The following is a 576,716-nucleotide window of genomic DNA, read 5'->3' on the forward strand; positions in this document are numbered from 1 at the left end:
TCCGTATAGGACAAAAAAAACCATCACCATTGAGTCGATTCCAACGCATAGCAACCGTATAAGACAGAGTAGAACTGCCCCATAGCATTTCCAAGGAGCGCCTAGTGGATGTGAACTGCTGACGTTTTGGTAAGCAGCCCTAGCACTTAACAACTGCGCCACCAGGGTTTCCCCGTATAGGACATTGCATCATAAACCAGCACACCTGGGAGGTAGGTACCATTATTGTCCTGTGTTAGAGATTAAAAAAGTAAAGCTCAGGGAATTACATTCCCCTGAATAAGGGGTCAGCAAACTTTTCCTATAAAGTGCCAGATAGTAAGTATTTTTGGCTTTGCAGGCCACAAAGTCTCTGTCGTAATTATGTCAATCTGCTGTTGTAGCACACAAGCAACCATAGATAAAACAGTGGATGGGCATTGCTGTGTTCCAATAAAGCTTTATGTATAGACACTGAAAGTTTAATTTTATGTAACATTCATAGGATACGAACTACAATTCTTCTTTTCATTTCTTTTTGACCATTTAAACATGTAAAATCTATTCTTAGTTTATGGGTTGCACAAAAGCAGACAGCAGAAAGAATTTGTCCCATGGGCCATAGTTTGCCAACCCTTGGCCCAGGTCATGCAGCTGAATTTTCCCTGGGTCCAAACCAGGGCTCTTTCTGCTAAGCCATGACGCTTCCACAGAGCGTAGGTATTATGGATTGAATTGTGTGCCCCCCAAATATGTGCTGTAAATCCTAAGCCCTGGTGGTACAGTGTTTAAAGAGCTTGGCTGCTAACCCTGAGTTTGGCAGTTCAAATCCACCAGTTGCTCTGCGGGAGAAAGATGTGCCAATCTGCTTTCATAAAGATTTACAGCCTTGAGATGGGGCCAAGATGGCGAACTAGTCAGAAGCTTCCGCTGATCCCTCTTACAACAAAGACCCCCAAAAAACAAGCAAATCAATTATATATGTGACAAGCTAGGAACGCTGAGCATCAAAGGCAAAATTAAGGAATCAGTCTGAGTGACGGGGGAGGGAGAAACGGTGCAGACAGAAGCAGCAACAAGTTCCTGAGCCTGCGCAGTGCCAAAGCTCTGATTTCTTGGAGCATTACTTGAAGTGACTGCGGCAGGGCTGATGGTAGTTCCCTGGGACACAGCAGCTTCAGTGAAAGAAGGCAACCAGAGTGGCATACCCTTGACCCAGTAGTGGGTCAACAGTGGGGCTGGCCACAGCGTTTAGAAAGTGGCTGCTTCAACAAAAGAAGGCAAGCATGGGACACAGCCCTAACCCCCTGCAGCAATCACGGCGGGACCCAGCCAGCGCACACAGGCTACACATGCCTCTAGAATCTGAGATAAGACAGCACTCTCAGCACAAGATAAGTGAATTTGTCTAATTTACCACGTGTGGATCTAATAGCTCCTTCTTTTGAAAGAACTCTCTCTTATCTATCTGATCCCTCCTCCCTCTGCCCCAGCTGGCTTCATAAACAGTTGATTTCTTTGGCCCTGAGATAGGACCTGCTGTGCTTCCTGAGCCATTCTCCTGGCCTGGGAGAAGGAAAAAATTAACAAACAGGGGAAAAATACTCTGCTGACTCCCCTAATCTGAAAGCTCAGAGCAGAATCAGCTCCAATCCAGGCACAAGTGATCCACAGACTTTGTCTTTGACCCCTGCATGGATCCAGGTGGCTATTATACTGCAAGGACAAAACTGTTTGAGGTCTGACTGTAACTGTTTCAGCTGTACCGTGGAGAGGCAGGTTTTGGAGGTCTGATATTACTCTGCCTATTAAACAAGGCCTTCACCTACCCACAGCAGGGACCTGAGGACTGAAGGCTCCATCCATGTCACACAGCCACCCGCAAAAGGAGTCTAAGAATAGTGGTGCCTACCAGTCCTTACAGGTATAAGCATTGGGTGCCTAAGGTACAGCTGCAGAGCACACCCACCAGAGTACTCTAAAGAACAGGGACACTCCTTTCTCACTGACACTTGGGGGAAGACTGTCAGTGCCCTGCGTTCCTCAAGTGTGACCCCCTGCTGCTACCAGAACCCTGTGCATACACCCATCACCACTGCTCCCCTTAGATAGGAGGTGAGAGGCTACACCACACACTATATAACTGACTATCAGGACACCTGAGCTGAATCTATACAAGAATATTGAATGGACTCCCAGGCTCATATACCTGGTAACACCTCTAGCCATCTGAAAATAGGACTTTAGTGCTTCAAAGGCTGCAATAATCAAGTTAGCTCACTCTAATAGCCTATTGGGGTATATCAAAAGAAAACAAAGTAAGATTCTAGGACACAGTGAGCAAACATAAAATAAATTAGTACAATAACTTATAGATGGTTTGGAGACAACAGTCAATGTCAAATCACATAAAGAAGCAGACCATGACTGCTTCAACAAACTCCAAAACAGAATCAAGGACTCTCCCAGATGAAAATGTATTCCTGGAAATACCAGATGTAGAATACAAAACGTTAATATACAGAACTCTTCAAGATATCAGGAACAACATCAGGCAACACACAGAAAAAGCCAAGGACCGTACAAATAAAGCAGTTGAAGAAATTAAAAAGATTATTCAAGAACATAATGAAAAATTTAATATACTGCAAGAATCCATAGGAAGACAGCAATCTGAAATTCAGATGTTTAAAAATAAAATTACACAATTATACAACTCAATAGAAAGTCAGAGGAGCAGAACTGAGGAACTGGAATGCAGAATTAGTGAGAATGCAGATAAAACACTTGGCAACAATATATTCGAAGAAAAATCATATTAAAGATTTTTAAAAAATGAAGAAACCCTAAGAATCATGTGGGACTCTATCAAGAAGCATAATGTCCGAGTGATTGGAATACCAGAATAGAGAGGGATAACAGAAAATACAGAGAGAATTGTTGAAGATTTGTTGGCAGAAAACTTCCCTGACATGGTGAAAGATGAAAGGGTATCTATCCAAGAAGCTCATCAAACCCCATATAAGATAGATCCCAAAAGAAAGTCACTAAGGCACATTATCATCAAACTTGCCAAAACCAAAGATAAAGAGAAAATTTTAAGAGCAGCCAGGGATAAGCGAAAAGTCACCTACAAAAGAGAATCAATAAGAATAAGTTTGGACTACTCAGCAGAAACCATGCAGGCAAGAAGGCAATGGGATGACATATATAAAGCACTGAAGGAGAAAAATTGCCATCCAAGAATCATATATTCACCAAAACTGCCTCTTAAATATGAAGGCAAAATTAAGACATTTACAGATAAACAGAAGCTTAGGGAATTTGCAAAAACCAAACCAAAACTGCAAGAAATACTAAAGGGAATTCTCTGGTTAGAAAATCAATAATATCAGATATCAACCCAACACTAGAACACAAAACAGAGCAACCAGATGTCAACTCAGATAGGGAAATCACAAAAATAAATAAAGACAAAAAAAATGCTCAAAACAGGGAATCAGTGATGTCATTACGTAAAAGATGACAATAATCAATAAAGAGGGACTAAATGAAGTAGGCATAGATCTTCCATATGGAGAGGAAATCAAGGCAATATAGGGAGACACAAGTTAGGTTTAACTTAGAAAAATAAGGGTAAATATCAAGGTAACCACAAAGAAAACTAACAATCCTACACTTCAAAATAAAAAACAAGAACACCATAAAGACTCAGCAAAAACAAAATCCACTACAATGAAAAGAGGAACACACAATTTACAAAGAAAAACTTCTCAGCACAAAAAAGTAAGTGGAAAAATGAAACTGTCAACAACATACAAAAAAAGCATCAAAATGACAGAACTAAACTCATACCTATTTATAATCAAGCTGAATGTAAATGGACTAAATGCACCAATAAAGAGACAGGAGCAGAGTGGATAAAAAAACATGCGCTATCTATATGATGCCTACAAGAGACACACCTTAGACTTAAAGACACAAACAAACTAAAATTCAAAGGATGGAAAAAAATATATCAAGCAAACAACAATCAAAACGGAGCAGGAGTGTCTGTGCTAATTTCTGACAAAACAGACTTCAAACTTAAATCTACCACAAAGGATAAGGAAGGACACTATATAATGATTAGAGACAATATACCAGGAGGATATCACCATATTAAATATTTATGCACCCAATGCAAGGTTTCAAGATACATCAAACAAATTCTAACAGCATTGAAAAATAAGATAGACAGCTCCACAATAATAGTAGGAGACTTGAACACACCACTTTCAGTGAAGGACAGAACATCTGGAAAGAAGCTCAATGAAGACACGAACAGCTAAATGCCACAATTAACCAACTTGACCTCATAGACATATACACAACACTCCACCCAACGGAATCCAAGTATACTTTCTTTTCTAGTGCACATGGAACATTCTCTAGAATAGACCACATATTAGGCCATAAAGCAAGCCTTAACAGAATCGAAAACATCGAAATATTACGAAGCATCTTTTCTGACCGTAAAGCCATAAAATTAGAAGTCAATAACAGGAAAATCAGGGAAAAGAAATCAAACACATGGAAACTGAACAACACTTTGCTCAAAAACAATTGAATTATAGAACAAATTAAGGACAGAATAAAGAAATTCATAGAATCCAATGACAGTGAAAACACTTCCTATCAAAACCTTTGGAACACAGTGAAAGCAGTGCTCAGAGGTCAATTTATATCAATAAATGCACACGCACAAAAAGAAAAAAGGACCAAAATCGAAGAATTATCCCTACAATTTGAACAAATAGAAAGAGAGCAACCAAAGAAAACTTCAGGCACCAGAAGAAAGCAAATAATAAAAATTAGAACAGAATTAAATGAAATAGAGAACAGAAAGACAATTGAAAGAGTTAACAAGACTAAAAGCAGATTTTTTGAAAAGATTAACAAAATCTATAAACCATTGGCCAGACTGACAAAAGAAAAACAGGAGATGAAGCAAATAACTCGAATAAGAAATAAGATGGGTGATATCACGGCATACCCAACTGAAATTAAAAGAATCATAACAGAGTACTATGAGAAGTTGTACTCTAACAAATTTGAAAATCTATAAGAAATGGACAAATTTCTAGAAAGGCACTACCTACCTAAACTAATAAACAGAGACCGAACAACAAAATAAACCTATAACAAAAGAAGAGATTGAAAAATTAATCAAAAAACTCCCAATAAAGAAAAGCCCAGGCCCTGATGGCTCCTCTGGAGAATTCTACCAAACTTTCAGAGAAAAGTTAACACCACTACTACTAAAGGTAAATTTCAGAGTATAGAAAAGGATGGAATACTCCCAAACTCATTCTATGAAGCCAGCATAACCCAGATACCAAAACCAGGTAAAGACTTCACAAAAAAAGAAAATTACTGACCAATATCCCTCATGAACTTAGAGGCAAAAATCCTCAACAAAATTCTACCCAATAGAATTCAACAACATATCAAAAAAATAATTCACCACGACCAAGTGGGATTCATACCAGGTATGCAGGGATGGTTCAACATTAGAAAAACAATCAATGTAATCCACCACATAAATAAAACAAAAGACAAGAACGATATGATCTTATCAATTGATGCAAAAAAGGCATTTGAAAAAGTCCAAAACCCATTCATGATAAAAACTCTCAGCAAAATAGGAACAGAAGGAAAATTCCTCAACATAATAAAGGCATTTATACAAAGCCAACAGCCAATACCATCCTAAATGGAGAGAGACTGAAACCATTCCCACTGAGAACAGGAACCAGACAAGGATGCCCTTTATCACCACCCTTATTCAACATTGTGCTGGAGGTCCTAGACAGAGTTATTAGGCTAGATAAAGAAATAAAGTGCATCCAAATTGGCAAAGAAGAAGTAAAAGTATCTCTGTTTGCAGATGACATGATCTTATACACAGAAAACCCTAAAGAATCCTCAAGAAAACTACTGAAACTGATAGAAGAGTTCAGCAGAGCATCAGGATACAAGATAAACATACATAAATCAGTTGGATTCCCCTACATCAACAAAGACAGGGATGAAGAGGAAACCGCCGAATCAATACCATCTACAATAGCCCCTAAGAAGATTAAAGTACTTAGGAATAAATTTAAACGGAGATGTAAAAGACCTATACAAGGAAAACTACAAGGCACTACTGCAAGAAACCAAAAGTGACCTACATAAGTGGAAAAACATACCTTGCTCATGGATAGGAAGACTTAACATTGTAAAAATGTCTATTCTGCCCAAAGCCATCTATAGATACAATGCAATCCCCATCCAAATATCAGTGACATTTTTTGATGAGATGGAGAAACAAATTATCAACTTCATATGGAAGGGAAAGAGGTCCCAGACAAGTAAAGCATTACTGAAAAAGAAGAATAAAGTGGGAGGCCTCACACTACCTGATTTTAGAACATATACCACCACAGTAGTCAAAACAGCCTGGTACTGCTACAACAACAGATACATAGACAAATGGAACAGAATTGAGAATCCAGACATAAATCCATCCACATATGAGCAGCTGATATTTGACAAAGGCCCAAAGTCTGTTAAATGGGGAAAAGACAGTCTCTTTAACAAATGGTGCTGGCATAACTGGATATCCATCTGCAAAAAAATGAAACAAGGCCCATACCTCACACCATGCACAAAAACTAACTCAAAATGGATCAAAGACCTAAATATAAAATCTAAAATGATAGCGTTCATGGAAGAAAAAATACTAACAAAGCTAGGAGCCTTAATACGTGGCATAAACAATATACAAAACATTACTAGAACTGCACAAACAGCAAAAGAGAAATTAGATAACTGAGAACTCCCAAAAGTCAAACACCTATGTTCGTCCAAAGACTTCACCAAAAGAGTAAAAAGATCACCTACAGACTGGGAAAAAATTTTTTAGCTGTGACATTTCCAATCAGCATCTGATCTCTAAAATCTACATGTTACTGCAAAAACTCCACAACAAAAAGACAAATAACCCAATTAAAAAATGGGCAAAGGATATGAACAGGCACTTCACTAAAGAAGACATTCAGAAGCTAACAGATACATGAGGAAATGCTCACGATCATTAGCCGTTAGAGAAATGCAAATCAAAACTACAATGAGATTCCACCTCACTCCAACAAGGCTGGCATTAATCCAAACACACAAAATACTAAATGGTGGAGAGATTGTGGAGAGAGTGAAACACTTACACACTGCTGCTGGGAACGTAAAATGGTACAACCTCTTTGGAAATGGATTTGGTGCTTCCTTAAAAAGCTAGAATTAGAACTACCCTACGATCCAGCAATCCCACTCCTTGGAATATATCTTAGAGAAGTAAGAGCCATCACACGAACAGATACATGCAACCCATGTTCATTGCAGCACTGTTTACAATAGCTAAAAGATGGAAGCAACCAAGGTTCCCATCAACAGATGAATGGATAAATAAATGACAGTATATTCACAAAATGGAATACTATGCATCGATAAGGAACAACGATGAACCTGTGAAACATTTCATAACATGGAGGAACCTGGAAGGCATTATGCTGAGTGAAACTAATCAGCTGCAAAAGGACAAGTATGAGACCACTATTATAAGAACTCAAGAAACAGTTTAAACAGAGAAGAAAATGTTCTTTGATGGTTAGGAGAGGGGGCAGGGAGGGAGGGAGAGGGAGATTCACTAATTAGATAGCAGACAAGAATTAATTTAGGTGAAGGGAAGGACAACACAAAATACAGGAGAGGTCAGCACAACTGGAATAAAACCAAAAGCAGTTTCCTGAATAAACCGAGAGCTTCGAAGGGCAGAGTAGCAGGGGCAGGGGTTTGGGGACTAGGGTTTCAGGGGACATCTAGGTCAATTGGCATAATAGAAACTATTAAGAAAACATTCTGCATCCCATTTTGGAGAGTGGCATCTGGGGTCTTAAACGCTAGCAAGCAGCCATCTAAGATGCAACAATTGGTCTCAACCCACATGGAGCAAAGGAGAATGAAGAATACCAAAGACACAAGGTAATTATGAGCCCAAGAGTCAGAATGGGCCACGTAAATCAGAGACTACATCAGCCTAAGGCCAGAAGAACTAGATGGTGCCCCGCTACAACCGATGACTGCTCTGATGGGGAACATAATAGAGAACCCCTGAGGGAGCAGGAGAGCAGTGGGATGCAGACCCCAAATTCTCATAAAAAGGCCAGACTTAATGGTCATGGTCCCAGCCCTTCTGTTAGCCCAAGACAGGAACCATTCCTGAAGCCAACTCTTCAGACAGGGATTGGACTGGACTATAAGACAGGAAATGATACTGGTGAGGAGTGGGCTTCTTGGATCAAGTAGACACATGAGACTATGTGGGCAGCTCCTGTCTGGAAGGGAGATGAGAAGGCAGAGGGGGACAGAAGCTGGTGAAATGGACAGGGAAACACAGGGTGGAGGGAAGGAATGTGCTGTCTCAATAGGGGGAGAGCACCTAGGAATACATATATATATATGTATTTTTTTTTTTTTTTAGCAAGGTGTATATAAGGTTTTATATGAGAGGCTGACCTGACTTGTAAACTTTCACTTAAAGCACAATAAAATATTAAAAAAAAGAAAGAAACAGAGGAGAAGAAATAGTATCATAGAAGGAGTGAGGGTTTGATTATCATATGACGAAAAGCATCACAGAACAGAAAAAAGTCATACTCCCTACGTGCAACACCTGGCAATGCTAAAGGGCTCAGTAAATACTGATCTAGTAAGTATCATTTTCACTCTCAGACCAAGTGAAGGGAGTTTTGAAAACCTTTAGATTCTGACCAGTTCAGGATTTTCACTGATCTTTGAAATCCTCTAACCCAGTAAGTACCAAATAGGATCCACCCAGAGTTATAACCCGGTCAGCAGCACATTTTTGGTCCTTTTCTGACAATGCTTCTGAGACGGGTTTAGAATGTGTAAATATGAGACAAAGAGAGAATTTGTAAAGGGTTGTAAAGAACTCTTTTACACTGAGGGTTTCCTCCCCACTCTGTGTTCAGATTCGTTTTAGTGCCTTTGATCCACAGGCAAGAAAGAGCTGGATGGTTCTGCAATTCCAGGTTACTCCACAGAACTGGAGGTACAATGGAGGACTGAGAAACAGTGTCCCCAAGCAAAGGGAAGTAAAAGAGAAATAGAAGATTTGGGGTGCAAGAGACAGCTATCCTGACCTCCTCCTGCGGCAAGCCATTAACCAACAGAAGATACAAGTGGGAAAAATAGGCATGCAAATAAAGCATATATTGCCATGACTCGTTCTTTAGATGTTTAAATCATGTATGATCAAAAAAAAGATTTACAGCCTTGGAAACCCTATGGGGCAGTTGTACTCTGTCCTATGAGGTTGTTATGAGTCAGAATCGACTCACCGGCAGTGGGTTTTTTTTTTTTTTTTTTTAAATAATACCTGTGGTGATAATCACATTTGGGAATGGCTTTTCTTTATTATGAGCCCAGGTGGCATAGTGATGAAGCGCTCAGGCTGCTAACCAAAATATTGGCAGTTCAAACCCACCTCGGAAACTCTGTGAGGCAATTCTATTGTTTTCCTAAAGTGTTGCTATGAGTCCAAATTGACTCGCCAATGGGTTTGGTTTTGTTTTATGGATTTTCTTTGTTATGGTAATGAGACAGTACTAGTGAAGGGTGTGTTTGAGTCAGTCTCCTTTGAGATATAAAAAAAAAAAAAGGAGCAGATTAAAGAAGAGAGGGAAGCAGAGATGGGGAAAGAGAGATGCCAAGCCACATGAAGATCACTGAGGAACCAAGGAAAAAGGTCTGTCTGTTAAAGCCACGCAGTTACAGCATTTGTAGATAACTAAGACAGAGGGAAAAAGAGAGGTCTCTTTCCACTTCAGAGCCAGCCTGGAGCTAATAAAATGACCGCTCCTTCTAAACCTGCAGTGTTCCTGTGGGCCAGTTGTTGACAGTCACTGAAGTTGGAGCATTTCGGTGGATAGACAGAAAAACAGTAACAGTCCTGCAAAGGAGCCTGCATGATTCTAGAGAGGTAGAATCGACTGTGAAAAGCAACACCTACAATTCAAATGTAAGCAATACTTTCAGAGCATGTTTTATAAAATGTCTTCTCCTTCACAGATTCCTGCGCATATTTTGAGGGGTCATGATGAAATGGGTAGTTTTGAGCCATGGTTTGCATTTTCACCTTCACCCCAAAGAAACTAAAACCGTAAAAGCATGAATTTCCCCGAGAGGGTTCTTTGCCCATTCAGCCATGTCTTCTGAGGGGTTTGGCTTATTGAAAAATACAAACCACTCATGGTTGTAAAACCAGTGAACCTCTTTCCTTTATTTAACCTACTGCCCTTGAAAATGTACTCGTTTATGGTTCGCACGTGACCCCACCAAGCCTGCTCCCAGTTACCCTTGAGCATGAGTTATATGTAAAACACTTCAAAGAGGAAAGAAAAAGGCTCCATAAGTACAAGGTAACAGTGTAAACAAATCTCATCTTAACTCATAAAGGTGAGCCCTGTCGCCAGTGCGAAGTCCCTGGGTGGTGCAAACGGTTAATGTGTTAGGCTGCTAAGTTAAGGGTTGGAGATGCACGTCAACCAAAAGGCACGTCAGAAGAAAGCCTTGGTGATTTACTGCTGAAAAATCAGCAGTTGGACACACTATGGAGCACAGTTCTACTGTGACACATTTGGGGTCGTCGTGGGTCAGTGTCAACTCAATGGAAACTGGCATTGGCCCTTAGAATAGTCTATGATTGGGGTAGGTATTTCCTGGTGTGTAGGCTGCGTTCTGTCTACATCCACTATCCCCTCCATCTCTTTCCCATTTTTGTGCACGCTGGTTCATGGTGTGCTCACTTACCCAACAACCAGCACCTGTGGCTCTTTGTGGAGCCCTGCCCTCAGGCCACCGGAGCCTGCTCTGCTTGGGTGCAAAAGAGCTGAAGTGTCTGAGAATTTCTGCACCCCATTCCTAGGGGGAGAGCTCTTAACTACTGACTGATGGATGTAGGGCTATCGACAATCTAGTTCCGTCCCCTGGAGTCCTTGGGTAGTGCAAGTGGTTAGTGGATTTGGCTGCTAACCAAAAGGGGGGGTTCAAGTTCCCCCCAGAGGCACCTCGGAAGAAAGTCCTGGTGAGCCACTTCTGAAAATCAGGCATTGAAAGCCTAACACACGTGGTTGGGAATGAGCTCAACAGCACCTGACTTCCCTCACCCTGGACTGGAGTAACTCTCAGGCATGAGCCACTCTGTGTCCAGAGTTCCCCTGTGGGACTCAGTCAAAGATACCTTCCATGGGACTGTGCTTCATAATGCCTCCTTATCTGGCCTCCTCATCTTCCCTGTTTTACACAACCCCCACTCCTCCACTGTTTTTTCCTGAAAACACTTCCTAGTAAATCGCTTTCACACAAATCCTCATCTAAGGCCCTGCTTCTGGGGACCGACCTAAGACACAGGGTTACAACAACATCTTGAAGTTCTGCCTTTTGATGTGGCCATTGCCACTGAGTCACAGTGACCTTATAGGACAGAGTAGAACTGTCCCGTAGGGTTTCCAGACTATTTAAAGAAGAGACTACCACATTTTTCTCCTGAGGAGTGGCTGGTGACTTTGAACTGCTGACATTTTGATTAGCAATTGAGTGCTTTAACCACTGCATCACTAGGGCTCCTTTTCTGATATACAGCATATTGAAATTAAAACCCATTACTTGGCATAGCACTAAAGAGTTCACTAAATACTTCTATAGCATTATCTATATAATCCTCCCAACTAATATTATTATTTTACAGGTGAGAAAATTGAGGCTCAGAAAGGGTAAACGACTTGCCCAAGTTCACACTGATAGGAAATAACACAGCTAGGTCCTTTGGTGCCTGGTAGTAGTATTGGGGTGACTATACACACACATACACACACACGCCAATTGCAATTGAGTCAATTCCAACCCATAGCGACCCTACAGGACAGACTAGAATTAACCCATAGGGTTTCCAAGGAGCAGCTAGTGGATTCGAACTACAGACCTTTAGGTTAGCAGGCGAGCTCTCGACCACTGCACTCCATTGAAGTCATCAGTCACCAAATTATTGTTGGTGGAGCTACGTCGTTATTTTAAATTATATTATAATAGAATATTTTACCAGATAAAAATACAGCCATTCTTTTAAGGTAAAGGGAAGGAAGTATGTTAGAATCATTCATTCACTTGTCAAATCTTTATTGAGCACCAACTACATTTCAGGCACTGAGGTAAAGGCTACAGATATGACAATGAGCTCTCATAGAGCTTAACTTTTGGGAAGATCAACGGGAAAAATTGAACTAATTATAATGGTGATAATAGCTATGAATAAAACAAACAAGGAACTGAGAGAGGGAAAACAGAGAGGGGCTCTTTAGATAAAGGAATCAGAGAAGACATCCCTGAGGAGGTGATATTTAAATTGAGAATTAAAAGATGAGAAAAGATGAGCAAGCACAGAGTTGGAGAACATGTGCTCAAAGAAATAGAACCTTATGCCCACATTCACTTTGGAAAGGCAGAATTTAGAAATTGGTTTTATTATTGGCTATAGGGTCAAACTTCTTCACAAAGAGAGCAGACAAAGACATTTGTGGCAAAAGCACCTCTAGGTGCTTCTACACAAATATCTCCAGTGGCCTGTTCCTTTGACTCTCCTATTCTTTCAGGACCCTCTGGAAAAGCTCAGATGGTTTACCTTGGCTCTGTGTTCACTGTTAAGTGGGTAGGAAACACATTTATTAACTTACTGTCAGCAGCACTGTTTTGTTAGATTGGCTCTTGACAAACCACTGTCAACAATGGGACACTTGTGAATGGCCCAAAGCCAAATATTAGAGAGGCAGCAGTTAGTGAGAAGAGGAGGAGGGTAGAGACCTGGGTTTGGTCCCCTGTTTACCAGTTAGTCCCGGTGCGAATTACCACAAGTAACTCATCACCCTGAACCTCTGTTTCTTCTTCTGTAAATGGTGAGAAAAACAAGTACACTTGCAGGCTGCTTGTGAGGATCAGAAATGATGTGTGTAAAGTAGGATCAGACTCTGTATCGGGCACTCTGAAAATGAGGGTGTTGGTTTTAGTAGCAGTGGTGAGGGTGGCAGTATTTGGAGAGTTAGAGTGGTTGTAGCAGCAATAGCCATAATATTAATAGTAAAATCAGTAAGCACTAGTGAGTACTGATATCATTATTAGTGTGGCCATTGCTGTATCTCAGTTGCTCTGGAAATAAATTAGTTCTTGAAGGGTGAACAGTAACTCTCACACCCATCTAGAATACCGTTTATCATTATTGCCATTGGGAAGTGACTTGAGCTTCATAATGTTTCCAGAGCAGCACTGTCCAATGTAAATATAATGCAAGCCACATACATAAGTTAAAATTTTCTGGTAGCTATGTTTTAAAATGTAAAAGCAGGTGAAATTACTAATATGTTCTGTTTAACCTAGTAGATTCAAAATATTGTAATTTTGTTATGTAATCAAAATAAAAGAAATAGTTGATAAGATACCTTCTTTTTTTTTTTTTCGTACTAAGGCTTCCAAATCCGTTATGTATTTTATAGTTACAGCACTTCTCATCTCAGACTAGGCATATTTCAAGAATTCAATAGCCATGTTATACCACCACAGTAATCAAACAGCCTGGTACTGGTTCAATGACAGACGCGTGGACCAATGGAATAGAATTGAGAACCCAGAAGTAAATCCATCCATCTCTGAGTGGCTGATTTTTGACAAGGGGTCAAGTCCATTCAACGGGGGAAGAAACAGGCTCTTTAACAAATGGTGCTGGCAAAACTGGACATCAGTTTGCAAAGAAATGAAACAGGACCCATACCTAATACCATACACAAAAACTAACTCACAATGGCTCAAAGACCTAAAAGTTAAAGCTAAAACTATAAAGTTCCTGGAAGATAGTACAGGGACAAAACTATGAGACCTAATTATTTTCAGTTATACATTACCAAACACAACTACAAATGTGCAAGCAACAGAAGGCAAATTAGATAACTGGAACCTACTAAAAATTAAATATTTATGCTCACCAAAACAATTTTATCAAAAGAGTAAAAAGAGAACCTATAGATTGGGAAAAAATCTTTGGGAATGATATCTCATAAGGGTCTAATCTCTAAAATGTATAGATAACTTCAACAACTTAGCAACAAAAAGACAATCCAATCAAAAAATGGGAAAGGGACATGAACAGATACTTCACCAAAGAGGACATTGAAGAGGCCAACAAACACATGAAAAGATGCTCACAATCATCAGCCATCATAACTACAATGAGATACCATCTCACCCCTGCAAAAATGTCACTGATCAAAAAAACAGAAAACAAATGCTGACAAGGTAGTGAGGAGATTGGAACACTTATCCACTGCTGTTGGGAATGTAAAATGGTACAACCACTGTGGAAAACAGCATGGAGCATCCTCAAAAAGCTAGAAATAGAAACATCCTAGGATTCAGCAATCCCACTCCTAGTTATATATCCTAGGGATCTAACAGCAGTGACATGAATAGGCATATGTACACCTATATTCATTGCAGCAGTATTTACAATAACAAAAAGATGGAAACAACCTAAGCACCCATCACTGGATGAATGGATAAACAAAATGTGGTATATACATACAGTAGAATACTACGTAGCTATAAAGAATAATGATGAGTCCACAAAACGTAACATAGATGAATCTGGAGGACATTATGCTGAGTGAAATAAGTCAAGCACATAAGGACAAATATTGTATGATCCCACATCTATAAAAAGATACAAACAGGTATACATGTAGAAATCAGCATTCTTTGGTGGTTACCAAGGTTAGGAGAGGAAGGGATAGGGAATCGCTATCTAGACATTAGACACTTGTTAGTTTCGGTGACAGGAAAGGCAATACCAAATGCCGGTAAAGTGAGCACAACTTAGCCAAGGTAAGAGATAACACTAAGAAATACACAAGACTAAGGGACATTACTGGTAATTCTATAACCATGTACAATAGGCAACAACAGCGGTAACAACCAAAATACACATGAATGGTTATGTAGGTAGATATGTATGCATATATGTGTATAGGAAGGTATACCAAAAACCTATCGCTGTCGAGTCAATTCTGACTCATAGCGACCCTATAGGACAAGGTAAAACTGCCCCATTGGGTTTCCAAGCTGTGCCTGGTAGATTTGAACTGCTGACCTTTTGGTTAGCAGCTGTAGCACTTAACCGCTACGCCACCAGGGTTTCCATAGGAAGGTATACATGTGTGTAAATGGAAGCATATATAGGTGTATCTGTAGGCCTATCTATATACATGTTTCTGAGTGCTGCACATACATTCATATGTATGATAAGGCACATAAGGGGCACAGTCACTGATACCTCCCAGACATAGCCAAACACCTCACAAGACTGGTTTACTGGGTTTTAAAACTTACAACCGTAGACTTCTGAGACATCTCAGTCAATTGGCACAACATAGTCTATAAAATTTATGTTCTACATCCTAGTTTGGTGAGTAGTGTCTGGGGTCTTAAAACGTTACAGGCAGCTATCTAAGATACAACTATTGGTCTCTGCTTGTCTGGAGCAAAAGAGATTGAAGGACACCAAAAACTCAGAGAAAAAAACAGCCTACAGGACCAACTGCCTACACAAACCGGGGCCTCACCTATCCAGAGACCAGAAAAGCTAGATGATGCCCAGCTACCATTACTGACTGTTCTGGCCAGGGCCACAATAGAAGTTCACAGATAGAATGGGAGAAAGTTGTAGAACAAAACTCAAAATCTTAAAAAAGTAAAGCAAGAAGGCCACACTTACTAGGCCAGCAGGGACCTGGGGAACTCCCGAGACTATTGCCCTGAGATACCCTTTAAGCTTTGAACTGAAACTACTCCCAGCAGTCACCTTTCAACTAAAGAACAGATTGGCTTATAAAACAAACAATATCACCCCTTGAGTACTGTCCTCCTTTCATTTAAAAAAAAAAATTCATTTATTTGAGACCAAACTCTCAACATTAACCCTAAAGCAAAAATGAGAAGGTCAGAGGGAACATCAAACCAAGGATAATGGAAATAGAACAGCCAGAATGGAAATAATAAGAATGTTGATGCAATGTGGACAGTGTAACTAATGTCACTGAACAATATGTCCAGAAATTGTTAAACCAGAACTTAATTTACTGTGCAAACTTTTGCCAAAAACTCAATAAAATATTTAAAAAGTTCAATAGCCATATGTGACTAGAGGCCACCATTTTGGACAGCATAGTTCTAGATAACAATAATATATTTAGTTTGACTAAAAATAAAGTGTCAGGGTAGGTCAGGGAGCAGGATTTATATGTTTCCAACCCCACAATTTACCAGGAATGTAGTAAAATGTTCAAAAGAACACAAATTAGCTACGTGAATTAAGAAGCATTAAGAAGCAATTCTATTTGTTCTCTAACAGTGTGAAAAATTTCATTTTCCCCCCCAATCAAGATATACAAACAAACCAATAAATAAAAACTCTGGGCCTTTTGGTGCAACATAGCTGAAATGTACCCTTAAATCTCTCTTGTTCACCTCATTAAAGTATACACTTCAATATCACCTCCTCAGAGAAAGACTACCCCACACCCGTACAACTTTACATGGCTTGGAATACAAATTTTTTCCTCCCCATCATTTGTGAGTTCAGTGACCTGGTTTTATTCTTGGTAACTGCTAACAACTGAGGGTGAATTAATACAGAAGTCTCTGTTTTTCTGTCTGTCAAACTCTCAGGAACTATGCCTCCAGCAACCAGTCGTTTGACTAAATCTTGTTCTTGGTCCCCTCCTTTCCCTCCCACTCCTCCTTTCTTACCTGGCTCAGAATGCTTAGAAAATTTTGATTCAGGAATCAATTAATCCCAAAATTTAGGAGACCTAACTACATCATGGACATTATTACACAAGGCAGCAGAAGGTCTCTTCACCTATTCTTTCTTCTCAATGCTCTATCCAGTGAAATTCTCTCAAGCCTCAATTTCCTCACCTGTAAAGTGGGAATGTTAAACTAAGTCAATAGTTCCCAATCTTTTTTATAATGGGGACCTACGCCATCTTTAAAAAAGAAAAAAAAGCAATTTGGGAGTAGATAAAATTAATATAGTTATTTAAATTTCTAAGTTTTACAAAAAAAAAATCACTCAAAAATCCCCATAAATAGCCTTTATTAACATTTTGTGATAATTACAGTCAATATTTCTCTGTGTGCATAAAAAGAAAAAGAAGGCAGGGAAGCAGGGAGGAAGGAAAGATGAAGAAAATCAGAGAAGAAAGGAGGGATGGAGGAATGGAAAGTAAGAAGAAAGATACTACAAATGGCATAAATTAAAAGCCAGTCTTGAAGATAGCAAAGCAGAGAGATGGAAAGAACTCAGATCCATCATGATACTGTTGAACTGTGGAGTGAGCCAGTCCTGAAATCCCACCTATTCCTAGACTTCCTCCAATTCTGGAAGTCTAGAAGTAGGTAACTGAGTTAGTGTTGAAACTATCTGTAGCCTCCTCTCAGGTTTATGGTCTATTATACTTTCTCACTAAATCTGTAATTTTTTTATTCCTTGGAGACATACCTCCCTTATTTTTTGGCCATCCCAAAATTAGAGTGTCTCAAGAGTGAAGGCCCTAATGAGGAAGAATTTTTAACATTAAATCTGAGGAACAGCCTGAGAGTGGGGTGGTCCTATACAAGTTACCAGGGCCTGGTTGTCAGGTGGCACAGTGGTTAAGAGCTATGGTTGCTAACTAAAAGGTTGGCAGTGGGAATCCACCAGCTACTCCCTGGAAACGTTATGGGCAGTTCCACTCTGTCCTATAGGGTCACTAGTAAGTCAGAAATGACCTGATGACAACGAGTTTAGTTTTTTGTTTGGTTGTCAGGAGATAGAATCAGGGCAAATCTCATTTAAATATTTTTAACCAGTAAGCCCTTTCTGGAGGGCCCCATATAATTTTTCAGTAGAGCCCAAACATACTTTCAGACACCCTGCATTGAGAAAATACCTCAAGACAAAAAGCCAGTATGAATTCATTAACATTGTAAATGAATTTGTGTCTTACTACTCACAATGGCATATGCAAACATTTGACAAAGAGCCTGTGTATGTACAGCACATGTTATTGATTCTGTCTGTAGACAATGCCTTGTCTACACATGGATTCACAGAACTCTGTTTCATTCTATTTTGTTTATCAGGTGCCTGCCATGTGGTTTGGTTTAGTAGTGAGTCAGATAGTAAATAAGGGTACCAATAAGTAAGTAGTTTTGAAATGTGGAAATAGGTTGAGAAAATGAATGGCATGTTGAGATGGAGAATAACCTGTGTTCAGAGATGGCCTGGTATTCAAGCTGGGGCCTGAAGGGACAGAGAGGACAGTCGTGTGAGGAGCTGGAGGAGGAGAAAAAGCATTCTAAATAGAGGGAAATATGGCAGGCGCCAACCATTTATACCTCCATGTCCTGGACACCAAGAAAAGACTCTTGAAGCTGAGTGTGGTAAGCAAGTTGGTAGGTAACGAGGTGCATAGCATACAAAGCTGTTCAGGCCACAGTGAGGAGTTAGTTCCATGTCCAATACAAAGCTATTGAAGTGTTTTAGGCAGTGGTATGACATGACAATGAAATCCATTTTTAGTGATACGGTGTAGAGAATGGATTGAAATAATTATGCTGTAATAATCATGGAGAGAGCTGGTGATCCTTGAAGCAGGGTGGAGGCAGTGGAGATGGAGAGAAGTCTGAAGATTTGAGATATGCTGTAGAGGTAGAACAGACAGGACATGCTGACGGCTTGAATGTGGGAAGTGAAGGAGAGAGAAGGATCAAAGCTGTCTACCCTGTTTGTCAGGGGCAACTGAACAGAAGGCAATGGCTCTATACACTCCTGTCTATATTCATCTGTTTATATTCACCCGTGTATATTCACCCATGAATATTTGCCCCGTGTATATTCACCCATGTATATTCACCCCTGTGCATATTCACCCATGTATATTCACCCCTGTGTACGTTCACCCCCGTGTATATTCACACTCAAGTATATTCACTCCCTGTGTATATTCATTCACCACCATGTATATTCACCCCTGTGTATATTCATTCCTATGTGTATGTACTTTTGTATATATACACATGAGGGTGACCAAGGAAATAATGTATATGGGAGAGAGACAGCAAGAGTTCAATTTTGGAAATGTAACATTTGAGATGTTTCTGATCATCCTGGTAAACACATCAGGAAAAATTTAGATAGAGCACTGAGGAGAAATCTTGGCAGCACATATAAATTCTGGAGACATTACAATACAGAAGATTTTTAAAGTCATATGCATGAATGAGACACTATAGAGAGACAAAAGAAAGGAGCTTCAGCAGTTTTCTCCCTCTCCGTGACCCACATGTTGAAAACCATTGAATATAGTCACTCCGGCCTTTTTTTAATAAAGTCTTTTAGTCACACATGACAGAAACTACATTAAATTATATTAAGCCTCAAGAGGAATTATTGGTTCACATATCTGTCAAGGCCAAGCGTTGGTATGCCTTCAGACACAGCTGGATCCAGGGAATCATATATGTCTCCAGGACTCAGTCACTTATTATTTCTTGGCTTTTCCTCTGTGTTGGCTTCATTCTAGGCCATCTCTCTACTTGGTGCCAACAGGGCCAGACTTACCTTCTTCTAGTTAGCAAATATGGCATTAAAGAGAACTTGTCCATTCCAATAGTTGTAGAAAAATTCATGTATTTCTTCCGATTTTAACACCTTGAGTCATGTGCCCAAGACTAGTCACTGGGCCCAGAATATGCTGATTGGCCAAGTCTGAGTCCCATGCCCATCTCTCCATCACAGAGATGGGGACAATGACCTCCTCTACAACCTGCTTTACGCGGATGACACAACATTCCTTGCTGAAAGTGAAGAGGACTTGAAGCACTTACTGATGAAGATCAAAGACCACAGTGTAATCCACAGTATGGATTACATCTCAACGTAAAGAAAACAAAAATCCTTACAACTGAACCAATAAGCAACATCATGATAAATGGAGAAAAGACCGAAGTTGGCAAGGATTCCGTTTTACTTAGATCCACAATCAACACTTACGGAAGCAGCAGTCAAGAAATCAAACAACACATTGCATTGGGCCAATCTGCTGCAAAAGACCTCTTTAAAGTGTTAAGAAGCAAAGATGTCACCTTGAAGACTAAGGTGCACCTGACCCAAGCCGTGGTGTTTTCAGTGATCTCATATGCATGCAAAAGCTGGACAATAAATAAAGAAGACTGAAGAAAAATTGATGCCTTTGAGTTATGGTGTTGATGAAGAATATTAAATGTACCATTGACTGCAAAAAGAACAAATAAATCTGTCTTGGAAGAAGTACAACCAGAATGCTCCTTAGAAGCAAGGATGGTAAGATTACGTCTCACATACTTTGGACATGTTATCTGGAGGGATCAATCCCTGGAGAAGGACATCATGCTTGGTAAAGTAGAAGGTCAGCAAAAAAGAGAGAGACCCTTGATGAGATGGATTGACACAGTGGCTGCGACAATAGGCTCAAGCATAACAATGACAGTGGGGCTGGCGCAGGACTGGGCGGTGTTTTGTTCTGTTGTACATAGGGTCACTATGAGTCAGAACCAACTCTACGGCACCTAACAACAGCAACAACTTGGCCTGAAAAGGGGCATATAATGCCTCAAAGGAAAAAATCAACATGTTGCTTCAAGGAGAGAATATAGATACTGGGCCAGGAAAAGCAGCAGCCATCTTTATAGATCACTTCCTGCTCTGAAATGCTTTGACCACATTTAAAACGTTTAGCCATCTGAAATTTCCCTTTGTCTCACAAGACCATCACCATAAAAGTTGCTTCACCTTTAGTAGGCAGTCAGTAGAGGAGGACAGGCTGTGGCAGGATAACCCCACAATGAAGAGGCCAGGATTCCTGTCCTCAAAGAAGTGAGGGCACAAGTAGACAGACAGAGAGAAAAGGGTGACTTCTTATGGAAAAGGGTGACATTATGATATTTATGGTATTCAAGAGCCAGCTTTTCGTCTTGCCCCTAACTCAAGGCCAAGGTCTGACACTTCTATCAGGGTCAGAGGCCTGGGCCCTGATAAAGATTCTTTGAATGTTCCTTATTCAAAAGAACTGATAAGAAATAAATTTGAAAGACAATGCTTACAGGCCCATTTCTAAGCTTGCTGGCAAAGGGTTTTGAGCTAGGTGAAATATTTATAACTTTAGAAAAGGGAGTCTGACCCAAGGTTTCCGCGTGGGCGTGACAGCTTGGAAACAGCAATTGTAGTAATGAGTCTTAGCTGTACTCTATATGCTCCATTCAAAAGCACTAAATCAATGCGAGGTCGGACTGCAGCCTGCAAGTGGCACACTGAGTAATTAGGCTTATGTACTAGCTATTGTTTCTCTTCTGAGCCCTCCCTATAAAAGAATAAAGCCGGAACCACAGGAAGCATAAATAGGTGCCACGTCTGCATTTTAATTCCCCTGCACTTGCCCCTTCTCTCTCCTCTCAAGCACAAAGCAAAGAGGAGAAAGCAGAGGGTGCGTGTGCAATTGCCTGGGAATATCTGAAAGGCACCAACTTTATTAAAGGTCTTTCTTTACCTTTATGCTTTCAGGATTTGGAGTTTCCGATACGAATTTCCAAACTTGTAAAATGTAATGGTTTAGGAATGGTGAGTAGGAAGGTTCATGTTAAGGTTAAAAAAAAAAAGCTTCTCTGCTCATTTCCCAAGAAAATCACCTCAGCTCTGTTTCTGCTCGTGTTGGTGGGAGCAGGTAGGAGGAAGCCTAGAGGTGAAGGAGAGGGGGCTGCAGATCCATCACTACACCATTGACTGTAACCTTCCAGAAGTCACTTAATTACTCTGGGTTTCAACATCACCTGGAAAATTCATTAAAGATATGCCTGCCCAGAAAGCCAGACACTCAACTGAACAAAGTGTGACTGAAGAAAATGAGAAACAATCCAGGCCAAAGAAAAAAGAAGCAAATGAGTGTTTAAAAATTCATACACTTCATTCTCTTCTCCTGTTATTTGAAATCATTATTGTTCAGAACAACTTTCGGAGTCTGAAATATTATTAGCATGGTCTGCTATCTTTTCATATTGAGCTGATTTTTTTTTTTTTTTGGAAGAGAAAGGGATGAGATATAAACAATTTGAAGTAGCAGCCATGTCTAATAAGTCATGTTTGAATTAATTTTGTTTCAGAATTATGTACAAGTTTATTTTGTGGAGGTGCAGAATCCATTTTCCATTTACTTGTGCCATCTGGGGGCTTCTTTTTAGCTGGTTAGGCTAGCAAGGGGCAATTTTTGTTCCTTAAAGCAAAGAAAGAATTTGTGTTAGTTAGGTATGCTAAACTACTAAAACAAAAAAAGCACTAAAAATTATGGTGGCTAATCACCATAAAAGTGTGTTTCTTACTCTTGTATTTATTCACAATAGTAAAAAGATGGAAACAACCTAAGTGCCCATAGACAGATGAATAGATAAATTGTGGGACACACATACAATGGAATACTATACACTGTAAAGAATAGTGAGGAGTCCAAGAAACATAACGTGGATAAATCTCGAGGACTTTATGCTGAGGGAGATAAGTCAATCATTAAAGGGCAAATACTGTATGGCCTCACTTTTATAAAAAGTCAAGAATAGGTATGCACACAGAAAACAGTGTTCTTTGATGGTTACCAGGGGAGGGAGGGAGAGGAAGAGGCAATCCCTTTCTAGATAGTTGTTGTTCTTTTTAGGAGCCATTGAGTCAGTTCCAACTCATAGCGACCCTATAGTAGACACTTATTATTTCTGGTGATAGCAAAGGCATTACACAACATGGGAGAAGTCAGCACGGCTTGACCAAGGTAAACAAAGACACAGAGAAGTTTGCGAGAATAAAGGACAATTACAGTAAATGTTTTAACCTATACAATTTTGCAACAACAGTAATAACAACTAAAAGATATATATGTGGTTTCATAGGAAGATATGTATGCTATATGTGTACAGGAAGGTATATGTGGGCACATGTATATATAGCTACATTTGTAGGCATATGTGCCTACATGTTTGTGTGTACCGCATATAAATTCACATATATATAATAAAGCACATGCGGGCATAGTTACAGAAATCTCCTAGACATAGCCAAACACCTCGTAGGATAGGTTTACTGGGTTAAAAGGCTTGGGAGCATAGTCTCGTGAGACAACTCATTCCTCTGCCATAACATAGTTCATAAAGATCATGTTCTACATCCTAGTTTGGTGAGTAGTGTCTGGGATCTTAAAGGCTTGTCAGTGGTCGTCTAAGATACAGTAGTCTCTTCTCATCTGGAGCAAAAGAGAATGAATAGCCTACAGGACCAAGAGCCCACACGAACCATGGCTACTTCTAACCTGAGACCAGAAGAACTAGATGGTGCCCGGCTACCACTACCAACCCTACCAACCGATTGACCAGGAACAAAATGGAAGGTCCCAGATAGAATGGGAGAAAAAAAGTAGAACGAACTTCAAATTGCTAAAAAAGACCAGACTTACTGGACTGATAGAGACTAGAGGAACCCCCGAGACTATCACCCTAAGGATACCCTTTTAACTTGGAACTGAAGCCTCTTCGTCTTTCAGCCAAATACTAGATTGGCTTACAAAACAAATAATATCATCTGTCAGGAATGTGCTCCTGTAAACAATCAATTATACAAGACCCTAAAGCAAAGATGAGAAGGTAAGCAGGGGCATGGAAGCTAGATTAATGGAAACAAAACAAACAGAATAGAAATGAGAATGCTGACACATTGTGGAAAATGTAACCAATCTCACAGAACGATTTATATAAAAAACGTTAAATGAGAACCTAATTTGCTGTGTAAACTGTCATCTAAAATAATAAAGTATTGTTTAAAAAAAATAGCTAACTTTCAGTAAATGGGTGGGATGGAAGGCACTGTGTTACATGCATTATGTATATTACTTTATTCAGTCCAAACAACACCAGCTGGAGGTAAGCATCATTACTAGATGCCTTCGAGTTAATTCTCTTTTTTTTTTTTTTTGGCCTGTACAAGTCTTTTGTGTGTGCGTGCTTTAGATGAAGTCTTTTTTTTTTTTTTTTTTTATAATAACTTTTATTAAGCTTCAAGTGAACGTTTACAAATCCAATCAGTCTGTTACATATAAGTTTACATACATCTCACTCCCTACTCCCACTTACTCTCCCCGTCTTGAGTCAGCCCTTTCAGTCTCTCCTTTCTTGACAATTTTGCTGGCTTCCCTCTCTCTCTATCCTCCCATCCCCCCTCCAGACAAGAGTTGCCAACACAATCTCAAGTGTCCACCTGATATAATTAGCTCACTCTTCATCAGCATCTCTCTCCCACCCGCTGACCAGTCCCTTTCATTTCTGATGAGTTGTCTTCGGGGATGGTTCCTGTCCTGTGTCAACTGAAGGTCTGGGGAGCATGGCCGCCGGGATTCCTCCAGTCTCAGTCAGACCATTAAGTTTGGTCTTCTTATGAGAATTTGGGGTCTGCATCCCACTGATCTCCTGCTCCCTCAGGGGTCCTCTGCTGAGCTCCCTGTCAGGGCAGTCATCAATTGTGGCCAGGCACCAACTAGTTCTTCTGGTCTCAGGATGATGTAGGTCTCTGGTTCATGTGGCCCTTTCTGTCTCTTGGGCTCTTAGTTGTCATGTGGGCTTGGTGTTCTTCATTTTTCTTTGCTCCAGGTGGGTTGAGACCAATTGCTGCATCTTAGATGGCTGCTTGTTAGCATTTAAGACCCCAGACGCCACATTTCAAAGTGGGATGCAGAATGATTTCATAATAGAATTATTTTGCCAATTGACTTAGAGGTCCCCGCAAACCATGCTCCCCAGACCCCCGCGCTTGCTCCGCTGACCTTTGAAGCATTCATTTTATACCGGAAACTTCTTTGCTTTTGGTCCAGTCCAATTGAGCTGACCTTCCATGTATTGAGTGTTGTCTTTCCCTTCACCTAAAGCAGTTCTTATCTACTGATTAATCAATAAAAAACCCTCTCCCACCCTCCCTCCCTCCCCCCCTCGTAACCACAAAAGTATGTGTTCTTCTCAGGTTTACTGTTTCTCAAGATCTTATAATAGTGGTCTTATACAATATTTGTCCTTTTGCCTCTGACTAATTTCGCTCAGCATAATGCCTTCCAGGTTCCTCCATGTTATGAAATGTTTCAAAGATTCGTCACTGTTCTTTATCGATGCGTAGTATTCCATTGTGTGAATATACCACAATTTATTTACCCATTCATCCGTTGATGGACACCTTGGTTGCTTCCAACTTTTTGCTATTGTAAACAGAGCTGCAATAAACATGGGTGTGCATATATCTGTTTGTATGAAGGCTCTTGTATCTCTAGGGTATATTCCTAGGAGTGGGATTTCTGGGTTGTATGGTAGTTCTATTTCTAACTGTTTAAGATAACGCCAGATAGATTTCCAAAGTGGTTGTACCATTTTACATTCCCACCAGCAGTGTATGAGAGTTCCAATCTCTCCGCAGCCTCTCCAACATTTATTATTTTGTGTTTTTTGGATTAATGCCAGCCTTGCTGGTGTGAGATGGAATCTCATCGTAGTTTTAATTTGCATTTCTCTAATGGCTAATGATCGAGAGCATTTTCTCATGTATCTGTTGGCTGCCTGAATATCTTCTTTAGAGAAATGTGTGTTCATATCCTTTGCCCACTTCTTGATTGGGTTGTTTGTCTTTTTGTGGTTGAGTTTTGACAGAATCATGTAGATTTTAGAGATCAGGCGCTGGTCGGAGATGTCATAGCTGAAAATTCTTTCCCAATCTGTAGGTGGTCTTTTTACTCTTTTGGTGAAGTCTTTAGATGAGCATAGGTGTTTGATTTTTAGGAGCTCCCAGTTATCGGGTTTCTCTTCATCATTTTTGGTAATGTTTTGTATTCTGTTTATACCTTGTATTAGGGCTCCTAGGGTTGTCCCAATTTTTTCTTCCATGATCTTTATCGTTTTAGTCTTTATGTTTAGGTCTTTGATCCACTTGGAGTTAGTTTTTGTGCATGGTGTGAGGTATGGGTCCTGTTTCATTTTTTTGCAAATGGATATCCAGTTATGCCAGCACCATTTGTTAAAAAGGCTGTCTTTTCCCCAGTTAATTGACACAGGTCCTTTGTCAAATATCAGCTGCTCATACGTGGATGGATCTATGTCTGGGTTCTCAATTCTGTTCCATTGGTCTATGTGTCTGTTGTTGTACCAATACCAGGCTGTTTTGACTACTGTGGCTGTATAATAGGTTCTGAAGTCAGGTAAGGTGAGGCCTCCCACTTTCTTCTTCTTTTTCAGTAGTGCTTTGCTTATCCGGGGCTTCTTTCCCTTCCATATGAAATTGGTGATTTGTTTCTCTATCCCCTTAAAATATGACATTGGAATTTGGATCGGAAGTGCGTTAAATGTATAGATGGCTTTTGGTAGAATAGACATTTTTACTATGTTAAGTCTTCCTATCCATGAGCAAGGTATGTTTTTCCACTTAAGTATGTCCTTTTGAATTTCTTGTAGTAGAGCTTTGTAGTTTTTTTTGTATAGGTCTTTTACATCCTTGGTAAGATTTATTCCTAAGTATCTTATCTTCTTGGGGGCTACTGTGAATGGTATTGATTTGGTGATTTCCTCTTCGGTGTTCTTTTTGTTGATGTAGAGGAATCCAAGTGATTTTTGTATGTTTATTTTATAACCTGAGACTCTGCCAAACTCTTCTATTAGTTTCAGTAGTTTTCTGGAGGATTCCTTAGGGTTTTCTGTGTATATAATCATGTCATCTGCAAATAGTGATAACTTTACTTCTTCCTTGCCAATCCGGATACCTTTTATTTCTTTGTCTAGCCTGATTGCCCTGGCTAAGACTTCCAACACGATGTTGAATAAGAGTGGTGATAAAGGGCATCCTTGTCTGGTTCCCGTTCTCAAGGGAAATGCTTTCAGGTTCTCTCCATTTAGAGTGATATTGGCTGTTGGCTTTGCATAGATGCCCTTTATTATGTTGAGGAATTTTCCTTCAATTCCTATTTTGGTAAGAGTTTTTATCATGAATGGGTGTTGGACTTTGTCAAATGCCTTTTCTGCATCAATTGATAAGATCATGTGGTTTTTGTCTTTTGTTTTATTTATGTGATGGATTACATTAATGGTTTTTCTGATATTAAACCAGCCTTGCATACCTGGTATAAATCCCACTTGATCAGGGTGAATTATTTTTTTGATGTGTCGTTGGATTCTATTGGCTAGAATTTTGTTGAGGATTTTTGCATCAATGTTCATGAGGGATATAGGTCTATAATTTTCTTTTTTTGTAATGTCTTTACCTGGTTTTGGTATCAGGGAGATGGTGGCTTCATAGAATGAGTTGGGTAGTATTCCGTCATTTTCTATGCTTTGGAATACCTTTAGTAGTAGTGGTGTTAACTCTTCTCTGAAAATTTGGTAGAACTCTGCAGTGAAGCCGTCCTGGCCAGGACTTTTTTTTGTTGGGAGTTTTTTGATTACCGTTTCAATCTCTTTTTTTGTTATGGGTCTATTTAGTTGTTCTACTTCTGAATGTGTTAGTTTAGGTAGGCAGTGTTTTTCCAGGAATTCATCCATTTCTTCTAGGTTTTCAAATTTGTTAGAGTACAATTTTTCATAATAATCTGATATGATTCTTTTAATTTCATTTGGTTCTGTTGTGATGTGGTCCTTCTCATTTCTTATTCGGGTTATTTGTTTCCTTTCCTGTATTTCTTTAGTCAGTCTAGCCAATGGTTTATCAATTTTGTTAATTTTTTCAAAGAACCAGCTTTTGGCTTTGTTAATTCTTTCGATTGTTTTTCTGTTCTCTAATTCATTTAGTTCAGCTCTAATTTTTATTATTTGTTTTCTTCTGGAGCCTGATGGATTCTTTTGTTGCTCAGTTTCTATTTGTTCAAGTTGTAGGGACAGTTCTCTGATTTTGGCTCTTTCTTCTTTTTGTATGTGTGCATTTATTGATATAAATTGGCCTCTGAGCACTGCTTTTGCTGTGTCCCAGAGGTTTTGATAGGAAGTATTTTCATTCTCGTTGCTTTCTATGAATTTCCTTATTCCCTCCTTGATGTCTTCTATAACCCAGTCTTTTTTCAGGAGGGTATTGTTCATTTTCCAAGTATTTGATTTCTTTTCCCTCGTTTTTCTGTTATTGATCTCTAGTTTTATTGCCTTGTGGTCTGAGAAGATGCTTTGTAATATTTCGATGTTTTGGACTCTGCAAAGGTTTGTTTTATGACCTAATATGTGGTCTATTCTAGAGAATGTTCCATGTGCGCTGGAAAAAAAAGTATATTTTGCAGCAGTTGGGTGGAGAGTTCTGTATAAGTCAATGAGGTCAAGTTGGTTGATTGTTGTAATTAGATCTTCCGTGTCTCTGTTGAGCTTCTTACTGGATGTCCAGTCCTTCTCCGAAAGTGGTGTGTTGAAGTCTCCTACTATAATTGTGGAGGTATCTATCTCGCTTTTCAGTTCTGTTAAAATTTGATTTATGTATCTTGCAGCCCTGTCATTGGGTGCGTAAATATTTAATATGGTTATGTCTTCCTGATCAATTGTCCCTTTTATCATTATATAGTGTCCTTCTTTATCCTTTGTGGTGGATTTAAGTCTAAAGTCTATTTTGTCAGAAATTAATATTGCTACTCCTCTTCTTTTTTGCTTATTGTTTGCTTGATATACTTTTTTCCATCCTTTGAGTTTTAGTTTGTTTGTGTCTCTAAGTCTAAGGTGTGTCTCTTGTAGGCAGCATATAGATGGATCGTGTTTCTTTATCCAGTCTGTGACTCTCTGTCTCTTTATTGGTGCATTTAGTCCATTTACATTCAGGGTAATTATAGATAAATAAGTTTTTAGTGCTGTCATTTTGATGCCTTTTTATGTGTGTTGTTGACAATTTCATTTTTCCACATACTTTTTTGTGCTGAGGCGTTTTTCTTAGTAAATTGTGAGATCCTCATTTTCATAGTGTTTGACTTTATGTTAGTTGAGTCGTTACGTTTTTCTTGGTTTTTGTCTTGAGTTATAGAGTTGTTATGCCTTTTTGTGGTTACCTCATTATATACCCCTATTTTTCTAAGTAAAAACCTAACTTGTATTGTTCTATATCGCCTTGTATCACTCTCCATATGGCAATTCAATGCCTCCTGTATTTAGTCCCTCTTTTTTATTATTGTGATCTTTTACCTATTGACTTCCATAATTCCCTGTTATGAGTATTTTTTTTTTAATTAATCTTAATTTGTTTGTTTTTGTGATTTCCCTATTTGAGTTGATATCAGGACGTTCTGTTTTGTGACCTTGTGTTGTGCTGATATCTGATATTATTGGTTCTGTGACCAAACAATATCCTTTAGTATTTCTTGTAGCTTTGGTTTGGTTTTTGCAAATTCTCTAAACTTGTGTTTGTCTGTAAATATCTTAATTTCGCCTTCATATTTCAGAGAGAGTTTTGCCGGATATATGATCCTTGGTTGGCAGTTTTTCTCCTTCAGTGTTCTGTATATGTCGTCCCATTCCCTTCTTGCCTGCATGGTTTCTGCTGAGTAGTCAGAACATATTCTTATTGATTCTCCCTTGAAGGAAACCTTTCTTTTCTCCCTGGCTGCTTTTAAAATTTTCTCTTTATCTTTGGTTTTGGTGAGTTTGATGATAATATATCTTGGTGTTTTTCTTTTTGTATCAATCTTAAATGGGGTTCGATGAGCATCTTGGATAGATATCCTTTCGTCTTTCATGATGTCAGGGAAGTTTTCTGTTCAGAAGTTCTTCAACTATTTTCTCTGTGTTTTCTGTCCCCCCTCCCTGTTCTGGGACTCCAATCACCTGCAGGTTATCCTTCTTGATAGAGTCCCACATAATTCTTAGGGTTTCTTCATTTTTTTTAATTCTTTTATCTGATTTTCTTTCAGCTATGTTGGTGTTGATTCCCTGGTCCTCCAGATGTCCCAGTCTGCATTCTAATTGCTCGAGTCTGCTCCTCTGACTTCCTAGTGTGTTGTCTAATTCTGTTATTTTATTGTTAATCTTTTGGATTTCTACATGTTGTCTCTCTATGGATTCTTGCAACTTATTAATTTTTCCACTATGTTCTTGAATAATCTTTTTGAGTTCTTCAACAGTTTTATCAGTGTGTTCCTTGGCTTTTTCTGCAGATATCCTAATTTCATTTGTGATATCATTAAGCATTCTGTAAATTAGTTTTTTATATTCTGTATCTGATAATTCCAAAATTGTATCTTCATTTGGGAAAGATTTTGAATCTTTTGTTTGGGGGGTTGGAGAAGCTGTCAGGGTCTGCTTCTTTAAGTGGTTTGATATGGATTGTTGTCTCCGAGCCATCACTGGGAAACTAGTTTTTCCAGAAAATCCGCTAAAAAAAAACTGCAGTCAGATCCCTATCAGAGTTCTCCCTCTGGCTCAGGCTATTCAGATGTTAATGAAGCCGCCTGGGGAGGGTGGGGGAGGGAACAGAGAGATAGGAGAGTAGCACCTCAGAATATAGCCAGAGTTGCTTATCTTGCTTGGAATGACTGTTATATCTGAGATTCCCGCGGGCGCATCGCCTATGTGTGCTGGCTGTGTGGAGATTGCCCCCAGGGGGTCTGGCCCGCTGGAGTCACGGTCAGATCCTCCGCTTCCAGCCCCACGCCCAGCGTCAAGGCTCCCCTACTGGGACGGTGCACTCTCAACTCCAAAATCAGTCGCTGCCTCCCGGGGACTTCTCGTCCCACCAGCCGCGTGGCCGTGCCGCCCCCGTGAACCAGGTAGGCCCCCTCCCGGGGTTAGTTCAGATGGGTGGAGTAGCTCCCCGTGCTTGTGCCACGACCAAGTGTCCCGGCTGGAACGCTGTTCTCCCCACTCCAATACCAGTCGCTGCCTCCCGGGGACTTCTCCTACCGGCTGCGTCCCACGCCGCCCGCGCGACCCGGCTGGTCCCCTTCCCGGGGTTAGTTCAGGGGGTGGAGCAACTCTCCGTGTTTATGGCGTACCTGCGAGCAGTCCAAATCCCTGCGGGACGGTTCCCCGGCTCGGATGCTGCTCTTTCTGCTCCAAGATCAGTCACTGCCTCCCGGGGACTTCTCCTACCGGCTGCGTCCCACGCCGCCCGTGGAGCCGGCTGGTCCCCCTCCCGGGGTTAGTTCAGGGGGGTGGTGCAGGTCTCTGTGCTTGTGCCGTACCTGACTGGTACGCTGGCTCCAGGGCTCTGGAAACTATCGCTGCTTCCCCGTATTAGTTCGTTCTCCGTCTCTAAATCCGTGTTTGTTGTTCAGGGTTCGTAGATTGTTATGTATGTGATCGATTCACTTGTTTTTCCGTGTCTTTGTTGTAAGAGGGATCCGAGGTAACGTCTGCCTAGTCCGCCATCTTGGCTCCACCCCCCTAGATGAAGTCTTATAGAGCGAATTAGTTTCTCATTAAACAATACACATATTGTTTTGTGACATTGGTTGCCAACCCTGCGATGTGTCAACACTCTCCCCTCCTCAACCTTAGGTTCCCCATTTCTATTTGTCCAGCTTTCCTGTCCCCTCCTGCCTTCTGGTCCTTGCCTCTGGGCTGGTGTGTCCCCATTTAGTCTTGTATACATGGTTGAGCTGTGTGTATTATTGTTTTATGGGCCTGTCTAATCTTTCGCTGAAGGGTGAACCTCAGGAATAATATCAGTATAGAGTTAAAAGGATGTCTGCAGGGCATACTCTTGGGGTTTCTTCAGTCTCTGTCAGACCAGTGAGTCTAGTCTTTTTTTGTGAGTTTGAATTTTGTTTTACGTTTTTCTCCAGCTCTGTCCAGGACCCTCTACTGTAATCCCTGTCAGAGCAATCAGTGGTGGTAGCCGGGTACCATCTAGTTGTGCTGGACTCAGTCTTGTGGAAGCTGTGATAGTTGTGGTCCATTAGTTCTTTGGGCTTTCGAGTTAGTTCTACTCATGGTGACCCTATATGTGTCAGAGTACAATTGTGCTCCATAGTGTTTTCAATGGCTGATTTTTTCAGAAGTAGATCACAAGACTTTTCTTCTGAGGTGCTTCTAGGTGGACTTGAACTTCCAACCTTTAGGTTAGCAGCCAAGGGCATTAACTGTTTGCACCACCTAGGGACCCATGTAAAAGAGGAGCAAACGAAGGCTCAGAGAGATTATGTAATTTGTTTACAGTCATTCTAGCATCCTAATAACTGTTGGGACTGGGTTTTGAAACCATATTTGACTACAAAATACATGCACTTGGTATGTTGGTAAAACAACTCTTGCAACCATTATCCCCCGCCACACACACACAAAACACGCACATCATACAGACGCAGGCGCACAGAGGATATGTTCTACTGAGAAAGATGCTTCTCAACCAGCATGTATGTTCACTTATAGAATTCTAAGGTTCTCAAAGAAGAGGTTTTTGCTTTGCAGGCACAGAAGTCTGAAGAGAGGGATTGAGACAGAAAACAAACTCTAGTTGACAAGAGAGAAAGAGAGAGTAATATGAAGGAATGAAGTGGACCACACACGTCTCTCCTTACGGCCTGGTGCTAAGGCAGCACAGAGACGTGTCTGAGTTTTTAATCTCTTAGCTCAGGTGACTGGAGGGGCTGGTGAATGTACGAGGCACATATTTATCGGCATCTGAATTTAAAATGTGATCACAGGGATTATTTTCAACTTTTACTTAAAAGATGGTAATACAGAGTTAATAAATCATATCACATACAGCTTAGCCTGAAAAGTTCAGGGTTAAAATGCTAAAGATTTCAAAACCAAAGGCAAAGTACAAATCCATATGTTGCTCTGAAATACACTAATTTAGCAGATGTTTGGGCTGCTGTGGAAGGAAGGCAGGGTCCTCGGTTTATGGAAATTCTGGGGCTGGGAAGTGAGAAAAACCTGTTTCTCCCTGGCTGCTTTTCCTTTATTCTCTAATCAGCAGTATAAATAACCCCTTGTCCCTTGAGTCAGAACCATAGCAAGACCCATGTTTGCCTCCTCTGTCATTACTAGTCTCTTGCAATCATGATGTCGACTCAGTAAGCCAGTCAACCACCATGTACAAAGTGCCCTTATGTGTGCCTATGAGTGGAAAACCATAAAAAAAAAAAAAAAAAAAAAAAACCCAGTGCCATCGAGTCGATTCCAACTCACAGCGACCCTATAGGACAGAGTAGAACCACCCCATAGAGTTTCCAAGGAGTGCCTGGCAGATTTGAACTGCCGACCCTTTGGTTAGCAGCCGTAGCACTTAACCACTACTCCACCAGGGTTTCCATGAATGGGGAACAAGACATATTTGCTCCCTGCCTTTATCTGGGTAGTGAGTGAGATAGAGGGTAAGCATACACACACACACAAACACACATAGATACATGCATGTGTGTAAATAATCATGTGTTAATTACGGAGGGCAGAGAGTTGTGAGTCCTGGTGGTGCAATAATTAAGCGCTCTGCTAACCAAAAAGTCCATAGTTTGAACCTACCAGTGGCTCCATGGAAGAGAGTTCTGATGATCTGCTTCCATAAAGATTACAGTCTAGGAAATCCTATGGGGCAGTTTTACTCTGTCCTTGAGGGTTGCTATTGGGTTTCTAGGAGTTGGAATGGACTCAAAGGAACACAACAACAACAACATCAGAGGGTTTCTCTGAGGAGGAGATGTTGACACGAATATATTAAAATTACATAGGAGATAGCTATATGAAGGTGGGGTGGGGGAGGATTTTTGCCAGAGGAAACAGTAAGTATGAGTCCGTAGTGGTGATGGAGAAGGTCTGGCGTGTTTAAGGAGAGAGGAAGATGCTTAGCATAGCTTGTTAAGTTGCTCTAACCAGTGATTCTCAATGGGAGGCAGGGGAGTGGGGAGGGTGTGATTTTTGCCCCCCAGGGAACATTGGAAATACCTGGAGACATTTTTGGTTGTCACAACTGGGGTGGGGGTATGAGCTATTGGTATTTAGTGGGTAGGGGCCAGGGATATTGGTAGACATCCTGTAATGAACAGGACAGTCCCCTACACAAAGAATTATTAGACTCAAAATATCAATAATGTTGAGACTGAGAAATCTTTTAAACAAAAGACTCAAATACAGAAGGTTAAACAAGATACGCTTCTTTATTTTTATATGTAACAGCCTGAATGTGAGCTGATGTGGCTGATAGGGTCAGCTTTATAGCATCACAAACCCAAGTTCCTTTTATCTTGTTGCTCTGCATCCCCTAGGGTAGGGATCAACAAACTTTTCCTTAAAGGGCCAGATGAGAAATACTTCAACACTGTAGCCATTTGGTCTCTGTGACAAAGACTCAGCTTTGACATTGTAGCAAGAAAGCAGCCATAGAGAACACGTTAAGTGAATCTGCATGACTGTTTCAATAAGACTTTATTTACATCAACAGGTGGTGGACTGGAGTTGGCCTGCAGGCTTTAGTTTGGATGCAGCCTGTTCAAATGTGCTTAGTCTGCATGGTAGTGGGCAGGAGGGGTAAGAGCGAAAGTGGAGGGCAGGAGTAGTTCCTGTTACAGGATAACATAGAAGTTGTTCTTAGGGTACAGTGATAGGGCACTTCATCGTGTGTCTTACCAGCCAGAACTCTGAAAGGCTGAGAAATGTACTTCTTGGCTGGGCAGTCATGGGCTCAGAAAAAGCTCAGGGTTTTTGTTATTTTGTTTTTTCTTTCTTTACACAAGGATGAATAGATAGTTGTTGTTGTGAGGGGCCATGGAGTCGGCTCCGACTAATAGTGACCTAATATATAGCAGAACAAGACGTAGCCTGGTCCTCTGCCGTCCTCACCATTGTTGCTGTGTTTGAACCCATCGTTGCAGCTATTGTGTCAATTTATCTCATTGAGGGTCACCCCCTTTTCAGCTGATCCTCTACTTTACCAACGATGATGTCCTTCTCCAGCAATTGGTTCCTCCTAATGATGTGTCCAAAGTAAGGAAGACAAAGTGTCGCCATCCTTACTCCCAAGAAGCGTTGTGGCTATACTTCCCCTCAGGCTGATTTGTTCATTCTTCTGGCAGTGCACAGTATTTTCAATATTCTTTGCCCACACTAGGATTCAAATGTGTTGTTTCGTCTTCAGTCTTCCTTTTTCTCATTTTCCAGCTTTCGCATGCACATGACAACTAGGAAACAACTGGCAGTGTCTTCAATAACTGGAGTACAGGACTAGGGAGAGGATCACAAAATAAGGCTGACACAGGAGGCAGAGTAAGGTCATGCCCACTCTTACAGATGAAGTGAAGTGAAGGATTACAATTTTTATCTTAAGAGAAACAGAAAGCCATTGAACAGTTTTAAGCAGGAGTTGTTCTGGACCATTTTTCCATTTTAAAAAGATCCCTCTGGGAAAGGCAGGCATGAATGTGGCAGACTACTTTGGAAAATGTTGCCATCACCTAGGAAAGAGGGATGGTGGCCTGAATTAGGAAGGTGGTGGAAGGAGGATTAGAGAGAGAGATTTAGAGGGGAGAACCTACAGTACCCTAAGGTTTAACTCCTTTTTCAGAAGTTGAAAAAAAATCAGTTTTATTAACAGTAGGTTTTTAAAAATTAAAATAAAACCAGAAATCCCTTTCTGTCACTACCTTTAACCACACTGGGAAGCTGATCCAGCCCCAACTTCCCTCTTCTTCCTTCTGGACTCAAATGCCTATTGTTCATCATCTTCTCTGGGGGAATTCTGGGGCCATTCTGGTTCTCCCAGGCATGGAACTCTGGGCCTACATGACTCAAGGCACGAAGCTCACAACAAGTCCCATTGTACTGAGTGGGCAACCCCAGCAGTTAGCATAAGCAAAGCAAGGAAGTGGCATGTGTCTTGAGACTGACTGGCACCAAGTGAGACAAAAGCCTACGATATAATTATGCCAAGATATAATATGATGCAATCAGTTGCTGTCTCCAGTATGCCCTGCAGTGCTGTGAAAGGGCTTTGAACGGCAGAATGCTCCAGACCTCTGTGTCTGTTCCATTGGAAACTGGAGAAAGCCGCGGCAGCTTCTTTTCTTCCAGTCAACAATGCCATGGGCATCTGTTGAGAATCTACTGTATGCCAGGGACGAGGCTCAATCTTAGGGATTGAGAGGTGAATAGAACTTGACCTTATGACTCCTTCAGACAAACGGCTCTCCTATTTCTGCCTCTGGTCTCTGTCAACACAGGACGAACGAATGTTGCCCTTATTTTAAACTGGGTTTCCAGTGACGTAGGCATCTTAATTGACAATCTCCTAAATACGGTTCCTGCAAAGTGCCTTCGATTTTGTGTTTAGCATGGTGGATGCATTTGGTCTTGAGAGACAGTGCTGCCCAGTCACTCACTTTCAAGGATTTGCCCGAAAGAGTATTGGCACAATTTTTTCTAGAGAGAGAGATTATCACATTCCTTGCATCTTCATTTGTTTTGTTGTCAAAAATGTTATAGTGTCTAACTGGCTAATTCACAGAATAATAAATAACTCCAAGAGAGAGATGACTCATATGTGGCTAAGGTATGACCTTGTCTTTTAACCTCTCATTTCTTTGTGGTAAGGTTTTCCAGCAAACTGCTTTTTAGTATCACTCCATCTATCCCTCCACAGAAGCTTGGGTAGTGCAAAGGTTAATGGGCTCAGCTGATAACCAAAAGGTTGGAGGTTCGAGTCCACCCAGAGGTAAGGCCTGGTGATGTATATTTGAAATAGCAGCCATTGAAAACCCTATGGATCATAGCTCTATTCTGACACACATGGGATTGCCATGAGTTGAAATCAGTTCCACAGCAAGAGAATTATCCCTCCATATTGCTAGTCCCTACACACATGCATAGGCTCCTTAAAGTCGAGGACCCCAGGGCAGAGACTCTGGACCTGGTTTGTGGGAGAAACTCCGGGAAGCATCAGCAGGGCCAGTCCACTATCGCACTTACCATCTATCTGGCCATTCACTCAGCCTTGGCATTGTTATTCACTCAGTATGTGCCCGGCACTTAACGTGTGTTACCACATTTAACCTATACCAACTCTATGAAACAGGTTGTAATAACATTCGCCTCTTACAGATGAGGAAACTAAAGTGAAAAGAGTGACTTGCCAAGGATCTAACAATAAGTGGTAGAGCCAGACTTTGAATGTAGGTTTTTCTGGCTCTTCATTCTCCTTTGAATAAATACTTCTTGAGCATCTATTCATGATAAAGCCCACATCACTGGGTCTCATTGTAATCTCAAGGTTAGCTGATTTTGTCTTGCCAAAAAGGCAGTGTATTCATATACAGTAGGGGTGTGCACACTAAGGTCCAAGGGCCAGATCTGGCCGTTTTGAAAATAAAGTTTTATTGGAACACAGCCACACTCATTTGTTTATGCATTGTTTATGGCTGCTTTCCTGCTACAACATTAGAAATGAATAGTTGTAATAGAGACTACATGGCCTGCAAAGCCTGAAATGCTTACCATTTGGCTGTTTACAGAAAATGTTTGCCAATGCCTCACATAGGACACAATCCTATGTATTCTTTCTGATGAATGTTGTTCTTGTTAGCTGCAGGCAAGTTGGCCCCTGACTCGTGGTGACCCCATGTGTTAAAGAGTAGAACTACTCCATAGGGTTTTCTTGGCTGTATCTTTACAGAAGCAGATTGCCAGGCCTTTCTTCCAGAGGGCTACCAGATGGGTTCAAACCACCAACCTTTAGGGTTAGAAGTCGACCAGAAACTGTTTTCACCACCCAGGCTCCTAGACTGGAGCTATTCAATAACTTAGGTTTCATTTAACTGTAAAATATGTATGTATACAGTATTTGTTCAATTCAATAAATTTTTGTCAAATGCCAATAAACAAGATCAGAAGTCCGTTCTCGGGGAAATTTCTGCACAGAAGGCGGGGGAGGAGCACCATTCCCAATTAAAGCGTGAACCATGGAGCTTCTTTCGACTTTTCCTAAAAGACACTCCTACGTTTTTGCTGGTGTCTGGAGCTGTGTGCACTTCTTAGACCATCACCGCATCATTTCATTATATTTATAAACTGGGTATTGCCCTTTCTAGCTAGCCAGTTACTGGCCTTCTGGGGAAAAACAGAAAAAAGCATACATTAAAAAAGTTAGAAACACATTTTAACTTGCGTCCTACAGTTAAAAGCACCATCAAAAACTCTGTAGTTCTAGAATAGGGAGAAAACCAACATGAGCTCTCCGATTCCAGCTTTATCTTCATCTTTGAGCTTACACAACCCGCAGATAAATTATAAGTTACTACAAAGATTCCCACCAATGACAAACTGACTCACTGTCCTCCAAGTTCTTTCATCTTTCTGGATTCCACTTCTAAGGCTCTTTATATTCTGTCAGGATGGAGCGTGCTATATGCCAAAATTACAGAGAGTATGCCAGCATTTGGACACATTTTACCTTTATAGAAAAATACTACTGTCGCTGAAGTTTTTTCCATGATCACTTTTCACCCTCGTAAAAAGAAGCTCAGGGCCAGCTTTTTAGAAGCTTTTTTGTGTCTGTTCCTGTAGAGCGATGGAAATAGAATAAAAGGTTACAGTGACTTTTGTTTGTTAAAATATAACAAACGATTATCCTCGAAACACCATACCATTGTAAGACTATTTTCGTTAATGTTTTGTTTTAGCTCTTTCATTGCCAAGTGCCTGCTTGATCTGGGTAACAAAACCACAGTTTTGGGACAAGATTTCAAAGAACAGTGATGTCACATTTCTCTTGGTTGGCCAACATCTCAAAACTGTTCTGCCTGAAGCCCTCCCAGAAGAATAGGAGTTATTCTTTCATTGTAAAAATGATAAAAAGAAATGGCAAGAAAAAACAAAGGGCAGGCCTCTTTTGGGGTAGAATCAAATGGCAGTTAAATGAAAGCAATTGTGTGTTATACATGTGGGGGGAGGGGGCGGCTACCCTGGAAGTCACTGGTTTCGAGAGCCGCAACTTTACATCATCTGTGTTCAGACCTCTTTTTGCTGATACGTGCCAACATGGTTTCTACTGTTCTGTGCAGAGGTCCCCGTGGATGAAACACCGAGCACAGCTCTGCTTCCTTGAGGCCCTAGGTGTCAAGAGAACACTGTCACGCTGTAGGGCTTTGCTTATCCGGTCAGTCAGCAATGGGAAGAGACACGGAAGCAGTTTATAAAATTCCATCCCCTTGGAGAGGGCAACTGGAAAACAGAAAGTCCTGTCTTTACCACCAGTCTTAAAAAAAAAAAAAATTCACACCTGTGTAAAGACTTTAGGGGTTTCTACATATAAAAATTAGTTAATTAGCAATTGTTACCGTATGTTAAGTAAGCACGAATTATTATTATCATAACTTTACAGACAGAGTAAATGAGAGTGACGGAGAAGGTGCCAGGAGAAAAATTAAAATTAATGAGTTTCTAGATCACAGGCTGGATCTGCGAGGACTGTAAAGAGCTTGTTTATTTTAAAGGATATGCCATAAAGTGAAACTTAAATGTTGGAAGAGAAGATTTTCCAAATAAAATTTCCCCATTTATTAATGAAACCAGCGCTGGGATTATGTTTTTATTTATCAATATTTCTTTTTAACTATTTTACAACTTTTTTTCATATGTATGTGACGATACAGCCATCTTCTGCAAGTCTTACTCTTCAAATCGCCTTCCTTGGTTTTCTCACCTTGGGAATGAGCAAGTGCCCCGAGATCTTAGAAATCTGAAAAATGTGTTTGCACCAGTAAATATTTGGGCAAACTGCCTAGCCAATCAACAAGTTTATTGAGTGTCCACTGTCCCAGGCCCAGGGGACTCGACATTGGCCAACATGACAGAAGCTTTTTTTTTTATTAACTTTTATTGAGCTTCAAGTGAACGTTTACAATTCAAGTCAGTCTGTCACATATAAGTTTATATAGATCTTACTCCATACTCCCACTTGCTCTCCCCCTAATGAGTCAGCCCTTCCAGTCTCTCCTTTTGTGACAATTTTGCCAGCTTCCCACTCTCTCTATCCTCCCATCCCCCCTCCAGACAGGAGATGCCAATACAGTCTCAAGTGTCCACCTGATATTATTAGCTCACTCTTCATCAGCATCTCTCTTCCACCCACTGTCCAGTCCCTTTCATGTCTGATGAATTGTCTTCGGGGATGGTTCCCGTCCTGTGCCAACAGAAGGTTTGGGGACCATGGCCGCCGGGATTCCTCTAGTCTCAGTCAGACCATTAAGTATGGTCTTTTTATGAGAATTTGGGGTCTGCATCCCACTGATCTCCTGCTCCCTCAGGGGTTCTCTGTTGTGCTCCCTGTCAGGGCAGTCATCGATTGTGGCCAGGCACCAACTAGTTCTTCTGGTCTCAGGATGATGTAGGTCTCTGGTTCATGGGGCCCTTTCTGTCTCTTGGGCTCTTAGTTGTCATGTGAACTTGGTGTTCTTCATTCTCCTTTGCTCCAGGTGGGTTGAGACCAATTAATGCATCTTAGATGGCCACTTGTTAGCATTTAAGACCCCAGGCGCCACATTTCAAAGTGGGATGCAGAATGTTTTCATAATAGAATTATTTTGCCAATTGACTTAGAAGTCCCCTCAAACCATGGTCTCCAAACCCCCGCCCTTGCTCCGCTGACCTTCGAAGCATTCATTTTATCCTGGAAACTTCTTTGCTTTTGGTCCAGTCCAATTGAGCTGACCTTCCATGTATTGAGTGTTGTCTGTCCTTCCCTTCACCTAAAGCAGTTCTTATCTACTAATTAATCAGTACAAAACCCTCTCCCACCCTCCCTCCCTCCCCTCTTCATAACCACAAAAGTATGTGTTCTTCTCAGTTTATACTATTTCTCAAGATCTTATAATAGTGGTCTTATACAATATTTGTCCTTTTGCCTCTGACTCATTTCGCTCAGCATAATGCCATCCAGGTTCCTCCATGTTATGAAATGTTTCACAGATTCATCACTGTTCTTTATCGATTACCCATTCATCCGTTGATGGACACCTTGGTTGCTTCCAGCTTTTTGCTATTGTAAACAGAGCTGCAATAAACATTTGTGTGCATATATCTGTTTGTGTGAAGGCTCTTGTTTCTCTAGGGTATATTCCGAGGAGTGGGATTTCTGGGTTGTATGGTAGTTCTATTTCTAACTGTTTAAGATAACGCCAGATAGATTTCCAAAGTGGTTGTACCATTTACATTCCCACCAGCAGTGTATAAGAGTTCCAATCTCTCTGCAGCCTCTCCAACATTTATTATTTTGTGTTTTTTGGATTAATGCCAGCCTTGTTGGTGTGAGATGGAATCTCATCGTAGTTTTAATTTGCATTTCTCTAATGGCTAATGATCCAGAGCATTTTCTTAATGTATCTGTTAGCTGCCTGAATATCTTCTTTAGTGAAGTGTGTGTTCATATCCTTTGCCCACTTCTTGATTGGATTATTTGTCTTTTTGTGGTTGAGTTTTGACAGAATCATGTAGATTTTAGAGATCAGGCGCTGGACGGAGATGTCATAGCTGAAAATCCTTTCCCAGTCTGTAGGTGGTCTTTTTACTCTTTTGGTGAAGTCTTTAGATGAGCATAGGTGTTTGATTTTTAGGAGCTCCTAGTTATCTGGTTTCTCTTCGTCATTTTTGGTAATGTTTTGTATTCTGTTTATGCCTTGTATTAGGGCTCCTAGGGTTGTCCCTATTTTTTGTTCCATGATCTTTATCGTTTTAGTCTTTATGTTTAGGGCTTTGATCCACTTGGAGTTAGTTTTTGTGCATGGTGTGAGGTATGGGTCCTGTTTCATTTTTTTGCAAATGGATATCCAGTTATGCCAGCACCATTTGTTAAAAAGACTATCTTTTCCCCAATTAACTGACACCGGTCCTTTGTCAAATATCAGCTGCTCATACGTGGATGGATTTATATCTGGGTTCTCAATTCTGTTCCATTGGTCTATGTGGCTGTTGTTGTACCAGTACCAGGCTGTTTTGACTACTGTGGCTGTATAATAGCTTCTGAAATCAGGTAGAGTGAGGCCTCCCACTTTCTTCTTCTTTTTCAGTAATGCTTTGCTTCTCCGAGGCTTCTTTCCCTTCCATATGAAATTGGTGATTTGTTTCTCTATCACCTTAAAAAATGACGTTGGAATTTGGATTGGAAGTGTGTTATATGTATAGATGGCTTTTGGTAGAATAGACATTTTTACTATGTTAAGCCTTCCTATCCATGAGCAAGGTGTGTTTTTCCACTTAAGTATGTCCTTTTGAATTTCTTGTAGTAGAGCTTTGTAGTTTTCTTTGTATAGGTCTTTTACATCCTTGGTAAGATTTATTCCTAAGTATTTTATCTTCTTGGGGGCAACTGTGAATGGTATTGATTTGGTTATTTCCTCTTCAGTATTCTTTTTGTTGATGTAGAGGAATCCAAGTGATTTTTGTGTGTTCATTTTATAACCTGAGACTCTGCCAAACTCTTCGATTAGTTTCAGTAGTTTTCTGGAGGATTCCTTAGGGTGTTCTGTGTATAAGATCATGTCATCTGCAAATAGAGATAATTTTACTTCCTCCTTGCCAATCCGGATGCCTTTTATTTCTTTGTCTAGCCTAATTGCCCTGGCTAGGACTTCTAGCACGATGTTGAATAAGAGCGGTGATAAAGGGCATCCTTGTCTGGTTCCCGTTCTCAAGGGAAATGCTTTCAGGTTCTCTCCATTTAGAGTGATATTGGCTGTTGGCTTTGCATAAATGCCCTTTATTATGTTGAGGAATTTTCCTTCAATTCCTATTTTGGTAAGAGTTTTTATCATGAATGGGTGTTGGACTTTGTCAAATGCCTTTTCTGCATCAATTGATAAGATCATGTGGTTTTTGTCTTTTGTTTTATTTATGTGATGGATTACATTAATGGTTTTTCTGATAGTAAACCAGCCTTGCATACCTGGTATAAATCCCACTTGATCATGGTGAATTATTTTTTTGATATGTTGTTGAATTCTACTGGCTAGAATTTTGTTGAGGATTTTTGCATCTATGTTCATGAGGGATATAGGTCTGTAATTTTCTTTTTTTGTAATGTCTTTACCTGGTTTTGGTATCAGGGAGATGGTGGCTTCATAGAATGAGTTGGGTAGTATTCCGTCATTTTCTATGCTTTGAAATACCTTCAGTAGTAGTGGTGTTAACTCTTCTCTGAAAGTTTGGTAGAACTCTGCAGTGAAGCCGTCCTGGCCAGGGCTTTTTTTTGTTGGGAGTTTTTTGATTACCGTTTCAATCTCTTTTTTTGTTATGGGTCTATTTAGTTGTTCTACTTCTGAATGTGTTAATTTAGGTAGGTAGTGTTTTTCTAGGAATTCATCCATTTCTTCTAGGTTTGCAAATTTGTTAGAGTACAATTTTTCATAATAATCTGATATGATTCTTTTAATTTCATTTGGTTCTGTTGTGATGTGGTCCTTCTCGTTTCTTATTCGGGTTATTTGTTTCCTTTCCTCTATTTCTTTTGTCAGTCTAGCCAATGGTTTATCAATTTTGTTAATTTTTTCAAAGAACCAGCTTTTGGCTTTGTTAATTCTTTCAATTGTTTTTCTGTTCTCTAATTCGTTTAGTTCAGCTCTAATTTTTACCATTTGTTTTCTTCTGGTGCCTGATGGATTCTTTTGTTGCTCACTTTCTATTTGTTCAGGTTGTAGGGACAGTTCTCTGATTTTGGCTCTTTCTTCTTTTTGTATGTGTGCATTTATCGATATAAATTGGCCTCTGAGCACTGCTTTTGCTGTGTCCCAGAGGTTTTGATAGGAAGTATTTTCATTCTCGTTGCATTCTATGAATTTCCTTATTCCCTCCTTGATGTCTTCTATAACCCAGTCTTTTTTCAGGAGGGTATTGTTCATTTTCCAAGTATTTGATTTCTTTTCCCTAGTTTTTCTGTTATTGATTTCTAGTTTTATTGCCTTGTGGTCTGAGAAGATGCTTTGTAATATTTCGATGTTTTGGACTCTGCAAAGGTTTGTTTTATGACCTAATATGTGGTCTATTCTAGACAATGTTCCATGTGCGCTAGAAAAAAAAGTATACTTTGCAGCAGTTGGGTGGAGAGTTCTGTATAAGTCAATGAGGTCAAGTTGGTTGATTGTTGTAATTAGATCTTCCGTGTCTCTATTGAGTTTCTTACTGGTTGTCCTGTCCTTCTCCGAAAGTGGTGTGTTGAAGTCTCCTACTATAATTGTGGAGGTATCTATCTCACTTTTCAATTCTGTTAAAATTTGATTTATGTATCTTGCAGCCCTGTCATTGGGTGCATAAATATTTAATATGGTTATGTCTTCCTGATCAATTGTCCCTTTTATCATTATATAGTGTCCTTCTTTATCCTTTGTGGTGGATTTAAGTCTAAAGTCTATTTTGTCAGAAATTAATATCGCTACTCCTCTTCTTTTTTGCTTATTGTTTGCTTGATATATTTTTTTCCATCCTTTGAGTTTTAGTTTGTTTGTGTCTCTAAGTCTAAGGTGTGTCTCTTGTAGGCAGCATATAGACGGATCTTGTTTCTTTATCCAGTCCGAGACTCTCTGTCTCTTTATTGGTGCATTTAGTCCATTTACATTCAGGGTAATTATAGATAAATAAGTGTTTAGTGTTGTCATTTTGATGCCTTTTTATGTGTGTTGTTGACAATTTCATTTTTCCACTTACTTTTTTGTGCTGAGTCGTTTTTCTTAGTAAATTGTGAGATCCTCATTTTCGTAGTGTTTGACTTTATGTTAGTTGAGTCGTTACGTTTTTCTTGGCTTTTATCTTGAGTTATGGAGTTGTTATATCTCTTTGTGGTTACCTTATTATTTACCCGTATTTTTCTAAGTAAAAACCTAACTTGTATTGTTCTATATCGCCTTATATCACTCTGCATATGGCAGTTCTATGCCTCCTGTGTTTAGTCCCTCTTTTTGATTATTGTGATCTTTTACATATTGACTTCCATGATTCCCTGTTATGAGTATTTTTTTTTTAATTAATCTTAATTTGTTTTTGTGATTTCCCTATTTGAGTCGATATCAGGATGTTCTGTTTTGTGACCTTGTGTTGTGCTGATATCTGATATTATTGGTTCTCTGACCAAACAATATCCTTTAGTATTTCTTGTAGTTTTGGTTTGGTTTTTGCAAATTCTCTAAACTTGTGTTTATCTGTAAATATCTTAATTTCGCCTTCATATTTCAGACAGACTTTTGCTGGATATATGATCCTTGGCTGGCAGTTCTTCTCCTTCAGTGCTCTGTATATGTTGTCCCATTCCCTTCTTGCCTGCATGGTTTCTGCTGAGTAGTCTGAACTTATTCTTATTGATTCTCCCTTGAAGGAAACCTTTCTTTTCTCCCTGGCTGCTTTTAAAATTTTCTCTTTATCTTTGGTTTTGGTGAGTTTGATGATAATATGTCTTGGTGTTTTTCTTTTTGGATCAATCTTAAATGGGGTTCGATGAGCATCTTGGATAGATATCCTTTCGTCTTTCATGATGTCAGGGAAGTTTTCTGTCAGGAGTTCTTCAACTGTTTTTCTCTGTATTTTCTGTCCTCCCTCCCTGTTCTGGGACTCCAATCACACACAAGTTATCCTTCTTCATAGAGTCCCACATGATTCTTAAGGTTTCTTCATTTTTTTTAATTCTTTTATCTGATTTTTTTTCAGCTATGTTGGTGTTAATTCCCTGGTCCTCCAGATGTCCCAGTCTGCATTCTAATTGCTCGAGTCTGCTCCTCTGACTTCCTAGTGCGTTGTCTAATTCTGTAATTTTATTGTTAATCTTTTGGATATCTACATGCTGTCTCTCTATGGATTCTTGCAACTTATTAATTTTTCCACTATGTTCTTGAATAATCTTTTTGAGTTCTTCAACAGTTTTATCAGTGTGTTCCTTGGCTTTTTCTGCAGTTTGCCTTATTTCGTTTGTGATGTCTTGAAGCATTCTGTAAATTAGTTTTTTATATTCTGTATCTGATAATTCCAGGATTGTATCTTCATTAGGGAAAGATTTTGATTCTTTTGTTTGGGGGGTTGGAGAAGCTCTCATGGTCTGCTTCTTTATGTGGTTTGATATGGACTGCTGTCTCCAAGCCATCACTGGGAAACTAGTTTTTCCAGAAAATCCGCTAAAAAAAAAATGCAGTCAGATCCCTATCAGAATTGCCTTTGGATTATAACCGCCACCTTGTTCCCTGTAAGGATGAAAGTCTGAGATTTGGATCATATATGCTTGGCTGTAGCTGGTTCTGTGTTTTTAGTCCAATTAGGGGTGGATTTTTGGTCCCTGGGTTTTGTTGTTGTTGTTGTTGTTCCTTCTCTCAGGCCGAAAGAGTGGGTTAGGAAAAGACCAAAAGAAGAAAAAAAAAAGTGGGGGGGAAAGCAAAGCCCCCGTGGAGCTGGAGCCGTTCTCCCTCTGGCTCAGGCAATTCCAATGTTAATGAAGCCGCCTGGGGAGGGTGGGGGAGGGATCAGCGAGATAGGAGAGTAGCACCTCAGAATATAGCCAGAGTTGCTTGTCTTGCCTGGAATGACTATTGTATCTGAGATTCCCGCGGGGCGTGTTGCCTATGTGTGCTGGCTGTGTGGAGATTGCCCCCAGGGGTCTGGCCCTCTGAAGCCACCGGCTGCCAATCCAACTCCTAGCATCAAGGTTCCCCTGCTGGGACGCTTTCCTCCCGGCTCCAAAATCAGTCGCTGCCTCCCGGGGACTTCTCGTTCCGCCAGCTGCGTCACCACGCCGCCTCCGCGGACTGGCTGGGCCCCCTCCCGGGGTTAGTTCAGGGGAGTGGAGCAGCTCACTGTGCTTGCGCCGTGCCAGCGCCCAGTCAAAATCCCGGCGGCACGATTCCCCGGCTGGGACGCTGCTCTCCCAGCTCCAAGAGCAGTCACTGCCTCCCGGGGACTTCTCCCACTGGCTGCGTCGCCACGCCGCCCGTATGAACCAGCTGGGCCCCCTCCCGGGGTGAGTTCAGGGTGGTAGGGCTGGGCCCCTTGTTTGCGCCGTCAGCTCCCCTGGGCTCTGCCCTAAATTGGGCGCCAAAGGTTACCTGACTGGGACACTGGCTCCAGGCTCTGAAAACAATCTCTGCTTCCCTGTATTTGTTCGTTTTCCATCTCTAAATCTGTGTTTGTTGTTCAGGGTTCGTAGATTGTCATGTACGTGATCGATTCACTTGTTTTGCCGAGTCTTTGTTGCAAGAGGGATCCGAGGTAGCGTCTACCTAGTCTGCCATCTTGGCCCCGCCTCCGACAGAAGCTTTTTAAACATTAAAAATTTAAATGTTGTCTTTGGAAACTGTATCTACACGTGATTTAACTGAAAGAAGAGGGTATATTGTTTCACATATGAAGTTTTCAATGTACACATAAAAAAGACCTTTATGTTGCCTTCTCATGCATATTTTTGTTCCCTGCACAGATGATTGCTTCAAGTTTGAATATAACTGATAATGGTTACACAGGCTGATGGGATGTTTTGAACTTCAGTCCAAGATAATGGATGCATATGTTTTTTCAGGTAGTGCTCCCCCTGCCTTAGAATCAGTGACAATTTCTGTAAAAAGACTGTAGTTTACATTTTACATACGTATTTCGCCTGTCTGGCAGCTCTTTGGGGAACCACTCCCTCCCCTCCCCTCATTTCCTGTGATCTGGGTGAGGCCCTCCCCATTCCCTGGTCAGGAGGGATGTGTGGCCTAAGCTGGGTCATCATGTCCTAATGGCCTGAGCATTTGTTAAAACTTGTAGGAAAAGGATGCTCCTACTGCTGGAGTTGATGAACTCAGGAGATACACCGGGGACAGCTAAGGCTGGCTGTGCAGCCATGTGGGGAGAGCCTGCCTGAGAAGGCAGCCAGCTTAAAGGAATGCAGTGCAGATTATCAGTCTGAGCACCTGGATTCAGCCATGCCTGAAGCCATTTTTACTTTCTGGGCTTTTCAATGATGTAGCCAATTCTTTTCTTTCTTTCTTTTTTTTTTTTTTGAATCAATGCCTGAATCACTTTGAATGCATTTTAGAAACTTGCAGGCAAAAAGAGGTGTAATACAAGTCATTATATTCGACATGAATGAGAAAACGAGCCCTAGCTGAATAGATATAATTTTGAAAAAATTAGTTTATGAATATATACAGAAACACACAGAATGCTAGGTGTGAATCTAATATTTGTCATTCCTTTCTTGCTTATTAACAGAATCCTATTAATGTTTTTTATAATAGTTTTATGAAGAAACAATTCACATATCATAAAATTCATCTTTTTAAAGTATATAATTCAGTGGTTTTTAATATATTCACAGAGTTAGATCACCATCACTACAATTAAATTTAGAACATTTTCATCACCTCAGAACGAAACCTCATAACCATTAGCAGTTAGTCCCCATTTTTCTCTTCCCTCGACTTCTGGCAAGCACTAATCTTTCTCTCTATAGAATCTATATATAAATGGATCATACAATATGTAGCCTTTTGTGTCTGTCTGCTTTCAGATAGACTAATGTTTTCTAGGTTCATCCATGTCGTAACATCTATCAGCACTTTATTCCTTTTTATGGTGGATAATATTCTCTTGTGTAGATATATCATATTTTATTAATCTATTATTCAGTTGATCGACATATATGTTATTTCTACTTTTTGTCTCTCAGGAGTAATGCTGCTATGAACATTTGTATACAGGTTTTTATATGGACAAATGTTTTCAATTCTCTTGCATATATATTTAGGAATAGAATTGCTGGGTCGTATGGTAACTTTAGATTTAATCATTAGAGGACCTGGACAAACTTTTTTCCAAAATGACTGCCCCATTTTACAATCCCAGTAGCAGTGTAGGACGATTTCAACTTATCCACATCCTTTCTTTACTATACTATGTTGCAGCCGAATCTAGGTGTCTGATGACAGTATATTTCACCATATATGTTGAGAGTCACCTAACTTCTCTGGGGTTTTATTCCCTCATCTGAAAATCATTAGTTTGGACTGGGTGAGACACATTTGGTTTTGCATTAAAACTATTTCTAATCTCATCCAGTGAGCAGCCCTGGAGTAAGGGCTCTCTAAAGACAAGAGCTGGGTCCTTGTCCTTTCTCATATTTTTATCTTTAATGTTCTCTACATGATGGTAGCTGAGTATTTTGCAAATAAAATAGATGTTCCCTTCTAGCTCCACGTGTCTACAACGTCATGAGTCTGTGGAATCATATTTGTATCTGTACGAAATACAAATCTGTACATATCTGACATGCTGTACAAAAGCCTGTCAAATTACAACTTGGTGGTAATTCAGTTGTTCACATGGGAGCTGGTTGTTCAAAATTCAGAGTAGATTATGTCATGGAAACAATGTTCTAAATGGTGGGTATGTACCCTCATTAGGCCACAGAAGCCCATTTCAGAGAATGTGATATGTATTGTAACATATACACTGTGATCATTAAGGTTGTGTGTCCACTTGGCTGGGCCATGATTCTCACTGTTTTAGCAGTTATGGTGTAGTTTGGCACTCACCTCCATGATGAGATTGGATATAATGTGATCACCTCCATGATGGGATCTGCTGTGAGTAGGCAAACAGTTGAAAGGGAGTTTCCTTGGGGGTATGGCCTGCATCCAGTATAGGTAGATATTCTGGCAAGGCTCGTAGGCTTTTGCTCACATTGGATCCTGCAGCTGACATCTGTCTATCAGACCTTTGGTTCTTGGGACTTGAATTAGCAGCTTATCCGCTGTCTTGCCTGCCGATCTTGGAATTTGTCAGTCTTTGAACCTGTGAGCCAGAGCCCTGCGTCTGACTTGCTGATCTTGGGTTCGCCAGCTGCGGCTGCTACATTAATCAGGAGAAGCCTCCAGCTTGACCCACAGACTTGGGACATTCTAGCCTCTACAACCTTGTGAGCCATTTCCTTAATATAATTCTCTCTCTCTATATATATGTATTTATACACTCGACTGCTTTTGTTTCCCTAGAGAACCCAGCCTAAGACATATGCCTAATGGTAGTAGCACCGGCCTGTGTTTAGGATCCTAGAAGCAGGCATTCAGATGCGGCAGGAAGAGGGAGGAGTTATTTGTTCAACAAGTATTTAAGTCCCTACTAAATGTTCAACATGTGGGATAGAATGTAGACATCGTCCTTCAAATTTAATAGGTAATCTAGAGTAGAAACAAGACATTGATCAAGCTGTATCCCACCGCTGCCCCAAAACTCTTCGGTGCCATCACACACTCTTAGAATAAGTGTAAACTCCTTATCATACATGTCCTGCAGCCTCCTGTATGTTTGACTCCTGCCTACTTCTCTACCCTTACGTGAGTCTATCTTGTACACTCTGCTCCAGCTGCAGGCGTGCTCCGTTGTACTGACATAGACCAAGTCCTTGACTCCCTCTGGATTTTGGCACTTTCTGTTGATTCTGCCTAGAATGTTCTTCTACTACTTCTGGCTCATTCTCACCCTTCAAGTAACCGCTCACATCTCACCTCCTCAGACTGCCGTGGTCTCCTCTCTTTTCTCTCCAGCGCATCAGTTTATGTCCTTTAGAACAGTGCTTCTCTAACTTTGTTGTTGTTGTTGTGTGTCTTTGGGTCGATTCCAACTCATAGCTGCCCCATAGGGTTTCCAAGGCTGTAGTCTTTCTGGGAGCAGGCTGCCCCATCTTTCTCCCACAGAGCGGCTGGTAGTTTGAACTGGTGGCCACCAGGGCTCCTTTCTCCAACTTCAGTTGCTTGCAAATCAGTTAGGGATCTTATTAAAATGCAGATTTTAACTCAGTAGGACCAGGGTGGGGCCTGAGATTTTGTATTTCCAACAAGCTCACAGGTGATGTCCACGTTTCTGGAACCTAGATCACACTCTCAGTAGTGCTGCTTTAGTATGCTTAATCCCATTCCATAAATATCTCAGTTATGTATTTGTTCATTGATATTTGCCTCCTCCTCCCCTATAAAGAGGGTTCCACAAGGGCAGAGACACTGACCAACTTGTTCACCTCTGCAGCACTGGCATTAGAGTAGACCTACTTAGCATGCAAACCAAAGAAGCCAAATCAGTTGCCGTCGAGTTGATTCCAGCTCATGGAGACGCCATGTGTGTCAGACTCGAACTGTGCTCCACAGAGCTTTCAATAGTTGATTTTTCAGAAGTAGACCATTTTTTTTTTTAGACCACTAGGCCTTTCTTCCACTTAGCATTTAGTAGCTACTAAATAAATAATTATTGAATAAATTAAGATATGTCAAACATGATGAATGTTACCCAAGGGGATGTACAAGTGCTGTGGAGGTAATCCCTATGTGGATGACAGGGAAGGGGGTCTCACCAATGTGCAGCACCAGACTTTTGCACAAATGTGTAAGAAGCATTTTTCCAACTCACCCTGTTCTTCTACCCAATGCCCCCGACTGTGACAGGTCAGCCTGACTTACTCAACCAAGTCTTTTAAAGTCTCCAGGATCGAAAATTACATACCTCTCTTTGCCAGCTTCCACCCAAGGACAAACAAATCTCCCAGGCCCCCAGAATGACTTGGCATTAACTTTGTCAGGAGACAAACAATCTGATTGAAATATTTCACGCTTGTTTGCGAATGGCTCTCTGGCAGCAATTCCCGTTGGTAAAAGATGCTGATTAATCTAATTCAATGATACCATTTCAGCATCATTTATTTAGGCCTCGGGAAGCCACCAAAGAAACAAACAACCTTGACTTTTTTCCTTTTTCTAGTTCTGAACCCACAAATTATCAGGTCTCTAGGGCCAGTGGAGGACTGGTGCAGGGAAAAGTGAGATGAGTAAAGACGGAGATGTGGCGAGATGAACGGAATTGCTTGTAAGGTAGTGTCTCCCGAGGAAGGGGTTCTAGAGGAGGCAGCATAATGCCAACAGTGGTTATGAGTGCGGGTTCTGGAATCCACCTGTTTACATTCCCAGCTGCCATTTGGATAACTTACGTTCAACTTTTGTAAACCAGTTTCTTCATCTGTGAACAGAGGCTAACAACACATCTACCTGGTGTGCTGTGAGGATTAATAATGCCCATCAAGTGCTGAGCAGGTTGCTTGGCACCAAGTGTGAGCTCAGTAGATGGTAGTTAATATTAGCATCTTCTGATTAAACATGCTGATGGGAAGGCCCAGAAGAACAGAGTTTAACACTAGAGGGTGATGGTGGGAAATACAAAAATCACATTTCTGTTGGGCTTGGGACCACATCTTGGCTAGAAATTGCAGAATCTGATGGGAAAATGGAGCAGTGGTGGAAGGCAGCAAGAGTAGTTTTCAAAGTGACCAATCCGCCTGTTGACAAGAATTCATCCCTATAGAAACACCCCCACCCCAGTGGAGGCTTGCATACTGCTATGATGCTGAACGGGTTTCAGCAGAGCTTCCAGGCTAAGATGGACTAGGAAGAAAGGCCTGGCAATCTACTTCCAAAAATCAGCCAATGCAAACCCTGTGGATCATAATGGTCCTATCTACAACCAATAACGGGGATGGCACAGGACCAGGTGGTGTTTTGTGCATGGGGTTGCAATGAGTCCAGTCGGGGGCCAACCTGATGGCAGCGAACAACCACCACCACCCCCAGATGCTCTAGAGGTGACCAAGCTCCTAATCCATGTCAGGAGAAATCAGCTCCTTTTCTTGGAAGGTCTATCACACTAAACATCCCCCTTCCACAGTTTTTCTTCACATCCATTAGTGCCAGGTTGCTCTCACTATGCTGCGTTCACCTGGTCTTTCCCCAGCCAGCAGAGGACATGGGCCGCTAGGACTGCCTGACTTTGGCAATGAACAAAAAAAACTGTGGTTCTCAATACCGGAGTCAATTTTGCCCTTAAGGGACACTTGGCAATATCTGGAGATATTTTTGGCTGTTATGACAGGGTATGTGGGGTTGTGCTATTGGCATCTAGTGGGTAGAGAACAGGGATGCTGTTAAACACCCTCTAATGCACAGGACAGCCCCCACGATCCAGATGTCTGTAGTGCTGAGATTGAGAAACTCTGCCCTAAATTGTTCTCTCTCTTAGCCTTTCTGACCCTTAGTTGTACTGTCTGTAACATTCAAAGACTGGAAAATATGCATGGTTGATTCTGACTCATAGATACTGTATAGTATGGAGCAGAACTGCCCCATGGGGTTTCCAAGGAGCAGCTGGTGGATTTGTACTGCTGACTTTTTGGTTGGCAACCATAGCTCTTAACCACTGTGCCACCAGTGCTCCAGAATGTTATGTGTTCTGTTTATTATTTATTTTTTGCTGAGCTCCAGGGATTTCAATACTAAAATTAGCCAAAGAGGAGTGGTTTTAACAGACTTTCCTTTTGCCGAAAGAGGTCAACGCACAGCAGTAGGCTATAGTTCTCGGCAGCCTCAGCTGTAGCCCTTCATCAACAACTCCTCGTTCAGCCATCTGTGGGGCCACAAAGGGGTGGTGGGACCGCTCTCAAGAGTACACCAAAAGTAAGCACAAATTTCCCGTTTACGGTGTATGAGTTTTTGAGAGCTTTCGCTGTTTCTCAAAACCAGTTTGGTTTGAAGATTACCACCCTGTTGACACTGGCCCACCCTGTGAAACTGACAAGCCCACACACTTTTGTTGAAAGCATTTCTTTCTTACCCATTATCTGAGAGCCTGTGAGCAGCTTAATGAATACACTGATGGGAGATTCCTACCACATGCTTATCTGAACACTGGCCAGTGATACTCCACCCATGTGCTATCAAAGAAATGCATGAATTGATGAAAGATATTAAAAGTCTCTACTACAAATAGACAAACACCACCAAGACGGTCATCTAGTGAACTCAACAACATGCCAAAAAAATCCAGTCAATGACAACGTTTTAAAGGTCAGTTTGAAACAAATAATCATTACGGACATCAAGGCAATCCTTTCACTCCGATGAAGCAGTTAAATAGTGTCGGTCACAGAGTTTTAGCAGCCACATAAAGGAGAGAAGAAACAGCAGTTAGACAAAATGGAAGTTATAATCCCACTTTCCAGGCCCCCAGACTCATGCTAAAACACTGGGCTGCAACTTTTCCACTTCAGTCTTCAGAAACTGCCAGTGGATTCCAAATGAGAATTCCATAGCTTCATTTCATTCTCACAGACTCTGACTGCACATTTCTTAGGAATGTCTAGAGCCTTTGGAGAAAGAAAAATCTCCAAATCCATGGACGATGCTAGGAATTTTCCACCTAGGTTTGAAACCCAAGAGTGTTCCTTTTACACTCAGGAGTATTGCTGAAAACTACCCAGTCAAGCTCACGGTACTGCCTGAAAAGCTACCCCAGCTTAGAAGAAAACAGGCCAGCATCACCTGGGAGCTTGTTACACGTGCAGGCTCTCAGGCTCCGCCCCAGACCTCCTGGATCAGAATCTGAAACGACATTCAAATTTGAGAAAACACTGCTCTACAGAATCCTAGACAAATTTTTGTCTCCTCCCGGCCTAAGCTTCCACAGGTAAAATGGAAGCAGAACAAAGTATACACATAGGAAACAAAACAAAACTGAAGGAACGCAGGTAACCTGATGGTGGGGGATAATGCGGGGACTTGTGCAGTTAACTTTTTACCACTCAGCGTCATTTCTTTTGTAATCGCGGAAAAATAATTGGTAAATGGAGCTAACACTCTCTCACAGCATTGTATTGATGATTTTTCAAGGGGCCAATTTAAAAGCGCCCAGCACAGCCCGCGCCACACAGTGCGGACACTCGAGGTACTGGGAGAAGTGGACCGAGCCGGCACGTCCGCCTCTCCCATCCCTCAGCGGCCGGGCAGCTCACGCCTCCGCAGCATGGTCCTGGGCCCTGGAAACCTCCGCCCGCCTGTTCCAGAGCCCGCAGAACCTCTGATCGGAACTGGAGTTGCAGCAGGAACGTCCTGCAGGCTAGGTAACTTTCCCTGGAAATAAATAAATAACGGCCGTAAGTGCTAGGAGAGCGGGACCCGAATGTTTTCGCCCTTTGCAATCTGTCACAAAGAAAAAAGGGGGAAAGGGGGAGTAAACAGTCTTGATCAGTCCCGGCACGGGCTCCAGGAGAACTCTTCTGAGCGAAAGCAGCAGCCACAGCTCCAACCTCAGTAAACTTTTCTCGGCTGGCATTTTATCTCCTATATCAAAAACTGCAGAAGGTCGGAGAAGAGCCCCGGTGAGCAGGGCTCAGGCTGAAGTTCTGGGCGGGCCAGTCGCCCTTGGCGAGGCTCCAGATCTCCCCACCCTCCTTTGCCTTCCGGCCTCCTCCCTTTTGCAGGGGCGGGAGGGAGACCGCCAAGACAGGATGAGTGTGCGCTCGCGCTAGCGCAAATACGGCCGGAGGAGTCCTGTTCCTCGGGCATTTTCCGAGGAAGTCTGGAGCAATTAGGCTCAGTCCGGGGAGAGCGAGCGAGCGAGCGGGCGGCGCAGCCGGCGTGTCTGGGCCGCCTCGCAGGGAGGGAGGGGGCGGCCGGCCGCCCGGCGGCGACCCCGGGCCCCGGCCGCCACCATGGGCTTCGAGCTGGACCGCTTCGACGGCGACGTGGACCCGGACCTGAAGTGCGCGCTGTGCCACAAGGTCCTGGAGGACCCCCTGACCACGCCGTGCGGCCACGTCTTCTGCGCCGGTTGCGTGTTGCCCTGGGTGGTGCAGGAGGGTAGCTGCCCTGCGCGCTGCCGCGGTCGCCTGTCGGCCAAGGAACTCAACCACGTCCTGCCGCTCAAGCGCCTCATCCTCAAGCTGGACATCAAGTGCGCGCACGCGGCGCGCGGCTGCGGCCGGGTGGTCAAGCTGCAGCAGCTGCCCGAGCACGCCGAGCGCTGCGACTTCGCGCCCGCACGCTGCCGCCACCCGGGCTGCGGCCAGGTGCTGCTGCGACGCGACGTGGAAGCGCACATGCGCGAGGCGTGCGACGCGCGGCCCGTGGGCCGCTGCCAGGAGGGCTGCGGGCTGCCCCTGACGCACGGCGAGCAGCGCGCAGGCGGCCACTGCTGCGCGCGGGCGCTGCGGGCGCACAACGGAGCGCTGCAGGCCCGCCTGGGCGCGCTGCACAAGGCGCTCAAGAAGGAGGCGCTCCGCGCAGGCAAGCGCGAGAAGTCGCTAGTGGCGCAGCTGGCCGCGGCGCAGCTCGAGTTGCAGATGACGGCGTTGCGCTACCAGAAGAAGTTCACCGAGTACAGTGCGCGCCTCGACTCGCTCAGCCGCTGCGTGGCCGCACCTCCCGGCGGCAAGGTAGGCGCTCGCCGCCCGCCCCGACCCCCTCCTAGGCACCCAGGGCCCCGCTCGGTCCTTTAGGGTACAAGGATGCCAGGAGCATCCCACGAGCATCCCTGCCTCCCTCGTCTTGCCAGCTTTATCACCAGGAGCAGGTCGCTGAACCTGTCTAAGCTTGGAACCATAGTCTTTGTAGACAAGACACACGGTGAAGTATAGCTGCATACCTTCAGGGTTTCTGGAAGAGTGAAAAAATCCACAACGAAGTTTAGAGTAAGAATCGAGTGCAGCTCCAGAGTCAGAACTGTATTCAAAGATTTTTCTGCTCAGACCAGTTGGTTGATCTTGGGGAAGTTGCTTAATCTCTGTTAAGGTTGGACACCATGGTCCCTGCAGACGTGACACACAGGGTAAACTGTATCCATGCACCCTCAGGGATTCTAGAAAGAGTAGGAACCCACAGCCATAGTGGTGTGAGCTAAGGATGACAGAAAAGAGGCCTCTGGAGTAAAAGCTGGATTCAGATGTGGGCTTTGCTGCCAACTAGCTGGGTGACCTTGAGCAAGCTGCTTAAATTAATCTCTCTAAAGTTGGAAACTGTGGTCTGTAGAGACGTGCGTGGGGCAGGGTACAACACAGCGAGGCACCCTTTGGAGTATTCGTCCAGGGATTCCAGAAGGAATTAAAGGACCTGCCACCCAGTGTAAAGTAATCAAGAATGAGCCTACTAGCATTAGAACTGTTTTCAGAGCGTTCTGTTAACCAGCCGAGTGACTTTGGGACTTAATCACCAGGTGCTTCAGTCTCCCTAAAGGTAAAATAGGTTGTCAGAGTTCAAGGAGGGAAGGTTTGAAAAGGACCTGACCTGGCAGTGTGCCCAGTGGAGAGTAAATCCTCAGGTGCTGCCCTGCAGTCCTTTCTGACATCACCCTCTGGAGTCATCCCCTTGCCCTGGTAAAAAAAAATGGTGATAATTAGAACAGCCACCGCTGGCCAGTGCTTACTTTGCTCCAGGCACTGTGCTAGGCACTTCCTAGTCGTTCCCTTTTTAATCAAGTAACATAGCGTGTGTCCACAGTCACAGAGCTTTTAGGTGCTAGTGCTGGGTTTTGAACTCACGTGTGCATGTCTCTCCAGCTCAAGCTTTTAACCACTATTGTTGCCTCCCAGTGTAACCACAAGTGCCATTTACTGAGTGTTTATTATGTGCCAGCAACTGCACTAAGCAGTTTACATGTATTATCTGTTTATTCCTTCAAGATGAGGAAACAGGCTCAGGAAGGTTATATAACTTGTCCACCTCAAGCAGTGCCTTGAAGCACGGCTAGGATTCAGGGTCTACCTCGGAGTGCCTAACCTTGGCACTATTGACATTTTGGGCTTATGTTGTGGGGGACTGTCTGGTGCATTGTAGGTGGTTCAGCAGTATCCCCGGTCTCTACCCACTAGATGCCAGTAGCAATCAATCCCCCCCACCCCCTGCCCATCGTGACAATCAGATATACCTCTAGACATTGCCGAGTGTCCTCTGGGGGGAAAAAAATCACCCCAGCTGAGAACCACTGGTTTCCCTGATTGCAGAGGCCACATTTTCAACAGTTGGGTGCTTCTGCCTCACTGGGGAGGGGCATGGGCCATGCTGCTGCCACTCTGGTTGCCCTGCCCCAGATGGCATGGCTGAGAAGGGTACATATTTGTCCAAGAGCCCCCAGGGCCTACATCTGCTTTGCTTCTCCCTGTCCCCTCCCATCCCCCCTCTCATGCGTGCACACCAGGCCTGCAAGTTTTCTGACTCTCTCCCCTCCTGGCCCCCAGCCTGTCTGTCAGCTGCAGCCCCAGCAGCTGGCCAGCTCTGGGCGAAGGGCAAATATTTACAGCTCCGCGGCTCACCCGGGACCGCACAGGCGCTCAAAAGACGGGTGTGAGTAGGCGAGTCACCAAAACTGAGGGCAAAGTTGGGGCTTCAAGAAGGCGCCAGGTTTGGGGTGAAGGAGTTCCCAAGTTCCCCCTGTTTATGCTGTCATCTGGACTTCCTGCGTAGTTTTAGGTAATGCTGATTTATAAATAAGCCATTCACTCCCCCAGAGTTTATACATCATTCATTGTTTTCAGCTGGTTTATTATTTTTTCTTGCCTTTCTGTTTTCATTCTGGAGTGTTTGGATAAACTTTTTCAGAATCAAAAATGTGATACTTGAATCAAAACCGTGGATGTTTTTGAAGCCCTGTTGTGGGGGCGGGTAGAGTAATCACTGGTATTAAGCTAAGGGACAAGATGTTGCTTTTTGAACCTACAGAGAAAGTTTTGTTCTGGGACTGGAGCCCTGCTTGGGACTTTTATGGATGTCAGTGCTAGCTTTGAGGCCATCCAAGCAGGGCCTGACCCGAAAGCTGCCTGAGATGGTTTTCTCTGCTCTCAGACCCTGGATGGCCTCAACAGGCACATGAGGGAAGCTTGCTCTTCTTCCCCTGAAGTTAACTCTCCGTGGCCCTTCCTGCGTCAGCCAGAAAGTCTCATCCCACTGGAAGCTGTTTAAGAACTTGTTTATTTCATTGGGCCGACTCTCTGCTCCCACTCGATACTGTTTTTTCTCTTCCAAAAGGCAGCAGGATTTATATCTTGGAAACTCATGTACAACACTTCTGTTTTTTTTTTATTTTAATAAGCCCTAGTGTTTACTTCTCTATTACAAGCTGAAGTAGATAAGAAACACTCAGATGATTTGGATACCAGCTCTTCAAGTCCTAGAACTGGTTCCATAAAATGATCTCGCATTATTCAAATTATCTCAGGGGTTTTTGTTTGTTTTTGATACCTGCTGAGACCTTCGGTTTGCCAGCGCTGTACCTACAGGTGAGCGAGATTAGGGCTTCTCAAATCTTAGTGTAGTGGGAATCACCTGGAGAGCTTGTTAAAACACCAGTTCCTATTGGTGTCCCTGCGTGGTGCGAATGGTTAATGGGTACCACTATTAACTAAATGGTTGGAGGTTCGAGTCCACCCAGAGGCACTGTGGAAGAAAGACCTGGTGATCTATTTCTGAAAAGAACAGCATTAAAAACCCCATAGAACACAGTTCTACTCCTACACATGAGGTCACCATGAGTTGGAGCTGACCCACTGGCAGCTGGTAACTCCTAGAGATTCTGATCCTGTAGTGCTAGGGCGGAAACCCTGGTGGTGTAGTGGTTAAGAGCTACGCCTGCTAACCAAAGGGTCGGCAGTTTGAATCCACCAGGCGCTGCTTGGAAACTCTATGGGGCAGTTCTACTCTGTCCTATAAGGGCCCTATGAGTCGGAATCTGGACAGCAGTGGGTTTTTTAGTGGTAGGGCAGTGCCCGAGCTTCTGCATTTCAGACAAGCTCCTGGTTGCTGCTGCTCCACCTATCACACTTTGTGTATCAGCTGAACAAGATAAAAGCATTTCGGCTGAAATATAGACCCAAACCAAACACATGTTTGTTTCCTCCACACAGTTTTGACTCTACTCATCACCGTGTAAACAGCTATTTGTAAAAGTTTTAACAAAAGCCAAAGTGAAGTTCTAAAACGCAGAGTGCCTAGCAGTTAGAGGATAGGTAACTGGGACCTAGAAAGGCGTTTCTAAATTCTCTGAACCCAGCTGGGCAGCAGCAGACCTGGTGATGCTGCACTTGAGTAAGTTTAGAGTTTTGCTTCCAGCCTGTCTCCCACCCTGACTTACCCACCAGATTTTAAGAGCAAAAACATTCCAGAGCAAAAGCTTTTTTTGCTTTCTGGGAAGGAGAAGTTCTGGACATAACCTAACTTTGCTTGGCATCGTTGAGAAACTTGAGACTCATCCTTGATACCGTCTGCTGCTGTCTCAGCCCCACATCCAGTCTATCACCAAGTCCTGTCAGTTTCACCTCCTAGATTCCTTTTCAGTCTGTCCATCGCTCTCCAGCCCCAGTGAATGATCACCGTGGTTTAACCCAAGGTTTCTTAAATTTGGTACTTATTGACATTTTGGGCCAGGAAATCTGTGTTCTGGAGGAGAAAGGATGATCTTCTATGTATTATAGGATGTTTGGCAGCATCCCTAGACTCTACCCACTAGATACCAGTAGCAGCTCCCCAGTCGTGACAACCAAAAATGTCTCCAGGCGTTGCCAGATGTCCCCTAGGGGATAAAAATCAGCCCTGGTTGAGAACCACGGGTCTCAGCCTTCATCATCTCTTGCCTTGATAACAACAGCAGCTCCTTCTGTCTACCTTCTTGTTCCCCTTCAGCCTGTTCTTTACCTAGCAGCGAGAAATGTCTTAGAAATGTCAATCGCATAGCCTCTCCCCTTTAAACCTTCTGTGCCATCCTGTTTCTCTTGGGTGGCTGTAAGGTCCAGCAGCTCTGTGGTTCCTACCAGCCACCACCTGCCTTTATCCCTCTCCTCTTTGTTCTCTCACCCCAGCCCCACTGGTCTCTGGCAGTTCCAGGAATATGCTCCCAAGACCCTTGCTGCCTCTGGGCCATTGTACTTGTTCTTCCCTCTCCCTGGAACAGTCTTTCCAACTACTCTTCACTAGGTAGCCTTTGTATCCTTCCCATCTCAGCTCACTATTCCCAGGAAGCCTTCTCTGATGCACACTACATCTGGTGCCCTGATTTCATGGCATCTGTCACAGCTACGTCAGAGCCCTGGTGGCATAGTGGTTAAGAGCTGAGGCTGCTAGCCAAAAGGTTGGCACCTCAAATCCGCCAGCTGCTCCTCGGAAATCCTCTGGGGCAGTTCTACTCTGTCCTTGACTATGAGTCAGAATTGGCAGCAGTGGGTTTGGTTTTTGGAAACCCTGGTGGCGTAGTGGTTGAGTGCAACAGCTGCTAACCAGTAGATCAGCAGTTCAAATCCATCAGGCGCTCCTTGAAAACTGTATAGGGCAGTTCTACTCTGTCCTATAGGGTTGCTATGAGTTGGAATTGACTTAGTGGAAGTGGGTTTGGTTTTTTTGGTGTCACAGCTATAACTAAGTAATTGGTGAGTTGTTTGTTGTCTCTCCCTGGCAGGGACCGCACACATCTGTCCTGTTCAGGGCTAGATACGTTGTTTGCATACCGCAGGCTCTTGGCGTGTATGTGTTCAGTGGATGAATTAAACATCCAAAGGAATGTCTTGTCAGCTCTCAACACTTTGCACATGGCTAACCAGGAGTGGGTTTGTATTAAAGAGCATGAGTTTTTCCGTGACCCCCAAGTTAACAAAATTGTTAAAAATTGTTTCCAGGTTGTTGGGAGGCGTTCTTTTTGTTCTCCTAGATTCACCCAGATCAAGTTGTATAAAGCCTCAAATCCCAGAAACAATTTTGGCCATTTCAGAACTCCTGGGGATAAGTGAATCTTATAGACAATTGTATTAAAAGGTGTCCCAGCTGTCTAAACACCTTGAAATGTGTCTGTCAGACTGTTGACCATTTAGGATGTTTTCTGTTTCTGAAGAGCTTCAGCCAATAGCCATTTCATGGTGTATCTCACGGAACAGCCTCGTTCAGCTATGGGACTTGCAGGCTGCCAGCTATGTCCATTTCTTCCTGTGGTTTATAAAGAAATTGGGACTTGGTTTATGACTGTGTTACTCAGTTCCACTGGATTAAATGTTCGGACCGGGGATTCTGTTGTGATTTCTCCGTAATGGTTCTTCCTATGTTGAGAAATGACGTTTGCCTGTCTGTAAAAATATTTGATGAGTAAGAATCTATAAGGCATTTATGCCTTGGACAATAGACCAGGGGGCTTGAAAGGAAGTAATATGAGTGAGTTGCAATGGGTGCCATACCCTGTGGGTACTTTATATATGTGTATACATGAGCTTCTCTGTCTGCTTCATTGGATAGACCATTTTTTTGTGTGATGGGAGGGGGAGATTATAAAAGAGATTATAAAATAACTAGTTTAAGGCTAGAAGTTAGGTAGATTGTAAGAGCTGATTGAACCCAACATCACCCGACACCAAGCTCGTACTCTTACCAAAATAAGCAGAGTATATTCTCCTGAGTCAGTGTCCCCTCTGATGTCCTATACAGACTTCCTAAGGGCAGTTATTACACACGCTAAGCATCATATGGGTTGGCGGTTTAGATGCATTATTTTATTTCGTCTTCAGAAAGACCCTGCGATGTAAGTACTGTTAATAGTGAGCCATCGCCTTCATATCACAGATGAAGGAACAGAGGCGGTGAAATAAAACTGGCTCACTTTCCTCTTTTCGCTCCGTTTAGTTTGTCTGATGGCTTCTGGTCCATAGTGATGAAATGCATTCGTCCCGCACCCTAATTTCCATTTTCACAGGTCTGGTGGAGAGCACAATTGAGGGTAAAATGAAGCAGATCCTGGCTATCAAAAGACTTAGAATAATAAAATGGAAATAAAGAAATGGTGTCCCAGATGAAATGGTGGCTCATCTCTAATTTTTATCCTAGTAATTTTAAGAGTGGGTACCAGTAGGAATTAAACGAAATCCTTCGAAAGTATTCACTGAGTTCAGTTCCTCATATTCTTCTCTAGTGTGCCAGGCGCTGTGCCAGGCACTGTCAGATACAAAGGTAAACTTGACCCGCTTTAACCCCTGGGATCAAGCAGACACCCACTTGTGCCTTTGGAAGCGCAAGCCTTGCTCTTCTTTGCTCACTCAAGCTTTTTAGCCATGGGTTAACATCTGTGCCCCCAATGACTAATGGTGTTCTTTCTAATAAGCCTGTTCCCATAAGGAGGGGAAGTGGTGTAACATAATGATTACCCTTGTAAAGAAAATAACTAACAGATGGACTGCAGCGTCCATCATTCTCACCCATTCCATATATATATTCCAGGGGAACCTACCCTATGGAGCAGAGAGGTGGTGCAACCTGCTTGTGAGGGGCCCTGTAGCAGCTCCATCTCCAGAAAGAGGGGGTGCACTTTCCCCTGATAGTGGAAGATGGGTGTGCAGAGACGAGTCCTGAGCAGAGAAGTCACCCCCAGAATTTCACCAAAAACCGTTTTCAGGGGCCCAGTGTCTTTGCTGCACATGAATCACGAGAGGAATGAAGTCCCTTGAGCATGTGGGTTAGGGTGGAATCCGGGCCTGAGGTCAATGGGCAGTTGCCAGGATAACCTGATGGAGCTGATAGGTTGTGTGTGGTTATTGTCCAGACCCTGGAGTTAGCAGTATCAGGGTCTGTATCCTCCCTCTGCCCCACCATTGAAGGACTCTGGGGCGATCACCTCTCCACCTCTAAGCCATAACTGCCTCATCTCTAAAATGCAAATAACAGTATAGCTGCTGACAGGGGTCTTTAGGATTAAATAAGATTGTGTATGTAAAGTACATGATAAGATTTAGCAGGCATTTATTGAACATCTATTATGTGACTTTAGGTTATAGAAGAAACATCTTTGGTTTTAGAACTTGTTCAAATAAATAATTGATGAAACATGAGAAATTTGAAGTGGTTGTGTAAAAGGAGGAAAGCAATTTTTACTCAAAGATGAACAGTTTCACAGTGAGCCTTGTAACTGCCCTGATTGATAGAAATTCTCTGACTTTTTTGGTGGTGGAAAGCTTGAAAAGAGGATACTCAAAGCAGCTTTGCTGCCTCTGGGTAGCAGCTCTGGGATAAGATGTGAAGAAAGAGGTTAAAATTGTGAATGAAAAGAGAGTTGCAGGGGTCTGTGACTGTGTCATGTGTATTTATCTCAGTCCACGAAAAGTGAAGATGTCAGTTGAAGACTAAGGTGCGCCTGACCCAAGCCATGGTGTTTGCAATCACGTCATATGCATGTGAAAAATGGACGATGACTAAGGAAGACCATAGAAGTGATGCCTTTGAATTATGGTGTTGGCAAAGATTATTGAATATACCATGGACTGCCAGAAGGACAAACAAACCTGTCTTGGAAGAAGTATAGCCAGAATGCTCCTTAGAAGCAAGGATAGTAAGACTATATCTCACATGCTTTGGACGTGTTATCAGGAGGGATCAGCCCCTGGAGAAGGACTTTATGCTTGGTAAAGTAGAGGGTCAGTGAAAAGAGGAAGACCCTCAACGAGATGGATTGACACAAGTGGCTACAACAATGGGCTTAAGCATAACAACTATTGTGAGGATGGTGCAGGACTGGGCAGTGTTTCATTCTTTTGTACATAGGGTCGCTATGAGTCGGAACCGACTCAATGGTACCTAACAACAACGAGAGGTGCGCCAAGCAAAGCTTCTGCCTTCCTGTAAGCAGGCACTTACAGATTTTACAGCTGGGTAGCCTTTGCTTTCTTGCTGGTTTAAGGCAAATGCCTCAGGTTGGGTAAATGGATGTTGAAGTTAAAAAAAACTCAAACCGTCCCTCAGTCCATCACCTGGAACTGTTGAGATGCTGTAGGGCTTTAAATAAGGTTTTGTTTGTTTGGTTTGGGTTTTTTTTTGCATTTTTGGTGAAGAATTGCTAATGGATGTTCCCCAGAAAAGCATGTGAGCCCAGGATGAAAAATAAGAGATACAAATTTGAAATCAAGGGGATGGAAATGGAAAAATAATACATTTAGGTGATTCTCAGGTTTTTAAATGTAACAGCAGTTTGAAATTTATTTTTTCTTGCCTATGGAAGTACTGAAAATCTCTCATATTATCTTGCAATATCTTGTTTGGTTTATAGATGAGTATAAAATATGCTGTGGATAGTATTATCCCAGAAAAACTATTTCTTTGTTTCTTTTCGCCGGTTTCCCCACGCTCTTTGTCTCTTTTCATGCTCTCTACACCTGTTTTGGTGACAGGTACAGCTTTCTAATACCTAAGCTAATTGTTTTATCCATTTTCAGTTTATTTTCAAGTATCATCCCGATGATTGTCTTTTGTCTTAGTCTTGAACAGCTCCCTCTTCTATTCTTCCAAGAATCCCTTCCCTGGAGTTGGAGTTTGAATTATAAGAAGGGGGTTAGTCCAAGCTGCTTCATCATTAAAAGCATAGTTTGAACTGCAAAGAGGACCAGAACATCTGAGTGTAGGGAGTGAAGACATCCCCATTTCCTTAGTGAGAACTCCTGGCACCCAGCTTTGCCTCCCGCTCCCCCAGCCCAGCAGATTTTCTCTTGGAGAGAACCAAGCTTAATGATGCTTTCTGGTCACTAGTCAACAGGCTGAGCTGTTTCCCAGCTGTGTGAGTCTCGGCTTTCCATAATCTGAGGTTGAAAGGTGTCCTGTCACCCCACATTCACAGACTAGCAGTCAGTCAGTTACACTTCTCCCAACCCTCTGGGCAGTGTTCCAGTCTACCCAGTTCTCGCCTGTGATCCCCACAGCAAGGATACTCAGGGAACACCCATCACTGGATGGAAAGGTGTTTTTAGAAAGAGCCCACATGGACAGTGGTGTGGAAGGATGCCGGGAGCCACCACGCTGACTAGGAGATGGCGCGCATCCAAGCTTCTGAGGCTGGGTTGCTTGGAGCAGAACAGTGACAGTAATACTAAAAAGAAGAGACTTTGCCCCCAGAAGACAGTTCTCAATCTTGGACATTTATTATAAACAACTGACATAGGTGTTTTTTGGCAATCAAAGTACATCGTGTTTTTGCTTTTTCATTGTGACCTTTTTTTCCTCTAAAATTTTTGTCTATCTGGTTAGACCTTGAGATGAAGATTGAACAGATAATGTTTCCGGTGATTTTAACATTGATCTAGTAGTTAAGTGTTCCCATGTGACAACAAAGACTCATTTAAAAATCAGCTATGTTGTTAGCTGCCATTGACTCATGGCAACCCCCTGCACAGTGGAGCAAAGCACTGCCTGGTCCTGCGCCACCCCTTCCTTGGTCGAGGATCCGACAGTTGTGATCCGTAGGGTTTTCGTTAGCTGATTTTCAGAAGTAGATTGCCAGGACTTTCTTTCTAATCTAAGTCTAGAAGCTCCGATGAAACCTGTTCAGTGTCACAGCAACACGCGAGTCCCCACTCACGGACGGGTGGTGGCTGCACGTGAGGCGCACTGGCCGGGAATTGAACTTGGGTCTCCTTATGGAAGGCGAGAATTCTACCGCTGAACCACCAAAACCAAAAACCAAACCCATGGCCGTAGAATTGATTCTGGCTCACAGCCACCCTGTAGGACAGACTAGAACTGCCCCATAGGGTTTCCAAGGAGTGGCTGGTGTATTTGAACTGCCAGCCTTTTGGTTAGCAGCCAGGCTGTTAACCACTGCACCACCAGGACTTCGACTGAACCACCAGTAGCCCCCAAATCAGCTATATATTCCTAAAAATTGAGCTGCTTATTTCTGCTTGTGACTCACTGGCTTAGGGAAGCCCCTAAGCCTGGGTGGCTCATGTCATTGTTTAGGTCCTGATGTCCACTTCCCCTTACCCCAAGGTTAACATATCTATCCCCTTCTCAATCCTAAAGACTTCAAGGTCTCCCGGGTTGCCCCTGCATTGCACTATGTCCTTGAATTGGGTTCTGGGGTTGAAGTTGGGGTGCTGAGGTTCTGGTTGGGCCTTCTTGCCTAGACCCAAGGAGGCAGTTGCTGCCATTGACTCAGGATATGACTGGAGCCTTCCTTCTCCACCAGACTTGGTGAGGGCTCCTCAGTCTCTGGTGTCCTGTCTACTGAAGGGAGGAGGCACTTGGCATCTGGAAAGAGTAGTAGAAAAGGGGGCGCTCATCTGCCAGCACTGTATTGGACAATATTGTATGATCCATAGGGTTTTCACTGGCTAATTTTTGGAAGTAGATCACCAGTCCTTTCTTCCTAGTCTGTCTTAGGAAGGTCCACTGAAACCCATCCACCATGGGTGACCCTGCTGGTGTTTGAAATAATAGTGGCATAGCTTCCAGCATCATGGCAGCACACAAGCCACCATAGTATGGGCAAATAAATAGATGGGTGGTGGTTGGCTTTTGTAGAGGATTAATTTATGGGGTAAAAGAGCTCAGTGCTGAGCTGAGCTAGTTTTAGTGGATCCCAGACTAGTCCATGTCCATGATCATGATTTGAGGAGGTAATTATTGGCCAGGAACAGTACTGCGGCACTTTACAAGTATCATGCCTCATAGTAACCCTGTGAGGTGAGAAGAAGCTATTATTATCTCCATACTTTGGATGAGAAAACTCGCCTCAGTTTTTTACTATTCTGTTTGGGGCATAATAGATATGCTTATGATACTCTTCTGGGTAAAATAGATGATCTTTGCAAATATGCATGCGAAAGTTGAACGATGAATAAGGAAGGCTGAAGAAGACTTGATACCTTTGAATTATGATGTTGGTGAAAAAGATTGAATATGCCACGGACTGCCAGAAGAACAAACAAATCTGTCTTGTAAGAAGTACAGCCAGAATGCTCCTTAGAAGCAAGGATGTTGAGACTTCATCTCACATACTTTGGACATGTTATCAGGAGGGACCAGTCCCTGGAAAAGGACATTATGCTTGGTAAAGTGGAAGGTCATTGAAAAAGAGGAAGACCCTCAGCAAGATGGATTGATACAGTGGCTGCAACAATGGGCTCAAGCATGGCAGTGATTTTGAGGATCGGACAGGACCAGGCACTCTTAAGTTCTGTTGGACATAGGGTCACTATGAGTTGGAACCAACTAATTGGCACCTAACAACAACAGTAGCAACAATCTTTGCAACCATTATTTTCATATTAAAAAAAAAAAGCATTGCTTATGTGGGATACCAAAAACCAAACCAAACCCACTGCTGTCGAGTCGATTCTGACTCATAGCGACCCTATAGGACAGAGCAGAACTGCCCCATAGAGTTTCCAAGGAGTACCTGGTGGATTTGAACTGCTGACCACTTGGTTAGCAGCCGTAGCACTTAACCACTATGCCACCAGGGTTTGCTTAAGTGGGATGCAGACCCCAAATTCTCGTAAAAAGACCAGACTTAATGGTCTGACTGAGACTGGAAGGACCCCGGTGGTCATGACCTCCAGACCTTCTGTTGGCCCAGGACAGGAACCATTCCCAAAGCCAACTCTTCAGACAGGGATCGGACTGGACAGTGGGTTGGAGAGGGATACTGGTGAGGAGTGGGCTTCTCGGACCAGGTGGACACTTGAGACTATGTTGGCATCTCCTCCCTGGAGGGGAGATGAGAGGGTAGGGGGGTTAGAAGCTGACAAAATGGACATGAAAAGAGAGAGTGAAGGGAGGGAGTGGGTTGTCTCATTAGGGGTATGTAGCAAGGTGTATGTAAGTTTTTGTGTGAGAGACTGACTTGATTTGTAAACTTCCACTTACAGCACAATAAAAATCTAAAAAAAAAATCATTGCTTGAAATAAATTAAAAAACTGTTCTACTCTTGCATGACATTTTAATGTGAAAGTTAGGTCTTTTTAGGCAGAATGCTGCGTGAGCAGAGGGTGTAGGTGGGCCTGAGTTCTAATCCCAGCTTTTCCACTTCACAGCTGGCTGATTTTGAGCAAGGGTATGAACTCTCTGCATCTTAATTTATATACTGCCCGCTTCAAAGGTTAATTGGTGCAGGCTAATTGAGATGTTTATGTGAAGTGCATAACACAGTATGGGAAGTGAAGGTAGAACCCTTCCTCCCCTTTGTTTTCCTACCTCAGACCATTTCAAAGTGAGGGTTATGGTAAAGTACCCGACCAGACCAATATTGGTTAATTAATTTATTTTTAGTTCAAAGATACCACTGGTAACACAATGTCTGCAAAGAGCTGGGAAAGCAGCGTTGATGAGAGCCTTTGCCCATATCTCATTTATCTGTCTCTTCTACTGGCGTAATATAATTTAGTGAGAGTTATTTAAATGCTCTCTCTCCTGAAGCATCTTGACCCCAGAAACAGATTAAATGGTGAAGCCAAGATTAATGTTAACCTGTTAAGCTTATTGTGTGAAGTTTAGTGTTTAAATTCTCTATTTCTTCTGAAAAATTAGAAGTTAAACCAACCTAGTTAAGGTTGTCAGGGAGGGCTGGGGAAAGGAAGAACTGAACATAAAGCTGAGAGTGTCAGAGAATAGAAAATGACCTTCAGTAATTAGGTGGTGAAGTGAAAGGAATTCAGTTTCCAGACAAAGCTGTTCTCTTGTCTTCTTTGATCCCCACCCTCACATCCTGTGTTGAGTCGTCCACATGTGGATTTACTATTGTAATCAGCCCTAAAACAGGCAATGCCACCTAACGCGCCTTGACTGCCCACCCTTCCTGGACAACTGACTAGCTCAAGATGCTTGTATAACCTGAGAACATCTCTTCTTCATTCCCAGTGATTGGGTCTGACAGGGAGGCATAGAAGGTCAACTTCATTGTTCCGAAACTTTCTTTGCAAACCGCTGTTCAGCTGAGGAATGTTGTGTTTCAGGCGTTGTCTCACTTGTTCCTTGAGCAAGGTCTCTGAGACCAGAGCTGCACTGAAGTTCCTTGGCCACCTCAGATTGGGTCTCTTTGAGATAAATAGTTCAGTCAACAGTTCGGGGTTTTGTTCTGACATTGGTCTTCTGGTAAGACCTCCTTACAATGAGTTCCTTCTTGAAAATTCAGCAATTGAACCATTTTGGGTGGGACCTAAGATGTTGCAAGCCTATGTGGAACTCTTTTCTAGGTTCCACACTAAAAAAGAGTAGCATGGAAGAGTAATTACGGCTAGAGTTGGAGAGCATGGGTTCCCAGCTCCACCTTTGGCTAGCTCTTTGAATTCAGAGAAGTTTCTTAATCACCGTCTCTGAGTTTTTCCACCTGTATCATGAGGATAATAAGGCCAATTTATAAGATTTGTTAGATGATTAAATGAAATAAAGCACTTTAAATGCTCAGTGTAATTTCTGGTACATAGTAATCAACAAATATTAGCAGTTACCATTGTTAATACAATGTAATACATCATAATGCTGTAACACAATATCTTCCCTTTTCTTTCAGTTTTTTTTTTTGTTTTGATTAGTGTGTTTATCACACAGTAGATTTAAAACTAGTCTTTTTAATCCTTTGTGCATTCTTCTTTGTGCATCATTTGAGATTGTCAAACTAAAGCCATCTGCCTTGGATTACTGTGTGACTGTTGCAGCGTCCATCATTGATTAGTTACGAAAACCAGACATGTAAGATAACTTGCTCTAATTCCCATGTATTTCTAACATTTCACCCTCTGAGACAGCAAAGAGGAGCGCTGGTGGCACAGTGGTTAAAGAACTCAGCTGCTAATCGGAAGGTTGGAGGTTCGAACCCACCACTCGCTCCTCGGGAGAAAGATGTGGTAGCCTTTATAAAGATTGCCGGCTTGGAAACCCTGTGGGGCAGTTCTACTCGCTTAGGTTATTAGGGGTTGGAATCAACTCGATGGCAAGGGGCCTTTGGTTTTTTTTAAGATAACAAAGCAAGAAATGGACTTCCCAAGATTGTCCGTTTCCAAGACAGAAAATATTTACTATTTCAATTTCAGAATCATCCTGTTTCCATCTCAGAACTATTAGATTAATCTAAACTTTCATTCTGTTGCAGCAGTGAAAGTTACTGCCTGTTAACTTGTTTGGGCCCAAATTAGTTGGTTGTAAAGATTGATTGATAGGAAACCCTGGTGGCACAGTGGTTAAGTGCTACAGCTGCTAACTAAGAAGTTGGCAGTTCAAATCCACCAGGCGCTCCTTGGAAACTCTATGGGGCAGTTCTACTCTGTCCTGTAGGGTTGCTATGAGTCGGAATCGACTCGAGGGCAGCGGGTTTAAAGATTGATAGCATTGATAGATGCCTTTGCTGGTGGTCCTGATAACTGGCAAATAAAAAATACCCATAAAATGGGCTGTCATTAAAGAGGTTCTGCTGCTTTTTGTTTCGCACCCCATAGCTTGATAGAGGTAATTGCTTTTGTATTAAAATACTGCTTTTTACATGTGGAGTAAGTGACCCTTAAGAAATGGATGTTTTGTTGTGTTTTTCCTGTAGGACACCCAGTTCTTTCTTCAGAAATCGAATGAATGTCTTTTCCTATTGATAAATTGTCATTTTTGTTTTTAGAGAATTTTAGTCATTTACATAAAAGGGACATGCTTAGGCTCACCTGAAATTTTTGGAAATATTCTCAGTTCTGCCATAGACTAATCCTGGGAAAAAGCTATGGCTACTAGGAGTTTTAAGCTTGGAGATAATTTCTATACAGTGAAGCACATTAGTCTTATTTATTTATTTATTTTATTGTGGTTAAATATGTATAACACAGAATTTCCCATTTTACCCATTTTTTCTGTGAATGTTTCAGTGACATTAATTACATTCACCATGTTGTGCGGCCATAGCCCCTGGTTCCAGAAGTTTTCCCACGCTTCAGATAGAAACTCGGTACTCTTTAAATGATACTCCCACTTCCCCTCACCCCAGCCACTGGTAACTACTAGTAAACTCTCGTCTGTACATGTTTGCCTAGTCTAGGTATTTCATGTAGGTGGGATCCTATAATATCTGTCCTTTTGTGCCTGACTTGTATCACTTAGCGTATGTTTTTAAGTTTCATCATTGTCATAGCGTATATCAGAACTTCATTTCTCTTTATGGCCGAACCATATTCCATTGTATGAATAATATACCACATTTGGTTTATCCATTCATCTATTGTAGACACCTGGGTTGTTTCCACTCTTTGGTTATTGAGAATAACGCTGTAATGAACATTGTTGTACAAGTATCTGTTTGAGTCCCTGCTTTCAAATCTTTTGGGTATATACCTAGGAGTGAAATTGCTGGGTCAGTGGCCCAACTGTTAAGCACTCAGCTGTTAACCAAAAGCTTGGTTGGTCGAACCTACCTAGTGGCTTGGTGGGAGAAGAACCTGGCCATCTGCTTCCCTAAAGATTACAGCCAAGAAAACCCTATAGGGTAGTTCTGATCTGTCAGAAGGGGTCCCTGTGAGTCGGAATTGGCTTGATGGCACCCAACAACAACAACGTGGTAATTCTGTGTTAAACTTTTGGAGGAATTGCCAAACTGTTTTCCACAGCTGCTGCACCATTTTATATTCCCACCAGCAGTGGGCAAGGATTCCAGTTTCTCCTTATCTTTACCAACACTTGTTATTTTCTGGTTTTGTTTTTTTCTGATCATAGCCATCCTAGGGGATGTGAAGTAGTATCTCATTGTGGTTTTGGTTTGCATTTCCTTAATGACTAATGACATTGAGCACCTTTTCATGTGCTTATTTGTATATCTTCTTCAAAGAAAGGTCTATTCTATTCCTTTGCCTGTTTTTAAATTAGGTTTTCTGTCTTTTTGTCGTTGAACCATAAGTGTTTAATTTTAGGGATGGGCTGGGAGGGCTTTGTTGGGTACAGTTTTCTTGGCCAGATATGAAACCTCACTTATACATTGACAACTACAGCAGTAAATAAAGTAATGCTCCAGAAAGAATCAGTAGGCGTTATAGGTCAGAAACTGTGGTTTTCTTTGCGAATATGGACATGTCAAAGACAGTTGCGTGTGTGCCATACAGATGGTGTTATTCATTTTTTCCGGAAAAAAAGAAGACAAAAGTTTTATCAATGAGCAGTAAATGAGAATAAAATTTCTTTTATAAGCTGCCATTTTGCACAATTAAAAAAAATACCATATTTATGTTTTAACAGAAAATGTGAGCAAAGCAAATGCGAGTTTATGGTCAGTACACATGAAGTATAATTGGAAACATTTCAAAGGTCCATCAGAGAGTTTAATGTTTATGTCAAAGAATACTAAGTAGCTGTTTGCACATAAGGTTAAGTCTATTTTTATTTGGCTGTCTGTTACTTGAGCCCTGCCTTTGAGGTACTCTGGCATCTCCATCCTTTTGCCTGTCAAGCATTGTGCCCATGTGACCTGCGTGGATGACTTCTCCTTGTTTGATTTAAGGAGGTTCTCATCTACCAATCTTAAACAGAATCTCTTCTGTTTAGCAGCTCTGCATCTCATATGAGCTGGACAGTAATTACTTTGTGAAAACGCCTTCTCTCCCCTTTCAGTAGGATTCAGGAGTTTCTGTCTCCTCTCTCCCCATGTTTGCATCTGACTTTTCCTGCGTCACTCTCCCCTCAAGTCCCCCAAACACAGATGACTATTGATGGGCTGTGCACAGGCTCCCACTTCCGAGAGAACTGCTCTTTGAACCTTTCGTGACATGACGTGAATGCTGCTGTTGAGAATGATTGCGAAACAAACAGAAAGTAGCCGTCTAGACAGTCAGCACACGATGGACTGCTCAGAAGAAAGACACATTTGCAGACCAAAGAGTCATTGATAAGAAATGTCCATCAGGCATGTCTGGACATCTCCAAACATTTTTATGTGGTCATTCAAGGGTCAGACAGCACCTAGCAATGTTTGTAACCTCCTAAGCACTTTTTTTTAAGCACAGGACAGAGTTTTGGCTTGGGCTCCAGAAAGTTCCCTTAGATACATTTCCCAAAAGACATAGGATTTTTAATGATCAGCTCAGTAGCCCACGAGTCCACTTAGATAGATAGAGAATTCTCATCAACATTTTCCTGTTTGTAAATAAAATTTTGAACTTATTTGTTCTTGCAGGGTGAAGAAACCAAAAGCCTGACTCTTGTCCTGCATCGAGACTCTGGCTCCCTGGGATTCAATATTATTGGTGGTCGGCCCTGCGTGGTATGTTAACTGCTAAAATGTTTTTTCCCTTTCCCTGGTGTGGCAGACAAAGGAGTTTGGAGGGTGAAGGGTAGGAAACCTTGCTCACTTCATTCTGTTCTCTGTAATTAGAGATTTCATTGCTTATCTAACATCCTGACACCCAGGGGTTTTTATTTCATCATGATCTCCTAAAATAGCATGGTCCTAGTAATGCAACAGCTGATCCAAACTGTTTATCTTTTAGGATGCACTTCTCATTGTGTAGCAGTTGGGCTGAATGAAGTTGTGTGTGATGTATACGGTCGGAACTGAGTAACCAGCCACCTTCCTCAGCTGGGCTGGAGTGTGGGTGACTTACACTGGAAGTTTGGTCTTCAGAGTTGGGTTCTGTCAACTCTTCATTAGTCAGGGACAGATTCCCTACTTTGTACCCTGTTGCTTCCCTTTTCTCGTTCTTCCTCCTCTAGCTCTTTGGCTATCCCATTCATCATCAGCAGCTCCTCCACAAAGAAGAGGCCAGATTCAAATCTGTCAGCTTAACTGCAAGAAAAATATTTGCTGAAAGGGCTCTAGGGAGGTAGCAAAAGGTAGCTCCAGGATCTCACCTTTGAAAAGGGATTGTCTGAATGCGTGTCATCTTTTCTCCTGCTGACTGTTTCCTAGTTTATTAGCTTGAAAGGAAACTAGTCAAGGGAAAGGGAAAGAATCAAATTCATTCACTGAACAAATAAATACTGAGCATCTACTGTTTAGTAAGGGCTGAGAGATACAATGGAGGCCAGGAAGACAGGATAGCTGTGGTCATTCAGCATGTCTTGGTTGGAATATCAGTCAAGAAACAAGTAAATGTGATAATTACACATTGGAAAAGTGCAAGGAAGGAAAGAAATGGGAGAGTGGCTTATGATAGATTCCAAGGAGCAAGGAGCATCATTGGCCAGGGCGTTGGGAAAGGAAGGAAGGGCTCTTGAGCCGCATCCGAGAGGGTGAGAAAATGCCAGCCTTCCAGCTATAGATAGTGTTTGCGCCACCCTCATGGAGCTCACAGTCTAGATGAGGAGACTAATGACTTAGGAGAAGATGGCATGGCAGTCATTGATATACGCTGTGCCTGGGTCAAGCTAAGGATGTCTTGGCCAGGGAAACCTGGGGGAAGAGGCATCTTGGGGAGAGACCATTGGTGCTGAGTTCTGAAGGATGAGTTGTTTCCTGGGTCAGCACATACACACACACACACACACATATATACATATACACACATATACATATATATCTGTATCTGTGTGTGTGTATGTATATATACACACACATACACACAGAGACACAGTGAAACCTCTGAGAACTGGAACTTGACGGGACTGTCTTATTTTTCAGGGTCTCACAGTTTTCCGCCTTTGACAGGGTGCGGTCTTACCACTTTTCTATTGCTATTAGTGGAAAATATTTGAATTTCCCTTCTCTGAAAGGTTTCCACCTTCCACAGGTTCTGGCTTTCACAGGTTTTACTGTATATGTAATATATTTAACTGAACACTCTTAAAAAAAAAATTGAGCACATTTGGTTATACATAAAAATACACTTCTGACCTAGTACATCATATGCCTTAGAAAAGTTACAGGCAACATTTTAAATGATGAGATGGAAGTATGACCATAAATGGAATTTCTAGTACTTTCTGACATCATTCCAACATTGTGTTATACATACCCTCTCTGTGAAGTCCTCTGAGCTAGAAGAAAGTGGGGGGGCGGGGGGAGGGCGCTGAGGCAGCTCATGCAAGATCTGGAACAGGAACAGAGATGGGAGTTAGGGGTGGGCAGGGAAGTGGGCAGAAAGACACCTAGAGATGAAAACAGGGGCCTGATCCCGAAGAGTCTAATACATTCTGCTGTTGGGGATTTGACTTCTTGAGGCGAACCGGTGGCCACCGCAGGCTTCAGTACAGAGGAGTTCCACGAGGAGAATTATGATCTAGATCCATTTGCTTTTGGCTACAGCCATGGTTTCAAAATAAGAAAACAGTTTATTATAAGATACGACGTCTTAGTAATAAGTGATACGTAGAGGTTAAGATGATGAGCTATTAACAGTATCTGTTTTATAAAGCACATATGTAAAAAAATATTTTAAACGATGAGATGAAAATATGGATATGAACACAGAGCCCTGTAAAATGAGGGATGCGGGGCAGAGATCATTTGCATTTTGCTGAACCCCGGGAACTTGCTCACACAGCAGTGATTCTCCCATCACCCCTGTGAATTCTCAGGAAACTGTAGGATCATGTGAGGCTGAGATATATATATGTGTGTATATACATATATATATTTTTGTGTGTGTATATATATATGTGTGGAAACCCTGATGGCGTAGTGGTTAAGTGCTATGGCTGCTAACCGAAGGGTCAGCAGTTCGAATCCACCAGGCACTCCCTGGAAACTCTATGGGGCAGTTCTCCTCTGTCCTGTAGGGTTGCTAAGAGTTGGAATCAACTCAAAGGCAAGGGTTTTTTTTTGTTTTATATACATATGAAAGAAGATCTAATTCCATCCCATACACGTGTTTGTCATAGTGTTTTTTTTTTTTTTTTTCAAACTTGCCCTGATAAGGAGGAATAGCACAATGAAACCTAAACGTCTTCTGCACAGTTGCGTGAAAAGTCTGGTAGGTCTTTGAGAACATACAAAAAAGCCAGGATGAGCAACAGCATGCCCGCATCCTAAGTTACGGGAAGTAGGATGCAATACGGATGACGTGCACGTTTCCTTGGGAAACGTGCACGTGTTAAATGCTTGGTTGGGTTGTGAAATAGCCCAGCTGTGGGGACTCTGACACAAGGCTTTTCATGGCCTGATGCGGTACGTAATGCTTTTAGCAAAATCACATCATCCATTTGTTAGTTCTCATATCCCTGAGAAACAGCAGCCAGTCTAGTGTAGTGAACCCCTCACATAAGCCCTTGGCAAGGGTTCTTCATAGTCAGGTACTCCCTGGATGCAAACAATCCCTTTCATTTTTCTTTTACACAAGTCAGCACAACAAAATAAACCCCAAGTCACGTTAGCTCACCTTGATAAATAGCTCTAACTTAACACATCTTAGGAAAGGAGTCAAGCATACTGAGGATAAAGAGATGTCTTTTAAGAGAAAAACGTACCTGTCAAGAATGGGCTCGATCCAGTTTTCTGTGATTCTGTATTTTTTTGCATCCTGCCCCCATCCCTCAGCCCTGCCTTGATATGGCCTAAATTCCAGTGTTCAGTCTTGCCTGTTTCTCTCTGGCTTTTGCTTGAACTTTCTGATGCTGCTGAAGAAAAATTACTTGTGTATGGTATAGTCTGCAAAACAAACCAAAGCCAAAATCCCATCCTTATCTCTCTCTTCCTATCCAGCCCAAAAAATGCAAAGCAGCTAAAGCAGAGTAAACACAGATCTCTTTTCATTTTGATATATTGACATCACTTCTTAGGGCACTCAAGCTTGTTCATAAATCCTTTGTGGTTCATTGAGACTTTTCATGTTCTTCTCCTGGAACATTCCGTAGCCTGGAATGTTGGACTTCTGAATTCCTGTATTCTTGTGAGGGTTTTCTCAGTGGGAGACAGTATTGCACACAGGGCACGTGCAAGAGAAGAAATCTTTCCTGAGTTTGAAACCCAGCTGTGCCACTTGTTAGCTGTTTGACCTCGGGAAAGTTATATAACCTCTCTTAGCCTCAGGTTTTTTTCATCTGTGCAATGGATGTAATGGTACTTACTTCTTGGACTTACTGTGAGAATTAAATGACGAGCATAGAGCACTCACTGCATACCTAGTGTGTGCTCAGTAATTAGAGGGTACATGGTAGCTTTGTACTTTTATGTGAGGTACGCGAGGTAGGCATGTAGGGAGCTACACAAATGTGTTTGGACTCGTGCATTAGTGAGGCTGCTGTGAGAGAGGCGGAGAGCACATAGAGGTTCGGTCTGTAAAGGGTTATTGTGCAGTAGGTCTGTGCAGAGCACTGTGATGCTAGGCAGGGATGCCTTTTGAGGATAGCTGATCTAACACAGCACCCATAGCCGGCTGACCCTTCTCTTGGAAGAGTGTTGACAAAATCCAGATGGCAGTTAGAGACATATCTTTGTCACATGGGAATAAATGCTGGGAAAAACACTTAATGCTCATTTTAAGTTGTGATTTGGCCCTTTTTGGTGAATCATATTTATTGTGTGTGTATGTGTGTGTGAGAGAGAGGACAGGGGGGTAGGTGTGCATTTTCCCAATCTGTCGCTGCTGTTGGATTTGAAGGAGTAGAACGAACCGTAATCAGCCATACCTCTTCCTCTTTACAAATAGGATTTTGGCTGTTCATGGTGTGTTTACATAGTTATCTTTAACAAATGGAATTTACATGCAGCATAGGAATGGAAATAGATCTCCTTATAGCATTGTGGCAAGGAATTTACTGTGATGGCACATCGTGTGGTTTTTGTGGGACATCCTGAACTTATTTGTCAAGTGATTTTGTTTGGGAACAGCACATGCTTGTGCCATTTAATTTATAAATTTGTTAATCACGAGAAATGCAGTCCACACACCCGGAGAGAATTCATGGCAGTACTGTTTACAGAGAAGTTCATGAATAAACTGTGAGGGTTTTTTTTTTTTTTTTATGAGCTTGTTGAAACCTTTCGATTTTCAGAAAAAGAAGTTGTTTTAGCAACGAGGTGTCTTCTCTCCCAGAAAGTTTCAGTCCTGACATTTAATTCGAAGAACTATAGAGATTCGAGGAGACTGAAAATCAGCCTGTATTAGAATTGGATGAGATAGTGGTGGGGCTTTTTGATGTAAAACTGAACAAAAATAAAATATGTATTTTGATTATCATATTGAACCAAACCAAACCCTGTGCCGTTGAGTTGATTCCGACTCATAGCAACCCTATAGGACAGGGTAGCACTGCCCCACAGAGATTCCAGGGAGCACCTGGTGGATTCGAACTGCCGACCCTTTGGCTAGCAGCTGTAGCACTTAACCACTAGGCCACAAGGGTTTCCGATTATCATATTATTGGGTATTTAAAAGCTTGGTAATAGTATGTGCTGGTGAGAATGTAGGAAAACACGCACTCTGTCTGATGAACGATATTAGTATAAACTCTTTGGAGGGCAATTTGGCATTATCTATCAAATGTGTACACCCTTTGGTCCAACAGTTCCATTGCTAAGGATTGTTCCTAAATACACAGTAGCAAAAATACGCTCAAATACGGTTTGGAGTATGTTATCCCAGCATTGTCCGTAATAGCAGCAATGGGAAACAGTGCTAATTACCACTGTGTTGGGGTCCTCTCTGGCCATCAAAAGGTGTGAGACAGATATGTGGGACTGATAGAAAAGATTGCCAAGATTTTTAAGGAATTAAGTGAGAGAGGCAAGGTATACAAGAGTGACTGTAGCAAAATCTCATCAATGTGCATAAAAAGGAGCAGATAGGTGGTTAGCAGGGTGATGCATTAAAATGTTTTGGCAAGGAGGCATAAACTGCAAGTAGGTGTATGGGGGAAGAAGGACAATGGGCTGGGAATGGCAGGGACTTACATTTTATACCCTTTGCTATGGTCTGATTTATCTTACCGTGCATGGGTGTTGTCCCTGGGTGGCGCAAATGGTTGAGTGTTTGGCTACTAGCTGAAAGGTTGGTGGTTTGAAACCACCCAGAGGCACTTTGGAAGACAGGCCTGGTGACCTGCTTCCAAAAGGTCACAGCCTTGAAAACCCTCTGGAGCAATTCTACTCGACACATGTGGGGTTGCCAGGAGTTGGGATTGACTCTCACCAGCAAGAGTCACTTTTTCTTTAATGAGTATAAGGTTTATTTTCACGACCAACCTAACACCTAGCATTCTCAGTGTGTGTTCTTTTTTTTTTTTTTTTTTTAACCCAAAGGACAACCAAGATGGATCGTCCAGTGAAGGAATCTTTGTATCCAAAATAGTTGACACTGGGCCTGCTGCCAAGGAAGGAGGCCTGCAAATTCATGACAGGATTATAGAGGTATGTGAACACTGGCTAGTGTCTTTTAATAGCGTGAATGCCATCCCATCTTCGTCTGGCTCAAAGCAAAATGTTTGGAGGAGGAGGGAGGCCTCAACTGGTACATGGCTGGGCAGGAGGCAGGCTTTTCTGATTGTGTGGAACCAGATGGAGTGTGGATGGCCTTGGTGTTAAGTTTTTGTTAAATATAGAGAAGCCAGCTTATGAGTGGCACGTCTGCGATTTGTCATGTGGACATGCATCTGTCTGGTATGCTTCAGTTATGGCTTTGTGTTGAGACCATTGGAGGGTTGTATGTTAGAACCAAATGAGCGGTCCTCGTTGTACAAATTATGACTCTATTCAGATTGGTTACCAGGGTGCCATTGTGTCCATTCTAGAATCTCCTCAGAGGGCACATTGATCCTGTTCACTTACATCATCACCAGCCTCTTCATTTCTTCAGTCATCATTTCAAACTTTTATATAGTGGTTCCATAGGTCTGTGTCGAAGGAAGTGGATATCTCAGCCTCACCGTACAGCACTTTGAAATAGAGTGACACAATGCTGTAGGATTGCTCTGAGTTGCTGAAAGAGAAAGCATTCTCCATTGCCTCCTTGAACAGACTCTTGTTGCAGACAAAGGACTGCTTGTCTGCTGGTGTTCTTTTGACTGCTTTGATTACTCTTTCAATGAGCAAATACATGGGCTAAATTTTGTTGGATCTTCTACTAGGAAAAAATCAAATGTGAGACTCCAAGAAGTTATGCCAGATCCCAAAATAAACTCACCCACGGGCCGTAGCCATAATACAGTGCATTAAGTAGGAAACCAGAAAAACAGCACTGATACCAGCGGGTGTTTGTTGTTCCAAACACATTTGTGAAGCGTCTGCATTTCCTAAAAATTTTTCACGGCCCTTTTCAAAACCTCAGACGGAGTGGGAGCTGTGATGGTGAGGTAAGCCTTGAGTGAAGTTCATGTAACCCACTGGAATTTGGCCACATGCTTCTCTGAGGAAACGAGAGCTGGGAAGACAGAACAAAGTCTTGCTTTTCCAGGCTCATCTGGATGAATTCTGCCAAGTGCAAAGCAGTGCATTTCAGAATAATTTATATCCTCAGGAAAATGTACAGCTGAATCTCACAGTGAAAACAAACTGAATGACTGAGGGCTTAAGGGTCACTTCTTTGGTGGATGGAGTGCAGTGTGGTAACTCACATACTAGAAGGATGCTTGGTTTTGTCTTAAGGGCATTATTAACGTTGTTATATCGGCCTTCACTTTGCAAAACATTCTTCAGTGTGGAGCTCTTTTTGCCATGTGTTTTAGTGTCCATCTTTGTACACCCCAGGTTGGGGGAGTGGATTTTCCCTACCAGGAATTCGCTTGGGCAAGAATGCTTCCTTGAGATCTCAGATGCGTATTTACTGTCTTTTTTTTTTGTGAGAGAATACATTTTCTGAGTCTATTGTTCAAAAAGATAAGTATAGCTTCTGTTGCCAAGGGTTTGGTGGAACAGCCAGTTTCTCTAAGTAATGGAATTTCGTTGCGCTTATGTTTTGCAAATGAGAAATCTACAGCTGGGCAGGATTTTCTCTTGGCAAAGGGTGATCTGTATTTGAAATGTTCAGACGGTTTCTGGTAAGTCACATTCCCCTTTTGGACGGTATGTAAAATATTAATCATGTCCCAGCGTCGAGATGGAAAGAAGGATGATCACAATAGAGAGAACGATATATGTGTAATTACAACTGACACACCATGAACTTCTCAGTTCAATTCTAATCTCTTTTGACACAGTGATCCCCGTGACTTAAAAATATGTTCTCTAGTTCCCCTCGTCTGTGTTTGTTACCAGGCATGAATTTTATTAAGTATGTCTTTTTTTTTTTCCCATCATTTGGAAAGTCAGTGTTTCTAGCTTTTCACCAGGTTTTTCCTTTTTTTTTATTTAGAAGGGGTATTTTTAGGCAAGCTACTGAAGGAGCCTTGGTGGCACAGTGGTTAAAGTGTTCGACTGCTAACCAAAAGGTCAGCGGTTGGAAACCACCAGCAGCTCTTCAGGAAAAAGATGTGGCAGTCTGCTTCTGTAGAGATTCACAACCTTGGAAGCCCTGTGGGGTCTTTATGAGTTAGAATCGACAGCAATAGGCTTGGTTTCATTTGATGAGCAAGCTACTACTAGACATTGAATGTAAGAATCTTAATGCTTGCAAATAGGTGTTTAAATTAAATCCATAGATACTAATTGAGTCTTGTCTTTACTGCAAAGTCCTACTGGTTACTCTGTTCCTACTAGTATCTGTTCCCTGAGACCAGAACAGTGGTTCTCAACCTTATCAGACCGAGCCCCATCCCCGTTGTTTTTATACCAAATGTTTTGAAATGCCTCCCATACTATCCTGAAACTCATTCATACATATATGTATGTATGTGTATATATATATATATATATACATACACACACATACATCCATGCACATGTAGGAGTGGGGCAGTGATTAAGAGCTTGGCTGCTAACCAAAAGGTCAGCAGTTCGAATCTACCAGCTGCTCCTTGGAAACCCTATAGGGCAGTTCTACTCTGTCCTGTAGGGTTACTATGAGTCAGAATCAACTCCACGGCAATGGGTTTGGTTTTTTTTTTTTGGTTATACACATGCAGTTTTAAATATAAATGTGTGTGTGTGTGTGTGTGTAGTAAGGTAATAGAAAAATAAAGGAAAGCAATTTATAATCAAATGATCTATCACTATGTGAATGTTTCAGTACAGTGACATTAGATGGCACCGTGAAGTCGTCAGGTGCTTGTGTCTCCATGTAATCCCCCGTGGTGTGCCAGTTACAATTGCTGCCTGATATGGGAGGGTAGCGCTAGCTAGTGACTCAGGCACCATCACCATCCATGGCGCAACTTTCCACACTGAATAGATCTTGACTAAGTTCCGAGCACAGCAGAGCACACTCTTCCCTTTGATTTACACAGGATTTGCACTCCTGAAATCTTCCATGTATATTTACATAGCAAAAATGACTTTGTGTTTATATATAAAACAAAGGTAGGGTCTGCACTCAGGAAATCAATTATAAAAAGGTTGTTGTTTTACCTTTTGAATGTCTGGTGGGATGATGCACGAAAGTTGTGCTGAAAGCAGAATAATTCTTTATTCCACGGGACACTTCGTGAGTTGTAGGACTCCTAGTAACCCTGGTCCCCACCCCAATCGTTATGTCAGCGAAAACGCCCCTAGAGAGGTCCAAAACTCTACCTGAGGGGCGGCGGGGTAGGGGCACCAAGGAGGCTCACTCTACTAGAGATTTGTTTTATTCCATGACCTCTGGGACAGAGTGTCAGCATTCCCCCTGCACCCTGACTCCCCAAGAGCTAGCATGGAGTGGGCCCCCTGGCGTCGTACTCCCCAGACGTGATAGGAGAGCCCCGAGCTGGCCTGGACCATCTACAGATGTTCCTGAGAATCTCCCTTAGGTCAAGGGGCCTGAGCCCACGTGCTTCAGCTCTGGAGACCACCTGGGCCAAGAGCTCAGACTCTGCACTGGAACCTGTGTCCCCCATCTGTCCTGAGCCAAGATGAACAGACTGTCATGCCCATCCTACCTCACATCAGTACTGAGATACAGCAAGTTCTGAGCCAGGTAAAGTCTCAACGTGTCAGTGTTTGCTTCTGCTTGTTCTTATTTTTTGTTGTTGTTTTTTTTTTTCCCTTCTCTTACCTGTGAGCTATGGAGTCTTTGGGTGGCCCAAATGATTAAACACTCAGCGACTAACCCAAAGGTTGGCAATTTGAATCCACCCAGAGGTGCCTCAGAAGACAGGCCTGGAAGTCTGGTTCCAAAAGGCAGGGCTTTGAGCTGGTTTGAACTGGTTCAGTCATGGCTGAAGAAGTGAAATTGGAACAGACGCAAATTTTTACAGCTTGGGTGATCTGGAACAATAATTGCAATGGGAAAAATTACAGGTCGAAGCCCTGGAATGGGAGACTCTAAAGAGACATGGTAAGCCCTTTTAGAAGGCTGTTGCATAAGACTGGACTCTTGGCAGGACTGTAGAGCTTGACACACACTCAAAATGGTACAGTCAGCCGCCATCTTTGAGCAGGATACCACTGTTTCTGACTCTGCTCAAAATCCAATGGGCAAGAGATTTGGTTGCTATGCAACATGAACGTTACCTTTGTTTTCTAAGAGGGAGATAGGTCTCCAGCAGGTTTTGACCTGAAATTTTTCGAGTTCTGGTTAACTGAAATTTAAAATCATTCAGGTCTGTTCTGGTTTCGCTTCCTTGGCTGCAACTGAACAAGGGAGAACTGGTTAGAAGCCCTGCCAAAAGGTCATAAACAAACAAACAAAAAAAATGGAGCACAGTTCTACTCTGACACACGTGGGGTCACCATGAGTCAAAACAGACTCAACAGCAACTGATTTGGTTTTGATTTTTACCTTTGAGCTGCCCCAGACCCTTTCCAAAACTTCTGGCCCCACCTTTGAATCATACACTGAGTTCCTAATTGGAAACCTAAATTTAATTTCTCCATGTCTTTTGTACTCATTCTAAACTGAAGTATCACAGTGGTGTTGATTTTTCTGTGTCAGAGCTTGCTTTCTAAACTAGCTTTTTAAACTACCTTTCTAAAAATAATTCATGGCTCCTATATCTTAATAAAAAATACTACCATACATTCTAAAGGAACTATGCTTTTATTCTTTCGGATACTCTGCAACCTTCGTGGACCTCATGGGATGGAATGCACAGGAATCAAATCGACTACATCTGTGGAAAGAGATGATGGAAAAGCTCAGTATCACCAGTCAGAGCAAGGCCAGGGGCTGTCTGTGGAACAGACCATCAATTGCTCATATGCAAGTTCAAGTTGAAGCTGAAAAAAATTAAAACAAGTCCACGACAGCCAAAAAATGACCTTGAGTATATCCCACCTGAGTTTAGAAACCATCTCCAGGAACAGATTTGATGCATTGAACACCAATGACCAGATGTTGTGGGATGACATCAAGGATGTCATACATGAGGAAAACAAAAGGTCATTAAAAAGGCAGGAAAGAAAGTAAAGACCAAAAGGGATGTCAGAAGAGACTCCGAAACTTGTTCTTGAACATAGAGTAGCTAAAGTGAACTGAAGAAATAAGTGTTCATGTAAAAGAGCTGAACAGATTTTAAAGGGCAGCTTGAGAAGACAAAGTGAAGTATTATAATGACAAAGTCCTGGAGTTAGAAAACCAGAAGAGAAGAACGTGCTCAGCATTTCTCAAGCAGAAAGAACTGAAAAAAAATTCAAGCCTTGAGTTTCAGTATCCAAGGATTTTATGGGCAAAATATTGAATGACTCAGGAAGCATCAAAAGAAGATGGAAGGAATACACAGAGTCACTGTACCAAGAAGAATTAGTTGATTTTCAGCCATTTCAGGAGGTAGTATACCATCAGGAACTGATGATACTGAAGGAAGGGGTTCAAGCTGCACTGAAAGCATTGGCAAAAAACAAAACTCCAAGAATCGACGGAATACCAATTGAAATGTTTCAACAGATGCAGCGCTGGAAGTGCTCATTTGTCTATGCCAAGAAATTTGGAAAACAGCTACCTGACCAACTGACTAGAAGAGATTCGTGTGTGCGCCTGTACCAAAGAAAAGTGATCCAACAGAACGCAGAAATTATGGACTGATGTCATTAATATCACACACAAGTAAAATTTTACTGAAGATAATTAAAAAATGGTTGCAGTAGTACATCAACAGAGAATTGCCAGAAATTCAAGCAGGATTCAGGAGAGGAAGTGGAATGAAGGATATCATTACTGATGCCAGATGGATCTTGGCTGAAAGCAGAGAATACCAGAAAGATGTTCATCTGTGTTTTATTGACTATGCAAAGGCGTTCAGCTGTGTGGATTATAACAAATTTATGGGTAACATTGCAAAAAATGGGAATTCCAGAACACCTAATTGTGCTCATGAGGAACCTGTACATAGACCAAGAGGCAGTTGTTGGGACAGAACAAGGGGATACTGGACGGTTTAAAATCAAGAAAGGTATGCGTCAGGGTTGTATCCTTTCACCATACTTATTCAGTCTGTATGCTGAGCAAATAATCTGAGAAGCTGGACTGTATGAAGAAGAAAGTGGCATCAGGATTGGAGGAAGAAGACTCATTAACAACCTGCGTTATGCAGTTGACACAACCTTGCTTGCTGAAAGTGAAGAGGACTTGAAGCACTTACTGATGAAGATCAAAGACTACAGCCTTTATTATGGATTATGCCTCAACATAAAGAAAACAAAAATTCTCACAACTAGATGAATAAGCAGCATCATGGTAAATGTAGAAAAGATTGAAGCTGTTGGGGATTCATTTTACTTGGATTCCCAAATCAACAGCCATTAGAGAAGCAGTCAAGAAATCAAACAGTTGGGAAAATCTGCTGCAAAAGATCTCTTTAGAGCATTAAAAAGCAAAAATATCACCTTGAGGACTAAGGTACATGTCTTAGTCATCTAGTGCTGCTGTAACAGAAATACCGCAAGTAGATGGCTTTAACAAAGAGAAGTTTATTCTCTCACAGTCCAGTAGGCTAAAAGTCTGAATTCAGGGTGCTGGCTCCAGGGGAAGGCTTTCTCCCTCTATTGGCTCTGGAGGAAAGTCCTTGTCATCAGTCTTCCCTTGGTCTGGGAGCACCTCAGCACAGGAACCTCAGGTCCAAAGGATGTGCTCTGCTCCCGGCGCTGCTTTCTTGGTGGTATGAGGTTCCTCTGTCTCTCTGCTCGCTTCTCTCTTTTATATCTCAAAAGAGATTGGCTTAAGACACTACCTAATCTTGTAGACCTCATCAATATAACTTTCGCTAATCCATCTTATTACATCATAGTGATAGGATTTATAACATATAGGAAAACCACTTAAAATGGTGGACAATCACATAGAATGGTGGACAGTCATACAATACTGAGAATCATGGTCCAGCTAAGTTGACAGATATTTTTTGGGAACACAGTTCAATCCATGACAGTGCACCTGACCCAAGCCGTGGTATTTTCAGTCACTTCGTATGCATGTGAAAGCGGGGCAATAAATAAGGAAGCCTGAAGAACAGGTGATGCATTTGAATTATGGTGTTGGCAAAGAATACTGAATATACATACCAAGGACTGTCAGAAGAACAAACAAATCTGTCTTGGAAGAAGTACAGCCAGAATGCTCCCTAGAAGCAAGTATGGCGAGACTGCGTCTTACATACTTTGGACATGTTAGGAGGGATCAGTCCCTGGAGAAGGACATCATGCTTGGTGAAGTAGAGGGTCAGCAAAAAAGAGGAAGACCCTCAAAGAGGTTGATTGACGCAGTAGCTGCAGCAGTAGGCTCAAGCATAGCAATTGTGAGGATGGCACAGTACCTGACAGTATTTCGCTCTGTTGTGCATAGGGTCAGTACGAGTTGAAACCACCTTGATGGCACCTAATGACAATAGCATTCTAAGAAATACTGTTTTGGCCTTTTATTTCCTTTTAAAAGTGTAGGGAACTTCTAAACATCTTTCTAAGTAAATACTTTAAGCTGTAACTGACTCGAAGGCATCTAACAACAACAGCAACAATACTACCAGACATCCTAAAGGAGCTATGCTTTTATTCTTTCACATACTTTTCAACCTTTGGAAGAATCTTTTGAGTGCACAGTGTGGGGTAACTAAACCTTTTTCCATGGGTTTTACAGTCTATTCTACATGATTGTATTTTACCTAATTGTACCATAAGATACTTAGGAGAGGGTAAGAGATGAAAAATGACATCAGTTCAGTATTACCCTCAAAACCCTCAAAGGGAGGTGCTATGTGGGGAACATATTGTCTCTCAGTAAGTCCAACCAGCTGGATTCTCTCAGTATTGAATCATCTCACTGCTTCCTTATTTGAGTTCCATGTGAAGTATTTGGCTTGCTATATGAATATCCCATTTGGCAAAATGTTAACGCTGAGAAAAGCACAGGGAAACCAAGTTTTACTTAGGAATCAGCAAATTCACTTTGAGGTGTATGCTATTCTGTATATAATTTTTCTCTCGATCGCTTTTTTTTTTTTTAAATGACACGTGGATTAAACACCCATGTGATACAATTCCACTGAATTTCTCTCCCCAAAATTAGTAGAGGCCATCCACATTTATGTGTTTTGACAGCCGTCAAGCTTCTTGAGTTGAGCTGAGGTCAATTTTGCATTGTTCCCGTCTCTCATTTGGTGGTAAGTGAACCTCTGTAAAAACTGTGTGAGTTAAATGCAATGTCTTGTTCTGCTTTGAGAGAGCAAACTTGATTCTCTGAGTGTAGTGAAAGTGGAAGACTTAAACTGCTGCTAATGACCATTATTTTGTACAATCTTCTGTAAATACACATTCATCTTAGAAATGTTAGGTTTGAACACCCAAGGATGTGGGCACAGAAGCTGTGTAACCTCAGAGACCGTTGTGTAAACCACTTGTTCTCTGTTTTGTTTGGTCTGGGTTTAGTTGTTCTGTCATTGCTAACAAGACTGGGTTACAGTGTAGACTAGGAAGGATTAGCAATGACTTCCCTCCCAGGGCCAGGCAACTGGTAAAGCAAACTGATATTTCCCCACTTGTTAGGAGAGAAGATGATGGTCTGAGACCAGCTAAAATCACAGAATGGTATATAAACTTAGGAGCCTTGGTAGCGAAGTTATTAAGTGCTCAGCTGCTAACTGAAAGGTCAGTGGTTCAAACCCACCAGCTGTTCTATGGGACAAAGATGTGACAGTCTGCGTCTTTAAAGATTATAGCTTTGGAAACCCTATGCAGCAGTTCTCCTCTGTCTTATAGGATTGCTGTGAGTTGGAATTGACTCAATGGCAACAGGTTTTATCGCACGTACAAAAATGAATTTTTGTATACAGGCATTTAGATCCAGATTTCCCAACAATTAGCATCTTACTACATTTACTTTTCCCTTTTCTCTCTCTACTCTTTATCCCTAAATACCTCCATGTGTATTTCATAAGAATAAAGACACCCTCTTACATAACTACAGTTGCTGTTGTTGTTGTTGGTTGCTGTCAAGTCGGTTCCAACTCATAGCAACCCTACTACATGCAATAGAATGAAACACTGCGTGGTCCTGCACCATCATTGCTATGCTTGGGCCCATTGTTGTCCACTGTGTCCATCCATCTCATCAAGGGTCTTCTTCTTTTATGCTGACCCTCTACTTTACCAAGCAGGATGTCCTTCTCCAGGGACTGATCCCTCCTGATAACATGTCCAAGGTATGTGAGACGTAGTCTCACCATCTTTGCTTCTAAGGAGCATTCTGGTTGTACTTCTTCAAAGACAGACTTGTTCTTTTGGCAGTCCATGGTATATTCAGTATTCTTTTGCCAACACCACAATTCAAAGGCAGTAATTTCTTCTTTGGTCTTCTTTAGTCATTGTACAGTTATCTAAATCAGGAAATTAACATTTATATGGCACAATTATCTAATCTACATAATTTATTCAGATTTTGCTAATAAGTCTCCATGATATCTTTTACAGCACAAGAAAATTCCAGATCTCTTTTTTCAGTTGTCATATTTCTTTAGTCTACTTTAGAGCAGTTCCTCAGTTTTTGTTTTCCATGCCACTGGTATAAGCTTTGTACTATTCAAAAAAAAATTTTTTTTTATTCAAAAATATTTTATAGAATGTCCCTCAGTTTGGGTTTGTGTGGTGTTTCTTCATGAGTGGATTCAGGTCATACATTTTGGGCAGGAATACCACAGAAATGATACTGCGTTCTTCTCAGCACATCATGTCAGGAGTCACATGATGTTGGTATGTCTCATTATGGTGAGGTTCACCAGAACTGCTTAAGGTTCTATCTGCCAGGTTTCTCCATAATAAAGTTATTATTTTCTGCTGTATAATTGATAAACATCTTGTTAAGGAGGTAATTTGAAGTTATGCAAATACCCTGCTGCTCCTAAGACTTTCATATGTTACTTTTAGCATCCGTTGACGGTTCTTACTTGAATCGATCATTATCATGATAGATCATGAATGGTGATTTTCTAACCCATTTTTCCTTCTACTTTGGCTTTCTACTGTAAGAAGGAGTGTTCCTTTCATATTTTTTCTCTCAGTCTACCTACCTACCTATCATGTATCTATGTCAGTATGAACTTGTGGATTCTTGTAATTTGGTGGCCCAGTTTTGGCTAGAAGGAGCTCTTCCAAGCTGGTACCTGCATGCTTTCAGTGTATTCCATCATTTTTTTGTTTGTTTGTTTTTAGCGTTTTCTTACTTAATGGCATAACAAGATAAACCAGGCTTATCTTATCCAGGCTTTTCTTGCCCCAGCCCTAGCCCTGGAATTAGCTATTTCTCCAAGTAGGTCTGGCTCCTTTTAGTGAAGAATGGTGTTTAGAAACCAAAATCTGGGTGATAGCATGCTCATTATGATTGGGGTTTCATTGTTTCTAGGGTGCCTCAGCAGAGAGAGCTACAGAATGGAAATGTGTACATGTAAATATACACATACCAGCACACACACACACACGCACCTCTATTTCTACATCCATTCATCTTTATATTTTGTAAACTATGCCTACATCCATACCTCCAATTCCAAGGCAGCCTAGTTTATTTTACCCTTCCTTGTTACATATTTGTAACTCCTAGGAGAGCTCCTTTGAAGTAGTGATCATTGTGCTGTTTTCCTTTGAATCAAATTTTTAATCTTTGCTTAAATGTTAGCAGCGAATTAAAAATTGTTGATTAAAATTGTTACCATGATATTTTTAGCCTGGCTTGGGAGAAAAAATTATGTTATAATCCAGATGATTTTATAATTGTATTTTTCTTTTCATTATAGGGTTAAGAACCCTTTGCTATTCTGGTATCTCTTATATATATCTCTTATAAACCAAACCAAACCCGTAGCCGACTAGTTGATTCCGACTCATAGCAACCTTATAGGGCAAAGAAGAACTGCTCCATAGGGTTTCCAAGAAGCAGCTGGTGGATTTGAACTGCCGACCTTTTGGTTAGCAGCCTGAGCTCTTAACTGCTGTGCCATCATGGCTCTATATCTATGTATAGGAATCTTATTATTGCTAACCAGACACAAATATGCACAAGCCATTGTTGGATAATGTTAGTAGTAAACAGATGAGGCTATACCACACTCCCCCTGCGGCAACTGATCCTCTTTAATCACATTCACCAGAGGAGAGTGAAGAATTCTGTGGCAGTCATTCGCTGAAGAAGTAAAACCTAATTGTGTTCATTTGAAATTACTAACTCTTGCCTTAGTTCTCTAAATAATCTGTTTTGATGGAAAAGATTTAGTATAATTCAAGCAGTGTTGTGAAGAGTCCCTGTAAGGTGCAAGTATAAGCAGGTTTTGGAGACTAGTTATTAGCAATGAACTCCAATTCTTCATCTCTGGAATCAGATTAGGGTCTCATCTTACATGACAGTTTTGATTGGTTGACAGTGACATCACCGTGGACTGTGGTGTGGAAGGATTTTGAGGCATTGCCTGGACTGAGTGGGAATGAGTGCAGTGATCATTTAGTGATGCTTGCCAAGGCACAAGGTGGGGGAGATGACATTTTGGCTGTTATGGATTTGCTGTCTCTGGTTGGACTCACTGAAACGATGTCTTTGAAACTGCTGACATTATTGTTTGGAGGTAGTGACTTTTTTCCTTGGCATAGTCGTGTACTCGATAATATTGTATAAATCAATCTTTTGGGGTTTTTGGACGTAAAATAAATAACTTTAAGCCTGCCTTTTGCTGTTTAGTTGATTCCAACTCACAGCAACCCTATAGGACAGAGTAGAACTGCCCCATAGAGTTTCCAAGGAGTGCCTGGTGGATTTGAACTGCCAGCCTTTTTGGTTAGCACTTAACCACTATGCCACCAGGATCTCCTAAATAGTAGCATGATATTTTCTTCCTCCTGCCCCTGGGGATGCAACAGTTAAGCGTTCAGCTGCTAGCGAAAAGGTTGAGGTTTGAACCCATAGCCACTCTGCAGGAGAAAAGATGTGGCAGTCTGCTCCCATAAAGACTATAGTTTTGGAAACCCTATTTTTTATGGAGCAGTCCTAGTCTGTCCTATAGGATCACTGTGAGTTGGAATCTACTCAAAGGCACACAACAACAGCAGGCCCTCTATTCTAGACACTCTTATCATTGTGGCCTTACCCCGATAGCAGTAGGAGACACCAGCAAGATTATTTAATGTTTCTTTCAAATGAAGTTGATTTTCTTAGTATTAGAAGGTATGTGTTGGGGGTAGGGTGGGGAGGAGAGCTCTGAGGTTTAGCTCAAGAGCCCCAGGTTTAAGTCTCTACCTAGTTACTCACTTTGTGGTCTTGGTATCCTAAATGCCGAACTCAATTTCCTCATCTCTGAAATGGGAAGAATACTCCCTGCCTGATACGGTGTCTGTACAGATTAAGGAGATAATGCAGGTCAAAGGATTTTTTGCTGTTAAGTACAAATTTGAAGAACTGTTATTTCAAATTGAAGTTGTGGTACCTGATACAAGAACTTAATGCCAAAGCTAAAATTAAAAGTCAGCAAAGTAGTTTTAAGATTTGTTTTCCTGTTTTCCAGCAAGAATTTAATGCTGCTATTATGTGATTATCACTGGGGATGTGATTATTGAAAAAATGCTGAACTATTTTTCAGTGAGATGTACTATCCCGAATTAACAGTGTGACCCGTTAAAATCAGATATGTCGTCTTTATTCCATGGTTGCCTTAAAAATAGAAACAAAAACATTGTGTATTAATTTTTGTCTAATGACTGCACATAGCTCATTGTACAGAGATTATTTATTACTGTTGTCCTCATGAGCACCTTCTGCGTATCATCTTTTTGCTATCACAGTAGCCTTTCAGTGAACGTCTGTGTAACATGGACCGCTGCACACCAGTCAGATAAACATGCAAGTTAGATGAAGAAGAGGTTATATGGTATGTAACCTGTTGCCATTGAGCTGACTCCAGCTCGTGGTGACCCGGCGTGTTACAGAGTAGAACTACTCCACAGGATTTTCTTGGTTGTGACCTTCATGGAAGCAGATTCCCGGGCCTTTCTTCCATGACTCTGCTGGGTGGGTTTAAACAGCCACCCTTTAGGTTAGCAGCCCTGTGCCACTCAGCAGGCCCACAGCAGGCCCCAGTTGTATGATATAATTTGTTTATTTTTAAAACAAAACAAACCCATTGATGTCGAGTAGATGCCAACTCAGCAAAAGGACAGAGTAGAACTGCCCCACAGGGTTTTCAAGGAGTGTCTGGTGGATTCAAACTGCTGACCTTTTGGTTAGCAGCTGTAGCTTTTAACCACTGTACCACCAAGGTTTTCTTGTTTATTTTTCAGGTGTTTACTTATGTTAGTTTTTGCATAGGAAAAATACTCTGAACTAATGAACATTTTATAGTTATTATAGTTTTTTTTCTGAGGTGGAAATATGGGGGCCTTTAGATTTTTAGAGCCCCCCTAGGTGGTGGAAATGGTTAAGCCCTCAACTGTAAACTGAAAGGTTAGCAGTTCAGACCCATGCAGGGGCACCTCAGAAAAAAGTCTTGGCAATCTGCTTCTGAAAAATCAGCCATTAAAAACCCTGTGGAACGCAGTTCTACCCTGACACACATGGGGTCGCCATGAGTCAGAATCAACTTGTTGGCAACTGGTTTGGTTTTTTTTTGGAATTTTTTAGTTCCCTTTCTATAACCCTAGAATTCTCCAAAGTATTATTTTTATAATTCAGAAAACAATAGAGATGAAAACTCGAGGAGTGGGAGGTTTCATTTGAATTGTAAATATCACAAAGCTGACTCCAGCTTGTATTATTTCCAGCTCACTGTTCTCATTTCTAAAAGCCTCTGGCATAGGACACCAGATATGGAAATGTGTCAGCATCTCATGCTGAAACTCTGGAGTCGGGGTGTCGCCTGCTTCTCTCTCGAAGAGCATCTCTCTCCCGTTCTGGGCCCCTGTTAGTAAAAGTTCACGCCCTGTTGGCACTGTGTACTTCTGTGGGAGTTCTGACTCCAGGAGTTTTAAATCTGTCCCTTGTGGTCATCCCTTCATAAAAAGATTTAATTAGATCATCCACAAAGCGTTTTAAAATCAAGAATAAATCAGAAGTGACTGGTGTCCTTGTTAAATTTCCCTAATAAAGATTAGGTCAAAAAAATGAAAATGTTAGTAATTTCCTGAGGGCAACAAAACAAGACAGCAAACCCTTGGCAATAATGCAGATGAGAGATGTTTTAGATGAAGTCATTTGCTTTACACAGGCTTTCTAGACACTTATCTTTGAGGTCTTGAGAACAACAACAAAATCTTTTAACAACATTAAGGTTTTGATTTTTTCATCTGTTGCTTTAAGACAAAAAAGCCAGATGCATTTTTATGGAATTTAGAAGGTATGGTGGGGATGGCCTGACTTAAAATGTAAATGAGGTATATGCAAAATTAGCTTTGTGGGAGAGGGACTGGGAGAACCAACCCTTCAAAGAAGTTGGTAGACATACTTTTGAAAGGCGAAATGGAAGCCCAATGCCCATAGATTAGGTGCTGTGAAGGGGAGGGAGTGATGACAATTAAGGCTTGTCAATGAGAATTGCAAATGGAAGACCCAAGGGCAGAAAGCAGCTGTCAGCACGGATTCGCAGTTATGCCCCTTTCACTGGGAATGCTGAGTACCCCAGGGTGGGTAGCTGCAGTGGCGTGCTTTATTCTGACGACAGTGAATGATCCCTTTGCATTCACAGTGGATGGCAGTGGTATGAAGTTAGCCTGCCACACTGAGTGCCACGCTGTGGTCCACGGGGACTTCTGCCCTCTCTTTGTCTATTTTGGTGGTCATCTGAGCTGCCAAGAGCGTGGGCCCCACCATGTGCTCCTGAGGGTGGCATTCCCTGCTGCCTTTTTAGCTCTTTTGAGGCTCTTAATTTCTGTCCTTCATCACTTTCTCTTTCCCTGCTAGTCCTAGTGAGTCATTGGACAGCCCTCAAGGTTTAAGAAAACTTCTAGCCTAAGAGTGTTTGGTGTCATAGTCAGCCCCCATCACCACCCAAAAGAAAAGTTCTGGTGTATTTTTAAAATGAGTTAGAAAAAAAAAATTGAAAAAAACTTATGGGGTGAAACAAAACCGATGCTGGCCATCACTCATCTAAGATGACAACTTTTTGTTCTTTTCATTGAATGGCTCTTGCTAGGGAGTTTCTGTTTTCAGACACATCGATTTGACGATTCAGTAGCCAGATGTATGCAACCCATATCTAAAGAATTGTTATGTATTGATTAATAAAATGGGGGTGGAAGGGGTTAATTATATATACGGCCATCTCTGGGCAAGGCATGTTGAGAAATCCTCCTGCTGTGTGACTTGGAGCAGCAGTGAAAGAGAAAGAATTAGCAGGCGCATGCTCACGTGTGGGATGCACACTGAAATCTCCCTGATATGAGAGTGGTCAGGATACACTGAGTGTGAGTGTGTCCCTGGCTCCAGGGAGTTGTATGTGAGACCTATGTATAGAGGGAGATAACTGACTAGGGTAACTAGAAAGACACTCAGTGTATACATAGCGGTTAAGAGCATGGACTCTGGAGTCAGACCTGCTTTTGAGTTCTGATTTTACCGTTTGCCAGCCTCGTGACCTTGGGCAATGTCTTATCGTCTCTGAGGGTTGGTTTTTGGTTTTGTTTTTTATAGAATATGGATGTTACATATGTCCTAACGTTGCTGTAATAAAGGAATTAATGCATGTGTTTGAGCACTGTAAATTTAGCCCCAGAATAAACGCTGGTCACCAGGTGGCTAGCTATGCCTGGCTGTTTCCTCCAGGTCTTTAGAAGTGGACCTGGGGGGGAACTTCCAGCAAGCTGATGTTTTGATAATGGCTGGATGGCACGGTTTTATAAACCTGAAATTACAGTTGCGAAAAGACCATTTTAATTTGTTTAAAAAAAATTTTTTTTTAATTAGCGACTCTCTAAATCTGAATTAAGAGCTGCCACTTCCTAAGGCCAGTAATTGATTAATCAGGAGTAATTCTTAATTTACATCTTCGTGTGAACCACATGGTAATTCACTGCATATGTGCGGACTGAAGTGTCCTAAAAATAGAATCAAACAATTGTGGGGTCAAAATCAACTATTCTTCAAGTGCTGGAAGAGATGACGATTTCCTTTTTATGTTAATTTATGAGGAATATTGGGATTTTCTTCAAATTGTGAATAGTAGTATTGCTTTTAACACAACCTTCCCTTAAAGTTAAAAATTACATTTAATTTCTTTTTAGGGTAGTGTTTTTATGTCTTAATATTAATGCAATGCATAGACTTGGAAAATTGAAAAATATGACAAAGTATTAAGAAAATAAAAACTCTCATGCCTTAGAAGCAAGGATGGTGAGGCTTTGTCTCCCATACTTTGGACATGTTATCACGAGGGACCAATCCCTGCAGAAGGACATCAAGCTTAGTAAAGTAGAAGGTCAGCGAAAAAAAGAAAGACCCTCAACAAGATGGATTGACACAATGGCTGCAAGAATGGGCCCAAGCATAAAACAACTGTGAGGATGGCACAGAACCAGGCAACATTTTGTTCCATTACACGTGGGGTTGCTATGATTCAGAGCTGACTTGACGACACCTAACAACAACAAAACTAATACTAAGCATTAACTTGACGAAAACTTTAGCAGTTCAGTTTGATGGGCTGTGGTTCTTCCATATGGAACACATAATATTTTCATTACTTGTTCTAAACTTTTGCTTAAATTAAACTGGAAAGGTTGTTCAAGTAACATGGGATTAAGTGTGATTTGGATACAGTGTCGATATTGGATTTCTGATGCTTTCTGTCATCTTTGAAATATCTGAAAGAGTCTGTGTGCTTATCTGAAGTATCTGAAAGAGCTTTGGGTGAGATAATTTAACCAATGATGGGGACTTGGAATAGAATTGAGGCAAGAGAGAAATTATAGGAGAGACTCCAGCAAGAAAAAATACTTCGCCACACTTTTATCAAACACTTGCAGTGTCTTGGTGCTATGAATGGTGTTATTCCATCTTTATTTTCTCCATTTATTAAAAGGTAAGCTTGAAGACTAAAAAATGGAACCGCAGTCTTGTGATCTTTTAAAGGATTAGCAGTAATGATCACAAAGTTGTGGAAATTTATAATTTCTGCCTTCACATGCCCTCATCAGCATTTTGGCCCCTAGAGGACAAACTCCCTTTGGAATATGAAACAGCAGAGGGATTCACGTGATCCGAGGGGGACGAGGGTTGAAGCCTAGATTGGGCGGACTCGGGGTCCGAGAGGTGTCACCCTGGCCTCGGCAGTTGGGTTTGAATCAAGTTCTGAACCATACTTCGGATTTTATGAGCAGTTGCAGTGGAGATGACCCTGAGTCACAGTGATTCTCTGTGTGTCAGAGTAGAACTATGCTTCTAGGGTTTTCAGTGGCTGATTTATTTGGAAGTAAATCACTGGGCCTTTCTTCCGATGTGCCTATGGGTAGACTCAAACCTCCAACCTTTTGGTTAGGGCCAAGCACGTTAGCCATTTCAGTCTCCTTAACTTACTGTGCTTTGACAAGTAATATTTTAGATTGTTTAATGTTAAAGAGCTTGTTAAAAATATGTCCATGTATGAATATGCATATGAATCTGTGAATGAATATGCATGCACGAACACGTAAGCACTTTGTTGGTTTTCACCTTAGTACTTGGTGAGATTTTTTTCCTCCATGTTGTATGAGTCACTCATTTGAGGCTTGAGACAAATTGAATGAAGAAGTTTCATGCCGTTTTGAATATAGTCTTGTGTAATAACGCCAGGTGCTCCTTGGAAACTCTATGGGGCAGTTTTACTCTGTCCTATAGGGTCGCCATGAGTTGGAATTGACTTGACAGCACTGGGTTTTTGCTTTTTATACTTTGTAAGAAATGAAGGGAGAACGCCTTGGCAGGTGGGAATACATAAAAGTGGCGGCAAAGAAATCTTTGTTTTGACAAGAGAGCTAAATTACCTGGGAAGCCCGTTCACAGGTAAGTTTCATTTGCTTGGTACATTAAGTAAATCTTATAAGTGAAATGCAGAGGGTCTCATCAGCTAACCATACTAGATTTAGCAGGATATACCGATTCAGAGAGAAGAGGACAAGGAAGAAAGTTGCTGTTTCTATTAAAATGGTATTTTTCTTTTTTCTTTCAGTTTGTTTGAGAGTGAAGTCTACGTTGAGGGTTTATTGCTTTTTGCCACAATAAGAATATGACAGGCATTCAATAATATGAGCTATCGGTGGACCTTTTGTTATAACTGAACCCAGTTCTTAGTGACCTTTTAAAACTTAAAAAGTAGAGATTTAAGAAGAGAAAAATCCAGCGTGCCTCCTTTCATTCTGAATTGGCTTCTTCCAGTCTGATTTAAACTTGATGCATGTGAGAAATAGAAGCCAGAAGGGTAGAAAAATAACATCATATCATTTCCCAGGAGCAGCAACCTTTACACTGTGTTAAGATTACTCAAGAGAGGAAGTTAGGCCTTCTGATGTACCATAGGGCAGAGGAGAGAATCCACCCTCATCTACAGAAAATTGCAGAGCACGGTGGGTGGTGTGGTTTGTTAAGCCTGTTTGGTACTTAGCCCTGATCATATCGAAACCAGTGCATCTCAAACTTTAGTCAGTCATATACGGTCCTCTCACTTTTTGCCATACATGTGGTACCTCCTTTGTTAAATATTTAATATTTTTCTTAAAGCAACATACTTCTGTTTAACTTTAATTTAAAAGGAAACTACTCTTCTAAGTGGAAACCCGCTGTTGTGCTCAATACATAGAACATAACAGTAAAAACAAATACAATAAAAAGATACTAGTTAAAACCAGTTGCCATCAAGTCAATTCTGATTCAAGGCAACCCCATGTCTGTCAGAATAGAACTGTGCTCCATAGGATTTTCAGTACCTTTTATTTCTGTGGAAGTAAACTGCCACGCCTTTCTTCCCAGATACCTCTGGGCAGACTTGAACTGCCAACCTTACTGTTAGCAGCCAAGCATGTTAACTATTTGTACCACCCAGGGACTCCAACAAAAACATAAACTTAGTGAACTTAAACTACTGTTGCTTGCTGAAGTCTCTGATGCTGGGCCCTGCCTTCTCTTTGTTTAACAACAGAATAATTCTATGGGATTAGAAGTCAGCATGGTAGTTCCTTTGGCGGGAGAAGGGGCAGGAAACAACCATGAGGAGAGCTCTGTGGTGCTAGTTCCTTCCCGTTCCTCATCTGGATATGAGTTAATGAGTGTGTTCATGCCACAGAAATGCTTCAAGATGTACACTTAAAATTTGTTCACTGTATGTGTGTTACGTTTAGAGAAAAAAAAATTTTTTTTAAGTGTTAAAAACATTTAGCCCCAAATTGAATGTCTCCTAGGTATAACAGGAAGGATTGGAGGGTTGGAAATGGAATAACTTTCTCCCTGAGGCACGTAAAATTACCTCAGGTACTTACCCGTGGACTCATCTTGCTACTGTTACCATGTATCAGTCTGAGCCAAACACTTTGTGTGGCTACTTTATTTTCTTTGGTTGGTTGAGGAATGGCGCTGTTTGTTTTTAACGATTAAAATCCACTACAGAGAGGAATAACTCCATCATCATTAAAGGAATTTTGGAGCAAAAACATTAGAGTGTCATAGGCCAGAAATCAGGGAATCCGTCTTTGACAAACAACATTTCTTTTTTTGCTTTTATAAATTTTTGAACAACTGTTATCTTTATGCATTCCAGTTGTAGCTATTTATAATAGCCCATTTGCTGATTGATACAGTCCAAATAAAGATGGAGGTACTGCACAGGCAGGTCCTCATGCTAGATTGCCCTCTGAAAGAGTGTTTTATGAACTTTTTTGATGCTGACTTACAGTAAGAAATGTGTTTTATATGCAGCCCTGTGCAGTACTCACAAATGTGAATGGGTTTGGTATATGTGTGTAAAAAAAAATTTTTTTTTAATTGTATGGAACATGTATCCTTACTACACATAATGCAGTCTGGTGTTTCCATTTTAGGCTTTTTTTTTTTTTTTTGCTGGTTGCCACTCTCTAAATTTCATGACCCACCCATGGGCAACGGCCCACAGCTTGTAAACTTTCTGCTTTGCAGGATGAAGTAGCACCTTCAGGGTTGACTGCAGACCTCTTTCTCTAATATTACACCCTGCAGTCTCTTGGGTCTGCTGATGGCACATCTAGGTCCTAACAGAGTCAAGGTTGATATTAACGTATTTGATTATATTTGCAAAAATAACTGTCTCTCTCAACTTTCCATTTATGAATATCTTGCCTGAGGTATAAAGTTCACAGACTTTGCACATCACCAACAGATTATGGCATTAGCTAGTGGTCACTTGTGTCATCAAGGAGCTGTGGTGGCTCAGTGGCTACGAGCTATGGCTGCCAACCAAAAAGATCAGCAGTTCGAATCTACCAGGTGCTCCTTGGAGACCTTATGGGGCAATTCTGTTCTGTCCTGTAATGTTACTGTGAGTCAGAATCTACTCAATGGCAACAGGCTTTTTTTGTTTGTTTTTTGATTTTGTGTCATTATGGAGTGCAAGGGAAACTAGGTCCAACCTTTAGAAGCCTAACTTGTTTGTTTAGCATGCAGGGTTATTTCTTCTCTCGTGGTGGAGATTTTTTATCAGCCTGATGTTTGACTGGAGCCTTTGGGATGTGCAAATGGTTAAACGCACTCACTCTGCTGTTAACCAAAGGCTTGGTGGTTCGATTCTACCCAGAGGTGCCTCGGAAGAAAAGCCTAGAGATCTACTTCTGAAAAAATCAGCCATGGAAATCCTGTGAAGCACAGTTCTACCCTGACACACATAGGGTCACCATGAGTCGATGTCAACTCCACAGTAACTGGTTTTACTGAATGTTTGGTTGTGGTTGCATTGTGTGGCATGAGCTGTGATAGCCTTATGGATTTTGCTGGGAAGATCCTAAGTTATACCCAGATAGCCTTCTAATCCAGCCTCTGTTGGAGGAGCAGCCCTGTGAGGCCGTCAGTTCATTAGAGAAGGTCAAGGAGAGTATGGATGGAGTGAAAGCTCTGGGAAGCAGGGATAGTTGGTTGAGCTCTGTATACTCTGTATTCCTAGTATGTAGCGCTGTGCCTGGAGCAGAGCATTTGATCAGTAAACATCTGTTGCCTGACATGAGCATGGATTTCAAGTCACATGATCAACTTCTGAGGGGCAGACTACAGAAGGTCTAACATTAGAAGCATAAAAGGCAGGTGACAGTGTGTCCTGAGGCCTTGGGGACATTTGATACTTTGACAACACCTCCTGCAGACAGGTGGAATCTGCCAGCTGCTCCCACAGAAATAGCAGCAGGTTAAAATAGACATCTCTCTCAGGGTCAGGAGGAATTCAGGAGTAGAGTGCCTTCATTTGGAACCAAGGAAGCAAATGGGCTTGCCAGGGAGAAATAGCTGTTTTCATTAAAAAAAAGAAAAAAGATAAATACAGTGGTGTCATAAGGAGAAAGCCAGGGGTTCAATTTTTGGTAAACCATGCTGGGTTTTATAAGCTAACCTTGGAAAGAAAAAGTGTGCTGCGTTCATGAGTTCCATTAAGTAAGATTTTTCTTAGTCATGTTTAGTAATGAGATTTAAGAAATTGTGTTATCTCTGGTTAACTCACTTTATGCGAGATAGAGTATGTATTTCCTTTAGTGGTTGTGCCTTTTGGTTATGAAGCCTCAGGCTTTGCAGCCATTATTTGGAGAATATTTAACATTAGTCACCTTTGTCCTCTCCTGTCTCATTGACTTGGATCTTGTCTTCCTGCAGGGCCCTGTTTTAACAACACAAAATTGATACCAACTAAGTTCTGGAAAATACCTAAGCTAGGGTTTACTCACTTCTGTTATGAGTTCGCCATTTTCTTAGATGGGAGTGTAGCCATTATCGTTGCCACAGAATTTTCATACATGTTCTGGGAAATAATTCCTCTGCCACTGTTGTTTAATTAAACCAAGTTGTCAATGAAGCGATAAACCACGGTGGAACTTTCTGAGAGCTTCTCTGGAGTGGAAGGCAAATGAGAGCATTAAATAAAGGTCTCGGGAAAGGTTTACGCTGAATCTTGCTACCTGCCCACATCCCAGGAGGGATTTGAAGAGCGAAATGATGTTTAAAGCCTGTTGCTGTAAACAGAAACACGTTTGTTTTACCTTTTCACTGTTAATGTATCTGTCTAAATGTTTGAGATTTGTGTTCTGTGCCGAACTAGTTAGAAAAGGTGACAGGCTGAAAATAGATGAATGTACTCTTAGTATTAATATTGATATTATGTGTAATGTAAACATTGATATAAATGAAGAAATTAAGTACAAATTTCTTAATGTTGCCCAGTGCATTTTCTAATAACATCTTGTTAACAGAAACGTTAAAACTTGAATTCCTGGGTTTTAGAATGCTAAAAATAATAGAGACCAAAACTCTTAGTTTTTCCTTTAAAGACTTCAGGCAAAGATAGAAACGGAAATTGTTCAGAGTTGGACACCTGCTTCTATGTTTATTTATCAGCCAATTTTGTAGGCAGCCTAGGCTCAAATGAAAATATATTTTGAAAAGAAAAATTATTAAAGAATTCAAAAGGAGAAGATAAAACAGAAACAGTGCCATTCCCCTGCCCTGTGGGGATGTGAGATGGCAGAGTTCATACAAATGGACACATTTTAGGAAGCGGTATCTCTGTTACAGAATTTGACATGATTGTGGTAAGCCCTGGGCATAAGTAGCCCCTTTTGCTAAAATTCATTGATAATTCTGAATGTATTTAAAGTAGCACTTTGCTTAGCTTGATATCCTAACAAGAATAAACAATATTGGTGATGGAGTTCAACAGAGTATTTGTATTTACTTTAGAGAGACTGGAATTTGGTTGTTTAAGACTATCCCATTAGTATCACTAGAATCTGAACCAGAATTATTCTAGAGGAGTCAAAATAACTGTTATATGTGGCTTAAAAACACACACACACTTTATTATTATTAATAATGATATTTTCCTTCTTTTTTCCCCTAAATCAATTTCCATTTGTCTATAACACATATACATACAGACACATAGTTACACATACACGCACCGTAAATTGGAGCACCCCATATTCTTAATAGAGAGAGAATTTGGTAACTTCTGCTGGAAATGTAGTCATTTTCTTAATTGACCAAAACATGTGTTAGCGGCCAAGTTCATCTCCAAAGTAGATGGTATCTGCCTGTCACTGTCCTGTTTCCTGGGTGGAGGTAGTCCTTTTTTTCCCCTCCTTCTTCTTTCCTAACTTAACCTTATGGCACCTGCAGTTCAGTAGCTACCATGGAAGACGCTACGGTAACAAGGATGCCAGATTCCGCTCATTAAGAGCACTGAAGCAAAACTCCAGTTATAAATGCCTGCTTTTTTCCCCTTTCTTTGACTTCTTCCTCCCCTCATTTACCATACCAGGGAGAGGGACTGCCCTGGCCTTGTCAGAGAGAAAGTAGCTGCCATGGCCTTGGAAGCCAAAGCATAAAGCAGATTGTTGGTGGGTTAATGTTACAGACCACCTCGTAGAGAATGCTAGAACTTGAAGTCTTTTAGGTCTTTGAGGAAACTGACATGCCATTTTGATGTTATTTAGGAGTGATGACAGTGGTGGGAGACGTGTTCCTCAGCATGTCTGGTTTCTGGAGATTTGAAATAAGTTGTTTGTTGGTGACACTAAGGTCACCTGTATGTTTAGTAAGCCGGTTGTATGATTCCCATGAACAGAGCCTAACATGGGACCATTCATGCCATCATAAGCTCATGCGATATTCACTGTCATGAGCTGGTCCCCTGGGAAAGGGGTACAGACTCCTGCTGTGACCGGGCAAAGGACTGTGGCTGCAGACAAGCACAGGCTGGAGACTGCTCTGTCTTACTTTACTTGTGAAGTCCTATCTTCCCTTTGCTCAGTTTTGTTTTGGGTGCTGCAGTTGTATATAGGGGGAAGAGAAGCTTCTAGTTGATGACTCTCCTTGCAGAGTGTGACTGGATAGACACACAGACACACCCACATGCATTCCAAAACTGGTTATTGAAAGATGCGTCTTACAAAGCAGAGTCACATTTGTTCAAAGACTCCCATACATAGTTAGTGTTATACTTTGTCAGTACTATTGTGGGGTTCTGTGGCACTGTTCATATGCTTGGCTGCTAACGAGAAGGTTGGTGATTTGAACCTGCACAGAGGCACCTCGGAAAAAAGGCTTGGCGATTTAATTCTGAAAGTTCACAGCCATGAAAACTCTGTGGAGCACAGTTCTACTTTGCACACATGAGCTTGACAGAAATGGCTTTTTTTTTTCCTTTTGGTGGTGAAAAATAATATTTAAGGACATAGGGTCATGACACGTGGAGTGTTTTTGTTTTATAATGTAGGGAAAGTGACAGAAACAAACTGATCAAACCATCAGTTCTCTCTGCCTTCTAGCTGATTGTGAGAAAGCCACATACACAGACACACACACACACACAGGTTCTTTCTGTGAAGAATCCCAAAAGAATGTTGCTCATACATTTGCGTAGGTCTGTTCTTCTGTGTGTATGAGTATGTTTGAATCTTGAAAGTTTTTATTTGAGTAAACCTCAAATCCCAGAATTCATCCCCCTCTCCCGTCAAATAAGAAGACATTTTACTGAAATAAAACCAGTTACCGGTTGCTTTTGTGTGTGTGACGTGGAAGTTGTTGACTAGGTGCTGTAAAGGCTGTTGTATTGTGTTTCAGAATTAGTATGAGGTAAATTTTATGTTATAAAGCAAGATAATTTCAAGCCATTCTCTGGAAAAGCAACAACAGTTACAAAACATGGTCATTTATGGAGAATTACTCAGCCACAGATGTCCAAAGAGGTGTGTGAAGGAGGCCCATATTCATATTTCATAGGCAGACTCAAGTCAAGATTAAATGAAAGCCCTATTTTGATAGTTGTAGGCTGGTTGTCAAGAAATTGCCTCACAGGTGAAATGGCCACAGAAGAGGCCCTGTTGTTACTTGAGTAACCAAACCCTTTGGATCGAGTTCAAGGCAGCCTTCTCTTTATGTGGAATTCCACTTTGTGGAGAATAGTGTTCAGTGACATCACAGGGTCATTCTGTATAAATCGGGAGTAAGGCAGAAAGCAAAGAGTAACAGAATGCTACAGGCTTATTAGGAGGAGGAAGAGCAAGAAAAATGCTGACTTGTTGGTCTCTGTGCCTAAGCCAGCATGGCTGTGCGAGCTGATTGTATGAATGGAAAGAGGACTGCCTTCTCTCTCGTCTCAGCGATTCTTTGTGGTTTAGGGGACACAGACCCCTGTAAGAACCTGATGAGAGCTCTTAATCTTGCCAGAAAAATGCATGTTTTCATTCTCATATTTTCTCATTCCCTCCCTCTCACGTGTGTGTGTGTACATGGTACACACACACACATGCACACACAGTTTCAGGGAACACATAGACCCTTTAGAACCCATCTGTGAGCCTCCTGTTAAGAATTCCTCATGTGAATTCTTGACTTAAATTCTTCTCAGGGCTCTTAGACAAAGCTCTGAAAATCAGTATTCTCCCTCAGTCCAGAGCAACTTAATCCTAAAATGGGCTTTCAGTTTTCCAACTGGATAAATAAACACCCACTTCATAGAATATAGAGGCTTGAAGGTATGAGGTACCAAATAATGTGAAAAATGATAGGGGGAACTGGAGAGATGTAAATGACCTTTCTTTCCTGGGATAAATTCATCTGGATTCATTACTTCTCCAGTGGGATTTATGGTCTAAAGACCTCTTTTATTATAACCCTTTAAGACGAAACTGTTTTTGTATATGTCTGAAGAAGCTTAGTCTAAATATTATGATATAAACACACACACCCTCCATACCTAATAGGATAGATCCCATAGAGCAAACACTGTTTGCCTGTCCATTTAGGTTTGGGGCTGCATTAATAGTTTTAAACCACCAGGATCTTTAAGAACAATGGTACAGTGATTTATTAAATAATCCCTGAGGTGTACATTTATTGTGGTCAGATCATCAATGGCAGGTTTCCTAGAGAATTCTCTAGGAGTGATGTCGACTTTTACAAAGGGACTGTTTATGACACGCTACAGCCAGAAAGAAATCTAGTTAAAGTTTAGGCTGTGTTTATAAATTTGGGCTAATACTCAACCTCTACACCTTTATTTACTTGTCTGAAAAATAGAAGTAATAGTACCACTTCTAAAAATAAGTTTATTGGGATCTGCAAATGAAAACAATGAGCATAGAGTGTTTGCAAAGGTCTGGCACAGCTGAAGTGCTAAATAACTGATAGCTTGATCAAGTCATTTTTTTTTTGACTTGATTAAACAAATAAAAAACCAAACTCACTGTCATCGAGCTGATTCTGACTCATAGTGACCCCATAGGACAGAGTGGAGCTGTCCCATAGGATTTCCAAGGAGTGGCTGGTGGATTCAAACTGCTGACCTTTTGGCTAGCAGCCTAGCTCATAACCACTGTGCCACCAGGGCTCTGCTTGAATTGATGACTACTTATTATTATCTAGCAGTAGCTATTTGTTGAATCTCAGACCCCACAGAGTGGGACCTTCCCAAATTAGTGAGCCTTGGAAATTTTTGTCTGCAAATATTATTGTTACTCCTTATGAATTAATTTTCAAAATTTAATGGTAGGGTCTGGCTAAGAGGAACTGTGTTTAACCGTATAGTTCCCTGGTGGTCGTGGTGTTAACTGCTTTCGATTTGGCCCTTGATTCATGGTGAGCCCATGCTCAATGGAATGAAACAAAACGTGTCATCCTCACGATTGGTTGCGGAGCAGATCTTTGAGACCCACAGGGTTTTTGCTGGCTCATTTTCAGAAGTACATCTTCAGACCTTTTTCCTAGTTTCTCTTAGTCTGGAAACTCCCCTGAAACCTGTTCAGCATGACAGCAACACGGAAGCCTCCAGTGACAGATGGCTGGTGGCTGCACACGACGTGCGTTGGCTAGGAATTGAACCCCTGTATCCTGCGTGGTATATAAAAAAAAAAATTTTTTCTTATCCTGCGTGGTAGGTGAGAATTATACCACTGAACCATCACTGCCCCCATGGTTCCATGTTAAAAAAAAAAAAAAAACTCTTTGCTGTAGAGTCAATTCCAACTCATAGCGACCCTCTAGGACAGAGTAGAACTGCCTCATAGGGTTTCCAAGGAGCAGCTGGTGGATTCAAACTGCCGAGCTCTTAACCATTGCTCTACCAGGGCTCCTAGTCGGGCTACCAAATTCCCCTGTAATGATCTTCACACAGCTCATGAATTAAAAAAAAAAATCTGCAGCACAACCTTTCCTGTTCATTAACTGAAGCATAAAAGTTTCTCATATAGATGCAGAAGGAGAAGGAAATGGCAAGAGAGGCAGGTTACTTGTCAGTCTCCAAAGCAAACTCAGAGTCTTGGCTACTGTTAATATGTCTTTTAAATAAGGAAACAAAAATCATCTGGATCCTTAATGTATTGACAAAACTTTTTAACACTTCACCAGTAAAAAGCTTCGCCCCTTGCCCCATAAGTCCCTTTTTGACAGCTGCTGCTGCTTTTTTTTTTTTTTTTGGTAATATATTTTCACTCCCTTTCCTATTCACCTAAACGTTTCCTCCTAAAGAGCCCTGGTGGCACAACAGTTAAGCGCTCAGCTGCTAATCGAAAGGTTGGCAATTCTAATCCACCCAGCAGTGTCGTGGGAAAAAGACCTGATGCTCTGCTTTACAGCCTAGAAAACCCATTGGGGCAGTTCTCTGTCACATGGGGTCACTTTGAGTTGCCATTGACTCGGGGGCATCTAACAACAAGGAATCTTAAACTTTCTTGTTCTCTAAAAAATGGGAATAATTATAGTAACTAAAGGTACCACCTGGAAGTAGTAGAGGACTGCATCTTTGAGGATCCCAGGAGGAAGAGATGGCATACTTCAAATAGGATAAAGCAGGAAAGGTTAGTAAAGGGACCATTTCCAAAGATACGGGAAGGGTGCAGGGTAGGGTAGGGGGCAGCAAGCTTTTTCTATAAAGGGCCAGGCAGTAAGTGTTCTTAGCTTTGTGGGTTGTATGGTCCCTGTTACATCTGCTCAGCTCTGCTCTTCTATTGTGAAAGTAGGCATAGATGATATGTCAATGAATGGTGTGGCTTCCAATAAAACTTTATTTACAAAAACAAACTGTGGACTAAAGCTGGCCCCTGGACCATACCTTGTTTATCGACTCCTGGTGTCAGGGAATGTATGTAATGAATGGGGTTGGGGCAGTGACCTGAGCTCTTAGTAATGCTGTGACCAGCCTTCAGCTTGTAGGGCAGGGAGGAAGAAGTTACTGGAACCTAGAGGGATGGAGCCCTGTGGAGAGGGCTGCCTAGGCAGGAGCTGTAACCCTTTGGAGGACACTGCCAGCAAGAGTCCACCCTGCAGGATCCAGAGGTCCCCCCATATGGAGGGAGCTGGGGGAACAAATATCTGGACATCACTTCTTCTCCCTCCCTTGCTTTTCCTCTGGTGTACTCCATTGACTGGAACCAGCTAGAAGCCAGAGGAGCAAGGGAGGAAATGCAGCAGGGGTTGTTGATTAGACAGGGCACGCATGAGTTTAGCATAGATTACTCCACTACCGTAAACATTACTTCCTGTTGTTGTTCATTAATCCTAGAGATCGTAAAAGTCTGCATCTCTGATACACGAAGGACTTCCATGCATTCTTTGAGTTTACAGTCTAAAGAGTAAAGGAAGAGTGAGCAGAACTTGCCACAAAGAGTCATTTTTACAGAAGTTGGTTGTGTGAGAGTTTCTAATCCTGTGGCCAACCGGGCTCCCCTCCGGATTCCTCTTTCTGCAAGGATGCTTTTGGAAAGATATTAGAGTAAGTTCTCAATAGATGTTTGAACACAGAGAAACCCCCTTTGCTGTAATGAGTTAAAGAAAACTGAGCTTTCATAGAATGACTCATCAACCACGCAGGAGTGTCTGACTCCATTGAAGGAACGTTTTAATTTAGTTACATCCCAAAACATCACATCACGCACAGATTGATATAAGGACAGAAAAAAGGAATGCCCTGATAACTCTGTAATCCACACTAATAAAGGCATTGAGAAACAAGTGTCTTGAGCATGAATGTTGAGCGTGGTTTAGTCTGATTTTTTTTAATTTTTACTCTTTATAATTTGGTTTCATAATTCCTTCTGCAGAAATTTCACTTATGTTGAAGACTTTAACTTTTTTTTATTGATAACTCTCAGAACCATCACTCTGCATGCATCGTAACCCGTGCCAACCAGACACCCACTCTGTAAAGTCCGACTTTTGCAGGAAATATTGACAAACAGGTAACTGGTTTCCATCAACAAGTGTATTCATTCAGTGAGTTCAGTCAAGCAAAATTGGAAAAGGCTAAAGGTTGATGATTTCCACAGGCACTTCAGGGAAGCGGCGTTGGATGGCGATGCTTGTATTCTGACAAGCAAATTGTCTTGAAAAGATAAATATTCTAGCATTTTGGAGGGTCTTAGGATTCTTCTTGTGTTACACACTGCAAACTTGTTTCTCTACATTTTTGTAGTTTGAGTCACTGATTTATTTCTGCATACAGGCAGTGTACTTGAAAAAGCAGGACAATGGCCATCTTGTTTGGCACACTGATACCGAGAAAGATGGGCAGTTGTTTTGACTTGCAGATTGGCAATGAGGCAGAGCGTAACTTGGGTAAGTCTCTAGGATGCACAGTTGGGCCCAGCCTATAAACTTATTTAGGGAGGTATCAGTCCTTTGATATCAGTCTAATTTTTTAATGGCTTTGGGTAACACCTCTAGTCAATTATGTTAAGTGCATTGTTTTAATCAGTCTCAATTTAGACTTTGTTCTCCCATCCTTAACACATGATGGTGCTCACTTCTCCAGGTTGGGGCTGGGGACAGAGTGGAGAATAAAGATTTGGGGAGGAAAATAGGCAGCTCCCTACCCCAGTGTGTGTAGCTGTGTGTGCATTTATCTGTGAGTGTGCACACATGTGTTCTTTATTCTAAGGGACATATAGTTAGTTATTCTTTAAAAAATGATGGCAGAACAATTAATGGATTTAGTTTGGTTCTTCTTTCCTCTCTCCCCCCTTTCCTTCTTCATACGTCCCACCACTTCTATGTTCTTTCCTTCTGTGATACATCACCTGAATGTTGGAATCACATGACCCTTTAGGTGTTTTTGGCAGCCAAACATACTTGTATTAAGAGGGTGGTTGTTGTTAGCGGCTGTCAAGTCTACTCCAACTCATGGTGACTTTATGTGCAACAGAACGAAATGTTGCCTGGTCCTGTGCTACCTTCATGATTGTTGGTGTGTTTGACTCCATTGTTGCAGCTATTACGTCAGTTCCTCTCATTAAGAGTTCCTTGTATTTGATGACCCTCTATGAAACAGGCTGTCTTTTTCTAGCAGTTGACCTTTCCTGAGGACGTGTCCAAAGTAAGCAAGATGAAGTGTCACCATACTCGCTTCTTCTAAACTGATTTGTCCTTCTGCCAGTCTATGGTTACAGCTGAGTGATTATGCAAAAATTGATTTTGATCCACATAAATGGATAATCACAGAAAAAATGTAGAGGTCCTTGTTGTTCGGTGCCGTTGAGTCGGTTCCAACTCATAGTGACCCTTTGTACGACAGAAAGAAATAGATTGTTCTTGTGCTACTTTCATGAACGTTGTTAGGCTTGAGCCCATTGTTGCAGCCACTGTGTCACTCCATCTCACTGAAGGTCTTCCTCTTTTTCGCTGACCCTCTGCTTTACCAAGCATGAATTTCTTCTCCAGGGACTGATCCCTCCTGATAACATCCTTCTAAGTCTTACCATCCTTGCTTCTAAGGAGCCTTCTGGCTGTATGTCTTCCAAGACAGATTTATTTATTCTTTTGGCAGCCCGTGGTATATTCAGTGTTCTTTGTCAACACCATAATTCAAAGGTGTCAATTCTTCTTTTGTCTTCCTTATTAATTTTCCAAATTTCGGATGCGTATGAGGTGGCTGAAAATACCATGGCTTGGATCAGGCGCGCCTTAGTCCTTAAAGTGGCCTCTTTGCTTTTTAACACTTTAAAGAGATCTTTTACAGCAAATTTGTCCGATACAAGGCATCCTTTGACTTCTTGGTGACTGCCTCCATGGGTGTTGATTGTGGATCCAAGTAAAATGAAATCCTTTTTAAAGGTCCTTAGGGCTTAGTTAATTCAGTCTCCTGAAGGAGAACACAGAGATGCGTAGCTGAAGGATGCGTCTCCATTCCCATCAACTGACGGCCAACATAGCCAGGACTGGAACCAGGCTCTTACATGCTGCACTGCCGTTTCCATTACACACTTCAGTTTCTTGTTAGGTGCTTTTCTGTTTCTTCATTCTGAACTTCTTCGTATTAAATAAAGTTCACATGCCTCTATAAGCACTTTTAAACACATACCACATTTTCATCGCAACTGCAAACATTATCAAGATTGGTAGTTTTCTATTCGATTTGACTACCACTGCTTGAATATCCGTTTGAGAAGGTCACTGTGTCAGATTTCTTGGAGAAAAAGATAAGATGAAGATCCTAGAAGCAAACTTCTCTTGTGTGGAGCTTCACTGAGCTTTTCGCAGTTGTTAGCGTGGTAAGGAGATTTGCTTTGAAAACAGGGCCTCCAAATACTCTTAGAGGTGTAAGGTATTAATTACAATTAGTTGGTCATGCAGACATAGCTTTTCTAGAAGTTTCCAGGCACCTTTGTGATCTGTGAACAGCACACATATTGTATTTGCTCTGCAGTTGTTTGTGAGCTAGCTCAAGAATTAGCTGTGTAATTATAAACCCCTGTTCTTCCTTTTAAGTTCTGTATAATGCCATTTGTGTTCATTGTTTTTATAGGTGATCACGTTGAATTACGAAAGTACTAGTTTTTGCGATAAAGATGAAATCCTCCGGAGCTTGGAGATTTTCTGCTGTATTAACTTTTTAACTTTTTTTTTTGTTTTTTAAAAAACATCACTTTGTTCTCTTGTACCATACTTCAAAGGAGTGGCACCTTATCACAGCCCTTTGGTGAGCTGAGAGGTATAAAACTCAGTTATATTTGACAGCATATCCCAGTAGGAACCATGTTGTAAATGAAGTGATTGTTTAGCACAGCGCTGAACTGCCGGAGATAGAAAGGAGCTAAATGGGGGGAAAAATTGAATTGGTTTTAAAAATCACCTTCATGTCTTTTCCTTTGAGTCAATATTGGTTTCTGTCTTGAGGCCATTTTGCAGTAATAAATGTGCTTGTTTGAACTCACTGACCTCATTTCTGTTTTTAAAGAAGTGTTGGGAGGGGGGCGACTGAGAAGGATTTCTCAGCCCTACAGGCTCACTCTGCCCAATTAGCATGGTCAAGTACTGAGTTTGGCTTTAGGAGCTTTATATAGCTTTAGTCAAGAAGGCACTTCTGTTGTGGGGCATGGTTTTCTTGATGGTGAGGAGATTAGCAGTCAAGAGGCTGAGAAAGAAGGGGTTAGAGTATACTTAGAACACAGCCCTTAGCCCTGGAAGGTAATTAATGTTTGACATTTTTTCCTCTACAGGCTGAGTGTCAAATATCGGATAGTGCTAGAGCCAGCTCATTAACACTGACAACTGTTACTTCTCTGCGATGTTAGAATCCAGGGGGCTTGCCCTTTCAATTCCTGCCCTTCTTGCCTTCTGCTCACCACTCGTGTCCAGAGGATGTACTAAGAATCTAGCCATGTACCCTTCCTGGTAGTCGAAAGTTTACATTTGTGGGAAGGCAGAAGTGAACAGCTTACCTTGAGTGGGGTGGGAACACCCTTTTTTTATTTGCTGTGATTTTACTTTAAAGCGTTACAACATGGGTTAATGTTTAGAGCTAAGTGAGGTAGGGATCCATGTGGGAGGGTCTGTTACACTTCCTTTTGGCCATTTTTAAAGCTCGGTAGTGTATTATAGGATATGCTTACCTCTTATCATTGAGGTGTCCCTGTAGAACAAGGGTTGGCAAAATTTTCCTGAAAAGGGCCAGATAATAAATGTTTTCAGCTTTGAGGGCCATACAGCCTCTGTTGCAACTATTCTGCTCTACCATTGTAGCGTGAAAGCAGCCATAAGCAACACGAAAACAGACAAACGTGGCTGGGTTCCAATAAAACATTATGTGAAATAAAACAAAAACAGGCAGTGAGCTGAATTTGGCCCATAGGACATAGTTTGCTAACCTCTGCTACAAAGTTTTGTTTCTGGAATATGGCCCTGGCTTTATAACTAGATTTCATCTTAAGTAGAAGCCAGCTTACCCCTTACTTTCCTTCCTCATCTTCCCAGACATTCTAGATTGCGCCTTGTTAAACCTGGTAATAAACACAACCCATCCCTGGGAGCCAGGTGCATGATCTGTCTTTCCCTGGCAACCAAATGGAAATCATGCTGGCTGTCTGCTCTGGGATCCTGTACTGCCGGGAAGGGTCACCTCAGCCCTCAGAGAGGCCCTTGGGCAGGTGAGACTGATCCACATTTTTGTAAGCCACCACTGATTTTTGAATTGTGGTATTGGTGAAGAATATTGAATATACCACGGACTGCCAAAAGAACAAACATATCTGTCTTGGGAGAAGTGCGGCCAGAATGCTCCTTAGAGGCAAGGATGGCGAGACTGCGTCTTACATACTTTGGACATGTTGTCAGGAGGGATCAGTCCCTGGAGAAGGACATCATGCTTGGCAGAGTACAGGGTCAGCGGAAAAGAGGAAGACCCTCAACGAGGTGGGTTGATGCAGTGGCTGCAACAATGAGCTCAAGCATAACAAAGATTGGAAGGATGGCGCAGGACCGGGCAGTGTTTCGTTCCACTGTGCATAGGGTCGCTATGAGTCAGAACCGACTCGACGGCACCTAACAGCGACAACCACTGGTTTACAGCCAGCTCTCCACAACTGAGCTCTGTATCTTGCTATACGCTCTGAGATAAGAGGTAGTCACAGTGGAACACACAGAAGGAGCTGTAAATCTCCTTTATGCCAATGAGTCACGTGGCACCTACTCAGTTAATCTGAGGTCCCCAGCCTGAAAGCCCCAGGAGCTAATTTTTCATAATTCCACAATTTTTTTCAAATTTCCTGTTAAACCATTGAAATCCAAGTGATATATGCATAACCAGTTGCTGTCGAGTTGCTTCCGACTCATAGCAACCCGCCGTGTGTTAGAGTGGAACTGTGCTTCATAGGGTTTTCAGTGGCTGATTTTTTGGAAGGAAAAAAAATCCTTTCTTCAAAGGAGCCTCTGGGTGGACTCGAACCTTCAACCTTCTGGTTAGCAGCTGAGTGCATTAACCATTCATACTACCCAGGGACTCCTGATATGTGGATCCAAATCAAACCCGTTGCCATGAGTCAATTCCGACTCATAGAGACCCCATAGGACAGAGTAGAACTGCCCTACAGAATTTCCAAGGCTATGAATCGACAGGAGCAGACTGCCACATCTTTCTCCTGCAGAGCGGCTGGTGGGTTCAAACCACTGACCTTTCAGTTAGCAGCTGACCGCTTTAACCACGGCACCCTATGAGCTCCATGATACATGCATAGTTTCCCCAAATGCAGGGAAGAGTCTGCATTTTTTTTAAATTAATAAAAGGCTGGGGAGGAACTCTCGTAAACTAAAGCTTCTCTGTCATTGCCCAACCCTTCTTGGGTTGGTGTGGCAATTTCTGTCAACACCTGGGTAGGGCTTGGCTCGATGGCACTGGGACTGGGTAGGGCTTGGCTTGACGTGGCTAGTGGCTACCTTTGGACAGTTCTGCTCTTTTCGGCACTGCTGTCCCACTGGTTGCAGACTTGGGTGTGCCTGGAACCCGATTTTAACCAGCTCTGGTTGAATTTTATGCACTATGACAGTCAGAATGTACAGCATGATTTATGAGGTTGTTTACACAGAGATCCCCAGATAGCTTGGTTCCCTGCCATCCATGGGCAGGTCTTGAGGGTAGATAAGCTTGTGGAAGAGGAACGTGGTCCAAGAGAAGATTGAAGCTAATGATACGTTTACATGCTGCGATGAATTGATCCAGGTTCTTCCTTTTTGTTAAGTCAAGTGGAGTATACTAGACTAGAACATAGCATTGGATTTCCACGTATTAGCAACTAGCAAGTTGGCCACATGAACATTGACACTTTGGAGGAGTTTATTAAAATCTTTGTGTGTCTTTGAAAGAGGTATAAGACATAGAGGAAGGTAAACAATGTGACCACCAATTAAATAAGTAAAAACAGAGAAAATGTACAGCTGTGAGCACATAGAGTTGATGTTTTATTTATTTTTATTATTATTGAGCCTGAAAGGAGAATGACTTTGGAAACCTGAGTTCCAGCTATTCACTCCCGCTTACTGAACTGTAGAAAAAAGACATGCTAAATGAAATAATTCTTAAGATCCTTTTTTTAATGAGTCAAAATTCTGTTGACACAAAACCTGATTCACTTTCTGAAAACTCTTGTGTTGTGCCTTCTTCCAAAGCCAAGCCCGTCTTCCATTCCTTCCCTGCCTTGAGCCAGCCTGAAGCTTCCCTGACCCTGAAAGCCAAAGGAAAGTACTTACATTCCTGTCTTTTCAAGACAGAATTCAGAACACATTTGTGACCATATCGACTTTCATGTGCTGTTTTTGTGTGAAATGGCTCTTTGGGTTCTGAGCAGCTGGCTTTGAAACTAACTCTTGGAGCTGAGTCGTTGATGAGGCGAGGGCCTCCTGCTCTGGAGAGATAAAGGCGGAGATTTCAGGGTTCTTCTCTCGGGGCAGGACTCTCTCACCCTGGCAGCTGGGGCTTTGATTGAAAAGGTATGCGGCCCTCCGGAGCTGACTCCAACCAAATGGCATTGGTCTTTGAAAAATGTACTTCAGCAAGGCCCCTGCAGAATGTGTTTACTTAAGGATTTTGCCCTTGCTTAGAAGTGAGAATGCCGCTACAGCTGGACTGTCCCTCACCGAAGGCATTTGCTATGACTGTGTCTTATACTAATATGTTTAAGGATTTATAACGAAAACAGGGTTGTTCTTCAATAAGGGGACGTGGACATAAAGAGCAGTAATGGCTGATGCTATCTGTGTTTTAAGATAAGGCTTCTGTCACAAAGTCACAATTTATGGTGGGAATACAGAGTAGCGGCACCGTGGCAGGTGATAAATCACTTTTCTCACCACTGGATATTGAGAAGAAAGGGATACAAAGACTTTTCAAGACTAGGAAAAAGAACAACACCCCAGAGCATTTAGTTTATAAAAGATACAGTATTGAAAGCTTGCATTAGGACTGAGATTTTGTGTCTGTCGTTGAATGAAGTATTTTAATCTCACTATGCAGAAGACCAAGGAGCGCTGGAGGTGCAATGGCCAAGCGCTTGGCTGCTAACCGTAAGGTCAGAGGTTCTAATCCACCAGCCGCTCTGCAGGAGAAAAGACCTGGCGATCTTCTCCCGTAAAGATTAAACCAAAAGAAACAAACTCGTTGCCATTGGGTCGATTCTGACTCATAGCAACCCTATAAGAAACCTGGTGGGGGCAACTCTACCCTGTCATATAGGGTCACTATGAGTTGAAATGGACTCGGCGGCACACGACAGCAACATAAGAAAGGCCATAGTTAAGATTGGCTTATATAAAAGTGAATTTTGAAAAACTTAGCCTGTGTGTTGGAGTGAGTATAATGATGTTTCATTTTAGGGTTTGATGATAATAGACTATGATACTAATAAAAATCAGGATCTTAATCTTCTACATAAGTTTTCTTTCTTACCTTTGCTTACAACCAGGCAGTTAACTAACCGGCGCAAACAGAAGCAAATTCATTTATAGGATGTTAAGAGTCAGAGCTGACTTGATGGCAGCTGGTACTGGTTAAGGAGAAGAAGAAAACAACTACCTGAGGAGTCCTTCTAGGAACATCTTGGAAGGCCGGAGTCCAGGGAGGGGTTGTGGAGCCTGGTGTCTTCTTCCCTGGGCACCTTCACTCCCCTTCTTCCTGTCCCTCGATTCTCTGCACTGGTGGGAACTCTTGATACCATTGCCAAATGGAAGGAGGCTCCACCACCCCGCACTGATGCCTCCTTCTGGATCTGAATGCCTGCCCTGCTTCTGGATCAATCACCACCGATTACAAGAATCAGAATGTAACCCCTTAAGGTACCTTGAGGAAACATGAAAAGCTGAGTCTAGGCAGCTGGTCAACTGGAATCTAGGCATCTGGTCAGTTGGAGTAATAGATTTTTGTTATAAAGGATCCTTTTACAGTGGGCTCTGTTAAAGAACAGTCCCATCAGTAAGTCAGCGTGTGAGTTAATGCACCATTAATTACGTAGCAGAGTCTGGGGACCTGTAAGGCGCAGATGTGAGGACTTCTGTGCCAAGTAGTGTGAAATCAGCAATCGATTCATTTTCAAGAATTTTATTCATGTGCAGCCTTTACTTTGTGACTTATGCTTTGTGGCATACAAAGATTATGCCTGTAATTATTGCCATAAAAATCAGTTCATAGTCTTCCATTTTAACATTCATAGTCTTTTCCAGACCGTATGCTCTGTAAACTGTCAGCATTCATTTGTTTAGTCATTCATTCACTTGTTTGTTTCTTCATTCATTCAAGAAATACTTGAGACCTTCAGCAAGCCAGATACTATTCTTGGTGCAGAGCCCACAGCAGAGAAGGAAACAAGGGCCCTGCCCACATGCAGCTTACATCCTTGTAGGGCAAAACTAGGCAATAAGAAAAACCTGCTCTTCTAGCATACGGTCTAGGAGAGACCCTATGAATGTTAACAAAATGGAAGGCTATGAACTGATATTTTATGGTGAGAAAAAAATGAAGCAAAAAAGAGGGAACAAGAAGTGATAGAAGGACAATATAACATCCAGTGTTTTCTCAGCGACATCACTCAGCTAGGTGCCATCGTCCCCTCACCCTTCCTTGCCTCCTGCCTTTGACTGTGACAGTAGCCCCAGGAGGTTGTGAGCATGACTTTCATCCCCATTTACAGATGAGGAAGCCAAGGCACAGAGGGTTTAATAGACACCAAGGTGACAGAGTGGATAGGCGTAATGTCACTCTGAGCCTTGCTCTCAAGAGTCCCCCTTATCACTGCTCCCAGCCCAGCCCAGCTCCTGGTCTGTCCGGCCAGGTGAATGCTCCCTGTGTCTGTTTGAGCTAAGGAAGAAAAAAAGGAAGAAGAGAAGATTAAACTCACGGGCTACTTTGAGAAGTCCCCAGGCTAATGGCAAGGGTGACCTGGAAACACTGCTGCAATGCTGAGTGTCCCAGGAGCACTGGGGTCCATGTGCCTTGGGGTGCAATAGAGGGGTGTCTGTCCCAGTGTGTGTGTCAGGGCGGGGGGAGGGCTTTTCTGTTCTCGGTAAGAATAGAAAGAAGAGAATGACATTTCGTGCAGTGGGAATCGCCGATGCAGGCTTGAAAGAACATGATGTCAGTGATATGAGAAATGTACCATTGGACCAGGTCTGACATGCGTGCGCGTCCCCCTCCCTGTCTGCCTAAAGGTCACTAACCTGCCTGTCCTCCCTATTCACCTGAGGCCGTTGTAGAGAAACAGTCTTTGTTTCATACAACTTTCTTCAGTGTCCTGTTTTTCATCTTTAGGGACTGGAATTTTTATGAAGGTTCTTCAGCAGTATCATTACTTCTGATTAGCCAGAGAATAAAGAAGAATTAAACACGATTAACCAGGGGAGGTAATGTAGTGAAGAAGAGAGGCATGAGATTTGGGGTCAGATGAGTTCGGTTTCCATTTTAGCTGCAGCACATAGCTTGGGTAGGTTATTTACTTCTTAGAACCTTAGTTTTTTGTGTGCTTTTGATTTTCATCTGGAAATGGGGATAATCATACTTATACCCTGAGATGGAGTCCTTGAGTGATGCAAACAGTTAACATGAACAACTGCGAACCAGAAGGTTGGAGGCTCAAGTCCCCCCAGAGGTGCCTTGGAAGAAAGGCCAGGTAATCAGCTTCTGAAAAACATAGCCATTGAAAACCCTATGGAGCACAGTTCTACTCTGACATCTGCGGGATCACCGTGAGTTGGAGACGACTCCGTGGCAGCTGGTACTGGTACACCCTGAGGTGTCAGAGCCTGAATGGAAAATTCAGCTCTCAAATTTCTGTGAGAGGCTCATTTCAGTGACAGTAGAAATTTCTTTACAAAGCCATAGGAACAGTTTCAGCAGTTCCAACATGATGCTTTTGTGTTGCTTCGCCCCCCGCCGTTACCCGCTACCCGCATGTTTTTTATCTGCTTTTCCCTTGTTTAATCACAGGATTTTAGTTCATGGTAGTACCACGCTGATTGTTTACTTTTTATGTAACTGTGTTGCAAGTATCACGTATTAAGAGCTAGGGTTATAAAAAGAGTATGTCACAAACAGGGTTTGGTCTTCAGTCAGCAAATTCCCAGCTGCCTTTGCCACCCTGTGCTACCACAGGTGATGAGCTATCCAGGGGTCTCAGCCCATTGTTGCCTGTCTCACGTGGGTCTCACGTGGGTAGCTATTTGGAAAGTAGATTTGGAGTGTAATTGTGTTGATTGTTATGGGAATAACATACATTTAACAAAATTCTGTAGGAGGGTTATCTCCAGGGCTGTAAAACGTCTCAAGTCAAATCTAGTTTTAATTTACTGCCTCAGAAATGCAGAACGAAACATAAGACAGCAGTGAGTGTTTATTTTTGGACTGTCTGATGCCTCATGTTTTTTCAAGGGAAGAGTAATATTAAGGGCACTTGATTGTTTTGTAAGGCTTGAATCTGAAAGGAAAAGGGCTTTCCTTTCCAGTTATCATAACCAGCTCCTGGGAGACAGAAAAGTTAGTGACAATCTACCCCATTTTACAGATGAGAGCACTGAGGTGGTTTGTGGCTTTGGTCCCAGGACCATTTTTTCCTGACTGTTAGGGTGGGGCCCTGATGGAGCAGTGGTTAAGCTTTTGGCTGCTAACCAAAAGTTCAGCAGTTCGAATCCATCAGCTGCTCCTTGGAAACCCTATGGGGTGGTTCTACTCTGTCCTGTAGAGTCGCTATGAGTTGGAATCGACTTGAGGCCAATGGGTCCGGGCTTCACGTGGCTCCTCGCTTGGCAGGCCCCTTCTTATCCCTAAGATCTCAGCTTGTATATCACCTTTGAAAGAGGCCTTGCCTTACAGTCCCCTGTCTTGGTTTCCTGGTGCTGCTATAATAGAAATACCACAAGTGGGTGGCTTTAAAGAATAGATAACTATTTTCTCACAGTTTAGGAGACTAGAAGTCCAAATTCAGGGCACTCGTCCTAGGGGGAAGCCCTATTGGGCCACAGTGGTTGCTAGCCAGAAGGTTGGCAGTTTGAATCCACCAGCCACTCCTTGGAAACTCTTTGGGGGCAGTTCTGCCGTGTCCTGTAGGGTTGCTATGAGTTGGAATTGACTAGATGGCAATAGGCTTGTTTTGTTTTGGTGTTTCTAGGAGAAGGCTCTTTCTGTATCAGCTCCTTGTCATCCCCACCACCACCTCTTTTTTTGTACCTCAGAAATGATTAGGTTTAGGACACACCCTACACTGATGCGGCCTCCTTAACTTGCAAAGAAACCCTCTTCTCAAACAGGATTGCATCCACAGGTATAGGGGTTATGATTCCAACACATATTTTGGGGACACAATTCGATTCATAACATTCACCTATTGGAAGTAGCACTGCCCACCCCCATTGTTTCACTTAGTTTTTCATTTCTTGCCTTATTAACTTCAGTCGCAAATTTTAATTACTTTTTTTTAGTGCTTATTTCATTTTATTTATTTGTCTTTCTCTACTGGTAGAACAGAAACTCAGTGAAGGCCAGGACCCCTGTCTTGGCATCTTTGTTGCCCTAGTATAGTGCCTGATACACCAGATTTAAGGAAGAAGGGTAGTTGCTGGAATTCTAAAGGCCAAGCTGTTCATTGAGTGTTTAAGTTCAAAAGACAGAAAGCAGACTGGAGGAAGGCCGTTTGACATGTAAGAATTGTTATGGAATCTCGTTTTCAAAAATGAATAGGGTTTATACTTCCGTACTTTGGAGTTCTTTGAATAATGTCTGGTGGATGGATAAGACTTGCTTTGGGGGATTTTTTTATTCAGTGGACTTTTGAGTTGGACGCAATTTCAGTGCTGGTTCTGCCTGAGTAGAATTGATAAAATCTGTTAATCATCGGTTTTGCTTTAAACCCCTGGGGAGTTTTCAAAATTTTGGGAACTCAGACCATGATTTTGAACTTTTATTTCTAATAACGGTTATCCCTGGCATTTGTTTATAGATTTTGTAGTTACTAATTTTTTTTCAATCCCTTACCATATCCAAATGTAGCTTGGAAGTCTTGTTCTTAAATTCCCATTTTACAGATTGTGTTACCAGAATAAGGTTCTTGACTCTCATTGGTCAAGAATGCGCAAGTAAGGCATGGAGTTTTCCACGTGAACAAAGCTTTATTGAGGAGGCTTGCAAGCAGAGACGAGGAGGGCCTAGAACAACACTTACCCTCATCTCACAGAACAAAAGACAGGCCTAAGTTTTTAAAAGTTCTTGGGCCAGAAGAGATTGACGGATATTCATAGACACCGGTGGGGATATGTTAACTAAGATGCCGTGCAGCAGCCTTCCAAGATGGCTTCTGTCCTGGAGGCCTCTGGGATTCGTAGCAGGACACTATGCGGAGTCATGTCTGCACAGTCTCCTGCTTCCCGGGTTCGATTCCCCAGCTGGGGCTATAGCCCCTCACTGTCCCTGGTGGAAGGTCATACAGTGGTCACAGGTGGATGTTCTGTGTATGTCCCTGGGCCTGGTCTTCTCCAACTGCTTCTGAAGGGCAACTTTAAGGAAGTTTGCAGGCTATTTTTAGATACCCTGCCCCATTGTTCTGGGGAATGGCTTTGTTTCTGCGCCCTGGCCCATTTCTTGTTATTTCGTTTGCAGATTTGGGAGCCCCTCTGTTCCTTGTCTTACTAAGTCTCTAGGTTCCACACTCAACCCCCTATTACCTCCCTGATAGTATAGTCTATTTCTCTTTTACTTGTTTCTTCTCTAACCACAGCAGTCTCTTTGCTGTTTCTCAAACAAGCACCCTCCAATCTCAGGGCCTTTGCTCCCTGTCTTAATTGCACATGGGGATAATTAAGGCATTGTCTACTTACTTCATGTGGAAGTATCTGGGTGAGCTGTGAAGAACTTTGTCCTCAGTGGTAGGTGTCCACATTGTGAAAAGCGCCTGTATCTCAAACCTTATCCCCTTCATATCTTGCCACATGGATGAGACAAAACAATCCAGTCTAGGTAATGTTTGTAGGGCATGCCTAATTTAACAAATAGATTTTTCTCTTCTGATTTTTTACTGGTCCAACTGTACTACTTTAGGTATTTTTGGGTGCAAGTACTATAAATTTCAAATCAAAATAGCTTAAATATGTTGTCTTAGGCACAAGGACTCCTGAAGCTGGGTGATTCCTCTGTCAATTTGTTGAGCAGCTCGGTAATATTGTCAAGGATCCAGGTTCTTCGTGGTTATCCTCAGCATGTCATCTTTGCCTCCTCATAGTCCAAGATGGCTGCCGCAGGTCTGGGCACTGCATCTACATATAACGGCCTCCACGGGCAGAGAAGCAAGGCATCATTTCCTTGTCTTTTTATCAGTGTAAAGAAAGCTTTCCTAGAAGCCTTGGAACAGACTGTCCCTCTCCAACAGTTTGCAGGACAGAATGAGTCATACTCCTAATTTACAGAACAGAAATTATGATGAGTGGCTTGGACTAGTTAGAATTTACTCATTTTCTCTGAAGGTGAACAAAATGTGGGTTGTATTATCAAAAAAAGGTGGGGAAAAATATGGGTAGGTCATAAGTGATCACCGCCACAGCCGGTTTATCCTACTGGTAGTCTCCTTCACGGATACGGTTATTGCTCTCAGATAATGAGCATTTTACAAAATTGGGACGTATATAAAGTGATGGTTCTTTCAGGGGAGAGTTCCCACCATAAATTCAGATTTTTCCTTCTGGGAATTTTGTAGATAAAGCCACTCTCTTCAGTATTTTCTCTTTTGCTGGGGAGGGGAGGTGTTGAATGCTGTGGTCACAGGTGGTATGAATATTTGGAGATTTTAAAATCACATTTTAATCCAAATGTGATGAGTATGCCTGTTTCTCAGTTGAGCTTTTCTGCATTCCTTGAAATAGAAGAGATACCAAAATCAAACCTGTTGCTGTCGAGTTGATTCTGACTCATAGTGACCCTATAGGACAGAGTAGAATTGCCTCATAGGGTTTCCAAATGGTGCCTGGTGGATTCGAACTGCCGGCCTTTTGGTTAGGAGCTATAGCTCATAACCACTACGCCACCAGGGTTTCCAGAAGAGATACAGTTTTGTCCAAAACTATATCTGATAGTGTGTGTTAGAGCAAGTCTAACTGAAAAGACATTAGTTTGAATAAGTCTAACTTCAAAGTTGCAAAATTAAACTGTCCCTCCTCCTCTAACAATAGAAATTTGAAATGTAGCTTAAAAGTGTCAAGAAATCATCATGTGGTATCTGGACATTTCAAGCTTGTATACCCCTTTGCCGTTTCTCCTAATTACATTCATACTCTGGACTTTCAGACTTTCAATTATTTGGCTTTTCTGAAGCTGAAAAAAGGTGTTGAGTTTATTTTTACTTTTCTCAAGTGTCATTTCTTTCTTTGACATGAAAAGCCTTATCTTACAAGGATAAAAAAAAAAAGAATTTTTTTTTTTTTTTGAAATGACTCAAATGAAGATAAACCTGTCTTTCACGAGAACAGGGATATTTTTCACTGGAAACCTAGTTTTCAACAAAATCAATTCAAACATCTATAGAATTTGTTCTGTCTTTCACAGGGCATTGTGGAAGTTGAAATCTATGAATTGATCAGCCTTATCAAAAAAAAATTTTTTTTTTTTTTTTAATCCTTAGAGACAATATTCAGAGACATTAAATACTAGTGTATCCAACCTTCTCTCCTTTTCAGATGAGGAAACTTAGGCCTAGAGGGATTAAGTGATCAAGTTCATTTTTGTTAATTTTTGGGGGATGTAGTATTTATACTCAGAGGAGGTCCTGGTGGCATGGTGGTTAAGAACTACAGCTGCTAACCAGAAGGTCACCAGTTTGAATCCACCAGGTGCTCCTTGGAAACTCTGTGAGGCTCTACTCTGCCCTAAAGGGTCGCTGTGAGTCGGAATCAACTTGACAGCAACAGTTTCGGTTTATAGCCCCAGGGAACATGGAGCCCATACAATATTGTATAGGGCTATATGGTCTGATACTGTACATACAATTATTTTAACATCTCTATATTTTTATATTTAGGTAATGTTGGTATTGTGAAAGTAGCAATTGGTGGTAATGGTAATAATGATGAAGATGATAATAAAAAACAAAAAAGCAGCTACCTAACATTTATTAAGGTCCCCGAGTAGCTCAGATGGTCTGAGCTTCACTGCTAAACTAAAGGTTGACGGTTTGAACCCACCTGGCGGTGCCATAGAAAAAAGGCCTGGCGATCTGTTTCCATGAAGATTACAGCCAAAAAAACCCTACAGAGCAGTTCTACTCTGTAACACATGGGGCTGCAATGAGCCAGAATCAACTCAACTTGACAGCAGCTAGTTTGGTTTTAACATGTATTGAGCACTTAACTGTGTGCTAGGCAGCATGCTCGCAGCTTTACTGGCATGATTCATTTCAGCCTCAGACTAACCGTTTCTTCCCCACCCTTTTATGGATGAAGAAACTAAAGCTTAGAGATTAGACCTGCCGAGTGTCACCCAGCTGGTAAGTAGCAGAGCTAGGATTCCATCCTGTGTTTGGCTTATCTCAGAGCTTGGGTTGCTAACAACGAAGCTTACTGCTAACTGTGGTGGGAAGAGGGTGCTGGCTATGATGTTGAGAAGTTCCTGAGAAGCGTCAGGCAGGACCTGGAAGAGTAAGCAGCCCTGGGGACTGTTGGGTCATCCGGTGAACGTAGGGTATTGTGTAACCCCTTGCCATGGCGTGGATTCTGACTCATGGGTGACCCCACGTGTGTCAGAGTAGAAGTGTTCTCCGTAGGGTTTTCAGTGGGTGATTTTTCAGAAGTAGATTGCCAGGTCTTTCTTCTGAGGCACTTCTAGGTAGACTCAAACCTCCAACCTTTCAGTTAGCAACCAAGCACATTAACCTTTGGTACCACCCAGGGACTCTAGGGTACTGTGTTGATCAGGTAAAAACTAGAACAGCCTCTTCAGCCCACCATCAGAAGAGCAGGGGGGAGGAGTAACCTCAGTCAGGGAGGGGTTCAAGCTTTGAAACGAGAAGTTCACAGCAGGAGCTGGAGGAAGCTGGTGGAGTGCAGTGGGCTGGAACTGAGATCCCGGCTTCTCATGGCACATACCCCACATGGAGGCCGTATGGCTGCTGGGGAGAACAGACCCAGACTGGCTCGAGGAGAAGGTGGGACAAATAGAAGGGGGAGACAATAGCTAAAGTCTGAATGGATAGCCCTACAAGGTGGGCAGGTGGAGCCTGGGATTATTTAAAAAAAAAAAAACAAAACATTTTTCAGACAGGAAAACAAGTTTAGAGAGGTTCAATGATAGTCCAAAATCCACAACTGTCAGTGGCTTGTCTGCAGGTGTCAGGCTTGGGATTTGGGATGTTTGGCTGTAGGGTTACGGAGATTTGGCTTTGGAAGGCATGGCTCGGGCAGAGAGAATTGGAGGGGCTAGGAGGACGATGGAACCCCAAAGACTGGTGTAGCAGAGCCTCCAAGAGGCAGCAGCCATGCTCAAGGCAGCTCCAAAGCCTTGGGAGGACAGTGTTTATTCAAGATAGTGCTTACTGATGGTCACAATGACAATAACACCCATAACCGAGAGGTTATTTTTTGGCCACAGGCAGGGGCTGGAGCCTGACCGTCTCACGTCTTAGCTCTGCCACTTCTTGCTGGGTTACTTCTAGCAGATTACTTTCCATCTCTGGGCCTTGGTTGATTGTTTTTAAAAATTGGGATAATAATGAGAATAGCTAATAGGGTGTTGTAAGTTTGCAATAAGTGCTTAGAACACTGCTTTTGATTTATCCAGTTCACCTACCTTTTTTTTTTTTTTTTTAAGAAAACCATTCAACAAATTGTAGTCCATAGTTAAATAAGTACCACCAGAAAGTCTGGAAAATATGTTTTGATTTATGGCCAAAAGGGTTAAATTGGCTTAGAAATGCTGTATGTTGACAGCATTATTTAAAGGAGAGAGAGCTTCATTTGTAAGGTGAGAAGTAACTGAAAAAATCTATCTTGGAACCTTTTTTGGTAAAGACTTCTCTTCCCCTCTCTTCAAGTTAAAAAAAGTAAATAAATTCCAAAAATCCATGGCACTGGGTTGCCTACTGAAGTTCTTGATTTGGAAAAAGAGATCCTCATGCATGTTATACCTGAATTATGTAAGGTTTAGAAGCAGTTGCACTAACTGAAGGCTAGAAAAAATAAATGGCACGGGCAGAGTGAGGCTGACCTTTGTAAATACAGGCTTGTGGGGTGGGAGGATGGCCTTGAAACACAGGTTCTCCAGAAACAAATTGGGGTCTGAGAAATGATATATTTTTTCCGTAGTTTACAGGGGATGGGGCATTTTTGTTTGTTTTTTCAAAGGGACTTTGGAAACCATGTCTAATCTCAATCTAAGGAAACGCCTCCTAAAGTCAGGGATTTCTCAGGCCAATGTATTATAGGAAACATGTCTCATGGTCATCTTATAACAGGATGTCCTTACACGGGTGCACGCATACTCTGTCTCTGTAGTGTTTTTAGGTATTTGTCTTTCCTGTATTACACACACCTATTAGATTTCTTTTGTCATAACCCTGGTTCTTATAGTGAATGTCTCATGACTTTTTATATGTTTGATATTTATTTCTTAAGTTTCCGTTAGCCATATACTTGTTGCCGTCCAGCCAATTCCGAATCATGATGACCCCATGTGTGTCAGAGTAAATCTGTGCTCCATGGGGTTTTCACTGGTGAATTTTTTGGAAGTAGATCACGAGGCCTTTCTTCTGAGGTGCTGCTGGATGGACTCGAACCTCCAGCCTTTGGGTTAGCAGCTGAGTGTGTTAAGCATTTGTACCAACCGGGGACTCCCCAGTTAGCTCTGACTACATCCAGTGTTGTAGAGGTGGGGAGGAATATGGAGTTGTCCTTTTCTTCATGAGAATGTCATCAGCACTCAGCTTTTGGGGCTGCTTTTGAGATTAGAACTTGACTCAGATCAGAAGAACTTCCCCCTCCCTCCAAAAAATTTTTAAAAAAAAATCTCCCAGTGGATGTTGGCAGGGAGTTTGGTGAGCAGAATGTATCTTAGTGAAATTAAACAAGCTCACATGAATTCCTAATGGAAAAAAAAATTTTTTTTCCAGCATAAAAGATGATTTGGGTTACTCTGGTATTAACTATACCAAGTTATGGTGGTTTGTTTAACATCACAGTAAGAAATGAGGAAAGTGAACATTTTGTAAAAGTTTTCTTCCCCAGGAATGCAGACATAGAACAGTCTCAATGAGTTCAGACTGAAATTTCCCAAATATGCACTTCAGAACACGGGTAGATAGATGAACATTTACACACAAAGACTAACCGCAGATTTCATTTCTGTGTTCATCGTGTGAAACGTGATTTTTCAACAGTAGTTCAGCTCAGGGTTTCCTCAGATAATATCAGTGTACTGGCAAGTGAGCTGACTAGAAATGTCAAGTGCGGAGAAATACAGCTCCCAAACTCAGGCGCCCAAATGTTTAGGATACCTTGAGAAGTCTCCGTTAGTGAATGGAAACACCATCCATTGTCCTGGAAACCCTTGACCTCTGCCCCCTGCATTTCACTGGCATGTACGGCAGCCTTTTTCACTTCTTGGAATGCTGAGTAATTGGAGCTCCGATGTTCATTCCACTGGAGCCACTAGACAAAAATGCAACAGCAATTATGAGGAAGCAAAAAGATGCTGGAGCTTAATTTAAATGGTGCTGAGGCCTTATGAAAGGTGGAAGCTTCCAGAATGTTTACCACTTCTTTTAAAAGCAAGTCCACAGGAAAAAAAAAAAAAAAGCAGCTGGGTAAATGTAGAAACGAAACTATTAGCGTGTTTCCAATCTAGGAGCTTAAATCACAATCAGATCTGATAGACAGAACACCTATTTTATTCAGGCATCCAGTAGATCAGTAAAGAGAGACTTCAGGTAAGTAAGTATGTTGTAGAAAGTCTACCATCCGATTCCTTTTGTGAATTGTGTGACGCTAATAGACAAATTTGCTTATTTTTCAAATGGTTTCCCCAGAACAGCAGTTTACATTGTTGCTTATTCTCCTTCCCTCCCCTCCCTGCCTCCTCTGCTGCCCTGTTTCTGACAGACATCATTTAGACCTACAGGTAGATTGGAGCGTACAGATAATGCCAGTTGAGCATGAGTGATGCCTCTTGTTGGCCTATGCGGAAACCAGAGAGCTTTCTGTATTAAGAACTCTTAATCTTAGCAGTGCAGTTTTCTGGACCATGCATGAGGCCCAGCCCCGGATGTTTGCTGGAAGAACTGTGCTCACGCAGAAATAGCCGTGTTCTAAAGCCTCTCTCTCTATAAAATTAGTCTGGTGCTGATGAAAAGCGATCCATTTGTTAAAAGCCATTTTCATCCCAAGATTTTGAGAAAAGGGCCAGATACAATTGAGAGTTTACAAAGGTGCGTTTAAATTCCTGTGAATGGGTAGGTAAAACTGTTTCCTCATAGGTACCAAAACGTGTCTGACATGCCATCGAGCAGATATATTTAAAAGGTTTCCCAATTTTTCTAGTATGTATATTTAAAAAAAAAAAACCCATTGCTGTCCAGTCGATTCTGACTCATAGCAACCCTATAAGACAGAGTAGAACTGCCCCATAGAGTTTCCAAGAAGCACCTGGCAGACTTGAACTGCTGACCTTTTGGTTAGCAGCTGTAGCACTTAACCACTATGCCACCAGGGTTTCCTTCTGGCTCCTAGTGACCCTATACAGGACAGAGTAGAACTACCCCATAAGGTTCCCATTCCAACTGCAGCCAGGCTCTTAGCTACTACGTATATAGTGATGCGATTTTTCCTGTGAAATGTCCTGTTTCTCAACTTGTGTATAAAAATTGGGCTCCACAGATTGCTTTTTCAAGCATACCCTTGTATCACAGCTTCCAGGTTAAATGCTGAACTTGCCCCTTGTTCCAGCCACTCCCATTTTGTTAGCCTCTGTTTTTACATCTGTAAAATGGAAGCACAGTAGAGCTAAGTGGTAGGATTCTTGTGAGGATCGGATTGAGAGGAGCTGTATAAATTGACTAGGACAACAGATAATAGGGGCCTTAGAAATGTTTTTCCTTTCTTGAGGTTTTAAGGGAAAAGGTTTTACAGTTTGAAGGATTTAAGCCTTATTGACTTGTTGTTGGCGGCCTTCAAGTCTGCCCCGACTCATGGTGACCCCAAGCACAGTAGAACAGAATAGTGCCCCGTCCTGCACCGTCTCTGTGATCAGTTGCAGGTTGCACCATTGTGATCCATAGGGCTTTCATGGGCTGGGTCTCAGAAGTAGGTCACCAGACCTTTCTTCCTAGTCTGGTATAGTGTAGAAGCTCAGCTGGAACCTGTTCAGCATCATAGCAACACCCAAGCCTCTACTCTGACAGGTGGGTGGTGGCTACAGATTGGTGTTTCCCTTGAGGAAAGGTTCTGCCTGTCGAAGATTCTAGGGCACTGTCTTTTGCAGAGAAGGGAGTTTTAACATTGCCGTTGCTCATTACATCACGTTAGGGATAGTGCTCAGGAGAAGGCTGCTTACTCCTGCCCTTGTTAGGAAACACAAATGATTTCAAAATGAACTGTGTCTCTGTGAGTGTAAATATTGATTCTAAGGCAGAACTGAATACCAGAAGAATGCTTACCTGTGTTTTATTGACTATGCAAAGGCATTCGACTGTATGGATCATAACAAATAATGGATAACATTGCGAAGAACGGGAATTCCAGAACACTTAATTGTGCTCATGAGGAACCTTTACATAGATCAAGAGGCAGTTGTTCGGACAGAACAAGGGGATACTGATTGGTTTAAAGTCAGGAAAGGTGTGCGTCAGGGTTGTATTCTTTCACCATACCTATTCAATCTGTATGCTGAAAAAATAATCCGAGAAGCTGGACTATATGAAGAAGAACGGGGCATCAGGATTGGAGGAAGACTCATTAACAACTTGCATTATGTAGATGACACAACCTTGCTTGCTGAAAGTGAAGAGGGCTTGAAGCACTTACTAATGAAGATCAAAGACCACAACCTTCAGTATGGTTTGCACTTCAGCTTAAAGAAAACAAAAATCCTCACAACTGGAACAATGAGCAACATCGTGATAAACGGAGAAAAGATTGAAGTTGGCAAGGATTTCATTTTACTTGGATCCACAATCAACAGCCATGGAAGTAAAAAAACGAGAAATCAAAAGATGCATTGCATTGGGTAAATCTGCTGCAAAGGACCTCTTTAAAGTGTTGAAGAGCAAAAATGTCACCCTGAAGACTAAGGTGCGCCTGACCCAAGCCATCATATTTTCAATCGCATCATATGCATGTGAAGGCTGGACAGTGAATGAGGAAGACCGAAGAAGAATTGACGCCTTTGAATTGTGGTGTTGGTGAAGAGTATCAAATATACCATGGACTGCCAAAAGAACGAACAAATCTGTCTTGGAAGAAGTACAACCAGAATGCTCCTTAGAAGCAAGTATGGCGAGACTGCGTCTTACATACTTTGGACATGTTGTCAGGAGGGATCAGTCCCTGGAGAAGACCATCATGCTTGGCAGAGTACAGGGTCAGCAGAAAAGAGGAAGACCCTCAACGAGGTGGGTAGACGCAGTGGCTGCAACAATGAGCTCAAGCATAGCAACGATTGTGAGGATGGCTCAGAACTGGGCAGTGTTTCGTTCTCTTTTGCATGGGGTTGCTATGAGTCGGAACTGACTCGATGGCACCTAACAACAACAACAACAAGAAGGAAGAACTAAGGTAATATTGGTGGGGCACTTCTAGTTTTTTTTTTAATTGCATATGCATTGAAACCCTATCCCAATCTTGGCCAAGCTTCCATCATTCAAATACCACCATCACTTCTTCCATCCATATTGTTATTTATTTAATGTTTGTATTTACATTTGCACTTTTTAAATAACAATTTATTTTAAGGGGAAACGATCTGTTCCTTAAATGAGTGGGAACCGAGGCTCTCAGGCAATGACTAGAAGACAGCTTTAACGTGCAGTGAAAACAGCATCTTCTGGCTGATTCTGGCTGGAGTCTGTGCTAAAGGCTCCAAGCCCGATGCCTGCAACCCTGGTATTAAAAAGGAAGGTTAACAAATGTGTGGCAGAGGTGTTTAAGACTGCTTAGCACCAAATGGAGACCTTCTTAAAGTAAGCAGTCATCTTGGACAAGTTTGGTTTTTTTGTTTAGATTCCTGTGTCAACACACTTGACAGATTAGGCCTCATTTGTTGTCATAACCTAATTGTTTATTAACACCTTTATCATTAGGGATTCATATCTCTCCCCACCCTGCCTCCTTCCCTATAAAACAGCCTTGGAAACAAAGTTCAACGTATTGCTGGGCTGAAACTGAATTTTTTGTAGTAAGAGGTTTGAGTGTCTCTTCCTTTAGGCAAAGTTAAGCCTTTGGGTTGGGAAAGATATTGTCAAACCCAGGCATCATACATTCGTTCCAAAGCCACTGAAAGACCTCAGCTGGGGAAGGCCAGTTTTGGCTTGTGGTGGCTCCCTGGGTGTTCTGATTGCTTTTTGAGGATAGGAACCCTGCCTCAACACTGCTTCAGCATCTCACTTGAGCTTTTAGCACAGTGATCTGCGTACAGTCAACTCCATAAATAGGTATTGGGTAAAAGTGGTATACCTGGCAGCTTGCCAAGCAGAGCAGTCACTTGTCCTTGAAGGCATTTGTGATCATCTTGCGAAGGCTGTCAACGCAGACCTCAGGATTTCTTTGCTTCATCTTTAGGGTTGTGGGGTCAATGACTAGCTCACGTGCAGGGTTTAAGAGATTATTGTAAAGCTTATGTAGCACATATAGATGATTACAGTTTTTAGCCTACCCACTCTGTCATTTGCATTTATTAAGGGGTCTAGGAATCAAGCAATATTCTGTTGTGATCCATAGGGTTTTCACTGGCTAATTTTTGAACACAGATCTCCAGGCCTTTCTTCCTAGTCTGTCTTTGTCTGAACATTCTACTAAAATCTGTCCACCATGGGTGACCTTGCTGGTATTTGAAATACTGGTGGGATAGCTTCCAGCATCACAGCAACACACAAGTCACCAGAGAACAAACTGACAGTCTCAGAAGAAATACAGCCAGAACGTCCCTTAGAAGTGAAGATGGCAAGATTTTGACTCATTTACTTTGGACACGTTATCAGAAAAGACCAATCACTAGAAAAGGACATCCTGTTTGGTAAAATAGAGGGTCATCGAAAATGAGGGAAACCCTCGATGAAAGAGTGGCACGTTAGCCACAACAATGGACTCAAACATCAACACATGTGAAGATGGCATGGGACGGGGCAGCATTTCATTCCTTGTGCCTAGGGTCACCCATGTGTTAGGCGCCAACTTGACGGCAACTAACAATAACAACAATATTGCAGAGGACTGTTTTGGAAAAAGTGTTTCTGTCTTTGAATGTTTTGATCCCAAAGAAAAAAACACATATTAAAGATGTAAACCTCTTTTCTTCAGATTGTAAAAGTGTTACATTTTCATTTTAGGGCGCATACGGAAAAATACGTAACAAAGTAAAACCCCACCACCTAGATAAAAGCACTGTTAATATTTTGATGTGTTTCTTCTAGTCTTTTATTTTTATGCATAGAAAAAATATTGAGACCATGCTGTTTAACTTAGGAAGTTTTCTTGTTTTTTGCTTCTCCTCGCCTGTAAGACACAAGTTGAGCCACATGGCGTTTAATACTCTAAAACTCGCTGATTGCAGGATTAATTAAATGATTTGAAATGATGGTGTAAAACCTTATTAAACTGCAGCCTTTTAAAATCATCTATAACAATATATTTCCCCATATCTTTAAATATTCTTCAGAAATATGTTAATCGTTAGACATAAGATATATTTTAAGCATTAAATGAGAAAAAAATAGCCAAATTGATTACTTAGTTAAAAATGCTGAGATACGTAATTACTTTTGTTGTTTACAACCATTAGTTTGATTACATAGTTTGTAATCTGAGGCCTTGGATTTAAAGTTTATCATTATTAGCATAAATTCAGAATAAAGAATAACCACACACCAGATTTTATAACCACTGAAAGAACTAAGAATTCTATTCATTAGATGGGAAATAGTCCCAGAAATCCAGCTTCCTAACTAAAAACTAGTGATCAGGTTCCAAGAAAAGATAATTCAGATTTTATTAACTTGAAGCAGCTGTTGTCTAATATGGTACTTTTTTTTTCTTTCTGGAAATGGAAAAGGTCTTATAAAACAACACTGTGTTGTTCCTTTTTAAAGCAGCTGGCGTCCCATCATGGAGCTGTGATTGAGTTTGGGAGCCTAAGATCCTAGATGTTTTCCTTGTGAAGGAGCTGGGAGGAAGAAGAGAAGGACTAGACCTTGCCCATCCTCTGCAGAGTCCAGCTGCAGTGTGGGAGAGGGGGGAGGGATGGACACATCCCCCCACCCCTTTTTTTTATACTATGATTCAGTCTTTATTTTAGGTGCTAGGACTACAGCAGCAAACAAAAAGACAAATAATTTACGTTTTGCTGGGGAAACAACCAAACAAAATAATAACTGAGTAAATCCATTGCAAAATAGCTAAATTAGATAAAAGCAGAACTTCTCTGGGGACAGAAGAGGCCCCAGAACCCTCTCTCACCCCTCACCACCCTACTTCCCAGGCCAAGGAACACAATTTGAAAACTATCAGACCAGAGGCCAAATGTGCTTTTGGAAGCTAGGGCCCTAGGCCACGTGCATCAGATTTGGTGGCAATCCATGTAAAATATAGAAACAAGAACTCAGCCCAAATTTAACAAATTGGAATCCCTGCCTTCTTAGCAAATTTCCTGGGTGATTGTTCTGCAGAGTGAAAATGAGAATTTCATGCTGAGGTCGCCTCTGCCTTGGACAGTCTTCTTTCCCTTTCCTACCTAGTAAACTCTTTCTCAAGCAGCCCTGGTGGCGCAGTGGTTAAGCGCTCGGCTGCTAGCCAGAAAGTTAATGGTTCAGACCCACTCAGGGGCTCCACAGGAGAAAAACCGGGTGATCTGCAGCCAGGAAGATTACAGCCTAGGAAACGCTTTAGGACAGTTCTACTCTGTCTTATGGGGTCCCTGTGAGTCAGAATCAGCTTAAAGGCATAAAACAGCAACAACAAACTCTCAATTTCTGAACCTCCGTTCAAAGGTCACTTCCTACCTGGAAGCCCTCCCTAGCTCTCCGAGCCAGGTCAGTTCTCCCACCACTGACCACAGCTGCCTCCTCTGCCTTTTCCGACTGTCCCAACAACAGTTGGAGCCCTGGTGGCGCAGTGGTTAAGAGCTCGGGCTAGTAACCAAAAGGTTGGCAGTTTGAATCCCCCCAGCCGCTCCAGCGGTTCCTCAGAAACCCTGTAGGGCAGTCCTACTCTATCCCGTAGGGTAACTATGAGTCAGAGTCGACTTGGTGGCTGTGGCAGTGGGTTTGGTTTCTTTGGTTCAACACCAGTCCTGCTGCTGTGTGTCTCAGTGTCATGAAGCCTCCCCCCTCCCATTCAGTAATGTTGTGGGGGGCGGTTCCAGCAGCCCCCGAGGAGAGGAAGGGAAGTGGCTGATTGCAAGGGGCAGCTGAGGGGTGGTAAGGCTGTTCGCAGTCATGTGTTCATAACTCAGGCTTCAGCAGTAGAATCCCAGACAGGGCACTTACATCTCTGCCCCCAGCCTTCTTGAGAAAGACAGTGGGAAAGACCCTGGAGGTGGAAGTTACCTGAGTTCCTGAGCCTCTTCAGCTAACTCGGTGTGCTTCTGAGAGCCGCTCCCATTCACTTCTTCAGGGATGCCTTTGATTCCTCGCTGACGTCAGAGCCACCATCACACCCTCTCAAAGCACCAGGGAATTTTTTCAGCATAGTTTGTAGTTTGATGTTACTGTGATTATTTGATGATTATTATTGTTCGAATGTCTTCCTCGCTGGATTTTGCCCACCGTTTTATCCCCAGCACCAAGCCCAGTGCCTGGCTACAGTGAGCCCTCAGTAAGTATTTATTGAAGGAACAAACACCCTTTTGACAGCTCATTTAACGTCAAGGGTCTTCCCACTCTCTCAAGGATGTTTGGGGGCAGAGACTCAAGAGGTTCCTACCCCTCTTTATTTGGAGTCCCTGGGTGGTGCAATGGTTAACACGCTCAACTGCTAACTGAAAAGTTGGAGGTTCAAGTCTACCCAGAGGCACCTCAGAAGAAAGGCCTGGCAATGGGCTTCTGAAAAATCAGCCACTGAAAACCCCACGGAGCATAGTTCTACTCTGACACACATGGGATCCACCCAGAGTTGGCCTCAGCTCGACAGTGACTGGTGGTGGTGGGTGGCGATTGCTTTCTTTAAATATCTAAAATCTCTTTTGATACTACTATGAATTTTTGATAACTTTTTATTTTTTAACGGGTAGCGCTGCATTTGCCAACAGGAAAGGGCAAAAAAATTACATGCTCAGTTTTATATTATTAGTGTCTGAAACCATTTATGGCAAATGCTACTCTTTTCATTCAAGCTTTTTTCCCCTATAAATTCCTTTCATTTCACTGATTGTTGCTTTTTATATTTGAGATTTCCTTTCTTAAGTCACAGAAAATTTCAAAGAGGAAAGGAGTGAGTTTGTAATTATGCCCATTTTAAAGTTGAGACTGTTGAGAGTTAAGCATATTTCTCTGTCAGCAGGGGACCTAGGAAGGAAAATTGGAGGGAGGAGGGATTTTCAGGAATTTATTTTCTGAGTGTTTGGGCATATTTTGTAATTATTGCCTTTTCTGAATCAATTACCCCATGCAGTGATTAGCACAGCCTCCTGCGTGTATCTAGTATCGGATGTATGTTTGAATTCATTTCTGTAATAGTTACGGATAAGGACAGTAAGGAAGAAGACATAAATCCAGCTGTAATCAGCCTTGTGCTTTAGCCTCTTCCTTTTATTTTTATGTATTTTAAGCAACATTTGCTTTAAATTCTGAAAAGAAAACCTGGGTTACCCATGACAGCACCCTGCCATCTCTGCAGATCCTGAAATTAGCTCTTTTCCTAGCGGTTCCTCTCTTCCTTCCATGTAAATTCACCGTGTACATTTTCTGTCAGTTTTATCAGTAGGCCTTTGGCACATGGCCTTGATTCAGACTCAAGTAATTTGGAATTTGAGGTCATTATACTGGAGCAAGCCCGAAGACAACCCTTATTTTTCATATGGAAAACGGATGCCAATGAGAACCACAGTTCTTAACAAAATATCAGTGGGGAATGCTTGAATTACTTTAGAGAATTGAATTGTTTCTAAACATCCTGGACTACAGGAATGTGCAAATCAGGGTTCCCCCATGGGTTTGTAGATTCAGAGTCTGGCTCTGCATTTCTCTACCCCTTGCAGATGTTTTGTTGTTTGACTCCTAGAACAAAGGTGTTCCTCCTGAGAGCTTCCCCAAGGACTCATACTCAAATTTTCCTCGTGGTCTCAGGTGACTGCTTTGCTGACACAGCTAGGTTTTGGCAACTAGGGCTGTTCTAGGGGAATAAAGCGATGGCCCCAAGATGTCCTGTGAAAACGTCGGTGATTATGCTATAATCATCGTCTCTGAAGGGAAAACTAATTACTGGCTCTAATTCAAAACATAACGACACTTTGCTATAAATCCCTAATTGCCTTGAAAAGTGAAAGCAGGCATGTTGAATTTTTCCATCCCCTCTGCAACTTCTCTGCATTTGTCTGGTGATTAAAGCAGAGGACTGTCAGTCAGGCAGGTTGGAATCCCGTGCTTCCCCTACCACTGTGGCCCAGGCCTCACACGAGCTAAATGCATCAGGAGAGTGAACTGCTGTCCCTACTGCATAGGGCCCACAAAGACTCATTCTGTCAAGAAGTTACTGAGACATTCAAGATGTTTTCATGACAGCATAGTCACGGCCTTGTCACAATTAGTGTTTAAACCAAAAACAAAAACAAAAAACCTGTTGTCGTTGAGTCAATTTCGACTGATAGCAACCCTATAGGACGGAATAGAACTGCCCCATAGGGTTTCCAAGGAGTGGATGGTGGATTCGAACTGCCGACCTTTTGGTTTGCAGCCGAGCTGTTAACCACTGTGCCCGTTAGTGCTTAAGGACTGGAACTCAGGGATTTGGCTGTATTTCTGTCACTGTTACGTTTTGGAGGCCTTTGCAGGTTGGAATATATGTAGCTATTTAAAAAAAAAAAAAAAAAAAAAGCTGCTGTCCAGTCAGTTTCAACTCACCCGTGTGTCTCAGAGTAGAAAACTGTGCTCCATAGGCTTTTCAGTAGCTGATTTTTCAGACACAGATCACCAGGACTTCCTCCCGAGTCACAGTCACCTCTAGGTGAACTGGAACCTCCACCAACCTTTCTATTAGCAGCCAAGTGCATTAACTGTTGGCAGCACCCAGGAACTTTGTGTAATAGTTATATTCCATGGAATAGATATTTAACCATTTCCCTATGAATGTACATTAAGATTGTTTCTAATTTTTTTTTTTTTACTGTTACAAACAATACTGCAGACCGTGCGTATAGGAATGATGATGATGACGATGACAATAACAACAATAAGCAAACACAAAATGCTACATGCCCAAATTGTTCTAATCGCTGGGTGTGTGGGTGTGTGTGTGTGAGGGTGTGTGTGTGTGAATCCTCTCATCAATCCTATGACATAGGTATTCTTATTTTCCGCATTTTATATCGGGGTAAAACGAGGCACAGAGAAGCTTTGTAACTTGTCGAAGGTAGTAAGTTTCCTAGCTAAGATTTGAATCGAGATAGAACTTGAGGTATATGTAACTGTTGAAATGCATGTTCCTCTTCACTGGTTATTTCTCCTGCTCTAAATTGTGGCCATCCCCTAGTCCCAGTCCTTGGTACCCTATTCTCCTGTCTCACAGCTGGGTATATCCCTTGGCCAGCAGCTCCGTGCTGGGGACGCCCAGATTCCCAGGCTTCATTGGCCTCCACTTTGCATTCCCAGCTGCCAGTGAGACATCTCCATACAGTCCTGTGTTTCTCGCGAGTCCCTGGGTGGCAAAAAAGGTTAAGCACTTGACTACTAAACAAAAAGTTGGGGGTCAAACCCACCCACAGGTGCCTCAGAAGAACGGCCAGGCGATGTGCTTCCAAAAAGTTCAATCGAAAACTCTGTGGAACAGTTCCACTCAGCACACTTGGGTTTACCAGGAGTCAGAGTTGACGGCAAGCGCTTTTTTCTGTGTGTGTGTGTTAATTGCTCCTCAATTTCTGTGTGTGTGTGTTAATTGCTCCTCAACCCCCATCCTTACTTATTCTTGTTTCCCGTAAATCCTTATTCCATCCGTGGCTCCGGTCAGGATGAGGTCCTTTGTCGTATGTGTGCCATGCTTATTTCAACATCTCCCCTCACACCCTCGCCTCTCCTTGCTCTTCTCACCTGTACAAATCCAACCAGTCTTCTGCCAGACTCAGGGTGATCTCTTCCCTGTCACCTTCCCAGACCGCTCCAGCCAGCACTGGTGTTTCTCTCTGTGTCCTGAAATCATAGAGTGGAAGGTTTAAGAATGTGCACTGTGGAACCCGAGGGCCTGGTTCAGATAAACACTGTGTCTGAGTTACTTAGGTTTCTGACCCTTAGTTTGCTCGTCTATAAAATGGGGTAGTAATTGTTACCTCATGGAGTCATAACGAATACATGAGATAATTACGTAAACAGTGTTGATTACCTTCTTCTGTTTTGCATTTTCAAAACACGTTCCCCTTCTTGTAGTCACTACCTTATCTCCTAATTATGCTGCCAGTTTCCATGTTAGTTTTGCCTCCCTAAATTATTGGGACTAGAGTCAGCTGAATCTTCTCTGCCCACCCAGGGATCAAGCCACGGTAGTGAGCATGTAGTAGGCCTTGTTTATTACTGTATTCATTTCCTGGGACTGCTGTAGCAAAGTACCACAAACTGGGTGGCTTAAAACACAGAAATGTAATCTCTCACAGTCCTGGAGGTCAGACATCCAAACTTAAGGTGTGGGCAAGTCCATGCTCCCTTCAAAGCCTCTAGGGGAGGATCCTCTAGGATGTCTGACCTCCAGGACTGTGAGAGATTACATTTGGAGGGAGCATGGACTTGCCCACACCTTAAGTCTCTCCCAGCCTCTCGTAGACCCAGGTGTATCTTAGCTGTGGCACCATAATTTCGACCTCTGCCTCTTGTCTTCACATGGCCGTCTTCCCTCCGAGTCTGTGTCTCTGTGTTCTTCCCTGATAAGGATACCAGTCATATTGGATTAAGGGCACACTCTGCCCCACTGTGATCCACCTTAACTAATTACATCTGCAATGGCTCTATTTCAAATAAGGTCACATTCATAGGTATCAGAAGTTAGGTAGGACTTCAACATATCTTTTTGGGGAACACGTGTTCACCCATGTTGTTGTTATTAGGTGCTGTCGAGTCATCTTTGACTCATAGTGACACCATAGGACAGAGTAGAACTGCCCCATAGGGTTTTCTAGGCTGTAATCTTCACGAGAGTCGATTGCCACATCTTTCTCCCACAGAACTGGTGGGTGGGTTTGAACTGTCGGCCTTTCGTTTAGCGGTTGAGCACTTAACTGTTGCACCAGTAGGGCTCCTTAATCGACCATGACACCGTGTAATAGATAGTGAGTCTCAGTAGGCTGAGAGTGCATGAATCATCGTGCTGAGCAACTGTGCTCTGTAGGAGTTGGCTCTGTTTATCCATCGTTAGAAACATTTCCCTTAATTCCGGAGATCTGTTTTCCAAATACCGTGTTTGAGAATCTTCAAAGTCTAAACAGTTTCTTAATTATATTTTTTCCAAGCAATAGCATCCATTTTCCCTGGACAGATATCTCATAGGCAGACATTTAGATCGGTCCAATTAGAATTTACCAACACAGTTTAATGTGTTAGATCATCTTTTTTCATTTTCTGCAGAATCTATTTGATAAGAATGGATTGGTTTTTATTGGATGCTATTATGTACAAAACAAAAGAAAAAAGTCCTTATAAATCATAAATAACTCTTCTTTATATTTCGTATTTCTCCAGGGAAGAAAACACCCTAATTTTATAGGATCATGAGGAATAAATGCAGTAATTGTGTAAACTCCTAGTGTACCTGCTGCCTGGATCCCATTATTAAAGGTACTCATTAAGAAAACTTTATGAAGGGGAAAGTTTTGAGTAGAAAGAAGTGACTATAGTAGAAAAAATAATAGTGATTATGTAGCGCTATGTTTCAAGGACAGTTTTTTAATTATACTCCTTTAATTACTACCAAAAAAAAAGAAAATGAGACGTAGCTTTTAGGCAGGAAACTGAGGTCCAGAGAAGATGAGTAACTGTGGTAACAGAAGAAGAGGACTTGAGAATGAAGTAATAAGAAAAACTAACGTGCTCCAGGCCACTGGAGAGTTTCCCTTTGTAGAATTGACCCTGAACTCAGAGAAAAGGGGACAGTCCACAGGAATGAGAGGCAGTGAAGGGGAGTGGAAGATCATGGACATCAGTCTCTTGGATGAAGTAGGCTCCCCAGCGCAGCCACTTTCTAGCAATGTGGCCTTGAGCAGATCAGTAAACTTCCATAGGCCTCAGGTTCTTCGTTGATACAATAGGATAAAGATTCCGGCCTTTGTGTTGCTATAAAAAATAAATGAGCTAATGTATAATAAAAGGCTTGGTATACTGCTTCAAGGTGGTTGCACCCACAGAGTATGTCCTTTTACGACTTTTAGAATTTTCTCCACGGGCTTCTAATATTGCTGTTGTCTGCTGCTGTTGAGTCAGCCTGAGTTGTGACAACCCCATGCACAACAGAACAAAACAGCTACCCAGTCCTGCTATCCCCATGATCAGCAGTGGATCAGACCTCTGTGATCTATAGGTTTTCATTGACTGATTTTCAGAAGTAGATCACCAGGCCTCTCTTCCTATTCTGACTTATTCTAGAGGCTCCTCTGAAACCTGTCCACAATGGGTGACCCCACTGGTTATGTGAAGTACCAGTGGGATAGCTTTCAACATCATAGAAACACTCAACCCACCACAGTACGAGAAATGACAGACGGTGGCACAAAGCTGTAAAAAAAAAAAAAAAAAAAAAAAAACCGTGGCCATGGAGCTGATTCCAACTCACAGCGACCCTATAGGACAGAGTGGAACTGCCCCTTACGTTTTCTAAGGCTGGAATCTTTATGGAAGCAGACTGCCACATCTTTCTCTTGCAGGGTGGCTGGTGGATTAGAACCACCAAACTTTTGGTTAACAGCTGAGTGGTTTACCACTGCACCACCAGGGCTCCTTGCACAAAGCAGTAGCCAGGTAGAAAGCCTGCGCGTGGAGTGATCTTTAAACGGCTTACTTGTTCTAAGCAATTTTGTTTCACTTGAATTTAAGTAAATGACATTATGATTCTTATCACTTTAAACATGAACTGGAATGATGACAGATTCGGAAAAATAAACAATAGTTCCTTGAGAGCGTCCAGGGCTTTCTTCTGTACTGTTCAGCTTTAACTATTTTTCTTTCTGATACTCTCATTATAAACATTAAAAAAAGAATGTTCTGTAACTTTCTGCTTCCTCAGGTAGAGACACTTGGGAGGTTTGTTGTCCACATGATTCTCATTCCAGCAAATCTGCTAGTTCCTGAGACAGGCCCAGGAGCTGACCTTTTCTAGCTTGCTTATTCACCCTCCCCTGATCCCTATCGTTGGTGCTTACGTCTCTTTCTAATATGCAAACTTGATATTAGACAAGGACAGCTGTGTGTGGAAGCCACAGTACACAAGGAGGCCTTTATTTTTGGAAAGCAATTCTTAATCTACAATAGTAAAGCCACTTTGGGGGGAATTTAGACCTTACAGTCATTGATGGTGGTGCAGTGGTTAAAGTGATCGACTGCTAACTGAAAGGTTGGCAGTTCAAAACCACCAGGTGCTCTGCAGGAGAAAGATGTGGCAGTCTGCTTCCACAGAGATTTACAGCCTTGGAAACCCTATGGAGTCGTTATGAGCCAGAATCAACTCAGTGGCTGTGGGTTGGGGTCCTGGGGTCCTAGAGAGAAGGAGCCCTGGTAGTGCCGTGCTTAAGCACTCCACTGCTAAACCGAAAGGTCAGTAGTTCAAACCCACTAGCCACTCTGCAGGAAAAAGATGTGGCAGTCTGCTCCCATGAGAATTACAGCGTTGGAAACCCTATGGGGCAGTTCCACCCTGTACTATAGGGTCGCTATGAGTCAATTGACTCGACAGCAATGCGTTTTGGGGTACTAGAGAGATCTCTCTAGTAGCTTCCTGTGATTACATTACAGAAGGAAGAGAAGTGATACCAATACAATTAAATACTCAGTGTTGCCATTAGTAAAACAACTGTTTTAGGCACAAATATTCAAATATTCTTCCTCCTTCAAGGCAAGTTGGACCATCTGCTTTTTCTTACTAACTAGCAGCAGCCAGAGATTCATGATCTCAAAGGAACTAGGTTAGAGGCAGGCTAGAATTTTAAATACAAAACAAAGGAAAACAGAAAATGCTGCATGGACCCACAGACTTCTTTTTTGGGCTAGCAAATTGCCCATGGATGGTGCAGCTTTACAGAGACAAGTAGTTTGGGAGGAGATGGATGGAAACCCTTATAATGCTCTGGGCAGCATGAAATAAGGCATGGAAGCGCCAAGATGAATAAAACAGGTAGATCGTTAGCCTCAAAAAGAAGGAAATTTTGCTGCAGGATGTACAGGTTTAAGTTTATATGTTTCTTTTTAAATGGATACTGTTATGGATTGGATTGTGCCCCCCAAAACTATGTGTCAACTTGGCTAGTCCATGATTCCCAGTATTGTGTGATTGTCCGCCATTTTGTCATCTGATGTGATTTTCCTGTGTGTTGTAAATCCCACCTCTATGATGTTGATGAGATGGAATTAGTGGCAGTTATGTTAATGAGACAGGGCTCAATCTATAAGATTAGATTGTGTTTTAAGCCAATTTCTTTTAAGATATAAAAGAGAGAAGCAGGCAGACAGACATTGGGACATCATGCACCAAGAAACAAGAGCCAGGAGAATAGTGTGTCCTTTGGACCTGGGGTGCCTGTGCTGAGAAGCTCATTGATCAGAGAAAATTGATGCCAAGGACCTTCCTCGAGAGCTGACAGAGACAGAAAGCCTTCCCCTGGAGCTGACACCCTGAATTCGGATTTGTGGACTACTAGACGTAAAGCCATCCACTTGTGGTATTTCTGTTATAGCAGTACTAGATAACTAAGGCAAAACCAAACCAAACCCAACCCAACCCAGTGCCGTCAAGTCAATTCCGACTCATAGAGAACGTATAGGACAGAGTAGAACTGCCCCATAGAGTTTCCAAGAAGCCCCTGGCAGATTCGAACTGCCGACCCTTTGATTAGCAGCCGTAGCATTTAACCACTACGCCACCAGGGTTTCCAATAACTAAGACCCAAACTAAGACAGATACCCTAAATATCCACCTACTGGGACTTCTAGTTCCTTTTCCTTTTCCAAACACTAGCTCAATATTGAAGTTAAAAGCCCATTATGAAGTGTTTGGAGTTCTTCCCCGCCATCTTTGCTGTCTGTCAGAAGTGTACTTACTGCATTGATGCCAGTCTTTCTCACCCGGCTTTTAATGGAAGCATGAACTTTTATAAGTGGTACTCTGTGTCCAGAGATAGTAGTACCTCGTTGGGCTTGCGGGATTGGACTTTGAACCCAAGCCTCCAGCAGGCGGTGCAGCTTAACTCACTTTTCTTTCCTGCTGTGCATCCTCTCTCGGGTAAAGTGGCCCATGCTCGGTGATAGAGAAGAAAAGAGCCCATTCTATCCATTTGACAGACCCTTAATTAATAGTAATCATGAAAATTGAAGTCATGCACTGCCGTTGTATTCACCATTGTTGCGTTGGCAATCCTCGGACTTCATGAACAGAACATCCCTTATTCTGCAATTAAATGAAAAATAATGGCGTCGCTTTAGCTTTAAGGAAAGCAATGTTCCAATGCAACCTCCGTATAATTAAGCAGAACATTATTATCAACAGAAAGTGATTGTACTTGTGTTCAGAGGCGAGAAGAGGGCTGCCACCAGCCATTTGACCTATCAAAAGAGAATGGTTCTTGTGAAGTTTGAGGTTCTCCGTGACAGTTGGCTTTGCGTTTTTCAGGGGGCAAGTGCCATTTTCTGAACCATGTTCTCTCTTTACCAGTCATCTTGAGTTCTTTCTCATCCATTCTCCTGACTGTCTTCGTAACATTTGCCTGTTGTTTTCATTTTTCCATAGGTCAGCCTTACCAGCATTTGCTTTCTGCTTTTAGGTCGATTTTTCCCTTTTTTTTTTTTTGATGAGAATCTCATGTCTTAACTTGGACGCTCTGGCTTTCTGATAAATAAAATTACAACAGTCCATTTAATTTTTAGCCAAAACAGGTGTTGAATGAAGTGGCCGACCCTAGAAACCTCATTGACTCCTAGCTTCTTTATTACCCCCTCATAATTCATTAGCTTATTAAATAAAACGCGTGTGTGAAAAGGCAGAGGCTGAGATCACCAATACACAGTGCTGATGTCTGCCCACCCCGCCCCCATGCCCGTCTCAGGGAAGTGAGGGAAGTAGAGCTTCTGGTGGGAAGCTCCGGAATATGTTGCTGTTGTTGCGTTGATTTAGGCTCACAGCGACCCCATATGACAGAGCAGAACGCCCCATAGAGTTTTCTAAGCTGTAACTTTCATGGGAGCAGATTGCCAGGTCTCTCTCCCACTGGGAGCATCTCGGTGTACCTGAATGGACAACATTTTGGTTAGCAGCCAAGCGCTTAACCATTGTACTACCAGGGCTCCGTTACTAAGAGCTTCAAGTTTAGTGAGTGCTCAGAAATAGGATTCCTTTTTTGTTATGGCATTTTGAGTACACAGGTCTCATGGAAATGCCTGTGTTCCCTTTAGTAGAATCTTGGAGATATAAAGTTTTTATATATTTTGCTTCATGATTCCCCACAGCCAGCAAAGTATCCAATATTTTTGGGCTGATTACAGAAAACTTCTAAGCCCCCAAACATCATCAGAAAAAGCCACAAACCCCGGGTGGATGCCAGGTTTGGGTGTGTGGTGCTCTCTCTCTCACTAGCATCTTAGCTTGGCTGGTGGGAAGCAAAGGCCCATAGATTGGGTGGGGGAGGGTGTGTCGTCCTAGTCTTAATATAGATTGAGCAAATCCCCCATCGCCCTGCCTCTCACATTTGCGCCAGAGCCCAGAACTCATCTTGCCAAGCACTCCCCCACCTCTTCGTTCTGAAACCCCTGTGTATTATGAAGGAAATGAAATCCATATGTTTCTGATTCATTTACATGTAGCTCATCAAAATGTAGTTTTGTAAGAGCTCTTTGGTGTCCAAGAAGCCTTTGGAGCCTTTTTATGAGACTTTTAACCCTCCCCCCTCCCAACCCCTCAGAACCAGGAAGTTGGGACTTGCCAAGAGTAAATAAAATCAAGCTTCAAGGTTGACTCTTTGTCTCTAGCCTGAACCACTGGATTGCAGCAGGCTCACAGCTTCAACAGTGGAAAAAATCCTCTTCGCCCTTTTTATGGTGCCACGGAAGAATGCGCTAATCCCACTTATCCCTCTTGACAATGAGTTTGCAGTCACTCTTACTTTTCTTGGAGGCAGTCAGTTGGCTCCACACAGTTGTCTTCTAGCTGAGCCTGGTCCTCCAGGCCCATAAGCAAAGGCCAAATAGGAGAGTAGAAGGCTGCGGTGTGGATCAGTCCTTAAGTTACATCTAAGACTTTTCAGGGTTCACTTTGCTCTGGTGACTTCTGCCTTTTGTTTGGGACGGTGACAGAGGCACCTACAATTACGAACCAGCCTTCAGGGTGGTATTGTTGGCACTGCCATCATTTAAGGACATTCTTGAGCGTTTAGTTTGTCTTCGTCAAGAATGGCGTATAAGCCTTAAAGAAGAAATTACCTCCTGCCATTAAGACTCTGGAGCTTTTGGTCTGCAAAACCACAGAAATGAAATGAGTCAACCCCATTTCCAGAGTTCAGTTAGTGAGAGGCTGTAGGTTTTCTCCTCTGTCCTAGGGTAATGAATTATGGAAAGCCATTCAGAAGCCTAGGATTCTGTACTTGGGCTATTGTCTTGAGTGAGAAGGAAAGATTTATGCCCTCATCTCTGCATGCCCCTGCATGTCTTCCCTGATTCAGGGTGGTGCCATGCCTTTCAAGGGCCAAAACCTAGGCCCATGGAAATGCAGAGGCATGTAGTGTGGAGCAAAGCTGGCCCTGGGGATTCTCACCCCATCTTTTAGCTACTGAACTCAGGTTCTTTCCAGAAAATGTTTGTTTCTTCATGTGAACCCATGCAGTGCAATGAAAACCATCCACTCCCTCATAAATTACATTGACTTAAAGCGTGCATCTGCAGAAGCAAGCTTCCTCTCCTGGTATATAGAATTTGACAAGGTCATCATTGCTTAGTTTCAACATGACGGTAATGCATTTAAATATTATATGTACATATTCTGCATATGTGTAAATGGGGGAACCATTGCCCATGGAAGTTTTGCCATACTGTAAAATGTTTTAAACAAGTTGGAAAACAGCCTGAATTATGTCTTATGAAACCTTGAAATCTGAGCTTCACCTGCAGTCCCATGGCCGGGAAGCCATTACAAAGAAGGCCTGTGTTGAAGCTGCTTCCTCACTGGTGATGGGCATGGTGCTGGTGTGCTGGGTTTATTTGGTTACAGCTGTTTCTCAAAGTGAATAAGCCAGCGCTTCTGTGATCCAAGGGCAGACAGCTGTCAGTCCATTGTAAAAGAGTCTAGAAGTCTGCTTTGTAGGCAATAACAACCATTGGATTGATGAACAGTGGGAGAGGTTTTGTTCATTTTGCCCTGCCTCCAAACTGGCCCTTGTTGTTGTTAACTGCCATCGAGTTGGCTCCCACTCACAGTGACTCCATGTACAGCAGAACGAAATGACCCATCCTGCGCCATCTTCGCGATTGTTGGTGTGCTCAAGTTCATTGTTGCTGTCGCTGTGTACCTTGAGTGACTTCCAACCTAGGGGCCTTGTTGTCCAGCACTGTTCTGTTGTGATCCATGGGGTATTCATGGGCTAATTTTCGGAAGTAGATCATCAGGCCTTTCTTGGTAGTCTTAGACTGGAAACTCTGTTGAAACCTGTCCACCATGGGTGACCCAGCATCGTAACAATACGCAAGCCACCATTGTAAAACAAACTGACAGATGGCGGAGTTAGTCCTTAGTCTCCAGCCCTATACGCTGTTGTATATATACAGATAACAAAGCATTATATGCACCGACTCATTTAATTCCTTCAGTGTGTCTCTCAGCAGGATCGTTTCATGGAGAAACAAGACTTAAGGGACATCAAGTGAATTTTGCCCAGTGTTATTCATTCATTGATTCACTCGCCTTCCCTGTGCCAGACCTTGTTCTGGGGGCTGGGGAGTTACCAGGGCAAGACAGATGGTGCCTCTGCCCTCATGCAGCTTCCATTCCTGTGAAAGAGGTGACATTCTCCTGGTCATACAGGGAGGGGCAGAGCCAGATGGTGAACCTGGGCTTTTAGCTTGCTTCAAAAAGCGGTGCTTTCTCTCCCCCCTACACACTGTAGGTGTTGTATTAGTTTCTTACAGCTGCTGTAACAAATTACCACAAACTGAGTGGCTTAAAACAACAGAAGTGTATTCTTTCACAGTTCTGGAAGCCAAAAGTAGAAGATCAAGGTGTCGACAGGGCCCCACTCCTTCTGAAGCCTCCTCCAGCTTCTGGAGGCCCCCAGTGTTCCTTAGCTTGTGGCTGTATCACTCTAAGCTCTGCTTCCGTCTTCACATGGCCTTCTCTTTTATATGAGTCTTCTGTCTCTTACAGGGACACTTGTCATTGGATTTAACTCATTGCCTTTGAGTCGATTCAGACTCATATTGACCCTACAGAACAGAGTTGAACTGCCCCATAGGGTTTCCAAGGAGCAGCTGGTGGGTGGATTCAAACTGCCAACCTTTTGATTAACAGCAAAGCTCTTAACCACTGTGCCACCAGGGCTCCTGTCATTGGATTTAGGGCCCACTCAGATAATCCCGGATGACCTCATCTGAAGATCCTTTGCTTAATTACATCTGCAAAGACTGTCTTAATAAGGTTACTTTCATGGGTTCTGGAACTTAGGACACAGGTCTGTCTTTCTGGAGGCCATTATTCAAACCCATTAACTGCTGTCTTTCCTTAGAACAGCCCTTCCACTAAAGTGTGGGAAAAAGCTCTGCTGTGAAAATAAAACAAAACCCATTGCTGTTGAGTCGATTCTGACTCATGGCAACCCCATGTGTTACTCAATAGAAGTGCTCCATAGGATTTTCTCGGCTGTAATCTTTACAGAAGCAGATCACCAGCCCTTTCTTCTGTGGCACCACTGGGTGGGTTCGAACCAGCAATCATTTTTGGGTCAGTAGTAAAGCACAAATTGTTTACGCCACCCAGGGAGCTCTGTTGCCATAGCACTCAGCACGCCCATGCTCGAAAATATCTAAGGCTTTGAGAAAAAAGCATTTTTATCTGAATTTTGCTGTAGCCAAGAAGTTTGAAGATCCAAGGAATTTTTTTTAATTGTACTTTAGATGAAGGTTTACAGAGCAAATTAGTTTCTCATTAAACAACTAATATACATATTGTTTTGTGACACTGGTTACCAACCCCACGACATGTCAACGCTCTCCCCTTCTCAACCTTGGGTTCTCCATTACCAACTTTCCTGTCCCCTCCTGCCTTCTGGTCCTTGCCCCTGGGCTAGTGTGCCCATTTAGTCTCATTTTCTTTTAGGGGCCTGTCTAATCTTTGGGTGAAGGGTGAACCTCAGGAGTGACTTCGGTATTGAGTTAAAAGGGTGTCCCGTGGTTATGGGGGCCGTACTCTTGGGGTTTTCCCTAGTCTCTGTCAGACGAGTAAGTCTGGTCTTTTTTTGTGAGTTAGAGTTTTGTTCTGCATTTTTTTCCAGCTCTGTCCAGGACTCTGTATTGTTACCCCTGACAGAGCAGTCGGTGGTGGTAGCCGGGTGTCATCTAGTTGTGCTAGACTCAGTCTGGTAGAGGCTGTGGTAGATGTGGTCTGTTAGTCCTTTGGACTAATCTTTCCCTTGTGTCTTCAGTTTTTTTCATTCTCCCTTGCTCCAGATGGGGTGAGACCAATGGAGTATCTTAGATGGCTGCTCACAAGCTTTTAAGACCCTAGATGCTACTCAGCAAAGTAGGATGTAGAATATTTTCTTTATAAACTATGTTATGCCAATTGAGCTAGATGTTCCCCAAAACTATGGCCCTCAGCCCAGTAATTTGCTGCCTCAGGGAGTTTGGATGTGTCTATGGAGCTTCCATGACCTTGCCTTGAAGATTCAAGGATTTTTGCCAATATGTTCTGAGCAGTTTCTAGTTGAGGACTGTAACTGCTCAGGTGAGCCGTCTGAAAGTTCCTTTTGTTGTAGATCAGAACGGTTGAGTATTGTCAGTTCCCTGTGGTTTAGTCTGATACACTTCCTGCCTCTTTGTACCAGTCATACAGTAGTTGCACAATAAATTGCTGTGTACGTCCAGGCACTCTGAGCCATTTTAATTATTTGCGTTTTGTCCATCTTAGATTTTTTTTTCCTCAAATAACTGAAGTTGTGTAATATTTATTAAAACTAGGTGTTTTTAACCTTTATGGCAATAGCTAATGAGATTTTTCACAGTGGGTTCCTCCTTCCCCTGAAAGGTTTCTTAAACCCTGTGATCCTCAGATTAAGACCCTTCCAGGAAGGAAGTTGCCATTATTATCACCTCTCGAGGCTTTAGTGAAGGGGGTCCTGGAGCCACGGGGGGTGAAGCAGATGTGTTCAGAGCTCCATCATCGGTGGTGGGGGCTTTCTCTCACCTCTCCCAGGCCCTGTCAGGGAACATGACAGGTGCTTGGCACACAATACGGACTCAGTAAAAGTTAGCAATTATTTTGATTATTGCTATTAAAAGACAGTGTAGGTAGGTAAGCATGCTGTAAAGTGAACAAGATAACCTGTGTGACCTTTTTTTATTCCTTTGCTTATTGCTTTTTTTTTTTTAACTGTGGTGAAATATGTATAACAAAAAGTGCCGTTTTAATGACTTTTAAGTGTACAGTTCAGTGACATTGATTATATCCATCATGTTGTACTGCCGTTACCGCTATTTCTGGAAGTGTTAAATCACGGCAAACAGAAACTCAGTGCCCGTTCAGCAGTAACTGCTGTTCCTTCTACCCCTCAACCCTTGGTAACCATTAATAATCATTTGTCTCTAGGCATTTGCTTATTCTAGATATTTCACATACATGGGATCCTCTGTCCTTCTGTGTCTGATTGACTTCACTCAGCATAATGTTTTCAAGCTTCATCCATGTGGTAGCATGTATCAGGACTACATTTTTCTTTATGTCTGAATAATATTCCATTGTATGGGTATCCACGTTTTGTTATCCATTTATCTGCTCATGGACATCTGCGTTGTTTCCACCCTTCAGCTATCATAAATAATGATGCAATGAACACAGTATCTGTCCGAATCTCTGCTTTTAAGTTTTTTGTTTTTTAATTGGGCTTTAGGTGGAAGTTTATAGCTCAAGTTAATTTCTTGTTTAAAAAAATTTATGCACATACTGTTTTGTGACATTGGTTGTAACCCCCACAATGTGACAGCACACTCCTCCTCTCCATCGCAGGTTCCCTGTGTCCACTCGTCCAGTTTCTGCTCCTTCCTGCCTTCTCATCCTGCTTTTGGACAGGAGCTGCCCATTTGGTCTCTTAGGTCTGATTGAACTGAGAAGCATCTTCCTCATGTGTGTTATTTTTTGTTTTGTAGCCCTGTCTAATCTTTGAAGAGTGGGCTTTGGGAATGGTTTCAGCTGTGGGCTAGCGGAGCCTCCGGTAACCACAGTTTTGGGGGTTCCTCCAGTCTCTGTCAGACAATTAAGTCTGGTCTTTTTACATGAATTTGTATTCTTTTCTACTTTTTTCTCCTGCTCTGCCTGGGACTCTGTTGTGTTCTCTGTCGGGGGGTCATTAGTGGTAGCTGGGCACCATCTAGTTCTTCCGGTCTCAGGCTGGGGAGTCTGTAGTTCATTTGGTCCTTTAGTCCTTTGGAATAGTATTATCTCTGTGTCTTTGGTTTTCTTCATCCTCCTTTGCTTCAGGTGGGATGGGGCCAATAGATGTACATCTTAGATGGCCGCTCATATGCTTTTAAGACCCCAGATGGTACTCACCAAAGTGGGATGTAGAACATTTTCTTTTTAAACTACGTTATGCCGGTTGACCTAGATGTCCCCTGAAACTATGGTCCCCTGGCTCCAGTCCCAGCTACTCTGTCCCTCAAAGTGTTTGGATGTGTCTAGGAAAATTCTTGGCTTTTGCTTTGATCTAGTTGTGCTGACTTCCCCTGTACTGTGTGTTGTCCTTCCCTTCACAGAAGTTGATCCCTTGGATACTGTCTAGTTAGTGATTTACCTTCTCTCTCCCTCTGCACCCTTGTAACCATCAAAGATTGCTTTTTTCTATTTAAACCTTTTCTTGAGTTCTTATGAGAGTGGTCTCATACCATATTTGTCCCTTTGTGACTAACTTCACTCAGCATAATGCACTCCATATTCATCCGTGTTACGAGATGTTTTGCAAATTCATTATTGTTCTTTATTGTCGTGCAGTATTCCATCGTGTGTACATACCATAACTTGTTTATCCATTCCTCTGTTGATGGGTATTTAGGTTGTTTCCATCTTTTTGCTACTGTGAATAGTGCTGCAGTGAACATGGGTGTGCATATGTCTATTTGTGTGATGGCTCTTAATCCTCTCGAGTATATTCCTAGGAGTGGGGTTGTTTGATTACATGATATTTCTATTTCTAGCCTTTTAAGGAAGTGCCATATCATTTTCCAAAGTGTTTGTACCATTTTACATTCCCACCAGCAGTGTATAAGAGTTCCAGTCTCCCCACAACCTCTCCAACATTTGTTATTTTGTGTTTTTTAGATTAGTGGCAGCCTTATTGGGGTGAGATGGTATCTCCTTATAGTTTTGATTTACATTACTGTAATGGCTAATCGTGAGCATTTCCTCAAGTGTCCAAGTGTCTGTTAGCTCCCTGAATGTCTTCTTTGGTGAAGTGTCTGTTCCTATCCTTTACCCTTTTTTTAATTGAGTTGTCTTTTTGTTGTTCAGGTGTTTCATATCTTGTATATTTTAAAGGTTAAACCCTTACTGGAGGTGTCACAGCTGAAAATGTTTTCCCAGTCTGTAGGTTCTCTTTTTACTCTTTTGGTGAAGTCTTTTGATGAGCATAAATGTTTGATTTTTAAGAGCACCCCATTACCTAGTTTCTCTTCTGGTGTTTGTGCGTTGTTAGTTATGGTTTGTATACTATTTATGGCATGTATTAGGGCCCCTAGCATTGTCTCTGTTTTTTCTTCCATGATCTTTATCATTTTAGATTTTATGTTTAGGTCCCTGATACCTTTTCAGGTAGTTTTTGTGGATGGTGTGCGGTACGAGTCTTCTGTCATTTTTTTACAGATGCGTGTTCATTTATGTCAGTATTGTTTGCTAAAGAGACTGTCTTTTTCCATGTTTTTAAGTCCTTTGGGTGTACCTAGGCCTGGAATTGCTGGGTCATATCATAGCTCTGTGTTTAACTTTTTGACGAACCACCAAAATGTTTTCCATAGTGTCAGCACCGTTCTGCATTCTCACCAGCAATGGGCGAGGGTTCTGATTTCTCCACATCCTTGCCAACGCTTGTTAGCTTCCGTTTTTCTGGTAAAATAGCCATCCTAGTAATATGAAGGAGTATCTCGTCATGGTTTTGATTTGCAGTTCCCTATTGACTAATGGGAGCCCTCGTGGTCCAGTGGTTAAGTGCTCAGCTGCTAACCAAAAGGTCAGCAGTTTGAATCCACCAGCCACTCCTTGGAAACCCTGTGGGGCAATTCTCCTCTGTCCTGTGGGGTTGCTATGAGTTGGAATTGACTCCTTGGCAATAGGTTTGTTTTTTGGTTTAATGACTAATGGGAGCCCTGGTAGTGCAGTGGTTAAGAGCTCATCTGCTAACCAAAAGGTTAGCAGTTCGAATCCACCAGTCGCTCCTTGGAAGCCCTATGAGGCAGTTCTGTTCTGTCCTATAGGTTTCGCTGAGTCGGAATTGACTCAACAGCAACGGGTTTGGTTTTTGTCTTAATGACTAATGAAGTTGAACATCTTTTCATGTGTTTGTTGGCCATTTCTATGTCTTCTTTGGAGAAATGTCTCTTTATTTGCCCATCTTTTAATTGGTGGCTTGTTGTTTTTGGCAGATATGTATTTGAGGTACAATGATGTGTTCAGTTATCATATCATTTCTCACACATATTCTGTAATCTGAAGAAATGAGCCATAAATTGATTCCTCGCGTATAGTAAATGCCTCAAAAAATGTTAACAATAACTCTAGCAGCTATTTCCTTCATTTTCAAATAAGAAGTACCTGATTTTATATCATTTTGCTAACACCCTTTCCAAATGCCAAGGCAACTCATCAGCTCAGTCATTTCAGTAAAAACTCCAGATAATGGATTCCAGGTAGGCAGTGGAGAAAATTTAATAAAACTGTAATATCTTGGCTAAAGAATGATGGTATCCTTTGAGTATTTGACTCCTTGTGAGGTAACTCTTTCAGTGTTTATAGTTCAGACATGCATAATAATTCAAGATGCATTGTTAAATAAATAAAGCAAGTTTAAAAGCACTGTGCAGCATGGATTCTTCTGTGTAAAATAATAAAAACACATATGGGAGTTGATCACACATAGAAAAATAACCTGAAAAAACATGCCAACTGTTAACTGTAGGTGGGGGGCCCGGTAGGAATAGGGAACTTTAACTTTTTCGTTATACATGTTTTATTTAAAAAAAAAAACTTATAATGAGTGTGTATTTATGTTGAAAATAAAAACTAAAACTACTGACTCTGAATTTTGCAGGTGAATGCCCTTTCCTGTCAACATGCTTGTTGGTTTCAAATCAGTTTTAACAGTCTGTGTTAGATGTTAAAGTATCAGATATCCTGTGTTAAAGCCCCAAGGATTGACTTTGCTGGGCCCACTCCTCACAGTTCACTTCGTTTCTAAGTTAAACAGTTGGTCCAGTTTTATAAAACTTGCCAGCTGCATTGAAAGGTGTCCCTGTAAACGACTGGGGAAGAGGCAAAAAGCCTAAAGGAAATACCAAACCCCTTATCTGTTTTGGAGTCCCTGGGTGGTGCAAACGGTTAATGCGCTTGGCTGATATCCAAAAGGTTGCAGGTTCGAGTCTACCCAGAGGTGCCACAGAAAAAAGGCCCAGCAATCTCCTGAAAAATCAGCTATTGAAAACTCGGTGGAGCACAGTTCTACTCTTAGACACATGGGGTCACCATGAGTCGGTATTGACTGGATGGCAATTGGTACCTGGTAGCTGTTAGAAACGCCTCCATTTATAAGTTTTAGGTAAGACTGCAAAATGAAAAATGACCAAATAGCATTTGTAAGTGTGCAAAAATAAACTTAAAGTCTGGATGCGATACCATTTTTGTTTTCAACGCAAGACGCAATCTTGCCTATCTCACATAAGAGAGAAGTCCCTCGTCTCTCAGATGCTGTCCCCCATCTTTGGAAGCTGCCCTTTCAGTTTCGAGGAGGTGAAGGGCCAGCTAAATGTGCATGAAACAGTTCTTCGGCCTGTTGGAAGATGTCACAGCCTGGGTGCCTATCCCTCAGACATGGCCTCCAGAGTGTGCGGCTCTGGGCTTCCCTGCTTGCTGAAATCAGACCCGTAGTCCCCTCGCTGCCCTGGACAATATTTGTCTTCGCACATCGCTGCTGGAGACGCTTGTAAGTAGAGAGCAGCCTGAGCCCTTGGGGTTTCTCTCTGGATGTCATCTTTACCTTCTTGAAGCTGTCTGTGAATATCATCTGTATTTGCAATTGTACAGGTAAAATAAACCCATTGCTGTTGAGTCAATTCAGACTCCTGGCAACTGTATAGGACAGAGTAGAACTGCTCCATAGGGTTTCCAAGGAGCGGCTGGTGAATTTGAACCGCTGACCTTTTGGTTAGCAGCCATTGCACGCCGTAGCTCTTAACTACTGCGCCACCAGGGCCATATGAATCCCAAAACAGAGCTTAATAAAAAGCCCCATTGCCATCGAGTTGGTTCCAACACATAGTGACCCTATAGAACAGAGTAGAACTGCCTCATATAATGTTGCCGAGGAGCAGCTGGTGGATTCAAACTGCCGACCTTTTGGTTAGCATTCGTAGCTCTTAACTGATAAGTACAAGACGCTTATAACTGCACAGAGCCGGAAAGCACCATTTGTAATGGTAGACTCCATTTTTGGCAGTAATTTGAGTGGTTGGGATTCATAAAATCAGTTTCGAAGACATTGATAAACAAGTTGCCATCAAGTCGATACCAACTCATGACAACCCCGTGTGTGTTAGAGTAGAACTGTTCTCCATAAAGTTTTCAATAGCTGATATTTTGGAAGTAGTTCACTAGGCCTTTCTTCCAAGGTTCCTGAGTGGACTCGAACATCTAACCTTGTAGTTAGCAGCCAATAACTGGAAACTTTTTTTTTTTTTTTCCATGCAGTGATCTCCAGCAAGGTAGTCTTAGAATGCCATTTTTGTGCTTTGATCCACAGGAAAGATTTGTTTACATTTAACTTATAAATCTGCTATAAAATTAGTTGCTAAAGATCCAGTGATGGTCCAGTGTTGTTTGGGCTGGGATTCAAACCCAGGCTGTTGCTCTTAACCAATCACATAAACACATCAGTGTTTTCCTGCCCAGGTGCTGCTCACCTGCTGCTTTCTGATCATCCAGAGAGACTTGTAAAACATTTCTGCTGAGTTCTCTTTTGCTTTGCATCTCCCTGCCTATAGTTATCTAGTAATGCCATAAAGCTGGATGTTTCACCGTCCACTTTCTTTCCCAGGCCATCTATGAAAATGTGAAGACCTGTCCCAGCACTGACCCCATTGGTAATTGTCCTCCAGAGAAACTCCTGATTAGTCTTATCTTCTTTTCCCCCTACAACTTCAGTTTCTGATGGCATCTCTTTCATGAGCAGTTCATGGTCTGAAATATTTGCAAAGGTTTTTTTTTCTGTAATTAATTACTGAAATGCTATTCTTTTAATATATCTGGAAAGGCTTTGTCTATAAGGTGAGACCTTCCTATATGATTGTTTGGTCTCTCAAACAAAAATCTCAGTTTAAGTCCAATATATGTGCATCATATATATGGCGTAGAAAGAAGACTGGAAGGAAACGCTAGAATACCAGCCCAGTGGGAGCAGCAGATGTAGTGATTCAGAAGGGCCTGCAGTCATGAGCCAGAATGACTGCCCTTCCTCTTACTAGCTATGGGACCAGGCGCCTTAGTTTCCTCATTTGCAAAAAAGAGAATAATCATGGCACCTAGTTTATAGACTTAGCTGGATTAAGTGAATCAGTCTGTGTAAAGAGTTCCTCTTGACTGTCTTGTATTTTCTACGATGAACATGTGTGGCTTTTTATGGTCAGAATTTTTAAAGTAGAGTCTTTCAGTAGGGTTTTAAAAAATACATATGCCATTTTTTTATAGGTGAGTCATACTTAGCTGAGAGAAGAGCCACTTAGAGTGTATTTTCATGAGGTTAGGCAACCATTTTTCCTGACATTCAACTCAAATTCCTAATTAACCTCTGTAAATGAAATAAAAAGTTTCCCACAAGTTCTCAGAACCCTTTTGCTTCTCAAGAAGTTTTTCCATGCATTAGGATAGACTGTTGACTCCTTTTATCACTTGTAATGGTAAATTCTATTTTAAGAATTGGGTAAACAGGCGTCCCAGTAGGTAACTTAATTAGCTGCTGTTCTCTCTGGAAAATACAGTTTTCATGCCTCCTTAGAGTAACTTTCTGCCAAATTTTAGAGTCCAAACATTTACTATACATTTATGCCTTTTCATTTTATAAAATATCATATATGCCCAAATAGAAGGCAATGCCCTCATTTGCCCAATGAAAGACTCAAAAAACAAGATTTCTTTTTTTGGAAGGGGCCAGCCTGAATGTGTAAACTTTTATAGATATAGTTGAAATATTCAGATGTCAACTTGTAAAGTTAACTCAGCTGTACGTATTTGGAGTCTTAGATAAATCACACATAAAATAATATGCTAAATTAAAAGTACTGCTTTTTTAATGTCATTTCATGAGACAATTTTATTCAAACTTCACCTGCATATTTACCATTAATGTCTTTGTCATCTCATGAGAACTATTTTTTTTTCCTCCAGCAGTTTTTTGGTGCAGCCATCTGCACTATCAAAGTTGCACAGCACTTTTTGAATCACATATGTCACAGGAATTTTTATCACCAGCCATAAATCCTCATCCATGTAACATTTCAACTGGCTTTCCCATTCATACTGTGAAAATATATTTGTGCTCATTATAATTAACCACTTAGTGATTGCTTTTAAAATGAATCTTTAAGAGACGTATTTCCGTTGACATCTAACACTTGGAATTGTATAGATATACCCACCAGGAATAAATACTACATCTGTGTCAAAACTTTGTCCGTGGTTTCAGTTATCTCTTGGTTTGTAACAAAGCACCCCAGATTTGTTGCTTGAAATGCCCAAACCAAAAACCCATTGCTGTGAAATCAATTCTGATTCATAGTAACCCTAAAGGACTGAGTAGAACTGCCCCATAGGGTTTCCAAGGCAGTAAGTCTTACGCAAGCATACTGCCACATCTTTCTCCCATGAAGCAGCTGGCGAGTTTCAACCACCAACCTTTTGGTTAACAGCTGAGTGCTTAACCACTGGACCACCAGGGCTCCTTCCTTAAAACACCAATAATTTATTATTTCTCATGACTCTGTATGTTAACTGTGTTGTTCTGCTGGTTTTGCTTAGACTCATATGACACCCAGGACAGTGGGATTATTCAGGATGGCCTTGCTCACATATCTAGCAGTAGGTGCTGGCTGTTGGTTGGGCTTCCCTCTGCACATGGTGTTTCATCCTCAAGGAGGTTAGCTCAGGCTTCTTTACATGGCAGTCTCAAAGCATCAAGAAGACAGGAGTAGAAGCTGCAGGGTCTCTTGTGACCTCACTCAGAAGTTTTATGATGTCACTTCCCCCACATTTTGTTTGTCAAAGTTAGTTATAAGGACATCTGGATTCACAGTGAGGAAATAGATTCATCTCTTGATGGGAGGAGCAGCAAAGAATTTGAGGCCGTTTTCAATCCACCAGGAGGTCTCTGGGTAGCACAAAAGGTTTGCAGTCAACTACTGACCTAAAAATTGGTAGTTTGAACCCACCCAGGAGCACTGCAGAAGAAAATCCCAGCAATATGCTTCCACAAAGATTAGAGTCAAGAAAATCCAGTAGAGCAGTTCTACTCTGTAGCACATGGGGTAGCCATGAATCAGAATTGACTTGTCAGCAATGAGTTGGTTCCCCCTCCTCCTTGGTTTTAAATCCGTCACACCCTTATTTTGAACAGATTCCCCCTGGTGACTTCTGTAAGCGTTCAAAGCTTGCTTTGAATGAAAACGTTTCAAGTGGATCTGTCTTTATTAAACAATGTTTTGTGGCTCAAAACTAAGGGAGTAACCTGTAATATGAAAACTTTTTAATCAACTCCCATCTGAGGGGGCAGTCTGTTTGTCTATTTTGAGGAATAATTACCTCACATTTTATTTTAGTAAATATGATAAAGTCAGTGAAGCAGACCCATGGATAAACACAAGTCCATCGTCAGCTTTGAAGGATGGGGACAGATTTGGGTAGGTGGACATGCCCCAATTAGGGGGAACAATGTTTTGTACTGTTACTGTCAAAGTCCTTGGGGGCTATGTTATAAAAATAGCATGTCTTTGGGAATATGCTTTGCCACCAGAAAGATGTTTGGCCAGTGTATGTCTTTGAGCAACTAGATTAAGAAACAAGAGACACCTTAAACACGGTGAGCCCGCCAGCGGAACAGAGTTGTCACATACATCACTGTAATTATCAAACATTTCATGTGCATCAGCTGGGCTGCCATGAGGCCTTAATTACCAGGTCTTCGACTTTGCCTTTACCTACATCGTTGTATAAAATCAAAACCAGATGAAAAATCACATGTTCTGTGCAGGAGAGAAATGAATGCAAAACAAGGCTTGCAAAACTCTTTAAGTGCTTTGTATTGCTGAAGGTTAAATGCATTGCCTCACACAAGGAAAGACCAGGAAACTACTCTGAATGAGTTGTAGCTTTAAGAAACCACAAAAGAAATGCCTCAACATAATAAATACATCTTTAAAATGTATAATGCACAGGGTAAAAGGCAGTCTGTAATTTTTGAATTATGTTTCCCATAAAAGTACATCAGGTAAATACGTGTAATTAAAATCTCCAGTGTTCTGGCTAAGCTCATTTTGCCAGCCTTCAAAAGACTCTATTGCCTTTTTTAGGAATATTATTTTGAGTTGAAAAGACTCTTCATTGCCAGTGAGAAGTTAGTACGATATTTACAGAAAATGAGACAACCGCATTGTACTTGGAGTGTGTGTAGTGCGTGCTTCTTCTGTGCAAGAAAATTAAAAGTCTCTGCCTTTCATTCAAAAGCAATTAGAGAATGCCTTTTATGGCTGCTGGAAAACAGATGCAAGACTTCTAGAAGTCTGAAGTGTAAAATGAAGGTGGCAAATTAAAGTAGAATGCATGGATACATGTCCTAGGTCTCCAAGTAGTGGTCCAGACCTAGAACAAGGGAACACAGTTTGTACTTCCTGTTGTAAAGTTGCTGCATGGAGTCCATGATCATGGCTCACTTGAGATCTGATAGAACACTGAAGACTCATTTTGATCCACAAACCCTTGTTAGAACAGTGAATTGGGTTACCGATGTTAGATGTGATACCTGGAAGAAAAACCTACTCTTATCTCTTGAAGAAGGTATGAGTTTGGTCTTATTGGCCATCCATTAACTAACATGGTCCGTGATTCCAAAGCACTCAGTAGAAAATGGAAAGTCAAGGCTATCTCCTGGGAATTCTGTCTGTTAGTTATCCCCAATATTAACACATTTCCAAATATTACACAGTTCAATGTTGTGAGTTTGAGCATTCTGATCGACTAAAGTGAATTTTTATTACCACAGTAGAATGGGCTAACTGCTTTAACAAACAACCCCAAAACTTCAGGGACTTAATATAATAAATATTTTATTACTTGTTCAAGTCAGGACCAGATGCAGTTCAGCAGGGTCTGGGGACTCTGTTCTTTGTAGCCATTCAGGGACCCAGGCTGCCTCTATCTTGGGGCCCTACCTTCTCTCGGATTTCTGAATCCCTCCACTTAGAAAGAGAGTGCGGATGCGGCAGGGGAGGTTTTTATGGGTCAGACACAAAGCTGATGCACATCACTTCTGCGCACGTTCTTTTAGCCAAAACAACTAACTGGGAGAGACTAGAAAGAGGAGTCCAGCTGAGAACTCAGAGCACTACCAGTCAGCTCTGGTAGTCTCTGCCCCAGCTTTTCAGTTGAGAACCAAGGGGGAAGGTACTTGTACCTGGGACTCTGAGACATAGTTATCGGTTTTAGCACCAACAATAGGTGGCCTCTCCAATGGGCCAGATGTAGTAATAGGTAGTGAAAATGACCTTGCTACGCAGAGGAGCAGCGGTGGTTCTGTGGTAGAATTCTTGATTCCTGGGCAATGCACCTCAAGCGCAGCTACCACCTGCCTGATAGTGGAGGCTTGTGTGTTGCAGCGATGCTGGACAGGTTTCAGTGGAGCTTCCAGACTAAGATGAACTAGGTAGAAAGGCCTGGTGATCTACTTCTGAAAAAACGAGCCAGTGAAAACCCTGTGGATCTCAGTGGTTCCATCCGCAACCGATCATGGGAATGGCACAGGACGAGGCAATGTGTTTTGTTCTGTTGTAATTGAGGTCACCAGGAGTCAAAGCCGACTGGTCGGCAGCCAACAGCAACAACGATGCAGGAGAAGCTTCTCTGTAAACAGGTGTTTCCTGGAGTGTTTAAGACCCCTGCTTCTACTAGCCTGGTGAGGTAGAGCTACTTGATTATATGTCCCTCAGGGTCCATTCCCTTTATTGTCTCTGATGCAGTGGTTCTTGAATGCGTAAAGCCTGTTCCTATATGGAGACCTGCCACCGTGGAGGTTTCAAGGAAGGAGACAGCTGAAGAACATGTGTGGTATTCTAGACACAGGACCTTCCTTCTAGTCTCCAAGTTATGGATATTGGTTTAAAAGAACCTTTGTCTCTTAAAATAAGTTCTCAATGCTCAGGATTAGAAGCAGCTGGACGTCTCTGTGAAAGGGCAGAGGTTGCAGATGTGTGTCTGAGTGGTTTTTCAGTGGGGACAACAGATGTTCCGAAATGATACACATACCTGTCATGCCAACAAAGCCACATCCTCAGGGCGTTCGCCCTGGCAGAAATGATGCTAGGTTGTCAGGGAGGGCTCTGGACCACCGCCGGGGTTACTGCTGAGAATGCCAGTGGTGGGAACCTTTGCTCCAGCTACAGCCTGTCAACCCCTCTTGCAGCCAAGATGAAAGGACCCCAAGAGAATCTGATATGGAGCACTGGAATACGAGTGCTTGTTCTTGAGCTTGTATTAATCGGTTCAATTGCATGAAACTTCCAGCTTCTCTGCGATGCATGCTTGGAGCCTGGGAGTCATTAAAGATAGCAGATGCCAGGATCTGTCAGAAACGGCTTACCGTGGAATGGGGTGGCATAAACATTTGTATTTATTACCCTGAGCAAAAGTTGTGGCCCACGGAAAGAAGTTTTAGCTACATTCCTTGAAGTTTTTTGAGTTACCATCAAAAGAAGATTCTGGCTTTTATATTTAAGTCACATTTATTAAGAGAGAGAGAGTACATGTGTGTGTGTTTGTTTTAAAGGGGGTCTGTCTAGGTTGTATCATGCTTTCCTTTTGCATTGATGTCACATAAAGTATAATTACCGAGAAACCCCAAATTCATATCCTTGTAAATTCTCCCCTCCCTTTCAGTTAAATCCTAAGCTGAGTTACGTTGGGGCATAGCTGGAGTCTGTTTTGCTTGTTTGTGAAGCGTCCCGCACATGTGGACATATAATACTTACTATTCTACAATCCCCTCCAAGGTGTACATTATGTGCGAGGTCCACACCGTACACAACAGCAGACGGGAATGCCGGATTAGAAACTCCTGGTTATAAGCGTGCAATTACTCTAATTATGTACCCATGTGGAACTTGGCTGGTTTTCACGCTGCAGTATGCCCGTGTGAATTGTCAGGTGAAACTTGCACAAGATACCGTACCCCCAAAAGGCCAGTTCTGTGGATGTGTGTAGCACAACAAATAACTTGATGCTCGTTCTTGAAAAAGGCTGCAGCCATAGGGTGGATGTGGACGTTTGTGAGGAAGTTCTGTCCTTCACGATGGCACTGTTGTCCAGTGAAATTAAGGCAAATGAAAATTTGTGCGCTGGCCGGTGCACTCATCTTGGATTCAGCTGCTTTTGCTTTAATTTTTGCCAAAAATCGGTATTAAGGAATGTGGGGGCTTGATTAAGTTAATTAAGGAAAAAAAATGCTAGGCAAGGGCATTGGTCTTCTTTTGTAAAATACTTCGCTTTTGATCCATTCGATGTTGAACCTTTTTTCGCCCTTTGATGTTGAAATAATCAGATTAAAATCAACCTGCTAAAGGTGAAACCTATAGATGTAAGAAAGGTCTCATTGAGTAATTTTTTGTTCCTTTCTGATAAAAGTTGCTGGTTTTGCTTTTTTCAGATTCTCTTTTAAGAGCAGTTCTGCTTGCAGTGCAGTTAGTGGCCAGATTTCTGGCGAATGGCACCCAAGCAAGCAGTCAGCATGCTGAGAGACTGAATCATAAATTTGAAACATGGCCAAATACAGTATTATTTCTCACTTCTTAGATTGCCACGCTGGGCCATGAGCCTCCAAAGCAACAGGTTTGGCAGCGTGTACCCCTCAATCAAAACCCGGCCGATAACATGGAGATCTATAATGGGACCTCAGCTGTTTCCCCACGACCTAGCAGGCCCCTCCTGTGTGGTCTGCTTTGTTCTACTGTTGTTTCTACATGTACGTCATGTGGGTTAGGAGAAAGCAGGCGGAGTTTAAAGCTGTGCAGACCCAAATTCAAATCCTGTTACTGCCTGGATGTGGAAACGTGTTATGTTGTTAGCTGCTGTCAAGTTGGCCCCTGATTCATGACGACCCCATGCATAAGGGAAGAAAACGCTACCGAGTCCTGCACCTTCCCTCTGATCATTTGTGGATCAGACTGTTGCATGGCTGATTTTTCAGAAGCGGATTGCCAGGCCTTTCTTCCTACTCCATCTTATTCTGGGAGCTCTGCTGACATCTGTTCACTATCATAGCAACATGCAAGCCTCCACTAACAGGCGGTGGCTGTACATGAGGTACCTTGGCTGGGAATCAAACCCAGGTATACCACATGGAAGGTGAAAATCTGCCACTGAACCACCAATGCCTCTGTGAAAACTTAAACAAGATCTTCGCCTAACCTTCCTGAACCCCTTCCTCATCTGTTAAACAGGGGCAACAATATCACAATGTCAGTGTATAATAAAGGCTAATATGAAATGATTCATGGAAAGCAGTTAGCACGGTTTTTTGTCTTGGGTTCCTAGAGGTGCTGTAACAAAACACCACAAAATGGATGGCTTTAAAGAATAGAAATTTACCATTTCACAGTTCTGAAGGCTAAGAGTCTAAGTCAAGGTATCAGTAGTGTTGGTTCCTCCTGAGGGCTCAGAGAAAGGGGCTGTTCCAAGCCCCTCGCCTCGCTTCTGGTGGCTTCTGGCAATCCTTGGCATTCCTTGGCATCTGCGTTCTTCGTCACATGGCTGTCCTTCCTCTGTCTCCCTGTCTCTGTGTACCTGCTCCTCTTTTATAAAGATGTGTTTTATAGGCTTGGGATCCACCCTACTCCTGTCCGACCTCATGTTTACCTTCAAAGACCTTATTTCCAAACAGAGTCAGATTCAGAGATGCAGGGTTAGGACTTCAGCATATCTTTATGGGGGACCCAGTTCACTCTACAACAGTGCTCATTATTTGTTGGTCCTTTGCCAATACTCTGGAAATGAGAATTATTCATCAGGTTTCCTGACCTTTTTGGGTGAGTCAGGCTGTAGGCTGAATGTGGCCAAAAATGTTGTCTTGAACTTATACTGTATTTTAAAATGTTTGGAATTTGTTGCCAACATTTAAAAATCAAGAGCTTTATTTTTCAATAGAAAAGTTAGCGTTTCTGGCTTTATTTGAAAATTCAACCTATATATCTGGTAACGCTGCACACCCCCTCCCTTACCCAGAGGGCAACAGTCGGATGGAGAAGAGAAGTAGCTGCTTCCCGTAAATGGGAATGTGTGTCAGGCCTCCCTTCCCATCTTCATGGTCCTGCCTACTCCCAGAGGGCACGTGCAGTGTTAGCAGTCCCATCTAGACAGTAGGCCGGTTTAACTCAGGGAGTGAATATGTATGTTTTCTGTGTGCGGCGTTGAGAATTTTGGAGGCTACAATAGGCCTTGAGATATGTTTGGCTCTACCATGAGAACATAGCCTCTGACTCACCCTGACTGAAGAAGAGGCCTCTCCTTCCAGGAAGGCTATTTCTTTGATGGAGAACGTAGCTTTGGCTGCAGCTAATCAGAGGCAACATTTAGGAAGGTGGCTGGGGCACTGGATCAAGCAGGAAGATCAGCTCCTACAACCAGCCATTGAGTGGGATAATAGATACCTACCCAAGTCGTCCTTTAGGATAACACAAGCAAACGTGGTAATGGTAGACATTATAAATGGGGAAGATTATAGCAGTAAAATCAATAAAAGAGGACATATGACAGACCATGGAGAATCCAGGGGAAGAAGCAGGGTTCATTTCTGATCCATTGCCGAATGTGTCTTACTTAGGACAGAATCAGCATTCTTGATCAAGTTAAGATAATAAAAGTATAGTCCAATAATAATCTTTTGCATACTCTTCAGAGCTTTCCCTTAGCTTGTCTTCATTACAATCTGCTAAACTTATCACAACAAAGTGACAGAAGAGTTGTCACATGACACTCATCTGTTCAGTGAGCTAGTGACATTTCTTCCTTAAAATGACAAAGGTGTTTTGATGAATTACGTTGAGGTATATAAGAATTCGTATTAGCCAAGGAGTTTTAGGATTTTATTCTTGAGAAATAAATTCAAGACCTCTGGTTTAAATTCACTTAAAAAAAAAAGAAAAGAATAACATTTGATCTGTATTGTTCTCACTACAATTTAAGAGGCTACATTCAGCTCTGAATGACATCTACAGTTTTGTAGGCCATTTGGTTCTTATATTTAGCATAACCAGGTATATCAGGACTTTCGCAAGATCACTTTGATGGTTACTTTGAGATATATATGTATGTATGTATGTGTACACACATACATGTGTATTTGTGTGTGTATATATATGTATATATAAAAATATATATACATATATAAAGATGAAAAAATTCTCGAGTCACCAGGGATTGCCTTGGTTTTCAGAAAAGCTTGAATACTTTGGCACTGATCTTGAGGTTATTCATATTAATAACTAGTTCTCAACTAACATCCATTCCTGTGAAAGATTTTGTAGTGAACCCAATACATAATCGTAGTTTTATCATTTGGTAGTGGTCTTCTGTAACCACTTAATTTTTATTGCATGGGTGTTAAGTCGTAAAAAACTGTCTGCGCTGTGCTCAATAAAAGAACCAGACCTCTCTAGACATCTTTGTGGTCATTGTTCCAGCAAGCCAGAGCTAACTTCAGGCTGATAGAGAACACAGTTTAACAGCACCACTGCTGTGAGGCCAAAATTTGACCCCGAGAGTGAAAGAGAATCTGTGTTCTGTGGCTTTGTGTTAGGCTTTTGTAGTGGTTATCTGAAGTTGAAGAAATGATGGTTAAGTGAACGGATAATAAGTAAAATGCTGCTGCTGATGATGAAGACAACAACTAATGGAGTGCTTACATTAAGGGCTTGTTATACATTAATTCATTGAATTTTCACAACAATCCAATGAGAGATACTATTGCTGCTCTCCCCATTTTACAGATGAGGGAGCTGAGGCGCAGAGATTAAATGACTTGCTTAACTTGGTGTATCTATGAAACTCCTTGTAAAATTTGTTATATTGCCCTATTGTCATAAACAGCATATAAAATAAAAAACCAAATCTGTTGCCATCGAGTCGATTCTGACTCATAGCGACCCCAGAGGACAGAGTAGAACTGCCCCACAGGGTTACTAAGGAGTGGCTGGTGGATTCAAACTGCCGAGCTTTTTGGTTAGCAGCCAAGCTCTTAACCACTGCGCCACCAAATCAGAAATGAAAATGGACTATCGCGGCTATATTGGGGTACAGTGAGGGAGAAGGGGCCCCAGAAGTGGCCACACGGTGCTGTCAATGTGACCGGGGGTGTAAAGCTGTAGCAAGAGGTAGGGATTGGTACCATGAAGAGCGTGTGTGGGCAGGCCAGCAGACAGACTGCAGGTCACCTGTTTGCACCCTGTCTAGGAGAGGGTCTTGGCCCTAGCCTGGGTTCATATTTTCCTAATGCCTTGGGTGAGTAGTTGACAACTAAGGGTGAGGGGCCCAGGTGATGGCTATTTAACCGACTGATGGCACGAATTCTTCTACAGTCTCTGCTTGCAGGTGCTAGATAAGAAGCTAGGACTCTCATCAGCCCTTCAGGACACATTCTTGTGGTTTTTAAATTCCTGTTTAGAAGAATAATGAATGAAGCCTAACTTATGTAGAACAGCAGGATCTAAAGTCTTCTCCAGCAGAGGTGCTTAATTTTTGTTGGCACTCACGGACCCGAGTTCCGAATCCTTGCTCCACAGCCTCAGCCACGGGGGAATAAAACAAAACAAAAGCTTCCTAAATATTTATAAGTATATATTAATCTTGTCAGAGTTCTTTTGGTGAACACAAGTGGATCAGCAAATTTGATCTCCCTTTGAATTAGATATATCTTACAAGGTTTTAAAGCAATCCTTATTAGCTGTATTTTTCCAAAAGTTTTTTCTTAGAACTGAAAATACTCACTTTTTATCATGCCTGCCCCCTCGCCCTTACATCGTACGTCAGATCCTGTTGAAGAGGTAAAATCCTTGACCAGTGTCCAGGCTCGTTTGAAACGGTCCTCCTTATTTTTCCTGCATATTTCCCTTGCCTATAAAAACTGTTCTGTTAGTTTTTTTTTTTTCTTTAATCCTCACTACATACTCTGCCATAAATATAAAAATGTAGTTAAGAACGCAGCCAGAAATAGAGTGAAGAATGACATTTAATGTTGAAATTATCAGAATTTGAAATTGCCCACATTACTTTATAATTGCATGTAAGATGATCAGGTTTTACAGTCATCTGTTTGCTCTTCTCGCTTTCCCCAAGGGTCTGCTCTTCCTTGAGACAAAACTGGGCCACGTTCTCTCTTTGTGGTGTTAATCTAACTTTAATAGGGCTCTACTGTATGGTTCATGATTTGCCTAATCCTTGTTGATAATTGCCTGCCATTTGCCCCTGTTAGCCATTATTCCTGTTGAAATGTTTTTCTCTGCAATGCTAGGCTTCAGACTGCTTAGCAAACTCTGGCCATCAGAAGGGACACCAGGTGAGTTAACCTTCCCAGCATGCTGGATAGAAGCAGGACCTGCGCTGTTTGAAGGACTTAGCCGGCAGATTGTTAAAACTGTTACTCTTGAATTCCTGTGTCTCAGGCAGGTCTAGCCTAAGCCAGGCATGATGTAAAGCAGGCGTGTTGGTAATAAGGTGTGATCTGGTCCTGGGCCTCTTTAGTCTGTGGTGGGCAGCCCTTGACCTCAGAGCCTATGCCCTTTGACCTTGACCTTCATAGCCTGGAGTGTCAGCAAGGGTAATTTGTTCAGGTTTATTGTGTGTGGACGTAAGCCGGTGGGCTTCTGACAGTGCTACAAGGGGAGCCCTGAGTGAGCCTTGCCCGTCTGCTCATCATGAGAGAAGAGTTATCTGTTGTTTGTATTTCACCCAGCCCGAGTAAACAGGGGCTCATTCCTGTCATTTGGTGTGGAGGTCAAGTGGTCCTTCTGGGTGGTCTGGGACATGACCTGAGAAGTGATTACCGAGGGATCCCTTTATCCTTCTTGGAACAGCATTGAGCCCTCGTTAACTAGAGTATTGGCGGATGATTCTTTCTAATATTCGGAATGCATGATTCTTCTAATAAGTAGTTGGACCACGTTCAGTAGTTCAAAGACAGACAGCCATTTTCCCTGATGCAACTTCGTTCATGGGGCTGAGAATACTGAGAACAGCTTGGAATGTCTGGGTTTTTTTCCACACCCTAGATTTAGGAATAGGAAGTGGCCAGGCTGAGAGGCACATTCTGGTACTGAAGGGATTTTGGGTTCTTCATGTTGTATCATAAGAGCATTTGGGAACTGTAGGAATCATGGCCTAACATTGCTCTTCAAGGACCTCCGAGGTCTAGTTGCCCGATACTTGGAAAACAAAATAACCGTTTCTGAAGTTTTATTCTCTACATTGAAATAATGAGATCCAGGATGAAGTGCAACTTAGGGCCTTAAAAATCATTTCCTGATTTGCAAATGAAATCTGGGGAGGGGGAGGAAGTCAAAGAAGTAATGGGAGCTGCCTTTTTTTAAGCAACTACTTAATACCATGCCCTCCACAAGGCCCTCTCCATACCTCCTTTCCTCCTCATGGCAGTTCTTCAGGGTGGCTTTTATTGTCCCCGTTTCACTGAAGATAAAAACTAAGGCTCACAGAGTTGATACACCGGGATAGAAGAAAAGCGCACGTTCTGCACATCGCGCCATCTGACGACCTCAGTTGCATAAGGGAATTAACACCGCTTCCTGACTTTTCTCGTGTTCTTAGTAGATTTATTGCACACCTTGTTTCTGACTGCCTCAGTCCCCGACTTTCAGGAGAGATGTAGTAGGAGTGATATCCAGAGTTTATGGTGGTAGGATTGGGGTTTAGGAAATTGAAGTTTCCAGCTTGCTGTGAGATTTAGAGCTAGTCGTTGATAATCTGTCTAGCTCCTTATCTATAAAATGGGTAGAGGAGTATTTCTTGGGTTGTGAGAATACTTTGATATAATACGTGTACATTGACTTAACCAGTATTTATTGAGCAGCTTTTAGCATCAGGGCTGTGCTAAGTACTGGGTATACAGTGGTGAATAATAATAATAATGCTTATTTATGAAGTGCCTACTGCATGTTTGGGATCATATGAAGTGCTGTACCTGCTTCATCACCTTTGATTTTCACCATGGAAACGTGAGGCAGGTATTATTAACCCCACCTCCACATAAGATGAAGAAACCACTGTGCAGAGAGATTAAGTAACTTGCTGAGGCCACACAGCCAGTGCATGATGGAATGGGGATGAGGACCCAGCAGCCCCCTTCTGAAAGCTGTATTTTAACCATGACTTGGTAGTGTCTGTGCCCTACTGACACTGAGGGTCCCTGCCCTCCAGAAGCTCAGAGTCCAGTGGGAAAGGACAGAAATTAAGCAAACGTGAAAACAACGTGCTGTGCTGAGTGCTCTAAAGCAAAGGCCCAGGGTGGGATGAGACAGTCAGCTGGGAGAGCTAAGTAAGATTAGGAAATCTGGGAAGTCTCTTCTGCGGGGAGTGGTGAGTAGGGAGGTGACATTTAAACTGAGATCTAGAAAATGAATTTCAGTTAGCCAGGTGACCAGAGGGGAGGAGAGTACTTTGGCAGAGGGGACACCTTGTGTAAGCCTAGAGGTGGGAAGAGTCTGGGTACTAGGGGCTACAGTAGAGAGCTGCTCATGGTAAGCAAACATGGTTAGTGGTAGAGAATACTTTGAGTTTAGAAATAATTATTGACAATCGGTCAGAAAAAGACTTTACTGCTGCCTCTGTGGATTTAGTATTTTCTCTATTTCATTATGTATGTTCAGATTTATAAACATGAGAGAGATTCGGGTTTTTCATGAGCACCACTAACTGGCCGTGTTTCACAATCTTCTCCCCTCCCTAAATGTGAGAAAACAGAAGAAGGGCAAAGTTTTGACGTTCTGCCTCCAAATATTTCCTTAGTGGTCTTTTATGGGGTTTTTTTTCCTTAGAACCTGACATGTGTTCATAAAACATGATGTTCCTCTGCCTTTATATACATTGAAAAAAAAAAAAAAGAATTAACCAAGTCATAAATCTGAGCAAGGAAACCCTCAAAAGAACATCGTAATTGTAAATGCTGGAACAGGCTATGCCTAAAATTAATGAAGGGTAATATATTTGCTTTGCTTTTAACAGAGCAAGATCATGTGGACCACCAGAAAGGTTTCATGAAAAACCTTTCTTCTAGTACCTACCCCATACCTTTTGATTCTGCACAGAAGGCAGCAATTTTACCCTTTAATTTATTGAAAATCATACATCCCTTATCCCTCTGTGGTATGCTTCACCGACTCAGACAGTCTGGCTATTTTCCCAAAATGTAAACAAGGATTATGTTCACTTTTAATTTGTATCCCTGGTTAACAATGTCACTAACCTTTGCCATTCCTTTATAAATCGAAATTAATTAAACTAGAGCTTGCCCGTGAAAAATACCCTTCTAAATGTAGATGTCTGTTCTGTAGCCCTGTCCAGGGGGGAAAAATCTTTTATTAGGAATTGCTGATCTCAACATCAAAGGAGCAAGAGAAGACCAAGTTCTCGTTCATTTTTAATAAAAAGGTTTTCTGATCTCCGCTGGTAGCACACCTGACCACGCAGCAGGCAGCCTGGATGAGTGGTCACTGAGGTTGAAATCTTTCAGAGGCCACTGCTTTTCCTGAACTTGGTCTGTTTAGAGGGACTGATTTGCTAATCAAGGAGTCTTGGTGGCACGGTAGTAAAGCGCTAGGCTACTAACCGAAAAGTCAGTGGTTTGAATCCATCCAGTAGGTCCGTAGTAGAAAAGACCTGGCGATCTATTCATGTAAAGATTACAGCCTAGGGGACCCTACCGTGCAATTCTGCTCTGTCACATGGGGTCGCTATGAGTCGGAACTGACTTGACAGCATACAACAACATTAGTCTGCTAATCAGGGGAAATTGAAACCCTCCCTGGAATTTCCCTCAGGATGCTGGTGATTATATGCATTGCTGAGGTTTTTAAGCTTTTCTTAAGGTTGACTTTGAATACCTTTAGGGAAAGGAGTTTCATATCAAAAGGAGGTAAAATATGTACATAATTCTATTTTACTTAAATCTCCATTATTTTTAGGTCTGCCAGCTAGACTCCCTTCTAGTCTCCAAATTTCTTGATGCGTTTACAACTTTGACCATAAAAAGTGATAATGATATCTTACTGTGTTTTCCTTTTGCAATACTATGTATTAAAGTAAAAGTCAGCCCTTCTGGTCCAAAAGTCTTTCCCAAACCCCCAGAATACAAGCGTCTGGTGAAAGGAGAGGTCCCAGATAATGGTAAGCGAGCCCTCTGGTATCTGCTTGTAAGAAATCTTTCACAAGACTGAAACTATCCATTGCTGATTTGTAAATCCAATAAATTGACTTGCAGGCTCCAAACTCCTTTCATAGGATACTTCGGATCCTTTGCCAGGGTCTCGGTGAATGTGTTCCCTACTTGTTCATTTCCTGCTGCTTTTCAAAAAGCCTCCTGCCTCCTTTCTGCCAGATGCATCTGTTCATTCCTAAATGAAAGCAGCTTCCAGAAAGTGCTGGCAAACACCATTCGAGCAATTGGAGGGCTCTGTGTTGTCCTGCTGTTAATACTAAGGGTGAGGTTTGTTTGAAGCCCTTCCATCCCTGTAGTTATGCCGCCATATTTCTCTTTGGGCCATTTGCCAACTGTTCTGTTTTTTGTGGTTATATTCTTTACTTATTTGAAGTGTTGTGATCTAATTCTTCCATCACATGCCTTTGTGTTTGTATTCCTCAGTAGAATATTATACTTTTTTGCAGAGAATCCATGTCTTGCTGTTTGGTATTTATATATGTGTATATGCTTCCATATGTATGTGTATATATATGTATATACACATGCATACATATATACACATACAGAGAAAGCTATTGTAATTGGTAACTATTTAAATATTCAAGTAATAGTTTAAGTAGTTGACTTTTTTTGACTTCTTTGGGAGGGTTGTTTATCATGTGATCACTAAATGAGAATTGTTTCTCTTAAATGTCTCTTTCTCTTATTTATGTTTATTGTCATATTTCATTGGCTTGAACATCTCACTCTAGCATAAGAATTTAACTTCTCATTTAGATATGTTTCATTAAGGCTTGATATATACCTGTCTAACAATTAGGTCCTAGAGTAATAATTTAAATATTTTCCTTAAACATAAAAACCAGTCTGATACGAGTAATTCATTTTAAAGGCAAGTGTTAAAAAGCATATCTTCTGTAATGTGAAATATGATGTCATGTTACCAGTCCAAGGACAATGAGGAAAATTATTAAAGTTCTGTGTTTTAAGTGCTTCCTGTATGTCAGATACCAGGTTGGTCGTAGTGGTGGGTGCCTGCAAGTCGATTTCAACTCAGAGCAACCCCATGTGACAGAGTAGAACTGCCCCTTTGTATTTTCTAGGCTGTAATCTTTATGGGAGCAAATCTCCAGGTCTTCTCCCCCTCCCCCTGCAGAGCTGCTGGGTGGATTCGAACCGCCAACCAACCTTTTGGTTAGTAGCTGAGCCCTTAACCCTTGCACCACCGGGGCTCCTTAGATACGAGGCTAAGAGGTATAAATGCACTTATTTGATTTTCACAACTTTCTGAGAATAGGCCTTTTCACTGTGCCCCACTTTACTCCCAGGGAGACTGAGGCTTAGAAAGTAAGTAACCAGTTAGGCTTTCTCACAGAATGATGATAAATGCAGGCCGTTCTGAATCCAGAGCCTTCTGCCTCACACCACTGTGCTGTTTGATATTTGTGCGCCACGTTGAATTATAAAAAAAAAAAAAAACCCGTTGCTGTCAACTCGATTCTGACTCATAGCGACACTTTAGGACAGAATAGAATTGGCCCGTAGGGTTTCCAAGGAGTGGCTGTTGGATTTGACCTGCTGACCATTTGGTTAGCAGCCAGGTTCTTAACCACTATGCCACTAGGGTTCCATGTTGATTTTCAGTGTATCCTATTTCCATGTAGATGACTAGAAAGTCTAAACGTTAAAATGTGGTCAACTGTGTCAGGAAGATCATATTCCGATGACTATCTCATGGAGTCCTGGCAGCACAGTAGTTAAGAGTTTGGCTGCTAACCCAAAGATCGGCAGTTCAAATCCACCAGCTGCCCCTTGGAAACCCTATGGGACAGTTTTACTCTGTCCTGTTGGGTCACTGTCATACTTAGCTTCTCATTTAGTGTTTCTCTATACACACACAAAAAAACAAAACCAAATCCATTGCCATCGAGTCAATTCCGACTCATACCGACCTTAAAGGACAGAGTAGAACTGCCCCATAGGGTTTCCAAGGAGTAGCTGGTGAATTTGAACTGCCGACCTGTTGGTTAGCAGCCGAGCTCTTAACCACTGCACCACCAGGGCTCCTTCTCTAAACCAGGGGTCAGAAAACTTTTTCTGTAAAGGGCCAAAGAGCAAATATTTTAGGCTTTTTGGCCCACCCAGTTTCTGTCTCAGCCACTCTGCCGATGTAGTATGAAAGCAGTCGTTGGAAATCCAAAAATGAATGAGTGTGGCTGTGTTTCAGTGAAACTTTATTATGGATACTGAAATATGAATTTCATCTGTTACAAAATATTATTATTTCCATTTTTTAAAAACTATTTAAAAATGCAGAAACCATTTTAAGCTCACAGGCTATACAAAAAATGGTTAGTGGGCCAGACTGGCCCACAAGACGGTAGTCTGTCAGCCTCTGCTTAGAACTTAGGATAAACGAAGAGGTATGGATTCGACCAGCACTTCTACAAAACATCCTTCCCACAGGAACATTTATTTAAGAGATATTTTTTCAGGGCCTACTGTGGCTGCTAACCAAAAGGCCGGCAGTTCGAATCCCTGTGGGCGCTTCTCCTGTGTCCTATAAGATCACTATGAGTCAGGATCAATTCAACGGCAATGGGTTTGGTTTGGTTTGGGTTTAACTACTACATGGGAGATCCAGCTCAGGCAGTTAGGATACAGAAATGAATAAGACAATCTTTGCTTTCAAAGAGTTGGCAGTCCAGTTGGAGGAGAGGGTGGCAGGATGGAAGCAGTAAAAATAAGCAGCCAGTTGCAACACAATATGGAAAATGCTTCCAACTCATAGCAGAGGGTGCGTGCACACAGCCACTGACTCCAGCAGGCTCCTGGTAGGTAGTGGGTCTTCTAGACTCTCAGGCCCTCTGGACCTGTGTCTCCCCTCCACTCAGTGTTTTGTGGAGGGCGAAGTCTTTTTGGAGAGACTCAGAAGTTTTTAGGTCACATATATGATGGAGCTTCTGGTTCCTCATTGCTGGGCTGGAGATGATGCAGAGACTGCAAAGCAGCAAGCAAACCTAGCATCTTTTTAATCCAGTGCCATCTGCCCGCCCGCCCACCGCTCCCAAATGCACATTTTGATCCTCTAAAGCTTGGTGAAGTTTTCCTCAGCTGATCTCCTCTCTTCAAAACTGAGAGTTGATGGGGAAGGGAGGAAGAAACCCTGCACTGGCTCAGGAAGTGTTGCCTCGAAACTCAGAGTCTCACTCAGGCAGAGCCCGGCGAGGGGCCCTGATGGAGCTGAATGCACACTGACCTATTTAAGGGGTCCATCAGCATTTGGACACTTATGAGGGAGAAAGGCGTTGGCAGCTTTTTCCTGTTCTTGTCTCCCCCTCTTTTCTTGCTGACACACCTCACTTGAATTAAGTTCTTAAGTCTTCTATGCCAAGAGTTCTTTAGTTGTGTTCCTTCTGGCTTTTTCCAGTCTCCTAGCTTCCAAGCCAAGGGCAACACACTCCTTCACTAGCTCCTGCTCTTCTTAAAGGTAGGGGTTCCCCAGGGCCGTGTCCTCAGTCCTCTGATGTTCCAGCTTTCACGCCTGCTCCAAATGATCCCATCATTGCTTCTACTTTCACTACCATCTGGATGCTGATGACTTTTGGATCAATATCACAGCCAGACCAGTACCTAGCTTCAGGCTGCATCTTCAAGCTACCTGCCCTGTGGAATTCATTCCTTCTGCCTAAGGTCTGTTTGCCCCTACTTCCCCTCTTCTTCCTGCAGACAGGCACCTTCCCTCCATCTCTCTCTATCTGTCTCTGTCTCTCAATGGCACCCACTAAGTTAGGGCTTGGGAAGCTTTCATGTTCTTCCATTTTCCTCCCCCTGCCCCTCTGCCTCTGCTAATCTAGACCCAAGTATCTCACCTCTGTTCAAGATTTGACTGTAAAGACAGCTTGGATTCCATTCAAGGTGCCTTATACTTCTGGTGGTGTGGTTGTTAAAGTGCTCAGCTGAAAACTGAAAGATCATCAGTTGGAATCCACCAGCCACTCCTAGGCAGAAAGATGTGGCAGTCTTCTTCCATAAAGATTACAGCCTTGGAAACCCTATGGGGCAATTCTGCTATGTCCTATAGGGCTGCTATGAGTCAATGGGTTTGGTTTTTTGGTTTTCTGCACCTGATAAGCAGCCCTAAGGACATACATGAAATAGAGTGGCTGGATAGAGTGCCCACTGCCACTCTCATATCTAGTGGGTGCTTTCCAAATAGCAATCTGATCATGTCATCCATCCCTCTGCTTAAAACCCTTCTGTGGGTTTCCCAATGCTTTAAGAACTGCCAGGTATGGGATTCAAGTTTTGCAATGCACAGCCCTAGGAGGCACCATTTGCATCATAGTCTGTGTGAGTAGCACCTCCTGCAGTTGAGCAGTGTACAGCCTGTACTGCTGTACATGGCAGCTCTGGCCTACAAGGTCCGGCAACATCTGGCCTTGAACTCTTAAATTCCATACCATTCTCCTCCTTGCACTCTCATCTCTTGCTATACCTTCTTTCAGTTCCCTGACCATGCCATTTTCTGTCTCCCTCAGCTTGGAGTCCCCTCCCCAATTATTATGCCCTCCACCCCTGTTAATTCTTGCTCACCTTGTAGATCTCAACTTGACAATTACATCCTTAGAGAAGCCCTCCTGACCCCTAGTCCTAATCGTGTTCACGGGACTGGTTTGTAATTATTCAGTCAGCTAGTGCTGAACCAAGATATGTAAGCACCATGAAGTCCTCTGCACCAAGAGAAAACAAGCATGTGGAAGATATATATGCAAAACAAACAAAACCAAACCCTCTGCTGTGGAGTCAATTAGACTCACAGTGACCTTCTATGACAAAGTAGAAGTATTTCTCCTGTAGGGTTTCTATGGTTTGATTTCTAAGGTAGCAGGCTTTCACATCTTTTCTCACATGGAGCGGCTGGTGCATTCAAACCGCTGACATTTTGGCTGGGAGCCGAACACTTTAACCACTGCACCAGCAGGATTCCTTATATACGTGAACAGTGGTTGTAAAAATGAGTTAATGAATTCGTTTTTATGGAAAGAGGAAGTCAAGGCTCAGAGAAGGTGAGTGACACACTCAAGGTCCCAGAGCTAACAAGTGGTGGCCTTGACTCCTAAGCCAGTATGTGTCCTGTTAAACCAGCTATCAAGTCATTCACACAGCGCAAGGCTTGCAAGGGCTGAGAGTAGCCCTCCCCCTGGTCCTGAGTTTGGGTAGTTGCCTGAGGAGACCAGGTTTCCTCCACTGGGGGTCTTCCGGAAAGGCTGTCCTCCTGTCACAGGGCTGGCCTTGCTTCCCAATTTCCTTCTGTTCCTCAGATCTGCAGTGGAGGAGTTATAGAAACCCTAAGTCTCACCTATTTGAAGATCAGATTTCTTCCCTCTCCTTGAAGGTTCTTGGCTGTCCTCTCAAGCTTCTCCTGGGCTCTCTTTCGAGACTTTCCTTATGAGCCCAGCTGAAAACCTTCTCATAGTCTTCTCTGTGAGGCAAGCTGCTTGTCTCTTAAATCATGAGCACTGTTGATGTCTTTCCCCAAACACTTGCTTGTCGTGCATCGGTATCACCTGGAGGACTTGTTCAAACACAGATTGCTGGACTCCAACCCAAGTATCTTATTCAGTAGGTCTGGGGTGGAGCCTGAAAATTCATTATTTCTGACAAGTTCCCAGATGACGCTGCTGTACAACCCAGGGACTACACTTTGAGAACCGCTGGTGTCATCACTGAGGCTATTCTGTTGCAACGCTTTTCTCACTGAGGACTTCTGGGACATGTGAGGGCATGAGCTGCCTAACCCAATTTTGTGAGAGCAGCAATACCTCCTTTTTCTTTAAAAAAAAAAAAAAACATAAAAAGGTTTAATTTACTCTTTCTTAGAATATTGTTGTCATTGTTGTTTGCCATTGAGTTGCTTTACAACTCATATCGACCCCATGTGACAGAGTAGAACAGCCCCCACAGGGTTTTTTAAGCTGTAATCTTTATGGGAGCAGGTTGCCAGGTCTTTCTCCTGTGAAGCCACTGGGTGGGTTCGAGCTGCCAACCTTTCTGTTAGCCGCTGAGTGCTTAACCATAGTACCACCTAACCAAAAAAAAAAAAAAAAAACCAAACCCATTGCCGTGGAGTTGATTCTGACTCACGATGACCCTATCTATAGGACAGACTAGAACTGCCCCATAGGGTTTCCGAGGCTGTAAATCTTCATGGAAGCAGACTGCCACATCTTTCTCCCAAAGAGCGGCTAGTGTGTTTGAACTGCTGGCCTTTTGGTTAGCAGCTGAGCGCTTAACCACTGCGTCATCAGAGCACCTTTATTTACTCTTTTTCTTATTATTAACATTGAACTGTAAAAGGAGCACATGAGCGTATTCTTCTTGGGGAAAAAGTGAAACATTGCAGATCAGCCTGAAGTCCCCTTTGACTTTCCCTCATCTCTGCCCCAGTAGTCAACGCTCTTTGCAGCTTGGTACATGTGCCTTTTAGACTGTTTCTTCTGCATTCGCGGGTAAAATATACACTTTTCCTTGGCAGGGTTTTTCCTTCTTCCTATCATAAATCTTATCACAATAGTCCTCCTGGTCTGCAGCTTGCTTCTTTCCTTCAGCAATAGACCTTGACATCTTCCCATTGTGGTGCATGTCGATTTTGCAGAATCTTGTTTGCCCCTGGCATTTACTCTCCTTTCTTTCCACCCAACTCTCCCCCACAGAACCAAAAAACTAAGCCTGCCCATAATACCAACCCAGAAGGGCTTTGTGGATGAAGTCAGATGGTGTGTCTCCCCACCCCCCACCCCGCCCCAAACCCGTTTTCAGATTTTTGGACCACTTCACCACCCCCATCTTGGTAGCCAATGCATACTTCCTTCAAATGCTAAATAACAAATGATATCTGTTTTCCCACTGATGTATGGAATTTGAGGGAGCAGGAAGAAATTGGTGGTCCATCAAAGACCCCTCATGGCTATGGTAGTGAGCTCAACCCAGAAACTTGGACTCAGTCTTCCATTATTTCTATTTGCATTGACCTGGAAGACAGACTGTTATAGTTGCTCTAATATATCTGGTATCCCACATCAAAGAAACTTATTTTAGTCCTGGATGTGAGGTCAGCAGTTTTTGTCTTGACCCATTTATAATGTTGATGCTGGCAAATATTTTGGTCCACAAAAAGTATTAGCAAAGTGGATTACAGAAACTCTGCTTCATCGTGCTTGTGAAATATGAAGCCTGTTTTCAAAGCAGATGTGTAAATTATAGATATGGATTCAATTATATGGTATGCTGAATATAATGATTGTCATAGCTATGGATTCTACAAATATTCTCTACTGTCTTCCTCGTTGTTTGGGGCAGGGGTATCCTCTCCTGTACACCTCAGGTATCCAGCCTATTCAATCTTTTAAAGAGTCTCTCGGCATACTTTTGGCCATATATCTGCCTTTGACTTTAACTTTGGAGACTTTAGGTTGTTCATCTAATGTCTGCTCTTCTCTAAGTAAATGTTAGGTGCCAAAAGTGTAAGCAAGTTATGCCCGGGTCAGGTGGAAAGTTCTTCTCATGTAGGAAGGAGAAATTTAAAAGGAACTGATTTGTTTGGCCTTGTATTACAGTGAAACCTGTGAGAGCTGGAACCTGATGGGACTGCCCTGTTTTTCCAGGTCTCCCAAGTTTTCTGGCTTTGACAGGGTGCAGTTTTACCATTTTCCTATCGCTTGTTTTAGTGGAAAATATTTGAGTTTTCCCTCTCTGACAGGTTTCCGCCTCACACAGGCTCCAGCGTGCACAGGCTTTACTGTATAACTGTCTCAAAATTAATCACACCTGATTTACTTCAATAATAATAAGTGTCATTTATTAAGTACTCACTCTAGCCCAAGCACTTAGTTTTTGGGTTCACAGGTCGTCTTATTATTGCTCTCCTAACCCTGAAAGACAATAGCATCGTCATCATCATTTACCAGATAAGAGAATTGAAATCTAAAGCCACAAAGCTAATAAATAGAGGATGCAGGATTCAAGTCCAGGTCTTTCCACTCTATCACACTTCCATTTTTCTACCTTCTGGCCACTTGTGATCACATAAACACAACACACACACACCCCTTGCCCTTCTGTGATCACATAAACACAACACACACACACACACACACACACACACACACACACACACCTTGCCCTTCAGGTCTTAGGACTGCTTCAACACCCCCTTTCTGGTGCCCAGTAAATACTCTCCTCAAATGTTAAATAAGTGCTTTGTATTTTCCCCGTGGTAATGGAATTTGAGGAACCGGGATTGGTGGAAGACCCACCAGAAATCCAGCCTAGCTGTGGTAACAGCTCTGCCTGGCAACTTGAACTCAGTTTTCCATTGTTTATTTTGTTTGCTTTAACCTGAAATCCCAACATAAAGCCCAGGTCTGTATAGGCAAATGAGCGCAGCCAGCATCAAATCAAGACCATAAATGGATTTTTAGAGTTCTCCTCTGCAAGGGCTGGGAAGGTGTCCAGAATTCCTTGTCCTGTAACAAGTGCGGACCTCTTTCTGCAGTGTTTGTTTGAAATGTCAGAACTTGAGGATAATTTTAGCCAAGGTTGGTTTTATATTTTTCATGGGTACCTATTTATAGGTCTGAATCTAATTTTTAATTTTTTTTTTTTACCTAGCCTATTACCCAGAAGCCATACAGGAAAAGATTGATAATTTGACTGTACAAAACATATAGGCAAAAAATAATAAAATTAAAAATAAGATAAACCGGCAAAAGCAGACGAAGGGCTGATCCCTGCTTTACTGACGCGCTCTTACATGTCAGTGGGAAAAAGCAAACCACCCACAAGACAATTGAGCCAAGAATATGATCAATAAATGTATGAAAAGGTACTCCGTTTCATTCATAATTCAGAAAATGCAGAACAAAATGATGTTGGCAAAGATGTAACAGTCTGATAACATGCATCCTTGGTGACTGTTGAAATATACATTCTCATAAACTGTTGGTGGGAGTTTAAATTGATGTAGCTTTTAGCAATATCTATTAAAATTAAAATGTGCGTTCTGTCTGGCTCATAAATTCCATTATTAGGAATCTACTCTGTGGATATAATCACAGAAGAGTGTGCCAAGATACTTATACACACACACACTGCAGGCGAGGAGGCTACTTGTAGCTTTATGCAATGGGAAACCATCACTGCAACAAAATATCTCCTCTGCCCAAATTAGAAACAAGGTGAATATTAAATAAATGCCCATACATCTGTATGATGGGTTGCCCTATTTAAAAGAAGGAAGTAGATCTGCAAGTACTCGAGTAGACAGATCTTCAAGGTTTACTGTTAAGTGAAGCAAAGAGTATTTGTGGAAGTTTTCTTAAAAGGGTAGCTACATACTGGTAAAGGAAATCCTTGTGGCATAGTGATTAAGAGCTATGTCTGCTAACCAAAAGGTCGGCAGTTTGAATCCACCAGGCACTCCTTGGAAACTCTATGGGGCAGTTCTACTCTGTTCTGTAGGGTCGCTATGAGTCAGAATCGACTCAATGGCAGTGGGTAACGGTATGGTAACAGACTGGCATATTTTTATCTGAAAAGATACACAAGAAACTACTAACAGTGATTAAAATTTTGGAACAACTGTTTCAGGGTTGTGGAGAGGCTTTTGCTTTTATACTTTTTAAAAAACCTTTCAAAAAAACTTTTCCCCCATGCTTTCTTTTTGTGAAAAATATTAAAATTTGATCAAAATCCATTTGAAAATAGTTCTAAGAATTATAGATAATAATACAATTGTCTAGAGCCATTCTTTTGAAGGCGAAACGTATAAGATTACCAGTTTAGGGGTTGAGAGCCAATATCCAAAGTAGTCTATGATCTAGATATATCCTGGGCTATGCTTTTCTGTGAAAATCCATCTTTTCCATCTTGGGTGGAATTACATTTGAAACAGTTTCAGTCGTGTGTAGGTGAGGTCATTTCCTTATAGGAACTTTTTGGGAGCGGGAGGGAAGCTCATTTAGTTTTTAGGCTTTTAAGCAGGGCTGATTTTTGGTGGAAAAGGAGGCTCACTTGATTGCCTGGTGAGAAAGGGACGTCCAGGCATTTGTTCCTTGGAGTCTGTCAGTGCCAGACCGCTAATGAGCACGTAGAAGGAAAAACTCTTTCTGGAGGGTTGGTTATTCATCTTGGGAGACAGTGTAGGGAATTTTGCTTTGCATTCAGATATACTAGATTTAAATGTTGCTTCCATCCTTTTTTCTTTCTGCGATGTAGCTGAGCCACCCTTTCTTCCTCTGTGAAATGGACTTATGGATAGTATCTCCCTCATTGAATTGTTAAGGGTCAAAGAGATAACGTGGATGAAATGCTTATCTCTGTACCTGGCATCGGTAAGCCTTTGTTGGTACCTGTTATTGTTGTTGGATCACAACAGTGCAACCTTGGCACAAGAGTGTGTTTAATTCTGCCAGGATGAAACCCAACAAGCTATTAGATAGGTTGTTATGGGGGATTCTGATGATTAATTAATTGGGTTACAGAACCAGCACCAGTTGGAAGTCAAAACTGTTGACTAGGTATCTGATGCTAAGTGCAAAATTTAAAAAATTCAGACCTGTTGGTTGAAATCTCTTAGATCAGATTTTTAAAGGAAATGTTGGGATTTAAGTGTATTTTTGTATTCATGGCTGTTATCACCAAAAAAACCAAGCCCATTGCTGTCGAGTCGGTTCAGACTCATAGCGACCCTATAGGACAGAGTAGAACTGCCCCATAGGATTTCCAAGGAGCGCCTGGTGGATTTGAACTGCCGACCTTTTGGTTAGCAGCCGTAGCACTTAACTACTACGCCACCAGGGTTTCCATGGCTGTTATAGCCCAAATCAAAACCAGAGAATTTGCCCGTATAAGAAGACATAAGTAAACCCATAAGCATACCTCTACCCTCCTGTCCCCCCCGCCCCCCCCCCCACATTCAGCACAGTCCTCCAGTCCACCCCTTTGGTCATTTTTTTTTTCAGCCAAAATCTTAAGAATTCTTATTTCATCTTTACTCTCATGCACAGATCCACATTATAGTTCATTGATAGAAACTGACCATTTGCCTCAGGCCTGCCCCAGTGAAAAGAGTTTAGGGTCATTCCAAACCATGAATCCATGAATTCCAACTTGAACTAAGCAGAATAAACAGAGCCCAGACCTCCTTACCCAAGAGACCAAGATTTTTAGTCTTTTCTTTTTTTTTAATCTGCCTTTCAACATGATCAAAGCAACATTGCCTAACCCTGAAGACATCACTAGTACTTCAGAGTATCCTTTGCTTGTCTTGCTTATCCTAAGGAAAGGTGACTTTATGTTTGCATTACTAATCACCCTCTTCAAATGCATTGTTCTTAACATTAGATTAAATGTCCCTAAATGGCCTCCTTGTGTTTGACGAAGGCAACCTGACCCTGAAATATCAGTTGGCCTATGAACCTACCAGAAGATCACAGAAGCTCTGGATTTGTATGTAGAAACAAATAGGATTCCTTTATGCAGTCCTATAGTTTAAATATAATCTCATTAGCATGCCTAAATTCTGTGGGTATCTATTTTCAGCAGGAATAAAAGTTCATTCGTTTAAGCTCAACGGATTAAGCTATTGCCAATTACCACTGAACTGTGGTTCTGGTTTTTGTTTTGTTTTTTGGTTTAGCAGATTGCAATATTTCTTTGGTTGACTGTTTCAATAAAGCATCAAAGATTCTAAAAAATGGCTGGAACTTCATTCTTAGGTCTTAATTCACCCAAACCCACTGCCGTCGAGTCGATTCCGACTCATAGCGACCATATAGGACAGAGTAGAACTGCCCCAGAGAGTTTCCAAGGCAGGACCTGGATATTAAATGTCCTGAATTAATGGGGGGAAGGTGGATACTTTTTCGCAGTTCACTTAGTGTAGACGGAGAAAAAACAGTGGCTGTAGTTATGGATATATGGATGTTAACAGGTTTGCTTCTCAGGGCACTAGTTAAACAGCTTCGTAACTGGCCGGAGTCTAGCCAGTTAATCATTAACCTGAGACTGAGTGTCTGCTGCCCACTGTATTCAGAATTAGTTTATTATTACCTCTAACTACTGCCTTTTATGGTTTCGAAGAGACCCTGCAAGGTCTCTTATCATCATCAAGCCTAATCTTCATTAACTTGGGGCAGTGTACTTATATTTTTTAGATGGACCAGAGTAAGGAGTTTATGGTCAATTGAAGAATTTTTAATCACAACTGTTAAAAAAAAAAAAAAAGGTAGCTAGCTCGTTGCAGTCTTTGCACAGAGCTTAGATGTTTACGTTTTCAAGACCCACTTTCCCATTTAACTCTTGCTAACCTGAGGAGGGGAGTCTCTGGGTAGTACAAACAGTTATCGTGAGTACCAAAAGTTTGGAGGTTTGAGTCCACTCAGAGATACCTCAGAAGAAAGGCCAGGTGATCTTCTTCCAAAAGGTCATCCACTGAAAACACTACGGATTGCAGTTCTACTCTGACACACAAGGGGGCACCATAAGTTGAAGTCCACTTAACAGCAACTGGTAACTGGAGATGACTCCATTTTCTTTTTTACTTTAGAAGAATGGACAGTCAGTGGGGTTGAGCTTGAACCCCCTAGCAGGCAGGCTGGCTTTGAGACTCGGGCTGATGTACCTCCTTGGGTATCCTTCCTCAGTGCCGTTGGCATCAACTCTGCTCCCAGTCAGGCTGACACTCTGGACAGCATCCCTGCCTGGGAACCTACCCCTTGGTAACTCAGAAATGCTCTCCAGCACTAGTTCCTACTGTGTTGACACAGAACATCTCTAATAGTTGCTCAAGGAGCCCTGGTGGCACAGGGGTTAAGCATTCGGCTGCTAACCAGAAGGTTGACTGTTCGAACCCACTAGCTGCTCCACAGATGAAAGCTGCAGCAGTCTGCTTCCTAAATAATTACAGTCTGGGAAACCCTATAGGGGAGTCGTACCGTGTGCTATAATAGGGTCACTATGAGTTGAAATTGACTCAATGGCAGTGGGTTTTTTAATCGCTACTCTGAGTAAGTTGGTCATAGCCCTGATGGATCAGTGGTTAAGAGCTCGGCTGCTAAACAAAAGGTCGGCGGTTGGAATCCACATACCACTCCTTGGAAACTCTATGAGGCAGTTCTGCTCTGTCCTGTAGGGTCGCTGTGAGTCAGAATTGACTCGATGGCAGCCAGGGTTTTTTTTTTTTTTTAATGGATTTTGAGTAAGTCTTTTCCCTTTTCTCTCACATCCTTTCCCCTTGTATGTCTAATTTGTGTGTGTTTTTAAAAGCAATACGGCATTTTCATTTTCCTGATTACCAAAGTATAAGAAGTATACGTGAGAATAATTGAAGGCATTGCATGTCCATGTACATGATGACAGACCTGGAAGGTCCTAAAAAAAAAAAAATATGAAGAAAAGAGTCCCCAAAATCTAGTTTTCAGCCTGTTGAGCTGAACTACTTTTCATTTTCTTATCTAAAAACAGCTTTTTAAGAAAAAAAAAAGGGGGGGCTCAAAATGCTCAAGTCTGAGGGAATGTTTGTGACTGCAGATTTAATAATCGATTACATGAAAGCTTTTTCAAGCCTCCAGAAGAATTTGCCTGCGTCTTACTTACTATAATAAGCAAGTTAGAGGAAATTGGGTTGAATTTATATTTCATTTCAATTCTTTTTTCAAGAAAACAAGTACGATTTGGGCTCTGTTGATGGGAGAAAGTTGTTTCCCCCCTAAAAACCCTGAAATTCCCTTATGACACTATTAAATGCCTTCCTTTGGGTTTTATATTTCCAGGATATTGTCCACAGAAATATATGCAATGCTAAAAGAATGTGGACGACTAGTAGCGTGTACGTTTTAGCCTCGTGAACCGAGGGTTTATGAAACTGGTTGAGGAGTGTTTTATTGAAACAAGACAAATATTTATGAACAATTCCGCATCATCTGTTTTGAAATGTAAAGTGCGTTCCGAGTGAGCCGAGAGGTCCAGGTGTTTCCTGTCTGTGTTTGGAATGGTGAGCTGCTGCTGGGGCTCAGTGCCTTGTGCTTTTCTCGTTTTTTAATAAGAATCCAAGAAACTGAGCTTCCTGGCTAAGGCGAGAATGGCTGAAAGCGGTCACAGGAACATACTTGGTATAATAAGTCGAAAACAGTTTTGCAACGTGTACGTGTATGTGATCCTGATCTATTACATTTGTCACTTTAATTAAAAAAAAAAAAAAAAACCTGGTTTACAGAAGGATTGTGTTACCTCCTGCAGATACATAAGCCTTAGCTCTTAAACACATTTGTACTAATCAGGGGTTTACTTTCTGGTCTGCCAGGCTTCTGTGTCGTGACCATCCCTGGTTTCTGTGAAATAGAAATACTATGTATTCGCCCAGACAGGTGGAGGCAGTTGATGTGAATATCGGCCGTTGTGATTTAACTGTCAGCCCCGAAAGGCCCTGCTTTGGGAAAGGCCCCTTTTAAAACCGAGCACAATGAGGTGTCTGTTTTAGATGCCGCCGCCAAGCCTTGGTCCAAATACACGGATTTGTTTTCTGTTTGCCAGCAGAACTGCTTTTTACAACATGCCTTGCTTTGTCTGCTGGGGCTGTGGATGGTGCTCCAGGGCCGTGATAAACACTGCCATTTTGCTGGATCTGCCCCATGGCTGCTGCCCTGAGGACGGATTTCGGGATGAGACCTGCAGCAATCATTTCTTCAAGGAGCAATTGGAAAATAAAAAGGGAAAAGGCTTGCCCCCGCAAAGACTGCCCAAACATGCAAGCGAGACCAAGTATGGGACCCAGGCAGATCACCCATCTCGAGGGGGCCTTGCGTCATAGACTCCCCCCAGCTGTGGAAAGGGGTCCAGGGCATACCTAGGGCCGGGGTGAAAGGTGGTTTGTAAAGTGGGACCATTTTCCTAGCTTGCACAAGCAGAGCTGAGAGAGTAGACCCTGCCTCTAGCTTTGGACCCTTCATTTTTTGCATTGGCGAGAAGCTACTTTAGCTGTCGAGTTGATTCTGACTCACAGCACCCCTAGGACAGAGCAGAACTGCCCCATAGGGTTTCCAAGGCTGTAATCTTTGTGAAAGCGGCCTGCCACGTCTTTCTCCCGTGGAGTGGCTGGTGGGTTCCAACTGCCACCCTTTTGGTTGGCAGCTGAGCACTTAACCACTGTGCCACCAGAGCTCCTTTCTTTGGCTCTGCCTCCCCCATAGTAGAGACCCCTCCCCGCTGCAGAGATAAATCACTGTTACTGCTATGAATTTGATATGTGTTCTTTCAGTCTGTATTTTATACTCACGTAGGCTTAAATCTCACTCCTCGTTCAAGCCTCTTCACTGGCAGAGAGTGCACACTTTCTATCCATTCCCCTATCACTGGATATTTAGGTCGTTTGCAATTTTTTTGCTTTTCCAAGCAACGCTGCTGTGAGCTTCTTGAACACTTTTCCTTGGGCATATATGTACAAATGCGTCTCTAGGGTAGAGACCTGGGAATGGAGTTGCTGGTCCCTGACCAAGACCAACACTTTAAACCTTGTGTGCAAGAAGCACTAACTTTATATACCCACCAACTATATTTATTGCAGTTGCACTTGATTTTCAGCCCAGGAATTAATCAACAGGAAATGGACAGAGTTGCCAGGAGGAGCCCGAAAGAGGGCAGTAGGGGGCCTGTTGAATCGTCAGCTAAGTAGTTCACCAGGCTGGTTGCAATTGCAGCTAATATTTTCCTGATTATCAAAAAATACTCGCCTGTGATAGGAAACATTTGTTTGAGGGCTGTTCCTCTCCCACCCTATCCCCCAACCTACAGCAAATGAAGCAGTCATGGTAGAAGAAACAAATGGCTTTTTGTTGTCGCTGCTTATTTAAAGATAATCTCTTGTTTTTGAAACATTTGCATCCATTGCTTTCAAGGAATGGGGTGGCTGGCGAGAGGCCCTGGGCCCTCGTGTTCCCAGGTGGAAATGTGCAGCAGTTTTCACAGACGTCAGAGACAACGAGCTACTCCGTGCCAGGATTCAGGGCAGGAAGTTGTCTGCTTGGTATTTACACAGGCGTCTTTTGGCAAGAATCTATTATCTAGTCAGAGCTGAAAGTTACTGGGTGGAATTGCTTAGGTGGTAAGGGAAGAGGCCGTTTTTCCTCTGAAGGCCTAAAAGCCTGAAATCCCAATTGACAGTTAAATCCTGGTGTGACTCTCGGCTGCTAACCCAAAGGTTGACTGTTCTGGCTCTGTGGGAGAAAGACCTGGCAGCCTGCTTCTGTAAAGATTACAGTGTAAAAACCCTATGCGGCAGTTCTACTCCGTCGTTTGGGGTCACTGTGAGTCAAAAATGACTCAGTGGCACTTAACAACAACAACTGAAGTACCTCAGATGAGAGGTTCCTGTCCTCCAAGGCTGAAACCCTGGCTTATCAGTCCGCCTTGAGCCACAGCATCGAGAGATCCAGGGGGACATGAGCCATCATCTTGTATATCTCCTCAGTTATTATAGATGAGGAAACTGAGGCAGAGGGGTGAAATGGTCTGCCAAGTTCTCACATGTTGGAGAAATGAAGGGACAAACAGAATGTCGAGGACCAGTTCCTATGACTGCTGAGGGCAGAGATCACTTTGGGCTTCTGTCCTACTGGATCCATCCCCAGAACTTAACCAGTGCCTGACACATGGTAGGTGCTCCAAGAATGTGATATCGTGAAATCCTCCGCTCACGGGGTGGCTGGTTTCCAACCTGAATATGAAGCAAAGCGAAAACACGAAGACGAAGCCACTTCCGCAAGGAGGGCTTAGAAAACGAGAAAGGAAATGTCGAACACCAGAGAAATGTAAATAGCAGAGTAAGCCTGTGTGTTTTTAAAATTATTATTTGTATCTTGCCTCCTTCCACAAAGGATTTGAGGCAGCTTACAAGAGCTAAGCACTGACACCAAAGCCCACGCTAGGCAGTAAGTCACTAATTGCCACATGAGGACTACAGCTGACAAATGCTGAGAGGCCAGGGTGGGTGAGATGTCTTTGCTGCTTGCACAGAGTTTAGGTGTAAACCACAGTCGTCGTGTATAAATAGATCCTCAAAGGGACACTGGAAGCTCTGTTTCCAGAGGTTTATTTATTTATTTTCCTTTTGGTGGAGGAGGCTTTGGTGGTGACGGTTAAGGAAGTGGACAGGAGAGAAAATATATTTATGTTCCAACTTATCAATTTTGTGTGCAGTACCTCTCCTCTTTCTGAATCTCTAGCAGAAAACCCTTTATGCTTACATTTCCAGAGATTTTGAAAAGTAAGACTTTGTTTATGTTTATAACTAAAATTAAAAACGGACCTTACCTGGGAGCTAGTACCCTCCAGTGTCTGAATGTTGGAAATTATATTTTTCTTTGCCTGCCTCCCTTAAGGATGTAGAACTGTTCCCTTCTAGGTCGCCCCCTAGTGGCCACTTGGGTCATTGCTTGCCTTATGCAAAAGAAGAGGCAGATCTGGTCCCATTTGTATTGCTCTGACGTGAAATTGGCCATCACTGTTACAGAATTCTGCATGGAGAATGGAGAAACATTGGTTGGCTTTCCTTTTTTCGTTCCCACGGTTCTCCTTTACTTGTCTGCTGCTGTCCCCAGAGTTTTTGTAAAGTGGTGATTTGATGCATGAGGCTCTAATGAGGAAAGAGGAGGAAACCTTCCTTGGAAGTTCCTCTCTCCAAGGCCTTGTTACTTGGAGGCTGCAACTCCTCAGGAGTGCCAAGCATCTGGGGGAAGGGTTTTTTTTGAAGCCAGTTTCTAGTTAAAAGTGACGCCTGTTGTGAAGAATAGGGACCACAGCTGATGGCAGCTGTCTCCATGACAAAATTTTTGTCAGAGCATCTAACTTACAATTGCCAATACCTGGGAGTTCATTTTGGTACTTAGTTTTGGAAATCACGTAAGGCTTTATTTAAAATAATGTTTTCTTTGCCAAGCATTCAGCTGCCTTTAGTAATTTCTCGTTTGGATGATTCTAATCAGACCTGACGTTGTCAAAGTCCATAACGTCTCCTAATTACCGAAATAATACAGTCTCATTTCTAAAAACACTGAAAATCCCAGAGTGAGAAAAAGTCTCCTGCAATCTCACAGTGCAGAAGAAAAAAAAAAAAAACATTATTACTTTTTTGGTATATCCCTTATTTGTATTTTATGGTGACTGTGTGTGTGTGTAAATAGTATGCTAGAATGAAAATGTATGTTTATTATACATGTATATGTGTAAAAAAAAAAAAAAAAACAGTTGCCGCTGACTTGTCCTTCGAGTCCTGGTGCCCTCACATGTATCAGAGTAAAACTGTGTTTCAGTGACTAATTTGTCAGAAGTATACAACGAGGCCTTTCTTCTGAGGTACCTCTGGGCAGACTCGAATCTCCAGTCTTTTGTTTAGCAGCTGAGCATGTTAAGTGTTTACACCACTCGGGGTATCCACACGTACATATATGTGTTCTTAAGACATCATCTTCTTCTTCCTGGTGTGTTGTGCCCCGTTTTTACTTACCAGCATACCATAAACAATCTCCTTTGTCATTAGGTAGTTTTCTGACTCATGGTTTTTAATGGGCATGTAATATTGAACATAGGCGGTATTGTAATTTCCTTTACTAGTACTATTGTAATTTTTGGAGCCCTGGTAGCACAGTGGTTAGGTTCTTGGTTGCTACTCAGAAGGTTGGTGGTTCAAACCTGCCAGCTGCGCCACGGGAGAAAGCGAGGCATCGTGCTTCCGTAAAGGTTACAGCCTTGGAAGCCTACGGGGGCAGTTTTACTCTGTTTTATAGGGTTGCTGTGGCTTGGAATCGACTTGATGGCCATAGGTTTTTTTTTTTTAATGGTGATTTTTCTTATTATAAGCAATCCTTTGTCGAAGGTCCTTATATGCAAATCCTACAGCCATTAATACATTTTCCTTAAGAAAAATTTCTAGAATTGGCATGTTTATGCCATTTTTATGGATATCTCGCCGGAAAGGTGAAGACTGTTCTTTTCCCGCCAGCAATGCCTGAGCAGTCCTTTCCTCTGCCCCTTCACTAGCACTGGACAACCTTTAACTTTTGCTGTGTTGATGAGTGAAAAATAGCACCTCATTATTGAAGTTAGTACTTGCCTGATTTAGATTGTGTTAAACCTTCTCTGATTGGCCAGTTGTATGTCATCTTTAGTGCACTGCTTGTTACCTTCCCTGTTTTTTGTTGGTATGTTCATCTTTTTCTTACTGTTGCCTAAAAACATCATTTCTGTTAGAGATAACAACCTTGCCGTGTTTGTTGCAGACATTTATCCTCAGGGTATGATTTGCTTGCCTTTTCCTGAGATTTGAGAGATGCAAATACATCATGCAAAAATGCAATGTTGCCCATGAGTCTTTCCTACCGCCCTTGCCTGCGCTTCAGAAATGGACAGAGTAGGCTTGCCTTGACCAGCCTTGGAGCTGGTGTTTCCTTGGCATTTAGGCACTGCCTGTAGCCTGTGACTCTGCCCTTGTTAACATTTGAGTTTAGAATTGTTCTGAAGTCATCTTGTGTATTTATCTCAGGAAAGAGACAGTGAACTTGGCACGGATAGGTACAGATCTCTCCACAACTAGGTTCCATTTCTCTTGCTTTCTCTTCCTTTTCTCCACCCCCACACTCTCAGCTGGAGTTTGATTCGTGATGTTCTTTGGGTTGGTTCTTGGTCACCTTTTGTTACGTATATATGAACTCATTGCCCATTCAGAGGACAGCTGAGTCCTCCTATGTGTCTGGGTTGAATAGATGAGTTCTCCTTACAGAGGGATTGGGTTGGAAGGCCTACTGGGGATCAGTAGGCCTTTTATTCCAATGGTTTTTTTGCCTCAAAGTTTTAAATGGAATTCAATTTTCTCTTACTGATTTCTCCTCCAATTAAAAAAAAGACAAATCCACCTATAAACTTGTGCACAATTTGAAAAATTAGGCATTTCTACACGCTGGTGGTGTAGTGGTTGAGTGCTACGGCTGCTAACCAGATGGTCGGCAGTTCAAATCTGCCAGGCGCTCCTTGGAAACTCTATGGGGCAGTTCTACTCTGTCCTATAGGGTCGCTATGAGTAAAAATACATCATCTGTATTTAACAAATTATTTAGTTAATAAATAATATTTACTGTACCTACATATGATTTCAAGATTGAAAGATCTGATACATTCCATATAGACCACCTTTCACAAGGTGGACACTTTGAAAGGCCTGATTTTCTAGCTGGTCGATCAGTCTACAGGTTTGTCACATCCACACTTTCAAGATGTGCTGTCGTGGCACAGGAATTACAGATGGCAGAGCATAAGTCAGATCCCGAACCCTCATTGTTAACTCCACAGGGCTTTGGAGACTAGAAAGAAAAAAAAAAGTTGCCGTGGGGTTGATTCCGACTCATGGCAATTCTCTATGTGCCCGAGTAGAACTGTGCTGCATAGGGTTTTCAGTAGCTAATTTTTCTGAAGTAGATTGTCAGGCCTTTCTTCCTTTTGGTTAGCAGCTGAGTGCTTTAATTGTTTACACCACCCAGGGACTCCTTGGATGATAGAAAGGGTGTTTAATTTTCTTACAGGCAGGGGAGTGATCCTGGGAGTGGTCCAGTGCAACTCTGAATATGTGATTTCTGACTTGGTTAACCAGCGTCTTGCGCTTTTGGCTTGGGAATCCTTTGTGCGGTATTTTTACCCAGTGAGTTGTAGCCCAGTGCGATAAAACAGCAGCAGTATACCTGACGCAGGAAGGAAGAGTTGCCTGAGTTAAATGACTTTCAATTCTAATTCAAATTTTATGACTTGAACCCTGAATCCAGGTTCATCACTTTAAGGAACTCGGGTTTATTAGATTGTTGTTGTTTTTCAGATGGGCCCTTCACATCAAAAGTGCCAGAAATGAATACTCGTGGGAGGCCAGCTACGTAAAACGGCACCCATGTACAGAAGTACAGCTTAGTTCTTAATTAAAAGAGCAAAATCTTTACCTTTAGCTCTGAAATCTCAAACTCTTAAATTCTGAACCCCTCCCTGAGGGGTCAAGCTATCATAGGGGTAGGATTTGGCTGTAAATCAAAAATCTGATAGAATGTCATTTCCAAAGAGCCAGAAGCGCTTGTTGGAGTTGCTGCAAAAATTAACCTTTTATACAAGCATGTAAGAGTAGCGTTTTATTTTTCTGTGCTTACTTTAAGAGAATTACTTAGGTAGCCCTTTTGTGTATTTCCCCACATATCAATCAATCATGCTGTTAATTAGCCTCATGAAAAATTACGTTATACGTATACACATAAGTAATACTGAAAGAATTATTTCTCTATATAAAATCTAATGTCTAACATGGGAATTAAAAAAAAAGTTGCCTCTGAGTTGACCCCAGCTCATGGTGAACCCCAGTGTGTCAGAAAAGAACTATGCTCCATAGGGTTTTCAATGGCCAGTTTTTCAGAAGTAGATTGCCAGGCCTTTCTTCCAAGGCACCTCTGACTACACTCAAACTTCGAACTTTTCGGTTAGCAGTTACATGCTTTAACTGTTTGCACTACCCAGGGACTCTTAAACGGGTGTGTTGTTGTTGGTAGGTGCCGTTGAGTCGACTTCTACTCATAGTGAGTCCATGTGACAAAGTAGAGCTACCCCATAGGGTTTTCTAGGCTGTGATGTTTACTGAAGCAGATTACCAAGTCTCTCTTGCAGAGCTGCTGGGTGGGTTTGAACCACCAACCTTACAGTTAGTGTCCATTACACCTCCAGGGCTCCTTTTACATGGGTGTAAAAACCACCCGTTGCTGTCAAGTCAATTCCAACTCATAGCTACCCTATAGACAGAACAGAACTGCCCCACAGGGTTTCCTAGGCCGTAGTCTTTACAGGGGCAGACTGCCACATCTTTCTCCTGCAGAGTGACTGGTGGGTTTGAACTACCAACCTTTTGGTTAGCAGCCGAGAGCTTAACCATTGTACCACCAAGGCTGCTTTTACATGGGTATAACCCGTTACCATCAAGTTGATTCTGACTCATAGCAACCGTAGACCTCCTTAATAAAACGCGGTTTACTTTGGAGATGAAGAAAAAAGTGGTTTGTAGCTCCAGAGTTGTTGAGTCAGAGCTTTGCTTCGCTTCTTGAAAATGAAGCCCTCGGAAGATGGAGTCATTATAAAATATGTCAAATCTGTAATCTCCAACCAGTGACTTTGCAGAGGCAGCTTTGGTGAATAATGGCTGCTCAAGAAGGAGCCTTCAGGTGCACGTCAGGCCTGAATGGAGTCGGCTAGTATGGCTGAGATGTTGACTCCAGAAAAATAACATCCTCTGTCTGAAACCAGCAAAGTTGTCAGGGAGATGAAAATCTTTCTGGTACCATAAAAACCCTGCTTGTCATCTGATTTGAGCCCCGTATTTGCACAGGTGGTTTTCCTAGCCGAGAAAGGTTGAGCAAAAACAAATCGATTCTTCTGAATGGCACCTTTATGTGTCCAAAAGAGTATGTTTCCTTTCTTTGGTCCCTCAATTAATGACCCATTATCAGCTAATTAAATCACAGGTACGTTTTATGTGAGTTCATTTGTTACACAACGCATGCTAACTAACGCCGTCTTCCTATGCGTTTATCCGCCTAACTGTTTTAATGAATGGTGAGAACGAACTGTGTTGGGTGGTCATCTGGAGAGAGTAATAATAATCCAGCAAAAGACAGACACACGTACACAGCCAGGAGAGTCACATGAATTCCCATTTAATAAAGAAGGTGTAAGTATGAGTAGCTGAGCATCTAACATGTGCACTGTGACTTTGAGATCTGTGTTTACATCTCTTTCCTTTGCAGAAAAGAAACAACATAGCTGGGATTTCTGTTACACTGAGTTACGTTTCAGAAGCAGAGGTCATCTGCGTAATACAAAAACGTATCTGTCCAAATTCTTCCCTACCCCCCTTGCTTTCTTGTCTATTTGTCAGAGAGCAGAACCTGATCTATGTGTAAAATTTTGTACAAAAGCTTTAATTGTAGGTTTTTTTATTTTAGCCTGTGATGACTTTCTGCCCCAAAGAAGTTCAAAGCTTTTACCAAGTTTTCTTGAGACATATTCATGGTTACATTGAACCGGTTGAGCTCAGACACAATAAATGCTGTGTGATATTCTTGGAAATGTGCTTGTAAGACCTTGTAAAGCGCGTGGGGAAAAGTATTAGATGATGTCCTCTATAATAACAAAAACTACCAAACTAAGCAAAAGAAGGATTTTTTTTTTTTTAATTGTTTATAGGTTGAGGCTAAGTATAGACATCAATGGGAATGATATTTAGAATAAAGCATTAGGGATAAAAGATTGATTTAAAATGAAGAAATTGGTTTTTTTGGACCCAGGTATTTAAAGTATGAAATCATGCTTTTCTTGAAGTTTAAAAAATAATGATCCGAAGGTAATGTTAGACCTTGGTCATGCTTTCCCAGATGTTTAACCTGCCCATCACTTTTAAATAGAACTCACATCAGATTTATGACCTCAGCAGACTCTTCTAGGTAAGTAATGGACCGCTTACGCGTTTACTTGTAAAGGTAGCACCTAATAGAAAAAAATTTCAAGGAGCCATTAAAAAGGTCAAGACGGAGCCTGTAAAGGAAACAGAGCTTTCTAAAACTTTTTGGTTTCTTTTAAAAATACTAGGTTTCCAAAGTTCTTCTTGATGAGAGTTAATGTTTATAATAAAATGTTAAAGTTTTAAAGCCGAAATGCAGATAACATTGAAATAAAATTGCTTTATTAAAAAACAAGAACAACTAGCATAGTAATATACTGTTCTCTGACCAGTAATATCCGCATACCCAGCCCCAGTGATGCAAAACAACAGCTGTCTTTTTGCATCCGTTTGTTCTGTGCCTATGAAGAATTTCATTTTTCTTATTTATTTAACAGGATCGAGGTTGTTTGTGTAAAATGTTGGCAGAGGTATGCCAGAAGGTGGCGCCCTGATACCACAAGTTCTGGTCATTCTTTTTAGCTGAAGAGACTTGGGCTGTCCTAATCACACTGTTGTTAGTTGGCTTTGAGTCGATTCTGACTCATGGCAACCCCAAGTAGTCACACTGTACCACACCTTACTGTTTTCGGTAAGATGCCACACAACCTTTCTTTAGAAATACCTGGTCCCTGAGGGATTTTCTTTCCACCTAACTGAGCATCCTTGACCCAGCTGTCTGCTCTGTAGCTGTACGGTTGAATGCTCTCAGTTCTTAGCTGCCTGATTTCATGATGTCAATCCTAGACCATTGCATTCCAGAAAACAGGAAGTCTACACATGCAGCCTTACCTATGTGAGGGGGGAAACACCCGCTTTAGTCAAAGAAAATTCAGAAAGAGGAATATTAAATAGAATTAATAAATATAATGAAGAAAAAAAAATTAGTTCCTGGTGGTCTCAGCTTATGGAACACCTTCCTTTTTCCCTTCTCAGATCCATCTGACTGTTCTCCTATCATGGGAAACCGTTTATTTAGACGCTAAAGAATACCATTATGGAAATGGAATATTTGGTATAAAAACCTATCATTTTGGCTGCCGCCAAGTTATAATTTTGACCAGAAACATAATTACCCCAGACAAAAGGTTTTACATGATGCCTGTGTGTCATGAGCCAGCTAAATCAAGATGTATGTATAGTGGCACCTTATTTTCCTTCACACTGCCTACCAGTGTGTTTTTCTCTTTGCTTAATAATGCAGCTGTAGGGAAAAGTTAAAGAAAATGGCCTCATTTAATCTTAAAGCTGGAGACAGTTCAAGGAACATCAGTCTCTGAAGTCTCGTTTCAGAATTTCAGTGATGGCACCACCTCGTTGCCACCAACTATGGAGTCAGAGAGCCAAATTTAACAGGGCTTTCCTTTGACAGCTTGAAAACCTAGCACCAGATCTTCCTCTCTTTCCACCATGGTCGTTTATACTGTTCACATGATAGGTACACAATAGATATTCGTTAAATGAATCCTTGATACACTACAATGAGAGAGGTCAAAAGTAGAGAGGATAGTTAGGAGTCTTCTGCAGTTGTTGAATTGAGCAATAACAGTAGCCTGTGTTAGGAAAATGGCGGAGAAGTTGGAGACAAGGATGCATGTGCCCTGTTTGGGAGGTACAGTCCACAGGACCTAAGAACAGACAGTGGGAACATGTGTGTTAAGAGTAGATGGGAACCCAAGTAAAGGTCATCATCTCTGAAGCCCATGTCCCACCTGAGAGTAGAAAGGACTTGGAAAGATACCCTTAGTTCAGGTAAGGAGTTGGCACCATTTTAATCGGAGTTAGAAATCAAGTGGAGAAATTGGTTTGGTCATTAAGAGCCCACGGCAATCCAAGGCCACTATGGTTTTGTGTGTGGATGTTGCAACTTTACCAGATTCATGAAGTCATAGCAATATTTCAGCAAGAGTTTATAATAATATCCTGTCCAAATAGTTCCAAAGATTACAAGTATTTCTGAGTCATCTACCTGGACTTTGGTGGAGAAAGAGAAGAGAAGGTAGAATACAAAGGAATGTATGACATCATGCTTATTCTTGAGAAATCTAGACTCTATCTTGGGAGACCAGACTTGCATATAAGCGTCAGAACCTAACCAAACAATTAAAAAAAAAGAAAAAGATAGAGCTAAAAATGAGCAAAAGTCTTGATGGAGAGTGTTATATGGGTATAGCAGATAGATGAGGCCTCATGAAGAAATCAAGGGCTTAAAATAAAAGAATTTGGAGATAAAGACAGAATGTTTGTTTAGAGGGTACAGCTATGGTGGACAAAGGTAGAAATAGCCAGGAATATATGAATAGGTGGTTCAGAGAGGGTGACCCAGCTTGAGTGAGGTAGGCTAGGCTGGGTTAGTGAGATGCCAGAATAAAAGGATGAGGAGCTAGCTCTTAATCCAGCCTACAAAAAGGAGCCATTGTTGGGTGGGGAAGAGCATGTTAAGGCTGTGTTTTAGAAGGATTACTCTGGCAGGGACACTGATGTAGACTGGAGCCATGGTGATTAAAGTTCGACCGTCCTGGTAATTCAGCTCGGAGCTATTCAGGGCCCAGAGCGAAATATAGCACACCCCATGTGGAAATTGAAGTGGTAGGGCCGTCGGTCTATCACAAACAAGGTTAAAACGCAGAGTTCAATCTTAATCACAGATGTTACCAAATTAAAAAAAAAAAGGAAGAGCAAGGACTTTTCTTAACTATCCTCGTGGCCCTGATTCCTTAGGTGACTAAGTTTTCCAAACAATCAAAGAAATGTCTGACAATACAGTAACAACCACAGCAGTCATCACAGCTTACACATATTGAGCTTTGCAATGTGGCTATCCTGGGTGCGGTGGTGAACATGTGTTAACTAGTCTGATCATCACGACGATGTATTTTGTTGTTGTTGTGTGCCGTCGAGTTGATTCCAACTCATGATGACCCTATAGGACAGGGTAGAACTGCTCCACACGGTTTCCCAGGCTGCAATCTTTATGGGAGCAAAATACCAGGTCTTTTCTCTCGAGGAGCAAGCTGGTGGGTTCCAACTGCTAACCTTTCAGTTAACAGCTGAGTGCTTAATTATTGTGCCAGCAGGGCTCTTTACACCAATATGTAGGTAGGTACTATCATTATCCTCATTTTACATGGAAATCGAGGCAGTGGAAGGCTATATAACTTGCCCAAGAAGACACAGCCCGTAGGTAGCACAATTAGGATACGAACCAAGTAGCAATCCCTGGGTGGCGTAAACAGTTCAGTGCTTGGCTTCTGCCTTAGTTATCTAGTGCTGCTATAGCGGATGCCATAAGTGGATGGCTTGAACAAACAGGACTTTATTTTCTCACAGTTTAGGAGGCTAGAAGTCCAAATTCAGCCTGCTGGCTCTAGGGAAGGCATTTTCTCTATGTCAGCTCTGGGAGAAGGTCCTTGTCTCTTCAGCTTCTATTTCCTGGTTCCTTGGAGATCTCCATGTGACTTTGTATCTCTGCTCTCTTGCTGCTTGTTTGATCTCATTTATATCTTAAAAGAGATGAATTTAAGACATGCCCTATATTAATCTTATCTCATTAACGTAACAAAGAAAACCCATTCCCAAATGGAATTATAAGCACAGATATAGGGGTTAAGATTTACAACACATATTTTGGGGGACATAATTCAATCCATAGCAGCTACTAACCAAAAGGTTGGTGGTTCAAACCCACCCAGAGGTACATCAGAAGGAAGTCCTGGGTATCTACTTCTGAAAGACCACAGCCGTTGAAAACCCTATAGAGTACAGTTCTACTCTGAAACACATGGGGTCACCACGAGTTGGAATTCATTCAGCGCAAACTAGTTTCGGTTTAGCCTTCCCCAGAGCCCCACTGCCTTTTGTAAGCTACAGAAGATCTCTTTGCCCCCTACCCCACCCAAAGCATTGGGCATTTTGTAGGATACCATTTGAATGCCACAGTGTTGAAATTTCAGCAGTTTCTTATCAAAAGATTCACTAAGTAAGAACATTGGAAATTAAGTTAGTTCCAGAAAACCCAGTACTTGTGGTCTTTCATATCTACAGTACCTTACACTAATAGTAATAGATGCCTCTGAAATACTTCAGTTGATGAGTTGGCATAAGGACTCAACAGGGAGGCAGTAATTACAAGATTAGGTCTAAGAGCTTGGGAGGGTGGTGGCTTGTGGATCAACTTACATGTTTCAAAACTGTTGCCTATGGCTGTGTGAGTTTCCAGCCTCACCTGGGGCAGGCCTGGTGTTTGTAGGTTCATGACTTGGTCATGGGTCGATTCCTATTCATACTATGATGATTTCAAGTGAAGATTCATGGGAGCAGGGACAGATGTGTCTTATTCCCTGCTCTTTTTCAGTGCATGGAACGAGACCTGATGTTTGTTGAAGGAAACGAGGGAAGACGCATGTTGTTGGTAGAAACTCAGTAAAATTCTCATTGACCATAGGAACAAGCCGTGTGGTCATTTGTCCCTTTCATGTCATGTCACTGGCCACTGGGAAGCACCTGGTTGCAGCTTATCCTCCTCACTCAGGAGCTGAACATAGTTTCTGTGATTCTGGGATGGTAAGCAACAGCGAGTCTGATAAATGTTTCAAACGGCTACCGTCTGACCCTGCACTGCATGTGTTGTAAAAAGTTAATTTGTCATTGAATCACCATGTATTTGGAGCATTTTACCCATTCTCTTTCTTCTACTGGGCGAAAAAGTAGGTAGGTTGGGGTTAATAGCAAATAGTTCATTATTTTGCATGTAGCAATTAAGAAAACGCAAGTATTTACCATTTTTCAAATATCGAGATTTTTTATTTTTTAATGAAAGCTGTGTGTCAACTTTTGCATTCTTTTGATGTTTAGGTGCCACCAGTAACTTTGGCACAGTTTGTTACCTGCTGCCCTTACAAGACTAACTATGGTTTATTATACTTACCCCAGTTCCAAAGGCAAGGATCTTTTCAAGTTATTTAAGATACAGGTGGAGTTACCCATTGATGGACCCTAAGGAAGGAAAATAGTGGCTGGAGGATGGAGAAGAGGGGTTGGATCAGGAGGTACTGTCAAGCCGAGTGAAATGGCTTGGTTTTTTACCACATTTGGAGAGTGAGGGGAGAAAGTTGGTTTTTATGGCTGTACATGACAGAAGCAAATAACCTGGGTGGATCCGTGTGCTGTCATCTCTCTGAGGTAATCTCTGAAACAACGTATCTGCTTGGAGAGAAGGGAGGAGGAACCCTGCAAGCTCAGATGTCTTGTATCTGAGTCAACATATTTTCAGATCCTAACACCCTTTTTTTAACACCCTTCCACGTATCTCTTCCAAAGTGCTTCTCACTTGGGAAGGATGTGGGGTTCTTGTAGACTCTTGATGCATTCACCAAATATTTGGCCCCAGTAATGCGCCAAACACCATGCTGTTTCTAGTTGAGTATGCTTTCCTTCCTTATATTTCTACAGTATTTCTGGAGGCAAATCAATTCCCATGGGGTGCTACCATCATGTAACTATTTAAGTATAACGGAAACAAGAGTAACAATGAGTTGATAACTATTGAAACTGGGTGATGGGTAGATGGAGTTTCATTACATTATTCTTTTTACTTTTATATATGTTTGAAATTTACCATAATAAAAAATATTTCTTGTAACCCACCCTTAACCTCTTGAGCCTTTTGGATTTTTAGTTTTCTTAAATCAAAATGTTACCTGTAATATTAGCAGTGATAAGGAGGCATGTGCTTTAGGAAAGTAGCTAAATTCACAGAAACCTGATTATTCCATTTAAGGATTAATTTGCATATATTTCCTCACTATTGATAAATACACCAAGAAAAGCAAAACCAAAGCACTACAGAGGCAGCTTCAACATTTACCTAACAGTTTCTCCATAAAATGCTTGTGTGACTGCTTTCCAAACATATTTTTTTTTTCTGAATGTAAAGAGCAAACAGAGCAGGGAGGCAAATGTTCTTGAATCCTGAGTTTAAATTAATCGTATGCTTCCTTAAAGAAAGGAAAATAAGCAAGCTCCAAGCCCAAGTATTCTGTAGTGTTCACCCAGTTATTACTAAGCTTGGAAAATAAGGCCCAGAGTGTATGTTAGCCACATTGTAACACTGTCAAAACCAAACCAAACCCAGTGCCATCGAGTCGATTCTGACTCATAGTGACCCTACAGGGCAGAGTAGAACTACCCTAAAGAGTTTCCAAGGAGCACCTGGTGGATTCCAACTGCCGACCCTTTGGTTAGCAGCCATAGCACTTAACCACTATACCACCAGGATTTCCTGTAACGCTGTAGTCACCATATAATTTAGTTCATTTGTTAACTGTATCAATACCCTTGTGAATCTGAAAACCCTAGGAGTTACTTCACTGAGACACAAAGGTTTTGTTGTGTCCTAGGGCAGATATGGGGATGGATGAGGAAACCGTGGCAGATATGGGGATGGATGAGGAAACCGTGCCGTTGGTCAGCTTCCCTGAATATACTTGGTAACATTCAGTGAATTATTGATTATGAAGTAAAACCTCATCATTGCATGCTAATTTGAGGGAAAGATTGGCCATTTTGGTAAAGTTTGAAGTAAAAAAATTTTTAAGTAATGTTTTCTTTTTTGTTTGTATCCTAATTTAACTTTTATCTAACTTTTTTACTCACTATAAAAAGAGGAGATTTGAAGACGGATAGACGTTAGATGAAATGAAGGAATTCTTATTCGTTGTATTGGGTATGATAATGGTATAATGGTTATTAACAAAAAGTCCTCTTAGAGATACGGGATGAGGTACTTCTGTATGAAATGTCATGGAGTATGGGATATGCTTTCAGATGTTCCAGAAAATAAAAAGAATCAGGAGGAAAAGAAAGGCAGGCAGATGAAACCAGAAGGGCAAACGTTGAGAATGTTGTAACTGTGTGGTGGGCATTCATTAAACTGTTCTCTCTACTTTTGTAAAAACCTGAAACTTTCCATAATAAAAAGAAACAAACCAAAGGAAAAATAAACATAAAAATCAGAACAATGTCCACTCCTGCAAAGAAGGAGAGTGAATCAATTGGTTTAGAGCTCTCAGGAGGCATCAACAGTTTGGAGAATGTTCTTGAGCCAAATGAGGGGGTATACGTGGGTATTTAGTTTATTATTCTTTGTACCATATACAATGTGTGTGTGTCTACATTGTTGTATATGTACACATCATTTTGGATGTATATCATACACTTCATTTACAAAATGAGTGAAGTTCATCTATATGGAGCAGTTTTGTTTCTTAAACTATGTATCTTGACTGTTACTTAATGGAAGTTTATAGGGCTATGCTTTGATGAATAGGTAATCCTCATAATTAGCACATCAATTAAAAACAGATGTACAGTGCTGAAATTCTGGAGGGGAAATTAGATAAAGTAAAAAAAATATATCCATATCATCTATATCTCTCTCTCTATATATATCTATATCTATGTTCCCACTGCTGTCGAGTCGATTCCGACCCATAATATATAGCTGTTGAGTACCAGTTATATCTTCTGTCTTAACTGGGCAGCCTTCGTTAAAGCTACAACAATTCTTGAAAAGTAAGGAAAGTGACCTGATCCTTAAAAGTAAGGGGAAAAAAAAATTTGGCTCATAGTAGTCTTTCTTTTGAAGCAGTATTTCTGCTGGTTGTCAACATCACAAAGGCTCACCTTGCTTTAGGTAAAGTAACAGCTATCTACCTGAAAAGGGAGTGTAAATCAATCCAAGAGACGTCCTTGCCTGATGTGTGTAAGAGACTGATGTCTGGATGTTCACTGCATTTGTTTTTCATAGGGGAGAGAATCAGAAACATCCTAAATGCTCATCAGCAGCAGAATAGTTATAAAAAAGTGTGGATTTGAAAATAATGAGACAAATATATACGTAGTATGGGCTCCTAGAAGAATGAACAAATCTGCCTTGGAAGAAGTATAGCAGAATGCTCCTTAGAAGCAAGGATGGTGAGACTCCGTCTTATGTACTTTGAATATGTTATCAGGAGGGACCAGTCCCTGGAGAAAGGACATCGGGCTTTGGTAGAGGGTCAGCAAAAAACAGGGAAGACTCTCAACAAGATGGATTGATACAGTGGCTGCAACAATGGTCTCAGGCATAACAGCAATTGTGAGGATAGCACAGGTCTGGGCAGTGTTTTGTTCTGTTATGCATGGGGTGGTTATGAGTTGGAACCAACTAGATGGCACTTAGCAACAACAAACAAGGAAAGATCTCTAAGACACACTGTTGAGAGAAAAAGATCAAGTTACAAATACAGACTATTCCATAGCATTTATGGAAAGACACGTACCAGCCATGTAGATCTGTAAATAAAAACCTGGGAGGGCACACCCCACACAGATGACCGTGGTTTCCTCTGGGAAGGGGAGATGATCAAAAGGAATTTTAGCTCTGTCAGGCGTGAGTTAATTTTTTTATAAGCAAAATGTATTCATGTATTACTTCTGTAATTAAAAATTCTTTTAAAAGGCCAGGTCACTTGTTAAATGAACTAAATGCTCTTGCTATTGAAAAAAAATAAATCATTTTGTAAAGTGATTATTTTTCTTTGATTTATTTGTTTTATAATACTGGCGTTTTGTGTATTTGGTTTTTGAAAAGCGAGCTATATCTTTCTTCTGTATTGTGGTGAGTCAAGGAACCATAACCAAAGTTCTTCACTTAAAAAAATATTATGCACACTCTTTAGATGCATGTCTTTTAGCATGGAATTAAATAAATTCAGGAAGTCACATCAAGTGTCCTTAAAATAATGCAGAAGGAAAAGGCCATAGATAGGCAAAAATTATTTTGTAAATTAAGCTTCTTCAAGAGAGAATAATATCCAAAACTAACAGCTCTTAAATATTCTATTTCAATAAAAATAAGTCATAAGCAGTTGACATGAGACTTTATTTTCTTTGTAAGCACTATTTCATAGGTTATAAATGTTTTCCCTTGATCAGGGTTATACGAGATACTTGAGTTCCTTTATTGGTGTTTTGGATGAGAGCAAACGACCTTACATAAGGCAGACGTAGCGTTTATTCACACGCTATCCCAGGAGTAGGCTTATGGAAATGTGTCACAACTGTCCTCTTACAAGCTTCACACTTCACCAAGGAAAGCGAGTTATTTTGGGGAATGTTTAGGTTTGGACATCTGTTCAAAATTAGTTCTCCGAGGAGATGTGTTGAAGATTTGGTAGCTACTAGTATGGAAATAATGAAAATTGTCTTTTACTTTGTAATTCTCTGATTTTGATCTTTGGTTTGGTAGTATGAAAACCTTGGTATAAACTTAAGGTATTTAACAAACTTCACATACAGTGTTGGTCAGTGAAGGAAGATTATGTTGGTCAGGATTATTTGAGCTGCATGTACCAAAATCTGAGCCCAAATTGGCTGCAATAAAAAAAAAAAAAAAAACCCAACGAAACAAACAAGAAAAAAAAAAGCAATTTACTGGCTCAAGCAATGAAAAATTACATCTGGCTTTAGGCTTAGCTAGATCTAGGTAATCAAATCTTGCCATCTAAAATCAGTCTCTTTCCATTTCTTAGTTCTGCTTACTTCTGTTGGCTCATTCTGGGGCATGTTCTTCCCATAAGGGGAAAAAAGCAGCCTCTAGCACCCTCAAGCTTGATCCTATCAGCCCAGCAATCCAGTGGAAGAAGCAAGTTCTTCTCTTGATACCAGCAGAAATCCTAGAAAGCTCTCTCATTGGCCCATTTTAGGTCATGTGCCATCCCTTTGCCAATCACTGATGCCAAAGGTTTGCAGTGATTTGATTGGGCAGGCCTGGGTCACATAGTCATCACTGGACGTACTCTGATGGAAGTCAACTTCAGCTGAATCATAAGAAGTGGAGGGGAAATGAGGGGGCTATTCAAGCCTACCCAGAGGCACCTCAGAAGAAAGGCTTGACAGTCTACGTCCAAAAAATGAGTCATTGGAAACCCTGTGGAGCACAATTCTTTTTTGTTGTCATTTTTGGGTTTTTTTTGTTGTTGTACTTTAGATGCAGGTTTACAGAACAAACTAGTTGCTCATCAAACAGTATACTCATTGTTCTGTGATACTGGTTAACAAACCCATGACATGTCAACACTCTCCCTTCTCAACCCTGGGTTCCCTATTACCAGCTTACCTCTTCCTCTGGCCTTCCAGTCCTGCCCAGGGCTGCTGTGCCCCTTTAGTCTTGCTTTGTTTCATGGGCCTGTTTATTCTTTGGCTGAAGGATGAACCTCCGGAGTGACTTCATTACTGAGCTGAAGGGGTGTCCGGGGGCCATACTCCCAGGGTTTCTCCAGTTTCTTTCAGGCCAGCAAGTCTGGTCTTTCTCTTTGAGTTAGAATTTTGTTATTTTTCTCCACCTCTTTCACGGACCTTCTATTGTGATCCTTGCCAGAGCAGTCAGTGGGTAGCCAGGCACTGCCTAGTTATATTGGACTCAGTCTGGTGGCAGCCGTGGTAGATGTGCTCCATTAGTCCTTTGGACTAATGTTTCCCTTGTATCTTTAGTTTTCTTCATTCTCCCTTGTTCCTGAAGGGGTGAGACCAATGGTGTATCTTAGATGGCTGTTCACAGAATTTTAGGACCCCAGAGGCTACTAACCAAAGTAGAATGTAGAACATTTTCTTTATAAATTATGCTATGCCAGTTGAGCTAGATGTTCTCTGAGACCGTGGTCCCCACAGTCCTCGGCCCAGCAATTCAGTCCCTCAGGGAGTTTGGATGTGTCTATGGAGCTACCATGACCTGGCCTTATACAGGTTGTGGAGCACAATTCTTGTCTGTCTTACATGGGGTCTCCGTAAGAACGAACTGACTCCATAGCAACTGGTTTTTACTACTGGGAGTGGATTTGGGACAGGTAGAAACAAGAGATGGGCATTATAGGGATACCAGGTCTTTGAGTTTGTAGTCTCTTGCCAGCGCTTCCATGCCTTCTCCCAGGAAGACAGAAATCTGGGCTTTTCTGTGAAGTATTTTGATTAAATAGAGTTGGAAACCAACTTAAAAGTTTCAGAGGCACCTTGAAGTTATTATGGGGCCTGATAGTGGCTCAAGAAGGAGACTCAAGGATTGGAGAATAAAAGAAACAGTTGGAAATTTTTTCCCACTGTCAATTCTCAAAATATTTCAGATTGTTATTTTCATGATGGCTTAGTTTTTGTTTTGTTTTTTTTTTTAAGTGGAAAGGTATTGGAGAAGCACATATTGCAAGGAGCTCCCAAATTCATTCCCTATTAGAGCCTTATTCCCGTGGAGAATCTTAAGAGACTGTTAAGACTTGGAGCACTCTAGGGGTCTCTGGTCTAATCAGCAACCTTTCACATGAAGTTCTTTCTCTTTTCTTCCAAGTGTTTGGAAGGCCTGTTCACCTGAATTAACAAGCTCCCCTCTCTCTTGACCTTACACTTGGAGGCTTAAAATCTGGTTTGAGCAACTGGTGCAAAATCCATCCAGCAGGATAAATTAGCATCCTCTTGAGTGGGCTCAAAGAAACAAGCCTGTGCCAGGCAGAGCCAGCCCAGAACCCAGGTGAAAGGCACACAGACATCTAGCTTCCATTCCTTGCTGCTTGTTCAGTGGGGGAGGCTGTGAAAGGGGCCCCTGGTGAACTATTGAGTCATTTATAGGCTAATCTTAGTGCAGTCCCCAAAGTAGGGAACAACCTGGGCTGCAAAAATTTCTCCTAAGCACCCCGGAGAGAATTTAGCCAATTTAAAATATAAGTTTCTGTAACCTGAGCAGGGGCCCCTGTGGTACAGAGGCACACAGCCTTCCTGCCGTGAGGCCAGAGGGTCTGCACATGTGAGCATGAGCAAACGGGACTGCAGGGAATTGAAGCCACCTCCCTGAGCTTTCCTGGAGTGAGCTGAACTGACCCTGAACTTGGAGGGTTTGCCTGGCAGATTTTTTGCTGGCTCCTGATATTGTCATTTCAGCCTGGAGAGGGGCAGGAAAGAGAGGGCCTCTGTATTCCAAGACCACTGTACCCACACTTACTTCTGGCCAGGGAGTCCTCAGGCACTGTTTTCTTTGGCGGCAACTGGGCGGTGTCCCTTGAATTCCTTCCAGGTTCAGCGACACAGGGACCAGTAGCATTTCTTACTCTGGGAGCTAGGGTTGAGGTCTACAGTGGCTTGGGAGAACCAGATCATCATTAAGAAAGCAAATTTTGGTCTGAATGCACCTTAACAGTCCAGCCTTTCCCTCCTTAAGTGGGATTTCATGCTTATTTGGCAGTCAATAAGAGTAACCCCAGACCCCCCATTTATTTATATATGTATTTTATTGTGGTAAAAATGCGTAACAAAACATTTGCCAATTCTACAATTTGTACACGTACAACTTGGCGACATTATGTTCATCCCGTTGTACAACCATCACCACTATCATTTCCAAATTATTCCACTACCATTAACAGAAACTCAGTGCCCCCTAAGCAGTGACTCCCCCTTTCTTCTTCCATCCCACCCTGATTTCTGTCCATTTGCCTGTTTCATATAAGTGGAATCATACAGTATTTGTCCTGGTGTGGCTAGCTCATTTCACTCAGCGTAATGTTTTCACGATTCATCCATGTTGATCCATGTATGTTAGAACTTCATTTGTCTTTATGGCTGAGTAGTATTCCATTGTAGGTATTGACCACATTTTGTTTATCTACCATCTGTTGATGGGCATTTATGTTATTTCCACCTTTTGGCTATTGTGAATAGTGCTGTCATGAATATTGGTGTACGGGTTTCTGTTTGTATTCCTGCTTTCAGTTCTTTGGAGTAGATGCCTAGGATAGGGATTGCTGGGTCATATGGTACATACTCCCAAGGTTCGCTGACTGCTGTCATTTGCATTTATATCTAGAGAATTGATTAAGTAAAAAAAAACTTTTATTTGACCATTGGTATAAATATGACTGTAGGGTTTTGCCCACCTGTGCCATTCTAGAGGATGAGGCTTGATGTGCCAAAAGAGGCAAGAATCAATTTTGCAGTGAGTGGTAAGAGGGGCTGGGAGCCTTTCTCAGCCATATAGAAAACCCTCAGCTGAAAACCATCAGACCGTGCTGGCTGTCCCTAAACAGCAAGACTCCTAACTAGGCCACAAGGTTTTCTCTCCCCATGGTAGGCTTCAGAGGTCTTGGAAGTACACATTTTGCAATGATAGTTGGTCCTTTACCTGGAATTGTCAGCGTTACTTCAGTCGGTGCGTAGCATTCTGCATGGGGCTGTCCCATTAAACACAAAGACTGGCACGTCCTTGCTGTTCCTGCACCCTCATATTGGGAGAGGCTGCCCCACCATGGCTGCAGGTGTGCTGGGGCATGAAGACGATATTCGTTGTTTGGAAAAAATAATGTCTTTAAGGTTCTGCAGGGCATTTTTAGTCAATTCATACATCCGCATATGAAGAAATGTGATTGTAAGTAACATGGCTGATTCCCCAAGCTGCTCACGAAATCAGATCGTTATTTTGTAATCACATTTGTGTGTTTAGATACCAGGAAAACTTTCTGAACCATTGCTGCCTCGGGTGCCTGCAGGAATATTGGAAACTGCCGGTAAGCCCAGCTAGGACAACCTCAGATATTGTCTTTCGTCTTCTGTAATGCAACCCCGCTTAAGCCCTCCTCTCACCTCCTGAAATGATTCCTGACAGACAACAGGGAAGAGGGTTTTATTCAACAAAATTTGAGCATCTCCTCCTGCTAAATGCCAGGGATACAGCAGTAAACAGGATTAGCTACATAATTTGCAGGGACTGGTACTAAATCAAAGTACAGGGCCTCTTGTTCAAAAAAGCAGGGGAAAAAAAAGTGCCATTAAGGGTACTAAAATATAAAGCATTTTCTTTTCTTCCATGGTTTGTCTGTGTCATGGTGTTTTTCTTTGCTATTTAAACCATGGAGCTGTGGTAGCAAAATGGTTAAGAGCTTGGCTGCTAACCAAAAGGTCAGCAGTTTGAATCCACCAGCCGCTCCTCGGAAACCCTATGAGACAGTTCTACTCTGTCGTATAGGGTCGCTATGAGTCAGAACCGCATGCCTTCTCCAGAACAGGGATACTCACAAGGCTTCTGGACCTCACAAGGCTTCTGGAACTTGGCACAGGCACAGTGACCCCTCTTACCAGTCACCAGGGGTGGGGAAGTCAAGCCAGGCATCTCCCCTTCCCCAGGACTTGCAGCTCAAGCCACAGGAGATGAGTGAATAACAAGAGTATTGCAACCAACGTGACAGTACTTGCTAGACCCACTGAACACATGGCAGTGCTGCCAACCCAGGGCTCCACCATATCTCATCCCAAGATGTCACAGGCACCTGCATCTGACTGCAACCCTCCCGGAGTGTTTCAGCAGGGACAGAGGTTCACTGCAGAGGCAGGGAGCAGGGAAGAGGAGACTGCAAGGGTCAGGGGAGCCAGTGGTGGATAATGCTTTCTGGGAAGATGGAAGCAGGAAGCCCGACCTCCAGTCATGGAGTTGCCAGCCCCCCAAGTGCAAGCTCCATTACTCCATTGACTTCAAAACACCAGCTCAAAGATAAAATTAGTATGATTGTCAAGACAGCAACTGCAGAGCATTAAACCCTAAGCCACGGCCCTTCTGAGTGCGTGAAGCCAGTCCTGGTGGTAAAAAAGAGAAAGAAAGATAAGAAGATCCTACCCCCCATAAAATAAATACAATTTCTATCAAGGGCTAGGAAGGAAAGTAGTGAGGGCACCAAGGTAAAGAAAAACCAACAAGATAACTGTTTCAGAGACGGTGGACAGGAGGCCTGTCAAATAACATGTCATTTAAGCCAAGACCCAAGCTGTGAGAATGTGCCACCCAGGGAGGAGTTGAGAGGAAGGTTGTACCAGGCAAGTAGAACAGCATGTGCAAAGACCCTGAGGCAGGAGAGAACTTGGCTCCCTTCTGAGATTGAAAGGAGGTTGTGTGGCTGGATCTTGGGGAGCGAGGAGAGAAGCAGAGCATGGGAGAACGTGGAACAGATTGATAGTGGGGACAGGCCCCGTTTTGTCAGCAGAGCCCTCAGTTTCCCTAAATGATGTTTGTGTCTTCCTACCCTTCACCCTCTTGGGTTAACACTTGCCTAAAAGGCATAGCTTTTTCACCCCTGTAATTTTAGATTTTAGTTCATTTGTTTCATTCAAGGTGGGATTTCACCTGGAAACTAGCGGACCCGGGCAGACAGAGGTGTTGGCAGTTAATCTAAAAAACTGAAATGCCGTTTTCTACTTTCCATTTCCCTCCATTGTGACCTTATTGTAAAGAGCTTATCTAAAATTGGGGAAATCAGCTCGCAGTAGGTATATGATTTGGTTTTTGCTGCACCCTACTGTGAGGTAAGAAAACAGTTTCCAGGGCGATTCTCATTGAGTGATATTTCTGGGAGGCCTCACCCTGTTGAGAAATGGCCTCAGAGATGAATACTTTCAGTAATGAGCAGAAAAGGGCCCCACTTCTGGCCGTGAGCAAGAAGTCACTGAGAAGATCAGATGGGTTCCGAAAAGTTCTCTGCCCTTGACTCAAATAGCAACAGAATTTATTCCGCTTATACAAGGGCCATTTTTAGACACTTGGGGAAATTCAGGAGGATGACTGTTTTGGCTTTTTGATGGGGCATATTTGTCCTGACTTCTCCAAAAAGATGATTTCTTTTTTTCTTTTAGCCAGAGAAGAAAGTGTGGGTGTCACAGACGAGCATAGCCCTGAAATGGCCCAGACGGTCTCAGCAGTAATTAGCTGGGCCCAGGTAATTGTGACATCTTCATCTTGTGTAATGAACTGATTAGTCCACCTCTCAGAGAGCTTAGAAAGGCAAGACGGCCTTCTCCTGGGAACTGGATACAGTGCATGTATAAAATGGCAATTTATTGAGGCTCCTCTGCCCCATTTCCTGTATAAATACTTACTGTATTGGTGATTTTTTATCTAGTGGTAAAAATCATTTTGTTTTTTCTAAGTGAGAACATGACCTTCTTATAATGAGACGCAGAATTAAATGCTATTTAAATTCATTTTAAAGAAATTAGATAAATTGAAGGAAATATCATGAATTTATGAACCTGGAGCTGTCACTCAGGAAACATCTCTATTAATTTACAGATATTGAAGTTATTGTAGAAAGTGCAGCAAGGTGACATTTAGATCCCCTTTTAGAAGTAGATCGAAATAACGGGCTCTTTATCATATCCACTATGAAGATTCTCTCGATCTCCATGTAAGTGGGACATTTTGATTATTGATATGTTTTACCAGTTTGTCAGGTGTGGGAGTAGGGAGTAAATATAGAAATACAGTGGACCCCAACTTTGGACTGCAGGACATTTTACCTATAAAAGAAACATTTAGGTTATAGTAGACCATACACTTAAGGCTATTTCTTAGGTTGATGTATTTTTGTTGACCAACTCTACCTCCAGTTTAACCGGTACTACGTTGAGGAAACTTTCCTGGACTTGGTAAATTAAGCACTATGGGCTTTTATGTTTGTTTGCTGAATGGGGCTGTTGGCAGCTTTAAAAAAAAAAAAAAAACCGTATTGGCATGGATGAACTTTGAAAATATTGTGCTGAGCAAAATAAGTTAATCTCAAAATGACAAACAGTGTATGATCTTACTTAACTAATGAAACAAGCAAATATATATAGAAACCAAAATTTAATAGTGGTTACCATGGGTGGGAAGGAGGAGGAAGAGGGGGCAGCTTTTCCTTAGGGGACAGTGAGTTTGTATTAATGGTGGCGGAACAATTTGGAAAAGGGTAGTGAGTATGGTTGCACACTTTGAAGAATGTAATCAGTGTAACTGAATTGTACAATAGAAATTATTGAATTAGTATATGTTTTGGTGTATATACTTTCAACACAATAGAAAAAAAAAAAAAAAAAAACCTATATTGGTAGGCCGAATGTTCTTTTTCCTTCCACCTTCTGCTCCCCTTTGGTCTGTGCATGCCCTGTCAACTCTAAAAGCCGTGGAAATACCCAGCTGTATACTTTGCTGGACTGGAATCCCACCTCTCCCATCCGCGGGCTCTTACACAGGCCATAGAACTTGGAGTTATTGCGCGTTGGAGTCAGATTCACACTGTTGACCTAAAAGCGATCCCTTCTCCAGCTACCCCCAGGCCCCAGCATCTCCCAGCCCCCACGCCCTGGTAATGCACTTATTATTTTTCTGGTCCTTTACCACACGTCTGTCCTCACAGTTTGCTGTTTCCCCGCTTCCTGTCAGCTTTATCCACTTACCTTCCTCTGATGAAGATTAAGTTTTTTTGCACAAAAGCTGTTCAGCCACATCCCATGTTGTGTGTTGGCAAGGGCACGGGTAATAGCTTTAAAATTCACTTAAAGAAACTGGAAACAGAGAGTCACATGGAATCATTGCCAGACATGTTGTTAATTACTTGATTGAGATGCTACATGGGCTGCCTTTTGGTTGTAATTATAGGTTTTTATCATCCTTGCCTTGCCTGTAAGTTTTTCCACATTTCTTTCTGAACATTACAAGTGGAGATGGATCGGCTAATACACGTTGGATTACCTGCCAATTTCCCTGAAATTGACTTATCTTATTTAATTGTCCTCTTTTGCATGCCAGTTGCATTTCTTTGGGAGTCTGCATTAGGAAACCCATTTCTCATGGACTTGCAGTTTAAAATTAGCATTTCCTGCTGCCAGTAAAATTTGGACTTGATGAAGATCTCATTCAGGAAGTCATTGGCTTTAAATACTACTACCTATAGAGCTTAATTCTTTGTGACGCTTGGTAAATGTGTTTAACTTTGAAGCTGCCAGATGTTTAAGTAGCCAAATAAAAAACCAGTTGCCATTGAGCTGACTCCGATTCATGGCGACCCCATGTATGCCAGAGCAGAACTGTGCTCCACAGGGTTTTCAACGGCTGGTTTTTCAGAGGTAGATCGCCAGGCCTTTCTTCCAGGGCACCTCTGGGTGGACTGGAACCTCCATCCTGTTGGTTAGCAGCTGAGCACATTAATAGTTTGTACCACCCAGGGACCCCAGTAGCCAAATAGTGGTAGGAAAAGTACTTCTACCGTGAAGAAATTGAGTTAGGAGCAATATTGAACCATGGAAAGACCTTTCCATCATTGGTTTGAATTCTATAAGGATCTCATTCTGCAAAGAAGTAAAAAGAGTTTGAAGAAAGTTTATCTTATTCATTGATGATGCTACTAAGATATTAAAGGTGATTTTGTTGAATGTTGACTATTTTCTGTATCAGACTTCTTTCCAAAGGCTACGTATATATGTTTGTCATGTAATGTATCATTTCATACACAATACAATCTTATGAAACAGGTGTTTTCTAATCCTTGTTTTATAGGTCAGAGAACTGAGCTTGTTTTCATCTCTCAGGCATATTTTTTTGAAGTTGGAAAAAGGAAGAAAGCTTAGAATATATGCCCCCTCTGGATCCACTTTAAAGTAAAATTCACTTCTTCTATTTTAATCCCGTCTCACTTCCTAGAGAATATTTGCTTTCCCTCACTTTCTGCTCACAAACTAAGGCCAAGCCTCCTTTATACCAGCTTCTCAGACTAACATGCCTACGGATCAGCTGGGGATCTTGCTAAGATACTGATTTTAATTTCAGTTACGCAGAACCTACCAGAACTTGAAGGGTTATTTCTAACAAGCTCATGGGTGATGCAGAAGGTGCTGGCCCACTGACCACATTTTGGATACCCAGGTGTGTACTTTGCTCCTTTCCTAGGGCACGTCTTCCTCTCCTCTTCAAGGCACTTCGAGGCACCTCTCTCCCTTGCCCTTTAGCCATATTGAAAGCAAAATCCATCCCCACTTTTCTTACTTTCTATGCCACAGTCTAGATTCTGCCTCTAGCTCTGTACAGAAGCTCTTCTGGCAAAGGACATGGGAGACCTCTCTGCCCTCACATCCAGCAAATATCATCACTTCTGACCTCACCTTGACTCCTCTGGGGCATGTGCCCCATCCTCCCTTGATTGGAAGATTGTCCTCAGACCTCATCTCTCCTGCATGCGCTGGCAAGCTCATGATTTTTTCAACTCTTGAATCACCCTTATCTCCTCTCCTGAACCCAGGTCCATAGATCCACCTATCTATGGGATGTCTCTGCACAAGTGTCCAATATACCTGAAACCTAAGCAGGCTCTTCCTGCTCTCTATCCTCTTGCTCTTTACCTCTCTAGTCTTACTTAACTTTATCGCTGTCTACCCAGTTGCTTAAGGTAGAAACCTTGGAGGATATTCTGGACTCTTACCTACTTGGCCATTCCTGTCAATTCTAACTTCAGAATCTCTCTCATATCCATTTCTTCCTCTGATTCCAGTCTGACCTCCCACCACCTTGGCCAGTACTGTCATCTTATTTCCTACCTCTGTTTTCTTCTTCCTCCAATCCTTTCTTTCTACTGCCTCCAAGCTTTAACGTTTTTCTAAAACACTGATCTGATATCTTTTTCTTACAAAAAGGTTTAATGGTTCCCCATTAGAGAATACAGTTCCAGTTACTTACCTGGTCTCCAAGGCTTCTCAAAGCCTTCTCCTAGTCACCCACTGACCTCTAGCTTGCTCTGCCCAACCCAAACTTGACACACTAGCCAGACCATCTCCCAGATACATCTAGGCATATCTGGCTTCCATGCTTTGATGCACACTATTTCCTTCATCAGGGATATCCCTCGTAGCCTTGTCGATTAAACCCAACTCATCTTTTAACTGACTGGGTTGCACTTTGCATTTCTAGAAAAGGAACTAAGAATTGACTTTCTGTCCATCCTCTGAAAACAAATCAGGGAAAAGCAAAAAGCTGAGTGGTTCACTGCCCTGTGGGTTCACTGGTATCATTCATGGCCACGTTTTCCACCAAATTCTTGCTTAGGCCATGATCCTGATAGTCAGAAGGCCCTGAATGGCTAGTAAACCAAAAACCAGTTATCATAAAGTCGATTCTAACATGGCGACCCCACGTGTGTCAGAGTCGAATTGTACTCCATAGGGTTTTTGATGGCCGATTTTTCAGAAGTAGATAGCCAGACCTATCTTCCAAGGTGCCTCTGCGAGGACTTGAACCCCCAACCTTTTTGTTAGCAGCTGAGCATGATAACCATGTGCACCACCTAGGGACTCCTGAACGGTTAATATACGCAGTTATATTTGTGGTTGCCTCCTAAAATGTTCCACATTACTCCCCTGTGAAACTCTATATTCTGAATAACGTTCCCAAGGAGATTATATGCATCACTTTATGGCAGATGGAATTAACTTACGCCACCTTCAGATTTGCCTTTTAAAGAATACGTATATATTTGCTTAGTCACATGGCAGCCCCTTTTCCCTAGATAAGAGATAGTGACAGGAAACTTGAAATAGTATTACGATAGCTGGCATGATAGCATCTGGTGAACTAAAATATAAATTTTCCCTCCTCCATAAACGCTTCAGCATCTGCGAACCCAGAGCACATTTCCTCTCCAGGACAACCAACAACACTGTGAAGTTATTGCTTGACAGAGCATCTTGCTCACAAAAAATGCCTCTGGCTGAAATGGGGTATGTTAACTGTGCTTTCTCACGTCTTTACAATGGTCTGGCCCGTAACCGATTGTGAGAATGGCGCCGGACTGGGCGGCGTTTTGTTCCAATGTGTGTGGGGGCCAACTCTACAGCAGCTAAGAACACCAACTCACATCTTCACCATGTTAACTTTACAAATGGGAAAAAAGTGAGTTCAAAAAGGAACACCTTTGTGACTTCCTATGAACTGCTGCAAAATGAAGGACTTAATCCTTATGGATTTTTCTTAGTGACATTCTTCCTTCTGAGTGCTTTGATCAGCCACTCAAATGCCTGGTCTCTCTAGGACAACCACAGTATCTTTTTTCTTTAATTGACCTCCTCCGAAACTGAAAGTTCCGTCTTCTACTCTGGATGAGGGTGGCAGAGCAGCATGGTGGGCCTGATAGGTCTTTTCTGTTCTCTAATGTACTAGAGTTTAATTTACGATAAAATAAGCATCATTGATAGCCATTTTCCTAAGCTCTAAGGGGTCCAAAGAAAAACTGTGCACGCATAATGGTGGTGCAGTGGTTAAAGTGATCACCTGTTAACTGAAAGGTTGGCAGCTCGAAACCACCACTTGCCCTGAGGGAGAAAGATGTGGCAGTCTACTTCCGTAGAGATTTACAGCCTTGGAAAGCCTGTGGGGTCGCTATGAGTGAAAATTGACTGGATGGCAGTGGGTTTGGTTTTGGCCTAATGATTAATGATTAATGCTGAAGAGCAATGCTTATTTCTGATTGATTCAGGGCATATAGGATAGCTTCTGAATCTGCCCTACAGAAAAAAAGGATATAGTGTGTCCTCAGAAATAGTGTGAGTTCAAGACCCCATAAATGCTGTCTTACTGTGTAACTGTCTTGTGGCAACCCAAGGTTGTTTATTTTTATTGTTAAGGTGCTGTCCAGCTCATCCCTGTAGATATCCTAGAGCACTTGCGCCACTCCCTGTAGTGTGTCTATGTACTTAATTGAGATTGACCAGGGAAATCCCAAAATAGAGAAGAACTTTGTGTTAGTATGTTCCATGGTACTGAATTGCCACCACTGAGACCTTACCTAGCCTGCATGATGTTTAAAAAAAAAAAAAGAGTTGAAAATTCTGTCAGAGATAGAAAGCTCAAGTGGTTTTAGGAGCCAATTCGTAAATATGTGACTTGGCTATTCTAAGTCAACCTAGTTAAGTGATGGCCACTGTGGCCACATAGGAGAGGGTGTACCCATCTAAAGTACCCCACTAATTTTTTTTTATAAGGAGACTCTCCAGTGAATTTGTCTGTAATGAATTCCAACTACATCTTGTGGTTTTCCTCTAAGGATGGGTTGAGGGTTCTGGGGTTTTATGTTGAAAATCAAAATGTGTTTTCTCATAGTAACAATTATAACAATCTAATGAACTAAACTTATTATGGCATTAGTAATAATTGTTCTCGAGGTGAATAATGAGTTCAGTACAATTAAGTAGATACATTTCTGTGAAAAATGAACTTTATAAAACAGCAGCTTACTCAGCACATGTTCCCAACGCATGCCTGTATCAGACAAGACTAATCAAGCATTGCATTCTCACCCTCAGAGCCAACCCATGGCTTCAAAATCTTCCAATGTATCACTCCAGGCAGCCATGGCCAATTGATCATTGATGTCTTTAGTGTTGAAAACAATTTGCCATGCTTGTACCGTAAAACCTGGGAAAAGCCAGGACCTGTATAAGGTGGAAACCTGTCAGAGAAGGAAAACTCAAATATTTTTCAGTAAAATGAGTGATAGAAAAGATAAAACTGCACCCTGTCAAAGGCAGAAAACATGTGAGGACTGAAAAAGCAAGGCAGTCCCATCCAGCTTTCACAGACTTCACTGTATAGTAGAAGGAACACTGGCTGTGCATCAGGACACCTGTGTTTAGTCCTGATGCAATTAGGTAGTTTTGTGGTTTGGCTCAAGTCTTTTCCATCCTTCTGGGCCAAGGGAAAGGACTAAGAATAGGAGGTTTGCTGCTCATGAACTCAATTGGGGTCATGTTTCCAGCTCTTTGTTGGAGATAGAATCCTGTCATCTAATCTATTTATTGTTTGATAAATTGTATTCTCTTTATTACTTGTTATTTCAAGGTAAGGGGAGATGATTTCTTCAAAGCAATATACAAGTTTGTTTCCTCTTACCTTGAGTTCAATTGGATGGACGTTATGATTGGTTCACCCCCTGGTGCATCTAATCACCATGATAGCCCTTGTGCCTGAGGGCTCAGAAGGAGTGTGAGTATCCCTGTAAAAACAAGAACTCTGTGTCCCAGTGGTGAAGAGCAGGGAAATCAGCATCAGGACAGAATGGGGCAGCTTCCAGCTCTGCCACTTGGTAGCCCGTGACCTAACTTAAACCCTCACTCCCTAGCTGTAAATTAAGAAGTATCTGAGGCTCATTACCGTCCAATAAGATTGTTGGGGTCATTAGGTGCCATCGAGTCGGTTCTGACTTATAGTGATGCCACGTACAACAAAAGTGAAACACTGCCTGTGCACCATCCTCAAATTGTGTGTCTGAACCCATTGTTGCAGCCACAGTGTCAATCCATCTCGTTGAGGGCCTTCCTCTTTCTCACTGACTGTCTACTTTACCAGGTATGACGTCCTTCTCCAGGGACTGGTTCCTCCTGATAACATGTCCAAAGTACGTGAGACAAAGTCTCACCATCCTCACTTCCAAGGAGCACTCTGGGTATATTTCTTCCAAGTTTGTTCTTCTGGCAGTCCGTGACATATTCAGTGTTCTTCACCAACACCATAATTCAGAGGCATCAGTTCTTCAGTCTTCCTTATTTATTGTCCAGCTTTTGCATGCATATGAGGTGATTGAAAATACCGTGGCTTGGGTCAGGTGTTCCTTAGTCCTCAAAGTGACATCTTTGCTTTTGAACATTTTAAAGAGGTCTTTTGCAGCAGATTTGCCCAATGCAATACATCATTTGATTTCTTGACTGCTGCTTCCATGGGCGTTGACTGTGGATCCAAATAAAATAAAATCCTTGACAACATAATCTTTTGATAAAAAAAATAGGGCATATAAATAGGCAGTCAGTAACCCGAAGAAAGTGAAGTACAGAAACTGCTTGTCCTTGGATTTTGATGGGAGAGAAATCTTATGGCATGTGTGGTTAGAAAAGCACTATGTATATAAGCACACCAGCTGAAGTGTGAACGTGGAATTGGAAGCAGGCACATGGGCGCATGTAGGAGAGTATTTCTTTAGGTTGATCCATCTGTCTGGTTATGCTGTTGTGCTAGATGCAGGGTATATAGAATCGATGGAAAAGTTCTCAATGTTAAGGAGCACAGAGTGCAGTGGAAAGAGAGAGTCAGGTACATTAACCATCCTTCTCAGTATCCTGGAAATCCTGGTGGTGTAGTGGTTAAGTGCTATAGCTGCTAACCAAAGAGTCGGCAGTTCCGGTCAACAAGGCGCTTCTTGGAAACCCTATGGGGCAGTTCTGCTCTGTCCTGTAGGGTCACTATTAGTCAGAATCAACTCGACAGCAATGGTTTTGGTTTGGTGTCAGTATGTTAAGTGCTATTACGTGCAAGAATGGAATATGAGTAATAGGGTTGGGGAGAAGGCCAGAGAAGGACGTTCTAAGTCAGACTTTAACCCTTACTGGAGAGTGAGCTCAGTAAAGAACAGAACAGAGTGTAACGTTCACCATAATTGAAAAGGGAACTAGGCAAAGAAGTCCCACTAACATTGGAAGCCATTCCAAGCAGAGGAGCCCCTGGTTGGTGCAAACAGTTAATGCGCTTGACTGCTAACCGAAAGGTTGAAGGAGCAAATCTACCCAAAGATACCTTGGAAGAAAGGCCTGGAGAAGTACACCTGAAAAAAAAAATTAGCCATTGAAAACCCTGCAGAGCTCAATTCTACATGGGCTCACCATGAGCTGGAACTGACTGGGCGGCAGCTGGTTTTCAAGCAGAAGGACCAAAGGTTTGAGTCTATTTTTCTGGTTCTTGAACTGACACCCTAAAGGCAGAATACAGAAGGTTAAGGAGGGGGGAGCTCTCAAAAGTAGTAAAAACCAGCATCATGAAGGGTCGCCATGCACTAAGCTCTGAGCAGTTTGAACTCTTACAGAGTTTAAAGCTTTTTGGTCACAGTTTTGAAAACAGTGGCTTCAGCTATCCCAGACCTTAGGCTGGCCTTCATGCCCTAGTGGATTTAGGATCAGGGCACTCTCTTACAGGCTATCACAGTGGCCCAGGGCAGGCACAGTTTGTCTAGTGAGGAGGAGTGTTAATAGAGTTATTAATAGTTAGACTCTGGCCTCGGGCCTTACCCCAAGGATGGTGGTTTGAACTTCTCCGTAATTGGATTGCCCCCAATAAAATCACATTACAAACAAAAGGGTTTATTGGAACACCTGGTGCCAGCATCTATATTGGAAATTGTATTCCAATGCTCTACACCGTCCCTTGCACCTAACCTAATTTCCTTTCCCTTCTCCCGTCATCTACCCCTCCCACTCCATATACACCTCTAGCTTTTGCCAAATATGACCATGTATGGCCGTGCGTGAATCATGTTTTCCTTTTTTAGTGGATATATGAGACCCCACAACATTTGTGAAGACTGAATTGAGCTTCTCACATAATGAATTGGAAGCATGAGCATGGGACGGGCTGGGGGTGGGGAGAACAACATTTCTTCAGGTTGCTCCATCCATCTGGCTGTGCTGTTGGAGGAGGTGAACACCAGGGGAGAGGCCCGGGCCCGTTCGTCAAAGCTCGCATTACCAAGATGAGTTTGAAGTACTCCCCGGTGGCTGCACAAATTGTGATCAGCTTCAAACTCAACCTGCACATCAATCTCGGGTTTGATAAATTCCAACAGGTGCCAGCCCTGGGCTACAGCATGCTGGTGGATGACTGCCCCTTGGTGCTCCTGGAGAGTTACTGGGTGTGGCTGAGGGATGGAGCAACACGGCAAAGGAAACTCACTTGTTCGGCTGCAGAAAAGTGTGTGCTGGCAAAAAGGAGCCCCTCCAAGCAAGAGATTCTCATAGTTGGGTTCTGCCGTTGCTTCCTTCACCATCTGCAAACTCTAATTACTAGCAGAAATTTAACTTTTCCTCCTTGACGGCCAAAAGAGCGTGGACACTCTGAGTAGCAGTTTTATTTGAAGTTGCTGGGCCGTTCTGATATGTGATGATAGTCTCATAAAGAAATGAGATGGACCTTCTTCATGGTGCCTAAGCTCAAGAGCAGAGGGTTCTCAAAGGTAGAATAGGATTCGGGCCACATTTTTTTCCCCATCCCCAAAGTGCCGTTGTAGTGGAAAAGCCACGAGTCTGGTTAGGTTTAAAAACAGTTTTGCAATGGCAAAATGGCATTTTGCAAAACTGAGAAACACAGCGTCAAGATGCTCTTGACAAAGTGCTCCGAGGGGCTGCAGTAATACAGAAGTTTATGAAGGAAAATACCTCAGACAGAAGGGTACGGCTAAAACATTTTTGATCGGTTGACATTTACAAAGTTGCAGGTGGCCGAGTCTTGATCGCCACCATCCTTGCAGGGGTTGACTTCTTTGGCAAAGATGGTTCCCAGTGACAGAATTCTGGGTGAACACTAAAATCGTGTTTCCTGGCATGTAGACCTCTGTAGTCTGTGTTAAACTGAGTTTCTTTAGCTTTGTGATGGGGAGTTCTGTTGAAATATAAAAGCAAAGAGGTTGGTGAAGGAGTAGGATCGTTGTAAGTGAAATGCTAAGTATTCTAGTACTTAAAGAGAGAAAAAGGGCTTTGACACAGAAAAGCTGTTAACTTTGTTATTGTTCCACATTAGCTTATTTTAACTCCAAGTTGGATTAGTTAGAACAAAGGTTTGGAAAATAACAAGTATGGTTGAAGAGATTTAAGGGAGGCATCTTAGGATCTGCTTAGCGGCTAAGGTCACATGTTTAACACTGTGTCTAACACCTGTGGAGGTCTGGAATTATCTTTTTCTAACGTCGGCTATTTCTAACCGCAAGCCCTTCCTTTAGCAGACAGAGTAGGGTAGTCTTGGAAAACCACTTTTATCTAGGTCAGGGTACGGTGGCAAGTTTTGCAGAAAAGACAGGCCGCATTCTATGACAGAAACTGTCTTTAAAAACACAAAATGGAGTCACTTAGGACAAGAAGGGATTTGGCCCTAAGAAATGAGATGGGCGATACCACAACAGACCCAACTGAAATTAAAAGAAGGGATCTGGCCCGGACCCGGGCCAGAAGTCCCAGTCATGTCAGGAGTTTTGGCTTTGGAGTGCTCTTCCTCCGTGCTCATGGTAAGTCTCCGTAGCAAACAGATACTTATTCAGTGGCAAATTCTGTAGAACCTAAGGCTCTGCTCCAAAGACAAAAGCTGTGTGCCAATTAATCAATTTTTTAAGACTTGGTCAAATTGTGTTTTTTAAACACTGTCAGCCTGCAGTTTCTGTTAATCCCCGTTAACCTTATAGGGGTTCTAACCCCACCCAGGATGCACTGAAGAAAAAAAAACAACATTGCACAGAGGACTGGACTTCTCTTTTGATTGTTTAAAATTCTTCAACTACTGCTGAACTCAGGAAAAGGAACACAAGTCACAGTTTCTCTGCGGGCTCAGGATTTGGCATGCTCACCCTGTGTTGAGTCCATCCTAAAACATAGCCATAATTTCACAACCTGTGGCAGCATCTGGCCAGTTCCATGCTCGACATATCACTGATAATCAGTAAATGTTTCCAGCAAATACAAACCTTGATATGTTATAAATCTCTTTGCTAGTGAGTCCTTATTTGAGTTCTTTTTAAATATTTGAGGACACTTTTGGAGCCTTAAGAAATACTGTCAGCTCAGTCAGCCCCCACGTGAAGGGGATTTTAATAGGCATAATCATAGATCGTGGACAATCCAGGAATTATTTACATCTGTTTTTTTTCTTGTTGCTTTTGTTTTTCCTCTAATTACTAAGGATCATATTTTTTGTGTGGTAAAATATATGTAACAAAAAAGTTCCCATTTTAACTATTTCTAAGGGTACAAGTCAGTGATGTTAATTGCATTTACATTTGCAACCATCACCACTATCCATTTGCAAAAGTTTTATATCATCCCAAAGAGAAATTCAGTGTCCCTTGAACCATTACTCACCCCCTCCCTTCAGCCTCTTTCATTGCTGTTGCTAGGTGCCTTCAATTCAGTTCTGACTCATAGCCACGCTATGTACAACAGAAGGTAACACTGCCCAGTCCTTCACCATCTTCACAGTCATTGTTATACTTGAGCCCATTGTTGCAGCCACTTTGTCAATCCATCTTGTTGAGGGTCTTCCTCTCTTTCATTGACCCTCTACTTTATCAGCGCGATGTACTTTTCCAGGGACTGGTTTCCTCCTGATAACATGTCTAAAGTACCTGAGATGAAGTCTCACCATCCTGGCTTCTAAGGAGCATTCTGGCTGTATTCCAGCCCCTGGTAATCACTAATAACCATTTGTCTCTGTATATTTGCCTATTCTAGATGTTTCGTATCAGTGGGAACATACAATATACATTTGGTTTTAGCATGCATTTTACTTTATTTATTAAAATCTGCTCTGTCAGAGGTGGCATCTTGGGTTAAGAACGTGGCCTTGGAACCAGAGAGACTTGGAACATAACCACATTTGCCTGCTTCCTAGTTGTGTGACCTGAGGCTAGGCACTTCCACTTGCTGAGCCTTGGTTTCCTCCTCTGTCTACCAGAAATAATAATAGTAGTGATAGCTAACATGCCCTGGCTGCATAGTGGTTAAACCACTCAGCTACTAACCAAAAGGTCATTGGTTCAAGCCCAACCAGCAGCTCTGCTTCTGTAATGATTACAGGCCAGAAAGCCCTATGGGGTAGTTCTGCTCTGTCACATGGGGTTGCCATGAGTCAAAATCAGCTCAATGGCACCTAACATCAATAACATGTGCCAGGCAGGTGCCCGTCAGTGGTACAAATGATAAATGTGCTTGGCTGCTAACCAAAAGGTTGGAAGTTCAAGTCTACCCAGTGGTACCTTGGAAGAAAAGCCTCAAAATCTACTTCCGAAAATTGCATTTAGCATCCTACAGAACACAGGTCTATTCTGGTACACGTGGGGTCACCGTGGGTTGGAATTGGTTTGATAGCTGATTTTTTTATGTGCCAGGCATGGTTCTAAGTGCTTTATATGTCATTTAATCCTCATTACTACCCCTTGAGGTATCTGGGAATAACAATAATAGTGCCCACACGATAGAGTGTGGTGCACCATTAGAGATAGCTCATGAAAAATATTCCACACACTATCTGGCACATTGTGAGAATTCAATAAATAGGTGTCATAATGGTGGTCACGGTAGTTACCTATTGTCCTGTAACAAATTGTCTCCAAACTGAGCGCTTTAACAAATATTTATTAGAACACACAGTTTCTGCAGGTCAGGAATTTGGGGGTAGCTTAGATGAGTAGTTCTGGTTTATGGTCTCTCATGAGGTTGCAGTCAGATGTTAACCAGGAGTATAGTCTCATCTGAAGGCTTAACTCAGGGTCCAATTCCACGATGATTCACTCACAGGGCCATTGGCAAGATCTCAGTTGACTGGCTGTTGGCCAGAGGCCTCGAAAGTTCCTCACCATGTGGGCCTCTACATAGGACTGCTCAAGACATAACAACTGGTTTCCCCAGACTGAAAGATCAGAAAGAAAGAGAGAAATAAGCAAAACACAGCAGCTGTGTCTTTTATAACCTTATTTTGGAAGTGACACACCATGACTCCTACAACTTCCTATTGGCAACACGGATCAACTGTAGCACAGTGTGGGAGGGGGCTACACTTGAGTATGGATACCAAGAGTTGGGGATCATTGGGGGCCATCTTGAAGGTTGGCTGCCACAGTGGTAGTTTTGTAATATGAGTGGGAAACTGACCAGAGACCCTAAAATTAAGAATTTGGAATCAAGGATTTGTCACCCAAAGCCTATATAACCTGAGAAATCAGTATTTGAGCAGGCTTTACAGGTTATGTACCACTGCCATGCACTGTTTGGGGAGTATTTTCCATGACTTTTTATTTGCAGACCTGGAGATGGTGCCTACCACTTTGGTTTGTCCCTGCGTTAGTTCACCCTAGCTTTTATTTGACTATTCGGGTATGTAATTTTTTGATCTTCCTCCACTGCAGGCACAACTCATCTTAGCGTCAGTTCTAGAAGTATATAGCAACCCCTAGCTAAAGGTTCATTTCATTACATACTGGCTGAAGGCAGTGAATTTATATTCAATCACCACTCGGAGTGTTTCCCCCCGATTTTCTGGGGACGGATTCATGGCAGTATTCCCTTAAATGGATTTTTTGGCCTTTCTCTCAGGCCTGCATTTGACATTTTCTCAAGAATGTTTATTTTTTAATTTACAACTTCGAGAGGTTTATTTTATGAGATGGGTTTTATGCAACAAAATATAATGGGTTCAGAAGGGGGAAAAACCCTGTGAATTTGAAATTGACTGCCATGAGGAGGAATTATTCATTTCATTTGTAGGAGAAAAATGACAGCTAACATGAAAGCAGAAAGGTTTCAGGTCTCAATTCACAGATGGAACAAATCGCCTTTTATAAGTCAGCACGCTTGGTGTTTTGTATTTGCCATAAATATCTATTTCTGAGGCTTTTGGAAGGACGTGATGAGGGTGAGATCTCAGTGGAGGATTTTTTGCAGGCTCCACTTGGTTAGAAAGGAGCCTTTTGAATTAAAACAAAAGAAAGTGAAGGATGTTGTCTCATCAGAGCTTGGAATCAGATGAGCAGATCTTTCTACCCTTTAGCCTGCCTAAGGCTGGTGGTCCCTTCTGTTTTTCAAAAAAAAAAAAAAAAGATGTTGAATAGTTGATGCCCGGGTTTGCTCATTCTAATAATATAATGGTGAAATATTAACTTATCAAAGTGCTGGAAGCTTTAATAACCCTCCTGCCCTGACTCTTTGAGCAGAGAGGACTGTGGACGAACTACTTCTATCTCATCCGACACCCTACCCCACTCCATTAATTTCCAGACATGGTCCTTCATTAGTGACCCCGTGGCTGGAGGACTGTGTTATGAGGCTTCAGGGTCATGAACCACACCATCTACCCCTTGGTTCATTTCACAGCTTGCTCCTTTCTTAATACGTAACGGCCCATTTTTCCCCCTTCACTTGGCAAGAGGGCCTTTTCCCAGGGCCTGAAATGGATGGGTCTCCTGCTGGTCCTCTTTTGTTTAATGCCTCCCTATTCTCTGAGCTTAAAAGTGCACACCATTCCCATAATCGGAGCATTTGCTCTGACCATAAATGAAGTTTGGATTGCAGGGAAATTATGGACCTGTGGTGTTTTAACACAGCCATTCTTCTGACCGAGTCCATTTTTTAAATGAAGATGAAACACAAGAGGATAATCTTATTATTCAGTAAATTTACTCTCATATGTAAAGCCCATGGTAGTAAATGGTATTTGGTGAGTATAATCTGCTCTACCTTTTTTAATAAATAAGGTAATTACAAGAGGTGATTATATTTTCCCACTGAATGCCATTAACAGCAGTTTGCTTCGGAAATACTGCGTTTGTAAAATAAACTTCCTAAGCAGATAAAACCAGGGAGCAGGCACACCTGCTAAGCGCTGGGATTTCCCCCACCTGCCTGGATGATGGGGTATGTTACCTTTGACCTTTTTCTTTGGTGATTAGCAGGCTGGTAAAGACCATAGCTACTTCTAAAAGTGCCTACCAAGCTGGCGATGAGAGCAGAGGTCATGCATGTTGACTTTAAACAGTGATTTACAAGCAGCGAGGAGCCAGGGTAGCATAGTGGTTAACAACATGGGCTCTGAAGCCATACAAGTTGTGGTTTGAATCTGGGCTTTACCACTTAGCAGATATATGATTCATATATTAATTATCTATTGCTGTGCAACAAATGCCCCAAAACTTAGTGGCTTAAAACAACAAACATGTATTATCTCATGCAGTCTCTGAACTTCAAGTATCCAGGATTGGCTTAGCTTGAAGGTCCACAGATTCAGCATCTGTCATGAAGCTGCACTTAGGTTGTCAAGTGGGGCTGCAGTCATCTGAAGGGTTAGCTGAGCCTGGAGGATCTAATTTAGGTTCGCTCTTGTGGCTCTTGGCAAGAGGCCTTAGTTCCTTACCACATGTGCCTGCTCACAACATTGCAGCTGGCTTCCCCCAGGGCAAGTGTATTCTTTCAGTTCCATAGACCCTAGTACATTGTAGGAGGGGAAACAAAAGGGTATGAATTCCAGGCAGGGATCATTGGGGACCGAATTGGAGAGTGGTGACCACAACTATGCAGGTTACTTAACGTCTCTGAGCCTCCACTTCTTCATCAGTAAAATGAGGGAAATAATAATACTTCTGAAGGTTATTGTGAGGGTTGAATTTTAATGAAAGTACTTACTACACCATCATTTACTGTTAATTATCATTATCATCATCATCACCATCCTCATCTACCCTGTAAATTCCTGTGGTGTTTAAATGTGCCTAAAAAAAAAAAAACCCCCACTGCAGTCAAGTTGACTCCAACTTATAGCAACCGTATAGGACAGAGTAGAGCTGCCCCATAGGGTTTTCAGTGAGTACCCAGTGGATTTGAACTGCCAACATTTTGGTTCGCAACCTAACCCTTAACCACTACGCCACCAGGGTTTCCTAATATTCCTGTTAACTTTTCTTCTCTTTGCCACCAATAATCCTACAACTTGAACTCAACACCAAAATCAGACAAGTAGCCCTGCCAGTCTTGTTTGGCTGCCAGAACATTGAAGATAATGGTTAGCAGTAGAATTTGCAGAGAACTTGCACAAAACATTGGCCCTGCCAGTAAGTCAATGAGAAAAAAATATATTTCTGTCGAAGAGTTTGTGGTCAAAGAACTTATATTGGAGTTTGAGAAAAAGAGGGCAAGGGCACAGAAGGAAAGTGATTGTGGAAGGCTGTAGAATATGCCTTCTGTTCTTAAAATAGACCATCTCTATCTGCATCTCTTTAGGGGTCTGATAAAATCTTTGGACCACCTCCTTGGAATAAAACTCATGTGCAGATATCCAAGTTTGGGTAGAATTTTGAGAGCTTCCCAACTCCCTCCTGTTTTCCATCCATCCACTCCAGGTTTAGTCAACCCAATCTATACAAAAAGAACCAGAATGCAATAAAGGCCAATGGACTATGTAAAGCTTTCAGGCATATATTTGTCTGAAAGTGAACAGCAACTTGCCCTTTCCTTGTACACATCAACCAATCATTTATATACACCAGCACATGCTAGACTTTAGGTATTTTTGACAATTCATTCGCCGTTCCAGCTTTCTGAATGTTACCAGCAACCTATAATTTGTTTTTCTCAGCCATGATGTAATCATTAAGTTGCCATAATGAAGATTGAAGGTTTAATAATGGAAAGTGTTACAAATTTCAATTTAATCATTCCTAAATTGATTAGCGACTTTCCCCCAAATGCCTGGCTGTGGAAAAACAGAGGGCTAAGAGAGACAAACTGCTGTGGTCCGAGTTTGATAAATTGCGCTTCGGCGAAGCTGTAATTGAGTTATTGAATTTACCCATCTTCCAAATGATGTTTGCATTGTCTCAGCCATATGTGTTGAGGGCCATGGAAAGGTCATTAGAAACTTCAGACCGAGGGCATGTGGGTAACAGCAGTTTTGAACAGGCAGCAGTGAGGTTAGTCAATTAAAAGAAATACCCAGCAAGGTGTCCTGGAGCCTCCTGCCACGGAATGGTCGGTGGCGAAGTCCCAGAGGCCTATTTAAAAGAGTCTGAAGATTCTGTAAGTAAAAGTCTACTCTTGGCCTCGGGCTATTTAGCCCCTGACAAATGACGTGGGTGAGCCCCTGCGGGCAGATTTGAAGGAAAGGACACCTATAAACAAATCCAGGCCTGGCAGTTCGAACAAAGCCAGGATTGAAATAATTAAGTAACAGCACTGGCCTAGCTCACCAAAGGGATGAACTGTGTGTTGTTTTCTGCATTGCATTCTCCTTTACTAATGCCAGATGTGAACTTTTTAACTTTCCAGATAGATTGCTCTCCACAACAGCATTTTAAAGCGAGTAAAGTGCGGTATTACATTTCAACTAGAAAATTGAAGAAAACATTTTTCCCCTCTAGCCCACTAACTTACCCCCTCTTTTACATGCTTGAGGTGGGCGTGGACATTAATGCTACTTGTGTCTCATTGTTTTTAGTGATTAGTCCCTTTTATCTGAACCTATTTACATAGCTGTCACCTGGTAAAATTTTAATTTTGAGATGTAATTTTGAAAAAGTTGGATGGAGTTCATGTGAATAAACATTCTAAACCCAATGGGCCAGAGCCAGGAGGCCACTTTGCTTGTGACTTAGACAAGAGAAGCCTTGGGCATGTGGACGGAAGAGGGTGAGACGGGGGAAGAAGCCAGCAATGGACAGCAAGAGAGTCCCAGCCGTCCTTGAGAGTCAGATTGGTCGGGGAGGCTGACTAGGGCCCAGCTGGCACTTGGCATGGGTGAGGCCCCCTGACTACATGGCAGTGGGCCAAGACATGCCTGTGGCAGATGCAACTTAGGTGACAATCCACCTCAGAGAGCTTGGTCTGTTTTGCACTTCTGACAGTGTGGTATTCTAGAATCCCCTGGAAATGTACTGCAGGCTTTCCCCCAGCTCTTTTTTTTTTTTTTTTTTTTGGATTAATTTGTCAAATATAGAGCCTAAGTTTAAAAATCACAAAACAGAATCTAGATTCTTTCTTCTTATTATCTAGGTCAATTTAGAATGCATTTCTTCCATTGCAGTTAATTTTCCATGTTTTAAGGGGAAAGGAAAGAGGAGCAAGTGCTAACGATTGACCCAAAATATGTCAGTTTGTTTGACTGGTTGGTTTTGGATGGTTGGCTCAGTGAACCTTGGGTCATGAATTTAGACCCAATTAAAAAGAAAAAAAAAGTTGCTATTGAGTAGATTCAACTCATGGCGACCCCATGTGTGCTCCCTAGGGTTTTCAATGACTGATTTTTCAGAAGTAGATCACCAGGCCTTTCTTCCGAGGTAGATGTGAACCTCCAGCCTTTCAATGAACAGCATAGCACGTTTACCATTTATACTACTCAAGGACTCTAGACCCAAGTTAACAGGTTCAGATTGCTTCATCTCCAGGTAATAGGTTTCATTCCAACCCTGGTTGGCTTCTCTAGATATACGTGCCATTGTTTTCAAGAAGGGCTTGGTAAAGAGCATGAGTATCGCCCTTCCATTCCAAAATGGCATCCACAACATATGACAGACAGTCGGTGGAATGCGGAGAACATGGGCTTTGGAGAGTTACAGCCCTAGATTCAAATCCTGCCACCACCTCTTACTAACTCAGTGACCTTGTTCATGTTACTTAACTTCCCTGAGCCTTCATCCCATCGTCCATTCAAGTCACAAGAGGAAACGTGAATGAGATGGTGTGAACAGAACACTTCGCACAGAGCACAGGGTTAATAAAATCTTAGTTTCTAAAGCAGCCCATCCTATATATAGTCCCAGAGCACGCATATATAATTTTAATAATCATTAACACAGTATTTTACAGTTTACAAAACAGTTTCACGTATTATTACACCTAATTTATATTTGTTGATCGAGGGACACTATTAAGAACATGAAAATGCTTCTCGTAAATTATTCACAACTGATGCTCATAACTGTGAATCTTCCTGTGTTTAATATTTTAATTACTTTGTAGCAAACAGCCAGAGCTAGTAATTCCAGAATTGATTTCAAATCCTAATGCAGTGAGTCTCGACCAAAGGTAATTTTTCCTCCTAGGGGACATTTGGCAGCATCTGGAGACATTTTTGGTTGTCCCAACTAGCAGAAGGGGTAATGCTACTGGCATCTAGTAGGTAGAGGCCAGGGATACTGCTAAACATCCTGCAATGCATAGGACAGCCAGCCCTCACAACAAAGAGTTTTCTGGCCCAAAATGTCAGTAGTGGTGAGGTTGAGAAAGCCTGCCTTAAGCTACCGAGATATTTTCTTGAGGAAGTGCTCACCTACAGTCAGTGCATCCAGCCAGAAAATGGGTGCCATGTAAATAGCACTTTGTTTTTGTTTGCATCTTGCAATGTAAACTGTTTAAATGAGAAGTAATATTTTCTCATGTCATGGGGGAAAAGCACCTGCAGCTTAAGTCAACAAGCACTTGATGAATACATAGCCCTGAGGTATTGTGTGGCTGGTAAATGGCAGCTGTGGACAGACCTGGCACTCAGGCCAGGCTTTAAGCATTCAGTGGCCAAGGCTCTTAGGCTGGTGCCTATATTCATGGTGATTGCACAGTGAACAAACACGCAGCCTTGGTGAACTTCACTCAGCGCCAGCCAGGTAGAGCCATCCCCAAAACACACCTGCTCCCCAGCATTGTGAAGGACTCTGACATCTCCGTGACTCCAAATAATTCATTCTCCCAAATCTCAAATGGCTGGTGGCTTGAGTTGCTCAGATTTTATTCATCTTAAAGCACTGAATCCATTACTAACATATATATATATATATATATTTTAAAGAAAGAAAGTAGATATTTGGCAGAATCAGAATGCCTGGTAATAATAGTAACGATAATAATAGGTGCCTGGCCTGAGCCAGAAGCTTGACATGAACTTTCTTATTTGATTCTCACAGCAACTCTTTTGATGGGTGTGATTATCCAGTTTTACAGATGTGGAAACTGAGGCTCTGCAAATATACATCGATCAACACAGTGAGAGAGTTTGGGGGTGCCTTCAATAATTAAAGAGCACCATCTGCTCAGGAGTTGTACGTAAAGCATGTTAAAAACCTACTTTTAATCTATTGCCACGGTCATGATGCCCCTTATGTATAATAAATATTGGAAAACTTGATGGCCTCTTACAACACAGAAAATAGGGTATGTGTTCGCCAAACTTCAGGCCTTTGCATGCCTCTTCAGGGTTTTCCATAGATGTGTAGCTCTACTCTGACCTGTAAGGTTGCTATGAGTCAGAATGTACTAAACGGGAGCAGGTTTGGTTTTTTTAGCTTTTGTAGCTCAATACCATCATTTCCAACTGTTTTTTCTTTTTAATTGAGTCACTTTGTAAACCAAAAAACAAACCTTGAGTAACTGCCTTTGAAGTGAAAATGTTCTCTAACTTCTAGAAATGCAAAATCGGTAATTCTTAGTATAACTAGAAGTTGTAACATAAAAGTGAATACAAAGAAAACAGCCCATTGTTAGATGCTGGCTGGGTACTCCTGTCTACTGAGCACCCTGATGCTCTTATCTCCCTGTGAGAGAAGGAAATATTATAAAGATGCAAAAGATAGACCAGCACCAAATAGAGACTCTTCAAAATTGAGAGGATGGCAAGACATTTGACAAAGCAAAAGTCTTATGTTCACGTGATTCAGTCTTAACTCTGATGTTAAGATCTGTCCTGTACTACTTAAATCCGTTCAGGTGCTCCTGGGGACTGCTGCTGCAGAATGTCCAGGCAGAAGAGAAGAAATGGGCAGGGACTATGGACAAGTAAATAACCCAAGGGGAGAAATAAATATTTGTTCCTGGAGTATTTGTGTGTGTGTGTATGTGTGTGTGTGTGGTGTGTGTGTGTGTGCGTCTACCATTGAGTGCGCTGAAACAAAAGGGGGACCCTGCCATCCTGCTACTTCCTTCACCTGGGCAGCTTCCAGTTGATTGTCAATTACATCTTGCAAGGTGGTTTCAAAAGACAGTGTAATTCCCCATGAAAATGAGGACTTACCCTGACTCTCGGCCTTTACTGTGAATACCTGGTGCTTGGAAGCTGCTCGTTAATCCCTGTGTGCAACTCCCTTGAGATCACCCACCTTGAAATGAATCTCCATTCCCTTGTACTGTCCCTGCAGCTGGGGTCAGATGGAGCATCAGATGAGGTCTGACAACAGTCCCTACATATGGCCGCAGACAATAAATTGTGGGTATCTTAGCAGCAGATCCAGAATAAATTCCTAGGGACCCATTTTTGCCCCTCTTTCTCTTTACAATATACCCAAGTGCCCTGCCAAGGAAGAATGAAATGATGTATCACTTAATATGCTCAAGAGGGCGGGGAAAAGCCAGGTTCTTCTTTTCCTAGGAAGTCTTTGTACATTTCTGCCTAGTTTTTATGTACCAAAATATTCTTTCTTACATCCCTTTGTCAGTTAAAACAGAATTCAGAGACCTCATGGAAGGCGGGGGTATGGCTTAATCAAAAAATACATTACGATGAAGCAGCCCCCTTTTGACTTTATAGCAAAGCAATTTGGCCTTCCCTAAAAACTTATTCTGGAAACCCTGGTGGCGTAGTGGTTAAGAGCTACAGCTGCTAACCGAAAGGTTAGCCGTTCGAATCCACTAGGTGCTCCTTGGAAACTCTATGAGGCAGTTCTACTCTGTCCTATAGGGTCACTGTGAGTCTAAATCGACTCTACGGCTGCAGGTACGGGTTGGTACCTCATTTATGACTGCCTCTCATACTCTTTTTTTTTTTTTTTTTTTTTCTCATACTCAGTTTGTGGACCACCTGCATCCCAAACTGAATGAACTCACTAAGGAACTTCTCCTTGGGCTGAAGCCTCACCCTGAAAGCCCAGTTGTTGTTGCTAGGTGTGGTGGAGTCAATTCTGACGCACAGCAACCCTACAGGGCAGAGTAGAACTACCCCATAGGGTTTTCTAGGCTGAACATAATCCTTACGGAAGCAGACCACCAGGTCTCTCCTCCGGAGGAGCAGCCAGCTGGTGGGTTTGAAGTGTCAACCTTTCTGTTAGCAGCCCAGTACTTAACCATGGTGCCACCAAGCTCCTTTCTGAATGCTGTAGGTGTGAGAAGAATGTCATTAATGAAGCTGGATATCGTAGGTGAGGTTTTCATTGTCACTGCATCACTGACCGCCTGAGATCCATCCACCTGGAGTGTCTTATCTTTTGTTGTTACTAAGTGACTTTTGTTAACCACAGATTTACGGTCCCCTTCCTTTTTTCAGAGAACTCTGGGGGCCTTTCTGTCCTTTTATCACTCTCTTGTAGTCCTATCCAGTGATAACTGTGCCTGCTTGGGGAGAGGAGGAAGTTCTGTTGGTCATTTCAGATAGGATACCATATGTCAAATTTGTAAAACCTTGTTAACGTTGTGTTTTCTTTGCTAGAGAATTACCCTCCAGTAGGGGAAAATGGAACTGCCAATTACAGCAGGCTCCTGCTGTGCAGAAACTGGTGTTATATTCCCAGACATCAGGCTATGCGAGGAGAGAGGCCCAATTGTCTTTGCCTTTCTTGCCTGATAGACAAAGCTTTAGAGCAAAGCATAATTAGCTTGACTGACAATTGGGAAAATATAGTCCTCAGTACCTGTTTTTATTGTAAGGTCCCCTTGTTTGGGAGGTATATTCCAAAGCCAGCCACAATTCGTTCCTCAACGTAAAATCCAATCAGTTGAAAGGCTGGAATTTGCTTAAAGTGCTCAGTGGGTGTTTCAAAGGAAAGATAAATGGATCTACCTAGTGATCAAAGAAACTGAGAGTCTATCCAACTGTAACTATTAAAAAGAAACCATAAATCCCTGTGACAGTAGAGCTAATAAATATATATATATTAAGACCTGACTCCTTTGGGGGGGAATTTGTATCCTACCATAAGTTCTTAATTTTATTGGCACAGAGATACCACAAAAAGAAAATCGGCTCTCTGGCACTAAACACGAATAATGGATAACAATCACCGGGAACTGGGGATCACAGTTTTCGGCTCCTCGTCATTTGTATGGGGGTGGGGTCTTGTGCATCAACTCCGGTCTCTTCCAAGGTTTTCCTTAATGAAATTAGAAAGGAAGATTTTGGTTTTACTTTTGTTTCTGTTTTCCCAATCCCTTCCTCCAGTTCTGCAGCCTGGAAACAGGTATCTCTGTGGATGTTCCAACCACAGCGTCTACACTGTGTCCAAGGAAGGTGATTTGTTTTAGAAAGAGCAGGTTGGGTCTGTGGCAAAGGAAGTAAAACATGCAGCAGGAGAGGAGAGGCTAAGAATCAAGTGCAAAAACTACAAAACACAAAAGAGGGCACGCTTTGTCTTTCACCAAAGGTTTAGTGCCAAGGAGCCTGTGGGTGGTGCAAATGTGTAAGTGCGCAGCTACTAACTGAAAGGTTGGAGGTCAGAGTCCACCCAGGGGTGCCTCAGAAGAAAGGCCTGACGATCTAGTTCCAAAAAAGCAGCCATTGAAAACTCTGTGGAGCACGGTTCTACTCCGACATGCATAGGTTGCCCACAGTTGGAGTCAGCTTGACTGAATGGTTACCAGGCTAGGCTCTGGGGATAAAGCAGCTGACATGCAGCAGCCCTGCCTGTGAGCGCTTCCACTCTTGCAGGGGAAACAGATGACATTTACCCCGTTCCAGTATAACTAGAAGACTCGCTGTATTACAGTTAATATAGAGGCAACTTAGTAACTGAGACTTGCAATTAAGAGTATCCAAAAATGTGACAGCGTAATCTGGGTTCCAGGTATATAAAGAGACACTCTCCTCTAAGTTATAAATTCCCTTGGACGATCTGTAATCACTGGTGGCGTGTGAATGAATGATAAATGGTTACTCCCCACTTATCGACTATCCCGTTAACCTGACATTTCGCATTTAGAACAATGATAAAAAATTTACTGTCTAACTAGTTTCCACATTAACAAAGTAAATCTCACAGTCATGAACACCAAGGTGCGAGGCAAGAGTAACACTGGCAGTAAAGGTTAAGGTTATGTGTCAACTTGGCTGGGCCATGATTCTCAGTGGTTTGGCAGTTATGTAATTATGTAATTTGGCTGTTATGTAATGATATAATTTGGCATTTATGTAACGATGTAGTAATCCTTCATTTTGTGATCCAATGTGATCATCTTCCATTTTCATATAATGCCAATTTTCACGTAATGCTGATTTTCACCTAATGGTCTGGTCTTTGAAACCTAATCATGTCGATAAGTGAGGAGTGAGTGTAGTGTCTTGAGTCTTCTTAGAGACAAGAGCCTTTGGATACTAAGTAACCAGGCAGCTCCCAAATACTATGTCATAGAAATCAGCCTCATCCTTGTGAAAGTCAGGCTTTCTGCTTTAAGCTTTTGTTAAGCCTTTTTTTCCCAAGTTTGACAGAATAAAGATGGGCCCTGCTTGAGCTCACAACACAGTGAGCCCCAGGAGCAGCAGGAATTTTGCCATTCCTCCCACAATAAGAAAGAAAACCCAGTTACCTTCAAGTCAATTCTGACTCATGGTGACCCCATGCGTCACGTGTACAGAGTAGAACTGTGCCCCATAGGGTTTTCAAGGCTGTGACCTTTGGGAAGTAGATTGCCAGGCCTTTCTCCCCAGGTACCTCTAGGTGAGTTTGAACCTCCAACCTGTTAGTAGTAGAGAGTGTAACCATTTATGCCACCCAAGGACATCTCCTTACCCCTAATAAGAAAGCCGCGTCTTTTTACAGTCTGCTTTCTATGCTACAGCTGCAAATGCTACAGCTGCAAAAGGCTGGCAGTTTGAATCCCCCAGGCTCTCCTTGGAAACTCTATGGGGCAGCTCTGCTCTGTCCTGTAGGGTTGGTATGAGCCAGAATTGACTTGACGGCAAAGGGTTTTTCTATGCTTACATGTATGCCAACCTTTTTTGCAATGCTAAAACTCTATCTTAGCATCTCTTTTTGCTTCTTCCTTTCTGTTAGTGTTGGTCCCAGCAGTAAGTAGTCACAAGACAGCAACTAAAGGTGGTGGTGTATTTTGGTGGTCAAGAGTACAAGCTTGGAAGCAAGATTAATCATGTGTGAACGTTGACTTTGGGCATACTGTTCTCTCTAAGCTCCTTTTCTCATTTGGAAAAGTATAGCCAATAATACTTACAGTAAAAGGTTATTGGAAGAGTTTAACATGATAGTGTGAGCAGAATGCTTAGCATGGTACCTGGCATGTGGTGCTGGCCACTTAATAAATGGCAGCAGCTGCTGCTGCTGTTCATTGAAAGAGTGGAGATAACCCCCTCACAGCACATTCAGAGACATCAAGAGCCCAAGTAGATGGCTTGGGGTTTTTTTCTTGACACACTGTATATACCCAAACAAATGTTTCTGCCTTACTTCTTGCTACCTTATGCAATAGGAATAAAACATCTAGACCTTAAATGGAATTAAGGTCCTTTTTAAGGTTAACAAGTTATATACCACTTTGGTGATGAAATTACGATTTTATACCTCCAGAGAAAAATTACCATTGAGATTGTTCTGAGCTGATTACCCTTGCCTTCCAACTGCACACCTTCACAGTCAGAAATGTGGGCACAAAGAGCAGTAATCTACTTGACATCTTGCTTTTGATATGATTGAAAGAACACACATCCCAAGGTACACTCAAGCAAAAATGATATATGGTATCGATACAAAACCTGAAAGATGAACTCTAATTTTTTTTCTTGTTAATGAATATTGAGCAAATAAACAGAGCATCTCAGGATCCAGGAATATATGAGGTTCTACGTATTTATTTTCTTCATTACTCTAGCCACAATGTCACCCAAGAGTATCTCAGAGATGACAACTAGGTAATTAAAGGGGGCTCTGCCCAGGGTCGGGCCTGCGGAGTGAGTCATGACCCTTTCCCTGTTGTCCCGCGGCTGCATCTTCTGTCCTTAGGGACCTCAGGTTGTGGTTGACTTGGCAATTGCCACGACACGGACTTTTTCATGTGTGTGTGACATGTCTGTGATGTAATACATCCACTGGCCACAGAGCCCTCCAAATGGCTTAATATTGTCTCCGTATTTTGCTTTGGAAGAGAAAATCCATAACCTACATGAGAAGTTTTATGTTTCATACTGAGATTATCAGGAAACTTTAACTCTTCTTGGGAGTGGGGGTGGGAAAATAGCGTCTGTAAATAGACGACCATAACAGACTGCCCATTTCTAACGCCAGCAGATTGTGGTGCCCAAAGCCTAATATATTAATGAATTCTAACATGGATCTTTCTGGTGTTTATTCAGTTAAATGTGGGAAGTATCCAAAGGATCCATTTTAAGATTCCTGGGGTCTCCAAATTCAGGCTACCTATCCTAAGTTTGGAAACCCTGGCAGCATAATGGTTAAGTGCTATGGCTGCTAACCAAAGGGTTGGCGGTTCGAATCCACCAGGCACTGCTTGGAACTCTATGGGGCAGTTCTACACTGTCCTATAGGGTTGCTGTAAGCCGGAATCGACTCAACGGCACTGTTTTTGTTTGTTTTTTTTCTAAGTTAAGGAACCCTGGTGGTGCAATGGTTGCTAGCCACAAGCTGGCTTTTCAAAACTACCAGCTGCTCTGCAGGAGAAAGACCTGGCAATCTGCTCCTGTAAAGATGACAGCTTGGGAAACCCTGTGGGGTAGTTCTGCTGTGTCATATAGGGTCACTGTGAGTCGGAATTGACTTGACAGCACACAACAACAATGACAACATCCTAAGTTTATACAGCTTCCTGAGCTATCTGCACAATTCCTAAGAACAACTGTGAAGTGCTAAAAATAAAAGCAAACACACGTAGCCTAGGCCTAACTAATGGTTAGTTCTTCCCATGCATGGCTGCTGTCACTAAAATAAATTGTGGGGATTAGGTTTTCAACCACTACCTAATACGATAAAATGAGACCCACTGCTGATCTCTGTTGATTCATTCTGAGACCGATTGACACAACTATAATGGGTAATAGCGGATATAATATGAATTCTTGTGTTCATGCCTAATCCCTAGACAAGGCTGTGTTAATAAATTCATTAGCAGGATGGAAACGAATCTTGTTAATTGGTTTCTTTGCTCTTGATCAATTTCTTATTTTCTTGAAGAAATCTGCTTACTAATATCATGTTCATATCGCATGCAGTGCTATATTTGTGGCATCATCAGTAAGGAAAACCATTGGACTATATTTGCCAGCTATCTGATATGCTCTGTATGGTGAATTAGAGAATTTCTTAATTCATTAAAAAAACCTACAGTGTGCAGTGGATTGTCAAGGTGAACCAGGAGTCCAGGCCTCACACGGTTGGTCCTGTTTGTTTTGGTCTTAATGACTCTGACACATGAGTGTCTAGCTGGCTTACTGACTGGGTCTGTGGTGACCTTCAGCCATCACAGTAGAAAGCACAGCTCATTCCCATGAAGAACACACCTCACAATGGAGACAGTGAGGATCATTGGAGAGAGGGGTAGAATAGGTCATTATTTGCCCAGTCATCTTTCTCTTACCTATTGCTATTGTTTCAGTGACAGGATTCTTTTGCTCAGACCTTTCTTTTCCTGTTAAGCCTCAGAATCAACAAAATAAAATAACACAATGCATATATGAGAATTCTAACAACAGTGGGTTCTACCATCTCCCGTAAACACTGTCATCTGCTTTTTTCACTTGGAAGGGGAGATGCGGTGCAAAGGGCATTCATGGGCTTCTGTAGACAGACATCTGGTTGTGATTCCTGACTACCATGGACTGGCTGGGCCACCTTGGACAAGTTGCTTAACCACTCTGAGTCCAAGGTTACCCATCTGTAAACTGGGCATAAAAAAAGAGTGCTTAACTCACAGGATGTTTTGACGATAAAATGAGGTCATGAGATAAGGCTTTCACACTTTGCCTAGTGTATCATAGATGTTGAGTAAATAAACTCATTAGTCTGCCATTAAAAATTCAAGTAAGCCTAAAAGTTGGATAAAATTAACTTGTAAATGGAAAAAAAGATACAAAAACATCTACACTGAAGGATAGGGCCCATTCACAGGGAGTTACTTGACACTATAAGATAAATTCATTTGGGTTTTTCAATGCACTGGAAGAAACTGATACTCAGAGGTAGCCAGTCACTGAAAAGGGGGTATTACCATTGATTTAGGAATGGTCAGTTGACAGTCATAATTGAGCGCCTACACTGGGCACCAGAACTGAATCCATTCACTAGGACCACAGGCTCCTCTGGTTTTCTGACTGTGTTGATGAAGGAAGCAAAGCAAGCCAAGGCAAACCGCAAGCAAATGATGATAGCCACATTTGGAGATCTCACCAGTTTAGAATCCTTCAAGAGAGAAAACGGGTTAAAAAGCCAAGGCAGACCACATCTTTTGCTATTGAAAACCAAACTTACGGTCTCCGGACCAGAGAGTGTGGCTCTCCAGTTTCCGTGGCAGAAATGCTGCAGACTCTGCCGTTTTACATCCTTGGGTTGGTGGAGGCACTCGGGGAAGCAAGATGATAGGAAACAGGGCCTCAGGACAGGGCCCTGACGTGGGAGAAGAGGCCAGAGGAAGCCAGGGTGCCACGTGGGAACAGCAGCCATTTTAGCACTATTCACTATTCAGGGTTCTGACTAGAGCCAGACAGACCCTACTGGGTCATTCTTCATCCAGTGTGTATACACACACACACACACCACACATACCACACACACACCCACACACCCACAGATGCCTTGATAATTCCCTTAATAAGAGCTAAAGCTGAAATTTCTTATCTTTTTCTTTTTTTGCCCCCTTGAGACCGTTTCCATTATGTGTTGAAAGTAACCTGCTACTTGGGACGCATACATTTTAAATGGTTACATATATCAAGTACCAGCATTTCCTTTTTATTTTTCCCACTTCAACTATGGGGAGGCCATCCTCTCAAAATCAACAGAAGAAATGCCTAGTGTTAAAACGTTATTTATCTCTTTGGCTAATTTTTGCGTCTTGTTGGGTGGTGGTGGTACGGTGATTATAAAACCGAAGAAACCAAATCCGTTGCCGACAAGTCAGTTCCGACTCACGGCAAAGCCAGCTGTGCAGAGCAGAGCTGTGCTTCACAGGTTTTTAAAGCTGTGACCTTTGAGAAGCAGATCGCAGGCCTTTCTTCTGAGGTGCCTCTGGATGGGTTTGAACTGCCAACCTTTCAATTAGTAGCTGAGCTTTTTTTTCTTTCTTTTTAATTGTGCTTTAGGTGAAGGTTTACAGAGCAAATTAGTTTCTCATTAAACAATACACATATTGTTTTTGTGACATTGGTTGCCAACCGCACAACCTGTCAACATACTCCCCTTCTTGACCTTGGATTCCCCATTTCCATTCATCCAGCTTTCCGTCCCCTCTTGTCCTTTCATCCTTGCCTCTGGGCTGGTATGCCTATTTAGTCTCATATGCATGGTTGTGCTACAGGTATTATTGTTTGTTTTGTGGGCCTACTTAATCATTGGCTGAAGGGTGAACCTTAGGAGTGACTTCAGTACTGAGCTATAAGCCTGTCTGGGGTCCACACTCTCAGGGCTTCTCCAGTCTCTGTCAGACCAGTAAGTCTGGCCTTTTTCTGTGAATTTGAATACTGTTCTGTATTTTTCTCCAGCTCTGTCTGGAGCCCTCTATTGTGATCCCTGTCAGAGCAGTCGTTGGTACCTGGCACCATCTAGTTGTGCTGGACTCAGTCTGGTGAACACTGTGGTAGTTGTGATCCATTAGTCCTTTGGACTAACCTTGCCCTGGTGTCTTTGGTTTTCTTCATTCTGCCTTGCTCCAGATGGGGTAGAAACAATAGAGTATCTTAGATGGCCACTCACAAGCTTTTAAGACCCTAGACGAGTAGCTGAGCTCTTAACTGTTTGTGCCACCTGAAGGACTCCATGGTGGTGATAGCTGCCTTTAAACAGTTGGCCCAGACTGTCGGCACTCAGCATTTTGCCTAACCTATCAATGGATAGGAAACCCTGGTGGCATAGTGGTTAAGTGCTACGGCTGCAAACCAAAGGGTTGGCAATTCAAATCTGCCAGGCGCTCCTTGGAAATTCTATGGGGCAGTTCTACTCTGTCCTATAGGGTCACCATGAGTCAGAATCAACTCGACGGCACTGGGTTTGGTTTTTTTGGTTTGATCGGTGGGTAGACGAATGGATGCTGATTATGTTAACTTCTAGTTCCACATGGCAGTGTTATTTTGGTGGGAGGTATATGTCTATATACTATCTATCAGTCTTTTATTCTTCAGAGAAGAAATAAGTAAACATTGTCTCAATTCATATTAGAAGATGGTGACCAAGTATTTAAAATGTTATCAGTACGTAAGGCAGATAGTGTACAAAAAAGAACGAGTCTCTTCTTGCTTTGTACCAATAGACATTATTTTGTTTCACTTATATTGAACCATTATTCAACCATAGATTTAAACCTCGATTGCATTTTAGAAGAATAAGGTTGACTCGTTGACTCAGGGCATTTTTTACGGTGAGCAAGTCTAAAACACAAACTACTCTGATACCAGGATGAACAAGTAAGCATTTGCCAAATCTGGGCAAGTCTCACCATCTGACCTTAATTACTCCACCAGTGGGGAGAGTATCACCGTGATACCAAGAGGAAACGCACATGTATGCACACACACACAGTGTCTGTCTTCCTGGATACCCAAGAAGTCAGCATTTAGACTATATGGAAAATATATTGGACTCTCACCCTAAGACTGTTCAAAGACAACAAAGACCATCTTTTGGCCACTGATAACCGTTTAATATTTAAATTCATTCCTCCCCACCCCACCACCGTTACTGCTGTTTTTGAAGAAACCCAAAAGAAATGATTATTATTTATGCAAGGTTTGTGCTCCCTCTGCTGGTTCTGTAATTAACTAATAAGTCTAATTCCCATAACTATGCTGATGTCATCAATTATTTTTGTGCATGGACTTGGAATTACCCAAATCAGCATGTTCTGTTCAAACATCATCAGGAAAATTAGCAGAGGGTCAGAAGAGGACAGTCGGCCTCCTGAAGAACGTGAAGAAAATGTACATTTTAACTTGTCTGAATCTTTGTTTGAAAACCCTAAATGCCCTTTTATACTTTTATTTGCTCACTGCTGGAGAAAAACGATCCATCACTGTTTAAACTGGCATATTATATCCACCCTCTCGGAGGATTTTAGAAACAAATAAGGCTTTTTCATCCTTAGCACGGGATTTATTGTATCTGTTTTGTAGGTAAGAAAAATAGCAGCTCAGAAACCAAGTGTGCCTGGCTGCTGAGAGCCTCTGCAGGCTAGGACAGTGGCTCCTCAGATTTCTCTCGGTGGCTCACAATGGCCTGGATCGGAAATGTTCCTCTTTACAAGTGTTGGGATGGTAATATAGCCGTCTCTTGATGTCTACACGGCATCATGTATTCGTTGATCACAAGCTCTGTGATTGGATCCATGAAGTTTAATCGTAGTTCCAACACTTCCTGTGTGACCCTGTGTAAGTTACGCAACCTTCATACCTCACCTCTCTTGCCTGTAAAGTGGGAATAATCTTATAAGCATGAGTGCTTATTTGATGGAGTTATTCTAAGGATTAAAGGAAATAGTGCATGGTGCGGAGTAATGCTTAAAGCATATCAGTGATGAGGGATGACCACCATCCATCATCATCATCGTCGTCATCTGAGAAAAGTCTTTGGTCATTATTGTGACTATCTGACCAAAATGAAAACAGCTCATTTTCCCCCCTGATTATGAGAACTTGAACTATTTATGCTCACTGGAAGAGCAACTCCCAAATGATAATTCAGCAGGAAAACCTGTATGCTCCCAAACAGAGAGCTTGAATCAGAGGTGCAGTGGACTCCAGGAGACATCAGCCAGCGCACCACATGGGTGTAGGAATTCCAGACAGACTTCCTAGGAATGCTAAGTCCATTAGACCAAATCGTCAGGGCAAAAAATAACATATTAATAATGAAGGAACTTAAAATCAGCCAAAAGGTAAGATTACTCACATTTGGGTAAACATCCTCCCAGATGTTCTGTATTCGCTTATTTCTTCATGCATCCCTTCTTCATGTATTGAGTCAGTTGTCAAATAACACCACACTCTTTCTGCTTCTGTAACCACCTTTTCTAAGTCTATACCTTGTTCTGACCACCTCACCATGGCAGTCAGTGTAGATCTTCTCATGGTCGTGGCCAATATTTTTCTTGGCCTGTTTGGTCCTGTCATCTTTCACATTTATAGATACTACTCCACCCAGCTCGATGATGGTGGTCTTAGATAACGCAGATTAATTTAAATGACAACCCAGGCAAAGCAGATGGAAGAAGTAAGTCAGATGTCAGGATAGACTACATACAGCCCTTCCCAAAGCCCCAGACACCAATGACTCTTGACATCTATTCACATTGGTTCCCTTCCCATCACCTCTTCCACAGGAGAGTTTGGTTGGAGGCACATTGATGCTGCAGTGTATCACCCTGCTCAGGTGAGGATAGGAGAGTCCCTGCCCCTGGGCTTTGGGGAAGGGAAAGAAAGAGGCGCCTGGAAGGGCTGGCACTGCCTTGCCTACTCGGAGTTTCTCTGGGCTCTGTAGACTTCCTGAGACTGCTTGAGTTTGTATAAAACCCAAACCAAACCCACTGCCATCGAGTGGATTTCGACTCATAGCGACCCTATAGGACAGAATAGAACTGCCCCATAGGGTTTCCAAGGCTGTAATTCTTTACAGAAGCAGACTGTCACATCTTTCTCCCACAGTACGGCTGGTGTGTTTGAACCGCCAGCCTTTTGGTTGGTAGCCACACACTTTAACCACTGCACCACCAGGACTCCTACCGGGTTTATATACATGTTGGTAATTTCAGCCATGTTTGTGAATCTCCTCTGAAGCATATGTGCCTCGGGTACCAAACCCAGGCATAGGTCCTGCCCAGGGGACACTGTGATCATAGTTGTTTTCAAGTTGGTTTACAGATGGGGAACTTTGTGTTGGAATAGCTTGCTGTGATCTGATAATTTCACTCTAATTTGTGCCTGTGCTTTTCACAGGCTTTGGCCACCCTCTCCCATGAAAATATTTGAAATTTATACTTTAAACAGCGTAGGCCACTCTGGTTGTTTATTTAAAACATGCTAGAGGTTTTATAATGGTTATTTATATTGGCCGGCACTGACCTCTCTGTGAATGACCTGTTGATGTTGGACAAGGATAAGAGGCCCTGAACACAATGCAGGAAATGAGAAAAGATCAAAAAGAATGAATATGTTAGCTTAGTAACAATGCTTTGTGGGTGACCACGGGATCGATGGTCTGTGCATGTGAGGTTTTCAGAATTGTGTTATTCAGCCCACTCAAAGGTAGATGTTAGGCTGTCTCTTCAGGGAAATTTAGGAGCGTTTTTCAAACTGTGTTTTTCATTATTACATCAACATCGTTGACTTTGTAAAATCCTTGGAGAGCATATAAAATTATATGTAGATTTACACATACTGAGTGCGTGAAGAAACGACTTTATGTATATTGAAATCATTACACTATTTCAGAAATAAGCATAACAGCCATTGTGAAGTAAGTGTTTCTGGCATTTCTGCAGACCGTTCGAGAGTTAGCAGTACGTTCATTCTTTGGCCTGTCTGCTGGAGAAGGAAAACAGCAGGCTTTCTGCCAACTGTTTCTCTCATCCTTGGCCCCTTTCTCTTTCATTTATTCAATTGCAAAGTGCCAGTTTGTTCGTAGCCCGTTCCCTAAGCCATTTATCACTGAACAAATGTCAGATAGGAGACAGGATGACACATGTGTTTGACAGCTGCCCACTAAATTACGCAGAAGAACACGTTAAGGACAACTGCAGTGGACTTGGAAAACCAAAACAGGTTACGTGGCTGCTTAAAGAATTCCCTCTGGGAAGCATGCTTTTATGGACACCAGCGATTACCTCATGAATATCTTGTAAAATAAAGTCAGTCAACTTCTTCCACCTAGTAAAGTGTTAGAATGGTTTTGGGGGGAAACACTGGAGTAACTCAAAACTTGAAAGCAAGTAAAATAATGGTGACATGCAAAGAGAGCTGAAAGGAAATATGTGTGCTGTGGAATTCCGAGTATTAAATCAATGCATGAATAATAACACCAGTTGGGGTAGGGGTGATGGACAGTCTTAAAAGCATGGCAGAGGGACAACTGACCTGACCATACATTTGTGCCCTGTGAGCATGGAATTCCCAGAACATGGCTATGCCCACCACCACCAGTTGCCATCGAGTCAATTCTGACTCATGGCGACCCCGTGTTTGTCAGACTAGAACTGCTCTATAGGGTTTTCAAGGCTGTGACCGAAATTTCAGTAGCAGATTGCCAGGCCTTTCTTCCGAGGTACCTCTGGCGGGGTTGGAACTGCCAACCTTTGGTTAGTAGCCGAGTGTTTAGCTGCTGGCACCACCCAGGGACTCCTTACGAATTTGTTGACAGCAAATTTAAGAGAATTACCTTTGAAAAAGTTAAAATGTATATTCCCACATCAGTTTTGAAGAACTCTGTGTGGCAGGTATTTGATGGTTTCTTGGAAACGAACAGTTGTCATCACATCGGTGGCAGCGAAAAGAAATGTTTGTGGCTCAATTCTAAATCGTCACCCCCTCCCCCACCCCTACAGGAGATCCCCATCCCCACTCCACTAGTCTACTACCTTGAGTAGGTCTTTGTTTTGAGTCCTTTTGTGGGATGATGGGTAAAGGTTACCGATTCAGTCTGTAGGCATGAAGCCCTTTGCCCACTTCACAGGGGAATCAGTCTCACCACCCTGGCCTCTGCTGCATCCATGTTCCAGCCAGCCAAGCTAACTGGCCCATAAAGACAGCAGCAGGTGATTTCTTACACGCGCAAGCAAAGACCCAATTTTGTTTGGCTCTCACAGTTTTCTCTCTGTGTTCAGCATTTATCCTAGCAGTGGATTACTTAAGAGAACTGACTTCCCCGTAAACGACACAAGCACACTTGTCTTTAAATCTGTGTTTACTGGGCAGCGTGTGTGTATAATGAGAAGCTGGAGTACCTGTGGGCTCAACAGAGAGAGCCAGTGACCTAATATAATATTAAATGGTTACAACGTGGTGAGAGTTACCTGGCATCAGCAAGCTGGTAGTTTTTGTTTTTTTTTTTAAGAAAGAGGAAGTAATGTTTTAACACAAGTAGGCAGATTTGTTCGGGAAGGAAAGATGTTTTATCCAATCAAGGAGCATTTAGACGGACACTTGGCAGCTCAGCCCTTCTTTGAAACCGATGTTCCTTTGGCATTTGTCTCCCATTTATTTACTCTCTTTAGTGACCCTGTTTGGCGCATCTTTGCGCCATGACCAAAGTGACAGACTCTGGTCTCTGTTGGATTAATCAGTGTGTTCTTTGATCCATGGCATATGTTCCCCGTAGACATTTAAAGTCAACATATTCAGCATTTGTGGTCTGGTGGTGCAGTCATTAATAGACTGATAGACTAGTTTGGGTACTTGCATCCAAAAGGCTCCCCCCATCCCTCACAGACACACACACACGCCCACCCCACTCCCCAAAACACAAATATTGACTGCACCAATCATTCATTAGCAGTAAAAATTTGAGAGCAATTATTTTTTTACTGCGCTTGTCCTGAAATACACCATTAATTACTTTATTGCCTGTGGACTGGTGCCAGTTTCGGTGTCCTTGGAACCTGCTCCCCACCCAAAGAAGTATTTGCACCTCCAAGGAGCACAGCCCAGGCTGTCATCTGGCAAGAAGTTGCACTGAGATTGTCTTCTAAAGTGAGACTTCCAGAACCCCCTGCCTTGTTCTGGACCGACTTAGAGGTTTCAGGCCAGGACCAGCACTGACTGCGGTAGGTTCCCCACAGCCTCCATGCCAAGCAAGTATAGGTGGGCGTGTGTGGAATTTGGAGTGTGCTACCTTTTAACTTTTTTTTTTCTCAAGAACATTGTAAATGTCTCAAATCATTCTAGAAATAACTTACCAGGGAGGAGAAGGGGAGTGATAAGGTTTTTAACCACTGATTTTGATGGCCTCACCTGGAGAAGCTGGACTGCTAAATCAAAGCGGAAAGAATTAAGGCTCTTAGGGGCAGTCCCAGCAGTCTTTCATCTTTAGCTTTTCAGTTCTCATCGTTCAGAGGTGGGAGTGACACAGCAAGGATCATCTTAATGTTATTGGATGGGTCTGATCCTTTTCCTACTCCACTTAGGAGAAGTACATAAAAACTTTCTGGAATTTAAATGTGTGCCCCAAACCAGCTTGACCATGAGTTTCTTCTCAATTTGAAAAACCCTAGGAGCCATTTGGGATTTATATATGTGTGTATTTAGAGTGGGGTATTCCTTTATAAATGTGTATTGATTGTAGGTGTGGCATGTTGTTTTTGTTAGTTGCTGTCAAGTTGACATGTACAACAGAATGAACTGTTGTCTGCCCTGTGCCATCTTTACAATCACTGGTCTGCTCGAGTCCATTGTTGTGGCCCCTGTGTTTTGAGTGCCTTCAAACCTAGGGGTCTTATCTCTCAGCATTATATCAGACAGTATTCTGTTGTGCTACATACGGTTTTCATTGACTAATTTTTGGAAGTAGATGGCCAGTCCAAATTTTGCATCCAAAAGACCCCCCATCCCTCACACACACACACGCACACCCATTCCCCACTCCCAACATCAAATAGACTAGTCTGTTTTAGTCTAGAAACTCTGCTGAAACCTGTCCACCATGGGTGACACTATTGGTATTTGAAATACCATCAGCATAGCTTCCGGCATCATAGCAACACACAAGCCACCACAGTGTAACAAACTGACAGACGGTATGACATACCCACCCACAAAACTGAAGTGAACAGTAACTTATTAATGTATCTGATTACATGCTAAGACTCAATATCTGTTAGTTGATCAGCTTGAGTTTAACTGCTCTACACCATTTGTGTTTAGTATGTATGTAAATTATCCCAATCTGTGTATCCATTACCAGTGTCATTCATTGTCAAATATAAGTTGAAATCACTTAGTGGTAAGTTGAGCAAGGGCTTGAGGATTTAAGTAAGCCCTATAGGATAAAGATGAGAAGGTTTATGGTATACATAGTATCTCAGTCTAGGACAGAGTAAAGTGGAATGGGCTTATACCACAAGAGGTAAAGCCTAAATTGTATCTTAGAAATTTGCCTTTTTTTCTAAAAGCCAATGCTGTTAGAACCCAAGTTGGAACTGGGTTATTTCCTTCTTTGAAGATTAATACAATGTGGAGTTAAAGTGAAGAAATAGGCCTGATTCATCCAGTGCCCCTGAAGATCTGTTCCTCTTGTCACCATCATTCAGTAGAGCCGTTCGTGACGTGTCCCGCCCAGCTGTTGGTGGTTGGGAGTGAAACAGACTCAGGCACTGTCTGCAGTGGTGGTTTTGTTTTCTTTAAGCGTTTTCCACACAGAGCGTGTAGTTTGAACAGACACTCCATATGCCCTAAACTAAAGCCCTCTTTAGTGATGAGAGAAGCCAATATAAAGGGAGAGGAAATAGTCTTTTGCAGCCTGTACTGTAAGAACAAAAGTCCAGGTTGCTGCGTATTATAGTTTAACTAAATGATCCATTCTCGCCTGCTTTGATTAAATTACATATTCAATTATTTTTGTTTGAAATTAAAGGCTTGATTATATTACCGAATGCTAGGAAATTTTACACGCGCTGTCCACCTATTTAGCAGTGGGGCGCAGAGTTGATTAACAAGGTGGCTGCCAGTAGAAAGAAGCAAAATAATTATTTTTTCAATATACAAGTCCTCATCATGATTCAGAAATCAATATGTATCCATAGAGGATTTGCTCTGGCTGTGGGCTGTGGACTTCGGGGTGGCTCGCCTCATTTCCTTACGAACGTGCAATGGGAGGCTTCGGTCAGCCAAGGCAAGTTTTTATTTCTGTCTCTCTTTTTAAAGACTGATGTTTAACTACAACCAGCGGGACCTAAATCAGAGCATCTAGCGCCCAAATATGAATATTAATCAGATGCCAGGCCACGGAGTTCCTTGCTGAGTTTGACGGTTTAAGGGATCAGTTAGTTAATTAGAAGATGACATGGCACGCTGGGTCCCAAGGCTCTGTCCTGCCTTCTGTCACCTCTTTTCATTTTCCTTTTTGACAAGTTGGATTACATCATTACTTGTAGCTTCACTTGTTAGCCCTGCCACGAAATGAGCATATTTTAAGCTTTAATTATCTGTGATATCTTTCCCCTATCTCTCTCTGCAAAGCCCAGGCTGAAAATGAAACTCAAAGAAACATGCAAGAGCGGACAGTTCAGAGGCCCAGGACATTCAGCCTGATGAGGGCGGGTTTTTAATTGCGTGGAGCGTATGGGTTGTTGGTAGTCATGGTGATTGGTTTTCACTGTGAAGATGTCTGTTCTGACTCTGGTGCCGCAGGTGTGGACATGTATTGTACCAGACATTTCCATGGCTTTTCTGGCTCGAAGTGTTAGATCTTGCGAGTGTCTTCAGGGGGTGGTCTCAAATTATTTTGGCCTCTGGTTCTTGACGCCCACTGACAGCTAGAGTGAAGAGTGCAACCTGAAGTCATTTCCTTGTGAAGAAAAGCCCGGCAGGCGCAGAAGGCCACAGGAGAGCTCGCTGAGACCACACAGACCATTTTGGGGGTGAAACATCACTGTAGATAACTATTTACTTAAACCATGCCATTGGCAAAACACACCTTTTTCTTTCAGAATCCCAAAGCATGTTTGCAACCCAGACCACAGAAGCCACTCCAGGTACAAGACAGATGCGTGCTTATAATAATCATCACAAGCGACTTTGGTTAATTTCCATCATCAATGTGTTCGTCGTATGGGCCACCTGCCTGAAAAATGGCTATTCCCAGGCCTACTGAATGGTCGCCTCTTTGGGCAGGACCTAGGAATCTGCATTTTAACAAATGTCAGCACCTCCTCCCACCCAGGAAGGAATCTCATGTACCCCAAAGTCTGAGTAATTCTGTCCTAGGTGGTTTTCTCACCATGATATTGCTGTTCTGTGAAGCTGCTTTTTATAGAAAGTTTCCATGTAGTTCATATAAGAACATAAGTCCTAGGAGGGAAAACAAGATTCAGATCAATGTTAAACTCTTCTTTAAAGCTTCTTATGATGCCCTAAGTTGAATTTGCTCTTCATTGTGTTTTCCCCACCTTTTCATATAAAAACAAAACACACACAAAAAAAACCCAAACCCATTGCCATCAAGTCAGTTCCAACTCATAGTGACCCTATAGGATAGAGTAGAACTGCCCCATAGAGTTTCTAAGGAGTGCCTGATGGAATCGAACTGCCAACATTTTGGTTAGCAGCTATAGCTCTTAACCATTACACCACCAGGGTTCCCCTCTTCATATAACTGCCATAAAAACCTGTTGCCAAATTCTTGTAAAAAGACCAGACTTAATGGTCTGACTGAGACTAGAAGGACCCCAGAGGTTGTGGTCCTCAGACCTTCTGTTAGCTCAAGACAGGAACTATTCCCAAAACCAAGTCTTCAGACAGGAATTGGACCAGACTATAAGACAGAAAATGATACTGGTGAGGAGTGAGCTTCTTGGATCAAGTAGACACATGAGACTATGTGGGCAGCTCCTGTCTGGAGGGGAGATAAGAAGGCAGAGGGGGACAGAAGCTGTCCGAATGGACACAGAAATAGAGGGTGGAGAGAAGCAGTGTGCTGTCTCGTTAGAGGGAAGAACAACTAGGAATATATCGCAAGGTGTATATAAAGTTTTGTGTGAGAGACTGACCTGATTTGTAAACTTGCACTTAAAGCACAATAAAAATTTTTTAAAAATTTGTTGCCATCGAGTCAATTCTGACTCATAGTGACCCTATATGGTGACTCTATAAGACAGAGTAGAACTCCCCCAGAGGGTTTCCAAGGAGCTGCTGGTAGATTCAAACTGCTGACACTTTGGTGAGCAGCCAAACTCTTAACCACTGTGCCACCAGGGCTTCACATCTGCCATAGCACCTATAAAACTTGATTACACTATTTAGCTTAAGTATTTGTGGGCCTTACAAGACACTGAGCTTCTCGTCGGAGGGCTTAGCATCATCCCTGACAGATACAAATAATGGGGAAAAAATTAAAAATTAATATCTACTAAGCATGAGTCGGAATCGACTCAACGGCAATGGGTTTGGGTTTTCTTTTTTTTTTTTTTTAAGTATTTACTGTTAACATTTACCGCAGGCCAGCCACTCTGCTGAGTAATTCACAAATGGTATCTCATTAGTCTTCACAACAGGCCTGTGTGGTTACATGAAGAAGTGGAGAGTTAGGAGGTTAACATGCCAGGTCATAATGTCATGTGCTAACTATGCTGAGTTGAAATTTAAAATTGAGTGGTTTGATGCCACATCCCTAACTCTCCACTTCAGTATGCTGAATCTCACATGGTAGAAGCTTATTTACAGGTGATGGAAGGGGAAGGGTATTTTAGATGTCAGAGGGTATTTCTAATCTGTTGAACTCCCTCTGACAGGAGTATATAGAGGCAGAAGAGAGGAGGGAAGGAGGAACTTAATCTGTGCTAGATACGATGCTTACTACTGGAAAGGTTATAGCATCTGGGGTGTATCTACATTTATTCAGATGACAGGAGGAGGAGGAGCCAGCAGGAATGCCAGAGGGATCCATGGAGATCAGGAATATATAATAACTCAGAGGACCAGGGAGGAAAGAGTTAAGAAGGAGCAGGTAGTCAACAAGGACAGATACTACAGAGGGGAAGTCAAGGCGGGTGGTGGAGTTTAGGTGAAATAACATTAATATGGTGGCTAGAAGGCTGGGCCACATCTCAGTTCTGCTACTAAACAGCTGGGTGAGCTTGAGCAGTAAGGCCCTTTATCTTTCTGGACCGCAACTTAAGAGTATTGACTATACTGAGAACTTCCAGAACTGACCAAAGAACAAAGAACTCAGTCTTAAGAGAAAAAACAAGCAGAATTCTCCTTAGAAGCAAGAATGGTGAGACTTCAAATCACTTACTTTGGACATGTCATCAGGAAAAACCAGTCGCTACAAAAGGACATCATGGTTGGTAAAGTAGAGAGGGACAGTGAAAATGAGGGAAAACCTCAATGAGATGGATTGACACAAAAGCTACAACGATGGACTCAAACATACCAACGATCACGAAGATGGCTCAGGACCGTCTGTTACACGTAAGGTTGCCTGAGTCAGAGCCAGTTCTGTGGCAGCTATCAACAACAACAAAGTCAGTGTGGGAGAAACTTGGGCTGCAGGTCTCTACGTCTTCCTGCTTAGATATTCCGGAGTGAGGACTGGCACAGGATTCTTGGTTGTGACAATTGAAAGGTCATTGTGACCCTAGATGAGATGTTTTTAGTAGAGTACACTTGGCTGTAGAGGAAGGGACGGGGAAGGTAAACCCAACCACATGGTGTTAAGGTGAGAAAGAAGAGAAGGCAAGTGTAGACTAGTCCACCAAGAAATATGGCAGTGAAAGGAAGAAGGAGTAGGCTGGAGGAATAGCAGATTGCAGAGAGTCTTCAGAACCGGGAAGAGTTTTTTAGGCAAGGGGAGAAAGGAGACAGCACAGGACTGGAATAGGAGGTACCAGTGGAGAGGTCAGAGGCTTCAAAGAAAGCATGGCTGAAAGGACATAGAGCCTGCATTCAAAGGGAAGAAGGGAGCCCTTGATTTCTGCTTGAGAAGGTATGCAAAATTTGTGACTCCACCAATAAAAATAATGGGGCGGGGGGGGTAGTTAACAAGAGTGACAAGTACAGGGATTGCAAAACAATGTATATTTTCAAGAGGTTGTCAAGAAGCAGTGGGTTCAGCCAACGTCAGCCCGAATCAATCAGAAGTCATTCTGTACCATTTTCTGATTGTCACCAGGGATAAGGAGCAAGTTGGGAATGAAGTAAGTGGAAGAAGGCAGGCCCTGGGAGTCAGCATCACCTGGGAAATGCAGAATGCACAAGTCAAAAGGGCAAGACGAATAAAACAGACTGGCTGGATGTAGTACGATTCAGTATTTGAGAGAGGATCCTCCATTCTTCTGTGTACCCTGGTGGCCCTTCTTCCTAAGGTCGGGCAGTTTCATATCCCCAGAAGCAGCCTCTTTTCTATGTTTTCTCCAGCTTCCCTGGGAGGTGTTGCTGCCTGGACCTGCAGTAGCCAAATGCCTCTAGAGAGAATCAGACAAATAAGACAGTTACACGAATATTTTGTAAATATAAATTTATTCTGTTTCTGAAATTCTTAAACTATGCCCAGTCTGGTTTTGTTTTTTGTTTTTTTAATTCTTTTGTTGTTGTTTCCAATTAAGGCACTGATAAATGAATTTGTTAAGGTCCTTTGTTATTGTTGGATGCCACTGAGTGGATTCCAGCACATGTGACCCCATGTGACGGAGTAGGACTGCCCCATAGGACTTCCTAGGCTGTAATCTCTACAGGAGCAGATCACCAGGTCTTTCTCCCAGAGAGCCACTGGGTGGGTTTGAACCATTGACCTTTACATTAGCAGCCAAGCACTTAAGTGTTGTGCCACCAGGGCTCCTTGTTAAGGTCCTTACTAGACAAAATATGTACTTGGCCACTCTGTTGGTCCTCAGACATTTATCCTCCTTAATTTTACTGGTTAGTGAAGTCCATACAGCAGAGGGCCATCGGCCCACAGTCAGCACAGTACAATTAATTAACGAGTGTGGTATAGAAATATGGGGCCATGGTATGGCTTGGTCAAATGAAGCTGTAAACAGCCACTGCCTGCACAGCCATGTATTTGCCCCCTCTTCTGTAAGAAAATCCCTAGCCCCTAGCTAGGGCATGGAAGGTGGGCAGAGCTCTGGGTACTGACCGGGATGCCTCTGCAGTGAGATGTGTAAGATGAAATGAGCTGTTAAGATTTCTCCGTTCATTCCAAAAACTAAATTGTGGCTTCAAAGCACCTACTTAACCATCTTTCGAGTTGATTTTACCCAGCACAATTCTGCCAGTCCCCATGGGCAGATCACCTGGAAGATGTCGGGGTCCAGGCATGGCAACATTTGGACACACATTAATGGGTTTTACACCTTTGTATCTCTCTGATATTACTGTTTTGCTTCAGCAAGCCCACTAATATCAAATATATCCTATCAGAGACTATCTTAAATCACTTCAATTTTCCCTGCCTCTGGGCTCCGACCATAAGAGCAGAATCCTAAGCGTGAGTGTTGTCTGTGATCTAGGGTTTTACTACCCTCCTCCCCTCATTTATATTAGAGGGAACTTTATTAGCTTTTGGACACACATCTATCAGTTTTAAAGATTAAGTACAATGTCAATAGTTCTTACCCAGCTTTCAAGTATATCGAGTTGTTATGTTTTCCCAGATAATGTTAAAAAATTAGTATTGCCATTTGTGGAAGCATTTTTCTCTTAATACAAACCATTGGTCATAAGAGTGTTTGCTTACTTATTCTCTGAAGTGCTGTTTTATATAGAGAGTAAATCCAGGATAGAAGTTTGATTAGTAATTTCAGACTTGATAGCACATGAACCTTAGAAGGTACAAGTGAATTATGAAGCCTCACTTTGCAGTGTTCCCCCCCTCCCCAAGTCTAAGTCTGTTCATCGCAACTACTCGTTTATCTTCTGAGTGATTTTAAAATATTGACCTAGCCTGTCCTTAGTGCCCAAGCCATCCGTCCAACTCATGCTTCTCCTATCCCCCAAATTCCTTCAGACATGGACAGGCAAGTAGCTTATGACTCAATTATGGGCTGTGGAAAAGGACCATCTGCTACAAAACACATCCTGAATCCTATAGTCTGGCCCAGAATGAAAAGAAAAGCTGTGTTTCCCTGGTGCACGTTCAGCTGTGGTTCAACCTGAGATCACCCAGAGAAAATACAAAGGAACTTTCCAGTTGATACACGCAAACCCTGGTGGCATAGTAGTCAAGAGCTTGGCTGCTAATCAAGAAGTCAGCAATCTGAATCCGCCAGGGGTTCCTTGTAAACCCTATGGGGCAGTTCTACGCTGTCCTATAGGGTCACTGTGAGTCAGGATCGACTCAGTGGTAATGGGTTTGGTTACTTTTGGGGGGGCGTTCTAAATCCAGATTTGTGTTCTTTCTCTCCACTCCCTGCCTCTACGCTCGGGTCACCCTCTTTGCCATTTTATACCTTCACTCCTGTATGCCCGAGTTACGGGGTACTTCCTGAAACATCACTTCTGACCCATCATTGCATTGCTTTCAAGACCGCCATTCATACAGATTGATCTTTCCCAGGTACCTACACCCCCTGCTCTAGACACTGAGCTCCATCTCTAGTCAGGAAGGTCTCTGTGTGCTTTTCCTCATATTGTGGCTCCAGACCAAGTTGTATGTCCATATGTCCAAAACCCCTCTATCTTTCATCTGTCGGGTCTAATTGTGCACCATAGAGGCTGGAGTAATAATATTGTTGTTAGTTGCCATCAAGTCAGCTCCAACTCATAGAGACCTTATGTATATCAGAACGAAATGTTGCCTGGTCCTGTACCATCTTCATGATATTTGTATGGTTGAGTCCATCACTGTGGCTGTTGAATCAGTCATTGAGCAATTCCCTCATTTTCGCTGACTCTTACTTTACCAAACATGATGTCCTTTGCTAGCGATTGGTCTTTCCTGATGACCTGTGCAAAGCAAGCAAGCCTAAGTCTCACCATTCTGATTGTATTTCTTCTAAGACTGATTTGTTTTATTCTTCTGGCAGTCCATAGTATATGGACTTTGCCAACACCACAGGTCCAGCACATCAATTCTTCTTTCTTCCTTTTTTTTTTTTTTTTAATTTGGCTAATAATAGCTGACAAAGGCGTGACCCCAAAGAGTTCTGCTGTAGTTGGTCATCGAAGATGTTTTTCCTCGTTTTCCTCCTCTGCTCTATGCAGTGCTGACTTCTCCCCCTTCGGCATTTTATTTGGTCCTGTCCTCCTGAATAGTTTGTGAGTCCTTTGAGTACAGAGACAATGTTTTATAACTTTGCTGTGTTCCCTCAGCTGGTTTTAGTGTAGCACAGATGTGCAGTTAAGTACTTGCTTATTGATTAATCACTGTAATGAAGCTATTTATTGGTCATAAAACATTGGCAGGTTTCTGTCTTCAGGAACTTGCCTGAGAAGGAAGAGGCTGGTCATGTTCACAATTCTATCCCAAACACTTTGCATAATGCTTATCAGCTTGAACCGAATGGTTGGGAGGACAGACGGGCATGCCCCTAAGAAGCTAGCCCAGAGCAGACTGCAGCAAATGCTCTCACAGACCATCTAGGAACTAAAGATCAATTTAGATGGATGGAATTGGGAATGGCTTTAATATGAATGATTTGAAGGATGGAGTTCAAGTTTTAACAAACAGAGGCTTGTGGTGAGAGTATTCTAGTTGAAATAACAGGGTCAGTAGAGCATGTCAGAGTGAAAGGATTGGGATATTCAGCAGCACGCAGCTGCAGGCACAGGAGAGGCTGGAGGAGATAGAGAAGGTTGGCAAGACAGGTGGGGAGAGATCACACCAACCAAAACCAAAGCCATTGCCATCAAGTCAATTCTGACTCCTAGTGACCCTACAGGACAGAGTAGAGCTGCCCTATAGGGTTTCCAGGGAGCAGCTCGTGGATTCGAACTGCTGATCTTCTGATCAGCGGCAGAGCTCTTAACCACTGGGCCACCAGGGCTCCTGAGAGATCACAGCGAGCCTGAAATTCAGGGCCAAGTGGGCATTCACTCCAAACAACATGCTAAACATGGTGTGATATGAAAAACTATTACATGGTATGGGGATGAACCCTTTTTTATTTTGAAATTTATGTGATCATTTGTATCCCCTCCATTGCCATCGACTCAATGCCGACTCATCGCGACCCTATAGGTCAGAGAACTGCCCCATAGGATTTCCAAAGCCATAATCTTTACAGAAGCAGATTACAGCGTCTTTCTATCGAGGAGCAGCTGGTGGGTTTGAACTGCCGACCTTTCAGTCAGCAGCTGAGTGCTACAACCACTGTGCCACCAGGGCTTCTTGATTAATCGTATAGTGATTTTACATTCATAGCAAGGGATACTGATTTTCAATTTACAGTAGGGATTAAACTTTCTCCCAAAGATCATTTGAGTAAAACCAAGTATGTAGCTTTAAAGAGAAATATTAAGTACATAGTAGCGGAGGCCATCTTAACAAAACCGTGGTAGTGGTTCCCCTAGGCAGGAAGTTTGAATGCACAAATGTAGAAATGGGAAGACCTCAAGTAGAAAGTTGCTGCCAAAAAGTCACCCAGACAGAGGAAAAAGGATTGTTGAAATTTGGCAACCAGGAGGCCATCAGTGAATTTAGTAGGCACATCTGAAAACCTGTGGTGGCCACGAGTCAGCTGCAGGGCGTTCATTCCATGGCAGCAAGGATTGTGTCTTGTTTATCACAGAGGAACAGTGTCTGGCTCCTGGTAGGCAATTTGTAAGCAGCTGTGAATCAACAGGTGGAAGGTATGAGGCTGAGCTCTGATTCCCGTCCCTGCCGCCGCTGCTGCTTCCTCCCACCACCCCAGGGCTGGCCCTCAGCTTAGCCAGGCAGGGAGGTGGAGCCCTGGGGAGGCTGGGAGCACCCTGATTCCCACGCCCTCTCTGGGAGTGAGCTCATAGGAGCAAGGCGTTGGTGAGTGCAGCCAGGTAAAGGAAGTTGGGAGGGAGGTAGGCCCCTGGAGCAGCAGGAAGTTGCAGTCCTCCTACTGGGGGTTCCACTCAGACTCAGCGTTTTGTATTTTAATATTTAACCAACACCCTGGAACATAAGGACCTTGGTATACTCCACCTTAAATTGACTAGGGAAGAGGGGTTGTGGGAATGGAGTCTACATACCCCATCCGAAGGGGAGAGCCTTTACCCAGCATCTGCTCACTTTGTCTCATGGGAATGCAAGGCCCTATGTGCCAGATCTTGGGGATTCATCCCTCCCCCCCAAAAGTCAAAACATACTTTAGGTGAAAGCTCCTAATTTTTAAATGCTCCTGAGTTCTTAAGGTACAGCTGCTGCCATGGTCCGACATAGTTTAACTTAATGAGATATCTCCTCCTCTCTTTCTCTGAGGTTCTATATGTTCGGTCGTCCCCTTACGCTTTCCCTAGCCTGTTATTCTAGTCGTTTCACTGAATCCACAGTAACACCATTGGTGATGGTTAGATGTGTCCCGTCAGCTCTGGTTCCAAGTCTCTACCCTTTTCCTCTTCCCAGGTTTCCTTCATTCTGTCTTTAGATACAGTCACTTGCTTTCCTCCCCTTTATGGTAATTATCTCCTCTGAGCTCAGCCTGGTTAAGCTAGTCAGGACCCCGAAGGATGTGCTCTCCCCCTGTCAGCACCCCAGGTCCTACCTGACACCGCTCTCCCTTCATCTTTCTCTTCTCTTCCTTCTCTAATGTTCACACATCTCCCCTTGTCCTTCCTTCATCTCCTGCCTGGACTTCAGACCTTTACTCTCTTTTCTCCTCTCAGGTAGAGTCCCATTTACAGTGGTTGGAGTTGGTCCATGATGTCCATGATAGGCCTGAGATAACCCAGGGTCACTGGCAGTGTAGAGGTCCCTGGGTGATGCACATAGTTTTCACACAGCTACACAGCCACATTGTTCATCACACCGCATGTTTAGGACGAAGCTTGTGATGCCTCTGTTGCATTCAAGTGGGCAAAGAGGTCACCTGGAGGATGGGAGGCACTTCATATTCCCCCAGACTCAGCAGGGTCAGTTTGCTGCTTTAGGGTGAAATGTGAAGAGGGGCAATAATATCCAGAATGAGATGGGAACACATCACAGGTTCAGCAAGCCATGCCCCGTCCTTCTGTTCAGCAGGCCAGTTTTTCATGGACTTTTGTTGGTTAGGATCATCATGAGAACATTGTTTCTTAGACTGTTGTCTTTACCAGCACCTGCCATTTCCCAACAAGGAGCCAGTTTTAAAGCCTGTTTTCCTGCATCAGCATTCCTGGTGAAGGTGTAAGATCTTAGGAAACAGACACCTGCCTTGCCTTGAGCAAAAAAAGCAGCATGTCTGAATTCTGACTTCATCTCTGCCATTTGCTGGCTGTGTGCTCTTCGGTGAATGACTTTACCTCCCTGAGGCTCAGTTCACTCCTAGGTAAAATGGCAGCAGGAGGACTCACTCTGTCACTGGGTTGTCAGTGAGAATCATTCTTTGCTCAGCCTGCAAGCATCTGGTCAGCAAACTATAGTCACCAGGTCGAATCCAGCATGAGCTTCTTTCTGTCCAACCCATGAGTTAAGAATGGTTTTTGCACTGTTGAATATTATATAAGCAACTACATAATGTTCTCAATTTTGCCTCTTGGTCCACAAAACATGAAATATTTGCTCTCTGGCCCTTTACAGTAAATGTTTGCCCACCCCTGCACTGAAGCACACCTGGGGGACTTTTCGATCCCCCAAGTTTGTTCTTTTTCTTTTGGCTCGTTGCACACCTACCCACTATGTTCCCAGAACTTTTGCAGAACTCTTTTAGTAAGCCGCCTGCCAGTCCTGGGCGGTTGTAAGGGTGGGGAGGCCAAGTTCCCAAGAGGCTGAATTTCCCAAACTTTCTGCAGGTTGTTCTGATGGTGGGGATTGAGTTGATCTGCTACATGTCCCTGCCCCACTCAAGTCCCCAGCCAGAATAAGTGCCTGATCTCTGTGGGGAACGCACACATGTAAGGGCATTTCAGAGGGTGCAGAGTTAACCATGATTACACAGGGAGCCACCCTCAAGGGATTTCACGTGTGTTTGGGGGAAATGGAGGCACCCACTTATTTCTAATGGCTGGGAAAGCACTGGCACCATGAGAAGCACACAGAACGCTGTGGGACTTCTCAGGGGGAAAGCCTTGGATGGCCCAAGGCTTCCAACCCACCAGAAAACTTGGAGCTTTTGCTGAAGTCAAAGCCCATCAGAGGTTTCCCTTCAACTTAGATGCACCCACTCCAGCCTCCCTGTCCTTGGACCCTGTTTCTCTTGCTGAGTGCTTGTCCAGTAGCCTCTTTCATGGAGTCCCTGGGTGGGGCCAACAGTTAACATGCTCATCTGCTAACCAAAAGGTTGGACATTCGAGTCCACCCAGAGGTACTCAGAAGAAAAGCCTGGAGAGATCTAACTCCAAAAAATCAGCCATTGAAAAGCCTATGGAGCACAGTTCTACTCTGACACATGTGGGGTCACCATGAGTCAGAATCAAATTGACAGCAACTGATAGCCTGTTTTGTGGTCTGTTGAGCAGCCCCTAGAGATGGTGCTCATCTGACTACATGGCGTTTGGCAATGGGGCTGCGTGCAGCAGGCTGCCTTTGCCTCTTCCAGGGCTCCACTTCCTCACAGGATTCAGCAGGCGCCTCCTACTCTCTTCTCAAAACTGCTTCCAGGCAAAATGGCGCGCTATCAGTTGCACTCAGCCATGGTGTTCGTCAGGTCCCTGGAGCCAGAGAGAATGCCCTCAAGACACCAGCACCTCAATCAATTTGGCGAGGGAAGAAGATCCTTTAATTTTTTAAAATAAGATTTGATGTTCTGAGCCTACATGGCTTTTCAGAAAAATAAAATGCACTCAGAGCTACTATTATATATTTTTTCAGCTCATCTGGCCTTTTCGTGTGTGTGTGTGTTCTGACATCTTTGAAGTTTCTGGCTTTCTTTGCTATAATGACATGGCTTTCTTCCACACTTGGTTTTCTCACAACCTCATATTCCTCGTTCAAGAACCAGTGGCGGCTCACAAAATGTACTTCAAACTAGCTGTTGAAAAGTTGCCTTGACAAAGGTGAGGGTTAACTAGAAGTTACCAGATGGTTTTCTTCAACAGATTGTGGTTTTGAATCTCTGGCCATGACTAGTGTATAAAACCAAAAACGCACTGCCATCGAGTCAATTCGGACTCATAGCAACCCTCTAGGACAGCGTAGAACTGTCCCATAGGGTTTCCAAGGCTGTAATCTTTACAGAAGCAGACTACCACATCTTTCTCCCACGGAGTGGCTCATGGGTTCAAACAGCTGACCTTTCAGTTAGCAGCTGAGCACTTAGCCACTGAACCACCAGGGCGCCTGACTGGTGTATAGGGTTTATGAAGTATAGGGTTTGTAGGTGCAATTGTCTGACGTAAGATACAGAAAGTGCTTTTTTCCAGGTTGATGGCCATCCTGGCCATCTTGTAGGTGAGAGGAGACGTCTTTGTCTACTTTGGTCACTATTGCATATTCAGAGCCTAGAAAAGTGCCTGGTACAGAGCGAGCCACCCTAAATATCTGAGAATGAATGTACTCATGAGCCACGCATTGACCATGAGCAGTGGAGAGGGAGTGCCGGGCATGCAGAGCTGAATTGGGCCTGGGCCCTGCATGGGAAGAGCCCTTTCCAGTGAGGAGGACAGTGATGTGAATGGACCGTACTGTCAGGAGGCACACAGGGAGTGCCCAGGCCATGAAGAAGGGTCGCTAGGATCAGAGGAGGTGAGGTTTCAGGGGGCACGTGGAAGGCGACAGAGTTGGGCATTCCAGGCAGGGGGCACCACATGTGTGTAGATGTGGAGGTGTGGAGGTGCCTCCCACAGTGCAGTGCTGTGGAACAGCAGTGTGTGTGTGTGGAGAGAATAGACATGATGCCAGAGCAGAGCAGGGGGGTCCTGTTCACACGCAGGAGAGCTTGCTCTGTATCTTGAGGGTGGTGGATTGGTCTGCTGTGTATTTGTGACTGTGTGTGTCTGTGTGTATAGGACTGTTTAGCTGTAGTGTGCAGTAGGAATTGGAGGAAGAGTAAGATTCGAATCAAGAAGCAGACAAATTAGTGAGCCAGAGTGATGCAGATGAAAGCTGAGAAAAGCACCAGGAGTGGCAGAGCCAGTAGGTGGGTCTAAGAGATTTGCGAGAGGAAGAATCTACCTGTGATTCTCTGGTGCCAGGTGAAGGAACCCTCTAACTCCAAATGGACTACTATCCTATTTCCCATCTCTCTTTTGTCATGGTTCCCCCCCAGCAGTCTGACTAAAAGTTTGCAGCTCAATGAGACCATCAAACGTTGGGAAAAACAAGAAGGTCATGTTTCAGATATCGGCCCAATAGTCTCAACCCAATCTCTGTGCTGAAAATAATACGCTTGAATTAGGGGATCATCCAGCAATTAAGTTCCTGTCTACATCTGCTGACTCTTTGCAGCATCTCTAGTGACTTATGGAAGTTCGGAGAATGATTATAAAGGATATTCCCTCAGCACCTTAAGCCCTTTCTGTATATGCTGCTTTTATCGGTGTGTCTCATTGTGCGTTCTTTGGTGACCCTTCTTTGCACTTTATTTTTAATTTCCGTGAAGGCAGGAAGAGGCGGGTGGCTGATGGCGCGGAGCCCCGAGAAGGGTGCCATGTGCTCTTGGGCTCTGGTGAGCTTATTAGGCCCTTTCTGATGATGTGATTACTAACTTGAAAAAGATGTTAAACATCTTTGTCAAACAATGCATGGCTTTGTGAGGCTAGTAGTTTTTCATTTTTACTGGGACAGCTGTTCTCTCAAAAACAGTTCTATTATAAATAACTTCCTGTCATTAACAGACTGTCTTTGCCCTCACAAACACGGCCACTTTGATCAGCCTTATGAAACGCCTTGCGTGTATGGATCATAATAATACAGGTGAGCCTCGCTTTTTACTCAGTGGCACGTTTCTGACATGGCGTGTGGAATCAACATTTTGAAAATGAAACGGCATTCTAACTGGGTTAGATGATTTTACAAAGTAAAAGCTATTTTGGGTGCAAATAATTACTTTGGGAAGTCTTATGCTAGGCATAATGGGTACATGAGTTTTTTGCATTGTTAATTCCAAGTAATATATAATTAATCACAGGAGTGAAAATGCAACCACGACTTTAATTTTTATTAGTATCTTCTCCACTCCTCCTTCCGCCACCAAGCATGGAGCCCCTGGATTTGCAGTTCTGAAGCAGCAGTTTTCAGAGTATGGCCCAGGGACCTGTGAGGTCCTCAGCACAGTGTCAGGGGGTCTGCAAGGTCAAAACTGTTTTCCTAAAAATACTAAGATGCTGTTTTCTTTTTTCATGCTCACGTTCTTCCAAGTGTATATAGTACAGTAGAATTTTCTAGAGATTGTGGTTGTTATTAGCTGCCATGGAGTTGGCGCCTGACCCATGGCGACCCCACGCACAACAGGATCAGACCGTTGTGATTCATATGGTTTTCATTGGCTAAGTTTTTGGAGATAGATCACAAGGACTTTCTCCCTCCCAGAGGTGGTGGCTGTTGGTTGCCATCAAGGTGACCCCATGTGTGCAGAGGAGAATATCACAGAGTTTTCAAGGCTGTGACCTTTCAGAAGTAGATCCCCAGGCCTCTGGCGATTCTGAGGCACTGGTGGGTAGGTTTGAGTTGCCACCCTTTCATCAAGTAGTCGAGCGGTTAACCATTTGCATCACCCAGGGACTCCTTTCTAGGGGTTACATGCCATGATATCAGGAAAGATTGAATGCAGAAACAGATGTGAAAAATCCAAGTGTCTTCATTTAAACTAGACATTAAAGAGCTTGGCAAAAATGTAAGACAATGCCATTCTCAATCAATTCTCTTATTTTTGCAAATCGTGGTAATTTTTCATAAAAATGGGTTATGTTAGTATGTAATGGCTTTACTGTTGTTTTTAAATGAATTAACGAATACATATTTTCCAACGCCTTATTATTCTAACATGGTAAATATTTATAGATATAAATCATGTAAACGAAAGCTTTTTGGGGGTTCTGAATAATTTTTAAGAGTATAAAGTGTTCCTAAGACCAAAAAGTTTGAGAACCACTCTTCCAAAGTACGGTATAATATGAGCAAAAGCCTCTTGGCCTGTAGTTGAGATTTGGAAAGGCTGCTAACAAAGACTGAAAGATTTGCGTCAGCTCCTTCTCCATGTAGCTCAGGTGCCTTTCTACGTTTATCTGAGGCTGTGCGGGAACAGGATGGAGAAGAGCTGCTGTGAAGTACAAAACCTTGGGGGAAAGTAACGAAAAGGGAGGAAACCAACCCTGACTGACTGAAGGTCAGTCGTTCGTGGGGACCAAGCACGCTTTGTTCTCCTCTCTGATGGCGTTCGTGAGTTTGTACTGCCATTTGTGGGTTTGTAAGATGATGAAAACAGTCAGCTATTATGTGTTTCTGAGCTCCTTTGCCGTGCCTGGACTCTGGTGGAAATTCACACACCTTCAAGAAGCTGAAATTTTTGTAAAAGGAGACAGTCAGTAAGATAAGCATAAAGGAACATGATAATTACCAGTTTTTCATAGTGATGTGAGGAAATGACCAGGATGATGTTGCCGTTAGTTGCCGTCAGGTTTGCTCTGACTCCTAGTGACCCCATGCGCAGCAGAACAAAACGTTGCCCGGTCTCATGCCATCTTCACGATCATTGGTATTCTTGAGCTCATTGTTGTGGTCGTGGTATATTTTGAGTGCCTTCCAACCTAGGGAACTCATCTTCCACCATTGTATCAGATGGTATTCTCTTGTGATCCATGGGGTTTTCATTGGCTAATTTTCAGAAGTAGATTGCCAGGCCTTTCTTCCTAACCTTAGTCTGGAAGCTTTGCTGAAATCTGTCCACCACGGGTGACCTGCTGGTATCTGAAATACCAGTGGCATAGCTTCCAGCATTGCAGTAACATACTAGCCACTATGACACAATAATTTCGAAGATAGGTAAGCAAATTCATGCAAAGCTTTTCTAAGGACCTTTCGTTCACGCTGATGGGGAAGTATGAGAGGGAGCCAGCCATGTTCACAGGAAGAGCAGTCTGGCAGAAGGAACAGCAGAAGCAAAGGCTCCGAGAAACGGCATGGCCTGGCGGAAGCGTAGTTGAGCACCAGATCAAGTGGGAGAAATTGATGGCAGGGGCCAGATTTCACAGGGCACTGCAGGCCTTGGTGAAGAATGGGTTGTAATCCACGTGTGATGAGAGGTCACTGGAGGGTTTGGGACGGAATGATTTCTGCTTTGTAAAGACCAGTCTGAAGGCTGTTGGAGAATGAATAGGGAGCGGGGGGGAATCAGTGGGTAGGCAAGAGAGAAAGCATACAGGGAGGCTCTTGGTGTCATCTAGGTGAGAGATGGTGGCAGGGGTGACAGAGTAGACAGATGTGAGATGTAATTTGGAGAATCCCAGCCCAGACTCACCAATAGACTGGACGTGGGGATGATGCAAGGGGAGGGAACGAGCATGACCCCTGTATGTGGCTCAAGCAACTTGGATTTTCCCCCAACACTGGGACAAAGCTCTGCAAGGTAGTTTTTAATGGCCTGTTGGGAGACTAGGAAACCGAGGATCCAGTAATTTGCTTGTGGATCGAGAGGACTTTTTCCAGAATCAGAGCAAGTCAATGGCCACTGTCACTGCCCTGCTCTGTCTGTGACTTTTTTTCCCTTGTGGCATGCTTCAGGTTTTTGCTCTGGTTGAGGCAGCAGCAAGTCAGGGCTATTAGCTGACCCCAGCCAGTTGCCTTACCTCATCTTCTGGGTTGGGGAGAGGGGACCAGATGCACCTGCTGGTGGCCACCCAAGTGGGGTTTTATTGGAGATTATTCACGTCCCAGGTGTGTCTGGGCTCCCAGAGAAAGCGAGCATTATTCTTCAGGCCTGATGATGCCTTCATGACAGGGCATGTGGGCGTCCTCTTCAGAGACAGTTGAACTTTCATAAAATGAAGGAGGTGGAGGCTGCAGATACAATGGTGAGAATTTTAAACAGGAACCATTTTTGTTGCACACAGGGTGCCTATGCGTTTCGTTCAGGCAGCTGGACAACTGTTTATAAAAAGCCAAGTTTTGGGGAAAGCTGTGAAACTTAATGGGACAGGGGCTAAAGCGGGGGCCAAGAGCGAGACAGCAAGGACCAGAATTCTTCCCTGCTTTCTCGACACACAAGGCAGGGCAAAGCTCCGGCAGTCCAGGCAGAGGTAGAGTATCCGCTACAGGTTGGAAGTAACCGGCGACAGCTCAGTGATAGGAGCCCCGAAATATCTGCAGCATCTACATAGCTGAGGAGATCGCATAAAGCCTTCCTTCCTTCCAGTTGGCTGGGCAGCCCTTTGATAAATAACTTTCAGCCCTTTGAACTGAAACTGCACTTTAAAAAAAAAAAAACACTGCCATCGAGTCAATTCCAACTCATAGTGACCCTAAAGGACAGAGTAGAACTGCCCTGTAGAGTTTCCAGGGAGAACCTAGTGGATTCAAACTGCCGACCTTTTCATTAGCAGCCATAGCATGTAACCACTACGCCACCTGGGTTTCCAGCTGCACTTTAGTGATTAGCTGCTTGCTCATCTTTAGGGCAGCCCTCTCTCTCCACAACACCTGGTCACTCTGCATATCACACAGATATACTTTGCAATTTACAATTTTTATATTTTATTCATATGCAAAGTGTTTTTTCCCTGCAACTTTGCAAAGCGTTAAATATTGTATGAACAGTATTCAAAACATGTCTTTCCCATAAAATCAGTTTATATACCATCATTATCTGCTGCATTAAATACATTTTATATCATCAGAAATTTTATGATATATTGAAAAATGAATTTCTACTTAGTTTTAAACTCATTAGGGATTATCCTTAGAGACTAAAGATTAAAGACTAGAGATTATCCTTAAAAAAAAAAAAAAAAAACTAGTGCATCGAATCCTTAGAGACTGCTAAAAAAAACACAGTCGTGTTTATTTGCAACTGCCAGAAAACGGCTCGAAAAATTGTTAGTGTCTTTTATTATTCCCTACCACTGGAGCACTTGCTTGTTAATTAGAGAAATTTCAACTGTCATAGTTGGCAATTATAGCTCCTGTATCATTGTCTGTTATGAATAGTCAATGAGAGCTGATTAATATGCATGAGCAGCAGTATATATAGCGTGTGCATTGGACCACAATCCAGCTGCCAGAGTCACTCAAAGGAGGGAGTGGTGTGTGTGTATGTGTATGTGTGTGCGCGTGCATGCTGCGAGGCGAAGAAGGCAAGCGTGTAAGGGAGGGAGAGAGCTGTTTTCCAGCCTTGGAGAGCAGCGCCCATGTGAGGTGTTGCAGCCGCCCGGGTCACCTGAGGCTGTCAGGACACCTTCATGCCGGCACACTAAGTGAGCTGCTTCTCCCGGGTGCCGGCAAGTGCTGAAGCCTCCCTTTGGCGGCTTCTCTAAACATGGGATGCAGCTTGTGCAGCCTGCAGAAGCAAGAGGAGCAGTACAAATTACTCTACGAAGTTTGCCAGGTAACGCGTTGCATTTTACCCCGTGGGAGTGTACAGGGACTCACCTGGCAGAGTAGAACTTCTCAGAGAGGGAAAGGTATTGGGGATTTTTGTGCAGGTTTTTGTATTCTGAACTAGGCAGCCTTTCTGACTTTTCTGAATATTTTCTGCTAACTTGCTTATGTAATTTATCTTCCAATGGCACTTAGGTGCCTATATCTGAATATATACATATATGTTGACGGCTATAAAGTGTCTCTCGAGGAGTCCTGTCACAAAGCTCCTTTATAACAGACCTCACCTCCGGGTGTCAAACGAATGTCTTCGGAAGGGTCAAAGCGTGGTCACGCATCCTTTGAACGAGTTGGAGAAGACATGGTGATGATTAATGGTTGGGAGGTTTTGTCTCTGTTTACGGATAGTTACAGGGCTTTCCTCTCAGTAAAGTGCAGGCATTGCCTGCAGACTTGATTCTTCCAGCAACTTCTGGTGACGGGACATGTGGTTGGAATTTATGCTTCACACTTGCAGTTTCTATACCCCTCCTTATGAAAATGTTAAGAACTTCAGGAGCAAAGGACTTGATTGTGGGTGCTGTCATTCACAATAGATGATTTCTGGTAGCTTCCAGGGTAATTATTAAAAACATGAAATTTCCGTTGAAAATAAAATGGGTTTTTTAAGATATGACCCAGATTACGCATCTTAAATTTGTGTTGACTTTTTTCTTTTTAAATATTTAGTTTTTAAATGTTTAATTTTTATCCTGAACTAGGAGGTTTTGAGACTGCTACTGGTAACCTAACTTGGCGATGGAGGGTTTTTCCACCTTAAATCAATTCTAACTATTTTAAATTTTTTTTCAGTGATCAAAAAAGGCATGATCCTGCTAAAAAGGTTTTTTTTTTTTTTAAGGTGAGAATATTGAGAGAAGATTGTTATAGCAAGTGAGAAAAAAAGTAGTCTCCCTTCCTTGATTTATAACAATAAATGATTATTAGTGTATTAATTTTAAAGAGCCAGACTTAAAAAAAGAATTTGATTAGCTGTGTGTTGGGTGTCATTTTTGCACGAACCACCAGAGGGCATGTACCATTAAAAAAACACTATGAGACAGGAAGCTGCTGGTATGAATTGGCTGCCTTTGTGACCAACCTAATGATACAGTGACATGGGATGAATAAAAGATCTGTGTCTGTCCTACACTGAGACATAGAGAAGGTCAAAGCAAACCTTTTGGGGCGTGGGTTTCCCCCTTTGTGCAGGGAGCAGATATCTTACAAAAACCAAGCATTTTAAATAAGTTTTAGAAAAATAACTTCTGAAATAACTTCTGACCTGTGACTTCATGCTCAGGAGTCCACTCATGCTGTGTCCTTTCCAGAGCAGTTGGGGGGTGCATTGGAGGTCTTGGGCAAAAGTCCTGCCCCACTGGTGGTCTGGTCCCATGTGTGATCATGTGTAATCATCAGTTATCATGTGCAATGAGCTGGGAGGTTCTTAGTGAGTTGACCATTCAGAAGTGTGAAAGAGAACACACCGTCGCTTGAGCAAGTTGGGTACTGTTACAGACTTCCACTGCCGTGTATGAGATAGCTAAACATAGGAAGTTAAAAGGTAGCCTTTATAGCTCACCGGTTTTGTTTTACCATCAATACACAAAAGATAGTATTTACCAGCCATTGTCGTGGATGTATGAATTCACTGACACCCTCCGAAAGGTAACCCTGCCACATCTCCAGCAAATCTGGGTTAACTTGTCCTTTCTTCATCTACAGTATGTGTGCCTGCCCCCCACACCCCCCAAAAGTGGAAGCCTGGATTCTGTTTGTTTTTTACTAGGTGAATTTACGTGGAAATATTTCTGGCCGAAGCATCGCACGGTAAATTGCTGATAGATGACTTCCATATGGAATACACTTTGTCAGCAATTTAGGAAGCCATGTAGATTTCTTTTCAGGAAATTCAAACTACCTTTCGGACCCATGACTCTTGTGCCAACTAAGTAAAATCCTCTATCCTCCCATATTCAGGGAGTCCTAAACCGTAGCATAAAGGAATTCACAAAACACTTGCTGGAATTAATAATTGCAATCCCTTGGTTCTCTTATTATGCAAAGCCTTATTAGAGCAGAGAAATTAAGGTTTCCCTAAATTACAGTTCCAGAAGGTCCAGTGTGCCTGGCAGTAAGTCCTCATACCAGCAGCACAAAGAGGATCACATATTCCAGGGCTCAGACTTTATCCTTCCCGCCTCTAGAGATAATTCAAAGAGATGATCTTCATTAGGGCCTTTGGCAAGCTGCCTACAGTTTCTTTTTGGGGCTACTGTGAGCTTAATGTTGCAGAACAATGGCTGTGCCTCTTGTTACACACATACCTTATTGTACCTTTAATCACCTTAGAAAAACAACAGCAACACATGAAGTTGCCCGGCCATTGAAGGGCATTGTAGAGAAGGCACACGTATCAGAGATTCGGGCTCTGCATGAAAGGATGCACAGAGATAACTTGGGGACACTCCAGTACTTCTAACGGGAGTACCAGACCAGCGCCAGCCTGCCCTGGGGTTGGAAGATCAGTTGAGTTGCAGCAGCTCTTTGTGCATTTAGCTAACTGCAGTGTCTGGAGAGCATCAAGACAGTGTCTGTCATAAATGTGTAATTTAAGTTGGTAGTTGTTTCATGCTTTGGAAAGTCTTAGCCTAGCTTTGGGGATTTTGAACACTCAGCAGCACTATTAATGTGGAAAGACAGAGAAGTAGGAAAGGATGTAATAGCTTTAACGGTACCAAGGGGTGCAACCTTCTCCTCGTATAAATTAGTTGGCAGAGGAGTCTGGTGCCAGGGGGAAGTGGTAATGAGATAGGGAGGCTCACAATTCTAGGCCTGTGGCTAAAGTTGGTTATCTGGTGATTGGGAAACGTGCTTGCAGGGATGGGGAAGTCCATGGCTCTCACTGGCTTGGTGCTGATGACTTCCTCACAGACCAAGCCTCAGGCCTCTGCCCGGCTTCATCCTTTCAGGACAAGGGGAAAGCTAGCCTGGGGATTCTTTGAGGAAGGTCCCAGATGGAGGCCCAGGGGAGAGGAAAGAGTGACCCACCAGGTGGACCACTCATTCCTTCCATCTCTTCTAATGTCAACCAGAGATTCTTTGTAGACTGGAAACTTGCCAGTTGGTATAGGCAGCAGAGAAATAATTCTGGTTGGGACATAGGCTTCAAAATAGAAATTATGATAACTTACACCTGCCCCTGAAATCTGCATGCACATGTCCCAGGTGTCAATGAAAACGTTTTTACATAATTGCAGCAGCACCCATTGCAACAAGCACAGTGTTGTCTACGGAGCACCTGCCGCGCGTCAGCACTGTGCTAAGTGCCCACCGTGTCCTTGCTGACCTGCTCCTCACAGCAGCTCAGAGATGGGTGATATCTATCCCCTTTTCAAAGAAACTGAGACACAAAAGACTTACAGGTGGGGCTGGGGTCACCTCTCTGCATACCAACCCAACGTCTGTGAATTCTTATGTAAGTCATTTCCGTCATGTCACTAAGCAGATGACCAGCGTTATATGGAACCCTTGGGCTAGTTTTTAAAAATCACTCTTGCTTCTGTGAGGTTAACACCAGACCCCCCACCCCAAACAGACCCATGTGCTGCTTGGCACCTCTGGGAGCCATGGGAGCACTTGGGTCCCTTATTCTTACAACTGAGGAGGGCTTCCGTGGAGCCTCTGTCCCTCAGGTTGGTGGAGAGCGTGGCGGTCAACGAGAGATGAACTCCGGAAGAACACAGAGTCCTCGTTAACTTCCCAGGCAGCTTCAGGAATGGATGACTTGGGAAACCTCATGTCCTCTTGCCTCTCGGTAATAACAGAAAATACCGTATCAGATTAGTTTTACCTTTTTGTGCTGCTTGAAGTTGTTGGTTTTGAAAGGCAAAAAAAAAAAATTAGTAACTGTGACTTGGCCAGAGAACAACAGACGTTCATATCTGTGACCCTTCCTATGTCAATCCATCAGCCAGTTGACCAGAAAAACACATTTCTACGGTTAATGCTCATCAGAAGCAGCATGTTTATGGAACATTCTAGAAACCTGACTGTACACAGTCCTATTTTCATGTGTAGTTAGATGAATGAGAGACTTAACTAGATGCTTTGGAGCAAAGCCACTCCAAGTCTGCTGAGTGTGTGCTGGGTTGTGATATGATTAAGTATGGGCGGTGTTAATGGTGGTTAATTGGATGAGCATAAACTTGACCTCTACACAGTGGTGTTGAACTTGGCACAGTTTTCATGCAAATAGGAGTCTGTTGCTTAAACGGCCTATCAGTTTTAAAAGCTTTACTTCAGGATCAGCTTTATATTCTAAATTTGTGTAGACTAAGCAGTTTTAGAAAAAGAAAGCCCACCTCCTCTCTCCTTGATAAACCAACTAGAAAAACCAAACCTGTTGCCATCGAGTCAATTCCATTGGGTTTCCAAGGAGTGGCTGGTGGATTTCAATGCCAATCTTTTGGTTAGCAGCTGGAACCTTAACCACTGCACCACCAGGGTTAACTTATTAATGAGTAAGGGACCTGCTTATGGCTGAGAAGGTCATGTTTTTGTACATGAGCCTTTACCTGTCATTAGCTATTGAAAGTTTCCCAGTAAAGCACCCTTATGTTGCTTAAGAAATGAAGAGGAGTGGCTTAGGTTGGGGCCAGGCTGAACCTCCCTCCTTCTACCTGTCTTCTCTAAGTAGGTTGGGGGGCCATAAAGGAGTTTTCCTCATATCCCTTCAGACTGAGGCACGTTAGGTTCCACCCCAGCCTAGGCACCTCTGACTGTCCCCAGGACACCTGCCATCCCTGCACTTCCTGCTGCCTTCTGTGTAACATGGTCCCCTTCCCAGGGGTCTCCTTGCCAGTTTCCCCCAGCACATGGTTGGTTGAGAATGTTGGATTTTCTGTGTGTTTGTTGGGGGAGGGGAGCAAGAGAAGAAGCCAGGATAGTAGGTAGGAGCCTAGAAAGAGACAGAGCTGTTGGACTAGCAGTGGTCCCAGAAAGAGACAGCTATGGTTTGGGCTAAGGAGGTGAGAATGGAGAACAGAGCAGATAGGAGACATGTTTCTTTTTCGTTCATTCAGCCAGCCACCTGCTGGAACTGAGCTTTTCCGACTTGCTCACTGGCTTCCCATGCCCTTCCAGGAAGATGAAAAACCTGGTGGCTTAGCGGTTAAACGCTATGGTGGCTAACCAAAAGGTTGGCAGTTCAAATCCACCAGGCACTCCTTGGAAACCACATAGGGCAGTTCTGCTCTGTCCTAGAGGGTCGCTGAGTCAGAATCGACTCAACAGCAATGGGTAGAGTAAGATAGATGCTGAACTATGGTGTACGGCCCGCTGCAGAATCCCTGGGCGGTGCAAATGGTTAACACGCTGGGCTGCTAACCAAAGATTGGAGGTTTGAGTCCACCCAGAGACACCTTAGAAAAAGGGCCTGGCAATCTACTACCAAAAAATCATCCATTGAAAACCCCATGGAGCACAGTTCTACTCTGACACACATGGCATCACCATGAGTTAGAGTCAACTCCATGGCAACTGGTGGTTGACAGGCCCCTGCGTGACCCGGCTCTTCTTGCCTTCCCACAGAAACCTCAGGCCACGCTCCCGCTCCCTGTGGCCCTTACAAGGCTGCTTTCAGTACCCAGAACACATCTTCCTCCTTTCATGACTTTCATGCTCCCCTCCACCTGCGATGCAGTTGTCCTGCCTTACTCTTGAGAACTCAGCTTCAATGCCCCTCTCCCTAGAGACGGCCCCTGACTGAGAAGATTCTCAGCCCCCACCCACATTAACCTGTGTGCACAGTTTATTTCCTTCCTCACACACAACTCAAGTGCTTGTTGTTTGGTCAAATTGTTTATTTCATCTCCCCATCCCCCACCACCCAGGGAAATGTCAGCCCCATGAAGGCAGGGACTTTGCCACAGGTCCTGGCATACAACTAGTAGGCATTCAGGTCATGACTGCCAAATCGACTTCTGAATGTGTACTGCATTCAGGGGGTCCCACTTTTGTCTGGGAAGGTTTTTAGCAGTGACAGATGGGTCCATGTTCCAGGTCTCTAATGGATTCCAAAGACACAGCTGCTTATTTAGCCACTGGGCAGGTGGCACAGAGTCAGAGGGGAGAGGACACAGGTTTATATTCTAAATTTCTGTAGCCAAAACAGCTATGGAAAAAGACACTCCCTCTCTTTGTGTTCCTTGTCTCTGCCTCCCACAGCAGAAAGAAAACACACAGAACAATGAAAACTGCAGCTTTAATAAATGAGCTCTGTTGTGTTCATTAATAATGCAGCGAGAGGTCATGGTTAACTTGGGGGGGCAACAAAAGAATGCCGTCAGCAACTCTGGATACAGGCACGCGGGAGCCAAGTGATCCTCATGCGTTCTCCGACCAGGGCAGGATTCAGCAGAGCACATAGCATTCCCCTCCAGCACCCATGAAGCCATGTTTCTAGCGCCGTCACCTGCACTGGCATAGTGACTGTCACAGAATTGGCGAAGTGCAGCCAGGTCACACTGCCAAATGGTGAGGGCTCTGCCGAGAAATGTCAGGAATGAATTTGTCCTATTCGTTTACCAAGGGTACACTGAGTTGGTGAACTTTGGGAAAAGGGCTCCTTTCCCAGTCCATTGGCCATCTGCCTAGCAGAATAATTTTTTTTATCGAATGCCATTTGGTTTGTGATAAAGAATAAGATGAGAAGAAATACAGAAGTGAGAAAAAGTTGTTGACACCAGTGTGTAATTATGGAGTGCACTGGTCTTGATGTGAGGGGTGTGGTAAAGTTCTACTCTGTAACATGTGGGGTCATCATGAGTCAGAATCCACTTGACAGCTGTCACGGATTGAACTGTGTCCCCCCAAAATATGTGTTGTAAATCCTAACCTCTTTGCCTGTGTTTGGACAATGAATAAGGAAGCCCAAAGAACTGATTCCTTTCAATTGTGGTATTAGTGAAGAATATTGAATATACCATGGACAGCCAAAAGAATAAACAAATCTGTCTTGGAAGAAGCATAGCCAGAATGCTCCTTAGAAGTGAGAATGGTGAGACTTCATCTCATGTACTTCGGATGTGTTATCAGGTGGGACCATTCCCTGGAGAAGGACATCATGCTTGGCAGAGGGTCAGTGAAAAAGAGGAAGACCCTCAATGAGATTGATCGACACAGTGGCTGCAACAGTGGGCTCAAACGTAGCAATGATTATGAGGATAGCACGGGACCTGGCAGTGTTTCGTTCCCTTGTACATAGGGTCTCTATGAGTTGGAACTGACTACACTGCCCTCAGCAACAACATGCTGTGGTTATAATCCCATTTGGAAATGGGTTGTCTTTGTTGTGTTAACGAGGCAGGATTGCTGTAGGATGTGTTTTAAGTCAATCTTTTACAAGACAGATATAAAAGGAGCAGATTAAGGAAGCAGAGATGGGGGGGAGTGGGGAGGAGAGAGAGAGAGATGCCAAACCATATGAAGATCTCCAAGAAACCAGGTAAGAGAAGCTGAAGAGACAAGAACCTTCTCCCAGAGCCAACAAAGAGAGAAAGCCTTCCCCTAGAGCCAGCTGCCTGAATTCAGACTTCTAGCCTCCTAAAATGTGAGAAAATTAATTTCTGTTGAAGCCACCCACTTGTGGCATTTCTGTTACAGCAGCACTAGAAAACTAAGACACTAGCATAACAGCAACAGTCACCCAGGAGAGCTCTCCTCACTGCTGAAGAGTCTCCAGAAATTTCTTCTGTCATTGGTTCACAAAATGTGTCCCAGGACCAGCAGTATCAGTGTCACCTGGGAACTTGTTTAGAAATCCAGATGCTCAGCGCCCCACTCCAGACCTACTGAATCAGGATCTCTGGGGGTGGGGCCCAGCAACCTGTGTTTTAACAAGTCCTCCAGGTGAGTTTGATGTCCATTCAGATTTGAGAACCTCTTTGAGAACCTCTTTTCTAAGTTAGGAAACCCTGGTGGTGTAGTGGTTAAGTGCTATGGCTGCTAACCAAAGGGTCGGCAGTTGGAATCCGCTAGGCGCTCCTTGGAAACTCTGTGGGGCAGTTCTACTCTGTCCTGTCGGGTCGCTGTGAGTCCAAATCGACTCGACAACACTGGGTTTGGTTTTTGGTTTCTAAGTTAGGAGTCCCTGGGTGGTTCAACTGGTTATTGAATTCAGCTGCTAACAGAGGCGCCTCAGAAGAAAGGGGTTGCCATGAGTCAGAATCAAGTCTGTGGGCACTGGTACTGGTTCTAAGTAAACCAAACATTTCTGGAAAAGGGAGGACTGAGGTGGTTTGAGTTTTCTGACAGATTTTCTTAAGTCTTTATCTGGATGAGCAAGAGAAACTCATATCCCAGACACTTACATGTGGACCAGAATTTTAACCACCTGTTGGTAATACCAAAAAAAAAGTTATTTTAATTTGCTTTTACGCAGAGCTTTTTTGAAGTAAGTTGTTCAGTAATTACTGCTTATAAGTAGAAAAGGAAGGTTATTGAAGTTTTGTCTGTTAAAAATATATATACAGGATACATATATATGCCTATACACAGACACACACATATATACACATACATGCATATACATACATATGTCAGGCCATTGTTCTTCTGAGAATCATCCCAAGCTCCAAAATCATCCTGTATCCTCTCTGAACCAAACCTTCCTTCTCTGCCTTCCCAATAATAAATAGGAAAATAATCTAATGAATTCCCAATACTGTGAATGATGATGGGCGGAATCCTCCTGCCAGAAGGTAATGTATTATTAGAAAGGACCTTGTTACCCAAATGAATGAGTTTCCAGAATTCTGGGGGAAGTAAGTGTGGGCAGAGGCCGCTTTCTGAGGATGAGCTGTCCCCACAGCGAGTCCCCATAGGGCAGGTTGTGACTACAGACAGACCCCCTTCTGGGGGGCTTTCAGGTTGCAGGACTCCCTCTAGCTGTACCTGTCAATTAAGCAACAACATTGGCCAATCTTTCAATATTCTGTTCGTGTCCATTCCCAGAAGTGGATGTGCTGGGTCAGAGGATAAACATCTTCAGAGGTCTGAATAGGTATTGCCAGACTGCCCCCCAAATACGCCTCTGTGTGTAATTCCCATCAGTATATAAGTGTCCCCTTCACCTCACTTCCCAGCCCCCATACTCACTGGGTGTTAAGGGTATGCTCTCACTTTAAAAATTTTTTGCCTATTTGATAATAAAAGGGGTTGTAGTGGGAAGGGGGAACTTGGAATCTCAGTTTTACCTTGCATTCCTATGCATATATATACATACAAAACCCCAAAACCAATCCTTTTGTCATTGAGTTGGTTCTGACTCATAGCAACCCAACGGGACAGAGTAGAAACAGCCCTGTAGGATTTCCAGGGAGCGGCTGGTGGCATAAAATCGCTGACTTTTAGTTAGCAGCTAATCACTTAACCACTACACCACCAGGGCCCCATATATATGTATATATGTATTTATATATATGAAAGCATATATATATATACACACACACACACACCAAGAAAAACCCTCTGCTGATTACAACTCACGGCAACCCTATAGGACAGGGTAGAACTGCCTCCATAGGGTTTCCAAGGCTGTAAATCTTTATGAAAGCAGATTGCCACATCTTTCTCCCACAGAGCAGCTGGTGGGTTCGAACCTCTGACCTTTCAGTTAGCAGCTGTGCTGGGCTGCACCCCCATATTTCAGATGCCACTGTTCTGAGAACGAACCTCTGAGAATCACTGCTCTAGGAGATATAGATTAGATATAGATATGTATCTAATTAGATGTAGATCAGTGGGTGGGTGGGAGGTACAGATCACTGGCATTGGAGGTGTATGCTTCTTTCATTTGATTAATGCCTACTTATCTTCCATCATCATGGCAGAGAAGCTCTTGTTGCTTCATATCCATGTCAACACTTGGTATTGTCCCGCTTCTTAGTTTTTCCAGTGCAGTTAACATAAAGAGGTATCCCACTGTGGTTTAAATTTGTATTCTCATGATTATTCATGAAGTTGAGGGTTTTTTTTTTTTTTTTTTTTTTATGCACATTGGCCAGATTTGGATTTCTTCTTTTGTGAAATATCTGTTCAAGCTTTTGCCCATTTATCTGTTGGATTTTTCATCTTTTTCTCTTGAATCCTAGGATTTCTTAAAATATAGTTTGGGTATCAATCCTTCATGGGTTACATGTGTTGCAAACAATCTCTCCCACTTTGTGGTTTGTCTTTTTGCATTTTCTTTATGCCTTTCAGTGACAGAATCTCTTATTTAATGTACCTGCAGATACCAAATTTTTCTTCTGGCTTGTGGTTTTTTGTGTCTTCATTAGAAAGTATGTTCTTTACCTTGAAATCACAAAGATACTCTCTAATATTTTCCTTTAAAGGTTTTCTATGAATTCTACCTTTCATCGTTAAGTTTTTACACATGGTATAAGGTTGGAATCCAACATCATTTTTTTAGATATGGATTTTCCAGTACCACTCTTGGAGAAGCTCACCTCTTCCGCATCAAGGTACAATGTCAGTTTCTGTATGTGGGTGGGACCGTTTCTGGCCTCATTGTTCTGTCCCATTAGTCAGTTTGACTGTTCCTGCACCAATGTCACACTTAGAGTGTCTATTTCATCACACTGTAATTATGCAGGAATTGTTAATACGTGGTGGGGCAAGTCCCTCGCCAGTACCACCTGTTCTTGTTCTTCTTGGCTGCTCTGTTCATCTGTGTACATTTGATGTTCAGCTTGTCCAGCTGAGGTACAGCTTATGTTCTTTCTCTCCCACTGAGTGGTGGGTTTGTTTACAGGCGTTCATTGTGGCATTCTTTGTAATTACATCTATTTTAGAAATAGTTTATTTATTCAATAAAAAAACAAAAATATTTAGAGGATACCCAAGAACAAGTAAGCTATATTAAAAGTCCCTTCCCCAAAATTCTGAAAGAAATTCAGTCAGTAATTGTAATGGGTGGTGGAAGAATGTGGAAAACGATGGTGGTAATGGTTGTATAACATGATGAACGTAATCAATGCCGCTGAATTAAACATGTAAAAATTGTTGGATTGCAAATATTTTGTTATGTGTATTTTTATCACAATAAAAAAAATAGTGGAGGAGGCAGGAAGGGATTGGGTGGCTATCAAGATCTTTGAAAAGTAAACTGTTGCCTTATTTTTTTCTTAAAATGAAGCTTTCTTCATCCCTAAGAGAATTTTCTCAAGGCATAACATTTGTTGCAAAAGAAGACATCTGTGAGACTACAGTGTTTTGAGCTAGTGGTGTTAGAAACACATTTCCTAAGAGTTTGCATATTTCTATATAAAGAAAAGTCTTAAGCAAAAGTTTGTCTTTTTTTTTTTTTTTTTTTTGTGAACAAGCAATGCACACACCAGACAAACACCTACTATTCACGGTATTAAACCAATGCAAACAGAGCTAATTTGTCAGACATGAGGGAAGTGTGTTAAGCAGTTTACCATGGTACAGCCACGTTTCTGTTTTGCCATACGTGGCAATTAATTTGCCCCCGCCCCCAAGTGCCAGGGATGTGGCACCTAACATTTGAAGTGACACGCATTTTAATAAAAGAAGACTCTAAAGAGTGAGTTTCAAACCAATGTACAAATTTTCTTTTATCAAGCAGCTGTTTTATATTTGGAAAGCCTGAAAAACCTAGGGACAAATTACTATCCTTCATTAACAGTATTTCCCCACCAGAATTACAATAGCATTTGACACCTGGGATTACATTCCCTTTCATCTAGTTAGGAAATGACTGGCATGAATAACTGGTAATGAAGATACTATACATTTTATATACCACCTACTGTATAGTGCATTGTACTGTGTTTATCAGTGTGTTCTCGTTCAGAATAATTTCATAACAAGGCATGCCTCTATTTCCCTTGGCCTGCTATTTTCTCATTTTTATTTCTCTTTCTAGCAACCTTCTAACACTAAGATTTATAGACTAGGGCTGGGTATCTGGAAACTGCAGTATGTGAATTTTGAGTTGTTTAGAATGTCTCTCTCTCCCTCTCCAGTTAAGTTTATTTCTTTTTTTAACATTTTATTGTACTTTAGGTGAATGTTTACACAGCAAATTCATCTTCCATTCAATAATTCATACACAAATTGTTCTGTGACATTGGTTGCAATCCTCTCAAAGTGTCAGCACTCTCCCTGTTTCCACCCTGGCTTCCCCTGTTCGCATTTATTCGGTTTCCCTGCCCCTCCCTGCCCTCTCATCTTTGTTTTTGGGCAAATGCTGCCCTTTTGGTCTTGTGTAGTTGGTTGTTTTTAGGAACACATTCTTCACAAATGTTGTTTATTTTATAGCCCAGTCTATTATTTGACTGAAAGGTGGCCCTCCCCAGGAGTGGCTTTAGTTCCATATTAATGGGTTGTCTCAGGGCAATAGTCTCGGGAGTTCCTCCAGTCTCTATCAGACCAGTAAACCTAGTCCTTTTTTTTTTTTTTTTTTTTTATGAATTTGAATTCTGTTCTACATTTTTCACCCATTCTAACCAGAGCCCTCTTTTGGGATCCTCATCAGAGTGGTTGCTAGTGATAGCCAGGACCATCTAGTTCCTTTGGTCTCAGGTTAGAGTACACTGTGGTTCGTGTGGGCCATTGGGCCTTTAGACTAATTGCTTCCTTGAGTCTTTGGTTTTCTTCACTCTCCTTTGCTCTGAACGGAAAGAGACCAGTAGTTTCTTGGGTTTTTATAATAGCGGTCTCATACAATATTTGTACTTTTGTGATTGACCTTTTTCACTTAGAATAATGTCCTCCAGGTTCATCCACATTTTGAGACACTTTGTGGATACATCATTGACCTTTATCATTGCGTAATACTCCATTGTATGTACGTACTACAGTTTCTTTGTCCATTCATCGGTTGATGGACACTTAGGTTGTTTTCATCTTTTTGCTATATGTGAATAATGCTGCCATGACCATGGGTATACATATGTCTATTCATATCACAGCTCTTATTTCTCTAGTATATATACCCAGGAGTGGGATTGCTGCATCATGGTATTTCTGACTTTTTAAGGAAGCATCATATTGTTTTCCATAGTGGTTGTACCAATTTACAGTCCCATCAGCAGTGTGTAAGAGTTCCAATCTTCCCACGTCCTCATCAGCATTTGTTGTTTTCTGTTTTTTTGATCAGTGCCATTCTCGTTGGGGTGAGATGGTGTCTCATTGTAGTTTTGATTTGCGTCTCTCTAATGGCTAATGGGAAACCCTGGTGGCATAGTGATTAAGTGCTACAATTGCTAACCAAAGGGTTGGCAGTTCGAATCCGCCAGGTGCTCCTTGGAAACTCTATGGGGCAGTTCTACTCTGTCCTGTCCAGTTGCTATGAGTCGGAATCGACTCAACGGCACTGGGTTTGGTTTGGTTTGGTTTAATGGCTAATCATCCTGAGCATCTTTTCATGTGTTTGTTAGTCACCTGAATGTCTTCTTTGGTGAAGTGTCTGTTCATGTCCTTTGCCCATTTTTTCATTGGATTGTTTGTCTTTTTGTTGTTGAGGTATTGAAGTTTTCCATATATTTTAGAGATTACACCCTTGTCAGATATATCATTGCCAAAAATTTTTTCCCAATCTGTCAGGTCTCTTTTTACTCTTTTGGTAAAGTCTTTCGATGAGCATAGGTGTTTAATTTTTAGGAGGTCCCAGTTATTAGCTCGTCTTCTGCTGTTTGTACATTTTTAGTTATGTTTGATAGTCTATCTATGCCAAATATTAGGGCCCCTAGGTTTGTTCCTTTGTTTTCTTCCATTAATTTTACCATTTTAGGTTTAACCTTGAGGTCTTTGATCCATTCTGAGTTAGTTTTATTTTAGTGTATGGTATGAGGTATGGACCCTATTTCATTTTTCTGGAAATGGATATCTAGTTTTGCAAGCATTATTTGTTAAAGAGACTATCTCTTCCCTATTTAATGGATTTTCAAAGATCAGCTGTCCATAGCTGGATGGACTTACTTCTAGGTTCTCAATTCTGTTCCATTGGTCTATGTATCCATCATTATATTAGTATAAGGCTGTTTTGACTACCATGGCTGTAGAGTAGGTTCTGAGATCAGGGAGTGTGAGGCCTCCTACTTTATTCTTCTTCAGTAATGTTTTGCTTATCTGGGACTTCTTTCCTTCCTGTATAAAGTTGGTGATTAGTTTTTCCATCTTATTAAAGAGTGTTATTGGAATTTGGATCAGGGTCACATTATATCTATAGATTGCTTTGGGTAGTATTGACATTTTCACAATGTTAAGTCTTCCTATCCATGATCATGGTATATTTTTGCATTTATATAGGTCTCTTTTGGTTTCTTACAGTAGCGTTTTGTAGTTTTCTTTGTATAATTCTTTTATGTCCCTAGTTAGATTTATCCCTAAGTATTTTATCTTTTTGGGGTCCCCCCCTCACTGGTCTGGGACAACCGCTGTTGAGTGGCTCTCTCTGGATCCTGGCTCCCTCACTGCTCTGTAGACACTGGGATCCCTGAAGCTCTCACCGTCTTTCCTGTACTTCCCTTTGTTAGATCTGGTTCATGTTTTTGCTGACCTTGTATCACTCCAGGTATGCCTACACTACTTCTCTGTTGGAAATTCTGTGAAGTTGCCATCCTGTGTTCCTCACACAGGATTATGCTGGGCACACTGTGCTGGGCTGGCTGGCAGGGCTTTTCTGCTCCGTATCTCTCCTTATTCACTGTTTTTGATCAGTTTCTTCTTCCAGTCGGTGTTCGGCCTGGTTCTTAACCCTTTCATTTGATGCTTAGTGTTCCGACATTATCATCTGTATCTGTTTCACTTGGTGTCTCGGGATGGCATGATGTGTCTGACTAAGCTGCCATCATGGCCTGTCTCTCTCCAATTAACTTTCTGTTCAAATTCTATGGATTGGAACCTGGGAGGAAGTGGGTTGCTCTCCAAAGGGTAAAGGTGAGGCAGCCACCAAGGAAGAATTAACATAAAGATTAAATGCATCTTTTTTTCTCAGTTGGCCATGAAATTTCAGAACCAACTCCAGCCGGTACCTAGTCACAGCGAAGAAATGTCGAGAGGAGAAAGCAATTCCAGCACAGTGTTACCTATCCTTGAATTAGCAATGGAGGCCCAAGCTTAATATATTCCAATGATTTAGTTTGTTATGCTAAAAATTAATAGTAACAGTGATGAATAACCTTTATTGAGTGCTATTCCCATGCACATGCTTTATAGACACACTGCTATCGAGTCGCTTCCTAGTGACTTTAAAGGACAGAGTAGAACTGCCCCATGGGGTTTCTAGGCTGTAAGCTTTAGAGACACAGACTGCCATATCTTTCTCCCACAGAGCAGCTGGTAGGTTCAAACCCCCAGCCTTTCAGGTAGCAGCCATGCACTTAACCACTGCATCACCAGGGCTCCTTAAAATTGAGAATAAACCAAAAACCAAACCCACTGCCATCAAGTAGGTTCTGACTCATAGTAATCTATAGGACAGGGTAGAACTGCACCATAGGGTTTCCAAGGCTGTATTGCCACATCTTTCTCCCATGGAGCAGCTGGTGGGTTTGAACTGCTGACCTTTTGGTTAGCAGCCAAGCACTTAACCACTTCACCACCAGTTCTTCCCCCACCTAAGAATACCAAAAAAATAAAATCAAGACCTACTGCCATTGAGTCGATTCCGTCTCATAGTGACACTGAGGGTTAATTAAAGCAGTTGACTAACTTGCCTCTGGTTACACAGCTGGTTGGAGGCAGACCCAGGTTCTAACACAGAAAGGTCTGCCTCTAGCACAGACCTGATTGTGGGCAGGTTCCATCACTCATTTCTTCAGCACACATTTAGGACGATGCCAGGAACGTTGGAAGACACTGCTAAGTGTTTGTGAATACGATAAAAACCAAAAAACCAAAACTGTTGCCGTCGAATCGATTCTGACTGATAGTGACCCTATAAGACAGAGTAGAACTGCCCCACAGAGTTTCCAAGGAGCACCCGGAGGATTCGAACTGCCAACCTTTTGGTTAGCAGCCATAGCACTTAACCACTATGCCACCAGGGTTTCCATGAATACAATAGAGAGGAAAAATAATGCCATCCCTGTGCTCATGGGGCTTACATTCTAGAGAGAGAGAGTCAGAAATGAAATATTGCACTAATGAGCATATAATTACAAAGTCAAGTAAAGAATCCAAAGGAGTGTGGTGACTCTACACAAGCATAGTAGAAAGACCTGACTGAGGAACTGTGTCTCAGTTTTCTCCTTTGTAAAATGGATCAGTCTACAGCTGTAAAGGTTAAAATGGAGCCCTGGTGGTGCAGTGGTTAAGAGCTACGGCTGCTAACAAAAAGATCAGCAGTTTGAATCCACCAGCCACTCCTTGGAAATGCTATGGAACAGTTCCACTCTGGCCCTATAGGGTCGCTATGAGTCAGAATCAATTTGGCAGCAATAGGTTTGGTTTTCATTTTTATAGTTAAATGAGGTATCCCTGTGATAGTTCACTGCAATAGAAGTTCATTTTACTGTTTTACTAAAACAGAAAGATTCCATTTGCAAGTCATTTGGGTTAGAGTTCACCCTTTGTCCTAAGGACTGCATTTATTGAGTGGCTACTGTGGTCTAGTGGTACAATGGTTAAGTGCTCAGCTGTTACTGAAAGGTTTGTGGTTCAAACCCACCCAGCAGCTCTGCGGGAGAAAGACCTGGCAATTATAGCCTAGGAAGCCCTGTGGAACAGTTCTACTGTCACATGGGGGCACTATGAGTCAAAATTGACTTGAGGGCAACTATCAACAACTGTGGTCTCGGGTCCATGTACTGAGGGAGAGACTGAAAACAGCCCTGTCCTCACAGAGTCTCAAAAAGTCTGACTTGGTTCTTCTTGTAGCTTTGCCATTGAGTAGTTCTGTGCTGTGAGAAGGTCTCTGAGTCTCTCTGAACCTTAGACACTCCCTCTGAGGCACAGGAATAGAAGTCCTTTCTCCTGGGGTATTGGGAACATGAAAGTGAGTTCTGATATGTGTGTGAGTATGCTGTTCCCGGAATGGTGTTAGCTCTGAACCATAATATGTATTGTCAAATGAGCCGGTCAAGGCTATGGGGCCAGAAGAAGAAAGATGACATTTTTAGAGCAGTGGAGGGTCCAGGTCTCCACAATTGGACCAAGCAGGGTTATCATTCTGGGTTGAAGGTCTCTGGAAGGTGATGAGTAAAGCTATAAGAATGGAGCCAGAAGGGGTAACTGATGTGAATATCCTTGGGCACCAGTGGTGCTGAGTCATTTCTTTTAAAGGAACAGTGTAGGCTCTTCAGAAGAAGTATATAAAGCAAACTTTCCTCAAAATAATAGCAAAGGTGGGAATATGAGTGGGTTTGGAGGAACTGCTCAGATTCAGTCTTTGCTTAAATTATTTATTGAACACCTACAGTGTGCCAAGTAGTGACAGCCAGTGGCCATCTGCACTCTGCAGTGATCACAGAGTAATGTGGGTGTGGCCCTCGTGGTGCTTACCACCCAGAGATGGTGATGGATACCTGTCAAGTAATTGCACAGATGGAAACATACCTGTGACCAGCGCAGCAGGTGACAGGTGCCAAGTGCTAGGGACACATATAATATTGTTTGACCCCATATGAAATATCTAGAATAGGCAAATATATAGAGATCAAAGTTTATTCGGGGTTACCAGGGGCAGGAGGGAAGGAAAGGGGCTCATTGTTTAGGAAGCACCGAGTATCTGTTTATGGTGACGGAAAATGGACGACAGACAGCGGTTTATGGTTATACAGCATGACTAACGTAATTGGTGTCACTGAACTGTACGTGTAAAAAATGTTGAAATTGACTCCCCCTTCAAAAAAAATACCACATATTTAGAGTTTATATGTTCCTCTAAAAATGGTAGCTTGTATTCCATCTACCCAGATATCATTTATATGCAAAGCCCAGAAGAGAAGTAGGAGCTCAGACAAGTATACAGCCAGAAATGTTCTCTGGACACACTCAGTGGATGTTACAACTGCAAAATATGCTTTTCAGCAAGCTCATCCGTGAGGCACGATGAAACAAGGGCAAAGACAAGCTTAGACCGCTCCATACTCTTCGTTTCACATTCAACTAAGAAAAGATTTAAAGGCAAAACCCCTGACCCAAACAAAACCAGGAGAAAAAACTTACCATTGCCTGAAGCAACTAAAGAAAAACAGTGCATTTTCCCAGAGCCGCGCTCTGCTGTTCTGTGATGAGGAGCCATATTTTTGCTGCCAGCAATCTCGTTTCTTTTTCTCAGACCCACACACCATTTTACTGAAATGTAGCTGCAAGTGAGTTTCCAGCCAGCTGGGCACACTTGCTAACTACATGGAAGCATCAGAACTATAAATGTCACCCCAGTCAACTCCTTCTCCCCTCTGATAACTTCACTCTTAAAAATATTTGTTACGCTCTTTCTTTTGGCATTGTTTTACATACTCAAAATCTGTACACACACTCCCCTCTCTCTCTCTCTGGAAACCCCCTACCTTTCCTCATATTCTAATTACACTACCAAGTGTTTTGTTTGGTTCATTAATTCCTTCCCAGATGATTTGCTCCTGGTAGGTTTCTAGCAAATTCTACCCCATGTCTAATAAATCATCTTAGAAAATGCTGCAGGTTTTTCTCTGTCTTAGGGACTGAGTCCATGTGCTAATTCCTACGCGTGCCACTGTAAACAGTTTTATTCTCCTTTCTCTCACAAATACAACCCTTTAGTTTTATGATTAACCCTTTAGCAGTTCAATAGCAGAGGAGAGAGAGTTCAAAATTCTGCTTTTGACCAGCTTCCCAGAGTTATCCCAGTGTTGTGGTGGTGGATATACTCAGGGTTACTTTGTTTTCTAAACAAAGTTTCTCCAGGTGACCACAGACAAGGTGTCCTTCTCTTCTCTGTCTCCTGCTGGACCAGAGAGTCACAGAGACATCAGAAGGCCCCTTCTGCCCTGATGTGATGTTGTTATTGTTGTTAGTTGCCGTTGAATCAGCTCCGACTGTATAACGTAACAAAATGTTGCCCTGTCCTGTGCCATCTTTATGATCGTTGGTATGTTTGAGTCCATCGTTGTGGCTATTGTGCCAACCTCATGGAGGGTTTCCCTGATTTTTGCTGACCTTCCACTTTACCAACTATGATGCCCTCTTGTAGCAATTGGTCTTTCCTGATGACGTGTCCAGTATAAACGAGATGAAGTCTCACCATCCTCATTTCCGAGGAACATTCTGGTTGTGCATGTAATCAAAACCAAGAATAAGAAAATGAGGTCAAGAAGTTTTAACTGAGTATCCAAAAACTAAGGACCATTGAAGGAACCAAGATAGAGTGCTAAAGGATTGGGGAGCATGGTTCCTGCTTCCAGGGTGCTGAGACGATTGTTGGGCAGGGCATTGTGGAATTGTGTCTCTAAACACATTTATAGCAGCCAGGGGTTCCGTAGTCTGGAATAATTAAGGAGGGCCTTAGAGACCTGTCTAATGAGGTTCGTCCTCCATTAAAAATCATCATCATAATAATCCAGAGCAACCTCCCCCCTGCCCCAATTTATAGATGAGGCCCAGGAAGGATCAATTTGACATGAGTATTTTGTTTACTGACGTAATCATTTATCTTCTTGGTTCCCAGCATTTATCAACTGATCACACACATGAATCTAATAGTGTTATTAAGCCAGTTCATAGTTCCTGCAAACATCTTTAATTTTGTATTTCAGTTTAGTTCAGCAAACATATTGGGGGATATGTATACGCCAGGGGTTCTGTGCATCTAAAATATGTAATTATTCTGCCATTCTTATTTCCAAGAACTTAATCACAAAAAAGCAAAGATCAATTATTACAATATGGTCATATTTTAAAGCACTTCCATGCCTGTGAAGTTGAGAGGGCAAGTCATTTTATTTCCTATTTTACAGGTGATAAATATGCTAGGATGTCATCATTAGTCTTCCTATGTCACTTACAAATCACATTTATAAATCTTTGAGAAAGCCGTACAAATTTAAGTTTATTTTTGATTCATAAGGGTCTAAATCATCCCAGTTTCTGTTTCTTCCACTGTAGACATCTTCAGTGTCAGTTATCCCCTGTCGCTTTCACGAGTTCTTCCTTCAAAGCCAGTATTTCCAGAATTCTCCATTAATTTCTCACCATGATCATTTGTTGTTGTTGGGTGCAGTCCAATAGTTTTCAACTCACAGAAAGCTCACGTGACAAAGTAGAACTGCTCCATAGGGTTTTCTAGGGCGTAGTCTTTATGGACAAGGAACCCTGGTGGTGCAGTGGTTAAGCATTCAGCTGCTAACCAAAAGGTCGGCAGCTCAGACCCACCAGCCACTCCACGGAAGAAAGATGTGGCAGTTTGCTTCTGTAAAGATTACAGCCTTGGAAACCCTATGGGCAGTTCTACTCTGTCCTATAGGGTCACTGTGAGTCGAAATCAACTCGATGGCAATGGGTTTGGTTTTTGTTTACTTTGGGTTTTAGTCTTTATGGAAGCGAATCACCAGGTCTTTCTCCATACAGCTGCTGGGTGGGTTCAAACTATCAACCTTGCGGTTAGCAGCCTAGCACTTAACCATTTGTGCTAGCAGGGCTCCCTCCCATGACCATTAGGTGATTGCATACTTCACTGAATATCCTTTAGAGATAACGTATTCATTCTATTGCTATAAAGTGGTCCCTGGCCTCTGGTTGCAAGGGTCTCAGCAAACAGTGAATTTTTTGGCAATTTAGTAAAGATACATGCGAATCTGGTACTTCTTGCATTATAATTATTGCATTTAGGCAGTTTTAAACAGGACTATTCATCCGTATTAAAGATGAGATGTGAGCCGGTAGGATGGAGGGTTTTTTTTTTTTTCCTTTAGAAATTTTATTCAACTTCAGAAATATGTGTCTTAACACAGCAAAAGAGAAGGAAATATTTTCTCCTCTAACCTAAATTTTCTCAAGTTTAGCAACAATTGGCAATGGAAAATAAAGAATTTGTCAAGGTTCAGGATAAACTCAAGGTTAGTTTTTGTCTTTAATTTTGTATGTCAGCTAGATAAGCAGTGAAATAGTATTAAAACAGTGGTGAGCAAAACCAGAAATTTGAAGGGTGGCTCAAAGTGCTATACTTCCTATATATCTGTTTGCTCCACCTAGGCCATACCGCATCATCTCTTGCCCAGGCCACTTCAGGCGCCTGCTTCCTGGCCTGTTCCAATCCTATCTTGATCACAGAAAATGGCTGCCATGTCATTTTTCTAAGATAGAAACTTGAACACAAATCCTCTTAGTCCTATCAATTCTCTACCCACCTCTTAAATTCTCTCAAAATCAATCCTATCTCTGGCCTCCGAGGGTCAGCATGTCCACTCTTCTAGCCTCATCACATAACAGTCTCCATTCTGACCTGTTCTGACCTGTAAGTGGCCAGTCATGTGGTCTAGGTTTCCTCCTCCCATAGGACCTTTGCACATCCGGTTTCCTCTGTCTGGAATACTCTTTCCTGTCTTCCTCTTTTTCCAATTTGTGTACAACATATCTTCCTCAGGTCAGCTCTTTTGGGCCCATACTTGTCACTTAACCCCTTGCAAGTTCCCTTTCCTTCCCTCAAACCTGTTGCCCTCGAGTCAATTATGACTCATAGTGACCCTATAGGACGGAGTAGAACTGTCCCATAGGATTTCCAGGGCTTGGTATTATTTTTAATCTTTACAGGGAAACCCTGGTGGCATAGTGGTTAAGTGCTACGGCTGCTAATCAAAAGGTCGGCAGTTCAAATCTGCCAGGTGCTCCTTGGAAACTCTATCAGGCAGTTCTACTCTGTTCTATAGGGTCGCTATGAGTCGAAATCGACTCAACATCAGTGGGTTTGGTTTAATCTTTACGGAAGCAGACCGCCACATCTTTCTTCCATAGAGCAATTGGTGGGTTCAGACTTTTGGTTAGCAGCTGAGCACTTAACCACTGCGTCACCAGGCTTCCTTTTTCTTCCCTCAGTAGTGGGATTATTAGCATCTGTCTTTTTACCAGAGCCTTCATGGTACAGTGTTTAAGAGGTTGGCTGCTAACCAAAGCATCAGTAATTCAAATCCACCAGCTGCTTCTTAAAAACCCTATGGGGCAGTTCTACTCTGTCGTATAGGGTTGCTGTGAGTCTTGCTCCATATGGGTTTATGTTTTGGTTTTTGGTTTCTTTACCGGGACTGAGAACTCCCTGGGGACACCTCCCATTTTGGTTTTGCTCAGCACTGTATTCCCAGCATCAGGCAGGATACTAGGCACATAAAACCAAACCTATCATCGTTGAGTAGATTCTGACTCATGGCCATAGGACGTGGTAGAACTGCCCCATAGGGTTTCCAAGGAGTGGCTGGTGGATTTGAACTGCCGTCTTTTTGGCTAGCAGCCTGAGCTCTAACACAGTCGTTCCTTAATATTTGTTATACCAGTAAGCAAATGAATGAGCAACTGCCTGTGATATGCTTAAGCACAGTGCACGCTGCCTAGAAAATACAGACGTGTTAGACATGATGATTCATTCAAAGAAGTAAGATAGGATCCCTGCCATGAAGTAGCTATAGTTTTGAATGATATTTCAGTATTCCAGCCGTATTTTTTAGCTTTTCTCTGGTGTAGAACCTTTTTAAAATGCTATTTAGGAAAGTGGACATGTTTAATAAGGTCTATCATAATTTCTTTAGAGAGCTGATTATGGACAAGCCAACTAAGGATTATTATTATATGAAGACAAAAGAAAGAAGGGCCTGTTTTCCCAAGATTCAGTGGTAGTTTTATTTTTATATTGGCACCAGGCCCTTTTCTACCCAGTTTTCTTATTTTTTATTTTTTTTACTGCTAAATCACAGTTTAGTATTTATAACATTTTCTTTGAGGATCCTATCACAATCATTTTAGTAGAAGTTTGGCCACATGGTCAGTAAATCACAAGATGAACCAGTTAGCAATGCAAGAGCTAAAATTAGTTTTCATCTAAATGATACATATTATAACTTTTTTACTAGGATAGAAGACAACCAAAAACAAGGCAAAAAAGCCAAGCCATTGTTGAGGTTTCACTAAAAATTTTGAGGCACAAATTCTTAAGAGCACAAATAGAAGAGATCCTATTTAAACTATGTCAATTTTAGCTTTGATTTTTCTTGGCATTTGTTGCTTTGTTACTGACCTTTGTGTTGTTCGAGGATAGGAAATTTCATAACCTTTTTAAGTGGAGCAAATAAAAGTAAAAAATAAGCAAGATAAGTAGTTTTAAAAACTAGCTTTCTGGGCCCAGCTTCTCTCTAAGATTCAAGGACTGCATTGTTTTCTGTTTTAACAAAAGACTGACATTACCTTGGCCCTACTGGGACTATTTTAAGTGGTACTCCATAGCCAAGGCTTCACAGAGTACCTATAGAAGACTAGTTTGCTGAAGTTTGATGAGATATCTTAGTAAAAGAAGATATGAGAGAAGATATATCTCCTTCAGGTTTCAGCATCTTTGCAATTAAGCACAACAGTGTAGGGGGAGCCCCAAAAGTTAGTAAATATTCAAAACTACTGTTTTCTCCGCTCCGCTCGTTAAAAATGATACCATTGCTAATGTGAATCCCTGAGAGAGGCCAGTAGACCTAGCCAACTGGGTTCAGCAAGGCAGAGCTTACTCCACTTCCACCAAGACAAGCACATGAATGTCCCCCTTGGATGAGGACCTTTGTTCTTCTCACATGATAGCCACCTTAGCAATGTCCTCGTGTGGTGCCACCTCTCTTGCTGATGACAGCTCCTTTAAGCTTATGCTTACACACTCCCAATCTAGGTTCAGTGTAACTACCTGTAGACACCTAAAATTTCCTTTGCTTTAAGGCTGAGGACCCGTATGGCTCCCAGTCGTGTGGCTCAGTGGTTAGACTGCACACTTGGAAATTGGGCAGACCTGTCTCAAATCCCATCTCTCATATGCTGCATGACTTTTAGGAAGTTTCTTAGCTGCTTGGGTTTTCATTTCCTCTTCTGTAAAACAGAGATAGTACCATCAACCTTGCCATTGTCCTTATAGTAAGGATTTAATGAAATCGTGTGTGTAAAGCACTTAGCACAGAGTCTGGCACAAAGCAAACCCCCAGTACATGGAGTCTGGAGGGTTTCAGCCTCAGGATGGATACCAGGATCTAGAAAAGTCCTCCTCCGTAGGGAGGGAGTGTAACAAAATTCTCCTATGGGTTTTCTTACATGAGTTATTTGGGATAAGCTTTTTACTGAAGTTTGGCAGCTGGAATGTTTAGAAGCCAAAATCTGGGCTAGTATCTCCTAAGTTCGCATGTATTGGGTGCTTATTATGAGCTAGACTCATTTTTAAGCTCTTCACAATGAATCTTCTCAGTCCCATTTACAGATAAGGTACAGGGAGAGGTTAAGTAACTCGTCCAAGTTTATACAATTATAACAGTAGCTGACCTCGAGTAGTGTGCTAAGTGCTTTACTTAATTACGTGCTTTAATTGTTGCAAAAACTTTATGAGATAAATACTTTTTCAAGTGAGGATACTAAGGCACAAAGAGGTGGAGTCACTTACCCAAAGTCATCTCTGGGAACTGGCAGAGCAGTGACACTTTGATCCGGGGTTGCTGAGCTTTGGTCACCACTGTATCGGTGCCCGGGACATAGTGGGTTCCTCACTAATTCTTAGAATCAACAAGGATAAGAAACAGCTAACGTTCACTGAATGTTCACAGTGTGCAGTGGTGTGAACCCTAACTACTTTCTTTGCATAACCTAATTCTGACAACAGCCCTATGAGGCAAAGCATGCTGTTATCCCATTTTACAGACAAGAAAACTGAGGCGCCAATAAATTAATAATTTTCCCAGGATGATGGCTGATACAGCCTACGTTTAAGCCCAGGCAATCGGGCCCTAGAGCCGAAGCTTTCGACCTTGGCCATGGACCTTCATCAGATGTAGAACTTATGCATCTTCTTGTAGCATCCACTAGTATCCTCTCCTAATTTCGAAACTTAAATGACTGTGTTGGCATACAACATAAAACATCATTAAGCACATCTTTTTAACTTTCTTATAAGTTTTGTGTGATAACAGTTCTGTTGATGGAGGAATCTTTCCTCGTGTCCTTTTGTCTGGCGATGAGAGGCTAAACCAGAAAACCCATGGTCGAGTCAATTCCAATTCACAGTGATCCTATATAGGACAGAGTAGAACTGCCCCATAGGGTTTTCAAGGAGCAGCTGGTGGATTCGAACTTCCGACCTTTTGGTTAGCAGCCAAGCTCTTAACCATCACACCACTAGGGCTCCGATGAGAGGCTAGCGGCTAGAAATTTTATTCTAGGCAGCCTTCTAGTCTTTGAGGAAAGCAGCTAGCAGGTGTAAGTTTACACAAGATGTTTATGAAGCCAACATGAAGCTTAGACCAGATGCCATCATAAAATGGTTTTCATAAGGTTTTGTCAGAAACCTGGCCACACCTTCATCCTTCAATTTGTGGCTATATTTGCCTTTGACAGTAAGAGATAATGCCAATGTGGACTGGTAAATGCAGTCAATTGAGATAAAAAGATGCACAGCATCTTTCCTGTTCTGAACTAAGCATGTAGCTCCCAATTCCAGGTGAACGCCAGCAGCATCTCGAATAGAGTGTCTTACAGGTGCACAAATGCACCTTGCCTTTTGTTTTCATTTGTAAAATGGTGATAACGGTAATACCTGCTTCATGGGAAGATTAAACAAGGAAATGTATGTTAAGTGGTTAGAACAGCGTCTGGCGTGGAGCAAGTCCTGCACAAGTGTTGGCTTTACTAGGATTTAAGTGTCAGAAACCAGCATTTTACTTCACCTCTCCCAGACTCTTATTGGAGAATAAAGTGGACGGGGGAAGCACAGAGAAGCTGGTATCTACTTTATCAGACTCTCCAGTCTAGAAATGCACAGAGAAGACACCTCTTTCAAACCCTTTTGGTGTAGTGATGAGGAATCTGAGCCAACCAACCTGCACTCAAGCCCCTCCATGCATCCAGGGCTTAAGTGCAGGTGTGCAGAGATGAGGCCACCACGCGCTTCCACTGCCCGACCTGTTAGTATGAGTCAGTAGAAGGCATCCCTTCCTCTCGGCAGGCACAGCCTCAAGCCTACCCATCCAACTCATCTTCCTGCCTGAGCACCCTGTTCACAGCTCAGCCTACACAGCCATATGCAGCTGTCCCACAGAGACGTTCTACAAAATGTGTGCTCACGAATGTGTGTGTTGCCATCTTCCAAGAAAGAAGCCCACTTTACATTTTCAGATTTTCTGTGAGTTCTACAAACTTAGTATTTCTTGTCTCTTTCCTCTGTATTGTGGGGTTGTCTCCTTTTTTTTTTTTTTTTTCTCCTGCAGTACAGAACCAGGAGATATCAAGAGAGCTGGGCTAGAGCCACCTTGCTCCTTTGCAAACACTCTGTGACCTTTCTGGCCCTTTTGTTTCCCATTCTCCCAGAAACAGAGGATCCTTTCCTTGATACCATTGATCATATCGAGAAACAGCACGGTATAAATTTAAGGTATAAAAAATGCTTCCCACTAAATACGTGTGTGTAAATATAACTTGCTTATATTTTATTCTTGTCTAGTATCTGAAAATCAGAAATTCAGTTGACTCATAATTGGGTTTGTGGTAAACTTAGTTACGCATATAAGATGCCAGAGCAGAAAATGTTGAGTTTGAAGAGTAGAAAGTCCCATGAAAAGCAAAAAGACGTGCACAGGGGAATGTTACTGTCTACAAACGGAGCGAATAAACCCTTCTGGTGATAAATATTTGCAAGCCTGCTGCCTACCAGCCACCATCATAAGCTCTGGGGGTAATGTGGTAAACACAAGACACAGTTCTTGCCCTCATTGGAGCTGAGGGCCTCGGGGGAGAATACAGGCAATAAACAGATAGATGATTGTGTAATTACAGATGAAGAAAAAGCTATGAAGGGTAAGAACCCATTTGACTCAATACTCCAGCGCCTTCTGTTGTGAGACTATTCCGCAGCAACATTGAGCTGCTCATGTGGAGATATGGGGAGGCAGATGGTTGGGGTTTCTCTAGATGAGTAAGAATCAGAGAGGAACAAGGACAGTTGAAGGTGTTTGCAAGAAAGTCTTCCAGGGATGAACAGTGGTGGACCACAGAATGACCGTAGTACTGTGTGAAGAGCTACACTGAACTGATTTAGAGACAAATGAATTCCTGCTGCAGAGGAGTTAATACACCGCCATGAAGACGCTCTCATTCCATGGTAGAGCTGAGGAGACATAGAAGGTGGGGAGATTTGGCTCTAGAGACACCTTCTTCCCAAATACCGTTAGTGCTTTCCTATAATATGTGGAGCTGCTTCTTTAAACTACCATCTTAAATTATTTGAGATGATGTGAAAAAGTGCATGTAAATTTTAAGTGTGTACAATAATATGCATAATGATTCACATATACTGAAGTTTTAATGGACATTTGAACGCCTGGTGGTGCAGTGGTTAAGAGCTCAGCCACTAGCCAAAAGGTCAGCCATTCAAATCCACCAGCCGCTCCTTAGAAACCCTGTGGAGCAGTTCTACTGTGTCCTGTAGGGTTGCTGTGAGTTGGAATCGACTCAGCGGCAGTGGGTTTGGGTTTTTTACTCAAAATGGGATTTCAGGGTGATTATATCAAGGCCTCTAAAAAGAGATAAAGCAAGATATTGATTAAGGCAGGGTCGTTACCTGAGAAGATGGTTTTGTATATATTTTGGGAATAACATTTTCAAAAAATTAAGTGTATATATTATTTTTTAGCCTCTCTTTTATTATTCAGAGGATGGTAGCCAGATACATTCTTGACTTAGGAAAGAGGTAAAAGATTTACTTTAAAATGTGAGGTAATTAAGTTAGACACAAGAAAGACTCTTCTAACAAGGAAGTTACCTAGGATATAAATTCATCTGGGTTAAGGGAAGGATCTTTCTGGTTGTAGAAATACCAGACCTAGAAAAGTAACATCAGGAACTCACTCCATAATGCCTCCAGACCCACTCCTCTGGGGTCCCTATTAGAAACCAAGTGTACCCATAAAAGATTTAGGTTTTCACTACATAGAAGCTAAGATCTACATAACCATAGTCTATTTATATCTGCACATCTCCAAACTGAAGCACTTCCCCCAGAAACACATGACCGTGAACATCATTTGTTCCTCCTTAACTGTCATAATACCTCCATTTTAGATAATTTGGCCTTCCCTCCATCAAGCCCTAGAGCAGACCATAAATTTGAAATTAATTAAGACAGACGAGTTTCCTGAATGTAGTTTTTTTTTAATCTAACCTAAATCAGGGCTTGAAACCTTTTACTTTTCAGTATGTAGTTTATTATCGTGTATTGCTTCCAGTGGAATCTAAGTTTTAATTAGTTTGAAAACATAGGTGTGATATTTTACAGAATGAAATCGCTGCCCCTGTATTTAATTAAATGAACCCTATAAAAGTTGGGTTTTAGCCAGGGGCATAATTTATAGTAGGCTGAATTTAAAATTGCATTAGCACTTTATACCGTGGTCATTTGTGCATGTAATGGACAGAGAGGTGATTGGGATATGCCGATCCTCAGAAACCAAATGGCTTCCCGTAAGTAGACTTATTTTCTCATTCAGAGAGCATACTGTATATCTTTACCAAATATTACATTTGACAATATCCTGAACTGCTTACCGTTAAGTTGTAGGAACTTTGAACGCTCTCTTAGCTCTTGTTTTTTAAAGGTGATCCTATATGATAATATCTTTACCAATGGCCTTTTTTTTTTATGGTCATGTTGTTACCAGCAGTTGAGTTGGTCCCTGACTCTTAATGACTTTTGAGACACACATATGGTTTTTTCTGGCTAACTAACTTTCAGAAGTGAGTTGCCAGGCCTTTCTTCCTAGTCTTAGTCTGAAAGTGTGTCTTACACCTGTTCAGCATCATAGCAACATGCAAGTCATCACTAACAGATGGGTAGTGACTATGCATGAGGTGTACTGGCCAGGAATTAAACCTGGGTCCCCTGCATGGAAGGTGAGAATTTTCTCGGTAGACAGTGAAACTCAATTCTAATTCTAGGTTAAGGGCCCAGTTAGTCTTCCAGCACACGTAGTCTCAGAGGAATCTGCCACCTTGTGCAAATCAACTCCTTGACAAGGTGTCTTCATTAAATGCTGCCCAGAATGTATACCACCGGCCATTTCTTAAGTGGTTCCCACGTTGCTGTGGCCTCATTTTTCCCCAAGAAAACCTCCAGTGACTTCCCATCAGCCAACAGTGGAATGTATCTGACCAACCTCAGTAAATACTTGCTGAATGAATGAATGACTGAAAGACAGACAGATGGGTTGTCAATGAAATGTGCCCCCATGTGGAAAACCCGCCATCTTGGTATATCGGCTCTCAGGACCTTGGAAAAGACAGCCACGTGCACCTCATACAAAGAGAAACACTAGTGTTAAACCCAAAACCCGCTGCCATCCAGTCAATTCCGACTGATAGCGACCAGGCGTTAAATGGAACCCAGGAGGAATCATTTCACTCCCTCGGCATAATTGTCTGTCTTGTCGCAGGAGACCTTACACTAAAGGACCTCTTTAAGGTTCCTTAGTGTCATGTCATATTTGCAGCAGTGATGTCTGCCTTGAGACACACTGATTGGATTTTCACCATAATTGCACCTGAGTCCCAGGGGACCAGCTAGGGCCTTAGGTGAATAACTTAAACATTTAGTTTATAATAAAGTTTGCAATCAGCACTTCTTGTTCCCAAACATTCCATTTACTTGGATTTAGAGCTGCATAAAGTGTTTTAAAAGCAATCTGCTCAACTGGGCGAGTTAATGATGTTTAATTTGACCGGGCCACAACGTCACCAGATGAGCACTCCGTCGGTAATTGCAGCCATCATCGCCGTTTTGTGTAATGTAGATGCGATGCTAATCCCCAGAATAAAGGCTGTCATTTTCGGTTGGCTGATCGCGGGCACCAGAGTCATCACCTTGCTAAGTCTCTCAGCGATGCGATTCTCAGATGACGGTGTAATGAGTGTTATATGCACAAGGTAATTCAAAATAAATTTGCCTGCAAAAATGGATTATATAGGATGGTAAACTCCCGCCTGGTCTCTTTTAAGAGAGTGTAATGATCCCGAAAATACCTCGTCAAGTAGCGTGCGTGGCCGGGGTCAAGTCCTGTACGATTTATCTGTTGGACCCACCCAGACGCTCCGAACTCGAGGACTGAAAACATTGATGTGCATTTTGGTAGCCTAGGAGGACAGGATGGGAAGGGGTCTTCCCGGGAAATAAAGAAGTCTTTTCAGTACAGAAATCTGTCTTAAGGCCACCTAACTAGGCCAGATTTGCTGCTTTGGTTTAGAGATTGTTTTAATGAATTTTTCTTATTTGCATGTTAAACCACCAGTTGCCTTTGAGCCAGCTCCGACTCATGGCAAACCTGTGTAAGAGTGGAATTGTGCTCCACAGGGTTTTTGATGGCCTTTCTTCTGAGGTGCCTCTGGGTGGACTTGAACCACCAATCTTGGCAGCCAAGCAAGTTAACTATTTGCACCACCCCGGGACTCCCTTTGCATGTTACCTGTTGCCATCGAGCGGAACTGCCCCATAGGGTTTCCGAGGAGTGGCTGGTGGATTCGAACTGCTGGCCTTTTGGTTACCAGCCAAGCTCTTAACCACTGCGCCACCAGGACGAGATAGCATTATTATAAAGTTGTATGTGACAAAGAGGCATGGCACTATAATTACATTTATTTTACAGAAGAGGAAACTGAGACTTAGAAGAGTTCAGTTACCCAAAGCCCAACAACCAGGACATGGTAAAATGAGGATTCCAACCCAGGCCCGATGCCCAGGTTCCCGCCACTGCGCACTCCATCCCAGAGTAAGAAAGGAGGTTACCTGGCTTGTAGAGGTGCTGGCTTGAGCTGTGTTTGGTTAAAACAGCAAAACACTGGGCTACTAAAACCGTTCCCTTCGGCACATTGGTCAGGAATGCTTTTCTGTGGGATCTAGTGATAAGGTCCTGGGGATGGCATGAGAGCACATTTCTCAGTCACCCCAAACCCCAGGCCTCCCTTTGTGTTTGCCACCACTCTCCTCCGCAGCCTGCGCAGGAAGGATGATGTCAGTGTTGTTGCATCAGAGCTTTTTAGTAATACCCTTAGTTGTACTGGTATAAAGGAGCCTTCCCGCTTTTGTAATTGAGTACATTGAGACACAGGAAAACTGTTTGGCCCTGAGAATCCTCTTAGCTTCGTCTGATCTGGGAGGGTCCTTAATCTTCTTCTGTTACCTTTGTTAGTTGCTGTCTAGTCAGCTCCATTCATGGCGAGCTTATGTACAGAACAAAACGTTGCCTGGTCCAGCACCATCTTCACGATAGTTGGTATGTTCGAGTCCAACGTGGTGGCCACCATGTATTTTGAGTGCCTTCCAACCCAGGGCTCATCTTCCAGCACGATATTTGACAGTATTCTGTTGTGATCCGTAGGATTTTCAGGCTAATTGTCAGAAGTAGATCACCCCGCTGAAATCTGTCCATGATCCTGCTCATATTTGAAGGACTGGTGGTGTAGCTTTTGGCATCATAGCAACACACAAGCCACCACAGTGCGACACACTGACAGATGGGTGGTGGTCATCATTTTCTAGGTACCATTAAACATAGGCTCAGCCCTTTTAACTCTGGTTTATAAAAATCTATCCAAGTAAAGGGCCCCTGGTGGTGCAGCAGCTAAGAGCTCAGGCTAACCAAAAGGACAGCAGTTCAAATCCACTAACCACTTCTTGGGAACCTTATGGGACAGTTCTCCTCTTTCCTGTCGGGTCACTTTAAGTCAAAATCAACTCGATGGGTTTTATCCAAGAAAGACAATAGTTGCTAACACTTTTCTAGAAAAGGTGTTTTTTTTTCTAGAAAAGTGAACTGATTAAGATGTACTCCTAATCAGAGAAGCATTTTTGACTAATGCTTTTGTACAGATAGAAGGATGTCTGAAGGAATAAATGGGAATATATTCCTGCCTAGTTTTCTGGTATACCGATTTGATATTTATGCTGTTTTAGGCTACTGGTAATAAAGATCCAAATTAAATGGCTTAAATTGTAAAGAATGTATTACTGAATATGACAAGAAGTGTAGTGATGAGAGGTTCTGAGCTTGGTTAGTTCACTCATTCATGATGTCACTACCCTGCCTCCTCAGTGGCTGACTTGGCCGGCTAGGCCGGTTTCCCTCATGGTCCCAAATGGCTGCCACAAGTCCAGCCATCACATGCAGACTTGCCCAGAGGCAGAAAAGTGCCATCGCTACCTACCTCATTTCTTACTTAAATGTAAACAAAACCCCACAAGCTCCCTAGCGGATTCCCCTTCCTAACGTATTAGCCAGAGTTACGCTGTGTCCCCATGCCTAAATCACTAGGCAAAAGTAACAAGACCACCATGATGGGCTCAAACCAATCAAAATCCACACCTTGAGCCTTTCCCAGAGGGAATGATCTCTGATCTGGCTGGAAAGGAAACAAAGTCAGGGCAGTGAAGGTCAGGAGGGGTGCTGACCAGGCAACTGACACCGCCTGTTACGGTATTTGCAAGACTGTTAAGTGTGTAAAAAGCAAGTACTTGTAGGATGAGTTTCTTTTTAGACCCAAATAGGAGACTCTTAGGGTCCAATTCCCTGGCCCCTATTCACTTAGGTTTAGTGTTTGTTTTGAAAAGGGCAAAAAGTTGAAGACAAAAGAGACATCATAGAAAGAAAAGCCCCGTGTTCATTCCCCTTTGGCAAAAGGCCTGGTATTTATACATAAACAGAGGATACACAGATTTGACTTATCTTGCAGGACCCATTCAGAAAGCTTCATGTCTGAATTCATTGTGGGTAAAACTAACTTTGGTACAAGCAATTCATAGTGAATACCAAGGGGAGAAAACCAATATGACTAGTAGTTGACATTGGCCTCATCTATGTATCCCAAGGTGCTGTATGTTACATTCATTTACCCCAGAATAAATTTACTGTCACACTGTAAATTCCTGTATTAGCTGACTCTTGGTGTCATGCATTAATGGAAGATACAGCTCAAATAGCCCACCCCAGCATGAATTTCACAGTCCTCCAAGTTGTTTTTCATTCCCCATTCTTGCCCTGTTCACTCCTATCTCAAGCCTACACCCTTCTGGGCTCTAAGCAGAGAAGGCGTCAAGATTGTCAGCTGGTTTGGAAAGCTAGAAAATTCTTTTGTGTCCTTTTATTCATTTCTCAACGGAGGAGAAGTGTAGCTGTGGTGTTAAGCTCTGGTGTTTCCAGTGCCCAGGGTGGGGAGTTTAGTTTGGCAGTTCAGACATTCCCTTATTTACTGGGGCTCTTGAGCCATTTTGTAGCCCAGAGTTCCTTTTCTGCCTAGCTCCCTGATGATGTAAATAAATTACTTAGGTAGATTGACTCTAAGGCATAAATGATCTCCACTGGCGTGATTCATTCGGACTTCATTACAGGAGAAGAATCCCATATCTATTCCTTAACCCAACTGTTGTTTACAAAGCACTCTGACCTAAGAGTTGTTGTCCCAGCAAGGCCCGAGTGAAAGGGTTTGGAAAAATATAAAAACATCTGCAGAATCAATACGCATGTTCTGCTTGGACAAAGAAAACCAAAGTCTCTTCCACCTCAGAGGATGGACCTATTTGTCAGGGTTCTTTTAAATACAAGATGCTAAGGGGAAATATGTGTATGCCAGACAGGAAAAGGCTGTGTTTGGTGTTTATTTTGACATTTATATAACATGCATATTGAAAGGTTGGCTTATTAATATAAAGATTTTAGACTCAGGAACTCTGATGTTAAGTGAATGAAATGGGTCAGTGTTGCTCTCCAGAGAAGACTTGAAAAGCCAAGAAATTTCTGCAGCCATATATTCTATGAAATGTGATACTTATGCTACTGTTTTGCATTTGGTTTTAAAAAAACAAACGAACACTTGAATAATATTGTGATATCTCGGATCCTGCCACGTGATTCAATCATAAAACATTATCAAACTATCCAAACATAATGTCATATGCCTTTGCTCTCTGTTGGGGTTGGATGAGGGAGAACAAGCTAAATAGTTGGACTTCCATGTTTCTCAGAATGACTTCATTTTCAGAAATAAGATTCTGGTTTCTCTTTCATCTTGATCCTTGTTCAGGCTGTTCTAAAAATAGCCTTGTCGAGTGAGTTTTGATTGTACCACTTGAAAAGAATCCATTCTGACCCACCGCTCACTAGTACGGTGATCTCATGTGGTTTATTTGAGGCTATAGAGAGGGATGTATACATATTTTTAATCCTGCCAACTTCACAGTGCTGTGATGGGATAACTGTTAAGAGCGTTCCTCATTTAAGTCGTTCAGTTGTTGTTAGGCGCTGTCGAGTCTATTTTGATTCATAGCAACCCCATGTGACAGAGTGGAACTGTCTAATACAGTTTTCTAGGTTGTATGTAATCTCTTACCGGAGCAGATTGCCAGGTCTTTTCCTGTAAAGCAGCTGGGTGGGTTCAACCCCCCAACCTTTCAACCTTCCTGTTAGCTAAGTGCTTAACTGCTGCACCCCCCGCCCCCGCACACACACACACAAAATTGCTCTCAAGTCACTTCCAACTCATAGCAACCTTATAGGACAGAGTAGAAATGCCCATAGGTTTCCAAGGAGCAGCTGATGGATTCGAACTGCCAACCTTCTGGTTAGCAGCCAAGCTCTTAAGTACCACGCCACTAGGGCTCCTTAAGTCATTCAATAGACAGTCCAGAAAAAACAAAAAAGTTGTTATCGAGTCAATTCCGATCAGAGCAACACCATACACGTGGGGTCAGAGTAGAACTGTGCTCTTCAATGGCTGATTTTTTGGTAGTAGATCACCAGGCCTTTTTTCCAAGGAGGCTCTGGGTGGATTCAAACCTCCAACTTTTTGTTTAGTAGCCAAGCACTTAGCTATTTGTACCACCTAGGGACTCCCAGTAAGATAGTAGGCATTCACCTATCCAAACCCATTGCCATTGAGTTGATTCCAACTCATAGCAACCCTATAGAATAGTGTGGAACTGCCCCATAGGGTTTCTAAGGAGTGGCTGGTAGATTTGAACTGCCAACCTTTTGGTTAGCAACCAAATGCTTAACCATTGCACCACCAGATCTCCCGAAAAGCACTATACCCAGTGGGAAACCACACAGCCCTTAAGTTAGCTATTGTTTCCCGAACATCCACCATTTGAGTTCCTACTTCATGATATTTGTCATATTTCATAATATTTGTCATATCCATGGATGGCCTATACTATCATGTACTTAATTTTTTTTTTTTTAAGTAAATGAAATCATTTTAAAAGGAAACTTCATATCAGTACCATGAAAGGAAAACTAGAATCACCTGCCACAAACTGGAAAAATATGTACCATTAAAACATAACAGTGTAATTAATTTCTAGTTAGCTATTATTGCCTGATAAAGGCTCTGAGCCTGAGGCTGGTCTTTTCTTTAACAGGCAAGATTAGCAAGTGATGGAATTGTGTTAAAGATATGCCAGCAGGAAGCCAAGGCTCCCCTGCTGTGAGATTTATTATTTAATGCCAGATCTGTATACCTCCAAACTCCTCCCCCCCCCCCACCAGCAGCGCAGTCACACTCTGGGAATTGAGGTTCTTCCTTTTATGTTCTTACCCAAGAAAAGAGTCAAAACACAAAACTAACCCCCTTACGTTAAACAGAGTAGAGCTGTGCTCCAAGGGTTTTCTTGGCTGTCATCTTTGCAGAAGCAGATCACCAGGAGAGGCTGGGTGGGTAAAACCTGCCAACCTTTAGGTTAGCCGTCAAATGCAAAACATTCATGCCACCCAGGTACCTGAAGATACCCAAAGCCAGACCAAACCTGTTGCCGTCAAGTCGATTCCCACTCAAGTCACGTTTAATCTTTCTCGTTTCGGCTTCATTGTAATCCTGTCCCAACTGGAATGTTTTTCAACAGGTCAACGGCAAAGACTTATCCAGAGCAACTCATGATCAAGCTGTGGAAGCCTTCAAGACAGCCAAAGAGCCCATTGTGGTCCAGGTGTTGAGGAGAACGCCCAGGACCAAAATGTTCACGCCGCCCTCGGAGCTGCAGCTGGTGGACACAGGAACTCAAACTGACATCACCTTTGAGCACATCATGGCCCTGTCCAGGCTCTCCTCTCCTGCCCCGCCGGTGCTGGATCCATACCTCTTGCCAGAAGAGTAAGTGCTGTGGTCGTAAATCACTCACGGGTTAAGTTCGGTCAGTAATTACACTTAAGTCAGTTTTGTTCCCTTCCGTGTGGTGGAAAAAATTAATGCTTCTTATAATTCTCCTCCAAGTTGCCCGTGTTTAACTTTATTGTTTATAGAGGCAATAAATTGACTTCTGCACAAAACTGCTCCGACATATTAATTACTTTATTATAACCCTGGAGCAGAGTTATTCAAATTATATTCTAAGAACAAAATTACTTACAAATGTTATAAAAGTTGTTTCGGAATAAAGTTTAATCACCGCAAATGGTAATTTGGAGATTTTGTAGTTCTAACTGGAGGGAATGCTGATGATTCTTTTAAATGACAACAAAGTAAGTGTAAAGAGAGCCCTGGAGGTTGTGTCTTCAGCTTTCTTGGGGCTCATTTCAAACCTGGATCCATGTCATAAGCCCACACATGCCTCATATAAGTACTGCATACACCAATTAAATAACAGCTGTTATTCCGCACAGCGTGTTAATTTCTTCACACACGACTCTTCTCAGACGTAGAGTAGCTAAGAGCCTTCAAGTCCAACAAGCCTGCTGTTCATACTCATTTCTAGCCATGGATATTAGGTAATTTATTTTCCTGAGCTTCAGTTTTCCTGTATTAAGATGAAGATAATAATAGTACCTGTCTCATAGGATTGTTGGAAGATTAAATGAAATAATGTATGGAAAGTTCTCAGCATGGCATATGGAAAAACCAAACCCATTGCCATGAAGTCGATGTTGACTCAAAGCAGCCCTATTGGACAGAGTAGAACTGCCCCACAGGGTTTCCAAGGAGTGGCTGGTGGATTCGAACTGCCGACCTTTTGGTTAGCAGCTGAGCTCTTAACCATTGTGCCACCAGGGCTCTGTGGCATATGGAAAAAAAAGCACCCAATAAATGGTAAAGTTATCATCATTAATTATTTAATGATAGAGGAAAATGAAGAGCAAGAAACTTTCTGAGATAGACCACAGGCTTAAAAGACGCCCAGTTTAACGTCTCTTTTCTCCTGTGAATGTGTACCTCTGAGGACAAGATGCCTATTTCCCCATCTCTGGGGTTGACATTAGGGTCACCCCTGTATCTCCCCATCTTGGCTCCTGATTCACAGAATTGTCTTAATGCATTATTTCAAAGGGCATTGTCACCTCTTACAGGGAAAATCTCTGAGTGATACCTGTTTGATTTCTATTAGTAACTCAATAGCTGGAGTGAGCACACATTTCCTGTGGCTCCATCACATTCTGGAGGACGGCTGGCCTCTCATCTGTGGTTTTAATGGTTAGCTGTCATCAGACTCCACGTTTAATTCCCCAGGCTTGAAAAAGTAAATTCTGCTGCAGCTGACAGCATGTAAAGGCAGAGGACAGGGCGTCGGCCTGACGTGCACTCAGCCTGCAAGGCCGTGTGCAGAGGCCTGTGACAGCACAGATTTCTCACCACTGTCCCTTTTATGCAGATGAGGAACTGCAGGCTTGGCAGGATATACTTAGCATAAGTTGCCATGTCTGGATTTAAAGACAGGTCTGTCTGATCTAAGGAGCCCTGGTGGTGCAACGGTTACTAGGCGCTCGGCTTGTAACCTTAAAGTTGCCGGTTCAAATCCACCCAATGGGAAAAAGACCTGGCAATCCACTCCCATAAAAATTACAGCCTAGAAAACTCTATGGGGCAGTTCTGCCGTCACATGGGGTCTCTGTGAGTTGAAAATTGACATCACCTAACAACTGTCTGACCTCGACTGCCAGTTCTTCAGTGAAATACTCTGTAGCATCCCAGTTTGATTCTGTGACACAACCAGCCAATTCACCGAGTATGCTCATTCAAACCAGTTATTTGACTTGAGGGACTCAAACCACCTCTCATTACTGATGAGGCCTTTAAGCTACTCCCGACTCTCCAACATTGAACTGTCACAGTGATGGGCCTTTTAGAAGCCAAACCTCTAATTTCCCCTTAAGTCTAGTTAACATGACAAGACTTATCCCCAAGAGGCTACTTGAAAAATGCCAGGAGAGTCCAGAGGTCAGATCTTCAGGTCCTGGCTGCAGGGTCAGGCAACAGCATGTACCACATTGCCAGAGTGCATGGGGATTGAAAGGGGACTGTTTAGTTGATGCTTGAAAGCTCAGGCCATCCAGCAGCATCCTCAGGACTAAAAGCCCTTTAAGTGCTGGCAGTATATTTGCCTGATGGGTCCAGAAAATTGAAAGCCAGCCTTTGTTTAAACGACCACTTGCATCTGATCTGTTGTTTCAAAACTAAGCGCCTGGGAGGGAAGGCCAGAACCCATTGATTGCTGCACTGACCTTTTGAGAACGAGAAGGTTTGAGTCTCTAGCCAACAATCAGAGGTTGAAGCCTCCAGTCTGCATCTGGCACCATGGACTCTTAAGCTCCTTCCAAAGCCAAACATGTTATAATTCCCACTGCCTTTACTCCTAGTGGTTCCATTAATGGTGTTTCCAAAGAAGTGGTGGGTTTTGTGAATTGTGTTTTTACATATGTTGTCTTAGAGAAAGACAAGCGTCTGGTCTCTTGGGGGGTGTGTGTATGCATACGTATACACATACACACATGCATTTTATTTATGCATCTCTGTATATACAGTACATACATGTATGTAATGTACTGGGTTGTGATGTCAAACATAGTGCTTATTATGGGTACAGTACAGCCAAAAAAGTTTGAAAAAGCACTGTCCTAGATGATGGCATACCAGCTGCAGCCATAGCACCATGGCATAGTCCAGCCTTTTTCTCCCCGGAGATGCAATGTAGCAAAAAAGCAATAAGGGTGGTTAAATATGGGCCTGTCTCCTACACAGAGACTGGGTTAGAAATGAGTCACATTGAATCACAGGACTGGTGGGATGATAGGATAATGGGATGGTCCCCCAAAACAACAAAGCTAGTTCCTGACACCTTGCATCTTAGCTGATTCTTACAAACAAAGCTGACTTTGGCATAAATGGTGGAAAGGTGATGATGGAGCCCCTGCCCATCCTGGGATCCACTTCCAGAGAGAAGCTAGCTGTGAAAGTGCCCAGAGAACCTTACAACTCCATTTCCTGCGCTGGCTCCCGTGACCTGCCAGCTCACTGCTGGGCCACGTGATGGGAGTAGTGAAAACAGATACTCATAACCGGAAGCAGGGTCCTTAAAGATCTTTTGCCTTTTTTCCAGGCATCCCTCAGCCCATGAATACTACGATCCCAATGACTACATTCATCAGGAGATGGACAGGGAGGAGCTGGAATTGGAGGTATGTAGACCATCCTTGTCTCCTTTCAGGGCCCATCCTAACAACAGAGACTGCCTAATACATTCTCCATATGTATAAGTTTGGTTTGTGGATACCAATGAAAAATATCAAAAGCAGAAACTTTTAGTCACAGCATGGAAAAGCACAGATGAGTTTTTTCTTCCCCCCTTCAAAAGCAAAACAGCTTAACAGGTCCAAAAAGCAGAAATTTAGGGTTTTTTCATTTGGATGAATTAAAAGATTGGGCATTTTCAGCCCTGTTCTCAACTTTTGAATCCTAGTAATCTACTCAGGCCAGGCAATTAAATCCATACTCTCTTCTAACTCATGTCAGCCTCCTCACCTTGCTACCCTTTGAGTCATCGCCTCTCCTTACCCAAAGGCAGATGGCTCAAGGATAGGTGGATAAAATACTAAAGTGAAAAACTGACCCCCTACAGCAAAAAGCTCTGGTTGCTCAATGGTTAAGCACTCAGCTGCTAACCGAAAGGTTGGTGGTTTGAACCCACCCAGCTGCTCTGAGGTAGAAAAACCTGGCGACCTGCTTCTGTAAAGATTACAGCCTAGAAAACCCTATGGGGCAGTTCTGCTCCGTCACGTGGGGTCACTATGAGTCAAAATCAACTCAAGGTCACCTAATAACAACCAGCAAAAAGGGCTTGCCCACTGATTCACTACTTGAAGTCTTCTAACTCTGATCTTGAAGAAATGAAACAAATCCCTAAGTCCCCTTCAGTGCTATTTGAGACCAAATATAACGCATGGTTTTAGATACTATATAGTGCCAAGTTAACATTATATTTAAGATTTAAAATATTTAGGCAATCCCAGATCAGAGTTCTATTTCTTGTTTTTTTTTTTCTTTCAATAAGCATCATTAAAAAAACAAATAGAGAAAACACCAACTTTCAAGACTGACTTATTCATACTTTTGGGAAGGCACTTTCAATGTGTTTTCAAAAATTACAAGCACGTTTTTAAAAACTGATTTTATGGAATAGGGTAATAGGGTGCCTTTCAGAGACACTTGATATTAAAGGTTTAGCCCCTGGACACTATCAGGAGGTCAGCTAGGGAAAATCCAACAACATGTTGTCCAGTTTCATGGCCAACAGTTGACTGATCTGGGCTCTACTACCAATACTCCTGAATTTGATGTATTTTTTAGTGGCAGTAGGTTACCGTGCAGCCCCAGAGTAGAAACCAGCTGTGTTCCTCAAGAATTCCGTTAAAGTTACCGAGACAATTCTGATTCCAAAACAGAAGACTAAAATCAGCAGAATGTGTGGACCGCCAACTTAACTGGCTCCTTGCCTCCAGCTGCATCTGGTCAAATCCGAGTGTTTGGCCCTAGAGGCATGGTTGGACTCAATGGAGAACTTTTTTTTTTTTTTAATTTAAAATTTTCCTTCAATGAATATGATGGTCTGAACTGCGAAACTAGAATAGCAATTATCTTCACTATGAAAACTGTTGAATGTTTCTGCTTGTTGTCAGCGACAGACCAAAGCATTTGCCATCTAACAATCGCTCGGGGAAGGACAGCATTGGCCCCTTCAGGAGAATAAGGATTGTATCTCCAATTTACAGTGTCCCATCCTCCCAACGTCAGGCCTAGTTCATGAGGAGGGGAGGGTATAGAGTAGGCCAGATTTCCCAAACCTATTTATCTGCCCTTGGCCCAAGTACCTATTAACATGTCTTCTGGAACACTGTTGGGAAAACACCACACTACAGAAGAAAGGCTATGGAATAACCTTTATGTGACAACACTGGTTTTGGGTGATGATCCTTGTCATAGAGACAACATAGAGATCTTTTAAATGTGTCACATCTCAGGAGCTGGACTGATGAAGTAGTGTAGCTTTTGTGGTCTTTGGTATTTAGTTAAGCTTGACTTTATAGCAATAGTTTTTTTTTAGTTTCTAACACCATTGAAAAATCTGTTGAAAGCTACATCCTCTCTGGAAAAATGCCCATATGTATAAAAGCTTGCAAACGGTTTCAGGAAGTTCACTGCGTTCCTACTAGTTCTGCCAGATTTAGCCATTCTGCCTTAAAATTTTTTGCTATATCTGAACACCACCAGAACTAATATTTGGTACTTCCTGTTAGGACAATTTAACTTGTTGAAACTGAAGTTATTTGAAAGGAAACTTTACCACTGCTACAAATAGGAAAGCAGCATCTATTGCCATAAATGGAAGCCAGTTGCCATGGAGGCAACTCCCACTCATGGCAACCCCATCTGTGTCAGAGTAGAAATGTGCTCTGTAGTTTTCCCTGACTAATGTTTCAGAAGTGGGTCACCAGGCTTTTCCTCCAGGAGCCTTTGGGTGGACTTGAACTTCCAACCTTTCGGTAGCAACTGAACATGTTAACCATTTGCACTATCCAGGGATTACCCAAAAATAAAGGTCCCCATAATATTAAATACAGTGGACACAGTGTTACTAAATTCTAGGCCCCAGTGCTGGTGCCTGTGGAGATCTAGGGACTCTTCTCTCCTCTCCACTGCCCGTCTTTTTCCAAGATGGCGAGGTACTATTGAAGAAGCGTTCAGACTAGCCACAACTGAGTCTTTCTCCCTCAAGGAAGTAACATTCTCAGTGTGAACTTCCTGGACCATCTGGCTTTTGGTAGGAGCAGCCACTCCATGAATCGGTTCCCTAAACCTGGCTTACCAAAGATGTCAGTTCCTGGGTGGTTCGAACAGATAATGCACTTGAGTGCTAACCAAAAGGTTGGAGGTTTGAGCCTACCCAGAGGCACGTCAGAAGAAAGGCCTGACAATCTACTTACAAAAAATCAACCATTGGAAACCCTATGGAGCACAGTTCTACTCTGACATGCGTGGGGTGGCCATAGCAACTAGTACTGGTTTAACATAGATGTCACCAGGTTATTTCTGTTAATAAAGTGAACCACGTGGTTTTGGAGGAATGGCCCCTCCTGAGTTCTGAGGTGTTGATGGCAGCGGCGGTGCTGGCTCAGGGAGTCTTCTGAGGCCGCTCACCAGAGCGGGAATCTGCATTAGGGAACATCACCTGCCTTCTGGTATTGCTTCTGTTTCAGAGGTGTGTCTTTGGGAGATAGTCTGGTCAGCTCAAGGAGGTTGATAAACAGACCCCGCTGCTGAGAATTAAGTTCCCTGAAGCTGATCCAGTGTTCAGTGAAGCTGGCACATACGCATCACTCTGGCCTCCTCGTGGGATTTTTTGTTAACAGTCAACAGTCTGTCTTCGGGGTTCTCTCCTATTTTGTTCCCATTGTTGGGTTGGATTTCAGAAGGAGCAAGGGGGCCAGTCTCAGCACACACTGCTCATCATCTAAGTTGAATTAAAATCAGCACCTTGCAAAAAATAACTTGTTCCATGGATATTACATGGGAATAAAATATATATGAGTGGGTTGGGATATTATTGAAGCAAACACACAGAGAAAAACAGATGTTCTCTCTTTTAAAGTACACAAAATGATCATATTTAGATAATGTCAAATCCCTGTTATTGTGGAACTGCTTAGACATAAAGGGATTATGCCCAAGTATACCCAAGGGTTGAGGAGCCAAATAATTACCCATAAATTTTCAGGTACTGAACACCTGCTCTAGATCTTCCTGTAGGCAATTAAAAAGAAAATAGATGTCTGAAGAAGGTTTTTTCCTTAATCTATTGTTTTAATTTCCCAGCTGATTCATCAGTAGCCTCCTATCCAGGCTGGGAAGCTGCTGTCACCTGTATCGTGTTCTGATGATATAACGCTGAGACCAGAAAGGAAAGGAAAGCGACCATTTCAACACGGGGACTAAAATGATCCCCTGGTTCCACAGAGTAACCTAAGAAGATCACAGGAGAGTTGGAATTGTCCTGGACAGCATATAGAATGCCCCAGCCAATCGATAATGTTTTCACAGCCCTTTAAGGCACAGCACAAGGGCTCCTCCAGACACCTTCCTTGGGCAGCCTGCCTGTGTGGAGTCAGGTTCCTTATGACTCTCTCTGTGTCCTTGAATTTATACACTCTCTGTACTGCCGCCAGGGAACCAGGGCCTTTGCACTTAACTAGCCCGGATGACATTTCTCCCAGATCTTTGCATAGCTCAGTCTGTTGCCCAAATGTCACCTCTCCAAAGAAGCTTCCCTGACTACCTAAGCACTCTGGCCCCAAGAGTGCCATTACCTACGTAATGTCTGTCCCTCCCACTAGAATACAAGCTCCAGGAGAGCTGGGCTCTTGTCTAACTCATTTGCTGTTATAATCCCGGTGCCTACAGGGTGTTATTGAGTTAGCTGCCACTGAGCTGGGCCCTGACTCTTGGTGACCTCATGCACCAACAGAACAAAATGCCGCTTGGTCCTATGACACCCTCATGTCCCACTGCAGACCGTTGTGATCTATAGGGTTTTCAGTGGATGACTTTCAGATGTAGATCACCAGGCCTTTCTTCCTTGTCTTAGTCTGGAAGCTCCCCGAAACCTGTTCAGCATCATAGCACCCCACAAGCCTTCACTGACAGATGTGTGGTGGCTGTGCACAAGGTACATTGGCCAGGAATCGAACCCGGATCTCCTGCAAAAAAGCCAAGAATTCTACCACTGAACCACTAGTGCCCCCTGCCATATAGTAGGCACCAATAAGTATTTATTGAGTGAGGGAATAAATGCCTGTTACCCTATGTCAAATTTAAATTCCTTTAGGGAAAACACAGTCTTCTTAGAGACATCTCTACATCCCACATAGCGCCATGCATAGATACAGCAACTGTTGAAGTAACTTAAAGAAATATGTATTACACTCCTGGACTGATAAGGTAAAGAGTTATGCTTCAGTTACTGGTCTTCCTGGAGGTGGGTCACCCATGGAAATTAGTCTTGGGAGTCCGGTTTGATTAAAGTGGCTGACACTGAAACGGAGCTTGAATCACCAAGGCAGAATGGCGCCCTTAATACTCTTAATTGCAATATCGTTTCAATTTCATCTGAAATGTCAGACTTAGCTGTTCATTTTTATCAAATAGCCCATCTCGACCAGCAAGCAACAGGATACCAGTGGTGGGGGTAGCTGTAATCCAGATAATGCTACTACATTATTCATACCAGTTTGATTAATGGTCGTCTTTGAAATCTTATCTCCATCATCACAGACGGATATGTATTGATAACCTCTGTGCTTTCAGTCATGTGATCAATTCTGTAAGGCCCTGCCTCTAGCTGGGAATCAAAATGAAATGTTGGAAATTTACAAATCACTCAATAAGTTTGAGAAATTTTAATTTCTACTGGGCCACAAAATATTACATCTTGTTATAAAACTGTAGGATGGCTGAGGAACAGTTGGGAGAAATTAGGTGACTTGCCCAAGGCAATCTCACTGGTTACAATCTCACTGGTTAATGGCAGGACCAAGCTTCAATTTCTTTTGGGTTTTTATTCTGCCTTGGAACCTCAAGTTCATTCATTCATCTAATCATTCAATGTTATTACACGCCCACTGTGCTGGGCATACAAGGTTAGACACTGCTTCTACTATGGAATTTATTATTCAACTACTCTTGCCTTACAGGAACCCTGGTGGTGCAGTGCTTAAGAACTAGGGCTGCTAACCAAAAGGCTGGCAGTTCAATTCCACCAGCTGTCCCCTGGAAACTCTGCGGGGTAGTTCTGTTCTGTCCTATAAGGTTGCTGTGAGTCAGGATAGACTCAACAGCCATGGGTTTGGTTTGGGGTTTTTTTTGGTTTATTGCCCTACTAAGGAGTCCTGGTGGCACAATGGTTAAGCACTCGGCTGCTATCCGAAAGTTCGCAGTTCAAACCCACCAGCTGCTCCATGGGAGAAAAGACCGGGTGATCTGCTCCCATAAAAACTACAGCCTTGGAAACCGTAGGGTAGTTGTACACTACCATATAGGATCACTGTAAGTCCAGTCACTATGAGTTAAAATTGACTTGACGGCACACAGAAACAACATTGCTGTATTATAAGGAAATCCTGGTAGTGCAATGACTAAGTGCTTGACTGCTAACTGAAAGGTAGACACTTTGAATCCACCTAGTGGCTGCTGGCAATCTAGTCCTGTAAATATTGTTGTTGTTCAGTTCCAATCCATAGTGACCCTATGTACAACAGAACGAAACACTGCCTGATCCTGCTCCATCCTCGGAATCATTACACTTGAGCCCATTGTTGCAGCCCCTATGTCAATCCATCTCCTCGAGGGTCTTCCTCTTTTTCACTGACCTTGTATTTTATTAAGCATGATGTCATTCTGCAGGAACTAGTCCCTCCTGGTAACATGTCCAAAGTATATGGGACATAGCCTCATCATCCTTGCTTCTAACGAGCATTCTGGCTGTACTTCTTCCAAGACAGATTCACTGTTCTGGCAGTCCGTGGTATAGTCAATATTCTTCTGCAACACCATAATTCACAGGCATCCATCCTTCAGTCTTCCTTATTCACGGTCCAGCTTTCACATGCCTATGAAGCAATTGAAAGTACCATGGCTTGGGTTAGGCACACCTTAGTCCTTAAGATGACATCTTTGCTTTTCAACACTTGAAAGAGGTCCTTTGCAGCACATTTGCCCATGCAGTGTATCGTGTGATTTCTTGACTGCTGCTTCCATGAGTGAAATCCTTGACAAGCTCGATCTTTTCTCCATTTATCATCATATTGCTTCTTGGTCCAGTTGTAAGGATTTTTGTTTTCTTTATGTTGAGGTGTAATCCATACTGAAGGTTGTGGTCTTTGGTCTTTATCCATGGGTGCTTCAAGTCCTCTTCACTTTCAGCAAGCAAGGTTGTGCCATCTGCATATAAAAAAATAGCAGGTTGTTAATGAGTCTTCCTCTAATCCTGATGCTACATTCTTCTTCACATAGTCCAACTTCTCAGATTATTTGCTGAGCAGATAGATTGAATAAATATGGTGAAAGGATACAGTCCTGACGCACACCTTTCTTTAAACCACACAGTATCCCCTTGTTCTGTTCAAACGACTGCCTCTTGGTCTAAATACAGGTTCTTCATGAGTACAATTAAGGTTCTGGAATTCCCATTCTTCACAACGTTATCCATAATTTGTTATGATCCACGCAGTCGAATGCCTTTGCATAGTCAGTAAAACACAGGTAACATCTTCTGATATCCTCGGCTTTCAGCCGTGTTCCATCTGACATCAGCAATGACATTCCTTGTTCCACATTCTCTTCTGAATCCGGCTTGAATTTCTGGCAGTTCCCTGTAAGTGCACTGCTGCAACCACTTTTGAATGATCTTCAGCAAAGTTTTACTTCTGTATGATATTAATGACATTGTTCAATAATTTCTGCATTTGGTTGAATAATCTCCCTTTAGAATGGGTACAGATATGGACATCTTCCAGTCAGTTGGCCAGGTAGCTGTCTTCAAATTTCTTGGCATGGATGAGTGAGCACTTCCAGCACTGCATTCCTTTGTTGAAACATCTCAGTTGGTATTCTATCAATTCCTGGAGCCTTGTTTTTTCACCAATGCCAGCCTCAGAAATCCTATGGGGGCAGTTCTACTCTGTCACATGGGGTCACTATGAGTCAGAATCAACTAGACAGCACACCACAACAACATTGCCGTACTATAGTCTTTTTTAACGAACAGCCAAATCTATACTATATCCAAAGACAATAGCAACTCTTACAACATTGTGATTTTTTAGAAGCTTTTGAAAACCTTTCATGATTCACTCTGTGCATAGCCAGTAGCACCCAGGCTCTTCTCACATGTTGAACCATCCCTTGGAAATTGAGTGACCACATCTAAGTCACACCCTGTGCCTTCTAAATGAAGCTTTTCTACCTTTTGTTCAGAATTCCTAAGACGGTACAGTTACAGCAAGGAAATATTACAGCCCACGTCATCCTAATATCAGTGTCAAATACACACCTAGGGAAAATCCCACAATACCCTTAATTTACTGTTGGCTTGAAATGTGCTTTACCAGCCTTCGTTCATCCAGTACCACTCATCCTTTTTAAAGGCAGACCATTCCCAAGACAGAAAGCTGCTCCGAGAAGACTGCCCTTAAACTAAAATTACACTTCTATCCATAAGTCTGTTTTAAAGATCAAGTGTTCAAGTTTTTCTTCCCAGACCAACTGGAATTGGGGTTTGAAGGACTAGCTTTGACATACTCAGGGCAAGCAAGCATTTCAGATTAGGTTCTACTTTTAGTTGCTCTTGCTCGTATCATTTTTATATTTTTATGTCAGACCAGAAGGCTGCTGTAAATTTATTTTTTATTGTGTATTAGTTCTAAAAGCTTGTTTTTTGTTTCTTTTTTGGGAACGTATGTTTGGGATGTGTTATTCTCAAGCACTTGAGAAGAACAATTGAGGAAAAGGTACCAGAATAGTTCCTTATTTAAGTATTGTAATTGGGGAAAGATTACTTTAAAAAAGATGAGCTTTCACGAAGTAGAATTTGGGGGCCTAGCATCTGTGTTCTAGGAAATGAGAGAATTCAGGCGTACTGTACTAAGCCATGTGAAAGGCAGTAACTTTTAGAAGCCAAATTGCTTTCTCAAAAGGGAAATTTTTTTGTTGCCATTAAATATAGTTTATATTGCTACTTCAGAACTCCCCCCCCCCACCCCGCTCAAGGGGCCCATTTACTTAAATCCTTAGTTAATATTTCTATATGAGAGCCCCGGTGACGCAGTTGTTAAGAGCTCGGCTGATAACCAAAAGGTCAGCAGTTCGAATCCAGCAGCCACTCCTTGGAACCTCTACGGAGCAGTTCTATGCTGTTCTATAAGGTCACTGTGAGTCAGAATTGACTCTAGGGCAATGGGGTTTTTTTTTTTGGTGGTCCTTTCACATTAGTGTATGCCTCCTGCTAGAACAAGGCCTGGGCTGCTCGTTCACATCAAGGAGGCAATTCGGCCTTTGCAACACTTAAGTCAAATTTAACATTTAAATTTAACATTTAAATGACTGTTCTGCTGGGAGGATTTGCAATGACAGTTAAAAACTAAATGCAGTGTTGGGCTGTACACCATTCTGCTATAGTGAGACAGCATACATTTTAAGGATGGCAGTAACTGGGAACAGACCTAGCAAGGAAGGGGCTTCTCTTTTCTTCTATTCAAAAATGTCATAATGTGTAACCACCATCTTTGTGTAATTCCAAACAGTTAATAGTTACAGAGAATCTACTACTAATTTGCTAGCCATATATGGGGTTAGTGGCAGCATACAAAAATGTTGAAGGAAAGTACAAGATACAGTCCCTGATTCAGGTGAAACTATTTTAGGATGCCATCGGTTTCATCCGACATTTTATTATATAAATTTTCTCTCTGGTTATAAAAGATGGACTGCGCAGGGAAAAATACAGGAGAAAAAAATTTCACCAGTGTCAACACTAAATAATGTTAACTTTTATAGATTAATTGTTCTCCAAATCTGTATCAGTTTTGAAAAGCAAAAATGCTTTTCAACTTAGGTTTTATCAAACTCATTTACTAAACTCTTTTAGATACCAGACCAGCTAGGTTTTGGTACTGGGCCAAATAAATCTAATCCCCTTTTTACATAGCAGAACTTCAGCTATCACCTCCCTGATACATAACCTTTTTTCCTACTTGAGTATCCCTATTTTTTTTCCAAGACATGATTTCTAGAGTTCACTTTCCTGGGCTTTCAAATGGAACACTCAACTCTGGACATATAGAGCCGTGTTTCTCAGGCTCTCTGTGGTGTAAGACCACAAGGACCAGGTAGTTTGCTTAATTTTCAATCTGTCATCGACCAATACCTGGTTCTACTGTGAATGACTATATAGCTCACCACATATGTCTCACCCCTCGAGTTCAACACCACCTGAACTGGTCTGCATCTTTTTCAGTAAAACAGGTCCACTAATCATCCCCTTGACCATTGTGCCAATATCCAACTGCTGTAGAACTTTCTAAACACCCGCCTCAGTTTCTGTATTTACCTTGTCATGACTATTAAGCACACTTTGAGTACCACTGGTATGAAGCCCAGTGGAACTATATATAATATCTTCTGTGATTCCTTGAGAGATGGCTGCTTTGGGGACCAATCATTTAGAAAAAAAGCTCTAATCTGTATCATCATTTTTCTTCCTCCAGCCTTTGTAACTATATGTCTGTTGGCTGCAGGTGGTTCTGGTTCCAGCACCAGCTGGCTCCCACAGTGGCAGCACGGGGCTCTGTGGCTGTGTCCAGGCTGTCGTTGTACAGGTGGACCTAAACAAATCATCATCAAATGTCATTAGCTCAGGCTGACCATGAGCATGAGCTCAAACAGAAACAAGTCTTTGCTTTTCCCCAGATTCAAATGAAATGTAACTTAATAGAGATACTTGGGGAATGTGTTTGAAACATAGAAAATTTGTAACTAGTCTATAGGTGGTATGCAAATGGGTTATTCCAAAGTATTTGGAAAGTTTGTTTTTCATGGTTAAATACGACCCCTAAACTTGTGTTCCCTCTGTTACTTTGCTTAGTATATATCTCATAAAATGAGGGAAGAAATTTCCATTCAACTCAACTAAATTATTAGAAATTAATGGGTCTCATTTAATGAGAATTTGCCATATTGCTAGGGCTATAATTAGGAAGCATTGAATTAATTAACATATCAATATTCAGAAAATAAAATGAAGTTATCTTATTGAAAGGGCATATGAAATATACCCACTGTACCACAAACAACTTCTTATGATTTCAAGCAGGGAGCCATTTAAAAAAAAATTATTTGCCGATGGGTAGGCTCCAACTCATGGTGCCCCCATGTGTGTCAGAGTAGAACTGTGCTTCATAGAATTTTCAATGACTGTGATCTGTTGGAAGTAGATTGCCAGGCCCTTCTTTCAGAGCAACTCTGGGTGGATTTGAACACTCAACCTTTTGGTTAGTAGCCATGTGCTTAATCATTTGTGCCACCGAGGAATGCCCAAGTAACCGTAACTGCACATAATTATTACACTATCATTTACTATGCCCTTTCTCTGGGCCAAGAGCTAGGTGAGGAGCTACCAGATGACATTTATTTGTGAGGAAACATGCGTAGCTATAGTAACAGGCCCATGAACAAGGAGCTAGAAAGAGGGAGAGCTGGGACCCAAACATAGGTCCACCTGTGTTCACAGTCCCAGCTCTTCACCACCACATTGTCACTACACATCGGCCAGAGAGACCACTGAAGAGAGTCAGTGGGACCATGGCAGTCCACACTGAAAACATTCTGATGAATTCGCACGATGTTGCGGTAGCAGCCAAATTCCTCATCCCGGCCTTGTTGTTCGGTGCTATCGAGTCATGTCTGACTCATAGTGACCCTGTGTACAACAGAACAAAACACTGCCTGCTCCTGCACCATCCTCACAATCGTTGTTATGCCTGAGCCCATTGTTGCAGCCACTATGTCAGTCCATCTCATTGAGAGTCTTCCTCTTTTTCACTGACCCTCTACTTTACCAAGCATGATGTCCTTCTCCAGGGTCTGGTCCCACCTAATAAAACATGTTCAAAGTACATGAGATGAAGTCTCACCATCCTTGCTTCCTAGGAGTATTCTGTCTGTACTTCTTCCCGGACAGATTTGTTCATTCTTCTGTCATTCCAGCGTGTATCCAGTATTCTTCACCATGATTCAAATGCATCAGTCCTTCTTTAGTTGGGCCCCTGCAGCCTGGCTGCACTCAGCCCTGCCTCTTTTTCTTATGTACAGTTATTTGGCCACACTGGCCTTCTGCCTGGTTCTAAAGCAGACCAGCCTGCTCCCAGCTCAGGACCTTTGTACCTGCTTTGCTTCTGCCTGGAATGTGGTAGTGCGCACCCTCCCTTTCACAGAGGGAGGTTCAAGAAATATCTGCCACACAACTGCTTTGAGTTTCCCCACAAAGACAGCAGCATCTTTACCACCCTCCAGGAGGAGCTTTGAGAGGGGCCACTTGGAAATGGTAGCCAGAGACGGTGGCATGCAGATCAGTCACTGAGTCCCTCCACCCTCCTGGTTGACAAGCAGGTAACAAAGCAAAAATCAGGCCCCATGATCTGCCAGAGAATTCATCACCAGGCAGGCCCCTCAGGTAGACCTGCAGCTTACTGCTGCAAAACCTGCGTGTGTCATTGGCAACCTGCGTGGACAGGGGGCTGTGCCTACCAACACTTTCAGAGAGCCCCAGAACTTCCTCCCAGGGCTCCTACAATTTTTGACGTTCTGCCTTCATGAAGCGCACATTAATTGGCAAATACAGTGGTGTTCCCTGTACTCATGTGTCTCGTATTTGGGCTCACTTTGCTTTTATCGTATTTAATTTGCACTAATAGAGGCTGAAAGTAATTTCTCAACTGTAAATATCACAGCTGTGGTGGAAAGCTTTAATTGCACCCTATCATGTTACCCTCCTTTCTTGGATCAAATTTATGTGTAATCTGTTTGCAAGTTCTATTACTTGTGAATATTAAGGGAAGGCAACATGAAATAATCCAACCAAACATATTGGAAACATTTGTACAGAAACGGCTGGATGGTTTGAGATAGGGAAATATTCTTGTTTGTGGCAGACATTGAAGGAATGCTTCTTAAAACACTCACCCCAGAAGTCTGAGTGAAATATGGGTAATTTTTCTTTTGGGAGATCAATAAAATAACTATTTTCAAAATGACTTTATATTGACTGAAAGGTCAGAAATGCCCTGGGCATTGATCCCATGTCCATAATCACTTTTTTGTTTAGTAAGTTAACTGGCTCTACACAGTTGAGTGCAAAGAAATCCAGTTCATCATTTATACAAAATATTTTTAAAGCATTTGACAACCTGTCCTCTCAGGCTGCTTGCTGAATCTCATTGGGAATGCCCTTTCTTTGTCTAGGAGGTGGACCTGTACAGAGTCAACAGCCAGGACAAGCTGGGCCTCACAGTGTGTTACCGAACGGATGACGAAGATGACATTGGGATTTACATCAGTGAGGTATGCATGCTTATTGTTTATAACTATCATATCAAGACTGAAAAAGTAATTTTTTTCCCCCTTTTATATGTCATCGTGAGTATTAGCTGCCATCGAGTCAACTCCCAGACTCGTGGTGGTCCCATGGACACATCCACACAATTGTTTGCAGATCAGCTCACTGTGATCCAGAGGGTTTTTATTGGCTGATTTTCAGAAGCAGATTACCAGGTCTTTCTTCCTACTCTGTCTGGTCGCTCTGCTGAAACCTGTTCAGCACCATAGCGACATACAAGTCTCCACCAACAGACAGGTGGTGGCAGCGCGTGAGGTACACTGACTAGGAATCGAACCCATGTCCCTCATGGAAGGCAAGAATTCCACCACTGAACCACCACTACCAAGTCTTTCATGTGTTAACCAACCTTAACTCTGATTCATCAAGAAGCTTTTGGAAAGGCACAAACACATTTCTTTGTTCCTTTTGTCACACTCCATGGATTTAGAGCTTTACGTGGGGGCTAAGTTCTAAAGTCAGCACATAAGGCAGAATTACCCTGGAGAAGCAGCAAATCGGCCATAAAACGGAGACGTTTACATGGTTGTGTGTGTTTAACCCTGAGGGAACGGCAGATTCATATTTCCCGCCTCATGTTCACGGAGTGGAATGGTAGATGGAATCACTTGTATTTTTTAAAGTCTTTCTCCGTCTCTCTTTTTTTGGTCAAGTATTTACAGTTGAATTCACATAAGTTAAACGGAACTTCAGAGTGCACACAGAAACTGTTTTGATCTTCATGGAGAAGACAGTACACAACAACTTTCAGTATAGATACTTTACCATGCACTTCCACCCCTGCAAACACAGGATTTTGTCAAGAAAAGAACCTGCCTTTAAGGGATATACCAAGAGATGTGCCAGCGCAGCCTAATAATTATTCCATTGGATGTACTTTGTCCACCAAGCTTAAGTTGATCCATCATTTTTGTATTTTGGGGTGCCCCTTCTATACTCAGTCTTGTTAGGCTCAATTATGTTCCATTTTTACAGTAATTTCCCAAAACTTAATATACGTATTTGGTATAAAATAATCAAGGTATGGTTGATAGTCAACATAACGAAGGGTAACCTTTCACCTGATCTGCGTCATCGATTTGATTTTAATTACTGTGCGTGCAACCAAAGTCAGCCATGCATCTTCATGGCTCACAGGTTGGCAGAGCCTGTCAGTGCACGCTGCTCTATAACCCGGCTGCCACGCAGGGATCTAGGAACAGGCCCTGGAAAGGGCTGGGAGACAGATCAACCCATGTTTGTCTCTCCTTGTGCAACACTAAGACTCGTTTATTTTTGAGCAAGGCAAAAACATTGTGATGCGCATGACTGTTGGCCAGACGCAGCCTTTGGAAATTGCTGTTTATTTTCACATGTGTCTGGGTGAGTGCTGAACTGTCCCCTGCATGTTTCAGATTGACCCTAACAGCATTGCGGCCAAGGATGGGCGCATCCGAGAAGGAGATCGCATCATCCAGGTAGGTCCGCAACTGGGAGGCCTCTTCATGTGCCTGTCCCAGAGGAACAGACTGGTTGTAATAATAGCTCTTGGGCTGAGACACACAGAAGGGGATCACAAACTCATGTGCAGCCAGGCCAGACAAGTTACAATGCTGAGCAACACAAGCTCTGGAGTCTAAGATGCGATAGCCAGTGGTAAGGACGCAGACACACTAGAGTTGGATGCCCCATCTAAAGGGAGCAGCTGTCCTAGAGCCAGTGATACGTTAGTTGCCTTGCAGAATAGGAACCAGCTCACCTAATTTTCTTTAATTCTGTTTGAGCCCAAAAAAACACATCAGTGGGCCAAGTCACGCCGACTGTTTGCAACTTTTGAACCACAGTGATCTGTGAAGGACTGGTTTTAGACCAAGTGCTTCAAGTTTGATCTTGCCTTTAAAATGGGAGCATCTTTGGCAAATTTAGCAAAAATGATTGAGCAGTCTTTTAAATTTAATGATTCAACATGTAAGCATTACAGGGAATCGCTTCCAAGGGGAGTGTCTTTATCTCCAGACCTGGTGTTCCTTCCAGTCAGAGGGAGACCATCTCTCTTTCAGCCATGGTCCTTTGAATTGTACAGAAGTGGAGACTCTGCCCTTCTTTGGTTCAGTGTGTCCCTCAAAGCTTAGCTTTCTGCCTCTTCTCATTCATATCTCCTCATCCCATATTCTCTTTTTTATCCTTACATACATCACCATGAATAATCTTCCTTCTTCTACTGCCTATTCCACTTTTCCAACCCCCAGCTAGAACGTCGCTGCTCAGGGTTCCTGACTTGTGAAGTGACCCAAACCTTCCTTTCTGGAGGGTCTGAGTCCTACCCTTTTTTAGGTGCTATACTTTTCCATTGGAGCCCTGGTGGCATGGTGGTTAAGAACTCTGCTGCTAATACAGTTTGAATCCACCAGCTGCTCCTTTGAAAACCCTGTGGGGCAGTTCTGCTCTGTCCTATAGGGTCACTATGAGTCTGAATTGACTCGATGGCAATAGGATAGTTTTCCATTAATCTTTAATACTGGGCATGGAGGTACTAAGAGGCACCCCAGAGAACCTCTTCGGTTCCATACAGTGTCCTTTTTACCTTCACTGTGTTGCAGCAACGCAATTTCTCATTGGTAATCAGGATCAACCACTCCAACAAGCCATATCACCCCTTCTGCTGTCTGTCAGTTCAGTGGCATAAGGAACCAAAATAGCCAGGTGGAAGGCTCATCTTCCAAATCAGTGAGATCCTTGCTCTGTCCCTTAGAGGACACATCCCCTGCTGGGACAGGAGGCAGGACTCCTGCAGTGGGGTTACCAGGTGGACTAGTGAGGGAGTGGCTCCCACCTGGCCCTGTGTTCTGCCTAAAGAAGTGAAAGTACCACGCTGGAGACACAGAGCACCATTACAACTTCACTCCCGCTCTGTGCTGAACGTTCACAGAAGATGCACCCCTCCCTTTTCTCCCATATTGTCTAAAAATACATGTGATAATGCATTTCTGCATATTCCCTTTATACTCCTGCCTCAGTATGACGTCCGATTACATTGCTTAGGTATTCCCTCTTCACAACACTGTACTTTTCTCAGTGCTGTCTTCCAGAACCCCCAGCACTTCTGTCCACGTAACCTCCGCATTCCCATCAGCTCTTAGGCCAAACCCAAGGAGCCTCTCACACAGTCCAGAGCGGCAGCCTTGGTCTCGGCAAGGCCTTTCCTCCCCCAAATTAGCATTCTTTGTAAGCTACATGGAAGCTGTATGCTCCAGCTGTGGGTGAGTGATAGCAGCAATACAGAATGAGTCATACGATCTAATTATGCTATTGTCCAGCCCTACCCACCAACCCAATCACTTTTTTTTTTTTTTTTTTTTTAAGATTAATGGGATAGAGGTACAAAACCGGGAAGAAGCCGTGGCTCTTCTAACAAGTGAAGAAAACAAGAACTTCTCGCTGCTGATTGCAAGGCCTGAGCTCCAGGTGAGTCCAGCTCCTGTAGGGGAAGCTGGGTCTGTACTGCTGAAATCAGGCACTATGGAAAGAGTGCCAGGGTTCCTTAACAGATGAATGGATAAACAAAATGTGGTTCACACATACAATGGAATATAACTCAGCCATAAAGAGAACTGCAGTCCTGACACGTGCTACAACATGGCTGAACCTTGAGAACATTACATTGAATGAAGTAAGCCAGACACAAAAGGATAGATATTGTATGATCCCACTTATATGAAATATCTAGAACAGGCAAATGCATACAGACAAAGTAGATTAGTGGTTTCCCAGGGGAAGAAGGAATGGAGAGGTGTCCCTCGCAAGGTAGAGAGTTTCTGTTTGGGGTCATGAAAAGTTTTGAGAATAGATACTGGTTATGGTTGCAGAACATGGTGAATGCATGCCACTGAATTATACACTTAAAAATGGTTAAAATGGCACTTTTTTGTTATATATATTTTACCATAATAAAAAGAAAAACCATCAGAACACTAAGTCCCCAGCCCTGCAGGACACTGCCTGAGTAATGGACCTGCACCTGAAGGCACTCCGTACCCTCAAAAAGTTACTTAACTTGCTCTGATATAGAATCTATTTTGGATTAAATGACTTCGGGTAGTGATGACATCACCCTGGCATTGACACTACAGGCCTGGAAGGCTCATTGGCACAGAGACTCTAATGAAGGAAAAGGGAAGGAAATCTATTGGAGCAGAAAAGATAGCTGGGCATTGTGGCCATCAAGATGTTTTCCTTCCCAAGGCCTGACACACTCTGAAGTGCCAGCCTGGGTCTGTGTGGATCTCGGTCACAAGAGCAGAGTGTGGGAAAACAGAATTGCTGTTTCACTAGTAAAAGAAACATGTTTTTCGGTGCCGGCAAGTCAGTTCCGACTCATAGCTACTCTATGTACAACAGAACCGAACACTGCCTGGTCCTGCACCATCCTCAAAATCATTGCTATGTTTGAGCCCACTGTTGAAGCCACTGTGTCATTCCATCTCGTTGAGGGTCTTCCTCTTTTTTGCTGACCCTCTACCTTACCAACCATGATGTCCTTCTCCAGGGAATGGTCCCTCCTGTTAATATGTCCAAACTATGTGAGACAAAGTCTTACCATCCTTGCTTCCAAGGAGCATTCTGGCTGTACTTCTTCCAAGACAGATTTGTTCTGTTAAATGCCACGCTCTACGCAGAGCACTTGCCATACATTTTAGCCGCCCTGGGAGACTGAAGTTCCCAGAGGCTCACAAGTTACCCGGAAAGCTCCTGACAATGGGTGGGTGACAGCAAGAGATTCAGGTAGTGTGAGTCCAAGACCACTGTGCTATAATAAGCCTTCCAAAGAGGGAGTCCTGAACTCATACTGTTGGTGCTTTTGATCCACTTAGAATGGCAGTGAAGTGTCCAGAGGAGATCTCCTCTGCTATGAAACACAATTGAAAAGTAGTCCAGAGACAGCAGCATAAAGGGTGCCTGACTCAGCACAAATGGCAGATTCATTAATTTTAACAATTATTTACTCCAGAAGTCAGCTTTTTCTTAAAGGGCCACATAGTATTTTTAGCCTTGTGGTTTTGTTTCAGCTGTTCAACCCTGCCATTGTAGCTGGAACACAGCCCCAGACAATATGTAAGTGAATGGGCATGACTGTATTCCAACAAAACTGTTTAAAAAAAAACAAAAACAGGCAACAAGCCAGATTTGGCCCATGGCTGTAGTTTGCTGGCCCCTGAGCTAGTCTACTCTTCTATGGGCAGGGGAGATAAGGGCCTGGTAAAGCGATAGACCTGGCCCCTGAGCTAGTCTACTCTTCTATGGGCAGGGGAGATAAGGGCCTGGTAAAGCGATAGACCTTGCCCAAGCCAAACAGCTAGAGGTAGGTGTTTTTTGTTTGTTTGTTTTTGGCAGAAAGAATACTTTCCACACTAAAAATGGTTTCTCTTTGGGGCCTACTAAACTTGCGTGGTGGCGCCAGCAGCAGCTAGACTTAGCTGCCATAGGTGGCCTACTTTGCTGAAAGTAGTTGATATCTAGCCACTGGAGACTCCCTGGCTTGGTGTAGGGCTGCAGGTCACTTTAATGTGAGGACAGGTTGGTATTTTGACACAGAGCAAAACATTGGGTCAGACTGCATTTTAATGACTCCTGGAGGGAGCCCTAGAAATATATTCCCCCTCAGTAATGGCCTGGCTTTAAAAAATATTAATTAAAAAGAAAACAAGAGGAAACTGTCCTGAGGCATGTGTTGGCTGCTGCTTCCCCTCAGCTGGACGAAGGCTGGCTGGACGATGACCGGAACGACTTTCTGGACGACCTGCACATGGACATGCTGGAGGAGCAGCACCACCAGGCCATGCAGTTCACCGGGAGTGTGCTGCAGCAGGTAAGGTGCCTCCTGGCCAGCCCAGCCCTCTAGGCGCAGGCGGACCAGCGGCCTCCATCTCCCTGCCTGCCGCTAAGGACCGTCAGAGCCCCGTGCTTTTCTGTTTGAGCATCAGTGACATCCCAGCTGATCCTCTTCCTGGCCAAAAGGGCACTACTCTGACTCTTAAACACTGAGCAGGAATGCCAAGGTGTAGCCAGCTTTCTGACACTTGGTTGGGAAAACACACGTGCCAGCATTAACATAAAAAAACAAAAACCAGCTGCTGCCAAGTTGATTCCAACTCATGGCGACTCCATGTGCTCCAGACAGGGCTTCAAACCAGTTCCTTCAGGTCTGAATCCCTGATGAGAATTTGCATTTCCACCCCAGATATACTGAATCAGAATCTACCTTTTAACAAGATCCCCCATGTGATCCTTATGTATAACTTCCTGGGACCCAGGAGCAGAGGAGAACTGTGCTTCATAGGGTTTTCCTGGTTGTGACCTTTCAGAAGCAGATCACTAGGCCTTTCTTCCAAGAAAGAAGGGTGGGTTCGAACTGCCAACTTTTAGGTTAGCAGTGATTGCTTCACCATTTGCCCCACACAGGCTCGATGCATTAACGTAGATCAGTGGAAATAAAGACATGTTTCTAGAGTAAAGCATTTCACCCCCTTTATTCAGAGCTGCTTAGAGCCCTTTATCTCCCTACTACACCACTACCACAGAGTCATAATCATTTATTCAATCCTTATGCACTAAACAGGCCCCATGTGCTTCCCACATATGGGTTTAATACTTATGATCACTCATGCGATAAGGCAACTCTTGTTATCGTCATTTTACAGATGAGAAAACAGGATGAAAACAAGAATAAGGACTTTCCCAGGTTAGAGATAAACTAGTTACCTCCAAGTCAACTATGACTTACGGCAACCCTATGTGTGTCAGAGTAGAACTGTGTTCCATAGGGTTTTCAATGGCTGATGTTTTGAAAGTACATATTGCTATTAAAAAAACAGAGCACAGCGCACTTACAGAAATACTGCATGTGGGGAGGCCACAGGTGCCAAACAAATGTAGAAGGCGTACACTATTTGCATAAGAATACAGTAGATTGCCAGGCCTGTCTTCCGAGGCACCTCTGGGTAGATTTCAAGCACCAACCTTTCAGCTAGGAGCTAAGCACTTGAACATCAGAAGTTGTTGTTAGTTGCCACTGGGTCAGCCACAACTCACGGCAGCCTTACGCATAACAGAGCAAAACACTGCCCGGTCCCGTTAGAGGTACATCTAGCTAATTCCCAGGCTCTTGTCCTCATCCCAGGTCCCTCAGTAGTACAAACAGTTTGTGCTCAACTACTAACCTAAAGATTATAGCCAAGAAAACTCTATGAAGCAGTCCTACTCTGAAACACATGGGACGCCATGACTTGGAATTGAGGCCAAGGCAACAGGTTTGGTTTTGTCCCATAGTATTCAATATTATATGCTGAATATTATATGCAGATCCACAACCTTGGAAATGTAGAGCCTGCCCTATCTGGAAGCACCTATCCTGCCATGAGAGAAAAAGTTGCCTACTTGGTCCTCAGCCCTCTGAGCATTTGTTACTGTCGTTTTCTGTTGCAGAAAAAGCACGAGGAAGATGGCGGAACCACAGACACAGCCACCATCTTGTCCAACCAACACGAAAAGGACAGCGGTGTGGGACGCACCGACGAAAGCACCCGCAACGATGAAAGCTCGGAGCAGGAGAACAATGGAGACGACCCCACGGCGTCTTCCAACCCGCTGGCGGGGCAGAGGAAGCTGACCTGCAGCCAGGACACTCTGGGCAGCGGCGACCTGCCCTTCAGCAATGAGTCCTTCATCTCGGCCGACTGCACCGACGCCGACTACCTGGGCATCCCGGTGGACGAGTGCGAGCGCTTCCGGGAGCTCCTGGAGCTCAAGTGCCAGGTGAAGAGCGCCAGTCCCTACAGCCTCTACTACCCCAGCAGCCCCCTGGAGGCGAGCAAGAGCGACCCCGAGAGCGTGGACAAGGAGCTGGAGCTGCTCAACGAGGAGCTGCGCAACATCGAGCTGGAGTGCCTCAGCATCGTGCGCGCCCACAAGATGCAGCAGCTCAAGGAGCAGTACCGCGAGTCCTGGATGCTGCACAACAGCTGCTTCCGACACTACACCAGCGTCGACGTCCGCAGACACGAGCTCTCGGACATCACCGAGCTCCCGGAGAAATCCGATAAAGATAGCTCGAGCGCCTACAATACCGGGGAAAGCTGCCGGAGCACCCCGCTCACCTTGGAAATCTCCCCCGACAACTCCTTGAGGAGGGCCACCGAGGGCATCAGCGAAGGGGCAGCGGGTACCACAGAAGCCTACGGGGCATCCCCAAAGAATCTGCTGTCCATCACTGAAGATCCTGAAGTCAGCACCCCTAACTATAGCCCTTCCAAAGAGCTGGACCTCAGCCAGCCCCTGGAGAGCAAAGAGAGGAAACCCAGCGACGAGAGCAGGAGCCCCACGCCCAGTCCGAAGCTGGGTGGCTCCTACCTGTCCCCCTACCACCATTCTCCCTACAAGCACGCCCACATCCCGGCCCACGCCCAGCACTACCAGAGCTACATGCAGCTGATCCAGCAGAAGTCCGCCGTGGAGTACGCGCAAAGCCAGGTGAGCCTGGTGAGCATGTGCAAGGACCTGAACGCCGCCAGCCAGTCGGAACCCAGGATGGAGTGGAAGGTCAAGATCCGGAGCGACGGCACGCGCTACATCACCAAGAGGCCGGTGAGGGACCGCCTGCTGAGGGAGCGCGCCCTCAAGATCCGGGAGGAGCGCAGCGGCATGACCACGGACGACGACGCCATCAGCGAGATGAAGATGGGGCGGTACTGGAGCAAAGAGGAGCGGAAGCAGCACCTGCTGAGAGCCAAGGAGCAGCGGCGGAGGCGGGAATTCATGATGCAGAGCAGGTTAGATTGCCTGAGAGAGCAGCAGGGCGCCGACGACAAGAAGGAGATGAACATCATTGAACTGAGCCACAAAAAGATGATGAAGAAGAGGAATAAAAAGATATTTGACAATTGGATGACAATCCAAGAACTTCTAACCCACGGCACAAAGTCTCCAGATGGCACTAGAGTATACAATTCCTTCTTATCCGTGACTACTGTATAATTCCCACTTCTGCATTATGTACATAAAAAAAGAACGCTACCATTGGGGTAGAGATTCCTGCCTCGTTCAATGCGGCAAGTTTTTGTATATAAGAGAAATACAGCCACTCTGTTTATAGTCGAAAGTTGTGAACTCTGCAACACTGGGTGGCATAGCTCTATTTTAACTGGAGGAAAACCACCCTTAGTATCTTGGAAGGCAATATTAACAAACGAGCTTTTTTTCAGATAGCAATTGTACTTTTTTACTTGTTATCTTTTGCATAAAGTGTTTAAATTTCAAAAAAAAAAACCTTTTATTAAGCATACTTTCACAAAATAATTTGTTTAAACTATATTCCTATAAAAAAGTTAAACGTGCTTTGTTTCCTGCCTAAAACACAAATACAGCTGCCAGTATGTATTTTTAATGGAACTCTATTTTGTAACATTGCTTTGCTGGATGTGTTTCATATGAGTGGCCATTAATATATTATTTAGCTCAAGGTTTCGACTCAAACCACCAAACTCTTTGGCTGATGGTTTAATACACATAACCAAGGCAGCAGTGTTTTTAGTGTTGAGATATACATTTAAGCGTATTTCTGGTTACGGTTCCGAAGAGAGTGTAAAGGTTTTAACTGAAAGCAGACTATCGCGCAGCTTTACGGAAGATTAAAGCATGTTTGCAAATACTGCAGCCCGTTGGACGAATTTGCATGTACAGGAAAGTTGTGGATGGAGACGGTTTGTGGAATTTTAAGTGCTCTTTGTAGTTAACCTTGGTTTATAGATTTGAAGGTACAGACTTTGACAAGCCAAGTTCACAAAATCATGATTAGTTACAAACATTAAGTAAAATAAATTATTTTCTATTTGATATGTTTTGAAGTGATTCCTCATTTTACAGTGGTGCCTATGAAATAAAAACCTTTTGCAATGGTTATCTTTTTTCCTCGGTTGTATTACCTGCTACCTCGGGAGGATTTGAGTCTTTCAGACCGTCTGACACCTTGATTCTGCCCAGTGACGGATGTAAAACTAAGGTCGATCAGTCAAGAATAAGAAAGCAAATTCACCATATAATCCTGCACTCTGTCTGCCTCATAGAAAGCCTCAACCTGGTCCAATATCTATAAACAAGAATAGCTATGAACAAGTTTGTCAGGGTTATGTTTTCAATGAAATCTCTTTGATTTATTGCAACCATTAGTGTCGTGATAACTAATAACTGTCAGTAGCTAGGCCTAACTTTTCATTTCTAAGCTGCATCTGAGAATCAGACGATATTTTCATAGAATTACAGGGTCACCAGAGTGGGTGGGGATACCCAGGGGCAGTTTACCCCTGGGTAAAAAGATTTTTTTTTTTTTTTTTAAAAAGATGTGGTGAAACCCATGTGGTGTAAACAGATGAAATTGTGCACTACAGATTAGTAAGTAAGCACACAAAGTCTGTGCATACCTCGCTTATTGGGTCATCAGTCCCTGCTTATACCTTTCAGACTACAACAACTCCTAGGACTCTAAATAATGAATTTGCCACAAACTGTTCCTAATTATAATGTTTAAACCAATTTCAGCTGCAATACCTACTAGAAAAAAAAAATAAGGTTAGTAAGGGTGTCGTTTTCATCTGCCATGATGCCAGATACCTGGCTTATTCACGGACCTGATTGAAATTTTTATTGAAATGACCAGGTGTTTCAGCAACTCAGACATAGATTTCTCCCACAGACCAGTTTCACCCCAGAACCCTCCTATGAGGCCAGAATCTTGAGACTAATTCGTTGTCACACTGATAATAGAACAACTTAATGAAAATAACACACTGAAATCCATATTCCTCACTATTAAGATGTCTGTTGATTACCTCTTCCAGAACCAGCCATTGCTAAGATAATTACGTCCGCTACTTTATTCTAATCAACCCTCCAAAGTGAGGTTTTTGCAAAAGGTAGGTGATTACAAACATGGTTTTCCAATACTCTGCAAGTTCAGCTTCCAACAGAATTGGATCCCTGGCTCCCAAGAAAACTCCCCATCTCCAGCACTCTGACCTCGTACCCTGTCTTCCCAGCTCATATTTCACAGAGAACGAACCTGGGTCAGATGCATTATAATTTGTTGAGAGGCATACATAAGCATATGGGCTTCTTTGGGGAAATAAGTTTCCTACCTTTGCACGTTCTCATTAAAGGCCAGAGGGGGACATGTGGCCCCCAGAATGAAGAGCTGTAACCCAAACAGTCATGTGACATCAGAGTCAACCAGAAGTGCTTCTAACCTGGGCTCCTGGGGGCCAGCCTGTGCCACTTAGAAGAGTACCGAAAACCGAATCAGCTGCCATTGAGTCAGTTCCAACCCATAGCAACCCCGTGTGTGTCGGAACAGGACCGTGCTCCAGGGGGTTCTCAATGACCAATTTTTCAGAAGTAGACCACCAGGCCTTTCTCCTGAGGCACCACTAAAAGGGTTCAAATCACCAACATTTAATTAGTAGTTGAGCGCTTAACAGCTTGTGACACATAGGGACTCCTGTGAAAGAGTAGGGGAAATAAAAACTAACACACATTCAGAGCCTTCTATTCTCACTTATTTTAAAAATCATTTTTCACTCGGATACACATGGTTGGCAATGTAACATGAGGTTTCACAAATCTAACAAATCAATTACTAAAGGTAATTAGAAGAGATCTTAAAAACCATCACTTTACCAATGAGCAGGCAACTCAGTAGGCAAAGACATGCAGCTTATTAATAGCCAAACTGGGATTTTAATTCAGAACCCAACACCTGGTCCCCCCATTCTTTTCGCCATATACTCAGGGGAGAGAGAGGGAGCCCTCGTGCACAGTTAACTTAGGTGCTTTCAACTCTGCACCCTCAACCAAAATACACACATTCCCCAATGGATGCCCTGGAGGGAGCAGAAGCCAGGAGGCATGAATCTGCCATTTCCTCAGTGGGTCTATAAGCTCCCAAGAGCCTCGCGGTGAGAGCATTTCCTAGCAGGTGGTCAAGTTGAGGGATTTTCCAGGATAATGGTGACAAAAGGCAGTTTACATCCTCTGTACTGGCTGACCTGAAACCCTAACTCTCATGAAAACAAAAAGTCCACTGTAACCAACAGGCCTGTCTACCACCCCTGCTTCTTCACCTTTTTTTTATTTTCTGGGCCCATTTCAAAATCTGATGGAAGCTATGAATTCTCTCTGCTGAAAAACGTACATAGAATAGCTCACAATTTCAGGGACTTCCGATGTCCTCAAAGTCCTTTCAAGGATTTCCATTAAAGGTACAAAAAGCACAAGTTTAGATGCACTAAATTTGATACCTCTGTTCATTTTTCAAACTTCTTTTTTGAATTTGCTTCTTCTCTCTCCTGTTCCCTTGAGTTGATTCTGACTCACAGCCACCCTGTAGGACAGAGTAGAACTCCCCATAGGTTCTCCAAGGAGTGGCCGGTGAATTCGAACTGATTCGAACTGCCAATCTTTTGGTTAGCAGCTCAGCTTTTAGCCACCGCACCACCAGGACTCGTGGCTTCTTCTAACACCATTATTTGAATGCCCACTTTTGACACCAAGGGATACATTTTTTCTCCTTACAACCATATTCTTCAAGGCAACTGAAAGTCAACAAACCACTGGTACCTACACTATACTCTCTTAGGGTTGTTTGTCTCACAGTTAAATAAAATCGGCAACTGTGAGTGCAGATTCCTGATTCTCCAAAGCAGCCAGTCCATTGGCTCCATGTGACAGCAGTTGGATGGCTCAAGTGTAAACTCTCTAAAACACAAAGGGAAGGAAATGAGAGTTTAATGACTATCTAGAGCTATGTAGCCCAATACAGTAGCCACTAGCCATAAAAAAAAAAAAAAAAAAAAAGCCATATGGGCTATTAAACCTGTAAAACGTGGTTAGTCCAAATTGCAATGTGCTGGTAGTATAAAACACACTATTTCAAAGAGTTGGTATTTTTTTTAAAAAAACGTATGGTATTTCATAATTTCTGCATGTTGAAATGCTATTTTGCATACATGAGGTTAAATTTAAAAATATAACTAATTTTATCATTTCTTTTTAGTTTTTAAAGTGGCCACTAGAAAATTTGCAAAGTACACATGTGGCTTTCATTATATTTCTATTGGACAGCACTTAGTATCAGGCATTTATGTGCTAAACACTTGACTTCCTCATCTCACTAAACCCTGGAGGCAGTTCTGCCAGGCAGATGGCATGATCAACATTTTAGACTCAGATTAAGAATCCTGCCCAGATGAGTACAAAGATGGAATTTGAATTCACATTTGCCTGATGCCGAACGCTTTAACTGTTGTCGCTACGCCTCCATCAATATCTCAAGGAGTAATTCAAAGTACGGTTAGGTTCCGTTAACATTTGTAACGCAGTCATCATTACAATAAAAAAAAAAAAAATCACTTCATTGTGAGAGGTATTTCACTGTTCCCTTTAAGCTCTAAATTTCAGAATATCCTAACTCTCCTGGCAAGAAGGAAAGACAATGTCTAAAAATATCAAAATTCTGGACACAGATTAAGCTTTTCATCTTTTAAACGCAAACAAGAGATCCCAAATAGCAAGAGTCAGAAATATGATGAGGAAGGACGACACATTACATTGCCTAGGGAATACTAGTTGGAGAACTAATTAGGACTATAAACTGAAGTATGAAAATCAACCAAATTATTATCTTTCTTGAGAAGTAGGTCAGAAATAGGTTATAGGTTACTTGTTAGCAAAATGGCCCCCAAACCAAGGAGCCAAATACAATTCTGCCATAAGCAACTGCAAATCCTGCTTATTTCTGTTTCCCAATTGTTTTCAGCATTTTAAGATTTCTGTGGCACAGCAACTAATTAAAAAGAAATCACTAAAACCAAGATAAGATGCAAGAATTCTCATGGCAAATGCTGAAGTCTTCAATTTTGATTAAATGTGAATTCCCTAAAGCAGTTAAAAAACAAAGTGTGGTTATTTGGGTTTCGTTCAGACGGGTTTTCCTGCTTAAATGATCCATTTTTCTTTAGCTTCCGGTTGCAACTAATCCTGAAAGGGCAGGGTCCAGGGGGGTGGGTGATATGCCTGGAAAATGGTTTTGCTTTTCAGGGGCAGAGTGCTGACCTCGGTGCACTCAGCGTCTTTTTAAAATGAAAAACAGGGACTTAATGACCCCTGCTTTAATGGAGTCATTCCAAAGTCAAACTTGCTTAGCCAATTTAGTGAATCTTGCCCAAATCCTCAAAAGCCAAGGGAAACTCCCCAGACCTCATCGGAGTCTCTCAAAAATATATCAGGATTTAACTGAACTGTGTGTTTAATTTTCCTCCCTAGCTGCCACCCCAGACGTTATAGTTTGATTTAGCATTTCCAGCTCTGAGCAACCACGACCGCCTTTTGTGCTCAAGGAACTATGTCAGAGCCTGCACAAATTCATTCCACCACAATTTATTGTGTACACGTGCATTTCAGGGCAATGGTGGGTTCTCGTGCTGCTTACAGTCTAGTGGGAAAGAAAACTGTCATCTAGTCATCACACAAAACTGTTACAACATGTCAACAAGGTTGGAATGGGGGAAAAGACTTTCAGGGACTTTAGATACCCTCAGGAAACCCTGGTGGTGTAGTGGTTAAGTGCTACCGCTGCTAACCAAAAGATCAGCAGTTCAAATCCACCAGCTGCTCCTTGGAAACCCTATGGGGCAGTCTGTCCTATAGGGTTGCTATGAGTCCGACGTGACAACAACAGGTTTGGTTTAGAAAGCCTCAAAGTCCATTTAAGGACTTCCTCTAAAGGGACAAGAATTTAAACCAACTGAATTTGATAGCTCTGAGCATTTTTCGAACTTTTTTAAATTGCTTCTTACAGCACTATTTTATTTGAATGACCACTTTTGATATCAAGGGATACATTTTTTTCTTGTTAGACCCATATTCTTTAAGGCAACCAAAACTCTGCAAACCACTGTCATACCTATACTCTCCCAGAAATTGCCACACATGTTCAGAGAGGGTCTACTCAAAAAAGTTATGGTCACGTTAAAAACCAAATGATGAACATGAGTTAACTAGGCAAAGACAGTGGTTATACGCCAGGCAGAGGAACCAGCATGTACAAAGGTCCTGAGGTTGGAGAGGCAAGGCTTATTTGAACATTAAAAAAAAAAAGTATGACTTGAGCTCAGAGGAGTCCTGGTGGCACAGTGGTTAAGAGCTTGGCTGCTAACCAAAAGGTCAGTAGTTGGAATCCACCAGCCACTCCTTGGAAACCCTATGGGGCAGTTCTACTCTGTCCTATAGGATTGCTATTCATTGAAACTTACTTGATGGCAAGGGGTTTGGTTTGGTTTGAGCTAAGAAAGCACTGGAAGACAGAATGGCCTGCGATAAGATTGGAGAAAGAGTAGAAAGGAGTCTGTTTGACCATAAATATCTATTAAATATGTCCAACATTTACAGAGCACCTGCATGTGCCAGATACTATGCTAAATGCTTTGCATGTGTTAACTTGCTTAACTTAAATAGCCCTATGAGGTAGGTAGATTATTAGCTCTGTTTTGCAAATAAGGAAATAAAAGAGGCTTTGAGAAAGAACTTACTCATAATGAAACAGCTGGTCCATGAATACAGGACCAGTGAATTACCTTTCTGACCCATCTTAACTACTGTGGAGGAGCCCTGGTGGTCCAGTTGTTTAAAATGCCCACCTGCTACCAAAAAGTCTGGTGGTTCGAATCTACCGGCTGCTCTTTGGGAGAAAGATGTGGTAGTCTGCTTCTGTAAAGATTACAGCCTTGGAAACCCTACGAGGCAGTTCTACTCTGTCCTACAGGGTCGCCATGAGTCAAAACTGACTGACAGCAACGGGTTACTACCGTGCAGGAAGTAGCACCTCCATGTCAGAGGCTCATGGATTTTTAACCTTGGGAGAGGCTTATAAATTTCCACAGGCACCTAATGCCTGCATGTCTTAGTTATCCAGTGCTGCTTTAATAGAAATACCATAAGCCGATGGCTTTAACTAACAGATTTATTCTCTCACAGTCTAGGAGGCTAGAAGTCCAAGTTCAGGGCACTAGCTGCACAAGAAGGCTTTCTCACTCTGTTGGCCCTGGGGGAAAGACCTTGTGATCAATCTTCCCCTAGTCTAGAAGCCTCTCAGGCACAGGGACCCCAGGTCCAAAGGATGCGTTCCCCTCCTGGTTGGTGCTTGGTGGTAATGAGGAACCCCTTTTCTCTGCTCACCTCTCTCTTTTGTATCTCAGAAGAGACTGTCAAGATACAACCTAACCCTATAGACTGAGTCATGCCTCACTAACATAACTCTCTCTAATCCTGCCTCGTTAACATCATAGAGGTAAAATTTACAAGATTTACAACACACAGGAAAATCACATCAGATCACAAAATGGTGGACAACGACACAACACTGCGAATCATGGCCTAGCCAAGTTGACACACATATTTAGAGGATACAATTTGACCCATTAACATTGGATCCAAAACCTATGTTTATCATTTGGTGCCATACCTTTCTCCACCTCAGGATGAAATCTGTTTACAATCACATTGCTTCCCATTTCTACGCCACTGTGGATGATAAACTTCACAGACTGGGTCAACTCACTTCAGCAGTCATCAGATTGACCACTGGATTGGACACACTCCCCCATCCGGGTTCTACCGTCCCATCACCCACCACCAAACACAGAGATAAAAAGCTTAGTAAGAGGGTTCCTCCTCTCTCACGCCAGCTAAAACCTTTCTACCAGTTCCTTCTACTACCTGAGAGGAGTACCTGATCTGATGAGGCTGGTCCCATTGAATGCATAATGAAGAAGGTAATTTAAGTAGTTTCAGGGCGACTACACAGTTTCTCTGATTACCCTGTCCTCTGAAACATCTCTCCTGTATTGCTCCCTACTGTGTACACTAATGTGGGTAACTCCATACAGAAGGAGAAGGTTTTCCAATCCCTGCTGCCACACCATCAGATCTTTCTGTCATAAATTATCTCCAAAGGATCGTAAGCAGAGGGCACAGGTTTCCAAAGGGACTAAACAGAAAGGTTTTTAGTGCCAATGACCTGGAACCACAGTTAGCACACGGGAATTAAAACAAATCCTAATTAACTATAGTTGAAGCTTTCCCATTTTCTGAGAAGCAGGGGGTTTAAGACACAAAATGTGGGATTTACACAGAATGACTGAGAAATGAGCTCACTGGTTTGGTTTTAGAGCAGTGTTATGGATGAAGTGTACTGGGTTCTGAGAGAAAAGTATGTTTCTAAAGACCACATTCACTATGTCACTATGTGCCCTTAGAAGGTGCCAGTTTAAACTGGACCTTGTCACGAATATTTATGAGACTTGGTCACCTTAATGACATGGACATGCCCACTCACTGGATTCTGAGCCACCAACGTTTTAAGTGGTTCTTTTTGGGGGCAAGACTCATATTTTACCTTTTTTTTAAATAGACTTTTATATCTTCTGGCTCTTTTTGGCCTAGTCTTTACAGAAATGAGACCTGTTTATATTTTGTCCATCAACCCTCCTACTCTTCCCCCTCCTACCCAGGGTTACTTCTTTAATTCCTACCCAAGGCAGTGTGATCATTTTCCCCTATAGATAGTAAGTAAATGTATAAACCAGACTCAGTCTGTTCCTTCATCCAGCATCAAGTATAGTTCCAAAGGAAGTAGAAATATTATTACAAAGTTTTGTAACTAGAAACAAGGCCAAATCTTGAATGTGTTTCTTAAAACCCATAATGGCTCAATGACTAGTCTATATGAAGAAAAGAATCCGTGGGTGGTGCAAACAACTAACGTGCTCAGCTGCTAATAGAAAGGTTGGCAGTTTGAGTCCACCAGATGAGACTCAGGTCTAGCCATCTACTTTTGAAAAATCAGGCATTGAAAATCCTATGGAGCAAGCACACTTTTACCCTGACACACACAGGGTCTCCATGAGTCAGAATCGACTCAGTGACAACTGGTTTGTATATGAGGAGAAGACACCCAGAAGTAGAACAACTCACTACCAAATTTAATTAGCAGTACAAGGTCTAGCCACACAGGGAGCCAGGAACCCTGCCTCTCAAACTAATGCTTTGGGAGATGTCAGCAGTCAGAGCCCCAGTGCCACCAGCCAACAATTCATGCTTTGCCAAAATACTTTGTTGTTATTTATTTTTGGCACAGAGACCACTTTAAGACTCTGGAGAAAGCAACAGACATTCTCTGTAAAAAATTAAAACTAATATTTTATTAGTTATAAAAAAAATTGCATGTAATTTAGGGGATGGCCAGAAACAATATCCTGTCTTAATCAAAGATATGGTAAATGTTGGCTTAATTTCCTAGTCCAGAAAACCTCAGAGCTGCTAATTCTCAAACCAAATTCCCTCTGGCTTCTTGGGAGCATAGACTGTTTGGAGCATCAATGAGAGCTATGGACACTCACCCAAAAGATGAACACATATGCCACATTTTTCGTACAATTCCACGGAGTTCGCGAACTTCTCCATGGTTCTCCCAGGCACCAGGTTGGGTCTAATCTGAAGCAGAACATATTCAAGGCAAAATGGGGCTGGTGCCCCCTCATCTGCACTGTGAACACTTTTCTTAATTTAGATGCCCATGAAATTAACTATATCCACGTCTCCTGGGTCAGGAGACTACTTAGGCTATGGACCAACCCTACCTTGGTACCTCTCGGAGGAATCAACAATTGCACATGGTACCAACTAATAACAAAGAGTTTAGAAAAATCCTTTAGATACCGAGAAGTGAGATATAAAGACACTTTCAACTTTGCTAGAGCTGCTGGGGACCAGGAGTCTGTACCAAGAATGAAGTATAAATGACCTGCATCTTGATGCTGTCATGGGGAGATTTTATAACACAGAATTCTGTGTCAACACTAATGTAAAAGACCAAGATAATGAAGACAGCATTAAAAAGAAAAAAAGACAATGAAGAGAGCATCAACCTATGATAACTGGACCTCACCGCCCAATTATGGTGTGTCTTTCTAAAAAAAAAAAAAAAAAAATGCCTAGATGCTGCAGGTTCTCTCTGATTATAAAATCTTCCTTTCGAGCCACATCCCACACACATGAACATACACCAGGTATGGTCTCTCGCTTGCCCTCTCCCTCCCTCCACTCTCATTCTTTGTCATTCACCTGCTTTGTAATCTTACCCCCTTGTGGCAAAAAGCATTTTTTGTGCTTCAGTAATCTGACGGAACACTTGAGACTGTCCCTGGGAATGAGAAGCTGTTGTGGGTAAAACAGAACTTCCAAAAAAATATGTTGAAGTCCTATTCCCTGGTGCCTGGAAAGGTGGCCTTATTTGAAAATAGGGTCTTTGCAGATGTAATCAAGTTAAAATGAGGTCATACTGGATTAGGGTGGGTCCTAAATCCAATGACTGAAAGAAAGTCAGAGACACAGAAACATACAAGGAGAACAGCAGACATTGGAGTGATGTGTCCACAAGCCAAGGAATGCCAAGGACTGCCGGCAATCACCAGAAGCTAGGGGAAAGTCATGCAGCACGTTCTCCCTCAGCACCTTCCCCAAAAAAAAAAAATCCTCCTGACACCTTGGATTTGGACATCCAGCCTCCAGAACTGTGAGAAAATAAGTTTTTAATGTTTTAAGCTACCAAGTTTGTGGTATCTTGTTACCTCAACTACAGGAAACTAGTACACTAACCCAAGTTCTGCCTGTCCTCTGGCCAAGGCTTCTTCACAGAAAACAGAAGTGGCCGAATTAAGAAGGGCATACCTGGTACAGGTACAACAACAGATACATAGGCCAGTGGAACAGAATTGAGAATCCAGACATAAATCCATCCACATATGAGCAGTTGATATTTGACAAAGGCCCCAAAACAGTTAAACAGGGAAAAGACAGTCTTTTAACAAATGGTGCTGGCATAACTGGATATCCATCTGCAAAAAAATGAAACAAGACCCATACCTCACTCCATGTACAAAAATGAGCTCAAAATGGATCAAAGACCTAAATATAAAATCTAAAACAATAAAGATATGGAAGAAAAAATAGGGACAACGTTAGGAACCCTAATACATGGCCGAAACAGTATACAAAACATTATTAAGGATGCACAACAGAAACTAGGTAACTGGGAGCTCCTAAAAGTCAAACACCTATGCTCATCCAAAGACTTCACCAGAAGAGTAAAAAGACTACCTACAGACTGGGAAAAAGTTTTTAGCTATGACTTTTCCGATCAGCGTCTGATCTCTAAAATCTACATGATACTGCAAAACCTCAACTACAAAAAGACAAATAACCCAATTAAAAAATGGGCAAAAGATATGAATAGACACTTCACTAAAGAAGATACTCAGGTAGCTAACAGATATATGAGGAAATGCTCACAATCATTAGCCATTAGAGAAATGCAGATCAAAACTACAATGAGATTTCATCACACTCCAACAAGGGTAGCATTAATCCAAAAAACACAAAATAATAAATGTTGGAGAGGCTGTGGAGAGATTGGAACACTTCTACACTGCTGGTGGGAATGTCAAATGGTACAACCACTTTGGAAATAGATTTGGTGCTTTCTTAAAAAGCTAGAAAATAGAACTACCATACGATCCAGCAATCCCACTCCTCGGAATATAAAAAAAAAAATAAAACCCAGTGCCTAGAGAAATAAGAGCCTTTACACGAACAGATACATGCACACCCATGTTTATTGCAGCTCTGTTTACAATAGCAAAAAGATGGAAGCAACCAAGGTGCCCATCAACGGATGAATGGATAAATAAATTATGTTTATTCACACAATGGAATACTACGCATTGATAAAGAACAGTGAGGAATCTGTGCAACATTTCATAACATGGAGGAACCTGGAAGGCATTATGCTGAGTGAAATTAGTCAGTTGCAAAAGGACAAATATTGTATAAGACCACTATTATAAGAACTTGAGAAATAGTTTAAGCTGAGAAGAAAACATTCTTTTGTGGTTACTAGAAGGGGGAGGGAGGGAGAGTGGGGAGCGGGTATTCACTAATTAGTAGATAAGAACTACTTTAGGTGAAGGGAAAGACAGCACGCAATACAGAGGAGGTCAGCACAACTGGACTAAACCAAGAGCAAAGAAGTTTCCTGAATGAACTGAATGGTTTGAAGGCCAGTGTAGCAGGGACAGGGGTTTGTGGACCATGATTTCAGGGATATCTAAGACAATTGGCATAATAAAACCTATTAACAAAACATTCTGCATCCCACTTTGAAGAGTGGCATCTGGGGTCTTAAACCCTAGCAAGCAGCCATCTAAGATGCATCAATTGGCCTCAACCCACCTGGATCAAAGGAGAATGAAGAACACCAAGGACACAAGGTTATTATGAGCCCAAGAGACAGAAAGAGCCACATGAACCAGCGACGACATCATCCTGAGACCAGAAGAACTAGGTGGTGCCCAGCTATAACCGATGACTGCCCTGACAGGAAACACAACAGAGAACCCCTGAGGGAGCAGGAGAGCAGTGGGATGCAGACCCCAAATTCTCATAAAAAGACCAGACTTAATGGTCTGACTGAGACTAGAAGGACCCCGGTGGTCATGGCCCCCAGACCTTCTGTTAGCCCAGGACAGGAACCATTCCCAAAGCTAACTCTTCAGACATGGATTGGACTGGACAATGGGTTGGAGGGGGATGCTGGAGAGGAGTGAGCTTCTTGGATCAGGTGGACACTTGAGACTATGTTGGCATCTGCCTGGAGGGGAGATGGGGGGCAGGGGTAGAAGCTGGCGAAATGGACAAGAAAAGAGAGAGTGGAGGGGGAGAGCAGACTGTCTCATTAGGGGGAGAGTAGTTGGGAGTACGCAGCAAGGTGTATATAAGTTTTTGAGACTGACTTGATTTGTAAACCTTCACTTAAAGGAAAACAAAAATTATATAAAAAAAAAAAAAAAAAAGAAGGGCATACACACGGAGAATTAGCAGGAGAAGAATCTCTGTTGCTTGTCTGCTTCCCTGCTTCTATTCCTTCAAGGATCTATGGTGCACCTGCTGTGTGCTAGGCACCCTGCTAGGACTAGGGATATATTGGAAACAAGGTAGAGATTCCCCCACCTTGCTTCAGAGAGCACCCATTCTGTTGTGGAGGCAATAAACAAAGACATTTTTTTTTAATATTGCAAAATATGATAAGGAAACAAGCACAGCATTGAAAGGCGGTGTGCTAGCAGTGGGGCCAGGCTTCTCAGAGTGCGGTTCCTAGACCAGCAGCACCAGGCATCTTGAAAGAAATGCAGACTCTCAGGTCCCATCCCAGATCTACGGATTCAGACAGTCACGGAGAGGCCTTGCTATCTGCCTACCAAGCCTTCCAGATGACTCGCATCTATGCAGAAGTTTGAGAAACAGCACATAGCCAGGAATTTTTTTACTTTCTTCAAAAATGTCATTGTACCCCTCCAATGCTTAGAATAGCTCCTGAATGTAAAAGGTACTTTATAAATATTTGTTAAAGTAAGATAACAATTGGGGTAGGTTAGGTACTTTAAGTTGGGCTATAAGAGAAGACCTCTCTAAATATTTAGGTTGAGACCTAAAGTTTGAAAAAAGAGCTAGTCACGCAAAGGGTGTGGGCAAGTATATTCTAAGAAGACGCAAACAGCAAGTACAAAGGCCCTGGGGTAGGAAAAAACTTTCTCCAGGACTAAACTGGGCCATGTTACAGACGAGGCCATCATACACACAGCCTGGCTTGTTCCCCGTCGGGATGAACTCTGAGTGAGCTTGGACAAAGGGGCTCCCAGGTGTCAACATGTGAGCAAGCCTGGGGAGCCAGGGTAGCATGCAGGGGCTCTGACTTACACAACTTATTCTGATATGAGCCCAGTCCTCTTCATTTCAAGACAATCAGCAGAGGCTGCTTCAAGACAAATCTAAGATGGCCTCATGAAAAGTGGACTAAAGGAAGCAGACGAGGAAAGCAGCAACTAACAGCAACAGGAATGAATCAAGCTGCCTGAAGCTAGAGCAAGGGAGTTGGAGCAAAGTTATAGCTGATGCATGCTGCATCAGAAAGACCCAGTCCAGCAGGGCAACACACAGAGCCAACCAGTCTGAGAAACTGAAGAGGCAGCCTGCTACCTCGCCTATATTTACCTTCATCCGTAGAAAGAGATGCAAGCTTTGTTCTCATTACTCCCCCTGTTTCTGTAATGTTAAATTCCGTTTCTGTAATGTTAAAAAAAGCTTGCAGAGTATTAACAGAGATATTTCTGAAAGTTAGAAAGGTCAAAAAATTTGTACTATTGTCCTTAAGAGACTCACAATATTTTCACTTATAGCAGATTAGAATATAGACAATGGGCTGGCAAACGTTTCCTGTAAAGGGTCACATAGTATTTTAGGATTTGTGAGCTAAGAGGCAAAATAAAGGATATTATGCAAGTACTTAGATAAGAAGAGAGAAAACAACTGTCCACATTTTTTTACTGATGAAGTTCATAACAATAATTATGATTTTTTTGTAACATTGATTTACTAATTTGAATAATGGAATTCTTTTGGGTGGAGTGATAACGTTTTACTTAATTGGGGTTCAAAGTTAGCATGCCCTTTCATCAAATCAATTGCAAATGTTTATGAATAAAAAAACATTTTTCACTCATGCACCACACAAAAAACAGGCAGTGGGCTGGATTTGGTACACGGGCCATAATTCACCAACTCCTGGCATAGACCATCGCCACCAGAATTCCTGGGACTCCTCATGAGACCATGATTTCAAAAAACATGCCTCCTTCTTCCTGCCCGCACCCCAATCCCCAATGCCACAGGTTAATATAAAGCTGTGAAGTTGTGCGTGACCCATAGGCTACCTGGGCAGTTAGAGCTCCATAATGGAGGTGGTGAGCCCTCTATCCAGCTGGAGCTTCAGATGTCCCTAGAGACACCTCAATGTGTCTAGAACAATAATCTGCACCTGAGCCATTCTCAGACACAGGCATGCTTCTTACGTTCCCTAAGGAGCCATTCCCTCCACCGCCACCTCACTCCCCACCACCACCTCATCCCCGCCCAAGTCCCCCTTTCTGGGTACATGTGTGTATATAGAAATTTCTCTAGATCCTTATTTCTGACTTTCGCCCACCAGAGCCCTTCTGTACTTCCTGCCTTAACTGCTCTGAGAAACTCCCTGATTCATCAGCCATCAGCAAATACATACTAGATGACTACAATGTACAAGAGTATTGGCCAGAGATATAGCAAATGCATTTGCCCCTAGTTTCTCAATCTGGCTTCTGCCTACCTCCCAGATACTGTTGCATATGGAAGAACTCTGTAAAGGGAAAAGTACTGTACAAACCTTAGATATTGTTATTGTTTGGCTTCATGCTGGAACCTGGAGACACTGTCTTCTAGGAATAAACAGAGGCAGCTCTTGCTAAGGTCACTGCCGCTCCATCTAGACATTCACCAATACCTCTCTGACCACCTCCTATTCACCCCATTGGTGAAGGAGGGATGCCCGCCCTAGATAGTATGAGATAGCAGTTTACCAGTCACATGTACTCACAGCCCGACGACGGACACCCAGCTATGCAGAGCCACACAGAGTTTACACTCTGGAGCCGAGTGAACCAACAGGGGCTATAAGAAGCAGGCTTTGTAGTAAAAAGAGTGGGCAGTGTCTCATGGTTCTATTGGTTTGTTTGAATAATTTCGCAGGCTGACAGGGAAGTGAAAGCCATGAGGTGGAAGACAGGGTGAAGTGGGGAGCCTTTCCTGCTGGGAGGGGGGCATCTCTGGCAAGAACAAGAGCTCACGGTTAGGCCTTGGGGGCCCTGCAAGGCTCAAAGATGTCCAGAAGGCACACCCAAAAAATAACGCCCCAGGAGGCTGTAGAGCCTGAGTTTTAATTGTGGCTCAGCCTCTCGTATCTGTGTTCTTCAGTACTCTGAATCTGTTTCCTTTTTTGCGATTTAGATACACACACTCCAATCGTTCACCCATTCATTAAGAAGAGATTTACTGAGCACTTACTATGTGACAAGTATTGTTCTATGGGTCAGGGCTACAGCAGTGAACAAAACATTAAAAAAAGCCCTTGTCCCCAAGAGCTTACATTCTAATAGAGGGAGACAGATAATAAACTAAAGAAAAAAGAAAACTACCCAGTAAATTAGATGAAATGATAAGCTCAGAAAAGAGAAAAATAAGCAAGGAAGAGGGTAGTGAGTGCTGGGGGAAGAGGGCAATGTTACTTTAAATAGGATGGTCAGTGAGGGCCTCACTCAGAGGGTCATTTGAGCAAAGATGAGAAGGGAGAGGGAGTAATCCCTGTGGATATTCGGGGGAAGAACATTCCGGGCAAAAGCAAAAGCAATGGACTCAAGGTGGGAAGATGCCTGGCATATTCAAAGAAGAGCAAGGAGGCCTGAGTGGCTGGAGCAGGAAAACAAGATGGAGGTGGCTGGCAATCGGTGAGAGAGGTAAGGGGAGGCAGCTCAGAAGGAGCCTTGCCCATTGGTGTCTATAGGGAGTAGGGTGGTTCTTATGAGGATCCAATGAGATAATTTTTGCAGCTTTGCCTGATACCCTATAAGCTTTTAAAATAATAACAGGTTTAAAAATATCATTTCAGGAAACGACAGGAAAACATTTTGGTGCAGGATTCAGCCTGGTTTAAACAGTTACCCTTATTTAATTTTCCTTTCCTTTTTTTCAGCTAGGCTAGGCCAGTGATTGGTACGCTATGGCCCACGGGCCAAATCCGACCAGCTGCCTGTTTTTGTATGTCCCCCTAGCAAAGAATGGTGTTTGCATTTTTAAATTGTTAGAAAAAAATCAAAAGAAGAATATTTTGTGACCTGTGACGCATATAAAATGCAAGTATCAATGAACCAGAAATAAAGTTTTTATTTTTATCAATAATTTCAGAATTTTTTTTTCTCTCATTATATAAAGTAACCCCATAATATCCTCAAATTTACCTCTTGATTCACAAAACCTAAAATGTATCCTCGTTGGCCTTTAACAGAGTTTATTGACCCCTGGTCTAGGCTGCTGCCCTTCTCCAGGGTTGACTACAGGCTGAAGCTGATCGGCAGTTGGAGAAAATCGTTCCAAGAAAATCATTCCTGGGAAACCCAGTGCTTATGACAGTCTAGTGAAGATTTCTCAAATGAGCCAAACCTTTTCAACTTATACTCATCATGTGCTTCTTTTAAAAAAATGTTGTTTCCTAGTAGACGGTTATACAAAACCGTTCCCAAATGTCATCCAAAATATTTGATGCCTCTGGTGCTGCTTAGACACCACATGGACCTCCCACCTGACAAGGCAAAATCCCCGCTTCATCACCATTTTAGCATGCCCTAAAACTCACATTGTTGTTCTGGTAAGTTTTGGTCCGGTTAGCTCTGACTCATTAGTGACCTTATGTATGACAAAACAAAACATTGCCCAGTTCCACGTCATCTTCACCATCATTGGTTTGTTTGAGTCCATTGTTGTGGTTACTGCATCAATCCATTTTATTGAGGGTCTCCCTCGTTTTCGCTGACCCTCTATTTTACCAAACACGATATCCTTTTCTAGTGGTTGACCTTTCCTAATGACACGTCCAAAATAAGCAAGTCAAAGTCTTGCCGTCCTCACTTCCAAAGAACTTTCTAGTTGTATTTCTTCCAAGACTGATTTGTTCATTCACATGTGTAAGCAAAAAACAGGGCCAAATGTCTGCCTTGGTCTCTATTCAGTCTGTTTATTCTGAAGTTTCTTATCCCTCATTACAATCATTGACTGATTTTTTAAGTGCCCAGGCATAGCCCCTGGGTCAGTAGACGGCACAAGGGCTTAGATATCCAAAGCTGGGAGAAAAATAAGTCAGCTGGTAAGGATTTCAAGGGATGAAACAGCTGCTTGACCTCTGGTCTGCCCCAAAGCTGCTGCGGGGGAAGAGAGCTGGTACAAGGGAAGTTTAGGCTTCCCACACCTTTGACGACGGAAGCGTAACCCAGCTACACAAAGGCCTGAGAATCAGGACAGAAGGCGTCTCAAGGAGTCCAAAAAGGTACACACAGCACAGAAGGGAAGGAGGCAGAGAGAGGTGACCTCAGCAGAGAATTTGTACTGTCTTCCCTTGGCTGGTGACTGGTGGCCAAACCTTCAGCCCTGAACAAATCTACAGCTTCTAAATAGAAGCCGTAATTAGGGTTCGACTCTGCTCGAAGGGTCATCTGCACAATCTAAACTATTTCCAAAATATTAGCTCAACAAGATGCTAAGAAGTGTTACTCAGAAAAGGGTTTCATGTTCTGAAAAGCTCTGGGTACACTGCGTTAACCAATCAGTTGCCATCAAGTCAGATCTGACTCATGGCTGCTCCACGTGTGGCAGAGTAGGACTGTGTTCCATAGCGGTTTTTTTTTTCGTCTAAATTTTATTTTGTTATCTTTGATTTTTCAGAAGTAGGTTGCCAGGCCTTTCTTCCAAGGCATGCCTCTGGGTGGACTTGAACCTTCAAACTTTTGGATCATGTTAACCATTTTTTCTTGACTACAGGACTTTTTAAAGACTTTAATCTGGCAAGGTACTTTATAAAAACACCAATTTTATTTCATTGCCAATTTTTTTGTTTTGTATTTCTTTTCACTGCACACAATCACGTCTCTGAGACAATGCTGGCAGTGAACTTTTAACTATGGATAACTTTTTAGAGAGACATGCGGAAGAGAAAGGAATAAGTAAGTCAACATCTAGTGAGCCGGAACCAAGGCCCACAGCACCCTGCAAAGAAGGACAAGGTTTGTTACTGAAGTTTTTTTCCTAATAATAGGTCTGCACCTGGGACAGAAATGGCTGGAGTTTTCCTGAATCTTCTTCTGGTTCTCCCACACCAAAGCATCAAACTATCATTTAAAGATTTGTTAGGCAGTAAAAGCAAGCAATTATTTGAAGCAGAAAGAGTCAAAAAGCCTAAAATGTGATTAGCCTTACTGATAAGAACATGGCATTGAGTGACCATAAATTGTTGGTAAGAGCCCAGTGCAGGCCTGTCAACTGGTGCAACGGGGTTGGAAAGCAAATAGAAACAGAATTCTTTGTTAGTAGTCCACTGAGATCCCTTCCGGCCCAGGGCACCAGAGTAACAGCCTCTACCTGGAGGTCTCAGGGAGACAGGAGATAGTCAGATATGTTTTGTCTAGTCCTTAGGCCATGCAGTCATAGACTTATACAGATGGAAGTTTTCTTAGTCTAACCTCCTTGCTCTAAAGTAGCAGAAACTTAGTCTACTGGAGCTAAGTGGCACTGAGGGTCACACAGAGGGGTCATGGAAAACCAAGAGTAGAACTACTCCATCCTTTTATTTAGAGCCTAGTGTTTTTATTTCTATACCATCCTCTTTTGAATGTGGATGCCAAAGGCTGTGAAAGCCAATAAAATAGAAAAAACACCTATCAAGTACCTGGGAGCAGATTCCAGTCATGTAGGGGGGGAAAGAAACAATATCAAGTAGCAAATATCCCCAAGAAGACAATTTAAGTCTGTGATGAGTGTAAAATGTCCATAAAGCAGGTGAGGAGGTCATGAAGAATTGGGAAACTTCCAGAATTTGAGAAAATGAGTTCCAAAATTACATGAAAAGTTAACTTCTCAGTTTTTGAAATGCCATGTTTCCTTAGTAAGCATTTTATAACCCCAGAAAGACTTAGAATTAAGTCAGGAAATGTTTATGAACAGCAAACTTGAATAACATTTTTGCGTTAGTGAATCTGTGCTCATCTATTTTCTTACATACTTGTATTTGTTGAGAGAATTTAGCTTAATGGACTTAACCAATCACCCTTGTAAATTCTAGTTTGAAATGTGTGCTTGACTAACTGGATTTAGGATTGCAATTTTTAAATGGCAATCTAACTGATTTTTAAAAAATATTGCAACATTTAAGAGGCCTTGAGACTCACCATATGCATATAAATTTAATATATTAGATTTACAAGACCGGCTTAAGTACTTGGAAAGTTTTGAAAACTCATAGAGTTGAAGTAAACTGAAGCTCTTAATCAGGAAATTGAATCTAGCAAGTTAATAAATGTGTTTAAAATGTTTACTAGTGCTTAATTAACTATGTTAATAAATGAGCTCAAATAATAAACAAGATCCCCTTTAAAGAGATTGTTAAAACATGAGATTTATAAAGAGTATAATGAGATATATAAATTGAAGTTAAAGTTGAAGTTAAAGTTTAAGAAAAAATTAGTGTTCAACTTTAGTAAAGTAAGTACTTTTAAACAACTACTGAATAGTTTTTATACCCTCTAGGACTGTCACAAAAATTCACAATAACACAAAGAAACAAATTCCCAAGTCAAAGACCCTTGTTTTGCTGTGTCAAAATTTCCTTCTCATTATGACAGAATGAATGGTTGTTTGGTGTTTTGCGTATTTGTGTTTTCTTTCTGGTCATGTCTTGCCCACTTTACTTCTCATCGATTTGAAAAACTGAAGGACTCTCAGTTCCTTGGTATTCTGTAAAACTACACAATCTGTGAGCCCAACCTCCAAGCCTGGATTTGAGATGGAGCAGCCAGCCCTCACCTCCCTCCAGCCTTGTCCTTACTCTTGAAGTTACGGTGTTTCTGGAATGACCTCCAACAGCATACCCCCTAATATTCTACCAAAAGGACAGTTAAGTGGCCTGGCCCAGATCACACTGGCTATGGCAGATAAACCAGAGAAAAAGTTCATTTCCTCACTGGCTCTCTGGAGTAAGTGGCTGTGTTGGCAGCTCTCTGGGCCCAAACCATGCAGAAGTGCTAACCTCACCCCCTCCAACCCCCTGCCCCCCAGCCAATGGGCCAGAGAAAGTCTGCAGGAGGGAAAAAGCCAGGGCATGCGCTAAGGTATTTACCCTCCAGAAGGTCAGTCCGCAGCCTACGTTTATACATATCCACTGCAACATACCAGCAACTGTCAAGGGAGAAGTCAAAGCTGGTTGACTTTAAGCCCTGAAAAGATGGGATTAATCCTAACATGGGGTGGGGGGGTTTGATAATGACCAGGCCGCCCTAATGGTGTATCTTTGCACGCCAGCACAGTCCTTTATGACCCTGCTAGAGCAGGGATAAACCACGGGCCCCATAACAGCTCCCGCCGAAGGGTTATGATCATCCTAGCCGTTGTCTGTGCTGAGCCAGTAACAGTGAAAATGGATGAAAAGTATGTTTATGTCCTTGCTATTAAATCCAAAGCCATAAACACAGAGGGCATTAAAGTTGATAGCATCACTGACAAGTGTCTTCTTTTGAAGAGCACCAAGAAGGTTAAAACAGCAAAGAAAAAGCCTGCAACTCTTGATTCTGGAATTTTCCATCCACCACCTCTCCCCCTCTTTTGCCCTTGTCTTCTTCTTGTATTTAGTTTAGTACCTAAATTACACTTTGGTGGGGGGGGGGAATATGTGAAACCAGATTTTTTTTTTTCCCCTAGGCTGGGAGTTTAGCCGTAAGGTGACCTTGGAGCAGTGCCTGAAGTCTCACTGCTTCCAAAGTGCCACACATATGCAATCGGTTATTATTTCTGCATCCTCCAACTCAGGGGGAAATTCCACGGAGCTCCAAAGTCAGGGTGCGAATTTAGGATTTCTCTGAGATTCTTAGGTAAGGAAAACATTCTAGGGCTGGGACGAGGGTGAGGAGAGTGAGGCATGCATCTGGGTTGCAAAACTTAAGGGAGCACCAAAGGACTCAGTAACCAGAATAAATAATATTTTAATGCAATATTTTAAAAATTCAAGTCATCAAACTATGGTCTTTGAGTTAGGGTCAAGGAAGTGAAGTTGGTTGGTGAAATGACAGGGTTGGATCCAGTTTTTATTTAAAAATTTGATACTTTGTTCATCATGGATTTTTGAAATTAATTTGGTGGTTTAAAATATCACATTAACGTATTATTTATCTTCATTACTGAGTTTTTCTGACACCCCCTAAATTTTACACCCAGGCAAATGCCTCACTCTCCTCACCTTAGTCCTGGCCCTGTGGATCCCACATCCCAACTTTTCCATAGTTCTCTTATAACTTGATGTTACCAAATTCTTACTATTTAAAGACACTTTTCTAAGGACTTTTGTTAATACCTGTATTCATTCACTGAACTTCCCATTTTGAGTGTAAAATGAGGCACAGAGATGTCAAGTAACTTGCCCCAAGTCAAGCAGCTAACAAAGTAGAGGAGCTAGAATTTGAATCTAGGCAGTCTGGCTCCATTCTCTCTCCCTGATTTTTTTTTTTTTTCCTTTCTCTCTTCCCTTTCTAAATTTATTCTGTCCACTTTTTCAGCACACAGTGATTTCTTAATCCAATTTACCCAGCCTTTATGCTGATAAGTTATTTCTACCGTCAGACACAGATGGCTTTATAGGAGACTAGCCAGCTAAGTGCACCGTCAAAGAACGCAATAAAACTTGTTTTTCTAACCAGCTAGATTGGTTTACGTGCTGAGATAAATATTGCACTAAGAGCAACTCCTGGCACACAGGGAGAGAGCTATTGCCCCCACTCAGGCCTGTTAGTGAGAGACAGAGTACACTCTTCCTTGAATACTCAGGGGCCAGTAGCATGCGGCTGTGGTGCCCTCCTGACAGTCTAAACCCTGAAGTTCTTGTTTTGGCCTGCAGGCACAGAAGGCTGGGAACTGGCTGCCCAGGGTCTCCCAGGTATCTGCTTTCTCCTTGACTGGTTGCCACAGACTCCATCTCCTCCAGCGATTCCCGTTCCTTTTCTAGCAAGGGAAGGTAGGAGGCAATAGGCTTGTACAGTAATTGCAAGTGGCGGCTTAGGAGCAATTATTATAAACTATCATTATCATCCTCACCACTAACACTTAGGGAGGGCTTACTACGTGGCACTTCCCCTTCTGCGGCTCATGCACAGGGCTGTAAAAAAGGCTATGTCATTTGGTAACCTTCCAGGACACCATTTCTCAAAGTGTGGTGCAGACCACCTGTACCAGAATCTCCGGGGACGCAGATGGAAGATACAAATCTAGTCACTCAGACTCCATGAGGGTGGAGCCCAGGAATCTGCATTTCTAACACGCAGCGCATGTGTCTTATATACTTGAAACTTGAAAACCTTTGCTTTGTATGGTTAGTATTTTTATCTTGCCCATTTTAAAGATGTGGAAATAGGAGGCTCGGGGAGGTTAAGTAGTTTGTCCACAGCCACATTTAGATCTGAGCAGAGAACACCGGAACCCAGGTCTGCCTGATTCCAAAGCTCAAGCTTGTAAACCCCGTGCTATACTGCGTCTTGGGCTTTTTCCCACTGCTCAGTCTGTCCCTTGTCTAATTCAGCTCTCCATCTAGACATTTTTCAGTTGTATGTGACAGACCCTAAATGAGTCATTGCCCAGGTGAGTGACTGTCTTAAGATTCCCTGAAAAAAGGGGCTGGGAGAAGGATTGGGGAGCAGGTAGTTTATTTGAGAGGTGATTACAGGAAGCAGGGGTGATAGCAGTGAGCTTGAGCAGGAAGTGAAAAAAGTGTATGTAAGGTTAAGCATCACTATTGCTCCTGTGAGCTGCAGGGGGGCCATCCCCTGGGACCACCTGAGCAGCCAGAATCCTCCCAGAAATGTCCACAAAGGTGAGAAGGCTGGGGCATGTCAACGTCCATCCTCCTAGGGACTGAAGACTGGCTCCAGGGGCGTTAGTACACACACACTTCTGGGTGATACTTGTGTGAGTTCCCACCTCAGGGCCCTGGACAAGAATGAGGAGGAAAAGGTGCACTTACGGTGGGACTCTGTGGCTCAGGTGAGTTTGAACGTACCCAGAACAGCCCAACGTGGTTTTGGCTGAAGCCAGAGGTGGGCTGAGAAGATGTAACTTGGGTACCAGAGTTGCCGGCTACACTGATAGGCTGATTTCCCTACAATTCCCATCAGTCTAGAAGATAACACAGGGAGATGACATGGTATGTTGAATAATGCCCAGATCCCGCATTCAGGTGTGCTTGGCAAACTCATCCCTTACAAAGGGAAGCCAAGGGGGGACGGTCTCCTTCGACAATCGGACCGAAGAGGGATTAGAAGTCAGTTTGGCTCCCACGCCTGTTCCTCTTGGTTCAGCTTCCTGCTGGAAATAGAATCACTTATCAGGTTAACACAACAAAAAGCGCCATGTTTAGAGAAGCCCCCAGTCCTCTTTCTCTCTCTGCATCATAGAAATTGAAGAGCACTGTTTGAGGAGTAGATCGGCCTTGCCACTGACAAGCTGTATCTCTGGGCAGCTCTTCACTTTTCTCTCAGGGTTGTAACTAGGATTAAGTGTTGCAATTTATGGCATAATACCCATTGATTCCCTGCTAGCACCCAAGCATTTGAAAATAGCCAGAGAAAACAAAATTACCATCATGCTGATTGGCCTCATTTGAAATTCACGTGTGCAGAAATCGCAAGTGGGGACAGAGAACTTCTCAGAACTTGTTGTTGTTAGCTGTTGTCAAGTTGGCCCTCAACTCATGGCAACCGCATGCACACACACACCAAAAAAAAAAAAAAAACATTGCCCGGTCCTGTGCCATCCCCATGATTGGATAAGGATCTGATCATTGTGATCCATAGGGTTTTCATTGGCTAATTTTTAGGAGTAGATGGCCAGGCCTTTCTTCCTAGTTCATCTTAGTCTGGAAGCTCTCCTGACCCCTGTTCAGCATCATGGCAGCAGGCAAGCCTCCACTGACAGACGGTGGTGGCTGCACATCAGTCCTGGGTCTCCTCCGTGGAGGGTGAGAATTCTGGAACTGAACAACCACTGCCCACCTTGTATGTTTACTTCTCCAGTCTCTCAATGGCTCTTTCACACTTTCTTCTCCATCCTTTAACCCCACTCACCTCTCCTCCCTCCCAATGACCTTGCCTCATATGTCAAGAAGAAAATAGAAGCAATAAAATGAGAACTCTGCCACCATGTCCACTAGCTTACCCGCATGCAGACCAACCCCGTTTGCTTACAATTTCTTTTATAACCAGGGAAATGTCCTTACTCCTTTAAAAAAAAAAAAAAAAAGTGTCCACTGGGCCCTTCCCCTTCCCTAGGACTTAGACCCACTCCGTCCTGTGTCATCAGTATCCTCCCTGTACTGGATCATTCCTGACAGTGTATAAGCTTGTACGAGCATGCTTATCTCAAAAAAAACCTCTCGCTTAGTCCCACATCCCCTCCAGCCACCACAGCGTTTCTGTTCCCTGCCACATCATCTGTCTTATTTTACACCACCTTTCTGTTTCCACCTCCTCACATCCTATTGCCGTCTCTGCCTACACCAGCTGGGCATCTATCCCACCATCAAGTGAAACCAGTGTCACCAGGTACCTTCATGCTGCCCAGGCTAGGCATCACATCCTTGGCTTGTGTTGGTCAATCTCTCAGCAGTTTTCAGTGCAGCTGACCATATCCTCCTCAAAACACTCTCTTGACTTCCAGCCCACCATGGTCCCGCTGTCTCTCCTCCCTGTCAACTCCTCCTCAGTTTCCTTACATGATTCTGTCCCCTCTATGCCAAGCCTGACTGGTGGGATACCCCATGGTGTAGAAGGGAGATCCTTCTAGGTTCCAGCTGTCGTCTTTTTCTAGTTAATTTTGTGGCTTTCAATATTATTTACATGACAATGGCTCCCAGATTTTTACCTGTACCTGTCCTCCAGATGCGTCCTTAATATCCCCACTTGGGTATGCAAGAGACATCTCAAAACTAACACTTCCAGGTATAGGGGTAGAACTCTGTGTCTTGATCTGGGTGGTGGTTTTGTGAATGTGTTCACTTGGTGGAAATCCGTCTCTGATTATTTGTGTTGCTTTTCTAGATATACCTTACGATTGAACTAAAAGGGTTAGTTTTACAAATTAATATTTCAATACGGTGCTCTCAATCACTTTTTCTGTAAGTTTACTCCTCTAAACTCCTCCAAAGAAACCCCAAATCCAGACATTATCCCTGGTTCTTCTCTTGCCAAATCCAATCCAACTATAAATTCTGTCTTTTCTACTCCCAGACAAATCTCACTGCAGCCCCTTCCTTACCTTTGGGTTGACCCATCAGCATCTCTCCCTTAGTTTCTGAAACAGCTTTCTACTGGCTGTCCTGATTCCAGTCTATCTTCCTATTGCCAGAGCACCCAAAGTGAACTTATAAAAGCTGCAATCAAATCAAGTTACTTCCCTACTCTCCCTTCACCAAAATTAAAGCTTGTCAAAGTCTTCCCATAGTGAAAAAAAAAAAAAGTACCCAGGGTAAAATTTAAATGCCTCACCTGATTGAGAGGCCCTAAACAGTCTCACCCTACTGAGTCTCCAGACTCTTCTTAAACGCTCCCCTCCTCACTCACCAACCCCAACCATCAAGTCTTTTTTTGTGTTCCTTGGATGTAATAATTTTCTACCTTGGAGTGTTTGTTCTAGGTGTTCCCACTGTGATCTCCTTTTCTCTTTCTTGGCATAGCTAACACCTTCTAGTCCCTCAGTTGTTCTTGCTAGGTGCTGTCAAGTCAGTTCTTGTGCACAACGTGACGAAACACTGCCCGGTCGTGCGCCATCCTCACAATTGTTGCCATGCTTGAGCCCACTGTTGCAACCACTGTGTCAATCCATCTCATTGAGGGTCTTCCTCTTTTTTTGCTGGCCCTCTATTTTACAAAAAATGACAACCTTCTCCAGGGACTGATCTCTCCGGATAACATATCCAAAGTATGTGAGACATAGTCTCGCCATCCTTGCTTCTAAGGAGCATTCTAGTTGTACTTCTTCAAGACAGATTTGTTCATTCTTTTGGCAGTCCATGGTATATTCACACCACAGATACTTAGGTTTTAATGCTCTGTGTTATGTAAAATGTGTTGATATCTTCCAGCTATTGGCATCTCATCTCCTGTTCTCCTTGTTCTTGTGAGATCATACCTATTTGTACTTTGAGTAAATTCTCTACTTTTTAGCCTTATTCTTTATCTCTCCTTTTAGAGATATCTGGTGCCTCGTATCCCTAATCTTTCCAGGGTTTAGTAGTATAACTCAAAGTCCATGAAAGGAACAGTTAGATCTCCAGGAGACCTCTCCCAACACCTCACAGATAAGTTAGGACCTATTCTGGCCCCAAGAATTGATGGGACTTTTATATCTGGAGATATTAAATAAGAAATGTTTTCCAAATATGGAAACTCAAGGCACAACAAAGATCCAGGTGACGTATCAAATAGAAAATGAGGATGCAGTAAAAGCCTACCTACCAAATGGTGAGACCACCTCTCCCTTCTCTCTAACATGCATCCTAGAATCATTTTGAGAGCTGAGCTTATACTTCCCAACAAAGGAAACTGAAAGATTCTTAGGTTAAAAGACTGACTGATCCAAGAAAAAAGGTCTCCAGTTACTGACATTTGAAGAGTATCACGATAAAATGGCTGAAAGTTGCTTGCTTACTTTATAATTAAACCACCAACACGCTCTCCCAAAATACGCACATATATCCCCCCAAACACACACACAAACACACACAATACCCTAAACACACAAACATGCCCATGCCCAAAAACATATACACACAAATCTAGTACTTCTATAACGGAAATACCACTAGTGGATGGCTTTAACCAACGGAAGTTTATTCTTTCACAGTCTAGTGGGCTAGAAGTTCAAATTCAGGGCACTAGCTCCAGAGAAAGGCTTTCTCTCTCTGTCGGCTCTGGAGGAAAGTCCTTCTCATCAATCTTCCCCTGGACTAGGAGCTTCTCCACTTAGGAATCCCAGGTCCAAAGGACACGCTCTGCTCCTGGCGTTGCTTTCTTGGTGGTATGAGGTCACCCTGTCTCTCTGCTCACTTCTCTCTTTTATATTTCAAAAGAGATTGGCTCAAGACACAAACCAATCTTATAGATTGAGTCCTGCCTCATTAGCATAACTGCCACTAATCCTATCTCATCAACATCATAGAGAGAGGATTTATAACACAGGAAAATCAGATGAGGTGACCAAATGGTGGACAATCACACAGTACTAGGAATCACGGCTTGGCCAAATTGATACACATATTTTTGGGGACACAATTCAATCCATGATACACACACTAACTCCCACCCAAGTATCCCCAAAACATATCACACACATCAAACTCCACACATATCCCAGACATGCACATACCCCAACACACACACTCAACTTTTAAGCAATTTTTTCCTGCTTCTTATAATATAAATGGGCAATCAAAGATAATCAGATATTTGAATAAATCTTCTAAAATGAAAGAAAACAAAACAAATAGATGGGGATAGGCAATGGGGAAGAACCCAGAAGAAAGACAGACAATGCAGGGAACAGAACAAAATTTCCAAGTAGCATAATCACAATACCTAAATAAAAAAAGATACTGTACCCATGAAACAGTCTATAAAAGGGTTCTATAAAGTGAAACATTTGAGAACAAAGAGTGTCTAGATTTTAAAAATATAATAGAAAAAAATCAGTACAAGAAATGGTAGAAACAGTTGAGCAAAATCTCTCAGAAAATAAAACAAAACCACAAAAGATACAGAAAATAGATAAAATTAGAGCATCAATCCAGAGAGTTTAAAGTGTAATTAATGGAAAGCCCAGAAGGAATAAACAACAAAAATAAAGGAAAAGAAACCACTTATGATAAAAAGCAAGAAAGTGTGCTAGAGTGGCAGAAAGTGAATGTCTAGCATGAAAGAAAGAGCCTATTCAATCTCCAACACAAGGAAATGACTAAAAATTCACTTTAAGGTATATCGTTAGGACATTTCAGAACACTAGGAATGTATAGAAGACTTGAAGCTGAGGACTTTCTGAGAAGTGTAAAATATGCAATATACTACCTACAAAGGATCAAGAATTAACATTAGACTTCTCAACATCAAATCTGAAGACTAGAAGACAATAGAGTAAGGCCTTGAATACTCTGAAAAACGATTATTTCAAGCACAGAACTACACACCCAAATAAATTATCTATCAAATATAGTAATAAAATGTCTACATTTTCAGACATGTAAAGCCTTAACATTTTTTGCATTTCATGTATTCTTTCTCAGCAAGTTACTAGAGGATGTGTTCCACTGAAATGCGTGAGTAAACCAAGAATAATTTCTAAGGGATTCAAGAAAAAGAACATCAATCAAAGAAGGAAAAGAAAATTCCCTATTTGATGGTGTCTTGTCGACTCAATGGCACTGGGTTTGGTTTTTTGGGTTTTTTTTTAATCATCTAGTGCTGCTATAACACAAATGCCACGAGTGGATGGCTTCATCAAACAGAAGTTTATTCTCTCAGAGTCCTGTGGGCTAGAAGTTTGAATTCAGGATGCTGGCTCCAGGGAAAGGCTTTCTCTGTCGGCTCTGGAGGAAAGTCCTTGTCATCAGTCTTCCCTTGGTCTGGGAGCATCTCAGATCAGGAACCTCAGGTCTGAAGGACGTGCTCTGCTCCCAACGCTGCTTTCTTGGTAGTATGAGGTCCCCATATCTCTCTGCTTGCTTCTCTCTTTTGTATCCCAAAAGAGGTTGGCTTAAGACACTATCATAGACCTTGTCAATACAACTGCTGCTAATCCATCTCATTACATCATAGTGATAGGATTTACAACACATAGGGAAACCACATAAAATGGTGGACAATCATACAATACTGTGAATCATGACCTAGCCAAGAAGACAGATATTTTGGGGGGACACAATTCAATGCATGACAGGTGGTGAAAGGGAATTCCTGGAAGATAATTGTACACTTGAGTACAGGGCAGCCAGCTCAGGTTGGTGCAGAAGGAATGTGTCGCAGGAAATAAAATGATGGCTTACGTGACGTGTTGGTATGTACTGGGAAGAGTTTTATAGTATTAGAGTGTTTCAGAAAAAATTAATGACAAAAACATAGAAAAGTAAGCAAATTAAGGCAAATAATCAAAGCAATATTAACTCCAGGAAAAACAAAAGGCTATACAGGAAAGAAAAGTTTAACTACAGTATACTCCACATTCAGCTACAAACAATGTTTACATATCATATTTTACACAAATAATGTGCATCTTCTGCATTTGTTTGCCAGCTGCACCCTCCCCCCTGTGAGACGCCCAGCAGGCACGCGTTATTTGCATAAAAATAGAGTAATAAAAATAATGTAAGTGTAGAATACTAATTTTTACCAGAAATGATGATATAATTAGGATGGAAGACTATGGAAAGGGGAAGCTTGCGTGTGGGCCTTTGTCTGTGTGGGAGCTTACACAAGGAAGGAAGCATCATCTTCCACTTTAGGAAGCCAATAAATAATCTAACATAGGTCAGTCAAGGAAGAGCAGCATAAGTATATTTCTTAAAAATACAGCAGTAACCATCCTGAGAAACAGTTAATAGACATGAAAGTGGTTTGCCTCTGGAAATAGAGACCCAGGAATAGAAAAGTGACTTCTGACGTACATTGATTTCGTTAATACAACAAAACATTGAATTAAAAATAGAATAAAACAAAATATAAGGGAGTTGCATAACAAGCGAGATTCTGGGCTTCCAGAGAGCTGGAAAGCTGGGCCTACCATAGACAAGCTTCACTGTGAAGCAATACGGATAATTGTGAGTAGGTCATATGGTTTAAGACCATAAAGCTCAAAGTGTCCTCACTCTTCATGCTTGCCTCTGGCCAGATCATCACAATAGTGAAAACAGCAGCTAATGTTTATCGAGGGCTTATGTGAACCAAGAAAAGTGAGAAGCTGTTTCTTAATATTAACTCATTGCATTCCCAAACAACCCCTGAGGTAGAACAAGATTCTATCATTTACCCATTTTCAAAGGAGTAAACCGAGGCTCAGAAAGGACAACTAACTAACCCAAGTTCAGTGCACTTCTCTCTTACCCCTGAATAAGGAGAAAATGTGAAGAAGAAACTATTTATACCTGCATTTCTGCATTTCCAAAAACAAACGGCCAAAGATGGGCAGCTTTTAAACCTTAGGAAAACTTGGTGAAAGAATAAGCTGACTTAGACTGGAAAGAAGTGAGACTGCTGCAGAACAGGGCTGGTAGGGAGTGGGAGGACCTGCTAAAACAACAAAACACCCAGCCCGTTTAAAGCCAGACACAAATCTGCCCAATAATTAAGGGAGAAATTGCCAAGCTTGTAGCATTTATAAATCACCCCAAACTAATCAGCCATTTAAGGACAATCCTACAAAAAAAAAATAAAATAAAAGGGACCACAGCAGGCTGCTCTCAAGAGATAAATGGCTTTGCAGTCTCAACTGGGATATGCAAATTTGAGGATATCAGTAGGCCTTTCTGAATGATAACTTGGTTTATTTTGGAGGGGGCAGCCCATGGGAAACAGCTGAAAACCTGGGCAAAACTCTCAGGCACTGAGGTGAGCTCAGTGTCAAAGTAGATCCAGAGTAGCTTTTCTAAGAAACTCTTGTGCTGTGCGGGTGGGCAGGGAGTTGAGGAGCCAGGTAACTGCTTCAAGACTGGCATTACAAGGCAGTCAGTGAAACCAGTTGACTACAGAACCGTGACTGACAGGCCTTTTCTTCCATCTCAGTGGCTCTCAGATTTATTTCTCTCTCACCTTTTTCGTTGTCACCGTCCTAGACCAGGGCAGAGAGTTGCAACCCTATGGAGCAGCAGTTCTTCTCTGTTGACTTGACAGCAGCTAAACAACAACAAAATTGTTGGTATTTCAGTTTCTTCTTTTCCCAAATGAGGAAACAAAGATCCCATGAAGTGAGTTGAATGGTGGCCCAAAAGGATCTGTACACGTCCTGACCCTGGGACTTGTGAATGTGACTTGATTTAGAAGAAGGGTCTTGGCAGATGTAACTAAGTTAAGGAGAAGACACAGACAGAAGAGGAGAAGGCCCTGTGAAGATGGAAGCAGAGATTGCAGTGATGCAGCCAGATGCCAAGGAATGCCTGAAGCGACCAAAAGCTGGAAGGGTCAAGGAAGCACTCTCCCCCAATGCCTTCAGAGAAAGTGTGGCCTTGCCAACACTTTCTTGTCAGAATTCTGGCCGCCAGAACTATGAGAGAATAAATTTCTGTTGTTTTAAGTAAGCTGCCAAGTTTGTGGTAATTTGTTATAGCGGCAATAGGAAACTAATACCCTCAGAGAGGTAACATGGCGTAGAGTTTTAGAGATCAGAACAACAGATCTAGTTCCCTTATTTTAGAAAAGAGAAAAGTGGGGAGTGGAGAGTCATATGGCTTTCTACAAAGTCACACAGCTTCTTGGACCTGTTTGACCTTGGATGAGTTACTTACCCTACCCAACCTCAGTGTTCTCATTGAGAAAATTGGGACACCGCCACCTACTTAATAAGGGTGTTGTAATGATCAAAGGAGAGAAGGATGTAAAACCATAATTACTTTGCCTGACCTGGAGTACCAATGAAGTCATCATCCCCTGAATCTCCATCACCACAAGAGGCACTTCCTGTACCATTAATCCACCCCACACTCCATTCTGCAACTCCTTTCTTCAACACCGCTTCTGACCTGAGCATAGGTGTCATGGATTGAATTGTGCCCACAAAAATATGTGTCAGCTTGGTTAGACCATGATTCCCAGTATTGTGTGTTTATCTTCCATTTTGTGATTTTCCTGTGTGTTATAAATCACAGTCCCTGCCTGTAGTTAAAGAGGATTAGGGTGGAATACAACACCCTTGGCTCAGGTCACATCCCTGATCCAACGTAAAGGGAGGTTTCCTGGGGTGGCCTGTACCACCTTTTATCTTACAAGAGATAAAAGGAAAGGAAAGGAAGCAGAGAGTTGGGGATCTCATACCACCAAGAAAGCAGTGCTGGGAGCACAGCGTGTCCTTTGTGCCTGGGATTCCTGAGTGGAGAAACTCCTAGTCCAAGGGAGGATTAGGAGAAGGACCCTTCTCCAGAGCTGACAGAAAGAGAAAGCCTTCCCCTGGAGCTGACACCCTGAATTTAGACTTCTAGCCTACTAGACTGTGAGAAAATAAACTTCACTTTTTAAAGTCATCCACTTGTGGTATTTCTGTTATAGCAGCACTAGAAGTCTAAGACAACAGGTAATGCCTCATGCTGCCTATCAGACCCTCTCATCCAATAAGCACAGTGCTAATATCAGGCCTGGGCTGTGGAGTGTGCTAGGCTCTGGGTTTTCAGTGGTAAACAAGACACCCCTTGACCTTCTCACCACCACTGCACAGTCAGCCATTACCCATTTACAGACTGTGTCCACTTGATAAGTAGGTAGTGTCAGAAGTGAGATAGGAAGTGATTTGTATGGGGAGGGAAGTAAGGAGGTGCTGAGCCCCTTGGTGCTTAGCTCAAAGTACACCAAGAAATTTCATTCCTTTAGGCCACTGACTCTAAAGGACAGAAGGTGGAGGGTCTTGGCAATGTCTGGAGATATTTTTGGTTGTCATGCTGGGGGTAGGGAAGCTATTGGCATCTAGTGTATAAACCAGGGATGCTGCTGAATATCCTACAACGCATAGGACAGCCCTCACAATACAGACTTGTCTGGCCCTAAATGTCAATAGTTCTAAGGTTGAAAAACCCTGCTGTGGGCCCAGTAGTAACCCTGGCCTAAACACAAGACACAAAACAATATGAAAGTAGTCCAGGAGATTGTGCCGACGAAGTCAGTCATTTTACCATGGGAACTTGTCCCGTAAATGGCCCAATCTATATGTCATGTTATTCTCTCAGCAAATGGCTTGCTCCTGGCTGATGTGGCAGCTGATAGATTGTACCTGTGGGGCCGATTGTGAGGCCGAGCTTGGCTTGATCCGATGGACACACGGGGACTAGATGAGGGTGAAGTCCTGGTAATGCGTGCACCACCCCCACACCAGCCTTCCCCCTGGCCCGCACTGTACCAGTTGCTGCTTCAAGACCCATGCAAATAAGGCTCTGGAAATAACAACTGGATTGAGGTGACGAAATCTGGAAAGTACTAATCAGCATTTAGTTGGGGATGAGTTTGCTTGCATAAACCATGTCCCAACATCTCGTGACATGAAATTACATCTTAGTCCTGAGGAAACAGAAGCCCCTCCCACCTCTTTTCCTTTGCACACGAGGTAGGTTGTATTAAGACATCATTTCCCACCATATAGAATGTAGTTTCTCTGGACTAGGCATCAAATGTTTGAAAAATTAAAACACGCACCCAGAGAAAGCAGTTTCCCTTCAATTCTCTTTCAGTCCTTCTGAAGAGAAATCTTCAAACTGGTACGAATCTGGTGCAAAGTGGTACCAATTTGTACAACATGGTATAATTATTCTGAAGAGAAATCTTCATATTGGTACAAACAGATAATTGAAGTGTCCATAACACTTGTCATTTCTTCCTCTAACTAGTAGACGGGAACTTTGGGCTCAGGGCCTTCATAAAATGAATCTAACTAGAACTGAACGTTATTTTTGGTCTTCGTAGTAAAATAGTTTCACAATTACCTCCTATTTATGGCAATTCATATGCATTTTCTGTGAACCGTTGCAATTTAAATTTTTCGTGTTACGTGTGCTAATTTAAGTTTAAAAAGTAACTTGATTATTAAGATGTTAGGTGGCAGATGGATATGGGAAAATTGCACAAGATGGAGCAGAAATGACCCAAATTTGGGGGCCGCTATTATGGAATGTGTGGAAGGTTCTGCTAATAGGACCAAAGCAGAGTTTTATAACGAAGGTTTAAGTGCCTTCCTCCTGTAGCCTGGGAGCTTCGGCTCTCCAGTAACCAGACTTAGCCCAGGCATAGAAGGAAGATGGAGCTAGAAAAAGAAGACACTAAAGAACCTGGGCCAAAACCAAAACCTGTGCTGCTGACATACAAAGTGTTTTAAGTAAATTTAAAGGAATGAAAAAGCCTCCGTAGGTTAACTCAACTCTGAATTCAGTAGTGCAGGCTAAATTGCAACCCGACTTGCACTCATGGCGTAGTGGTTAAGTGCTACAGCTGCTAACCAGAGGGTCGGCAGTTGGAATCCACCAGGCGCTACTTGGAAATGCTATGGGGCAGTTCTACTCTGTCCTGTAGGGTCACTGTGAGTCAGAATTGACTCGACGGCACTGGGTTCCGGGTACTCGCTCTCAAATCTAGCACACTTGGTCAGTACACAACCTGAACAACCATACTCAGTAACCCTGCCAAGAGTAATCTATCTTTAGTTGCTTGTTCAGAAGTATCAAGAACGGAGAAAAAACAAAGCAGTCTTGACAAAGCAGTCTTGATTGCTCATGAACTCAGCATAACTGGAGATCAGCATTCAGTTTGTAATCTTATAAATATCATGACTCTAAAGAACATTGCTTGGAGCCCTTTTATACCTAGGGCTGAAATGGTAAAAATGTCTGATCTCAGAACACCCATCAATTGGCAAAGGCTACTTGAAAATCTTTTTGAGATGGTCTGTGGGGCCATATGTTTGGTGTTGGGATTGATTAGTTATGTCTGCTCTGGGTGTGGGATAAGGGCGGGCAGCATCTGGGTTGTGTACCTCTAGGCCCTGTCTAGGAGTGACACTGTGCCAGCTCAATACAGCAGACTGAGAAGAAAGGGGTTTTGTGAGAGGAAGCTTCCAGAACTACCACACTTCTTCCTCATACCCCCTCCCCACTTCCATTCCTGGGGAGCTATTACAGATTGAATAGTGTAACCCTGTTTAGAAATAGAGGGCTCTCTTTTGTTATGCTAATGAGGTCATACCAATGCAGGGTAGATCCTAAATCTAATAATTTATGAGTTATAAAAACGACCAGAATAGACATACAGATACACACACAGGGGGAAAACAGAAGCCAAGGAAAACCAAGCGTTGCCAAAGATCACTGGCAAACACCAGAAACTGAGAGAGGCTCAAAGAGGGAAACGACACGGCTAAGACCCTAATCTGGACTTCTATACTCCAGAACTGTGAGATAATAAATTTCTGTTTTTTAAAGCCACCTAACTTAGAGTATTTCTGTTATGTCAGCCCTAGGTAATAAGACAGGAACTCTACCTCATTCTTGAAGACTCAGCCCATATATCACCTCCTCCACAGGGAGTTCCCAGAATCCCTCAGACAGGGAATCCCACCCTCAACCCTGCTCCCATCACCCATGTCACAATCGCTCGAGACTGCAATACATGAAGTTCTGTCTTTCCCCTTGACCTGGGTTTTTTACGTGGGTTCTATGGATACAATTCAGGGGTTCCTGAACTTAGATGTGAAAAAAACCAACCCCTTTGTTTTCACTTACATCTGACTGAAATTGAGTTTGAATATTTAATTAATTATGTGAAATCAAACTAATCTTAACTACGTTAATATTTAAATCATTTTCATGTCTATTAATAGAAATTGTAAATATTTTCATTTACATTATAATTATTGCAGCTATGTCAAAAAGACATTTGTACAAATTTCTAATTTGAAATTGTAGTAGTCATTAGAACCGCCTCTGTGGTTATTTAATGCATTAATAAAGACCCACATTTACTACTACATCACAAATTTTTTTTTTTTAATATTTGATAACTCCTTTCATGTAATTGGTTTCCTTTGTCATCCTGTTATTTGTTTAACGAATTTTAAAACAGCATTTTGAGGAGAGAGTAAAGGCTTCACCAGACAGTTAATGGGGTCCATCGTGCAAAATAGGTTAAGAACTATTCCCTCAGCAGCCCATTGCGAGCTCCCTGGCTTACACGCAAAGTGCAGGCCTCACTCACCTTTAAACAAACTCCAGGCACCCAGCCCAGTGCCCAGCTCATATTAGATTCTCAATAAACAGTCCCGAAAAAATGCTCCTCATATCTCCACTAAAACCAAACCAAACCCGTTGCCGTTGAGTTTCTTCTGACTCATAGTGGCCCTATAGGACAGAGTAGAACTGCCCCATAGGGTTTCCAAGGAGCAGCTGGTAGATGCGAACTGCTGACCTTTTGGCTAGCAGCTGAGTTCTTAACCACTGCACCACTAGAGCTCTCACATCTCAACTAGGGGTGTTATAGTGAGGTTTGCGCCACTGACATACATGAGCAAAGCTGCACTTTAGAGACATACAGATCTTAGCTATTTCTGTACTTGAGAGAATCAATCACTTCAGCCACTTCTCAACCCTAAAGGCACGAAGCTCACCCCTCCTTGCTGATCTGTGCCCAGACTGCGTGTGTTTCGATATCAGGCAGCATCTACTCTCCCTCTTACCCCCGGACCCAGTTTGATGTCTGTGCTATATATGAGCAGTGGTTAACCCCTTTTCGGAAGCTACACGGAGGATTCGACCTGGGGACTGAAGGTGTGAGCTGGGGGTGCTGACCGGACAAGTGTGAAGCATTCTCTCTGGAAAGCCTGTGAATTACCACTGCCTCCTTGCCCAGCTGTCTTGTTGCAAATATCTCCATATTTATGGTGTCTTCGTTTGATTCTTGGCTGCCACCATTGTAGCTCCAAATCTCAGATGATAAAAACTGATACCTCATAGCTTAGAAAACACCGCAAGAACCAACTAGATCCCCGAATTTGATTGCAGGAGAGGAGGGTTTGCAATGAATCTTTTTTTCCCTCTGCAATGGGAGCAAGCAGAATTCAGAGGAAGCTTTGTGGCTGTTTAGGGCAGGAGGTGGGTAGTGGCGGCGGTGCTCTCAAAGTGCTCAGTTTCTTTCTACAAACGTCCTTCTTATTTTAAGATATTTTAAGATGACCGTGATTGGCTAATGAGAGGTCTAAAGCCTGAGGTTAATCAATGTGAATCATAACCGCAGCTGTGGTTGCCTCTCAGTAACGTTCACTGCCAGCACCAAAGATACAGGCTTTCTCCCCAATAAACGCTTTTTACAATACCAGTAAGACCACTCCAGGGAGCATTGTTATGAAATAATCATGGCCCTGAAGGACTCTGAGAGCCAGCCAGCCAGCAGTGTTTCCTGCCTCACAGTGCTGGATAGGGGAGGGGGCAGCAAAGGGCAGAGGTAAGGGGTGACTGTATCAAAATAACGACACCCCCTATTGTGCCTTTTTGCTTAAAGCTCCAGATACCTCAGCTGAGACCATGTGCACGCGAATCACACCAGGTCGAAGAGCTGGGACTTTCTTGGGCTCAGCCATCTGCATTCACGTATATTTAATGCACCATTTTGGACTGTCAACCTGCAAACCAAACGTTGTTAGGTTTTGAATCCTGGTCAACAATATTGAATTCTAGCCCTTCATCAGTTCTCCTTATCACCTTATACATGCAGCAAGAATTCATAAAGAAATTAAAGTTGTAACGAAAGCAAGGGGGAAAAAAAAAAGTCTCACATCTTGAATTCACTAAAGGGGTTCTGACAATGGGAGGGATGTGTGATTCTCCGGGGTTTGTAACTCAGCCCATTTAACTTGATTTGGGCTGGTTTTGATTACATGTGAAATTCCCTCCCCGATTGCCAATGTGTATTTTTGGACAGCGTGGCAAATTAATCAGGTTTACATGGTAGATAGTGACACGGTTGGTTTGTATCCGTCTATAATAACGCAAAATGACAGCCAAAAGCAGAGAGGGATCCTTGTGAAAACCATTGCCAGGATGTGTGATTTTAAAAGGAATATGTCACATGTATATATACATTCTGCTAGCAATGGCTTAGTGAATGAAAACGCTGTTCACAAAAATGACTTTTGAACTTAATTGTGTTTTATCTAAAAATCGTTCTATTAGTGAAAGTAATAATGCCATATTTCCTTTCAGAACCATTACGATTTTGAATATGTGTAAAATAAAGATACGTTTTAAAATTAATTTTATAATTAAAATAGATCATAGGTTTTGCTTTCTCTTAACAGCTAAACTGTCCTCTCCCATGACTAAAGAGGTTAGGATGATTGTTTTGGGGGCGGTGTTTGGAGCCCTGGTGGCACAGTGGTTAAGAGTTTGGCTGCCAATCAAAAGGTCAGTGCTTTGAATCCACTAGCCATTCCGTGGAAACCCTATGGGACAGTTCTACTCTGTACTATAGGGTCACTATGAGTCAGAATCAGCTCGATGCCAACAGTTTTTTTTTTTTTTTTTTTTTTTTTTGGCTTTAACATCAGTCTTTATTGTAAGAAATTCTACATGTGGGTTTAGGTAGGTACAAGTGTGATTATATCCATTTCTGTTCCTGCTAAAAAGGAACCACACAAAAACCCCAAAGAAATAAATGAAAACCAACATTTATTTGAGGCAATTTTTCCTTTTTCCTATTCTTTAATATTAAATCAGCTACTAGTCAAAAGTTTGGTGGTTCAAATCCACAAAGCACAAAGCAGCACCGTGGAAGAGAGGCCTGGCAATCTACTTCTGTAAGATTACAGCCATTGAAAACCCTATGGAGCAGTTCTACTCTGACACACATGGGGTCACCATGAGTCAGAGTCGGCTAAACAACAACTCATTTGGTTTTTTGTTTTTCTGCCAATTTAACTTTTTACAGGTGTACAACTTATTGACAGCAATTACAATAATCAGCTGTACAACCCTACTCTTAATCAGTGTGATATTTCCATCACCACTAACCCCCCTGGTAACCACTAATAAACTTTGTTCTCTATAGATTTGTCTTTTTTTTAATCTTTTTTATATAAGTGAGGTCATACAATACTTGTCCTTTTGTGACTGAAAATGTCACTCTCAGCATAATGTCTTCCAGCTCCATCCAAATTGTAGCATGTATCAAGACTTCATTTCTCCTACTGGCTGAGTAGTATTCCATTGTATGTATGGACCACATTTTGTTTAACCATTCATCTGTTGATGGCATTTAGGTTGTTTTCACCTTTTGGCTATCGTGAACAGTGCTACATTGAACATTGGTGTACAAGTCTCTGTTTGAGGCTCTGCTTTCAAGTCTTTTGGGTATATACGTAGGAGTGGAATTGCTGGATTATATGGTAGTTCTATTTTTAGTTTTTGGAGGAACTGTCACACTGTTTTCTACAATGGGTGTACCATTTTGCATTTCCACCAGCAATGGGTAAAGTTTCCAACTTCTGCATATCCTTGCCAACATTTGTTGTTGTTTTTTGCCTTAGCTATCCTAAAAAACTAAACCAAACCCGTTGCCGCCAAGTCAATTCTGACTCATAGTAACCCTACAGGGCAGAGTCCAACTGCCCCATAAAGTTTCCAAGGAGCGCCTGGTAGATTTGAACTGCTGACCTTTTGGTTAGCAGCCGCAGCACTTAATCAGTACACCAGATGATATCTCAATGTGGTTTTGATGTGCATCTCTCTGATGGCTAATGATGCTGAGCTTCTTTTCATGTTCGGTGACCATTTTAATTTCCTCTTTGGTGAAATGGCTATTCAAGTCCTTTGCCCATTTTAATGATCGAGTTGTCTTTTTTGCTGTTAAGTTGTCAAAATTTTATATATATTTTGATTATTAGGTTCTTGTCAGATACATGGTTTCCTGAGATATTCTCCTAGTTGGTAGCTTGTCTTTTCACTTTTTTGGTAAAGTGTTTTGATGGACAAAGTTTTTAATTTTTATGAGGTCCCATTTATATTTTGTCTTTTGCTGTTTGTTCTTTTGTTATTATAATCCATTGTTAAAAGCTAGACCTGACCACATTTCCTCTGCTTTTTCTTCTAAGAATTTTATGGTTTTAATTTGATGTTTAGATCCTTAATCAATTCTAGGTTTGTTTTTGTATATGGTGAAAGGTATGGATCCTGTTTCATTTTCCTGCACATGGAAATCCAGTTTTCCCTGGACCATTTATTGAAGAGTCCCTTCTTTCCCCAACAAATGAACTTAGTAGCACCCTTGTCAAAATCAGTTGGCCGTAGACGTGTAGGTTTATTTCTGGACTCTCAGTTCTATTCCATTGGTCTATGTGTCTATTGCAGTACCGGTACCAGGCTGCTTTGATTACTGTAACTGTAGAATATGTTTTAAAATCAGGAAGAGTGAGCCCCCTACTTTGTTCTACTCTTTCAACATTGCATTCATTAACTATTCAGGGCCTCTTGCCGTTCCATATAATGTTGAGGATTGGTTTTTCTATTTCTGTAAAGAAGGCTGTTGGAATTTTAAGATTTTTGGTTTTTTAACATTAATTCAAAAGGGCATCTGTCATATTAAAGTTTTACCTGTTATAAGATCAATTTCACAAGAATCAAATTGGACTCTTAGGAACCAGAAAATTATTTTTCAAGCATTGCACACATTTGTTGACAGAGGAGTGAGGCCATCAAGTACCCCTGTTCCAAACCCCCAAATTCCCTCCAAAAATATACCACTAAAACGTTTTGTTTTCCCATGATAATAACTACTCTTACTCAGCTAATATCTCTTATTTTTTAAAGTTCCACTGAAATTATCCCATGTACAACGAAGACAGGAGTGAGATCGTTTTGATCTGTCTGTATGTTGATTTCAACCAACTCAGCATTTGTTGGAGCCTGGATGTTTCTGTTTTTAATTCCATCAGGCCAAAATTGCTATAAAATGTCCTCCTGTGAAAGAATATTCCATTTTAATCATGATTTCTCTGAAGAAAAAAAAATGTAAACATGTCAACATGACACTTGAGGACCACAATGTGTCTCCCTAATACAATAATAGCCATGGGTTTATGAACCATTCGATGAAACAGCCAAAGGAGAAATTAGATCATTTGGCTCTGGCTGCTGAATGTAATAGCCCTCCCCTCGGATAAGATTGCTAGGAAGCGGCTGAAATGATTAATGGGAAAGCTTGATGGTGTAAAAACTGCTTAATGTAAGAACGCAATATGGCATGCAAACCAAACTAAAACAACCATAAATATTTTAGGCACCTTATAAAGATTTAAGAATATTTATTCCACATATAAATCCTTCATGCAATATCAGTGAAAGCTCACGGTCTGGAGGCCTGGCCGCCTGAAATACAATGCAGTAGATGAGGGCCGTGTGCCTTCCCTTTCTGTTTGCATTTTCCTGTGATGATTAAACCAAATTAGTTGGCCAACTGCTTCTAAAATGAAGGGAAACTCTCCAGTGCCAATCCTTCTACAGCTTTGTCAGCACTTACTGTTAAAAGAAGCCTGATCGCTCAGTGCTTTAACAAGGAGTGGGGTTGGGACCAGAGGGGCCCTTTGGTATTTTATCTAACATCTCAAGTCTTCTACACCCACGCTAACCAAAAGTTGGGTACTAACCAATGCCATCGCCTGGGAGCTAGTGCGAAATACAGAATTTTGGGACCCCTTCCCAGACCTACTAAGTCTACACTTTAACAGAATTTTCAAGTGATTCGTGTGCGCATTAAAATTTGAGAAACTTGGACTACACCATCTTCACTCTTACCTCTCCCATTCCCAAACTCTATCCCAAGCCCAAAGGCAGCTCCCCAGAGTATGGTTATAAGCACACGCTTTTTAATGAGACGGTGGATTTGCCACTGATAAGCTGTGTAATCTCAGTCACCTTACTTAACCCGAGCCTCAGCTTTTTCATTTGAAAAGAAGGGAAAGTAATGGTAACAACTTCAAGGGGTTGGTGAAAGGATTAAATGAGAAAATGTACGCAAAATCTCACGACCTGATGCCTGGCACATAGTAAGCACACAATAAAAAGCAATAAATTGAGGTGATTAAAAAAGGCACTTGGTGATGGTTGCACAACTTGGCAAATATAACCAGTATCACTGAATCGTACATGTCAAATGGTTAAAGTGGGAAATGTTTTGTTACACGTATTTTAGTACAATAAAAAAAATTTTAAAGGCATAGGTGGAAAAATTTGTTTTGCTATGAACTTTTTTTTTTTGGCTATTTACTTTTTATGAATCTGTTAAGAAGTCTTTTTCTCAAGTTCCTTACGTATTCAATAGGATTAATAATGATACATAGTACAAACAGAGAATGTAGAAAAAGAACATGTTGGGAGGCTGGGATAAAAGCTGGGATGACTTTGGTTATAATGGGGAAGAAATAATAGTAATCAGAGGACAAATGTGTGTTATTGATCTTTTCCTGTGTATCAACTTACTCTAAAACCTAGTAGCTTAAAACAGTAAAAATTTATTATCTCATAGTTTATGAGAGTCAGGAATTCGGGACCATCTTAGCTGGAGGGATCTGGCTCCAGGTCTCTCATGAGGTTGCAGTAAAGATGTTGGCAGGGGCTGCAGTCATCAGAAGGTTTGAATGGAGCTAGAAGACAAAAACTTTTTTTTTTTTTTTTCACTCACATGGTGCTGGTTTTTAGCTTGAAGCCTTAGTCCCTCTCATTGGGGGCCTCTCACGGGCTGCTTAAACATCCTCATGACATAGTGCTAGCTCTCCTCATGGCAAGTGATCCAAGAGAGAGGGCAAGGAGAAAGTCACAACAACTTATTTGGCCTAGCCTTGGAAATCACATACTGTTGTGTCTGCCAGGCAGCCTCTCTCAGAGACATACATAGTTGTGGCACTAACAGGTAGCCAGGGGTAGCTTTGGCCCTTAATTAATCCTCTTTGGACCCTTAGACCCCCCACTAAAAATAAAATAAAATCTAAGTGCAAATACTGCTTCAAAGTAATCCTCTCTTTCAAAAAAAACTGATGCCCCTAAATCATACTATACAGAGATGTTGGAGTCCCACTGTCTGCTACAATTTGTTAAATGGCTCCTAGCGTGGCAAAAATCTGGGGAGTCGGAAAAGTCTTTGGTTAAGTCTCCAGTTCAGCCTGAAATACTCTTTCCCATTCCCAATACACTGGCTCAAGTCCTACTGACCCTTCTAGATGTAGACTAAACGCCTCTTCCTCTGGAAGCCCTAAATTAGATAGGACCCAATACAGTGTCTCCTAAAGCTCTCTCTAGTTTCCTTACCATAATGCTCTTCATATGTTTCAGAAGTTATTTGCTTGTCTGTGTGTCTGTCTTATCAGAAGACAAATTCAAGATGGCAGGGATCATGTCCAATCTTATCCAATTTGTACATACAGAGCCTGACACAGTACCTGACACATAGTAGGTGTTCAATGAAAATCTACTGAGTAGATTTTATTCATTAATTCACTCAACAAATATTATTAGAGGCTACTGTATGCTGGGTAGACTTCCAAGCACAGAAGATACAGCAGTGAACAAAACCGACCAAGTCCCTCCTCTTATGGAACTTTCATTCTAGATGAACAAAGATAGACAATAAACTAATAATGAAACAAAAATACCACATGTCAAGATGGGACAAAATACTAAGAAAACAATAGCACAGAGCAAGAGGACAGAGAGTGATTGCAGCAGGGGTCCATTTTAGAAAAGGTGAATCAGGGAGGCTTCACCGAGAAGGTGGTATGTGAGCAACATTCTGAATGAAGTGAAGACACAAGCCATAAAAATATCTGTGGGAAGAACATTCTGGAAGGTGGAAACAGCCCATGCAAAGGCCTACAGTAGGAGCATGTTTGGCATGTTCAAGGAACCACCAAAGTAGCTCATGTGCTGGAGTAGAATGAAGAGTATGTATTAGTTTCTTATGGCTTCTGTAACAAATTCCCTGTGGCTTAGAACAGAAATTTATTCTTTCACAGTTCTGGAGCATAGACGTTTGAACTCAAGGTGTTGGCAGGGTTAGTTCCTACTGGAGGCTCTGAGGGGAGAATCTGTTCTATGCCTTTCTCTTAGCTTCTGATTTAGCCAGCAATCCTTGGCATTTCTTGGCTTCTTAGATGCATCACTCCAATCTCTACCTGCATCACCACATGGCATTTTTCCATGTCTGTGTCTCTCTTCTTTTTTTATAAGAATACCAATCATACTGGATTACCGCCCACCCTACTCCAGCCTGACCTCCTTTTATCTAATTGGATCTGCAAAGACCTTATTTCCAAATAAGGTCACATTTTGAGGTTCCTGGAAGCGGGGCAGTAGAGTCTGGTAGAAGATGAGGTCAGAGGGGGAGCGGGTGGGGAGAGCAGTCCTGTAGGCCACTGGAGCCATCGGAGAGTTTGACCAGGGAGTGACAAGATACGACAGGTTTTTAAAAAATCAATCTGGCCACTGCAGAGAGAGGACAGCATGGGTAGACTCACAAAATGTGATTAAAATTCAACCCACTCTGTTAGATACTGATAGGGACAGAAGGTGAGGCGGGCATCTCATCTGCCCTCTGTGGGAAAAAGAAACACATAAGCAAACATGGCTAAACAATGGTGGAAACAAGAGCCACCGATTCTAAGCAGTAATCGTTCACTGACTATGAGACACAGGCTCTTCACACATGATCAGATTTGTTTCTCCAAAGGACCCTGCAAGGCCAGAGACATTATCTACATGCCATCAAATGGCAAATACCACCCAGCATCCTGGCACACATGAGCTGCAATTGTCAAGAGCATACAAATACAAACTGAGGCCTCATGAAGTTAAGCCACTTGCTCAAACTCAAGCTTGTTGTAAGTGGCAGAGCTGGGATTTGAACCCAGGCATCCTGACTCCAGCATCAGTGCTCTGATCCAAGTCACAACGTTTCCTCCAAAGGCCTTCCCTGTAGGCATTTGAGCTTCTGACCTCTGATCTAATAAAAGGGAAAAAATAGCCAAGGAAAATCCAAAGACCCTTAAGAAGGACAGAGTACAGATTTATGAAGCTGAGGATGGTTGTAAAAGCAGTAAGAGGCTTTATTGAGCTAAGAATTCTTTAGGCCTAAGAGAGGGATTTACATCTTTCCCAGTTCTACACATCCAAATGACAAAAATCATTACTTTTTCCAGCCTCCTATGAGTTACACTATCTTATTTATTTCCTTCATATAAATAGAGGAGACCCTTTTCAGCTTAAAATTCAAACCTTTTCCTGCTTTAAAAGCTTTGCCTTTTGAGGGATGTCCCTCTGTTAACTGGCAGGACAACTGTGATGCACATCTACTAATCCCAGTGATGGCAAATGCTCTCTCCTCCTATATCTACAGCTGACATCTCTAATAGATACAAGCACTACCTCTCCTTCCTGAGATTTTTCCATGCTTTTCACAGTGCTCAGTAAAGACTCAGACATTACCAGATCAATTTTAACCTATTTGCCAACTTGGAAGTTATTGTTGTTAGCTGCCATTCAACTGGACCCTGACTCATTGCACACCCATGCGCGATGGAATGAAACACTGCCCAGTTCTACACCATCAGGACCGTTGTGATGCACAGGGCATTCGCAGGCTGATTTTTGGAAGTAGGTCATTAGGCCTTTCTTCCTAGTCCATCTTAGTTGGAAGCTCTGCTATTCAGCATCATAGCAATACACAAACGTCCACTGGCAGACGGGTGATGGCTGTGCACGAGGTGCGCTGGCTGGGGATTGAACCTGGGATTCTGCATAGAAGGCAAGAATCTCACCATTTAACCACCAAGCCTTCCCCAAAACCTTGGTTATGAAAACAAGAGATCATCTTACTCAAGGAGACTTTCTTAGAAATACCCATTATGGTTCTTAACTTAGTGATCATAGTAAACCAAGGTATCTGGTAAAAGGCAATACACAGAGTAAGGGCAATGGGTGGTGGGCTTGGTGGGTTCCCGTAAAGGAGAACTGGAAAGATAAGAGTGAAGAAGCCTGGGTAGCACCTGGGAGGCTACAGCCTCATGAAAATCCAGACGACCAGATTGAGGGTAATAGTAATGGAAATAGGAACAGTTTTGGCATTGCTTTTCAAGCTGTGGGTCATGAAATCAACTTGCTGGGTCATGATCAGCATTTCTTTAAAATGAAGTAATAGAATAGGTAAGTATTGCTTGGTAAAACTCACTTCAGCTTTCTATATTACCTGTGTGCTCTGGGTTGCAATGTAAAATGTATTTTTTACTATGGGTCACAGTCTGGGATAGGCTGAATAATGGTCCCCAAAAGATGTCCATGCCCTAAACTCCCTGAAGTTGTGACTAGATTACCTTACATAGTAAAATGGGCTTTGCAAATAGAATTAAGGTTATTATTTGACTATTAAAACATGGAAATGTTTCTGGATTATGAGTCCAGTGATTAGGGATTTGTGGGACCCAGGACAAAGGAATTGGCTAAGCCCACCAGACTTCTGATCTACAGAACCAAGAAATAGTGAGTGAGTACAGTTTTAAGCCTCTAAATGTGTGACACTTTGTTATGGCGGAAATAGAAAACTAAAACAAGTCAAGAAAAAGAAAGTTTGGAAGATTTTGGTGCAACAGTTGGGATCAAGTATCAGCTGGCTGGGTTGCGATACCTCTTCTTTGTATTTAGTGACCTCGGACAAGTTAACCACCATTTCCTCACGTGTAAAACCAAAAAAACCAAACCCATTGCTGTTGAGTGGATTCTGGTTCATAGAGGCCCTATAGGTCAGCGTAGAATTGCCCCATAGGGTTTCCAAGGAGTGGCTGGTGGATTCTAACTGCTAATCTTTTGGTTAGCAGCTGAGCTCTTAACCACTGTGCCACCAGGGCTCCATTATTGCACCATTACCTCGACTTCTCTACTTGAATCAGTAACAATCAACATTCATGGAAGCAGCTGTCAAGAAATCAAACGATGTATTGCATTGGATAAATCTGCAGCAAAAGATCTCTTTAAAGTTTTAAAAAGCAAAGACGTCACTGTAATAACTAAAGTGCACCTAACTCAAGTCATGGCCTTTCAATCACCTCATGTGCATGGGAAAGTCGACTAGTAGTAAAAAAAAAAAAAAGAATTAATGTGTTTGAAATGTGATGTTGGCAAGAATATAGAATATACCATAGACTGCCAAAAGAACCAACAAATCCATCTTAGAAGAAATACAGCCAGAACATTCCTTAGAAGAGGGGATGGCAAGACTTCAGCTTGCTTGCTTTGGATACATCATCAGGAAAGACCAACTGTTAGAAAAGAACATCATGTTTGGTAGAGCAGAGTGCCAATGAAAATGAGGGAAACTGTCTATGAGATGGGCTGCCATGATAGCAGCAACAATGGATTCAGACGTACCAATGAGCATCAGTATGGAGAAGGACTGGGCAACGCTTCATTCTGTTACGTGTAAAGTTGCCAAGAGTCAGAGCCAACCTGACAGCATCTAACAACAATAACTTTGATTTAGAAGAAAGGCAAACTTTCTGAACTTTAGTTTCTTATCTGAAAAGTAGAGACAATACGACCTCTCTCATCTGTTGGAGGGAAACCCTATTGGGTATTATAAAATACACAAAGGGCCCTATTTAATGGATCGTTAGATAAAAGATGATACAGAAAAGACTACTAGCTCTCTATCTCAAATCTGCTCTCTCCCTCTTCCTTATTAACAGAAACACTAATCTTTAGGAGGGACATGGCTGCTCAGCATGTGAGGCATGTGAGTAAGTGCCGGGCAACCATATGTAAGTAAAACTGTTATATGCAAGTTCTAGAACGTTTGCTTAAAAGGTTGTAGGCAGACTCTTCTACTTTCTTCTATTCTGCTGACTGGCATGTGGACATGATGGCAGGAATTCAAACAGCCATTTTGGAACATGAAGTGGAGAACAGCAGGATGAAAGGAAGCAAAGTCCTTGGAGATTTGGGAGCCCATGCTTGCATCGCTGGATTGCCTACCTCAAGAGTTTGTTTACACGGAGAGGAATAAACTTCAGTCTTACTTAAATCACCATTATTTTGGGTCTTCCTTCACTTGTAGATGAACCTGAAGTTAAATAACCAAGGTAATAAAAGGAGATCCAGAATCTAAGATGGCATTCTGGACAAAAAGAGTGTCCCACATAATGAAACTAGGTAGCAGAGATAGTAGGAGATTAAAAACTCAGGGAAGTTCTCAGCACAATACCTCGTATATATCTGAAGTGCACCAGGGTTGTCTTTATATATGACCTCTCTGGCCCTGAGTTTTTAGTTCCACCAAGATGATTTGCTAGGCCACGGTCTTGCAAAGGAATTGAACAGCTTACTATGCAAATAAGATGTATAAAACTCTTGCAGGGATTAGAAAACTTACTATGCAAATAAAGTAACTATGGCCTACCAAGGGGATTGGTCATTTTGTGGTCTTGGTGGGAGGGGTAGGCTTGTAAAAAATCCATTGCCACAGGGGTTGTCGGGAGGGACCTCACTACCTTCAAGAAGAAGAATCTGGAGCAGAGTGTGTCCTTTGGACCAAGAACCAGGGTCCCTGTGCTGAGAAGCTCCTAGACCCAGGAGAGAGAAAGCTGTAACACTGGAGATGGCATGAGACAGCACAAGATGGCACAAGCAACAAGAACCAGGAGACCAGTGTGAGATGACTGCAGTGGGCTTCTTAGCCCACGAAGCTAGGCGGCTGTACTGGGCTTATCAACCCATACTGCGAGAAAACTGAGTGCCTTTGGGCAGGAGGCTTGCTGGTGGAGTGGGGTGCCTGCAGGCACTTAATGGCGGAGCTAATAGAGCTGTAGCACTTGTCCAAGTGGAGGCTGGCAGCTGAGGACAAGCTGAGCTGAGTCTAATAGCAGAGGCCCGAGCGTGGCCTACCGGCTACCATGGTCAAGAAAGAGCTGAGAGCTGTCTTGGTTGGAAACCTTCCTGATTTACAAACTGTATCCTGTCTCCTGGGTTGTTCTGTTAACTCCCTAATAAACCCCATGATCATCAGTATGGTCTGTGAGTTCTGTGTAGCCATTGCAATGATTTATCGAACCCAGCAGAAAAGCAGAGAATGCCGTGGGGAGGATGGCTGGTGTCAGAATTGGTAAAAAGTTTGGAGAGTAGAAGTATGAATGATCCCACCTCACAGGATCAACTCTGGGCTGGTAGTGATTCTCATTCTCCCTCCTGAAACACTGATAGTTTTTAATACCAGAGCCCGGTAACTAGAGGCTGCTCATGATGGTAGTACTGGGGACAAGAGTCACGATGCCTCAATGACCCTGGATTGTTTAAATTGAAATTGGCTCCAATCTCTACTCTTAACTTAGGTTTTGGTGATAGAAGTAAGAAGAAACCGTTTTTTGGAAGGTAGGATGAGGGCCACAAAGAAGGGTGATACCTGACACTTGGGTTGTAGAGTATAAAGCCTGCGACTTCATAATTAGCTATTCACAGTATCAAACAACCCACCACAAGCTGAGGCTTTTTGATCAATAGAGTTATGATGTTAATAATGCCTTCAAACTTTGCAGATTGCTATGCATATATGCAAACAGCTCTCAAAAGCATTTCAGATGTTTTTTAAACAAATATAAATTATTTTGAACACCTAACTAAGGAAGGGTGGGTAACTAAGGAAGGGGAAGTCTTTATATAGAAATGTCTTAAAATGATAAGACAGGTATTTTTCAAATGACTCAATCAGCCATCAGAAAACTTAAACCAACCTAAGATCTTTGAATAGATTCATGAACAAAATTAATTTGTGATCCACAGTGAATTTGCTTTTCATGTACCCCAAATGCATTGTGTCAAAAAAAAAAAAAAATTGATAAAGATGAATGATTTCAAGACGAACAACCCAACATAATCCATTAGAGTACATGGGCCGTTTGCATTTTTTAAAAGATATGAATAATGAAATCAGGGTGAATGATAATCCAAAACAACTCTTTACCCTGCAGAGAAGGCAAAGAATACAAGTAGAATACAAAGGTCCCTGTCGTGTTCTTCAGAGCAGAACTTTCGCCCAACCAGGTCATCTCCCTCATGACTCCAAGATTCCAAGTTCCAGGGACACTTGGCAATTATGAAATTAACTGACACCTCCAGAGACAAAATATAAGCAAACTGTAATTCAAATGGAAGCCTCCAAAAAATATGTCATTGTGTGACCTTGAGAGAAGAGGAAGGGCATTTAGTATGGAGTGACCAATTTATGCTTATTATCTTACTGGCCCTCATAATGTCACTGGGAGGTAGGTATTGTGCTCCTTACCTTGCATATGACAAGTGTGAGATATGAAGCAACTTCTACAAGGTCTCACTGGTAGACACTGGCAGAGAAACCAAGGTCAGTTTGACCTCATAGTCTAGAGTTGGCTGTCCAATAGAAATAGAATGTTACCCACATATGCAATTTAAAATTTTTTAGTTGTTGTTTAATGTGTCGAAAAGCAAAGATATCACCTTGAAGACTTAGGTGCGCCTGACCCAAGCCATGGTGTTTTCAATCGCCTCATGAGCATGTGAAAACTGGATGATGAATAAGGAAGACCAAAGAAGAATTGACACTTTTGAATCATGGTGTTGGCAAAGAAGATTGAATATACCATGGACGGCCAGAAGAATGATCAAATCTGTCTTGGAAGAAGTACAGCCAGAATGCTCCTCAGAAGCCAAGGACGGTGAGACTACATCTCACATACTTGGGACATGTTATCAGGAGGGATCAGTCCCTGGAGAAGGATATCATGCTTGATAGAGTAGAAGGTCAGCGAAAAAGAGGAAGACCCTCAACAAGATGGACTGACACAGTGACTGCAACAATGGGCTCACGTATAACAATGATTGTGAGGATGGAGCAGGACCAGGCAATGTTTCATACTGTTGTACGTAGGGTCGCTATGAGTTGGAAGCGACTCGACAGCACCTAACAACCACAGTTATTGTTAATTGCCATCAAGTCGATTCCAACTCACGGTGGCTCCATGTGTATCTGAGTAAAACTGTTCTACGGGGTTTCTTTCTTTTATACATATATAATTTATTTATTTTTGTTGTTGTTGGCTTCAATGGGTTTCAGTGACTGATGTTTTGGAAGTAGACTGTCAGGTCTTTCTTCCAAGGTGCCTCTGGATGGACCTTGCACCAAGTGTGTTAACCATTTACACACTCAGGGACTCCTTCCCCTAAAGAAGGACAGCAAAAACTTTGAACAACAACCCAAACTACAACACCGAGAAAGGACTTGAGAAAATAATGTAACTAACATCTATTATCATTTCAAAAATGAAATTTTAACATCACAAAAGTAGGAAAGATTAAACTTACATTATTCTTAATTTTTCATCTCACCAAAAATTGGTGAAATCTCCCCCTTGGATAGGCATGGGTCAGTATTTGGGAATCCCTAATGCATATACATGGTGATCACACCTCTGCTTCACCCTTTTCCTAAACTCTATGGTCCCCATACTTTCCAAGTTTCCCAAGTCTTTTAAAATCATTTAATTTGATATGCACCAAATAATAGCAGTTATTTCTAAAGGTGGTTTACCCAGAGAATTGTACTACTTTCTTTATATTTCTATTGATTTTTTTTTTTTAAGTTTTTACTAATTTGGCCATTAAATAAATAAATATTTAAGCTCAGCTTGCAGGGACCAGCAATGGGGTTGGATGCAGCTTTTTTCTCCAAGCTTGGGTGAAGCAGACAGCCCCCTCTGTACTATGGCTGAGGGGCCCTGGGAGACTTACACTCACATCTCTCTAGGTTTCATTTTAGAAGGCAGGGTAGGACTTAGGGCACTGGGCATGTTTAAATTCCTCAAAGGATCGAAGTTGGCCCATAAGAATCCTTCCAATAGCCCACTGAGAGCAGTGAAAACCTCTCTCCCTCTCCAAAAGAAAGGTTGGCCACAACACCAAGCAAATATCATGCCAGTTATATGGAGTTAAAGCCATTTCCTTAGATAAATAACAAACCTCCAACCTTTCAGTTACAGTTCAATAAAACCCTCAGGAAATCATAAGACATTCTCCTCCCTGGAAAAAAAAGAAAAATATAAGAATGACCAAAAGTCATAATACCTTGTATAGCCCCAAGAAATGGGCAGGACTTTATTCTTTAGATTAATATTTGGTCACCTTATAAAAAACAAAACATCACCTATGCTGGGTCTCTCAAGCAGACTTATTAGATCTTTGAGGGGAAAAAAAATATTTTAAGTAATAAATAAGTATCTAAACAAATAAATGCCACAGGCCGAAAGGCCCACAATTTACAGGAACCATTTTATTGCCCTTTTTACTGCTCCTGATTTCAAGAAAGTTTACAATTAATTGCCATCACCATGAAAGAAGAAAAAGAGAGAAAATGTTTATTGCTTTAGGAACAGTGGTTCTCCCCTCTCAGCTCCGTAATGACCCTCCTTCCTCACGTCACTGATTACAGGAGACAGAATAAAACATGTTCTTAATGGGGACACTGCGCATGTCAACAGAGATAAGCTGATATGTGGCAGGAGATGCAGGCCCCGTGTAGGGGCCGGGGGAGGGGTGTATTGACTTTGATCCTAAAGCAATTACTGCCAGTGACAGACAACGTAAATTTCATATTGCCTCCGAGCAGAATAAAAAATGTGCTGAAGGGCATCTGAGTTTGAATTAAGACAATCGAAATGCCAAAGAGGGAAAAAAAATCTGAAGCTGAAAAAAATAAAAGACTGATTTTGAGAATTGTGAATTTTTTTTTCCTTCAGCATTTGATTTCAGGTATATCCATAGTTCATTCATTCATTCATTCAACACATACATACTAGGAACTGGAAACCCTAATAATAGTAAAAAAAATAATACTTTTTAAAAATTTGAATAACACTATTTCTTAAAATGGTACATATTCTAATCTCACTAGATATAAAAACCAAACCCATTGCCATCGAGTCTATTCTGACTCATAGCGACCCTATAGGACAGAGTAGAACTGCCCCACATGGCTTCCAAGGATGGGCTAGTGGACTCAAACTGCCAAGCCTTTGGTTAGCAGCCATACCTTTTAACCACTAAGCCACCAGGGTTTCCCACTAGATACTGCTGTCGTTGTTGTTAGGTGCTGTCGCATCGATTCCAACTCGTAATGACCCCGTGCACAACAGAACGGAACACTGCCTGGTCCTGTGCCATCTTCACAATTGTTGCTATGCTTGATCCCATTAGTGCAGCCACTGTGTCAATCCATCTCATTGAGGGTCTTCCTCTTTTTCGCTGACCCTCTACTTACCAAGCATGATGTCCTTCTCCAGGGACTGATCCCTCCTGATAACATGTCCAAAGTATGTGAGACATAGTCTTGCCACCCTTGCTTCTAAGGAACATACTGGTTGTACTTCTCCTGAGAGACATTTGTTCATTCTTTTGGCAGTCCATGGTATATTCAATATTCTTTGTCAGCACCACTATTCAAAGGTGTCAATTCTTCAGTCTTCCTTATTCATTGTCCAGCTTTCACATGCATATGAGGCGATTGACAACACCATTGCTTGGGTCAGGCGCACCTTAGTCCACAAGGTGACATCTTTGCTTTTCAATACTTTAAAGAGCTCTTTTGCCCAATGCAATGTGTCTTTTGATTTCTTGGCTGCTGCTTCCATGGGCATTGACTGTGAATCCAAGTAAAATGAAATCCTTGACAAGCTCAATCTTTTCTCCATTATCATGATGTTGCATACTGGTCCAGTTGTGAGGATTTCTGTTTTCTTTATGTTGAGTTGTAATCCATATTGAAGGCTGTGGCCTTTGACCTTCATCACTAAGTGCTTCAAGTCCTCTTTACTTTCAGCAAGTAAGCTTGTGTTGTCTGCATAACGCAGGTCATTAGTGAGTTTTCCTCCAATCCTGATGCCCTGTTCTTCTTCATATACTCCAGCTTCTCAGATTATTTGTTCAGCATACAGATTGACTAGGTACAGTGAAAGGACACCCAGCTTTCCTGACTTTAAACCATGCAGATCCCCTTGTTCTGTTCAACTGACTACCTCTTGATCAATGTGCAGATTCCTCATGAGCACAATTAAGTATTCTGGAATTCCCATTCTCTACATCATTGTCCATAATTTATGATCCACTCAGTCAAATGCCTTAGCATAATCATCTCTCTGGTATTCTCTGTTTTCAGCCAGGATCCATCTGACATCAGCAATGATATCCCCGGTTCCACTTCCTTTTCTAAATTGGCTTGAATTTCTGACAGTCCCATGTCAACACATTGCTGCAGCCTCTTTTGAATGATCTTCAGCAAAATTTTTCTTGTGTGTGATATTAATGAAATTGTTTGATAATTTCTGCATTCAGTTGGATCAAGTTTCTTGGGAATAGGCATGAATATGGATCTTTTTCAGTCAGTTGGCCAGGTAGCTGTCTTCCAAATTTCTTTGCATAGACAAGTGAGCACCTCCAGCACTGCATCTGATTGTTGAAACATCTTGATTGATATTCCATCAATTCCCAGAGCCTTGTTTTTCGCCAGTGCCTTCAGTGCAGCTTGGACTTCTTCCTTCAGTACCATTGGTTCCTGATCATATGTTACCTCCTGAAATGGTTGAGTGTTGACCAATTCTTTCTGGTACAGTGACTCCGTGTATTCCTTCCATCTTCTTTTGATGCTTCCTACCTCATTTAATATTTTCCTCATAGAATCCTTCAAGATTGCAACTCAAGGCTTGAATTTTTTCTTTGGTTCTTTCAGCTTGAGAAATGCTGAGCGTGCTCTTCCCTTTTGGTTTTCTATCTCCAGGTCTTTGCACACATCATCATAATACTTTACTTCGCCTTCTCAAATCAGCCTTTGAAATCTTCTGTTCAACTCTTTTACGTCATCATTTTTTCCTTTTGCTTTGGCTACTCGATGTTTAAGAGCAAGTTTCAGAGCCTCTTCTGACGTCCATTTAGATCTTTTCTTTCTCTCCTGTCATTTTAATGACATCTTGCTTTCTTCACGTATGATGTCCTTGATGTCATTCCACAACTTGTCTAGTCTTCGGTCACTAATGTTCAACGTGTCAAATCTATTCTTGAGATGGTCTCTAAATTCAGGTGGGATATACTCAAGGATATGCTTCAGCTTTCATGTACATGTTCTAATTTTCTTCAGCTTCAGCTTCAGCTTCAACTTGCCTAGGAGTGATTGACAATCTGATCCACAGGCAGCCCTTGGTCTTGTTCTGACTGATGATATTGAGCTTTTCCATTGTTTCCATATATGTAGTTGATTCGATTCCTGTGTATTCCATTTGGCAAGGTCCCTGTGTATAGTCACCATTCATGTTGGTGAAAAAAGGTATTTGCAACGAAGAAGTCATTGGTCTCACAAAATTCAATCATGCAACCTCCACCATTGTTTCTATTACCAAGGCCATATTTTCCAACTACCGACCCTTTTTCTTTGTTTCCAACTTTTGCATTCCAATCACCAGTAATTATCAGTGCATCCTGATTGCATGTTCGATCAATATCAGACTACAGAAGTTGGTAAAAATCTTCAGTTTCTTCATCTTTGGCTTTAGTGGTTGGTGTGTATCTTTGAATAATAATCATATTAACTGGTCCTCCTTGTAGGTATGTGGATATTATCTTATCACTGACAGCATCATACTTCAGATCTTAAAATGTTCTTTTCTACGATGAATGCAAAGCCATTCCTCTTTGTCATTCCCGGCATAGTAGACCATATAATAGCCTGATTCAAAATGAGCAAAACCAGTCCATTTAAGCTCACTAATGCCTAGGATATCAATGTTTATGCGTTCCATTTCATTTTTGACGATTTCCAATTTCCTAGATTCATACATCGTACATCCCAGATTCCAATTATTGATGAACGTAGCTGTTTCTTCTCATTTTGAGTAGTATTATATATGTGTGTGTGTATATATATATATGATAGTAATAGTATTATAAAAACTCTTAACTACAGTATTGTAAAAAAAATCTTAATTTGATGTACCTGATAATTGGACCAGGGCAGAACGAACGCTGAGTACGGAGTCCCTGGGTGGTACAAGTGATTAATGTGCTCAGCTGCTAACCAAAAGTTTGGAAGTTCAAGTCCACTCAGAGGAACTTCAGAAGAAAGGCCTGGAGATCTACTTCCAAAAGATCACTGTCATTGACCACCCTCTGGAGTGGTTTTACTCTGACACATACGGGGTCACCACGGGTCAGAATCGATTCCATGGCAACTGATACAATAAAACACACACACACACACAATAAAACACACACAGGATATTACAATGTTGTTTTTAACTTAGAAAATAAGCAGCTTTTGTATGTGTCAAAATGACATTTTATAAATGTTTCCCGAAGTATTTTTCCTATGGTAGATTTTGTTTTCTTTTTATTTTCCCTGCAGGCCTTTCATCACTAAACTTAAGCCATGAAGCTTATCAGGAAAGAGAAAAAACTGATCACTCCAGACTAATGAGGTCTTCAGAGTAAGGGAAGGGGGAGGATAGGACATAAGGAAAAGCAGGTACAAGGAAGACAAGCAGCACAAAGACTTCAGACCTTGGGGCCCTCCTTTTTACCCTTCCTCTACCCTCAGGATCGGTCCTTGAGAAAATGAGATGGTAGAAGCTTTTGACCTGGCAATCTGCAACCCCTAGAAGAACTGCAGGGAGACTTCACCCTTCTAAGTCCCACACACAAGTACTTAGTTGGGAAGCAGAAAAATAAGGGTAAAGCTATGGTCCGGAGGTCTCATCCCACCTCTGGTTCCCCTCTGTGTGTGCTAAGATGAGAAGTTCCTGGGTACTCCAGTCAGCTGCCGGGGGAGGTCTAAGAGAACTAGAGGTCAGAAGTTGGGACGAATACAGAAGGAATGATAAGTCCATGGTCAGCAGGAGCAGGAGGCCAGCACAACTACCCAGGGCCCAACCAGACCAGCCATAGTGCAGCATTTGCCAGCACGATGCTCTGGTTCACACCAGCCAGACAACAGAAACCGTCGTAGGCCCAGAGGGTCAGCACAAAGAACAGAGGGGCCTCCTTCCACCCAGCTGTCCCCATAAGACTGTTAACCATCGCCTTAACCAGATGCCACCCACAAAGAAGAGAAGGAAAAGAGGAGAGGAGAGACTCAGAATTACTCAGAAGAGACCAAGTTAACCTGAGAGAAGCAATTTAAATTTAAAAAGCTGAGTTACTTTTAACTGACAAGTCTGTTTCCCTCCCTTGGTAGAATGAGGCTGTGACAGAGTCCACTACTTGCTATCCAACTTTCTCAGTAACAGAGTCCTGATTTGTAGCTAGGTACATTACCACCCAACTAAAAGTTTAATTTGCCTGCCTCCCTTGCAGCTAAGTGTGACCATGGGATTTAGTTTGGGCTAATAAAATGATGTGTGGGACTTCCATAAATTCTCCTTAAAGGAGTATGGGCAGATACTTCTTCCCTTCCTCCAATACTGCTGCCTGGAACCCAGTTGTGATGCCTGGCACCCCAGCAGCAACACTGGACCATGAGTCTATGGCCACACTCTAGCGATGGAGAGAAAATTGCTAGAAGCAGCCAGAACCCTGACGACTTTGTGGTGCCACCATTATCACCCTGAACTTCTCACCTCCAGATTTCATTTAGATGAAAGAGAAAATAACTTGATCTTGCTTAAATCCCTATCATTTTCCTTTTTTCTCCTCCTGTAGTATATAGCCAAAATAACTCAGATAAAGTCAGTGAACAATGTGAGATCAATAACAGCAAATAAGAAGAGTTGTTACTTTTTGAACACCTAAGCTGTAATGATATGACAGGATATGATACATCTTCTGCTACACATATACTTATCTTGTTATATTTTACAATATGTTGGTAGCAATTGGTTAGATGTATATACCAAACCACCAAAACAGTAAGGGGCCAAATAACCATTTAAAAACAAAAAGCTACTAACAACTATCAAAACATTAATTCAGTCGTTTTAGGGAAACAGTGGTTTGATCCTTTCGTTACAAGATAACGTGAAATCACCCGTTGTTCAACTAATTGCACTAGCGTGTTAGAAACATAACTTGATTTTCAAAGTTCTATAACCTTGTGAGCTGTGACAGTTTCACACGGAACACAAAAACCCTCCTGCCACTCTGAAGGTATTTCTCTAACCCTCCCCTAGAGTTGCCTTCCAGCTTCTAAGATAAACGTGTAAAAGGGTTTTATTTCAGTCATGTAACGATTGTTTTAAAACTACATTTTGGCATTTTTGTATACATTCATCAGCCACATATCACACATTTTAGAATTTGCCAAGACCTTTCCAAACTCAAGAAAATGTGCTTGGTGGGAAAGCGTTTAACAGTCAAAGAAACAGGACCTTTTGCTCCAGAGCTACCAAATCAAATAGCGGCTAAAATGGCGCTGGCTACTGGGAATTATTTATGGCTCTGTGAGAAGGCAGAGTCTAAGATGAAGGGGGTTTTTTGGTTTGTTTTGTTTTTTATCCTAATGACAAAACTGCCTGCTAGCTGGCATAGACAATTGTATTAAGGAGAAGCCTTGTAAATTTCAAAGGATCCCAAACAAGGTGCTGAAAATTGCCTGCATTTATGGTGTCATTTATCAAAAGACTTCCATAAGTGTTCGAAACTTACGTGTGTGATCTAATGGTAAGAACTCACAGTGAGCCTAAAATGAAACAAAATTTTCCTTTTTGGAGGGGGAAAAACATCACATCAACTTTAGCCTATTAAAAAAAAAAACTTTTTTTTTAGGAGGGAGTTAAAATGGGCTGAAGTCTTGCCTTTATTATTAAATGACCCACAAGAACATCAAAACCTCAGCGTTTACCCAGGAAGGGGAAGAAAACTTAACTGGTTGGATTTGAAAAAATGCTGAGCAGCTGTTTTGCAATATTGCATTAAAAATACATATGCTTTCTTACCTGAACATGCTTTCCACACCAAAGCAGTAAATGGTTTGTTTTTTTGCAGCTGAATTGCAGTGCCAGGAATTCAAAGCTTAGGTGGAGTAATGCTTTCAAGGTGTGGGCAGAGTTGGTAGAATAGTAAAAATACTATCAATAACGATAATTAGAGGAAGAAAAGTAAAAATGTCAACATAACCTATAATCCGTGTGATGATGTAACAAAGCTGTCCCTTTACATATCCTGAGAGCTTGGGGAGTAAGATTTTTGTGATTTCATTCACTGCAGAATCGGATGCAGCCTCTATCTAGGACGGTGCCTGGCATATAGTAAGTGTTCCAAAAATGTTTGCTGAACAAATGGACAAAAAAATGAACACTTCGGAAACCTTCTCTTCAGTAGAAACTGCCCAGCTCAGTGGGCCAGGTGGGTTTCTAGTCGGACCCCATTCATCGGGGTGACGGAACGGGGTGACGGAATGACAGTGAATAGAAGCCTCAGCTCTGGGGTCATGTTACAGCCCTGCTACTGTGGAGGCCCAAGACCGTGGGCTTAACATTGAACTTCCCTGTGCCTCAGGCTCCTCCCCTTCAAAATGGGGACAAATAGCAGGTAGGTTGTAGAAAATGAAACCCAATAACGTATACAAAGCACTTAGCACAGTGGCTCTCAACTGGGGTGACTTTGCCTCCCAGGAGACGTTTGCCAATGTCTTGGGGCATCTTCAGTTGTCACAACTGGAAGGGGGTGTTACTGGCATTTAGGGATAGAGGCAAGAGATACTGCTAAGCATCCTGCAAAGCACAGGACAGTCCCTATAATGAAGCCTTCTCTGACCCAAAATGTCAGGCATGTCTAGGTTAGGAAACGCTGGCTCGGCACTATGCCTGGCTCAGAAAAGACGCTTAAAAACAAAAACAGTTGTTGTTGCGTCAACTCCAACTCATGGCAACGGTATGCGTGTCAGAGTAGAACTGTGCTCCACAGGGTTTTCAGTGGACGATTGATTATTCAGAAGTTGATAGTGAGTGCTTAATATATTTAAGTCAGGAGTGACCACTACATGGGCAAGGAAAAAAGGACCAGATGCCTGTTTGCAAATTGACCGTTTCTTTCCTGAAGCCCAGATTAGTGTCTTTGTAGCCCTAGTGGCATAGAGGTTAAGAGTTGCGGCTGCTAACCAAAAGGTTAGCGGTTCAAATCCACCAGCCACTCCTTGGAAACCCAATGGGGCCGTTATACTCTGTCCCATAGGGTCACTATGAGTCGGAATCCACTCAATGGTGACGTGTTTGTTGCTGTTGTTAGCTCACCCTGGCCCAATCTTAACAGCCTGCACCCTCAAGCCAGTTGCCCACTCAGGCCTCAGCAGGGGCACTAGACCACCCTCTGGGTCCATGTTGCAGCAGCCCAGTAGCTTTTTTTTAAAAACAAAAAAAAAAACGCCTTCCTCACAGTTTTCCCTGCTGGTATCAGAGAAAGATGTGCCTGGGGCACAGTGCTCTCTCCTGCAAAGCCACAGGACAGGATTTTAAATGGTGTCAGAGGAAGACCAACTAGGAAATTTCTTGCAAAAGAGCATGTGCAATTTTTGTATAGGAGCCTTGATGTTTTCCAACTTGGATACGAAAAAATTATGAAGTGCAGCTCATTCCAGCTCCTAGGCTGGGATAGTGACACCCTAACCACTGGTGGTATGCAGACCCCAGTAGGGTGAACTTGACCACAATGAGGCAGCCCCACTTTCTGGAAGGTTGGCTGGCTAAAGGAATTGTGGGCTAATACATGTTGCCTACCCAAGGTAGGGGAGTTTCTGGGTGTTGTGAAAGGTTAATGTGCTTGGCTTCTAACCAAAAGGTTGGCAGTTTGAGTCCACCCAGAGGACCTCAGAAGAAAGGTTTGGTAATCTACTTCCAAAAAAATCAGCCACAGAAAACCGTATGGAGCACAGTTCTACTCTGACACACACACAGGGTCGCCATGAGTCATAATCAAGCCCATGGCAGCTGGTTACCTAAGGTGGAGTGGGTCAAATTTCTATTCTGAAGAATTTTCTAAAGTTCTGATTTCCTCTAATTATAGCCAACCATCTTAGTCCTCCTGGAATCAGAAAGTAAAGTTCTTCAGGTTCTTAACTCTTACTGGCAATGGACAGAAGAGTATCCCAGTATCCTGGGTCCCCTGCTTATGAACCCTGCAGTCCTGGGCAAACTACCTAGTCTCCCCAGGTTTCACTTATTTCCCCTCAAAAGTACTGATTCTTTACGGATATACTGAGTCCTCATCATCTGCTAGGCACTGGGTTAGATGCTGTTCAGAGTCATGTTAGTAAATCAGCAGAAATGGCCCCTAACCTCAGGAAGCATAGATTCTAATTGGTGCTTGAAGGGGGTGAGAAGCCAACACAAAACAAAAGTAAACAGGGGAAACTTCTGCAAACTGTAGAAATCATAACAGTACTGTAAAAACTGCACGGGGGCGGTGTCTGACCACCTCTAACTTCACATGGGGGAAGGAGAATCAAGATTGACAGCCCCAGGCTGATTCCTATGAGGTGGAGGTCAGATATGCCTCCTCTCTCTGCCATCTTTACCAATTCGGTCACCAACCATCCTCCAATGACACTGTTTACTTCTCTGCTGCAATGGATAATTCATTGCAATGGCCACACAGAACTCACAGATGATACTCACGATTATGGGGGTTATTAGGGAAGTAAGAGGTTACAATTCAGGCTCAGGAACACTCAAGGATACAGTTCTTCCATCAGGACAGCCTCTTCCCAGCCGCGCTCGCAGGTGCACCTCTCCCTGGCCCTCGGCTTCTGCCCAAAGGCACTCAGCTTTCCCTCTCTTTGGGCCAGGAAGCCCATCACGCCATTTCCTGCTGCTAGGTCTCACGGTCTTCAGTGTTACATCTCTCTCTCTCTCTGTCTCCTAGGTCCAGGAGCTTCTCAGCGCAGGGATCCTGGGTCCAAAGGACGTGCTGGTTCCTGGTTGTTCTTTCTTGGTGGTAGTGGAATTCTCTCTTTCCTGCCTCTGGGGTAGTTCATTTCAAGCCCAGCAGGATGGCAAAATCGACCAATCCCTTTGGTGGGCCACAATTACCATATCTGGACAGTCCCGCCCAATAACTTGGGTAGGAATTACAAGACCATGGCTAGAAAGGCCACACAAAAGTGATCTACGGCACTGCAAGTACCTATTTCTTAAGACTGTTGTACAGGTTACATGAGATTATACATGTAAAGGACTTGGTGCAAAACCTGACCCGTGACATGTGCTTAATTATCACAACCAATTATTATAAATAATTATTGCTATCATGTCACAACTGGAAGAAAAGAATCAGTTTCCCAGAAGTAAAGGGAAGGAGAGTGTCACTGATGAGAGAACGTCCACCCCGAATTTATCTACCACGTGGAGACAAGCATTCTCATGAAAACCAAAAGTTGTACGTGAATTTGCAGGAACTGTATCAGACTGTGACTAAGAGCAAGGGTAGAGTCAGAAGTCTGAGAGGATGGGGTCTAAATCATAGCTGTGCTGTGCATTAGCTGGGTGATCTTGGGCAAATCATGTAACTTCTCTGAGGTTCAGTTTTCTTATCTGTAAAATGGGGACAATAATGATGCCACAGAGGGTTTTTATGAAAATTAAATAAAGTGATGCATATAAAGCACTTAGTACAGTGCCAGCCGATTGTAAGCTGTGGGTGCCTATAATTTACCTTATAAATTATAAAAGTCAGCATTTTCTAATCCTTCTCTGAACGTGCCTTGGAAGTACATTTTTAAAAATCCCTCTGGTGGAGTCTGGAGCCTTAAAAGCTAGCAAGCAGCCATCTAAGATGCATCAATGGGTCTCAATCCACCTGGAGCAAAGGAGAATGAAGAACACCAAAGACACAAGGAAAATATGAGCCCAAGAGAAAAAAAGGGCCACATAAACCAGAGACTCCATCAGCCTGAGAGCAGAAGAACTAGATGGTGCCCAGCTATCACCAATGACTGTCCTGACAGGCAACACAACAGAGAATCCCTGATGGAGTAGGAGAAAAGTGGAATGCAGACCTCAAATTCTAATAAAAAGACCAGACTTAATGGTCTGACCAGGACTGGAGGGACCCCAGAGGTCATAGCCCAAGGGCTGTCTCTGTTAACCCAAAACTAAAACCATTCCCAAAGCCAAGTCTTCAGACAAAGAGTAGACTGGACTACAAGACATAAAATGATTCTGGTGAGGAGTGTGCTTGTTAGCTCAAGTAGACACATGTGGGCAGCTCCTGTCTGGAGACACGATGAGAAGGCAGAGGGGACAAGAGCTGGTTGAATAGACACAGGAAATACAGGGTGGAGAGGAGTGTGCTGTCACATTGTGAGGAGAGCAACTAGGGTCACATAACAATGTGTGTAAGTTTTTGTATGAGAAACTGACTTGAATGGTAAACTTTCACTTAAAGCACAATAAATTTTAAAAAATCTTTCTGAGTTCCCTTTATCTGTTTCTCCTACTTCACATGCTATGACACAACTTTAAAAAAAAACTTATTTTCTAGCTCCTCTTCTGCCATCTCAGACCACTGCAACCAGTGCCTAGCGAGGCCCCCTCTCCTCCAGCCATTTCCATCCCTCTGCTGCTGCGTCAGTCACCCTGGCCCACAAGTTACGAATGGTTGTCGTAAAACAAAGTATATATAATATTGTAATAAACTCAGGATGAATTACAGGCAATATAATAAGTGAATGTGGGGACACTTTTTTTATTTTTTTAACATTTCTGTGTGAGGCTTTTAAGAAGCTGTGCAACTGGGCCCAAGTTTAACCCCTTTGGTGATGTTGTGGCTATCGTAGTCGAGTTCGTTCTGACTCAGGGAAACCCCGTGTGTGCAGAGTAAAGCTGCTTCACAGGGTTTTCAAGGCTGTGCACTTTCAGAAGGAGATCGCCAGGCCTATCTTCCAAGGCACCTCTAGATGGGTTCAAACTGCCAGCCTTTCAGCTAGTAGTCCAGTGCTTAGCCATTTGCACCACCCAGGGACTCCTCCCTTTGGTGACACACCATCTGTACCCCTGATCCGTGTGCAGATGCACAAGCAGGTGTAAGTGGCCAGGCGCACACACATGCACACACAGCCTTCCCCTCCCCCTCCCTACAGAGTCGCCCTGTCGTCTCCAAAATCCCAAGGGCAAGCAATGCCAAGAAAAAGAAACATCCCAGTAGACAGACAAAGATCTATTGGGGAACCGTCTTTCAATCCAGACATCACAACTGCCTGATTTCTAGAAATTGTGTACAGGTATACAGGTGATTGGAAAGCAAGACTATGGTGACATAATGAATAACAACAGCTCAAATAAAATGCCATTCATCAATCCCTCTGTTTAACACAGAGAGACCTTAAACCTTGTTTTTCTGGAGAGCAATGGGCCACTAGATTTATTTCTTGTTGCTATCTCATTGGGGAAACTCTGGTGGTGTAGTGGTTAAGTGCTACGGCTGCTAACCAAAAGGTCAGCAGTTTGAATCCACCAGGCGCTCCTTGGAAACTCTATGGGGGCAGTTCTACTCTGTCCTGTAGGGTCACTATCAGTAGAAATTGACTGAATGATGACGGGTTTTTGTTGTTTTTTTTTTTTGTCTTTTTTTGTTTGTTTAAACATTAATTGTGACAAGGCAGTGACTATGCTGTCATGCAAATATCTTGAATGTCTATGAGTCAGAATCGAATGGATGGCAATGGGTTTGGTTTTTCTTTTTTGTCTTGCTGGATTCTTGGGTGGTTTTTAAGGAGAGAATCCCTTGCCCACTCCCATCAACATAAAACCCACTCTCCTCCCCCCGCCCCCCGCCTCCAGGACCACAGCAGGTCCGCCATGTGCTTGTCACACCCAGTTCGGGCTCAGCAGGCATCAACCCTTCTCACAAGCAAACTTTCAGCCCCATTGTAGGAAGAGAAGAAATCTACAGCTAAATTATAAACTGAATAGGAAAAATCATCAAAGCTTACTCGGTGGTTAGGGGCCTGATCACGGGGTCTGTGCCTACCGCTCCAGGAGTAAAGGGCTTTAGGCTGTAAACTGATACATGACAGCAAAGGAAATCCTGCCTGATAATCCGAAAGCCTGACGTTGAACTCCTGCTGAGAGGGCGCACGTACCAGGCGGCCTGGGACACTGGCATCAGCATCCTCCCGGCTACCTGATGCTGCTTCTAAGTACGCTTTCTCTCAATGCTGTGTGCGCTTCAGGAGGGGTGGGGAAGGCGGATGTAATTACCAGGCCACTGCTATGTCTGTCCTATTTCCCTACTTAAGACACGACATGCCCTTTAACCTGGAATTCTACTTGTACAAATTCATAAAGCTGCATGAAAAAGGATATTCGTTACAGGATTGCTAAAGATAACAAAACTAAAAAACAACAGCTTGATAAATTCAGTTATGTAAATAACCTGTTGCTGCTGTTAGGTGCCGTGGCGTTGATTCTGACTCAGCGACCCAATGGGACACAGTAGAACTGCCTTATAGGGTTTCTTAGGCTATAATCTTTACGGGAGCATCACCAGGTCTTTCTCCTACAGAGCCTCTGGGTGGGTTCGAACCGCCACCTCTTTGATTAGCAGCCGAGCACTTACCCATTGCACCACCAGGGCTCCTTATAAATAACCAAAAATATCCTAGAACATCCGTTAATAGGATAGACTGTATTATCAAATGCTATGTTGCTATTTTAAAAGGTTGCTGTAGATTTCTACATAATGACACTTTAGTGAAAAGGGTAAAATATATATTATGTCATTTATGTTAACATGTGTGTATGTAGTTGTGTGTATGAATATTTGTTTATAAATAACAACAGTCTGGAAGAAAGTACATCAAACTGTTCTCAGCGTTTATTTCTGGCAGGTGGGATTATCAGGCAGTCCTGACACCACATAGGTGGCCCCTGTACCTTGACTGTGGCTGCCAGTGGGATGGGCACAGATCTCAGAGCAGCCAGCTGGGGCCTGGTCATGGCCTAGGAGGCACTCTGTCCTGAGAGCTCTGCCCGACAGGCTGCAGTACACAGCTGCAGGCTGAGCCAACCAGAATCTCTCTTTTAACATATTTGACCCCAAAATGTGCAGAGACAGGGCATCAGTAGAAAGTGGCTGGGGATAAAAGAAACAGAGACAGATAAGAGCTGAGCCTCAATACTGTGAAGGCACTCGAGTTGGAGCAAAGACACAGCTCCTGACAGAGCGACTTTTAGCAGCCACTAGGGAAGGCTCTGGAAGAGAGGTTATAAGTTATATAACCTCTCTGACCCTCAGTTTCATCATCTGTATAATGGGAGACTGTGCTGGGGTGAACAGTGTCCTCCCAAAATTAACATTCACCCAGAACCAGTGAATGCGACCTTATTTGGAAATACTTGCCAACATAATCAAGTCAAGATGGTATCCTAGTGGATTCAAGGGTGCCCTGATCCAATGACTGGTGTCTTTATAAGAAGAGGGAAAGGTGGACACAGGCAGACAAAGAGAAGACAGCCATGTGAAGACGGAGGCACAGACTGGAGTGATGGTGCCATAAGCCAGGGAACATGCAGGATTTCCAGCAACCAGAAGCCAAGAGAGAAAGAAAGGATTCTTCCCTAAGCATTCAGAGGGAGCACGGCCCTGGCCAGCACCTTGGTTTTGGACTTCCAGTGCCCAAAACTGTGAGAGAATAAATTTCTGCCGTTTTACGTCACCAGTGTGTGTTGCTTTGTGACAGCAGCCCTATGCAACGAACACAGAGACTGATCCTGACTTCAAACAATTTTCATGAGAATTAAATGTTATAATGGTATTATAATAAAGCCAGCACCTCATATCAGTGAGGAAATTATGGGTTTTCAATAAATGGTGATGGGATAACAAAGTAGCCATTGAGAAACATATCAAAAAGTACACATATACCTGTACCTTATGCCAGAATAAATTACAGTGGATCAAAGGATGTAAATGTGAAAAAAAAAAAAAAAGCCATAGAAGTACTAGAAGAAAAATCCTGGCAGAATGTTTTGTAACATTTCAGTCCAATGTAGCTTTCTGATACAGCACAAGACATGGAAAAATAGATTGATAAAGTCAGTTCTATGTTTTTTTTTTTTTAAGTAGCATGGCAAAAAAATGAAAGTCCAGATGACAAACCAGGAGGAAATATCAGCAACACACATCACAAACAAAAGGTGAACCTCTCTCATAAATAAAAGCTTCTAGAAATTGAAGTCAACGAGACAACCCAAAACAGAAAGAAAATATAAATACAAAATGCAAATAATAAAACCAAGAAAAGATGCCCACTCACATCAGGAGAAATGTCAGCTCTAACCATGCTGAGATGCTGGTTTTTACCCAACTTATTGACAAAGATGCACAGGTTGGATAACCTACTGTGCCGTGGAAGCAGGTGCTGCCGAATGCTTCTGGGCACCTGGAAATATCTACCCCAATTACATATACCCCTTGGCTTGGCCATTCCACTTCTAGAAGTTTATTCAACAAATATACTCGCAAAGGAAGATGATTCCTATGCATTATTTGTATTTGCAAACAAATGGAAACAATTTTCTGTGAACAGAAGATGAGTTCAACAAATTATGTTATATCCAAACAATGGGATATTATGCTGTGTTCCCCAAAATAAACAAAAATAAATGGGTTCTTTTTATGATCTGACCTAGAAAGGATCACAAGTGAAAATATTCTTAAGTGTAAATACAGGCTATAGAACAGAGTGTACTGAATGCTAATATTTACATTATAGAAAAAAGGGGGAGCATAAAGAATATAGATATTTGCTTAGGTACGCATAAAATATCTGAGTGGTTATACAAAAATAATTAGTAATATATTGTCCAGAGGAAACCCTGGTGGCATAGTGGTTAAGTACTATGGCTGCTAAGCAAGAGGCCAGCAGTTTGAATCCACCAGACACTCCTTGGAAAGTCTATGGGGCAGTTCTACTCTGCCCTGTAGGGTTGCTATGAGTTGGAATCGACTCGACAGCAGCGGGTTTATATTGTCCAGGGAACAGGAATATCCATCTACGCTTCACTGTATTTTGACTCTATTACCTATTCAAAAAACGAAATGTAAAAAAGAAAGCAAAACAAAAAGAGGCAATGGATGTAAAGTTGTTAGTGCCTGGAATGTAATAAGCTCTCAGTAACTATTAGTGGCTTCTGTTATAACTATTGATTGTTATTATTACTGGTGAGGGGGTGCTTATCTGACACTAAAACTCCTGCTGTGTCCTCAGTGATGGCCCAGGCATCCTGAGACCTGGCTGAATGTTCCTATATTCCTTACACTCCCCCCACCTCTGACCCTGGTCACCTGGGGAAAATAGTTCCTGCAACCTGAAGGAGCTTTTCATCTACAAAAGATAGATCTGTTGTTAACAGCAGCCACTGAACCAGCCTTGACTCGTGCCAACACAATGCTCAACGGAACGAAACGCTGCCCAGTCCTGCACCATTCCCACGATCGGCTGTGATCGGACTGTTGTGATCCATAGGGTTTTCATTTATTTTTTGGAAGTAGATTGCCAGGCCTTTCTTCCTAGTCTTAGTCTAGAAGCTCCGCTGAAACCTGTTCACCCTTACAGCAACACATAAGACTCCACTGACAACTGAGTGGTGCCTATGCACGAGGTGCGTCGTCTGGGACTCGAACTCAGTTCTCCTACATGGAAGGCAAGGATTCCACCCTTGAACTACACTGGCTCCTAAGGTAGATTCAGGGATTTTGAAAGCATAAGGCAATGATTGCAACCTCCTGGGTCCTCTCCTCACCCAAACCCACCTCAGCCCACCTGCGGGGTCTTGAATACTCCTTCCTCTAATACACACTCAGCCAACAAAACACTCATCCACATAGACTGAGTTTTTCTGAGGGAGGTCCTGGCAAGTTCTGGCTGGCAGGACAGCTCTGCTTCCTACCTAGTTTCCATTCCAGGTTCTATGTTCTCTGAGGTGAAAACCTTTGCTAGCAAGAAGGTGGTGGTATACAGATGGAAAAGAGGACACTGCTTTACCCTGGTAGATGCCCAGGACTCCGCACGTACAGGTATGTGGCGCACGGGACTGGGCAGCCTTTCCTTCTGTTGTACATGGGGTCGCCATGAGTTAGGAGCCAACCCGACGGAAGCCAACAATAACATTGTACTATTTATAATCTATATGTTAGACTTCTACATAGGGTCGTTATGAGTCGGAATCAACTTGACGACAGCTGGCTTGGTTTTGTTTGTGAGGAGTCCTGGTGGCACAGTGGTTAAAGCACTTGGCTGCTAACCAGAAGGTCAGCAGTTTGAACCCACTAGCTGCTCTGAGGGAGAAAAGATATAGCAATCTCCTTCCATAAATATTATAGCCTTGGAAACCCTATGGGGCAGTTCTACTCTGTCCTATAGGGTCGCTATGAGTCGGAATAGACTCAGCGGCAGTGGGTTTGGTTTTGGGTTTTCATACTTATACTCTAGCTCCATAAGTGATTATACTTTACATACTATTTTGAAATTATCTATTTTTGCTTCTTTCTCCTACTCTACTTCCTGGGGGCGGGGGGGAGGAATCTTCTGAATTGGCTCACCAGATCTTCCTGCCATTCTCTTCTAGATGGAGAGAGTGGAATGATTTTTCTAGACTCCTTTGCAACTGGGGATAAATTAGGCTCTGCGAGTGAGCTGCACTCATGAGATTTTTGAAGATGGCAGTGAGACGAGACAGTCTTTCTACCTTTATAGGCTGTTTCACGTTGGCTAGTAAGGTCTCAGGAAGGTGAGGTTTTCATACAGCAGCCTCTGGGGCATGCATTCTCTGGCTTTTTGTGTGTCAAGAGGAAGTTGAGGTGGAAGTATTGATTACAGTAGCTTCTTGATTCTTCTCCTGCTCACTGGATTGTGTGAAGAGCTCAGGGAATCATTCCTGGGGGCCAGTCCTGTGACCACCCCCTTCAGTGCTTCCGAAGATTTTGTAAGCACCTGACTCCCGATATAGGGATGCTGTGAATTGGAATTGACAGCAACGTTTTTTTTCTTCCCCCCCCCAGTATTAACTCTGCACCTGCTTAAAATATCTAGCGTGGCTTCTGTTTCTTGCACTGAACCCTGACTGCTCATTTCCAAATGGAACTGTCTTATTCACGTCTGCACACTGAATGCCTAGCACAGTATCTGGCAGCAGGTGCTCAATAAATATATCCTGAAAGCTAATGAAATTAAAATATATGTGTAATTTCTTGGCAACCAGAGATTTATTAGCACTAGAGACTATCCAAGCATGTCTGCTCTCCTATGTTTAGCTTTCAAACCCAGATCTCGGTACCCGATAGTCTGCTGTTTGGGAAAACAATGCCACTGCATCTGACAAAAGAAACCCAAAATCTCTGAGGAACCAAGGGCACCTTTCCTTGTACAAACACTGACCCGCGGTTTATATAAGCCCAGGCGCCGATAACAAACGCTGCCATTATTAACAAAAGAAAACTCGAGGATCCTGACATGGTCTAGCGATTTAGCACCTGCAGGTAACTTTTATTCTGAATCTTAATTTACTACCCACGGGTGACCCTTGTGTAAAAATCAGGACAGGGGAGATTTGATCTTGCATGTAAATTTTATGTTACGTCTGCTGGCAGATTTATGACTTGGGTTGCGCCCAATGCATTCAATGAGGGAGAGCCACATAATGGTCATTCATGTCATCAGCCAGCACATTAAGCTGCCTTGCAATATCCCAGATTACAGTAGTACATTGCAAAGCATGGCCATTTGAAGGTAATTCATTCCAAATTCAACTTGGATTGCTTTGCCTCTAAAACTGACAGAGGGCTGCTCAAGACGATCATCGATGTGTGTCTCCACCCGAAAAATGAATTTTCTGCTTTCAGAGCGCTACTACAAGAAGTCGGTATATTCAGTTCATCTAAAACATATACATATATATTCCTCTGAAAGATCACTTGCCCAAAGCAAATGGACACAAGGAAGTATCACAGAGAGGGTTGAACAAAGTCATCAGGAGAATGGAAGTTCAGGTCAGAGGGATCTGGGACCCTTGCTGCGTAACTCACCAGGGCACCCCTTAATAAAGAAACTTCACTTCCTGATGCCTCAGTTGCTTCAAGTGTGCAGTGTACTTACTCTCAGGTACATCATGAGCATTTACGCTAATGATATCAAATGCTCAACACAAGCTAAGTTCTCAATGTCAATTGTGATTACTTCTTTTTCCTCCCTTGTCAGTTCTCTTCAAACTTTGTCACCGAACAGCTCCTCACGGCAAAGTGATCAGCAGCTTTTCAAGAGACAGAGCCTGTAATGATACACAAAGAGCTCTGAAAATCATTCGAAGTCTCATATTTTATCTTTAAACATAAAAAAAAAAAGTTGCTATCAAGTTGATTTCAACCCATGGTTACTCCATGTGTGTCAAAGTAAAACTCTGTTCCATAGAGTTTTCAATGCTGATTTTTTGAAACTAGATCACCAGGCTTTTCTTCCAAGGTGCCTCTGGGTAGACTCAAACCTCCAACCTTTTGTTAGCAGCCAAGAGCACTAACCATTTACACCATCTAGGGACTTTGCTAACTGCTTACAACTTGGTAAGGTACCTCTAGTTGCTTTAATATAAAACGGGTAATTAAAGTTGGTAATCTTAGGAATGCTGGTTACTTTGCTATTTTCGGATGTTGAAAATTTGAGTTGTGCAATCATGATATGGATACCTTTCTCTCTCTGTGTATTCTACTTTAATAAAAAGTTATTTAAAAACATGATTCTCCAGGAAAATACACCGGGTTTATCTGGAGCTTTGAGTAAGCCCTGGCACGCTGCCCCAAACCCCTAGGGCAGACGTCTCTTGTTTGTGAAGCTTGTCACAGAGGAAGCAAAATCCGAGTTGAAGCAACAATATGACTGAGGAGACGAGTACAGCTTCTTCACGTGGTCGGGGACAGCGGAGGCGGCAGTTTACCACAGCAGATGGGGACTGTGCTGATTGCCAATTTCTACACACTCATTTGGAAGCCCACAGTTCAGGCAATTAGGGCTGATTCTGTGCTGTATTTGAAACACAGATTTTTTTTTTTTTTTTTAACCAAAAACTCATCACCCACGACCATTGAGGCAATGCGCTGGTTCATTTTTTCCAGTGGCTGACCTTTAAGTGTCCAATTACAAAGTTTTATCATGTTCTCCCCTTTTTGGCCATTACCCCCCTGGGAAGGACAGGATTCAGGGGCCAAGATGAGTGTTGAATCTGAGGCTGAAATTTCATTAGAAATGGCAATGAGAAAATCTCTACACCAGAAAGAAATTTCCAAGAGCAACGTTAAAATCAATAGCACGGACTCTCGGGCCTAACTACGATTTTATAAAGTTTCTGAGGAGAAGATTCATAACATTATTATGAGGGCCTGGGACTCTATGACCTTTAAGGGTCCTTCCAGCTCTGAATGTATAAGAATATATTGATCTAGAAAAAATGCTTTGGCCACCGCATCCCAGAAGGCACTTGCTTTATAAAAAATAAAGGGAGGGTGTGTGAAGTTCACATCAAATACATTTGAAAGAAAAGCACTGTATATTATTTTCTGCTCCCAGAACTTCTTTGTGGTACATATTAAAGGCTCTGAGAAGTCCTGCAGCAAGTAAATATGTTGAATTGTACTTTACCCAGCATTTCCCAAACTTACCTGACCAAACATGCTATACCAGTGAGAATCCTGTAGAAACTGGGGAAATGCAAAGTTCACCCTGGTGGGCTGCTCTGGCTGTCACAGTTGGTGTGGAGCTTCCAAAGCAGAACGTTAATCCATTGGCCTTCAGGCCACACGTGGCACTTATTTATGCACCCCATGGCTCTCTGGAGTTTTGCATTTTCACTTTTGAATATAATATTACACTGAGCTCTTCAGGGTAAGCTGTTATCACAGGACTCCTCTTGCTAACAGTGATTATACTGTGACTGCACACCTGCACAGTGAGGGGAGCTGTCAAGCAGTGTAACAGCTAGGCCACATTGGGCTGAAAGGGGAAAACAGACTGAACCAAAAGGGAGGTTCACATTCGCACAAAGAAAATCTAATAAGCTCTTGCCTTCTGCCTTTCTCCACTGGCCTTTCTTTTTCTTCTCCGCCTTTCCTAACCTTTCCTTCCCATCCTATTTGCCTAGTACCTCTCCCTTTGTCAGGAGTCGCTGTGTGGTACAGTGGCTAACGTGGTCAGCTGCTAACTGAAAAGTTATAGGTTCGAGTCCCGTAACTTTGGTAACACAGTCACCTCAAAAGAACGGCCTGGCAATCTATTTCCAAAAAAACAGCCACTGAAAACCCTGTGGAGCACGGCTCTATTCTGACATACGTGAGGTCACCGTGAGTCGGAACTGACTCGATGACAACTGCTGCTTCTCCCAGTGCCAGGTGGCAAGCTTTTTCTGTACAAGACCAAATAATAACTATCTTAGGCATTGCAGGCCACCAGCCTCTGTTGTAACTACCCAGCCCTGCCGCCGTAGTGTGGAAGCAGCCATAAATAATATGCAAAGAAATGAGTGTGGCTGTGTTCCAATAAAACTTTACTTAACAAAAACAGGCAGTGGGCCAGATATGGCCTATGGTTGGCCCATCTTTCATCTATGCTTTAACTTGCCAAGATAAGGAATTCAAGCATGTTTATCAATTTTCTTTTTACGGTTTGAACGATGTTACCAAGTTTTTGTTGTTAATCTATCCGCAATGCTCTTTTTAAAGTCCCACTCTTATTTCAAAGCTGATTTCAAATCCGATCTCGATCAGGGAGCCTGTAAAACTACCCCAGCCACCTACTCTGAATTAGTCTTTCCCTTCACACTCACATTTCAGTGTAAATCAATATAAACCATGGTACTTCCTACTCTGCCTTTCCTGAGAATTCATTTTAAAATATTTTGTCTTCTATTTTAAATGCAGGCCATCTCCCCCTCCGGTAGCCTACATCCCCGCACACACGGAGTTCTCTCACAGTAGATTCAGATGTCTGTAGAATTCTGTTTTGTTCAATATTTTAAAAGAGATGAATATTTGTAGAAATGAAAACAAACCACAAAAAAAAAAAATTAAGTTGCTTTTTGCATCAGGTGCTTAATGGGTATTTCCTTGGAATTGATGAGAGCTGTGTGTATTGGGATGAGGGAGTCTGTACATGGTGTTTAAAAATCAGACGGAAAGAAACTAGAAGGAAGGCAGCTTTAGGAACGTAAGGAGAACTTTCTCCTCTCATACCTCCAAAACAGATGCCCTATTTATGTACATGTAGCGTGAGCACCAGGGCTTTCAAGAAATACCAACTAAATTTATTCTAACAGGGACTCAACAATAACTCCTAAAAAGCAATGCCTTCAAAGGAAAAGGAAGGGGCGTTCACCTTGCGAGACCATCAAAACTATTCCCACAGATGTCACGTGAGCTTCCACTTATCTGACTTGAAAGGAGAGGGCCTGCTGACAGCCTGCTGGGATTTAAATCCTCTGGTTCCAGGGAGAGAAGGTATTACCACGACCTGCTTTAGCACACGGCTTAAAAGGCACAGAGCTAGAGTACGCCTTTGCCCACTCGGTTTTGAACTAAATCTTCTCTTCTTCCCTCCCAGATGTAAATGAGATCATTACTGAAGCTGTGTTACCAGGGATGGCCGATGTGCTGCTGAGGTGGGGGTGCTGAGGACAGAAGGAAGGGAGTGGCTCTCAAAGGAGACAAGACAGCTATCTGTTGGTGGTGGTGGTGCCATTGAGTGAATTTCAACTCACAGAGACCACACGTGACAGAACACAACCCACAGAGTTTTCTAGGCTGTAATCTTTATGGGGAAGCCCTGGTGGCGTACTGGTTAAGAGCTACGGCTGCTAACCAAAAGGTCGGCAGTTCAAATCCACCAGGCACTCTTTGGAAACTCTGTGGGACAGTTCTACTCTGTCCTATAGGGAACCTATGAGTTGAAATCGACTAGACTGCAGTGGGTTTAATCTTTACGGGAGCACATTACCAGTCTTTCTCCTGTGGAGCTGCTAGGTGGAGTTGCCACCCTATCAGTTACCAGCAAAGTGCTTAACCACTGTACCACCAGGGCTCCTTGAGTACAGTTATGGCCAGACTAAGGTAGGCCTTCAGAGTCACCAAGGGCAACCACCTCACCTGGCAGACACATGGTGACAACTCCTCTGTCAAAACATCGTAGCCCTGGTATGCTCTCCACAAAGGATAGCTGTGGGGCAGAGTGTGGTATTTATAACCAGGGGGCTCCAGTATGTCTGCCTCTGACTCACAGTAACCCTACAGGACAGAGTTGCTTTTTGGTTAATTGTGGGCAAGCTATTTGACCTCTTTGTACAGCATTTTCCTCATTTGTGAATTGGGGGCAATGGCAGTACTTATTCTATAAGGCTATGTTCATAAACTAAGAAAAAGAGAAGAGTGCCTCTTGATGCCTCAGTGTCCCCGTATGTGAAAGGAGGTAATGATGATACCTGCTTCCAAGGGTTCATGTTGAGTTGATGTAAGTGAAGCACTGAGAACAGGGCCTGGCACCTGGTAAATGTGATAGAAGGGTTTGCTACTATTGCTAGCAGTGATTAGAAAGCAGCTAATTACATAATAAAGGAGCCCTGGTGATGCAGTGTTAAGCGTTTGGCTGCTAACCAAAAGGTTGGTACTTCTAATCCACCAGTCACTCTGTGGGAGAAAGATGTGGCAGTCTACTTCCATAAAGATTTCAGCTGAGGAAACCCTGCGTGGCAGTTCTGCTCTGTCACATGGGGTCGGGAGCTGACTGGAGGGCCATGGGTTTGGGTGGGTTCATTACGCAGTGACTAAGAGCAGGGGTCAGCAGGCTTTTTCTGTAAAGGGTCAGATGGTGAATATTTCCGGCTTTGCAAGCCATTCTGTTTCCTTAGCAACTACTCAACTCTGCCATTGTCTCACAAAAGCAACCACAGATAAAATATGCAAGTGAATGAGGGTGGTTGTATTTCAATAAAGCTTTATTCTTGGACACTGATTCTTGAGTTTTATGTAATTTTCACATATCATTTTTCTTTTGACTTTTTTCTTTTTTAAAAAACCATTTAAAAGCTTCTAGCTCATAGGCTGTGCAAAGACAAGTGGGGGCTGGACTTGACCTGTAGGCCACAGTTTTGCTGAGCTTGATTCACAGTGACAGCTCCTCAGTTTCCTTAGCTGTAGAATGGGATAACACCACCACCTACCTCCTAGTGTTGCTGTCAAGGTTAAGTGACCTAATACATGTGCAGAACTCCTCATGATGTCTGGCAGACAGTGAGTGTCAACTCTCATTGTGAGTGAACCCAGTAACCAGCTTTAACCTGGGCCCCTTAGTGGCAACACCAAGACACCAGTCTCTTCACAAGACCTGGGCAAAGATTCTGTGGACCTGGTGTAAACATTGACCGGGCAGCCTCCACAACTGACGATTTGATGTCCCTGAATGATAAGTGAGACTGGGGGCCCATGAGCTGTAACACCCTCCCTTAGTCTGGAAATGACTCATTTACAAAGTATATGGTGTATGTCCCCAACAGAGAGCACAAATGAGGACAAGATGGCCTGCAGATGACAAAGGTGACACGAATCACTTGAGTGCCTGTCCTGCCTCCTCTTCCTTTCTTTGCAGTGGTTCAGAATTTCTAATACAGCAAAGCACGCACACACCACACAAAATAACTACAATAGCCCTGCCAGCCAGACTACATTTCCCTGTTTTCTTGAGAAAGTCTATTTCAGATTATTCCTTCAGTAGGAGCATTTTGGGTCTGCCTTTTGTTTTTTTTGCTGTTTCCTTTGTTTTTTGTTTTCTTTCTCTTTTTTCTTTAAAAAGATCACAGCCAAGCCCGACTTATCATGAGATTTCTGAGATAATTGGAACCCGATTTCATGTCGTGGCTTCCCTGACTATTTAGACAACCAGGCAACCTACTCTTTAATATTCTGGTCAAACTTCAGTATCAGACAGAAAATTTATGACTTCCTTAAAAAAAAAAAAAAAAAAAGGTAAACCTTTCAAGGTTAAATCCTACTATTTCAAATGGAGCAGATATCAGCATGTCTGAAGGGCTGGGTACGAGGGTCTGGGGGTTGGCAATCTGGACCATGAATCCTATTCATTAGAAAAAGGTGTCAGAGAGAGATGACTTGCAAAACAAATAAGCAATGGCCAATGAGGGGTTATTTTGAGAGAGGATCTATGCTCTTCCAATCACCTCACCTTCCCCAAAGCCACCCCAGGAAGTAGTAATAGGTAATAACAACAAGTAATAATAATAATGCTTGACGTGGAGAGTTAAGAGCTCTAAATCTTATTAGAATGTGAATAAAAGCATCTTTTAAAACCCTCCTTATTTTATGCAAAACAGAATTTGAAATTCTCATGGAATCTAGACTTCCTGGAGCCATTGAGTCTGAATGAATGCCTGAAACTACTGCCCTGAGAGAACCTTTAAACCTTAAACCAAAAATAGCCCCTAAAGTCTTCTTTAAACCAAACAATAGTTTAATTAGTAAAGAATGTCTGCCCTCAGCACTGTGCTCTTTTAAAGAACTACCTATATGGGATCAAACTGACAACAGCAACTCTAGAGATTCGATAGGAAACTTAGGGGCAGTGAGTTTATATTGGAAAAGGGGGGTGAAAATGGTTGTACAACTTGAAGAATGTAATCAGTGTCACTGAACTGTACAGGTAGAAACAGTTGTATTGGTGTATGTTTTGCTGTGTATGTTCTCAACAACAAAATTTAAAAATTGAAAAAAAAAGGAGGGGAACACAGAACAGAATTCCAGATTCTCATGGAACTCAGTATTTCTGGTACCATGGAGGCTGGAACTACTGCCCTGAGATCACTCTTAAACCTTAAACCAAAAATATCCCCCGAAGTCTTAGTTTAGCTTAACTGGTAAAGAATATCTGCCTTGAGCACTGTGCTCTTTTAAGATCTGTCTATCTATATAGGATGAAACTGACTACAGTAACTCCATAGATAGGAAACTTGGAGGGCATTGAGTTTATGTTAATGGGAGAAGAACAACTCAGAAAAGGAGGGGGAGAATGGTTGTACAACTTGAAGGAAGCTCATCAATGTCACTGAAGTGTACATGTAGAAATTCTCAAATTGGTGGATGTTCTGCTGCGTATATTCTCAACAAAAAAATTAATTATTAAAAAATAATAATAAGACTCGCTATTTTAATTCACCTGCCATATTCAACCTCCTTCAGACCCTGCTGATAAATGCAGCTTCAAGATCATTCTCTGACAACAACACAGTCCCAGGCTCCACCCCTAAGCCCTGCCAGTATAGACCTTCTGGAGCAGTGTTGCCTCAATCCGAAGGGAGGTGAGGGCTTCCACCCACCTGAGATTCAGCAAATGGCACCTCCTTAGGAGCCTGTCACTCTCACTCCCTCAGCTGGGATGGCTTTCAGCCCCTGAAGGGCTGCTCAGCTCCATGTGTTTCTGCACAAGTGTGCCAGCACCGCCCCATATGTGGCAGGACTCTTGTGAGTCCCGGCAGTTGTGACAGGAAGGACAGGTGTCTGATTACAAATCACATTGCCATTATTTACCAGGCCACATCTGAGCACCCCGCAAATTATGAAGGAATGACAAAAAACAGGAGAGAAAGCAGATTGCAATTCTCTCAGGCGGGACTTTATTTTAAAGGTATCGCGCCTCCATATTTCATTAGGTCAAGGCTCTGTTTGGACCAGCGTGGGACCCTGGACAGTTATTACAGAGCAATCGCTGATCAATTGCTTTCCCAATTTAGACGCGTCTTTCTGCCAAAGTGGAAGGGACTGTACTCCTTTATACGGAACAAGGAAATGTTGAAAGTTGCTCTTTTACCCAGCATAGCTCTGGTTCAGGTTTCATTATATAGCAGAAAGGAAAGACAATATTTTAAAAACCCACTTTCCCCGTAACAGCCAAGAATTAGAAGTAATTTAATGTCTGCTAATATGAAAACAAGGAGCCCTGGTGACGCAATAGTTAAGCACTCAACTGCCAGCCAAAGGTTGGCAGTTTGAACCCACCAGCGGCTCCCCAGGAGAAAAGACCTGGCAATCTCCTCCTGTAAAGATTTACAGCCTAGGAAACCCTATGGGGCAGTTCTCTCACATGGGGCTGCTATGAGTCAGAAGCGACTCAACGGCACCCAACAACATGAAAATGATTCAGGGAACTACTTACCGCACTAAAGTGCCAAGCTGTGGTTAAGATGAGTGAGGAAAAGCTACATGAATGCTGAAGAAAAATCTCTAAGATATGCTGTTGAGTAAAAAACAAAAAACAAATGCAAACGGCAACAACAAACAAGTTTAAGAACAATTTGTTCTCAACATCACCTGTAAAAGCAAAACTATATGTTTTTATATACGCAATTTAAGCAAACAAATGTATAGAAAAATGCCTGGAAGGCCACGTATCCACCCCCAGGGAGAAGACCAGAACTGAGGATGGAAGCAGTGCAGAATCTACCTTTGACAGCATTATTTGAATATCTTATAACAAGAACATACTCATATATAGTATACTTAATAAATAATTTAAGTAAAACCTGCAAGTGAGGCTCAGATTCTTCTCTAAAATGAGAGAACTGAACCAGGTCAGCAATTCAACCTTCTCCCCCCTCTGTAGTGATTCCGTGACGCTGTAAGATCCCGGTCTGTGGAATTACTGCAGTTACTGGCGGAGGTAAAATGGGTTATATATAACATATTAATTCTCTTCAATATAATTATTATTATTCTTTTTTATTTAGTAAACACTTTTATAGTGTTTACCACATGCCAGGCACTGTTCTAAGTACTATGCAAATATCAGCTCATTTAAACTTCTCAGGAACCCAAATGAAGTAGGGTTATCATTACCCTCACTATACACATTAGGAAAACAAAAGAGAGAGAGAGAAAGAAATGTGTCCAAGGTCACACAGCTAGTAAGTCAGGCAACTGGGGTTCCAGTCCAGGCATGCCAGCTCCTGAGTCCATGCTCTTCAATACGATCTCTGTGATGTCTTCCTTTACATCATCTACTCCTTCTCCCTACTTGGTATGTTTCTGTTCTTCAGACATACCAAATTCATTTCCTACCTCAGGGCCTTTGCACTTGCTGTTCCCACTGCTTACAGTCCTCTTCCCTAGACATTTACGTAGCCCAATCTTTCTAATGGTTTAGGTCTCTTAGCTCATAGTTGCCTCCCCAGGAAAACCTTTCCTGACCATCTTATTTACAGTGGGTCTGCTCCATCTCTGTCCCTCTACCATACCATCTGTTTTACTTCTTTGCTTTTTTGTTTTTTAAACTGTTTATTGTTTAAGGAAGCCTGCCAGCCCAGTGGTTAAGCGCTTAGCTGCTAACCGAAAGGTTGGCAGTTCGAACCCACAAACTACTCTACAGGAGAAAGATGTGGCAGCCTGCTTCTGTAAAGACTACAGCCTTGGAAACCCTGTGGGGCAGTTCTACTCTGTCCTGTAGGGTCATTGTGAATGGGAATTGACCCGACGGCAATGGGGTTTTTATTTATTGTTTGTTACTATTTTTATTGTTTGCTTTCTTATTTTCTGTTTCTCCCAATAAACTGTGAGCGTTTACAAGGTTTGGAACCCTGTCTGCCTTGTTCACCACATTGTCCTAGCTCCTAACACAAGGCCTAGCACATAGCAGGTATTTGATAATTATTAAATGGACAGATAGAATTATTAAATGGATGGACAGGGAGCTGGAAGGATGGATAGACACTTGTAAGTTTTAATGAAGATAACTTTATAACTTTACTCCTTTTTTCCCACTCAAGGAAACAGTCGGAGTTCAGGTGACTGGGTTGTTATTATAGAGATGAACTAAAAATCATCAATTACCTTTCAACAACAATTTATAATTGAAATAGTTTGGTACTTTGAATAATTATTAAGATCAAACCCCTTGCAACACAGCTCACCATGGGTGAAAACATATCTGCCAATGGCACAGGAGAATATTTATGACAAATCTTTTAGTTCATTCTTGAGAGAAAGATGACTTACTTTAAAATGAAACAATACCACTAATTCACTGCACAATATCATTTTTTGCAGGATAATGGTGCAAACAGTTTGCACTCGACCACTAACCTAAAGGTTGGCAGTTTGAACGCACCCAGCAGTGCTACATAAGAAAGGTCTGGCAACCTGCTACCATAAAGATTACAGCCAAGAAAACCTTATGGAGAAGTTCCACTCTATAACACATGAGATCACCATGAGTCAGAACCAACTTCATGGCAACAAACGACAACGACAGACCCTTGTGACAAAAACAACCCCTCAGCCGCACGAGGGTCCTGTTGAACAGCAGAGCACCACCCAGGGTCAGCGTGGTCACAGGTGTGGCCCAGCCGCTCTATTTGAACACATCTTAAATGGCTGGTTTCCCCCTTCTGGCCCCAAGCTACTTTGTCTCCTTTCGTCAAGCACTTTGGAATTCTTTGCTTTAAAAGGAAATAAGAGAAAATATCCTATAGCACGTTCCAGATATTAGGAAGCTAAACAAGTAATCTCTAAGAGTAACATAGGAGAGATTGAACTAGGTTCCCCGGAGCAGTCACTCCCGCATGCAAGTAATTTTAGGAAGATGGATTTGATTTCTGACCTTATGCCTTGGTGTATTTGTAAGCATTTGTATTTGATGAAAAACAGCCCAAATAAAGGGCAGTTTGATTTTTCCAGAGCCGTAAAGTATAGGCAAGGATGACAGGGGGTAACTTACGTTATTACCCAGCAAATGGGCAATTGAAGGTATCAACCACAGCCAGCAAGAGGTAAAAATAAAACAGAACCAAACAAAATCTCCCATTTGACTTTTCCTTGACTTTTTTTTTTTAAACCTTGGTTGGATGAACTCAATATGGACAATTTTGTTCAATAACCACAGTTCTCCTACCTTCTCTCATTCCTTCACTTTCAAGCCCTCTAGGCAGGCCTGGACGTTATCTGGCTCAGGAAAAAGCTTTCTCAGTTTCACAGTGAGATGGGTCTTGTGGACCAGCGGAGGTGAGATCTGAAGGCCCCTAACCCTAAGAGAGAAATCCAGATATAGACTGCTACACCACGCTCTCAGGTACCACTCATTAAGTGATTCAGGCTATGAAACAAGGCTGATCATTCTGCAAAGCAAGTCCAACTCGCAAGCCTCAAGCATCACTTTTCCAGGATTTTCCCAGAGAAGAAAACCTGGTATTAGACATACTGCTGGTGATATGGAGCCCTGGTGGTGCAGCGGTTAAGTAAACAAAAAGTCAGCAGTTCGAATCCACCAGCCACTCCTTGGGGCAGTTCTACTTTGTCCTACAGGGCCGATATGTGTCAGAATGGATTCAATGGCAACGGGTTGATGAGGACATGTCCCTGGGTGGTGCAAATGGTTAACATGTGAGGCTGCTAACTGAAAGGTTGGGGGGACGAGTCCACAAAGATGCTCCTCAGAAGAAAGGCTTGGCAGTCTACTTAAAAATCAGCCATTGAAAGCCCTAAGGAGCACAGTTCTACTCTGACACACATGGGGTTGCCCTGGAATCAACTCAACAGCAACTGATTTTGGTGTAATGAAGACATGCATCTAGGAAGGTTAAATGAACACGCAGTTTACGTAACAAGAATTCATTCTCCCTACACAAAGACACAAGCACTTTTCTGTGCAATTTGAATAGTCTTACACTGGGTCCTGCCTCTTCTAGCTCAATGAACTTACAGAAATTTAGACACCCAAACTTGCTTTGCTTAAAACAAAGCATGAGAGAGAGATCACAAGCAATTATATGACTTGAAGACGTGTGATTAAGTCTTTTTAATAAGATTTGGCTTTCATTTCAAAGGTCCATTCCAGGGTTTCATAATTAAGCACCTATGAGTCTGACAAGCATGGGGCAAGTCAGACATAAACAGAAATCGGGATTTTCATGCTATGTCTACCCCACAGTAAATAAACTCAAGAGTGGAACAAGACAAGGGGCATTATCAATAGGTCTGGGTTAGAGGTGGGGGAAAGCCAAGTTTGTGCCTCAAACAGTGGGGGAATTATTTGAGAACCGTTCCATCTTACGAAAGCTCAGTCTTCCTGGTTGCCAAGGCTTCAGAGACTTGAGTTTATCAAAGAAGCACCAATCATGCAATTAAGTTGAAAGACCCTAGAGGTAACTTTAGCATTCACACCTGAGATTTAGGGAAATTCTGAAGTCCTTGTGCCTTTGCCAAACCAGGAAAGTCTCGTTACCCACAGTCTCTTGCTATCTAAATCCACAGTCTCTCATGGCATTGTCCAACTCCCTTTCCTGCAAATACCCACCTCCTCTCCTTCAACCACCCACCCGCACACACTAGGCAGCAGAGTAGTCTAAAGCATTGTCTCTAATGCGGGTGGCTGAATATCTGGTCTGTTTAAAATTGCAGCAACCGAATTCTATTTAGATACATACTCTGGATGAGATTCGTAATGAGGGATAACTAGCACTTGTAGAGAAGTATTTGCCAATTTGCCTGAGAGATTCTTTTACTTCCAAAGAGTCCCTCAAAGACCCCTATAATTCATACCTCTCGATTCATTCTTCCACAGTGAACAAGTGCCAAGGTGAAAGCTTGCTTAATACTTATTAAAGGCCTCCACTGTGCTGGGTGATAGGTCTTCAGGGCACCAAGGCAAAAGAAGTAGCTTTCATGCTTGGGAACCAGAGTCTACAAAAATAACAAACTTTGCAGAGGTATTCTCTTGGCTGCTATTAGAAAAAAATATTCGGAATAATAAGTGATTAGAAAAATACACAATATGCATAATGAGTGCTATTGCTAATTGTCGTTGAGACTCTGACTCATGTACAACAGAACAAAACATGGCCCAGTCCTGCGTCATCTTCACAATCGTTGGTACACTCGAGTCCACTGTTACGGCCACTGTATGTTTTGAGTGCCTTCCAACCTAGGGGGCTCATCTTCCAGCACTGCATCGAACAATATTCTGTTGTGATCCATCATGTTTTCATTAGCTAATTTTTTGAAATAGATCACGAAGCCTTTCTTCCTAGTCTGTCTTAGTCTGGAAACTTTGCTGAAACCATGTGTGACCATGGGTGACCGTTCTAGTATTTGAAATACCATTCGCATAGCTTCCAGCATCACAGCAACATGCAAGCCACCACAGTATGACAAACTGACAGCTGGGTGGTAACATAAAAAATAGGTAATAATAAATAATAAAAATAAATGCAGAGGGAAAAGGATGAATGGAAGCTGATTCCAAGGAAGAATCTAGTAAGTTATCAAGTTCCAAGCACCAGAGCTCATTAGCACTGACCTGGACCACCCATCCCCCATAATGCTCCCCCATAACGCTCCCAGAGTTATCTTTCTAAGACCTACAGCCCCCCAAAACTTTAATGGTTCCCAACCAGATAAAAATAGAAATCCAAAATCCGGTTGACAATTAGAAGAGTCCATAACTTAATCTCTGTTCATCTGTTCAGTCCTATGTCCCGTAAAGCTACCTGTGTCCTATCACCTAGCCCCACAAGTCTCCAGACCCTGTGCTTTCTGGCAGTGATGTTTCTTCTCATGCCCGTGGTAATGCTTTGAAGTTGGCATTATTCCCACCATCTTACAGCTGGGGATGTTGCATAACCTGCCCAAAGCTATACAGTCAGTAAGTGGTAGGGCAAATGTTTGGAATCAAACCTGCTTGATTCCAGCATCCCTATTATTTCCCCTACGCTGCTTCAGCCAGGTGGAGAATGCCACTTTCACCTCTTGGAAAGTGCTTGAGGTTTAAAGTGAGAACTCAGGGAATGTCATACAGAACTTTTCTGTAAAAGGCAAAGGAAAGGACATAGGGAGAGAGAAAGAATCGTGGTGGGGCCCAGCAGTAGTAGAAGGCCACATGGATCCCAATGTAACTCCCTTCCATGAACTCCCTGAAGTTTATAGTAATTACGCTCACCAGCTGCTGGGATGTGAGTCAGTGTTTTGTGAAAACCAAGGAAGGGCCTGGGCTTTGTTGAGGTCTCAGCAGTGTGAGGCCGAAGTATCAGGCACAAATGGGGGTGGGAGGGGTGGTAGAGGCAGAAGATGTAAAGTGCAGGACACTGGCGGAAAGTGTGGGCAGAACTCCGGACTCTTACAAGTCTTGACACATGTGGAGCCAGATCCCCACGGGGCAGGGGAGCTTTCTATCTTTTATCTCAATAAAGCACTGAGCTCCAACATGTCCCCAGAACCACCCATGGATTTGTGTTGCCCCATCTATCATTATTGCTCTCCCTATCTGCTTCAAGGCCGCCACCCCAAAGGACTACTGTCTGGTTCATAGGGGTCTAGAATTCCCTCTCACCTCCCCTTGAAAGTGGAGAAGGGAGAAGGTTCTAAGAAATCTATTTACTGTAAGGAGTAAAAATGATGCATGGATAGAACATCGCCCCTCCAGGACTGAGATTTTCATTTTCTAAGCAAAAAGGAAAGGAGTTGCAGAGGTGGATTTCCAGACAACCGGGAACAAGCTAGGGCTTTTCCGAAGGCTCAGAAATCTCTACTTTCTTTTCTGCAGATGAAGACTAATTCTACACGTGCTATCTCTGTGGTTTTTAAATCTATTTAATGAATTTAGGTGTTTAGGAATAGCTATCAAGGACAACCACCACCCGTCTGTCAGTTTGTCATACTCCGGTGACTTGAGTGTCTTTGTGATACTAGAAGTTCTGTCACTGATATTTTAAATACCAGCTGCGTCACTCATGGAAAGGACAGGTTTCAGTGGAGCTTCCAGACTAAGACTAGGAAGAAAGGCCTGCTGATCTACTTCCAAAAAAATTAGCCAATGAAAACCCTATGGATCACAACAGAGTATTGTCCAATATGGTGCTGAAAGATGAGCCCTCTAGGCTGGAAGGCGCTCAAAATACACAAGGGCTGCAATAATGCACTCAAGCAGGCCCAGCGATCATGAAGACGGCACAGGACCAAGCAATGTTGTGATCTGTTGTATGTGGGGTCACTGTGAGTCAGAGCTGACTCAATAGCAACTAAACAACAACAACATCAAAGACAAACAAGGAAACAGTGAAATCTAAATTGTCCTGGGTTCTAAGATGAGTGCTATATGATTGTTTTAAATTAAATAGAGGTTTCTTTGACTTTGGGTAAATAAAACATATACAAAAAGGAATACTATGCAACATTTCAAAAGAGAGATAGGACACACACAAACACACACACACAGGCAAAAAGGTGTGCACCAAGGGACAAATGAAGCTATAGAAAAGCAAAGACTGTATATCCCTATTTTTGTTTTTAAAATAAGGTGTGCATGTGTGTATATGTGCCTGTACAAATGCAAATGTGTGTGTTTGTCTAACTGGGATCCCTTCTCCCCTTTTCCTGGTAACAGAAACTCCCTCGCCTTCTAGCTCATGCGGTGCTCTCATTTGCAGTATCCGGCAATAACCAACCACCCCACCTGGTCGCAGGGGTGGGAGGTGACCCAGTCCTGGCCTGCTATAGTTTCCACCTCACTGTCCCTCACGGTCGCAATAAGTCGGAGTAGACTCAACGGCAGTGGGTTTGGCTTTTTGGTTATATATATATATAAGCTTTTGTATGCCCCCCAATCTATAATATATACCAAGCAATAGTACTTACATCTGAAAATCTGCAGTTGAGATTTGAGGTAGGGAAAAAACTTACTGACTACATTCATTTATAACTTTTTACAAGAAGCACCTATTACTTTTTTTTTCAGTAAAAATATAGCTTTTTCAGAAACATTTCTGTTTCCAGTTAAGGATGGGCAGAAGGTGCGTTCACTCTGAGGTTAGCAACCCTTGGTCACTCTGGAGGCAGCACCATCTGAAACTGGCAAACTCGCACGCGCCGTGTGAGACAACACACCTAGTATGCATTTATACAGGGTCGCTATGAGTCGGAATCTACTCGACGGCAGCGGGCTAGTATACATTTGCTGATTAAGTTCATCGTATAGCGAGCCATTAGAAACTGGAATCTTCCAGAAACAGAATTCCACCCTCCTTCCTCTTTGGTATTTCTGCTTAAATGCTATTCTCCATGTAAACGTTACTCTGGGCACCAGCAAGGCACCATTTCTTACAAATTCCAGCTCGCTGTTTTATCATTTGAATAACTCCCCAACTATGCTCCATTTTCCCTCTTTATGCCAACCAAGAACAACCAAGCTACCTCTAAGGAATATATAACAACATGGCCAGATTCTGTCAGCTTAAAATATGAGACAAATTAACCCTCATTAAGAGAATGCACCTGCAACACTGCCTACCAACTGTGAAAAAGCAACTGGCTGCGTCTCTGAGTCCATATTGTCTTCACCCCTCATTAAGCACCACCCCCCCGATTTTGCTGAGCAGTCACTACCGTGAGTTGCTCTGCAGTAGACGGCTCTGGCCGAACCCCATGGAGGAGGTTCTGCGGGCAAGTTAAGGCTGTTTCGTCTATTCAAAGTATATTTCTATGAGAAACACGGGGCAACTTGATTTTTTAAGTAATATTTTATTGTGTTTTAGGTGGAAGTTACACAGCGAATTAGGTTTCCCTTTAACAATTTTTGTACCAATTGTTCTGTGTCATTGGTTACAATTTTTACAATGTGTCAACATTCTCATTATTTTCATTCTGTTTGTTGGGTATCCATTGATCTAGCTTCCCTTCCCTTCCTTGTCTTCTCATTTTAGCTTTCAGATAAACTGTTGACCACTTCATCTCATATAATTGTTTAAGGAAGCATATTTCTTATGAGTGATGTTGTTTATTTTATAAGCCAATCTATTATTTGGCTGAAAGGTAACCTGCAGAAATGGCTTCAATTCCAAGTTCAAAGGATATCTTAGGGCTACTCTCTATCAGTATAGTAGGTCTGGCTTTTTTTTAGGAATTTGAGTTGTGTTCTACATTTTCCTCCCATTCTCTCTGGGACCTTCTATGGTGTCCCTGGTCAGAACAGTTGGTAGTGGTAGCCGGGCACTATCTAGTTCCTCTGGTTTCAGGTTAGAAAATGTTGTGATTCTTGCGGGCTATTAGTCTTGTGGACTAATTTCTTCTATGAGCCTTTGATTTCCTTCATCCTCTTTTGCTTGAGAGGAGTAAAGACCAATAGTTGTATCTTAGACGGCTGCTCTCAAGCTTTTAAGACCCCCAGACACTGCTTGCCAAAGTAAGATGTAGAACATTATCTTTGTGAACTGTGTTATGCCAGTTGACTAAGCTGCCCCCAGAGGCTATGGTCACAGGTCTTTTATCCCAGTAAATTAATCCCACGAGGTATTTGGATACATCTAGGAAGCTCCATAACTGAGGGCACTTAGATTTTAGAAACCTATTTTTATTTTTCTCTATGAGAAAAATGTTAACAATTGTAAAGGCTGCTAGTTCTGGTTCAGTTTATTCCACAATTTTAAAAACAGAACGTTGTTTGGTGGATCAGTTTCCTTTTTTGTGTTGCTAGGCACCTCAAGTGGCCACAGAATTCTTTTTGCTGAAGTTAATGGAGGGTCTCATTTTCTTTCTTGGAATGGAATTTTTTCTTTCCAGATGAAAAGATCCTACTTCTAAGTACAGGGTGAAATGCTCCTGATGTCATTTCTTTGAGAAGATAAACCTAACATGAAGATGCTGTACTGAGCACTTTTCTCACCAGAATTCACTGACACCTTGGAGATTAAGGGAGTTAACATGTCCTCCCCAAGGACACACAGCCAGGAAGTGGTGGAGCCGGCTTTGAAGGCCAGATGCACTTGATTCCAGAGTCTACATTTGCAATCACAATGCTATAGTGCAGGAGGGGGGCAAACTACTAAACCAAAAAAAATACAAAAGACAAAAAAACCCATCGAGGTCAAGTCCATTCTGACTCATCGCAACCCTACAGGACAGAATAGAACTGCCCCATAGGGTTTCTAAGGAATGGCTGGTGGATTCACACTGCTGACCTTTTGGTTAGCAGCTTGAGCTCTTAACCACTGTGCCACCAGGATTCTGTGCAAACTCCAGTCATGGGCTAAATCCAGTCCATTGCCTGTTTTTGTAAATACAGTTTTATTGGAACACAGCCATGCCATTACTTATATATCATCTATGGCTGCTTTTGTGCGAGGAGTCTCAGGATGGTGCAAAAGGTTAACGCACTCTGCTGCTAACCAAAAGGTTGGTGGCTGAATCCCACCCACAGGCACCTCAGAATAAAGGCCTGGTGATCTACTTCCTAAAAATCGGCCATTGAAAACCCAATGGAGCACAGTTCTGTGTGACACACATGGGGTTGCCCTGAGTCAGAGTTGACTCGATGGCGACTGGTGTTGGCGCCTTCAAGCTACAACACCAAATGTGACTAGTTACAACAGGGACCGTGTGTGTGGCCCACAAACCCAAGCGTATCTACTATTTGGCCCTTTACAGAAAAAGTCTCTGACCCCTAGTAAAGTATAGTATCCAGTCCACGAGAAGAGCGAAGCTTAACTCAGCATCACAGGAGACCAAAATATATATTCAGTAATGTAAACATGTTCATTACCAGATAAAACTCACCCATATGGCAGATACCAAGCCCACATGCAGCCTCTGTGCCATTGTGGCTCAGCCTTATCAGACCAGTCCTGCTATTCTGCAGGCTGCATTTGGCCCCTGACATGAAGACTCCTGCTTATTGGAATCAAGAGGGTGCATGGAGGTCAGAGGTGAGAAAGGCCCAGAAGGTCTTTTTGGACTATGCTGGAGCTCCTTTCCTCACTGGTCACCTTCCCCACACAAGCCACTGACAGATGGGGTTGGCAAGGCCCATACCAGTTGTGGAATGGACTTACCGGCACTGCAAATTCTCTCTGCCAGCTCCTCGGTGATAGCCTTTTGCTGAGGACAGGGAGGTTTAAAGGCTAAAGACACCAAGCTAAAACAGAGCAAGAAAGGACCTCTTTGTAGCATATGCTTCCCAAAATCACATTTGAGAGAATCTTGTTTTGTTTGCTGCTGACACAGTAAAACTGCCACACAGGGTTTCCAAGGCTGTCATCTCTACAGAAGCAGATCACCAGTATCTGTGAATGTGGGCTCGTTTGGAAATAGGGTCTTTGAAGGTGTTTTCCATTAACTTAGCATGAGGCCGTAATGCAGTAAGGTGGGTCCTAACCCAATATGAGTGGTGTTCTTACGAAAGAGAAGAAGAGGTACAGAGGGAAGAGCAGTGTGTGTCATGGAGGCAGGGATGGAGTTATGCTTCCGCAATCAAAGACCATCTGGGGCAACCACAAACCGGAAGAGACAAGGAAGGAGCCTTGCCTAGAAGTTTTGGAGCGAGTATGGCCTTGCTAACACCTTGAATTTGGACTTCTAGCCCCCAGAACTGTGAGGCAATCAATTTCTGTTGGTTTAAGCCACATAGTTTGTGGTACTTTGTATGGCAACTCTAAGAGCCTATCCTTTAGGCTTTATGAAGTTATGAATCTTTAAGAATTGTCTGCAAAATGCAGAGATTTTCTCCTCTCATTTCTAAAATTAAACCATTCAAGAGTCAAGAGCGCTTTCCAGTTTCAGTCTCTCAGGATGTGTTTTCCCAAGCTTACCAAATCATACCCTGAACTCACCTTCATTCACTCTTTCTTGATCCAAAGTCAAAAATACTAAATACAGAATTTAAAAAAATATACAAAAATAACACACTTCCCAACAAATCTTCACATACTAAATGGCTATGATCTGAGCCTTACAACAAGCCTATCAGGCAGGTAGCAGGTGCATTTGTCCCTGCTTTACTGGTGATATGACTGAGGCTCAAGAGAGGTGGCTAGCCCAAGGTCACACAGCTTGTAAAGGGCAGGGCCAGGCCAGCCTTCATTCTACAGAATTGCTCCAACTGAAGAAAACTATCTACTGAAGCCACCTAACGCTTTGTGCTCTCAGCTCCTAAAGCTTCCCCATCTCAAACGTCCATCTTTATTCCCCTCACATTCAACACTGACACCAGCTCTTTGAAGACATTATGTATAAAATATTTGAAAGATGATTTCATGCTTTAGAGCTCATCCTTATAACCCAGGAGGTACTACTTAATTAACCAGAGAGGTCAGACAGGTAACCTAAATAAAGGAAGAGACCTGTTTATGGAAGAAGCATGGTCTGGGGAAACTGAAGAGGGGCCCTGTCTATATGGTGTGGTGCCTCTCTGAATCCACTATATCATGGATTTGATGGTTGCTTTTGTGTGTCAACTAGACTAGACTATGATGCTCAGTTAGTCAAACACTACTCTAGATGTTGCTGTGAAGGTTTCTTGTAGACATGCTTAGCAATTACAATTATACCACTCCTCACTTATCGACATGGTTAGGTTCCAAAGACCAGGTCATCATGCAAAAGTCAGCATTATGCTAAAATGGAGGATGACCACATCAGATCACAAAATGGAAGATGATTACATCATTGCATAACTGCCAAATTACATCATTACGTAACTGCCAAACCACTGAGAATCATGGGCCAGCCAAGTTGACACATTACCTTAACCATCACAGCCACCATTAGTCTCACCTCGCACCTCAGTGTTCACTACTGCCAGACATATGCTGTTAAAGCACAACAGACTATAGATTTTTTACTATTGTCATAGATGCAAAATGTCAGTTAACAAGATGGTTGATAAGCGAGGAGTAGCTGTAGTTGACTTTCAGTAAAGGCTATTACCTTCATAATGTGGCTGGGCCCTATCCAATCAGCTGAAGGCCTTAAGAGCAAAAACTGAGGTTTCTGAGAGAGGAAGGAATTCTGCCTCAAGATTGTAAATGGAAATCCTGCCTGAGTTTCTAGCCTGCTGGCCAGTCCTACAGATATCAGACTTGCCAGTCCCACAATCATGTGAGCCAATTCCTTAAAATAAACCTCAGTCTCAATCAAACTGTCTCTCTTCTCTATCTTCTTCCAGCCCCGTCCCGCCTCTTTATACACATACATACATATGTACATGTACACAGAAAACCAGTTGCCACGGAGTCGACCCCAACTCACGGAGACTCCACGTGTGTCAGAGTAGAATTGTACCCATAGAATTTTCAATGGCTGATTTTTTGGAGGTTTATTGCCAGGTCTTTCTTCTGAGGTGCCTCTGGGTGGACTTGAACCTCCAACCTTTCAGTTAGTAACTAAGCTCATTAATTGTTTGCGCTACCCAGGGACTCCATGTGTATATATACATACACACATACACACACATATATAATATACATACATACACACACATAATCTCTATTCCGGTTCTCTGGAAAACTGTGACTAATACAAGGGTCTACCAACTACAGCCCAACATCTAAATTCAGCCAGCTTCCTGTGTTTGTATGGCTCAGAACTAAGAACTTTTTTACTGTTTAAAATGGTTACATTTTCTATGGTTATATAAATACCTACATATTGTCGTTGTTGTGTGCCACTGAATCATAATGACCCCATGAGACAGAGTAGAAATGCCCCATAGCATTTTCTAGGCTATAACATTTACGGGAGCATATCGCCAGGTCTTTCACCCATGGAGACACTGGGTAGGTTCAAACTACCAACCTTTTGGTTAGCAGACAAGTGCTTAACTATTTGTGCCACCAGATAATATCTGGAAAAGCCAAAACTATAGAGACAGTAAAAAGAACAGTGGCTTTAGGGATCAGGGGAGGGGAAAAGTGATAAATAGGTGAAGAATAAGGGTAAGAGCAATGAAACTATTTAAGAGCAGTGAAACTATTCTGCGTGTTACTTTCTTGGTCCTAAATAGCTCTTATTTGGCCTTTACAGAAAAAGTCTCCCAACTCCAGCACTTACTATTGCCATAAAAAAAAAATGGATGACTGCATTTCATTTTTTGAAAACCAGAAATCTGAACTCGCTTATTAGTAAATGTTCACAAAGAATTAAAAAAAAAAAAATTTTTTTTTTTTCTTACTTAGTCCATAGGTCAGATATTTGCAAGCTTTTTCTGCAACCTCAACAACTGAGATGTAGAAAATAGAGATCCACTTATCTCAACCACGGCCATAAGTTCTTCATATGCAGTTCTCCATGACTGCAATTTTTAAGGAGCTCCAATGGCACAATGGTTAAGCTCTTGGCTGCTAACTGAAAGACTGGCAGTTTGAACCCACACAGCAGCTTCACAGGAGACAGACCTAGTGATCCCCTCGTAAAGATTTCAGCCTAGGATACGCTATGGGACATTCTACTCTGTCATATAGGGCCACTGTAATCAAAACTGACTCAATGGCACCTAACAATTGTTATCTGCAAAATGAGAATGGGGTGGGTAGTTTCTGGAACATTTTGCTCTCTAACCTTGAGGTCATCAATAAAAGTCCATAAACTGTTATAATGATCTAAGTGACTAATGAAGGCAGAGCACCTAATACTCTTCATAATCCGGGGAATAAAAACAAAAAACCTGTTGCTGTCCAGTCGATGCCAACTCATAGTGACCCTATAAGACAGAGTAGAACTGCCCCATAGGGTTTCCAAGGAGTGGTTGATGGAGTCGAACTGCTGACCTTTTAGTTAGCAGCTAAGCTCTTAACCATGGCGCCAGGGTTCCAATTCATGGAAAGCACTCGATAAAAGTTAGTGATTGCTAGTATTACTAGTTATTATTTTCACTAAGCATGCTATTACTGTTTTCCTCAGCATACTATTATTAGTTTCACTAAACATATTGTTTTCATTAAACATACCTAGCCAGGAACTGTACTAGACACTAGGGACACCGAGATTTATAAGATGAGAACACTGCTTCTGAGGAACTTGGACATTAATGAGGCAGACAGACACATAATGAGCCCTATGGACATATAAACGAGACGCTGTGGGAGCCCAGAGGAGAGCCCTTACCCCATCCTCGAAGGAATAGAGTGAGGATGAGTGGCAGACAAGTCGGAGGTAGTGGTTTATGGAAAGTCGAAGCAGTTTATAACATGTGGCCTCCATTTTATTGTAAGAATTTTAATGTGGGAGGATCTCACACTTTTTGCATCATTGTTACTAGAATGAAAAACTCATCTCTGTAAAGTTTCTAAATCTGGTGCACAATATGTAACTATTACGCAAATTCCGGAAGCACCTACGTGACTACCAAGGGAGGGAGAGGTAGACACCTGGACATAATCCCTCTGTTGTCCAGAAACAAATCCCTGGTGTCCTCCTCTTTCGTGCACGGGCTGCCTACAAATAAACTTCAGACCATGGACTTTAGCTATAGAAACTCCTCTACCTATGAGCTTTCAATCTAGGAGCACAAGTGTCTTAGTCATCCAGTGCTGCTATAACAGAAATACCACAAGTGGACGGCTTTAACAAAGACGAATTTATTCTCTCACAGTCTAGTAGGTTACAATTCCAAATTCAGGGTGCCAGCTCCAGAAGAAGGCTTTCTCTCTCTATCGGCTCTGGAGGAAGGTCCTTGTCCTCAATCTTCCCCTGGTCAAGAAGCTTCTCAGGCGCAGGCACCCCAGGTCCAAAGGACGCGCTCTGCCCCTGGTGCTGCTTTCTGGATGATATTAGGTCCCCCTCTCTGCTCGCTTCTCTTTTCTTTTTATCTCATGAGAGAAAAAAGGTGGTGCAGGCCACACCTCAGGGAAACTCCCTTTACATAGGATCACCGATGTAACCTGGGTAAGGCTGGTGTTACAATCCCACCCTAATCCTCTTTAACATAAAATTACAATCACAAAATGGAGGACAACCACACAATACTGGGAATTATGGCCTAACCAAGTCCACACATATTTCTGGGGAGCACAGTTCAATTCATGACAACGAGCATTCATAAAAGCAACCTCGTGCAAGTCAAGGTCCATCAACTCTTCCCTCTGCCAACAGGTAGCACCAGCAGTCAGCAAACTATGGCTTGTGGGCCAAATCCGGCCCACCACCTAATTTTATAAATAAAGTTTTATTGGAACACAGCCATGCTCATGAGAATGCATATTGTCTATGGTGATTTTTTGCACTACAACAGCAAAGGTGTGTAGTTATGTCAGAGACCATATGGCCCACAAAGCCGAAAATATTTACTATCTGGCCCTTTACGGAAAAAGTTTGCCGACCTCTGCTTTACACTGTCATTTTATCATTCGGCTGAAGCCCTGGTAGCACAGGGGTTAAGAGCCCAGCTGCTAACCAAAAGATCAGCAATTTAAATCTACCAGCTGCTCCTCGAAAACTCTATGGGACAGTTCTCCTCTGTCCTATAGGATCGCCATGAGTCAGAATCAACTTGACGGCAATGAGGTATCCTTCAGACCAATTGGACCCATATCCAGCCTGGAGAATTGAACCAAATAAACCTATTTGTTTCTTAAGCCTCTCAGAGTCAATCCAAGGAGGGAGATGTCTCTCCTCCTATGTAATGCGCTCAGCTGCTAACCAAAAGGTTGGAAGCTCAAGTCCACCAAGAGATGCCTTTTAAGAAAGGATTGGAAGAAAGGCTTCTGACAAATTAGCCATTGAAAACCCTATGGAATACTTTTACACACAGGGTCACCATGAGTCAGAATCAACTCAAGGACAACCAATATATGTAACATTTTTGCATTGTGTAGAACTTTTCTGATAGCACCTTAGTTTAATAGTAACACACTCCACTGCTTGGTACCCTTAAAACCACACTCTTCTCTCACCCTCACAGCAGATACTGCTAATCAATTATTACATTCTTTCTTCCTGATGCCAGATGTGAACTCTGAATCCTTCTCGACACAGCACTTCAGTTATCCAGGGTTATCCAAAGAGAAAAACCTACCTGCCATCTTGGTGATCTAGAAGAAAGACTGAGAGAGACATTTCAGGTGAGATAAGCTACCTCCCTGCCTTTAATCCTACAACATTGGTTCATGTCTGCCCTTAAGAACCAGTGCTGGCTTCAGGTTCAGAATGTTTGTGTCAGGGAAGAAGGAAAGTGGCTTTATTTACCCTATGGTGCTTCCCCAAAGTAAATTCCTACTCTAGGTGTGAGAACTGAAGCTCCATTCAAAAGCTTTGGCTTCCTGAACTTTTCTGTGGCTATCTGAGATTTCAGCACTAAACTGCCAGTTTTATTTTAAATCCCTTTCTTTTCTTCCTGCCCCTCCCAAACCACTGAAGCCACCTCAAGGAAAACCAGATGGTACTGGGCTCCATGGTTATCTAGGTTCTATAACTACTTCTGGCCCCTCAAAGTCAAAACAAAATAAAAGAATACAAATGCATTTCAATCATCTGCTAGATTCCAGTTTTCCAATTCTTCTTCCACCCTTCCACTCCCCGCTGACAACCCTGATCCCTCAGACTCCGGCACAAACCCAATATGCCTTCACACTCCCTTAGCCACACACTTTATTATGATCTTAAGGTCAATACTTTCTATAAACGTGCCTTTGGCTGGCTTGTCTTAGATAACTTGAGGGCACTTCTCCTTTGCAAGCAATAAAAATACCCTGGCCTGGGATGTTATCAAGATGAAAGTAATTACAGAGTCCTGAGCCAAACGGCCTGGGAAAGCCAGCATCCCTTATTATTGTTTAATTCTTTGAACAAGGAGGGCCTGGATTTATGTAACCGTCAATCTCAGGCCTGCCTCATTTCAAAGAGGCCTCACTCTTCAAACACACACATAAAAAATTACATGTTTGTTTTTGCTAGCAATTCTCCGTCATATGTTAATATTTTTCCATCAACATCTTGTGGAAACTTTCCCTCAAGTAAGCGGAGATTTTACCACCCTTATTTGTGTAAGAAGCCCTGTCAATACAATTTTCCACAGTGTCCCTTTTTTGGCCAACTCACCTAATTGCCCTAATCTGAGAGCCTAGTTGTCTGCTAAAAGCTATTCCAGTGGTGCCAAGTTCAGTGTCAACAAGGTCAAGCATAGTGAAAGAAGGAAAGCATACAAGAGAAATGAGCAACATGTCCTTTTGACATTTCCTGTATCAGATTTCCTTTAATCATATGCCCATAGAGAAGAGATGGTTATCAACGCCACTCCAGTGAGCTTTGAGCTTTATGTCACCGTTGGGAGCTGGGACCCTACTCTTCCAGAAGAATGTATCTTCAAAGGAAGCACCACGGGTAGAAACCACGCTTGCTGTAATGTTTTAGGACTGGTCTCTTAGTAATCTGGTAGGAGTGCAGACCCTGGGATCCGAGCCACCACTCTGCCACTTTCCAGCTTGGCCAAAGCCCTGGATGGTGCGAAGAGTTAATATTCTCAGCTGCTAACCAAAACGTTGGAGGTTCAAATCTACTCAGAGGCACCTCAGAAGAAAGGTCTGGCAATCTACTTCCAAAAAATTGCCAATTGAAAACTCTATGGAGCACAGTTCTATTCTGACACACATAGAGCCACTGTGAGTTGGAATCAACCCAACAACAATTACTAAAACCTTGCCCAAGTTACTGAAACTTTTTTGTGTGTGTGCTTTAAGTGAAAGTTTACAAGTCAAGTCAGTCTCTCATATAAAAATTATATACACCTTGCTATATACTCCAGGAAACCCTGCTGGTGTAGTGGTTAAGTGCTGTGGCTGCTAGTCAAAGGGTCGGCAGTTCAAATCCACCAGGCGCTCCTTGGAAACTCTATGGGGCAGTTCTACTCTGTCCTATAGGGTCACTATGATTCGGAATCAACTCAACAGCACTGGGTTTGGTTTGGTTTTTTGGTTTACATACTCCTAGTTGTTCTCCCCCTAATGAGATGGCACACTCCTTTTCTCCACCCTGTATTTCCGTATCCATCCAGCCAGCTTCTGTCCCCCTCTGCCCTCTCATTTCCCCTCCAGACAGGAGCTGCACACAGTCTCATGTGTCTACTAGATCCGAGAAGCTCACTCCTTACCAGTATCATTTTCTATCCCATAGTGCAGTCCAATCCTTATCTGAAGAGTTGGCTTTGGGAATGATTCCTGTTTTGGGCAAACAGGAGGTCTGGGGACCATGACCTCCAGGGTCCTTCTAGTCTCAGTCAGACCATTAAGTCTGGTCTTTTTATGAGAATTTGAGGTCTGCATCCCACTGCTTTTCTGCTCCTTCAGGGATTCTCTTCTGTGTTCCCTGTCAGAGCAGTCATCGGTTGTAGCCAGGCACCATATAGTTCTTCTGGTCTCAGGCTGATGTACTCTCTGATTTATGTGGCCCTTTCTGTTTCTTGGGCTCCTAATTACCTTGTGTCTTTGGTGTTCTTCATTTTCCTTTGCTCCAGGTGGGATGAGACCAACGCATCTTAGATGGCCACTTGCTAGCATTTAAGACCCCAGACACCACTCTCCAAAGTGGGATGCAGAATGTTTTCTTAACAGATTTTATTATGCCAATTGACCTAGATGTCCCTTGAAACCATGGTCCCCAAACTCCCGCCCCTGCTACACTAGCCTTCAACGCATTCGATTTATTCAGGAAACTTCTTTGCTTTTGGTTTAGTCCAGTTGTGCTGACCTCTCCTGTATTGTGTGTTGTCTTTCCCTTCACCCAATTTGTTCTTGTCTAGGGAATACCCTTCTCCCTCCTTCCTTCCCCACTCTCATAACCATCAAAGAATATTTCTTCTCTGTTTAAACTATTTCTCCAGTTCTTGTAATAGTTGTCTCATACAATATTTGTCCTCTTGCAACTGACTGATTTCACTCAGCGTAATGCCTTCCAGATTCCTCCATGTTATGAAATGTTTCAAGGATTCCTTATTGTTCTCTATCGATGATCTCTTACAAAAAAGACATGAAAAAACAAGTGAAACGATTATATACATGACAAGCTAGGAGCCCTGAGCTCCATTGTGTGAATATACCATAATTTACTTATCCATTCATCTGTTGATGGGCACCTTGGTTGCTTCCATCTTTTTGCTATTGTAAACAGTGCTGCAATCAACGTGGATGTGCATATATCTGTCCGTTTAAAGGCTCTTATTTCTCTGAGATTGCTGGATCATATGGTAGTTCTATTTCCAGCTTTTTAAGGAAGCGCCAAATCGATTTCCAAAGTGGTTGTACCATTTTACATTCCCACCAGCAGTATATAAGTATTCCAGTCTCTCCACAACCTCGCCAACATTTATTATTTTGTGTTTTTTGGATTAATGCCAGCCTTGTTGGAGTGAGATGGAATCTCACTGTAGTTTTGATTTGCATTTCTCTAAAACCCTGGTGGCATAGTGGTTAAGTGCTACAGCTGCTAACCAAAAGATCGGCAGTTTGACTCTACCAGGAGCTCCTTGGAAACCTTATGGGGCAGTTCTACTCTATCCTACAGGGTGGCTATGAGTTGGAATCAACTCAATGGCAATGGGGAATGGCTAATGATTGTAAGTATTTCCTCATGTATCTATTAGCTACCTGAATGTCTTCTTTAATGAAGTACCTGTTCATATCCTTTGCCCATTTTTTAGTTGGGTTATTTGTCTTTTTTTTGAGTTTTTCAGTATCATGTAGATTTTAGAGATCAGACCCTGATCAGAAATGTCATAGTTAAAAACTCTTTCCCAGTCTGTAGGTAGTCGTCTTACTCTTTTGGTGAAGTCTTTGGATGAGCATAGGTATTTGATTCTTAGGAGCTCCCAGTTATTTAGTTTCTCTTCTGATGCTTGTGCATTGTCAGTAATGTTTTGTATACTGTTTAAGCCATGTATTAGGGCTCCTAACGTTGTCCCTATTTTTTCTTCCATGATCTTTACCATTTTAGATTTTATATTTAGGTCTTTGATCCATTTTGAGTTAGTTTTTGTGCATGGAGTGAGGTATGGGTCTTGTTTCATTTTTTTGCAGATGGATATCCAGTTATGCCAGCACCGCTTGTTAAAGAGTCTATCTTTTTCCCATATAACTGACTTTGGGCCTTTCTCAAATATCAGCTGCTCACATGTGGATGGATTTATGTCTGGATTCTCAATTCTGTTCCATTGGTCTATGTATCTGTTGTTGTACCAGTATCAGGCTGTTTTGAATACTGTGGCTGTTTTGAATACTGTGGCTGTATAAGAGGTTCTAAAATCAGGTAGTGTGAGGCCTCCCACTTTGTTCTTCTTTTTCAGTAGTGCTCTATTTATTTGGGGCCTCTTTCCTATCCATACGAAGTTGGTGATTTGTTTCTCCATCTCATTAAAAAATTTCACGGGAATTTGGATCAGAATTGCATTGTATCTATAGATGGCTCAAGGAATAGTACCTGAGAGTTCCCAGCAATTCAGGTCCACAAACTCCTTGCTGCTTCTGAACTGTCTTGCCCTCCCTCGCCGCTCAGTCCATTTTCTAACTTTGCCTTTAATGTTCAGGGCTCCTAGCTTGTCATATATATAATTGTTTCACTTGTTTTTTCATGTCTTTGTTGTAAGAGGGATCACCGGAAGTCTGACTACTCAACTATCTTGGCCCCGCCTCTAACGAAACTCTTTGAGTTGCAGTTTTTTCTCTCATAAATTGGGGATAATGAGGATGAATTGTACCCACGAAAGATGTAGGTAAAAAACACCTGGTAAGTATTCCACAACACAGACACCAAGAGTTATATCAAGACCTCTGCTCCTTGATCTGTGAGACAAGGGTTAGACCTGATTATCTTCAGGATCCATCGGCTCCAGTGTTCTATTAGCCCAGATACTGGAAGAAGAGAGTCAAGGAAAATGACTTTAGCTTAGAGTTCAAGAATTGTATGTTCTAATCCAAGGCCAGTTCACCTGGTCTGGCAAGTGACTGACTCTCTGGGGATGCCCAATCCTCTTGCTGAGGAGCTCCAGGAAACTTCTAGAGCACTGTATCATCTCTCAGGAATACCAACTAACCCGTACGGGTACCAGGTACCCCATCTAAGCACTCTATATACATTAGCTCATTTATTCCTCAGAACATGGGCACTACTGTCATTCCCATTTTACAGATGAGGAAACTGAAGCAAGAAGAAAACAAATGACTTTGCAGAGAGTCAAAAACAGGGTGGGGGAATAGCAAGTGGTGGAGGGGTAGGATTATGTGCCATTAAAACTAGCAAAGTAAAGTGAAAGCATAGACTGGCCAAGGAGGCACCTGTGGACTGTGTGTCCAAGGAAGGTCTTTCTGAAGGTGAGCTGAGCTGAAGCCAAAAGGACTGAAGGAGTCAGCCATGCACAGGCCTTGTGGAAACTGGTTCAGGAAGAAGAAGCAACTATGCGAAGTCCCTAAAAAGCACAGAGAAAGTAGGGCCTAAGATAGGCAACGATAAACCAAAAGCCAAACCCGTTGCTGTCAAGTTGATTCTGACTCAGAGGGTCTTAGAAAAGACACCACACTACGACACAGGCAGATGCTGGAGTGATGCACCTACAGGCTAAGGGATACCAAGGATTGCAGGCTATCCATCAGAAGCTGGGAAGGAGACGTGGGAAAGATTTTCCCTCAAAGGAATCAACATAGCTGATACCTTGATTTTGGACTTTCAAGCCTCCACAACTGGGAGAGAATAAGTCTCTGTTCTTTTAAGTCACTCAATTTGTGGTCCTTTGTTATGGTATTGGAGCCTATAGGGTCACTATGAGTGGGAATTGACTGGACAGCAATGGGTTTTGTTTGTCGTTGTTGTTGTTATGGGAGCCTTAACAAGCTAATACAGTGTCTCAGCTGAAAAGCTGAATTCCCAAAATGCCTTCCCCTTCCCTGACTGCCCCGGGTCTGGGCTGGGGTTCCCTTCCCAGTGAGCCTGTGGCACTCTTCACATGCCCATCATAGCACCGATTCCAGTGTGATGTGAACAGCTGTGCGGTTGTCTCTCTGTGAGACAGGGACCAGCTCTGTCCCCAGTGCCTAGCACAGGGCCTGGCATAAAACAGGCTACCAAGAGTGTCAATTACTAAACAACTAAGTCTTCCATTTCCCCCTTTCAATAGCAGTTTGGGTGGTTTCAAGCTCCGCTTCTCGTACTTCAACATACCCAAGAGTCACTTGGGAATCTTGTCAAAATGCAAAGTCTGATTCACTTGGCTGGGGTTGGGACCTGAGATTCTGCATTTCTAACAATTTCCTGGGGGAGGTCGAGACAGCTAGTCTGTGGACCACACTTGACGTGGCAAAGATCTAGAAAACACAGAATAAAAGACTCCTTCTAAAGCTATAAGTGGAGACACTTGACTCACTCTCTCAAACACTATTGATATAGAAACCCAGAGCCCCAGCTCCTGCTTCCTGGCTGATGTTGAAAGAAACCACACTTGACAACCAACAAGAGAATTGTACCTTACAAACCTCATTATATTTCCTGTTATTCTAACTACCACTGTAATTAAACTCAAAGATTTACCACACACAGCTCACTTTGGCGCATTGCAAGTGCTTTGATTTTCAACATATTCAGCCTACTCGAGTGCCCTTGAAATTCATTTGTCAAACAAAGGGATGTCACAGACTATAAATCACAAGAGCCGTTCATTAGACAAAACCTCTGGCTCACTCATGCTAGGCTTTGTCAAGAAACAGACCGTTTTCAGTATATTCTGAATGTATATTGTTCGTATGCTTCTGGTTGCTGGCAGCTGTGGTACAAAAGACACTTGAAATCAACATAGAATCACTGTGCCGTGGAGCTGGCGGGGATCTTGTGTTTGTCTGGTCCAAACTCATCCATGGACAGAGGAGCAATCTGAACTCAGAGAGGTTAAGTGACTTTCCTAGGGCCACACAGCAAGCTAGAGGCAAGAGCTAGAATTAGCATTTCCTGAACTCAGAGCCTGGAATCTTCCATTTTCAGTGATGCGTCTCAAAGTGGAGTCCCTGGCCGGGGCTGACCCATGAACTGTTTGCGACCTGTCTGCAAGGAGGTAAGTACAGAAATTGAGAGTGTTTAGAAACTTTTAATCAATTTGACATGCAGCAACATCCAAGCCTAAGACTGGTAATGTCAGCTCACTGAACCTGGTAGACCATTTCAGGTGTTCGTAATGCCCTGGTGAGTTGCATATGGCCTGAGCCGCATCACTAGCTGTGTGCAGTGGGACTGTGAACTGGTCTGGGAGGGAATGGGAATTTAAAAGCACCTGGTCCTTGACTATGGCTAGTTTCAGGAGCACTGATCTATGTGGCTAATTCTCTGCACAGAATTTGCTGCTACTCCAATTCGCGGTTTAATTTAAAAGCATACTTGTTGTTTTCGGTTGCCATCGAGTTGGTCCTGACTCATGGTGACCCAATGCACAATGCAAAAAAAGTTGTCCACTCCTGAACCATCTCCACAATCCTTGGCCTGCTCGAGTCCATTATTGGGGCCACTGTATGCCTTGAGTGTCTTCCAATCTAGAGGGCTCATCTTCCAGCACTGTATTGGCCAATATTCTGTTGTGATCCTTACAGCACTCATTGGCTAATTTTTGGAAGTAGATATTTAGACCTCTCTTCTTTTTTTTTTTCTTCCTAACCTGTGTTACTCTAGAACCTCCGCTGAAACCTGTCCACCATGGGTGACCCTACTGGTATTTGAAATACTGGTGGCATAGCTTCCAGCATCATAGCAACATGCAAGCCACCATAGTATGACACACTGACAGGTGGGTGGTGGGAAGCATATTACTGCGTTATTTATCAGTTGGATATCTCTAAGAAATGACACCCTGGCCACCTCCCGGGATAAAATTTCAAATTGATAGAGAAGTATAACCTGGTTAGAACCTGGGCTCTGGGGAGAGCCCATCTGTGGCCCATCCTGGTTCCACCACTTGCCACCTGTGTAACCTTGGTCAGCTTCCTTAAGATCTCTAAACCTCAGTTTGCTCACCTGTAAATTGGGGGTAGGAGTAGTTTCTACGTTCTTAAAAGTTGCTGTGAGAGTTTAAGAAAAAAAAAAAAAATCCAGTAATCCACATGAAGTGCCTACACACAGCGTCTGGCACATAGAAATTACCCCTAAATGTTCACTATTGTAAATATTTCTAGCACAGAAGGCAGGAATATAGACTCTAGAGTCAGCTGGCCTGGGTGGGAATCCCAGAGTTCTACTTCCTAGCTGGGAGACCTGAGACAAGCCACTTACCCTCTCTACCTTTAAATCTTCCTCACCTTGCAAAACAGGAATAAAAATGTCCCTGCCTCTAGAAGGAAACCAAGAACTAAGTGAAATAATCCCTGCAGAGCGTTTAGCACAGTGCCTGACACACAGCAACACAGCCAGAATCTAAGAGAACGGTCTCAGCATCCTTGCTATTCTGGAAAGAAACGGCCTTAGAGGCAAGTCAGGTATAATAGTTTCGATGTGCAAAATTGCTGCTCTTTTCTTCAATTTGCCAAATTAAAAGTTAGATTAAAAAATATCCAACTACAGGGGACCATGTATGTGAGCCCCTACTTAACCAGAAGGATTGGCAAATAGCAACATCTTCTACACAAAGGCCGATTCCCAAACTTTTTATCATTTCACACTGCCTATTTCTTCTAGCATTTTGGAATGACTCATTCTATTTACAAATGAAATTATCTGTAGCTTGAGCTTGCCAAGAGTTGAATAACTAGAAGATACAGCATGACATTAATATCTCTTCTGATGTGGTCAGGAAGAGGCCAGGGGGCACCTGCACAGCCGCCAAGAGCCATTTGGCAGCTGTTTCCTTGGGCGGCTTGGCCTTGTTCAGTCCTGGCCCCACTGGTCAGGGCTGAGCAGATGGAGCCGGCTTGGCAGAGGGAACAGCTGGCTCTCCAGCACAGAGCTCAGGCCTGCAGTGAACCATACTATGTCACTGGTTACATTACCAGGACAAACAATAACGGAACACGTCACAAGCAAAGCATCTGAGGAGTGCACATCAGAAAACCTGGATCTGGAGCTAAAACTCTCATCCATAGTTTAAGGGGCAGAGGGAAGCCGAGAACTAGGCTTTCATCACGTACCAGGCGAATACACGAGCCAAGTGGCAAAGCAACAGAAAGAGACAGCTTTTCTGGGGCCTCTATCTCACCCTGGAAATAGTCGAAAAACGACAGGGTATGAGAACCAGCCACCTTGGACAACAGAGAAAAGAAAATGGCCAACAAGCTATGGGTACAAAGTTTTTTGTTGTTGTTAGCTGGCGTCTCTGACTCCAACTCATGGCAACCCCACATACAAAGAATGAAACACTGCCATGTTTGTGTCATTCTCACAATTGCCAACATGTTCAAGCCCATTGTTGCAGCTATTCTACCAATCCGTCTCACCAAGGGTCTCCCTCACCCTCACTGGCCCTCCACTTCACCAAACATGATGTCCTCCTCCATCAATTTACCTCTCCTGATGACAGGTGCAAAGCAAGCTAGTAGACAATGTCCTGCTGTGATCCATGAGGTTTTCATTGGCTGATTTTTGGAAGTAGATTGCCAGGTCTTTCTTCCTTGTCTGTCTTAGTCTGGAAGCAAAACTGTAACCTGTCCACCATGGGTGACCCTGCTGGCATTTGAAATATTGGTGGCATAGCTTCCAGCATCACAAGAAACATGCAAGCCACCACAGTACAACAAACTGACAGACGGGTTGTATGGGTACACAGCTCAAATCTTCTCTAATGGAAGAAGTGCCATCAGGTCTGTGGGCCTCTAGGGGATACTACAGAGTGATACAAGAAGAAAAAGGAGGATGATTTCCCAATATCACCACTGGTGGCTTTCTCTCTACTTTATTCTGCCCTCAGTGTGAACCAGAAGGAAGTTCTATATAAGCTCTAGGGTAATATCAAGCCACTCCAATCTGTTGTGTTTATGGCAAAGAGTTTAGAGCTGAGGTGTCCAATATGGTAGCCATTAGCCACACACAGCTACCTAGATTTGTATGAACTCAAATGAAATAAAATTTTAAGTTCACTTCCTCATTGCACTAGCCACATTTCATGAATAGTATCAATAGGCACATGTGACTAGGGGCTGCTCTACTGAACAGCACTGATACAGGACAATTCCATTATTGCAGAACCTTCTATTGCACTGAAGAGGTCTAGAGAAAAGAGTACCTTGTTAACAAAAGTAAGTGGATGAAAATAAAAGGACACTTGATGCTGGCAAAGGTGTGATGAAATGGACTCTGTTGCACCCTGCTGCTGAGAAAATAAATTTTGTACATCAATTCTAGAGCACAGTGTGACACCATATACCAGGAGCCTTAAAAGCAGCCATATCCTTTGGCCCTGTTGCTCTTCAGGTAGGACTCTATCCAAAGGCAAAAACCAAAGTAGCAGTCCAGAAATTTATAAATAAAGCTAGGTATTGAAAAATTACTTGTCATGGAAAAAAGTTAAACATGTAAATATATAGTAACAGGAGAATAAAAAATAAATTATGTCCACATGATGGATTATAATGATGTTGCTTATTGGTCCAGTTGTGAGGATTTTTGTTTTCTTTATGTTCAGGTGTAATCCATATTGAAGGCTGTGTTCTTTGATCTTCATCAGTAAGAGCTTCAAGTCCTCTTCGCTTTCAGCAAGCAAGGTTGTGTCATCTGCATAACGCAGGTTGTTAATAAGCCTTCCTCCAATCCCAATGATGCGTTCTTCGTACAGTCCAGCTTCTTGGATTATTTGCTCAGCATACAGATTGAATAAGTATGGTGAAAGGATACAATTCTGCCTGACACACATCTTTTCTGACTTTAAACCACACAATATCCACTTGTTCTGTTCGAACCACAGCCTCTTGGTCTATGTACAGGTTCCTCATGAGCACAATTAAGTCTTCTGGAATTCCCATTCTACGCAATGTTATCTATAATTTGTTATGATCCACACAGTCAAATGCCTTAGCATATTCAATAAAACACAGGTAAACATCTTTCTGGTATTCTCTGCTCTCAGCCAGGATCCATTTGACATCAGCAATGATATTCTTCATTCCATGTCCTCTTCTGAATCCAGCTTCAATTTCTGGTAGTTCCCTGTCAATGTACTGCTGCAACCAATTTTGAATTATCTTCAGTAAAATTTTACTTGCACGTGATATTAATCATGTTGTTCGATAATGTCTGCATTTTGTTGGACCACCTTTCTTGAGAATAGTCATGGATATGGATCTCTTCCAGTCAGTTGGCCAGGTAGCTGACTTCCAAATTTCTTAGCATAGACGAATAAGCACCTCCAGCGCTTCATCTGATTGTTGAAACATCTCTGTTGGTATTCTGTCAATTCCTGGAGCCTTGTTTTTCACCAATGCCTTCAGTGCAGCTTGGACTTCTCCCTTCAGTACCATTGGTTCTTGATCATATGTTACCTCCTGAGATGGTTGAATGTAGACCAGTTCTTTTTGGTACAGCAACTTGGTGTATTCCTTTTATCTTCTTTTGATGTTCCCTGTGTTGTTCAATACTTTGCCCATAAAATCCTTCAATATTGCAACTCAAGTCTTGAATTTTTTCTTCATTTCTTTCATCTTGAGAAATGCCAAGCATGCTCTTTCCTTTTGGTTTTCTAACTCCAAGCTTCACACATTTAATTATAATATTTCACTGTCTTCTTGAGCCACCCTTTGAAATCTTCTGTTCAGCTTTTTTGCTTCACCAATTCTTCCATTCTCTTTAGCTACTCTGTACTCAAGAGCTAGCTTCAGAGTCTCTTCTGACATCCATTTTGGTCTTTTTTCATTCTTTCCTGCCTTTTTAATGACCTTTTTCTTTCTTCATGTATGGTGTCCTTGATGTCATCCTAAAACTCGTCTGGTCTTAGATCATTAGTGTTCAGTAAGCAACATCATGATAAACAGAGAATATTGAAGTTGTCAAGGATTTCATTTTACATGGATTCACAATCAATACCCATGGAGCAGTAGTCAAGAAATCATACAGTGTTTCTATCACATTGGGCAAATCTGCTGCAAAAGAATTCTTTCAAGTGTTAAAAAGCAAAGATATCACTTTGAGGACTAAGGCACACCTGACCCAAGCCATGATATTTTCAACCACCTCATATGCATGTGAAAGCTCGACCATGGATATGGAAGACCAAAGAAGAATTAATTGATGCCTTTGAATTATGGTGTTGGCAAAGAATATTGAATATATTTTTTGCCAGAAGAACGAACAAGTCTGTCTTGGAAGAAGTACAGCCAGAATGCTTCTTAGAAGGGAGGATGATGAGGCTTCACCTCACTTGCTTTGGACATGTTATCAGGAGAGACCAGTCTTTAGAGAAGGACATCCTGCTTAGTGGAGTACAGGGACAGAAAAAAGAGGAAGACCCTCAACAAGATAGACTGACACAGTGGCTGCAACAGTGGGCTCAAACAAAGAAATGATTGTAAAGATGGCACAGGACTGGGAAGTGTTTCATTCCTGTGCATAGAGTTGGTATGAGTCAGAACCAACTCGATGGCACCTAACGACAATGATGGAATATAATGCTGCTATGAAAATTGGTGGTTCATTTCAGGGGTTCAGAATTCAGTGGTAGAACTCTTGCCTTCCATGTGGGAGACTCAGGTTCAATTCCCGGCCAGTGGACCTCAGGTACAGCCACCACCTGTCTTTCCACACGTTTCCCTGTGTCCATCCAACCAGTTCCTGTCTCTTCCCGCCTTCTCACCCTGCCTCTGGTCAGGAACCACCCATTTGATTTTGTGTATCTGATTGAACTAAGAAGCACACTCCTCAAGTGTATTATTTTTTGTTTCATAGTCCAGTCTAATCTTTGTCTGAAGAGTGGGCTTTGGGAATTGTTTCAGTTCTGGGTTAACAGAGCATACAGGGGCCATAGTACAGGGGTTCCTCCAGTCTCTGTCAGACCATTAAGTGTGGTCTTTTTACATGAATTTGACCTCGGCTTTGCACTTTTCTCCCACTCTGTCCGGAGCTCTCTGTTGTGTTCCCTATCAGGGCAGTCATTGGTGGTAGCTGAGCACCATATAGTTCTTCTGGTCTCCGGCTGGTGGAGTCTCTGGTTTATGTGGACCTTTAGTCTCTTGGGCTAATATTTTCCTTGTGTCTTTGGTGCTCTTCATTCTCCTTTGCTCCATGTGGGCTGAGATCAATTGATGCATCTTAGATGGCTGCTCGCAAGCTTTTAAGACCCCAGGCACCGCTCAACAAAAGTGGGATTTAGAACATTTTCTTAATAAACATTGTTATGCCAATTGACCTAGATGTCCCCCAAAACTATGGTCCCCAACCATTTGTAATATCCAGTGTCTCCTAAGTGTTCCTAGCCTCAAGAAATGGGGGATCCAAGCTGAAAATTAGATTGATTTGTAGGAAACAAATCAATTTCCATTTCTTGCATATTAGAATAACCAAGATTCATACACACTGCATAATACACTCAATTTTCATTGGGTGCTCACCACATAGGGCCCTTATGTTAAATCTGTTCCATGTATTATCTCATTTAATGCTGAGAACCACCCTCAGAAATTGCTGTTAGTATCTTCCCATTTTACAGATGAAGAAGTTGAAGCTCAGAAAGCTAATTGCCCAAGGCCACACGGCTAATAGGAAACCCCAAGATTTGCACTTGGCTAGGGACTCCAATGCTTGCATTTTTTATTGTGCGGTAAAGTGACCATATAATTTATTTTCCAACCAGGACATATCTCAGAGTGAAAAAAACAAAAGCCAAACCCATTGTTATCAAGTCGGTTCTGACTCAGAGCGAACCCGTGTGACAGAATAGAACTGCTCCATATGGTTTTCTTGGCTGTAATCTTTATGGAAGCTGTCATGGATTGAATTATGTCCCCCCAAAAATGTGTGTATCAATTTGGCTGGACCAAATTTGTCTGGGCCAAAAATCCGAGTATTATGTGATTTTCCGATATGTTGTAAATCCTGCCTCTATGATGTTAATGAGGGAAGATGGGCAGCAGTTGTGTTAGTGAGGCAGGACAATCTACAAGATTGGATTGTGTTTTGAGGCACTCTCTTGAGATATAGGAGAGAAATGAGCAGAGAGACTGGGTGACCTCATACCATCAAGAAACAAGCACTGGGAGCAGACCGTGTCCTTTAGACCTGGGGTTCCTATGCAGAGAAGCTCCTAGTCCAGGGGAAGATGATGAGAAAGACCTTCCTCCAGAGCCAACAGAGAGAGAAAGCCTTCCTCTGAAGCTGACACCCTGAATTTGGACTTTTAGCCTACTTTACTGTGAGGAAATAGACTTCTCTTTGTTGAAGCCACCCAGTTGTGGTATTTCTGTTACAGCTGCGCTAGATAACCAGGACAGAAGCATATCACTAGGGCTTTCTTCTGCAGAGTTCCTGGGTGGATTCAATCTACCAACCTTTAAGTTAGCAGAGTGAACTGGGAAGCTGTTAACAATTATTCCAGGACAATAGGTATAAACTGCAGGTGTCCCAGTCAACCAGGACATGTGCTGCTTCTACACTATGGTATACTGCCTCTCTGTAATGTTGTTTGGAGTCCTGGCGGTGCAGTGGTTAAGAGCTCGGCTGCTATCCAAAAGGTCAGCAGTTTGAATTCACAAGCTGCTCCTTAGAAACTCTATGGGGCAATTCTACTCTGTCCTACAGGGTCACTATGAATCGGAATTGACTTGACAGCAATGGATTTGGTTTGGTAACATTGTTTGTTCTCTAGTATGAGGGATTATTGGGCCTTTGGACTCTCTGGGAGCCACTCATGGTAGGGAGTGAGCTACCAGGGCAGCACTGTTGTAAGCTCCCAGGTATCTGTTATACAACAAAGCACAGGTGCTTGCTTCTTGGTGTTCCCAAAACATATACAAGCAACTGACTGCCCAGACTAGTACTGTGGGCTCACTTGGGTACACCAAAGCAGAAGGCTGAGTACACCAAACTCACAGGCCCTTTTGATTCCATGGGATAGGAGTGGAAGTTTCCATCTTCAGCAACTGGGATTTGTTATTCTTGTCAATAAGAAGAAAGACAAGACTGGGTCAATTTTGCCCACTCTCCAGCCCCAGTGCCAGCCATAATTCATCATTGTATGGCTCCCTGCACAACCCTTCACACATTATTTAGAGTAGGCATCCAGTGGGGTGCGGGGAGAAGATTCTGCTAATCCACAGATCTGATTCACTGCACTGCCCCGGGACCTGTCCCCTGCACAGGCACCCACTGCTGGAACAAGCCCTGCACTCGTCTATAAACGTATCGTGAGGGATCAGCAGGGATGGGGCTACCCAGAAGGGAAATGGCTCCACGATCCATTAAGCAGCCACCCTGAAATCCACAGCATCAGCCAACTAATGGGGCAGGGGCCATCATCAGTTCACTGGAAAATGGCATCTTCCTGGCGGCCGAAGCTGGCTGCTCCATCATTCTGAGAGCAGGAGGCTGGAGGGAGGGCCGACACCTGAGCTGGAAGCACCTGTCACGCCATGCCAAATCACAGAGCAGTGTTTACAGGGTGGGAGAGAGATGGCAGTGACAAACGAGGACAATAGAGGCAGAAGGCCTGGCGCTGCCATCCTCTTGCTGTGTGTCCTAGAGCAGGTCCCTAAAACTCTGCAAATCTGTTTTATCCTCTATAAAATGGGTAAAATGATAGCACTCACCTACGGAGTTTTGTGAGAACTAGATGAGATAACATGTAGAAGGTAGCACAATGTCTGGCTCTTAGTAAGGGCTCAAGAGATGTTAGTATTGATTTTAAAAAATAATCATTGTTGTACAAGTAGTGACATAATTATATAAATATAATTGTTGGTGTCACTTGCCATCAAGTCAGCTCTGACTCACGGGACCTGCTCCATCTTCATGATCACTGGTATGCTCAAGTCCATTTTGTGGTCACTGTGTATTCTGAGTGCCTTCCAACCTAGGCGGCTCGTCTTCCAGCACTATATCAGAAAATATTCTGTTGTGATCCATAGGGTTTTCATTGGCTAATTTTTGGAAATAGATTGCCAGGCCTCTTTTCCTAGTCTATCCTACTCTGGAAGCTTTGCTGAAACCTGTCCACCATGAGCTACCCTCCTGACATTTGAAATACAGGTGGCATAGCTTCCAGCATCATAGCAACATGCAAGCCACCACAGTACAACCAAGTGACAGATGGGTGGGATAAATACAATTATTAGCCTATATCATTGATAATAAGAAATATTATATATGATGATTGAATAATACAACAATTATTATTATATCATGTCTTAAATGAGAGTTATCTGCTAAATGTGTTGTCAAAAATCAAGGAAATAAGATGGAGTAAAACAGGAAAGAAACACAGTGAAAAATATGTCCAGAATGAAGCCCCAGATTCCTAGGTCAAAGATCAAGGTCAAAGTATCTCTCATGTAAAAAGCCCTCCAGGCTTCAAGATATTCACAAACATCGCCATTCGCCATCAGCCAAGTATTGGTGTGGTGGGGAGTGGAATCAATGTTCCAGGGTCATCTCTGAATGAACATTGATAGTCAGCCAAAGTCTACTTTGGATCCTAAATTCCAGCTGAGATGAGAGGTGCACCCCCAGCACCCAAGTACCTAACAATGGGTAAATTAGACAAGTATCCAGAGCCACAAGGGCTATGGCCTTCATAAACATTTAGTCCTTCTTTCTCCCTGGCCTTGGGCAATTTTTTCAACAAAAAAGGGAGAGGGTGGCTTGGAAAACTCAGTGAAACGTGGAAATAGCAACATTTCAAATATTTACTCCTTGTTCTCTTCTTCCACACGGATGCCATTGAATTAAAAAATGAGAGGTACACAGTCAGAACAGTTTCCTTCGATCCTTGATAGGTTTACAAATGTTGACTGCCTCTGTGGGCTTGGTCTTACTCTTTGCCTTATATATTTTACCTATACTTGGCGGTTCTCTCACTAATCTTCCCACCTCCCCCAAATTCCAAGCAATCATCTACAAATACTATGAGATTTCATGCTGGTTGTCCTTAAAGTGGTACAATTTACACAAGACCCTTGACAATCTGGATCTAGGGAAAACAAAAACCAAAACAAACAACAACAACAACAACAAAACAGGGTCCCGTGAATTACTGCTCGCTCACACAAAATCAATACCCCGGAGCCTGCAACATAATATGGAGAGCTATTTCAACTTCTGAGGGGGATGCAGCAGAGACAGCTCCAGCTAATATAACATGAGGATGACAACTTAGTAAAACTGAGAGACTCATTCAAGGGCGGGGCTGTAATTCACCAGATTACTGCCCAGAGTTCAATACTCAGTTACCGTTTCCCATAAGTCCTTCTGTATCTACACTCTTCAGCTCTCCTTACCCTGGCTCCTCCAATTCTCTCTTCTGTTTTAAATTCCTGTTCTTTAGTGGCTCACGAAGGGATTCATCATGGAGTATTAGTTCCCTAGGGCTACCATAACAAAATATCACGAGCTGGGTGGCTCATAAGAATGCAAATTTATTGTCTCACAATTCTAGAGTCTTGAAGTACCCATCAATGTGCCAGCCAAGTGATGAGCCCTGCAAAGGCTCTAGAGAAAGGTCCTTTCTTGTCTCTCCCAGCTTCTGGTACTCCCAGGAGTTTTTTGGCTTGTAGAAGCACCTTTACATGGCCGTACTTCCTCTGTCCCTCTCTGTCTTTTTTTTATAGCACATCACTCAAACTAGATACCCTACTCCAGAATGACCTCACGTTAACCTTAACTGACAACCTCTTCAAAGATACTATTCCCAAACAAGGTTGGGTTCACAGGTACCAGGGGTTAGGACTTCAACATCTCCTTGGTGGGGGGGGGGGTGCGGGGGGCTACACGATTAAATTCTTAACACATAATAAGCAATGTTTGCCTTCAATCCTGACCATGACAGACAATTCCTCCATCCCAAGCCTTCTTGCAGGCCCTCCCTCTCTTCTCTGCATTCAAATGCATAAGAAATGCCTAAGTTTTCCTAAAGCAGAGTTATAAACTCAAATCCCAACCAGGGCCAGATGGACATCTTACATGGCTAAACCGAGTCAGGTGAGATTTCCAATTTGAGAAACCCTGCTCTAAGCATTTCTTTAGAATTTTGTTCTACCTAGCGAACCCCAAGCTCTTAGAAAAGGCTCCTAGCACCATCTGGTCTATAGTAAGGTTTCTCCACTTGGTTCCCATTTCATTATCACAGAAAGTAACTCCACTGAGACTCTTTTCAGGTCTACCAAAGAGATAGTGATTGGTGCTTATTGCCTCACCTCACTGGAAAACCAGTGACTTTGCCAGCCCCGATAATTAGAGGAGCTGAGATCTGAATAGCAGTCAGTAAATTTTCCTGCAGTATTGATTTTCACTAAGTGTGTGACACATTGTATTTTCTCGAATCGAGTGGAGATACTTGTTTTCTTAGCAGAGACTCAATCGATGCTTCCTCTGCATCACTCAAAGGGCAGCAATGAATCTATGCTGCGACAGACAAGACGCAGACAACAAAAATAGCCAGAGAGTTCCAGTGGCCATTCTGGCTTTTCTCGCTCAAGGTCCTGACTCTACTTGGAGAAATTCCAAAATAAATATCCTTCCACCTCTAATTCATTGCTTTTCTTATTCTTTTAAAAACACTCTCTGCCAAGGAGAACAAGCATTACCAGTGGACTATTTTCCCACCTTGAGGAGAGCATCAGTGAACTGAAAGCCTTCAGAACGTATCTATTTGTGACTATTCTTTTTTGATTCATTGCTTATTAACCCTCTCCAGAAACGGCAAGAAATCTTTTGAATTTGTAAGCTCAGAATAGATATCGCACTCACGTGGAGAAGCCAACCAATGTCAGATGGAGCAGGTATGTTGACAAGAAGAGCATATCCTGGAGTGAAGCAAGTATAGTAAAAAAAGCAGCCAGGAATTGGAAAACTAAAAAACCTTACCAACTGTTTAGTATCCCCCCTCACCCAAGCCTCAGAATGCAAGGATCCTCCTTTAAAATCAGTTTGGTCCAAAGTTTCATAAATGATTCATCCATACAGCACTGTCCAAAGAGCTTTTGGCCATGAACAAATGTTCTCTACTTGTGCAATCCACTATGGTGGACACTAGCCACATGATGCTATTAAGTAACCAACCAGTTGCCATGGAATCAACTCCAACTCAAGGCAACCGTGTGTGCGCCAGAGCAGAACTGTTCTCTACAGGGTTTTAAATGGCAGATTTTTCAGAAATAGATCATTAGGCCCTTCTTCCGAGGTACCCCTGGGTAGACTCGAACCTCCAACTTTTCAGTTAGCAGGCAAGTACGTTAACCATTTGCACCACCCAAGGACTCCTACAGTACCTGAAAAGTGGCTAGTGCAAAAGAGAAATCGAATTTTAAATCTTACTTAATTTTCATCAATTTAAATTTAAATGTGTCTAGGGGCTACCATATTGCCAGCACAGATCTACAATAACAATTTTCAGGAATTCCCTATCCAAGTTTCTTTTCAATTAGAATCAAGACCTCATATGCAGAAATTATCAAGAGAAATGAGCTAAGAGGAGTTGTCAGCAACTGATGTGTTCAGTTCACTGAGTCTTACCATTCTTGCCTTCCTATTGGAGCCAAAAGCTGCTAGGGAGGATTTATGAGATCTTAGGTCCAGATTCAGGAAGTTAGCCTCATCTGATGGTGACATCTGTCTCCCATTGATCAGAATGCCAGCACTGATTGGGCTAATCCAGCTGATTAGGTAGCCTCCTTGCTCTCCTCTGCTCCACAGATCTCCCTAGGGAAACTTCCAACTCATTCAAAGAATAAATAGGTGACTCAAAGGTGCTGCTTCATCTTACTCCTCTCCTCAAATTTTTATGTAGAAGATGTGGAGCAAAACCAATTGACCTCATATTTCTGTCTATAAAACAAAGAAAAAATGCTTAATCATTTGCTTAAATCTGGGTGAACTAGCCTTACCCTAGCTCCCAGGCATTCTTAAACCCCTAAACAATTGGGGCTCTTTCTCCTTAATTTAGCCTGCTAGTTGATCAATAGTTTTCTTTAAAATCAACTCAGAATTCTAACCTAGATTTAATTGCACCAGAGACTTTATTCAGGTTTCCCCTGCTACCCAAAAGTAGAGTGTCCCTATGAAACCTTTCATAAGCCAAAATGGTGTAAAGCGAAGCAGTTACCACTAATTTATATGGGAAATTTTTCTAAGCATTCCTAGATCCAAAAAATAACCTACCAAAAAAAAAAAAAAAAAAAACACATAAAACCTAAAATCACAGTAACACATAGGAAAAGCAGGAACAATATGATAAATACAAACCCTATTTAAAGTAGAAACAGTGTATGTAGAGCGTAGTTTCACAAACACAGTTCAGTGCTCTGGCAGCTTGATGCTGAGATGCGGGGTGTAGTTCCCGGGGGGGAGCTTGGTGATGTCGCTCTCTCTGTTGGGGGTGTGCTCTGCCTCTTTAACCACACACTGCAAAACAAATCCTCTTCGGATTTCTTTCAGTTAGTAAAAACAGGTACTAATGTAGGTCTTGAAGCCCTAGTTGTACAGTGTTTAAGTGTTCAGCTGCCAGCCAAAAGGACGGCAGTTCAAATCCACCAGCCACTCCTTGGAAACCCTATGGGGCAGTTCTACTCTGTTCTAGAGGGTCACTATGAATCAGAACCAACTTGACAGCAACTAGTTAGTTAAGGTAGGTCTTTCATGAAAGCAAAGTGGCGTAAAGTGAACTTTCTAAAAACAGGGATACCTGTCCCACTATCTAAAGGAAAACTCACAGGTCTGATGTCTTAGTTATATATTGCCTCCTACTTTTTTTATATACATTAAAATATAGAACTTACAAGATTTACGTATATATGGAACCCTAGTGACATAGTGGTTAACATGTCAACTGCTAACCAGAAGGTCGGCAGTTTGAATCCACCTGCCACTCCTTGGAAACCCTATGGGCCAGTTCTACTCTATTCTGTAGGGTCACTATGAGTCAGAATCGATAGACGGCAATGAGCTTAGTTTGGTTTGGTTTTACATATATATTACCATCCGGGTGATTCCAACTCACAGCAACCCTACAGGATAGAGCAGAACTGCCCCATACATATACATGTATGTGTGTATATATATATATTCCACTTTCCGACCTCCTAAGTAAGCAGTAAGAGTAGCTGACTTTTGGACAATCTTGCCCTACATCTGCATTTTCAAGGATAGTTATTTGCGATGCTCAATTTTTTTTCCACCTCACTTCAGTTTTCACATAGAAATTGCACTAGGTGTCACTTTGTATGAATAGAAGATGAAAATACTGCAACTGCAGAGAGTTGAAGGGATTGCACTGGTGGTAGAAAAACTTCTTTGTGCTTAAGCACAAAAAAAAAAAAAGCTTTAGAGAGCGAGATTGCTTGCTTTTGACACCAGATTTTCCATCTGACACTTTTTGATTCTCCTTCCCTCTTCACAGCACAGAATTCTGTCCTCTCAGCCTTTTCTTCCATGAGAAACCAAACCTTGCGGTTGCCATATAAGCTCTGAAAAACTTCACTTGGGCCCAGACACCTCATTCTGGACACACGATGCCCTTCACTTTCAGGCTGCTCTGACCTCCACAATGCTAATCGCCTGTCTGCACAGCTGCCCCTCACGAGCTATCATCTCAGATGGACTCCTTGCCTCATTTTACTACTCTTTCAGAAACAATTAACTGAGATTAGCCTATAAACTACTCATATGAAAAGGGCAGTTATCGATTACTGACACTTACATGGCCCACCTCTCTGTAAAAGAATATGCCATAAAGGACTTTGGTGCCCCTTAATCACCCTCGCCATGCTTGTCTGCCAGACGCAGCCTGGATGTTGGTCTGTGCTGGCCTGAGGCAAACGCTCTGTGCCCTTCCGCCGTTGTCTGACCTAAGCTGTGACGGGCAGTCAGCAACAAGTTGACCAAGCTCAAAAGACAACATGAAAGGCTTGGCCTCCAGGTTCACCAAATGCAGCCCAGTGCTCTGAAGGAGTCTATTTTCAGGTTTGTCGAGGGTTGCTAACGTTTGTGGTAATGGTTACAGAGCACGGTAGGTAGTTGAGGTCCATAATTGGGGGGGTTGATTTATTCATTCATTCGATAAACATATTTGTGCACCTACTACTTGGGACATGGGCACCGTGGTGGTTCAGGAGTAGAATTCTCACCTTATGTGTGGGAGGCCCAGGTTCGATTCCTGGCCAGTATGCCTCATGCACAGCCACCCCCCATCTGTCAATGGAAGGTTGTATGTTGCTATGATGCTGAACAGGTTTCAGCAGAGCTTCCAGACTAAGACATACTAGGAAGAAACGCCTGGTGATCTACTTCCAAAAATCAGCCAGTGAGAATCCTATGGATCACAATGGTCTGATCCTGTTGTCTACGGAGCTGCCATGAGTCAGGGGTGATCTGAGGGCAGCCAACAGCAACTACTTAGAACAGCATTTGGAACAGCAGCGAACAAGGCAGACAAAGTCCCTGCCCTCACACGCAGCTCAGTTTCTAGTTTGGGAGATAGATGATAAACAAGTAATCAAACAAGGCATGGAAAATTACGATCAGGACTGTGAAAGCAGTAGACAGCAACTATGACAGCGTGTAATTGGGGGTGGGAAGGGTTTACTTTAGTAGGAGCATCATCACTAGGAAATACAGTGACTTTATAAAAAGCAGAAAAAGACACTCCTTAGCAGAGACATTCTACTGCCATTTGCCAGAAAATCGTCACAGTACGTATCCGTGGAAACCCTGGTGGCGTAGTGGTTAAGTGCTATGGCTGCTAACCTAAGGGTTGGCAGTTCGAATCTGCCAGGCGCTCCTTAGAAACTCTATGGGGCAGTTCTACTCTGTCCTATAGGGTCGCTATGAGTCAGAATCGACTCGACGGCACTGGGTTTGGTTTTTTTGGTATGTATCTGTAACTCTGCAATGACCATGTTAGGAAAGGTGCCCCCTAGAGGTGGGTGGTGCTTCAACTGCACAAATCTACCAGGTGGCCATGTTTAGCAGGATGGCCAAGGAAGGTCTCCCTGAGAAGGGGACAGTGGAGCCAAGGCTTGATAAATGAGAAGGAGGCAGCAATGATAGGAGTTGAGGAAAAGAATCCCTGGCAGAGACGACAAGGACAAAGGCCCTGGAAAGGGGAAGGGCTTGGCCTGCTGGAGGAAGAGAAAGGCAGCCTGTGTCTCAGCCTATGTGAGCTACTGGAATAGCAGACTGAGATAAGATTGTAGTATTAAGAAAGAGGTTTGCAGGACCTTATAGGCATGGTATAGAGTTAGGACTTTATCCTAAGCACATTGAGAAGTAAACAAAGGGTTTTAAACACAGAAATGCCATAATATAATCTGATTTGTGTTTTTAAAATAAACTGTGGCTGCTGAGTGAAGAATGTGTTATAGGGCAGCAGGGTCAGTAGCAGGGAAATGTGGTTTAGGTCCAGCCAGTGGCTCTCAGCCCAGACCTAACATTAGAACCACCTAAAGAGCATTTAAAAAATATTACTACCCTGGCCCCACTCACAAAGATTCTAATTCAGTTGTGGGGTGAAATATCAGCATTTTAAAAGCTCCCTGGGTAACTCTAAAATGCAGCTATGGATAAGAACCACTGGTCTTGCCCCAACACTATGTACAAAATGTTTAGCACAGTGCTTCTGAAAGTGGAGTCCCTGGACCAGCAGCCTCAGCATCACCTGGGAGATTATTAGGAATGCAAGTTCTCAGGCCTCAGCCCAGATCTACTCAATCAGAAACTCTGGGCTTGGGGCCCCAGTAGTCTATGGGTTAACAAGACCTTCTGGGTCCTGGTGTTTCTGGTGCCACTAATGGTAAAAAACCACTGATCTAAAAGATGTCATTCCTGAACTGTGAAAATATTCTGGGGCCAGAATATGGGAAAAATTAGTAGTTCTTCCAATAGAGGGTAACACTATTTTAGAGGGCCACTGTCACTGAATTAAACAATAATGAGAGTGCTGCCCCATTTACAAAGACAAGACATTCAATGTTTCATCACCAGGATATGTACTGAGAGTAAGTTTCTCCAATAGCAGAAATGAATTCACAGTGAAACAGCAATACTCACCATAGTGAGCTCTGTTCCTAGATCTGCAAATTGGGTGGGCAATAATCACATAGCAAGATGTTGCTGTTTCATGTTGCCTTACTTTTACAAGCGTTTTCAGCGATATCACCTAATTTGTACATTGCAACAGCTCCCTAAGGTAAATACTACTATTCCCATTTTACAGATAGGAAAACTGAGGTTCAGATAGCATGAGAGACTTGTTCAAGGTCACAAAGCCAGAAAATGATTCTGTGGTTACTCTAACCCATCCTTGGCCTTCATCATTTCTTTTTCCCCATTTAGACAATGCTGAAGTATTTGAAATTGCTACTTATAAATGTTTGAGAGTGAACTGGAATCCAAAGTCTGGCTTTCAGCCAAACGGGTGAGTCACAGTCAGTACCATCTCCAAGGACAGGCATCTATTCTTGTGGGAGTCAAGAGGCCTACAGATATCCAGAACTGCGATGGGGGAGACCAGGCAGTGGACAGCAATCCACACCCCAGGCAGACTGAGGCTAGATTCTGGCCTGTCCCTGCAGAGCCCTGGCTCTCAACCCTGGCAGCACATTAGAATCACCTGGGAAGTTACCCTTCTACAACAGCAGGGCTCCACCCCACAGGATTCTACTTTCAGTGGTCTGGGCTGGGATCTAGACATCAGTATCTGTTAAATGCTATCTGCGTGACTGTAGTGTGCAGCCACAGGCGAGAGCCACAGCTGCGGAGACAGGAGCAGCAGGAAAGGAAAGAAGGGCTGTGTCTTGGAAAACCTCATGGAATTCTGAGCACAAACAAGATTACTCCAAGGAAAGGCTGGAGAGGGAGCCCTTTGGCCCTCACCCTGTCACTGCCTGGGGACCCTGTGGATTTAGCGGCCAGCAACAGGGAACCGGGGTGCGAGGGAAACAGGAAGAGAGATTTCAGGGCACGAAAAGCAGCTGATAGTGGCAGCGGCGCCTGTTTTGCGCGACCAGGCTGCTGCTGTGGATCCAGTGAACCGCAGCTCTAGGGCAGTGGAATGCAGTGAGGAGACTGGTGCAGCAAAACAGATGAAATGTGCTTTAAGCATTCATGAGACAGCTCCCTCCCCTCCTCCACCAGCGGCAGAACTAATTGCTGAAGCTTGTGTCAGAGGGAGCCAACAGGTGAAGACCACTGACATTTGGTTCGCAATAGCGTTCTGTCGTCCAAAATACCATGAACACACTTCAGGCTGAGTTTCTCCAAGTCCCCATCCAATTGCTGGCCTTGCCTCTTCCTCCATCATTCCCTAGTCTCCGCCTCGAGCTGGATGACAAGAAGGGCATAAAACTCCCCCTGACTATGAAGTAATCAGTCCCCTAGTGCAGGGCCTGTGGTGTGGCAGAGAACCAGACAGCCCCGTGAGAGCTGCCTGCAAATACAAATAGCAACAGAAGTCCCTCTGACAGTCACAGCTCATGACGAAGCTTCCTCCCTTGGGAAGCCTGTTTTTCTTAATTGCAGGGGGAGTCCAGCCAGAGAGGTTTTCCTGGTGTTAAATACCTTAATCGACGCTGGCTAGCAAGAACAACCGCTCTCCACTGAAGGATTAGCTGAGAGCCATGACTGTGGATGAAATCGAAGGTACTAATGAGAAACCTCTGGATAGTGCAGGTTGCCCTGGAACCAGGTAATGGATGTTGCTCGTATCTTGGCTGCTTACGGGAAAGGAGGCCCAGAACAGCATTTCTGGGGGTAATTACGCTCTCATCACAGCCCTGCTGCTAAGGGAACATGAACTTGACTGCAGCGCTCAGCCCCAGTTTTCATTTTACTGCACAAACCAACTCATACTCCACCAGGAAGATGAAAGATTTCAGGCTCCGAGGCTGTCAGACATTTCCACTTACGCGTTTAGCGAGACCCTAAATCATGACTATGGCACAGCTTCCAATATCTCGCCCCTCATTTTCAGGTTTTCTAATATTTCCCCTGCTCTTTTGGTATCTTGGAGCCATCAAGCTAATAGGAACAATTTAATGGAGTCCTGGGGAGACAGGGGTTTGGAGGATTAAATTTCAACACTCAGTTCCTTATCACAGAGAAACACCCTTCCTTAATAGATGTCCTGGATTCCAGACCTTCTTGCTTGTCTCTCAGCAGAGCCAGCTGTACCTGACCAACACTGAAGAGTTAGAAATGTGGCTACCTCTCCTTTAAGGATGGGCAGAGGGCAGGATAAAACCGAATCAAAAATTAGGAGTAACCATCAATATGCAAAGAGCAAAGGTTCATTTTTCACAATGCTACATAACGCCCAAGGAGCCTGAGGGGTGCGAGCAGTTTACAATCAGCTGCTAACCTAAAGGTTGGCAGTTCCAACCCACCCAGTGTCTCCATAGAAGGCCTGGCAAACTGCTTCGGTAAAGATTACAGCCAAGAAAACTCTATGGTTAAGATACAACTATTGGTCTCTTATCCACAGCAAAAGAGAAAGAAGGAAACCAAATATTCACAGAAGAAACTAATCTATAGGGCTAGCAGTCTACCCAGATCATGGCCTCATCTACCTTGACACCAGAAGAACTAGATGGTGCCCAGCTACCACTAACAACCATTCTGATCAGGGTCACAATAGATGGACCCTGACAGAATGGGAGAAAAACGTTAAAGAACTCAAATTCTTAAAAAGCTTAGACTTACTAGACCAGCTGAGACCACAGGACTTTTCATGATTATTACCCTGAGATACTCCTTAAACCTTGAACTGAAACTATCCTGAGGTCACCTGTTAAATAAATAACAGATTGACTCATAAAATAAAGAATAGTACCCTTTTTTACCCATGAGTACTATACACCTTTAAGAAAATCATCTTTATGAGACCAAATGGTCAACAATTACTCTGAAGCAAATTACTAGAGATGAAACATCTAAAACAGTAGTGAGAATGATGACACATTGTGAAAAATGTAACCAATGTCACTCAACAGTTGTGTGGTAATTGCTAAATGAGAACCTAATCTTCTGTGTAAACTGAAAACACAATACAATTTAAAAAAAAAAAATTAAAACCCTACAGAGCAGTTCTACCCTGTAACACAGGGGGTCTCCATGAGTTGGGAGCCAACATGATGTCAGCTGACAACAACATTTTTAACAACCAGTCTTAATTGAAGCACAGCCCTCTTCCACCTTTCCTGTATGACCATCTACCAAGTAACCCACGTAGAATCCTTGAGATTTTCTTAAACTCCCCCGTTTTCCTTAAACAAATTCCTAGACAAATTCCGTTAAGGTTCTCTTTAGAACACCCTGTTCTCTCTACCCTCAGTGCCTTTGCCCTGGTTTAGGCCCTCATCATCCCTCATCCATATTAATTTATTCAACAAATATTTAAGGAGCTGCTACTATGTGCCAGGTCTACATGCTGAGATCACAGGTGTTCACTTGCTCTCATGGGAAAGAGATGTTAAACAAATAAGTATTCAAACAGTTGTTAACAAATGCCATAAGTGCTACCAAAAAAAAAAAAGTACTATTTAAGTTGGGGGTGGATATAACTTTCCTGAGAGATTCACCTGCTGAAACATAAAATATATCTTTAGGATCCAGAGAAGTCTAACTTCTGGTATGAGCAAGTAAGTTCCTACAGAACCCAGGCCCCCTGCATGTAACAGCTATAAATTCTGGACAAAACACAAAAGAAAAACAACAATAAAGACCTAAAAGTGCTGGAGAGTGAACAAAAGCAGACATTCTGGAGGGTAGTCAAAACTTATAGGAAAGAAAATGCATAGAATAAGTAAGTTACCTGTGTTTTTAGCTTTAAGCCTGAAGGCAGGTTAAAGTCAGCTCTGCATGAGGTGGCTAAAACTCTGAAGGAAAAGTCTCAGTCTTTCTGACCTGAAGGACAGGAGGAAAGAGTTCGGAGCAAGCACAGCCACTAGCAAGTAAGAAAAGCATTCTGGAGAGGAGAGAGACAAAGAGCGGAGAACTCCAATTTCTGCATACAAACTCTTCCCAAGTCTCCGGGAACTAAGCGTGCACAGGTCAGATTTCAGAGCAGCTCAGATAAAGATAAAAGAACTGAACTGGGATTGGAGCTGTTCCTCAAAGACAGAGTTCAACCAAGTTAATTGCCTGATAAAACAAAAACATCAATACTCTTCAGAAGAATATAATGGAATCCAGAGTCTCCACTATATCACAGTATCTAGGATACAATCTGAAATTACTCAATATACAAAGAAACAAAAAAATGTGACCCAGTCTCAAGAAAAGAGATGATACATGGAGACTAATTCTGAGATGACTCAAATATTGGAATAAATAAGGAATTTGAAGCAGTCATTCTATGTTCAATGAAGTAAATGAAAATTTGCTCACATTGAATGAAAGAGAAATAGAAACTATAAAAAAAGAACCAAATATAAATTTTTGAACTGAAATATACAAATACCTCAAATTAAATATTCAATGGATGAGCTTAACAGAAGAATGGAGGTGACAAAGAAAAGAGTGAAATTGAAGATAGTGAAAATAAACTATCAAATCTAAAGAAAGTAGAGAAAAAAAATTGAGGAAAAATATACAGAGCCCCAGAGAACTTTGGGACAAGATCACATGGTCTAGCTTTTATGTAACAGGAGCCTTAAAAGGAGATGCGATAAAGGAGAGCGATGAGGCAGAAAAAAAAAATTTGAAGATATAGAATACAAAAATTTCCCAAATTTGGTTAAAATAATATGTTTAGGAATTTTTAAAACTCATAAAACCTCAGCAGGATAAATACAAAAAAAAAAAAAAAACCCTAAGCATATCATAGTCAAACTGCGGACAGCCAAAAATAAACAGAAAATCTTGAAAGCAGCCAAAAAAGAAAGAAACATTACAAACAGGGAAACAACAATTCAAATTGTAACAAACTTCTTATCAGAAACTATGGAGACCAGAAGACAGTGAAATGGCATCTTTAAAGTCCCAAAAGGAAAAAAAATAACAACAGTCCTAACAGAATTTTTTTTTTAATAATCTTTATTTACTTGGAAACCCTAGTGGTGTGGTCGGCAGTTCAAATCTGCCAGGCCCCCTTGGAAACTCTAGGGGGCAGTTCTACTCTGTCCTATAGGGTTGCTATGAGTCGGAATCAACTCCAAGGCACTGGGTTTGGTTTGGTTGGTTTATTTACTTATTGTACTTCAGGTGAAGGCATACAGAACTAGCTTCTCGTTAAACAATTAGTACACATATTGTTTTGTGACATTGGTTCCCAACCCCACTACATATCAACACTCTCCCTTCTCGACTTTGGGTTCCCTATTACCAGCTTTCCTGTCGCCTCCTGCCTTCCATTCCTTGCCCCAGGCTGGTGGGCCTCTTTAGTATCATTTTGTTTCACGGGCTTATCTAATTTTTGGCTAAACATTGAACCTCAGGAGTGACCTCATTACTAAGCTGAAAGGGTGCCCAGGGGCTGTATTCTTGGGGTTTCTCCAGTCTCTGTCAGGCTAGTAAGTCTGGTCTTTTGGTGTGTGTGTGTGTGTGAGTTAGAATTTTATTCTTCGTTTTTCTACAGCTCTGCCCTGGACCTTCCATTGTGATCCCTGTCAGAGCAGCTGATGGTGGTAGCTGGGCACCATCCAGTTGTGCTGGACTCAGTCTGGTGGATGCTGTGGTAGTTGTGGTCCATTAGTCATTTGGAATAATCTTTTTCTTGCGTCTTTCGTTTTCTTCATTCTCTCTTGCTCCCAATGAGGTGAAATCATTGGAGTATCTTTTAAGCTTTTAAGATCCCAGACACTACTCAACTAAGTAGAATGTAGAACAATTTCTGTATAAACTATGTTATACCAGTTGAGCTAGAAGTCCCCTGAGACCATGGTCCCCACAGACCTCAGCTCTCAGGGAGTTTGGATGTGTCTATGGAGCTTCCATGACCTTGCCTTGGACAAGTTGTGCTGGCTTCCCCAGTATTGTATACTGTCTTACTCTTCACAAAAGTCCAAATAGAATTCTATATCCAACTACAATACCCTTCAAGAATGAAGGTAAAATAAAAACATTTTCAGATACTAGAAAACTAAGAGAATTTGTCACCATCAGACTAGAACTCCAAGAAATGCTAATGGAAGGTTTTCAGACTGAAGCAAATGATTCTTCCAAATCAAAATAAAATATTTTATTCCTAAAATTATCAGTGAGTTTGAATGCTGTCTAAAAATCACATTAGAGGAAGTATGAGGTTTTAGTGTTTATTAATTAATGTTTAAATAACTAACATCACCCTAAACAGAAGTCATCAAACTGGAACAAAATGGTTAAGTAAGGCGCAATCTAGCTATATGATTTCATATTATTCAGAGTAAAATGGTACTTATAAAGAGTTTTTGGTAAGGTAGAAAAATGCCTATGTTACAGTTCACTAAATGAGTATTTATAAAGCCCTAAAATATTCATAGTCTTTGGCCTAATTGGAAAACCTGGTGGCGTTGTGGTTAAGTGCTACGGCTGCTAACCTTGAAGGTCGGCAGTTCAAATCCGTCAGGCACTCCTTGGAAACTCTGTGAGGCAGTTCTACCCTGTTCTGTAGGGTCGCTATGAGTCGGAATCGACCTGATGGCAACAGGTTTGGTTTTTGGTTTTGGTTGGCCTAATTATTCCTCTTCCAGGCATCTACCTTAAGGGAATAGAAAATTACACCAAGAATAATGTCTGAAGATGTTTATCACTGTGTTAGTTATTTCACACAAAAAAATGGAAGTAACCTATTTTAATACTTACTAAATATATTATAGTACATCTTTACAATGCACTTTTATAATTAGAATAAAATTATGATTTTAAAGTCTATTTAACATCAATAATAATTTTCATTGCACAAAGGATAACATTTTTAATGTGTGTATAGTTTATACCCAATGAAAAAAATGCTAGAGGGGGCGGAGCCAAGATGGCGGAATAGGCAGACGCTACCTCGGATCCCTCTTACAACAAAGACACGGAAAAACAACTGAATCGATCACATACATAACAATCTACGAACCCTGAACAACAAACACAGATTTAGAGACGGAGAACGAACTAATACGGGGAAGCAGCGATAGTTTCCAGAGCCTGGAGCCAGCGTACCAGTCAGGTACGGCACAAGCACAGAGACCTTCTCCACCCCCCTGAACTAACCCCGGGAGGGGGACCAGCCGGTTCCACGGGCGGCGTGGGACGCAGCCGGTAGGAGAAGTCCCCGGGAGGCAGTGACTGATCTTGGAGCAGAAAGAGCAGCATCCGAGCCGGGGAACCGTCCCGCAGGGATTTGGACTGCACGCAGGTACGCCATAAACACGGAGAGTTGCTCCACCCCCTGAACTAACCCCGGGAAGGGGACCAGCCGGGTCGCGCGGGCGGCGTGGGACGCAGCCGGTAGGAGAAGTCCCCGGGAGGCAGCAACTGGTATTGGAGTGGGGAGAACAGCGTTCCAGCCGGGACACTCGGTCGCGGCACAAGCACGGGGAGCTACTCCACCCATCTGAACTAACCCCGGGAGGGGGCCCACCTGGTTCACGGGGGCGGCACGGCCATGCAGCTGGAGGGACGAGAAGTCCCCGGGAGGCAGCGACTGATTTTGGAGTTGAGAGTGCACCGTCCCAGTAGGGGAGCCTTGACGCTGGGCGTGGGGCTGGAAGCGGAGGATCTGACCGTGACTCCAGCGGGCCAGACCCACTGGGGGCAATCTCCACACAGCCAGCACACATAGGCGAGGCGCCCGCGGGAATCTCAGATATAACAGTCATTCCAAGCAAGACAAGCAACTCTGGCTATATTCTGAGGTGCTACTCTCCTATCTCTCTGTTCCCTCCCCCACCCTCCCCAGGCGGCTTCATTAACATCTGAATAGCCTGAGCCAGAGGGAGAACTCTGATAGGGATCTGACTGCAGTTTTTTTTTAGCGGATTTTCTGGAAAAACTAGTTTCCCAGTGATGGCTCGGAGACAACAATCCATATCAAACCACTTAAAGAAGCAGACCGTGACAGCTTCTCCAACCCCCCAAACAAAAGAATCAAAATCTTTCCCAAATGAAGATACAATTTTGGAATTATCAGATACAGAATATAAAAAACTAATTTACAGAATGCTTAATGATATCACAAATGAAATTAGGATATCTGCAGAAAAAGCCAAGGAACACACTGATAAAACTGTTGAAGAACTCAAAAAGATTATTCAAGAACATAGTGGAAAAATTAATAAGTTGCAAGAATCCATAGAGAGACAACATGTAGAAATCCAAAAGATTAACAATAAAATAACAGAATTAGACAACACACTAGGAAGTCAGAGGAGCAGACTCGAGCAATTAGAATGCAGACTGGGACATCTGGAGGACCAGGGAATCAACACCAACATAGCTGAAAAAAAAATCAGATAAAAGAATTAAAAAAAATGAAGAAACCCTAAGAATTATGTGGGACTCTATCAAGAAGGATAACCTGCGGGTGATTGGAGTCCCAGAACAGGGAGGGGGGACAGAAAACACAGAGAAAATAGTTGAAGAACTTCTGACAGAAAACTTCCCTGACATCATGAAAGACGAAAGGATATCTATCCAAGATGCTCATCGAACCCCATTTAAGATTGATACAAAAAGAAAAACACCAAGACATATTATCATCAAACTCACCAAAACCAAAGATAAACAGAAAATTTTAAAAGCAGCCAGGGAGAAAAGAAAGGTTTCCTTCAAGGGAGAATCAATAAGAATATGTTCTGACTACTCAGCAGAAACCATGCAGGCAAGAAGGGAATGGGACGACATATACAGAACACTGAAGGAGAAAAACTGCCAACCAAGGATCATATATCCAGCAAAACTCTCTCTGAAATATGAAGGCGAAATTAAGATATTTACAGACAAACACAAATTTAGAGAATTTGCAAAAACCAAACCAAAGCTACAAGAAATACTAAAGGATATTGTTTGGTCACAGAACCAATAATATCAGATATCAGCACAACACAAGGTCACAAAACAGAACGTCCTGATATCAACTCAAATAGGGAAATCACAAAAACAAACAAATTAAGATTAATTAAAAAAAAAAAATACACATAACAGGGAATCATGGAAGTCAATAGGTAAAAGATCACAATAATCAAAAAGAGGGACTAAATACAGGAGGCATTGAACTGCCATATGGAGACTGATACAAGGCGATATAGAACAATACAAGTTAGGTTTTTACTTAGAAAAATAGGGGTATATAATGAGGTAACCACAAAAAGGTATAACAACTCTATAACTCAAGACAAAAACCAAGAAAAACGTAACAACTCAACTAACATAAAGTCAAACACTATGAAAATGAGAATCTCACAATTTACTAAGAAAAACGCCTCAGCACAAAAAAGTATGTGGAAAAATGAAATTGTCAACAACACACATAACAAGGCATCAAAATGACAGCACTAAAAACTTATTTATCTATAATTACCCTGAATGTAAATGGACTAAATGCACCAATAAAGAGACAGAGAGTCACAGACTGGATAAAGAAACACGATCCATCTATATGCTGCCTACAAGAGACACACCTTAGACTTAGAGACACAAACAAACTAAAACTCAAAGGATGGAAAAAAGTATATCAAGCAAACAATAAGCAAAAAAGAAGAGGAGTAGCAATATTAATTTCTGACAAAATAGACTTTAGACTTAAATCCACCACAAAGGATAAAGAAGGACACTATATAACGATAAAAGGGACAATTGATCAGGAAGACATAACCATATTAAATATTTACGCACCCAATGACAGGGCTGCAAGATACATAAATCAAATTTTAACAGAACTGAAAAGCGAGATAGATACCTCCACAATTATAGTAGGAGACTTCAACACACCACTTTCGGAGAAGGACAGGACATCCAGTAAGAAGCTCAACAGAGACACGGAAGATCTAATTACAACAATCAACCAACTTGACCTCATTGACTTATACAGAACTCTCCACCCAACTGCTGCAAAATATACTTTTTTTTCCAGCGCACATGGAACATTCTCTAGAATAGACCACATATTAGGTCATAAAACAAACCTTTGCAGAGTCCAAAACATCGAAATATTACAAAGCATCTTCTCAGACCACAAGGCAATAAAACTAGAGATCAATAACAGAAAAACGAGGGAAAAGAAATCAAATACTTGGAAAATGAACAATACCCTCCTGAAAAAAGACTGGGTTATAGAAGACATCAAGGAGGGAATAAGGAAATTCATAGAAAGCAACGAGAATGAAAATACTTCCTATCAAAACCTCTGGGACACAGCAAAAGCAGTGCTCAGAGGCCAATTTATATCAATAAATGCACACATACAAAAAGAAGAAAGAGCCAAAATCAGAGAACTGTCCCTACAACTTGAACAAATAGAAAGTGAGCAGCAAAAGAATCCATCAGGCACCAGAAGAAAACAAATAATAAAAATTAGAGCTGAACTAAATGAATTAGAGAACAGAAAAACAATCGAAAGAATTAACAAAGCCAAAAGCTGGTTCTTTGAAAAAATTAACAAAATTGATAAACCATTGGCTAGACTGACTAAAGAAATACAGGAAAGGAAACAAATAACCCGAATAAGAAATGAGAAGGACCACATCACAACAGAACCAAATGAAATTAAAAGAATCATTTCAGATTATTATGAAAAATTGTACTCTAACAAATTTGAAAACCTAGAAGAAATGGATGAATTCCTAGAAAAACACTACCTACCTAAACTAACACATTCAGAAGTAGAACAACTAAATAGACCCATAACAAAAAAAGAGATTGAAACGGTAATCAAAAAACTCCCAACAAAAAAAAGTCCTGGCCCAGACGGCTTCACTGCAGAGTTCTACCAAATTTTCAGAGAAGAGTTAACACCACTACTACTAAAGGTATTCCAAAGCATAGAAAATGACGGAATACTACCCAACTCATTCTATGAAGCCACCATCTCCCTGATACCAAAACCAGGTAAAGACATTACAAAAAAAGAAAATTATAGACCTATATCCCTCATGAACATTGATGCAAAAATCCTCAACAAAATTCTAGCCAATAGAATCCAACGACACATCAAAAAAATAATTCACCATGATCAAGTGGGATTTATACCAGGTATGCAAGGCTGGTTTAATATCAGAAAAACCATTAATGTAATCCATCACATAAATAAAACAAAAGACAAAAACCACATGATCTTATCAATTGATGCAGAAAAGGCATTTGACAGAGTCCAACACCCATTCATGATAAAAACTCTTACCAAAATAGGAATTGAAGGAAAATTCCTCAACATAATAAAGGGCATCTATGCAAAGCCAACAGCCAATATCACTCTAAATGGAGAGAACCTGAAAGCATTTCCCTTGAGAACGGGAACCAGACAAGGATGCCCTTTATCACCGCTCTTATTCAACATCGTGTTGGAAGTCTTAGCCAGGGCAATCAGGCTAGACAAAGAAATAAAAGGTATCCGGATTGGCAAGGAAGAAGTAAAGTTATCACTATTTGCAGATGACATGATTATATACACAGAAAACCCTAAGGAATCCTCCAGAAAACTACTGAAACTAATAGAAGAGTTTGGCAGAGTCTCAGGTTATAAAATAAACATACATAAATCACTTGGATTCCTCTACATCAACAAAAAGAACACCGAAGAGGAAATCACCAAATCAATACCATTCACAGTAGCCCCCAAGAAGATAAGATACTTAGGAATAAATCTTACCAAGGATGTAAAAGACCTATACAAAGAAAACTACAAAGCTCTACTACAAGAAATTCAAAAGGACATACTTAAGTGGAAAAACATACCTTGCTCATGGATAGGAAGACTTAACATAGTAAAAATGTCTATTCTACCAAAAGCCATCTATACATTTAACGCACTTCCGATCCAAATTCCAATGTCATATTTTAAGGGGATAGAGAAACAAATCACCAATTTCATATGGAACGGAAAGAAGCCCCGGATAAGCAAAGCACTACTGAAAAAGAAGAAGAAAGTGGGAGGCCTCACCTTACCTGACTTCAGAACCTATTATACAGCCACAGTAGTCAAAACAGCCTGGTATTGGTACAACAACAGACACATAGACCAATGGAACAGAATTGAGAACCCAGACATAGATCCATCCACGTATGAGCAGCTGATATTTGACAAAGGACCAGTGTCAATTAACTGGGGAAAAGATAGCCTTTTTAACAAATGGTGCTGGCATAACTGGATATCCATTTGCAAAAAAATGAAACAGGACCCATACCTCACACCATGCACAAAAACTAACTCCAAGTGGATCAAAGACCTAAACATAAAGACTAAAACGATAAAAATCATGGAAGAAAAAATTGGGACAACCCTAGGAGCCCTAATACAAGGTATAAACAGAATACAAAACATTACCAAAAATGATGAAGAGAAACCCGATAACTGGGAGCTCCTAAAAATCAAACACCTATGCTCATCTAAAGACTTCACCAAAAGAGTAAAAAGACCACCTACAGATTGGGAAAGAATTTTCAGCTATGACATCTCTGACCAGCGCCTGATCTCTAAAATCTACATGATTCTGTCAAAACTCAACCACAAAAAGACAAACAACCCAATCAAGAAGTGGGCAAAGGATATGAACACACATTTCTCTAAAGAAGATATTCAGGCAGCCAACAGATACATGAGAAAATGCTCTCGATCATTAGCCATTAGAGAAATGCAAATTAAAACTACGATGAGATTCCATCTCACACCAGCAAGGCTGGCATTAATCCAAAAAACACAAAATAATAAATGTTGGAGAGGCTGCGGAGAGATTGGAACTCTCATACACTGCTGGTGGGAATGTAAAATGGTACAACCACTTTGGAAATCTATCTGGCGTTATCTTAAACAGTTAGAAATAGAACTACCATACAACCCAGAAATCCCACTCCTAGGAATATACCCTAGAGATACAAGAGCCTTCATACAAACAGATACATGCACACCCATGTTTATTGCAGCTCTGTTTACAATAGCAAAAAGTTGGAAGCAACCAAGGTGTCCATCAACGGATGAATGGGTAAATAAATTGTGGTATATTCACACAATGGAATACTACGCATCGATAAAGAACAGGGACGAATCTCTGAAACATTTCATAACATGGAGGAACCTGGAAGGCATTATGCTGAGCGAAATGAGTCAGAGGCAAAAGGACAAATATTGTATAAGACCACTATTATAAGATCTTGAGAAATAGTAAACCTGAGAAGAACACATACTTTTGTGGTTACGAGGGGGGGAGGGAGGGAGGGTGGGAGAGGGTTTTTTTTATTGATTAATCAGTAGATAAGAACTGCTTTGTGTGAAGGGAAAGACAACACTCAATACATGGAAGGTCAGCTCAATTGGACTGGACCAAAAGCAAAGAAGTTTCCGGGATAAAATGAATGCTTCAAAGGTCAGCGGAGCAAGGGCGGGGGTCTGGGGAACATGGTTTGCGGGGACTTCTAAGTCAATTGGCAAAATAATTCTATTACGAAATCATTCTGCATCCCACTTTGAAATGTGGCGTCTGGGGTCTTAAATGCTAACAAGCAGCCATCTAAGATGCATCAAGTGGTCTCAACCCACCTGGAGCAAAGGAAAATGAAGAACACCAAGCCCACATGACAACTAAGAGCCCAAGAGACAGAAAGGGCCACATGAACCAGAGACCTACATCATCCTGAGACCAGAAGAACTAGTTGGTGCCCGGCCACAATCGATGACTGCCCTGACAGGGAGCTCAGCAGAGGACCCCTGAGGGAGCAGGAGATCAGTGGGATGCAGACCCCAAATTCTCATAAGAAGACCAACCTTAATGGTCTGACTGAGACTGGAGGAATCCCGGCGGCCATGCTCCCCAGACCTTCAGTTGGCACAGGACAGGAACCATCCCCGAAGACAACTCATCAGAAATGAAAGGGACTGGTCAGCGGGTGGGAGAGAGATGCTGATGAAGAGTGAGCTAATTATATCAGGTGGACACTTGAGATTGTGTTGGCAACTCTTGTCTGGAGGGGGGATGGGAGGATAGAGAGAGAGGGAAGCCGGCAAAATTGTCAAGAAAGGAGAGACTGAAAGGGCTGACTCAAGACGGGGAGAGTAAGTGGGAGTAGGGAGTGAGATGTATGTAAACTTATATGTGACAGACTGATTGGATTTGTAAACGTTCACTTGAAGCTTAATAAAAGTTATTATAAAAAAAAAAAAAAAAAATGCTAGAAAGCCTATACCAAACATAGTGATCATCTATGGATGGCTTATCATTGGCAAATTTAATTTTTCTCTCTATGCTTTTGTTTTCTGAATTATTTTAATATGGAAATTAATTCAACAGTTACAAATTTGGCTATACAGTATGATCTTAATGGTATTCCAATGTGGATAGGAAAAAAATGACCAGAACAAAATTTCCTAATATGGGAATATACATCGGGACACTTTCTCCAGTGCGTTCTGGTAGTTCCATATTCAAATTATGACCCTTAACACTTTCTTCCTTCCTGAAGAAGGGAAGAAACTGTATAACTTGATGGTTAAAGAAACAGACCTTGGAGCCAGATTTTGACTAGAATCCCAACTCTGGCACCTACTCTAGTTATTTGATCTCTCTATGCCTCATCTACAATATGAAGTTTATAGTAAATCCTGACTCCTAGGGTTGTTAGGAAAATCAAGTGAGTTAATGTTTGCCAAGTGCTTAGAACAGTGTCAGACATATTTGTTAAATAAAAAAAACAAGTAGAAAATTACCCTAAGGAAATAAACCAGTAAAAACAAGTAAGTTGCCATTGAAGAGACCTAACCCACGGTGACCCTGTTTGTGTCAGAGGAGAACTGTGCTCCACAGGGTTTTCAATGGCTGGTTTTTTTGGAAGCAGATCACCAGACCTTTCTTCTGAGGCACCTCGGGGTGGACTTGAACCCCCAAACTTTTGGCTAACAGCCAACTGCGTTAACCTTTTGCACCGCTCTGAGACCTAAAAATATTTACTTCAATATTATTTCAGTAGAAAAGAAAGAGGTTTCCAACAAGAGATTAATTAGAATGACAGAGTAGGTAAGAAAGAGCACAGGCCCAGAAGCCAGAATGCCTGGGTTCAAATCCCAGCCCAGCTACTCACACTGGATTACCTTAGCAAGTGACTTAATTTCTCTATGCCTCAGTTACCTCATACATAAAATGGACAAAATAATAGTGCTCATTTCATAGTTTGTAAGAGTAAAATCAGGCGATACTTGTAAAACACAAAGATTCCTAAAGTGCAATAAGTGTGCAATGTTATGGCTGGGATGTCGATGTGGAGGTGGCTCATCTACTTATGATAATACACTTCTTCCACACGTGGCCAAGTGGAAACACCAAATTATAAAAAGCAGCAGTGCTGCCTATGTTTGAGCAGTTTGAGTCCCGCAACAAATGGAAGCTGTATCCACTGTAAGCGAGTTTTTATAATTTGCAAAAACGCACAGGGCATGGAATTGCAAGGAACCTCAAATAGCTAAAACGTTCTGGACAAGGAAAAATAAAGTAGGAGGTCTCATAATTTTCAATTTAAAAACTTACTACAAAACTATATTAATCAAAACAATGGCGTACTGGTATCAGGATAGACATATAGACGAATGGAATAAAATTGAGAGTCCAGAAATAAACCCATACACCTACAGACAACTGATTTTCAACAAGGATGCCAAGTCCATTCAATGGGGAAAGAATAGTCTCATCAACAAAGGGTGCTGGAACAACTGGATTGCCACAGGCAAAAGAATGAACTTGGACCCCTACCTCACACCATATGCAAAAATTAACTCAGAATAGATCAACAACCTAAGAATTAAAATCATAAAACTGATAAAAGAAAACATAGGGATAAATCTTTAGAATGTTGTTTTTGGCAATGGATTCTTAGATATGACACTGAAAACATGTGCAACAAAAGAAAAAAAATTGGACTCGATCAAAATTAAAAACTTTTATGCATCAAAGGACATCAAGAAATTGAAAAGACAGTCCACAGAATGGCAGAAAATATTTGCAAAGCGTATTAACTGACAAGGGTTTAATATTCAGAATATATAAAGAACTCATACAACTCAACAACAAAAAGAAAACCCAATTCAAAATGGGCAAAGGACTTGAATAGACATTTCTTCAAAGAAGATGTACAAATGGCCAATAAGCACGTGAAAAGATGCTCACCATTAGTTACTGGGGAAATGCAAATCCAAACTACAATGAGATACTACTTCACACCCACTAGAATGGCTATAATCAGAAGAAAAAAAAAAAGCAAAACAGAAAATAACAAGTGTAGGTGAGGGTGTGGGGAAATTGGAACCCTGGTGCATTGCTGGTGAGAATCTAAAAATTTTTAGCCACTAGTTTGGCAGTTCCTCAAAAAGTTAAACATAGAATTACCATATGACCCAGCAGGGACTGAAATAGATACTTGCACACCAGTGTTCATCACAGCATTATTCACCACAGAAAAAAATGTGGGAACAAACCAAATACTGATCAGCAGATGAACAGGTAAAGAAAATGTGGTAAACCCATACAACGGAATATTACTCAGCCATGAAGAGAAATGAAGTTCTGCCATGTGCTACCGTATTTATGAATCTTGAAAACATCATGCTGAGTGAAATGATCAGACAGAAAAGGACGAATATTATATGCTACCACTCATACGAAATATCCAGAAGAGGCAAATGCGTAGACAAAAAGGAGATTAGTGGTTACCGGGGTTCAGAGGGAGGGGAAAATGGTGGATTATTGCTCACAGGGTACAGACTTTCTGTTTGGGGTGATGAAAAACTTCTGGAAATAGAGAGCGGTGGTGTTGTACAACATTGTGAATGTAATTAACGTCATTGAATTGTGCACTTGAAAATGATTAAAATGGGGATTTTTTTGTTTGTTTATACTTACCACAATAAAATTTACAAAAATAAAAGCATAGCATGGATTAAAACTGGCTCGATGAAGTAGTAAGTAGGATCCCATTCATGTAAACTGCATAAATGGACATGTATGTGTTTTAAATGTGTCTTTGTGTGCATCAGTTGTACCAGGGTGATGGCCTGGGGCCCTTTTATTCTCTTCTCTGAAACTTTCTGCGCATCCCCTTGCTGTCCCTCCCTCAAGAGCACGCCCTTCTATATAAAAACAATTCAGTGTTTTTGCACAATGTAGCTCAGATGATTGGCTTGGACAGATACCCATGACAGAGTGTTAGGAGGGTCAAGTCCTATCTGTGTATAGGTGTTCAGGCAAAAGTCTTTGAGGGGAAGAAACTGGAACATTTATAGATAAAAAAAGGACCAATTGCTGTCTCTGGGCCCAAGAATTACAGACTATACTCACAGCTCTCTGTATTAATGAGAACATTAAAAAAAAAAAAAAGTTTTGCACATTTTGCACACGTTTAAAGGAAATATACTGCATGGCTATCATTTCGTAGTAATATTATAGAAAGTTCTCTAGAATGAATGTGTATAACTTTTATACCCAGAAAATATCTATGGTTTATCAATATCCCTAGTTATAACCTGTTGCCTTCTAGTCGATTTCTACTCAGAGCAACCCTGTGGGACAGAGTAGACCTGCCCCATAGTTACAGTCTATGATAATCAGGATGATAGAAGGTTACATCTATAAGACATTTCACAGGTGAAAAGAGGGAGTCTTCTACATTCTGTCTCCTCCCCTCCTGCCTCCCTGGAAGCCAATGCAAGCAAGGAGCCAGTAACTCTGTCCAGAAAGTGAAACGTTTGTTTTTAGCAGACAATTCTATTTTATCATTTAGCAAGGTGCCTGCCCCTGGCACTCACCGCAATAAGCTTCTGCCATGGTATAAAGTTTAGGGAACCTCATTTCCAAGTTCCAGTTATGTCACGTTCCCAGCTTTACCCAGGAGGGCTCGGGGAGACGACTGTCTTATTTATAGATTATTTTTACTCCTTATATTCCCAGCTGTGCTGTGCTCAAATATTTTCCTAACTAGAGCAGAGCAGTGAAAATACACACACACACACACAGAGTGGAGAGATACAACCTGTTATTAAATACAGATCTTACCCTCCGGACTATCAGGCAAGGGAACGACTAGGACACGTGCACCAGCCTACAACCTCCAAAGTGTTAAAATAATTTAATTGGGTATTTCATGGCACATTTTGCATTATTATGGCTCCCTTTGGATGCAACAAATGATTTGCTTCAGTAATAGAGAGTCCCAAGTAGTGGCATTACGTGATTAAGTAAGTGAGAACATCAACCATTAAATTCAGTTCAGTCATGCTTCCATCCATCTTATTTCTTGCTTATAATTTCCATTTTCCTGCCAGTACATTTTCACCTGAGACCATTTTTAAGTAATCTGTTTATCAGAGTTTCTCTTCTTACTTTTCATTCAATTACCCCTGCGTTTAGAGTTCCAGAATGGCAATTGGTTTCTCCTTTGTTAAGTGGATTGACCATTATGTTACGAGGCACAAGAATACTGTCCCTGATTTCCATATTTATAGTGGCTCTCCAAAATATTTCAAATGGCTTGTTTTGTGGGCCTCATAGCAATTCTGTTTTATTAGACTTGAATACTTGATTAGAACTTACATAACCATTAAGCACTAGTTTTAATCAACCCCTCCACCTATTAAGTTCACTGGTGGTTAAAAGAAAATATGATGAAAAGTTTAGAAACAGCTTGAACATTCTAGATCAATGGTTCTTAACCTTGCTGGATCATGGGCCCTTCTGAGGATCTAAAAAAAGCGTAGGCTTTCTTGCCAAAGAGTGTATACACATATAACACAATTTTTATTTCATTTTTTTAATGGAACTTTAGATGAAGGTTTACAGAAAAAACTAGTTTCTCATCAAACAGTACACACATTGTTCTATGATAATGGCTAACAACACCACAATACGTCAACATTCTCCCTTCTCAACCTTGGGTTCCCTATTACCAGCTTTCCTGTTCTCTCCTACCGTCCAGTACCTGCCCCAGGGCTGGTACACTCCTTTAGTCTTGTTTTGTTCCATGGGCCTGTTCAATCTTTGGCTGAAGGGTGAACCTCAGGAGTGACCTCGTTACTGAGCTGAAAGGGTGTCCGGGGGCCATACTCTCAGGGCTCCTCCAGTCTCTGTCCAGACGGCAAGTCTGATCTTTTTTTTTGAATTAGAATTGTGTTCTACATTTTTCTCCAGCTCTGTCCAGGACCCTCTATTGTGATCCTTGTCAGAGCAGTCAGTGATGGTAGCCGGGCACCACCTAGTTGTACTGGACTTAGTCTGGTGGAGGCTGTGGTAGATATGTCCCTTAGTCCTTTGGATAATCTCTCCCTTGTGTCTTTAGTTTTCTTCATTCTTCCTTGCTCCCAAAGGGGTGAGACCAATGGAGTATCCTAGATGGCTGCTCACAGGCTTTTAAAACCTCAGACGCTACTCACCAAAGTACAGTATATTCTTTATAAACTATGTTATGCCAGTTGAGCTAGATGTTCCCTAAGATCATGGTCCCCATAGCCCTCGGTCCAGCAATTAGATCCCTTAGGGAGTTTGGATGTGCCTATGGAGCTGCCATGACCTTGCATTGTATAGGTTGTGCTGGCTTCCCCAGTACTGTGTATTATCTCACCCTTCACCAAAGTTTCCACTTATCTATTGCCTATCAAGTGTTTTTCTATCCCCACCCCACCCCTCCCTTGTAACCATCAAAGATTATTTCTTTTCGTATGTAAAACTTTTCATGAATTTTTACAGTAATAGTCTCATATAATATTTGTCCTTTTGTAATTGACTTATTCCACCCAGCATAATGCCCTCCAGATTCATCCATGTCATGAGATGCTTCACGGATTCAGCACTGTTCTTTATCATTAAACAATACTCCATTGTGTGTTTATGCATTCATCTGTTGATGGGCATCGAGGTTTTTTCCATCTTTTTGCTATTGTGAACAATGCTGCAATGAACATGGGTGTACATATATGAATTCGTGTGATGACTCTTATTTCTCTAGGATATATTCCTAGGAATGAGATTGCTGGATCATATAGTATTTCTAGCTTTCTAAGGAAGCGCCATATTGTTTTCTAAAATGATTGTATCATTTTGCATTCCCACCAGAAGTGCATAAGAGTTCCAATCTCCCTGCAGCACAACTGGACCAGTAAGGAACATCATGATATTACTGAGGAAAGACTGAAGTTGTCAAGGATTTCATTTTACTTGGATCCACAATCAATATCCACGGAAACACCAGTAAAGAAATCAAACAACATATTGCATTGAGCAAACCTGCTGCAAAAGACCCCTTTCAAGTGTCACTTTGAGGTCTAAGGTGCTCCTGACCCAAGCCATGGTATTTTCAATCACCTCACATGCTTGCAAAAGCTGCACAATGAATAAGGAAGACTGAAGAAGAATTGATGTCTTTGAATTACCATGTTGGCAAAGAATATTGAATATACCATGGACTGCCAGAAGAATGAACAAATCTGTGTTGGAAGAAGTACAGCCAGAATGCTCCTTAAAAGCAAAGATGGCAAGGCTTTATCTCATACACTTTGGACATGTTATCAGGAAGGACCAGTTTCTGGAGAAGGATATCATGCTTGGTAAAGTAAAGAGTCAGCAAAAAAAAGGAAGATCCTCAACAAGATGGATTGACACAGTGGCGCAACAATCAGCTCAAACAAAGCAACAATTGTGAGGATGGTGCAGGGCCTGGCAGTGTTTTGTTCTATTGTCCATAGGGTCGCTATGAGTCAGAAGAAACTTGACAGCACCTAACAACAACAACAACCACCCTAATGCTTGCCTGGCTTCTGCATGTTCTTCTCTATACGTGGCACATTATGCTCAACAGTGATGTGAACCTTCCTTTTCACATGAGCCAAAAACTTAAAAGGAGATACCAACTAAGATAGCATTTAATCTGGTCTTAAAGTCCTGATCAAATAAGACTCTCAGGGGGAAAAGATGACTACGGTAATCACAGAGTCCAATTCTCATTTTAAGGATAATGAAGACCCTTTATGAAACAAGAGGATGCTGTGTTGTGCACTGGTGGGAATAGAGAAATCGAGGACTTGGAGCTAAGGCTTGTTTCTAGAGATCCAAGTATTCATAAAACTCTGGCTGGGAGGCAATTTGGAAAAGGAACGGCTTTGGTAGTAATATAAAACAGGATGAAAGATCACCATTGTAAAGGGGCTGCCTTGAGAACTGGGGGTGGGATGATACTCTTTTATGGACGCCGTAAACTGAGCCTGCTTGTTGGCCAACCTTATCTGTCCTGTGTCCAACGATCAGTGATGGCTAGCTCATTGTCTAGAATATCACCCTCCCTCTCCTCTTTGACTTGCTAACATCTATACAACTTTGAGGTCTCAGCTTAAGCAATATTGTTTTTTGTTCTTGTAAACCTTTTTCATCACCCCAAAAATGTAAGGCCTGTTTGTAAAATGCCCCCATAGCAGTGCCCCCTCTCTTCCTTGCACTGATTATGCCTTTAATCCCAAGAGTCTGTGTAAAATGTGTTCGGCTGTCTTACTGCATTGAAGCTCCTGAGAGCAGAGAGCAGGATGTCTTGTTCACCATGGATTGTTGTTGTGTGTTGGCCTTGTGTGTTGTTGTTAGCTACTTTCAAGTCAACTCCAACTCATGGTGACCCCATGTACAATGGAACAAGATGCTGTCTGGTCCTGTGCCATCATACAGTTGTGGATCAGACAATGTTCTGCTGTGGTCTATAAGGTTTCACTGCCTGATTTTTGGAAGGAGATCACCAGGCCTTTCTTCCTCCCCCTGAAACCTGTTCAACATCATAGCATAGCAGCTTTAATTGACTTCCCATTTTTTTAAATAATTACTTCTTGATTGAATAAAATGTTGTGATTCTAACTTAAAAGCAAACGTTTTCTTTTCCACCAACTACTTTTTTCACTTGCCAGGCACCGTGCCAGGAATTTTCTCAAGCTTTCTCTCATTTAATCTTTATAGCAGCCTGATGTTTAACGTCATTTGGAAGATGAGCCAACCAAGGCCCAGAGAGAAGAGAGGCTTGCCCAAGGCCATGTGAATGAGAAGTGGTAAACCATGGATTAGAACCAGGTGTTCTGATTCTAACCCAGCATCCTTCCCAGGGTTCATGATGCAACATCCGCATGCTGACCAAGGTCTCTGCTCACTGCATGTTAGCAGGACAGTCAAGCTTCCGACAGTTCAACTAAGTACTTGACTTTGCTATATCCAGGTACCACTGATCCCAATATTTTTTATGTATGATGTTTGAAAGAGCCCTGGTGGCACAGTGGTTATGTGCTTGGCTGCTAACTGAAAGGTCGACAATTCAAACCCACCCGCCACTCCATGGGAGAACGATGTGGCAGTCTGCTTCCATAAAGATTACAGCCTTGGAAACCTGTGGGGCAGACCTACTCTGTCCTACAGGATCACTTGAAGTCGGAATTGACTTGATGGCCATGGGCCTGGTTGTTTTATACTACTACGCCACCACGGTTTCCGTTTTATACATATATAATGTTAAAAATAAATTGTCTTACATTTTTAAAAGAAACCCTGAATAAACTGCTAAAATTAAAAGATAGCCTTAAAATAAGGTAATAATAGTTAAAACAAAAACACTGAGTTTCAGAAATCTAGTTAGATTTCAAAGGCTATGAGCCAAAGGCCTGCTCACTCTGGGTATAAGAGGAGAAATAACCAAGTCATGCCAGCACCCAGCTGAGATTTTCTCCTCAACCCAGTCAAGAGTATCAAATTGTAATTCGTTCTTAGAACAGCCCCTGAAACCTAACAAAACTCACTGCTGTCAAGTCGATTCCAACTCACTACAAAAAAAAAACCTTTGCAGTCGAATCAAGTCTGATTCATAGTGACTCTATAGGACAGAGCAGAACTGTTCCATAGTCTCCAAGGAGTGGCTAGTGGATTCGAACTGCCAACCTTTTGGTTAGCAGCCATAGCTCAATGTAGCTCTTAACCACTGCACCACCAGGGCTCCACTAACTCACTACCTAGTGCTATATCCAAAAAACCAAATTGGTTGCCATCGAGTTGATTTTGACTCATAGCGACCCTATAGTGCTATATAAATATTGACAAATAACTATGTAAGTGGTGGATCAGGCTTTATCACCTGGAGAGTTTGAAATATAAAAAAGGAAAGAAGAAAGGGAGGGAAAACTGAAATGATAATGAAATAAGGAATAAAAGAAATGACACATATAAAGAAGGAAATACCTATATCACCATGTGATTTGTTGTCATTTAATAACACACCAGGGACTACCTAAACACATCTTTTATGCCCTCACTTTGGCCATCTCACACTTTGGAAAAACACTGAGACTGTGTTGCAGGAGGGAAATAATTGGATTTTAAAATAAAAACATATCCCAGGTATTCTTCATAGAAGAGGACAGACATAGCTCATATGAGAGGAGACTGCATGTTCCTTGGGGAAGTTCCTTGATGGGCTTCTTGGATAGAGAAGGTAAGGGTTCCAAACCAGAGAAGATATCTGGAGACGGGGGGTGGGGGGCGGGGATCAAAACAAAAACAGGCTAAAAAGTTTACTGTACAATGAGGGAACTGGATTCAGAGTTTCATAGGTAACTGGAAAAATGGGAAGGTCTCCAGGCAACATTCATGCATTAGTGGGACTTGTGGAGGTATGGAATGAATCAGTTCCCATAGAAGTGGCAAGGAGATAGCAGTTACCAGAATTCTGCCTGCTTTGGAAAAGCTAGTTGAAGTATGGATGGCTAGGAGAACACAAGCTCCCCGAGACTCCTTGGAAGTCTAGGGAGGTAGCTGGGGAAGGGGTTCAAGGCAAATTGTAAGGCTGGCAAGCTTAGGGATACCCCACCACAAGCCAGCTGACTCTTGGGGTAAAATATGGCAAACCAAGTGAAAGGATACCTGAAGATCCGCCCACCCAGTAACTGGCTGACAGAAGGAGCATCGTCTGGGTAAAGGCCCAGCGTGAGATTCAAACCAACCAAAACCAAACCCTTACTGTCCAGTCAACTCTGACTCATAGTGATGCTACGGGACACAGCAGAACTGCCCACAGGGTTTCCGAAGAGCGGCTGGTGGGTTGGAACTGCCGATCTTTTGGTTAGCAGCCAAATACTTAAACACTGCACTACCGGGACTCCAAGATTCAAACGAAGGCAATATATAGAGCCTCCTTTTGTATCTTTTGTAGAATAAAGCACAAGCTACACACGCACCTTTCCCCATGGAGCCATCCAGGAAGTAGATGGGTCTACACTCCAGTGTCAGCAAAAGCTATTGATTGGTCCTTATTAACGGCCCACATATTCCTAGGACTGGACAAAAGATTCAGGTCCACTTATAACAGCCCGCACTCAGTGAGAGTGTCAACATTAATATAAATAGCGAGCGACCGTCCCAACGTGACCCTTAAAGAGCACATCAGGGAAAAACCCTGATGATTCAGAAAGTAAGCCGTTGTGGACATAATCCCTTTCCAACATGACGCTCAAGTAGCTCAAGATCCCCTTTTGCAAAGAATACTGAAAACAAGAAAATCCTAAGATACCTACTGAAGAAAAAAAATTTTTTTCATTCGGTAAGGTGGAATAGCAAGCGGCAGTTTGCCTCCTGTCCTACAAGGTTCGGGTTCCATCCCCTTGGTTTTCTCCAAAGGTTACAAGTAGATTTTACGAATTTCAAATTCTCCTTTAGAGGCCCTTTCAAAGGAAGAAGATTTGGAAAATGAAAATGTCAACAGACATGGCAGTTCCTCTAAAAGGTAGGGATCATTTAGCCTTTCTAAAACTATAAATGCTTTAGCAACAGGAAGTGGAGAAAGTGGTGGGGTACCGGGATGGGGTAAGGGGGAAACCTTTTCTATCCACAATCAGTTGCATGGACAGATTTTGTGATATCAGGACAGGGGGAAAAAAAAAAACACCTCAATTCAAAGATTGGTTCCTGAACTGTAAATCACTTCTAGGGATAACTTCCCATTAATCCCAGGAAACATTTATATCTATGAAGTTTGAACAGTTCTTCCATCAATTCATCAGGGATTTATAATAAAGGAGCTGTCACTTTCCAACAAACAGATGATATGCCCATTGATTCCATTTCTCTTTCTGGCACAGGAGGAAATGGTGAGTAATGCCTCTCCTCCCGTGGGGAATAAATCAGCGGTGGCAGAAACATACCCCGAGCCTTACAATGGAGAACCCTGGTGTTCCGCTTGTCATTCTCTTCTCCAACAGCTGATCAATGACAATATGTTAATATGCGTCCGAGTGGACATGCCCCATCTGCCAACATTACAGTAGCCCCTCCCTCTGGGGTCCCTTTGTGTATCTCTGACAGAGCAGCTTGATGTATGGTCTCCCAGTCGCTCTCCATCTCATTAGAGGACAATCCTTCGCTCAATTCTTAATGGACTTTACAAATTGGTCGTCTTCCCTCTGGTGTGACATTATTATCATTTTATTATTCATCCCAGGAATTAGTTGCCAAAAAATGACAACATGATCAGTACTGCTGACAGATATGAGGAACATATCCCATGACATCTTAGGAAGGAGAACATCTGAAATCATGTTTGATCTTTAATTAGGAAGAAATGATTGGTCACTTTTCAGCCGAAGAAGTGGGAAGCGGTGACATACATGCCCCTCTGCTCTGAGAAGCCTTCAGGCCCACCAGTGCTAAAGGCTAAACAATAAGCATGCCTGCTAAACAAAGCCCTGGCCGTGCCAGTTGTAACACGCAAGTCAAAAGTTAGTCATGATCAACCTCAGTCTCCATCCTGAGTCAGAAAACCTAGACTCAGACCTGGGAACTGACATCAAGCTGTGTGGGCAGGTCATCTATCCTCTTCAGGGGCCAGCTTTCTCATAAGTAAAATGAAAGGAGAGAAAGCAATGGTCTTTAAGTCTTTCCAGTTGCCCAAACAGCCACTATCAACTTCTCCCTTTTACTCTATAGGCAAAGTCCACATCTCACAATTCCAGTAATCCAGTTGCATGAAGTTGATTCTGACTCATGGTGACCCCAACGTGTCACAGAATTGTGTGCCATAGAATTTTCAGTGGCTGATCTTTTGGAAATAGATCACCGGGTCTTTCTTCCAAGGTGCCCCCGGGTGGACTTGAACCTCAAACCTTTTGATTAGCAGCCAATCAGGTTAGCCATTTGTACCACACAAGGACCCCACCTCCTACAATAATGACTGAAAATGCTACTCACTTTCCCAGCTTTCCTTGCGACTAGGGGTGATTGTGTGATACTGTTCAACCAATGAAACATAAGTAGACATCTGCAAGGTTGGGGAGGCATCTGGGATTGAGACAGAGAGATGAGCAAATAGAGTATGTTCATCTCCTCCTCCTTCCTCCCCAGCTCTGGACTTTGTCAATTTAGGATGTGAGCTTGGAGCTGTGGGATTGAGAGAGAGAAAGAGAGAGAGAGATGAGCAAGCAGAGCACGTTCATCCCCTCTGCCTTCCTTCCGGCTTTGGATGTTTCTAACAAAGAATATGATCTTAGCACTGCAGTAGCCATGCTTTGACCAGGGTGAGACCATTGCAGAGACAATGACCCAGAGCCATGGCAATATTTACCTGCTGAACTAATCCCAAAATTCCCTACCTCCCAGCTTCTTGTGACAAGAAAAACGAAATCTAAATTGATTAAGCCACTTGTACGTGCTATTTTGTTTCTTGCAGCCAAAAGCATCCCAACTGATTTATTATGTGAGGTCATTTTTGTCCTTTGTTTCCCCCGTATTTTGTGCCATGGATGACAGCCGTCTACCCTACTCTGATGACTATTGGAATGGCCACAGCAGGAGGAGGTCCATGTGACCATTGGAAAAGGTTTGATGGAAACATCCAGTCCTACATGGACGCAACCCACCGTGAACTAGGAGCGGGAAGCTACTTTCCCATTAACTCCAGCTCTGTGATTTTATACAAGTCTGCCCAGTAACTTAGAACCTCCAACTGCCAAGATTCTCCTGAAATCTGCCTCTAGATTATGGTAAAATCTTTGATTAAAAAAAATAAAAAAACTTTAAGAAACTATCTTTAGAAATGATCCTAGACTTTAAAGTATACCAAAGTTGTACAAAATAACATTAGCAAAATGTTACAAAAAAAGTCTGAAGTCTACTTGAAGAAATAAAATTTTAAAAAACTTGAACCATCTCACAATTTTCAAGAGTCCATCCTAAACTCCAAATGAAACAGCCCACTTCACTGGTAGATCACAGAAATCGTGACTTTTAAAGGCTAACAGCTGTGAATAAACTTTTCCCTGACATTGACCACCACCAATCTGAGTAGCTCAAAGCGTCTGTTTTAGGCTAATTTCAACATAGTTTTCACTCATCCTGTGATAGCAGGGGCAGCTCCGTGGCAGACTTGGTCTCTGATTTGTTTCAGAAACCTAACTGAGGGGACAGTTAGAGCTGAATTTATGGTCCCTGGCTACTCTGAGCTCTCTGCTCCGTACCAAAGCTGTGGAGGCTGGAAGCAAATGTCGCTATGACAACCGTTTATGTGGCCAAAATGGAAAAGCAAGATTTGATGGGAGAAAAAAAAAATGCATGCACCTATAACTAAAATATATGGTGAGTTTTATGTTTCGTTTCGTTTTTCTAAGACTAATCCCGGCACCTGCCTCCTCCTCTCCCCGACCCTTAGATGTGTGTCTGAATAAAAGGGGCCATAATGAAACCATGAATAATAAGTAAAAGGCTTCAGAAATAATACCACAGGGTCTCCAAATATTCTAATTCACGTCCACAAGCAACAAACTAGCCGTCCCTCATAGGGAATGCGTTTACTCTTTCCCACTGTTTGTTATGTTTGCCCCCATTTGAACTACGTGCTGCCAAAACCCCCACAGCAAAATATTCAGTGTCTCAACGCTGCCTTTTTAAAACAACAGGTAGAACGAGTAATGAGTTATTTCAACGTGTGCCTGGCCAAGTCAGCTAACGACAACCCAAACTGCCTTTGGGGAGCTGACAGTCTCTGAAGTCCATTGTCAGTCAAGTTCACTCTCCCGGAAAACCCAAAGGGCATCACCGAAACAGACAGGCCTGCATGTAAGTGAAAACCAGGGGATTTACATCCAGGGCTTTCTTTGTCATTCTCTTGGCCTGAGTTTCAAATGCCTTTCTAAGTCTTCAGGAAAAAGATGACCTTCCATACAGCAACTATAGGAAGTTATTTAGGCAGGTTTTAATGAAACCTGAGCAATCCCAAGCCTCATCCATATCAGAATACAAATGAAATTACATTTATATCTGAATTACACAAGCTTCTCGATTTTGCATTGGGCAAATCTGCTATAAAAGACCTCTTTAAAGTGTTGAAAAGCAAAGATGTCACTTTGAGGACTAACGTGCAACTGACCCAAACCAAGGTATTTTCAATTGCCTCACATGCATGCAAAAGCTGGACAATGAATAAGGAAGACTGAATTATGGTATTGGTGAAGAATATTGAGTATACCGTGGACTGCCAGAAGAACGAACAAATCTGTCTTAGAAGAAGTACAACCAGAATGCTCCTTGGAAGTGAGGCGTGAGAATTCATGTTAACAAAGGGACTAGTCCATGGAGAAGGACATTATGCTCAGTAAAGTAGAGGATCAGTGGAAAAGAAGAAGACCCTCTTGGAGATGGATTGACACAGTGGCTGCAACAATGGACTCAAACACAGCAATGATTGTGAGGAGGGTGCGGGACCAGATAGTGTTTTGTTCTGTTATACATAGGGTTGCTATGAGTCAGAACCAACTTGAAGTACCTAACAACTCAACCCCCACATCAAAAGCTCCCACTATTTAGGAGAGCCTTTTTTTTCAATGCACCTTGCTGCTCTGATATCCTGGTTGGCATCCCCCCCGAATAGAGAAGCCCTGCCCACCATTGCCCATTCAGCCCAAGCCTTGCACAAGAAGGCTGCTTCTCCAACTCTGAGCCCTGCTGTGTCACCAAGACGCAAAGCAGCTGAGCTTGTGCCTTAAATCTTAAAAGTCCCTCCTGAGAACTTCTTTAACTATTTGCCCGAGGCCCTCTCAGTTTAAAGATCAGACTTTGTTTTAGAGACTAAGCTAGAGAAGATTCTTTTCTTCTCCCAACTTAAAAGTGAGCAGGTGCTCGACTTCCCCCCTGGGGCCTGTCTCCAGGGGGGAAGCTATTGGTACATCTGCTCTGCTCCTTTTCTCTGGGAAATATCTGCCTCAGAGCTGGCACCTATGTTTCCACGGTATGGCCTTTCCTGCCTGGTTACAGCTAATTGGACTGGGGAAGATTTTCTTAATAAGCTGGGTTCATTCATATTCTCTCTCTCTTGCTCTCAAACCAACAAAATGGGACACAGTGATAATCATCATCATCCTCACCTATGGTTTCAAAAAATAAAATATTTTAAGATTGCCATGAAAGCTCTCTGATTCTCTGACCAAGTCAGTCTCTGTGTGTGTGTGTGTGTGTGTGCGTGTGTGTGTGAATACCCACCAAAGATTTTTAATCAGAGAAGTAAAATGATCAAAGATAGGCTTGATCTTTGCTTGAAAGTAGGGACAGAAATAGGTGGGAACAACCCACATGTCCATCAACAAATGAAATAAAATGTGATATATCAGTATGTTATAGACTGAATTGTGTTCCCCCAAAATATGTGTTAAAGTTCTAACCCCCGTACTTGTACATATGATCCCATTTGGAAATAGAGGCTTTGCTTGTTATGTTAATTAGGTTATATCTGACTAGGGTGGGTCCTAAACCTAATCACTTCTAAGTTATAAAAAGAGCAAAATAGACACAGACACACATCAAGGGCAAGTAGGCTCCAAGGAACGCTAAGGATCACAGGCAGACACCAGAAACTAGGAAAGAGGTTTACAGAAGGAATCAACATGGCCAAGACCCTGACTTGGACTTCTAGCCCCCTGAACTGTGAAAAAATAATTTTCTGTTCTTTAAAGACACCCACATGTGGTATTTCTGTTATAGCAGCACTAGGTAACTAAGACACCATACAATGCAATATTATTGAACCATAAAGAGAAGTGAAGTTCTGACGCATGCTACAATATGAATGAGCCTTGAAAACATTCCGCTGAATGAAAAGAGTCAGACAGAATAAGACAACTATTGTATAATCCCACTTAGGCAAATGTATAGAAACAAAAGTAGATGAGTGGTTTCCAGGGGCTGGGAAGAAAGAGGAATAGGGAGTTATTGCTTAAGGGGTACTGAGTTTCTGTGTGGGGTGATGAAAATTTTGGAACTAGATAATGGAGATGGTTACACCACGTTGTGAATGCCGTCACTGCCACTGAATTGTACACTTAAAAATGGTTAAAATGGAAATTTTTCTTATATGTATTTTACCATAATAAAACTTTAAAAAAAGAGATAGGGTTTTCATAGGTCGCTGGTGGTAATGTGGAGAAGGGAATTGTCACTATTTTCACTTAAAAACAAATGCCCCTGAAGCAACCAGAAGATAGTTTTATTTTAGCTACTTCAACTGTTCTGCTTAGATTTTGTAGAACATGCCACATTTTTTTTTCAAATGAATTTTTTTTTTAATAGAAATAAAGAGGAAGCTTCTCTTGCCCAAAATTTCATTTCCTTCATTAGCTTGCTACCAGATTTGCTTATCAACTCCAAAGGGAAAGACAGTAACTTTACAGTGGAGGAACTTGGCAGACACCAACTTAACCAAGTTATCAAGGTAACTATCACCTGTAATAACATAGATCAACACCATCATTTGATTCACTAAGAAGAACACAGCATTTTTGTGGGATTCTTGCCAAGATGTGTACCCTCAGTCCAATCATGAGAGAACATTGGACAAACCCAAATTGAGTTATATTCTACCAAAGTGCTGACCAGTACTCTTCAAAGTGTCAAGGCCTTGAAAGACAAGCAAAGACTGAGGAACTGTTCAGACTGAAGGAGACTGAGGAGAAATAACAGCTAAATGCAATGTGGGATCCTAGAACAGAAATAGGGCATTAGAGGAAATTTTTCTCATAAAGTCTGTAGTTTAGCTAATAATGCTATACCAATGCTAATTTCCTGTTCTTGATAATCACACTATGGTTCTGTAAGATGTTGACATTAGGGAAAGCATGGTGAGAGATATAGGAGAGTTCTCTGTACTATCTTTGCAACTTTTTAATAACCTAAAATTAGTTAAAAATAAAAAAGTATTCTAAAAATCACAGATTTGCAGCCATAATCACCACAATATAGCTTGGGTAAGTAGACAACTCCAAGAGTCTTTTCTGGAAAACAAAGGTGGGGTGAGGGCAGAGGGGTGCTGAAGTCACAGCACAGCAGTCAGGATGTTATTTCAGACAGAAGCTGGGGAAGGTAAATTAGACAATGGGCCACAGTGACAGACAGGTGAGAGGTTATCAAAGACCAACATTGTCTGCTTCCTAATAGTGCCAGAGACCATGCCAGGTTACAAGATGGAATAATAAACCTCCTTAAGCCAACCCACACCTTGAAACCTGCTCCCAGGATCAACACTTCTGTGCCTCCTCCCTTACCTCCACATAAATCAGTCATCAAGACCTGTTGACTCTGTCTCGATATTCTCCAACCCACCACCGCCTCTTCCGTTCACTCCCTCCCCCAACAATTGTCTATTACTCTATTGTAAAATGACCAAAGCCTATTTGGCCATTAATAGTTCTCAAAATCTTTTGGTGAATATGGCGAACTTCCAACGTGCAGAAGCCAATAAGAGCTATAGGTCTTTTCAACCATTTCCTTCCACCCAGGCATGTTACAATTAAGACAAACCTTAGACTTGAATTCTACTACATCTACAGATATTTATGAACAAGCAGGTCCCCAGATTGTCAAACAACAGGGCCTAAGGTGAACAAAGTTCCTGTTTTGTCTTCTTAGGTAGTTTATAAAGCACTTTGCCTAGAAGCTTCACTGGGAGGCAAAAAGAAGGATTACCTCCCATTTAATTAATTAGGTAATAGAATCTTCCATGGAGTAAAGGGACTAGGACACGTCAAAGATCCAGATCTATGTTAGCCTTATTTTTAAGCCCCTTTTGTGCAAAGGCAGGTTCTAACCAATCAGGTATCTGGAATACCAGTTTGTTCACCAATGAAAATTATTCCTAACATCCAACTAGTCCAGATAGTTCAGGTTAAGATAACAATATCTGATGGCAGTCCTGGAGTGTGGGTCCCTGATCAGAGTAATCTAAATGTTAATTACTCCTAAAGTGTAATTTATACTTAATTTATACTCACACAGAGAAATATATCAAATTTTCAATACTGACATATTTTTAGTGAACTATAGAATATATAACAACTTCTATATTCTGGTAACGTTTTCACTGACTAACTTTCAGAAGGAGATCACTAGGCCTTTTTTCCTAGTCTGTCTTAGTCTAGAAGCTCCAACAAAACCTATCCACCATGGATGACCCTGCTGGTCTTTGAAATACTGGTGGCATAGCTTCCAGCATCATAGCAACGTGCAACCAGAATGTTCCTTAGAAGCAAGGATGGCAAGACTTCAGCTCGCTTACTTTGGACATGTCATCAGGAAAAACCAATCTCTAGAAAAGGATATCATGTTTTGTAAAGTAGAGGGCCAGCAAAAATGAGGGAAACCTTCAATGAGATGGATTTAGATGAGCCATAACAATGGACTCAACCATAGCAATGACCATGAAGACGGCACAGAACTGGGCAATGTTTTGTTCTGTTATACATAAGGTCAGCATGAGTCAGAGCCAACACAACAACAACTAACAACAATAAAAAATATTCTAGTAGTTGCTGGGGATAACTGATGAATTGAAACAGATGTGGACTCTATCCACAAGGAGCTTATAGTTCAACAGTGTAGTGAGACACCATTCAAACAATTCCACCAATAAAGATATAGCTAAGCAGAGGTATGTACTCAGAAGGAGCTGAACACTATTCTAGGAGAACCGATAAAAAAGAATACTACTTGCTTGGATGAGGAGGAGCTGGTGGAGGGAAGGAAAAAAAGGAAGAGAGAGCACAGGCCAGCCTTGATTAAAGTCCATCAGCTACACTTCCTCACTGTGTCTTCCCAGCTTCAATCACAGCACAGTACAGTGATGTCCACAACCTGGTTCTAACACTGGTCCATATACATAGCCACTCCTCTTATCTGGGCTCCACACTAGCTGGCCGTGGCATTCTTGCCACCAAGCCCAGATGGAGCCTTAGAATCTTCAACACTGTACTCCAAGAAGCTTCTATCAGGGTAGGCACTTGAGATGAAGCCTATTGGCCATATCTCTCCTGATTAATCCCCTCATATCAATACATCAATAGTCTTTCAGTTTAATCTACTTGGGTAAATGAGGAAAGGAAGCAATGAACAGGTGTTTGTGGGCTGTTCTCATCTTTTTCAACATTTATAGGCTGATTATAATATTCTAATTTTCACACTACAAAAGTTTTTAAATCCCCCATCTAATCTTCCAAAATGGCAGCTCTACCTTAATAGGTCTGTATAATAGAGGAACAACTTCAGGTATGGTGCATTCTCAATTAAGGAGAAAACAATTGGTTTGCTTTTTCTCCTAACCCAGACTTTCAAAAGGGGGATAAGCAGTTGTGGGGAGTGGGGTGCAAATCACAATAAAACAACCAGCTCCCAGTTTTGTCTTGCGATCATTAGAAATGGTGCCTACTTGCTCACATCGTATATATCTGTGTTGTCCAGTATGGTTGTTCTTGGCTGACATCGAGTCAGCCCTGATTCACAGTGATCCTATGCATAATGGAATGAAACACTGTCCAGTCCTGTGCCATTCCCATGATAGGTTGTGGATTGGATCCTTGTGATCCACAGGGTTTTCACTGGCTGATTTTTGGGAGTAGATTGCTAGGCCTTTTTTCCTAGTCTGCGTTAGTCTGGAAGCTCCGCTGAACCCTGTTTAGCATCACAGCAACATGCGAGCCTTCACTGACAGACAGGTGGTGGCTCGGCAGGGGGTATACTGGCTAGGAATTGAACCTTTGACTCTTGCATGGAAGGTGAGAATCCTACCATTGAACCACCTCTCCCCTCCTTCCCCCAGTCCAGTATAATAAAGACTAACAGAGGCTCCTGGACATTCCAGATCAGAGAGAGTCTTAATCATACTGGTAGAGCACACGCACTGGCCTTCAGGCAGTGAGTTAATGAATTATTGAACATCTTGGTATTCTTTGTTGAAAATCTCTGTAGTATCAATATCCCTGGCCACCCTATCTAAAATAGCACTCCTCTTCCCAGCTCTCTAACCTCTTAGTTTTATTTTCATCCCACTTAGCACAACCTGAAATCACATTATGTATTTATTTGCTTACTTGTTTATTGTCTGCTTCCCCCAGTAGAGTATCAGCTCTACTCTGAAGACAGTCATCTGTTGTAAACATGCCTTGTCCCCAGTGCCTAGAACAGAGCATGCCATAGAAACCAAACCAAATCCACTGCCATTGAGTTGATTCCGACTCATAGCGACCCTATAGGACAGAGTAGAACTGCCCCATAATGTTTCCGAGGCTATAAATCTTTACAGAAGCAGACTGCCACATCTTTCTCCCAAGGAGTGGCTGGCTAATGGGCTCGAACTGCCAACATTTTGGTTAGCAGCCAAGTGCTTTAGCCACTGTGCCACCAGTGCTCCTATGTAGACTGATACCTGAGGGAAAGAGATAGGGAGGGTTGAAGGAAGGACAGACAAGAGATTTTGAAAAACAAGCATAATAATTTAGAATATGGGCTCTCCAGGTTGGCTGCCAAGGTTTTACTTCTAGCTCCACCAAATGGGCAGTGTTTCCTTCTGTTATGCATAGGGTCCCTGTGAGCCGGAACCGACAAGACAATACCCAACAACAAGCAACAACCACCACCAAATGGCAGGCTGTCTGGTCTCCTTGGGCCTCCATTTTGTCTTCTGAAAAGTGGGAACAATGTGACCTATCTCAAAAGGCTTTTGGAAGGAATACAATGAAGTCATACATGTAAGACACTCAATGCCTGGTACACAGTAAACAACCAATAAAATATAAGTTGTTATTAAACAAGTCTTTTTTTTTTTAATCCATTTCAGGGGAGAATCATGACTCAATCTCTTTATACAATGAATTGTTCTTCCTCCTACAGACATCTAGATTAACAATGTCTAACTAAGCTGATGCCACTGACGTTGGTTTACAAGCTTGGAAGCCTTCCTGTGATTCTAATACCTTTTTAAAAGAATTCCAGGGAATATGAGGAAGCGTGGTTGGGAATGCCTGGGAATTTTTTTCCTCTGATCCTCTATTGATGGCGCTTGTTTTCCCAGCCAGAGAGATTTACTCTTGAGCATCTTTAACAAGCATCAAGTCCCATTAAATTTTCTCATCATTTGGATGTTTATAAATCACACCTTAATATGCTGATTAGGAATCTATTTGATTTCATCACCTTTCCTGTAATTATATACTCCCCAGCCTATAGTAGGTCTCATTCAACTTGGAACAACAAGTTCAAGGGCATGCATTCTACTTCAAACTGCCTGTAACAAAATTTCAATGGCAAAGGCAATGAACATCTCAGAAGTCCATTTCTAATTTTTAAGATTATAGCAACTGTTATAAATCATGAGCATCAGAAGCAATAACAAGCACCCAAGATGAAAATGAAAAACTTGTACACTGCCTATATACTTAGATTTGCAGAAAGGAAAGCAAAAGTACTTTGGTATACAAAATGATTGGTAATAAAGCCTTTTTAAACGATAATAATAAGATCTGGTGTAAAATTTGATTCCAATAGCCTTCTTGGCCAAGAGATTTCCTGTTATTATTTAAATGTAAATGAGTCATGAAGGTTGTGTCAGAAATATTTAACTCAAAACCAGACCCAGTACACAGCAAGAGAGACAGAGAACAAAGCCCATACAAGCAACTGGAAATAAAAATGTTGGAGTTTCCAGATTTTGATAACTTTATGCATCTAGAAACAGAGGGAAGTGATAAATGGGTACAATTAAGATACGCTACATGTCATTTATTAAATATTGTGTGACATGCAACTGTATGGATTTCTAGCTTAACCAATCACAAATTTAATCAGAACATTTAACACTCTGTCTTGATGGTTCTTTGGAGAATTCATCTATCGATTAAAACATATTTATGTATCCTTTCGCAACAATCCATTTTAAGAGTATTTGATTTTTTTCAAAGAAAAAAAAAAAGGTTTAATTGTGGCCTCAATGTCCTAATGAGAAACATAAGCTTGAAATCATATCTTTGTTCCATTCCAGTGAAGCAGACATGCAATTTAAAAGAATTTAAAAGAATTAGTCACAGCTGCGAGAATGCGGTCTACAGAGACTTTTACTTAACCAAATATTAATGCAACTCACTCAGTTAATTCTACTCGTTTGGAGGGAAAATGTCCATGTAGACTTACCACAGAAGATGAATGCTAGAATTTGTTCAAGAATAAAAACGACAACAATAGCAACAACCATTTCTCAAGCAGTAAGTTGAAATCTCTGGATGGTGCAATCTGTTAGCGCTCAGTTACTAATCTAAAGGTTCGAGGTTCAAATCCACGCAGAAGCCTCAGAAGAAAGGCCTGGGTATCTGCTTCTGACAGATCACAGTCAGTGAAAAGCCCACGGAGCACAGTTCTACTCTGAAACTCATAGGGTTGCCATTAGTCAGAATTGACTCAATGACAGCTGACATTTTTTTAAAAGTAGGTGCCAGGCATTGTGGTAAGTGCTTTACATACAATTATCTTATTTATTAGAAACAACCCTGTGGGGTATAGGTACTGTGATCAACTGGCTTATTGTCCCTCCCTCCTTTTTCCATGTGCCTTTGCAGTACCTCACACTACAGTAGGTATATATTTCCACCTATTTGAAGTTGTCTTGGTCAAGCGACTTCTTTTGACCACTGGAATGCTACTGTCCTTATGATGCTACAAGAGGCTTTCAATGGGCTGGCATCATTTCGCTTGGCCTCTTGAGATGGATTGGTACAATAGCCACAGCAATGGACTCAAACTCACAAATGATCATGAAGACAGCACAGGACTAGGCGACACTTTATTCTGTTGTACATGAGGTCACTATGAGTCAGAGCAGACTCACCAGCAGCAAAAAAGTTCTTCTGTCTTCTTCCGTGAGGAGAATATGCCCCAGGAAGCTACCGGTTCCAGAATGAAAAACATACATGGAGTAGATCTAACCCAGTCGGTCTAGTGTCCGGGTGAATTGCAGCCAACTCACAGATCCATGAGCAAGAAAAACAAATGTTGTCTGTTGTAAGCCAATGAAATTTTGAAATTATTTAATACACAGCATCATTCTATACCAAACTGAATAATCCAGGTACTATTTTCATACCTAGTTTGCAGCTGTAGAAATTGAGTTTCAGAAAAATTAAGTAATTTGCCCAAGATCACAGAGATGCCAAGTGATGAGATGAGCTTGAACTCAGATATCTGATAGTCTGATAGTCTCTGTTCCTAAAACTGCATCTACTGCTTTGCACAAAACACAGAGTGATTTTTTTTTTTTTTTAGAGTGGTTTTTGGTATTCAGGAAAATTTCTCAGAGTTTCCGTATACCTCTTCTTCCCACTACACACAGTTCATCCCATTTTTAACATTTTGCATTAGTGTGATACATTTGCTAAGATGGATGAACTAATATTGACACATAGGCATTAACTAAAACTCATAGTTTACATTAGGGTTCGCTCTTTGTGTTGTACAGTCATATGGGCTTTGACAAATGCATCATGCCATGTACTTACCATTACAGTTGCATGCAGAATAGTTCCACTGTCCTTAGATTGTCCTATGCTTGGCCTGTTTATACCATCCTCTCCCTGAAACGCTGGCACCCTCTGATCTTTTCACTGTTATAGTTTTGCAGAGTAAATTTTTGAAAGCTCATAGATTTATCAATTATTCTGCGCAATTACATATATACATTGCTCATGTCCATGGTTTCCCATTTCATTACTAAATCAGAAATATAAGGGCTCTTGCTAAGGCTTAAAATGTAAGGACTGTTAGAATGTAAGCCCATTCATTGATTAGATATTTATGGAGCACCAACTCTGAACCAGGAGTCCCAGAGGACTATAATGAGCAAAAAGTTTTGGTCCCTGCCCTCATGGAGTTCATAGTCTAGTAAGCAGGACAGATGGATCCAACCGTCACACAGCTTCCTCTGAAATCACTACTGTGATTTGTATTCCAAAGGAAAGCTACAGTTTCAATGAGAGCATAAAAGAGTCAACAATTGTGACCCAGTCAAAAATGACAAGGGCAGCTTCTTGAAGAAAATGAGAAACAAGCTGAGACTACATGCAGACGGAAGGAACCAAGTGGGCAAAAGGTAGAGGAGAAAAGCCTTTTGGGGAATGGAAAAACTACATGTTCAGAGACTTGGCAGTAGAAGGGAGCCCAGCATACCCAGGAGGCAAAAGGAAGTTCAGAGTATCTGGAACATTAAATTTCAAAGGAAGCTGGTGGAAGACGTAGCTGGCAGAGCAGGTATTACTTCATGTGATCTTCAGCAATCCTATGAGGTAGTTACTCATGTTTTTGTCAGGTGCCAAGTCATTTCCAACTCCCAGCAACCCCGTGTACAACAGAATGAAACACTGCCGGATCCTGAGCCATCCTCACAATCGCTGCTATGCTTGAGCCCATTGTTGTAGCCACTGTGTCAAATGCAGCCTCACTTACTGATGAAAAAACTGGGGCCCAGAACCTTCCCCAAAGCCAATCAGCTCATTTGTGGTAGAGCAGGGGATCAAACCCAAACATTTCAGGCCATGGAGCCCAAGCACTAACCACCACACACACTGCTGTTATTGTTGTTAGTTGCTGTCAAATCTTACATCAGAACAAAATGCTGCCTAGTACTGTGCCATCTTCACAGTAGTTGGTATGCATAAGTCCATTGTCATGGCTACTGTGTATTTTGTATGCCTAATAGGGGGCTCATCTTCCAGCACTACATTGGATAATATTCTGTTATGATCCCTAAGATTTCCTTTGGTTAATTTTCGTAGGTAGATCACGTAGAGCAGGAGTTTCTTCCTAGTCCATCTTAGTCTGGAAAATCTGTTGAAACCAGTCAACCATGGACAACTCTGCTGACACTTGAAATACTGGTAGCATAGCTCCCAGTGTCATAGCAACACACAGGCCACCACAGTATGACAAACTGAAAGATGGGTGGTGTACACACACTAATGCTTCTCAAAGCAAAAGAAAATAAGGGCCATTATTTCACAAAGTAACTACTATAATTACTATCAACAACTAGATTATAGAAATGCCTTTTTTGGCCTATATATATCTCATGACTACTAATATATTTGATGGTATTTAGACTATCTTATGCTATAATTTCCATTTCAAAAATATATTATATTGAGCCTTATAAAATTGCCATTTTTATAGGTTGAAAAATGGTTGACTATTAGCAATTTTAGAGCTTGACTGAAAGCCAAGAATGCCAGAAAGCTGTTTACACCTGTGTTTTTATTGACTGTGCAAAGGCATTTGACTATGCGGATCATAACAAATGATGGATAACGTTGCAAAGAATGGGAATTCTAGAACATGTAATTGTGCTCATGTGGAACCTGTACATAGATGAAGCTGCAGCCATTCAAACAGAATAAGGGGCTACTGCGTGGCTTAAAATCAGGAAAGGTGTGCATCAAGGTTCCATCCTTTCACCATACTTATTCAATCTGTATGCTGAGCAAATAATCCAAAAAGCTAGACTATTTGAAGAATACAGCACCAGGACTGGTGAAAGACTCATTAACAACCTGTGATATGCAGATGACACAATCTTGCTTGCTGAAAGTGATGAGGACTTGAAGCACTTACTGAGGAAGATCAAAGACCACAGCCTTACACCTCGACTTAAAACAAAAATCCTCGCAATTGAACCAGTAAGAAACGTCATGATAAATGGAGAAAATATTGAAGTTGCGAAGGATTTTATTTTACTTGGATCCTCAGTCAATGACCATGGAAGCAGCAGTAAAGAAATCAAACAACATATTGCCTTGGGCAAATCTGCTGCAAAAGACCTCTTTAAAGTGTTCAAAGGCAAAGATGCCGCTTTGAGGAGTAAGGTACACTTGACCCAAGCCATGATATTTTCAATCACCTCGTATGCGTATGAAAACTAGACAATGAATTAGGAAGACTGAAGAAGAATTGATGCCTTTAAATTATGGTATTGGTGAAGAATATTGAATACGCCATGGTCTGCCAGAAGAACAAACAAGTCTGTCTTGGAAGAAGTGCAGCCAGAGTGTTCCTTGGAAGCAAGGATGGAAAGACTTCATCTCACATATTTTGGACACGTTATCAGGAAGGACCAGTCCCTGGAGAAGGACATCATGCTTGGTATGGGAGAGGGTCAGCAAAAAAGAGAAAAACCCTTGACAAGATGGATTGACACAGTGGCTCCAACAATGGCCTCAAGCATAGCAATGATTGTAAGGACTGTGTAGGCAGGCAGTGTTTCGTTCCATTGTACATGTGATCACTGTGAGTTGGAACTGACTAGCTACTTCATGGCAGCTAACAACAACAGCCATAGTCTTTGTGCCTCTCACACAGTGATTGGATGGGACTATGCAAATAAGTTACTTGTGGCCTACCAAGGGGATTGGGCAGCTTCTTAATAATACAAATAAGGTGTATGGAACCCCTGTGGGGGTGGGGCCATGCAAATAATGTGTACGGAACCCTAACGAGGGGACTATTCAGTTTTGCCATCCCACTAGGCTTAAAAGAGAACCGATCCCAGAGCAGAGAAGGGGACCTCACTACCACTGAGAAGAAGAAAGGGGAGTGGAGCACATCCTTTGGACCCAGGGTCCCTGAGCTGAGAACTTCCCAGACACAGGAGACAGAGAGAGACATAAGATGACAAGAAGCAGTGGCAGAGAAACACCAGCAGAGCCAGGAGACTGGCACAAGATGGCAAGGCAGGCTTTCTGGCCCATAGAATGAGGCAGCTACAATGGGTGTGCTGACCCACTGAGGGAGACAACTGAGAGTCTTCGGGCAGGAGGCTTCCTGGCCTACTGCAGTGTTTCTGGGCACTTATCAGTAGAGCTCAGAGCTTTGTAACACTTGACTGAGCCGGGCAGAGGCCAGGCTGAGGGGTCCAGGGGATGAGGGAGAGGCTATGCCTGCAGGCACAGCTGAAAAGCTGTCCTGACCGAAAAACTATATCTTGAATCATTCCTGATCCTAAAATGTAACCTGTTGCTTCCCTAATAAGCCCATAACCGTGAGTATTGTCTCTGAGTTCTGTGTAGCCACACAATGAGTCATCGAACCCAGAAGAGAAGTAGGGAGTGCCATGGGAGGAATGGCTGGTGTCAGAATCGATAAAAAGTTTGGAGAGAGGAGGCACGTCTGACCTCCACCTCATAGGAATCAGCTTTGTGCTGACGTTGATGATGACCCCTCCCCCCACCGTGAAGTTGGATGAGGTCAAACGTCCCCATGCCATTTTTATGACATGTAAATGGCTGAGGAAATAATTATAAAATGCACAGTTATAGCAGCTCCATCTAGATAAAGAAATACAACTTTAACAGTGTCCCAGAAGACCCCAAGTTCCCTTATACATGTGTCCAGGGATGCACCAAGGGCAAGGGAGACAACAGGAGTGGTCCACCCTAGGTGCAGACAAGAAAAAGAGGGAGTATTTTTTTTAATCATCCATTCCGATGTCAGATACTCTAAGCAAACCACTGCATGTGGCTGCTGTGATGCAGTGATTCTCAACTCCGAGGCAGAAGAAAGCCAGCTGAAATACTGTAACAACTCCAGCTTCCAGACTGTGTAAGACAATCCATCACAGCTGCTCCATGAGACAGTTGAGTCTTAAGGAACAGGTAGGAATTGCTGGCCAGTAGCACTCCTTTCTCCCAGAAAGCCCCATATTCCAGCAGGATGAGTCACCGTGTTGTCCACTGTTCCTGAGTCCACACCACCGAAAGGTGAAGGCCCCAGGGTGGCCTCTTCCACAGCAAGAGTTCTTGGGCTGCTCCCCTTCCTCTGGGTCAGGTCCACTCTCTGCCATCGGCCCGGCATCACAGCCAGAACACCTGCATGTTGAGCTTGGCTCTCAGCAAAGGCACACTGGAGCCTGGTCTCCAACACAGCTTAAACACAATTAACTTTTCATTTGATGCCGCCTGCCTCTCTCGGTTCCTAATGTTCCCTTAGGACCTGGGATCCAATAAATCCAACATATGACTCAGAAACCAGGCAGAGAAACTGACCAAATATTGTTCAACGCTATATTACCAACCTATGGGAAAGGACTTTAATTAAAGACTACAACAATTCTTTGGGGAAATGTTTCTTTTATTAACTACTCCTGCTGAACAAAGCAGCTTTAAACAAACCCTGAGTGCTTGGAAATTGTGTATGCCGAAGATTCGCCTCCCCCACCCCCACCCCCCTTCTTAATGTGTTCTGCTCTTTGGTTATTGGGTCATTAGGAAAATCAGAAGTGTCTTGGACCCAAGAAATCCAATTTAAATAAGCTCATTCCACATTTATAAATATGAACAGATGACATTTAAAACAGACAAACCAACAGGGACAGTTTTAAGTGTGAAATTGTTGTTCAGCATAAAGGATTACCATAACTATATAGAGGAGCTATTTGTGTCTCAACTAACAAGTCCAGGGCATTTCAGTAAAATATATGCACAGTTTGAATGTGGATAAGACATTTAGAAATGGAGAGGAAATGCTATTCGTTTTTGCTCTCCTGTAATAAAAACTACTTGTTAGTGCTGCTGATATGATAGCCCCCATTGCAAAAGAGTGCAAAAGCAAAAATCAAAGTGGAAGAACCACATCGGATGGGACAAGGAAATTGGATTTTAAAGTATTATTGGAAAAGAGGAAATATCTCTGAGGAACAAAGACGCCAGGGCATGAATTTTTGAAAGGTCGAGGAAAGGTCAGAGGATATATACATTTAAAACTGACCCACGAGTGCATGGGAACATTCCAAGGCCATGCAAAAATGGGAGGCTCACAGTCTGTGGAGTCTCACCTCATCAGGTAGGTGCATAGAACGAAGACAACAAAAGGAAAAATGTACACGTGATTTGAGCTTGCTTTTCTCAAAAGTGCCAAGAAGATATACAAAGAAATAGGTAAGCATTCCGTAAACATGGAAATCATTAAGCATATGCTGTAGTGTTCTACCCCCGCCATGTTCAGCAGCAGTAAATGCATGTTACTAAATTGTACATACAGTGTATACACAGCCATATAATATGGCCGGTATTGACTGAGCTTCCTACCTAGATGCAAGTTCTCTAAAAGACCATTTCTTTCCCTAATCTTGGGTAAGTTACAGGTTGTTGTTAGTTGCCATTGAGTCAGCTCCAACGCATTGCGACCCCATGCATCACATAACAGAACATTGCCCCGTTCTGTGCCGTCTTCATGATTGTTGGCATGTTTTGAGTCCGTCGTTGTAGCCATTGTATCCATCCATCTCACTGAGGGTTTCCTTTGCCTTACACTGGCACTTCATTTCACCAATATGATATTCTTCTCCAGTGATCTGTCCCTCCTGATGACACATGCAAAGTAAGCGAGTCATAGCTCAGACAATATTCTGTGATTCACAGGGCTTTTAGCAGCTACTGTTCAGAAGTAGGTCACCAGGCCTTTCTTCCTAGTCTGTCTTAGTCTAGAAGCTCTGCTGAAACCTGCCCACCATGGGTGACCCTGCTGGTATTTGAAATGCTGGTGGATAGCTTCCAGCATTATGGTAACACACAAGCCACCACAGTAGAACAAACTGACAGACGGGTGGTAAGGGTTATACGTAGCAGACTGTATTTCCCAAAGATGGCTGCAACAACTCTCCTATCCTACGTAATTCTTTTTTTCACAAAACTTTGCTATACTCCTATCAGGTGGTGGTGATTTATTTCTATACCCCTTTGAACCTGGCAAGGCACATGACTGCTTTAACTACAATCATATAGCAGAAGTGGCATTGTGCCAATTTTAGGCATAGCCCTTAACTGGCCTGGCAGCTTCCACACCCTGTCCCTTGAAAGTCAGCCATCAGGCAAGAAGTACTACTACCCTGAGACCACCATACTGTGAGGAAGCCCAAGCCACATGGAGACACCTTGGAAGATGTGAAGACGGAGAGGCCAAAAAGCACTGTGGTGCAAAACATGTGATAGAAGCCATCTCTACGTGGTTCCTGCAGCACCATAGGCCCAGCTGATGCCAGCCAAGTCCTTCCCAAATTCCTGATCCACAAACGGAGAGAAAAATAAAATGGTTGATTTATGCCACAAATTGGTATCATGAATTGGGTAATTTGTTACACAGCCAACAGATAACCAGAACATTACCTTGTATATTTGGGCTTTACCTGGAAAACATGTGTATTTGGCTCAAGCTGAATTCTAAGGTTTTTATCCTTCTCTGAAATTTGGAGTTACGCAGTTTTTTACTACTTCAGAAATCTCAATGCCACCAACATCTCTAATGTTCAGTTTTCTTTTTTTAATGAATTAGGAGAAAATATCAGTGTTTTCAAACTGCATCCTGAAGACCGTCTTCATCTGAGTGAACACCTGTGGTTGGTTGTTAACTATGCAGATTCCTGGGCCTCACCTCAAACCCACTGTGTACTAATCTCTGAGGGTAGGGCCTGGAAAGCTGCATTTTAAAAAATCCTCCTTCCCTACATACACACTCAGAACTGATTTCATGGGAGCCCTTCTCGATTCTAAGCCTGCTTATTCTCAATGTAATTTCCAAAATAATCCAATAATCCAATCCAATTTTGGTAACTGTGGTAGAAAGGCATTCGGAAACGTCCGTGCTACAATTTCATCCCTTCAGCATATTAGTTGGTACAATTATTGTAGCGTTTAAGGTGAGTCCCCGTACATATCCTCTTCCATTAAACAGTGAATTTACCTGCAAAATAAACTTACTATGTGAATACCATCAGCTAATAACTGGTCCACCAGCCATTTCTTTCTGGAGAAGGCAATTCAGCAGTGAAATTCAGTTCAAATTGGCTAATTTTATTGGGTAATTAGAATGTGCCAAATATTTTGCCAAAAGCAATTGGTGATACCATAACACATAGATGGGCCCCTGACTCTGTCAACACATACTGGTTAAGGGAGGCTGTCAGGTACACGAGCAACCTTTCCCGTAACGTGGACAATAACAGAGAGCTACAAAAGAAGCATTCTGCTCTACCTGGCACCTAAGACCTACAGATCTTGAGCAAGAAAAGGGTCTGTATTTGCAAAGCAGAGCTGAGACAAGCCTTTTATTTTCAATGAGGAGAGCTTTACTTCTTCCTCCAGGACAGAATTCTCATAGAGCACAGTCAAACCCTTTCACAATAGGCTGGGAAGGAACAATGGTCAACTGACATGCCCACGGCCACACATCAGCAAAGCAAAGTTGTTTGGTAACAAACTATAATATTAATGACACAGGCTAATTGTTCAGGGATTCCTGTCAACATGATGACACCCCAAAATTCTTGTGTAGGAAGAACCAAATCCCAAATCCCAATGAGGCAAGAGATTCTCACAGGTCACAAATAATAAAACCAAAATGTGACATGAGATGTTGAGCCAAAAAGTAATAAAAATGTTGATAATATTAACAGGCAAATAAATGCCTCTAATCCCTGTATTGTAGTGTCATGATTTTGTTTACGGGGATTTTTAAGACTAGAAGAGCTGAAGAATATGATCACTTTTGTTTGAAACAAATAAAGGCAGATCATAGCAATACAGTCTTTTATCTACATGGTGCTTATAACTCACTAAAGGCTTCTAGTATTTCCATCTGATCCTCACCACCCTGTGTGTTTTAAATTATAACCACTCAAGGATAACCCACTCCTTGGTATATACCCAAGAGATTTGAAAGTAGGGGCTGAAACACACACGTGTACACCAATGCTCATTGCAGCGCTTTCCACAATAGTCAAATGGTGGAAACAACCCAAGAGTCCATCGAAAGGTGAATGGATAAACAAAATGTGGTACATACATACAATGCAATATTACTCAACCATAAAGAGAAAGAAAATTCTGATGCATGCTACAACATAAAAGAAACTTCAAAACATTATGCTGAACGTCAGTCACAAAAGAACAAATATCGTACGTGCCCACTTACATGAAATACCTAGAATAGGCAAATGCATAGAAACAAAAGTAGATTAGTGGCTTCCAGGGGCTGGGAGGAAGGAGGAATGGGTAGTTGGTGCTTATGGGGTACTGAGTTTCTGTTTGGGGTAATGAAAAACGTTTGGAACTAGACAGTGGAGTTGGCTGTACAACATTATGAATGTCTTTACTGTCAATGAATCATACATGTAAGGATTAAAATGGCAAACTTTATTACATATATGCATGTATGTACAGATATGTGTGTGTATATAAAAAACAAAAACCCATTTTCATCAAGTCAATTCTGACTCATAGTGATCCTATAAGAGAGTAGAACTGCCCCAGAGAGTTTCCAAGAAGTGATGGTGGATTTGAACTGCCGACCTTTTGGTTAGCAGCCAAGTTCTTAACCACTGCACCACTAGAGGGGTGTGTTGGGGGGGTGGGGTGTGTGTGTGTAGTAAAACTTGCAAAGCCAGAACCTGTGTGAGGTGAAAACCTCTCAGGGAAGGAAGAAAAAACTAAAATATTTTCCACTAAATAGAGAGCGAGAGAAAACTGGTGACTGCACCATGATGAATTTTTTTTTTTTAACTGAAAAAAAAAAAAAAATTGAAGTCAAGGCAGGTCAAGTGGCATGTCCAAGATCACACAATGATGGTAGCAGTGAGGTCAGAATCGCCAGGTGTTCTGCTCCTAAGTCCACTGCTCTGTCCAGGGAGCAGAAGATGCCAGGGCTGTGCCAAGAGAAAGCATTCAGCAGCACATCCCACTATTTGATGAACAGACTTGGTTCTGACTGATGGTTCCACCAGCCAGGGCTGGATCAGCTTCTAAACTAACAGTGTGATTTTGCCCAAATCCATTCATCTCCTGTGCCTCAGTTTCCTCATCGGTAAAATCAGCATGTTGCACCAGAATCCGTGGTAGCAAAGGGTATGTTCTGAAGGAACTGCTCCTCAGTTAATTTATACGGCTGCCTCCCTGTGTTCTCCCCTCCTGAAAGATTGTCCCTTTTGAACAGCTTCAAGGATTTTTATAGGGAAGATAGAAGCAGCCTGATACCTTCCCTGTCTTCTGTAAAAGGCTGAGTCTGTGAAAGCCTTAATGCCAAATGGCCCAAGAAGGGAGAAAAGTGAAGATGACTTCGGAAAGAAAGGAGGTAAATGTGGCATAATTTCCTCAGACTGGGAAGGAGTTAGGGGTCTTTGGTCCTGGGATAGTGGCAACACAGGCCCTCTGACTACATCCTGGCGATTGGCCAGATCTCAGAAGAGAGGGCTATATAGAGTCCCTAGGATAAGGGGACCCAGGGCTCAGGTCTCCAGCTTGGCCAAAGAGACCAACCACCACAGGTGGCAAAAAAAGCAAGGGAATGACCAGAAGCAACATGCAGATTTGTTAGTTGCAATCTACTTGGCTCTGACTCATGGCAACACCCTGTACAGCAAAACGTTGCCCAGTCCTGCACCACCTTCACAATCCTTGGTGTTTTCCACTCCATTGTTGCAGCCACTGTATATTTTGAGTGCCTTCCAACCTAAGAGAGCCCTGGTAGTGCAGCAGTTAAGAGCTTGGCTTCTAACCAAAAGGTTGGCAGTTCGAATCCACCAGCCACTCCTTGGAAACCCTAATGGGGCAGTCCTACTCTGCCCTGCAGGTTTGCAATGAGTCAGAATCAACTTGACAGCTATGGGTCCCAACCAAGGAGCTCAACATGAAGCGCTGTATTGTACAATATTCTGTTGTGATCCACAGGGTTTTCACTGGCTAATTTTCAGAAGTAGATTGCCAGGGCTTTTTTCTTAGTCTGCCTTCGTCTGGAAGCTCCACTGAAACCTGACCACTATGGGTGACCCTGCTGGTATTTGAAATATTGTGGCATAGCTTCAGCATCGTAGCTACCACAGTGTAACAAACCAAGAGACATGTGGGGCAAGAAGGATTAGCCCTGGAAAAAGGGCAGCGATCAGTGTGAACCAATGCCCTGTCACCCCAGAAGTTTTATGGGCAGTGGGGATATGAGGGGGACAAAACCTAAGAATGACTGAAGCACCACATTGCAACCAAAGTATCCCTTTCGTTAATTTCTGTATGACCAGCTTTTCCTCCAGCATGGAACACATCACTCTCTCTTCTATTGAGCCCCAGAAGAAATAGCTCACTTGCCTTAAGGGACCGTGTTTTATGAAAGAAAAAAACCCACATTAGACTCACAGTGGGAAAGCAGATCCATGTCTCCCTCATCTCACGCTCGCTCCAGGGCATCTGCTCTTTGACTAGAATGAGAAAGCACACCTCTTCATGGAGAAGACCCCGTTAAAACCATTTGCCACTGTGTCATTCCCCAATTCCAAAACACAACTGAGTTGAGTTGCGTTGGTCTGGTTGCCCTTTGTTTCCTCAGACTACAATCTATGCCAGTTACCAAAAATTCTAATGCAGCTTTCCTCTCACCTAATGAGGCCGAAGAACAGGGCATACAAAGGCGTTTCATTAGGACCACCAAAGAATTTTTATTAGCAACTCCATCACATTTAACTAGCTCCTTTAGAGACATAAAGAAAATCTATGTCAGAGGTTTGTCAGCCTTTGATGGATGTTTTCATTCTTGGTGTGTTATTATTGCTCTCCTTATGTGGCCAGGCTGGCAATGGGGAGTTTGAGCTTATTAGACGCCATACTCCATCTGCCACCATGCCCTGGAGCTAGAATATTGTCATTGGAGCCCAATCCTAGTCTTTGCAATTATACAGTTGCTCTGAAGAGAAAGGACTGGTGATTGTTTCTGTGAGGTTTTTATCTACTTCTTGAATGTAGAAAATTCTGAGCTTTTCACTTACCGTTGGTCTGAAATACCAAGAATTGAGAAGAAATCAATTAGTCGGTGATTTGGCCAGCCAGTTTAGCAATGTCTTGTTCTGTATTGGAAGGGCTTGATTTGGTCATAATCAGTGATCAGAGTGACTAGGAGATTAGGGCAAGAAAACGTGCTACATGTTGACCACGACTTTGGTTCTAAGATCCTCTAGAAAATCATTTTACCAAAGTCTCTTAACTGTAATTTTTCTGGATGTTAAAGCAATATTTTCTCTAGAAAAAACATCAGAAAGGTGTATAATTTTAAAGGCATAAATGTCACCCATAATCTCTGAGGTAGTTTGTGTTTTCTAAAGATGGCTACACACACACACACACCATCATTCGTGTTCTTCTTACAATGTGATATTGACCTGTCTCCACATTGAAAGGTGGAGCCCATTCTCCCACCACTTGAATCTAGGTTCACCACCAGTCTGTCAATTTGTTGTACTGTAGTGACTTGTTATGATGCTGGAAGCTATGCCACTGGTATTTCAAATACCATCAGGTCACCCATGGTAGACAGGTTTCAGCATAGCTTCTAGACTAAGACAGATTAGGAAGAGAGGCCTGGCAATCTACTTCTAAATTATCCAGTGAAAGTCTTATAGATCACTACAGAACACTGTTCGGCTCACTTGCTTCGGACACGTCAGGAGGGACCAACTGCTGAAGAAGGTTGTCATGTTTGGTGAAGTAAAGGGCCAGCGAGGGCGAGTGGAAACACTTGGTGAGATGGGTTGGCACAATAGCCACGACGATGGACTCAAACATTTTAGCAATTGTGAGGTTGACTCAGGACCAGGTATCATTTCTTCTGTTTTGCATAAGGTCGCCATGAGTTGGAGCTGACTTGATGGCACCTACCTATCTGAGTCCAGGTAGGTGTGACGGTTTATGTTATGTGTTAACTTGGCTAGGCTATGATCCTCAGTGGTTTGGCAGACACTATGGAATCACCTTTCATTTTGTGATCTGATGTGAGCAGCCAATCAGTTGAAAGGGGAATTTCCTTGGGGGTGTGGTCTACCTCCAGTATATAAACAGACGATCTGGCAAAGCTTGCTTTCTCTCTCCATCTAGTACTCTTCACGTCACAAGACCTTCAGTTCTTGGAACATAAGCCTATGAAAGTCTCTGGCCTGCTACCTGACCTGCAGATTTTGAATTCACCAACCTTGCAACCCTGTGAGCTATCAGAGGCCTCCAGGCTGTCACCTGACCTGCGGATTTTGGGTTCATCAGCCCCTGCAACCACATGAGCCAGCAGAGACCTTCAGCCTGTCACCTGACCCACGGCCCCATAATTGCATGAGCCCATTCCTCAGAACTGCATGACCTATTTCCTTGAAACAAATGTCTCTCTATGTATACATCTACATATGCTTCATTGGTTTTGCTCCTCTAGAGAACCCAGACTAAGAGAGTAGGTCTTTGTAACTGCATCGACCAATTAAAATCCAGCGGAAACGATGCTGTGTAATTTCCAAGGCTAGATCCTAAAAGATAGTACAGCTTCAGCCTGGTTCTCATTCTCTCATTCTTGACATGTACCTTGGGAGCCCTGAGCTGACATGTAGGAAGCTGAGATGTTGCCAAGATTACGTGCAGAGACAGAGAGGGATACCCAAGAAGTCCCACCTGTTTTGGTCCCAGTTGTTCGCATCTCCCAGCTTAGGCACCAGAGGAGGGAGTGAACCAGCCCTCTGATGATTTCAGCTAGACTTCTATCCACCCTAGCTCATTACAAGGCAACAGAGACAGGCTGTCCTCACTGAACGCTGCCCAGATTGCAGACTCCTGAGTAAAATAAATGGCTGTTGTTTAAAGCCACTAAGTTGTGAGGGTAATGTGTCATACAGTGTTAGGTAACTAGGACGACCTCATCAACTCAGATAAAGCACTGTTACCAAGTTGGCATATATTACCATCAAATGATAAATGCATTTCTTGCTCATTTCAAAGCAAAGAAAAAACACGCTCAACCAAGCAGTTTTCGTTCCAAATGGCTGATTTCTATGAATTATCAGTTTGGAATGCAGAACCAATTTTCTCCAAAGAAGCAAGTTATCTTGGTGGGCCAGGTCACAGAACCCTGCTGAATCCCTGAATCTACCTGTATAACAGAAGGCCTACACTAAGAGCTTTCTAGGCTAGACTTCCAACATGGGAAACAATGTTTCTTCCTTTCTTTTGATTTTTTTAAAGATATGTATATGTATGTGTATGTATACATAGCATCAAGGATTATTTTCAGGCCTCTGTGTCTTACAACTACAATCAATTTGATTAATGTCATACATTAAATGTTAAAGACTTCAGTGAGGGACAGATCACTGTGGACTGTAGCTTGGGGAAAGTTCCAAGGAAAATTTAGGACTTGTATTGATTGAGCAAAAGAGATAAAAATGCAGTAGACAGAAAGGAATCATAGCAAACATCTGTGTCTGTGTTTTTTCCTTCCCAGCATCATTGTCCCTTGCAGTAACTATACTAAAACGTCCCTTAAGATCTTCTTACTCAAGATGTGGTCCATGGACCAATGGCATCAGCACCACCTGGGAGCTAGTTAGAAACGCAAAACTGCAGGGCTCACTTCAGGGGCCTATTGCAACAGAATCTGCATTTTTAAGGGATTTTAGGTAATTCGCAAATGAAGTTTAAGAAGCAATGCCAAAGCTAGATTGCTACCACACGGGAAAAGCTAGCCTGAAAATGGAGGCCACACAGAGCCAAGAGCTTGATAACATTATTGGAGCAACTACATCCAGCTGAGCCAGAAGTTATGTGAGCCAATAAATTCCCCTTGTGAAAGTTTGTGTTGAGTTTCTGTCACTTACGATCAAGAGTCCTAATACAGATATGGAAGAGGAGATATTCCAGCAGTACCAAAGTTGGAGTACACAGGGGGTATTTGAGGATCACAGGAACAGAACTTTGGTTATCTGGGGGTTTTGTTTGTTTCCACTGCAGTGGCAGATGTGGTCCTCAAGTTAGGAAGTTACCGTAAAGCCTCAAAAGTGAATTGCTAATCAGTCACAAAAGAATAAATACTATACGATCACACTTACATGAAACAGGCAAATGTAGAGAGACCAAAGCTGATTAGTGTTTACCAGGGATGGGAGGAAGGGGGAAAAAGGGAGTCCTTGCTTTGGGGCTACTGAGTTTCTGTTAATGGTGGTGGAATAATTTGGAAAAAGATAGTGGTAACAGTTGCACAATGTGATAAACATAATCAACATCACCGAATTACACACGTAAAGTGTTGAATTGACAAATGTTGTTATACGTATTTTTACCACAATAAAAAGTGTTTTAAAAAATTGAATTGATGAGGATATTGACTAATTATAAGTCTCTAGTATATTGGTGGTGTATTGGTGGTGACTAAGGCAGAGAGGGGAAATTCTGGCGGCGTAGTGATTAAGAGCTACAGCTGCTAACCAAAAGGCCGGCAGTTTGAATCCACTAGGCACTCGTTGGAACCTCTATGGGGCAGTTCTACTCTGTCCTATAAGGTTGCTATGAGTCAGAATTGACTCAGTGGTAGTGGGTATATATGTATGTATGTGTAAGGCAGAGATGAAAAGCCTTTGTGACCCAGCGTTTCCATGAATCCAATCAGATGTGGTTGGAAGACAGGATTTGTGCAGTAAAAACCTGGCTGCTAAGTAGCATTGGGGAGACAGTTTTCAGAGAAAACTGAGCTCCATAGAGCTCGCCCCTGAAAAGTGGTGCTCCCATGCACCATCCTACTCTCCCGTTAATACCTGTCCTTCTAAAGGTTTCCGATCATGATTTCTCACCCTTCCGAAAGGAATGGCTGGAAGTCCCCCCTACTAACTAGCCACTTTGTTCCTAAAGCCCACACCAAGTTTCTGAAAGGTTTTACTTTTCGTAAAACAGGTAAACCTGGTAATAAAATGCTTAATTTCTTCTTTTTCACTTATCCCTCACGTGGAAAAATTAATTTACAGATTTTAAAAGGTCATCTTATTACATGCCAATAATGACTGAGCCTCACCTATGCACCAGGCATGGCGCCAGGCACTGGAGATACAGAGGGGCATGAAGGAGAATTTCTCTCAAGCAGCTGATGGCTATGGAAGGAAGGTTGAGTGGTCACAGGCCAAGCAAAGAGGAGGTGGGAGAAGAGGAGAACAAGAAAAGAATATGTATCAAGTCCAAAGGGAAGCCTGAACATGGCACCTTTGAGAAACCGAAAGTAATTATAGTGTGAAGCAGAGGGTGCAACATGAGAGATGACACTGGGCAGGAAGAGCCCTGGACCAGAAAGCAGCTCAGGATTTGGGCTGCGAGGGACATGGAGCTGATGAGGCCAGTGTCCATAGTGGGAGCGACAGGAGCTGGCTGCCTACCACCACCCACTCACACTGCTGGCCCTGCCCTCTGAGCGCCTTGAAGTGAAGGGAGAAGAGGGGATGGAGTGTGAGACTGGGTATGTTCTCAGCTATTGTGACCTAAAGGGAAGGGGAGAGGGGAAAGATGGGGCATCTTAAACAATGGGAAAGAATAAAGGTTCCTTGGATTTTCCAACTGTACCTACTGGCTCTTCCCAGACACACTGACCAGTGGCTGTCACCACCACCTCAGCCTCAGCATAACAAGTGTTTGACAACCCTTTTACTATTCTCAAAGAGAAGTAGCAAACATCCGAACCCGTTGCCATCGGGTCAACTCCAACACTTGGTGACTATGTGTCAGAGTAGAACTGCGCTCCATGGATTCTGTAGGGCTGATTGTTCAGCAGCAGATTGCCAGGACTTTCTTATGAGGCACCTCCGGGTAGACTCAAACTGACAATCTTTTGGTTAGAAAGGAACTCAAAATGCACAGTAGCCACAACCATGGACTCAAGCATACCAACAATTGTGAGCATGGTGTTAGAGTGGGCATGTTTCATTCTGTTGTACATGGGGTCACCGTGAGTCAGCACCAACTCCACAGACACTAGCAACAACGAAGGAGTGAAGATGGGATTGGATTTGTTCTCCAGTCCCTGGCTGGCCTTCTCAAGCTATGAAAGCTTCTTGTCACTTATTCCATTTGCCAGGCCCAGGAATAATGGGCGGAAACTTAAATGGAGGCAGATAGCTTGGGGCTCAGCCCTCCTAGCAATGAAGATAGCATAGAATAAACATGAGCATTCACACACCTCGGGGCTTGATTTTCTAACCCTCTTTTCATTGTTTTTTTTTTTTTCATTAGAACACTTGGGTTTCATTTCAGGAAACCTTGAGTTATGAAACGGTACCAAAGATTTGCAAAGAGTTTTAAAACTCCAGCCTGATTTGAAAGGTAGACTTGGCTAAAAAAGCATTCTATATTATTGGAGAAATGTTAGGAATAAGGCCAAGAATATGGCTGACCAGCACAACAATTGAAGACCCCTGGTGATTGTATTATCCAAAAAAAGACTTGGCCAAAGCCAACTTCTATCTTTGCATTTGAAGGCTGATCACATTCACATTCAAAAAGCAAGAAGACAATTTGTAGAGGAAAAAGCGTCTTGTGATCTGCCCTCTTGGAATGAAAAGCTGCTGAAATTTTCCTTTCCAAAGTATGTTAAGATTCTTGAAATTTCCAGGATCGAAATTTTTAGACTGGCCAGTTTGGTGGCAGACAAACTGGACACTTCTCTGTTCCTGAGGACCTAAGCCAATTCATTTAAGGTTTTATAAGCATGTTACAACGTACACACATCAGTGAATTCCAGAATTTGCAAAAACTCACACAGAAATCTAAAAGTAACACTCACTATAATAGTTTGTTTCCACCCCCAAAAGCAACAAAGTTTTATTTAAAGTTTCCTTACCTTAGACTTCACACACACACACTTAAGAAGAAAATAAAGAATAAGCAAGCTTATTTCAAGATGAAAACAACAGCATAAAGCAAACAAAGCAAAACCATAAGCAAGTGAAGGCAGACTGACGAGAGCAGGGAGGGGCAGAGGGGGAGAGGATGGTTACCAAGTTGTCAGCAAAAGCGCAGCATGAATTACAGTTTATGGAACAAAGACAATGGATTGAAGCACCAGAGATATTTCATCATAATCTACATAGACCACTGAGTTTATTTGGTAGTTAAGGAGGTAATGGCCTTCTTTCAAACTCATTTTCAAAGTTCTCTTTTTAATGGCGGCGATAAATGTTTTTTAGTGCTGGGACTATATTCACTAGAGTGGCCACACGACCACGTTCCAGCCCTTGCTAAGGGTGCTTAATGAGGTGACACTGGTTTAGCTAAAATATTCTGTGCTGTTTCAACAGTTTCGTAGTTAAGAGAACGAACTCTCCAGGTATGAAGACCATGAAAAAAAGAGAGGAAAAAGGAGGTATTTTACCCTGTCTGTGAGGCACCCCAGGGTTTTTCTTAAGTATGTTGCCAACTGTTTCTTCCTCATGAGGTACTAAGTGGCATGGAACTTTAAGTAGGGCATAAAAACAAATTAACAGAAGTAATATATGAAATAAGCTTTTGTCAGTAACCAATCATGGCACCAAGTGATGCTAAAATGTTGATTGATATGGAGTTTAGGGGCTATCTGTGCTACAAAGTCTCATCCATCCATCAACCCTAAAATTTAAGACCAACCACTGAGATAAAGAATATGCGTGCTGCCAGTCAGGGTTGTGAGGACTGTAAAACTGGTTCAAGCTCTCTGTTACTGTTGACCATTTGGGCATCCCTGGGTGGTGCTAGCCCAAAGGTTGGTTGTTCGAACCCACTGAAGACGGACCTGGTGATCTGCTCCCAAAAGGCCACAGCCTTGAAAGCCCTATGAAGCACAGGTCTGCTCTACACACATGGGGTTAACCATGAGTCAGAGCTGAACCGACTGCAACTAACAACATCAACCAATTGCCTTGCGAAGGAGTATGATTTTTTTAAAAGTTCCTTCTCACTAAATGCCTGTGCCATCAAGTCAAGCACTGTTTTTTAGTTTATTGTAGTTATGCCTGAAACATCGTATGCTTTCAAGTTGTCACAGCTTCTTTTGAGCATTTAGAAGTTTGAGTTTTGAAGAAAAAGGTTTATCAGGTGAAGAAAATATCTGGAAATCTTATTTCAAATATATATTTTGATTGCAGTTGATCACATAAGTATTTGAGGTTTTTATTTACTGTAACAAAGTCATCACATTGCTGTTATTATGATGTAATTGATGGAAACGAAGACAATACATCAAGGTTGGAAAAACAAAATCTTGAAAATCAAATTGAGTCCAAAAATTAAACAAATATACCAAACATTGAAGAAGAGAAAATACTGCAGGTTGATGAATAATGAAAAAATTCAAAATCCAACTAATGGAGGAAAAGGCTACATTAAAAAAAAAAAAAGTCCTTAAAGGCATAAATCATGATTTATAACCCATCCCAACTTTGACCTCATAGAAAGCAAGAAAGATCAAAGGTGATGCTTCATTATGTATTTACTGCTTGGCCAAACCATTATTCACCGGTCTTCATTTTGAAAGATATATATGGAATATATAAAAATTCTCCTAGAACCATTGCAGGGAAAGTTTTATGCACAGAATTTATCATGATATCTGCAGCTAATCGCACAATGTGCCTAATTTGTAATTTGCCTGTCTCCAGATTTATGGCATAGCAGCTTCACAACAACAGTAACAAAAAAAGACGCAAGCCTCAATGTATCATGGGAAGATGGCTGATAGTTCAAGTATTGTCCTGTAGTTCTACAGAAACCTTATCCTTCAATTCTTTAATGAAGGTACCACTAAACCACCACCACCGCCACCACCATTCACACACACATGCATACACACATGCAAACTAGAAAACCCCATTTAGAAAGACTGCTTTGTTATTTATATCTAAAATGAGATAAAAGTTTAAAAGATTTGAGGTGGAATTGCTTTTTTAATTGGGAGTGCGTCTATCAAATTACAGACTCTTCATTTCTATGTGTCTTTGTGGGGAAAAGACTAAATGCTATCACGGGTTTGCTTCTAAATCCAGGATACAACAATCCCTTAGCTAAACATTAAAATCAGTGCTGATCCCCAGATGTAGTTTGGAAACACCTAGGAGACTGCTAGTTATCTTAACCGGCATCATAACAGTTTCAAACTCTATTTAAATCCATTTTAATGTTTTTGTGAAATGACACACCAAGGTCGTGTGCCTGTGTAATTGGGAGTAAAGTCTTTCATAAAAGTGATCTTTGTCAGAATAGGCAAAGGCAGAGACAAAAGTGTACTGGTGATTACCAGGGACCGTGGGGAGGAGGTAACAGGAGTTATTGCACAAGGAGTACCGTGTCTGTTTGCCGTGGTATACTTCTGGAAGTGGATAGTGGTGATGGTTGTACAACATGGCGACTGTAACTAATACCACTGAATTGCACGCTTAAAAATGGTTAAAATGGCAAACTTTGTTACATATATTTTACTACAATGAAATTTGTTTTAAAAGATAACCTATATAACCAAAAACCTATATAGCGTCCTTTAAAAAAAAAATCTATGTCTTCCAATGCAGGCAGGGGTGAAGACAGCCGGGAAATTTTGGACTAGCACCAAGGCGGCATGCATAGACCTTGCTCGACTGAGCTACTAGGATGTTTTCCCCAAGCCTCAGGGTAGCCAGAGCCCCTGGGCTGGTCATCTCCAGTTTCCAGCCTCTTTGGTTTACCTCCAATACCCAAGGCAGAAAGGTAAGGATGGGAGGGAGAAACACCCTGACTTAACCACACCTCCTACCTCCCACCTGTCAATCTCATTGACCCAACCCGGCCAGCTGACACAGGAGCCAGAGGAATGCAGCCTGAAGGGATCAGCCTTTCATACCCTTTGATCTACCATACAAGGTAGTACAATGGCAAAGAATGGATCACAGACAAAGAGGCCTGAAACTGGCAAGCAAACCCTCACGCGGACTTTTGTTTGCATTCTTCACGGCTCCTCGAGAATCTCCTGGCTTCATCATGTCTCATTGTTAATGAGACAAAATATTTAGTCTCCTACCTCCTATTCGTCCACCTCCCCGCTAAAAAAACATTTTCTTGGCCTCTCTTCCAGATGTTCTCTCGACTTACTAGTCTCAAAGGCCCCCAATGCCCCTAATTCCAATCTATTTTATCTCACACTGAAAACCAAATGGAATTCACTCGATGTTTTCATTGTTTCTACAGTAAAAATAAAAGCCCTAAGAAGAGGATACTAGCAAGATAAGGATGAATACATAGGTCTACCTGATGTATCACATGTGGAATCCATTGCAGAGAGGCTGTGTTTGTATACAATTAGGATTCCTTCAACCACATTTAGTACTCATTTTTCCTCCAGGGGAATTTCAGATGAGATGTTCCCGCAAAGGGACCAGCTCTTGGGATTCAGCTGATGTAGATTGCCTCCTGATACACTGTGCTGTTAAGCAGCCATTTTAGAAGAAGATGCAGCTGAGGGAGAGGGAATAAGCACAGCTGTTCAAAACAACTTGCTGGCATCGCCCCCAGAGCTTGGTTGGCATGATTTCTGCCTTTGGTACCAAGGGGGAGGACTCGTATGTTAGAGCATCCTCTTAAAGAGCCCAGATTGGAAAGAGATGCAATCCTGATGTAGACCATTTACCTTTGTTCTGTGCCAGAGTCACAGGGCATTCTGAACAACAGTGAGACACCCAGTCAGTGGTTTCCTCAGGGACCAGGAGTCAGCATGCCAATGTTTGCTGTAAATTCAGGGCCCCTATTGTCACTGTGGTGGGCAGTGGGCTCGTTTACTCAGGCCCATGCAATGTCCCCCATTAGGCTGCATTTCAAAAGAATCCTCACCCTGGCCCAGACTCCATCTTCCGGGACTTCTCCCTCAAGAAAAATAGAAGAAGAATCTTGAAATAGATTGGAAACAGTTCAAAACACCTGAAGCTAAGTAATTTTTTTTTTTTACTGTTCTTTAGATGAAAGCTTATAGAACAAGCAAGCTTCTCATTAAACAAGTAGTACACATATTGTTTTGTGACATTGGTGACCAACACCATGACATGTCAACACTCTGTTCTCGACCTTGGGTTCCCTATTACCAGCTTTCCTGTCCCCTCCTGCCTTCTAGTCCTTCCCCCTGGGCTGCTGTGCCCCTTTAGTCTCATTTTGTTTTATGGGCCCGCCTAATCTTTGGCTGAAAGGTGAACGTCAGGAGTGACTTCATTACTGAGCTAAAAGCATGTCCAGGGGCCATACTCTCAGGGTTTCTCTAGTCTCTGTCAGGCCAGTAAGTCTGGTCTTTTTTTGTGAATTAGAATTTTGTTCTACATTTTTCTCCAGCTCTGTCCAGGATCCCCTACTGTGATCCTTGTCAGAGCAGTCAGTGGTGGTGGCCAGCACCATCTAGTTATGCTGGACTCAGTCTGGTGGAGGCTGTGGTAGTTGTGGTCCATTAGTCCTTTGGACTAATCGTTCCCTTGTGTCTTTTGTTTTCTTCATTCTCCCTTGCACTCGATGGGGTGAGACCAGCGGAGTACATTAGATGGCCGCTCACAAGCTTTTAAGACCCCAGACAGTACTCAGCAAAGTAGAACGTAGAATATTTTCGTTATAAACAGTATTATGCCAATTCAGTTGGATGTTCCCTGAGACCATGGCCTCCACAGTCCTCAGTCCAGCAATTTAGTCCCTCGGGGAGTTTGGATGTGTCTATGGAGCTTCCATGACCTTGCCTTGGACAAGTCGTGCTGGTGAAGCCAAAGCAATTCTGCCTAGAAGTTGATCTGATTTTTATCATTATCATGCACTGGCAATTCTTTAAAAAGTCAATGATAAAATATTACCACCTAAAGAAACTTCCATTGGTCTAAGTTCTAAGCAATTGAGGCTCTTAATCTGTTCAGTTTTAATAATATAGGTGTAAGTTTTAAATTAAGAAGCCCTGGTGGTTGTGTGTGTGGTGGTACAAATGGTTAAGTGCTCAGCTGCTAACTGAAAGGTTGGTGGTTCAAACCCACACAGTGGCTCCATGGAAGAAAACGCCTGGTGATCTCCTCCCATAAAGATTTCAGCATAGAAAACCCTGTGGGGCAGATTCTACTCTGTCACATGGGGTCACTGTGACATGGAGTTGACTCGACAAACCCAACCCAACCACCAAGCTTCAAGTTAGCATGTTTTTGTTATTTATCCTTAACTAAACAATGTATTCTACATGAAAGTAAATTCTGAGAACTCTTGGTTATACAGTAGGCCCCCAACACACAGAGATTCGAATGCATGAGTTGGTTTCAAAAGTAAGTTGCTAGTGATTCAGAAGCATTTGATCTTGCTTTGGGCACAGTTTCTATCTCCAACCCCTGTGGTAGAACACATTTCTATGTTTACAGAGGTGCTTCAGAATAAATAAGGACACACAGGGCTTGTAAAGACCAAGAAACAGACTTTTGAGTTGCTTTAATTTTATCATTCCCTGTGGCCTCTTGAAGTCTTTTGTGTTTAAAATCTTTTAACTACAAAGGCATTTGAAAGCCACTAGAATCCATCCTGGAAAAAAAATGGAAGACAACAGCAGTGCTGCGATTTCTGGAGTTGACAGTAAAAAAGGATTTTTCTGGGTCACTGTCAAATTCAGCCTTGTTCTTAAGACTTTGCCCAACTATTTGTCCATCTGTTTCTTCATGTGAAAGACACTTTCTAAAATTAAATTAATACAAAGTGTTGTTTCATTCACCATAGGCAAAAACAGATTGATAAAACTGGCAGATTGATAAAACTGGCTATGCTATCAAACCGGAATATGCAGAGATTACCTTTGTTGAAGTAATTGACAAATTTGCAGAAGCCTTGCGAAGAAAATCTGTCTTCATTACTGGAGCAGAAAAATATGACAATATCCTTATCCTTTCACTCTTTTATCAAAAAATATATTAATGCAAGTGAAAAGTTTTAATACTTTTTTTTCATTTTTGGTACAGTATATTTTTTAAATTTTTTGTTGTACTTTAGATGAAGGTTTATAGAACTAGTTTCTCATTAAACAGTCAGTACACACATTGTTCTATAACATTGGTTAACAATCCCGAGACATATCAACACCCTCCTTTCTTGACCTCGGGTTCCCTTTTCCCAGCTTTCCTGTTCCCTCCTGCCTCCTATTCCCTGCCCCTGAGCTGGTGTGCCCCTTTAGTCTCATTTTGTTTTATGGGCCTGTCCAATCTTCGGCTGAAGGGTGAACCTCAGGAGTGACTTCATTACTTAGCTGAAAGGGTGTCTGGGGGTCATACTCTCAGGATTTCTCCAGTCTCTGTCAGGCCAGCAAGTCTAGTCTTTCTTTTTGAGTTAGAATTTTGTTCAACGTTTTTCTCCAGCTCTGTCTGGGACCCTCTATTGTGATCCCTGTCAGAGCAGTCAGTGGTGGTAGCTGGACACCATTTAGTTTTACTGGACTCAGTCTGGTGGAGGCCGTGGTAGACGTAGCCTGTTAGTCCTTTGGACTAATCTTTCCCTTGCACCTTTAGTTTTCTTCATTCTTCCTTGCTCCTGAAGGGGTGAGACCAGTGGAGTATCCTAGATGGCCGCTCACAGGCTTTTAAGACCCCAGACACTACCCACTAAAGTAGAATGTAGAACATTTTATCAAGTTCAGCTAGATGTTCCCCAAGACCATGGTCCCCACAGTCCTCAGTCCAGCAATTTAGTCCCTCAGGGAGTTTGGATATATCTATGGAGCTTCCATGACTTTGCCTTATACAAGTTGTGCTGGCTTCCCCAGTATCGTATATTGTCTTACCCTTCACCAAAGTTACCACTTGTCTATTTAGTGCTTTTCCATCCCCACCCCTCCCCTCCCTAGTAACCATCAAAGATTGTTTCTTTTTGTGTGTAAACCTTCTTATGAGTTTTTACAGTAATAGTCTCATACAATATTTGTCCTTTTGTGATTGACTTATTTCACTCAGCATAATGACCTCCAGATTTATCCATGTTATAAGGTGCTTCACAGATTCACAGTTGTTCTTTATCACTGCATAATACTCTATTGTGTGTGTGTACCTCAGTTTGATTATCCATTGATCTGTTGATGGGCATCTAGGCTGTTTCCATTGGTACAGTATTTTTTTATTGGCATGATTATAAAGTTCAATAAAAAGAAAACTTGAACTGTCTGCATTTCTTTTCTGTCCATTACTATTCTTTCATGTCGCGACTATTACTAAACATAATTTTGTTGTCTGGAGAAGGGAGGTCCCAAATATAAGAGGTAGCTATTGCGTGTAAGTCTTTATTGAACACAGGATCATTTTGCTTATTCCCCTCCACCATCGCCTTCCAAATACACTAAACAAGAGCTCAGATTCTTGATGTTTTTGTTTCATTTTGTTTTCTCAATGAACTACCTCCTAAACTTAACTAGACACAAACTCAGGTCTGCCAGGTTTTGATGGTCGCTTAATAGATCTTGGTGTCCCTGGGTAGTACAAACAGTTAATGTGCTTGACTGCTAACCAAAAGATTAAAGGTTTCGGTTCACCAAGAAGTGCCCCGGAAGAAAACCCTGGTGATCTACTTCTGAAAAATCAGCCATTGAAAACCCTGTGGAATACAGTTCTACTCTGGTGCACACAAGGTCGCCATGACTCAGAACAGACTCAATGGCAACCAGTTACCTATAATGGAGCTTATTATGAGGTGCTATTAGCTATAGCTTCTTTTCTTGAATCGACTCCCTAGACTCAGGCCTAGATTCCCACTCTCCCTTTGCCTAATCCTTGTCATCTTTCCATGTGAGAAACAGACCAGATTGTCCTTCTCTGGCTCTCATTCCATGACCAGTCTCACCCCAGGCAAATGAAGTGCTTTCATAACCTACACTGTCTTGTCTGCTTCATGACTAACTCAGTCAGACAACACTCCTGGTAAGGTTTCCTATGGATGCAACAAAAAGCCCTTCATTGTCTGACTCTCCCAAGACTTTGTTCAATATGCCAAAGTAGAGCCTCAGGCATCACGACACAGACAGAGCCTCCTGGGGTCAACCTAACGTCTGGAATGACAGTGAGAGACCTAGTGGGCAGGACTTTGTTCTAACTCCATTAGAACTTGGGCCTCATGAGATTCTTTTCATTTCACTGAACCTCTGGGTGGAATGAATCTATTCTATTATGAGGTCATTCTATAAAACTCCTTCAGTTGTGGAGAGATGATTTCCTTAATTCACTGACTTTGGAATCCAAAAGACAGGGGTTGGAATGCCAGCTCGGGTATTTATCAGCTCTGCCACACCAGGCAAATTCCTTAACCCTCTGAGCCTTGATGTCTTACCAGTCAAATCATGATGCCACCACTGACCTCAAAGAAGGGTGCAAGGATCAGATAAGTAAATAGATTTTGAGCACTTACCCCAGCACCTGGCACACTTTAAGTGCTCGATAATGGATGGATGGATGGATAGATGCCACTATTATTTGAGCAAAAATTGCCCCCAAAAGACGGAAAGAAGACAAATGGGCCACATAGGATAAAGATTACTCATGTGACAAAGGACATCAAATAAATGTCATTTAACTAAAAGAAAACATGTGGCTATTGGCATGGCAAATGTCAAATTACAGCAGTCACAACAGAGAGAAGAATCTACATCTTAAGTGAGTCATGTGGGTATTGATTGGTAAGATCCCCATGGGAAGATTTATGCTTTCATTCAGATGAGGGTCAGCTGAGGAAGGAAGTGACTAGGGAGGTGAAAGAGAGAGAGGACTAGGAGGAAGAAGATTAAGATGAAAAGGAGGAGGAGGAGACACTGGAGGAGGAAGAAGAGAAAGAAGGAAGAGGAAGAAGAGGAGGATAAAGAAGAGGTGGAAGAAGAATAAGAAGAAAAAGAAAGGAAGGGGAGAGAAAGAGGAGAAAGAAGGAAAATGGAAGAGGAGGAAGCAAAAGGAGGAAGAGAGAAATTTTTTTCACTAGTCCCAAAATTGGATCTTATAAAACTACTAGAGGATGACACTGGAAGGCAGGTTGGAAAGGAACCAACAATAGAACCACTGCAAGCCCTGTCCTGTAGGGTATCTCTGAGAACACCATAGTGCTCTTGTCTCTCAGGAGGTGCTCCGAAAGAAAGAAGATCATTGCCATAGATCAGATGTTCCTGGCAACTTCCTAAGAGGGCAGGACTCTAAAATTTAAACTGTGAATAAAATTTAAATGTAGAAGATTGAAAGACAACTGTACCCAAATATGAATCAACTTACCTTAGGGAAGTAGAACTGGGTGATTTCCAGTTTCTCCTCTGTACTCTTTTTTTTTTTTTTTTAGTTACTATTTTGAGGAAAATATGTGACTTTTTGAATCAGGTAAATTTTCAACCCCCATTTTTGCACTGCTATGAGTCGGAATCGACTCGACGGCACTGGGCACTGGGAAGTACTATGTAAGAATTATGTATTAGCTCAGTGATCCTCTTCATCTAGATATGGTGGGCCTATTTTTTCCCCCCAATGGAAATATTGTGTAGTTTTATAGATTCTGGAACCGCAGAAGCAGAAAGTGTTCAGGTTTGGTAACAATCACTCTAGCTATGCTCAGCGCTGAGAATCTAGAAATGGGGAAGGGAGAGAAAAGTACAGAGCAAAGGAAATGCTTTATGCTATTGGATATAAATATTAAATCCCAATTAATGTGATACTCTTTAATCACATAGCATTGCAGAGACAAGTCCAGCCAAAATCTTATTATGAAAAGTCTTTAAACAATGTTTTTGGAGGGGACAGCCATAATCTTTCTTCAGACCCCAATTCTAGATTCTCTAGGCCTCTACTTAAGTTCGAATGGCAGTTAGGAGAAAAATAGAGATAGAGCTATAGACTCAATTTATGAGTCATGTTTTGCAAACAATTGCCAATTCATTTTCCAGAATGATCTGTGGACTACGGTAATCTAAAAAGGCACTTTATATTGGATGGCCGAGGAAAAAACGTACCTTCTATATATAAGAGTCGGAATCGACTCGACGGCACTGGGTTTGGTTTTGTTTTATATATAAGCAGGCTTTAAGATTTCAATTTGAAAGTGGGTCCTTTTGACAAGGGCTGAACGCAATTAAAACTCTTACATGACGGAAAACGCAAAACAGAAGAATTTCAAGGGGAATGTTGAATCTACCAAAAGAATCATTATTCCCACACGCTTCCCCCATCGCCAAAGCTTTCAATGTTTTCAAAATGTACTCCGTACTTGTGATAGTTACCTTAAAAAAAAAAAAAAGATTTCTGGTCTTTCCCAAATCTACTGAGTCAATTTCCTGGTGTAGTACCCTTGAGTCTGTATTTTACCTACTTTGCCAAGCAATTCTTTAGCACACTCCAGTTTGAGAAGCTCTGGTTGGGACATAATTAAGGTGAGGATAATTCAATAGTTCATTCAGGATCTACTGAACAACTCTTCATTTTCGTATTCGAAGTACTGAAACTACCACTGTTTGAGATTATTTCTGGTTGGCTGTTTGCTAACTAGGAAAAAAAAAACCGTTGCCGGCAAGTTGATCCTGACTCTGGACAACCCCATGTGTGTCAGAGTAGAACTGTACTCCACAGGGTTTTCAATGGTTGTGATCTTTTGGAGGAAGCTCTCCAGGCCTTTCTTCTGAGTCCCCTTTTGTTTAGTAGCTGAACGCTTAACCATTTGTATCAGGCAAAGGCCGATCTAAATTATCAATCAGTGACAATGTCTAAAACCAAGTACATTTCCTTAAAAGCAACATCCACCACACTCAGCCTGGTACACTGCAGCTACTTGCCTGAAGTCACATATTCCTCACTGGGCGTCTTCCTAAATTGAAAGACCTTTTATGATGTGGAATTAAATGTTTTCAGCATGCACAGAGAAATTAATTAGCACCCACCAAGTGAGCAACTATTTTACTCCCTGCATGAATTTATATTTTGTTTTTATCACAACTCGAAAAACACAGAAAATCTTTGTAAAAATTAGTTATGCTCTACGGTTTCTGGTGAGCAGCAGAGACTCCCGCTTGGGTTGTTATCTGCAGTATTTACTTTTTTTTTTTTTTTTTTACTGAATTATCAAGTGAAAATCCAATTGTTCCTAATGGCGTTCACTCTGTGAGCTTCCCATTCTCGTGTATGAGGAAGGGTTTATTATCCATTGTAGTAATTAAGACACCGATGTTATAGAGATCCATAAAAATCCTTCATTAAGCCAACGAAAAGCTTTTCCTCAAAATCACAGTAGCTAAATATTTGTTTAAAAATAAAAACTAAAAATAAAGAGCCCCACCACCCCCACCAAAAAAAAAAAAAAAGATGTTTTGAAGACAGCTTAGAAAACGGTGGTGGGTGCCCTTAGCAATTTTGAAGCACGTAACTACATCCTATATATTTTTATTTTTACACAATAGGAAACAATTCTAACTGGCAAGCCATCACAACTGGCTATAAAGAAATGAAGTAATTAACCATAAGGAAATAATTCAGCAAGATGTTAACAGTTTAATAACATTTAAGTATTTGCATTTAAGCATTATTGTTTTTAAATGGTTTCATAATTGTTTTAGATTTGCAAGAGGTGCTAACAGGGGAACAAAATAAAAAGCAACACAAGATTTTGTGATTGATATGGTCAGTCAGATGGGTTATTAGATATAAGAATAAAAAAGGTTTGCATTGTCTGGGTGGAATTTTGAACACAAGTCCTTTGCAAAGCAAGGCCCTGCGGTACGAACTCTTCAGACCTTGGAAGCTTGCACACTTCCCAGCCAGGGAAAAAAGAGGAGAAGCCCAACAAATCTTTTTCATGAAGGGAAAAACCTCAAGCTGCCATCCTCACAACACAGGGAAAGTTAACCTAGAAAGTCATAGCTGAGAAAGCAAAACGTGTTGATTGGAATCTGTGAGAACTTCCACTGTGGCCAATTTAGGGATAAAGACTGCATTATCAAGGGCTTTCTCAGAGCCATTACAAGGAGGAAGAGAAGGGAGGGAAGAATTCTGTGCTTGTCTGCTATCAAAACAATGTATGTGTAAATTTTTTTTTTTTTTTGAATGAAAAATTAACTTGAGCTGCAAACTTTCACTCAAGGCACACACAGACACACACACACACACACACACAAAAACACCTCTTGCCCATAGTGGAAGCGTTCTGCATTTCCATCATCAACTTTGAGAAGGACAAGTGTCTATTCCCATTTTAGACCCAACACTGGAACAATACTCCTCACACTGTCACAGGAGCGATTCTCAGGGCTCCGTGCCTTAATATCATCCTTAATTTCTATGAAATCTTAAAAAAAAAAAAAACCTAAAGGACTGAGTTTTGCCACAGGACTCATCTTTGCTTCTGTGTGTGAATACATTGGCTCAAATTACCATGAAATGAAATGACTCAGGTTAATGAGAAAAATAATAGAGGTAGGCTTTAGACAAAAATTACATTGATGCCAAATAAAGGCCACCAAAACCCTGCCGTGCGCCTTAGAAACCAAGGATTCACAGTGGCTTGAGTAGAGAGATGTGCTGAGAGCTGAGTCACTGGCAGCTCATGGTGTACAGGCACACCAAACTCCAAGCTATCCCCCACCCCAAAGTAGTCAGGACACACTGGCATTGTGAGCAGACATTTTAGCAGAATAACTGCATCCTTAACTTTTAATTAATATCATTAATTTGAATTTCATAGGAGAGGTTAACACCTAGAGCAGGGTTCTCAACCCTGGCACTACTGACATTGGGGGCTGGGTTGTCTTTTGCTGTATGAGCTGCCCTGAGCATTGCAGGACGTTTAGCAATATCCCCTGGCTTCTACCCACTAGATGCTAGTGGGTTCCCCAAGTTGTGACAACAAAGTCTCCAGATATTGCCAAATGTCCCCTGGGGAGCAAAACAGTTGCTGGTTGAGAACCACTCTTCTAGAGCATGGGTCAGGGGCCAGGAAAGTGATGACACATTCAGATTGGGTAATTGATGGAGAGTTTAATACGGAGACTATTGACAAAAGCTGCGGTCAGAGTATGTAGGCACTATTAGCAAAGCCTAAATATTCAGAATGAGACTACAGTTGTGGTGGTTCAGTGATCAAATTATTGCCTTCTCTGCTTGAGACCCATGTTCAATTCCTGGCCAATGTACCTCAAGTGTGGCCACCACTGCCTGTCAGTGGAGGCTTATATGTTACTATGATGCTGGACAGGTTTCAGGGAAGCTTCTAGATTAAATAGACTAAGAAGAAAGGCCTGGTAACCTGCTTCCAAAAATCAGCCAATGAAAACTCTATGGAGCACAACAGTCTGATGCGCATGGCATCCTGGGGATGGTGCAGGACCGAGTAATTTCTCATTTCATTATGCATGGGGTCTCCATGAGTCAGGGCTAACTCAACAGCAGCTGACAGTAGCAAAGGTACAAAATAAAGGAGGGGAGAGAAAGAAAAGGGTGGGGGACACATGCAAACCCTTTAAGAGACAGAGTCCTAACAGAAGCTGAGAGCTGCAAGTAAGGCTAACAATCAGGAGTAAATGCCCTGACCTCACTGCCAGGGTTCCCCATGGGCTAAACCTGACAAAATGCTGCAGGCAAGGGAGCCCTGGCATGGCCCAGATAGGTCAGCCTACCAGGACACAGAGTAGGGAGAAGAATACAGTGTGGGTTGGAGGGGCAACCAAAAATCCATCCTCTGCGCCTCTCTCTCTAATTCTGAGGGTTTAAGAAACTTAACAAAAATAATTTAAAGCAATCGAGAAGCCTTCAAGTCCATTTTCATTCCTGGGTGCCGCAAACAGTTTGAGCCCAACTACTAACCTAAAAAGGAACCCTGATGGTACAAACCGTTAAGTGTTTGGCTGCTAACCAAAAGGTTGGTGGTTCGAATCCACCTAGTGGCTCCGAGGTCTTGACAGCATCCAATTTAATTCTCCTTATCTTGCGTGACACTTGGCATCTTATGGCTGATTAAGCAGCCCTGGTTGTGCAGTGGTTAAGTACTCACCTGCTAACCAAAAGGTCAGCAGTTCATACCCACCAGCTGCTCTGTGGGAGAAAGATGTAGCAGTCTGCTTCCATGAGGATTACAGCCTTAGAGAAAAGGCATTCAAGAAAGTCTAACACCGATCCCTGATAAAAGCTCTCAATAAAATAGGTATAAACCAAAAACCAAACCCAGTGCCGTCAGGTCAATTCCGACTCATAGCGACCCTACAGGACAGAGTAGAACTGCCCGATAGAGTTTCCAAGGAGCGCCTGGCAGATTTGAACTGCTGACCCTTTGTTTAGCAGCTGTAGCACTTAACCACTACGCCACCAGGGTTTCCAAAATAGGTATAGAAGGGAAATTTCTCAACATGATAAAGGGCATCTATACAAAACCAACACCCAACATCATCTTAGTGAAGAGAGACTGAAAATATTCCCTAGAGAACAGGAACAAGACAAGGATGCCCTTATCATCACTCCTGTTTAACACTGTGCTGGAAGTCCTAGCTAGAGCACTAAGGCAAGAAAAAGAAACAAAGAGCATCCAAATTGATGAGGAAGAAATAAAAGTGTCCCTATTTGCGGATGATATACTATACATAAAACCAAAAAACCAAACCCATTGCCATCCAGCCAATTCTGACTCACAGAAACCCTATAGGACGTAGTAGAACTGCCCTTATATAGTTTCCAAGAAGGGCATGGTAGATTCAAACTGCTGGCCTTTTGGTTAGCAGCTCTAGCTCTTAACCACTACACCACCAGGGTTATGAACCCAAAAGACTCCACAAGAAAACTGCTGGAACTAGTAGAAAGATTCAGCAGAGTAGCAGGTTATAAGATAAGCATAAAAATCAGTTGGATTCCTATACATCAATATAGAGAATGACAAAAAAAAAACAGGAAAGCAATAGCCCCTAAAAAACATAAAATACTTAGGAATAAATCTAACCAGGAATGTAAAAGACCTATACAAAGAAAACTACAAAACATTACAGCAAGAAACCAAAAACCACCTACAGAAATAGAAAACATGCCATGCTCATGGACAGGTAGACTCAATATTGTGAAAATGTCAGTTTTACCCAAAGCAATCTACAAATACAATGCAATCGTGACCCAAATACCAACAGCATTCTTTAAAGAGATGGAAAAATTAGCCATTAACTTCATCTTCTTGGGAGCTACTATAAATGGTATTGATTTGGTGATTTCCTCTTTGATGTTCTTTTTGTTGGTGTAGAGGAATCCAACTGATTTTTGTATGATTGTCTTGTATTCTGATACTCTGCTGAACTCTTCTATTTCAGTAGTTTTCTCGAGGATCCTTTAGGGTATTCTGTGTCTAAGATCATGTCATCTGCAAATAGAGATATTTTTACTTCCACCTTACCAATCTGGATGCCCTTTATTTCTTTAACTAGCCTAATTACTCTGGCTAGGACCTCCAGCACAATGTTGAACAAGGGTGACGATAAAGGGCATCCTTGTCTGGTTCCCGATCTGAAGAGGAATCCTTTCAGGCTCTCTCCACTTAAGATCTTGGCTGTTGGCTTTGTATAAATGCCCTCTATTATGTTGAGGAATTTTCCTTCTATTCCTATTTTCCTAAGAGTTTTTATCATGAATGGGTGTTGAACTTTGTCAAATGCCTTCTCTGCATCAATTGAGAAGATCATGTGGTTCTTGTCTTTTATTTGTATGATAGATTACACTGATTGTTTTTCTAATGTTGAACCATCCGTGCATACCTGGTATGAATACCACTTGGTCATGGTGAATTATTTTTTTTAACATGTTCTTGAATTCTATTGGCTAGAATTTTGTTGAGGATTTTTGCTTCTAAATTCATGAGGGATATAGGTTTGTAATTTTCCTTTTTCGTGCTATCTTTACCTGGTTTTGGTATCAGGGATATGCTGGCTTCATAGAATGAGTTTGGTAGTATTCCGTCCTTTTCTATGCTGTGAAATAACTTTAGTAATAGTGGTGTTAACTCTTCTCTGAAAGTTTGGTAAAACTCTGCAGTGAAGCTGTCCGGGCCAGGGCTTTTTTTTGTTGGGAGTTTTTTGATTTTTCAATCTCTTCTTTTGTTATGAGTTTATTTGGTTGTACTACCTCCATTTGTGTTAGTAGGTAGGTAGTGTGTTTCTAGAAATTCATCCATTTCTTCTAGGATTTCAAATTGTTAGAGTACAATTTTTCATAGTACTCTGATATGATTCTTTTAATTTCATATCATTTCTTATTCGGGTTATTTGCTTCCTCTCCTGCTTTTCTTTTGTTAGTTTGGCCAATGGTTTACCAATTTTGTTAATTTTTTCAAAGAACCAGCTTTTGGTCTTTTACCTCTTTCAATTGTTTTTCTGTTCTCTATTTCATTTTTTTTTATTTCATTTAATTCTGCTCTAATTTTTATTATTTGCTTTCTTCTGGTGCCTGAGGGTTTCTTTTGTTGCTCTCTTTCTATTCATTCAAATTGTAGGGATAATTCTTTGATTTGGGCCCTTCCTTCTCTCTTTTTTTTCTCTTTGTATGTGTGCACTTATTGATATAAATTGACCTCTGAGCACTGCTTTGCTGTGTCCCAAAGGTTCTGATAGGAAGTGTTTCCATTCTCACTGGATTCTATGAATGTCTTTATTCCATCCTTAACGTCTTCTACATAACCCAGTCATTTTCAAGCAGGGTATTGTTCAGTTTCCAAGTGTTTGATTCTTTTCCCTGCTTTTTCTGTTATTGATTTCTACTTTTATGGCCTTATGGTCAGAGAAGATGCTTTGTAATATTTTGGATTCTGTTAAGGCTTGCTTTATGACCTAATATGTGGTCTATTCTAGAGAATGTTCCATGTGCACTAGAAAAGAAAGTATAGTTGGCTGCTGTCGGGTGAAGTGTTCCATGTATGTCTACAAGGTCAAAATGGTTGATTGTAGCATTTAGATCTTCTGTGTCTTTATTGAACTTCTTTCTGCATGTTCTGTCCTTCATCTAAAATGGTGTGTCGAAGTCTCCTATTATTGTAGAGCTGTCTATCTCACTTTTCAATGCTGTTAGAGTTTGTTTTATGTATCTTGAAGCCCTGTCATTGAGTGCATTAATATTTAATATGATTATATCCTCCTGGTATATTGTCCCTTTAATCATCATATAGTGTCCTATTTTGTCAGAAATTAATATTGCCACCCCTGCTCTTTTTTGATTGTCATTTGCTTGATATATTTTTTTCCATCCTTTGAGTTTGTTTGTGTCTCTAAGTCTAAGGTGTGTCTCTTGTAGCAGCAAATAGACAGATTTTTTTTAATTTATTCTGCTACTCTGTCTATTGCTGCATTTAGTCCATTTATATTCAGCGTTAATTATGGTGCTGTCATTTTGATGTTTTCTTTTGTGTGTTGATAGTTTCTTTTTCCCACTTAATTTTTTGTGCTGAGTAGTTTATCTCTATATATTGTCTTTTCCTCTTATTCGTTGCTGATTTTATTTTTGCTGAGTCTTTATTTTTTTTTTCTTGTATTTTATTTTGATGAGTAGGATTGTTAGTCTCCTTTATGGTTAACTTAATATTTACCCCTGTTTTTCTAAGTTTAAACCTAACTTTTATTTCTTTATATCGCCTTGTCTTCCCCTCCATATGAAAGATCTATGACTACATTTCTTAGTTACTCTTTATTGTTTTAATGTTGTCTTCTTTTACGTAATGACATCACTGTTTCCCTGTTTTGAGCATTTTTTTTTTAATCTTGATTTATTTTTGTGATTTCCCTATCTGGGTTGACATCTGGTTGCTCTGTCCTGTGTTCTAGTCTTGGGTCGATATCTGATATTATTGATTTTGTAACCAGGGAACTCCCTTCAGTATTTCTTGTAGTTTTGGTTTGGTTTTACAAATTCCCTAAACTTCTGTTTATCTGGAAATGTCCTAATTTCACCTTTATATTTAAGAGACAGTTTTGCTGGATATATGATTCTTGGCTGGCGATTTTTTTCCTTCAATGCTTTATATAAGCCATCCCATTGCCTTCTTGCCTGCATGGTTTCTGTCGAGTAGTCCAAGCTTATTCTTATTGACTGTCCTTTTCAGGTGACTTTTTGTTTATCCCTGGCTGTTCTTAAAATTCTTTATCTTTGGTTTTGGCAAGTTTGGTTATAATACACCTTGGTGACTTTTTGGGGGGATCTACAGCATCTTGGATAGGTATCTTCTCATCTTTCACAGTATCAGGGAAGTTTTCTGCCAACAAATCTTTAACAATTCTCTGTGTATTTTCTGTTATTCCTCCCTGTTCTGATACTCCAATCACTCATAGGTTATTTCTCTTGATAGAGTCCCACATGATTCTTAGGGTTACTTAATTTTTTTTTTTTTAATTTTTTTTTTCTGATTTTTCTTCAAATATATTGGTGCCAAGGGCTTTACGTTCAGTCTCACTAATTCTGCCTTCCATTTCCTCAATTCTGCTCCTCTGACTTTCTATTGAGTTGTCTACGTCTGTAATTTTATTGTCAATCTTCTGAATTTCTGATTGCTGTCTCTGTATGAATTTTTCCAGCTTATTAAATGTTTCATTATGTTCTTGAATAACCTTTTTAATTTCTTCAATTGCTTTATCTGTGTTTTTCTTGGCTCATTCTGCATATTGCCTGATCTCCTTCCTGATATCTTGAAGAGTTCTGTATTTTAATCTTTTGTAGCCTGCATCTGGCAATTCCAGGAATACACCTTCATCTGGAAGATTCCTTTATTCTTTGTTTTGAGAGTTTGTTGCATGGTTTGCTTCTTTATGCAATTTGATATTGATTGTTTTCTTCTCTGAGCCATCTATAAGTTATTGTATTAGTTTTTTTTTTTTTTTTTTGCTCACTGTATCCTAGCTTCTTGCTTTGTTCTGTTTTGATATGCGCAAATAGGTTGCTTGAGTGAGCTAGCTTGATTATTTTCACCTTTGAAGCTCTAACATCATGTCGCCAGATGGCTAGAGCTGTTATCAGGTATATGAGCCTAGGAGTCCATTCACTTTTCTTATATGGGTTCATCTCAGGTGTCCAGGTAGTTGTCATCAAGTGTGTAGTACAGGCTCTGTCCTACAGTCTTAGAGGGGCAGAGGTGATTGGTGTAGGCACAGGTATCTGGTTGCAGGAGGGGGTCATGCTCTGAACAAGGCAGGGGGCTGACAACCATCCCCTGAGTGTCTGTGAGGAAGGTGTGTCCCTGTTCCCTAGAGCACACAGGTGGGTGGGTTCTGCAGCCGGACCATGGGCACCCAATTCTTTTGGTTGTAAGGACTAGGAGGTACCACTTATCCTTGGACCCTTGTCACAGTTGGCTAGGTTATGTGGGTAGAGCTACCAGTCCTTAGGGCCCTGATGTGGGTACGTAAGGACCCTGTTTAATAGGCAAAGTGGTGTCAAACATCAAACACCCACCTCTCCACTGCACACCTGAAACAGTTGTAGTCTGCCAACAACAGCCTTGTCTCCTGAAATGGGCCTACACAGGTTCATGCAGGGGTGAAAGGTATTCAAAGTCTATGGACCATTTGAGCCTGGACAGGGGCTGCTTCTGTCCTAAGCTCCTCAGCTTAGTGAAGCTGGCAAATTATCTTTCCCCCCAGTTGTGAATTTATTTCTTCTCCAAGGCCAGGAAAATGGCTCAGGGTATGCAGCTGAGCTTATCTCAGGGCTGGTGAAATCAACAGCCACTGGAGCCAGCTTGGGGCTGGGGGTACCGTAAAATAAGCACAAGTACTTAGCTTTTGCCAAAAGCAACATTCTTCTCTGGTTCCAGAGGTGTGAAGAGGCTGTGCAGCTCACTGCCTCTCACTGAGGAAACTATGTCTAGAACGCTACCACCAGCCCTGTGGCAGTGGCTCTAGGGAATGGTGCCTGTGGGTTCCCGGCGATTCAGGTCCAGTAGCTCCTCTCCGCTTCTGAACCATCTCTCCCTCCCCCTGCTACTCAGTCCATTTTCTAACTTCATCTTTGATGTTCAGGGCTCCTAGCTTTTCATATATATAATTGTTTCACTTGTTTTTGTAGGTCTTTATTGTAAGAGGGATCACCAGAAACATTTGACTACTCCATCATCTTGGTCCCACCTCTAGCCATTAACTTCATATGGAAAGGGAAGAAGCCTCGGATAAGCAAAGCACTGCTGAAGAAGAAGAATAAAGTAGAAGGACTCACACTACCTGACCTCAGAACCTACTATACACAGCTACAGTATTCAAAACAGCCTGGTACTGGTACAATGACAGACACACTGACCAATAGAACAGAATTGAGAACCCAAATGTAAAACCATACACCTACAGTCACCTGGCCTTCAACAAAGGCCCAAAGTCCATTAGATGGGGAAAGGACAGTCTTTTTAAGAAATGGTGCTGGCTATGATAAATCCGACAGACGTAAAAAACAAACATACAATCTCTAAAATCTATGAGAAAATCCAACAGCTCTACAACAAAGAGACAATCAAATTTAAAAAATGGGCAAAGGATATGAACAGACACTTCACCAAAGAAGACATTCAGGTGGCTAACAGACACCTGAGGAAATGCTTGTGATCATTAAGCATTAGACAAATACAAATCAAAACTACAAGGAAATACCATCTCACCCTGACATTACTGGCACAAATCAAAAAACAGAAAATAACAAATGTTGGAGAGCCTGCAGGGAGATTGGAACTCTTATGCACTGCTGGTGGGATTGTAAAATGGAACAACCATTTTGGAAAATGATATGGTGCTTCCTTAAAAAGCTAGAAATAGAAATACCGTACAATTCAGCAACCCCACTCCTGGGAAAATATCCTAGGGAAATAAGAGCCATCACACAAATAGACTTATGCACACCCATGTTAATTGCAGCATTGTTCACAATAGCAAAAAAGATGGAAACAACCAAAGTGCCCATCAACAGATGGATAAACAAACTATGGCACACACACACACAGTGGAATACTATGCAATGATAAAGAACAATGATGAATCTGCTAAACATCTTGCAACATGGACATTATGCTGAGTGAAATAAGTCAGTCACAAAAGAACAAATATTGTAGAAGAAAACTATTTTCAAAACTCATGAAAAGGTTTACACACAAAAAGAAACAACCTTTGATGATTACGAAGGAGGTGAGGGTGGGGAGGGAAAAACACTAAATAAACAATAGATAAGTGTTAACTTTGGTAAAGGGTAAGACGGTACAGAATACAGGGGAAGCCAGCACAACTTGACCAAGGCAAGGTTATGGATGCTTCACATCCAAACTCCCTGAGGGATTGAATTACTGTGATAAGAGCTGGGACCATGGTCTCCAGGAACATCTAGCTCAATCGGCACAACAGTTTATAAAGAAAGAGTAGCATCTGGGGTCTTAAAAGCTTGCAAGTGGCCATCTAAGATACTCCACTGGCTCCACCCCATCCGGACCTAGGGAGAATGAAGAAAACCAAAGACACAAGGGAAAGATTAGTCCAAGGACTAAAGGACCACAACTACCACAGCCTCCACCACACTGAGTCCAGCACAACTAGGTGGTTCCTGGCTACCACCACTGACTGCTCTGACAGGGATCACAATAGAAGGTCACAAACAGAGCTAGAGATAAATGTAGAACAAAATTCTAACTCACAAAAAAGACCAGACTTACTGGTCTGACAGAGACTGGAAAAACCTCAGGAGTATGGCCCCTGGACACCCTTTTAACTCAGTATAAGAAGTCACTCCTGAGGTTCACCCTTTAGCCAAAAATTAGACAGGCCCATAAAACAAAAAAGAGACAAAATGGGCACACCACCCCCGGGGCAAGGATGAGAAGGCAGAAAGAGACAGGAAAGCTGATAATGGGGAACCCAACATCAAGAAGGGGAGAGTGTTGACATGCGGAGGGGTTAGCAATCAATGTCAAAAGACAATATATATATTTCTAGTTTAATGAGAAACTAATTTGCTCTGTAAACCTTCCTCTAAAGCACAATAATTTAAAAAAAGATTACAGCCTTAGAATCCCTATGGGGCAGTTCCACTCTGTCCTATAGGGTCATGGTGAGTTGCAAAAAACTCAACTGCAACGGGTTTATGTGTATGTAGGGTTACTAGGGTTACTATGAGTCGGAATCGACTCGACGGCAACAGGTTTGGTTCTTTTCGGGTAACCTAAATGTTGGCAGTTTGAGCCCACCCAATAGTGCTGCAAGAGAAAGGCCTGGCAATCTGCTTCCGTAAAGATTACAGCCAAGACAACCCTATGGAGCAGTTCTACTATGACACCCATGGGGTTGCCATGAGTCAGAATCTACTCAACAGTAACGGGTTTGGTTTGGTTTGCCTAGCAGTATGTAATCCAAGTTTGTAAAACTGTGTAGTGGAGCCTTCCTAATGTTCAGGCCAGACCCAACCAGAATTGGCTTGACCCCTGATTGCTGGGCTTGTTAACAAATGCTCACTAGCTCCTGCTGTGGCCAGAGCACTGTACGGGAGTGAAGTGGCTGAAAAAAGAGCAATTCAGAAGAAATACTAGACACAAGCCTCAGAACACTAACCTGATTAGGGAGACAACTAATAGAGATAAAATAGGGTTCTCTGCAGCCCCCACCAGCTTGAGGATGGTGTCATAATACCCTCGATGTCCGTGGCTCATGTCCGTGGCTCACACCCGCAGTGTTCACGCAGGATGTCCTCACTGTCCTGGCAGCTGGATCTGGGAGACACAGCGGGAGTCTTAGACAGCTTGGTTGGAGCAGCCCTTTCTCCGTCCTCGTATCTCCACAAGGAGACTTCACTGCACTCCCTGAAGGAGCAGCATTAGGAGCGTGCTCTCCTCCACCCACTCTTGTCCACCCCTTGGAAGGAGGAGCAGATGGTTAGATCCGTGAGATGGGGCAAGCTGACATTTGCCAAGGGCAGGGTGCTAGGAATTGAATTGTGTCCCCCAAAAAGATATGTGCAAGCCCTAATCCCTGATACCCGTGAGCACGACCTTGTTTAGAAACAGGGTCTTTGAAAATGTTATCAGTTAAGATAACACAAGGTTATGCTAGAGTAAACCCATTGTATGCAAGTCAATTCCAACTCCTAGCAACAGTATAGGACAGAGAAGAACTGCCCCATAGGGTTTCCAAGGAGCAGCTGGTGCATTCGAACTGCCAACCTTTTGGTTAGCAGCTGAGCTTTGAATCACTGCACCACATGGGTCCTAATCCCATCTGAGTGGTGACCTTATAAAAATGGAGAACAGCCCTGTGGAAACAGAGGAAGGATGGCCACATGAAGATGCATCGACAGGGCGAGGAGCACTTGGGGCTGCCAGAAGCTGGGGGGGGATGAGACGAAATCTTCCCAGGAGCCTTGGAGAACACACCCTGTTAACACCCTGAAGTTGGACTTCTAGGCCTCCAGGATTGTGAAACAATTAACTTCTGTTCTTGGAAGCCACCTGTGTGTGGTGCTTCATTACAGCAGGCCTAGGGACTAAGACACAGGGCCACTGCACTAAAATGGGGACAGCAGAAGCAGGATGTTTGCTTGGGCCACCTGCTCCGCACAGAAAGCGGTGAAGCAGGGCCTGCTTTAGGTCAGTCTGGCTGGGCTTCCCATGTTTCAGTTCCAGGGCTTTGGCCTGCAACTAAATATATAAATCGGAGTTATGTGAATCCCGAGGCCTATGTTCAGAGAGGGAGTGAAGAGCCCCTGCTGCAAACTGCACCGACCCCACTTGGCCTTCAACATTGTCAGTTTTGGGGGGAAGCCATATTGGTCACAACCAACAATTAGAGAGAAGTGGCATCTCTGTGCCTTCTGCCCCACAGCTTCCTGCTGTGTTGCATGTTATGACAAACCAAGTCTTGGACTGAATTTTTCCATTTCTGTAATTGTTTGCATGCTCAGAATAATGCCTGTCCTGTAAGCTCAGGGACATCTTGTTGTCTGCCCTCGGCTCGCCATCAAGATGTTTACAGGGGCATCTCATTCTCTTGCAGTCAGCCTTACCTTCCAGTTGGATCAAGCAACAGGTCCTCTGATAAGTCAGGGAAACAGGGTTCAATGAGTTTCTAGACCCAGAACACGCTCTTAAACATCTTTGACATAGAACTGATGGTATCTTTCTAATCAAGCAAATATCCTTGAGACCACCATTTAATCCTTGAAAAGGTATAATTTCTAGACATCGTTTATGCTAATTTAAAAAAAAACCTCCACTGGAGGTTTTAGACAATGATAGTTGAAGCCCTTCAGATTTTAGATAATGGTAGTTCAGCCACCTCTGGAGGGTAGATTCCTCATTAAAACAGTTGCCGTCAACTGGACTCTGATTCATGGTGACCTCATGTCTGCGTCATAGTAGAACTGTACTCCACAGGGTTTTTAATGGCTGATTTTTCAGACATAGGTTGCCAGGTCTTTCTTCTGAGGCACCTCGGGTGGACTTGAACCTCCAAACTTTCAGTTAGCCACTAAGTGCATTAATCATGTACACCACCTAGGGACTTTCAAATACCAATTAACCACCCATGGAGAGTGAATTTGGGGTGATATTTATGGTGGCTTAGAGACGGCTGAATTTTTTTTTTTTTGTCAGTGTTAGAATTTTTTTTTTTAATTTTTATTGTGCTTTAAGTGAAAGTTTACAAACCAAGTCAGTCTGTCATACAAAAACTTATCTTCACCTTGCTATATACTCCTAGTTGCTCTCCCTCTAATGAGACAGCACACTCCTTTCCTCCACTCTGTCTTTTCGTGTCCATTCGGTCAGCTTCTGACTCCCTTTGCCCTTTCATCTCTTCTCCAGACAGGAGCTGCCCACATAGTCTCATGTATCTACTTGATCCAAGAAGTCTACCCTTCGGCAGTATCATTTTCTATCCCATAGTCCAGTCTAATCCCTGTCTGAAGAGTTGGCTTTGGGAATGGTTCCTGTCTTGGGCTAACAGAAGGTCTGGGAACCGTGATCTCTGGGGTCCTTCTAGTCTCAGTCAGACATTAAGTCTGGCCTTTTGACGAGAATTTGAGGTCTGCATCCCACTGCTATCCTGCTCCCTCAGGGGTTCTCTGTTGTGCTCCCTGTCAGGGCAGTCATCGGTTGTAGCCAGGTACCATCTAGTTCTTCTGGTCTCAGGATGATGTAGTCTCTGGTTTATGTGGCCATTTCTGTCTCTTGGGCTCATATTACCTTGTGTCTTTGGTGTTCTTCATTCTCCTTTGGTCCAGGTGAGTTGAGACCAATTGATGCATCTTAGATGACCGCTTGCTAGTGTTTAAGACCCCAGACACCTCTCTCCAAAGTGGGATGCAGAATGTTTACTTAATAGATTTTATTATGCCAATTGACTTAGATGTCCCCTGAAACCATGGTCCCCAAACCCCTGCCCCTGCTACGCTGGCCTTCAAAGCATTCAGTTTATTCAGGAAACTGCTTTTGTGAAAATTTTTTTGACGCTCCTTCCCTTGAGAGTTTAACTCCCCTCCTTTGGACCTGGACCAAACTTAGTGACAGGGGAAGTGATGATTAATGACTTCCAAGGCTAAGTAGGAAGAAGACTTCAGCTTCTGCATGGGTCTCTTGGAATGCCCTCTTGGAAGACTGGCTACACTGAGATCACCATGCTAGGAGGAAGCCCAAGTTAGCCATACACATCCAGAAAGAGATGCTCAGCTAGCTCCCAGCTGTCCCAACCATCCCAGCCCAGGCACCAGACACACAAGGAAAGAGGTTACCTTGGATGTCTAGTCTAGATGAAAGTTCAGATGCCTCTAGCCCCAGCCACCATCAGACTACAACCATATGGAAGTCTTCAAGTACGAACAGCCCCACTGAGACAGTCAAACCCCAGTACCACGAGAGGTAGTAACATACTGCTTTTTAACCCACTAAATTTTAGACCGTTGTTTTAAGTAACCAATAGATATCTAGAATAAGAATACTTGAAATATTCTTACTTGAAAACTTCTAGGGTATATATTAAATTTAATTTACATACATATGCACACATACCACTCTCTACACAAAAGTATTTTAAGACAACTCAGACAATATAATTGCCCAACCACATTCTCCATGTTTTAATATTGAGTCAGTTTGGCTCTTTGTATCTGTTCCCAATAAATTAAGGACCTGAAAGCATAGAAGGGTAATTAATTAGAATCTCCAAATGATCAGCGGAGGCCCACATGTCTTCTCCGACAGAGCACTAAAGTATCTAGCAGCCCTACCAGTAGGTCCAGATGTGCTCAAAGGTATCAAAATGGCCCGTGGAGAAACGATGGGAGAATGTCTATTTATACCCTTTATATTCAGCTCTGATACCCAAGAATTTGTAGAGAAACAACGCTTCCTTTTACTTGCTGCTCTGTTCTCTAAGGACACAGAGAGGAGCTCAGTGAGGGTTAGAAGCAGAGAGAAACCAAGACGTCACATATCACGCATGATCCAACAATGGCGGTTTCTCTAACAGGTCGGGCTTACCACACACTTTATCCCTCATGCAAATTGGCCTCCTAAGGCACCCTCTCCATCAGCACAGACATGACCAGACTTTCTGAATTCCTCTCAGACTCAGTCTAGAAGCTCTGCTCCACATAAATGGAACGGTGGAGAATCCTGACAATCTAAAAGATTGTCAGTAATCGGTATAACAGAGTGACCCTTTGATCAGAATCTAAATTTGTTTTTTTAGCAAGAAGCTGGCAGCTGCTTCTCTGTAGAGTAGGTTGGCAACTCAAACAGCTCCAGGCAGGGGCCATATTCAACATATTTAATCACCGGTACCATCTGGGCAGCAGCAGGTTCAGAACAGACTCTATCAGCCAGAGGTACCAGGTCTGCCCACCTGGACCAGGCAGCAGAGACGAATGAGCAAGCGATGGGTGCGGAAGAGAAGAACTTCAGGTAAAAGAGCATCTGCTCCTGCTCCTGGCGATGAAGGACCTGGAGGAACGTAGGCCTAGTATGATCAGACGTATGGTGTTTCCCAGACAGGCTGCAGCCAGATTTCTTTGCGAAATTTCCTGGCTTCAATGTTAGCAACTGGTGTGAATTTTTACAAAACTATCTTTGCAGGCCAAACCAGATAAAGACATAAATATATATGACCTTTATGCTTCAATTCGTGAGCGTCTGCTCCAAAGGCTGACCCAGAAGTTCCTTGGGGCAAATTGACATTGTTTTGTGTAGGGTCATTTAAGTAGCCTCTCCATTATGCAGACAAGGTTACTAAGCACTCATACTTTGAGGGGACAGGTCCTTTGAGTTAGCAAGACTGCTCCTCACCTTTACTATGCTGACCTCTGGAATGAGAAGAGTCAAAGGGCTCAAGGAGTTTCCTGGGTGAAAATACTGAAGGTCTCAATTTCAACTTCCCGAAGATCAAAGTTGGAGAAATCCATCAGGGTGGAGTGGAACAGGCTACATAGGTTCTGCCAAGCCCACCAAAGGGAGCTCCAAAAAGGTGGGAGAATTCTGGGCTGGAAATCCAGGCTCCAGCATGAGCTGGCGCCCCTCACATGGTGCTTGTGTTTGGGGCGGGGGGTGGTACATGGTCGTGCGACACAGCCCTCAGACATAGGAACACGGCAGCATTAGTGGACAAACAGTGGTCGTTGAACTGTGCAGCCTTCACCTTCAACTACAACACCCTTGGCAACCAGAAACAACAGCCATTTGGACTGATCAGATTCTCCCCTTTTCTCCTAGTCTGATGTTTAGAGGTTCTCTTCTAGACTCAGTGAGGCTGTGAGCAGGGCCGGCTTCATGGGCCTCTGACCTGTGCAATCTCACTGGGCCCCTGGCTCAGAAGGAACCTGCACTCGGTTTAATGCCCTGCAGTCATCTCCTTGAAACTTAATTTTTTAACAAGAATTCCACATTTTCCCTTTGGCTGACCCCTGAAAATTATGTAGCCACTCCTGCTCCTGAGGCTCTTGAACAATTGCAGAAGAAAACCACAAAACCAAACCCAATCCCGTCGAGTCAATTCCAACTCATAGCAACCCTACAGGACAGAGTAGAACTGCCCCACAGAGTTTCCAAGGAACGCCTGGCGGATTTGAGCTGCCGACCCTTTGTTTAGCAGCCGTAGCACTTAAGCACTATGCCACCAGGGTTTTCGAAGGGCGGTATTGAAAAGAAAGCCTCAAAACGGAGGTGCACATGGTTCCATGGTAAAATGCTCACCTTCCATGCGGGAAACCCAGGTTGGATTCCCAGCCGATGCACCCGGGTGTGCAGCTACTACCTATCAGTGGAGGCTTGTGTGTTGTTATGATGCTAACAGGCTTCAGGAGAGCCTCTAGGCTAAGATGAACTAGGAAGAAAGGCCCGGTGATCAGTCATTGAAAACCCTATGGATCACAATGGTCTGCTCTGCAGGTGATCACAGCAATGGTGCAGGATCAGGCAGCATTTTGTTCTGTTGTGCATGGGATCACCATGTGTCAGGGGCAACTCACCAGCGGCTAACAACACAACATACCTTGTTATTATGCTAGAGAGGAGCCCAGGCAATTGGTTGGAAAAAATGTGATGCCTGACCATGTTAGGACCCAAACTGGTAACCCAGGTCAAAGCACTTATGATACTACTACTAATGATATCAATACTTACATAGTACTTACAGTCTGCTGCCTGGTGGCACAGTGGTTAGGAGCTCAGGCTGCTAACCAAAAGGTCAGCAGTTCAAATCCACCAGCCACTCCTTGGAAACCCTATGGGGCAGTTCTACTCTGTCCTATAGGGTTATTATGGAATCAACTCAACGGCAATGGGTTTTTTGGGGTTTATCATAAACACTTTACATGTAGTAACTCATTGAAGCATCACAACAGTCAAAAAACTGGTGGTACAAAGTCAATAATTTGCTTTAAAATGCTTCTACATAGACAGTGTGATAGGAAGTGTGTGCTAGGTAGTCCAAGCTTTAACTCAGAGGCCAACCTGTTGCTCAAAAAAAAAAATTCACACTGTTGAGTGGTGACAAAAAAAACCCATATGAGTTGTAGCTGAGCCGATTCTAACTCATGGCGACTCCAATGTGTGTCAGAGTAGAACTGGGCTCCACTGGGTTTTCAATGGCTGGTTTTTCAGAAGTAGATCACCAGGCCTGTCTTCTGAGACACCTTTCAATGCGTTCAAACTGCCAGACTTTCAGTTAGTAGCCTGGTGCTCAACCACCACCAGGGACTCCCCAGGAGTGGTTAGCAAATATCGTAACAGAAAGGTCACACTCCAGAGAAGACTATGACAAAGTTTCTGTTATCTGTACTTCCATCAACACTCGAGGTTCAGCTAATTAGCATAATGAATGTCAGAAACAGACTCTTAGTGGTGAAATTAATGGCTCGTTAAATGGCATAATGAATGTTCAAAAAGAGTTCTCAGCAGGCAAAATTAGAGTACACTGGCTAAAATAGCTTCGGATACCTTCCCTTCTTCAACAAGGAACAAGAATCTAGCAAGGCCTGTGACCTGCGCCCTTGAGAATGGTGCCTCAACTTCAATCCCTAAATGGTCCTATGTCTGTACATTGTTTTAGGAGGATTTCTGGTTGACTGATGCTAACTGTGGAGTCCCTGGATGGTGCAAACAGTTAACACGCTCAGCTGCTAACAGAAAGGTTAGTGTTAAAATTCACCCAGAGTGCCTTGGAAGAAAGGCCTGGTGATCTATTTCCAAAAAATCAACCACTGAAAACCCTTCGGAACATAGTTCTACTGTGACACACATAGAGCTGACATGAGTCAGACTCAACTTGATGGCAACTGGTTGTATGCTAACTGTATTAGTTTCCCAAGGCTGCTGTTAAAAATTACTACAAATTTGGCAACTTAAAAGAAATTTATTCTCTCAGAGTTTTGGAGGCTACAATTTTGAAATCAAGGTGTCCACAGGGCTACCCTCCCTCAGAAGGCTCTAGGGAAGAATCCTTCTTTGCCTTTTTCTAGCTTCCGGTGACTCCCAGCAACCCCTAGCATTCCTTGACTTGTAGCTGCATCACTCCAAACTCTGCCTTCGTCTTCATATGGCCTTCTTTGCATCTCTTCTCCTTTTCTTATGATGACACCAGTCATTGAATCAGGGCCCACACGAATCCACTACGACCACACCTTTACTTGACTACATCTGCAAAGACCATATTTGCAAACAAGGTCACATCCTGAAGCTACTTGTGGACACTTTTTAACTCATTCCACTAGTTAAAGCAGTTAAGGGGATCCTGCCACTAGAATCTTATTACATTTGCCTCAAGCCAACCTTTCATGAAAGGTGCTACTCAAAACCGCTAAACAGGACAGAGAGCTGGGAGCATATGGCACTTACAGGAAAGGTGGTGTACACTGTTTTCTGATTACTTGTTACTGAGTGCTTGGTTTACAAATGTCTGTATGTGTGGTGGAATTTTGTCTGAGGCCATTTTGTTGTACAGAATAACCTGGTAGACATTATAAGAGAGTAGCTAGCCCTCGCTACCCTCCAACTTCTTCAGTGTTGGGTGAGGACTCTGTGCACCCAGCTCACCAATTGGTAGAATTGTCACTTCCATGTGGGAGACTCGAGTTCAAGCCCTGGCCAGTGCATCTCATGTGTAGCCACTACATGTCACTACATGCCACTACATATCACTACATGCCACTACATGTCAGTGGACACTTGCTTGTTGCTTGTTGCTCTGATGATAAACAGGTTTCATCAGAGTTTCTAGACTATTCATCAGAGCTTCCAGGTTAAGACAACCTGGGATGAAAGGCCTGGTGACCTACTTCTAAAAATCAGCCAATGAAAATCACTTCTAAAAATCAGTCAGATCCATAAATAATCATAGAGATGATGAGGACTAGGCAGCATTTCCTTCCATTGCATATGGGGTCACAGTGAGTTGGGAGCCCACACAGTGGCAGCAAACAACATGAATGGGTAAAACAAGAATGTGCACCAAGGCAGCCTGGCTGCAGACATCACACTCTTAACCATTATACTATATTGCCTCTCCACATAAATTAAAAGCAACACTGTCTTTGTTAGGTGCCACTCAGTTGATTTCACCTCACAGCGATCCCACATACAACAGAAGGAAACACTGCCCCGTTGCACCATCCTCACAATCGTTGCTATGCTTGAGCCCATTGTTGCAGCCACTGTGTTGGTCCATCTCATCTAGGGTCTTCCTCTTTTTTGATGACCCTCTGCTTTACCAAACATGATGTCCTTCTCCAGGGACTGGTCCCTCCTGACAACAAGTCCAAAGTATATGAGACAAAGTCTCACCATCCTTGCTTCTAAGGAGCATCCTGGCTGTACTTCTTCCAAGACAGATTTGTTTGTTCTTTTGGCAGTCCATGGTATATTCAATATTCTTTGCCAACACCACAGTTCAAAGGCATCAATTCTTCTTTGGTCTTCCTTATTAACTGCTCAGCTTTCACATGCATATGAGACAATTGAAAACACCATGGCTTGGGTCAGGTGAACCTTAGTCTTCAAGGTGACATCTTTGCTTTTTAAAACTTTAAAGAGGTCTTTTGCAGCAGATTTGCCCAGTGCAATGCGTTATTTGATTTCTTGACTGCTGTTTCCATGGGTATTGATTGTGGATCCAGGTAAAACGGAATCCTTGACAACTTCAATATTTTCTCCACTTATCATAATGTTACCTTATTGGTCCAGTTATAACGATTTTTGTTTTCTTTATGTTAAGGTGCAATCCATACTGAAGGCTTTGATCTTTGATCTTCATCGGTAAGTATTTCAAGTCCTCTTCACTTTCAGCAAACAAGGTTGTGTCATCTGCATAATGCAGGTTGTTAATAAGTCTCCCACAAATCCTGATGTCCCATTCTTCATAGAGTCCAGCTTCTTGGATTATTTGCTCAGCATAAAGATTAAATAGGCATAGTGAAAGAATACAACCCTGATGCACACCATTCCTGACTTTAAACCAAGCAGTATCCCCTTGTTCTGTCTAATCTGCCTCTTGATCTATGTAAAGGTTCCTCATGAGCACAATTAAGTGTTCTGGAGTTCTCACTTCTTGCAATGTTATCCATAATTTGTTATGATCTACACAGTTAAATGCCTTTGCATAGTCAATAGAACACAGGTAAACATCTTTCTGGTATTTTCTGCTTTCAGCCAGGATCCACCTGATATCAGCAATGATATCCGTTGTTCCACGTCCTCTTCTGACTCCGGCCCGAATTTCTGGCAGTTCCCTGTCGATATACTGTTGCAGCTATTTTTGAATGATCCTCAGCAAAATTTTACTTGCATGTGATATTAATGTTATGGTTCGATAATTTCCGCATTCACCTTTCATAGGAAAAAGCATAAATATGGATCTCTTCCAGTTGGTTGGCCAGGTAGCTGTCTTCCGAATTTCTTGGCATAGACGAGTGAGCACCTCGAGTGCTGCATCTGTTTGTTGAAACATCTCAATTGATATTCCATCAATTCCTGGAGCCTTGTTTTTTGCCAACGCCTTCAGTGCAGCTTGGACTTCGTCTTCCAGTACCATCGGTTCCTGATCATATGCTACCTCCTGAAATGGTTAAATGTCAACCGATTCTTTTTGGTATCATGATTCTGGGTATTACTTCCATTTTCTTTTGATGCTTCCTGCGCCGTTTAATATTTTCCCCATAGAATCCTTCACTATTGCAACTCAAGGCTTGAATTTTTTCTTCAGTTCTTTCAGCTTGAGAAACACCAAGCGTGTTCTTCCCTTTTGGTTTTCCATCTCCAGCTCTTTGCACGTCATTATGATGCTTTACTTTGTCTTCCCAAGCCACCCTTTGAAATCTTCTGTTCAGTCCTTTTACTTTCTCATTTCTTCCTTTGCTTTAGCTACTCGACGATCAAGAGCAAGTTTCAGAGTCTCTCCTGACATCCATTTTGGTCTTTTCTTTCTCTCCTGTCTTTTAATGACCTATTGCTTTCTTCATGTATGATGTCCTTGATGTTATTCCACAACTCGTCTAGTCTTCGATCATTAGTGTTCAGCATGTCAAATCTATGCTTGAAATGGTCTCTACATTCAGGTGGGATATACTCAAGGTCATACTTTGGCTCTCTTGGACTTGTTCTAATTTTCTTCAGTTTCAGTTTGAACTTGCATATGAGCAATTGATGGTCTGTTCCGCAGTCGGCCTCTGGCCTTCTTCTGACTGATGATATTGAGCTTTTCCATCATCTCTTTCCACAGATGTAGTTGATTTGGTTCCTGTGTATTCAATCTGGCAAGGTCCATGTATATAGTCACCATTTATGTTGGTGAAAAAAGGTGTTTGCAATGAAGAAGTTGTTGGTCTTGCAAAATTCTATCATGCAATCTCTGACATCATTTCTATCACCAAGGCCATATTTTTCAACTACTGATCCTTCTTCATTTCCAACTTTTGAATTACGATCACCAGTAATTATCAGTGCACCTGATTGCGTGTTCAATCAATTTCAGACTGCAGGAGTCAGTAAAAATTTTCAATGTCTTCAGCTTTGGCCTTAGCGGTTGGTGTGTATATTTGAAAAATAGTCAAATTAACTGGTCTTCCTTGTAGGCGTATGGATATTATGCTATCACTGAGAGCATTCTACTTCAGGATAGATCTTGAAATGTTCTTTTTGATGATGAATGCAACACCATTCCTCTTTAAGTTGTCATTCCTGGCATAGCAGACCATTTGATTGTCCAATTCAAAATGGCCAATACCAGTCCATTTCAGCACACTAATGCCTAGGATATCGATGTTTATGCGTTCCATTTCATTTTTGAGTATTTCTAATTTTACTGGATTCATACTTCGTACACTCCAGGTTCCGATTATTAATGGATGTTTGCAGCTGTATCTTCTCATTTTGAGTTATGCCACATCAGCAAATGAAGGTCCTGAAAGCTTAATTCTGTCTACATCATTAGGCTTGACTCTACTTTGAGGAGGCAGCTCTTCCCCAGTCATATTTTGAGTGCCTTCCAACCAGGGGTGTTCATCTTCTAGCCCTGTAATAGACAGTGCTCTACTGCTGCTCATAAGGTTTTCAATGGATAATACTTTCCCGAAGTAGACTGCCAAGTCCTTCTTCCTGGTCTGTCTTAGTCTGGAAGCTCAGCTGAAACCTGTCTGCCATGCATGACCCTGCTGGTATCCGAATACTAGTGGCATCGCTTCCAGCATCACAGCAACACGCAAGCCCCCACAGTGCAACAAACTGACAGAGCACCAAAAGTATACATGTTTGCAATAAAGGGGAAAAAATTTTTCACATAAGAAAGACAAAGACCATGAACAAGTCTAAACTTCCAAGACCTTTAATAACACACAAACCCGGATTCCCACATATCCCAATCCTAGAACAAACGTTCAAGGAGGTGCATCGATTTTCTAAGTAAAATAGTTGCCAGAGCATTTCAGCACACACAGCAGCTGGAAAACACTACTGCAAAATTATTTGAATATGAAAAGATGGCCTTCTTAGAACTTAGAATTGAGGAATGGTGATATTTTTGCCACTGTTCACTCAGCCACAGGATACAGTCTGCACATCCCTGAGCAGGTAGAATTCCTGCTGACTCATGGCTGTCCTTGTAAAACCTGGAGCACTTTGCTATGCCAAAAGGCAATTCATAGATCATACAATTTACCTACACATGTACTTTCTAAAAATTAACACCCTAATAGGAGAAATAAAGGGAGAGGAGCTGAAACAAATTTATGCCTATTTTAATGTGTAAATATATGGGCATGTTTAAAAGATGTAATGATGTAGTCACATGCTTACACCTACGTGTACAGTGGTGTTAAATGCTACCGTCATGAAGTACAAACCGATGGAGGTAATCTTGACATTTACAAGGGGCTTCCAGGAGTCAGAGGATTTTCTAAAATGCTATACAATTAGCAATTGCATATTCAAAAATGCAATGTATATTCAAACTACAAAAAAAAAAACACATTTTATTATATAAAAAGGAGTTAGTGTCTAGATAATTAAACGGGCTTTTCTCCCATATGAATATCCAGCAGGTTATTTAAGAATCACATGGGATTTGGAGAAATTCATCACTGCACAGAATTATTCTGCACATTGTAGAGCAGTCTGTAACCCTGGTTTCTACCCACCACATGCTATTAGAGCCCTCCAATCATTGTGAGGCCTCCAAAGTTGCCAAAGCACCTTGCAGAGGACAGCACAGCTCTGAGAGGACCCAGTTAGAAGGTTTCCTTCCTGAGGACCTGCATGTCCCACTGTCAGTGGTCCCAGGAGGTGGTTGATGCTAGGATGGACACAAAGCCTACCTTTGGCCTCTGGTTCCTTCAGCTCTGTAGCTCTTCACTGGGCTCCAGTACAGGGAGGTAAGATGTTGGCATGTACATAAGTTTCCTTAGCAGGGACACGATAGAACCTGGAACGTAGATGGGGATTGGCTTTTGACAGCTGGAGAATCTCTTTCTCCAGCTTTTCTGCAAAGTATGTCTCAGAATGGCATGGTGGGGGCACCCGACCTTCTCTAACTTCACAAGTGGGAAAGAGAATCAAGATCAACAGCCCAGGGTGGATTCCTATGAAGTAGAGGTCAGATATGCCTCCACCCTCCAATCATTTTACCAATTCTGACACCAGCTGTCCCTCCCACTCTCTACTTCTCTGCTGGTTTCAATAATTCGTCCCAATGGCCACACAGAACTCACAGACAATACTCAGGATTATGGGGCTTATTAGGGAAATAACAGGTTACAATTCAGGATCAGAAACAACTGAGGACACAGTTCTTCCATCAGGACAGCCTCTTCTCAGCCGTGCCCACAGGCAGGCCTCTCTCTGGCCCTCAGCCTCTTGGCCAAAGGTAGGCTTTGTGTCCATCGTAGCATCAACTACCTCCTGGGACCACTGACAGTGCTCTGGTAAGAGTTAGAAAGCTCTTTAATTCTGCCAGTAAGTGCCCTGGGGCACACCATCCTTCCAGCAAGCCTCCTGCTGGAAGGCACTCAGCAATCTCCCTCCGAGGGTCGACACACCCACCGTAACTGCCTTACTCCCTGGGCCAGGAAGCCCGCTGCACCATCTCGTGATGGTCTCCTGATTCTGCTGCCTCTGCTGCCACCATTTCTCTTCCACTGCTGCTCGCTGCCTCTGTCTCCAGTATTTCAGCTCTATCTGTCTCCCAGATCTAGAAGGGTCTCTGAGTAGGGATCCGAGGTCCAAAGGACGCTCTCTGCTCCCATCTCTTCTTCTTGGTAGTAGTTAGATCCCCCTTTCCACCTCTGGGATGGCTCATTTTAAGCTTAGTGGGATGGCAAAACTGACCAATCCCCTCAGTAGGGTTCCATACACCAGAAGGGTGCCGTTCACCTTATTTGCATTAGCAGCAAGCTGCCCAACACCCTTGGTGGACCACGAACACCTTATTTCCATAGTCCTACCCAATCATTCGGTAGGAGTTACAAGACTATGGTGAGAAAGGCCAAATAAAAGTGATACACCACATGGCAGTATGTATGAAACGCAAGGTCAAAACATGTCTATAACTATCACCTTTCTTTACCAATGCGGCACCCTAATACCCTGACCCCTGTGTAGCCCCATTCCCACTCTGACAAGTGGAGAGAAGCAACACTAACCAAGAGGAATTTGTGCTGTGGCATAGCAAGTGTCTCTTGGTGGGAAGGAAGTGCCCAAAAGAGCTCTAGCGAAGAAGAAAATCCCTCTCTCCCTAATGAAACTAGAGGCAAATAATATTTCTGGAAGTGAAGAAGTGAGCGGGTTTAAAGTGATCCACTTTAACAAACACGAAAGTTCAGGCATCTTGGAGGGTGAGTGTTTTTAGCACTGCAGGCCACGCTGAGACAACGCAGCTGACAGAATCTCTACCCAGAATCTTAAACCAGCTTAAACCGACAGCTCGGCCTAGCTGAGGAGACTAACCAGGGCTTTTTCCAAAAAAGCCATGGATGAGGAAAAAAATCCTCTTTCCTGTAATAAGTGGTGATGATGGAATCCCAAATCTCACCGTCAACTTGGAAGAAATTTCTAATAATAAGGTAAAGACAATTTTGTCAACTTATAGAATGGATAAAATTTAAGATTAGATTGTACTTCCCATGACATTTTTTTTTTTTCTAATTTACAATGCTGGTGAGTATTTTAAGCTTCTTGGGCACAAAAAATCTTTTTTCTGGGACTGGTTATACATAATTCATCCTCTGGAACATAAATAAGCTGAAGAAACTAAGAGATGAAGTTTGTAATAAACGTTAATTGAAGGGGGGGACTTGGACTTCTTGAAGTAAAAGAAGAAAATAGCTGAAGCACTTATCACCAACCTAAGTGTAAAAATGCTCATTGTTCCTTCAGGAAGTGTTTACTGAGGGCCCACTATGTACCTAAGTGATAGTTTTAAAATATGTCCACAAAAATTTTAGACACTCTTCCCTTCAAAAGGTAAAACCTAATTCTGCTTTTCTTGAATGTGGGCTGGACTCAATGACTCACTTCTAACAAACGGAATGTGGCAGAAGTGACAGTGTGTGGCTCCTGAGGCTAAATCATAAAAGACATTGCCACTTCCATCTTACCTCTCCTGGATCACCTGCTCTGGGGAAGTCAGCTGCCATGTTGTGAGGGTACTCAAACAGCTTGTGGAGAGGCCCATGTGGGGAAGACCTGAGGTGTTTGTGAAACAGAGGTATGCTGGATGCTATGGGAATACAGAGAAAGAAGAAACTAAATCTGCCTCAGAGGAGGAAGGGTGAGAGATGGCATTCCAGAGGAACAAATGCTAAGAAAGAAGAGTTTATTAACCAGTCGAGAATGAAACAGCAATAGAGATAAATGGCAGATAAGAAAATTTGCACAAGAAAATATCACGTTATTGAGGAAATGCTGACGATCGCTGGCCATTAGAAAAATACAAATCAAAACTATAATGAGATACCATCTTTCACTGACATCACTGGCACAAATCAGAAATATAGAAAATAACAAACGTTGGAGAGGTCGCAGGGAATTGGAGCTCTTACGCATTGCTGGTGGGAATGCAAAATGGTACAACCATTTTGGAAAACAAGATGGTGCTTCCTTAAAAAAGCAAGAAACAGAAATACCATTGGATCCAGTAATCTCACTACCAGGAATATATGCTAGAGAAGTAATAGCCATCACACGAGTAGACATGCGGACACCCATGTTCATTGCAGCATTATTCACAATAATAAAAAGATGGAAACAACTTAAGTGCCCATCAACAGATGAATGGATAAACAAACTATGGTATATACATGCAATGGAATACTATGCAACAGCAAAGAACAATGATGAATCTGTGAGACATCTCACAACATGGATAAATCTGGAGGGAATTATGCTAAGTGAAATAAGTCAATCACAAAAGGACAAATACTGTATGAGACCACTATCATAAAAACACATGAAAATGTTTCCACACAGAAAGAAACAATCTTTAATGGTTACAAGGAGGGGAGAGGTGGGGAGGGAAAAACACTAACTAGGCAGTAGATAAGTGGTAACTTTGGAGAAGGGTAAGGCAGTACACTATACTGGGGAAGTCAGCACAACTTGACCACGGCAAAGTCATAGAAGCTTCACAGATAACATCCAAACTCCCTGAGAGACTGAGCTACTGGGCTGAGAACATCTAGCTCACTTGGGATAACATAGTTTATAAAGAAAATATTCTACTTCTGACTGTGTGAGCAGCGTCTGGAATCTTAAAAGCCTGCAAGCCACCATCTAAGATGTACCTACTGGTCCCATCCCAGCTGGAGCAAAAAAGAATGAAGAAGACAAAAGTCACTAATGGACTTCCACGAGACTGAGTCCAGAAGAACTAGATGGCACCCAGTTACTACAACTGACTGCTCTGACAGGGATTACAATAGAGAGGATCCCAGATAGAAGGAGAGAAAAGTGTAAAACAAAACTCAAATTTACCAAAAAAGAAAAAGAGAGAGATTGAGACCAGGCTTGCTGGTCTGACAGAGACTAGAGAAACTCCAGAACTATGGCCCCCAGATACCCTTTTAACTCAGTACTGAAGTCACTCCTAACATTTACCCTTCGGCCAAAGATTAGACAGGTCTATAGGGTCACCATGAGCCAGAACGGTCTCGACGGCAACAGGTTTGGTTTTTTTTATAGGGCCAGTGGAACCCTGGTGACGCAGTGGTTAAGAGCTACAGCTACTAACCAAAATGTCAGCAGTTTGAACCCAGCAGTAGCTCCTTGGAAACCTTATGGGGCAGTTCTACTCTGTTCTATAGGGTCGCTATGAGTCGTAATTAACTCAGCAGAAATGGATTTGGGGTTTTTGGGGTTTTTTTTTTTTTTTTTTGGTCTGTTTTTTGATAAGGCCAACAATAACATACATGAGGGACATGCTTCTTAGATCAATCACGTATACGAGACTAAATGGGCACGCTAGACCAAAAGCAAAGACAAGAAGGCAGGAAGGGACAGGAAAACTGGATGAACAGAAACACGGAAACTGGGGTGGAGAAGGGGAAAGTGTTGACATATCACGGGGTTGGCAACCAATGTCACAAAACAATTTGTGTATTAACCGTTCAATGAGAAACTAATTTGCTATGTAAACTTTCACCTAAATCACAATAAAAATTTTTTTTCTAAGAAGATATCACATGTTGGAAAACAGCAGGGGGAAGTAGAGGGTATATGTATTAGGCTGCAAATGTAGTCGGAGGCTGGGTATGGTAGAGTACTACATGCAGCGCTAAAGTTTGATGACCAACAGTGTTTCCTTAAAAGCACAATTCTTTATGCCACCACCCATTTGTGGTGGTTTGCATGTTGCTATAATGATGCATTTGAAATATGGTGTTGGCAAAGAATACTGAATATACCATGGGCTGCCAGAAAAACAAACATATCTGTCTTGAAAGAAGAACAGTCAGAATGCTCCCAAGAAGCAAGAATGGCGAGACTTCTTCTCACATAATTTGGACATGTTATCAGACAGAACCAGTCCCTGGAGAAGGACATCATGCTTGGTAAAATAGAGGGTCGGAGAACAAGAGGAAGACCCTCAACAAAATGGATCGGCACAGTGGCTGCAACAATGGGCTCAAACATAGCAACGATTGTGAGGATGGCACGGTACTGGGCAATGTTTCATTCTGTTATACATGGGGTCAATATGAGTCAGAACCAACTCAACGGCACCTAACAACAACAGCAATGATGCTGGAAGCTTTGCCACCATATTTCAAATACTAGCAGTGTTACCCATGGTGGACAGGTTTCAGTGGAACGTCCAGCTAAGACAGACTAAGAAAAAAGCCGTGGCAATCTACTTCCAAAAATAAGCCAGTGAAAACCTACAGATCACAGAATATTGTCCAAGACTTCGACTGACTTACTTTGGACATGTCATCAATAACAGTTGCTTACTATGGTATAGAGACATTAGACTGTGGATTACATGCCATTTATATCACACCCCTCTACTCTGCCCCTCAAGAAAAGACTGTTTTCTGTCATCCCAAGAATGCAAGTGATTCAGCTGCCAATGGGCGGAAGCAACCTAAATGTCCATCGACAGAAGAATGGGTAAGCAAAATGTGGTATATACACACAATGGACTATCACTCAAGGTCCCTGAGTGATATAAACGGTATGCGCTAAACTACTAACCTAAAAGGTTGGCAGTTCAAAGCTACCCAGTGACACTGCAGAAGAAAGCCCTGGCAGTCTGCTTCCATAAAGATTATAGTCAAGAAATCCCTGTCATGCATGGGGTCACTATGAGTCAAAATGGACTCGACTGCAGTGGGTTTGGTTTTGGTATATTTACTCACTCGTAAAGAGAAATGAAGTCTTGAAACATCTACAACATAGATGAACCTTGAAAACTTAATGCTGAGTGAAGTAAGTCAATCACAAAAAGACAAATACGAACTATCTAGAATAGGCAAATGTATAGAGAGCAAAGTTCATTAGTGGTTACCAGGGCCATGAGGGATAGGGGAAAGGAGGAGTCACTGGTTAGGGAGCGGTGAGTTTCTGTTCATACTGATGGAAAACGTGGCTGTAACAGGTGTTGGTGATGGTTGCACAACATAATGATTGTAATTGGTGTCACTAAATTGTGCACATAAAAAAGTTACATTGGCAATTGTGTTATATATATTTTTACAACAGTAAAAAAAGAATGCAAGTGATTGAGACTAAAGGCTTAGAGAACACTTTGAATCTGCTGTAAATGTTTTTAAGTAGATATCACAGAGTTTGGTACTAGAATAACATATTTCCCCACACAGTTTACAAATGATTACGACACTCCACTGCTAACCGCTAGGACAAAATTTAAGGAGGGTCATAACCTTATCAAATTTACATTTTTACAGATCATTCGGGCAGCTTGGAGCAAAGCAAGATGGGTTCAGACTTTTGCAAAAGTCCAACCAAATACTACTAAGGACTGGGAAATAGAATAAAGAGGATGGATTCCATATATCTTTACCAACCATTTGCAGCTGAGTCAAATCCAACTCATGGTGACCCCGTGTGGGTCAGAGTAGAACTGTGCTCCATAGAGTTTCCAATGGCTGATTTTTTGGAAGTAGATCACCAGGCCTTTCTTCCCCGGTGCCTCTGGGTAGACTCAGAAGTCCAACCTGTTGGTTAACACCAGGCACGTTAACCACTTGCGCCACCCAGGGACTCCAATACACCTTTAGGGAACAGGAATGAACAAGGTTTGCTTTCCATCGACTAGTAAGGGAAGAGAAAGAGGCAGGCAAGGAGACTGAGGCGAAGCTATCAGCCATAATAAACAGAGGTAAAATAAGAGAACATAATGGAGGCATAAGGCAAAAAAAATTACAACAGCTGATTCAGCAAATAAGCAAGGACAGCATTCCTCAGATCCTGTCCTGCAAAACCCTGATCCTACAAAATGTCCTACATAAAAAGGGTTCTGGAGAATACTCCTTCTACTTAGAGATTCACTATACATGTCAGCATATTAGTGCTCTAAGCTGATCTACAGAAAATAACCACCCTTTGCCATCGAGTTGATTCCAGCTCATAGTGACCCTACAGGACAGAGTAGAACTGCCCCACAGAGTTTCCAAGGAGCGCCTGGTGGATTCGAACTGCCAACCTTTTGGCTAGCAGCCAAGCTCTTAACCACTGCATCACCAGGGCTAGCTTAACCACAGCATTCCAGAATTATTTGGACTTGGGAACCTTTTTACTCAAAAAGCCCTTTAAGATCCTGCAAAACCAGTGTTCCAGGCACCATACTTCTGGAAAACAGTTTAAAAATGTTCCTAAGATGAAAAGAAGCCACCTTTCAGGATCAAATTTAGATGAAAGCCACGTAGTAGACCAGGTCTGCTTGGTCTGGGGTTTGGTCTGAGCGACAGTTACAAGCCGACTTAAGCCAACTGGGCCACTGACAACTATTACATTCGTTCTGGTAGACAGTGGCAGCCTCCAACAGTTAAAAAGAGAAGGCTACAGGTCCCTTCCGCCATGGTCTCGTCAACCTGTGGTGTGTTACAATGATCAAAATCATCGCCACCCTAGTTATTCGACCTGCTCTTGAAGTCCTAGCTCTGTCTGTCCTTGCGTGAAAGTTACACGCAAGAAAAGTGCAACGCTCAGAACTGAAGCCACTTCCCAAATCCACCCTCCAGCCAAAGATTAGACAGGCCTGTAAAACAAGCAATAACCCACATGAGGAACTTGCTTAGTGCCATCAAGTATGCAAGACCAAATGGGCAACACCTGCCCAAAAGCAAAGATAAGAAGGCAGGAAGGGACAGGAAAATTGGACAAATGGACACGCAGGACCCAGGGTGGAAAGGGAAAGGGGGAGAGTGCTGACCCATTGAGGGGGCTGCAACCAATGTCACAAAACAATTTGTGTATCAGTTTTTTTGAATGAAAAACTAATTTGCGCTATAAACTTTCACCTAAAATTTGAAAGAAAATGCAACAGTATTCTAGCACCTACCCTTCCAGATGTCTGAGATCACATAACAGAATCCCGTTAAAGGCCACGCATAGGATTAAGAGAGTTCTGGGCCTAGGGTCTTTCCAGGGTGAACAAAATCCTGAGCTGACCAGTTTCTTACACAGCAGGGGCAGGCAAACGACTGGCCATGACTAAATCCTGCTGGCAGCTTGTTTTTGTAACTAAAGTTTCATTGGAACACAGCCATGCTCATTCATTTATGAATTTATGTTATGGGAACTTTTATGCTACAAGAGCAGAATTGATTAGCTGCAATGAGATTCTATGGTCCCAAAGCCTGGAATATTTACAGCCTGGCTCTTTATAGAAAAAGTTTGCTGACCACTGACATACCTTATTCATGTAAGGCAGGAATGGCTACACTCTATTCTCTAATCAATCCTTATTTCTCAATTGCTGTTCATTTCACTTAAAAACAAGTTTTAACATCCTTTTTGCTGAGGGAGTCCATCGTTACTACTCATACATAGGGCACAGAGCAGGGTGGGAAAAGGCAGAGTCAATTCAGAAGGATATTAAGAATAATTCTACACAGGAGTATAAACTTGTAAAAGAAAGAACCTGTGTTCTAGGGTCAGGCTTAGATCAGAATTCCAGTTCTGGTGTTTATTAGCATATATAACAATGAGCGAGGTACCTAACCCTCTCCAAGCATCACTTTCCTTATCCTTACCAAAGAAAATAATGCTACATACCTCATAAAGCTACTTGAAACATTTAAGTAAGATAACCTCTGTGAAAAACCCAGCCCAAAATTAGGCCTGCACAAATGTTAATTTTCCTTCACAGGTTCTGTAGTTGGAGTATGTATGTCTCAGAAATAGAGAAAAACAAATCAATTGCCAGCTAAGGAGCCCTGGTGGCACAATAGTTAAACACTTGGCTGCTAACTGAAAGGTTGTGGTTTGAACCCAGCAGCAGCTCCACAGGAGAAAAGTCCTGATGATACGCTCCTGTGAAGACTACAGACTGGGAAGCCCTATGAGGCAGTTCTACTGTCTTATAGGGTCACCAGGAATCAGAATTGATTTCATGGCATACAACGTCATCGTCTTAGGAACTCTGTTATGTGAAAAGGATAAATTTATCTACAATACCTTTCCCCCTCTGTGAATCTTACCCATCAGGCTACCTAATTGAATACATTAGTTTTTGTGCGTGTTTCTTGGGTCAATTTGCTTACCCTCATCCCAGCCTGACCCTTCCTGGAGGGTAGTTCTCTTTGTGCTAAAAGGGAAGCAAACCGGGTGACTTAGCCCTCTGATAAACTGGTCAAGAAAGAAGCTCATGACCCTAATTGGACCAATCAGATTCTCTCTAGGGACTTTGAAGTTTCCACGTTGGTCACTACTGGGTATTTGAACAAACAGATCATCATGGAGCCAGAGCTGGAATACATGTATGAGCAGCACAAACAAAAGGAACTGAGAAAGCCAGTCTGAGAATAAACCAGACTTGTGCACATACCCAGTTATACCCCCGGAGATGGAAAGCTCACTTTATCCTAAGAATATGCCAGTCCTTCAGCTCACTCATGGTTTTATTCACCTCTTCTTCACCCCATTGCAGAGGAAGGGATTCTCACCTGAGGATCATGGGAATGGCCCAAACGCACGACGCTCGACACTGAATGGGTTAAGACTGATAGCAGTTTATTAGTCACATACAGCCCAAGCCAGGAGGACACTGCACACCACACAGGGCCACACAGGGGCTACACTCAGGAACACAGTGAACAAGCAGGCGCTGTGGGAGGAAGGCTTGTAGTAACAAGAGGGTGGGGTGAACCTTGGTTCCCATGGGAGGATGTGATTGGCTTACTGGAATACCAAAGGTTGGCACGGAACTCAAAGCCACTACTCAGGGATAAATAAGTATGAACTACGCCTGGCCCCTTCCATGTCATGTTTGGCTGGGGAACGTTATCTGCAAGAGCACAATGGGGAGGAAACTTATGCTTAGGCCAGTCAAGGTACTTCCCTCCCCTTCGAGCCCCCTCCACTCCCTGGTTTTGGTTGTCAAGACTGCATATAATATTGAACCCTAATTTTAGGTCTTACACCACAGTCCGTTGCTGGTCGTGCTCTATCCCCCACCCTCGAGACAGTCTGTACGTTTCAAATAAACACTACTTTTAGAGTTTGATCCCATTTGTCTGGGTGTTATATTGTCAAAACAAAGACCAAAAAACAGAACGCTGGCAGTACAGTAGTTAAAGCACTTGACTGCTAACCGAAAGGTCAGTGGTTCAAAACCACCAGCGGCTCCTCGGGATAAAGATGTGGCAGTCTGCTTCCACAGAGATTTACAGCCTTGGAAACCCTGTGGAGTCATTATCAGTGTGCTAGTTTACTTTGAAGTATGGCAATGTATATGGTGATGGAAATTAACTTTAATCTGCATGCTAGGGGCAGTTGGCCAGCTTTTAGAGCCCTAGTGGCACAGTGGTTAAGAGCTCAGCTGCTAACCAAAAGGTTGGCAGTTCAAATCCACCAGCCACTCCTTGGAAACCTTATGTGGCAGTTCTACTCTGTCCTATAGGGTCACTATGAGTCAGAATCGACTCAACGGCAACAAGTTTTTTTGTTTTTTTGTTGTTGTTGTTTAGTAAGCAATCCAAGGAGTCCCTGTTGGTGCTGTGGCTAAGCACTCAGCTGCTAACTGAAAGGCTGGCAGTTTGAACCTACCAGCTGCTCCTCAGGACAAGGATGTGGCAGGCTGCTTCTGTAAAGATAACAGCCTTGGAAACCCTATGGGGCGGTTCTACTCTGTCCTACAGGTTGCTGTTGAGTTGGAATCAATCTGACAGAAGTGGGAAGTAAGAAATCCATGCCCCAGGAATGGCTACCAGCAAGTGTTTCAGTTTATCTAGAGAGGTAACTGGGAATGGAAGGAGTCTTCGAGACCCTTTAAATTTGAAGTGTACACAAGTATTTGATTACTTGAGTTATGGTTAATTTGTGTATTTTGCTCTATCCGCCCATTTTCTGTTTTCGGATTTTATTTTCTATTGCAAGGTTCTCAACCCAGAACCTTAGAATCACCTCGAAAGAGATTTGTGGGGGGGTGTGGGTGTGGATGTGGGTGTGTTTTAAATACTGTCACCCCTCCCATCCCTACCCCCAATTTCAACTTCTATTTAGTTGGTTTCTAGTCAGGCTGGTAGTTTTCTTCAAGGATCCCCAGGTCACATATAGCCAGGACGAGAAGCTCTGCTACCACTCAACACTGCTAGTCACTGGCCGCCTGCTACAGGCCAGCATTGTGCTGACCACTCTCCACACATCTTCTCACTCGAGCTTCCCAGCAGCCTAGGAGGGTCCTCAATGTGCAGGTGAGGAACCCAAGACTCAGAAGGATTACAAGTTGCCCAAGCCAGGTCAGCAAATACCTCTTAAAAACAGGATTTGAACCGGATTTAATTACAAACCCAAATCTCTTTCCCCTGAGACTGCTGCCCTGAAAAAAATACCTCTCATAGTTCTGCTGCTCATCAGGAGATCATGGGTTGACATCTTAACTCTTGTCATCACAGTGATATCCTTATTTGGGCAAGGACCAGTGTAACAGGAATGTCATGAATTTAGAGTCAGAAGGAAGCCACTGGGGGCAGCAGGGAAGATACGCCACCAGAAATCCCTCCAAGAAGCCTCTTAGCCACACACGGCAGAGGACAGTTTATATCAAATGATTATTGTTGTTGTTGTTAGCTGCCATCAAGCCAGCCCCCAACTCATGGCGCCCCCATGCACAAGGGAAGGAAATGCTGCTCAGTCCTTTGCCACTCCCACGCTCAGTTGCAGATCAAACTGTTGTGCTCCATAGGGTTTTCATTGGCTGATTTTCAGATGTAGACTGCCAGGCCTTTTTTCCTAGTCTGTCTTAGTCCAGAAGTACTGCTGAAACCTGTTCAGCATCTCAGCAACACGCAAGCCACCGCTGATAAATAGGTGGTGGCTATGCTCGAGGTGCTTTGGCTGGTATTTGAACCAAGGTCTCTCACACCAAAGGCAAAAATTCTACCAGTGAACCACCAATGAGTACATGAATCTAACTCTTCATACCAACTCAACGTTGCCACTTAAATGTTAACATATGAACAAGATCAGATGCTTATATTCAAGATACCTTAAATCTAATGGCTTTGTCAAAAAGAAAGCTATATAACAGATTGATTTTTACGTGCATAATTCTTAAAGTGGAGGAAATGGGTGGACAGGAAAAGCTCTTGGAAATTGCTCTGAATAAAAGTAGATCCTAGCTTCTCTAGGAAGTCCATCTTTCTTCAGCTACTACAGGGATGAATTAGCTAACAAGACATTCGTAGTACCTATAAGCTGATCTGTTAGTAAAATACCCTGGTTCATAGAACTGCCTGTATGTTGTTTCTTATAATCAAGGTGAAGATACAAAAAGCCAAGTAAAAAATGTAAACTTTTGAGATAGCTCTTTTATTGATTTTAAGTACTCTACCCTTTCCTTAATTTATATTTTTGGTCCTTATTTTCATAAGTCCATTCTTTAAACATTTTGTGTTAACATAGTTCAGGCACGTGATTAGAGTGGTCATAGTACAAAAGACATGTAATAAAAGCAATAGTTTTATGCCACATCTTTCAATCTCACATGGGTGAATGTAAACCATTTTATTTCTAAAGCTTCTGGTGATTTAAAAAAAAAAAAAAAAAAATCATATAATTTACTAATTTTTCTTCATTCCACTCTTTTCTCATCTTATGGCATAAAAAGAAATCTACACATTAAAATGGAATATGGACTCAAACTTTTATGGACACTCTTTCTGAAATGTTCTAGAAGAGTGGTTTTCATTAAGGATGCCCAGGAAACTAACTTTTGTTATCTCTTTTGATTTTTAAAAGTAAAACATTTAGAAGGCAGCATTTAGGCACGCAAAATCTATTTCTTTATGTCCCCTGTGGCGTAGCAGGTTAACTGTCCAATATCCATTCTTCCCTCCTTCTTTCAATGGTTTTAGCTCGGCATATTGCCACCTACCCTAAAACTACATTTCCCAGCTTCCCTTGCAGCTTTGCGTGGTCATGTGACTTTCTGGCCCGTAGAATGCAAAGGGAACTTACGTATGCCGATTCAAGCCATATTTTTAAAGGCTTGAATAACACTTCCCTAGTCACTTCCTCCTTCCTGTTGGTTAGGATATAGATACGACGGCAGAAACTAGAGCAGCCATTTTGAGCCACCGATGAAACAACATATGAAGTATGACGAGGTCTCCCTGTGAGCCCTAACACAGACTATTACTTGAAAGATTGCTACAGCCTTTTTGGTACAACAACTTAGGCACACTCTTCCACATATTCTCACATTATTAACAAAATATAAGGATTCAAATCCTCCTTATTTATTTAGCAAGCATCTGAGAGCCTACTGGGTGTCAAATGCTATTCTTGGTGATTAGGATTCAGAGAGAAAAGGACAGAATATTAATTCTTGGCCTTAAGCAGTAATAGTTTGGGGATGGGGGTAAGGAAAGGAGCAGTTAGACAAATGGACAATGCCAGTTTATTAAAAAGTTGTACTCTGATAAATATATGAAAATTGCCTTTAGAAAATGGACAGACATCAGTATAACTGTAAAAACAAGAAGATTAAAAGCCGAAAAGCAACTTGTGGAGCAGCTGGTGGGTCTGAACTGTTGACATTTTGTGAGTAGGCAAGTATTTAAGCACTGTACCACCAGGGGTCCTTTTCTAAGTCATGTGGTGTCCATACACACCTGTAATTCTTAATGTTAAGAAAAAGCGAGATTTTTTTGTAGTTAACTTATAAAGTTATAAATTTAAAACAAAGAAAAACAATAAATTTATGTTGACTGAAAATTTCCGAAACTTCTGAGGTAATTTCCCTCAGAGTTTGCCTCCATAATCAAAATTTTTTGTGGTGCTAAGAGTCCTTCCATTCCTAGAGCCTGGGTTTCTTCCAAGTGAGAATGTTACGTGATAGAAATCTATCTCCCCCCAACCCCCCGGCCAATATTTTATTGCAAAAAATGTCATACATACATAAAAGCTGAATTTTCCAGTGAGCACCTATATGCTCACTTTGTAGATTCCACAATTTTTTAGTATAATTGATCACATATCTATCTATCCTCTATTCATCCATCAACCTATCTTATCTTTTTTACACATTTCAAGGTAAGCTGAAGACGTATCAAAACCCAAACCAAACCCACTGCCATCAAGTCAATTCCAATTCATAGGAACCCTATAGGACAGAAGCAGACTGTCACATCCTTCTCCCATGGAGCAGCTGGTGGGTTTGAACCACCAGCCTTCCAGTTAACAGCCAAGTGCTTTAAACTACTGTGCCACCAGGGCTCCTCAGACGTGGGTACCAAAACCAAACCAAATCCACTGCCTTCGAGTCAATTCCAACTCCTAGCGACCCTTTAGGACAGAGTGGAACCGCCCCATAGAGTTTCCAAGGAGCACCTGGCAGATTCGAACTGACGACCTTTTGGTTAGCAGCCATAGCTCTTAACCACTACACCACCAGGGTTTAGACATGAGTACACTTCTCCCTAAATACTTCATATGCACAGCATGCAACCTGATGGTAAATAGGTAACGAAGAAGGAAGCTTTCAGACACCAGAAGAGACCACACACTCAATACTAGACTATCAAAGGGAGGGGCTGGGAAAGATCTGAGTTGTGGGAGGGAGAAGGCCTTCAAAAGGCCTAATTAGATTTTGTTGGCCACATTGGTCTAGCCTTCGCTGAGAAGAAGCAGAGAAGCACCCACACCTCACAGCCAAACATCAATATGTTTGTCATTAGTCAAAACTGTGGTTAAAAAAGAAAAAGGAAAAAAATAAAATCAAAGGAAAGACAGGCTCTGGGCACATGTGTAGCTGTGAGCATTTTCCGAGAGGAGTTAGTATCTCAAACTGGGAGGTTCTGCACTGGTTGGCTCTAAGCCTTTAGCTTCTGGGAAGATAACACCAGCCCAGCACCTTTTCAAGTCCTGGAGATACGGTCTGTTGCTGTTTTCCTACAAATATTTGCTTGTTGGTATAATTTAATGCTCTCAAATTTTTCAAATGCTATTTTAACTACAGAAACATCTAACCCCAAACAGCCCAAGACGACTTTCATGTAACATACAGTGTATCAACTTTCCCACCCTGACCTGAAAAGTTTATTTATTCACTTTCAAGGTAGTCCTGGGCCTTTTAACTCCTAATTGGCAGGTAACCTAATAAGATTAAAAACACATGCAAACCTCCTTCCCTTTGATACATGGGTCTGCCGGCCAGCCTGGTTTACAAAAACACAAAGGATTCTTCCTCCTAAACCAGATAACAGCTGCACCTACTTTGACAAACGTGCCCAGCTTGCCACAGCCCATAATCATACTTAGGAAAATAACTGCTCAAATTTATTTGCTGTGACGGCGCCGTTCCACCTTTCCCACCGGAACTGGAACTGCCTTAGTCCCCACTGAGAAGGGTGACGTTTATGTGAAACTCTATGGAGCTTTTGTTTCTCCTGTGGAAATGCAAACAAAGTTCCAAGTTTTAAGACTGTCAAAAAGAAAAAATTCTAGAATAAATTTTTATTAATAAAAAAAATTAGGACATTTACCATATGATTAGGAAATCATTAGCACCAGTTACCGTCAAGTTGATTCCGACCGTGGTGATCCCATGTGTGAGAGTACAACTGTGCTCCATAGAGTTTTTGCTAGCTGATTTTTCAAAAGTAGATCACCAGGCCTTTCTTCCAAGGTGCCTCTGGGTAGACTTAAACTTTCAGCCTTTCAGTTAGCAATAGAGCATGTTAACCATGTGCACCACCCATGGACTCCAAAAATGCGTCAGATTTTACAGTTTCACTATCTGACCTGATCACTGCCCACCCCATACCACCCCCAACTGTAAAGTACATATAGTACAATTCTTAGGTACTTGTATGGGCACATGGCTAAAAAAGAAGAGAGTAAAAGGAGAAAAAGATGCTCATCTGTCTTTTTAAACACATCTATTTTAACGTACAGTCTCATTTTTCCCCTATTTAAAACTCTCAAGAATAAATTAAAAGCTAAATCCATTAAGACATTAAGCAGACTTCATAGAGAGGAATAAATGACATTATATTTATCTGGTCAGAACATCAATGAAAAACTAATCTGAGCAAGAAAGGACAAATTAATAAGAGCAGAAATGACTACTTAACTTCCTTTGATCTTAAAAAAAATTATTAAATAGTAAAATAACTGCTATGTTTTTATTAGGCACAATAAAATGAAGAAGGCAAAGGAAATGGAAGCAAATAAAGTATTGACCTTAAAAGACAGGGGCAACTTCTCTGCCACAGGAACTCAAAGCCGCTTGGGTTTCTGAACAGAATGCAGGGCCCTTTATGAGCCTACTGACTTTGGAGCAGCCCCTTTTTATGTTTCTACCTCAATAGCACCAGCAATGGTGGTTCTGTGGTAGAATTCTTACCCTGCACGTGGGAGACCCAGGTTCAATTCCCAGCCACTGCACCTCATCTACAACTAGCACCCATCTGGCAGTCGAGGCTTGTGTGTTGCTATGATGCTGAACAGGTTTTAGCAGAGCTTTCAAATTAAGGCAGACCAGGAAGAAAGGCTGGCGATCTACTTCTGAAAAATCAGCCAATAAAAACCCTATGGATGACAATAGTCCAATTCATAACACATAACCAGGTCAGTGTTTTATATTGTTGGGCGTGGAGTCTTCATGAGTCTCGGGCCGAATCGATGGCAGCCAGCAACAACAAGGATGGAATTCATGTGCTCTGAGAAGCCTGGCTGCCCCATCCATCAGTTAAGCTTTGCAGGGATTCTTCACAAAACACTGACCCAAGAACTGTGAGCAAATCCTAGAAGGAACCACAGTCTCTGCCTTCAAATTTCTCACAATCTAGTTGGAAAGACTAAATAAACTCACATGTAAACCAAAATGGGAACACAAGGTAGAGAAGAAGCAATGAAAAAAGTCTGAAGAAGTTTTAGAACTCTAGGGAAATAAGTCTCTAGGCTTTCAGAGGGCTGAGAAATTAGGAATCCAGGTCAAGTTTAGCCAGATCTTCAAAGAGCAGGCAAGTGGTCCGGCTGGCACCTGGGTTTCCCATGCAATGTCCCAAGCTTACCTGGAATCAGTTTACCTGCCTATATGAATGAGACCGAAGAATATAATTATGGTGTCATCATCTCCAAAGTTCTGTCTCCAAAGAACATATTATTTGCATGTTATAAAATGGCATTGTAAACAGAAAGACACGCATGCAATTGCTATAAATCCTGTAACAGCACAGTTACGTCTTGACCTTTTTTTTTTTTTTTTTTTTTCCTTTTGTTCTCAGGACTTTGCAAAATGCCTGGAACTTGGTAGGTGCCAAATTAAGAAGTGCTATGAATTGTCCTTAAGATGGAAAAAGCAAACTCTGTAACTGAGCTGAAACAGCATAAAAAGGAACCAACAAATAACTGGCATATTTCCAGTTATTTCATTTTGTGGACACCTAAAGAGGAAGAAGAAACTGCAAGAGAAATGTTTTACTAAACTGAAATTTCTTCGTACAGGTGCCTGACTTAGGGAAGCCTTCTGTATACCATCAGGCTCATAGGGAATTAGCTTTGTGGAGGTTCAGTAACTCCAAATACAAGAAGTAGGAGCAGTAGGAACCATACACTGCACTATCTTCCCCATTTTACAGACAGGGAAAACTGAAGCTTAAGGAGTTAAAGGAGCTTGCCCAAAGACTCATGGCAACTAAGAGCCAACCTGGCTTCCAAGTCCGTACTCTCAGCTCTCAACACTAGATGACTTCACCCAACACCTTGTCACAAACATCCTTACCTGTAACTTGATCCATAGCAGTTACTCCAAGAATGGCCTTAAAGAAGCCCTTTCTAAGAATTGCAATGTTCCTATCCTTGTATTATGTAAGATTTGGTTCAGCTGAGAGTGACATTAAATCCTTCAAACAGTGGCTTAACTCATAAAAGGGGAAGTTCAGAGGTGAGCACTGCAGGACTGGTAGCCAGGGCTTCAAACCAATTCATTCTGGTTCAAACTCCTGCTGAGAATTTGCATTTCTAACAACTAACTACCTAGGAAGTTGTACATAAGAATCACCTTGGCATCTTGTTAAACTATACATTCTGATTTAGTATATGTGGGGTAGAAATACAAATTCTGGATCAGAATCTACGTTTTACCAAGATCCCCAGATGATTCTTACATATCTTCCTGGGAACTTGTTAGAAATGCAAATTCTCAGCAGGAGTTTGAACCAGAATGAACTGAACTGGTTCAAAGCCCTGTTGGTAGGACAGCTTCACAGAAATACTCAGGGTCCCTCTATTTTGCAGTTCTACCATCCTCAGAGCCCAAGGTGGCTGCTCAACTCCAGCCATCACATCCATAAGCCACCAGCAGGAAGGAAGAAGATAATAAAATGACAGTTCCTGGAAATTGCACTTGCTTCTATGTCCATCCATCATGTGGCCACACCTAGCCATACGGGAGACTGGGAAATGTAGTCTTTACTCTAGATGGTCATGTGTCCAGGTAAAAATGGGTGACTCTATTGCTAAGGAATAAGACCAGAAAGTTGTCAGAGAGATACCTCAGTCTCTTCACAGTCGTGTGATTAACTTAGTGAATGTGAGGGCCAAGTGGCTAGAAAGCTTGGCACCCCATTTAGCAACAGAAGTGAAATAAATAAATGATTGTCATTTTGCTCTTGTTCTTCAAGTTAAAGCAGAAAGTTCTTTCTGAATCAAGTCAATAGATTTTTACATTTTTTCTTCCCTTATCTTGGGAGCAAAGTCCATTAAATTACATTAAAGGCATGTGTTTGCCTGTCGCATGCACATTCACTCAAGGATATACTGAGTGGCACTACCATGGGAACCACAACAGACCCAGCGCCGCCCCCTCCAAGCTTCTGACCAGCCGGTGGGACACAGCACTATGCCATGACCACCGTGCTCCAAAGGAAAGTACAGGGGCTTTAACAGCCTGGAGCCCAGGTTTACTTCTCTGGAGATCCACAAGGCCAGGTACTCCTGCCCCAGTGCCGGATGGCAAGGAGCTTCTCTTGGCCGAGTCACCAACCAAGTTCCTCCAGGAAAGTATCCTCAAAGGGATTCAGTGCAACAAAGGATACACAATTTTTACTTCCTTCACTTACAGTCTTCACACTTACAAGAGCTTTCAAGTCCAGTCCCTCAAACCTCTGAGAAAACTGATGTTACCTCCACTTCACAGTCTGAGGGGACAAAGCAGGTGGCATTCCATTGTCGCAGGCTTGTACACAGCCAACCCTGCCTATCCCCGCTTAGGACGGGACTTGTCAGATGTCCCCACTAAGCTTAATACTCAAAAAAAGAGAAGTTAAATAATTTGCATGAAGCCACTGAGAAAGAGAACAATTTCAGAACTGACAGCTTCACAGCAGTGGCTTGATTCATAGGCTGCCCAGTGACATAAATTTAAAAGCCCAGGCCCTCAAGCAACATTTTAGGTTGGGCACTTTTCCTCTTAATTACAAAATAAGCTAAAGCAAAGAGGGCCCCCTCTCTCCTGAGGCTGCCCTAGGAAGGTGGGGAGCTGATTGTTTCCAATTCAACGCTGTCCCCACCGCCCCAGATCAATAGGCCCTTTGCCTTGTGATATCATTGGCTGCCTTTGAGCAAGGTAGGCTCAGGGGCCTGGGTCTCCCTCCTTGGGATCTCAGGCTTCCTTCACCTACAAAAATAAAACCAGAGGAATTCAGGGCCACTCCCAAGGACACAATCTAGAAGTCAGTGCCAGGATACCCAACTACAGGCAGGCAGCTGGTTATGACAGGCTCTTTAACACATTTTCAGGCAAGAGAAAGGCTGCCAGAAGAATTGCAGAAATCTGCCTGCTGAACAGTTACTTGGAAGGGCAGCGTCAGCACCACCTGGGAATGTTTTAGAAATGCGAAGTCTCAGGCCCCGCCCAGGCCTACTGAGTTAGAGCCTGCATTTTAACAAGATCCCCAGGGACTGGAGTGATCAGTGAAGCTGGAGGAACACTGCTCCAAGACTGAACAGAAAAAGCCTAAACAGCAACAAATTCCAGAGTTAGCTAGGGGCTGCTGATTAAAATGACCCAGGCCCCTGATTAAAATGATCAGAGAGCTAAGTTTCAAACTAGCTTCCATTCACCTGCTTACGTGGTAAAACAAGGCTAAACACATGGGTAGGCCATTAGTGAAATGTTGGTGCTAATATAGTGATTATCACGGTGGGCAACGTGTTAAAATTCTGATTCCACAGCCCTGCTACCCGACACTCAGATGCAATGGGCTGCGGTGAGACCCAGAAATTTGCACTCTTTGATAAGCTCCCCCAGGTGATTCTGACCCAGATGGTCCTGAACAGGCTGTCATAAACCCTGCACAGGGTAACAATAACATTTTGAAATCAAAGGAAAATGATGTTTATGTCAGAAGTGCGGCTCCCATTCAGCTGGAGGGGATCTCGGGATGGTGGGGGTGAAGCTGTGCCAGAAGTAAACCTTAAAAAAAAAAAAAAAAATTTAGGATTCTAAATATAGTCACACACAAAAACACATGTCTGAAGTCACAGAGCAAGGGGCAGGGAACGTGGAGTCCCAGATGGCAGCAGGTGAGAGATGTTTATAAAGTGGCTTATTTGGCATAGAATTATTATTAATGAGACTGGCTGGGGCGTCTTAACCGCAGTTGGTGCAGTTAATTGGTGGGAAAGTTTGGGGCTTTGCAGGTTCACGGTTGGGGAGATCTGTTTAGTCTAAGACAGATGAGAAACACCTCCTCTGCTTAGATCCAGGTGAGTCGTCAAAGCTACGTTATGTATCTGTGGCCCAGGAGAGACAAGTTCTTTCAGATATTGATAAAACTGCTTTAATTCAGGGTTAGGCAGGATTGTAAAAAGCCTCGCATCTATGAAAGTGTATTTCATGGACCTCCTGCAGCAGAATCACCTGGGGAAAAGGGAGCTCGGCAAAAATCATGTTCCTAGACCCCCACTAGCTAGGCTGACTACAGAACTTCCAGGAATTGGATTCCAGAAGTCATGTTTTTTTAGAAGCCCCCAGGTGGTTCTGGTCATCACTGACGTATGAGAACCACAAAGTTTTCATCTCATAGATGAGAAAAACAGTGGCATGCCCAGGGTCTCCAGGCCTTACTCCCAGGCAAGTGGCAGGATCCCCTTACATACCCAGCAAACCGCCTCTGCCCTGAGGCCATGCTTGGCAACTAGCTGGCATAGAGCCGACTCCCACTCACGGTGACTCCACGGGTGTCAGAGCACAACTGTTCTCCAGAGGGTTTTCCATGGCTGATTTCTCAGAAGTATACCTCCAGCCCTTTCTTCTGAGGCATCTTTGGGTGGACCCAGCCCTCCAACCTTTCCGCTAGCTTCTGAGTGCTTTCACCATTTGCGCCACCTAGGGATGGGAGGGTACATGTGGGAACCAGGGAAGCAGAAGCAGCAGTTTGAGGTGGACTTCCTGCCAGTCATGAGCGGTATCCTTATCTTCCTACTTTCTACGCCTCCACAGTGTCTTTGGTGGATACTCAAAATGTAGCATGTTACAAAATCCAACATCACTGGCCTTACCACAAGCACCCCCCAAACCAGAAGAGTCAGCCATCGTGCAAAGAGCTAATGTTTGTTCCCACTCTGCAGGTGTTTGGAATTATACAGTGTTCAGTATGAGGGAAGGAGCAACAAAATTTACACAGAAGCTGTCACATTCTTTCCCTAAATTTTGCCCTAAAAAAGAATAAACGTAGCAATTAAAAACTTACCAAAGGTATGCTACCATTTGTGTTAGTATCAAAGGAGGGTCGTTCTATATGTATATACACACATACATATATGTTCGTAAGTATATGTATATACATACATACACGTGTATATACATATGCATTTGCATAAAATTTCTCCTGTGTTACACAATAAACCAGAAACCTGTATACAAGGAGGGCTTTTCACTGTGGAGTCTTATACTTCTAAAATTTTCAACCATGGAATTGTTTTGCCTATCTAAATAATTGATTTATTTCTACTTTTTTTTTCCCAAGAAAGAAATACGCTAAACTTTACAAAGTCTGCAGTTTATCTACAGAAGAAGCTTATCTTAAACCTCCTGTTCTTAGTCCATGAGACCCTTTGACTCAGCAGAGCCAGCCTAACCCTCTCGTTTGCTCCCTCTGCTGCACCGAAAAAGAGCTGGGCAGGTTTCCGTGGTGTGGTCTCCCCACTGGGTGCAGGATAAACACCACCACCCCAAACATAGCCCAGGCCCTGTTCACCACTCGCCAGCTTAAACTGCACACAGTTTAATTTTCGTCCTAAATTTAGTTTTCCTAACTTCAGGATCATGGCCAGATAAATAATCTGCACACTAAGGAAATGTCTGCTAAGCTGGCACCACTTACCTGGCATCTCTTGCATCCAGACACCAGCCAGCAGCCACCACGTAATCGTAGACACCCTCAGCTCTTGAGCCAAGAGGATCCATAAGGCAGCCTCGAAGGGGAACCAAATGAAACCCTGGGTATTTCTCCGCTTCATTCCTCTTCCAGGTGAAACGACTTACCACCACCCTCCCCCGCACCACCCCCATTAAAAGAAAACACATCTTGTAGCAGTTCTTACCCAGTTGCCATCAAGTCAAATTCTACTCACGATGACCCTGTGTGCATTACAGTAGAACTGTGCTCCATAGGGCACAGCTGAAAGTCCAGTGCCAGGCCTTTCTTCTGAGGTACCTCTGTAGATTCAAACCTACAGTCTTTCAGTTGGCAGCCAAGTGTGTTTCTAAGCCATAAAATCGAGACATTTTCAGTAAAGAAAAATGTGTGTATATTATTCTCAAAAGGATTTCTGACATGGGAAGTTTCAAGCATTGTTGCTCTGAAACATGTTTCTCGATGTGTAATCTTCTGGTTTCTCATATCAGAATCACCTACAACATTTTTTTTTTTTAGTGCATATTGCTGGGGCCTGCCCAGACCTCTCATATCAGAATATCTGGAGGCTGCCATGGCATCTACCTGTCAAACAACTACCCCAGGTGACTTTCCTGCTCACTAACATTTGAGAGTCCCTGGTATGAGAAAGGACTCCTGGTGGTATAGTGGTTAAGAGCTTGACTGCTAACCAAAAGGTCGGCAGTTCAAATCTACCAGCCACTCCTTGGAAACTCTATGGAGCTGTTCTACTGTGTCCTATAGGGTTGCTATGAGTTGGAATCGACTCAACAGCAACAGGTCACAGTTTTGGTATGAGAAATCAAGTTTGTGGGAGGTGCAGACAGTTACAGTGCTCATCTGCTAACTGAAAGGTTGGAGGCTTAAGCCCAACCCAAAAGTGCCTTAGAAGAAAGGCCTGGCAACCTACTGCCAAAAAAAAAAAAACAGCCATTGAAAACCCCACGGAGCACAGTTCTACCCTGACACACATGGGGTCACCATGAGTCTGAATCAGCTCAACTGGAACTGGTATAAGATATATTCAGAAGCCACTGCATTTTCTGCAGCTGAAGAGTTTATATACTCTTTAGAAAACTGATGTCAGGAGGTTGGAGGTAGGGAATCAAACAAAAACTCCCCAGAAGGGGAAAAAATGTGGTATTTGCTTGAACTTCCCTCAGAATCGTCTTTCCCTTAAAAATCAGTGTCTGTGAGACTCAAACTCAGATATCGCTCCCATTGTAATGCCTTTTAAAATGTCATATTCAAAGAGTTTGAGTCTGTAACTTTTTAAACCCTTCTTCAAAAGCCATGGCTGACTTACATTTAAAGATTAAACGAAAGTCTGACTTGTTTATCGATCATGCACTTAATTACCATGTATAACAGTTTGCATTCTCCATGTATGATTTATTAAGGGCATAAACCTAATATTAACTCATGCCCAACCCAGTACAATGATAGACAGCCGAACACAGAGAACACCAAACACGTTACACTGTTTTTACAGCCTTCCGAGGTTTAATTCCATCATATCTTTTGGTTGAAAACCACCACATCTGATTTAGATGGTTTTTTCCCCTCAAGTTTTCTTATTATGGGTCCAGATCTGTCCATGTAAAATTCCTTTTATGTCGGTATTTTAATTGAACACTAAAAAATAATAGTTCGTGGAATACAAGATTTACTGTAGCACATAAAAAGATAAAATGACAATAATAAAAAAAAATCTATATCACCCACATAAATTAAGGCAAAGCCCTAAAAATTCAACCCTATGACTATCATATATCCTGTGGTTGATTTTCCATTTTCACCCCCAAAATGCCATAAATTACCAAATATTAGCATTCAGCAGGACGACTTGGGTTCCCAATCAGACACATATTCTCTCCTAAAACATGGCGGCCGTTTCTTATCATATCTGTCTTTCCAAATCTTTATTAACTCCACCAAAGGAGCTTATTGAAGGCCTACCTTCATTTTGACCTCAGGGGCTTTCAGCCAGTAAAAACAAAACAAATTAGAATTCTGATATTCACGTACGTACATACCAGGGAAAATCAATAGTTTTAATTTTCACATCGAGCCCCACCATTTTCAACTGACGGCCTCAGCAGGTTTTAATGGACACAAACAATTTACTTTTACTGTTTTAATTGTTTTTAGTCAATCACTTTTTATTGCCCCCTCTACATCTGACTAAACAAATTAATCGAGCTATATTCATAAATGATGACTTGGTAAAATGGCCAGTTGTGTATATTTTACTATTTCAGCCACAATTACAGGCGGCATTTAGAAATAGCTGACCCAAAGGTAGCATTAATCATTAAAGCAAAAAAAAAAAAAAAACAGAGCAAGTCAGGAGGAAAATGGCAGAGCAGTGGCAGGCCTCTGTGGGGTTAGGGCATCTGAGGGCAGCTTCTCACAGTTCCCTTTCTCCCGTCTGAATGTAAGGCTGCCGCCAAGCTTTCCCTGGGGAAGAGGCACCACAGGGGGTTGTGGCTTTCTGGATGGCAAAGGGATCGTGAGCCTGGGAGGTAGGTGAGGGCTGTTTTTGTCTAGCTTTTTTTTTTTTAATTAGGGACTCGGTCACCGCCCAGGCAAGCCTGCAGTCAGATACGCCAGCTGCTGTGTGCGCAGTTTTCTTTAGAATCAAATAAACCCTCTTTACTTCTCTTTCCAAAAGCTATGATATCCTGAAGCTGCAAGCTCTCACCTCTAAACAGGTAATTTTGAGAAACTTCATGCCTAGCAGGGGTCCCTGAGTGGTGCAAATAGTTAAGCATACAGCTACTAACCAAAAGGTTGGTAATTCAAACATACCTAGAGGCACCTTGGAAGAAAGGCCTGGCAATCTGTTTCCAAAAGGTCACAGCCATGAAAACACTATGGAGCAGTTGTACTCTGAAACACATGGGTTCACCACAAGTCAGAATCCACTACTGTGCTTTGGCTTTGGTTTTTATGCCTAGCAGACAAGCATCAGAAAACCTCCCTTCTCCCTGAAAAAAGTTTTAACCCAACTCAAACTTTTCCTAGCTTAAAAATAATGTTCCTAAGAGTTGACCAGTAAGAGCCTTACTAAAGACAAATATTTATGCCACCAATACAATTTTACATTTAACTCTTAAATCTGCTTTGATCACTTGATTCAACCCTGGCCCTGATTTGAATCATTAGTGAAAGTTAATCAATTTCACTTGTCATGATGTTTTATGAGGTGGAGTTTTCCAGAACCACCACCAAAATGCTTTCTAACTTTGAACAGTTGCCGCTTCTCTGTAATTCACTGTAGAATGGCTGATCATAGTGGGTTGCACTTTTGCAAATTCAATTACATGGACTGGCAAAAAAAAAAAAGGAAGGTAGAAAGGGAAATGGTTTAAAATGCCCTGGTCCACCTGATGAGCATATGTCCTGGAGGGAATATGTGACGGGAAACATGATTCAGGGGTCCCTACAGTCACTCTAAGCTCTAAACCAACTTTCAACCACATCTGGCACTAGACTGAAGAAACCACAATGAGCTTCAACCCGGGAGAGGAAGTTAACTGTGTTGGACCTACTGAAAGATGGAAACTTGGTTTCCAAAACAGTGCCTTCATTGGGAATTTTCAGGGATAATTTGGGGTGCCCTCGCTGTGCTCCTGCTATACCATCTTTAGAATCTACCCTCTTGTAGGAGTCAGCTCCCCTGAACACATGTTGGCATCGCAATGGGAACGTCTGCTGTGCCAAACCAAAATCAAAGGGGACTCTTTTCTCACTTGATTTATTTACGCGTGACAGCAGTCAAACCCTCGAAATCTCTGACGTGACCCAAGCGGCAAATAATTACTCCTTTTAATTGTGATAAATCACTCTGGAGTAGGTAAATATTTGATTCTCAATTAATTTTCCCTGCACTCCCAGCGGTGACCGTGCAGCTGCTCCGTGACTCCTCCCATTTCCCTATTAGGGCTGAGTGTAGAGCAGACTGAAGGGAGAGGTGGCTCACAGCGACATACAGGGGACAGGCTGTGGTCTGAGAGTATGTGGTGAAGGCCCTGTGATAAAAGCAAAACTATGAGGAAATTAATACGCAGCTCTGGGTTGGCATTTGAATCTATCAGATAAATCAGAGGCCATACTACGATTTTGCAAAATGGCTGGAGAAGACAAAATGCTGACTATAGGAGCAGCGCGTGTCCCAGTGCCAGAAAGAGCAATATTTCCCTTGAGAAGTCAGATGCCTGTTCTATCCTCCTCTCCAAAGACTGGGTTCATAGGGAACAAAAGCTGGGGACAGGGGAGCACTTTTCAGACTCCATCTACCACTAGTTATCAGACTATGTTCAAGTTACATTCCTGTGCCTCAGTTTCTTCATCTGTAAAATGGGAACAGTAATAGTACCTAGGATGGTTGTTAGGACCTAATAAGTTTGTGTAAGTATTTGTTGCATGAATGAATAAATAAATGTTAGCTGCTATTACTACTACTCATCTTCATTGCTGTGAAGCTAAAAATGTAGAAAATAAAACAATAACAAAAGTAACTACTGGTGATCATTGCACAACATTATGAACACAATGTCATGATCAACACAATGAATTGTCAGGTGAAGAACGTTGAAATGGTAAATGTTTCCTTACATATATATTTACCACCCCTAGGTGGCGCAAACCCTGGTGACCTAGTGGTTAAGTGCTATGGCTGCTAACCAAAAGGTCAGCAGTTTAAATCCACCAGGTGCTCCTTGGAAACTCCATGGGGCAGTTTTACTTTGTCACACGGGGTCGCTATGAGTCAGAATCAACTCGACAGCAACGGGTTTGGTTTTTTGGTGTTTAAGTGGTGCAAACAGTTAAGCCAAAAAGTTGGAGGTTCAAATCCACTCAGAGGTGCCTGGAAAGACAGGCCTGGGGATCTCCTTCTGAAAGATCTCAGCCTTGAAAATCCTGTACAGCACAGTTCTACTCTGACGTGCATGGGTTTGCCCTGAGTCAGAATCAACTGGCTAGTAACTAACAACATATCGACTACAATTAAAAAATAGAAGTAACTAACGTTTACAATGCCTGGCTTAACCACATGACAAAATTTCAACCCATATACTCTCTTTCATGAGGCACAGCTCCCTTTCAGGAAGGGTCACTGGTCGTTAGCTGAATGTGTAGCAGTTCTCTCTTCTGTCTTCCTTCTAGGCAGCTGGCTGGAACGCTGTAAAATCCAAGTCTTGGGTGCTGGAGAGATCAAACAGAGTAAGAGCTCATGATCTTCTTTGGTCTGAGTCCAAAGGACCTAAGGGAAATGGGGAATTCCACCTGCACCAGCTCAGCTTACCAGAGTTCTCGGCACTGGGGCTTGGAGCCAGCGAGAACCATCAAAACAGAGTTCAAGGACTATTGCAACTCACTTAACTACATTGCGTATTAATGACTAAAACATAAATCTAGAACACAATTACTGCTGGGTCATTGAAATATAAGCACACAGGATATTTTACTCTAAATTTGGGCTTGGCGACCCTGAGCAAGAGACCTGTAATGAAGAAGACCAGAGCTACGACATGTTGGCTATGCATCCTAAAAGAAAAGATAGGTGCCACACCCCAGAGCTATTCAGTTCAACATATTTTGCTGAGTTGCTTCCTCTATACCTGAAGGATATAGCAACTAACTAGGAAGCATTGTCCTAACCCCCATGAGATTTACAGTCCACAGACTGATCATTTTTTATATAAGTATGGGATACAAACCTGCATCATCTAGGTCCTTCTATTACAATCAAGAGACACCGACTCTAACTGAAGAAAAAGGGGAATTAATTAAAAGGACAGCTGTGGTAATTTACAAAGATGACCCAAACTGCACTCCTTCCTATTTCTATGTCCTTTGTGGTATAACTTTACAGAGCCCACCACCATGGTTGGCCTGTCCTGCTCCTCCCTTTGAAACTAGGCTAGACCGTGTGACTTGCTGGCCAACAGGATGCTAGCAGATGTGACACAGCAGAAGCTTAAAATGGACTTATGGGGAACAAGATGGTATAGACTCACTTTTCTCTACTTCTCCCCTCTAAACACAACTAAATACTTGGGAAATAACTTAATGGACAACCATAAAAGGTGGAAAGAGGAAGATGGCTGGCTAGGGATCTTAGGACTTGAAGAACAAAACCACCACGAGTTCCTTGGGTTTTCTTTTTATATCCCATATATCTTGGAGTGGGTACCAAAGAGACCTACAACCAAGAACTGCCATAGGGAAAGGAAGGGAAGGAGGGAAGGAAGAAAGAAAGGAAGGTGGGGGGGAGAAAGGGAAGGAGGAAAGAAGGGCAGCCTCCTCCCTCTAGCCAAAGACCCCAGCATGTAGACCCATACCCAGTGACAGTGGTGGCTCAGTCTACCCACAGGAGCAGCACCAGCAGACCTCCGAGGACCAACCCATCCTCATCTGCCCATATCATTGGAAACAAAGAAACCCCAGCAGGCAGAATCACCAGCTGGCAGCAGGTGGGTCCCTCTACCTGCACAGGCTGCACAGCAGGCCCAGTATCTCCCAGCTGTCCAGTCAAAGGCAACCCAGGTCTGGCATCCCCAGCCTCCCAACCAGTGGTATAAGATGAACCAAACCAGATCTTCTGATCCTCCACCCAGTAACAGAGAACCACCAGAACTTGTAGCTCCTAGTCCTCCACCCAACTACAGAAAGAGGGCTAGGTAGGTGCTTTCCTTTCCTGAAAGCAGTAACAGAGATGAACTGGGAAGTTTACCTGTACCAGGTGGCTAAAGAACAGACCAGAGAAAACACTCTCTATCCCACAGGTCCAGCAACCACCATGCCCCACTTATCAACACCAGATGGCGCAGGAAATTGACTTCTGCCCACTCCCACTTCCCCTTCTCAAGCAACACCAGCCAGGGTCCAGCAAGATCTCATGTGGAGTCAGAAGAACAAAACAGAATAGAATGCATTGCAAGGGCTCAAAAAACTGAGTTGTTGTTGTAACTACAGCCCATAAAATAGGTTATAACCTACACACTAAACCTAAACAGAGGGACTTTCTTCTAAAATTAAGATTTAAATAGAATCAAGAGTCTCCTAACGTAATACCCAAATTGTCTAGGATATAATTTTTCAAATACTGAAAGAAAATAATTGTCAATGATGAATTCTGAATTTGGTAAAGCTAATTTTTGTTTCTTTTTTTATCCTTTAGGAATGAAGGGGAAATAAATACACTCCCAGATGAAAGAAAGCTAAGAGAATGTGTTGCTAGCAGGCCTACCCTTAAAAAATGGCTAAAGGAAGCTCTCTAAACAGAAAGGAAATAATAGAAGAAGGTTTAGAAATTCAGAAAAGAAAGGAGAATAGTGGAATAGGTAAAAATAAAGGTAAATATACAGGTTGTGCTCAACTTACAATGGAGTTCCATTCCTACAACTCCGTTGTAAGTACCTCAACTTCACTGATCGTGGGGATGGCACAAGACCAGGCATCATTCCATTCCATTGTGCATGGCATTGCCACGAGTCAGGGGCCAACTCAACAGCAGAAAACAACAACCACCTCAACTTCGTAAAGGGTGATAAGCACATTAAGATCAATCACATTTCTACATACTAACAATGAACATGTGGAAACTGAAATTGAAAACACAATACTATTTATAATCACACAAAGGAAAATGAAGTGCTTAGATATAAACTTAACAAAACATGTACAGGATCTGGGCACTAAAAATTACAAGAAGATCTAAATAAATGGAGAGGCAAACCATGTTCATGGTTTGGAAGACTCAGCATAATAAAAGTGTCAGTTCTCCCTATTCCTATCAAAATTCCAGCAAGGTTTTTCACAGACATAGATAAACATATCCTAAAATGTATTTGAAAAGGCACCAGTCCTAGAACAGCTAAAACAATCTTGAAAAAGAAGAATAAAGTTGGAGAGATCACTCTACTCAATATTAAGTCTTACTATAAAACTAGAGAGTCCCTGGGTGGCTCAAATGGTTAAGTGTTTAGCTGCTAACTGAAAAGTTGTTGGTTCAAATCTACCTAGAGGTTTCTCAAAAGAGGGGCCTGGTTAAAAAAAAAGTCATTGAAAACCTTGTAGAGCACAATTCTACTCTGACACACATGGGGTCGCCATGAGTCAGAATCAACTCAATGGCAACGGTTTTATATAACTACAGTAATCAAGACGATGTGGTATGGGTGGGAGAATAGAAACATAAATCAATAACACAAAATAGAGAACCGAGAAATGAACACACAAAAATACACCCAGCTGATTTTTCACAAAGGTGTAAAAGCAATTCAATAGAGGAAAGAGGACCTTTTCAACAAATAGTGCTGAAGCAAATAGACCTCCACAGGTTGAAATTGAACCTTGATCTAAATCTCACACCTTATTTAAAAATCAGTTCAAAATGGATCATGGGTGTAAATATAGAATATAAAACTACAAAACACTTAAAACAAACATAGAAGAAAATCTTTGGGATCTAGACAAAGTTCTTAGCCTTCTAACACTAAAAGAAAAAAGTTGTAAGGCCCTATTAAGAAGATGAAATGACAAGATACAGAATAGAAGAAAATATTTGCAGATGATATATCCAACAAAAGACATACAGAATACATAAAGGACTCTCAAAACTCAATAGTAAAAAATCCAGTAAGTGGGCAAAAGGCATGAGCAGACATTTCACCAAAGAGAATATAAGGAAGGCAAATAAGCACATTAAAAATTTTCCAACTTCATCAGCCATCGTGGAAGTGAAAAGTAATTAGATATTACTGCACACCTACCAAAATAGCTCAAATAAAAATAGTCAAAAAAAAAAAAAAAAGTAGTGACACCACCAAATGCTGCTGGGAATATTAAGAAACTGGATCACTCACACATTGTTGGTGGGAATGTAAGATGGTACAGCCACTCCGAGTTGGGTAAAAAAACCCAAATGTAAGATAGTACAGCCACTCCGAGCTGGGTAAAAAAAACCCAAATGTAAGTTGGTACAGCCACTCAGATTTGGGTAAAAAAAACCCAAATATAAGATGGTACAGCCACTCGGAGTTGGGTAAAAAAACCCAAATGTAAGATGGTACAGCCACTCCGAGTTGGACAGTTTCTTATAAAACTAAGGACTCCTGAGCCTTTGCCCCAAGAAATGGTAGCTCATGTTCACACAAAAAAACCTGTACACAACAAAAAGCTGTCCGTAGCAATTTTATTTGTAATTTCCAAAATCTGGCAATAATCCTCATGTTTTTCAGTAGGTGAATAGTTAAACAAACTGTAGCACATTCATACTACGGAACACTCCGCGACAAAAAGGAACCAACTATTGATATACTCGAGGACTTAGATGAATCTTCATAGACTTACACCAAAACCAAACCAAACCCAGTGCTGTCGAGTTGATTCTGACTCATAGAGACCCTATAGGACAGAGTAGAACTGCCCCATAGAGTTTCCAAGGAGCGCCTGGAGGATTCGAACTGCCGACCTTTTGGTTAGCAGCCGTAGCACTTAACCACTGCGCCACCAGGGTTTCCTTCTTAGACTTACGCTGTGATAAAAAATAGAAAAGTCAATATGAAAAGGTTACATACTGTATCCTTCCATTTACATAACATTCTTGAAAAGACAAAATGATAGAAATGGAGAACAGACTAGTGGTTGCCAGGGTTTAAGGCCCCAGGGTGGGTGTATGGGAGGAACATGGTGTGGCTATACAAGGGAATTCTCATGGCGATGGAACTGTACTGTATCTTGACTGTAACTGCAGATAGACAAATGTGATGAAATCACACAGAACTAAATACACACAAACATGCACACGAATCAGTACAAATGCGCAAAACTGGGAAAATATGAACAAGATCAGTGGCTTATACCAACGTCAATATCCTGGTTGAGATATTATACTACAGTTTTGTAAGCTATTATCATTAAGGGAAAAAAAGATACAGAATAGGAGAAAACAAGGCAAAGGGCACATGGGATCACTGTATTTTTTCTTATGCCTTCATAGGACTCTATGATTATCTCAAAATAAGTTTTTTTAAAAAGGGGGAAAAAAGGAATTTTTTTTTTTTTTTAACGGGCTTGTATATTGGGGCTTGCTGTCTTGCACGTCTACCATTGCAATGAAAACATACCCAGACTAACCTGCTGGGGGTAATGAAATATGTGGAGCAGAGCCAGCTGCCCCAGCCAAGGCCATCCTAGATCTGCCAACACTCAGCAAATTCCCAGTCATGTCAGCAAGCCCAGGCAAAATCAGCAAAGCCAACTCCCAGCTACCCCAAAGGCACAGAAGCTTATTGCTGAATGCCACGGAAGGGTGTGGCTGTTTGTTATACAGCATTATCATGGCAATGAATAACTGACGCATTACCCAAGTCTCAGAAAGGGTATAACCAGTGTAGCTCCAGAGACAGGCAGCCCAGTCTCATCAGGGTCCCATGTGGGGATACAGAGGCTCCCACTGTTTTTTTGTGCTTGAATCTTTTAGCTCAAGCACCAGTTGCCAGTTGCCAGTTGATTCTAACTCAAGGTGACCCCTTGTGTGTTCAGAGTAGAACTGCAGCCCATAGGGTCTTCAGTTGCTAATTTTTCAGAAGTGGGTCACCAGACCTTACTTCTGAGGTATTTCTGGGTGGACTTGAACTTCCAACCTTTCGATGAGTAGATGAGCATATTAACCGTTTGCACCACCCAGGGACTTCTACTCAAATACAAAAGATACAAATTCCCAGGACAGTGCCTGCTTGACTTGGCTGCGTGAGATGGGAGAGGTGCGGGACTCCAAACAAAAACTGTGCTAACCAGGCAAAAATGATAGATGTCTTCTGCCAAGAAAAATGAGTAATATTTAGTTATGCCAGGGGGGTGATCAGCTTCTAAAATTGATTCCACAATTCCCATTTCCATCAGTTTAGGAAGAATAGCTTTAAAAGAGGAGGCCACATGGAAAGGCAGTGTGACAAAATGGTTAATATTTGGACACCAGAACCAAGTTGTGAAGGTTTGAATTCTAACTCTTCTGCTTACAAACTTCCTGACCTTGGGCAATTAATTAATTTAAAAATGCCATAGTCTATATCCAGATATTATAGTTGTTATTAGCTGCCATCAAGTTGGCCCCTGACTCATGGCGACCCCATGCACAGTGGCACAAAATATTGCCTGGTCCTGCGTCATCGCCGTGATCTGTTAGGGATTTTCATTGGTTGGTTGTCAGAAGTAGATTGCCTGGACTTTCTTCTTAGCCTTAGTCTGGAAATTCTTCTGAAACCTGGCCAGCATCATAGCGACGCACAAGCCACCGCTAACAAACAGGTGGTGACTGCGCTTGAGGCGCACAGGCCAGGAACCAAACCCATGTCTCACACATGGAAGGTGAGAATTCTACCACTAGGCCACCTCTGCCCACAACCAGGTATTAGAGATTTATAATACTTATTATCAGATGAAAGGCTATGAAAGTCCTCAAGTACAGAAACCAGTTTAAGTGGGATTTACGCAGCTAATTATTTAAAGTTAGTACAGCAGAATGATTAAAGTGCAGGCTTGGTTTGTATCCTGGCTGCGTCACCCATTGGCTGTGTGACCTTGGGCAAGTCACTTAACTTCTCTGTGCCTCAGGGTTCTCATCTGTAAAATGGGGATAATAATAGCTCCTATCTCATAGGGTTGCTGTGCAGTCTTAGGAAGTGTAAGTAAAGCATTTAGAACAGTGCCTAAAATGTAACAACTCTTCTCTAAATGCTGCCTGTTATTAGTTCTTGTATTCTTTGCTTGAATGAGGAAGCTCCGTGCTTTAGTATTCCTCCTAATGGGAGGAAACCAAATTTATGACATTTACTGTGCGTTTTGACAACAAGAAAGGCCGTATGTCGAATTTTATCTCTTAGCAATGGAGGGCGGGGGGATAAATAAAGATGTGGTCATAAATTCCTAAATCTTGATTTTAACGGCTAGAGTGACTGATTCTTTGACTCAGCAGCCCATGTCACTGTTCTAAATGTCCGTTTCTTTCAAGCTTTCAAAAGGATGCTTGATTGCCAGTTCCTTCATCGATCACCTGGCTTATTGGCACACCACAGCTGACCCAAGCTCGGCTTTCCAGCACACCCTGGAGAAGCTCACCCCTCCATTTGCAGGCACTGTGATTAATGGTTGGAGGCTGGGGAGGGCTGTGTGGCCATGTCACATCAGGCTTTATTTTCTTTTTAACTCTAGGAATTAGATGGAGGGAAGGCTCCTGACGTAGTGGGTTAAAGAAATCATTTTTCATCTCTGGAGACTTGGGTTCAAACCTTACTAGATCCCAAGAGAAAACAGGTGGTGTGTCCTCAGTCCATTCCACAATTTGTCAAAATCCAGCAGAAGTGAAATCTCTCTAGAAGGCCATTAATCAAAGGAAGTGGAGTCATCATAGCCCAGAACTAAAGTGATGTGAGAAGCTAAGCGGCTCCAGTTGACACTATCAGTGTAGTTAGCAGTGGTTTCTTTTCATTTAAGAACATCTCTGGGACACGGCTCAGAGGAGAATAAACGAGCTGTCAATAACTATGTCAGCCCCCATGCTCTCCCCACCCCGCCCCCACCAGTCCCTAGAGAGCGCTAATCTACTTTCTGTCTCTATGGATTTGCCTATTGGGGACATTTCACATAAATGCATCATAATACATGTAGCCTTTTGTGTCTGGCTTCTTTCACTTAGTGTCATGATTTAGAGGTCCGTGCACACTGTAGCATGTTTCAAAACTTCCTACCTTTCTGTGCCTGAATAATATTTCATTGTATGGATAGACCATGTTTTGCTTATCCATTCATCGGTTGATGGGCATGTGAATTGTTTCCACTTTTTGGCTACTGTGAACAATGCCGCTGTGAACATTTGTGTACAAGTTTTTGTGTGCACATATATTTTCAAGACTGTTGAATCTATACTCAGTAGAATTTCTAGGTCATATGGCAGTGCTTTGTTTAACTTTTTAAAGAAGTGGCAAACTGTTTTCCAAACTGTCTGCACCGTTTGACCTTCCTACCCACAGTGTATGCAGGTTCCAACTTCTCTACATCATTACCAACATTTGATACTGTTCATCTTTTTGTTATAGTCATCTGTCTTAGTCATCTAGTGCTGCTGTAATAGAAATACCACAAGTGGATAACTTTAAC

General features: G+C 42.3%; 1 protein-coding gene across 1 annotated transcript; it reads left to right on the plus strand.

The window, feature by feature from the left end:
• The first annotated feature begins 55,616 nt into the window (after positions 1-55,616).
• PDZRN3 (PDZ domain containing ring finger 3) lies at positions 55,617-331,186 on the plus strand. The gene is made up of 10 exons (XM_023548073.2): positions 55,617-56,395; positions 73,877-73,963; positions 79,877-79,984; positions 304,736-304,983; positions 308,201-308,279; positions 321,166-321,264; positions 322,714-322,776; positions 324,662-324,763; positions 327,048-327,164; positions 328,781-331,186. The coding sequence occupies exons 1-10, from the start codon at positions 55,673-55,675 to the stop codon at positions 330,326-330,328; spliced, it is 3,174 nt and encodes a 1,057-aa protein (XP_023403841.2). The 5' UTR covers positions 55,617-55,672; the 3' UTR covers positions 330,329-331,186.
• Positions 331,187-576,716: the final 245,530 nt, after the last annotated feature.

The sequence above is a fragment of the Loxodonta africana genome, chromosome 22 (assembly GCF_030014295.1).
Source record: "Loxodonta africana isolate mLoxAfr1 chromosome 22, mLoxAfr1.hap2, whole genome shotgun sequence".
Classification (NCBI taxonomy): Eukaryota; Metazoa; Chordata; class Mammalia; order Proboscidea; family Elephantidae; genus Loxodonta; species Loxodonta africana.

What these genes read in the sequence shown, in the direction of transcription:
- PDZRN3 (XM_023548073.2), top strand. Translation starts at nt 55,673, where the DNA reads ATGGGCTTCGAGCTGGACCGCTTCGACGGCGACGTGGACCCGGACCTG. An exon ending in GGGAGGAGCTGGAATTGGAG is followed by an intron (nt 308,280 to 321,165) that starts GTATGTAGACCA and finishes TTCTTTGTCTAG; the next exon opens with GAGGTGGACCTGTACAGAGT. An exon ending in CCGGGAGTGTGCTGCAGCAG is followed by an intron (nt 327,165 to 328,780) that starts GTAAGGTGCCTC and finishes TTTCTGTTGCAG; the next exon opens with AAAAAGCACGAGGAAGATGG.